This window comes from Leopardus geoffroyi, chromosome A2 (genome assembly GCF_018350155.1).
Source record: "Leopardus geoffroyi isolate Oge1 chromosome A2, O.geoffroyi_Oge1_pat1.0, whole genome shotgun sequence".
Lineage (NCBI taxonomy): Eukaryota > Metazoa > Chordata > Mammalia > Carnivora > Felidae > Leopardus > Leopardus geoffroyi.
The window spans coordinates 46,500,901-47,076,914 of NC_059331.1; the positions used below are offsets into that span (position 1 = coordinate 46,500,901).

The window sequence follows — 576,014 nt, forward strand, 5'->3', positions numbered from 1 at the left end:
GAGTCCTCACTGCCACTTAGGCAGTGAGTGACCCCGTCCAAAAACTCATCTTGTCACCTGAGTTCTTGGACCATTTTTAGTATCAACTGTATTATCGTGGTTTCTCTCAAAAAACAGGTGCCAGGATTCCGTTAGAAGTGCAAGAGAGTTATTTGGTGTTAACACCTGTGAAAACTACAAATGGGAGAGAGAATGAGGAGGGGTTGGCATCAAAAGCCTCCAGGCTCCAATACAGGCACGACACTGATGAAAGGAAGGAACCAGGAGGAAACACTGGGCAGGAAAAGCCTCTGGGTCTGGTGTTTGTGAAGGTTAACTTCATGTGTTAACCTGACTGGCCATGGGGTCAACATTATTTCTGGGTGTGTCTATGAGGGTGTTTCAGAACAGATTAGGATTTGAATCAGTGGATTTATTAAAGCATATGGCCTTCTCCAATGTGGGAGGGCATCGTCCAATCCATTGAGCACCTGGATGGAACAAAAAAAGTGGAGGAAGGTTGAATTAGCTTTTTGACTACTTGAGTGGGAACACCGATCTGCTTTTGGGACTCGATGGTTCTCAAACTTTCAGACCTAGACTCGAACCTGCACCATCAGCTCCCTGATTCTCAGGCTTTGGAATGACATCACCAGCTTTCCTGGGTCTCCAGCTTGCAGGTGGTAGATATAGGACTTTTCAGCCTCCGTAATCACACAGTCCCATTCCTTATAATAAATCTCATTATCTATGTCTGCATCTCTTCTATGTCTATGTTTAGATCTACCTTCTGTTGGTCCTGTTTCTCTGGAGAACCGATACAGTGCTGCACTGAGAAGGTCTAAGCAAGCACAAAGGGAAATTCTGGAGCAAAGATTGCTCATTAGAGGAGTCTTGCATGAAGCCAAAATGGGCAGCTCCTTGTCTTCCCACTGTGTTCAGTCATTGGCTGGAGATGCCCAGGACAAGTGTGTCCTCAGTTTAAATACTGGCTGATCCCACAGGGGCTGCTGCTGGAGACTGTCAGTTGACTGTACTCCTTGTGGCAGGTCCGTTCTTGAAGAGAGTTCAGAACACACACCTCCTGGCTGCCACCATGACTCATAGGACCCTCTTTGATCTGTCTCCCCCTCTCATTTCATCTTCAATCATGTGACCTTTGCTCACCACGTTCTAGCCATGGTATCCTTCTTACTGCTTCTGAAAACCCAGCAAGCACAATCCACCTGCAGGTCTTTGCGTTTGTTGTTCCCTCCACCTGCGATGCCCTACCCTTTTCATGGCTGGCTCTTTCTTGTCATTCAGGTCTCAACACAAGTATTATCTCTTCAGTGAAGCCTTTCCTGATCTCCAAATATAAAGCAGCCCTTCTCTATTACGTCATATCACATCACCTCTTCTATTGTCTCCATGTACTTGTCACTACCTGAAATTATTTTTTGTAACCTGTCTCCCTCTCAGGGCAAGTATAGCGTCTTTAGTGTTCAATGCTATATCCTCCATCACTCTAACAACACATGGTATGTATAAGTGCTAAGTAAATATTTGTCGAATAAATGAATGAATCATTAAAGGAATAAAAACCTTGAGACTCTGAAAGGTTTTTATTGTGGAACATCAAAATTCCTTAAATAACGATGCTTCAAAACATTTGTAAGATGGACCCTAAAGATCAGGTTCTTTGTCTCAGAAGCTTGCTGCCTGACATTGTTATGCTCACATAAACATTCAGGATGTGACTTTCCATACTGACAGCCAGGAGTGTCTGTGAGATGAATGGATAGCACCTCCATCCAGGATTTTGTGATGCCCCATTGTAATTCATTCAGTAAGTATTTATTGCATATTGACTAGCTATCCAGCATGATTCCAGGTTTGAGAACAAAACAGATAAAAACTCTTTCCCTTGTGGAACTGGCATTAAATAATTCAAAATATGTGAGATATTTAGAACATTTCTTGGTTTACAGTAATAGCTAAAAATTTATTAGTTATGATTATTATAATTACTAAACTATCTAGTATCTCAAATGAGCATTCCAAACTTTTTTATTTTTATTTATTGTTTTTTAGATTTATTTATTTTTCAGAGACAGAGAGAAACAGCCTGAGGAGAGGAGGGGCAGAGAGAGAGGGAGATACAGAATCCGAAGCAGGCCCCAATGTGGGGCCTGAACTTACTGACTGTGAGATCATGACCTGAGCTGAAGTCAGACACTTAACCGACTGAGCCACCCAGGTGCCCCAAAGGTTTTCATTTTTTTTTAATGGTTATTTATTTTTGAGAGAGACAGAGACAGAGCGTGAGTGGGGGAGGAGCAGAGAGAGAGGGAGACACAGAATGTGATACAGGCTCCAGGCTCTGAGCTGTCATCACAGAGTCTGATGCGGGGCTTGAACCCACGAACTATGAGACTATGACCTGAGCCGAAGTTGGACACTTAACCGACTGAGCTAGTCAGGCACCCCAGGTTTTCATTTTTAATACGACACTATCCTCTGTATGTTTAGAGAGTAAAAATGAGAAGTGCAAATAATTACAGGCAGGAAAATGTTGCCAGGCAGTTCTTCATTAGGGATTCTTCAGAGCCATTGTGTGGTGAAATCACCTGACTGGAAAGCCTATTAACTTAGGCTTTTTAAATTTGCTAAATTGTGCTGCAGTCAATGAGGAAAACTCACAGACAGAAAATTTTTCATTTTTTGTTTGTTGGTTTTCTTCTTTTCTTATAATAGGTTGGTCTTACTTCTCTCCCTCCTTGAAAGCACACACACACACACACACACACACACACACACACACACACACACACACACAGCTTCCTTAAAGAAAATGCAAAGAAGAGATACATTTTAAGGATTCACAAACAGAACAGGAGCAGCAGAAAAGTTAACTATTCCACTTCAGAAGGGACTGTAACACCGTTGAGAATGGAATCAGAACCTGAAGATTCTGTAGCAGGTGTTCTTGATTTTCACTTGGGTGCTGCCCTGGTTCACTGCCCACTTCCCCAAGAGGTCTGTTATTCCCTGCACATTTATTTCTTCTGCAATTGCCTTACCTTGAGGAGTGTATCTTCTTATCTTTTTTCCCCCACAGCTTCTGTTTAATCACAGTACAGTTCCTATTTCCAGTACCCAGGACCCTTCATGACCTCAACACCACAGCAGAGCCTCACTCAGTATTGCCTGTGCTGCTAACACTCGGGGATCACTGTTTCCCCACTCAGCTGTCAAGAAGGGGAGGACTGGCTTGTCCAGTTCCTCTGTCTCACACCACAGCCTACCACAGGCTACAGGAGCCTATGGCTTAGCTGTACTTGAGTCAGGTAGTCACCCTTGGTCCAATCAGCTACCATTAGAAGTTCAGGCAAAACTATAGTGTGCATCAGAATTACTTAAAATAACAATTGGGTGGCCTATCCCCAGATTCAGTAGGTCTTGGGGTGGGGATGGAGAATTTATATTTCTAATGAGTTCCCAATGCTGCCGATGTTGCTGATCTGGACAGTTTGTAAACTACTATTTTCTTATTTTAATTATTATTAAAAATATTTTTAAGTTTTATTTATTTATTTTGGGGGAAAGAGAGAGAGGGAATCCAAAGCAGGCTTCACACTGTCAATGCAGAGCCCAATGTGGGGCTCGAACCCATGAACCCCAAGATCATGATGTGAGTGGAAACCAGGAGTCAGATGCTTAACCGACTGAGCCACAGCTCTACACGGAACAAGTCTTTCAGTGCCATTTTTCAACAGCATTTGCTCAGTTCATGTCTCCATGTCCACTTTGGTAATTCTCATGATATTTCCATTTTTTTCGTTATTATTGTACTTCTTATGATGATCGGTGGTCACTATCTTTGATGTTGTTTTGGAGTGCCACAAGCCGTGCCCATATGATGGTGAACTTCATCAATAAATATGTATGATTGTTCCACCAGTCCCTCCCCTCTCTCTCCTCTTCATCTCATCTCCCTATTCCCTGGGACACAAAAATATCGAAATTAGGCCAATTAATAACCCTGCAATGGCTTCTAAGTGTTCAAGTAAAAGGATTAATTGTATATATGTCACTTTAAATCAAAGGCTAGAAACGATTCAGTTTAGCGAGGAAGGCCTTTTGAAAGCCAATAGGCCAAACACTAGGTCTCTTGTGCCAACAGTTAGCCAAATTGTGAATGCAAAGGAAAAGTTCTTGAAGGACATTAAAAGTGCTATTCCAGTTTAACACACAAACGATAAGAAAATCTTATTGCTGATATAAACTTTAGTAGTCTGGATAGAAGATCAAACCAACCACAACATCCCCTTAAGTCAGAGCCTAATCCAGAGCAAGGCCCTAACTCTCCAATTCTATGAAGGCTGAGAGAGGTGAGGAAGTTGCAGAAGGAAACTTCGAAGCCAGCAGAGGTTGGTTATGTTATCCATAACATAAAAATGTAAAATGAAGCAGCAAGTGCTGATGTAGAAGCTGCAGCAAGTTATCCAAAAGATCTGGTTCATTAACAAATGATATTTAATGAAGCTGGCTACTCTAAACAGCAGATTTTCAATGCAGGCAAAATAGACTTCTATTGGAAAAAGATGCCATCTAGGACTTTTTCATAGCTGGAGAGAAGTCCATGCCTGGCCTCAAAGTTTCAAAGGACGGGCTGACTCTCTTGTTAGGGGATAATGCTGATGACTTCAAGTTGAAGCCAATGCCATTTGGCATTCCAAATAACCTAAGGCCCTTAAGAATTATGCTAAATCTTCTCTGCCTGTGCTCTATATGTGGAACAACAAAGCCTGGATGACAGTACATCCATTTATAACGTGCTTTACTGAATATTTTAAGCCCACTGTTGAGACCTACTGCTCAGAAAAAAAAATCCTCACAAAATGTTACCATTCATTGGCAATGCGCCTGGTCAACCAAAAGCTCTGATGGAGATATACAATGGGATTAAAGCCGTTTTCATGCCTGCTAACACAACACCCATTCTGCAGCCCAAGAATTAAGGGGTCCTTTTGACTTTCAACACTTCATAAGGCTGTAGCTATCATAGATGGTGATGCCTCTAGTAGATCTAGGTAACATCAGTGAAAACCTGGAAAGGAGTCACCATTCTAGATGCCATTAAGAACATTCATGATTCATGGGAAGAGACCAAATTACTGACACGAATAAGAGTTTGGAAGAAGCTGATCCCAGCCCTCATAGATGACTTTAAGGGAGTTCAAGACTTCAGTGCAGAAAGTAACTGCAGATGTGGTGGAAATAGCAAGAGAGCCAGAATCAGAAGTGCAGCCTGACAATGGGACCGAATTGCTGGAGTCTCATAAAACCTGAACTGATGAGAAATTGCTTCTTACAGATGAGGAAAGAAAGTAGTTTCTTGAGATGGAACCTTCTCCTGGTGAAGATGCTGTGAAGTTTGTTGAAATGAAAACAAAGGATTTCGAATATCACAAAAAACTTATTAATAAAGCAGTGGCAGAATTTGAGAGGATTGAGCTTAATTTTGAAAGAAGTTCTACTGTAGGTAAAATGCTATCAAACACTATCACAAGCTACTGAAAGGAAGAGTCAAACTTCACTGTTGTCTTATTTTAAGAAATTGCCGCAGCCTCCCCAACCTCTGTCCACCACCACCCTGATCAATCAGCGCTGTCAACATTGAGGCAAGACCATCCAGCAGCAAAAATGATTATAATTCACTGAAAGCTCACATAAGGGTTAGCAATTTTTTTTGCAATAAAGTATTTTTAAAGTATGTATGTTTATTTAAAAAATTTTTTATTAAATGTTTATTTTTGAGAGAGACAGAGTGCAAGTAGGGGAGGGACAGAGAGAGAGGGAGACACAGAATCCGAAGCAGGCTCCAGGCTCCAAGCTGTTGGCACAAAGCTGGATGTGGGGCTCAAACCTGTGAACCACGAGATTGTGACTTGAGCTGAAGTTGGACACTTAACCGACTGAGCCACCCAGGTGCCCCTTAAGGTCTGTATTTTTAAAGACAAAATGCTATTGTATACCTAAAGGCTTCAGTATAATATACACATTACTTTTATATGCACTGGGAAACCAAAAAACTTCGTTTGACTTGCTTTATTGTGATATTTGCATTATTTGCGTGTTCTAGACCCAAACCTGCATGGTCTGCCTGTAAACCAATAGTGCTACCCCTTTAGTACCTCTGCTGGGTGGGATGTTTTTCTCTTAGCGACACTGGGGCCACAACAAGCACTGTGACTGACAGCTCCATATGGCCTATAATATTCCTTCTCCAAACTTACCATCCATTTAATCTTCCTGATGTTCCTGAACAGTGGTGGTTGAAGAGAAAGATGGGAAGAGGAAGATAGAATGACGCCAAAACAAGTTTAAAGCATAAAAGAGGTTTTCTGTGCCTTTGGAAAGGAAAAGGAAGGAATAAGAAATCACAGTCATGGTTCTCTTGTAGATCCTATCTTTCTCAATGTTTGAAATCAAATAAAATGAGGGAGAAGAATGATCCCCTCCTTTGTCAAGAATAAGGAGGAAATATATAAATACATATATAATAAATATATACATATTTATTTCAGAAGCTCATCAAATAGCATTTTACTTTTCATGTCCATTTATTTAGAAAATGAAATGCCAAGATGCCACTGTGAAGGCAGGAACATTAGCAAAGGAAACTGCATATTAAATCACACCAGCGTCTGTATATATTTGTAGGGTTTTTTTCTTTTTTTGGCGGGGTGTGTGTGTGTGTGTGTTTTAGCACCTGTGTATATTAGAAAGGTACAAATGTACATTACTCTTTCAAGCTTCAGCTAATGCTTAGCATATGAATGAACTTCCAATCCTTGTAATTACTGTTTCCCCAGGGTCTTTGACCTAAAGCTTGGCTATCATTAAGAAGTAACTTCTTTCCGGGAAAACTTGCCTAACATAATAGAAGCTATGGATATGAGCTATAGACACCTATAATGGGGTTATGCTTCCTTTCACCTCAAAAAAACATTTTTGAAGCAGGGGTATATATCCAGTAAGTGATCTTGGAATCAAGGAAATAGAATTATACATGTTCCTCTAATTGACAAATAATATATTCCTTGGCCACAAGCCAAAGAATGTGGGTTGCCTCTGGAAGATGGAAGAGGCAAGGATATGGATTCTCCCTCTTGATCCCCCCCACCCCCAAAGGGCTTGATAGCACCTTGATTTAGCACAGGGAGACCCATGTTGGACTTCTGACCCACAGAACTATAGGATAATAAATTTTCATTATTTAAGCCATTAAGTTTCTAATCATTCGTTATGGCAGCAATAGGAAACTAGCACGAGTATATATTCAGTTTGAACGTTCTCATGAGGTGCAGGCTGCAACTCACAGGCAGAAGGTCAGCAGATGCACAGGGCATTCTTTGGAGAGTCGGACAACGTGCTGTGGTTGGAACATAGCTAGACCAGAGTGTGTGTGTGTTCCAGAAGGTAAGCTACCCTTCAGCTTCTCCTTCCCACTCCTCTCCCTTGTTGCTAGGAAAGTCTGAGTGATTCTGCATGAGGTAGGGGCATGAAGGTGATGATAACTGAAAACTATTTAGGGTTTAGGTACAGACCATGTGAACTTAGATGCCAGCTGATTGGGGATTCAGAGAAATGCCAGCTGCAACTCCTGGCGATCTTGGGGTCCTCTAGAGCCCTGGGAAGTCTCAGCCTTAACCTCTGAAAGCCAGGAAGTAACATCAGTTCTTGGCCAGGCAGCCCAAAGTTCCTGGAGTCATTTCACAAACAGACCTTCCAGCTCCCTCATTACAGGTGTGATGACCTGATGCCTAGAAAGTATCACATGATGCTGCTCATTCAGCATGCATCAGAATCATCCAGACGGCTTGTTCAAACAAAGATTGATGGCCCTCATTCATTGAATTTCTGATTCAGTAGAACGGGGATGCAGCTCGAGAATTCACATTTCTAACAATCTCCCAGGGAATGCTGGTTTTGCTGGACTGAGGACTACAGTATTAGAACAATAGACACAGTAAATAAGAACTTAGGACTCAGGCAGCACTTGCTGCTTACAAGTTGAACGATCTTGGGCAACTTTAGAATTCTCAACTTTCTTCCATGTATCAAATAGGGCTACTAAAACCCACCTCTTGGGATTAAATAGAATGGTCTATGTAAAGCACTTAGCACGTAGTAAGTACACAATAAATGGTTTCTATTCTAATGCGTTTACCATTAGTATTACGGTTAATGCCAAGTTAATAAGTGTACCAGGCAAGGCACCACAGACAAGTTAATGGCAGATGATAATGGCACCTCACAAACCACCAGGACTTTCTCAAAGCCTCCCAATCACATTGTTTAACTTTGTAACTCAAAAGAACTCCGGAGGAAAGAGACTAAAAATGCTTCACCCACAAAACAGAATGAACAAGAAGCACAAAGTTTTAAAACAATTTGAGAAAAATCTGTCTAACAATAGAAAAAGGAAACTCCTTTGGGTATGATGCAAAGGCTATAGAAATGAATAAAAGTAAACCAGGCCAGGAGCAAATTAATTTGATAATAATTGCAGAAAAGAAAAAGGAACTGTGTCATGCTCTCGCCTCTGGGAAATCTGACAAAAAAAAAAAGGAAGGGTTTTATTTTTTTTCTGCCCTTCCCAGTTCTAGGAAAATTGGTATTACCATTATGTAAAAAAAAAAAAAAAAAAAAAAAAAAAAAAATGTCACCCCTGGAATGACTTCATTGCCCTCCGCTGTGAGAAATTCTTTCTCCAGAACATGCCAACAGAATAACATGTTAGGTCACTGGGAACCCACAACATTCTTCTGATTTCCTCATGGAAAAGTGTTTCTTTCTTGGTGGAACTTGGCTATATAGATGGACAAACCAATAGCTCAGTGGAATAAAATCTAGCTATAATAAAGAGTGGATTGAATTGATCATAATTTATATAATAAAAAATTGACACAGGGCACCTGGGTGGCTCAGTTGGTTGAGCGTCCAACTCAGTTTTCTTACATTTTTTTAAATGTTTGTTTATTTTTTGAGGGAGAGAGAGAGAGACAGAGCGTGAGTGTTGGAAGGGCAGAGAGAGAGGGAGACAGAATCCGAAGAAGGCTCAGGGCTTTGAGCTGTCAGCTCAGAGCCCGACGCAGGGCTCGAACTCATGGACCACAAGATCATGTCCTCAGCTGAAGTTGGACACTTAACTGACTGAGCCACCCAGGCGCCCTGAGTGTCCACTCTTGATTTCAGCTCAGGCCATGATCCCAGGGTAGTGGGAATGAGCCCTGCATTGGGCTCTGCACTGAGCGTGGAGCCTGCTTAAGATTTTCTCTCCCTTGGGTGCCTGGGTGGCTTAGTCAGTTAAGCATCTGACTCTTGACTCATGGCAAGATCTCACGGTTTGTGAAATCCAGCCCTGCATTTGGTTCTGGGCTGACTGCTTGGAGCCTGCTTGGGATTCTATCTTTCCCTTTCCCTCTCTTTCTCCTCCTCCCTTCCTCTCACCCTTTCTCTCTCTCAAATAAAAAAAAAAAAAAGATTCTCTCTCTCTCTCTTTCCCTTTGCCCCTCTGCCCCACCATGCTATCTCTAAAATAAAAAAAAAATTTTTTTAAGAAAAAAACTTGATACAATAAAAAAGTAAGTAGCATTAAGATTTTAATTGTAACTTCTGTTTAAAAATCTAATAATAAATTGCTAGTTAAGAGAATAATGGGAAAGTTTTACTAAGTTAATAGTTTCAATCTCAGTGATCTGAAATTCATTGGACCGAGCTCTAGCCTGAGGTCAGGGGGCAAGTCTTCTCATCCCTACATAACTTCTGTGTGGCTGTGTGAGCTGGATGGACTATTGAATTTTTTTTGAAGTGTTTATTTATTTATTTGGAGATAGAGCATGTGTGTGAGCAGGGGAGGGACAAAGAAAGAGGGAGAGAGAGAATCCTAAGCAGTCAGGACCTGAGCTGAAATCAAGAGTTGGTCACTCAACCAATTGAGCCACCCAGGCATCCCAGGAATACTGAATCTTTAGGTGTCCCTTCCTTCATCAGCCAAACAAAAGATTGAGTAGGTCACTCTTCCTAAAATTTTCACTATCAAGTTGCCTTTTATACAGTTTACATTTCAGCTAAAGGCTTCACATTGTAACTGACTCTATAACCACCTATTTAATTAAATGCCTTTGCTGGTAAGGAGTAAAGTTACATTAATTTAAAAAAAGAGAGACTGTACATTAACTATTAATCTCTCTCATTTATTGAGTATTCACTATGTGCTGAGCATTTAGGTGCATTATCTCATTTCATTCCTTCAACAATGCAGTGAGAGAAGTTCTATCCTGATACCACGTGGACCAATAAGGCAACTGAGCCTCAGAAGGCTTAGGTAAATGTCTTATCTGAAAAGAAGTCAATCCAGTGTCTCGCCCAAAGTCACAGAGCTAGTAAGTGTTAAGCCAGGGTTTGAAAGGGGGTCTTGGATCTCTGCAATGTGATTGCAGCATCCCTGCTATTTAGCCCTTGGTGACGCTGACTCAACAGTGGGGCCAGCATATTGTGTGGTTACAAATGGTTTCAGCTAAGACAGGAAATTATCAGGAATCCAGGCAGTTCTAGGTATTGGCCACCTTCAGCCCCACTCATGGCATCTTGCCTTCTCCTCAGCATGTCTTCTGTGCTACTCTCTGCCCCTGCAACATTATTTTGGTTCCCTCATCAATTTGATTTGCATAGGGCTCACCCAACCCCTGTGACCTTGAAAACTGAAACAGTCATTTATCCAAAACTGTTTCTCCATTTATTTTTTTATTTTTTGTATTAAAAAATTTTTTTAATCTTTATTTTTAGAGAGAGGGAGAGAGAGAGAGTGTGAAGTGGGGGCAGAGAGAGAGGGAGACACAGAATCTGAAGCAGGCTCCAGGCTCTGAGCTGTCAGCACAGCGCCCGACGAGGGGCTTGACCTCACGAACTGCGAGATCATGACCTGAACCGAAGTTGGACGCTTAACCCACTGAGCCACCCAGGCACCCTTCCATTTATTTATTTTTTAAATATTTATTTTTGAGAGAGACAGAGAGAGACAGAGCATAAGCAGGGGAGAAGCAGGAAGAGAGGGAGAATCAACGTAGGCTCCAGGCTCTGAGCTGTCAGCACAGAGCCCAACACGGGGCTCAAACTCACAAACCATGAGGTCATGACCTGAGCCGAAGTCAAACGCTTAATCAACAGAGCCACCCGGGCGCCCCTCTCTGTTTCTCCATTTAAATCTAAACAGCGGTAATTTGACTGGCCATGCTCCCCTTTAACATGAAGCTATGGGGCCTGGAACACACCCTAAGTGGTTTGAAATACAGCAGAAGTTGCTGTGGTTGGACCAATGCACTATAATAATTGAGAATAACTACCACTTACATGCTTGTTCTAGTTGAGGCTTTTCAGCAGGATTATCTTACTTAATCATTATAGCAACAACCCTGACAGGTAAACAGTATATCGGCCCATTTTGAGATAAGTAATCTACCTAAATTAGTGAGCAACAGGTCGTAGGATCCAAACCCACTTTTGCATTTTCTCTTATGACAGCTTTATTGAGAAACAGTTTATATAACATACAATTCATCTATTTAAAGTGTACAATTCTATGTGTTTTTGTTTGTTTTTGCATAACTACAGAGATGTGCAATCATCTTCACAGTTGATTTTGGAACATTTCACCACCTCCACAAGAAATCCCACACCTCTTAGTAGTCACCCCCATTCCCCACCAGCCCTAGACCAACGCTGATTTACTTTCTGTCTCTGTAGCTTTGTCTATTCTGGACATTTCACATGAAGGGAATTACATAATATATGTAGCCTTTTGTGACTTAGCATGATGTTTTCAAGGGTCTTCCATGTTATATCATGTGTCAGTTCATTCATTTTTCTGGCTGAATAATATTCCATTATATAGATATTCTATATTAGATATAGATATATCCACATTAGATATTAATTATTGATATAGATCTTTAGTGTATAGATATATCTACATATAGTTTCTATGGCTGATGGACATTTGGGTTGTTTCCCCTTTTTGCCTATTACCATTAATGTTGCTGTGAACATTTGTGCAGGGTTTTTTAAAAAAAAATTTCAATATTTATTTATTATTGAGAGAGAGATACAGAGTGTGAGCAGGGGAGGGGTAGAGAGAAGAAGAGACACAGAATCTGAAGCAGGCTCCAGGCTCTGAGCTGTCAGCACAGAACCCAATGTGGGACTTGAACTCACAAGCCGTGAGATCATGACCTGAGCTGAAGTCGGTCGCTTAACCAACTGAGCCCCCCAGGCACCCCTTGTACAGGGTTTTTTTATGAATCTATGTTCTCATTTCTGTTGGGTAGGCAGATACCCAGGAATGGGAAAATCCAAGTATTTTCACTTCATTCTACTGGCAGGCATGGTCAGCTTTTGAAGTCTGGCCTGCCTAGAATATAGATCACTTACCAGTTAGTAGTATCTATATCTCAATTCAGTAAAAAATTTTATACTAACATACTTTTCTTAGAATCCATAGATGAATATTAATTAACCAGGCCCATCTAGTTTGTTTATAATACTTTAGGGATCTCCATTATCACTTAAAGTGACACTTGGAGACCAATATCCTATTCATATCTTGGACCTATGCCTAAGGAATATATTGCCTACACATGTTATATAATAAATACCTTTTGAGCCTCCACCATGTGTCAGGCACTGTGGGAGGAATGGGAGAACCCACAAAATCAAAGAACGTAGCTTTGGAAAGCCAGGCATGCATTCTAAATTCTACCCAAATCTGCCAACTCTTTCTGCTATCATGTGCTTTACAGATGCCAAAATTTGCCAAATACGTGTCTCTAATAGGGTGTCCTATAATATGAGCAAACGTTTCCTATACTTCCTGAATAGTTTTATTCTCTATGAGCAATGATATAAATCCATTATTTCTTTTCCCCTAAAATAGAGTTTCAAGGCGAACTCTACTGTTTCCTCATTTCCCCAAGATGTTTCACTTCTACTACATTTCAAATGAGATGGTGACACAAAACAGGATTCATAATTTAATAGCTACAATTAATCAAAATTTAATTACTTGCTGATTAAAAATTATGCCATGAAATGCATGAAAGTGTTTTTCTTCTTCCTTTGCTTTGCATATGGATTGGCATATCATCAAGTGCCACTCTATTGCTTTAAAACATTGTTCCAAAATAGGTTAGCATTATAAAAAGTCTTTTTTCCCCTTTTCTTTTCTATATTGATGTCTCTTCCCTTGTGATAGTGCTTTGAAAGTAAGTTAAGTGTAAGAGACATAAAGGCTAATTTAATCTCAGAACCTAATTTCTAATACTGATTTGGGGTCAGAATGTACATTCTTTTTTTTTTTTTTAAAGCGAGGGCAACAGACATCATACAAAGACTTCTCTAATAGCAGCTTTTCACCCTACTTTCTAAACCAAGTGAACTTTTCTAAAACCAGACAAACTTAAACATTTTGCTTTTTCTGAAGGTCAAATGATCATTCAATAATGCACAAGTTAAAAATACTGAGTACATTCTTACCTGATTGATTTTTTGAAAAAACTGGATCTATTCACTTGTTACTATGTGTAAACATTTTCACTGAGCTTTATTACAATTTTTTTTTTAATTAAGGTTCAAAACAGTATATTCAGAAACTTAGAAATAAAGGCTTTGTTTTTCTTATGAGTGAGATTCTTTCAGAAATAATCTTTCTCTTAAAATTTTTTTAATGTTTATTTTTGAGAGAGAGAGAGAGAGAGAGAGAGAGAGAGAGAGAAGCATGAACGGGGGGAGAGGCAGAGAGAGGGAGACACAGAATCCAAAGCAGGCTCCAGGCTCTGAGCTGTCAGCACACAGCCCGACAAGGGGCTCAAACTCATGAAACACGGAGATCGTGAGCTAAGTCAAAGGCAGACGGTTAATCGACTGAGCGACCCAGGTTCCCCTCTTGCTCTTTTAAATATCCTTACTTATTTCTTTTTTTTTTTAAGTTTGTTTGTTTGTTTATTTACTTTCTTATTGTTGAGAGAGGGAGAGAGTGCATGAGCAGGGGAGGGGCAGAGAGAAGGAGAGAGAGCATCCCAAGCAGGCTTTGCATCGTCAGCACAGAGCCCGATGCAGGACTTGAACTCACGAATGTGACATCATGACCTGAGTGAAAATCAAGAGTCAGACACTTAACTGAGTGAGCCACCCAGGTGCCCCTAAGTATCCTTACTTATTTCTGATGATAAGAATGCTATATGTTTAATTTTCTTCCTCATGAATACTAATCTTTACAAAATGGCTCATTTGCTTCAAGGCTTGCTGATTTCATCTGCTTCTCAAGGTATTTGAGGTGCTGAGTGATGCACTTTGTGCTTCCTCCTCCTTTTCCTTCTAACAAGTAGCAGTTATCAATGTAAATAAAAGGACTTTTTTTGAGAGGGAGCAGAGTAGAAGAACTACTTAGGAGACATTATTTTGTCCTTTACTTGCTGTACTATGTTCATTATAAGTATTTCAGTGACAAAGGATCATCTTTTTTTTTTTTTTTTTTTTTTTTTTAATGTTTATTTCTGAGGGAGAGAGGGGGTGGTGCACGAGCAGGGGAGACAGAGAGAGAGAGGGAGACACAGAATCCCAAGCAGGTCTAGGCTCTGAGCTGTCAGCACAGAGCCCGACGCAGGGCTCAAACCCATGGGCTCATGACCTGAGATCATGACCTGAGCCGAAGTCAGACACCCAACCAACTGAGCTACCCAGGCGCCCTGACAGAAGATCATCTTGATAATGTGTACCTCTAATGGAGAAAATTTCCAATGTAAACAGACAGGTGCCTGGATGGTGGTTAAATAATTAAGGAAGGCCAGAGGCCCTGGACAGCATCTAGGTGATTTCCTAGTCACAGCTGCTAGGTCTGCAAAATATTACTGGAAAGAAGAAACCTTTCAGGAAATAGAATTAATGGCCAGCTGAGGACAAAAACTTATGATTAAAAAGAAGACAGTTTTCCTGTTTGTGACCCACTGAACACCACATTTGAAATTCCTTTCGAAGGAAGGTCATGATTAAGAAAAAGGCAGACAGCAAAAGCACAGTGTACTCTATTCTGTCTTTTCTACCCTCCCCATGCCCAGCACAGCACCCAGTAGACCCCAGAGGTACCCATTAAATACCAGCTTAATACTGACAGCCAGGCACTTAAGCAATCAATAAAATGTTCCTGTGTGGATCCCTCCACTCGACCCCTGACCCATCCAGTCCCACTTCACTGGGATGACCCTGCCTTATCTGTTTCATGAAGAATGAACCTCAATTCACACCATCTGGGTGTGAACTCATGAGACAGGTTAACCATATCCTAAAACTACAATTAAAGGCAAATACTACTTCAAATCTGGGAACAAAACTAAGTGGGAAAAAAGGAAACTGTTAACTTGATTGAGTCTGGATACACCGAGATAGCACAGGAAGTGAAGATAGAACTTTGAGATCCTATTAGTAACTGAATGCAGTGTGCCTGCTTTAGTGAGTAGGTCTACCGATCATCAAATAACTCTCCCAGGAGAAGGCAAAATTGAAGCCTGTAAAAATTCAAGTTTTCCACTTCCCCTTTCTCACACTTAATTCCCTTTGCTTTTCTGGTTGACTTAGATGCTAGGAAGGATATGTTGCAACAAGTGGAATTACTCACAACTTGAGAGACTGTTGACAGAAAACTTGCCTAGCTGTAACTACTAGCTTGTTTTGTAATTTATCTAAAAAATTAAATGTAGATTTTAAAATAATTTATTGCTGTTAACTATAGTCTTTAAAGATAAAATAATTTTCCAGCATAACTGTGAAATGATCATAAACAGTCATAGAAATATCTATAAATGTGTCAAGATTTTAGTTTTTTTGAATAATGTTGACAAGTCTAAATACATAAACATATGATTGTTTTCAGATTCAGAAGATACATGTTTTTTTGAGAGTGGGCTTTAGACACCATGAGATCCCATTTCTAGATACTTTAGGACACAGGGGTGCCTGGGTGGCTGTCTGTTGAGCACCTGACTCTTGATCTCGGCTCAGGTCATGATCTCACGGTTTGTGAGATCCAGCCCTGCATCAGGCTCTGCACTGACAGCACTGAGCCTGCTTGGGATTCTCTCTCTCTCTCTCTCTCTCTCAAAATAAAGAAAGAAACTTTAAGTAAGTAAGTAAATAAATAAATAAATAAATAAATAAATAAATAAATAAATACTTTAGGTTACATCTCCTAAGGACAAAGACATTCTGCTATATAACCACAGTATTATTATCACACCCCTGTAATTAATCATTCCATACTTTCCTTTAATACATAGTCTAGATTCAAATTTTTTAGTTGCTGAGAAATGTCTTCTATAGATTTATTTTTTGTTTCTTTCTATCCAGGAACCAATCATGGGTCATATGTTTCATTTAGCTGGTAATGCTATGTGTTTGTCTTTTAAATCTATTTTTTCTTCTCATGACACTGATTTATTTGAAGAGTTCAGGTCTTCTGGAATGCTCCATATTCTGGGTCTGATTGTATCCTCAGACATCTTTGGCAAAAACATTTCTATGTGGTGTTGTATTTTTGTTATCGAGTCATACCAGGAGGCAAATAGTGTCTGGTTGTGCCAGTATTGTTGACGATAAATTTGATCACTTGTGTGTGGTGGTTGCCATATTTCTTCATTATAAAGTTCCATTTTCCACCTTATAATTAGTGGGTAGTCCATGGGGGTGATTTTTTAGGGCTATATGAATATCTTTGTCTCCATTACCTTTTGCTCAGGAGGTTTGGCATCTACTGATATCTAAGTAAATTATTGCACTGTAAGTTGCAAAATGGTGATTTTCTAATTTTATATTTTTCTTCTACATGTATTGGATGAATTCCCCTGTAGAGAAGAGTTTTTTTTTTTTTTTTCGTTTGATAAACATATTTCCTTTAGTTCAAACACTAGGATAAGATATGAAGGCCTTTACCCAAATTTCTTCCCCAGATCTAACTTGGCTACTAGAGCGATTCAGGATGATAGCCTTGCAGATGGGAAGCAGGAGATGGGGGGAAATGATCTGAGTTGATAATAAACTCCTGGTTCTGCATGTGTCTCAGGAAGATAATGTGGTAGCCAGTAATATTCCTCTTTATTTGCTTACACAGTGGGAGACAATGTTGGCAGCAATTATCAGAGATGCTATAGCTGTCAATTCTAAATGCGATAAAGTGGTAGTGACTCCTCAACTTCAGCATTCTTCTGTAGCCATTATGCTGCCTCCCAGACCTTAAATCATTGACAATTTGCCAATGTTCCCTTCCTTTTGCAAGTTTACGGACTAGCAGTCTCTTCTAAACTCCAGACAGGACAACAAATACAGGACGTCTCCCTGTTCATGCCTTCTTTTAGCCTCACAGGATGCCTGGGCCTGGGAAAAACGTCTCATTTTCCTAGCTCCATGCCAAATTGTTCTCTCTCCTGCTCATGTCCAAACACCAGCTGCACTTTTCTTTTTTTCTTTTTAAATTTTTTTTAATGTTTATTTATTTTGAGAAAGGGGGGTAGGTGCAGAGAGATGGGAACAGAGGATCCAAAGCAGGCTCTGCACTGACAGCAGAGAGCCCCATGTGGGGCTTGAACTCACAAACTCATGAGCCAAAGTCAGATGTTAAATTGACTGAGCCACCCAGGCGCCCCCTACACTTTTCTGTCTCATCTAGGGCTGCTATGTGCCTGTGGGTGATTTCTTCTGGCTACTCTTATGGTTCCAAAAATGGATTAAGCCAGTAAATGCTGTGCACCTATTCTGTATACAGAGCTTAGCTAGATGCTGCAAAGGGTACACAAATATAGGACTTGATCTCTGTCTTCAAAAAGTTTATCTGCTTGGAGAGACAATATCACACAAAGATGGAGCTGAAAGATAGTCTAGTTGCCAGGGGTATCTATGAATGAGTTTGGCGGTGGGGGGTGGCCATTGGTACCAGAAATTCTAAGAACTGGTGCTAAAATTGTGAGAATCTGTGTCATGCTGGAGCAAATGTCCATGACTTTTATAAGATTCTCAAAGAAAGCACCATCCCTTCACCACAAAAGTTAACAATGACCGAGATAGACTAGTTGGAGGACTGACTAGTAGCTTTTTCTCTTCACTGATAATTCTCATGTTTGATTGCACATATAAGTAATACATCGGTGCCAAAAAATAGATTGAATTCTCTGACTTCAGGGTCATTCTGTCTTGCCATTTAATAATGATTTGGAGAAGAGATAATTAAAGTACTTAAGGCTTATTGGGGGCACTTATGGGCAATTAAAATCTTTTGCATGGGAGAAAAGCTGGACTAGCATTGCCCCAATAATCAAAAGTTTGGTGTGGAGTTGAGTATTATATTGTGACACATCAACATTTTCTCCAAGCTTGTTGATAACATCCTCTTACTTTTGTATGGCTTGGGTGAGCTTACAAAGCCTTTTCATGTCTAGTGACACATTTGATACAGTGAAGCTGGCTGGGCAAAGACTACCGGCTTCACTACCAAAAAACGGATTCTCCGCAAGGTTAGGTGACTGGCCACGGTTACATGGATATTAAGGGTGCAGCTGAATGTCAAACCCACTTTTTCTGATCCTTGCTTTCTCCAGTGCATTTTACTGTGTTAATCAGGGTGGCATTTGAAGGTGGGCTTCTAGGAAGATTCACTCAGTTGTGGTTTTTAGCTATACACTGCTGATGAAACCTGTTTCTATTTGTAGGGTTTCCCTGGGGGTAGGCTGGTGTGCTAGTTTTGGATGTTCTTCAGGCTTCTGCTCAGTCTATGATACTATCCTGACTCTGCAAAGCCCTCCTACTTCCCTGCATGGGCATTTCAAGGGCAAAGTCATAAATGGCAATTTCAGGGCTGGTTGTCATCTTGAACTGGGTCTTGACAATTCGATTCTTGGTTTTCTGAACCAGCACTGTCAAATAGTATATAATATTAGCCACACATGAAAATTTTAATATCATAGTAGCACATTAAAGAAGTAAAAAGAAGGCAGAATTAAATTTAATTACCTATTTTATTTAACCCAATCCAACCAAAATGTTAACATTTTGGTATGTGATCAATATAAAAACTATTGAGGTATTTTGTTTTTGTTTTTTTTTTTTTGTACTAAGTGTTTGAAATTTGACCTGTATTTTATATCTACTTCACATCTCTGTTAGAACTAGCCATATCTTAAGTGTCCAAATGGCTAGTGGCTACTGGATTTGGAAGCACAGTTCTGGGAAATTCTTCCAGAAAAAAAAAAAACTGTTAAGACAAAGAAGCCTCCTTCCTTCTATTCATAATAGAGAATGAATTGAGCAGTTGCCCCTTTATTATGACATATTTCATCATCCATCATACAGCATTGTAGAGAACCTATTAGCATCATAGCATATTTATCAAAACTACTTTCTAGTGACCCAGTAGCTTCGAGAACCTGATGACAGTTGCAAACTTTTGAATAGGACCATACACACAGACAGGTGGAAGAAACTGTATGGTAGGAGTGGGTTCCATGGTTTGTGTGCTCAAAAAATATGTTCATCTATTCTACCATATGCCTGACACACATTCTATTACAATCCTTTTGCTTACAAACTTTTTTTTTGTACATATCTACTAAAATGTGCAGAGAACTAGGCCTGCTGGGTAGGGGAGGAGGGAATACAAGTACGAATAAAATAGGATCCCTGTCTTCAGTGAAAGTTGTGGTCTAGGAGGGAAGACTGGATAAAGCAGTTAAGGGTCAAGTGTCCATGTAACTGGCTCTCAAACAAGACCACATTTTCTTTAGAAAACCCACATTAAAATTCCACTGTTTCTGGAGTGACTGAGTGGCTCAGTCAGTTGAGCGTCCAACTCTTGATTTCGGCTCTGGTCATGATCTTGCAGTTTCGGGAGTGCAAGCCCTGTGTCAGGCTCTGCACCGGCAGCGTGAAGCCTGCTTGGGATTCTCTCTCTCTCTCTCTCTCTCTGCTCCTCCCCCATTTGTGCTGTCTCTGTCTCTCTCAAAATAGGTAAATAAGCTTAAAAAAATTCCATTGTTTCTGTTAGAAGCACCTGAAATAATTACCCTTTAGCATTTACCAGTTTTAATACTAATGAGTGATTCATTGAATTTGTTTGAAAAAGTAGAGCCAAAAACCCTTTAGAAACAGAACAAATTGTTTTCATAGGGGAAAAGAAGAAAGGGGACAGATGGGAAAGGTGTGGACCTTTTTGTTGTGACAAGATGCGGGTATTTCTTGATGATGGGGAGTGCTAGCTTCAGGCATTAAACATGACACTCTAGTGCCCAGTAACAAAGGGCTACTGCTGAAAGGGAGGAGAGGCAAGAGTAAATACAATGAACATAAACTTTGTCTGCTCTGAGCATTGCCCATTCCTGGGCTGGTATTAAATGCTTATATGAGCAGATGCCTTGAATGCATATGTTTTCATTGGGGAGGCTGTGGAAGATGGTAGTTAATGTCTAGGGTTCTGAAGTCAGACAGCCCATCACCTATGTGATTTGGAGGACTTTGCTTAAATTCTCTGTGCCTCAGTTTGCCCATAAATAAAAAACAATTGTTAATAGGATTTGATGACAAAATGTACACAAAGAGCTTAGAATAATGCCTGGCACATGCCATGTACTCAATAAATGTCAGTAATTATTATTAGTTTTGGCATTATTTTATGAATAATTGTTAGTTCTGGTGCTCCCCTAATTTGTTCCTCAAGTTTCATAAGACTGTTAATTCTGTCAAAGCAATCCTGATACAAAGTTGGCAAAGTTCTAAAGACTTTCTCCAAGATGGCAAAACTGGGGCAAAGAGAAGAACATAACTTGCCCAAAGGCTCAGAGGCTGCTCCTAAAATGGGGAAGGAGGCCATTTAAGGCAGTGGTGATGGATTTCCCCAAAGACAAGGACTTAGTACAAGAACTAAGGCTGGAATTGGAATCCAGGCTGCACTACTTAACATACGGTGTCATCTTGGGAAATTACCTGATTTCTCTGAGCCTTTAGGCCTCCATCTATCAAATAGAGATAATATGCCCATGGTTGTTAAAACTCAATAGCATGATGCATGAAAAGTGCATGTGGTCTGGGTTCGGTAAAATCTGCCTCTCAAACTATTATTATTACTATTGTTGTTATAGCCACCATGTGGGACGGCAGGCAGTGCTTATCTGGGATGCTGTGGTGTGTTTAGGCTTACCACTATGGCCCAGCGCCTGGCACAGTGCCTGGCACCCAGTAGACATTCAGGAAACGTTTGTGTAAGGAATGCCTATCATCTCAGGAAGGGAGAGCAGCCGACTGACTTTGCCTCTTTGCTTAGCCCTTGCCCTCCTTACAAAAGCCAAACAGCATGCAGCCCAAGAGCCCAGGCACATTTTAGCAGGGAGCAGCAACCCATCTCATCCCAGCCGCCGTTATCGGGGGCTGCCGGAGGGCGCCCCGCCTGAACGCGCAACATCGTGCCAGCAGCTGTCTCCGAAGCCCTAATTTTTCTGGCTTGCGGTTTATTTACTTAAGCATTTACAGCTCCGGGGAGCAGAGGGGCTGCTTGAAGCAAGGGTCAGGACCTAGGTCGCGGTTTGTATTTACTTTCTGCCTCCCAATCTCCGCGCCGGCGAGTCACAACTCGGCTCCTTTATTTTTGTGCACCGGAGAGGCTAGCGTTTCTTCATCTCCTGTGGGGCGAGGAAGAACACACGCGGCTCGGGGTCTCTCGAGCTACTTGCCTCTGTCCCCTCCTGCGTAGATCATCCCTGCCAGAGTTCGTTTTCTATGCAAACCCGAGCAGGATGGAGCAGATTAAATAAAGACAACCTCGCGCCTTTAATCCTTGACCGCAAATACTGGCTTTTTTGTGCCCTGGATTTCTGAAATTCTTGGCTCAGGGACTCAAGGCGCGGGGGGGGGGGGGGGGGGGGAGGGTGCGTAACAGCTTGTAAAAACTTCCCAAATCAGAAATCCGAGCTTCTACCCGCATCCCCCTCACCCAGAGATACCTGGATTCAAAGGAAAGGGGGCAGCCGGAGGAGGAGCGTCCCCAAGGGTTGGGGGCGCCCCCCAGGGGTTGCTTTGGGTCTCGGGCTCCAGACCCGGCCAGCTCTCTGGTAAGAGGAGGATTCGAAGCCCGGACGCCCCTCCCAGTCCCCGCGCGCTTCTATTCAGAGCCCAGCCCGGAGCCCAAGGGATTCTGGGACTCGTAGTCCTTCCCCGCAGCCCCAGGCGCCGCCACGACCTCGGACTCGGACTACATTGCCCAGGGAGCTTCCCGGCCTATATAAGCTGCCAGGAGCCGCTTCGATGTGCAGTAACCATGTGGATGTGCTGCTGAAGCGTTTCCTCAAGCTCGCTGGGGTGGGAGGAGAGGAGGAGGAGGTGGTGGTGGAGGAGGAGGAGGCAGAGGGTGGAGAGAGAGAAAGCGCACGCCGAGAGGAGGTGTGGGTGTTCCGTTTCCATCCTAACGGAACGAACTCCCTGTTCGCGGACATGGGATTACCCAGCGGCTGCTAACCCCTCTCCTCGCCCTGCTCCCCCAGCCCGGCGTGGCTCCCGGGCACCAAGGTAGCGGCTGGGGCCGGGCAGAGGGCGCGGGGAGTTGGTACTGTCCCCCACCCCGGGCGCAGAAGTTTTTGCCCCGCTCTTGCAGTTCTTGGTGGATTTGCATGCACTTGCATACGTTTGGGGGTTCTTTTACTGAGGGCATTTTTGGGGTGTTCATTTTAGGCTGAAAAAAAAATCTCTATTCGAGTGACTGGCCTCGAGGGCTACCCATTCTGGACCGGAATGGCATTCCCCCAAATTGGAAACTGTTGCAGCAGCTGCAGGAAATAGTTTTTTTTTTTGGGGGGGGGGTGGCGGGTGTTGGGGGGGGTGTCATTTGTGAGTCCAATCAAAGAAATAATCTTTTAAAAAATGTAGCCCTCCCTCGACCTGTTTGGTTGGGAGAAAAATGCATGTGGGGGCCTCAGTGGGGAGGGTTTTAAAAAAAACGGAAGAAAACCGGGGAGCGCTGAGGGATGAAATGTGGACGAAGCTCACGCCCAATGAGGATGCGGGCTTCGGATACTTGGCCTAGGCTCTGGGAAACAAGTGCTTTGGGATCTGCCAAACACTTCCTTTAGTTCCAGCTTCCCCAGCACGTTCGAAGTTTTCGCGTGCCTAGTCTCACTTGTCAGTTACATACTGGAAATAAGTAAGCGGAGTTACCTAGAATCTTCGTGTCTTGTTTGGGGAAGAGGTGGGTCTCTCCAGGAAGGAGGCTAAAGAAGATGGAAGCTTGCAATTCGAAGCATTTCTGTTGGGGGCCGGCCTTCGTGGTCTTACACTCAGTTTCTTTCTTGATACTTAGGAGCTGACTACAGAGGAGCAGGATTCGCACAGCTGGCGTGTTTGGGCAACAGAGTGCCTGACCTCGGTCAGGTGAGTGTGAAGCCTGAGTGCTGTAGTCAATAATGAATTTTTGTTTGAAGTGTATTTTCTGTCCTCTTCTAAAGAGCCATGGGAATAGGAGTAGGAAAGAAATGGAAACTCCATGGCTTAGTGTCCAAAATTTGTCACTGCCTTTGGTGACAGCTTTAGAGAGCATTTGAGATACAGGGGGCAGTTCTGCCTAGCACTTTTGGCCAAGGCTCAGACTTAAAGCAGCCTGAAAGTTTATGAGAGGAGGGGGGAAAGCCATTAAATGGAGCAATAAAAGGAATGCCCATTGGTGGCTGAGAATTGAACTTGCCTGGCAGCGTGCTGATGATTTAAATTCTGAAGGAGGCAGTTCATTTCATCTGCCAAGATATGTAAGCAAAAATTAACTGCCTCTGTCTTTCAAAAATAGTCACTTTTTTCTTACTGTAACATGTGTTTAATCAGAGTAGGTTGGATTGCAAGAAATGAAAGTGGTTGCTGGCAGTTTGAAAGAATTAGTACTTTAAAAAGGGAAGTTAGTTCTTGAAGCATGAAAGAGTAGTAACCAGTCCTTGACTTGAAGCCACCTGAATGTCAAGGAATCTGATGAGTCCCTCTTGTTTAGGTGCTTATTGTGGGATATGAGTTGAAGGCAGCATTTTTCTGTGAAGACCAGCAGCTCCTCCCCCCTCCTCCCCATGGTCATACTGCTCTTTAAGAAAGGGAGGTTTTAACAGCTGCATGTACAGCCCATTGCTGCAGATTTGGCCATCACAAGTTTTTTTCTTCCAAAATGGTCAGGAGCAGGGTAAACGGGTGGAGGTCTGGGTCTCAGCAACTTTTCTAACCTTCTAAATATTTAGCTGTTCCCTGGGCTACAATCTTTGGGTTTTTTAAATTAGAAAATAAAAGGCAGACACTTCATTATAGTAGTATAGTGCTTTTGTTTCCTGTTGATAAGATCCTTAGGAGGGCTGGTGGAGTGGGAAACATTGGGATGTGTGGGCTGTAGTTCCTTCTTGGAGTTGTGTAGACCTTCATGGCTACCTGGGCACTCAAAAGGCCAGGGAATGGGTTAAGTTCCTCTCTTTTGAGCAAGCTCTGGACAAGGAGAAACTGATTCACAGACTCTTCTCCAACTTGTTGCTAAAAATAGCACGGACACATTAAGTACTTGTAAGCCAGATCTAGAGCCATATATCACAGAAACTCTAAGTCAGGAACAGGTGAAGAAGTGGAGGTGTAGAGAGTGAAAACACTTGCCCAGTAGCTAGTACACAGTAGAGGCAAGATAGAACTCCAGGTTTTGGGACTGCACTGCGTCCGACAAATGCATTTAAGTTGGGTGGGAGAGGTGAGGGAAAAGCTGGAAAAATGGTACTTATTTCTGTTGATGAAATAACTCTTGTGTCCTAGCAGTGACGAATAAATAGTAATACATTGATTTAAGAAGGAAACGATGTAGCTGTAGATGTAGGGATAAGAGTGTGGCTATTTGAGGAGGTGTTAGATGTTACCCTGACTGTGTTTTAGAGAGCTGTGTGCTGAAAGCTGAATGGGGAGAGTAAAAGAAATCAAACCACGAGGAACACTGTTCAGCATTAGGTTCATCTCATAACTGAAATCCATCTTGATCATCTACATCAAGGCATCTGTGCAGGTTAAAAGAATCAGATTTTCTCAGTCTGAATAATTCAGCAGTTTAAATTGCGGTGAGTCTAAACTGTGAAGTATCGGTATGTTTTCATATACTCTTCAGTTTGGTTTGTGGACAGTTGTGCAGAACACTTTTTCATTTCTTTCTTGTGTGTGCATGAGTGTGTGTGTGTGTGTGTGTGTGTGTGTGTTGAAAGTACAGTCTGTTCTTTAAATAATTCAGAACATAATATACTATCAAGATTTCCTTGTAGCAGGCAGGGAAAGTTCTTCATGCTCTATATGAATTACTCCTGGCCGCCTCTTTAAGTCCATGAAGTTGTTTGGGGTTGACAATATTATCCATTTAACAAAGTTGTGCCTTTTGGAGGGAAATGGCATCCTTTCTTGAGGAATGAGAGATGGGAAGGTTGCTTAGAGGAAAAGAGACAGATGAACCTAACCAGATAAATCTCTTGCCTTTTTCCTCAAAATATTTTCAAGTGAGCAGGACCAGGGTATTAGAGGGAGAGATGAGAAAGGAATGAAACCTCTAATCCAATGGTATACAACTTGCTGACTTCTAGACAAAAAGAGTCGCATGGCTTTTTAGCTCATTTATAATGATCTTGTGGAAATTCTGATTTCTTTACAAGCAGCTCTTAAAAAACAAAAACGAAACAACAAACACCAAATATGAACAACCGGAAAAAAAAAAAGACGACAGAAAAATAAAAGTAGGCTTAAAGTTAGGTTCCTAGGTTAAGCTGTCCTTGGATATATCTAATTAAGGAGTCTATACGAGGCCATTGTCCCATCTTGTTTAGTGTTGGTTTGATCTTTTAAAATAAAACACATTGGGTTTGCAAGCTCTTTATTAACTGTAAGTGCATGCAATTTTTTTGGTTTACTTTTGTGTTTTTAAGCTTTTGCACTGCTCTTGTAATGAAATCAGTTAAGGCTTGAAGTCAGTGACAGCAACATAATTTTTATGATTCCTACCAATTTTCGTAGTGTCTGTGGTTCTGAGGTAATTGCTAATGAGGATGAGCTGAAAACACCACTAAAACTATCACCTGTGGAGGTAATTCTATTGAACTATGGCTAGGGTCTTCCCTCAGCTGGACATAGTTAACGACATTTGGTGTGATAAATCTGTGAATTTCTGGGGCGCCTGGGTGGCGCAGTCGGTTAAGCGTCCGACTTCAGCCAGGTCACGATCTCGCGGTCCTTGAGTTCGAGCCCCGCGTCAGGATCTGGGCTGATGGCTCAGAGCCTGGAGCCTGTTTCCGATTCTGTGTCTCCCTCTCTCTCTGCCCCTCCCCCGTTCATGCTCTGTCTCTCTCTGTCCCAAAAATAAATAAACGTTGAAAAAAAAAAAATCTGTGAATTTCTAATACCTGCTAACAATGATATGATCTAAGTGTTTATTCCTACATTCAACAAATTTCTAGAGCACCTGCTGTGTGCTGAGATCTAGGAGTTCTAGGTGCTGGGGATACAACACTGAAAGTCCTGTGCCCAAGAGGCTTAGATCCTAGTTAGGGGGAAATAGGCATTATAAATAAGCAAACAGGTAGTGAGTGCTATGGAGAAAAAGAAAGCCAACTAAAGGGGAACAGAAAATAACAGATGTTGGTGAGGATCTGGAGCATTTGGAACTTTTGTGCACTGATGGTGGGAATGTAAAATAGTGTAGGCACTGCAGAAGACAGTATGGTGGTTCCTTAAAAAATTAAACAGAATTACCAAATGATCCAACAATTCCACTCCTGGGTACATAACCAAAAGAACTGAAAGCAGAGGCTCAACCGATATGTGTACATTCATATTCATAGAATTATTCATAGTAACCAAAAGGTAGAAACAACCCACATGTCCACTGATAAATGAATGGACAAACCAAAAGTGGCATGTCCATATAATGGAATATTATTCAGCCTTAAAAAGGAATGAAATTGTTATATATGCTACAGGATGGGTGAAGGTTGAAAACATTATGCTAGGTGAAATAAGCCATACACATAGGGACAGGTAGAGTGGTGCTTGCCAGGGGCTGGGGAATGGGGAGTTTGTTCAATGGGTACAGAGTTTCATCTGGGAAGATGAAAAAATTCTGGATGTGGATGGCAGTGTTGGTTGCACAACTGTGTGAATGAACTTAATGCCATTGAATTGCACACTTAGAAATGATTAAAATAGTAAATTTTATGTTGTGTATGTGTATTTTACCACGATAAAAATTGACAACAATAACAACAGTGTAAAGGGGATAAGGAGGTATTAAGTGGGGATTGGGAATCAGGGAAGGGCTCTTTTTTTAAATTTTATTTATTTATTTACTTAAATGTTTATTTTTCAGAGAGAGAGGGAGAAAGAACGTGGTGGTGGGGGGATACAGAGGATCTGAAGTGGGCTTCTCGCTGACAGCAGAGAGCCTGATAGGAAGCCCCAAACTCAAGAACCATGAGATTGTGACCTGAGCCAAAGTCAGGCACTTAACTGACTGAGCCACTCAGGTGCCCATATTTTTAATTTTTTAATGTTTATTTTGAGAGAGAGCATGAGCAGGGGAGGGGAAGAGAGAGGGAGGGAGAGAGAGAATCCTAAGCAGGCCCTGGGCTGTGAGCGCAGAGCCCAATGTGGGGCTCGAACTCATGAACTGAAAGATCATGACCTGAACTGAAATCAAGAGCCACACACTTAACTGACTGAGCCACCCAGGCACCCTGGAAAGTGCTCTTTAATATGGTGCATTTGAGCAGAGATCTGAAGGAAGGGAGGTTAGCCAGTAGGTATCTGAGGGGAAAGGACATTCCAAAGAGCTAGAGCAGAAAGTGCAAAGGCCCTAAGTTGGGAAAAGGTTCGACAGGTTAGGGAAAGGAAGGAGGCTAAGTTGGTTGCAGCTGAGGGAGAGTGCTAGGCCTTCAGATGGGATAGGGATTCCAGGTCAGATCCTGTAGGCACCAAGGTTTTGCAGGTAAGCAATGGCTTATTTCCCTGAGGATTTCTTAACTTTCTCAGAACTCTACATGTGGTTCTCAGCATCCCTGAGCTACCTTGTACTTTCTGAAGAGACTGGTGAGGCTGGCAAGATCACTTACCAGTTTGGAACTTGATTGGGGGTGGGGGGTAAAACCTAGATGTCTTGTTAGTCACATGACTTACTTGGGATTATAATCCCCTGTAGTTGGAAGGGAATCTTCTTGGATAAATAGATGAACCTGCAGTTGGTTTGGATAAGAATTTTAAGAATCTCATGATATTCTGTAGTTTTTTTCAACAGAAACCTTGTGTACTTTGCCACCACCCTCCAGTCTGTCAGGTTTCATTTTAAGGAATTACACAAGGAGAATTTACGTTCTGCTGTCTAGCATCATCCTTGGGGAATATCCAAATAAGTAATTCTCTCTGATAAGTGAAGGGGATCCCTTCATCTGTACAAATTTATAACATACATACCTGGTGATACTTACTGCATAAGATGCACATATTCAATTAACAAAAACAAGCCAGGCATCCCTAATCCCACCATTCAAGATGAGGGTTCCAGACCCCTGCATGTATACATAAATAAAAATTATGTGTATAATATCATTAAAAAGGACTCATGCCGTACCTCAAGTTTTGTTCCTTGCTGGTTTCACTCTATCCTGAACAGCTATTCTTGTTAATCTATAGACACCCGTGTCTTCATTTTTATGAAGGTATCTGTACCTTTGATGTGATTGCATTTGGGTGGTGACAGGTATGGAATCACTAGGGGAAAACATCATTCAGATTTCATCACCATCATAGAATCCAGGTTTTCTCTCTCAGTTTATACTGGTTTTTAAGAAAACTAAATGGAAGGTAAAGCACTATTCCAAAGTTAGCTGGGTCATTACAGGGATAAAGCTTAGTAATGATTTATTTCAATACAGAATCTCTTATTCTTCAGAGTAACCTTCACTATAGATAATTGGAAACACATAGAACAGTGAGATCTTAGTATCATGAACCCCTCTTTACTTATCACCTATCTGCACAGTTACCAATTCATGCCCATTCTGTTTTCACCTGCATTCTGATACACGCGTCTTGGGTGAGTTGGGAACAAATCCCTGATACCAGTTCATCTGTATTTCATTTTATTCATGTTTATTTATTTGAGAGATAGCAAGAGAGCGAGCGTGTGCGTGAGCACAAACAGGGAAGGAGCAGAGAGAGACAGTACCAAACAGGCCCTGTACTGTCAGCGCAGAGCCCAGTGCGGGCTCGATCTCACAAACCATGAGATCATGACCTGAGCCAAAGCCAAGAGTCGGGTGCTTAACTGACTGAATCACCCAGGCTCCATCTGTATTTTAGTATGTAGCTCTAGCATAGGGATTTAAAAACAAAAACAAAAAAACAACAACATAATACTGTGATCCATCACAGGGAGAAAAAGACATATTTTTTAATGGAGTCTGTGTTCTCCTTTTATGTTTATGTACACACATACAACATATATTACACAGGTGCATATATACACACATGCTTACAATATATACACACAATAATAATATATATGTATATTTAACCTTTTTTTTTGAATCAGGATCCAAATAAGGTCAATAGATTACAAATGGTTGATGTGTCTTTTAATCTATGTTTTCTCTACACCTCTTCTTCTCCATGCATTTTATGGTTATTATTGAGGAAATGGGGTGATTTATTTTCCCATAGTTAAGATTTTGCTGACTGTGTCAGAGTGGTATAGTTCCCTGTGTGGTATGTGTTCCCTGTGTATTATCCTATCTGGTGCTTAAATGTAGAGGCTTGATCAGAATCAGGGTTGTTGTTGTTGGCTACTTATATTTTTTTTTTTTTTTTTTTTTCAACGTTTATTTATTTTTGGGACAGAGAGAGACAGAGCATGAACAGGGGAGGGGCAGAGAGAGAGGGAGACACAGAATCGGAAACAGGCTCCAGGCTCTGAGCCATCAGCCCAGAGCCCGACGCGGGGCTCGAACTCACGGACCGCGAGATCGTGACCTGGCTGAAGTCGGACGCTTAACCGACTGCGCCACCCAGGCGCCCCTACTTATATTTTTTTGAACTTCATTCAGGGAAGTATATGATATGTCTGGATATGCCTTATGATATTAGGAACCATTGATGTTCATTGCCTTAATCCATTAGTTCGTTAGGACTTGTCAAACTCCTGTTTTTCATTCTTCATTCATTAGCTGAACTATTTTATAAAAAGAAATTTTTCTCCACTAAGTTTTTTTGTTCTCTGTATTTTACTAGTTTTCAAAAATAACAAGTCGTTTCCTTACCATGATACATGGCAATGGTTCTCAACACGGTGACCCTGGGGACATTTTTGGTGGTCACAGCTAGGAAGAGGGTGCTGCTGGCCTAGAGGCCAGGGTGCTGATAAACAGCCTACAATACATTGCATAGCCATGTGCAGCCCAGAATTCTCCCTTTCGCAGTTAACAGCAGTGCAACTATTGAGAAACCCTTGTACCAAGATGACCAGTGGGTATGTATTTTGGTTACTATCTTTGTGAACTTGTGAATTTAAGCATAATTTATATCTCTTTTTGTGTAGCTATCCTTCTTGATCAGAGTGCTCATTTTTGCTCAGCAAGAGAGAGGCTTTTGAAGTTGGTTCAAAAACACAACTGTAGTAGTCTTTGATAGCTTTCTTGCTTTCAATATGAGAGAATGTTCCAGGCCCATATTCTATATTTCTTGCCCCAGGCCTGGAATCAGTCTTTTCTCCAAGGAGCTATAGTTCTTTTGAGTGGGAAATGGTGTTCAGAGACCTCTGCTCAGGGCCAGATAGGTATTCTTATTTTCCTCATACAGGTCAGAAAAGAAAGCAGAATGAAGAAAACTTAAAACCTGAATATTTTCAATGAAGGTATTTCCAAAGCATAGTTAACACATCTTTGCCTTTTTAAAAAGGATTCTGAAGGTACTCCTAACTTTGCACTTTGGTATCAGTTTTAACCTTAGTGTACTGGTGCTCAGGTAACAATAGTACTCCCCAGATTGGTAGGAATGTTACTCTTGTTCTGTATCCATGTTCTTCATACTGTATGGCAACCCACTATGAGATCCTGAAATCAGTTTAGTGGGCTTCCTTTAGCAGTTTTTTTTTTTTTTTTTAACTTTATTTACTTAGAGAGAAGGAGAGAGAGAACACAAGCGAGGGAAGTGCAGAGAGAGGGAGACAGAGAATCTTAAGCAGGCTCTACGCTGTCAGCACAGAGCGTGACCTGGGGCTTGAACTCAGGATCTATGAGATCATGACCTTAGCCGAAATCAAGAGTCAGATGCTTAACCAACTGAGCCACCCAGGTGCCCCTCCATCAGTGTATGTGTATACATATATACACATACATATGTGTGTGTGTGTGTGTGTATATATATATATATATATATATATATATATTTTTTTTTTTTTTAATGAAGTCGAGTAAATTAGAAAAACATCAAAGTGTATTGTATGGATACTTAGAAGGACATCCCCCCCCCCCCCCATTCTCTCTGTCTCTCATACAGAGTGAACAGTGGGTTGTAACTTTAATGTATTTCTTACTGTGGGTTTCAGTCAAAAATTTGAAAAACATTGCTCTACGTCTTTATTCCTCCATTTGTGGTCACCAGACCAACATCATTGCCTTCAACAGTGAGCTTGTTAGAAGTGTAGACTCTCAGGCCCCACCCCAAACCCAGTGAATCAGAACCTGCATTTTAGCACAATCCCCAGGGGATTCATGCACACTCGAAAGTGTGAGAACCTCTATACTTAACCCCCAGTGTTTTTTCAGTGTTGTCTTATTTTTATGGTTATTTTTTCCTGGCTTGTTCTCACCTGTTGGAACTGACCTTTGTACTTGTCCTTAGTGGCCTTTTCATTCTCAATCAAGTGGAAGGTAGGCTAAGTCACCACTGAAGGTGAGCATGAAGGTCTGGCAGGACTGTCTCTGACAAAACTGGAAGCGTTAGTTTTTACACTTGGGGGACTCTCTTATTGGCAGCAGTTTCAGATAGAAATGATACGTGTGAAACCTACTTAGGGTTGGGAGGTCACAGGTAGGAACAAGGCTGCATTTAACATGCTGTTTTCAGACACTTTGAGCAACTTAGGTTTTATAATGTTGTGTGACCCAGTGAATTAGCAGAACTTCTGGGCTGCTTGTATGGTTGCTTATCAGATATAGATGAACGTAAGAAGAAACATCACTGACCTCCAAGTTCTTTGCTGTTTGTCTGTGTTTCACTAGGAACTTTATTTGGGAAGTGACTTTGTTTTGCAAAAATAGTTTCAAGACTTAACTGTGCACGTATTTCTTTCTTTTCTTTCTTTTTTTTTTTTTTTCTTTAACATTTATTTATTTTGAGAGCATGAGATGTGAATGGGCAGAGAGAGAGAGAGAAAGAGACGGAGAATCCCAAGTGGGCTCCACACTGCCAGCGCAGAGCCTGATACGGGGCTCGAACTCATGAACTGCAAGATCATGACCTGAGCTGAAGAGTCGGGGTGTTTAAACTGGCCACCCAGGTGCCCTCCATGCACATATTTCAGAATAGAAAAAGCTGATACAGTACCTAGACTTAAGGACATTCATTTATTTGCTTTGGTGCATCTGTGCCTGTGACTATGTCCCCATCCCTGCCCTGTCTATATCCACCTTGCCAAATACTACCCAAATGCTTCCTCTTCTGGGAAGCCTTTCCTGATAATTTGAAAATCTTTGTTATTTGAAACTCCATGGCACTTTAAATCTATTTTCCTCACGGGCCTTTTTGATTTTTAACCTACAAATGCACCTGAGAAATAGTGCCCACAAGAGATTTGTTGAAAGAAGTTATGTATCTCCATGTTATATCTCCCTTGGAAGAATGTAGGCTGCTTGTCAGAAGAATCTAATCATTTGTAAGCTTCTCCTGATTAAATATTTCTGAAATTGGTGGTTTGCTTTGAAAAGCCTCTTTTGCTGTGGAGAGCGAAGTGAGGACTGTGCAGAAATGTATTAAGTGGTTCCTTTTGATAGCTTTTGAGATGTTGCTCAGAACAGTTCTTGGGTGGGCATTGGGCTTGGGAAACTGTTGAGTGTTAATAAAAGGGAGTGAAGGTAATAATCAGGGAGGGAAGCACAGTTGTTCTGAGGCTGTAATGGTATCGCCCTGCCGAACCACAGGATGGGGGCTCTGCAGGATTGGGTACTGACTGCCTCTTGAGTAGGGGCTAAACATGTAACATCTGTGCTTCTGTTTCCTCCTCTGTAGAATAGGTATAAAAATACCTGCTTTGGGCCATTGCTGCCAAGTCAAATGTTTGCAAAAAGTCTCAGAGATTAAAAAAAGAAAAAAAACAACAACAAAGCCTGTGTCCCTAGAGGAATGGTTCTCAACCAGCGGGGTGATTTTGCCCTGCGGGGACTTGTGGCAATGTCTGGAGACTTTTTTGTCACAGCTGAGGGAAAGTGGGTGCTCCTGGCATTTAGCAGGTAGAGGTCAGGGATGTCACTAAACATCCTGCAATACACATGATATGTCCTCCACAACAAGGAATTATCTGCACTAAAATGTAGCCCTCAGTAGCCCTGAGGTTGAGAAACTGTCCTAGACTGATTTTTCCCAGACTAATTGAGACACTGCTCTCTCTCTGAGGATGTTCATCAAATCGGATTTGTTGGTTTTTGTTTTTTGTTTATTATTATTATTATTATTATTATTATTATTATTATTTTGGTGGTTCAGGTTGTGAGCAGAGGGGCATCTCTTCAGACTGGGGATGACTTTAACTTTTTAATAAAATAAATACCACCCTTCTCCTGCTTCCCCTAGGTACTGGCTTTGGTTTCTGGAGCCCTGTGATCTATTTGCTTTGTTGTTGTTTTTTAATGTATGTTTAGTTTTGAGAGAGAGAGACAGCGTGCGAGCACGGGACGGGCAGAGATAGAATCTGAAGCAGGCTCTGGGCTCTGAGCTGTCAACACAGAGCCTGATGTGGGGCTCCAACTCACAAACCCTTGAGATGATGACCTGAGCCTAAGTCGGATGCTTAACCAACTGAGGCACCCTGATTCCCCTATGGTCTATTAGCTTTGGCTAGTACACGGCTGTGTGACCTACAAGAAGTCACTCAGGTTTATTGTTGTTTGCTTTTTCCGCCTATAAAATAAGGAATTTCACCTAGATGATCTCTACCCACCAAATAGAAAATTTTCTGACTGCCAACTTTGAGCTTTTGATTGGCTTTTCTTATATTGGCCTGGGAGAATAGGAAACGAGAGCACGTGTCAGAATTGACATCTTTGCTGAAAAATAGCCATGTAGATAATGTACCTTTTTCAAGAATAGGCTGTTTAGTGGGCATGTTTGTGAAAAGGCACATAGGTTTCTCTTCGTGGGCGTGTGTTTATCTCTTGTGTGTCTAATGAGCAACATTTAAATTAGAGAATTGCTCTGAACTGCTGATTTACAACTGCTCTTTCTGAGATTGTCATAGAGGGCCCTGCTTAAAGTTGAAACTTCTGAGTTGGTGACTTCCTTTGGGACTGTCTGAAAACGAAAGCAGAATGCAATTTTCTATCCTCCGAGAGAAGTGCTTTTTGCAATAGAATAAGTGGTCTCCTGAAGGGACACTGCATTTCTGAGGACAATCTGATTAGCCACTAATAGGACCAGAAGGCAAGAAGGGGGCTGCACAAACATGTGTATGGTGGGGTGGGGGGAGCTGCCGGCCGGTGTCCACCTCAGAAATGCCGTGTTTCTGCTCCTCGTTTCACAAGAAAGATGATATCGTCAAGTCTTTGCTCAAAGGAAGTTCCAAAATTAACTGTGAGAGTGCCCAGTTACAGAAGAGATGGTGTAAAAGAGCGCCTCTTTCCTTGTCTTGGAAAAGTCCACTGTGAGTGTGGTAGGTTTTCTCTTCCCTGTATTTACAGCCATATTACCATATATGTACCTGGGTGAGGGCATCTTAAGGAGGCCTGTGCTCCTCTGGAAGGAGTGTCCTTGGCCTCCAGCCACGAGATTGATCAAATGCCGGCAACTCTTCCTTTTTCTGTGCACACTCTTGCTTTCCCTCTGAAAGGCCTTGTGGTTTGCCTGGCTTGGCTCACGGGGGGCTGCTTGACCTGAAAGTGAAGTGCTGCTCTTTTGTGTTGATGGCAGCTGTGGCCCCCAGGTCTTATCTGTGTTCCTGGAGACCAGCTGCCCGAGGCCTGCTGAATCTCCAGGCGCTTTTAAGTCTTTGTGCATGAGCCCTCTCTTTGCTGCCTAGCTTGAAAGGAAGCCTTTTGATTTTATTCATTTTAAGCAATCATTTTTAAAGCAAGCAGCAATAAAACCAGCACTAAGTCTTTGGCAGAGGCCTTCTGTTTTTTAGGAGGTGGAGATGATGTGAATATGCCAAGAAAGAGCAGAGAAGACTGATGGATTTCCATTGGCTACCTTTTTTAGCAGAAGAATGGCTTTTCCGAGTACCCTGTGCTTTGGGGCCAAGTGGCAAAGCTTAGTGACTGAAGGGTAGACCCAGAGGGGGCTATGGAGGTGGGATGCTGTCATTCATTCTTCACCTGGCTGTACTTTGGGGGTTTGAGTTTTACTAGGAAGAGTGGGAAGAACATTCTGCTGGAGTTGGCATTGACAAATTCAGATAAATGCATCACACAGTGTGTCCTTTGTCTATACCACTCATCATGTGGACTTGCTGGTTGATAGGGTTAATCCTCAACAGATTGTAAGCCCTAAAAAGTTTAGTAAGAGTAGTTTATGAGAGTTGAAAATACAGCAAATTGGCAGACAGGAATAATCCCAGTAAACAGGAATGTTTCCCATCTTTTACTTTCTTTGTGCTAAGCAAGCCCATTATTTTCTTTTACACATTTGAACCTCAAAACAGCATTATGAGACAAGCTCTCATGATCCTCATTCTGCAGATGAGGGAACTGAGTTCCAGAAAGAGTAAGTAACTTGGTCAAGATTATAAACGTCCTGTCACACTTAGCAATAAAGGCAGACTTTTTACCCTGGCTTGGGGAATGCCATTGGCCCGGGCTGCTTCTTCTCTGACCTTACCCCGCACTTTCTTTCTTTCCCCGTTAATGGTCCAGACGTTGTGGCTGGCTGTCTTTTTCTTGAACTTGCCAACTTCTTTTCTGCGCACAGTGCCTTTGTACTAGCTATTTGCTCTGCCTAAAATGCTCTTCCACCTGATTTTTTTGCATGATTGCCTCTGTCTTGACTTTCAGGTCTTAGCTTAAATGTCTCAACTTGCTCTCTCTGACCAGCCAAAAGTAAAATGTCACACAGTTTTAATTCTCTGCCTAGTACTTATCACTATCTGATTGGTTGTGCCTGTAAAACTATCATGAGAACCAGGACCTGGACTGTCTTCTTTTTACCTATGTCCCACACACCTGGAGTAGGGATAGTGCATGGTAGGTATTCGATAAATTTGTTGAATAAAAAGGTGGTTTCAAATCAGGGGGTTTTCTCTAAAGTCTTGGATGTTGTATGTTTTGCATTTTAGTCCTGTCCAGTTTTTCATGTTTATGCAGTATGAGTCCTGAGCACATAGGCAGTGTCAAACCAGAACTTAAAATTTATAGTAGTATTTTTCAAAATTTTGGGTCTCAGGAACTCTTGACATGCTTAGAAATTTCTGAGGACCCCAAAGAACTTAGGTTTATGTGAGTTAGAACCATCTGTACTTACCTCATTAGAAATTAACACCAAGACTATTAACACTGAGACAACATGAAAAATAAGCCAATCGTATGTTAACACAGTAACATATTTTTAATGAACAATAGCTATATTTTCCAAAAAAATTTTTGCAAGAGAGTGGCATTGTTTTACTTTTTTGCACATTGATGAATATCTGGCTTAATAGAAGATAGCTGGAGTCCTGTATCTTACATATTTCCACCTCCAGTCTCTTCTGACATCTCATGTCCTGGAGCCTCTGGAAAACTCAACCATGGTGCGAGAGATGGAGTAAAAAGGCAAATAGTGCGTTGGTGTTATTATGAAAATAGGACTTTGAAGAGCCTCTGAAAGGGTCTTGGGTTGAACTCCCAGGGGTCCTTGGGCGTCATGGAGAGCCACTAGCTTATAGAGTAGCCAGGTAATTTGAAAGGTGGGTGGTGCCATGGAACAACTCAGAGACAGAGAACCTGAAGGCTTAGGTAGCAGGATGCAATTGATTGTTCCTAAGTCCGGATATTGAATCAGAGCTTTTTGTTTAGAAATACATGCATGGGGATACATGGAAGCTGTGTCTGCAAAACAAACACAAGAAAACAAAACAAAAAAACCCCTTCCCAGCTAAAGTGCTGAATTGCAAAGTACCCTGAAAACTTGGAAGCTAGTGGTACTTGTTTTAGGTTCATCTTTTTCAGATGAGCAAGATTATAGCAAGCATTCCAGAAGTTCTGCAGTGGGATGGGTCATTAAAAAATAATAAAGCGTGGGTTCTTCTCCATGTCTGAGAATAGTAGCTTCAAATATAACTCCCTTTATAGCTGTTACTCTAAACCCTTACTTGGTTCTCCTTGTAGATTTTGGACTCAGATGAAGTTGTGTCCTATAATAGAAATTAGATTGGCTTAGTGCTTTATTGGTCTCAGATATTGTCACAACTGGTCTTAAAGATACCAAGGTGGAGGCTGTTAAAAATAGATGAGATAATCCCTGCTAGCCAGCCATTTAAGAAAGGCAAATGATTACAGTCCAGGCCTCTGGGGGGTATTTTGAACGTCTCGGGTAATGTATATGAGATTGTGAAAGTTAAGGTAATTGGGTGGTAAAACACACAGGGAACTTAGACCTCAGGAGATGATTGGTGCCCTGGGGGGCTGGTGTGGCAGGGAGGTCCTTAGTTCCTGACACCAGTGCTTGGAAGGACCTAATTTAAGGGCAGACTCTGTGGGGCTTTTCTCCTTCCCGATTACTGTTTAGCCCCAAGGCCCAAGCGGCTTCATCTTACTTAAATAAAGGAGGCTTCTTGCTTCTATGTGTCCATAAAAATCTTCAGGTCAAAATATTTTGGTCCCTGACTTTGGGGTCCATTACCTGGTATAAATAAAGCTTCTGACTTCCTCCTTTGCCTGTCTAGGATTAAGTGATACCTTAGGTAACTTCTTGGTTAATGAAAGTATTCTAATTTAGTCTCATTTCAGGAGTTGCTAACTTCTAAATTCTGAATTGTGTGTAGGCGAAAATTGAGATTTTTTTTTTTTTTTAGAAAAATGGATATAATGCAATTAGTTAAGTGTGTGCAGGAGAAATAGATGGGAAAAATTATAATAAGTGAGTTTTCTGGCATAGTCAAAGGTTTTAGCAAAAAGGAAAAAAAAAGGAAACTCAAAACCTATCTTAATGCTTAAAATGAAACGAATATACTTCTTTTTCAGTGAGGCTATGACTTAGCCTGTCTTCACACCGAAGTGAAAGAGGTTCTAAATATTGAATTATTCCTTTGAAGATGTTTCCACCTCATCTCCTCCTTGCCTCCCACAGGGGCCTGATTTGATGTTAGAAGTGGGAATGGAGTTGAGGTCTGACTGTCTTGGGTATGGTGAGTTTGGGGGCTGAAAAGCAACAGTACCTTGGATGACCTGTGCAAGTACTGCCCACCTCCTAGGCTTACAGAGATTGAAACATTTCTGAGACGTGTTGATTCGGATGTGTTTCCAACAGTGCTGACAAAGTAAGAAGCATATATCAAGTAGAAGAATAAGTTATAGACCAGAAGTGAGTGAAGCCTTTGGAGGAAGAAAAGTGAACTTTTCCATTTCAGTCTCATTCAAAAATACAAAAATGGGTGTTTACTAAAGGCCATATATTGGGCTGAGCACTTTGTGTGGATTATTTGTTTTACCTCTCTTGGTAACCCTGAGATAGGAAGAGTCCCTCCTCCTTTTTTTTTTTTTAAATGTCTGTTTATTTTTGAGAGAGAGTGCACATGCATGCATGGGGGAGGGGCAGAGAGAAGCCGGGAGACAGAATCCCAAGCAGGCTCCACACCGTCAGTGCAGAGTCTGAACTAGAACTCAAACCCATGGAACTGTGAGATCTTGACCTGAGCCGAATTCAAGAGTTGGATGCTGAACTGACTGAGCCACCCAGGCACTGCTCCTCTCTTCTTTTAATTGGTTGAGAGAGCTGAAATTCAGGAAAGTTATGTCAGTTGTCTAAGCACAAGAAGATGGAATTTAGACTCAAGTGTTCTGTTTCTAGACTTTTTGGACACAGAGGGGATGGTCACTGGGGGAGGGGTACTTTCTGCCAGAGACAGAAGTTAAAATTTTTTTTTTCTTCAGAAGTTAAAATTTTGTTTCTGGCTCTCAAATGTCCTGGAAATCTGTTGAAAAGGTCTAACAGACCTCTATTCTCTACCCTTGCTCCAACAGTGTCAACTTGATTTTCTTTAGTTTTAGGAAAACAATCACCTAAAAATAGTTTAAATTCTTTTAGGTAACAGATAAGATGACATGATTACATTGGACCCAGATGTGCTTGTCGTGTCCCAGGCGCTGTACAAGGGAAGGAAGAACTCAGCTCTCCTGTCCTCATGGGCTTGATAGTCTAAACCAGTAAATAAGCAATTTTAGGACAGTGGTAGTGCCCAGATAGGGTAATTAGAGTACCGATTAGAGAAGAATGTCAGGCAGCAATTACAGCGTGTCCAAAGGCACATGGCATGTTGGGGGATCCGGGAGAATGTTCATCATGGCCAGAGGGTAAAAGGTGGGTGGGCAGTACAGCGAGACGAAGAGGCGAAGGTAGGCAAGGACCAGATCACGAGGAGTCCCAAATCTCTTTGGAATGTTTTAAGCACAGGAATGACATGGTCTGATTTATGTTTCTATAAGATCACGCTGGAAAAAAAAAAAAAAAAAAAGATTTTGCTGGCTTATGTGTAGAATAGACTGAGGGGCAAAGAAGGACTCAGAGAGAGTCTTTATGGAGCCCATTTGTCAATGATCCTGGCTGAGGTTTGGGCGGGAGTAAAAGAGTTACAAAGAATTGGAGGATTCAAGAGAGAGACTAAAACTTAAAATCGGTAAGATTAGATGCTCCTACTTCATTACTTGCTAAATATTTACTCAGCACCTACCATGTGCTAGGGATTGGTGAGAGGAATAAAGTAGTATGCAAAACAGATCCCTCAAACCAATGTTGGCTTCAACTAGGACAGGGCGTGGGATAAGGATGAATGTATTCTAGGCCTGAGTGAAGAGCATGGGCAAAGGACTTGTGGCAGGGATGAGGCGAGGGAAGACTGGAGGTGCCACCAGGCGTTGTGGAGGTAGATGAAGTGGGTGGGGAGGAGGAGAAACAGATTGGGGAGATAGTTGAGTTCTTTCTGGTATATTGAGGTGCTGTCAGTATCCAGGAGCTGAATCCCAGTAGTTGTTGGCCTTGAGGTACAGATTGAGGAATCCTAGAAGCCCCTGGAGCCAGTGGGGGTGGGGTGGGATGACCCAGGGCGGGTGTAGAAAAGGCAAAGAACAACAAGATTGTGAGACCACAGATGTGGAGGACTGCGACCTCTGGTTTCTGTTCACCTAGGAGATCTCTGAATTTGTGTGTTTTTATTCCCTCCTTTCTTTTGAGTGGAATCAAATGTACCTTTTCCTTATACATTGCTCAGGTTTCAGTGGACAAAGAACTGAAGCTGAGCCAGTGGGCAGTGTGAGGCTCCTGAGCGTCTCACAGAGGCAGTGAGCCCCCTTTCTGTGCCCTGGTCCAGCCACCCTGGGAGAATCCTATTTTAAGAGGTGCATCAGCCTGTCAGAGCAGTGCTGGGAGGTGGCGGGGTGGGGGGGCGCAGTAGTTGCCTGCATACATTGCACTTATTTCCTGCAGGCGTTTTGCTGACTTGTTGATGCACGTGATCTTACTGAACCTAGTGACAGCCTGTTGAGGGAGCTACTCATATTATCCCCATTTTATGGATGAGGAAAGTGAGGTTTAGGAAGATGAGAGAGCTGGCCTGAAGTCCTAGAATGATGTGGTGGCAGAGCTGGAGGTGCCTGGCAGTCTGACTCTGGAGCTTCAGCTCCTGTCTGCCCTTGGGTGAGGACTGCTCTGGAGACCAGGCCATGTCTGGAATCACCCAGGATGATGATGCTCTGCAAACAGAAGCAAAGTCCTAAGGAGATCAGAGGTTTCTGAGCATCGGGGGATAGACCAGTAGCAGATTTTCTAGGAGATTTTTTTGTGCAGGGGACACAGGAATATTTTCTAACTGGGCTTTTTGAACCTGGAACCATTTCTGGAACCATTTGAAACCTTGCCCAAACCATCTGAACCGTGAAACATTGCCAGGTGTTTAAGCAGAAGCAAGGTCATCCTTAGGAGTCATGGTAGGGGGATTCCATTATTGGGCAAGAGATGGAATTACACACTTTATAGTTTCCCTCCAACCTTTATGCCATGATTCTGTATATTTGGAAAGACCACAATGCTTTGTGATTGGGAACTGAGCATAATTCCATAGAGTTCAGGTTGTTTTTAATAGGTGAATTAGGGAGGATAATTATTTTCCCTAAAGTGAAATATATTGTCACAGATCATCCAGGAGTGCATTTGTTAGGATACCCACCTGATTTTTTATATGGGGATCCTTTGCTTTGCTGAGTTTAAATTTTGAAGTCCTAGAATCTTTCAGTTCGACTTCATCTGACTAAAAAATAATGAATAGCCAGCATTGAGTGAAAGTCTACCAGTCTCTGTATCAGGTACTTTTCAGGCACAGTTTCATCTGTTCCTTACAATAATCCCTTGCAGTTAAGTGTTATCCTCATTTTACTGATGAAACAAAAACAGGTTTAAGTGGGCCGGATGGCAGTGTTGAGCTAATAATAATAATAGCTTGCACCCAGAAAGAAGATTGGAGCTCTGCACCTGACCATCCGAGCCTTTTCGAATATATTGTGGACCGACTCAAAGTTGATTAGCAAAGAGCCCTGGGTGTCGTTAGAGTGTTTGACCTATCAGGGTCTTGCAGATCAAGGTTGGCGCTGGCTGTTTTTGTATTAGGGGGTCCCCGGCTGGGAGCACTGGGTACTGCTGTGAGAAGTTGGCTGGCACAGATGGTCCAGGATCAGATAAAGAGACAGGTTCTCCCACCCTGTTATAAACAACAGGAAGTCTTCCAAAAGATTGCTCCCACACCCACCACTCACTGGCTGATTTTTCCCTCCAGGCTCCAGAGGCCTGTTCTGTTGACTTTCCTGGCCTTTGTTTTTCCTTCTAGGGTAGGGCTGATGATGGCCCCAGGACCTTTCCTCCCTCTCTCCCTTATCCTTCTCTTCTTACACTTAACTAATGATAGATGAGGGGAGCCCTCCAAAGCTTTCCAGCCAGACCAGTCCTTTTTGAGGGGACCTACGTCTTGAGGCCCTTGGGGAAGACTCTGTAGCGCCTTCCACTTCCCGTTTTTGGTTGTTTCTTTAAATTGGGGACCCCTGGCAGATTTCCCAGTTGAGGATCATTAACTATGGTGGACATACTGATCATTGTTTTCTGGGAAAACTGTAAAATATGGCTAAAGTTGACTTAGTTGTCTACTTAACAAACATGGTTGGGAAGAAGGTTAATTTCCTTTTTTCTGACTTACCAAAGTGTTGTGTGGCCATGGTAGAAAAATTAGGGAACACCGAGGTAGAAGAACTAGGAAACAGAATTGTACAGAACACAGAAATTCAGGTCTTCATAATCTTAATAAGGATGGCTGATGTTTTCGTCCATGTTACAGGGGTCATTGTTGATGAGAAGCTCTGCTTAAGACTCTGACGTGACTTAAAACCCTGGCCTGGGGCATCTTCACCTCTCTGGATTTTGGTTTCTCCAACAATAAAATGAGAATAATAGTTGTACCCACTTCATGTGGTGGTCGTGAGGATTCAGTAAGAGAACATGTGTAAAGCCCTTAAGCACCACCGTGAGCCTGATGATGCTTGATAAATGTTAGTCATTATTATTTGCAATGGTAGCACTGCAGAACTGTGCTAGAGAAACACTGTGTTCAGACATCTATTTCAATTATCAACTGCAGGCGATAGTACATCATTCCAGAACACTGAATTATGTCTGCTTCTTTCCATTAGGGACCTGGAATCTTTCAGTAAGGTAACCAGGAGGTGAGGAAAGTTGAGAAAACAGGGGTCACACTGCTATTTACTGGCCTGATCTCCACGGGGGCAATTTGAAGGGCAAGCCCAAAAGGACAGAGTTAGGCCCACTAGACAAGGCCTCCTTGACTGAGCACATCCCTGCTCTCCTGTATCCAGGCTTCCCCTGTGTCCTTCTGGGAGGCCAGAGTGTGAAGACACAAATTTGGTCTGGCTCAAAATTCAAACAGAGCTTGATTTCCAATAATCAGTCCCAGACGTATGTTGACTTGCTGACCCCTTACGATGAGGCTTTTAAATATAAGCACATAAGGGAAATATTAAAGTCTTTAGTGTTTTCCACTTGTGCAGCTTTTTCGGGTGTTGTTTAAAACACTGGTTTGCCTTTTAGGTATAAAATAACCAGTTAGGAAGAAATAACAGACTTGATTCTGGAGAGTGGGTCTTGGCTGGCAAATTGTCCCTCTACACATGATTTGTGTGTCTTTCCACAAGGTTTACAGATGTTGGCTGTTTTTTTGGAGAATGTGTTCTCACTTGCTGTCTTTCTCAATGCATAAATTCATGTTCAGTGAAATGTTCCTTCTCTTGCTGTATCTGGGTTGTTTGGAGGGATTAGTTTTTCCTTGTAGATTCTCAAGCAGTGAACTGAGGTTATTTAACAGTTAATTTTTAGCACCTGGCACTCCTGCTAAGTAGGAGAAATGCTTCCCTAGGTTTCCTGATGATCATTGCTCCATGATTTTAACCAAAAGAAAACTTGGTGCCCAGAGGCAATTCCAGAAGAGAATACTTTTCCACGCCATTACAAGTCTTGTGGCTTTGCAGGTGAATGATTTCTAGCTGGGGAGCTGGAGTAAAGACATTGGAGAAGATGCTTAAGAGGCTCTGGGTTTGGAGGAGAGATTCTGGAAAGACTCGGTTTACTCCATGCATCTACATCAGATGCCTGAGGAAGCCATGGGGTGTTAGCTGGGGTCCACACCAGCGCACTGTTTTCCTACATAACTGAGCTTGTTTTTTAAATGTCAAAATTTTTATAATTGGCTCCCACTCCTCAATATTTATGGCCCTCATGAAAGCTGTGCCTATGAGTCATGTCAATATTTTTGTTGGTGTGTGTGTATGTGGTGTGTGTGTGTGTGTGTGTGTGTGTGTGTGTGTGTGTAAGTAATGATTTCTGGGCTGTGGAGAGATTTCCTGGAACTTAAGAGTCTTTTCTAGGACTGCCCCTAACTAGCCATTATGTATTCCTGACCAGGGTTCTTACCTGACCTGAGCCATCTTGTTCTTACCTGCAGGGTTTGGACCAGGTGCTAAGATCCTTTCTCCCCAAGTGTTTGGGTGAAGGGTAAGAAGGGTAAGAAGGAAAGAAATTGAAATAGCATTTGGATGAAGTGGGTACAGTTGTTGAATTTTTAAAAGGCCACTGGAGGTTTGTGGTATTTGTTACTAGGTTTCCTTTTATTAATTTTGTTGCTTTGGTACCTCAGCACAGGCACAGCCAGACCCAAGTTTTATACCAGGTGTTTCCTTCTGACTTCACATTGCCTGAGGCAGATTGAATATGTTAATGTTTCATAAGTCAGACTTTCCAACTCCTTAATCACTGCAGAGTTGTTGGCTGACTTCCATGCAGTCTTTATATTCACTATTCATTATCGAGGGTCCTCAATTTGTAGAGTTGGATTTGGGTGTGGTTTTGTTAGAAACCAGCGTTATTGTGGTTGGAATATCCTGAAATAAATGATATATGGAAAAAAATGTTGTTGCATATGTCCTTGCTTGGCTCATTTAATTGCCTGCCTGTCACACTCTCGTTTAAATTTGACTTTTAAGTAGGGCGCTTAGGAAAGTTGAGCTAAGCCAACTCTCAGTGACTCTTTTCCCCCCTCTGAGCATTTCTTTCCTTCTAATAACGTTGCATATTTTACTTTGTCTAGGCTTTTCGAGAAAGACATGTCTGACAAGATGTCTAGTTTCCTACATATTGGAGACATTTGTTCTTTGTACGCGGAAGGATCGACAAATGGATTTATTAGCACCTTGGGGTAAGAGTGCCTGATTTCTTGTGTTGCAGGTTTTGTTTAAGACCTCATAATGCCAGCTTAAAAACTGATTTTTCTAAGATAAGAATGTTACTATTTGACTTGGCTTTTCTAGGAGCATTTGGAATCATAATACCAAATCTCAGGTTAGCCAAGTTTACCTCTTACACAAAAGTATTGTTTTCTTGTCAGTTCTGGAAGAGCAAAATCTGATTAATTAGGACTCTTACAATTCAGAATTTACTATAATTTCCTATTCACATACAAGGGGGAATCATAAGGGGAAAAGTATGAAGTGTATGGGATAAAATTTTAATACTATTTTATACAGACCTGAAAGAAATGCTTTTTAGCTTTCATAAAAACTCTTATTTTCTTTGTTTTTTAAAGTTTATTTATTTATTTGTGAGAGAGTGCGCACGTACAAGCAGGGAGGGGCAGAGAGAGAGAGAGAGGGACAGAATCTAAAGCAGACTCCAGACTCGAAGCTGTCAGCATAGAGCCCAAGAGGGGAGCCCAAGAGGGCTCAGACTCATGAACTGTGAGATCATGACCTGAGCCAAAGTCGGATTCTTAACCAAAGCCATCCAGGCACCACACAGTTGTTATTTTCAAATGCTAACTTACTTGTCATTTAAGCGAAGACTAGCACTTCTTGGATGCTTATCTCTTTTCTTTGAAGTAGAACCTTTTCCTAGTTTACTTGTTTATTTATTTATTTTCTTTTTAAATTTTTAAATATTTGTTTGTTTTTGAGAGAGAGAGCATGAATAGGCTAGGGGCAGAGAGAAGGGGAGACACAGGATCTGAAACAGGCTCTGGGCTCTGCCTACAGCACAGGGGCCTGAACTCCCCAATGTGGGGCCTGAACTCCCCAAGTGCAAGATCATGACCTGAGCAAAGTGAGACGCTTAAATGACTGAGCCACCCAGGCACCCCTAACCTTTCCTCTTTTAAATTGATGTACGCATTTGAGGGGCACCTGGGTGGCTCGGTTGGTTAAGCATCTGACTTCAGCTCAGGTCATGATCTCACAGCTTGTGAGTTCAAGCCCTGCATGGGGCTGTGTGTTGACAGCTCAGAGCCTGGAACCTGCTTCAGATTCTGTGTCTCCCTCTCTCTCTGTCCCTCCCCCGCTCACACTCTCGTCTCTCATAGATGAATAAACGCTAAAAAATTAAAAAAAAAAATTGCTGTATGCATTTGAAAATTACATATTGCACAAAGTTCTGTAAATAAGATTTTTGTTCTTTTGTGATTTCTTCAATTTTTACCCAACTTGTAAGAGTGTAACTACATTCCATAATGTCCTTACTGGATGATCTTCTCCCTTTTCCTCCTCCCATTGTCTGCAAGAGGAAATGAGAAGTGAAATAGCCCCAAAGGCAGAGAGAAGCAGAATGGAGAATCAAGATGGTTAACTCCAGAAGACAAAGGAATGGTCTTGATTGTCTTTGTGTAGAAAGTAGTTAGGCCCCAGGGTGGAATTGTTGAATTTGGCAGGAGCTGATCTCAAATGGGGGAAGGAAAGCCAACAGCTTCTCCAAGAACCTTATTCTTATAGCAGCCAGAACCTCTCTTTTAATAACAGCTATTATTGAAAGCATGCTTGTTCTCTGGTATTTGTGCAGAATGGATATTCTCAGGCTGTCATTCAGGTCACTCTAGCCTCAAGGAACAAGTTACTTCAGATGTAGAATCTTAGTTAGCTCAGTTGGACCTTGTTGTAGAAAATGTTTGTTTTCAAAAGTCATCTTGATCACCAAACTCACTAAGTGTCAGTTCTTACTTTTCTTAACCTCTCTACACCAGAGACCCACCCTTCACAACTTCTCTTCCGTGGCTTTTGGCTAAGAGACCTTCCTGTTTGTGCGTCTCCAATTGCCTGTTTTCTCTTCTTGGCTGAGTCCTTCCTTTTTCTGTTCCTCATGTTTGAATCTTGGATCCTCTGCTTATTTCCCAGCGATGGTAATAAATAGGAGTAACCCCTTACAGAGTCCTATGGATGTTTATAGCACTGTGCTCCGTACTGTATATACATCTTGCCTTTAATCCCCAAACACCTCTTTAGAGTGAGCATTATTATTATTCCTCTTTATGGAGGCAAAAACCTCTGAGCTTCTGAGAGGTGAAGTCATCTGCCCAAGGTTTCACAGCTGTGAACAACCTTGACTCCAGGACCAGTGCTCATAGCAGTTGCCTTGAGAGGGGTAGACTTTGCATTCCCTACCTTTCCTGACAATCCGTGTTGTCAGGCAGAATCGGCTCATCACCCTCCTCGCTGTCTGCCCACAGCTCTTACTCCTGTGGATGCCTTATTAAACCCCAACCCCACCTTATGCCTCATCTCCTCTCTATGGCCCTGATTTCTTTTAATGGTGCCATTGCCCTTCCAGTCACCCAGGCTTACTTCCAGTTGATAGCTGAGCCCACTTGTGGCAGCCCCTGAAATCTTAGTGCTGCCTTTCCCTTTGTCCTCTTCTTCGAGAGCGTCCTTTCTTAGAATTTTTATGAGGTACGAATTCTTTGCTTTATAAGAGTTTCCCTCAAGTATTATAAACAAATTAATTATAAGGTTCCTTCTCACTTTTTCTTAAAATTTTTTTTAGTATTCATTTTTGAGACAGAGACAGAGCACAGGTGGGGAAGGGGCAGAGAGAGAGGAAGACACAGAATCTGAAGTAGGCTCTAGGCTCTGAGCTATCATCACAGAGCCCGACGCGGGGCTGGAACCCATGAACTGTGAGATCATGACGTGAGTGGAGGTCAGACACTTAACTGACTGAGCCACCCAGGTGCCCCTCCTTCCTTTTTCTCTAATGTGAAGATGGCCCATTTTGAATTTTGGGCTCTACTACTTACCTCAGATGAGTTTTTCCTTGGTTCAAAATGGACTTGGAAAATAAAGTTTGGCTTTCTTCTTCCTTTTAATATTTGTTAACATTTATGGGGTACTAGTTGTGAATGACAGTGAATGACTACCAGTTCTTGTAGAGGTTGGCATTCTAACTCCCCAGTCACATTCCATTTATACAGATGGCAGTTATCTCCCACCTGCCTGTCTTGACTCACTGAGCTTTAGAACTTGAATCGGACCTTGGAGAGTCGGGGTGTGTGCACATGCTGTGTGGAGGTGTGCTGCAGAATCACCTGAGGAACTTGTTAAAAATAGAAGTTCTTGGGTCCCATCCCGGAACATAGCTTTAGTAGGCCTGGGTATGATAGGGACCTGGTATCAATATATTTTATAAACAAATGGAAAGTCTGATAAACATATCCCTATTTGAGAATCCTTGAGACCAACTCTTTGAGTTTTACAGATAAAGGAACTGAGACCAGGAGGAATCAAGTAATGTAGTCACAGTCAAGCTGCTAGTAGATGGCAAAGTGCCATCTTCAATTCATTTGTCTTCTGGCTTAGCCTGGGGCCCTTTCTCCTACCCCTTGTCCTTGTTTGAGAACTTGATGAGTATTTAATCCAGCTGTACATTAAATTCCAAGGCACTCCCCCAGTTCACACATTATATCAGTTCTGGTGGCATTACTGTATTTACATTCATAGGGGCTCCAGGTGGGAGTTGGAAATGTGCACATTCTGCTCGATTTTTGCATGAAAGCTCAAGCGATTGACCACACTGTTGCTCGTCTTGATGGAGAAAGGTCTTGCGTCTTAGAGCTGAGGCAAGCTGCTGGTGGGCTACTCTAGTCACTTTGATTCACCCACTTTGATGCACCGAGCACCTTGCCTGGGCAGGAAGATGTACTAGGCTTGGGCATTTTTTGGATCGCACACATTTCTCTGCCCCCAGGGAGCTCATAGCCTCCTGCACCATTTGTGCTTCAGTCCAGTGAGGTAGGGAAGACAGGAGGACAGGCGTGGCAGGGAGACCTTCATGGAGAAGATGAGGGCTCTGAGTCAGTCTTGAAAAACGGTCCAGGAGGGGAAGTGGAATTTTGGAGGAAGCAGTGGTAAGAGTAAAGGCTGGCTAATGGTACCTTGCTTTTGGGAAAAAGAGCAGCACAGACAAATGGAAGAAACCCTGGAAATCCATAGTATATTAGCTGGGTGCAAGTTCTGCAGTCACTTGGAAATGACCAATACTAGTGTTAGGAACTTGGATAAGTCATTTAAACTTCTCACTCTCAATTTGCTCCTCTGTTCAAAAAAACACAGTATTTTAAATAGGTTCTTCTAAAAGAATCGTGTAAGTTCGATTGGTCAGTCTGGATTTCTAAATACAGGGTCTGTATATAATTGCGGGCTGGTTATTTATAACTTTTTGTACTGTTCCCCACCTCTATTTCAATTTCCAGTAGTTCCATATGACTGTCTGCTAGCAGCTTCTCAGATGGCCTCAGGCACAGTTAGTTCCTGACTGAATTTTGTTGTCCTTTCTCTTAGAGCGGATTCTCTTCATTAGTTTGCCTTTGTGGCTCCTGTGCTAGCCTTGAGCTCCCTAAGGGCAGGGCCTGGTTCATATTTGTCCTCACACCCCAGAGCCCAGCACTGTGCCTGGCACCAAATGGGCCCCTCATCCACCATGAGTTGAATGCACTCACCCCTTGCTATCCCTCCCGACTTCAGCATTACTGCATGTTGTGCTCAAATCCATCATGGACATGGTTAAGGGAAAAGAGCCATAGAAAATAGGAGGTTCATGTATGCATTGCAGAAGCACAACCTGGGATTGTGGATTAGGTTTAGCTCCCTGCATGGGAAACCTCTCGTGTAAACAGCTCCCTGGCAGGAGAACATGGCCGTATAAGTTTTGCACAGGAGCAGCCCTGGATGTACAATTTTTGCATAGTGCTTAGGTTTTATTTTCTTAGACTTGGCCTCATAGAACGTCTATCTTTGTCTTCACAGCCTGGTTGACGATCGTTGTGTTGTACAGCCAGAAGCTGGGGACCTTAATAATCCACCCAAGAAATTCAGAGGTAAGTTGATGACCTTCCTGGAATGGGTACCCTGCTTTAATTGAAAATTCATCAGGTGTGTTGCTGTGTGTGTGTGTGCGCGTGCGCACGCGTGTACGATTGCTTATGCAGATGTGAGTTTAATAAGCAGTTGTAGGTTAATTTGCTTACATTTTTTTTAAAAGTATGATTTCAAGTCCAAGCTTTGTGACCTTTTGAAAATGCATAAATAAGTTGAACGTCAAGATTGGAATGGCTTTTATTAGAGCCTTCATGTGTATATTGAATACATGTTGGTCAGTGTAAATTTAGCTTAAACGTTTACATTTGTGCAAGTATGTCCCTGAACAGGATTTATCGATCTGGTCACAAGGAACATGTGTCATTGAAGCAGATCTCGCTCTACCTTAGGGGCTCTGGTATTTCTAGATGCTTCAACCTGGAGTGAGGAGTTCTTGATTATTGCATTTATTTTTTGAAGTAAAAGACCTCCACATGACAGCCTTACTACCAGTAGCTCCCCACCACTCCTGGCTTGCTTTTCTTTTCTTTTCTCTTTTCTTTTCTTTTTTTTTTTTTTTTTCTTTTCTTTTCTTTTATTTTCTCTTTCCTTTCCTTTCCTTTTCTTTTCTTTTTCTTTTCTTTCTTTTTGTTTTTGAATGTTTATTTTTGAGAGAGAGAGTGTGAGCAGGGGAAGGGCAGAGAGAGACTGAGACAAAGAATCTGAAGTAGGCTCCAGGCTCTGAGCTGTCAGCATAGAACCCAATGTGGGACTTGAAGTCATAAACCACGAGATCATGACCTGAGCCTAAATTAGACACTTAACTAATTGAGCCACCTAGGTACCCCCTGGCTTTTTAAGCCTCTTACATTTGTTATTTTCCTCCCAAGGTAGTTTACTTTTATTCCAGAAGGTGTTTAAAATATAATTGGTATGTTAAGATGATAAACATTTTGTTTTTCTTTCTTGTTTTTGTGGTTTGTAGTTCTCAACTCTAGCTGCATAGAAATATCTGGGAGAGATATACAATTAAACAGATACTTAGGGCCCTGCTCCAGACCAATCAAATGAATCTTGGAAGGTTGTGGCCTGGGCACGGGCATTTTTTTAAGCTTCCCAAGTGATTTCTTTACATTTATTTTGAGAGAGAGCGCGCGCGTGCACGCATGACAGCGTGTGCATGTGTGTGCGTGTGTGTGTGTGAGTGTGTGTGTGTGTGTGTGTGTGAGAGAGAGAGAGAGAGAGAGTGAGCACGAGGAGGGGAGGGGAAGAGACAGAGACAGAGAGACTGACTACCAAGTAGGCTCCACGCTGTCAGTGCAGAGTCTGATGCAGGGCTCTAACTCATGAACTGTGAGATGATGAGCTGAGATCAAGAGTCAGGTGCTTAACCGAATGAACCACCCAGGTGCCCCCACAAGTGTTTTTTTTTTTTTTTTTTTTTTAATGATGAACTGGGTTTGGGGCTCCTGGATGGGTCAGTCGCTTGAGTGTCTAACTTCAGTACAGGTCATGATCCGAAGGCTTTTGAGTTCTAGCCCCACATCAGACTCTGTGCTGACAGCTCAGCTTGGAGCCTGCTTGGATTCTGTGTGTCCCTCTCTCTCTCTGCTCCTCCCCTGCTTGTGCTCTGTTGGTCTGTCTGTCTGTCTCTCTCAAAAATAAATAAACATTAAAAAAAATACTGACCTCGGGTTGAGAACCCATTGGGTCACTATTTGACTCTTGGCCTTGATCCCAAAGGGCTCAGACCTTGCCATTTTCAGGTCACATCATTTGAGTTATGAGTTCTTATTGTTGGTAGATGTAGAAACTGTAGTGATATACCAACTGTTTGGATAAAAGCTAAAGGACTTAGAATAAAATAGAAGGCAGACGTTCAGATGGAGAGAAGGATTTAGAGATGTTTAGTGTTGAGCTGCCTCCAGTTGGCATGAGACTATCAGGAGAATGTTTTCACCTGGGAGGTTTGGGGGCAGGAGGGAAGACTATTGAAAAAAAATTGTTGGCATATGCCCCTGTGACAGGATCCTGAGGCAGCTCTGGCCTCAGTGGCCTTTTATTTTCAACCCTTCATCCATGACTTTTTCAGAACAGAATCCTGAATGTAGCAGAAATGAAAGATTTGATCTAATAGTCATAAGCCAGTTACTTATAGGAATAATTCTCTACACTGAATAATAAAATATGCCTCAGTTTATCTTTTAACAGGGTCAAGCTCAGTGGACTCAGTGCCAGGTGCTGTGCTAAGGGCTCTGCTAAATTTCTAGCTCCTGGATTGGTCTGTCCGGCCTGTGAGGGGACTGAAGCCCTCTATGGTTGACGTTAAGTATCTTGTCTGGGGTCACATACCTGGGGATGGATGGAATAGGAGCTGTAGTTCTCAACTTTGGCTGCACAGTCAGTTGTGGGACTTTGAAAAGTAATAATGTCTGAGTCCCACACTCAGGGATTCTCATTTAATTTGGCATTATTATTATTTTTATTTTTTTAAAAGCTTCCCGGGTGATTCTCCTGTGTAGCCAAGGTCAAGAACCACTGCTAATGTAGCCTAGGCTATAAACCACTGGCTTTATTACTTAAGGGTGAGCTGGTTGAAGTGTGGCTTTGCAGTTGGAGCCAAGTGCAGGGAGCTCATTGCTAGTGTGAGCTCTATCCCACTCTGCACGCAGGCTGTGATAGCTGGGAAAGGAATGTTAATGCCCTGTACAAATTTAACCAGTGGCTATTTGAATATAGGTTTAGAATGTTAAATAGGACCATACCCACAGGAAGTCAGAAGACATATTTGTTTTCCTGGCACTAGGGTAAAAGTGCTTGTGCTTAGATTTGTATCTGGTGGCCGATTTGAAGGGGCTGTTTGGAGATAAAAATGACAATCTGATAGAGGCCACTTGGAAAGAACCGAACTTTGTTTATGGCCTGGCCTGGTTCTACAGGTAGTCACATGACAGCAACTTGATAAGTTGACTACTTTTCCTCATAAATTAAAAATAAAGGTTTCTAGGTTGTGAGGTGCTTTGCACTTGTGGGAAAATCCGATTCAAAACAAGCTTTGCTGCAGGCTTTTCAAATGTGGGTCAGGACTGCCTGAATTCCTCTTGCTGCACTGAAGGGCCCCTGCACGCAGGTGAGGGGCCCAGGCAGAGTGCCAGGAAGATCTCCTCTGCCTTGGAATCTGGGCGAGGATTTAAACACTTTCCAAAGCAGCCCTTCAATTCTGGTGTAGCATTCTTTGAAAAAAGATTTTTTTTTTCCCCCTAAAATGAAGAAACAGATTTCTCTTTTGGAAGGGATTATTGCCTTTCCAAATACAAGTGCTTTTTGAAGTTGAAGCCATTTTGATGTTTAGAAATTGTGCATAGGGCATTTGGGCAATTTGGAGGCATTTCTAGTCCATTTCCTTGCCGTGCCATTACACCGTGGAGTTTAACAAACACATATGGAAAAGTGAGATGCTGGCAAGCAGCCGGATGGGATGATGGAGTCTTTATCTGAGCAATCAGCAGAGCTACATTTAGTCATTCGGATTTGTTGTTGCTTCCATTGTTTCCTTGCCAAGTTATTTCCTATATTGAGAACCATCATAACCTGTTCTTAAGTAAATGGAAACCAAAGGCCTATTTATGTAATGCTCCCTGTGGCTTCTGACTTGGGGTTTTTAATTTTGTGGGCTCCTCTTAAAGTCTGCTACTCTAGTGATTAATAGCATAGGCCCTAGGATCAGGCTTTCTGGGTTCACATCCACGTTCTAATTCTTGGCTGTGTGACCCTGGACAAAATGTTTAAGCTTGGTTTTCTGTGAAGCTTGGTTTTCTCATCTGTAAAATGGGAGATTATATGAGTCGGTACCTCATACGGCTACCCTGAAGATTAAGTGTGTGTTTCAAATTTAGCAGCGACAGAGACTGCCCTTGAGTTAAGGACAGAGTAAGCTTTATTTACTCCCATCTTTTCATTCCTGGTACTTCTTACAGAGGTTAGTGCTCATAAATGTTGGCAGAAGGGCATCCTATATATGAATCCTTTAACGATATGAAAATAATTATTGTTTGTCTTTTTGTGTTTAAATGCTTTTGTGAGTAGGGATTTGCACAGGGACCCAATGGCTTAGGTTTGAGTCCCAGGGTTCCTGTATGCAAGCTAAGTGACCTTGATAGATTACTTAATTTTTCTAAGCTTGTTTCCTCACCTATAATATGGGGGAAGAGAATTCCTTCCCTTTAAAGGTAATAGGATCGATGATAATAAGGGTAAAGAACCAATCAGAGTACTTGGTTGATACCTAAGACCTGCTCAGTGACTGATAGCTGTTATTTTTCATAGTAGATGGAAAAGAATTAAAATCTTGATATACTTGCTTCTTCCTGATAGGTAAAAGTACATTACCAAGTAAATTGCTTTTGTGGTGATTCCCTTGAATATATCTCCTGCCCGGAACTTCATCAGTAGGAAGAAAGGATTGGGTGCACATCTGTTTCACGAAAATTTCACAAGCTTCTTTGATTATCCAAAAGAATTTTGGACAATATCCCCTGTCCTCTAGGTGATGAGAAGAGCTGAGAAGTAGAATAATTCAGTTACTTTAGCCCTTTAGTTAATATAGTACCATTTTAAAGTGGAAGTGTCCATGGCAAGTAAGACAGGATCTCTTTTCTTGCTGGTTTGTGTTGGTTTTGCCTGTGATCTTGAAAGAAGGAAGACAAACATTAGATTGAAACCGGCAATAGAAACTTTGTGGTTAGAGAATTCCTTTCTTGAGATGATGTTTTCCTCTTCCACCCCCACCCACCCCTTCCCCCTACTAAATATAACAGCATCTTCTCTAAAGAAAAGAAGGAAATTAACTACCATTCTTATTTTGATCCTACAATCTTTGCTGTTTTAAATGTAACCTCCAGGGGTGTTGGAGGAGCAACAAGGTCTGGGGTTTTCCGGAAATAAGATAGGCGTTAGTATTGAACACGCTATTTATTGTGTAATCTGCTTTTTCAGAATGGGGCAGTGGTAAAGTTCTTACCCTCAAAACTTGATCTTCTCCATTCAGTTCAAGAGGCCAATATTTTTTTTTTTTTTTTTAACGTTTATTTATTTTCGAGAGAGAGAGAGAGAGAGAGACAGACAGACAGACAAAGTGCAAGCAGGGGAGGGGCAGAGAGAGAGGGAGACACAGAATCTGAAGCAGGCTCCAGGCTCTGAGCTGTCAACACAGAGCCTGATGAGGGGCTTGAACTGACAAACTGTGAGATCATGACCTGAGCCGAAGTTGGACGTTTAACCAACTGAATCACCCAGGCGCCCCTTGACTTAATGTGTTTTTAACTACATCCAGGACAAGTTATCTTCGGGTATATTGTATATATGCATATGTGGGATATGCAACATGTTACCTACAGCTTGATGTGAGTCCTGTCTGTATTGAGAGCGAAGGTCTGGTCTGAGCGGGTATATATAACCTGATTCCTGGGCATCTCCAAGTTGACTGACAGCTCTAGATTGCTCAGCAAGTGTCCTGCTTAGCAGTGAAAGCCTGGAATCACAGTCTCCGGATCACATTGGGAAGAAGTCTATGTTGCTTGGCTATGACAAGCCAGTCTTGGACCTAAAGCTTGGCCATGAATTTGAAGGTCAGGCTTGTGGCCTTGTCACATTTACTGTTGTTTTCCACAGTCCCAGTGTGCTCGCACTGTGCCAGCCCACCTGTTAGGGGAGTTGTGGACTTAGGATGTCTTGATGGAGAGAAAATGGTTTCATATCACACACCACCCCCCAGTGGTTTTGAAAGGGGCTTCAAATAAGAATGGCATTTTTCATGGTCGGGTGATAAGTATTTAAGTAGCAGTGACCCGCTTACCTGATCATTGTTTGCCTGTGTTTAGGTGGAGGTAGGCAGTGGTTCTTAGCCCTTGTGGGAAAACTAAGACTGAAGTAAAGAGCATCATCTTATCCGAGAGCCAGTTTCCAGACCAGTATCTGCTGCCAACTGCTATGGTAATTTGAGGCAGTCATTCCCTCTCTGCAGGCCTCAGTTTTTCTATCTGTTAAGTGGAATGTAGGCGAAGTGACTTCCAAGATCTCTTTCAGCTCGGAACTTTGTGATTGGTGCCAGAAACAAGCCAGTTAACATTTCACAAGAGAGCATTGATGTTCAGGAGTCTGGTGCTGTCCAGAAGTAGGTTTTTATTTCTTTGGGATTGCAGATATCCTTTGATCAGATACAACAAAAGGATGGAAACAGCCAGGCCTTACTCTGAGGCCAGATGGGGACACAGCCTGGTCTTGGGTCACAAAGGTCTCTGGACTAGGGTGACCATAACAAACTCACTGGCTTAGCTTTCTTTCAAACCACCCTCCTTTGCTGCACGTTGCCTTAATTGTTGCTAGGCAACATTTTTTTTTCTTTTGGCAAAGCATTGAAGGAATGAACCCATATCTTAGTTTTAAATACCCACATGCAAAGGGGAAGGCCTAACTTAAAATTTGTTTGTTCTTTTGATTCTAATCCATGATGGGCCTCTCACAGTGGGGGTAAAGGACTTAGTTTCTGCCTGTCTTGTAAAATAAGGCAGAAAAACCCCTCTACTTGAGGTGCTTGTCAAGTATATATGCTTTGAGGCATATTGAAGGTTTTGGGTGTGCATGCGCCTGCGTGCAGCTGCTTTGTAGGAAAGTCGCTTTTGTGTTCACAAAATCAATTCAAATTTAATAAAAAGATTAGTAGGTTTTTTATAATCTTCATTTCAGATTTACCAGCTTATCTCAATCTTGCACCAACAGACTCCATTCAAAGGGAACAACACTGTAATTTAAATCCATTCCCCAGGCAACATAGAATGCTCACAGTGTGTCACACATTGACTGGGATGATGCCTGCTGCTTGATTATGCTGGAGTCCCACACACTACTGCATGTGTCCCTCACTGGATTTCTGCCTACTTGCTCAAGCTTTGAGCTGCTTGTCTGAAGGCTCTGGGGCATCCTGCACATGGGCACAAGAGAGCTTGTGCTTACTCTGATGCCCTGGATTGCTTCCTTTGTGACTGAGTGACGCATGGAAATTAGACCTCAGACCCCTGTTTTTATATTCGTTTACACGTAATAATTGATTTACTAATGGAGAACAACTTTCAGCTCCAATGCAGAAAACACTTGCATTGCAATGGGAATGTTGACCTTGTCATGTAATTCAATCTCAATATTGCTGTTGTGGCTTCCTCCATTGAGGGCAAAATTGATTGGGACAGCAAGCAAGTGTAATGGGGTCATATTGTCACGCTGTTACATGGTTTTCCTGAAAGTACAACATAGTGGTTGATGAAAGACTTTTTCTTAAGGGAAAGGCTTTTATTATCCTGTCTTCAGAGCATTCATGAAGATATGTGGTGAATCACTTGAGCTTAAGATAACTCATTTTTCTTTCTTTCTTTTTTTTTTTTTTTTGACAGATATGGAAATTAGATTTAGGAAAACTCTTGGGGTCAAAGAAAAATTCTGTATCAAAATTGGTATTGGGACACAGTCTAGGTTTCCACACACACTATCTTTTAGGCTGCTGTGTTTGGGCCATAGATTTAAGAAGCACTTTTTTTCCCCATTACCTTCTATATTTAATGGTATTCTCTTTTTCTGTAAATAAGAGTGAATAGCTTCTGTAGTGCATATGTACATTAATTAGCTCAATCTATTTAATTTGTATACCTACCTTTATATGCATTAATCTGTTTGACCCTCGTAATAACCCCATAAGGCAGCTATAGTTAACCTTCTACAGGTGAGGGAACTGAAGCACAGTGTGTTGAATGTCTGGTCCAGGATTACCTGGTAGAAGTTCGCATACCCAGGCTTTGAACCCAGACAATCTGATATCAGAAACCCCCCCTAATACCTACCGTAAACTGTTTTTAGAAGGGAACCAGTCTTTGGGGCACCTGGGTGGCTCAGTCAGTTAAGTGTCCGACTTTGGCTTAGGTCATGATCTCACAGTTCCTGGGTTCAGGCCCCGCATCGGGCTCTGTGCTGACAGCTCAGAACCTGGAGCCTGCTTCAGATTCTGTGTCTCCCTCTCTCTGCCCCTCCCTCCCCCACGTGTGCGCTCGCTCTCTCTCTCTCTCTCTCTCTCTCTCAAAAATAAATAAAATGTAAGGAAAAAAAAATTTAGAAGGGGACCAGTCTTCAAATATTCCTTCACTAAATTGCTGGTTTCTTGCTCAGGTTCCTCCTCTATTACCCCAAAATAAGTCCTTCTGAGATGAGCTGACAGGAACAAATGTCTACATACTAGAGGTACTAGCTACCTGCCTGCTTAACAACCTGGACTATAATATTTATCACAGCTATTTTCTATTTTTGTCTCCAGAGCTAGATTTTGGAGCACCTGGAGGGACCACATCTTATCCTGCACTTCTGGCCCAGTGCCTGGTGTAATGTCGGTCCTTTTTTCAAAGCTGGTTGGGGAAGAATTCATGTTTTTTCCTGAAAAGGTTTTCACTTTTCCCATTGCTACCAGTGTTTCTGCTAGTGACATTTTAGGTCAACAAGTGATTTTTTTTTTTTTTTTTTTACAGGGGTGCCTTATACTGTTTTATCACCTCTCTCCTACCTGAGTCTGGTCTTCTGAAAATATTTTTTTTTTTATAGTTGACTTGTCTTCTCCTGGAGTAGTGGACTGGCCTTACCTTCTGAGCGTACTTTCTCTTTGACCCCCAGTGTTTGATCTCTTTTCTCTCTCTGATGCCTATGGTTTTGAGATTCCTCGCCTTCACTAAATTCATGATCAAGAAAAAGATGTGGTTAAAGATCTTCCTCTTTTGTGCCTGGCCTCTTGGTAGGCTCATGGCCTACTTTTCTTCTTGACTGTTGAAACACCCCTGTGGTGTGGTAGGTGGTATTTATCCCCATTTTACAGTTGGGCACCCCAAGCCCAGAAAGGACCTGTAATCAAGCTAGACTCAGGATTTGAACCCACATCTGGAGGGCTAGAAAGTCTCCACTGAACCACTGCAGTGAATACATCTGTGCTGCTCAGGAAACTTTTGGGGCCTCTTACCAAGTCCTGGGTTCCACATTTAAGAGGCATATTGCTCAGTGGGAATAAAGCTCAAGGAGGAGTAACTAGGAGGAAGGGTCACAAAATGATTGCATTCATGTTGCCCAATGAGTAATGGAGGAAACTTAAGACATTTTAGACCAGCTTAAGAATTTCTCACCTAAGCTCCTACAATGACCTCCTTGCTTGTTGCTGCATTTCCCTCTTTGCCTGTTTTGAATGTGGGGGCCCCCCCACTCTGATGCAGTGTTGCCTGCAGCCAGAGGAATCTGTGCAAATCTGATGGTGTCATTGACTGGGTGGAGCCCTGGGTTGTTCCCTAGTTGTGCTTAGGATATACGACGTACTTCCAGGGTTCACAGGGCCCTGCGTGAGTCACTCTGCTTACCTCTCAGCCTCATCTGCAGTCCCACGCCACGTCCTGTGCTCCCGCCAAACTGATTTATTTCTTCCTGGCAGTCACTGTGCTTGCTCTACCCTCTGGGCCTTTGCATGCCCTTTTTCTTCTCGCTGAAATGATCTCCCCATCTCTGTCCTTCCTCTTGGGTTCCCCAGTCCCCCTAATGCCCACCCATCCTTCAGACCTCATACATTCCCTCTGAAGTATCTTCACTGGCCTCTTGTGTGCACTTAAGCTGCTCCTCCTTTTCAAAGACTCTGAAGCCAGACTTCTTGGGTTTGACTCTCACCTCTGCATTTTGCTGATCGTGTCCCCTTGGACCCATTACGTACCCTCTCAGTACCTCTGTTTCCTCATCTTGAAAATGGGGCTATGATTCTATGTGTCTCCTAGTGTATTGGGGAGGATCAAAGGAGCCAGTCCATGTTAAGTACTTAAAGGAGCAGCTGGCCTCTATTACATGCTATAAAACTCTTTGCTGTTATTGCTGGTTTATGACTTCACTCCTACCCAGCTCTATCTTAACTGAGGTTAGGAATGAGGCCTGTCTCCCCTAAGGTTTTGCACAGGTCCTGGCCTATAGTAGGCTCTTAGATATTTGTAGAATAAATGAAAAGAGCCCTCTAAGGCATTGCTTCTGAAACTTGAATGTGTATAGAATCCACTAGGGGATCTTGTTAAAAATGCAGATTCTGATTGTGTAGGTCTGGGGTGAGGCCTGAGATTGTACCATTTCTGAGTGGCTGCCATTCTCTTGCAAGGCTCTAAGGACCAGTTGTCAATCTTCCCTTAATTTAGGGCTGTCATATGGAAGACGGATGTCCTGAGCTCAGAACAATAATAGAGAATTAGGGCCAGTAGATAAAAGTGACCAGAGTCAGAGTTTTGGATTTAAGGAACTTGCTTCTGATTATAAGTGCCAAACAATTTCTCAAGGAAGAGGCCTGCTTCAAATGATTGAGTTTCCTCTCATTCAAAGGGACTAACCATTTGTCAGGGATTTTGAAGAGGGAATTTCATTTTGGGGACAGAGGTTAGGTAGATGATCCCATTTGACCATAAGTGTCTGTTTTCCCACCAAAGAACCCAGCTGTTTTTTCTGTTTTGCTTCCTGTGGAAGCCTTGTGGTTGGGGGCGTTGGGTCAGCAAACAGCTGGGGAGAGGACAGATACACTCTCCAAGTGAGGAACTCTCAGGGATCCAATGTGTTCAGTCCAACCAGCAGATAACATTGCAAAGTAGTGGAAAGATGAAATTATTGAATATTGGAAAAGGTGAATGAATACAAAACCAAAAATCTGAGTTTAACTCCTGCAGAATCTGATTTTAATGACTGTGAGGTATGGTGGGGAGGCCATGGAAGGTAGTGGTTAGAAGGGCTGGCTCTGGAGTCAGAGGTGGGGTCAAGTTCCTACTCTACCTCTTAATTAGCTGGGCAATGACTTAATCTCTCTAAACCTTACTTCTCCAGCTGGTTACTATGGTTAATAATAGTATGGAACTGATTGAATTATTTTAGGCTGATGTGTGTGCATATAGCAGAGTTAGCAACATGCTGAGCACAACCTAAGCACTCTGGAAGTGGTAGTCAAGTAGCTGTCATGCCTAAATCTGCAATTACCAGCTCTCAGGACATTTTTTATGAAGATCACACCTAGCCCTTGCCTTGTTTAACCATGATATGTTTGTTTTAAAATTTGAGTATGTGGACTATACAAAGGTATCTACAACCACACTTTGACCTTTCTGAATTTCTTAGATTTTTATTGGCTTTGCCTCATAATCAAGAGGGAGCTCTAGAGCTTGTGACCTTTTGAAGGGAAGCCATGAGGCCTTTTTTTCCTACTTGCACAAGCCTTGACCAGAGCTTCGGTTACTGATGGCGCATTTGCTCCAGATGGTAATCCTGCCTTATGTATAAAATTACAAGGCTAGCTGGGAGAGGAAGTTGTGTTTATCTTAACCCAAGCAGCAGGCATTCCAGCCACTCTTGACAGACAGGAGGAAGATATTGCCAATCTGCTGTTTTCCTGAAAGTCCTCTACCCCCACCCCCATGTGTTGTAAGTTTGGAGGGGTTCTTGCCAGTTAGCCTGCAAAGTGACATTCTCCCTGTCTTTGAGGACAGTTTAATTCTGAGGAGAAGGGATGAACCACTGGCTGCTTCCTTGGTCCTGTCAGCCAAGGCAGAGGAACCTCTAAGGCGAGAGGCCAGCATGACTCCTATAGAAGGCAAAAACTGTGCTTGTGTCCATGGGCACTGGTTTGGGGAAATAAGTAGAAAGTGGCCATAGGTGTGGGGAGAAGAATTTGTCCCTTCAAAGACTCAGTGTTTTTTTCCTTTACAAAGCAATAGCTGGAGATCAGTGCAGGAAAAACTCCAATTTGAGCAGTTGTAATAATTGAGAAAATAAATTGGGCAATTATTCCTCTTTTTTTAAATTTTAAAAGTTCCTTTTTTCATCTGGTATTTTTCCGGGTACATTTGAGTTCCAATTTGGGTGCTTCTGAAATGTCTTGATGTTTTGTGCTGCTAAAATTACATGTGTCTAAAAATGTTATCAGTGATGACACTTCTATATAAGCTCACTTGGACTTATGCTAGCAAATTTCTGTGACTGAGGTCCTCCCCCCTCCCCCCAACCATTCCCAAGAACATAGCATTTCAGGTAGAAGTAAGAAATAGAATAATCCAGCCTAGGTCTAGCCATCTAGTGGAGGCCTATCTCTGGAGAACTTTGCCTCAGTTTTGTCGACAAAGAATACTGGAGTTTTGTTGCCATAGTTTCAGTGAAAAATTTGACCTTAGCTACAATAACATACAGTTAGAAAGAACTAGCTAATCGGTTTTCTAAAATTAGTGTTCTCTAGTACATAAACCAGTAGGAACAGAGTATTTAATTAAATATTATACAAGAATATAAAAACCCGAGGGAATGCAGTCCCTTGATCTGGGCAGGGGGAGGGAGGAAACCCATAATCGTGCTTTACTGCTCTCTTACTAGCTAGAAGAACTTTTTTTTCTTTCTTCTTTTTTTAAAAAAATTTTTTTTTTTTCAACGTTTATTTATTTTTGGGACAGAGAGAGACAGAGCATGAACGGGGGAGGGGCAGAGAGAGAGGGAGACACAGAATCGGAAACAGGCTCCAGGCTCTGAGCCATCAGCCCAGAGCCCGACGCGGGGCTCGAACTCACGGACCGCGAGATCGTGACCTGGCTGAAGTCGGACGCTTAACCGACTGCGCCACCCAGGCGCCCCTCTTCTTTTTTTTTAATGTTAGCTTTGACTTTATTTTCAGATCTCTTGGGGATGAATATATAATGCTTGTTGAGACAGCAAAACAACATTCAACATTATTTCCAGTTGTCCCCTACAGGGTACAGACTAACAAGGCAAGAGGGGAAAGTGATGTTGGCTGGGACCCTAACAAGGATACTTGTGGGTGATCTTGTAGTTTGTGCTTGTTGAGAAGGAGAGGCATTTCGAAAGTTATTTCCTGTCTGAAATCTGGATCTTTTTGAGCATGGAGAGTCTAGATTCTTGTTCCTTTGAACACTTAATGTGTGAATAAGGAAACAGTGCCTCCCTATTGGCCCCTTATCCCGAGTTCTGAGTATAATTGTGTTCTCCTTCCTGCAGCCCTACAGTCCATCAAATTGTTGAGCCCTGACTTAGCCCCAAGCAGTGATCTGCATTTAGATTATGTAAAATTTGACCTCCCTTGTCACCCACCTATTAAGAATCCTGTAATAGCTCATCATTTTGGTGATGGCTGAAAATGTTACCAATATTGTGCTTACTCAGAAAGTTGTGGTACTAGTTATTGAGTGAAGTAGGTTTCAGGTTTTGTGGTTTCAGGACATGTATTCAAGTCTCTAGTTGACCTTCTTGTCTAATTTTTCATCACCTGCTGTGGATGCTGTGAAGGTACAATGGAGTTAATTTGTTTGCCAGGGGTTTTATTGATTGAGAACATTGTTAAGGCTCTTCTGGAACTTTCATCTTTCTCCTTGTCAATTACATCTTGATAAATGTTCTCTCTCAATTTCATTTTTATTTCAGGATTTTTTTTCTTTTACCTTAAACGAATTAATTAGTTAAGAGAATTTGAAGTGTGGGGTATTACTTAAGGGAATACAGAGTTTCTCCACTTGACCTTTTTCACCATTTTGCGTGTTTCTGTACTGGCATCTTAACTATTCCGATGGAAAATATGTCCTTGGCAAGACTCTTAGAAACACAGTCCCAGAGGTCATTGGATTGTGCAAGCTTCTTGACTATTTATAAGGTCATCTACCTGAACAAATACAAATGGTCCCTGCCCTTAAGGAATTAGCAGTCCTATGAGGAGAGATGAGTGAGAACTACTTTGAGGATTATCCTTGGAAAATGTTGAATCCTACACATGTTTTTATTGCCCTGATGTTCATTGTTTTTGTCTATTCCGTCAGTTCACTGTGCCCAAATAATTTGAATTCATCTTAATAATAGCTTAGGGGAAAAAAATGCAGTTAGAGAGCTTGCTGAAAAAGCAACAGCATGCATTTTAAAGTACTTCTGGTTGACCTGGCTTTCACTACCCATTTGTCCTCAGGCCCTTGCATTAGTATGGATAATTGAGTTGATGATACTTAGCAAATATCATTAAAGAGTTTGGATGTGGCAGGCTGGTTGGTGGCAGAGTGAACTAGTCAGGACTGTATTCCAGGTGATAGCCAGCTTGAACTAGCTTTAACAAAAAGGGGACTTTTACTGGCTAAAACAGTCCTGACTGAACAACTGAATTGTATGAAGGGCAGGGATACAGCAAGGACCTAGGATAGACCCATTTTGGTCACTGAGTCCCTTCAGCAGCCTGTGTCTGTCTGTGGTCATTTCCTCTCTGCACATCTTCTAATTTGTTCTTGTCCTGTTCTCATCTAGTTTGGGTGTCAGGGTTATGCTACCCTCTCAAAACTAGTTGTCAAGTGTTTGCTATTTTTCTGTTCTCTGGGAGAGTTTCTGTAGTGTTGGAATTACCTGTTCCTATAGTGCTTCGTAAGTAAAGCAGTCTTGGCCATATGTTTTCTTTTTCTTTTTCTCTTTTTTATTAAAATTTTTTTTAATGTTTATTCTAAAGAGAGAGAGAGCAGGGGAGGGCAGAGAGAGAGGGAGACACAGAATCCCATTTAGGCTCCAAGCTCTGAGCTGTCAGCACAGAGCCCAACATGGGGCTTGAACCCACAAACGGTGAAATCATGGCCTGAGCTGAAGTTAGGAGGCCCAAATGACTCAGCCACCAAGGTACCCGCCGGCCTTATGTTTTCATTATGGCAAGATTAACTACTGATACCGTTTCTTTAAAGGGTTACTTATTCTTGGGTCAGTTTTGTAAGTTGTACGTGTCTAGAAATTTACCCAATGTTATTTAAGTTTTCTAATCTGTAATATCCTCCTATTATGTTGTTAATTCCTTAAGTGTCTGGTTTGGTCCCTGTGGTAGGCTTAAGAATGCCCCCTTTTCACCCCCATGTCCACTTTGTAATCCCTACAACCTGTGTACATTACCTTAATTGGTAAAAGGGGCTTCACAGATGTGATTAAATTAAGGCTCTTGGGAGGATTTTCCTGGATTTCCAGGTGTGGCTGATGTAATCACAAGGGTCCTTAAAGGAGGAAAGCAGGAGGATTAGAGTTAGTAGTGGGACACATGGGGATGGAAGCAGCAGGTTGGAGTGATGTGGCTCTGTGCCGAGCAGTGCAGGAAGTTGGAAAAGGCAAGGAAATGGATTTTCCCTCCGAAGACTCCAGAAAAAATACAGCCCTGGCGACACTTTGATTTTAGATGTCACGACATTAAGAGAAACGATTTGTGTTGCTTTAAGCCACCCAGTTTTTGGTAATGTGTTACAGCATCAATGGCAACATTACTATGATAATATTCCCAATATTGTTCATTTCTGTGTTCTTTTTTTCTGTGTAAGTATTGACACATGTTTTGCTGTCTTACTAGTCTTCAGATAACAAAATTTGGCTGTATTGATTTCATTGTAAGTTGGTTTTGAAGTTCCTTAATTACTGCCCGTTACTATTTTCTTGCTCCTATCTTCTTTGGGTTTATTTTGCTCTTGCTTTACTACTCTCTTAAGCTGGAAAATCAACTTCGAGTCTTGAGCCCTTCTCCAATTGTAATGTAAGCATCTAAAGCTTTAAGTTGCTTTTAAACATGGTTGCGTCCATGTACTTTGGTTGCATCCTACATATATTGATATGTATTTTTTACTCTATTGAGTTCTGAATATTATATTTGCCATCATTTCTTGTATGTATGCGTTATTTACAAGTGTTTTATATTTCCACTTACATGGAGTGTAAGTGTACATTCTAGTTTTTATTTAAAAAAATGTTTTACAAGTTCTATGTTGGTCAGACAATAACTGTATCAGATCAGTTTTTTATGGCTGGAGAGGCTTGCTTTATGGGTTTAGCATGTGACCAATTTTATACATGTTCCACTGTGTTTCAGAGAATATGAATTTTCCATTTCTGGGGTGCAGTAAATCTTCTATATGAATCCATTTGGTTTTTTGTTTGTTTGCTTGATCTATCAATTGTTGAAAGACATTTGTTAAAATTTCCCACTGTTAATTTTTGGGGGTTATGAAACTATTCTACATCCTCATTATGATGGTGGTTATATAGTATATGTATGTGTTAAAACTCATAGAACTGTATACTAAAGAAAAAAGTGAACTTTACTGTATGTAAAAATTTTTAAAACACTTAAAAATTTCCCGCCATGAAAGTGGATTTGCAATCTTGCCTTCTAGTTGGTGAGTTTTTTGTTTGTTTTTTGTTTTTAGCTTACCGAAGTTAGGTCACTAAAAGCTAACTAACACCTGTAAAATTGTTAACTTACTGGTGAACTAAACATTCTGTAATTATGTAGGGAACATTTTTTTTCTGTTTTATGCCTTGGAGTCTCTTCTGTTTACTAGCATATGCATACCTGAATTGGTTTGTTTGTTAGTATTTATTTGGTGTAGTTTTTTCTTTACATTAACTTTTGAATTGTCATTATGTGTTAGAGATCTCTCATAAACACACATAACCAGATTTTTAAAACTATTCTGACCATTTTTGTTAATTAGAATCTCCAGTTCATATACATTTGTTGTAATTACTGATGGTATTGGATTTACAGTCTTAGTTTGTGTTTTTCTTTTTTACCTCAAAATTTTTTTCTATTTTTTCCCTTTTTTGCCTTCCTCATGTTTCATGGAAGCCTTTTGTTGTTCTCCATTCCACTTTTTTCCTTTTCCTAGCTGGAGGGTTATACTTTATATGTTCATTATAGTACTTACTCTGATAGTTTAATGTGTATGTTTAATTAAGCCTAATATTAATAACTATCATTCTTTTTCTGCTACACTGTGAGGACCCTAGAACATTGTAAGGCCTTTTCACTCTCTGTTAGTATATGCTGTTTGTAATGTTAGTATTTTCTTTAAACTTGCATATTAGATATGATTTTGTTTTACATTGTCATTTTTTTGTATAGTTTTTTTAAATTTATGCATTTTGCGAGTGAGTGAGCATGAATGGGCATGGGGCAGAGAAAGAGGGAGAGAGGGAATCCCAAGCAGGCTCTGTGCTGTTAGCTCTGAGCCTGATGTGGGTCTCGATCTCAAAGCAGTGAGATCATGACGAGAGCCAAAATCATGAGTTGGACACTTAACTGACTGAGCCACCCAGTAGCCCCTGCATTGTCATTTCTGAAATTGACTTATATATTAGTTACATTTACCAGACTTTTTATCTGGGATAGTTATCTTTCTGCCTGAAGAACATCTTAGATAACTTAGAATGTCTGTTAGTGGTAAATTCTCTTTATTTGAAAATACTCACTTGTTTGTGTGAAAATATCACTTTTATTCTCAAGTGATAGTTTTGCTTGGTATAGAATTTAGGTGGATAGGTACTTTCTCTCAACATCTTGGTTTTTTGTTTGTTTTTTTTTTTTGTTTTATTTTTTTAAGAGTTTCATTTTTGCTGTTAAAAAAAATTATTGACAGGGGCACCTGGGTGGCTCAGCTGGTTAAGCGGCCAACTCTTGATTTCAGCTCAGGTCATGATCTCATGGTTCATAAGGTCAAGCCCTGCGTCTGGCTCTGAGCTGACAGCATGGAGCCTGCTTGGGATTCTCTCTCTGCCCCTCCCACTTCATGCTCTTTCTCTCTCTCTGTCTCTCAAAAATAAACATTAAAAAAAAATTAGTTGACAGAGACTTGATTCTTGATCTCTGTGGTTGACTTTAGGACCTTCTGTTGGCCTTTGATTTTCTTCAGTTTTAATGGTGGGAGTCCAGGTAGTGATTTGTTGTCATGTATTTTACATATTTGTTAGATTCCTAAACTTGAGGTTGCTTTTTTGGCTAACAGTCATGGAAAATTTTGAGGCTTTATTGGAATACTCCTTTCCCTGGTCGGTTACCTTCTGGAACTGTGGTAGGCTGTGTGTTCCTTAACCTCATTATCTTTTCCATCTTTGCTCTTTATGCTGCACTCTGGGTGATTTCTTCTAATCTATCATTCTTTATTCTGTTTTAGTTTCTTCTTTGAGAGTTTAATTTCAGTTATATTTTTCATTTTTAAAAGTTCTATTTGTGTGTTCTAAAAATGTTTGTTCATTCTCATGCTTCCATATTTTGAAGTCTCTATTTTGTTTCCTGTTACATAAAAACTATAGTTTAAAAATACTCAATCTCTAAAAATGCCAGTAGGTAAAATCTCTGCAGATGTTACTCTATTTTCTATAGTGACTTGTTCTAAAAATGGTGTCTTATTTCCCTGCGTGTTTTGTAATTTTGATTATTAGCTTGTGTTTCTTGGAATGTCATCTGGGAATTCTTTGAGGCCTGTGTTAAAGCTGTATTCCTCCAGTGAAAAGTCATTTCTTATTGTCAATTATCTGAGGTGCTACAACTCAGGAACTTGAAATCAATTTTTCTGCTGGAAGTTTCGTGGAATTTTGTTTTCTGCTTAAAGTTTAAGGATTTCCCACATAGCATTGAATGTGGGTGACAAACCAGTATGGGGGCCCACTTGTGGTTATGAATTATTAGAGTTTTTTTCTTCTGTAGTTAGTGCCAAATTCAAGATAGGTTACCCTACCCTCCCATCTTTCAAGGTTGGTTGGTTTTCATTCACCACTGTGTTGAAGGTATAACTCCTTAGGGATTCAAGCTTTATGCGAGGGTTTCCTAGAAGACCTTGAGTAGGCTCAAAGCTTTATCCAACAAAATCACAGGGTGAATGCTGGCTTTAGTACTGACATAACTACTGGTGGTCTTGTTTTCACTTAATTATCGCCTCTCTGTGTTCCCTACTAGCTAACTACTTCAGTGCATGGTTTACACTTGTGTTTTAATACTTCATCCAGTGTTTTTTGTGTTTTAATTGAGGATCTCATTCAGGATATCTAGTCTGTCATACTGTAAAAAATGGAAATACACACCTGCTACTTTTTGTCTCACTGCAAACTGTCATTTTCTTTTTAATTAAAAACAAATTTTAACGTTTATTTATTTTTGAGAGACAGAGAGACAGAGCATGAGCGGGGGAGGGGCAGAGAGAGAGGGACATAGAGAATCCAAAGGAGGCTGTGGGCTCTGAGCTGTCAGCACAGAGCCTGACACAGGCCTTGAACCTACGAACTGTGAGATAATGACCTGAGCCAAAGTTGGACGCTTAACTGACTGAGCCACCCAGGCACCCCCTGTTTTTTTTTTTTTTTTTTTTTTTTTTAATGTTTATTTATTTTTGAGAGAGAGCGTGAGTGGGCGAGGAGCAGAGAGAAAGACAGACACAGAATCTGAAGCAGGCTCCAGGCTCTGAGCTGTTAGCATAGAGCCCGACCTGGGGCTCGAACACATAAACAGTGAGATCATGACTTGAGCCGAAGTCGGATGCTCAACTTACTGAGCCATCCCGGTGCTCCCAAACTATCATTTTTTGTGTGATGGAAAACATGGCTGCCAGTAACTCCTAAATTTTATAATTTTGTAGCTTTAGTAATTGGAGAGAGACTGATCTCTGTTGTTTTAATACTCACAAGTCTTAAGAAGAGGACTGGTTGAGCTTGGGTCAGATTTCTTCATCTGGATCAAGCCGGGGCAGGGAGTTAGGGTTGTATGTGTTAAGTGGGAAGCCTCTAAGAAAACCATCTGTGCTAGGATTGGTTCTAAAAGAACAGGTATTGGATATACAATCCAGATGTCTCCTGTGGTGATGATCAGGGGGAAAGGAATAACATCTGAGTCTGTTAGGAATGATTTTGACTGACAATAAGGGAAAAAGGCATCTCAACTGGATGAAAGCAACTTATGTGTTCACCAGATGCCGGTGTCCACCATTAATAGTATGACGATTGGTGAAACACATAATTAAATGAGTCATAGCCGCTTGTTTTATGTTATTGGCCTGCATATGAGAAGTATGCCCCAAGCTTTTGGTTTGTAATTCCTTAGTTTGGCTGGAAAAGCAGGGCTAGGTGAAGAGAGGCATTTTACACACGTGACTGGATATCCATTGACCAAGCCTGGGGGCTGTCCGTTCAGTCATTTTGGAAAGACACTGCCAGCTCACACACGGAAGTGGATAGTCTTAGATTTTATCTTTATCTGTCATCTCTTGTATGTGATAGTGATGTCAAAGGGTCATTCTGTGAGCTTGCCCTTAGGTTTGCTTTGATTGGAACCACTTCTTAAGAAACAAAAGCTCACTTGCGGCATCCAAAACAGTTTGGTTAATAACTTATCCTCAAAAAGATTAAGCTTGTGAGAAAAACCAAAAATAAGTTAGATGATCTATTTTAAATTCAGTATTTTTTTCTCTTAAGAAGGAAGTATTTTTCCTAGAAAGTGGCAGGGAAACCTTTCCATTCTTACTTCTAGTGTTTGTGTATGGAGGCTGTACATGTTATAGTGAAGAATTTGGCTCTGGAAGCATTTTTATTGGGTTCAAATCCTGACTGGTGTGTGATCTTGGGCAAAGTATTTAATTTTTTTTCTGTGTTGATTTGCTCATGACTAAAATGGTATCAACAACTTTATTATAGGGTTTAGGAGACTAAAGGATAGAAGAAATTATCTTAGAGCAATGCTAAGTGCATTGTAGGCATGTAGCTAATGCTGAAAGTTATTGTTATGATAATGAGGTAAATTGTTTTGCTTTTTAAAAACTAACTGAATTTCCTTTGAGTTTTGACTGAGTTGGAAGAGAATTATCCTTTTTTCGTTTGTTTTTTGTTTTTGTTTTGGAAGGATAGAGTGAAAGAGCAGAATGTGTATCCTCAAGGCACCATAACAAGACATTAGGATCGCTGGTGCATTAGAGTGTGTATATGCTCAAACCTTTCATTTACCTTTATACCATTTGGTCTTCATCTTAACTTTGTGAAGCTGGTGGGTTATAACCATTTTCTCATTGAGGAAAGATGACCATATAAGTTATGAAACTTGCCCAAACTTGACATTCTAGCAAATGGAAGAGCAAGGCTTGAGGCTAAGAAGAAGTAACCCCTGAACCTTTTCTTCTCTACAGAATTTCTTGCTTTGGAGCTCTTACATTGGCCTAAGCTCGCTCTCATGGTGTTCTGACCACTCAGTAGGAAATGTGTGCTCTGCCTACAGGCCACAGAATCTAAAAGCTGTATTACACTTTTTGTTGTCTCTTCTTAAGCTTCATCTACTTAAAAAGGTTGTGTATCTGTCTGTCATAAGAGTGGGCAAATAATTTAAAGGCAGAAGAGGTGGGGTAATGCTTTAAAAAAATCCCAAACATTATTGAGAGTTGTGGCTTTTTTCCCTTTTGGATTATGGTATACTGTATTCTGTAGTAAATCTTAGAAGACCCTCCCCAGGTGAAGAAGTGTGTACATGGATGGTAGGACAAGGGGACAGAATGACTTAGAGCTTCCAGAAAGCAGTTAAGGTTTAAGAACTGAAGGACCTGAGTCCCAGCCCTTGCTTTGTCCTTGACTAACAATGTGACCTCCAAACGCTCTTCCATATCTGGGTCCTTGCTTCTTCCCCTGTGACAGGAGGATGTTGAATTGGATAATGAAACACAATGAAACTTTTATTGAATATCTGTACCATTCAAGGCCTGAGGTAGGCAGAGTTTATATTACAGTTGTATTTACAATCTCTTCTATCACTCAGACCTCCTCTGTATCTGATTTTTTTGAAGTTTATTTATTTTTGAGACAGAGTGCACACAGGCTGGGGAGAGGCAGAGAGAGGGAGAGAGAGAACCCCAAGCAGGCTTCACACTGTCAGTGCAGAGGCTCATGTTGGGAGTTGAACCCACAAACCATGAGATTATGACCAGAGCTGAAATCAAGAGTCACATGCTCAACTGACTGAATCACCCAGGCGCTCCTGTGTCTGATTAATTTTAATCTCTGTTTTATGAAAGATTAGGTCTAACATTTTGTTCTTCTCATTTATAGGAGACCCATAAAAATCCCTTGAATTTGTCATTCACACTTACATAAATAAACACTACATATGCATTTATTAAAATCTTATGGCTAAGAATTTATAATGGTGTCTGAACTTAGCCATAAGGAAAAGCTTTAAAATAAGCAATGGAAAGACTGATCTTCAGCCACCCCTTGTGACTGCTTCTAGATTCCCTGCCTCCATTTCCCATTAGGTAACATGGATTTGTCTCTTGTAACTGTACTTCTCTTCAGGATGTCTTCAAAGGACTTTGGCATGGTGGCAGTAACAAGGACTTTATAATACTACTTGTGTTGAAATATTAGCTTTGCCATTTACAATGTGCTAATGTCTTTGAAGCTTACTTAAGCTGTAAAATAATAAGTCTATCAAAAAAAGACGGCCTGTTATGCATCTCCTAGGCACATGGTAAGAGTTAATTCCCAATCCTCTTCCTATCCAGTTACCTTTGGGGTAATAAGTCACTTACTCAGATCCAAGGGGTTGAGCCTTAAATGCAGCAGAATCCTCTTCCTCCCTCCTACCCAAAAGGCAGAGTGGTAGTGTTATAGGTGGGGTATGAAACAGGATGCCAGCCCATTTCTTGGCAAGAAGGCCTTACATACCATTTTTAGATCATTTTATTTTACTCTATTAAATTTGCATTTTCTTCTGTACCCACTTAGAAACACAGCTACGAGATTGGCTCAGTCTGGCTACCTGCCTATGACAAAGCCATCCTACCTCCTTACTTCTCATGTGGAGTTAGTAAGAAACTCTCACTTAACTCCGATTGGCCAGGATTATGGAGGGTGATTGGGTAGGGAATGGCAGAGAGGTTACTAGAAACCATCACTTAAAAAAATTCCTGGGCGCACTCCAGGGGATGCCTGGGTGGCTCAGTCTGTTAAGCATCTGACTTTGGCTCAGGTCATGATCTCATGGTTCCTGAGTTCGAGCCCTGCATCAGGCTCTGTGCTTACAGCTCACAGCCTGGAACCTGTTTCAGATTCTGTGTCTTCCTTGTTCTCTGCCCCTCCCCTGCTCATGCTCGCTCTCTCTCTCTCTCTCTCTCTCTCTCTCAAAAATAAATATTTTAAAAAGTTCCTGTAAATACAGTCTGTCCCCAGCTCTCTCAGGTTTGTTTTTAGTACTGAGTAAAGTTAATAAGACCTTAATCTGACTTCAGTGGAAAGACACTGCCAATATTAAATTGCTGTTGAATTAAAATCAATGGTATTGAATTTGGCTAATAAAAATTGAGAATTATGTCTCAGCATTCATCTTCTGTTTTTCGCTTTTGTTTGTGCTGCCCTTGGACACCAAGTTTGAGTTGTTTACACATTTGAATTTCCTTTTCCATGATGTTTTTAGCTACATTACCCAATAACTTGTAAAAAAAAAAAAAAAAGGGGTATGCATGTGTGAGAGAGCAGGTTATTCTTGACTTTACAGCAAATACTCAGTCGTTTATTTCTCATTTTTCGGATGGCACTTAAGTTCAGTTCAGCTCATCAAATTTAGCAGCTGTTCAATTTACCTCATGCAGAAAGTAAATTTCAGCACCTTTCCTGAAGCCCGCATGCCTCCTAACAAAATGTACAGGTAGTGATGAATGAACCCTTTGTCCTGTTGATGAGCGCTGTTTTAGTGACCCTTTCCCCTGGTCACGTCAGTTATTTCAAGGTGGCATGAAGGACATTTTATTGTGTGAAGAAGGAGCAAGGAATGTCTCATTCAAGTCCTGGGTTGTATTTTGAGGCCACATTTTGGGTCTAAGGGCTAAGTGGTCTTCTAATCTAAAATAATGTAGAACCCCACTTTCTCTGTCAGAAAAACAAGTTTCAAGTAAGTGTTTGCATTTTACACTTGGGAGTAAAACTGTTGTAATTCTCACCTAATCTGTAAACCTTGTTAAGAAAATCTCAGTTGTTAACTCTGTCTTCTCAGCAAAAAAATGACTTAATTGAACAGAACGCTGATGGGTGTTATCATGTTACTAAGGAATCACTTCAGGAGAGCACAGCACCTTCCAAATTCTAATTTACTCTATAATAGTTCAAATAGATGTGAGGTTTTGCTTCTTCATAGTTGGCAAATGGACTGACAGAGCTATTTAGTAATCCTCCTTCCCATGTTGTCACAAAAATACTTAAAATGGAAGTCACAGAAACTGAAAGAATCCATAGAGCTATTTAAAGCAGAAGGACTTGAAATTATTTTTTTCATGCAAAAAAAAAATTTAAAAAGGACTTCCAAGCTTCTAAAATCCTGACAACTTTCACCATGAATGAAATATTAAAGTGTTTGTTCATTTCTTATAAATATGTTGAAGTTTGAATTTTTTTTTTTTTTTAACTTGGAACATTTTGGAATCTGTGAACAGGTCGTTTGCCCCCGTGTGTGTTTGATGCCAATTCCATCAGAAAAGTGCAGCTGCTGTACCCCATTGTGGGCAATGGGAACTCTTCAGAGGCTTAAACCAGCAAACGAATTCTCCCATCCCTGATGTTGTGTTTTCATCAGTAGCCTTTGGCTCCCCCCCACCCCCATCATAACTGTAACCTGGATGGCTGAGAAGTAGCAGGGTGTCCGTGGAAACTGTTACTTTTTTCCTTTTGTCCATGTTTGTTTTCTACTGTGGGGTTTATGCTGGTCTAATAAATCCTCTACACCTTGTGAGCCCTTCAAGGTAGGAAAGAGGAATAAATGAGGAACCTGGATATTTCTACTAACTCAAGGGTGGGGTTATTCCCTTACCCCTGAGAAAACAAAACATGGTTATCTTCTTGAGACAACTCTTCATTACCCCTGTTTTCTTTGGAGGGCTTTATTTTTATTTTTATTTTATTTTTTTTTGCTGATGAAATCAGTGTCTGCAGCATTTCCTGTGCTTTCCATCTCTTTCAGAAAGGTGTAACATTCACCTGTCATTGAATCTGCTAACAACTTGGCATGTACTAGAAAGAAAGCCATTCTTGGTGGTGTTGGCTTCTTGCTATTAAAAATTCCCTATAACTCTCTGATCAGGGCCAGATTGGAGATTTTGAGTACATGTGCTGTTTAGATTCTACTCCAAAGGGCCACAGCAAGCCACCTCCATATGGTAGGAATGCTATTGTTGCAGATGCTCCCATCACACAGGACAGCAAAAGGGCAGAGACTTGGCTGCTGTCAGAATGCACAGAACCCATCTCACCCACCTACTGACAAGGTGGCATCTACCTGACAGTGTTGTGATGGTTTTAATTTTTTTTAAGTTTTATTTATTTATTTTCAGTGAGAGAGAGAACATGAGCAGGGGAGCGGCAGAAAGAGGAAGAGAGAGAATCCCAAGCAGGCTTCATACTGTCAGTGCAGAGCCCAATGTGGGGCTTGAACTCATGAACTGTGAGATCATGACCTGAGCCGAAATCAAAAGTCCTGTGCCCAGCCAACTGAGCCACTGAGGTGCCCCTGTGGTGACGATTTTATTGGCTGTTTCATAGAAACCATTTACTGCCTGCTGTGTAATAAATGATTGTAAATTTTGGTTTTCCTTGTGCCTGGCATATTATAAATGCTCCTAAACTGTTAAAAAAAAAATCCCTGAGTGCATAATTAAAGCAATTATCTTTAAGTTAGATTTCATCCATGATACTAGTGACATGCATTCCTGACCATGGCTTGAAGAAATAAATAGGAAACACTGATCTCTTGAAGATGATTCCATGAGGAACCAAAATGGCTGGAGGAAGGGAGGACTAAGGATAGAATAATGTTGTCCGGCTTTGTGTTTATATCTTACGTGGAGCTGTTTTCTCCCCTGCATGGAGCAGACAGCTGAAATGTTCACATTTCTGTATGTAAGAGGGGGGGTGACTGGGAAAAGAGGATGCCAGCTGTGGCTTGTCACAGCGGAGGTTTGGAGGCCAAAGATTGGGATACAGGGAAGTACCTCTTGTACAACATGTGTTTTGTTGGTTTTATTCTAGTCTTAGTGTGCACGTAACAGACTTGGGGGGGGGGGTGGGCGGGAACATGCACGAGAGAGCCCAGCTGGAGTCTAGAAGGAAAATGTAATGAGAATGGGGAGAGTGTGTTAGAATTGCCTTAGCATCATTGGATTTAGGGGATGAACTCTCTTACTTACCTCTTGCTGTTCGTGCTGAGATTCAGAGATAAGAAATCATGGAATGATTCAGAAATGTTTCCATAGAAAAACACTGTCTTCTGATAGCTTTGGCATACAGAGCTTTTATGAGGGTAGATACTTCTAATTTCTCATCATTGCCAAGAAATGCCTATGCTTCTTATCTAGAGAGTTTATTCCATGTCTTAATTATAAAGGGTTGAGCAGATTTTTCAGGGTTGACATTGGTCCTTGATTGTAAAACAAGGTCGTAACAGAGCTAGCCCCTGGCCTTAGTGATTTATTTACCCATTCAGTAAATATTTCCCAAATTTGTGCAATATTGGGGTAGAGACAAAGATTATATTCCATGTGCAGTGCTCTGAACAGTTTCTTAAAGCTTATTCTGTTAAAAACAATGAGGAATTTGAAAATGGGAGAGGACAGTTTAAAGTTATATTGTTGGCAAGTCAAAGAGCTATACTTGCAATTGACCCTATCTTGTTCTTTTTCTCCTGTTCATTTCCTTTACTCTCGAAGACATGGTTTCTCCTCTCAACCAATTCTACTTTTAATGTTTTCTATATAATTTAGTTGACTCCAATGAACATAGTTTCTAAGTACATTCTGGAGGTTTTATGTTGAAACAGACTTTCTAAGTGTCAATATCGCAGAAGTAATCCTATTTGTAGGAATTTGAAACCACTGATTGACTCATAAGATATTGGGGTTTTGTTCATACTGTTAACGTTAAAGAAAGGACATGTATTACTCTGCGGTGCTGAAAAAGTTACATACATGACCTCATTTAGCAGTTGAATCAGTCCATGGGGTGGACTGATGATAATAGTGATCATCAGTGATAGTGATGATACCACATCTTACAGACATGGGAACTGACGCCCACAGAGCATAAGTAACTCGACCGAAATCACAAAGTCATTGTCTTCAGGCTACTGTAATAACAGCACCACAAACTGGGTTACAAAAGAAATTAATTTTTCACAGTTGTGGAGACTAGGAAGTCCATGATCAAGGTGTCAGCAGTCTTGGTACCTGGCAAGAGCTCACTTTCTGGTTTATAAGTGCCTTTTAGCTGTGTCCTCATGTGGTAGAAGGGGCTAGCTCCCTCAAATCTCTTTCATAAGGGCACTAATCCGTTTATGGGGCCTCCACCCTCATAACATAATCACCTTCTAAAAGCCCCACTTTCTAATACTATCACATTAGGGATTAGGTTGAAACATAAAATTTTGGAGGGTGGGGACACAAACATTCAGATCATATCTATCACTGAGTAGAAGAGTTGGTGATAGGTATTATCTGTCACTGAAATCTGTGAGCCTAGCATTTTTTTTTTTTTTTTTTTTTTTTTGCAGGTGGGAGCAATATATCATTCTTTATAACGTCAGAAATGAACACATTATACGCACTTATAGGGTGTGAGAGAATGAATTTTTACCCATTCACAGATAGGATCATTGTTTTCCTTTAGGAAGATTAGTCGTAATAGTTAACTTTCTTGATGGCATGAATATATTGAGTTAATATTTTGAATTTTAAGTTTATTAATCTCTATACCCAACACGGGGCTCACACTCATGACCCCGAGATCAAGAGTCCCTTGCTCTTCTGACTGAGCATTCCTATTGAATTAATAATTTGATGCTTGCTTTGTGCTAGGTGGTGACACAGGGGCTGGGGATGAGTGGTGGTGAGCTCAGTGGTAGGTTGGGCTGGACGCAGGTTGTAGGGGGGCAGGAGGCCAGGCAGGAAGGCATGCGGGTGAAGTGACAGGCCTCAGCAACAACAGGATGAGTGGACCTGGATGAGGATGGACCTCATCCATCCTCAGGATGGGGATGGGCCATCCTCAACAGGGTGGGGATGGACCATCCTCAACAGGATGAGGATGGACCATAAAGGAGATTGAGAACCGAGTTGCTGGTTCACCCACTCGTGACCAAGAGTCATGATGGGTGTTAGTGACAGAAGGTGTGACTCTCAGTGTCCATTGGGAAGATGATGGGGAGATAACCCTGATTTTGAAAGAGCGATTTCTTGTCTTCCTGCTTGTGGGTAGACAAACTGAGTTACATATGTTTGTGATTGATGGTATAAATATATTTCTGATGACAATCCAGAGAAAAAGCAAAAAAAAGGCAATAAAGGAATTGTTGCTCATATATTAATTGATAAAGCAACTCTCTTCTGTAAGAACACATGGCATGAGTGTGGGGGCTGGGAGCAAAGAAAGATTTTGTTACTGAGAGCATGATCTGGGGATGGAACTGTACCCACACGGAATGTTTTCCATCTGGCACCGGCTGTGCTTTTGAAACAATGCACCCTGTTCCATAGCGTTTCTAATAAATACTGAGCAGCATGAAGCTTTGTAGAATGTGGTGTTTTTTATTTATAGAAAGCACCAGAATCCCATAATCTAAGTCAGGGTATTTGGAGGATTGGAATTGACTGGAGGGATTACTGAATGCAGCAGCCATCTCTAACTTCCCCATCTTTTCGGATGAGGAAACTCTCCGTGGGTGTTTCCTAAGTTAGGTGACTTAGCCAGAGTTGTATAGCTGGGTGTTGCAGAGGACCAGAACCTACATCTTCAGCAATAACTGATGTTTTTTAGCACTTGGGTATGTATCTTTTTAGAATGTTTTCCATTTATTTGAAGCCTTATAGGAGAATATGAAAATAATATTTTCTGACTTTTCTTGACCTTGTAATTATTCTTCTACAACTTGCTTTTTGCACAGCATTTCTTTAACGTTTCTCTGAATAAGCATAAGCTGCTGCTTTTCACTGTCGTGAACAATACCACAATTTATCAAGGACTCGTACAGTCACTACTTTGTGCCAGGTGCTGTGCACATAGTATGTAATGTGTTGCTTGTAACTGCCTACTGAGGCTTATCTGCCTTACAAATGAAGAAAGTGAGACAGAAAGGTTAAGTATTTAATGCCACATGGTTTGGAGTCAGGATTTGAACCCTGTGGTCCAGCTTGAGAGCCCGTGTTCTTAACCACTACACTGAGCTGCCTTTCATCAATGAGTATATCTTACATAGCTCTGCATCCACACATGCAAACATTTCTATATGATGGGTAGCATAGAAAGGGAATTCTCAAAGACCCTTTTTTATGGTGTGATGGCCAACCATTTAGACACAAGATGGCTTCTGAGTGTTGATAATGATGTCAGTGACTGGCCTTTATTTCACACGGTGCTAAGTGCTTCATATGCTTTCCCACATTTGGTCCTCACTTGGCCAGATGGAATCTCTTACTTATAAGGAAATTACAGTGTGGGAGGGTTTTTATGACCCCAGATCATTCATTCATTTAGTTTTTTTTATCTTTATTGAGATATAATTGACATGTAACATTGTGTAAGTTTAAGGTGTACCATGTGTTGATTTGATACATTTTTGTATTACAAAATGATTACCACCATAAGTTTTAACAGCTGCACTACATCATGTCACATGGTTACTATATGTGCATGTATGTGGTGAGAACATTTAAGGTTTACTCTCTTAGCAACTTTCCAGTATATAATATTGTTAACTGTAATGACCATGCTGTACATTAGGTCCCCAGAACTCCTTCATCTTATAATTGAAAGTTTGTACTCTCGAACCAACATCTGTCCTTTTCTTCCATCCCCCGTCCCATAATAACCACTATTCTGGTCTGTTTCTAGGAGTTTGGCTTTTTTGGATTCCACATATAAGTGATATCATGCAGTATTTGTCCTTGTCTGACTTACTTCATTTAACACAGTGCCTTCAGGGTCCATCCAGGTTGTTGCAAATGACAGTGTCTTTTTTTCTCAAGAATGAATAATATCCTGTTGTATGTACATGCTGTATCATCTTTATCCATTCATCTCTGATGAACACTTAGGTTGTTTCCATATCTTGGCTATTGTGAATAACGTTGCAATGAACGTGGGAGATATTGTTTAAAGATACTGATTTCGTTTCCTTTGGATACATACCCAGAAGTGGGATTGCTGGGTTAGATGGTAGTTGTATTTTTAATTTTTTTTTTTTCAACGTTTATTTATTTTTGGGACAGAGAGAGACAGAGCATGAACGGGGGAGGGGCAGAGAGAGAGGGAGACACAGAATCGGAAGCAGGCTCCAGGCTCCGAGCCATCAGCCCAGAGCCCGACGCGGGGCTCGAACTCACGGACCGCGAGATCGTGACCTGGCTGAAGTCGGACGCTTAACCGACTGCGCCACCCAGGCGCCCCTGTATTTTTAATTTTTTGAGGAACCTCCATACTGTTTTCCATAGTGGCTGCCAGTTTACATTTCCACCAGTAGAGATTACACATTTAATGAATGACAGGTGGTGACTTGAACCCAGTTTTCTTTAGTTCCAGAGCCTCAACCCTTAATACTGTGTAATTTCCTTTTGACTAGGTTCAGTTGGGTTTCCATTTGATGAAATATTTTGGCTAAGACTTTGGACTTCTAAATAGTTACCTGTGGCTTTCTAACTTAAGAATAGTATCTCTTTAAGAGTATTTGGAAGTCAGCTTACAAAGTAATTTATTTTTGAGATTTTTCTTTCAGATTATTTCTGAAGATTTGGTATTTTCCCCCTTGATCAAAGTTAAAGTGTAGGGATATGACTCTGAAGCCCAGCTAAGAATAGGGGTGTTTGCACTTAGTCTAAATATAAATGTGAATCAGAGGTTTCATGTGGATGCATATCCCCCTTCTATAATTAATTATTTCAGCATTCATTGTAAATTCATTGAAGTTCATAAATTTATGGGCGAATCCCGAGTTAAAACATTTTTTTTTTCACGTTTATATATTATTGAGAGACAGAGAGCGTGATCAGGGGAGGGGCAGAGGGAGAGGGAGACACAGAATCTGAAGCAGGCTCCAGGCTCTGAGCTGTCAGCACAGAGCCCGACGTGGGGCTCAAACTCATGAACCCTGAGATCATGACCTGAGCCGAAGGTGGGTGCTTAACCGACTGAGCCACCCAGGCACCCTTACTGAGTTTTAAAAGTGAGCATTATTACAACCACATAAACTGCTCCATACTGCCTCCCACTGCTTTCCTGTAAGAACATTGCCTGTCCACTCTGAGTAAGTTTATAACAGTGTTTAGACAGTCTCCAAACTAGTCAACTTCACAATTGAGTTTAAAAACTGGGGAAATATGCTTTAGAAGAGATAATCTGGGAATTTCTTCTGTCAGCTGACAGATGGAGGATGAGTAAAACCTAGGAGGAGAAAAATATTTTTTAAGTTCATTTATTTTGAAAGAGAGTGAGAGACAGACAATGTGAGTGGGGGAGGGGCAGGTAGGGAGAGAGAGAATCCCAAGCAGGCTCTGCCCTCTCCTTGCACTCTGAGAGCACAGAGCCTGGTATTGGGCTTGAACTGATGAACCACGTGATCATGACCTGAGCCAAAATTAAGAGTTGGAGGTTTAACTGACTGAGCTACCCAGGTGCCCCCCCAAAAAATCCTAATTGGAAATAAAGTCATCCAGTAGAGTGCCTGATGGGATGAAAAATTTGAAGAAAGTTGAGGATATTCTAAAGGCAAGTAGTGCAAGAAAAAAAAATCATTAGACTGCAGAAAACACTGAAACTGAACTAAAACGGAAATTTATTCATATTATTTCATGTGCTTTGGACAGTAGTTACATGATCATAATAATTTAAACACAGAATCGCAAAATAAAAAGACATCTTAGATAATGACAGTGCCATTATCACACCTCTTGAAACTAACAATTCCTATCATTACCATTTTGATTTTTCTCTGATGATGTGAAAAAATTAATATGTTCAAATGAGGTTCCCAATCATGCCTGTATATGAACATTATGTGTCTTCAGGCTCTTTTAAGTCCCTTTAATCTAGAATAGTTCGTTTTTCCTTTTTACCCTGCCATTGACTTACTGAACAATATTTGATATTAAAAATACGTGCTGGTAGTAATTTGATTAAAACCTTTAAAGGGTTAAAAACAAAAGTGCAGGTAACTTTATTTTTAAAAGTTTTATGTTCTCCTTAAGTATATTGTAATAAAAAAAATTCCTTTTTAATGCCTGAGTTCAAACATCTCCAATGTAGCAGTGTTTATTTATCAACTCTTTGGCCAGGATTCTTAGCATATGAAGGTGAATAAAAATAATTGTTTTCCTCAAGGATTTTTGAACATCCCTGATGAGGCATTTTGCCATATGGAATTGTAATTATTTTTTAAGGTAACAGTTAATGAATTCCTTATTAGGTGCTGGCCACTAAGTGCTTTAAGTATATTATTTAATCTTTACCCTTCCTTATGAGTGAATCCTCAGTGTATAGGACAAGAATCTTGAGACCCAAGATTATGTCACTTGCTGGAAGGTCACCGAGCCAGTAAGGGACTCAGCCTGTATATGAGCAAAGTCTTTTTGATGCTGGACCCTGAGCCCTCATTTCTAAACAACATTGGGCTTTCTAGTTTTTTTTTTTTTTTTTTTTAATTTTTTTTTTCAACGTTTATTTATTTTTGGGACAGAGAGAGAGACAGAGCATTAACGGGGGAGGGGCAGAGAGAGAGGGAGACACAGAATCGGAAACAGGCTCCAGGCTCTGAGCCATCAGCCCAGAGCCCGACGCGGGGCTCGAACTCCCGGACCGCGAGATCGTGACCTGGCTGAAGTCGGACGCTTAACCGACTGCGCCACCCAGGCGCCCCTGGGCTTTCCAGTTTTGACTTGCTAGCTCTCCCTCCTAATAGGCAGCATCATATTCTGGTTCAAAGTATGAACTATGGAGTCAGACTACCTGATTTTAGTCCTGGCTATGACGCTTGATAGCTTTGTGGCCTTGGGTGAATTACTTAATCTCTTTGTGTCTCAGTTTCTCCATCTTTTATATTTTTTAAAAAAGTTTTTTTAACGTTTATTATTGAGAGAGAGAGATCAGCGGAGGGCCAGAGAGAGAAGGAGACACAGAATCTGAAACTGGCTCCAGGCTCTGAGCTGTCAGCACAGAGCCCAACGCAGGGCTTGAACTCTTGAATTGCGAGATCATGACCTGAGCTGAATTCAGATGCTTAACTGACTGAACCACCCAGGCACCCCAGTTTCTCCATCTTTAAAATGAGGATAACAGTGGGGCGCCTGGGTGGCTCAGTCGGTTAAGTGTCCGACTTCGGCTCAGGTCACGATCTCACGGTTCGTGAGTTCGAGCCCCGCCTCGGGCTCTGTGCTGACAGCTCAGAGCCTGGAGCCTGCTTCACATTCTGTGTCTCCCTCTCTGTCTGCCCCTTCCCTGCTCATGCTCTGTCTCTCTCTGTCTCAAAAATAAATAAACATTAAAAAAAAATTAAAAAAAAATGAGGATAACAGTGGGGCGCCTGGGTGGCTCAGTCGGTTAAGAGGCTGACTTCTGCCCAGGTCATGATCTCACAGTTTGTGGGTTTGAGCCTGGAGTCGGGCTCTGTGCTGACAGCTCAGAGCCTGCAACCTGCTTTGGATTCTGTCTCCCTCCCTCTCTCTGTCTCTCCCCAACTTGTGATCTGTGTGTGTGTCTTTCAAATAAATGAATAAATAAATAAACATAAAAAAAATTTTTAAATGAGGATAATAGTCCTGTCTCATAGGTTGTTATGAGTTTTAAATGACTTCGTAATTTTAAGGACTTTGGAAGAGCACGTGGCACATACATAAATAGAAAAATAACTTCCACCCGGAAACCCTGTGATTGGCATATATGTGGACGGATGGATGATGGACAGAAGGACAAATAAAAAGTGGAAGCAAGTTGTAGGTTGTTTTTTCTTCTATTTCATCAGTGAAAGGACTCCTTGATGTAGTAAGATGCTTTGTCCGCGTCATTATATTTTGTTGATGGATTTCTTGGTGTTTAGTGTTCATGTCAAGTTTCTGACTATTTCTTTTCATTTTTTTTTTTCAAATCCTATGAATAATCAGGAAATGTAAGGGTGACTATCATGTTAAGCTTTCTGTGGGAGGAGAGAGAACTGGCTTTGGGTTTTTCTCTCAAGGAGAAAGAAAAAAATGTTAGTCACATTAGAGTATTGAAAAGAATCTCAAAAGGTTCTGGAAGAACAGATTAACTTTAGGTGTGGGTAGTAGATGCAGTAATTGAACCTCTGCTGTAATGTGTCCTCAAGGTCTCAAGGAAGAGCAAGTACAGGTGACAGTAGATGATGATAATGTGACTGAGCAGTTAATGATGACACAGAACTTCTCACTTGGTTTGGCCAACTTTTTTTTTTTTTTTTTAACATTTTCGACTTGCTAACACATAAATGTTTATGATGTAGGAGTCTAGAGCAATCTGGAGACCAGTTCAAGATGGCACTTTGCAGGCTGATCTGACTGTAGATCCTGTATTGAATTTGCTGGAGATAGATGTACAATGAGGTGGAGAATCTTGTAGTTAATTCCTCCTGATGTATTTCCAGCAGCTGACCTTGTTGATTGTAATTTGCTGATTACTCGTGTGTAATAGGTGTTAGTAAGTGTCGGGTAGTTTGGGACATGTGGTCTTAGATGAAAGAAGGTGATCTGGTCTGCCTAGTAAATTGTTCCTGGAGTTGGTAAATAAAGTGAACGAAATTCTGTCTTAACAGATGCAACAACTTCTCTGATTGAGAAGGACAAGGTGGAATTTTCCATTGTGTACCTTTATTCTGTGAATAACATACAGTGAGTTCCAGGGACCATAACAATAATGTGACCGAGTCGTTAATGATGGCTCCAGAAATCTTGTTTAGTTAGTTTGTTTAACCTTTTGAACTTTGTTAATACATAGTTGTTTAGAATTTGTGTATTAACCAAAACTCATTAAAGCACATTTCTAGTTTCAGGCTTACTGATGCATTTTGGTGCATTGTGATAAACTGACAAAAAAAAAAAATAAGAAAGAATGTGTTTTAATTAATTTTATGTCCAATTTTTGAATCTGAAATGGATTGTGGTACAGCATTACATTTTCCTACGTACCTCTCTCCCCCTTCCCCAGTGTTGGCTTGTTGTATTCATGGTTGCCCTACATGACTTAAAGGTGTTTTTTTTTTTGTTGTTGTTTTTTTAATGTGGGACAAAAGAACATGAGTAATAGACCTGCCAATAACTATTTTAAAATATAAACAGATAGCTGTTTGTTTTCCTTTAAAGGTCACATTCAGGATTCAGAGCTCATGACTCTTAGGGTAGCTGTTTTTCTTAGAGGAATTTTTTAGACAAGTTGAATTTAGTGTGTATCTCCTGGGTCATTGACATCTATTCACTTTGATTTTAATGCTTGTTAACTTTCCAAACATGTAAAACATGAGAATTGAGATACTTTTTAACAAAATACCTTGATACTCTAAAAAAATTGTTAATTTCTATCTTTTATAAGAAAAAAATTGTTAGATTGAAACGTTAAGTTGCATGAGTGGGTGAAGCAGACTAATTGTTTAAGCTGATTACTTAGGAAAGGATATCTGACGTGTTTATATTACACTGAGGAAATTGTTTATAGTAGCGATCATTTAAATATGCATTACCAATATCTGAGGTTTGAGATTTGCCAACTCTGTATGTTGAGACTTTCCAGAATCTTACAATTGCACAAACTCATGGTTGTTCTCCCTTCCCTTTGAATAAACTGTAGAACTTTGCAACTAGCTGAACATAGTTCACCTTTGAAGGCAGTATTCATTCATTTATTCATTAAAAAAAAACTTACATGCCTGCAGTGCACTATGCATCATGCTAAGCTTCAAAATCATAGTACTGAATGAGACAAGAGAAGTGTTTACTGTCCTAGAGTTTCCATTCTGATAGGGTAAGACAGACACCAGGCAAGTAAACAGTGATAAATAAGGTGCGTCAGAGTGATGAATGCTGTGAAGAATATAATATCAGATGGTGATATGCAGTGTGATTGGGACAAAATGGTGTGGCCAACACTAAATTTGGTGGAGGGAATCTTGCAGAGAAGGTAACATAGGAGTTGATACTTAAAAGTCTATAAGGAACGAGCCATGTGAGCCTGTGGGGCATGGTGTGGTAGGCCCCTGGAATATCAAGGGTAAATGCTATCATGTGGGTGCATGGAGTGTTGGAGGAATAGGAAGAAAAGAGGGCACCAGGGAGCCCATCGTGTCCTAACTCATCCTCATGATATGGAGTGGTTAAGACCATGTAAGAAGTGATTTGACCTCTTCATATGGATACCGAGAAGTATTATGTAAATCAGGTTTTGATAAGCCATGTAAAGTTGAGGTGACAAAAGTTTGATTTCTTAACTGGTTGTAGGGCCACTTGTCCCCAGTCCTTCAGGTTGTGTAGATTTCCAGTTCCCCCTTTCCTCTTTTGCCTACTCTTTTCTTGGCAAGGGGGTGGGACCGTACTGGATTTGTTCATTCAGGATGCTAGGAGAACTTGTAAATCCACAGACCAGTATACTTGTGCTTGGTATTTGGTAGGTTCTTGGCTGTTGATTAAACAAAATTGACTTTATTTAGAGGTTGTATTAGTTTGCGACGGCTGCTGTAACAAAGCACCACAAGTTCGGTGGCTTAAACAACAGAAATTTATTTTCTCAACTAAATTAAGGTGTTGGCAGCATTCTCACAGTGGCAAACAAGAAATCTATCCGCCGCGTCTCTCTCCTGGCTTTCGGTGGTTTGCTGGCCATCTTTGGCCGCTTTCTACTTCTGCTGCATCACCCTGATCTTTGTCTGTGTCCTCACAGGGCATTCTACAGGTGTGTGTGTCCAGATACCCTTTTTATAAGGCAGCAGCATATTGGATTAGGGCTCACCCTGTTCCATTGTGACTTCATCTTAACTAATTACATGTGCAGTCACCCTCTTTCCAAATAACATCATATTCAGAGCTACAGGGGTTGGGACTTCAGCAGCTGAATTTGGTCAGAACACGTTTCAACTCATTGTATATAATTTGGCTAAATTCATTGTCTCTCACAAATGGAAAAATGGACACTGCCTGAAAATGTGTGAAGCTGTTAACCCATTTTTCAGCTTAGATACATGGAAGCCATGGCCCAGGGTTTATTTAGCTCTTCTTACTAGGCACTCGTTTCTCTGTGCAAAGATCTTGACAGGTGTTACCCTGTTGAATCCTTAGAAGCACCCTTTCAGGATGGTTTTGGAATCAGCCTCCCTTGCAGTTAAGGGCCCTGAGGCTTTCTATTCTATAACAAACCCTTGGCCTTGTCACCTCGTTGGGTCTAGTTTCAATGCTACTCTTCAAATGGATTTTAAACTGCTAGACTTGGTGGGGCACGAGGGGCCTGCCTTTGCCACACTAACAGCACCTCTAGGCAAAAGGAGTTTCTTACCTTCTGAACTGTATATACCCTTGCATTCGGCGCCTCCCTTGGTCTTTATCCTTGTAAGATCTTACGTCTTTGTGCAGCAGTACTGTGAAGATTAATTAGTTAATATTTGTGAAGCACTTTGAACACGAAAAGCTCATGGACACTAAGTAAAATTAAATTTGGTCTCGTGGTGCCAAGAAATAAACAGTTTTTTTCCTTCCTGCTTGGGGTCAAAATCTTCCCCTTAGTCTGCAGGAGAGCACATGTGTCCTGGCGGGGAGCGGGCTGTGTTGATTATCTCCCCGAGGGGACGATCTGAATTGGTGACCAGTTCTCTTTTACCCTAGAATGGATCCTGCAAACTATTGAACAGTTGACTCACTGCTAAATAGAAGTGTGGTTGATACTGAAACATGTTTTAAATCTAACTTCGAGGGAATTAAATTGAGTGCAACCCCATAAATTCGGAGATGAATGTCACTGTAGTTTGGAAAGTGATTCTGATGTTCAGCTGAGTGCATGAATGCCAGAAGGGATATCGAGGTTTCAAAACATTAGGTTGTAGTTGTTTCCTTGTCTTCCACATTTGTTACCATTTTGTCCTGAGACTTGTGCCAGGAAGTTCAGATGTGTCACTCTTAATGAATCTGAGCGGCGTGGTGTTGGCTCAGTCTTGTCCACTGCTCTTCTTGGTAGCCAAATCCCTAAACAGTGTGCTGTGACACATCCTCAAATGAACTTCATAAAAGTGCTTTGGAGATGGGGGAGAAGATAAATTCACAGGACAAATAAATGTAAAAAGTTATGACTTGTAAGAATGCATAAGCCAAATTGGGAGCCAAGTTGGAGATTGAATCTTGGATTTTTAAAAGACTGTATTCTTGCCTTCTCCTCTTGGGTAGATCTTCTATACATTGCCCTCAACTCATGAGTTTAACAGTTCCTTTTTTAGAAGAGCAATATGTATCCGCAGTATTTTATTATGCAGGAATTGTTTTCCAAGCGTACATAGACCTTTACTTCAAGTCTCACCTGTGAGCAAGCTTCTGTTGGACTTAGCTCCTAGAACCTGAGCTGTGAATGAATAGGCAAGGTTAGGTTAGGAGTAGGTGACTAATTTTAGCCAGGAGTGAGGCCAGGTGAGCCAAGTTCAGAGCCAAGTCAGAGTTGGGGTGGAAAGAAGTGGCTAGCAGCGTTTGGCTTTAGAGATAGACACAAACATTCCTACCCTGCAAATGTAGGGTTCCTGAATGCAATACAGATGCCTCCCTGCTTGCCTTCCTTTGTTACGCTACCTGTCTAACCCGTATGGCTCTGGACAATAACCAACCAGTCATGGGTCTTGGCCACTACTAGATAATCTCCTGGCACCAAGGGCAGTCAAGACCAGTTTGCTTTGTCTTCATTTCTCCTCAGGAGAGTTGAATGTTTATGTGGTTCTCTTCCTTGCCTCTGCTTCCTCCATTCCTCATTTAGGCAATCCTTCTTTAGCTCTCTCTCCTGGGTGTGTGTCTTGACTGGTGCTGCTGGGTAGGTTAAGATGGCCTGAGTGTGAATTCTGGTCGTGCCACTTAGAACCTATATGACCTTGGGAAAGTTAGTCTCTCTTTGCCTCAGTTTCTCCATCAGTGAAATGGGTATATTAGTGATACCTATTTGATCACAATGTTTTCAGAATTAAATGTGTTAATGTATGTTAAGCTTTTGGGGTGTAACCTGTAATGTTTCAACTGGTAGTAATGGAAGAGGAAGTGAACTTTCCTCTTTATCCCTTTCAGTTCTTACCTGGGTAACATTGGACAATCACTCTCTCTTTTTCTTTTGTTCTTGCTTTTATTCATTCTTACAGCACTAATAAGAAGAAGAAAAGATCTGATTGCTGTTAGATCAAGTCCTTGTTGAATGCTCCAAGTCAGAGGTGAAACAATAAAGCCCAAGAAGATACATTCCTTTTTTCATAGAACTTAGAGTGTAGTGGGAGAGGGGACATGCCAGGAAGGGATTCCAATATAGTACAGAAGGTGCTAGACCCCAAGAACAAACCAAAATTAGACCTAGGACAAAAGAAAGCAATAGTCAACCGTATAGAATAGGCTTGGGGACAGGGGTTAGTCTTGGAGGGCTTCACAGAGGAGGTAACACTTGAGCTACTTTTTAAAGGATGAGGAGGCATTTTCTAGGCACACATGATAGGAAGAAGAATTCCAGAAAGAGATAACTTAACATGTGAAAGAATGGAGATAGAAACAGTATTGGGAAGACTGTGTAAGAGGTTTACCATGGCCAGAAGGAGCAGGGGGTTGTCATGCTGCAGGGCAGTTGAGGCTGGATGAGCAGGCACCAGGGTCAGGGGGAGTCCTGTGGGCAGTGAGGCAACTGGGATTTGACCTTTAGGCAGGAGTGCCATTGACGGTCTCTAGCAAAGGAGTGAGTCTGGTACCCTTGCATTTTGGGTACAGCTCTGTTAGCACTGTGTGTAAGGTGTGTGGAGAGGGAATTCTTCAGAAAACCAAAGACCAGGTATTCTACAGTATGGGTGAGAGATGGCAAGGAGCCCAGGCTGTGGGGGTGGCCGGAAGAGAAATCCAGGAAGTACAGTGACGGCCCTTGGTATCCGGTGGGATATGAATGCTGATGGAGACGGAGGCTCTGGGAACATTCCCCATGTTTCTGCTGTGGGAGCTTGCTGGCATGGTGGTGCAGCCAACCATGATAGGGGGTGTATGAGGGAAAGGTTGAAATGATGCTGATTGCAGTATAGGGTGTGTTCAGTATTCAATGGGTAGCTGGAAAAAAGGGTCTAGGAGTGAGATGTGGCTGAAGGTAGATTCATGTTTAGAAGTCACTGACAAGTAGATGGCAGGTTAGAAGTGTGGGAATGGAAGAGATGGCATAGAAAAAAAGAAAGGCAAAAGAGTAAAAGCTAGTAATTCAGGGAACACCAGTGTTTGGAGGAGAAGTAAAGGGAAGGGAGAAAATGGGCAAAGACAGTTGGGGGAGAATAGCAGAACATGTGGGAAAGGATACTATTCTGGATGCCAAGTGGGACAAGAGGTTCAGTGATGGGATAGTTAATACCCCCAACACCCCTAATGAAACAGGTTGAGGCAAGAGAGCCATTCATTGGATTTAACAGACTTGGTCACTAGGAGTCTATGCCAAAGTCATAGCAGGAGATGGGGTGGGGGAGCCTGAATGCAGGAACTGAGGAGAGGAGCAGGTTAAAAAAATACTTTTTTATTTATAAATAAATATTTTTTTATAGAGAGCACACATGAGCAGAGGGGAGGGGCAGAGAGAGGGAGAGAGAATCCTAAGTAGGCTTCATGCTCAGTGTGGAGCCGGACATGGGTCTTGATCTCACAACCCTGGCATCATGACATGAGCTGATATCAAGAGTCAGACACTCAACTGACTGAGCCACCCAGGTCCCCTTCCCCCCAAAAGTATTCTCATTACAAAGTTAGGCCATGAAGGTGATGGTTGTTACTGTAGAGTTTTATGATAGAACTTCCTGGTGCTAGTGATGTTTTAGAGAAATACAGAAGACAAAAAATCAGAATGTGAACTGAGACATAGTAAAAATAAGTCATACTCACCTGCTAGGAAACTTACTGTCTGTCCTTCAGGACACTTGTATGCTTACATCTGTTTCTATTTTAATTTCACTTCTCTTTCCTTCCCAATCACTCCCACAGAACTTTGCTAAACACCTATTACCTGCCAGGCAGTAGGGGATAGGAAGCTGGGTGAAGACAGTTTCCCTGCCCTGGAGGTGATTTCACCTATGGGAGGCAGCCTCCAGATAGTGTGAAGAACTAATGATAATGTCAGGTGTGGCTGGTAGGGTATAGAGAATGTATGTGCTCAGGCGGGAGCTTGTCCTTAGCGTGTTGTGGGGATGGCTTCAAGTTGAGGTAGGTCTTGAACCATGGATTGACACTGACCAGGTAGAAAAAGGCATTTAAGCACATGGAACAGAGCCTCCAAAATCAAGGAGATAGGAAAGGCTAGAGCTTGAGTTAAGGATGGGCGGAGTTGTGTAGCTGATGTGGAGAGCAGGAGTGGTTCCGGATGAGGCTAGAAATGCTCATGAGGGCAAGTATATGGGACACATTTTTATGCTCTTTTCAGGGCATGTGCATTTTATCTGGTAGAATCCACAGATTACAAGAAAGTTTTTAAGCCAGAAACTGGCTTAAAAATCATTAAAAATGACTTTTTTTTTTTAAAGTTAATTCTGGTGATAGTGTAGAAGATATGTTTGCTTCCACCCATTTAAATTAAAATTTAATTTTTAAAACATTAATTTCTAGCATTATAACAGTATATATATATTGTATGCATATATATAAACTGTTCTGACAATATAATGTAGCTGTGCTTTTTTTTTTTTTTTTTTAATTTTATTTCCAGTGAGCAAGAGAGAGAGCGCACACAAGCGGGGGAGGGGTAGAGAGATGGGGATAATCTCAAGCAGGCTCTGGGCTGCCACAGAGCTTGACCTGGGCTCAAACACATGCAACTGTGAGATCACGACCTGAGTCGAAATCGAGTCAGATGATCAACCGACTGAGCCACCCAGGTGCCGCATGTATAGCAATACCTTTACAAATTTTAAAGCAAATCATATTTTAGGTTCTTATAAATGAAGTCATTTTTGTGACCATGCTTTTTATGGAAAAATGAATTTAAGTGTCAAAGAACAAAACTTAGTTTGTGGGAACCACGAGATAAAGGAACTTAAGCCACATCTCTGGCACCTTTTTGAAATGCTTTCCTTTCTTTTTGTGTATTATGAGAGATCCCAGAACCCCGATTTGAAAACTAGGAACCAGTGATGCCATGTTTTTGCCAGCATAGGTAACACACCTGTTTTGTAGAGGTCTTGAAAAGGGTGCATGAATATTTTGATATTTAAGGAATAGGTCTTTGAGCTTGTTGTGGGAGTTGCATAGTTTTGGAAACCATTTTCACCTTAAACTTTGTTCACATTGAACTTGAGAATAACTGTGGTTTTTGAAGACCAGCTGTTGAATGCATTCATGCATATTTAATTGTTTTGTTTTTTTTTTTTGAATCACTATTAAGGATCTGAAGACAATTATATTCAGGTTCAAGGAAAGGACTTCCTTTGGGAATTTAATATTTTTAAACTGTTGGCTCACCAAGGACTGGTATTTACTGATATTCTTGACTTCAGGAGTACCAAGTATAACAGTTGAGGATTATATTGCTATTCATTGCCTCTTTCCTCCCAACTCTACAATTGAGCTACCCTTCAATTTGGAGCCTTACATAGTTTCACACTCCAGCTTTGAGGCTCACTGTTTCATTGTACAATACAAGTATAGTTGCTGGGAGAAAATGACCGGATTTCAAGCTTGGTCAGAGGCAAATATGAGGTTGTTGTCTTCTTTCAAAATTCTTAAACCCTTAAGCCTCACGATACTATCAAATTAAAAGTATAGACTATTGACAGAGACAAATACCGTATGTTTTCTTTTATATGTAGAATCTAAAAAACAAAACAAATGAACAAAGAAACCAAAAAGCAGAACAGACACATAAATACAGAGAACAAACTGATGGTTGCTGGAAAGGAGAGGAGGGGGGTGGGCAAAATGGGTGAAGGGGAGTGGAAGATACAGACTTGTAGTTACAGAATAAGTCATGGGGATGAAAGGTACAGAGTAGGGAATACAGTCAATGGTATTGTAATAGGGTTGTATGGGACAGATGGTAGCCACACTTGCGGTGAGCACTGGGTAACGTATAGACTAGTAGAATCACTATGTTGTACACCTGAAACTAATGTGACATTGTGTGCCAACCATACTTTAGTCAAAAAAAAAGAAAAAAAACCAGCTCTAAAAGGATCCTCACAGTGGGCAAATAAAAGACTTAGTAAAAGACTTCAGCTACCTGAGCAGGTGACCTTAACTTAGTTCATCTGCCAAAAATATTATTTGTTTTCAACTATTATTTTGTGTTTTGTCCTTGATTGATGGCATGAATTTTAAAATGAAACTAAGGTTTCTGTTTCTGTTTTTCTGTATGTTATATATGTCTATGTATATGTCACAGATATGTCATATTTTCTACCTTTAGATGGTATTGACAAAGTTAATTTGTAAAACAACTTTATTTAATTTGGCTTAAAGTGAAGCACTTATATGAATTAAGTATTCCAAATATTCTCAGAAATATAATAGGAACTAAAGGTTTCTCGGGTTCACATGATCTCAGATAATCTTTGGTTAATAAACCCTGGTTTTTAGTTTGTTGGTTTAATAAAAACAGGCATGTGTTCAGAGTTATCAGCATTACATATAGTGCAGATCAACACCTTTGTCTACATGTGTTTACTAATCATAAAAGCTCTTGCTATGTATGTATTACAAAATTTGCCAATGAGAGAAATAAGATGAAGGCTGTTTAATTTCTAATCCAAGTATAATTGTTAGAAGCAAGTAATTTAAATGTAAATGGGATCAAAGCTTATGCTGTTACACTAGATATTGGATATTCTTTGAATGCCTAGATTATTTCCAAATAAGATAATACGCTGAGATGTTGATTGCTAAACAAAAACTAGACTGTTGAAATATTTATTTCAGTTCATTGAGAACTTTTGCACTTCTTATAAAATATACAGCTCTATGTTCACAATTTTTTATAATCTATGAATAGCATTTATAAGAGCTATGCTAACTTGAATTCATGTAAAATCATTCTCTAAGTAATGCTTCGGACTGTATAACCACTCGTTGAAGATGAATGAGGTTTTTATGCTGAAAGAATAAAAGACTGGTTCTTAAAAAGAGACTGCTTTTTCAGGTTTTTTGTTTTTTATTTAACCACATGTATAGCAAATTGTGAATAGAAGACTCTGAATGCCTGATAGACAACCAAACAAATAAGACAATATGGAAGACTATTTGCTTATTTATTTAATAATAAGCCTTACAATTGTAGTTACTTCTACAGTAGTTATGGATAACTGTATCATCTAGATATTTTTGAAACTCTCTTTTTTGCTCTATCAATTACTTTTTGTTTATATTGGGCCATTTTTGGGGCCAGGTTTGTCCTCACTTACCAGTGGTGATAACCAAGTGGGAAATAAATTGATGAAATCCACTCCATGTTTTGATATATGATGTATCAGTTAATCTTAGCTACATGGCAATTACAAAACATCGAGGGGCACACAACAATGAGGGTTTATTGCTCGTGTCTGGGATCACTGAAGTTCTGTTGATGGATCATGGGTGAGCATACCCACGTGTCTGGGGATTGGCTAGCTGTCCAATGGGTTGAGGTGACTTGGCTCTGCTCCGTATGTCTCTCATTGTCCTGCATTCACCGCAGTGGCTCCACAGACCAAGCCTCAGAGCACGAGCTGATGATTGCTTGTATCATGTCTGCTGACCAAAGCTTGTCACTCTGGGCTGAGGCCAAAGTCAAGATGCAGAGCAGGCCACCCCACCCAGCGTATATTGGCAGTGCAAATTACATGGCAAAGGACATGGGTATGGGGGGAGCAGAGAACTAGGGCCAAATATTACAACCCACCACGTAGGATTTAGAGGTTTTACCAAGAACACTTTATTGCACTTCGTATCCACTGTGTGTATTTTCTCCTCTCTTTAGGATTTCATTAGTATTATTTAGTGATAAGGAATAGAAACCCATTCAAGTTGGCTTCAGGGTTACTGTAAACACAACAGGCAAGCTCACTCACATGTAAAAGTAGAAAACCAAGAATAGGCAGGTCTCATGGGGACTGCTAGATGTTAGACTTGGAGACCATTCTCTTTTATCTGAAAGAGTCCATGTGGCTTCTCTTGGTGCTTCTCCTATTTCTTTTTTTTTTTTTTTAAAGGTTTGTTTATTTGTGAGAGGGCATGAGAAGGGGGGTCAGAGGATCCAAAGGGGGCTCTGCACTGACAGAGCGCTGGATGTGGGGCTTGAACTCACAAACCGTGAGATTATGACCTGAGCCTAAGTGAGGTGTTCAACCGGCTGAGCCACCCAGGTGCCCCTTTTTCTTCTCCCTTGCCTGTGACCTTGCATGGCCCCCTCATTGCCAACTTTGTGTGGGCTTTGAGCTCAAGCATCCACCATATCTCTCTGTGTGAATTCTGTCAGTCTCAAATTCAGGTACCCAAATCCTAGCTCACGGATGGGTTATTCTCAGGTCTGCTCTTTGAGGCTCCTAGGGCTGAGTTCTCAGACTTCATCTTTCTTTTTACTCTCTTCACTTGGGCCAATGCCATCACTTTAAATTCTGTCATGATGCTAGTGACTCATAAATTTCTGTCTCCAGCTTAGAGTTCTCCCTTGAACTCCAGACTCACATATTCTACATCTTATTCCACATTTCCACTTGGCTGTATCTCTTAGGAATCTCACGCTTATATCCCACACGGACCACTTGATTTCCTCTTTATAATCCTGCACTTCCCAGTCTTTTTTCAGTTATTGGCAGTTCCAATGTCCCATTTGTTTAAGCTTTGGAATCTTTTTAAACATTTGGTTATGTATTTATTTTTACTTATTATTTGTTTTAGATTTATTTTTAAATTACAAGCCTGTTCTACAGCTCTAATATAGTGCACATATTATAAAAGAAAACAAATTTGCAAGCCTAACATGATATAGATGAAATAAAATCATAAAATTCTTGCTAAGTTTCATTTTCCTTTATGAATATCTTAAACACAGTAAATGCTTAAATGTGCCTTAAATGTGAGTTTCAGGGTTCCTGGGTGGCTCAGTCAGTTAAGCGTTTGACTTCAGCTCAGGTCATGATCTCACAGTTTGTGAGTTTGAGCCCTGTGTTGGACTCTGCTGACATCTGAGAGCTTGGAGCCTGCTTTGGATTCTGAGTGTCCCTCTCTCTCTTCCCCTTGCCTGCTCATGCTCTGTCTCTGTCTCTCTCAAAAATAAATAAAAAAATTTTTAAATGTGGGTTTCATTTTTTTATTGTGGTAAAAACACTTAACATTTACCATCTTAACCTTTTTTTTTAAGTGTACAAGTCAGTAATGTTAAGTATATTCACATTGTTATGAAACAGACCTCCCAGAACTTCTTTATTTTGCACGTCTGACTCTCTATACCCATTAAACTACGACTCCTCTTTTCCCCCTCGCCTCAGCCTTTGGTAACCAGCATTCTGCTGTTCCTCTGAATTTTACTGCTTGAGATATTTCATATAAGTGGAGCCATACAGTATTTGTCTTTTTGTGACTGGTTTATTTCACTTAGCATAATACCCTCTAAGTTGATTCCTGTTGTAGCATGTGGCAGGAATTCCTTACTTTTTTAGGGCTAAATAATTGTTTGGATCACATGGTAGTTGTGTTATTAATTTTTTTAAGAACTCCATACTGTTTTCCATAGCTGTTGCACAATTTTACAATCCTATCAACAGTACGCAGGGATTCTAATTTCCTCATATCCAAGATTTAGAGTCTTTGTAACTTTTCTCTCTTAATTTAGATTACGTTGCCCGTGGAATCCATCAGCAAATCCTCTTGGTTTATGTTTAAAACATGTCCCCCATCTGCTTCTCGGCTTGTTCATCACTGTCACCCTTTTCCTAATCAACATTGGCTCTTGTCCTGACCACTGCACTTGCCTCCTTCAGTCTGTTCTCCACAGAGTAACCAGAACTCTAATTTAAAAACATAAGCCAGACCTTATCACTCTGCTCAATTCCTTCTAATGGCTCCCATCACACTGAGGCTAAAAATCCAAAGTCTCTCCCTTGGTTTTAGTGTCTGAAAAATTCTCATCCCTTTACATATCGGCTTCAGACACACTGATGTCCATCTGTGTCTTAAACACACTAAGATCGTTCCTGCCTCAGGGCCTTTGTACTTGATGTACCCTCAATCTGGGCTGCTGTTTTCATAGACACCTTGATTGACTTCTTCCCTTAATTCTGGTGTCTGCTCAATTGTGACCTATTCAGAAAGGCCTTCCCAAATTATTTTATACAAAAGGTAATTCACTGTCGAACTTGTTTGAGCTGTCAAATTTCTTACCGTTCTTTGAGATCATAGCATGTTTGCTTGTGACTTTATTTTTGCCTTTCTTTTCCAAGAGAATGTAAGCCCCATGAATTCTATCTCAGAGTCTGGAAGACCATCCTGAAGCACTTCAGAGATGCTCTACCAATATTTGTTGAATGAACGAATAAAAGAATAATTTGTACTCTTGAATCTAAAACAGCTTTGGCCATGGTGACATAGATACCTTGTGCACACATGGTGTCTTAGGTAGGGTAACTTCCAAGGAAAATGGCCGTGGTGTATCTTCCTGCTCCATCTGGTTTCTCCAGCTCTTACTCACTTGTGGGCTGTTGTTAGGAGATCTCTGGGAAAATAGAGATGCCTCATCCAATCTCGTATTGAAAAAAATAATCCAAAGATTGATGGGAGTTGTTTGCCTCTGTCCTCTTGGCCCTAGATTACCCTTCCTAAATGAGTTTTGGCTGTTCTTTCTACCCGGCAAGCGCATTTCCTTTTGTAATGTGAAGGTGATGCTTCATTGGCACAGTGAATGCTGGAAATGGGTTTTAAAGCAAAAAGCAGAGCCAGAAATTCCTCCTGCAGGGGGGTTGATAGCTTGACAAGTCTGTGAATTAAGTAATGGGATCTTCCCATACCTGTCTTATAAAAGATACCAAAATATCCAAAACAATGGGCTTTTCTTCCCATTTCGTTTGGGACATTCCTGGCACTCTGCTACCTGCTATCTATACTTAAGGGGCTCTGGGAGTCGAATTACGTGTATTAGCTTTGTTTCCCTCCAGCTGGGTTTGTGATGAAGTTATTCTGATGGAAACATTCAGTTAATTCTGAAGGATCTGCGCGCACTTGCTGAGCAGAACGCTGCTACCTTAAATGGTCTTCCATGCTGTGCAAGAGTGAACTTCTGACACGTCAGTCACTGTGATAATGTCATAGGATTGGAACATTGTCTTTGTCTGCTCACGCCTCCTCATGGCCTAGCGAAGGCTTTTTCACTTTTACTAGTCTGTTAGAAATAAGGATCTTTAAAAATGGTCTTGTGGACTCCTTGGGTCTTTGGATATTAATCAAGGTTTATCAATTTCAGGAGATTGAAAGATGATTGCAGCATAGATTTTGGTTGCTCCATTTGGGTGCTGTTGACACCAGGGTGTTCACTTTGTGAAAATTCAGGTTCTCTACTTACGGTTTGGATACTTTTGTGTACGTATGTTACCCTTCAGTAAAAAAGCTCTCCAAAGAAAACAAATCAACCATAATTGCTACCTGCCAAGAAAACCTCCTCCTTGTGGAGATACGTTCAGATAAATTACATACTCAGATTAGTGCTGGGATTAGAGAACGCATATTATAGGAGCACAAATAAAAGGGATTGAGCTCATCTTTTAAGTGGAGGGCGAAGAAACATTGAAGAGACAATTTAAATGGAATTTATCACCTTTTCCTGGTTTCCTCTGTACATGATCAGGATTTATATAGAGGAAACCAGGATAAGTAGGTTAGATTCTAGTTCTGTGATTAGCACGCTTGGAAGATAAAATATCCTTTTTAAAAAAGCAAATTTTCATTAAAAATATCATTGCCCTCAGGGAACTTGTCTCCCCAGACCTACTTCTGTTTTGTCATGGATATCTAGATGGGTGAATGAATAGAATTGAAAACATGACTTGAGGTTGTCCATTGAAGTGTTTTGTTAATGTGAAATATTTGTTATTGATGGCTGGCCTTGACCCTGTTTTGGAGGAGATTGGTATTGGTGTGGTGTGTGTTAGGAGTGCTGGGGTAGTAATTCTTTTAAAACAAAATTGACATCACTGTTTAAAAAAAAATGTTGCTGTGAAAGGTTCAAATGAGACACAAAAGGTTTAGCTTTTTCTTTTTATCATAATGATTGAACAAAATTGTAATAGGCAGTAATTAGCTAAAATCACAAGGTAGTAAAAAGCTATTTTGTCTAAAATAAATGCACTGAGCTCATAGAAGGAACTGATGGGTAAGGAATGGTTGGACATGTAGAGTCATTAAGACCCAAACTGATCTCTGAACAGTGGGTTCCAGACTTGCAGGCACCTAGGAAATACCTCGGTAAAAAGTTGAAAATGTAGATTCCTAGGTCTTGTCCCCAGATTCTGTGGGTCTAGGGGAAGCCTAGCATTATGCAGGTGTGGGTGGTTCACAGACTATGTTGTGAGAGGTGATGGTTGGAAATGATAGGGAGAGAGAGGATTGGTGGAAGGCAAATGCTTGGAAGTAAAAAACGATGACATTCAGTAAGGAGGCAGGCTAGTTCCCAAGATAGAAACAAAAAAAAAAGTCTAGAAGGAGCAAATGAGGCAGCAGTCTCTTGTACTGGAAGGTCTGATGTTGGAACAGATAACAGCAATTAAACCTGTATTCTTCAAATGCTATGGTCTATATTTAATATTTTTATTTGAAGGTGGCTTAAAAATGAGGTTAATATTTAAATGAAAATGTCATTTCAGATGAGTTTGTGTCTTTACATATTAGAGCTGGAACTAGTCTCAGAGAGGAGCTTCTTGATCTAACCTGTCATGTGAGAGAGCAGACTTGGGGTTCCAGAGTCAGGGAAGTAACTCGTGAGTCCTAGCCGAGCTTTGGCTCCAAGTCTGAGCTCTCCAGTAGGTAATCATTTCACTTACTGGTTTGTTCATCACTTACTAAGCCATTATGATGTACTTAGTCCTGGGCTAGGCTCTGAGATTCTATGGGGAAAAAAAAATTGATGGAGTCCTTGTCCTTAAGGAGTTTATAGTCTAATGAACATGTCAGCTGTAGGACAAGTACAGGAAATTCTCCTACTGCTAGTTCTTTTTCCCATGGGTCACTTAAATACAGCAGGGTTGTTTTACTAGGAAACTGTGCATTACCCTGACCCCTAGTGATTGTTTTTTTTCCTTTCTACAAATAATTTATTTAAAATATTAAAAAAAATTTTTTTTTACATTTATTTATTTTTGAGAAACAGAGGGAGACAAAGTGTGAGCGGGGGAGGGGCAGAGAGAGAAGGAGACACAGAACCTGAAGCAGGCTCCAGGCTCTGAGCAAGAGGTCAGCACAGAGCCTGATGAGAGGCTCTAACCCACAAACTGTGAGATCATGACCTGAGCCAAAGTCAGACACTCAACCGACTGAGCCACCCAGGCGCTCCTAAAATATTTATTTTAATTCCCATAGTTAACATACTGTTAAATTAATTTCAGATGTACAGTATAGAAATTCAACATTTCCATACATCACTCTGTGCTTTCGCTGAGAATGCCCTCCTTAATCCCCATCACCTATTTCACCCATTCTCTCACTTCCCTCCCATCTGGTAACCATCAGTTCTCTGTAATTAAGAGTCTGTTGCTTGCTTTGTCTCTCTCTGTCTCCCTTTTTTTCCTCCTTTGCTCATTTGGTTTTTTTATTAAGTTCCACATATGAGTGAAATCATATGGTATTTGTATTTCTCTGGCTGATTTATTTTGCTTAGGATTGTACTCTCTAGCTCCATACACGTCATTGCAAATGTCAAGATTTCATTCTTTTTGATGGCTGAGTAATATTCTCTGTGTGTGTGTGTGTGTGTGTGTGTGTGTGTGTGTGTGTACTGGATTGTCTTTATCCGTTCGTCAGCCACTGCATACTTGGGCTGCTTCCACGTCTTGTCTATTGTAGATAATGCTGCTATAAACATAGGGGTGCCTGTATCCCTTTGAATTCGTGTTCTTGTATTCATTGAGTAAATACCCAGTAGTGCAATTGCTAGTTTTATTTTTCACTTATGAGGAGACTTCATACTATTTTCCACAGTGGCTGCACCAGTTTGCATTCCCACCAACAGTTCACAAGTGTTTATTTTTCTCCACATCCTTGCCAACACCTGTTGTTTCTTGTGTTGTTGATTTTAGCCATTCTGACTAAATGATGTCTCATTGTAGGTGTGAGGTGATAACTCATTGTAGTTTTGATTTGCATTTCCCTGATGAAAGGGATGATGAGTATCTTTTCATGTGTCCATTGGCCATATGTAGGTCTTTGGAGAAATGTCTGTTCATGTCTTCTGTACATTTTTTAATTGACTTGTTTTATGGGTGTTTTGAGTTAAAATTTTGTATATATTTTGGATACTTATCTTTTATCGGACATGTCATTTGGAAATATCTTTTCCCATTCTATAGGTAGTCTTTCAGTTTTGTTGATTGTTTTCTTGACTGTGCAGAAGTTTTTTATTTTGATACAGTTTCAATAGTTTGTTTTTGTTTCCCTTGCCTCAGGAGACATATCTAGAAAAAGTTACTACAGCTGATGTCAGAGAAGTTACTGCCTGTGTTCTTTTCAAGAGTTTTATATTTTCAGGTCTCACATTTAGAATTTGGAATTTATTTTTGTGTATGGTGTAAGAAAGTAGTCCATATTCATTCTTTTGCATGTTGCTGTCCAGTTTTCCCAACACCATTTGTTGAAGAGACTGTCTTTTTCCTGTTGGATACTCTTTCCTCCTTTGTGGAAGATTAATTGACCATGTAATTGTGGGTTTGTGTTGCAGGGAGTATGACCAGAGTCACAAAAGATGAGTCTGCAAAGTGCAGTTAAGTGAAGGTCCTCACACTTGAATTGGAATGAGGCCCCGACTCCAGAATGAAGCTTCTTTTTATTAGGATAATTGCTAAAGACTAAGTGTGTAAAGTCAGCTAAGCAAGTGTGTTAATCAGTTTAATGGTTTAGCTTTTTAAGGTTGAATTTCGAGTTATTTGGTTTCTATAATACTAGGAAGGGTCAAGTGTGAAGGAGGATCTGGCTCTGGACAATGTTAATGGCTCTAGGCGTTCCTTACAAGCCGCAGCCGCATTCAGGTGTGTAAACATGTGCTCAGTCCTTGCACCTTCTCCAGCCTTTCCCTTTTGAAGTCTTTTCCTTTGATGCTTCTCTCCTGCATCTCCCGCAGGTTTGTTTCTGAATTTTCTTTTTTTTTTTTTTTTTTTAAATGCCTGAAGTATTTGCTGTGTAGCCTTTTTTATTTTTTTGTTTAACGTTTATTTATTTTTGAGACAGAGAGAGACAGAGTGTGAACGGGTGAGGGGCAGAGAGAGAGGGAGACACAGAATCAGAAGCAGGTTCCAGGCTCTGAGCCATCAGCCCAGAGCCCGACGCGGGGCTCGAACTCACGGACCGCAAGATCGTGACCTGAGCCGAGGTCGGACACTCAACCGACTGAGCCACCCAGGCGCCCCTTGTTTCTGAATTTTCTATTCTGTTCCACTGATCTGTTTTTGTGCCGGTACTGTACTGTTTTGATTACTACAGCTTTTTTAAAAAAAAATTTTTTTTTTCAACGTTTATTTATTTTGGGGACAGAGAGAGACAGAGCATGAATGGGGGAGGGGCAGAGAGAGAGGGAGACACAGAATCGGAAACAGGCTCCAGGCTCTGAGCCATCAGCCCAGAGCCCGACGCGGGGCTCGAACCCACGGACCGCGAGATCGTGACCTGAGCTGAAGTCGGACGCTTAACTGACTGAGCCACCCAGGCACCCCTGATTACTACAGCTTTTAATATAAGTTGAAGTCCTTAATTGTGATGCTTCCAGCTTTGCTTTTCTTTTTCAAGATTGTTTTGGCTATTCGGGGTCTTTTGTGGTTCCATACAAATTCTAGGATTGTTGGTTCTAGTTCTGTGAAACATGCTGTTGGTATTTTAATAGGGATTGCTTTGAATGTGTAGATTGCTTTGGGTCATGTTTGCAAGTCCTCTCCTCTCTAAGCCCTTTCTACCTCAGAAAAAATTGTGAGTTCATTTTGGATGAAAGATTTCATGAATTCACCAGCTATCACATGAGAGCAGGAAAGGCTGTAATGGCAAATGTGACCAGTGTTACAAAGGAAATGGGAAGGACACTGGGGATGTCCTATCGGGCTGTTCTAACTTCAGAACGCTTGGGTAGAAGCCATATTGGTTTCTTGTCTCCCATGTCCCCATCTTAGTGCATAAGATAGCATATCCTGGCACAGAAAATCTTGGAGGATAATGATACTACCTGAAGCTGATCCAACAACCAATTGTTAGTGAAACTGCATATTCCATTATGTGTCTTGAAATAATAGCTGTTTTACTTCTGGCTCATAGTTTGTTTATAGCAAGCAGAAGTAGAAAAAATATTACTTTCAGATTGCTATAATGCTTAACATTATTGGGCTTTTTAAAGGTCGTAGGTGAATAAATTGAGCTTTTGTGTAAGAATGTTTCTTTTTTTTAAGTTGTTTGATGTGAGGTTAGAAACTTAATTACGTAAGATTCTATAGAAAATAGATTTTTCTCTGCCATTTTTTTTAAAGAGTGATTTTTCCGTTTTTTCAATGATACTATCAGAGACTATAACATATCACAGGAGAGAGAAACTGTTTGGCCTTCTTAGTGAATTTCCTTCTATTGTGTATTAGCACCCATGTTCAAATTAGAAATTTCCATGGCTGACAACAAGGGTGTTCATCGAGTTGCTCCAGGATCCTTTGCCACTTAAAATTGTGGAACTGGCTGTGTTTGTAGGGTGAAAATTGATCTTGGTACTTCTCAGTCCAGTAATCCTGTATTGTATGGTAGAATTTCTCAGTGTGTGTGTTTCTTTTGCTGACGTGCCTGTCCCCTAAGTGCCTCTGTTTATATTGAGTAATTGTTCAGTTGACATTTGTGCAGGAGACTTGACCGTTGAGGGCTCTTCTGATAGCTATAATGAAGTATTTAGTTTCCAAGGAACAACAAAATTATTATAAGTGACCAAATCTCAAAAAAAATTGTTTTAATTGTAGATTTTTTTTAACTCCCTTCACATTTTTGTCTGTGTACACAGACTTTTTATTGCTGGTCTGTGTAGAGATAGAAGTCATAGCAGTGATCTTTGTGGTATCATCAGGAGGGTAGGACTCAAGGGATCAAGGCATCTTTTGTTTTTTATATTGTAATTTTGAGCATTCTCCAATTCTTACTAGAACAAAAATTTGACCTGTGGGATACTTCCAATTTCGACCTACCAAAGTGTTTTATTTGATTCTACCTACCTAGTTGTGTGAGTTAACTACAGCTGTCAAGACATGAACAGTAAGAAACTCCATTTGGGCATTTGACTTCCTGTGGTGGGCTTGGGATCACGTGGCCTGGGTTTGATTTCCATCCTGAAAGCTCATTAGCTGTGGCATGTTGGGAAGAATACTTAACCTCTCCCAACCTTGGTTTCTTGTTCTAAGAGATATGTTGGCTCTGATGAGGAAATGACAGGGTACTGTAAAGTAGTTACATACTACATAGAACATTAGAAGCTTTTTTTTTTCTTTCAGTATATGAAATTTATTGTCAAATTGGTTTCCATACAACACCCAGTGCTCATCCAAAAAGGTGCCCTCCTCAATACCCATCACTCACCCTCCCCTCCCTCCCACCCCCCATCAACCCTCAGTTTGTTCTCAGTTTTTAAGAGTCTCTTATGAGAAGCTTTTAATAATAATACAGTTGAGAATTTGTTGAGCTCTATAATTACTAGTTATATAATAATGATTATGCCTCATTAAGTATACATATTTATATTTTTATTTTAGAGAGAGTGAGCAGGGGAGGGGGTAGAGTGTGAGAGAAAGAATTTTAAGCAGGCTCCACATTCAGCACAGAGCCCAACCTAGAGCTTGATCCCACAACCCTAGGATCCTGTTCTGAGCCAAAATCAAGAGTCACTTAGCCAACTGAGCCGCCCAGGCACCCCAATATATATTTCTAAATACTTGTTTGACATAGTTTTTGTATGTAAATCATATATATAATATAAATATAAATATGTATGGCTTAGAATAATAAATTAGAGGGAGCATCATGTAGATCATGTAACTTGACCAAGTGCTATTTTCATTGAAATTTATTCTTTTCAGGATAAATGGTTGTGAGATGGTTGGTTGCTGGCTTAGATGTGCTTAGAGGAAATGATGGTCACTCATCCACTCAATGCATACATCTTTGGTGGTTTCCCTTGATAGACAAAAAGTCTATCCTGATTTGGTTCCTTTTTATAGGAAAATCTATATTAAACAATGACACTAAACTAGAGTTTTTGTTTTAATGATAGAGAATTGAAAAGTGGCATTCTCAGATGACGTAGTGGATTTTTTTTGGTCCTGTATGAAAAGAAGTTGGACATAGACTTTATGGGTAATTGTTTTCTTTTATTGCTTTTTTTTTTTTTTTCAAAAAGCATATCCTAGTCTCAGATTATAGTTATGTTTCATCTAGATCGGATAGTTAGATATAATTGCATTTTGAATGTTAAAGACTTCTTTGTAAACCATGTGATTTGTTCAAGGGACCCCTTGATGGAGAATCTTAACTCACTAAGCATTCAGGAGACAGAACAAGAGAATCCCACAGATTCTCCTTATTTTGCTTTATAGAAACTACCTTGTCAACTATTCAAATCAGCATAGTTCTTCAATCTCCTTATATCCCTGGCAGGAAGAACAAGTGTTACAGGGAAGTTATAGGTGAGCACAGTGGAGAGCTTTTTGCTCCTGTGTTTTATAGCTCACTGATAAAGCACATGAAGGATGTGGCTTTAGCTCTGCTCTCCCACATGCTTGCTAATACTCCCCTACAAGTGTCCTTATCCCCAACCCCTTGCAGGGAGAGTTTCCATGGCTGAGCTGATCAGAACAAACTCTGTGGGCAAGCCACAGGGGCTGAACTGAGCATGCCTAGCCTTTTCCAAGCCCTCCAATCATGGAATGGTACTTCTTCCCACAGGGAGGAGGGATTGAGGGGGACTGGTGAGAGGCTAGGTATGTCATCCTTGGGTAGATTCCCCTACCAAGGGAAACATCAGGGAAGAGGCATGAAGGTAGGAACCTTGTCCCCACAAATGCTTATTGTTTCTATAAACACCAGTGTGTTAGGTGGCAGAGTAGTTAATTAAACTCTGTACCTCTGGACTTTATGGCCCTTAGGACTTAGCTGTATTGACCCTAGGATATGAACCTGTTTCAAGTGCTGGTAAAATTTCAAAGTAATTCTCCAAAGAAGTGGCCCAGAACTGACCTGATAGCCCAGTCATCTTGGAGAGTGTTTTTGCTGAAGCAGCATTAGGGTAGAGGAAGAATGTCCAATGGTACACTCTTGTGTTACTGGGAGGCCCAAGAGATGCTTGAGCAAGAGAGTTGCTTGTGTGGATGAAACCCATCTACAGTGATGCTATGGGCTCATGTCCCAAGTACATCTCCTTGTTGGAGGGCTCAGAACTCCCAGGAAAGGCTTCTTTGTTGTTCCCAGACCAGTGTTGTGTATGTTGGTTACTTTTACATAACTTTCAGTTGCTTGCCATATTCTATATAAACCTCTTTTAGGAAAATTTAGCCTGGTAGTGGTAGTCTATCTTGGGAACCATCCCTCTTCGGTATTAAATGAGTCTAGGACAACCAGCAACGCCCACTCTATTACAAGTTTCATATGAAGTAAACATCTATTTTTGCTTTGTGCAGATTCCACTGTATAAAGTGCTAAAAATAACCAAAATGCTCAGAAACCATTTGTGATACAGAAAAGGACTGTAGGGGGAACCGTGTTGTTTTCTGCCCTGGTTAATGACTAAATAGTATAGGCCAGAAATTGTGCCCTAGAACTGGTTTTGTTAGGTCATTCCAAGGCTTTTCTGGTGTTGAAGGGCTCTATGGTTTTCCCTGTGGACTTGAAATGTCTTCTTGCCCACTCAAACTGTTAAACTTAAAATAACTTAGACTTTTTTTTTTAATTGCTAAAGGAAATGGCCTATTTGGGTTTTGAAGACTTAGTTGTTTTTATTTTTTTTTAATAGGGCTTAAAAAGAGAGAGAAATGGAAACAAACAGACCACAGGTTAGAGTAACCAAAAGACAGAGTTGTTAGGCCTTTTAAAATCTTAGCCATGTTTCCTAATGTTGACGTTGTTTTATAAGCTACGCTAGCATGACACTTGAATATCCTTGTACTTCTGTACTAGCCTGAGTCCTCCTACCAAATAGTTTATTTGCCATTGTTGTCAACATGACATCAGAAATGCAGCTCTGAGCTTCTAGGTTAGACGCCTCTGATTTTTATCAAGTAGGCAATTTCCCTCTCTCCCTAGCAAATAAACAGGCTTGCGGGTCCAGAAATGTTAAGAGTGTGCCAAAGGAACAGCTGGTTGTTTTAATGCCTAAAGACTGTGTTCCTGCTGCATCTGTAGGAAAATGCTCTTCTCCTAGTCTGAGTATGTCCAAGATGAGCCCCGCTGACCCGCTTCTCAGTGTGCTAGGAAGAATGGGTAGTGACCAGGTCCTTGCCCCAGCAGCCAGCAGATGTTCATTGAGAGATGCATGCAGTCATGTCAACCTCTCGATACAATTTCACTTTCTGTTCTTATGTCCAAACTTCAAAGGAAAAAAAAGATCCAAGGTGTAAGTGATTGGCCATGTTGCATCAAAAGGCAACGGACAGAGAGGACACACATTGGATTTGAAGGGATTAGCATTTGACTGGGCAGTGCATTTTTTCCGAGCCTCTTAACTCTGTGAATGCATCCCATCATGTCTATGAAAATTTCTTACCCTTTGTTTGATTTTTCTGTGAGATGATGAGCTTTCAGGAACCTCAATGTCTCAAGGAAAGTAAAAGCAATACTAGACTTTCTGGAAAAGTTTATGGGATGTGCCCTCTTCTCACAGTGATGTGTGTGCTTAAGTGAAGCTGTCTTCTCTTCTGTAAGATGTCCATACTCTGTGGGCTGGTGACATGTCTGAAAACCTGCCGAAGACAGTGGCAAAGTAAATCCTGCACCTACGGAGAATTTTTTTCTCTCTCTTTCCATTTTTTTTAGCAATCTTTCTTTCCAATATTTATTTAAATTCATCTTCAGCATGTGGCTTTTACATGAGTCTTTTAGGAGAAAAAAGAGGGAAGACTTTTTTTGAGGGTAGAAAGATGTTTTAAATAATTAGGCCATTTTTCCTATGAGAGATTTGCTAAAACAGGAAATTGGATTTGGAGCTGCTTTGGAAGCAAAAAAAAAAAACAAACCCCAAAACCAAAAAGCTCTTACATAGATGTTTAAACACAAGTAGTCTCATAAATAGTTTCATTTTAAAAACTGAAAATTCATTGGGTAAGCTCATCTGTAATAGCGCGTAACTATGTTATATCGCAACCTTATGATATTAAACTACATACATGACATTGAGGGAAAAAAAGGGTTGGAATCATGGTACCGACTTGTTTCAGTTTGAGTTAACGTGTTTCACAAGAGAATGTTCGGCAGCTCAGTGGGTTTGAAACTTCCTGATAGTTTCAGGGGTTGGAAGCAGTACATCGCAGGCCTCTCCTTGGCAAAGTATTCTTTCTTTTGTAGTTCCTTTGCATTTTTCATTCCATTTGCAGTCCTCGCTAGTAGAATCAGGATACTCACATTTCTGTCATCCAGCTGGCTAGTTTTAGGAAAGATAGAGCTGGAGCCTGCTCTTCCTTGGCTTTTCGCTTTCACTTGCCTTATTTGGTAAAGCTGTGGGCTTCGTTGTTCTTGGAAAGGGCTGTTTCAAGGACTATTTCCCACTTTCATCTAGTTCTGAGCTGGAAACCAGAGCTTGCTTGCAGCTCTGTAGCGTCTGTTTTTAACGGGGGCAATTCCAGGGTTGGAATATCCTTAAGAATTCTCAGTGTATACAGGGCTGATGGTGATCTATCCCTCACTAATGAGATGTTTACATAGAATATATATAATGCAGTGTAAGCTTCCCCTTGAAGCTAGGACTCATGAAAGAGGTCAGCTTTTTTTGCTTTGCCTGGAAGGAGCATGTCCTTCTTGCTTTGCCAATATCTTGCTATCTAGATTGCCGTTCCCCAGTTACAACTTCCGGTTTTGATTTCTCTCTGCCTCTTTTGGAGCTTTTTCCTGTCATTTTAGGGAATAGATACTTTTTTTCGCATGAGAGCTCTACATCCCAGGTTTTAGTAGAGATCAGGGTTTATTATTCTCTAAGTACCTCTTTTGATGTTATTTATAGGAAAACTTATTCTTAACATACTACATGATCTAGGAAATCATATTCTTAGAATCCCTTCAGCTCCCCACACCTTCCCTTAACCAAGTGAAATCTAGAATTCTGACAACATACCCTTCCTTTGTGTCTAAGTGGCATTGTTTTTAAAAATAATTGGCATAAGTTTTAGATAGATGAGAAGGTGTGGCTTATTTCTTGGAGCTTAGATTTGTTTTGTGTTTTACCCTAAAAAGGAAGTTTGTAGACCCCTAGTCCTCAGAAAGATAGTTATATTCTTTCTGGTGAAAGAGAAGTATGCAGAAGAGGGGGAGGAGAGGAAGTGAGGTTGATGTAAGCTAATCCTCAACTCATTGCCAAAAGGACAGTCATTTTTTGTTTCTTGGGTTTTTGGTTTTGTTTTTTTTTTTTGTTTGTTTGTTTGTTTAAGTTGAAGGAAGTTGGATTTATTAAGGGTTTGGAAGGAGGGGGCTGAAGGAAATGTTTTCACCTCCCAGAATGCAGAGGCTGCCTGCCACTTGATGGGAGAAGCAGCAAAGCTCCCAAACTCACTCACTTTCATTTTCAAGAACCTGTTGGAGCGTTGTATTTTTTTTTTTTTTTTTTTTTTATCTTTGCTGCACTTCTCTCTTCTAGCTCTGCCTGTCACAGAAAGACTTGCTGTTCTTTTTTCTTCCTTTGTACTTTGTGTTTGGTGTATATGTGGAGTTAGGGGATGCTATCACCATGGGGCATCCCAAAGGCTAAAGAGGCCTATGTGTGACATCTAGAAATTTACTGGAATGGAAGACCAGAGGGAGAATAACAGAAGAGCAGCCTCAGGGTGTTTAATACCAGAATTAAACTCACCTTAACACTGTCAGAATGTATCACCCACCTATCAAAGCCAGTTAGGGGACACCCCTCCCCCCTGGGGTACTAACTCTGTGCCATTCTGTGACCAGGCAGCTGTTTTGACACCCGGCTGCTCAGTTCAGTCCTGTCAGTTTTGGGTATTTCTGTTTTCATCTTTAGGAAATAACAAGCAAGTCTGCAAAGATGCTATGTTATGAATGTTTGCCTAATGCTGGATTAAGTGGATAAATCCAACCAATTATCTGTCTATATATGATAAATAGGAATATTTTGATTTAACTATCTGTGGTCCTTCTGCACTAGAGATTAATGTCTCTTGGCTGGAGTTACTTCCTCAATTCTGTTTATTTCTTGTTATCTGTCCTGAGACACATAATTCTTTGTCACGCTTATAATAATCAAACACTTACAGTGTACCTGGTCTGTACTGAAAGCTTTACCCACAGTTTGCCATTTCTTCTGCACAGCAACACTAGGAAGCTGGTGCTGGTTTTGTCTTTGCCTGATGGTCGAGGAAACCGAGGCTTAGGGAATTAACACGCCCAAAGGAACACAGCTAAAAATGTACTTCTTGCCAACTGCTTTACTCTATTGCCTCCTAACACGGTTTAAGTCACTATCTGGCCACCCAGAGCCTCGAGTGCTTTTTGGTTGAACTAGTATATGGACCCCCGTGGTGCAAGGACTCCAACCTAGATTAAATGCACATAAGTTATTTGTTGTGATTGCTGTTACTTCAGTAAGGTCACCCCTTTGCCCTGCTTTATTGCCATGGTGTCTTTTAAACTTCATGTCCCTTGTTCCCTGATTACGGTTTTTCTCTGTTTCAGATTCATTTACATCCAGGTAGCTCTCAGAACTTTGGGTCCTCCAAAGCATTAGCTTATGAACTTTAACTGTGCCTCAGAATCACCTGAGAGAATAAAGAAGTTAAGATTCCCGGGCTTCATTCCTTCAGTTGAGACAGGGCATGGAAATACTTTTTTTTTTTTTTTTTTCTTTTAAATGTTTCAGTGGAGATTTTCATGACCAACTAGCCAGGCTTTAAGACAGAATTTCTGAAACTTTACTGGTGAAACGACACAGTGATCTTGTTAAAACGGAGATTCTGCATCAGTCTGCTGATTGCTGTCTATGTGGCCAAGATCCTGCATTTCTAATGAGCACTCGGAGATGCTGAAGCTACTGATTCACGGTCTTTGTTTCGAGTAGCTAGCACCTAGACTGTGAATCTTGACTGTACTTTCTTTACTTTCCAAATCACTTTAATGACTAGTATCTCCCAGTGGCTGGATTTTGTGGCTTCCCACAACTTACTGTAAGTACTTGCTTCTGGGCTAAAGTGTGAAAAAGGGGCAGAATGGAAGGTATTGAAAGAGAAACGGTCTTGATTTGGAAAGGACTTGTTAAAAAGGCAGGCTTTCTTAATTACTAGCTTAGTATCTAATCTTTGTCACTGAGAGCTGCAAATCAAGCTGCCTAGAGTCTTCTTGAAGACAGTTTCTAGCTGCAGACGTTTTTTAACACTTCTCATCTGACTCTGCTAAATAGCCTACTGGAATCCGAAATAGAAGCTGTGTAGGGAGATTCTCTCTTAGCACATATTTCAGCTGCCAAGCATGCTCTGTTAAGGTTGTATTGATTTTTTTTTTTCCTGGTATGAAATCAGTCATACAGCATCTCAAAGCCCTCAAAGACATTTCATTCAGTCTGATATTTGATCCTGGACTGTGTCCCCTTGAGCATCCCCATCTAGTGACACTTAGACTTGGGCTGTCTGTCAGAATCATTTATGAGCTTTAAAAAATTTTTTTTCATTATGCAAGAAACGCAGTCTTCTCATAAAACAATGAATTATTGGTGCAAAGGCTTGTCTCCTTTTGTTCCATTCCTAGTTGACCGCTATTATCAGATTGCTCTGTAACTCCAGATGTTGTTTTCTCTGCATTTACTCCTTCTTAATCCTATTATTGAGAGTGTATTTTAGCCTTACTGTGGGTTTAAACCTGTTATTGAAAGCACTGACGACATCCTTTTTTTCACTTGGCTTTGCAGACACTTTACTCTGCTGGTTCTCCAGAACCAGGGTCTCCCTCACTGTCTCTTCCTCTTTATCACTGTAAATCTTGGTCTGGTCCAGGGCTTGGTTCCTGGCTCTCATTTCTTCTCTGTGTTCACTGTCTAGATGCTCTCATCCAGTCCTTCAAGGTGCTAACAAATGTGTTTCTCCAGCCCACATCTGTCTCCCAAGAGCTAACCACTCATACATCCAACTTTCCATTTGAATGGCCCTCTGAGGCATCCTAAACTTTGAATCTGTCTCAAATTGGTAGGTTCCCCTTGCCCCAAACCTCCTCCATCATTGCTTTCCCCTGTCTTGGTGAATGGGCACTCTTGTTGCCCAAGTCAGAACCTTAAGTTTTCTGATAGCTCTCCATCGTTGGCCCACATCTTAGTCAGCTGAGGCCTTCCTCTCCCATCCTTATGCTCCACATCTGCCTACTTCTCACCTCCTAGTCTGTAGCCACCATCCTGTGTTGTCAAGGCCAGTGCTTCTCAGCACTGGACCTCCTTACAAGAAATATATTTCATATTGCAACCCAGCGGGCATACTCATATGTGTATAGGTACATGTGTAGATGTTATATTTATATGATTATGTGACTAAAACAGAAGGTTCACAAAACAGTATTTACCTTTATTGCTTATAGCATACCCTGATATTTCACTTTTTTTTTAAATTTTTTGGGGAAAAAAATATTAGTTGAGACCCACTAAAGTGATTTCTTTGACCCAATTTCAGTCATGAGCTGCAGTTTCAAAAACACTGGTCTGGATCCTTACTATTTAAGCTGACCTGTAGAGCCAAGAGCCTTTCTGTAACTGGGGGCTTTTTAGAAATGGAAATCTCAGCTCTTCTGATGGCCTATTGAATCGAACTCTGCATGGAAGGAGATCTCGGGTGATTTGTCTGCACTTGAACTTGGAGTGGCACTAGTCTGGAATGGTTACTGTGGTTGTCCAGTAGCTCTTTTTTTTCCAGCCATGTCCCCTGCAGTCCTCTGCACTGTGCCCGGAGCTGCTTACAGGGCTTCCCATTTCACTTAGAATAAAATCCTCCAGGGCACTGTATCAAGCCAGGTTCTCAACCTTGGCTGGCTGCACATGAAGAGCACCTGGAGGAACTGAAAAACATACAAAAAAACAGTACCTGGAATGCATCACAGAATTGGATCAGAGTATCTGCGTGTGCAACCAGAATTGAGAGCTACTGATTGATGCGAACTGACCCCTGCTTACTGCTCAGAATTTACCTAGTGTGGCTCTCCTGGCTCACCCAGCTCAAACCACATTGGCTGCTCTAGTGCGACTTGCACATGGGGAGCTAATTTATGCCCCGGAGCCTTTGTGCTGCCTGGAATTCTCTTCTGTATTAGTGCAGAGTTCCCACCCTCACTTCCTGCATGTGCTTGCGTAGATGACCACATCTCTCACAGCTTTATCCGTTTTGTTTGTCTGCCTTGCTTTATTCTTCTCCTTAGCGGTTGTTACTCCCAGTACTATATTTTGCATTGTTGCCTGTTGACTCTTTTATCTCCCCCTCTAAAACTGAAGCTATGTGAGGACAGCTACCATATTTGTCTTGCTCACCGTTGTATGCTTCGTAGCTGGGCTATGATCCTGGCTCTCAGGAGATGCTGAATTAGCATTTATGAATGAATGGGAGTCAGTAGAGTAAGTACATGACTGTGTCATGGTTTTTCTGGACTTTTACCAAGGAGTCTGCCCATGCTGTTTCAAGACCACGAGGCAGGAAGAATTGCTTCATCCCCAGTAAACTGTAACTCTGATCCTGCCTATATGTTTTGATTCTGGACAGTATTCTTTGTCTGAATAGCAAGATAGCCTACCTACTTCAGTTGAGTGTCTTCAGATCACCAGATCTTCACCTCGAGCTGGTTTTGCCGTTTTTTTTTTTTTTTTTTTTTTTTTTGTAGCGTTTGGAAGACTTTTTCATTTAACCTGGGCATTTTCTTTTTCTTTCTCAAGAGAAGCTTAAAACTGAGTAACAGAAACCTATAGCATTTAGGACTGATATTGGAGTGTTAAATGTCAGAGGTTATTTTGGCTTTGATTTGGCGTTGATGTACTTAAATGATAGCTTGCTTTATCTTAGTCAATTTCTTTTTAAGTCCTCATTTGGAACAGTGTCAGTTTAACAGCTCTGACATAACTGCAATTACATAATCAGACTTTTTAAGGATGCAAATTGAAAAGTCATTGCAGTTCGGTTTTAGAACTTCTTTTATTTTATATGCTTTGAGGGTTGATCTTCCTGCTTTTGATCTGATAGCCTTGATCCCTCCTTCAGTAGGTTAATTCAGAACCAAGGTTCTAAGGGATTCTTCAACCAAAAAAAGAACACAGTGAGTGAGGGCAGGGGACAGCATCAGTCTTGTATCACTAGTACCTGCCCGCTCTACCTCAGAATGCCAGGAAGGTGATCGAGCCACCATGGTTACGATGCAGGAGTCAGTCTTTGTACCCAATGTTGGTTGACTGGCCTGTTTTAGGTTATGTGTTTAATCCCTGTTGGTCTCAGGCACCTTATTTTGTAGTTTCAACACTTATGTGATAATCATTGTATGTTAACTGTTGGCATCAAATTTTGCTCATAACTTATAAAGTGTATATATAGTCTTTCATCTACTGTGAGATCCATATCTGGCTGTTTAATCAAAGCAGTTCTTGTTATTTTCATGACCTTTATATTTATCATGATTCTTTAGGGTACAAAATGAAAACCTAGCTGATAGAGGAATTTATTGGCTCATGTAGCTGACTGGCATGTAGAGGCTGAAATGCTCTCATTGTGTCTTCATGGGCTATACTCTGCCATTTTCTCCTTGTTTTCATCTCTGCTTCTTTGTGGCTGGGCCTCCTTCTCAGGCCTCCCCTGGTGGTGTCCAGACTTTGGTGTGCAGGTCTGGATTTGCATGCTCTTGAGCCATGCCAGGAGAGGGGAGATGTCCCCTCCCAGTTTCTCCAGCTGAGTAAATCCCACCGGACTCTTCTTAGTACTGTGGCCAGGGGACATGATCCCTTTTTCGAACAGGGCTCTGTCACAATCCCACCTTTGGAACAGGAGGGTTGAGTGAACTTCAGCCAAATACGGGACTCTGGGAGGAGGCTGGTTCTTTGGGGAAAATCCTGAGTAGTATTGGGAGAGCGGGGGTTGGTCGTAGCTGGACATGCTGGGAACAAGCAATTGGCATCTCTGGTGTAATCGTTGGAAAGTAACCCATGTTCTGATAGTTCAGGACATGCTCTGTGCTAAGATGAAAACTTGCTCAGTCAGGAGACTTGCTCTGTCACTCGGTGCCATGTCTAACAAAGCTCATTGATGCTTTCCTCAGAGCTTCCATGGTTAGTATTTATTTGCATGTTTTCTGAACTTAGACACATCATTCCCCCTCTCCGTGTAACTGTTAAAATTATTTGTAAGTGGGAGGCCTAGGTAAGGGGACTTTTAGCTCTAAAACTTGATGATGTCATTCAGGCCACTCTCCTATTTTCAGAAAAGGAATGTGAGACTATAAGTGACCACTGCCAGTGGCAGAGTCTGGGTTGCATGTTATATTTTATCTAAGGGCTAAGTTTACAAAGAAGTGAAGACAACAGCAAGTGGGCTGGTGATGGATTTTTTCCCCCCTTACAGCCTTGAGGTCAATTCAGCAATAAAAACTGAATAACTGTGTGCAGAGTTCTGATGTTAGTTGCTTTGGGGAATACCAAAGTGAATAAGATGTTTGCCTCCAGTCATGTAGAACACTATAGGAGAAAAAGGCAACTTTATTGTATTACAATTCTATTACAAGATATGAGAAAATAAATACTAAACAGACGCATGTCCTACACCAGGAGAGCCCAGAACAGAAGAAAGTTGAAGACGTGTTGTTAAAGGTGTGCAGGATATGGCGGAAACTGGAAATGTGGAGCGGAGCCCCTTGAACTTGGGTCCTGGTTTGAGGAGGTCAGGCCTTTATTTTGGCAATGAGAGGCTTTAAAGATGTCTGCCTAGGGAAGGATATGGTCAACAAGTGTTTAAGAAAACCACCTCTAGTGGAGAGGTGGAAGATAGGAACCAAAGAGATTTTGGGGAGGGTTCCTATGGGAGACAGTGGGACCAAAAACCAAGGCAGAGGCAGCACGAAAGGTGGAGTTGCCATACTGGAAGGTAGATTCACTAGAGCCTGTATACTGGCTTTGGAAGATGTGTAGGAGAAAGACAAAATGAAATAATTTAAGCATTCTTTCCTGATTTATGAGGAGGTTAGTGATGCCATTAAGCAAGACAGATGTTTGAAGAAAGGAAGGATTTAGGGTGGGGACAGGGACAGAGAATGATTTGACACTGGTTCAGGTCATGTTGCCCTGGCCATGGGACAGGTGTCAGCTGCTCATATCTTTGAAGAAGCCAGTGAGGTATGAACAAATGTGGAAATGTGGAGACACACAACAGACAAATTCTGGTCTGGAGTTCTGGAGAGCCATTGGAGTTAGAGATGCAAGTGTACATGTCTTCAGCCAAGAAGCTGCGTCGCTCAGGATTGGGTCTGGCTGTTGCCAGACAGAAATACAAATCATAGGGACTTAAACCAAACGGACATAGTAGTGGCTGGTGTCCTTGCTCTGCTGATCCCCTAACACTTCCATGTGTTCCTACTGGGTTTTGTGAGCATTTGCATCCTACAGCCTGAGCTCCTGCCTCATCATCAGAAGATTGTCCTTGGGATCTGGAAGATACCTTAAAACATGAAGAGCTAAAAGTGTCATTCTTCACCCTAACCAGGGACTGACTGATATAGAAGAATGGGAACCCAGCCTCAGGTCAGGATAATAAGAGGCATCATTTATGCTTCAGGGTTCTTCATAGGATGGTCTTCTAGAAATCCTTCCATAAAGTCCACCCTGATGGGCTTCTCTTTTCTCTATTCTGCTTTCTTCACCTCCCCATAGGTTTATCCTGGGAGCACTTCCTTAATAAATCATTGGTGCCTGAATTCTTGTCCCCACTTTCCCCTTCTGGGGGACCCAGCCCAAGATAGGTCTTTACCTGAGATAAATGAAGTCCAGATACAGGTGTCCCGGGTCTCGTGTGGCACCTGCATGGTTAATGAGAGCTGGGCCTCTTGTCCCTTCTGCTCTCCTATCCCTAGGGTGTGCCTATCCTTAGGTTGTGTCTTTACCATAAGATGGCTGGTTTTGCTTCAGCCATCATGTTCACATTCCAGGCTGTGGAAATAGGGAGGGGGCACAAGGATGCACCTACCTAGTCATTGAGCCTCCTTTAAAAGCCTTTGGCCAAAAGCCCTTCCCCATGGGTGTCTTACTGGGAGGCTGGGAAGTGTGTGTGTGTGTGTGTGTGTGTGTGTGTGTGTGTGTGTGTGTATGTAAATCTGGGCCCATTGCCACCACCAATGATAAAGTGTTTGGTTAGGATGAAGGGGAATGGGTACTGAGTAAGCCGCAAACAATGTCTGCTTGGGAAGTTAAAATCAAAACTAAGCATTCAGATGGTGTTGCTCATTGAAGCCTGAGTGAGGTGGAGAAAGTCAGGCATGGTGTTAAGGAAATGGTCTCTGGACTTAGACCTGGTTTTAAAACCCCTCCCCTGCTAAGGCTCAGTTTCTGCATCTGAAAAATGAGGATGTTAATGGGACCTAGCTCAAAAAGGAGTAAGGTAGAAGTTGTATATAAAACTTAGTATAATACTGAGTAATAGTATAATGTAATAGATATTATAGTTAGTTTGGGCCATTACAGATGAGGAACAGGGATATTGGCTCAAGGATGTTTTCTTAGGTTAATGTTTATTTGTTTTGTTTTTTTTTTTTTTACTTTTTTTTTTAACGTTTATTTTTGACACAGAGAGAGACAGAGCATGAACGGGGGAGGGTCAGAGAGAGAGGGAGACACAGAATCTGAAACAAGCTCCAGGCTCTGAGCCATCAGCCCAGAGCCCGACGCGGGGCTGGAACTCATGGACTGTGAGATCATGACCTGAGCCGAAGTCGGACGCCTAACCGACTGCGCCACCCAGGTGCCCCAAAGTTTATTTGTTTTTAAGAAAGAAAAAGAATTTGAGCAATATGGGGCTGGGGGTGGGGGTGGGAGGGTGGAGGGACAGAGAGAGAGGGGGACAGAGGATCGGTCGAGTGAGCCACCCAGGCACCCCTCAAGGATGTTTTCAGGAGCCGAGACAGAGGAGGTAATGAGGAGGCCTCAAGAGGGAAGTGAGGCAGAGAGTGGGAGGTTGGAAACTGCCATGAAGGTAACTGCTTCGGTGGAGGGTCATGGTAGAGTGTCATAGAGCGCCAAGATTGGGGAGAATGCCATCTGGAAAGTAAGTTCACTTTTCGACGTTTAGGTCACTGATGACCTTTGAGAGAATTTTGATAGCATGGCTGGGGCAGAATGTTCTTATGAAATCAGAAGGCCAGGTGTGACTGCCATTTCATAGATGGAGAACTATGGCATATGTTTTTCTCTTTGGAGTTTTCCTAAGCACGTCCTGCCCTGCCACCACCACCACCAATTGATTAAGGTGAAACCAGAAATTAAATCCAGATCACCTGCTTATGAAAGCCTTGCTATGGATGCCAGCAGCATTTACAAAATAGTGATAAGCTCCAGTTACAGACAAATCGAGTTGTAAAAGGCCCCCCCTTATTTCAGAAAGCTCACTAAGCTTCATATCAAAAACATATATATATATATTTTTAAAAAAACTCACTAAGCTTAAATTGGTTTGTGTATTTCAGGTAAGCCTCTAACAGTAAAAGTCCCTATGAGCCAAGAATTGAGAAAAAATGCCTTAGGATGTTGTAAGGGGTCTGTCTGCCTTTATGGTTGAAAACTAAGGTCCTAAACATATAACTCTGTGAGTTTTCTTTCCTGCTTGTAAAGTGTTTTTAATAACGTTTATGCCTGCCCTGTATTTTATCATCTTTAGTTCCAAATCTTAGACTTCGTAGCTAAGTGGAAGAAGTCTGTTATGTTGTGTAAAGTGGTGTTGGTGCTCTGCTGCTCCCTTGTTTACAGGAGGCACAGGTGGAACATGGGGGTTATTTATGGTCTGCAGCGTTTAGTAAGTGGTCACAGTCGGGTTTTTAGCTCTCAACAACCAGGTTGTTATTGTGATAAAGGTGTGAAGTGTTACCTTTCCAGTTTGGGGACTACCTTTTTGACTCCATGCTTATTACACAGGAAAAGACAAAAGTCACCCTATGGCGGGATAGGAATATGTTTGTAATTCACATTAAAACAAGTTGACTTTAGGGGCACCTGGGTGGCTTGGTCGGTTAAGCGTCCGACTTCGGCTCAGGTCATGATCTCATGGTTTGTGGGTACGAGCCCCACGTCGGGCTCTGTGCTGACAGCTCAGAGCCTGGAGCCTGCTTCGAATTCTGTGTCTCCCTCTCTCTCTGCCCCTACCCTGCTCATGCTCTGTCTCTCTCTCTCAAAAATAAATAAACATTAAAAAAAAAAAAACTTTATTTTTTTCCCTGGGTCAAAAAAAGGGTGTAATCTCTTAGGGGCTGATATTCCCATTGTATTCATATGTCAGCAGTGGTTAGAGGCTTACTCATACTCAGTAAATATGGGTTAGGACAGTAGAGTAATAAGTAATTTAGCTCAGAGACAACTGGGTAGATGAGGGAATAAGTATCTGTTCTGTCTGAAGGGGTCCTCTTACTCGTCGTCTCCAGGCTCTTTGCTGCCATGCACGAATAAGAGTCAGTATTGCCAATTCTGTTTTTGTTTGTCATTTAATGAAAAACTGGAGAGCTGGATTTTAATGTGAAATTGCCTTTTAAATAGTGGCAATTAGTATCAGTCTGTTCAAAACATTGAGCAGGCCAGATAGAACATTGTCTTTGCGCTGGGTTTGGCCTTAAACCCACCAGCTGGCACCTCTTGGTTGAGGTAACAAGCGTTTTGAGTGAAGCTGCTATTGCTATTCATTCACTGCATGTGTCTGTGTTTACAGAGGAAGGTTTTATGGAGCTGGGGGTCTGCACAGGTGATGATGATGTCCCCTGAGCCCCAGCGGAGCTGCTGTCAATCCAGGGGCATCCCCGAACACTTTTGTAAGAGAGCAAGCGCAGAAGTGATGAGGGATTTCCAGGCTGGAGAGGTGACTTGTGGCTGGTGCATTGAGTTGCCCTGTGAAGGCAGTAGGGCACAAAAGGTCACACGGAGAAGCACAGCGAAGTTGTAGAAGTGAGACAGAGCACATGCGTTCAGATAACGGTCCGTGACTTGGTTTGGTTCAAAGTAAAGTTCCAGTTAACTTTTGCCTGGAGATTCTGATCTGGTGTGTTGTGTGGTCCTGTTTATCTGCTGCTCATCCCACGCCACCCCTCCTAACTTGGCAGGCCATTCCTAGCTGTCCGGTTGGTCTCTAAAGTACAGAGTCATAGTTGTCTCCTCTCCCGTGTTAATCCTGGCACTTGGATTTGCAAACAACTACAGAGACTCTTGCATTGAGAGTCTAATACTCTTAGAAGACTGTCAGAGTCAGAGAGCTGGGTTGATAAACCATCCTGGAGCTCCCCTGCTGTGCGGTTCTCTGAGTTCCCTTGAATCTACCTATTAGGGAGGGGAGTGTGACTGGGCATGGGCCTTGGGCACCTATCCAGGGTCTCCGTGGCCTTGCACAGCTCTGGATAGCGAGTCGTGCTGAGCTTAAGTCCTCCTCCCTATTCTTCTCTTCCCTCCTGGTTGCAAGGAAGCAGGTCTTCCTTTCTGGGACCACTCGTGCTCTTTTTCTGGATGTGTCATGTAGCAGTCAAATCTCTAACTGTGGCATGATTATTGACAGTAGCGAGGAGGTCTTCCCTTTACTCTCCTGGGTGTGTTTCAGGAAACCTTAGTTTGACCAGAGAATTGAAAAATGAAAGCAGAAAACTTTGAGGAAACACAATTAATGCATCTACCATTAAGATGGTCATAAAATGTGGGAGTTACATTAAAGGCTCCGTCAAGTCTTAGGGTAAAGAAACTGTTTTAGCTTTGTCCAAACGAACTTTTCCAGAAGTATACTAACAGTCTGTTGATTGGGAGTAACCCAGTCAAGGTGTGATCTCATGTAACTTACCTAACTTCCCTGAGCCTCCCTTTACTCTGAGAACATTGTGAAGTGTCCTGGTTCCTCTGTCTGGCTGGGATGCAGTTTGCTCATGTCTCCTAGTGTGGCTTTCAAAACTAAAGGGCATGTTCTAGGTGTGGTCTAATCATTGCACTGGATCATTACTAATTTTTTTTTTTTCCTGGCCATCATGTTGTGGTGCCACATAACACTGGCACATTCTACTCCCATCACTCAAACTCCTTCCGAAGACAATTTTCCCTGTGTCTTACTTGCGACATTAGAGTTTGCTCTGCGTTTGAGTGTGACGAGCTTTGTTTTGTCCTCTTCCTCTTGCTTGTTGCAGCCCACTTGCTGCTATCTGGTACTTGTATGAGCACTGGCAGCTACGAGCCATCTGCAGTGTCAACACAAAAGAAAAATGTATATTTGGAGAAACCTATTAAAAGTGAGGCATGCTCTAATTTGGAGAATACTACCGATAATATTTACTGTAGGTTTTCCATGTGTAAAACATCTCATTTTTATCTGCAACCCTCAGATGTGGACCTCTTTTGTTAGCCTATTTGGCTGGTGAGGATATGGCATCTTAGAGAGGCTGAGTCTGTTACCTAACCTCTCAGGGCAAGAAGGGATAAAGTTGGTCCTAGAACCCAGAGCCTGTGTTCATAGCTCTGCCTGTAGTTGCAGATCTGCAACCCATAGGCTGGCTCCTGCTCACACTTGTTTTTTGTTTAACTTACACACTATTTGAAAAATTGAGTTACTGGCTTCACCCTTAAAAATTTCAGATTTTATATGAAAACACAAAATTTTGGCTTTTATGTAAAATTCAGATCTAGCCACATTGGATTAGCATTCCCAGATGGCAGCATTTATTAGAAATTGAGTAGCATCTTTCTCCTTTTCACCAGGGGAAGCACTCAATGGTTTGCTCCTGTTCCTTGATTTCCTATGGCCTCACCTTCTAATTCTTGATTGGCTCCTGCAGGCAGTTGGGTTTGTGATGTTGTGCTAGATTAATGAAAACTGGAGATAAGAGAAGTAGTTAACTCTAAAAGTGAAAATTGTTGAACAAAATTAATTGACTAAAGTCCTCACCCATCTAGACAGTGGTGGCAGGTTTTCAGTTGGATTCCTTAGGGGTCTTGGCTTTACTTTCCTAGCTCTAGCACGAGTCAGATTTACTCTGCATTGAATCAGTCTTGGACTAGAGAGTGTCAGGTTGGCATGTCAGTGCCTAAAGTTGCAAAGTGGTGATGTAATTTTGTGGGGGTTTTAATATCTTTGTTGAGGTGTCATTGACAAACAGTATATTTCATATTTTGAAAATGTACAGTTTGGTAAGTTTTGATACATGTGTATTCTCGTAAAACTATCACCACAGTTATGATAATGAATATAGTTACTACCCCCAAAAGTTTCATCCTACCCCTTGGTAATCCCTATTCCCCCTTCCCTACAATCACTGCCACCTGCCCCCCTCCCTGCCCAAGTAGCCTGATCTGCTTGATGACTAAGGATTAGTTTGCATTTCCTAGAATTTTATGTTTAAATGGAGCCATACAGTATATACTCTCTGTTGTTTGACCTCTTTCATGCAGTATACTTACGTTAAGATTCATTCGTATAGTTGAGTCTGTCAGTAGTCTTTTTTTTTTTTTTTTACTCCTGAGCATGGTCCCTTGCATACCTCAGTATGTTTATCCACTCAAGGCAGATTTTTGGACATTATGGGCCTGGTTTCTGCCCACTCATCATGCTCCCTCAAATTCTTCCCATGGGTTAGAATTATAGTTGAGGATTTCTAAGGTCTTCAATTATTCTTTGATTCTAAGGAGATGCCATCCATGGGTCTTATTGTACATGGCTTTACTGGGGAGTGTGCAGATGGGCTGTTTGAAGGTCCCCAGCTTGGAGCTCAGAAAGAATGCCATCTCTCCATACCTTCCTGTTGTGTGTTTCTTTATTTGTTTTGTGAAGAGTTTAAAAAGCTTTAATTTTTAGCTTCTAAATTGAGAACACTTTCCTGGCATTTGTGAAATACATGTGAATGTTTACGTGTCTTCTATGTAAAAGGATAGTCTGTGGGCTGTTTGGAAATGATAATGTGGAGATTATGGTGTGAAGGGTGGTATTCTGGGAATTTGAAGTTAATGGTGGTAGACACATTCCTTGGAAAAAGGTCAAGATTGTGTCATACAAGCTAATTTCTGTGGCTTTCCCTCTATAGAAGACTGGTTTGCTCCCTAAAAATGGGTTCTACAGAATATTGATAGCCTTCATAATGCAGGAATGGAGAAATAAAAATATGAGCTCCACTTAATTTCTTGGTTGGATGGTACAGTTCATGAAACCACATCATAATTTTGTGGTTTTCAGAGAAATTCAGTGTTATAAGTTGCAGTTATTCCTGGAAGAGAACCTGGTCAAAGCTAACTTGACCAAATATGGTGTCATATGCATAGTTTAAAAAATATTGATAGTAAAGAGAAATGTCCCGGCAAATCGTCTCCTACTTTTATGTCAACAAGACCCATTTTGAAAACTTTCTTTCCTCTTTCTATAATTGAAAAGCTGGGTTTTTATATCCCCCCACATTCTCACATACTAGAGTGTGTTATAAGTGGTGGGTTTTTTTGTTTGTTTCTGAATGCTATGGCTAACTTTTAGAGAAATTATGCTAATTTTACATTTCAAATGTCCTTTTTTGAATAAATAAAGTTCTTTTCTTTCCTTCTGTTGGTAACAACTGAGTGTCGAAAGGTTTAGTGGACATTAATTACCTGTGAAAAGTGAAAGGGAACAAAACCCCTAATTTTTAAATTTTTTTTCGAGTGCCTGAGTGGCTCAGTTGTTTAAGCGTTCGACTTCGTCTCAGGTCATGATCTCACAGTTTGTGAGTTGGAGCACCACGTCGGGCTCTGTGCTGACAGCTCGGAGCCTGGAGCCTGCTTCGGATTCTGTCCCTCCTTTTCTCTCTGCCCCTCCCTCACTTGTGCTCTGTCTCTCTCTATCAAAAATAAATAAATGTAAAAAAATTTTTTTATAATTTTTTTCAATTTATTTTTTATTAATTTTTTAATTTTTAAAATTAATTTTTAATTAATTTTTAAATGTTTATCTTAGAGAGAGAGAAAGAGAAAGAGTGAACGAGCAGGAGTGAAGGAAGGGCAGAGAGAGAAGGAGACACAGAATCTGAAGTAGGCTCCAGGCTCCAAGCTGTCAGCACAGAGCCCGATGTGGGGCTTGAACCCATGAACTGTGAGATCATGACCTGAGCTGAAGTCGATGCTTAACTGACTGAGTCACTCAGGTGCCCCAAGAAACCCATAATTTATACTCAACTGGTTTTCCACATGTATCCAAGACAATAGTAAATTCAACAGGTGGTGCTTGGACAAATAGATTTTCACATGCAAAAGTTGGACCCCTAGGGACCTCACATCATAAACAAAAGTGAATATTTAGATCAAGGATGTAAATGTAAGAGCTGAAACTATACAAATCCTAGAAGAAAACATAGGTATAAATCTTGATGACCTTGGATCAGGCCATAGTTTCCTGATAGGACACAAAAAGCATAGGCAATAAAAGAAAGAAAAATAAATTGGACTTCATGAAGCATAAAACTTTTTCTGCTTCAAAGGATAATATCAAGAAAGTGAAGAGACAGTTCATGGAAAGGGGTAAACATCATTTTTCTAATCATGGGGTAGGATATAGGGTGTATGAAGTAGTCTTACAACTCCACAATTAAAAAAATAATCCAATTAAAAATGGACAAAGGCTCTAAATAGACCTTTTTTCAATGGAAGTATACAGTTGGCCAATAAGCACATGAAAAGATGTTCTGTATCATCCATAATTAGGGAAATACAGAGAGAAACTATTAGGATGACCAGAGTCAAAAGGTGGAGAATAGCATGTGTTGGTGAGGACTGGGGAAATTGGAGCCCTCCTGCTGTTGGGGTCATGAAGTGATGCAACCACTTTGGAAAACAGTTGGGTAGTTCATCAAAAGGTTGAACATAGTTACAATATGACCCAGCAATTTCACTCTTAGTATATCTCCAGGAGAATTGAAAACATGTCTGCACAGAAACTCATACACACATGTTCATAGCAGCATTATTCATAATAGCTAAAAAATGGAAACCACTTAAATGTCCATCAGCTGATGAATGGATAAATGAAATGTCTCTCCACACAATGGGATATTATTCAGTCATAAAAAGGAACATCACAATGAGGATGAACCTTGCAATCACTATGCTAAATGTAAGAAGCCAGTCACAATAGGCCATGTATTCTGTGATTCCATTTATGTGAAATGTCCAGGATCCATCGAGGCAGAAAGTAGAGTTGTAGTTGCTAGGTGCTAAGGGGAGGAGAGATTGGGGAGTGACTGCTAATCAGCCTGGGTGTCTTTTTGGGATGATGCAGGTGTTGTGGGATAAGTGGTGATAGTTACATCAACCCTAAAATTCCAAAAACCCCTACTGAATTGTTTACTTTGAAAGTGTGAATTTTGTTGGGTATGAATGAAATCTCAATTAAAAAAATGGGTACGTATAGAAAAATTTGAAGCTTACTGGAACAAAACCCGAAAATGAAACAGTCCTGTAAAATAAAATGAAATACCAACTTTTGACCAAAAAAAACAGTGAAAAAGAAGTAAAAGGCAAGGAAATAAAGCAAGACCTCTTGTTTAGATGGCCATGTTTGAATGTGTTTGAGGATATATTCCAAGTGGGAGGTACATTATAGTTCACTGAACAAAGGTTATGGAAGGCTTATGTACTGGATAGGCCCTTTGGAACACAGTGATGAATAAGACCCAGGGCCTGCATTTGCAGGCCTTTGCAGAATTCAGGAGGTAGGAGGTAGGAGGAGATCAGGTAGGTAGGGTAGAAGTTAGAAGTCTCTGCTGTGGCACCAAGGCTCAAAGGATAACACATTCATGTGGATAGGTTCCGAGTATTTATAAAGGCATTGAGTTACAACGGGATTATTTAGAAAGCTGAGTATGTGTCCCCTCTGCTTGGGGAGAGTTGAGGGTGTCTGATTCCAACTAGAAAATATCTAGGGGAGGAAAGTGGCTGTCTAGGTGTGTTAATAGCAAAGCAAAAAAGCATTTCTGTTATGTTGGTGTCTTTTTGCCCAAGCAAAGAATTCACAATTTTTCCGTTGGGCATATATGGGCCATGTGTGAGGGAGCTGGTATGGAGGTCGTCTTCGCTAGAAAGGGACTCTGCAGAGGAGAACCTGGGTGCACGATGCTGGTCTTCAGTGACTGAGGAGGGACTGTGACTGTCAGGATAGATAGGTTTCCCCCTGAAGCGGGACTGCAGAGGAGGGACCTCTAGTGGTGGCTAGCTGATCTCCAGGATGCCTGTTAAAGTGCCAGCCAGAGCAGATGGGCACCAGGTACTTCCAGATGCGATGCCCTGAGAAGAGTGTGATAGCCTTTATGCAGTATTTCAGCTGGAATTGAACCATGAGGATACTTCAGACTCCGAATGAGAAGTATTCTGTTTTAAAAAATGGGGGATTGTGTTTTTAAATGTCATGGTTATAAAACATGAAGATTAGCTATAGTAAGATTACAGGTAAATGTAGTCCCTGATCCTAACTGGATCTTGAACCAGAGTGGGGAAAGTGCTAAGAAGGCCATTGTTGGGTCTAATGACAAAGTAGAGATGTGGACTGTAGATTAGATAAAAGCACAAGGTCAATGTTAACTTTACTGAAATTGATAATGTGCTGTTGTTATGTTAGAGGATATCCTTATTCTTAGAAAATGGACACTGAAAGAAGTATAAAGGGCATAATGTAATGCAACTTCTCAAATGGTTCAGGAAATAATTTCCTATATCATTTGTATATATCATACACTTGAAAGGTTATATATTCTCTATGTGTCTAAGACAGAATATGAATGATGAAGCAAATGGGTAGAATGTTAACAAATGGTGACTTTGGGTAAAGAGTAGTTCACGTATTACTATTCTTTCAACTTCTTTGTAAGTTTACAATTATTTACAAACAATCTATGAAAAAGTACCCAGTGAATGAACAAGTCAGCTTTAAGCATCTATCATCTAGGGTTGGTGTATGAAGGCAGCTTGATACCTCCAGCCAAGTCAGAACCCTGCTGCCCTTCTTCCCACATGCCCTGCTTCTACCCAGATGGGATCCGAAGTCAAGTAAGCAAGATAAAAGTATGGCGGGGAGGATGGAAGCCTAAGATGGGAAGTCAGGGGAGTGGAATCTTAGCTTGAAATAATACTGGGAACTTTGATCATTATATGGGTCCGAATAATTTTAATTTCTGAATTGGCAGTATTTGCAACCTAGGATAGTCAGTGTCTTGCTGTTACCAGAGTCTTATCCAAGTTTTTGTATCCAGGGACAGAGAAAAGGACCTTTCCCACCAAATACATTTTATTTTTATTACTCTATGGGAGTTTTTTATTTTTTATTTATTTACTTTTATTTATTATTTTTTTAATGTGAAATTTATTGTCAAATTGGTTTCCATATAACACCCAGTGCTCATCCCAACAGGTGCCCTCTTCAATGCCCATCACCCACCTTCCCCTCCCTCCCACCCCCCATCAACCCTCAGTTTATTCTCAGTTTTTAAGAGTCTCTTATGGTTTGGCTCTCTCCCTAACTTTTTTTTTCTACCCCCCCTTCCCCCCCCCCCCACCCATGGTCTTCTGTTAAGTTTCTCAGGATCCACGTAAGAGTGAAAACACATGGTACATGTCTTTCTCTGTATGACTTACTTCACTTAGCATAACACTCTTCAGTTCCATCCATGTTGCTACAAAAGTCCATATTTCATTCTTTCTCATTGCCACGTAGTATTCCATTGTGTATATAAACCACAATTTCTTTATCCATTCATCAGTGATGGACATTTAGGCTCTTTCCATAATTTGGCTATTGTTGAGAGTGCTGCTATAAACATTGGGGTACAAGTGCCACTATGGGAGTTTTTTAAAAAAGATGTTTATTTTTGAGTGTGTGCACATGCGCCTATGTGCATGTATGAACAGAGGAGGGTCAGAGAGACTTGGGGGACAGAGGATCCGAAGTGGGCTCTGTGCTGTCAAGCTGACAGCAGTAAGCCTGATAAGGGGTTCAAACTCATGATCCGTGAGATCATGACCTGAGCCAAAATTGGAGGCTTAACTAACTGAGCCACCCAGGCGCCCCTCCACCAAATTTTAAAACAGCATTAGATGTTTTCTGGTTAAATCACGAGTCTGCATACCCATTACATCGACAAACCATAAGGCAGTCCTGGAATGAAGATACTGTTTGGGATCCCGTGGTAGGGAGGGGTAGGATGGAGGACGGGGAAGTCTTCCCTGGGGAGCTGAACTTGGAGGTGAACCTGAAGCTTGATAGATAAAGAGTGGGCTGGGCAGAAAATGGTGACGATGCTGGTTGAGATGGTGATATGGGAAGACGGTTTCTGGTAGAGGAAAATACTTGGTACAGATACAGCAGAGTGACAGATGGCACATGTTTGTAAGAATTGTAAGTAGTTTGGAATGGCCGGAGTGGGACGTTGGTGGGGGAGTGCTGTGAAGAAGTGAAGCTGGAGATGGGCCACATGAAGGGCCACACATTCCTGGCCGCCATTCTTTCTACCACGCCTGAGCATGCGAAGCATCTGGACGTTTCCGCTGCTAAGCTCTGTGATCTATGTACTGACAAGGCCTCCAGCAAGCACGTTGCTAGCAGTCGCAACCTTGCTAGGCTACCTAGAACCTTGCTAGGTGGAGTGGTCCCCGGGCCAGCACTTCCCATCACCTGGGAGCTTGTTAGAAATGCAGAATTCCAGATCCCTCCTCAGAGCTGCTGCATTAGTGCCTGCATTTTAACAAGTTCCTTAGATGATTTGTCTGCATATAAAGTGGTTGGGGGCCATTTACATAAGAATCACCTATAGAAGTTGTTAAAAATGAGGATTCCTGGGCCACTATGTTCCACCCAGGCATCTGTATTTTACTAAAACCCCCTGGCGATTTTAATATACCCATGTTAGAGCATACTACTGCGGTGTGAAATCTTAAAGGAGCTCTTCTCAGTGGAAATCACTTGGGGAGTTTTGGTGGGAAACCTTGCTCATGCCCCACCTGCAGACCAATGAATTAGAATCTGTGAGGGAGGGGTCAGAGCACTGTATTTATTTTGAAAGCTCCCCCATGTGATTGTGAGGATTAGCCAGGGCTGAGAATCACAGCCCTCAAGGATTTTAGGCAGGGGAGTCAGTTATAGAAAGAGAATTCTAATCGTCAAGTAGAATTCCAAGTACAGCAAACAAGCTGCTTTTGAGACATAATTCATAAGAGTCTAGAGTGCTTTTTGCCTCTCGCTGTTGTCTTTGTTAGTCCATCTTGTCACTTTTGGTAACTTAAGGGCATTGATTCTCAAGAAGGTTAGGAAGGATGGTTTAATCCTGTGGTTCTTAATGGGGGATAATTTTGCCCCAATCAGAGGACATGTGGCAACATATGGAGACATTTTTTTGGTAAGAAACTTGGGGATGGGGTACTACTGACAGCTGAAGAGCACAGGCTGGGGATGCTGGGATGCTGCTAAGCATCCTGCAGCATACAGGAACCACCCCCCCCCCCCAACCCTGCCACGCCAAACAAAGGATTATAGGTGATACCCTATTAACAAGTAACAGTGTTCAGAAATCCTGGTTTAATCTCCTGGTTTGAGACAAGGTTATCATTTTTGAGGAGGCTTCTTGGAGAACCTCTATTATAACAAACCACTATCTGGGGTGACAGTGTGTATCTTTCAGGTAGGTATTTTGGGGAGAGAAAAAATTCGATAATCATTCTTGGCAAATATTTTGACTTCCAAAGGCTGCTTGATGGTAGACTGTGTGTGTTTGCTAAGATAAAAATAGAGTGCAAGTAAAGGAAACATAGGTCATGAAATTCAGAAAGCAACTTTTCATTTAGGGTAAATATATGACATCTTTGACTCTTGATTTGTTTGGTTAGTTCCTTTTGGCTGGTTTAGAGTCAGTGAAAGGGCCTCTTTGGAAGGAATCTATTCATTGACAGTATGAGTAATATGTAAAAAGTCAAAGCCATGTGGAGGAGAGGCCCTGCTCACAAATGGTAGGGGCTGATTGGGAAATCCCAGCGTGGGGGAGAAGTGCTGGGAGGCTCAGAGTTGTGTTTCTAGGTCCTCAGTGGAGACCAGTGAAGAAAGGACCAGAACAAGACAAACGAGCTAGTGTCTTCTCTTGGTTGTTGGTGTTTACTTGCTGTCTTATCTCTCTGTGGAGAAATGGGTGCAAACCAGCCATGACAGGTTTGTTGATTTAGGTGCCATTGCTTTGAACCCCAAGTGGAGAACAAGGGAAGACAACACACCTTTGAGGTTCCCAGGTAGCGGAGAGTGGACAGCAGGTTGGTGGTATTAGCCTTTCTCATTCTGAACTGTGGGCCATAACAGGAAGTCTGACCCACTTCACAGAGAAGTAAGTTAATTCTGGGGCTAATATGCTGCATATAATGCAACAAATTTTCCATTCTTTTTAAATTGTTTTTTCCCTTTTCCTGCCCTACCCACTGACTTCAGCAATAGATCTGAAAGCTCTGCTGAGGGGCCTTCTCTCACAGACTCTCCCATCTCTCCCCACACTGGGTTAGGTGCCCCTTTGCTCCATACACCCTGGAGTTATCTGTTGGCTCCTCTCCCTTCCTGAGAACATTTAGGACCCGATTGTACTGACTCTTTATCTCTAGTACACAGGCGCTTAAAAAATGTTTGTTGAATGAAGGAGAAATCAAATTACTTCAAGAGAGACTGCCTATGTTTCCTTTGTGTAATGGGAGTTTCTAATGGGAAAAGTATTTTTCCAGGAGGATCCCAGGATGACCAGTCCAATAGCTTATGTAACTCCTTTCAGACTGGATGTTCCAGACTTTTTGAATGCCCTTTTGTAGAAGATAGGACATAGTCTCAGAGGTTCACAAGTGCTGTAGTTTGTTTAAATAGCCAGGGCTATACACAGTGAAGTTTCATTTGCCTTTTAACTCTGAGAGGTGCCCAGGATCTAGAGTTCTATTAGAGCAAGGCTTTGCAAAATCTGTGGTATTACATGCTATTCACAGATCTCATTTAGAGCTGGGCATTCTCTCCATTTTGAGATACATTTCAGTTCACTGTATTTCTTATTTGACAGATCTTTCCATCGATTTCTTCCTTTATAGAATATATTGGTTTTCAGGTGGATTGGGAAATTGGACCAGGTTACATATATAACAGGGTTTACCCTTCCTTCCTTCCTTCCTTCCTACCTTCCTACCTACCTACCTACCTACCTACCTACCTACTTAGAAACAATCTTGTTTTGAACTTGATGAATACTTGTGTGGTTTTTATTAAAAAAAATTCATACTTAAAAAGAAATTTCACAGATGATTTTATTATAGAAAATTTTAAGCCCATATACAATGTGAGAGAATAATAGTATAATGACCATCCATGTTCCCAACACCCACCTTTAATAGTTATGAACTCATGGCCAATCTTGTTGGCCAATCTGTATCCCCCCATTCCCCTCTTCCTGATTATTTTGAAGCAAATAGGTATCCTAGCATTTTGTTACAGATTACATTTTAAAACTGCTGCCTATTAATGGTATTATATTTGGATAATACAGGGAGTCAGCAAAGCAAAGCCTCCCTTGGTCACAGTCCCTCTGGGTATTAGGCTTTGGGCCAGGGAATGCTCACTGCCCAGGGTGTCCTGCGAGTAACGCAAATAACTGAGGCCATTTGGGGAGTCAGTGATGTAATCTCTCTTGTGCCTTTCCTCCTCTCCATTATAAACCAACAAATGCCCAACCCAAACCCTGACAAAACAAAGCATGTTTTCCCAGCAATGGAAATCAGACACTATTGTTAACCTTCCACATAAAGGGAAATTTTGTTTAATCCTCCTTTTGGTAAGAACAGCTACTATTTTATTTTTATTTTTTAATTCAGGTATTACACATACACATACATGTATACACAAGCCTTAAATTCACATCTCAGTGAAGTTTTACAGTCACTCTCTCACATTCACATGACCCCAACCCACATTGAGGTAGAAACCATTTCTAGCATCTCAGAAAGTGCCCCTTACCAGGAATTATCCCTACCCACCCACCACACCCCCCGCCCCCCCAACACACACACAACAAAGGTAACCAGTATTCAGACGCTTCTATCTATAGATTAGTTTTGCCTGGTTTTGAATTCATGTAAATAGATTCATTAAGTATAATTGGATTCTTTTTTTTTTTTTTTTGCTTTGACTTCTTTCACTCAAAAAATTTGTTATATCCAGTGTATTCTTCTAGCTGTGCGATATACAATGGGTATGCAGTCTGTGTATCCATTCTATCATGGTGGCGAGTATTTATTGAGTGTTTACTCTGTGTCAGGATCTGTAGTAAGAGCTTTAAATGAAGTAGTTAATTTAATAATTTAAGTTAGTTTGTAGTTAGTCTTTGTGGTTATTGCCCTTGTATTGGCAAGAGACAAAAACCTATAGAGACTGTGTAATTTTCTCCAGATCATACAGCTCCCATGGTCGAGCTGAGGTTTAAACCCAGTCAGCTAGATTGCAGAGCGGTATCCACTCAGTCCTTCTGTATCTGGGTCTTGTTGAGTTACCTGACTTGGAATGTATGCTTCCACATACTCCATCGGGTCTCAAGGATCTTTGGTCCCTTAAGGGTGACTCATTTGCCAGAGGAAGACATGCAGACACAGAGAACTTCAGTAACCTAGCCAAGACTCCTTAGCTACTGAGTGGCGGAACCAGGACTGATAGCCAGGTTTCCAGATTGATTGTGTCTTACTTTCTGGCATTCTCTTAGGTGATGGTAAAAGCCTTTGTTCATTTCTATTGCCACCAAAGTGAAGTGTTTTTTCACTCTGGAAGTCGGCTAGGACTCTTGGTGGTAAACCATAGAAATGGAGTAAGATAAGGCAAAAAGCAAACTGCTGGAAGAATATCAGCTCAAAATCAGACGCAGCCAGGCTCAGGCACAAAGGAGCTGTAGGAGCACCACCTGGTCCTTGTTGAGGAACCTTTTGTGGGGGGTGTCACCTCTGTCACAGTAACCCGTCACCCCTTGTTCATCCACTATGCATATTGCCCCTGGACATCTGACCTTGCTGTCACAAGTGATCCTTAAGTGGCTTTGGGTCTTTGCATCTGTCTGTCCAGGTACAGAGGGAGGGACATCTGACAGTCCAAAGGCAGGCAGATGCTTGTGTTACGGCTGTAGCTGGAGGGCGCTTGTGTATACTTTTGTCCTGCATAGTGGGAAGAGGCCTTGCCTTTAGAATTATTTTCAAGAATGCTCATGAATTGGTAAATAAAAATTTAATTGGTTGAGCTAAAGTAGATCAAAAAGGAAGTGTGTACCTGCGTTTCCACTTAGTTAATGTGTTTGTGAATGATGGCTCTACAACCAGGAAAGGTGAAAAAGGTAGACGATAACAGCCTTGAGTGTAATTAGCTGGGGTTTTCCTTTTTTTTTTTTTTAACATGTATTTTTAAATTAAAAAAATTCTTTTTTAGTGTTTGTTTAGTTTGAGAGAGAGAGAGCAAGTGAGAGCTCGAGTAGGGGAGGAGCAGATAGAGAGGGCGAAAGAGAATCACAAGCAGGCTCTGCACTGGCAGCACGGAGCCTGACATGTGGCTCGAACTTAAGAACGATGAGATCATGACCTGAGCCAACACCAAGAGTCAGATGCTTAATAAGCCACCCAGGTGTCCCTGACATATACTTGTTAATTGAAATATATTTGATGTATAACACTGTTGTAAATTGAAGGTATACAACTTGATATTTTGATACATTTATATATTGTAATGTGATTGCCATTGTACCCATAATTAGCACCTCCATCTCATTATGTAATTATCCTTTTTCTTTTTTTTTAGTGATTGGAAAAATTAAGTTCTAGTTTCTAAGCAAATTGAATGATTGTAGCACACTACTGTTATCTACAGGATAGTATGTTAGATCTCTAGGGCCTACTTACTACTTGTAAGTTTGTACCCTGAAACAATTACTGTCCTGAGTTTTCTACTCAGAAAAAGCATCTGGTGGCCTAAGTGGGGAAAAAATTAACTCGTTTCCCTTTGTCTCTTAATAACAATGTGTGTATTCTTATGCAGACAGGTATTGGAAGGTTTATTTTGCAGTCCCAGTTGGAAAATGTCACTTAACTTCAAAGGACTCCTGTCATGACTTGGGAAATGTGATTAACAAGCAACAGACACAACAGTGTGTTGTACTGGTTTCCTGTTTTGTGAATTGGAGTTAATTACTTGTTCATTGAAGGCTTTTGTTGGAAATATGAGTAGGTTTTACTTTTGTGAACTGCCATTTTAGACTACTCTTAAACCTCGAGTATCCACTTATTTATTGGCCTAATATTTTATTGAATGCAATAGGGAACAGAATGATGAAGAAGCCATACCCTTGTGAAATACTTAAAATAGGAATTGTTTTGTAGTCCCCTTTGATTACTTCTTTTAAATCTTAACTCCATTATTGGGGAATTAATGCCCCGTCTTCTCTTTGGTAATCATATTGTCTGTTCTTTTGAAATTTTCATTCCTCTGCCTCTTAACCATTTCAAAAGAAGGCAGGATATGAACAACACTTAAATTTTTCATACTTGTAACTTACATAAACTCTCCCCCTTGATTTCTCTCGATATAAAATTGCATGTACATATGGTGGGTGAATGAAGACATTTTTAAAAAATCATAGCTTGTTGATTGTGTTTTTGGTCTTTCAAGTAGGTTGGAAGAGCTCATTCTATGAAAGAAGGAACTGTTTTTGTCTAGTTAACAGCTACAACTCCAGCCGGTGCATGGTAGTAGGAAAGAGCAAAATGGATACTTGGCAAATTCAAGGACAGACAGTAGCAGAGGTTGGTTAGGTATACAGCAAACTCCTTCTTTCTTGGCACTCATCTGAACTGCATTTTTTAGCTCCTTATATCTTGGTGGGGTCATGTGTTTGGTTATCACTGATGACTGGTGATACAGGTTTTGTGTTCCTTCTAGGACAGTACAGCTAAGAGCAGGTGTGCCTTCTCGTGGCTGTCTTTGCTGAGACCTCCTCCTTCAAGTGGGAGACCTGAGGGCCTGTGGGAGATGTCCTTGGAATGTATGCCCAGTAGCAGAATTGCCAGATTATATGTTACAGGTTCTATGTATCTACGTAACTTTACTCATCCCTAGTTTCACTAGTTTGCCTATCTCTCAACAGTGCAGAAAGGTTTCCACATCTCCACTGATCTGTGGCATTATCCAGCTTGTTGCCTTTTGTCATTTGGTTGCAAAGTGATAAGTCAGTAAAAACTGAAATGCCTTTGAGTACAAAAAGGTTGTTTAAAAAAGTTAAATATTTTCAATGGTATGTGCACCTTCTTTAAAAAGTGAAATCCTGGAGGTGGGAATGAACGTCATAGATACAGGGTTTTCTTTTGTGGGTGATGACAGTGTTTTGGACCTAGGCAGTGGTGGTGGTTGCACAACATGATGATGTTCTAAACGCCACTGAATTGTTTACTTTAAAATGGTTAATTTTGGGGCGTCTGGCTGGTTCAGTTGGTAGAGCATGCGACTCTTGTTCTTGGGGTTGTGAATTGAAGCCTCATGTTGGGTATAGCGATTACTTAAAAAATAACATCTTTAAAAAATAAAATGAAGGGGCACCTTAATTGGGTGGCTTAGTTGGTTAAGCAACCAACTTCAGCTCAGGTCATGATCTTGCGGTTCTTGAGTTCAAGCCCTGTGTGGGACTCTGTGCTCTCAGCTCAGAGCCTGGAGCCTGCTTCAGAGTCTGTGTCTCTGTCTCTGTCTGCCCCTCCCCTGCTTGCAGGCTCTCTGTCTCTCCTTCTCTCTCCCTCTCTCCCCCTCTCTCTGTCCCACTCCCTCTCCCTGTCTCCCTCTCCCCCTCTCTCTCTCAAAACTGAATAAAACATTAAAAAATAATAAAAAATTAAAAAGTTAAAAAGTAAAAGTAAAATGGCTAATATTAATGATATGTGAATTTCACCTCAAAAAGTTCAAATACTGATAAAATGCTGAATAAAACTAACAATTCTATGTCTGACACCTCAAGCCTTCCACTTTCCAGAGGCAACAATTTAAAATGTTTTAACATTTTCTACTGACATTTACCCCTGTATTTCTAGATGATATGTATCTCTTTTTAAAAAAATTTTGTTAATGTTTATTTATTCTTGAGAGATTCCCTCTTCTGGAGGGAGGGAAAGCGGGAGGAAGGGTCTTTATTCTGCCCTGTCTAGTTGCAGATGGATAGCCATGTTGTATTTGTAATGCTGACATCCTCAAGTTTTCTCCTCTTCAGTATTACCATCCTTCTTCTGCCCCCCACCGCCCCACCCTCACTCCTTAAATAACTCCTGTATTTCCAACCTGCTAGTTGATGGATGGCTTACTCAACATTTCAGCTTGGATGTTTCATAGGCACTTCAAACTAAGCATAGCTAAAATTACTGATTTCTACCTCTCTCCCCAAAGCCGCTCCTCCCTCGCCTCAACCTTTCTTGGTGGGCACTGACACCACCACCACCACCAAAAAAAACCAACAAAAAAACAAGAAAAAAGCCCCCTTGCCAGGTTCTCTGCTTAAAGTCCTGGGGTAGCTTCTCACTGCTTTTAGAAATAACTATTCCCTGCTTCGCCAGGGTCTACATGACCCTGCATGATGGAACTTCTGCCTGCTTCTCTGGCCACATCTCTTGTAACTCCCTTTTGCCCAGTACCCTTCAGGCTGTTTTTTTTCTATTTTTTACGTAACCATGTCAAAATTTCTTTCAAGGGCCATTGTGCTTGCTAGTCTTTCCCGTTGGAAGGCTATGCCTCCAGATGTTTATCAACGTGGCTCCTTCACACCCTTGAGCTGTCTGTCAGGTGCCCCTCTGCTGGAGTTGCCCAACCCCACGGCCCTGTGTAAAAGGCTGCTGCTGTATACCAGCCACATTGTGTCAGCATATAATTCTTATTAGTACATAAATCCTCTGTTGTACTCTTTGACTTGATGTAGTTCAACTCGTGTCTTTAGTTTTTTTGCTATCATTAGAATTGTACTAAGAAACGTGTGAGTTGGGTTCAGTGTTTTATTTTCAGCACCCGATACCACACCCAACACACAGTAGGCATTTTAATAAATAGTAATTGAATCGGTGAATAGATGCATGGGGACTTAGAGCTGGAGGTATCTTGAGAGGACATACCTGCCCCCACTTGGGGAGCTGTAGAGATTACAGCACAATCCGGTCACTAATTCAGCAACCATCACTGCGCTCCTTCTGTATTCCTAGGCCCTGAATTACAAGTGCTTGGAGAACGGACAAAAATCTCTGCACTCAGGAACCTTTTGTTCTGGAGGGTGGTATGGAGACAGTGGGTTTCGTCTGTTCTTCTGGTAGCCTTTGTTATGTGACTTAGTCTTTAATGTGACTCTATCTGGGTGCGCTTCTTTGCTTTTTCACTCCCCCAGGGACTCTGGGGCACACCTGTGGCTCCTCTTGACTTCCTCTTCTCTTAACTGTACCATAAGTGCTCATTTCATAGTTGATGAATCTTCAGGCTGTTGAATGTTCTCCCTCCCACCAAGTTCTGGGATGCTGTTTAAACCATGGAACATCACCCATGGCCATGGGTTCCAGCCCACTCAGCCCTTTCTCACTTAACCCAGCTCTCTTTTTAGCTAACTTCTGTGCTAGCCCAGCATGGCATCTGCTAAAGCTTAGGAATATTCAGGAGTAATTTTTTGAAAGCTTAATTTAGTTTATTCTTCAAAGGCTTAAAATAACAGTTGTCACATAAGGTATTCTTTGTGGCATTTCCTTGGGGTGAGATCAAACTACTCTGTGTGTACATGCGTGTGTGTATATATATGTGTGTGTGTATATATATATACACACTTCCCTCAAATATGTACTTTATATATATATATATTTTTTTTTTTCTACTGGATTTCCTGCATTTGTGTATTTCTGTACTTAGCCCAGTATTAAGATCCAGTGGAACTTTAATTTTGTCTTGCTGTGCCATCCAAATAGCAAAGGGCAATGTGGAGCCGCTGACTTGCAGAATTTTGGAAGGTTAGTTTAACATCACATTTGAATTGCTTAATTTAATTTTCTCTTTGAATCAGTTGCTAAGCAACTGGCAAGACAGGACAAAATCAGCAAGGCTAATTTGGTTCCGTTACTAGTTTGTTAGCATCTCTTATGTTTACATAGCTGATTGGTTGTAAATAGGCTTAATCCATTGCAATGCATTGTTTTGTCCAAGGAAAATAGTTGGTGTGGAAGTCATGGCAAGGCTTTGGTTGCATTGATAGTGTTTAATTTACACTCTTATCCTAGGTGAATGTAAAGTCATCTGAAGTTTTGAGCCTGTGTTGTGACCCACTTACTTGTCATGTGGGGTGTTTGACTTGGCTGTCCCTTGAACATTGTAGAATAGTTCTTTCCATTGCATGTTAATCCATTGACATTATGGTTCCATTCTGATTGTTCCTAAAATCAACTTAAATTCTTTTGTTTGCAATTCATACCATTTAGTTATTATCAGGTGAAGTTTGTTGGAGGAAAAAGTCCGTTGTACTCTCATTATTGATGAAATTTAAAACTGTTTATTTACTCTGTTTGGTCCATATAGTAAGTCCTGTGTGAAATATTAATACCAACGGCATACATGTTTTGAATGCCTTTTTTAAGTCCTGTGATTATCAAGGAAGTCACCCTTGCTCAGTCCACTCTTTGCCCACTCTCTATTCTGTGCCAAAGAAAGGACCTTAACAGCTAACCAATAGTCTCGTGGTTGTGTGTAATTGTTCATGGGGTAAATAGTGGGTTCACATATGTCAGACTGGTAGGAATACTGTCTCAATGATGTCATTAAGTGGCCATTGATACAGTAACAGTGACCTGTGGCTTTCATAAAAGGTGGGGCCAGTAGCTCTATTTTTAACAAGTTACCTGTGTTGTCTTTTGTTTTCTAAAGATCTAGATGGCATCTTTCATATGCTCTAATGATTACTTTGATTGATGATTACTTTATATTCTTGATGAGTATGTATATACCTTATAACTGCTTATGACTATATAGAAATATTTAGTGATGAAGATTACAGAACAGAAAATACTTTTTATTTCTATGGTTGAATAATGTTTTATTTTTTCCTCCACACTGTATTTGTGCAGTAATTGGTAAAAATTCACTGATCACAACTAAAAGAAATGGTGGTCTGACTTAGAGCAAAGTCCTAGTGTCTGCGTACTTGATAGCAAATGAATTTTTGTTCCTGTGAGAGAGTTAGTTGGGAACTACAAAAACTCGATATTGTTCAAGTTCCTTTAAGAAAATCTGTTTTAGTGAACAGACGAGAGTAAGTGTGTGGTTAGTAGGCTGAATTTCCTTAGAAGCTTGTTCTGAAATACTTCAGGGTATAATTTTTCCAAATCTGGGTTTTCATTCCAAAGTTACTGATTGTACTGTATAAATACTTAACCATTTGAAAACCTAAGTATGTCAGTATGTACATTTCTCAGGGAATAGGTGTCACTATTAGTGTTTTCAAGAGCAATTCTTTCTTTTTTTTTTTTTTCTGATTCTTCTCTCTTCTGCCTATTTTTTTTCAATATATGAAGTTTATTGTCAAATTGGTTTCCATACAGCTCCCAGTGCTCATCCCAAAAGTCTTTCTTTTTTTTTTTTAAGAACAATTATTTCTAAACTTTATTGGTGGCATATCCCTGTCAAAAAATTCAGCAAATACACCCCTAAACTATGTGTATGTATATATGTAAAAGTTTTATGTATGTGTCACTGTACTAATATATTGTATATACTGTAAAAATAAGCAGGAAAATAGACATTGATGAAAAGAGTAAATAATAGTGTAGTATCCTGTCAATCATGATTATCCTGTTATGATTATCATACTGTAAGGCACAGAAGTGCTGTAGGGTAAGGCTAATAATTAGAGACAATACTTTAAATGGTTTTTTATCATTTTTATTATCTAGGTGATGTTAGGTGTTTTTGTTTTTTTAGATCATCATTATTTTCTCTCTGTCGTGGCTCACAAGAGGAACATGAGGATGGTTGATTGTGCCATTTTTTCATTTGTGGGGTTTGCATTCGATGTTTGGATATCTTGGCAGAAATATTTTGAAGCCGCTAGTCTATTTTGTGAGGGTCAGTTGCACCACCTAGGACAATATACAAAGTCGCGTGAGCCCAGGCATACCTAAATGGGAGCACATTGTGATGCGCCGATGCTGAGAGACAAGGGCATGTACTGCCTCAGCACAACCCCCAGATGTTCTGTTCTCCCGAGAATCATCTAGTACGTGGTGTTCAAGAGACCACTGCCCTAGGAAGTCTCTGCAAAAAGACTTCTGTAGTATTTTTTTTAAGTGTGGTTGGATTGAAGAGAGTTGTATTTACAAATGAAAATGCTTGTGTTGTTGCATATAACTAGGATGTCTGTCCTTCTAGCTGTCCATCATGAAGGAAAGGAGATGACTGGGGGGGGGGGCGGGGGTAGCTTTAAGAGCCCTGGACTCTGAGTCCTAGCTCTGCCACTAACTGGCTGGGTGACAATGGCAAATGAATTAACTTAATTTCTAAAAGCCTCAGTTTCCTCATTGGCACCACCATTGTGGTGGTGAGGATTAAAGGTCAAAGGAGAGGTTCCCAAAAGGATCTTGTAACTTGTCATTTATACTTACATATAATCTGTAATGCCTTGTATGAATAAAAGGGCAAAGCTTTTTCATACGTTGAATGCATATACTTCCTCAAAAACATTTTTGTTTGTTTCACTTCTAGATTGCCTCTTTAAGCTATGTCCCATGAATCGCTACTCTGCCCAGAAGCAGTTCTGGAAAGCTGCCAAGCCAGGGGCCAACAGTACAACCGATGCAGTGCTGCTCAACAAACTGCACGTATGTATTGCGAGGGGTCTCTCCATGAGGAGGGTCTTTGGAGTGGCCACTGGGTAGTGTCTGAGCGAAATGGGTTAGCGTTACAACCCCTCAGCTCTAGGTACTGGCTTTCATATGACCTTTGTGAAAGGGATAAAGGGGAGCTTGACCCTAAGGAGAGAAATGTCATAGCCTGAGATATCTTGAGAGTTACTCTCTGCTTAGCCATTCCACTTCTCAGATGACTGGCTACAGTACTGGTTATGAGCATAAGTTCTGGAAGCAAATTCTGGCTGCATCACTCACCAAATGCTGATCTTGGGGACGTTAATTAGCTATTTGGTGCCATTCCCTGCTTATAAAAAGGGAATGGTAATATCCACACCAGGAGACTTTTGTGAAATGAAATCAAACATGAAATGAAACATAAAAGTTACATGAACAGTGCCTGGAATGTAGTAAGTGCTTAATAAATTTTAGCTATTACCATTGTATTGATCCTGACTATTATCTTGGCATATAAGAGAGAAGTGTATTCCACTGTTAATGTGCTGTGTGACCATAAGCAAGTTTTTGAGCCTCTCTGCGCATGTTTATCCATCTGTAAAATGATGACATAGTTTTTTTAGTGTCTAGTATCTAGATGACCTAATTCTTCTGTGAGGCTAATTTGTGTGGAACTACTTGGAGGTGTTTAGAAGAAGGACATGACATATATCCAATGTAGTGGTATTAAAATTGCAACGCATTTTCTATCCCAGGATTTTCCTGCTTTGTTTTTCTCAGTGTTGTTTATCATGATCTTTCTAATTTATCAGCTGGCTACCGCCACTAGTATGTAAACTACCTGAGGACACAGATTTGTATCAGATTTGCTCATTGCTGTATCCTTTGTGCCTACAATATGTAGTTGGCACTCAAATATTTACCAACAGAATGAAAAAAAAGTCTTTATTGCGACTTAGTGATAACAGTTGAAGACATAGAGTATCTATGAGCACCATGGAACTTGCCAGGTCATGTGTCACACTGGGTCTCCTGGACTAACATATGACAGAGTCACCACCAGCTGCATTTGGTAAGGGAAGGGACATGTGGAGGACCGTCTTTATTCAGTGATACCATGTTAGGTGGGTGTTAGGTACTCTAGGTATGCTGGAAAGACCTGGTTCCCAGCCTCGGCGAGCTTGTTGTACCCTGTGAGAGCACGCAGGCAGTCACTCCTGTTGCACTTAAAATGAAATCGAGACTTTGTGCCTGCTGGACCGTGCTTTCTCCTTTGAGGCTTCTGAACTACACTCATTGTGCTCCACTGGCTTTATTTCACTTTATTGTTTTGAGCACCACAGACTCTTACAGATTTTTTTTTTTTAAGTTTATGTATTTATTTTGAGAGAAGAGAGAGGGAGAGAGAGAATCTCAAGCAGGCTCCACACTGTCAGTGCAGAGCATGATGCGGGGCTCAGACAGAAAAACCGTGAGATCATCATCTGAGCCAAAATCACAAGTCAGATGCTCCAACAACTTTGCTACTTTTGTGCTTTCTGTTTATTCTTAGAACATTCTTCCCCTCACTCTTCCTAAGTTAAGACCTTTGTCTCCTTCATATCTCTGTTTTAAGTGTTACCTCAGTGAGGCCTCTCCTCACTTCCTTATCTAAGTGATGCCCTGCTTGCTTTCCTGTCTTCGGATTTTTCTCAGCACTCTTCCCTGTCTCACTCATTATAATGACAGCTCCACAAGATGAGGAACAATGGCTGGCTTGATCACCACTGTATCCCCAGTGCTTAGAATAGTGTCTGGTATGTAGTAGGTGCTCAAGAAATACTTGCTGAATAAATGAGCACTGTGCTAGGTGATGGTAATGAAACTGTGATAGTATTTGAACCCTTTGGGAGCTCAATAGCTAATCAAGAACAAAGAGGTGGTGACAAGGCACCATGGCAAGTACTCTTACAGGGTGAACCTAAAAGCCCCCAGGAGGTTGTGGAAACACTTAGAAGGGGCACCCAAATCCATCTTTGTGAATAAGCAGTAGCGATATGGTAGTCAGGGAGGGCCTCCCAGAGGAGGAAATGATGAGTCTCAATGTGAGGCATCTGTGGGAGTCAGAGAGTAGAAGAAAGAGCACAAAGAGATTGTTGTGAATACTTCAGGAATTGCATCATTATTTTCATGGTTTCAGGGCCGACGTTCTCAACCTCAGCAGACTGATTGCTCCCTCTTAAGAGAAAATATTATGTAATTTTATGAACAGGAAGTAACATTCATAAATAATGCAACCTCTGAAGATACCAGTGTTTTTTTAATGTGTATTTTTGAGGGCGCGTGCACGCGCGCGTGCGGGAGACAGGGGAGGTGGGAGTGGCACGGGAGGGGCAGAGCAAGAGGGAAACAAAGAATCTGAAGCAGTCTCCAGGCTCTGAGCTGTCAGCACAGAGCCTGATGCGGGGCTGGAACCCATGGACCATGAGATCATGACCTGAGCCGAAGTTGGACGCTTAACCAAGCCACCCAGACACCCCTGAAGATACCAGTTTTTTAAAAAAGGAGAAATAACAGGAAAGTAATAAATATTATAATGGTGTGCTCTGGTAAATTAATGCTCAGGCACAATTATTCTAGAGGATTTAAGGAAATAAATGCTCTCACCTATTTGTATAAACTCTATGCATGAGGCAGCCAAAGATGGTGACTCAGGTAGGTGTGTAGTGCTGGCCACCAGAAAGCATGCTTTTCGTAATGTGATTTTCCAAAATGGTCAGCAGCCCTTGGCAGTGTTAGGAAGAGTACAAAGTGTACTCTTCCTGTTATTAAATAGGACTTGCATTTTGCTTAAATGTATTAATGGTAGTAATTAGACCATATAAAACTGTACTTTGTGTTGATCTGTAAAGGGGAGTTAGGGGCTAGACCCAGAAATTGCAGACCACCTTTTAACCCATGGGAATGTCAATCAGACATAACATTGTACGGGATGAATGAGACTTTACCATGCATTTCAGGGCACCCAGCATTCCTAGCTCCTGTCCACTCAACATCAGTAGTGCCCCCCACTGCCCCTCACCACTGTGATGACCCAGGGTCCTCCTAAAGTCTGTATCTGGGACTGAGGAATCCAGTTGAATGGGTTTGTTTAATCTTTCACGTCTCTAATGTGAGCTATTTAGTGCTTATACCTGTGGGGTTATCTTGCAAGAAGTGCATCTTCTGTTGTTCCGCCTTTCTTTTTCTGGAAGGAAAATCATTCTGTTCAATGAGATCTTATTAGGACATCTCAAAACCTTCCTTCTCCTATGCTTTTTACAGCAGGGGTTGTAAATTAAGATTCCTCTTGATCATGCAGGAAACATAATCAACCGGAGTAAAGGGAACTTGGTGGGCCTGGTTGCTAAGTGGAGTGTGCGTGTGTGTGGGTCCACAGGGGGCAGATACACTCCCCTGCTGTTGCTGTGTGGGAAGGTGGGCTCAGAGCTGCTGCCACATCTTCTGCTTTCTCAAGAGAAGCTACAAATTCATGCTTTATGTCTATTATCTCAGTTTTTTAAAAATGTCAGCAACTAATTCAATTATAGTTTAAAGCATGCATTCAGCACAATAATGTCTCAAGCTGAGTGGGGTTCTTTAGTCAGCTGTTTGCAACCTGTGATATGTATTATGTTTCCTTTCAATGGAAATTCCGTGCAATGCTCCTTCCCATGAATGAACTGTGAAAAAAAACTGCACATTACGTTTGAGAAAACGTAATCCTCAAGGTGAGCAAGAACTCTGAACTCCTTATTTGACAAAAAAAAAAACACAATTATTTTTTTCATGCTGTTGATTCTTTATATTTTTTAAAAGGAAACCAATACTTTTTCCTGATTTGGGATTCCTGATGTGGCTTGGGTGTTGACTTTGTGCATTTCCTACTTTTATTGCTTATTTGGACCTCCCCACCCCCACCCCGACCCCCACCCAGTGTCTGAAAGTCATGTACATGTCTTAGTTCAGTCATTAAAAATGTTGTATTTTGGGTAGCCACTTGCCTTTGGGGGTTAATGGCCAGTCTCCATTGAGTTTTCATTTTTATTTTTGTCAACTACTGTGCAGTACCCCAATCAAAGGTCAGATTATTTTAAATTAATGCCATTTAAGGAATTAGTTGTCTAGACCACTTGACTTCCCTTTGACTAGGATGAGCCACATAGAAACAGCATTCTGAAGGAGAATGACATCTAGTGGCTGAATACTGTGTGTTCATTCCCTCTACAGCACTAACTGGATTCTAACTTGTCTGCTCATGATTTCTCAAAAGTCTCTTGGCAAAAGGAGCTTCTCCTACCTGCACATCATATAATGTGCTCTACAGGCTTTGACTACTGTTTGCTGACAGCATTTTGACTGACATTGTTTTGGTTCTGAAAAACAGTCAATTACATTAAGTCATAGTTTGGGCAAGCTAGGAAGAACCCGAAGAGTGACCCATCTCCTGTCTTCAGAAGCCTGAGTCTTGTATTGCTTGTTTTCAGAAGCCTTAATTCCTTATCTTCCTTGTCTTATTACATGGTTCAGGGATTTTTGACCTTAAATAACCTCTCCCCACTGTTCCTGTGACCTTTCTGTAGTAATTGAATAATGGTTTGTCTGTTTGTGAAATAAAGTAACAGGTGGCTATGATGGGGTGACCTTGATGTTGCTTAGGGAGCATGGTAGTATCCATGATGAACCATGGAGATAGAGGCCGTAGCATTAAGTGTGATTTCTTCCTCAGAACAAAACAGTCCTCAACCTAGTGTGTTAGGGAAAAGAGCAACAGGTATTTAAATAGGTTTTAAACATTGAAAAAGAACACATTTAAGATGGCTTTTTAAAAAATCCAGGCTATTTGTCCCAGAGATACAATGAAGAGGTTTTTGAAGAAATAACATACACGAGTGTTAAAGACAAATAATTCCAAAATATACATGAGTAAGAAAAGGGGAAGAAATAATGTAATCCCTAAATCTTAATCCTCAACTATAATGTTGGTTTTTATTTGGTGTGTCCCCCCATCCACCCCCTATTATATTCCTGTATTTCTACATTTGGAACTATCAATGGGAACATACTGTATTCTCCTTCTTTAACTTTGTTTTATTCACTTAATATGTTATGAATGAGTAAGAATCTTTTACCTTCATTGTAATGATTACATGGTTCCTCCATTGTACTCCAGTACTTTAATTCTAGATAGCCAATCCTTGTGCGCTGTGTTGTATTCAGAATTCTGAGTTTTTACAGTGTCAAAACTAGTTGTTATGGACTGATGTCTGTGCAAGGTTATCTTTTAAGGAGAAACTTCTGGAAATGGAATTGGTAAATCAAAGTTGAACCCATTGAAAAACTTTCTGAGCGACATTGCCAGGTTATCCTTTAGATACATTTATCGGTTTACCATCTTACAGTGTGGGCCATTTCTTAGAATTTACATAAAGGATTTAACAGACAAAATTTCACTCTGTGCAAGGGTGAAGCAACCTTAATCAGTGGGCCCAGGTATAGTTAGTACCTTACTATCTTTGTAGCAATCTGTGCCTTACCTGTTGAACCTAAAAATCATGAAGGTTATTTTTGTCTAAAACTCTAATTTGGCTTGTGGAAGCAGTTAGCTAAGGACTGATGGGTGAACTCAAATGAATACATTTGGTATTTTATGTATTTAGCAAAAAGTAATATAAATTGGACACTTTTCTCCTTAAACAAAGAGTGCTTATAGAAAAAGTAAATTTTTTGAATGGTTCATAAGGTTAATGCATTGGTTCATTTAATACTTACCTAGGCTTGGTTATCATTAAATCTTTTAAACAGAATTAGAGATGTGACTTTGGGTATTTTAAGTGAGGTTGTTAGGTATTTATTTTCCAATATAATTTTCTAATTGTACTTTTTATATATTTTTAGACAAATGCCCTTGAATCTGTGAAAGTGGTGGTATTTAATTGATTTTTCATATGGAAAAATGCCTTCTTCATGACTAACTTGATGCTTGTTTTTAGATGTGCCAGCAAACACTGAGTTACCACTTTTGTACTCCATCTAGGCATAGGTAGGAACTTAGTATTTTAGATTGGTGCTACTTAAACTGAGGCCACTGGAAATTAAAAGTAAGAGGAATGCCCATGAGAATTTTCTCTCCTAAACAGTAATCTTTACATCATTTTAAATCCAAGAAACACGGCTTTGTGATTTACTAAAGATGAAAATTTACTGTGGGGTTTTGAGTAGACAAAAACTATGTTGGAAAATGTTAAATTTTATTTTACTGAAGGTATTGATTTTTCCCACTTTGACATTTTTTTCTTGAATTTCTTGTCCATATTAGCTGAGACAACTACTTAGCAGAAAGAACAAATGTCTCTCTAAAAAGTATAAACCTTCCTTCCAAGTGGATTCAGTGCAATATTGTGTTTGGGAAACTACCTACTGAACCTGTGGATACTGTAGAGATCTCTGGAAGGGTGCCGCACAGGCATGAAACTAAGCAGAACAGAAGGTGGGAGGAAATGAAGGGAGGATGTGGATGCAGGGGAAGGGAGAGCTGAGAATAGTGCTGAAGCAGTTTGGATGCCTAGGATTACCATCTCATCCACACGGGTATTATTTCTGGATGTGTCTTGAACCCAGTGGATTTTATCATTGTGTAACTGAGAAGAGCAGGCTGGTAACTAATTCTAGGAGAGAGAGGGAAGGTAGGAAGCCTCTGAATGGACCATTGTTGTACGGGGTTGAGACAGATGTGAGAAACTTAAAGTGATTTACACTGATACAGGCAGATCATTCTCTCCTGCAACACGGGTTTCTTTTTGGTTTACAATTGCTTTCTGCAGCTTATTTTTGTCAAAAGACATACTTTGCTAAAAATACCTACATTCAAGGTAGAGGTGGAGCAGACGCTGAATTTGAAGGAAATGGAGAGATCCTTCACCCAGCCAACTTACTTCACCAGTTGAAATTCTCATTGTTAGAACATTTCTTAACTTTAGAACCTTACGTATAATAATGATGGTTAGAATTTATTGAGTTTATTTTCTCTAATCTTCACATCTGCCCGGAAAGACTTGCTTTTGTCCCCATTTTGTGAATAAGAATATTGAACAAGAAGGCTTGGTGAGATGAAGTAACCTGGCCAACATGATAAAGCTAGTATGTGTGGGACCAAGCCCAAGCCCAGAAGGGTCCTATGAAAATGCAGACTGTTCCTTGGGAAAGAGGCCCTTTAACTCATTGGCATCTGGCCTCAAGGAAGGGGAAACTCCAGGAAGAGAACAATGGAAAGTGTTCTGAAATTTACAACTGGTCACCGGGGTTTTATTACCCATCAGATACTGAATTTGTTCCTTCTTAATGTACTTCTGTTTGACCGAGTCTAGGTTTGGGGGAAAAGGCTGCTATCAACAGTTTCTTTGTTGCCTAGGGCAAAACTAGTTCGCCTTCAACATGGTTATAATAGGATAACAGTGCTTTCTCCGTTGTACAAATAAATGAAGAAAAAAATATTCATGTTGATGGCCCTGGCAGACTATTCAGGAACCCTCTCTTCAGCTTTACCTGGTTCTCTAGTATGCCATATTTGGACTGGTAATGTCTCCCAGTCCCGTTTGTAACTACAGATTTGTAGTTAATCCAAATGTGGGTTTGAGAATTACCTCTGCTACTTAGTAGCTTTGTGATTTTTAAAAATATCCAATATTATTTTATAATTGTTTTAAATTGAAGGGTAATTAGCATGCAATGTTATATTACTTCAGGTGTACAACATCATGATTTGACAAGTCCGTATGTTATGCCCACTGTAAGTGTAGCTACCATCTGTCCCCTTACTATACTATTACAATATCGATGATTATATTCCCTGAGCTGTGCCCTTCATCCCCATGACTTACTCATTCCGTAACTGGAGGCCTCTACTTCCCAGTCCTCTTCGTTCACTTTGTCTACCCCTCACCCTCTCCCTTCTGGCTACTACCACTTTGTTGCCCTTATTGATGGGTCTCTTTGTGCTTTTTTTGTTGAGGTTCACCCTCAACACCCTAGGTTCACCCATGTTGCCACAAATAGCGGGATCTCATTCTTTGTAATGGCTGAGGAACACTCCATTGTGTGTATGTGTGCTTCTGTGTGCACTTACACTGCAATATAGATGTGTGATTTTTATCTTATATTTATTTTTTAAAAATTTTGTTTATTTATTTTGAAAGAGACAGAGACAGCGTGAGTGGAGGAGGGGCAGAGAGAGAGGGAGACAGAAAATCCCAAGCAGGTTCTGCACTGCCAGTACAGAGCCCAACACAGGGCCCCAACTCCGGAAACCATGAAATCATGACCTGAGCTGAAACCAAGTGTTGTAATAAGCTTAACCAACTGAGCCACCCAGGCGTCCCAAATTTCAAGTGTACACAGAAGTAAATAGTATAACAAATCCCTTTTGTACCCATTATCCAGCTGTGTAGTGTTGAATAAACCCTTTAATCTTAGAGCCTGTTTTCTCTTCTTTAAAATGGGGATAATGATGGGGCGCCTGTGTGGCTCAGTCAGTTGAGCGTCTGACTTGGGCTCAGATCATGATCTCGTGTTTGGTGTGTTTAAGCCCCACATCAGGGTTGCTGCTGTCATCCCAGAGCCCACTTCAGATCCTCTGTCCCTCTCTCTCTGCCCCTCCCTGCTTGCGCTCTCTCAAAAATAAATAAAACATTAAAAAAAGTTTTAAAATGGGAATAATCCCTCAGGAAGCTACTATGAAAATTAAATTATAATAATGTCTAACAATAATAACTCCATAAATGCTGCAATGACCAGACGTAATGGTACGTGATTCCTCTGAGGTGTAGGTGCTCTTTTTATCCTCATTTTATGAAAGTAGAAACTGAGGATCATGAATATTAAATAATGCATTCCAGGACACAGATCCAGAAATCACCCAAAACCAGCATTTAAATTTAGTTTTATTTTTCTGCAAAACCTTAAAAGAGGATTTTTACAAATCATAAAAAGGCTATGCAAATTCTCTCCCACCCCTACCCTATTTTTTTCAAAAATATATAAGCTTTTGACGTAGTCTTAACCTAAGCAGATGTCAGTGAATTCCTGAAAGAAAAAAAAAAAAATACATTTTAAAAAAGCAAAAAAGGCCAACAAAACAAGGGCATAGGGGGTTGGCCTCTTGAACCCCTTGGTCATTTTGCATAGCCTCAGGGCATACTTATGTACAGTATTTTGCTTATATTTGTGGTTCTCGTATAAAACCAGCAACATTGGTTTTGCATCAGTGAGGAGAAATATAAGCCATTGTTTCCTGTTTGTGACCAGTCTCCTTTCTCCGTGTGTAGCATGCTGCAGACTTGGAAAAGAAGCAGAATGAGACGGAAAACAGGAAATTGCTTGGGACCGTAATCCAGTATGGCAACGTGATCCAGGTAGGTCATGGCCGCTCTTCTCCTCTGGAGCATTACAGAGAACAAAACTGAAAAAACAAGCACGTGAGATCGGGTTTGGACAAGGTTCCAACTCCATGGAGACAGACTGTTGCAAAAGGTCTAGTGTTTGTTCTTACGTGGATTGGTCTCTTGGGCTTGCTTTTGAGTTGGCCTTCTGTTAGTGCGGGAACCCACTACTCTGCCCCGTAGTTGGTGATTTAAGTTCTATGCAGATATTTTAAGTGGGTATTTCCCCACCTGGAAACCAGCCTGGCCACTGCACTTCTGTTTCACATGCCTTCCTTGAAAGTTCTTCCTATTGGTGAAAATTGGATTCCCTGTAACTTTTATCTGTTGGTTCAAGAGCTGGTCATAGGGGTAATAAGAGCAATTCTGGGCCTTCAGGTAGAATATTTGGTGAATAGGTCTCAAGTCTTGTCTCACAGGTTTGCAAGGTTTACTTGTTTATCCCTTGTGCCTTTAGAGTTGGTGTGGGGATAAAACACAATCTAGGAAAGAGCTACTGAGGGCTTTGCTAAGAAAATCTTTCTGGGTCTGTCCTTGCAGAAAGTAGTGTGTGAAGATATCCAGGGCCAAATGTAGCCTTTTTCTGTTTAATCTAGTTGCCAGCTAGTTTTGACAAAGGGTAATAGTTACTAACTTTTGAGGACCTGACCCATTTGGTTATCTTGCTTCATTATTTCCCTCTCTGAAAGATTTTACTTAACATTTAAACCTTCTGGTTACAAAGGTATTCTTTCCCATTGTTATTTCTATTAGACAGCAGTGATAAACTGGAGCATGGGAAAACTAGAATTGCCACATGGGTAACAGCAAAGTTTTATGTTTAAATGGGTTTTTGTTATTTGGTCTCCTGGAATAGTAAAGTGGCTTTCAAATCCTGCCAGTCCCGCTCTGCCTCCCTTTCAAATTCGATCTGGCTGAGAAAGGACACAGGGGGCCAGGTGGGCCCAGAGTTCAGTATCTGCTTTATTACTGGGCCAGGCCAATGTGTTCACAGTCAGAGCGAAGAATTCCATGATGTGGTAAGATGAGAGAATATGGCTTGAACTAAAGATGACAGATGGGGACAGGAGCTCAGAATGTAAGCCCTTAAGTGCATTCCAATTCAGATTTTGTGAGATTTATAGCAAGAAATGGAATGTCTCAGTTTGCTTACCAGCAAAATGGGAATAATAATGGTATTTGTTTCCAAGAATAACTGAGAGGTACCTGTCACAAAGTAAGCTTTGAATACATTTTAGCTGATGTTATTTATTATGCCTTCTTCAAAGCCTGGATCTTGGGATCCATCTCTAGATAATGTCAGTTTATAAACCAAGTGAGTTCAGCACCTGGACAGGTGTGTGGAGGAGCAGGGGCCACTCACCAGGGTAACAATGAAGATGTCAAGAGGGTATCACCTTCCCCTGTGTATCATGGCCGGGCTCACAAATCAGAACAAGTTACTCCTTCACCCCAACAATGCTGGTAGAAGAATGTAGACTGTCTAGGCGTATTCTAGACACTGTATGTATTGACATAGGAAAAAGAGATATTGGCAGTTGGCAATGAAGTTCCCTGCCAGTCTTAATATTTTTTCAGGATTTGGCAGTCTTTTATTCACCCTTCCTTTTCTCTTACAGCCTGTTAAGTCGGGAAGCATTAATCAACGCTTCTTGTTGTAGACCTACTCTGAGACAAGTTGTTTCCCATTAATTGGGAACCCTTAATTGTAACCCTTAATTCTAAAGAATTAAGTGCTTAGCAATTCAAAGTGGAAATTTATAGCAGCCATGTTCTTCCACATGAAATGACTACCCCTTACAGGGTATTCACTTAAACTATTTCTTGTGCTCAGAGGTGACTTTCCTTAGCTCCATATTAGGGTCAGGGATATTCAGATAGCAGTTCCTCAGCTCCTTTACATGGAATTAGATGTTAACAGATGGCAGAGTGGTTTACCTTGCTGATGGTGCGCTTGACCTGAGCAACATCCATCTTGTCCAGGGCCATGTTGAGGGGAAAAAACAAAATATTTCTTCTTCCCTCAACTTCTTTTGCTCTTTGTTGTTTTCTAATTACTCTCTGCCTCAGGCAGTTTTATGGCTCTGTAACTTCACAGTTAGCTCAGGGGTGGAAGGAATGTTTGATACATATTTATCTGACTGAGAGAGAAATCCTAGAGATTCAGAGATATGCTTGCACTCACCTTATTCTCTCGGTGGGTTTTCAGCTCCTGCATTTGAAAAGTAATAAATACCTAACTGTGAATAAGAGGCTTCCAGCGCTCCTGGAGAAGAATGCCATGAGAGTGACTTTGGACGAAGCTGGAAATGAAGGGTCCTGGTTTTATATTCAGCCATTCTACAAACTGCGATCCATCGGAGACAGTGTAAGTGTGAAGTCCCAGCCTGGGGAGTGCCCGTGCCATGCCTCAAACCGTAATTGTATATAAAAGTCAACTAGGAGAATTTTTACTTGGAACCAGAGACTTGTCCTGTGTGAAGAGAGGGGAATCACTATGGAAACCAGTGTTTGGGAAAACAGGGAAATTTGGAGAGAAGTGTGACCTAAATACAGTAGCTATGTTTTTCCTACGGAGTTTCTGAGAAAAAAAAAAAAAATTGTATGAATAGCCCATTACTTCAGTAACTTCACGAAAACAGCTTTCATATATTAATGTCCTGGGCAGTGTTCCTGTCATTTTAGATCCGTAGTGGAATAGAAATGCCTCTCTATTTTGGAAATAAAGTTAGTAAAGAAGGAGGAAAGAAAATAAGGAGATACAGCAGGGAAAGAGAATGGATTTTAGGATTGTCTTCACTTGTTTCTTTGTCGATAAGCCTGTAGGCTCTCCATCCCATTTCAGTGACTGCACTTGGTCCTGAGCTGGCTCCTCTCCTAACAAATCATTAGGATATAAAGCCACTGAAATACTTCTTCATGTGACTTAGAACAGTTCTGCTATTTGTCAGCTACATTAGCACGTCATTATGTGGGCATAGAGTTGACAATGAGTGTGTTTAAATGCCATCAGGCTGCATTTCTGACCTTGTTAAAGATTCCAAAATAGTAATTTTTTTTTTTTTTTACCAGAATGAAATGTGCCCTTAAACAGCTTGAAATCTCTTCAAAATGCTCATTTAGCCTTAACCTAAAACTGGATTTTGCTATTTTCAGTACTGCCATTTAAGCTTACAAGCTTTGGACAGCATGTGTGTTAGTTTATATATTGGTGGGTGTATTACGTTATATACGTCATACCAGAAGCATACAGAAGCACTCTATTCCTTCCCAGTTATAGTAAATATTGATCCTCAGCTGAGAATAGAAGAACTAATCCAGTAAAGCTTAGTGTTCACCAAAAGTTTTGGCTTTTTTTTTGAGGTACTTATATATAGTTGGAGTTAGGGAAAATTTAATTGTATATACTCCCCAAACGTATCAAACTGATAATAAATGAGTTTTACCTCTTGGAAACCATCGTTTCTGTTCTCCTACCTTCTACCCTCGTAATAAAAGACAAATGTGCTTTGTCCTGAATTTCAGCAAGTCCTTAGCTTTCTTATCCTTCAAACATACCTGTTTAGCTGTGCCTTCGTTGAGAGGATAAGATGAACTTGAGCAGTTGGTTATCCTTTTTAGGACAGTGTTTTACAGACAACAAGTGTTGATCCATTCGTGGGCCACGAGATCAGTTTAGTGGCTTGTGACTCTCATTTTAGTAAGTGGAATAGAATAGATAGTATCAAGCTGTCCTAAACATAATGAGGTAAGTATTGTTTTAGGGAGGGAACTTCTGTTTCAGGTAAATATAAACGTGTATATCTATATATGTACACATACACCCACATATGTGCACATAAATAGGTATGACTGGAATATAATGGAGAAGTATTTCTTAATGTGACTTTGCCCCCAAAAAAGTATGAAAGTCATTGCTTTAGATCTATAAAATTACAGCTTTATTGTTTCAGAGATAGACTTCCTTCAGACAGTATTCTGCTTCTACTCCAAATATTTAGTTAGGACTTATTTATATGTATCTGTTAACATAGGGAAAAGGGGATATTGACAGCCGGAAGTGGCGTCTTATGCTGGTTGTAGCATTTCTCCAGGGATTGGACAGGTGCTATCGGACTTCTGTGCCTGGCCCGCACTACGAAGGCTTCAGCTCTGCTGGCTTAGGATGTGCCACATTTAAGGGGAAGACTAAGAATGCTCACCTGCCCTCCACCACTTCTGACCTGTTTGGTGAAAAGCTCTATTGGTCTCTTCCTTGCCAGGTGGTCATAGGTGACAAGGTTGTACTGAACCCCGTCAATGCTGGCCAGCCCCTACATGCCAGCAGCCATCAGCTGGTGGATAACCCAGGCTGCAATGAGGTAAGGGAAACTCCATTATGGCTTGTGGGTAGGCATATGCTATAAGAGCAGTCCTTCCTGGGGCCAAAACATGTGCGTGCTGAAAGTGACCTCATGACTGACTTGGGGCAGCATACCTCTTCTTCAGGTAAGCAATCAAAGCCCAGAATCAGTGTTGTCACGTGGTGATGTGCAAGCCTAGGCAGTGGGTGGTGGGTGAGGGCTGGTAGCTACCCTGGGGCTCAGTGTACTAAGCCTCATATCACTGGGGGATTGTTGTCTAATTTGTTCAGCCAGAAAAGTGCCCTGGTACAAAATTTTTCTGGCCAGAGGGGCACCTTTTTCCAATTGGTCTCCCTTAAGAGCCTGCCTTTGGCTGACTAAGGTGGGTTTGCTACAGGCCATCAGCAACCTTGCAAGAGTGTTAGGTTGCTTTTGGCAGGACCTCTCGTTGGTCTCAAATTGGTAATTATAAGACAAAAGGACAGTGACTTGATTGTGACAAAAGTACTTGTCTAATGGTTGAAAACATCAGCTCTGGAGTCCAGTAGATGTGGATTGAAATCCCCTATCTGCCATTCCCTAGCTCCATGTCTGTAGGTTAGTTAGTGTGCATCTCCCTTATCTCCCTGTGCGTTAGTTTTCCCATCTCTGAAATGGGCATGATGGTAGCCCCACGCCTGGCACATAATTAGTGTTCCGGCAGTGGCTGCTGCTTTTGGTGATGATCATTCACATTTCAGAATGTATTCCCTGGACGCTTCTTACCTTTATAGCTTTTGTTAGTACTTGTTTTTATTGAGCTTTTACTTTTCGGCTACAGAACAAGAGACTTGGAGAAGAAGGTCAGGGAGCAAGGTTCCTGGAGTCATTTTGGGCATACATGGTGGTTGGCACAAATGCACCATCAATTACCAAACCCATCTGACAGGCCAGTTGAATTTGCAGTTCCTGTGATCTTAATGTTAGGGCTTTTGGGCTGGAAGACACAGTTGTTGTGAGGGACATTAAAAACAAAATAATAACTGTCATCTGTTTTCCAGGTAAATTCTGTCAACTGCAATACTAGCTGGAAAATTGTCCTTTTCATGAAATGGAGCGATAACAAAGACGACATACTGAAGGGGGTGAGTTGGATACTTTCTGGGCTGCCAGCACTCGGCTCTATATGGGGCAGCAGCTAAATTCTCTCTTAGAATTGGTTTCCCTTAATTCCTCCATGCGTTGACTTTCAGGGTGACGTGGTAAGGCTGTTCCATGCGGAGCAGGAGAAGTTCCTCACCTGTGATGAGCACAGGAAGAAGCAGCATGTCTTTTTGAGAACTACCGGCCGGCAGTCAGCTACATCTGCCACGAGTTCAAAGGCCCTGTGGGAGGTGGAGGTAAGAGGTGGGGCCAGAGAGGGAGAGCGAGGACTCGTGGGCCTGTAGGGTACATAAGCCCACCTCTTTCCAAAAATGGGTCAGGATAACAGATAAACAAGTGTTCCATACCATATCTGAAGGAAGCTGGATGTGCTGCTGGAGGAAAATGATGTCTACTTTGGAAGCAAGCTGGCAACTGGAACTGGACCTTTGTTTCTCTTAGGCATCGTATCATCTTTTCCTTCTGTGTCGAATTTCCCTTGCTCATTTGTCTGTCACAACAATATGTTATTGAGTGCCTATTCAGCATGATACAGAGGTGTCTCCTGTCATTGATAGGGTAGAAAGATACCCAGATCACTGGATGGCGAAGTGGGTAGAGGCACGTGTCCCGTGCTCTGGAGATCGAGATGAGGGAGGGAGGAGTTCAGGTTGGGTGAAGAAGGTAACATTTGATCTGGTACTTAGAGAGTGATGTGTATTTCCAAAGGCAGAGATACACAGAGTGAAGGTCACTTCGTATCGGACAGTGGTGCAGAATTGGGAATGTGAGACGGTCTGGAGATCAGGCTTAACATCCCATTTTGGTGGGGTGGAAAGGATAGGCAGGGAAATGAAACAAACTGGTTTTAGAGACCAGAGGTTGCAGGGCTCACACCCAGGCTGTGAGGAGCTGGGATTTAAGTCATAAGCAGGGGAGGAGCTTGGAGAGTAGTTTTGAGAAGGGGAGTAATGTAGTCAGTGTGCCGCTTGAGGAGATAGATGATTCTGTTCACGGCATGTCATTTATTGAGAGGAGGTGGAGAGAGATGAGGTCGAACCCAAGAGTCAGTGGCATGAGTGCTTGGTGACAGAGGTGACTAGGGCCTGATCGGCAGGGACATGGCCCCTCCCCCAAAGTCCTCCTCTCTGCTTAACTGCAGCTGTTGGGGTACATGCTTTTGTCTTGGCTTGCCTCCTCTCTTTTTCCTTCCTTCAACTGTTGTATGTTTTTATTGAGATACAGCAGACATAAAGTGCCCAGGTCAAAAAGACACAACTTGATGAATTTTTACGTACACATACAGTCATGTAACCAACACCCAGGTCAGGAACTAGAAGACTAGTAGCACCTAGAAGTCTCCCTTGAACCTCCTTTTCAGAACTGTCTTGTCTTTTTTCCTAGAAAAGTAACCAGTAATTTGATTTCCATCTCCATGGTTGGGTGTTGTCTGTTCTTGAACTTTGTATAAATGGAGTCAGACAGTATATAACCTTTTTTGGTCTTGTTTTTTGCACTCTGCATAATTATTTTGAGATTCATGTTGTTGCATGTATCAATAGTTCATTCCTTTCTGTTGGTGAGTCGTATTTCACCGTAAGGTATCCCACAATGTATTCATCTGTTCATGAACATTTGAGTTGATCCAACTTTTGGCTTTACAACTAAAGCTTCTGTGGGCGTTTTAAATGTGTACAAGTCTCTTTATGGTCATGAGCTTTCGTTTCTCTTTGCTAAATATTTAGTAAAGGAATAGCTGGATTATATGGTGGATATATGTGTAAAAGAAACTACCAAACTGCTTTCCAGAGTGCTCGTACCGTTTTATATTCCTACCAGCGGAGTATGAAAGTCCCAGTTCTTCCACATCATCACCAACACTTGGCACGTCAGTCTTTTTCATGGTAGCCATTTTAATAGGTGTGTGGTGAAATTTTGTGGTGCTTTCTTTTCACATGTTTATTAGAGAGTTGGGGAGGAGCAGACAGAGGAGAGAGAGAGAATCCCAAGCAGGCTCATGCTCAGTGCGGAACCTGATGTGGTGCTCAGTCTCACAAACAGTGAGATCATGACCTGAGGCAAAATTAAGAGACGCTAAACTAACTGAGCCACCCACGCTGCCATCTTAATGCTTTTAATCTGCATTTCCCTAATGGCAGATGATATTGAGCATTTTTTCATGTGTTTATTTTTCATCAATGCATCTTTTTCACTGAAGTTTTTGTTCTCATATTTTGCCTATTTAAAGAATTGTCTTAACCTCCCCTTTACTGTGGATGTTGTAATACTCAGGTTTATCTTGCCTGTTTTATAGACAAATTTGCGCTATTTTTATTATGAGAGGAATCTATGTGAAGTTTTCATTTCCTTCCTCTTCCATATTTTCTGCTTTGCCTCCTTCTCTTTATACACCTAGCACTTGTTGGTAGTTCTTTAGGGTTAGGGTTTACATAGAGACACTATCAATCTTGCTAGGTTATAAGCTCCTTGTGAGCCAGACCTTGGTCATTGATCATTGATGCCACCATTGTACTCCGCACAGAGTTTTATATACTGAAAAGAGTCTGAATGACTTTTCATGTGTGATTTGGATACTAGTGCCAAAAAAAAAACACTGAGAGGGAGAGAGACAGTGCACTCTATGTGGAGTGTTTGCATTCTGTTGCCTTCTTTTAAGGAGTTTTGGGGCGCCTGAGTGGCTCAGTCAGTTGGACATCTGACTTTGGCTCAGGTCGTGATCTTACGGTCTGTGAGGTTGAGCCCCCCACATCAGGCTCTGTGCTGCTGACAGCTGGGAGCCTGGAGCCTCCCTTCAGATTCTGTGTCTCCCTTTCTCTCTGCGAGAGACTCTGTCTCTCTCTCAAAAATAAACAAACATTAAAAAAAAAAATCTTTCCTTTAAAAAAGAAAAAAGTTTTGAGTTTTGTTTTGTCAGACAGTACAGTTACTTGTGAATGAGTTCAATGCTTCGGAGGCTTATTTTAAAGCTTTGTTTTTTGTTTTTTGTTTTTTAATTTTTTTTTTTTAACGTTTATTTATTTTTGAGACAGAGAGAGATAGAGCATGAACGGGGGAGGGTCAGAGAGAGAGGGAGCCACAGAATCTGAAACAGGCTCCAGGCTCTGAGCTGTCCGCACAGAGCCCGACGCGGGGCTCGAACCCACGAACTGTGAGATTGTGACCTGAGCTGAAGTCGGACGCTGAGCCGACTGAGCCACCCAGGCGCCCCTAAAGCTTTGTTAAGTCAAGTATGTTCCAGTCCTTTTTTAAGGCCTGGATTGGCCCTGATACTAAGGTGTCACCCTTTTGACATTTTTACTGAATGCCCCAGGTGTTCCATGGAGTCTCTCAGAACACATCCCAGCTCTGAGAATGAGCTCTGAGAACGTGGAGCTCACAGCTTCCTTGTTATTTTTTCATTTGGCCTTCTGGTTTCACCTTACACATCCGCAACTTTGTAATCAACCAAAGACTGGTGGGGGCCCCTGCGTAGATGTCTGGAGCTTCTGTGGGAAGCTTTGTGTTCTGCCCCCACACATTCCAGACACTTCAGTCTCCCTAAATTCTGATTTGCCTCCTCGACTCAGACCAGTGTCTTCTGCTTGGATTCGCCCTCTCAGTGGTATCATCCAGAGAGGACCTTAAAGCAGAAAGCTGGACAAATCATGGAGATCACTTTGTTTCCCTTTACTCAGGGATCACAATTATATACTACCTGTTGTCCATCATCTGAACACAGTTGTTTCCTATGTGTTATCCAGTTTTCTAGGTATTCTAGGTGTCTATGGCAAGTTTATATATTTTGTGCAGTGACTAATTGTTCATGACATCAGCTGCCATTGCCAGTTACTCTATCATGACCAGACGGTGAAGTTACATGGATTTTTAGGGTAAATTGACCCCTGGCTCTCTGAGCTTCAAGTTTCAGAGCATAGGTCTATCTATGTATTGCAGCACATGAATACCAGCATAAGCATGCTTTTACAGTTTCTCTGAAATTTCTTTTCATTTGTCATGTCTTTTATGGATGAATTGTAGAATCTTCTACTTCATTATCATTAAACCTAATAACCTGAAAACCCTTCAACTTTAAAAAAAAATTTTTTTTTTAATGTTTATTTTTGAGAGAGACAGAGACAGGATGCGAGTGGGTTAGGGGCAGAGAGAGAAGGAGACACAGAATCCAAAGCAGGCTCCAGGCTCTCAGCTGTCAACACAGGGCCCGATGCGGGGCTCAAACTCACGAGCTATGAGATCATGATCTGAGCCGAAGTCGAACGCTCAACCGACTGAGCCACCCAGGCACCCCTTCCCTTCAACTTTTTTTTTTTTTTTTTTTTTTAAATTTTTTTTTCAACGTTTATTTATTTTGGGGACAGAGAGAGACAGAGCATGAACGGGGGAGGGGCAGAGAGAGAGGGAGACACAGAATCGGAAACAGGCTCCAGGCTCTGAGCCATCAGCCCAGAGCCCGACGCGGGGCTCGAACTCACGGACCGCGAGATCGTGACCTGGCTGAAGTCGGCCGCTTAACCGACTGCGCCACCCAGGCGCCCCTCAACTTTTTACTATAAGCATTTTGTATTAACTTGGAGACTATCTTCTTAGGAGAAGCATGACATTTCCATACGTTTGAGCTCTGACATTACATATGATCACTGCAGTGGCTTTCTTAGAAGATTTTCGGCTAATCAATATGACTCCTGAACTGTGATCTATGTGTGAAGTGTCCGTGTTATCTTAGCATGGGTTGACATTTCTTCTACTCCTGTTCATCATTCCTCCCCTTGCAGGTAGTCCAACATGACCCATGTCGGGGTGGAGCCGGATACTGGAATAGCCTCTTCCGTTTCAAGCATCTTGCTACTGGGCATTACTTAGCAGCAGAGGTAAGTAGCGGCCTCCGTGTCTCTCTCTTTCAAGGCCGATACATTGCTTTTTCTTCATTTACCTGTGGCCATTGGGTAGTTAGACACTTGGGGTAATGCTCAGTCACCTTGTTTTTCCTTCTGCTTTTCTGTTTCCTCCTGCCTCATTTTCCTGCTTGTAGACAAGAAAAGGTAAAGATGATAAACACATTTTAGTAGTTCACAGGGATGTTGATCAAGATGTGGGGGAGAAAGTAAGTTAGAAAATACTGCTGTCGTGAGAATGTAATGTACAGCATGATGATGGTAGTTACTAATACTGTACTTTATATTTGAAAGTTAAGAGAGTAGATTTGTTTTTAAAGAAAAGAATGCTAATCTGGATTTTAGGATTATAGAAATTTTTGCTCTTGCATTCTGCTCTCCCCACATCTTATCTACCAACCCTGCTCCTAACATGAATGTCCAAGACTCAGCTGTAGGGAAACATGCTTTGTAAAGCCGGAAGCATTAAGACACATAAAGAATTAGACAACTTTATAAAGTATTGTGGTTTTCAGGCATTAGTGAAATAGGCAGGGCCTTATCTTTTACTTGCAGGAATGCCAAAAATCAAGGAAATTAACTTTAGCTTAAATGTCTGTAAAAGGCTTTTGGGGAAAGGCAAAACTCAAAGCTGAAGGACAGGAGGAATTTACTTTTTAATTTTTGTGTTAAGTTAAGGAGCCATCATACTGTGACAGATGCTGAGTTTTACTCTGATCTGCTGGAAGATGTACAATACCTACTCATATCAGATTCTAGATGTACATCAAAAGATACCTCCTGTTGTCTGGTTTCACGGTGGGATGGCTCAGAGATTCTCAGTGTGATGCCTGGGTATCAGTATTGCTTCTGCACCTGACCCCGAGGAAGGCTGAATCTAAATGTCCTGAATCCCCTGGGATGCCTGATACTTGAGGAACTGATGATTTTGAAATATTTAAGAACCAAAGATCAACACTAAGTTGAAATTTAAAATGGTGCCATATGGAATTTTGGACCCAGCTAACCAGCTGCGAGGAAATGTTGATTACATGGTTTGCCAAAGCTCCTTGATGGTTGCATTATTTGTTATGTTCTGAAGCGAGTGTAACTCTTGCTGGAGGCCACGAACTAAAACTATTTCTAGTTTTTTTTTTTTTTTATTTCTAACTAAAACGAAGCAGGACTATCAGTGACTGGATACTGATCTTTTATTTACTTCAGGCATTTAACTGTTGCTTTGCTAGTGAATTCATTGTGTTCTTCTGTCGACACTTGAGAGCCGTCTATTGGTAACTGGTAGATCGTTCCATGTGTGTTGTACTTATGTGACGTATGTGGTTGTGGCATGCTGGTTTCATAAACAGAGGGAAGGGACAAGATTTTAGCTGTTCAGAGATGTTCGCGGGCCTTGAAGTCTCCTGCAAGTGGGGCCGAGTCCTGGAGAAATCAATGGATGTTTTAATTTCCTAATGATTCTTTTTCATCAGGTAGACCCTGACTTTGAGGAAGAATGCCTGGAGTTTCAGCCCTCAGTAAGTATGAGCAAGAGCCTTCTTGTCTCCATCTGGTAGGGTGAGGCCAAGTGATCTGGAACCCTGTTTAAGAAACTGCCACTTGTCACTGAGTGCTGGGGAAGGGGAGCCATTAGGAAGCCTTAAAAGAGGGTCTTGTTCTATGCTTCCCTTGAAGGCAGTCATTACTCCTTGTGTTCCATTGGTCCAAGACTTCCAGTGATGATGCTCTTTCTGTGTGCTTAGTCAAGCGATCTCCACCTTTAAGTGGGAGAAGCTGATGGTATCTTTGGGAATGCTCCTAGATTAGAGACAGGGATGGCTCCTTAGAAGTCGGTCTTCTACAAATGAGTGTTCTATTGCTGTTGACCTCAAACTATGACTGTCTCAGATTTTTTCAAGGAATGAGTTTGTGATAGTATCATGTAGGTGATGGAGGGAGGTAACACATGAGGCATGGTGCTCCTGTCATCTGCTTAGATGCTCAGTTGTCTAACCATCTGTCCTTTATGCAAATTCAGAAATAGATTTCATAATGTGGTTTGAAATTTAATTCCAACAGGATCTCTCTTTGGAGGCCATATTGCCAATTCATGCTGACGTGGAGGCCTTTGGGGGTTTAGTTGTCTACAATTACAGGTTAAAGAGGGCAGTGGTTGTGTTACATGAAAATGATGGATATCAATAGAACACTTCTCTTGTGGAGTGCTTCATTCTTGTCTAGGGTGAAAAAAAACAACAACAACAAAGCAAACATTTGCTACTGTGTTTGAGATGGTGTGTTCATGTAGTCATCTCTGGTGGGATATGGTAGCAGGTATTGAGGTTACTTGTTTTTGGGGGGTAAAATTTTGAAAGAATTGAAAGGTTTTCAAGTGGATACGTTAATAAAGGGGTTTGGGGTGGAGATAATACAGGATGCAATTGTCTTTGGAAACTACGAATTCTGTGGGAAGGGTGAACCTTGTAGTTATGTTTGAATACAATGTTAGCTTTGGAAGGAAAGAAGAGGAGTTCTAAGGGCATCACATCATTAATTCCTGTACTTGGTCTTTCCCAGTTCTTGAGGGAGCTCAGGGGCATCCTGCTCCTTTAATCTGTAGAGCTCATTGTAAAAGCTGCCCTTGCAACTAACTGGAAGGTAGACAGCGCTGACCTGGTCCAACTTTCTGCCAATGTGCAGGAAAATCTTTGCCCACCATCTGTGCACGGTGTTCATGTGGCTTGTCTTGGAAGGCTTGGGCTGGAAGCAGTATTATTTTTCATAAGGCAGCTCTCGTCCCTGCACCTTCTTTACTTTGAGAGAAAAAATTGGCTTTGCGTGACTTGAATCTATGGGTATTAGTGCTGCCATCGGAGTTGTCACACAGAGCAAGTCTCCCCTCTGAGATTACTTTGAAGGAGAGCTGTGGCTTCTGTCCCTGAGAGCCGATGTGCAATTGAACCTTGAGCTCTGTGAGTAATGGGGTTGCTCTCCTGGACTGCTGATGTGCGAGGGGAGGTCTGGCATTTGTAGTGCAAGAGGAAGAACATAATGATCAAAAGCAGGGCAGGGAAGAGAGGCAGACCTGGGTTTAAATGGGAGATCCATCATGTATGAGCTGTGTGACTAAACAAGCTCCTTGCTCCTCCTTGGGCCTCCATTCCCTCACCTGTAAGAGTGGTGGATAGATACGCTTGTTGTAAGGACGAAGTAATGTGTGCATAAGACGTGGCCCCTTAGTAAGCTCTCAGTAAGCGGCATTTATGTAAGTTGCATCAGATCAGTAACATTTTTAGTGCCTTTATGTCCACAAGTTCATCTGGGCTGCACAGCAGCTGCGTGAAGGAGTTAGGGGAGATTTTATGATCTTTGTTCGACCAGTAAAGAACCAGAGAGTGCTCCTAACTCATCACCTGGTTCGGGTCTCTGAGAGTTCAGTCATCTCTTTATCTTTCACATGCTTTTACATGCCATGGTGGTGGAATGTGCCAGCAGGCTTGGGTGCAGGTCTGGACTGCATTGTCCTGGCTGCTCTGGAATGGTGCATGGGTGGTTAGTCTTCATGGGGAGGAGGGGTTGGGGGGGCTCATCCTGTACCCCCAAGGCCATCAGCACAGCTCCTGCCCCTGCAAGGAGGCAGGAAGGAGTTTTTTGGCAACCCTCCCCCTCTTGTTGGCTAGGAAACTTGGGCAGAAAAGCTGGAGTTGTAAAAGTTGGGGGGAGGAAACTTGATTCTGTTCTGGGTCACCTACTTCCCTGGGTTTGGCACCCAGTGCTCGTGGGAATCTTCACCTGGAATCCTACTTAGCTTCTTGGGCTTGTCCTTCTCAATTCATCAGCACCAATGAGCCCCACGCACACTAGCTCTTGTCTGACAGCCTTTTGTACATGTGCCTTTCCTCCCACTAGGTGGCAAACGCCGACTGAACACAAAGAACATGAAGATGCTGTTGCTCAGTCACAGGTCCAGATAGAGTGCATTTCATGCAATTTCAATTTTTCTTCAGTCTGCTGGCAGGTCTGAAGCTGAACTGAGCTCAGACGCTGAGCTATTTATCTCAGACCAGAATCGGGTCAGGGTTTATTTTGAAAGTGATGTGGAAGACTTTGCAGGTAAAAGTGGTTAGAAGAGGACAAATTCTATTCAGAGTTCTTTTTTCTTGAACTGAGATGTTTGGTACTCTCTAGTTGGTTCCTACTTGAGTGTAGATAGATCAACAAGTTGTGGGTTTGTTAAGGTAGCGCTATAAGATATTGGAGGAGTGTATAGCAAGGAGGAGACAGAGCCTTTGGGTATTAAAAGAACCATTTGTATTTTCTTTGTTTCTCTATCCCTTCATCCCTCCTCTCTCTTCCTCTCCACCCCCCCACTCCCTTCTTCCTTTACCCATACAAAAGTTGGGGCTGCAGATAAACTCCTAGAGCACACTGTTGCCCTCCATCTTAGATGTTAGTCCCTGGAATTAAATTCTCTCAAGCTCTCTCCTTTGCCTGTTGGATTTAATTTTCTTTTATCCATTTCCCGTTTGGAAAGGAGTCAGTGCCTCAGCTCAAGCAAAGCAAGTTAGTGACAAAGAAAATGTGTTTTTCCTGGTAGTTGCAGGTGGATATTGTTGGATAAGGCTGTTAAAAATTAAAAATAATCCCACATAGAGTCTCAGCTCTGGGAGAGACCTCGCAAAGCATATGAAAAGGCGCGGTAGTCTGAGCTTGGTGCTTAGATCTGCTCAGGCAGACGGGCTCTGGAGCCTAGAATGTGTTCTTAACAGTTTCTCAGGAAAGCTTTCCTCATTGTTCATTAGTCTTGACTGTCAGAGATTTTCTTCAATCTCCGCCAAATCCCTTACATCGCAACAGAGGCCTCTTTTCCCCTGAATTGTCATTGGCAGTACTCCGTGATTAATTTCAAATGTTTTTTTCAGGGCTAGTCTGACTTCTCAGATATTTTTCTTGGCCACACTGGGATCTCTGTTTACGAACACCTGGGTTCAGGCTTACTTGATTTTCCTTTTCCTCCTGGGAAGTAGCTGTATCATATTATTGCTAGACAATTGAACTGTAGATTAACACAGTGTCCCATAACCAAATCCACAGGATGAGTTTTCTCAAAGTGCTTCTTTTCTCTTCCAACTGCTGCAGACGGATGTAGCTATATGGACTTCTTCGTCACCTATAGCACTCTTTCCATGGACATCTGTTATTGTAACCCTGCATTGTTTAAACATTTTTATTGCAACACAAGAAGGTAGAGTGTCAGTATTCTTGGCGTGGGTGGCCGATTATCATCTTTTATGACTGCTCTGAAACTCTCGTTCTTTTCCTGCCAACTGCTGATGTTCACTATTGTTTCTTCCCTGTTCCTGTGGACTGTGCAGTGATTGTAGTGAGTGAAGGGTCTGGTGTACAGAATCCATGACTTGATGACTTTTCCTCCTCAGGTGGATCCTGATCAGGATGCCTCTCGAAGCAGGTTGCGAAATGCCCAAGAAAAGATGGTGTACTCCCTGGTCTCTGTGCCTGAGGGCAATGACATCTCCTCCATTTTTGAGCTGGACCCCACCACTCTCCGTGGAGGTGATAGCCTTGTCCCAAGGTAGGGTTCTAAAATGACTTATCCCAAGTAAGTCAGAGCTGATATCTGTAGCCGGGCTGGGCTTCTTGGGTTCCAAATCACCATTGCCTTTCTCGAAGCTCTTGTAAAAGATTTGTTCTGGTTGCCTATTGGAATGGTGTCTGATTTTTTTTTTTTTTTTTTTATGGCTCATCAATTAGTAAGTTCTCTGTAGTTGGACAAGAAGTGCTTTATTGAGGTAAACAAGTCAAAACCATAAGCTCAAATAGCTTGATATATATATTTTTAATGTTTTACTTAATTTTGAGAAAGAGAGAGAGAGTGTGTGTGTGTGTGAGAGAGAGAGAGAGAGAGCGAGTGAGCAAGCAAGGGAGGGGCAGAGAGTGAGGAAGGCACAGAATCCAAAGCAGCCTCCGGGCTCTGAGCAGCAGGAAGCCCCTGACAACAGGGCTTGAACTAGCAGAATGTGAGATTATGACCTGAGCCAAAGTCATATGCTTAACTGAGCCACCCAGGCTCCCCTCAAGTAGCTCCATAATTCTAGTTTCCTCTACTCTCGTCCACATTCCCACACTTGAGAGATCTCCTAGTTAACTGAAGAAACAATTATAAAGAAATTCTGGAAAAAGGAACATTTGCAGTTCACTGAATATAGTAATATATTGAGATGTCCGACCAGTGTTCTTTGTACTTTTATTAAATTTGACTCTTAGTTTTGTTGCATAACAATGCCTTTTGGTGGAGGGATTAACTGGCTTCTAAATGGGATGAAAGGTCATGCTTAACTCCAAAACCAGCCACAGTATTGTTAGTAATGGCTTACACTTATTGAATGCTGACTGCATGCTATGTTCAATGCAAAATACTTTGTGTTACATCATTTCATCTGCACAAAAGGTTATCTTTCCCTTCCTATAGAAAAAGAAACTGAAGCTCAGAGAGTTCAAGCAACTTCTCACATGTCAGCCAGTTCCTTTGCAGAGTCCGAAATCTTAAATGCTTAAGACAGATAGGGTTGTGTGGGCAGTTCTGACTCTTGAATACAGCAGTGGTTAGTAGCACTCTTGTTGGCATTTGTAGGTTTTACACATTATTTTTGACATACAGACAAGTATTTAATGAATACAAATGTTTTAGAAATAAAAGTTTATAACATTTGTTAGGTTAAAAAATATCGGGTATTTTTTTTTTTTTCATGAGGAGAAAAATGTGAAATAGGGGATTATGGAAAGCAGTTACATTGTTTTATGAGCCATGGTGTCTGATTCATTTCTGTATTTTGGGGGTTTGACACCCTATTAACAAAATTCTGATTCATATACATACCTGGTTACAAATAGTAAGATTTAACAGCTCCCTTGCAATCTCCAGTTACTTTTCAAACAGAGACAGCAGGAGAAGCTTCATTCCACAGTCTGAACCCAGACTCAATAACCTATTAATGCAAATTAACTACTGATCATTTTCCATAAAGGACATTTGACCGTGTATGCACTTTTTAAAATTACGTTTAGATCCAAGTCAAACATTAGAGAGACCCAAAGATCCTGCTCAGAATGTCCCAGAAGTTAGTAGACTCCAGTCCCTGTTTGTAAGCCTGTCTTTAAAAAAAACCTACCAGCATGTGCTGAGTTGGTATCAGCGGCCAAAGCACGAGTCCCCTAGGTGGATGGAGCAGTCGAATGCCTGTTGGCAGCATAAGTATTCGAGCAAGGTGTGACATCTGCAGATCTGCTGACCTTTGGTTTCCTTCATTTCTTCCTCTCCACACCTGCTTTGGCCCAGAGAAATGCACCATGTCAGTGAGACTGGTCTCTGCAGTGCGGGTGCTCTGAGCACTAGATGAGTACCTTCTCTTGTGCCGTCAGAGTGATGAATGGAGGACAGTGTCCACGTGGAAGAGTACTTGACATTGCAAGGAGGCCTTTCCTTGCCACCCAGTAAAATTGTCAATTGGTTCTTCAACTCTGCTGGGTTGTTAATTCCTTGAGAATCTGGGGGAAAGCTACAGATGTTCCTCCAGGAAATCCCAAGTATGTGCACAGCTTTGCATTCTCCAGGTTTGGAAGCCCTGATTGAGCTGATGTACACTGATTTTTTTTTTAAACATACTTTTTTAATGTTTTTTTTTTGAGAGGGAAAGAGCACGTGAGCATACGTGAGTGGGAGAGGAGCTGGATTGGGGGGGTGGGGCTGGTGGGGGGCAGAGGATCTGAAGCAGGCTCGATGTGGCTCTGGAACCCACGAACCACAACATCATGACCTGAGCCAAAGTCAGACGCTGAACTGAATGAGTTGTCCCCAGTTTTTTTGTTTGTTTTGTTTTGTTTTTGTTTTTTTACAGTAACAGACTTGTTGAGATATAATTCATATACCATACAATTCACCTACAGTGCTCAATTCAGTAGTTTTTATGAACAATGCTGGACAACTGTCATCACAGTTTTAGAACATTCTTCCCAAAAAAGAACACCACACCCTTTCTCAGTTACTGTTATTTCCCTGTTCTCCACATCCAGCCTTAGACTTACCTGCTTCATGTCTTTATTGATCTGCCTGATCTGGACATTTCATCTAAATGGAATCATGTATCATGTGCTTTTTTGTGACTGGTGTATTTCACTTAGTATTTTTAAGGTTCATTCATGCTAAAGCATATTTTAGCCCTTCATTTTATTTTATTGCTGAATAATATTTCATTATATGGTTATAACACGTTGTATTTATCCACTTGTTTTTTTTAATTATAAATTTTTTTTTAATGTTTGTGTATTTTTGAGAGAGAGAACATGAACAGTGGGGGGGCATTGCAGAGAGGGAGGAAGACACAGACTATGAAGCAGGCTCCAAGCTGTCAGTAGAGAGTCCGTTGCAGGGCTTAAACCCACAAACCATTGAGATCATGACCTGAGCCGAAGTCAGACACTTAAACTGAATGAGCTACCCAGGTGCCCCATCTACTTATTTTTTTATTTTATTTTATTTTTAAATGTTCATTTATCTATTTTGAGAGAAAGCAGGGAGGGGCAGAGAGAGAGGTAGAACTGTCAGCTCAGAGCCCAATGGGCGGCTCGCACCACGAATCTGGAAATTGTGACCTGAGCTGAAGTCCAGAGTCGGATGCTTAACTGACTGAGCCACCTGGGTGCCCTTATTTTCTTTTTTATTTATTTTTTATTTTATTATTAAAAAAAATTTTTTTTTAATGTTTATTTATTTCTGAGGCAGAGAGAGACAGAGCATGAGTCGGGGAGGGTCAGAGAGAGAGGGAGACACAAAATCTGTAACAGGCCCCAGACTCTGAGCTGGCAGCACAGAGCCCGACACGGGGCCCGAACTCACAAACAGTGAGATCATGACCTGAGCCGAAGTCGGTCGCTTAACCGACTGAGCTAGCCAGGCGCCCCCTTATTTTCTTTTTTAAAAAAAGGGTTGGGAGTGCCTGATTGGCTCAGTTAGTTGGGTGTCTGATTCTTGATCACATCTCAAGTCTTGATCTTACAGTTGTGACTTCAAGCCCCAATTTGGGCTCCATGCTGGGTGTGAAACCTCCTTAAAGAAGAAGAAAAAAGGGCTAATACCTAATCCTTTTTTTTTTTAATATATTTAAAATTTACTCTTTCATTTGTTTATTTATGTTTTAAGTACTCTTTATGCCCAAAGGGGCTCAACCTCACGACCTCAAGATGAAGAGTTGTGTGCTTTTCTGACTGAGCCAGCCAGGTGTCCTGTATTTACTCACTTATTACTTGATGCTCATTTGTGTTGTTGGCCTTTTTGGCTATTATGCCACTTTGAACATTCTTGTACACATTCTGGGGGGACATAAGTTTTCATTCTCTTGGGTACATACTTAGGACTGGAATGCTATGTCATGCAGTAACTCTGTGTAACATTTTGAGGAGCTGCCAGATGGTTTTTCAACATGGATCGAGCATTTTACATTCCTACCACCTGTGTGTGAGGGTTCCACTTTTTGTACATTCTTTCCAATACTTGTTACTCTTTTTGTTTGTTTGTTTGAGCTATCCGGGTAAGCGTGAGGTGGTATCTCGTTGTGTTTCTTTTTTTTTTTTTTTTTTAATTTTTTTAATGTTTAATTTTGAGAGAGAGAGCATGGAACAGGGGAAGGACAGAGAAGAGAGGGAGTCACAGAATCTGAAGCAGGCTCTGGTCCTCTGTGCTGATAGCACAGAGCCTGATGCGGGGCTTGAAGTCACGAACTGCAAGATCATGACCTGAGCCAAAGTTGGATGCCTAACCAACTGAGCCACCAGGCACCCCTCTCATTGTGGTTTTGATTTTTCTGTCTGTGAGGTTCATCATCATTTCATGTGCGTATTGGCTACTTGTGTATCATCTTAGGAGAAGTATCTCTTCACATCCTTTGCCCATTATCTTTTGCCCATTTCAAAAATTGAGTTGTCTTTTTATTATTGAGTTTTAAGTGTTCTTTTTTCTCAAGACAGATCCCTTACCAGGTAAGTGATTTGCCAGAATTTTCGACTATTCTCTAGGTTGTCTTTTCACTTTCTAGATGGTATCTCTTGAAGTACAAAAGTTTTTAATTTTGTCAAAGTCCTTTCTGTTTTTTCTTTGATTGCTTATGCTTTCAGTTTCTTAAACCATTGCACATTCCAAGGTCACAAACATTTATGCTCATGTTTTCTTTTAAGACTTTTATGGTTTTTGGTTTTTACTCTTAGGTCTTTGATCCATTCTGAGATCCTTTTTAAATATGATTTGGGTAGGGTAGATTGCCTTTTAAAAGCTTCCTTTCTCATTGACTTGTTAACTAGATAGGTACAGGTTTGTAAAACCCATTTCCATTTTGGTTTAAGTAAATTTCCATATGTTGTGTCCTCTCTTCAGGAAGTTATCTAATGAATTTGTTCAGGTTCCCAGGAGACAAGGGAATGACGTTTATCTTACATGTTAAATGTTTTAGTTTGCAAGGGATAACAAAAAACAGAATCCTGTGATGTAAAATACCACATTGTTCCATCACAAGGTGTTTCATGCATTTCCTTGGCAAGAGGAGTGAGCAAGTTGGCCATATTCCCCAGTGGGTTGGAAATTTGCGTGATGCTGTAGGAAGGGGAGGTCTAAGCTTTTAGGTAACATAGCCAAATTGGAAAACTGTCTTTGTGGATAGTTGTCCATAGGTAGATGGATTCTAAACTCTTAAACAATGGAAGCCTTGCATTCACCATGGGAGAAGTGTCCGGCATGGTCTACTAGTATTAATTACCAGTTACGATCTTGAGCTTGGTCTTAACTTTAAAAATTTTTATTCATTCTTGCCCCTGACCAACAACGTGAGAGCCAGAATTGAATGGGCTTCCTATTCATTTGTCCTGTGGAGGTATCAAAAAGCTTTAGGAGTAGTACACTCATTTCCCTGCATCTTAAAGTTGTGCTAAATATTGCTTGTTTGAAGATGAGGAAGACTGAAAGTAGATAAATGAATGTCTCTGAAATGTTATCAGCAAAGGAATTTTTGTGATAGTCAATGGTTAGAAGAATGTTTCCAAGCCGAAGTGAAAAGGATAATGGCAAATCCTGGGTATACTGAATAAGATAATAAAATTCCAGTATATGTAAAATAGATTTCTTAGATGAACACTGGGAGAGCACCCAACTTTGTGACTGCTTTTGTAATTGTCCTGATACCATGACTTTTGAGTTAAGGATTGGGAATGAGACTTGGGATGAATTGATAGAACACCCTTTTGTGTCTCAAATATAATTTGACATAGAACTTTACAGAAGGTAATCATCCAATTAAAGCTAAGCTCCAGGCTTTGGTTATATTTTGAAATTCAGAGAATTAGTCCATGTCACTCAGACAAAAAAGAATTGGCACATCTCTGTCAGGTTTCTTCTTCATGTTGTTTGATGTATATTCATTCTAGTTAAATATCACTATGGTTGCCCTTACTTAGAATATTCAGGACAGGTATAATGAACAAAAGCGGAAGGCAGAGAGTGTGTACTAAAGATAGATGTCTGGTTTGATGCCCCTTGCCCCCACCTCTTTTCCATGTCTCTACCGTTGCTCTAAATTCCTCTTAATGCAAATATCTTCTTTGGTCCCTTGTCTGCCCGAGCCCCAACAGTGTTTAAAGTTCCAATTCAAGTTTTCTGTATCAGAAAATGTCCATGACTTTGTGTAGCCTCAATGATGTCCTCCTCTAAAAGTGCTTCAGTGCGTACCTTGACTGTCTCCCAACTTAATGCTTTTTCATTTGCATTTCATGTTACTTACTATTGTTTGGTGTTCATTGGTCTTGTCTCACTGATGGGGTGGATTCCTGATGCAAAAATGATGCCACTATTTCAACTACTTCCTTAAAGCAAAATTGGAAAATATTGTAAAGTTATCCATGTCCATTGTAAAGCCACAAAAATGTGTTAACATCATGGAGAGCAAAGAAGCATTATAAAGATTATGTAAAATTTAACCATTCAGATATAAACACTGTTAACATTAGGGTTTATGTAGTTTTAGACAAGTCTCTGGGCATGCAGAATACCTCTGTATAATTTGTCATTAATAAAAATTATAAGCTATTTTTAACAATTTTTCACTGAATGATATGTTCTGTACATATTTCCACATAAGTATCGATTGTGATCTTTTTTAAATAACTTTTTAGTATTCCACTGCATGCACGATAATTAGCTAGTCTGTTATTGAGACATTGGATTGTTTAGTTTTTTACTACCGTAAATAATGCCTTGTTGAACATACTTACGCCCCAGTTTGTACTTGGGTTGTCATCTCTTAGGTGAACTATCTAAAAATGAGATTGCTAGTTGAAAAGATTTTTATTTGGCGAACATTTTATTTGTTTTACAAAGTGCCAGACTCCCTTCTAGAGTTTAACTTGTTGACACTGTCACCGTGAGTGCGGGGAGAGGTCATTTCCCTAAACTCTTGTAAATACTGGGTTATGTCGGTCTCTTAAGATCTTTGGAAGACATTCAGTAAAAAGATGCGTAGTTTTTATTTGTGTAAATTGTATATTAAGGAAATTAAATGTATACTTGCAAGTTTATTGGCAGTTTATATTGCTTTATTAAATTACTGGCTGATGTCATTGTCTTATTTTCCTTTCCACTTTTCCCATTTTTTCTTACTGATTTAAAGATCTCTTTATATATGCAGATTAATTACTTTTTTATGCTTTGTGTTATTCTTTTATTTTCCCAAGTTGTCCTTTTTCTTTCAACTTTGTTCATGATGGTTTTTTTTTTTTTTTTTTTTTTTGCTTTATGGAAGATGAAAAATGTAAACAATATTATAAGATGTATCCATCTTTTACTTTTAAAATTGATGAATCTTGTATGTTGCTGTGTGCTTCAAAGGCCTTCCTTACCACAAGATTATTAAATATTGGCTCAGATTTTATCCTGGTAATTTTACTTTTTTGCTTCATGGATCCATAGGAAAATTTCATGCATTGCTCTATCATTTCTCATGATATGCATTAATATATAGTCAATAAATAGTTTTTGTTACTCTGTCTCATGCTCCGTTCTGGGATATTCATTCACAGGAGTGATCTTACATTTAGAAATACAGCATATCACAATGTTAGAATCATTATGAATGATTTTTTATTGTAAATACATTAAAACGTATTTTGGTGTGCATTCATTTGTGCCTCGGTTTATATTGTCTAGTGTGTGTAGCAGGAAACCATTTTGGTATCCCGTTTTATTTTGATAGAATATATTCTAGGCCAGTGGCTTTAGAGAACCTAAAAATTCCTGTCACCCAAACCCTTTTATTTTTCCCCCCAGAAACTCCTATGTCCGACTCAGACACCTTTGCACTAATACCTGGGTTCATAGCACAAATATCCCAATCGACAAGGAAGAAGAAAAACCTGTAATGCTGAAAGTAAGTTCTGGAACTTGGCTGCCTCCTTTGGTCTTGTGCTCCCTAATGAAAGGGCTCCTTTGAGGACACATTGGGGAGGAGGGAGCTGCATTTTGTTGCTTTGGCCAGAGGTAGTCATGGACAGACTTGAATGCAGTGAAAGAATTCTCTCCAAGGGACTTGGCTAAAGCAAGCCTAGGCTTTTTTAAATAACCAGAACCTTTTATTCCATGGCTTTTGCCCTAAAGGTTGAGCAATTGTCTGGATTTCATGTCTGTTTGAAGGATGATTTTGGCTGGGGGAGTGTTTGCTTGTGCCTTGAGGCACATCACATACCTAGTTGGTTTTCCCCAATCTTTATTATTTCTTTCTCTCTGTCTTTAAATAGACACTTTTATTTTTTTGGAAGTTCTCTTAGCCCCTTTAATTTCTCTCCCTCAAGCCCACCTCTCCTTCCCTACCTTCTCTAGGGTCATAAAACATAAAAACACAAACAAAGGGATTTTGTTTTGAAAAAGTCAAATGATACTCTTAGTTTGTTTTTTTTTAGTGATGGGGGAGGTTACTGGAATTTTTTTTTCTATTTTTATGAACATTTTCAAGTGTATATAGAAAAGTTAAAAGATTGGTACAGTGTCTGCCCATATGATACTCTGAGTCAATAATTATTTTGCTGATTTGTTTTTTCCCTATGTATTTGCTTACTTATTTTTATTTGTTAAAAAAAATTAGTGTTTGTTTATTTTTGAGAGAGAGCGTAAGCAGAGGAAGGGCAGAGAGAGAGGGAAACACAGAATCCGAAGCAAGCTCCAGGCTCTGAGCTGTCTGCACAGAACCCAACTCGGACTCAAACTCATGAAATGTGAGATCATAACCTGAAGTTGGATGGTTAACCAACTGAGCCACGTAGTCTCCCGCCTATTTATTTATTTTTAAATGTTTTATTTTGAAAGAGAGCACGTGTGTGCATGCACACGCACAAGTCGGGGAGGCTCAGAGAGGCAGGGAGCAGGGAGAGAGAATCCCAAACAGGCCCCGAATGTGAGGCTCATTCTCAGGAACCAAGAGATCTTGATCTGAGCTGAAATCAAGATTCACATGCTTAACCCACTGAGCCACTCAGGCACACCTCCGTATGTGTTTATAAACATGTTTTACAATTGTTAACAGTCTTAACATGCTTCTTTTCACAAATGAAGGTGTAAAATGATATCAGAGCCCCCTTTCTGCCTCCTTCTTTCCCACGGTAACAATCTCTAGAGGTAACAACTGTTAATGATTTGAGGTACTTCCTTTCATATGTTTTTCTGTGTCTAGTTGATTCTTACTGCGAGATAGCTCCAGCTACTTGGATTGCCCAGTGTCACATAAATAGTGTTTTGATTAATGTTTTACTGTCTCAGTCCAAGAGACAATCCCATAAAGACCATTTTGCTTTGCAGATTGGCACCTCCCCTGTGAAGGAGGATAAGGAAGCATTTGCCATAGTTCCGGTTTCTCCTGCTGAGGTTCGGGACCTGGATTTTGCCAATGACGCCAGCAAGGTGCTGGGCTCTATAGCTGGGAAGCTGGAGAAAGGCACCATCACTCAGAATGAAAGAAGGTAAGGGCTTCACGTAAGAACCAGACATACTCAACTTCACCCACTGTGGAGCTCTTAAATCTGTTGTTTGCAGAAAGAGAAAATGCCAACTCTGAACAGCTTTGTGTGAGAGGGTCAGGCCTTAACATTTATATGTGGCTTTAACTTGTGATTTTCAAGAACCACACTCACTTGTTTGAAAGTCTCTAAAAGTGTAAAGACCTTTTTCTCCGTCTCTAGTTTGGCCTCTAGAACTTTCTAATAAATGATAGGGGCCACAGTTACTCTGACGTAAAATTTGAAGGCTCATATTTTGTGAAGGTGTTTATCCTTTTGTGGACAATAATGTGTTGTGTGTATTTTACTCTTTTTGGTCATTGGTCCTCACTTTTGAGGAAATTGGGAAGAAAGGACTTGTTTGCGTTTAAGTGTCTCATTAGGCCTGGGTCTTTCAAGGTAAAGTTTTCAACCTGTTACACGTCGAACATTTACCATCTCTAATAGCTTCTTTGCTCTCAAGGTCTGTAACCAAGCTGCTGGAAGACTTGGTTTACTTTGTCACTGGTGGCACTAACTCTGGTCAAGATGTGCTTGAAGTGGTCTTCTCCAAGCCTAACAGAGAACGGCAGAAGCTGATGAGAGAACAGAATATCCTCAAGCAGGTCTGTGAGATGCAACATATTGGGATCTCTGTAAGAAATCAGTGGGATCACTGCTCTTACAGAGGGACATGACTGGTTCCCACCTGGAAGGCTTGATCAGCTGACTTTTGAAGAAAACAGATTTGATTTTATAGAGCAGTTCTAAGTTCATAACAGTAATGCATGGAAAGCACAGAGTTCACGTATACCTCCTCCTTCTACATATGCATAGCCTCACCTATCATTAATATCCTCCGCTGTAGTGATACATTTGTTACAATTGCTGAACGTACATTGACACATCATAATTTCCCCAAATCTAGAGTTGACATTAGGGTTCACTCTTGGTGGTATGCATTCTCTGGATTTAGGCAAATGTATAATAACATATCCATCATGATAGATTCATACAGAGTATTGTCACTGACCTAAAAACTTTCTGTACACTGCCTGTTCATCCCTCCCTGCCCTCAACCCCTGGCAGCCACCGATCCTTTTATTGCCTCCATCGTTTTGCCTTTTCCAGAATGTCATGTGGTTGAAATCATACAGTATGTAGCCTTTCTCTCACTTAATAATATGCATCTAAGGTTCCTCTGTGTCTTTTCATGGCTTCATAGCTCAGTTAATTTTTTTTTTTAATGTTTATTTGCTTTTGAGAGAGAGAGAGAGAGAGAGAGAGAGAGAGAGAGAGAGAGAGGGAGGGAGACAGACAGAATCTGAAGCAGTCTCCAGGCTCTGAGCTGATGGCACAGAGCCCGATGCAGGGCTCGAAGTCACTAAATGCGAGATCATGACCTAAGCCGAAGCTGGATACTTAACCAACTGAGCCACCCAGGCTTTCATAGCTCAGTTAAATTGACAACACACTTGTTGAATGTCAGCATGTAACAATTCACCTGTTAGGAACTCCAAGAAGAGTTCAGTTGACAACTGTATTTTCATCAAAAATAATAATAAGTGCCATGTGTTCTTAATGTTATTTCATAGGACTGGAAAATTTGGAGGATTTGGTAAACTCAGGCCTGTATAAGCTCTTACAGGGACCTCCATAATCAACACAAGATCTTACCACAAAGAATGAGTAATGGCTTATAGGACATATATAGATGGTATTATCTGGTATAAATTTAAGTAAGCTGGTGTAAAGACAAATTGTAGGGAGGTAAGTGACAAGGGTGGATGAAGTGCACAGAAATGCATACTATATAGTTCTCTAAAGCTGTCAGAGATGGGGGTGTACGCTTGGCATAGAAATTCCTGGCCACTAGAACCCAAAGAAAAATATATTAGTTACAACTCCTACAGTTCTCCATAGGAACTTGGGATTTGAGAACACTTTTTCCTGTTGGTTGATGAAAGACAAAATTTATTAACACTTCATCATGTTTCAGCACGGTTTTCTAGTCCAAGAAGAAATTATGTCCAGCTGTTTCAGGTGATGACCTCCCAGATTAGATTGGCTCAATGCCAATGCTCATTTCTACAATAACAATTCCTTGAGGGGCCAAAATGATCAGATTCCGTGGCAGAAGCCTTTGCTGAGCACTATATTTATGCAACTGACAGTTTTTAATCTTTTATCCTGAGCACTCCCTTGTGAGCTGGGTAGTGTTCTTTCCATTTTACTCCTGAGAAAACCAAAGGTTACCTTGACTGTGTTCTATACCACTAGGGAATAATGCAGGTGAATGATTTCAGCCTAGAATCTGCTGATTGCAGAGTCCGCACTCTTAACCACAGCCCTACACACTGTACTGGGAAGTGTTTGAGGACCAGTTAGGTCCAGGTGGACTGTGGTGAGTGGGTGTACAATTTTCAGGTTACTGACATTGATGTAGAGAGAGTGGCCTGTGTAGTGCTGCCTCCCAGGAGGTTCTATTGGTTTGCGACAGAGGACTAGCCATTAACACACTAAATGGTGACGGTGTTTATTCTTCCTTCTCACAACCAGATCTTCAAATTGTTACAAGCCCCGTTCACAGACTGTGGCGATGGCCCAATGCTGCGGCTCGAGGAGCTTGGGGACCAGCGGCATGCTCCTTTCAGACATATCTGTCGGCTCTGCTACAGGGTCCTGAGACACTCTCAGCAAGACTACAGGAAAAACCAGGTTGGGATTTAGGATTGATGGGAAGTGATGGGCAGTTTTGTCCCTGAAGTTCACTTACTTGCCTCATGAGTTCTAAGTGTTAAATCTGTAATTACTTAATGGCTAGAGAATAGTTCATTAGGTTTGTGTGTAGAAAGGAAATAGATTTTTTGCAAGCCTGAGAAGAAGATACATTCTAGAGTCCTTAAGAAGGGATACCCAAGAAGTCCCCTTCTGCAGCCACCTTTCAGTGAGATTTTTTTTTTAATTTTTTTTTTCCAACGTTTTTATTTATTTTTGGGACAGAGAGAGACAGAGCATGAACGGGGGAGGGGCAGAGAGAGAGAGGGAGACACAGAATCGGAAACAGGCTCCAGGCTCCGAGCCATCAGCCCAGAGCCCGATGCGGGGCTCGAACTCACGGACCGCGAGATCGTGACCTGGCTGAAGTCGGACGCTTAACCGACTGCACCACCCAGGCGCCCCGAGATTTTTTTTTTTGATACTGTTAGTACATTTCTAGTATTTTTTATTATGGCACGTTATCTTAAAAATCAGGGAAATGATTGCATGTGTTTATATTAAAGCAAGAGTGGAATCTTCTTGCTCCCTTCCATATCTTCCATCTGTGCTGGTAACTTTCTCTTTATCTTGGTTGTGGCTCATGTTTTATGGTATTCTAAGTTCTTATCTGTGTCATGACACTGTATATAGTGTCCTCATGAGATAAACTTTCTAACCTCTCTGGGGTCTCCCATCAATTTGCCATTCTAAGGAAACCTGGAAACTGTGTTGCCACACTTAGTAGTTCTCGGCTGGGAGTAATTTTGTCCCCCAGGAAATACTTGGCAATATCTGGAGACCTTTTTGAGTGTCACAACTTGGGCGGGATGGGGCAAGGGGGCATCTGGTGGGTAGAAGCCACGGATGCTATTGAATATCCAGTAATGCACAAGACATCCCCCAACAACGAACAGTTACCCAACCCAGAAAGTCAGTAGTGCTGAGGCTGAGAAGTCTTGTACTGCATTGAATTAGTGTAGGTGCACAGATGATGCTTATCATAACCTTGACTCCTCCTCTCTGCATTGTGTTACAAAAGGCTTTTGTTTGTAAACTTTGGACTGCCACCACATCTGGCCTTTAAATTTAAACTTCTCTCTGTAATGAAAATTGTTCTGTTCTGTCATGAAGAAAGTGTTAAACTTCAGCAGTGCTCTCAAGTATTAGATATAACCTTGTTAGCAAGTATAAGCTTTTGACTTAGCCTTTGCTATTATCTAAATAGAAGGTATCATATACCTATGATGCTTTGTTCATTAGCCTGGACAGGTTGCCTTTGGGTGCTCTGGTTACTTTAATTCTGCCAGTGCATTAAAACCATACTCAAATAGTGCCAAAGAGATTTTTGTTCTGTTCCTCTCTGCCATCTTCCAATGAGGATACATCAGAGCCTCTAGAGTGTACTAGCACATTTCGCTTATACATGAAAAGGCCAAACCAGTCCCACCTGTTGCTGCTACATTGAATGTCTTTGCTTGTTGTTATGGATTGTCTGCCACCCAGCAGCAGTCTGTCCCTGAAGGCTGATTAATTACGAAACATGCATCCTTACTGAGTATGGGCTGAAAAGTGACCAGTGTCCACTGTAAACACCCTGAGTAGTTTTTAGGATTTGGGAATTAATTTTGAAACATTAAACCAAGTTTAAAGTGCTGTTTGAACTTTGAGTCTGTCTTAGGCAGGAAACGTCTCTGAATAGAAACAAATACCGACAAGAGATTTCCCTGACTTCTCATATAATTTTTATGGAATGTCATGCCTGCTCCCCAAAGAGAGAAGCCAGCGATGTTTTTATGCGTTCTGTGAATATGATTGACTGGCTTAGGTATTCCTCACTTGATTCTGCTCCCCATTGACTATGCAAATGTATTTTCACCCCAGATAAAGAAAACAAAATAGGGTGGTACTGTTCTAAACATCTAGGTAGGCTTAAGTATGTTTATTCAGCAGCACAGAGCAATAAGGCACAGTTAAGTCCTCTTGAATTAGCAATAAAATCACAGCTGAAAAACAGCTTTTGACCTTTTAGAAAAATAAGTCACCACATTAATATTTATACTGTGCACTTGATAAAATGCCCATCTGTACATAGAGGGTAATTTGCTTAATTACATTTGTGTGGCGGGTTTAGTAAAACCAAGGGTGTGAGGGAGTTTGCAGCTGTTGACCTAGATGAGAAAGTTGTAGAAAGGTACCTCACTAGGATTTCCCTTATGAACAGTCCTTCTCACTAGGGAAGGTTGCTGCTTTGCTTAGTTTGGGGTTAACCTTAAAATCTTCTGTTCTCCCTGCTTGACCTCCCTTTTCATCCTTAAAAGGAGTACATAGCCAAGCAGTTTGGCTTTATGCAGAAGCAGATTGGCTATGATGTGTTGGCCGAAGACACCATCACCGCCCTGCTTCACAATAACCGAAAACTCCTGGAAAAACACATCACCGCCGCTGAGATCGACACGTTTGTCAGTCTGGTGCGAAAGAACAGGGAGCCCAGGTGAGGTGGAAGTGGGTCTGATCCACCGAAGGTGTCTGTGCCTTGAAGATGCAGGCATTGAGCTAGTCAGGGTGCTTTTGGCGAGGTTTCCTTTGGAGGGCTGCCAGTGACAGATTTCGGTTAGGCTGGTCTGGAGAGGCTCTTGGGTGAGTAGTGGAAAGAACACGGTGGTGGGATAGACCCATAGTGGAATCCTAGTTCTGCACTTGGCCAGCTGGGTGACTTTCTCTTTCCGCTTGAGCTTTAATTTTCTTCTATGCTAAATGGGTGTTTATGAAAATTGAATGAGAATAAATACACGTGAAGTGCCTGGCACTTGGTAGACGCACAGGAAATCACAGTGATGGCCATTTATTCACAGTTTAGCACCCCTAATTATCACTTAGTACACCTCCCCCAAGTGTCATCAGTAAGAGTCTTTTGCAAACTTAGTTGTCACTTGAGTGTTTCTATTTTACATTACAGTTCTGTCATTTCTCATTCACATAGATCTCCCCCCCCCTTCCTCTTTTCTTCTCCTCATTAAGATCTACAGCATTTCAGAAGCAGTGGAAAGTAGTTTATAATATAGGTATGGTGAATGGTCACACTGAGATACAATGAGAGCTGATAGTGTTGTTATAAAGTGACTCCTCCACCCCATAAAGATGAAGAATGTTCCATGGAGCATTCTCATGTTCAGGGAATCAACTAAATAAGCACTTGACATGTATTATTGCATTTAATCCTCAGGACAGTCCTACAAGGTTTTACGTTACCCTCTCCTGAAGATGAGAAAAGCGAGGTTAAGACATATTCCCGTGTAACACTGCATATCAGAATATCACTAATGAGAACAGGGATTCCAACTTGGGCCCTCAGGCCTCAGAGCCTTTCCTCACCTCTCTGGTCCTCCTCCATCTCCACCATTTCTTCCTTATGCAAACGTCTTCCTTGTCTTGTTTGTTTCATTTTAATCTCATCATCTGTTCATCTGCCCTGGCCCTTGCCATCTTTTTTCTTTTTCTCCTTTCTTGATTTCTTCTCTTACCGCAACCGGGTTTCTGCTGGTGCTGTAGACACTGGCACCAAAACCTAAAATGTCTCTAGTTTCTTGTGTCGAAGATATGTTGGGTCTGTCCGCTTGAGGAGGAGTCTGGCTCCGAGAGCCAAACCTCTACGTGGCTGCAGAAAACATTTCGTTTGCTTTCTCTTTCTCCATAGATTCTTAGATTACCTCTCCGACCTCTGTGTTTCCATGAACAAATCGATCCCGGTGACCCAGGAACTGATATGTAAAGCTGTGCTGAATCCAACCAATGCCGACATCCTGATTGAGACCAAGTGAGTGGGGGCTATTGGGGTTGAAGATACAGACGAGGAAGGGATTTAGATGGAGAATGTATGGTCCAGTGGATGTCTGCACTCTAGGATAATAGAACTTAACACTTTGATTTCTTTAGACTTGGTCTGAAGTCAGATGAGCTGGCATGGGATCTTGCTTATGCAAAGGTCTTTGATGGGGGAATTCAGTTTACCTTTAGAGTGGCCTCTGTACATAGGTATCACTTTGCACACTGGTTTATTTATTTATTTTTGAATATATTTATTTTTTTAATACATTTTTTAAAGTTTTATTTTGAGAAAGGCAAGCAGGGGAGGGACAGAGAGAGAGAGGGAGAATCCCAAGAAGGCTCCACACTGTCAGCACAGAGCCTGATGTGGGACTTGAACTCACAAAATTGTGAAATCATGACCCGAGCTGAAATCAGCAGACGCTTAGCCATCTGAGCCACCCATGCGCCCCCTTGCACATTGGCTTAAAAATAATGTGAATTCACCAGAGAGCATTTTGCACATACTTGATTTAATGTTAAGAGTTTAAAGTTCTTTGGGTAGGATCACCAGTTTTAAAAGTTAAAGGAGATAATTCAATGGTGATGTTAGGTCACTGTAGGAAAGAGCTTTTTAATTATCACTGTTGAAAATGTGTTTAGTGGTACATAAAAATTTTGGTAATAATAGTGATTGATTTTTTATCAGGGGAACAGTTTTCCTGATAAGTACAGTACTAGTAATAGGGCCAGTGTTTAGAAAACAAAACAAAACCCAAAACTGAATTATGCCCTGAGCTCTAGTGGGGTTGGTTTGTTTGTTGCTTTTTTTGTTTAGTTGTTTTTTTGGTTTTTTTTTTTTGCTTCTCATAACTTAATTTTGGGTTTGGGCTAATGCAACCTCTCAGCATTTTGGCATTTGGGCCTGAATAACTGTTAATCATGATGGACTATCTGTGTGTTTAGCAGCATCCTTGGCTTCTACCCACTAGATGTTCATTGTACCCCTCCCACTCAGTTGGGACAAACAAAAATGTTAAAACGTTTGCAGACATTGCCCAGTGTCTCCTGGGGAGGGTGCAGGGCAGACAAAATCACCTGCTTGAGCACCACTGGAATAAAGTATATGAAGAAGTTCAAGTTTGGCTCTTTGTGATTTTGCCATTGAGGGGCAAAAAAAAAAAGGTTATCTATGTGTTTTTATGCTAAAAGTTTTTTATGTTTTTTTGTTTTTTTTATTTTTTTTTTTAATTTTGAGAGACAGAACCTGAGTGGAGGAGGGGCAGAAAGAGACAGGGAGACACAGAATCGAAGCAGGCTGCAGGCTCTGAGCTGTCAGCACACAGCCCAGTGCGGAGCTCAAACCCACAAACTGCGAGATCATGACCTGACCCAAAGTCGGCTGCCTCACCAGCTAAGCCACCCAGGCACCCCTATGCTGAAAGTGAAGCTAGATTTCAATATATTGCTAGAGTTGATCTTAGATTAGCAAGTATTGCTAACATAAGGAGTTTTCACTACTCCTCCTCTTATTTTCCAGGCTGGTTCTTTCTCGTTTTGAATTTGAGGGTGTTTCTACTGGAGAGAATGCTCTGGAAGCAGGAGAAGATGAGGAAGAGGTGTGGCTCTTTTGGAGGGACAGCAACAAGGAGATTCGCAGCAAAAGTGTCCGGGAACTGGCCCAAGATGCCAAAGAAGGGCAGAAGGAGGACCGCGATGTTCTCAGCTACTACAGGTGATGGAGAGTCCCGCTGGGCTCAGTTCAGGCTGCCCTGGAGGGAATTGATGAGGAATTTACTGCTTGCTTATTGATTGCTCCACACAATCACATGTTGTCACCTATCTAGCAAAAAGATGTAGATTTTAGGATTTGGGCGTGTAAGGTTTCATTGGTACTTAGGTAGTAAATTGATTCCTGGACGTGGCCAAGTAGGGAAAACAGTGAGTGCTTGCATCGGCCCCTCATTACTATTTGTCCTTAACAGAATAATAGCATACAGGCGCATATCATGTGGTCACATTGCTTGTGTTCAAATCCTGACCTTTCTACTTACTAGGTTTTTTTGCCTTTGGCCAAGTCATATACCTCTTCATGCCCCAGCTCCTTTATCTGCAAAATAGAGACAGTAGTGCCAACCTCATAGAATTTTGCAGACAGAGCTAGAACATGAATACATGTATTCATACATGTGTGTATGTTTATACACACACATAACACATATGTCTTTCTATATCTGTACAAATATTTTTTTTGAGCGTGGGAGCAAGTACAAGTTGGGGAGGGGCAGAGAAAGAGGGAGAGAGAATCCCAAGCAGGCTCTGCACCATCAGCACAGTTTCACGTGGGGTTCGAACTCACAAACCATGAGATCACGACCTGAGCCTAAGTTAAGAGTCGGATGGTTAACCGACTGAGCCACCCAGGTGCCCCTGTACAAATACAGAATAAAACCATGAGTCCCGTCCCCATCTGTACTTCCAGTTCCTTTCTCACACCATAGTGTTGTTATAGCTTTCACCTTTCCGTATTGATAACTTACTCTTGAGAGAAACCTGGCTGGCCTTTTACCTGGTGTGCATCCTTGTTTGCTCACTCTCCACCTCTGCCGGTTACCTCATCTGGCCCTAGGGTCTCCTGGGTCCCAGCTTTAAGATCTGCTGGTCCTGCCACCTCAAGGGAAGGCAGTGGAAAGGAAATGAAGGGGCAAGAGAGCCAAGGAAAACTTTTCAAAGAATAGAGAAGCAAAGATGGAAAAGTGCTTAGGGCATTTTTTAACAAGTAAAACTTTGCAGCTACAGTGCCCTTTGATAGCTCCTGTGTTCTCTTCCCTCCCATTCATGCATGTAGTGTATACCCTCCTACATTCTCTGTGTTTCTGTTTTACTACATTTGTATGTATTCATAAAAAATATATAGCATTGGGGCGCCTGGGTGGCGCAGTCGGTTAAGCGTCCGACTTTAGCCAGGTCACGATCTCGCGGTCCATGAGTTCGAGCCCCGCGTCGGGCTCTGGGCTGATGGCTCAGAGCCTGGAGCCTGTTTCCGATTCTGTTTCTCCTTCTCTCTCTGCCCCTCCCCCGTTCATGCTCTGTCTCTCTCTGTCCCAAAAATAAATAAACGTTGGAAAAAAAAATTAAAAAAAAATATATAGCATTTTGCCAGTTCTTAGGACTATATGTAAATGGTACTGTACTTGTCTCATTTATCCTGTATTGTTTCTGAAATGTGCTCATGTTAATGGTGGTAGATCTGTTTCTCTAATTTCAACTTCTGGATGGCATTCCCTTTTATTATGCCATGTTTTCGTTGCTCTTCCATCATATGCCACAATTTAGTTTTTCATGTCAGGGGACCTCCTTATTCAAAAGGTATGCGTATGAGTGAGAGTTTGTCTTTCCTATTAGGAGTGGAATTGTTGAATTGGCAAGTTTTACTGAGCGATCCTAGATTGGGTATTGTGGTGCACACTCACATCAGTTGTGAGTGAGAACTTTGTTTCTCCTGGTGTTTGCTACCTGTGAATATTGTGATGCTTTTTACTCTTTGGTAATTTTATAAGCATGAAATAGAATCATATTTTAATCTGTATCCACTGAAATCTAGTGAGATTGAGAACATTTTCAACTCATGGTTATCAATAATAAATAGGATTTTGGATTCATAAGTCAGTATTGGCCACATTGGAAGCTTACAGCTTTTTGATTTCACATTACAAGTTGTTTTTTCTTTTAATGTCTGATGTATCTTCTCCTGAGGGTGAATGGGAAAGGGTACTTCTATGGTCCAGTTCAGAAGGTGACAAAGATCACATGTAGTTGGATGAGGAAGAAAACAAAACAGTTTGAGGAGTCCCCTACTTTGCACGACATGTTTTTCACGTAGAAGTCGAAGAGTAGGCTGATATGAGATAAGATCCAAAGAGGATGATAAAATTTCTATGAGATTCAGTATGGGAGATGATGTTTAACATTTTCTACATGGTCTTTAATGTACTGTATAAAAAAACAGCTGAGGAAATAGACAACAATTTTAAATATAACATTTCCCCCCCTTTTTTTTCATAAAACAAACAAGGACAAAATGGAATCAAGTAGTCACATAATTACTCCAACTCAGCAGGGTGGACTTGTATGACTGGTGGTAAAGCCTGAACAGTTTCTTCATTTGCTTGGTACACAGGCAATTTAAGGGTGTCTATGTATAAGATCAGGTGGCCAAATGTCACTCCTGTGAAAGTTGGGGATATTCAAATGGTCTTGCTGTGTGTTGCCATTCATCCTCAATAATTTCTCTTGTTTTAAATGTTTTATTATATATTTTGAGAAAGAGAGACAGAGCGTGAGCAGGGGAGGGGCAGAGAGAGAGGGAGACACAGAATCCGAAGCAGGCTACAGACTCTGAGCTGTCACTACAGAGCCTAACATGGGGCTTGAACTCACGGGCCGTGAGATGATGGACCTGAGCCAAAGTTGGACATTTAACTGACAGTGCCACCAAGGCACCCCTTTGCTCAATGATTTCTGATTTCTTCACATAACTTTTCTTTTTTTCAGGTATCAGTTGAACCTTTTTGCTAGGATGTGTCTAGACCGCCAGTACCTGGCCATCAATGAAATATCAGGCCAGCTGGATGTAGATCTCATTCTCCGCTGCATGTCTGATGAGAACCTGCCCTATGACCTGAGGGCATCCTTCTGCCGCCTCATGCTTCATATGCACGTGGACCGAGATCCCCAGGAACAAGTCACTCCCGTGAAATATGCCCGCCTCTGGTCTGAGATTCCCTCGGAGATCGCCATTGATGAGTGAGCCTGCTGCTTTAAAACTTCATTAATGTTTTGTGTCACTGTAGACCACTTATGGTCAAGTTCAGTCTAGTTAAAGCATAGATGAAAGGTGAAGTGTATTTTTTTTTCAAGAATGCAAAAGATGGCATACTTCTATTTTTTATGTCTTGTCTTTTTTTTTGTAATTCAACAAATACTTGTCTCTGTGTCAGCCTTAACTAATGTATCAGTGAACAAACCAAAACACTATCTGTACACTAGTTGGGGAAAAAAGATATAAACAAGATAAATGATTACATGTCTTAGTGATACTTGCTAAGGAGGAGAAATAAATTAAGGACAGAGGATAGGAGAGGGGATTTTGGAGAGGGGATGTTGGCTTTGTGGCTGAGCAGCTGGGGAAGGCTCAACAGGGAAGATACTGAACTTTTTTTTGTTAAATTTTTTTAAATGTTTATTTTTGGCAGAGTGTGAGCAAGGGAAGGGCAGAGAGAGAGGGAGACACAGAATCTGAAGCAGACTCCAGGCTCTGAGCTGTCAGCACAGAGCCTGATAGAGGGCTCCAACTCACAAACCGCAAGATCATGATCTCAACCGAAGTCAGACGCTCAACCGAGCCACCCAGGGGCCCCAGGATCTTGAACTTTTATTTCATTTTTTTTGTGTTTTTTTCCCAATATTTATTTATTTTGGAGAGTGAGAGAGACAGAGTGCAAACGGGGGAGGGGCAGAGAGAGGGAGGCACAGAATCCAAAGCAGGTTCCATCCAGGCTCTGGAGCTGTCAGCACAGAGCCCAATGCAGGACTTGAACCCATGAACCATGAGATCGTGACCTGAGCTGAAGTCAGGCTCTTAACCGACTGAGCCACCCAGGCGCCCCTGATTTCCTTTTCTTTCTCTTTTCCTTTTAGCTATGATAGTAGCGGAGCTTCCAAAGATGAAATTAAGGAGAGGTTTGCTCAGACCATGGAATTTGTGGAGGAGTATTTAAGAGATGTGGTTTGTCAGAGGTTTCCTTTCTCTGATAAGGAGAAAAATAAGCTTACATTTGAGGTAATTCACGATGAAATAATCTATATGTTTTACCTGCTTTTCATTGGTCATTTTTCTCTGGGATAAATAGAAAATATTTTAGCATGTGGTGATTTCTGTGATGATACTCCGGTTTTGTAATAAAAGGGAATTGAGCTCAATTTTGTTCCACAAGAAAATAGAATGAATACCAGTCGCTTGACTTACTGGTAGTTATACTGGTAGAATAAATATCCAGGGTTAATTGAATCACATAAAATGATAGAACATTATATATACTCTGTACGTGATCTTAAAAACAACAGGAAAGAAACAGACTATGCTAGGGATCCATCATAGATTAATCATTTGAGGGACACAAATCCTTATTACCTTTGACTTAAAATGTTTCTTTTTGAGACCAGTTTTCCTCTTGAGGAGTCTATTTCCAAGGATTGCAATATTGTTTTCTGTGTCCTGTTGGGCTGCAACGTGGCTTGCCCTGCAGTATCTTATTTATTTATTTACTTACTTACTTATTTTTAATTTTTAAATTTTAAAAAAATTTACATCCAAATTAGTTAGCATATAGTGCAACAATGATTTCAGGAGTAGATTCTTTAGTGCCCCTTACCCATTTATCCCATCCTCCCCCTCCCAAAACCCCTCCCGTAACCCTTAGTTTGTTCTCCATATTTATGAGTCTCTTCTGTTTTGTCCCCCTCCCTGTTTTTATATTATTTTTGTTTCCCTTCCCTTATGTTCATCTGTTTTGTCTCTTAAAGTCCTCATATGAGTGAAGTCATGTGATTTTTGTCTTTCTCTGACTGACTAATTTCACTTAGCATAATATCCTCCAGTTCCATCTACACTCCACAGATGATTATGTCCGTTTTTTATCAACTAGTTATTAAAACAGATCAGTAGCTTTGCAGGTTTTTGTTTCTTATTTTTTTCTCCTTAGGAAACAAAGTGGAATTTGATCAGAAATGCAAGCAAAATATATGTCTCCTCTTACCATAAGAAGGGTCAGAATCAGACATTTATAAATTAGCACAAAATGGAACTAAAGGATGCAGTTGACCTAATACCATCTCTCTCTCACTCTCTCTCGTTTTAATATAATAGGTTGTAAATTTAGCTAGGAATCTCATCTACTTTGGTTTCTACAACTTCTCTGACCTTCTACGATTGACCAAAATTCTCCTGGCCATACTGGACTGTGTGCATGTGACGACCATCTTTCCCATTAGTAAGATGGCGAAAGGAGAAGAGAATAAAGGTAAGAATGTCATGGCAAAGTGGAGAAGTGATATTTGCTGGCACCTGCACACCAGGGACATGCCCTCCCAGCCTCTTCTGTTACTACTCTTGTCATGTTTCCCTGTGATGTCCTGTCCTTTTCTTCTTGACTTTTCATTGTGGACGTTTTTGAACAAAAAAGCTGAAAGGATAGCACAGCTGATACCAATACATATGAGTCCTTGATTATTCACATTTTGCTCTGTTTCCTTCATATATAAGTCTATCTGTATTTCTCCTTAGGAAATTTTGCAAAACCATTTGAAAGTTACCTAACAAATTGAATGCTTATCTCTTAAGAACACATGTCCTATCCTTGTCTTCATTGTATCATGAGGCATTCAATGATGATATTAGTATATGATGAAATAAAATCCTGGCTTGTATCTGAGTATTGTATTTCCAGTCTGTGAATAGATAACTCCGCTTTTATATGTTTATTTTTTCTTCTGCTTTAGGTACCTACTATGTACTCACATATGGATAATTGTTGACCTTGTCTCTATAGCTAGAACAGAAAAATACTGTGTTAAATCCTGTGCTCAATCATTTCACATATATTTCACCATTTCATCCTCTGAGCTCCTTTAGTCTCATTTTATAGATGAAGAAACTGAGCCTCAGAGGTAATCCTGCGTACTTGAGATCAGTGTTTGTAGCAGCACTCAATTTGTGCCTCTTTAGCTCCTGTGCCCCTAATTTTGTGGGTAGCAACAAGCATGTGCTAGGTGACCAGTAAAATTTGGCAGGCGAATTAATATACCAAAGTGCTCCTTTATGGATTTCAAAGCCCATCTGTTTTCTGCTACTCTTTTTCCCCCGTATTTTTGATGGGTATTAACCCTTTCCAGTTCCTTGGATCCTGAGAACGTGTTGGGACAGATTTGTTAAATATGTTTAGAGTTGTGCTCCTTGTCAGGTGCCTCAGAGTACTCTCCCGGAGTGTTGTCATGACTGGGGTCTGTCCTGGCCCTTCCTAGGAAGTAATGTAATGCGGTCCATCCATGGGGTTGGAGAGCTGATGACCCAGGTGGTGCTCCGCGGAGGAGGCTTTTTACCCATGACTCCTATGGCTGCTGCCCCTGAAGGCAACGTGAAGCAGACAGAGCCAGAGAAGGAGGATATCATGGTCATGGACACCAAGTTGAAGATCATTGAAATACTCCAGGTAACCGTCTCAGCCAGAGGTGGTGGGGACAGAATGTACTTCATAGGGCTACCATTTTGGATTGTGTCCCTCCTTTTATAAAGCCCTAGACTTTCTGGGAAGAGAGTGGAAGCAAATTCTTAGCTCATTGTTAAGTGCCATTTATGAACCAGCTGTCTTCATCCTTTTGTCATCTCATACCCCTCCCCAGTGTGCCCTTTTCCTGCCAGCCATGACACAACTTTCTCTAGTTACCTTAGCTTTCCATCACCATTGGCCTCTAGGTCTGCCCCCAAGATGCTCCCTTTGCTTAGAACTCACATAGGTATTCTTCTACATAAAGACAGATTTCTTGCTTATTTATTGCTCACAACTCAGCTTAAGGTTCAATTAACTGCCTCCCTCCCTTTTTCATTCATTCATTAATTCTTTCATTCATTCAGTATTTATTGAAATTGATTCTGTGCCAAGTACTTTTAAGCATTTGAGATCCAGGGCTGAACAGCATATATTAATTTCCTGTTTCTAAAGAGCCTACATATTGGTAAGAGTCATAGGCATATTAAACAACAGGTATGCTATGTCAGATAGTGGTAAGTGGTAAGGATGCTAAAATATAAGAGGGTCAGGATGGTTTGGAGGCCACCAGAATGTGGGGCCAGGGATATTTCTTTCGATGGGGTTGTCAGACAGGGCCTCTCTAGTAAGGGAACATGATCAGAGACCTGAATGAAGTGAGGAACCTAATATGTGAGTATCTAGGAAAATTCTCTGAGGCAGAGGGAATAACAGTGAGAAGACCCTGAGGTGGGAGTACACTTGGCAAATTTTGGAATAGGTTGGGTTCAAGAGGGAATGGAAGAAGATGAATCAGGGAGAGTAGGTACAAAACTCTTTGAGGAGATTTGGTATAAAGATGTATAGAAAAGTGGGGAAGTGACTGAAGGGTGATTGTTGGTGACAGGAAGTTTTTGTTGTAATAAGTTTTAAGTTGGGAGATTATAGCAAGTTTGTATCCTGAATGGAATGGTCAGGTAGAGAGGGACAAGTTGTTGACACAGGAGAGAGAGGATAATTGTAGGAGTAAACTCCCTACATGGGCAAAATGAGGTCCGGGAGCCAGTCTCCTGAAGATAGGGTTTGATCTTAGGTATGAAAACCCTCCTGATCTCATGACATTCTGTGTTTTCCTCTTTCTGTTCATACATTGTTTTTATTCATCAACAGAATTATTTGTTCCTTAGTGAATAGAAGACTGTTAGCACTTCTTTTTCCCATGCTGCCTAATCCCAACCCCAGAACATGTAGTAGATGATTATAAATGTTTGTAGACTTAATTTGTCTCTTGAGTCTGAATCACATTTTATCAGTAGTTTGAAAACATCCATTAGAGTCCTCAAATATTTAAGGCTGTAGAGAATGACTTAGGAAGGAACCTCATTGAACTTATGCCTGAACAAAAGTTGTGGAGGACTTCTTAGGCCGTGGATTATGTATCCCTCTACTTTCTGCCCCATCCCTGCTCACACCCTGTCTTTCTCAAAGAAAAAAAAAAAAAAAAAAAAAAGAAGAAGTGATGTGTTGTAAAACTTGATGATACCTTGAGGTCCTCTCACTGTAGCCATCTGAGAACAGACAGCAGTTGGTTGGTGGATTCATTGTTTCATCAAATGCTTACTGACCCTCTCCCATATGCAAGGTGCTTTGCCGGGCACTGGCAGGAATGCACAGATGATTTGGGCAGGGACTGTATCCACCAGGGATTATATAGTCTAAGAGGAAAATAAGATGTGGTGAAGCTGTGTCTTCATGCAAATAAAACTGTGAGGAATGTGTTCTCTTGGGACACAAGGGTGGGTCATGGGATCTCATTTGGTAAGCACCAGAGAAGGTTTTTACAGAAGAGGTAGGATCTTAACTCTGCTTTTAACCCTGAAAAGGATTTGTAGTATAGAAACAAGGGGACCTTCTCAAGTCCCCTTGAACTTGGAGCATGTCAGACCAGAGCATGATATCACATGGACCAGTAACAACTCTCCTTGGGCAAGGACGTAGAGTGTATGGAGCTTGTCAGAAATAAGATTGGAAAGGAGGAGCAGACCAGGTTCTGAGCCCTCTGGGTGCCTAAGCACTCCAGGTGCCTAAAATGCCAGGATTTTATTCTGTGGTGAGCCTTTGAGAGTTTTTATGTAGGGGACTGACCTAAGAATAGGCCCCTTTGGGAGCTGGATCTGCTTTGGCAAGGCAGGAGATCATGAAGATATGAGCAAGGATAAATGATAGGAAAGATCCAGGAGACTTGGTAGAGGTGGAGCCAACAGGACATCGTCACTGATGAGATGTGTGTATCAGAGAGGGAGGGTTAGATTGACTGAGGTTGATTCAGGATGAGAGAACCCAGGCAGGACTGACATTGTTAGTTTTATACAATACTGAGTTGGAGACTCTGGAAAGAAACCAAATGGGGTATCCAGTAGTAAGTAGGAAACCATGACCCAAGACCTTGGAAAGCAAGCCTAGGTAGTATAGTCTGGGAGAAGTGTATGTCCTGGGATTGAGTAAGGTCACCAGGGTCTTGAACTTTGATTTTCTATTCTTTTCTTTTTTTTTTTTTTTCAATATTTATTTATTTTTTGAGAGCGAGAGAGACAGAGTGCAAGCAGGGGAGGGGCAGAGAGAATGAAGAGGGAACCCAAGGGTAGTATATAAATCAAAGGAAACCATCAGAAATGAAAAAGACAAACCAAGCTAATTTCTAGTAGTAAAAACATTTTTCTCTCTTAATTTTTTAAAAGCAAAGTGGCCAACGTCACCGTTCTCATAGACCAGAGTTGGGATTTAATACTTGCAAAAAATAATGTTTTATAGAGGATGGAGTAAGTAGTGATTAATTGTTCTGATTATTAAATTAATTATCGGGATGCTGAAGTTTAGATGCAAAGGTGCTGCAGACAGATTTGATAGACCCCATGGCAGTCTGTTGTTGAAGTAACTGTTGAAGTCTAAGCCAAATATTTGGTTCCCTTAATGCTTAAGGTAATTGATGCAGCAGATACCAGACCCAGCCAGAGTGCGGTGGGTTGGCACAGTGTTACAGGTGGTATGCTAATGTAACCAATCTGTTTCCATTTCCACTTGAACCTTTAGTTTATTTTGAATGTGAGGTTGGATTATAGGATCTCCTGCCTCCTGTGTATATTTAAGCGAGAATTTGATGAAAGCAATTCCCAGACTTCGGAAACATCCTCTGGAGGCAGCAGCCAAGAGGGGCCAAGTAACGTACCAGGTTAGTGATTTCAGAATGGGATTTCAGCCATAGAATGGGATGTGGGACTAATAAAAACTGGGGATTCAAACAGTACACACTACAAAAGGTAAAATGTGAATATTTTGAATATTACTGTAATTTAGAACAAAATCCTAGGAGTTACCCTTTTTGGGCAGAGGAATAATTAAAAGAGTTCAGATCTCTTCTGGGTTAGGTCTTCTTTCCTTCCATCTTGGAGTGTCTTAATCATAGGACCGCTAAGTGGTTGTGTTGTGGTTACAGAAATGCCAAAAAAACAAAACATAACCCTCTAAGAAAATTTATTGTCCACCAGCAGCTTTTACTCATGATGGAAGTTTTCCCCTGCCCAGAAAATAGTGGTGAAGAATAAGGGGTAGTAGACATAATCCCACCTATCAAGGCCTGAGCTTCCTTGGCACAAGGTCATCACTCTGCTCTACTAAGGGGATCATGAGTGGGTAGGAAATTGGCAGAAATGTGGAACATCGCACACCGGAGCCGCTGGACAGTGTGATCTGAGTTGATGTGGCTTCACAGGTTTGCAATATAAGATTCTGGAAGACTTGAGGTTAACCTATGGGCAGGGGCAAGTCTATTTTTGGGAAAGTTCACCAACATCCTGTTTTTCTAGACCTTTCTGCGCCTGAAGCTGTGTTCTCTAAATTTTCAGGTACTCTTGACTTTGAACATATTGAAGAGCAAGCAGAAGGCATCTTTGGAGGAAGGAAAGTATATTTTCAGTGTTCAGTTTTGTGGGTGGTTCTGGTTGGGAAGCTTCTTTCATATAGCTTTGAAAGGCTCTTTCCTTCATTCTTCTAGGAAATGCTTAGTCTTTGGGTTTAGGTTATTTTACGGCTATCTTTGTAACTTTTAGTGCTCAGGTCAGAATGATACTAGGCTCTGGGTGTGTGTGTGTGTGTGTGTGTGTGTGTGTGTGTGTGTGTGTGTGTGTGTGTGTGTTTCCTGCCTAGGATAGAAAGAATGTAAGTAGGTTTCCACAAATACACATATGCTAGGATTTCTTTAATGGTGAAAAACAGGGTTGAAAGAAAAAAGGAGATAGAAAACAGAGTGAGGTTAACAAGATCATGTCCTTCTGCTGTTGATGGACCGACATTTTTATCCGTTGGCTCTTTAGAGCCCATGCAACAACAACAGCAACAAAAATATACCTGTCCCTAACATTAAATTAATGTGTGATTTCCTTTTTTAAAAGAGTGGGTTACTCATTGTTGATTGAGATCTAAATACCTATCAGATTTGAATAGCTGTAAGCTTATATAAATACCTTATGCACCTAGTTCTTTTAACATATACCCTTGATTCAGTTATCTATTGCTGTATAATAAACTACTTCAGAAATTTAATGGATTAAAAAAATAAGCCTTTTATTGCTTCTCACAATTCAATGGCTTGACTGGAGCTAAGCTGGCTATTTCGTCTGCTGGTCACTGTTCAGTGTATTGTAAAACTGTGGTGGTCTGGTGACTGGGGCTAGTACACCCAAGGTGCTTTACTCACATTTCTGGCTCTCTAAGGCTGGGACGTCTCTTTCTCCCTCCCTTCCTCTCTCTCTACGCATGACTGTCTTAGGCTTCTTCACAGCGTGGTGACTGGCTCTAAGAGCAAAGTTCCCAACAGGATAGGCCAACAGTGTACAACACTAATTAAGCCTCTGCTTGTAGCATGTTGCTGATGTCCTATTGGTCAAAGCAAGTCACATGGCTGAGCCCACTGTCAATGTGGGAGGAGCCTACATAAGGGTCTATTTTGTTGGGGGCCACCAATGTTAACGTTCTACCCCAGCGCTTAATGTAAAGCCTTTGAATTTTGAGTTAGTAATATTACTGACTGTGATGAAAGATCTTGTTTTTCGGAAACAGAGTGTGTTGAGTTCAGTATGATGACACTCCTTTGTGCTGTCTTGTATCTCACCTTTCCTGATATTGACAGAGCAGTGACACTGTCTTCACTCCTCTTTTGGAGGATGTAGCACAAATAGAGTATTTTCCTGGGAGATCCTCTCTGCTTTTCCTGCTAGCCTGCACACATGAAGGTTCCTGAGATGGTGAACACAATATAGGCACTGATGTAATAATTGAATGGCAGTGCTCAGTTCTGCAGTAGAATGCCATTTGATCCAGTACATGGTCATTAATTCTTTCTTTACGGAAATAACACACAGTTATCACAGATACTGAGATAACCCCTGACAATTTGCTTTTAATCCGTTTGAAGAACACTCTTCAAAGTGCGGTCTTCAGACTGCTTGCTACCAGTTTGTGACATGGTAAGTCCAGATCATGGGAGTAATCATTTTGGGTACTTTTATGGCAGCTAGACCCTGCCACAGCCTCCAAGTGCCTGATCAGTGGGCCTGGTATAGACTAAGACATCATTTAGCTGTAAAGTTAAAGTAAAAGAAGCTGGTGCTTTACCACAGGTGTTTTGGTAGGTGCTAAGTTACAGCCTCTTAAATAAAAAATAAAACTTCTCATTAGAAGAAACACAACGGTGTGCCATTCTCAAACCATAGATAAGACCCCACAGAAGAACACTCACAGAGTCAGAAATATGGATAAAAAGTCAATTCCTGTCACTGGGGGAAGGTAGGGACTTTGGCTTAGAATTTGACAGTTGTGACCTCCTCATAGTCTGCTCGCAGTCCAGTTGAAGTTAAAACAAGATTGTGTTCTTACAGGAACTTACTAAAACTCAAGTCACCCAGGGTTGACCACGGGGTTAGAACTCTGGTTAACGTGTGTCTGGGTCCAAGTGCGTGAGAGAAGGGTGCTTGTGGCTCATCTGTCCTTTCCCCTTCTGTGCACTCCTGTAGTGAGGAGAACACACCACTGGACTTGGACGACCATGGTGGCAGAACCTTCCTCCGAGTCTTGCTGCATTTGACAATGCACGACTACCCACCCCTGGTGTCAGGGGCCCTGCAGCTCCTCTTTCGGCACTTCAGTCAGAGGCAGGAGGTCCTGCAGGCCTTCAAACAGGTAGTGTGTGTGTGTGTGTGTGGAGCGGGGGGGGGGGGGGGGGGTATCGTCGTCAGCTGCCCAAGAGGCCATGGTGACACGGGCACGTTGCATTTGCTCAGGTTCAGCTGCTTGTTACCAGCCAAGATGTGGACAACTACAAACAGATCAAACAAGACTTGGACCAGCTGAGATCCATCGTGGAAAAGTCGGAGCTTTGGGTGTACAAAGGGCAGGGCCCTGATGAGGCCATGGATGGTGTCTCTGGTGAAATCGAACATAAGAAAACAGAGGTGGGTGAGACCCAGGTCACGCTGCTGGAGGAGGTAGATAGGCTTCTCAAACAAGTGAATAGCCTACTCTGGTTTCACATAAAAGTGTATATTATGGGATGAGCTTTATTCTCAAGAGACCTGCATGTTGAGTAGCCAAAGTAACAGCCATTCTCCCAGGCAATAAGCTGCAGGATGGAAGGGTAGCTACCTCGCCTGTGTCACTTTGGACCACAGGGAAAATACTTGGTTGTTGAGTGGATTAGCCCCATATTTCCCTTCCAGACCCACCCGGGGAAGAACCTGTTGTCAGTAGGCTGGTCCACCATCCTCTCCCACATCAGGGAAATCCTGTCAGTCGCAAGGGGGATGAACACATGACTCAGGCTTAAACCCAGTGTGACTATAGGAAAGCTGCAAAAACTCCCATTGTTTCCTAAACTCCAATGACCGTATAAACACACATACCTTACAGTCCAGGGGCTGGACGAACCATACTTACGTTTGTTTTGGTCCCTAGGAGGGGAATAACAAGTCACAGAAGCATGAGAGCACCAGCAGCTACAATTACAGGGTGGTCAAAGAGGTGAGTGGTCCTACTGCCCTTTTTCCTTGTGTATTAATTCTCTAAGGAGAGATAGTGAGAGTCGACTTAAAGATGCAAACACTTCATCTTTTTTCTTCATGTGAAGTTTAACAGGAAAGAAAAAGCTCTCAGAGGTTAAGTGCATGGATTTTAGGGTCATATCTGGGTTCGAATCATCCTCTGCTGCTTATTATTTGTGTGCCCTCAATTTTCTCACCTTTTAGAGGTGCAGCCAGCACCCGTGATTCTGAAAGTTTATAATTGACCAAAGGACTAATTTTATAGAATTGTCAAGCCTTTATATCAATGACTGACACTTAGTGTCCACCAGTGAGGGCTCTAGTTCTTTAGATATCTTTGCATAGGGTGGTTCACAGTTGGAAGGTTGGGAGCTTTGTATTTTTTTTTTTTTTAACCCCAGAGCAAACTCTTCCCAAGTCCTTGGCAATGATATGAGTCTCACCATTTTAGGAGGTCGATCTTCCTTCCTTCCTTCCTCCCTCTCTCCCTTCATCCCTTTTAAAGTTTCTTTATTTTTAGAGAGAGAAAGTGTGCACACATGCAAGTGGAAGGGGGCAGAGACAGAGGGAGAGAGAGAGAATCACAAGTGGGCTCTGCACGGTCAGTGTGGAGCCTCATGCAGGGTTTGATCTCACAAACTGTAAGATCATGACCTGAGCCAAAGTCAAGAGTTGGACACTTACCCAACTGACCCACCCAGGCACCCCTGGAGATCTTTCTGAAACTATCTCACTTTTGGTTGAAGACATAACCTACTTCATACTCTGGAAGGGCATGTTTTTAACCATGTGTAGATTCGGTTTGATGTGATTAAGGGATACTACATATGGGAGGAATCTCCTGTGTTTAAAAAAAAATTTTTTTTTTTTAACATTTATTCATTTTTGAGACAGAAAGAGACAGAGCATGAACGGGGGAAGGTCAGAGAGAGAGGGAGACACAGAATCCACAACAGGCTCAGGCTCTGAGCTGTCAGCACAGAGCCTGACGCGGGGCTCGAACTCACGGACCGCGAGATCATGACCTGAGCCGAAGTCGGACGTCCAACCGACTGAGCCACCCAGGCACCCCATCCTGTGTTTAATATGTCGTGATCACTTCTGCCTCCCTTCCCATGACCAGAGCCTACAGTTTTTTCTCAGTTATGCTTCCCAGTTGTCTGAAGTTGATTTCTTTCATTTTTTTTTGAAATAATTTTTTCAGGCTTTATGGAGATAAAATTGACAAAAGAAACTGTCATCTTGCTGAAGTGTGACACGCAATAACTTGATAGACACTCTGTGAAGTGATGATCACAATCAGGTTACTTAACACATCTACCACCTCACATGGCAAGCTCTTTGGAGGGTGGGTGAGAACAGTTCAGATTTACTGTCAGCCGATTTTACGCACACGGTGCACCTTCGCTGACTGTTGCCGCTGCGCTGTGCATTGGATCTCAGAACTGGGATGCTGGTCTTGGGTACACACTTGGAGTCTCTCTTTCTGACAGATCCTGATTCGGCTCAGCAAACTCTGCGTGCAGGAGAGCGCCACCGTGAGGAAGAGCAAGAAGCAGCAGCAGCGCCTGCTCCGGAACATGGGCGCGCACGCAGTGGTGCTCGAGCTGCTGCAGATCCCCTACGAGAAGGTGAGTGAGTTCCCCTCCGGTGGCGGCAGCTGTTCCCAGGGCCGCCGGGGCGGGTCCCCCGCGTTTTCCGAAACCCTCCACGTTGGGATAGTGTTGGTGGCCACATGGAGCTGACGTGGCGATGGTGAACATAAGGCACTTGTAGGCAACTTGCGCTAAACAGACAGGGTGTCATGAAATACAGCCACCCGTAACCTGCCTCCAGAATCCATTGCTTCTCCACTTGCTCCCACGCGGCACTAGATGCAAAGGTGGGATGGACGGACCTGTATATGCACATGGGCATGTGCTGTGTCCTGGGTCATCTGCAAATGCCTTTTGGGCAACGTAAGCCCTGCAAGTGACTGGATGCATGTGGGGACATGGGGCCTGCCCACTTTTGAGGTCCTCAGTAGTGTGCTGATTTCTGGTTAAATTATTTGGATCTTTCAGGATACTTGGCTCCAAGTCCTCTTTTCTGTTGTTAGAAGTTACATATTCTGTCCCATTTTTTCATGCCAGCATTTGTCGTTGACCATGATAGGATTTAGGGAAGTAGGGTAACAGTGCTCTGTGCCGTGAAGCCTGACAGGGCACTTTCAAAAGCCTCTGTTCACTTCTAAAATCTAGCACAGTTATCATGTTGTTGCCACTTGACAGATGAGGAGACCGAGGCTTGGGGAACTCGAGAGTCCCAAGGAATGGATTTAGTCTCTTGAGTTCACCGGTGACTTCCAGAGAGACTTGGTGGTGAAGAGTTGGCTAAAGAAGGCTCACTGCTAGTGCTTGGAGGGTGCCAGGCACTGCATTGAGTCATATTCATTCTCCAGTTCATTTCATCCTTAAGATAGCGCTTGAGATTGGTCGTACTATCAGTAGCCCCATTTTATTATTTTATATTATGTTATTTTATGTTATTCCATGTTATTTTATGTTATTTTATGTTATTTAACTATTATTTACTTTTGAGATCGAGTGAGAGAGCACAAGCAAGGGAGAGGCAGAGAGAGAGAGAGGGAGACACAGAATCCAAAGTAGGCTCCAGGCTCTGGGCTTTCAGTACCGAGCCCAACGCGGGGCTCAAACCCACAAACCGTGAGATCATGAGCTGAGCTGAAGTCCTACGTTTAACTGACTGAGTCACCCAGGCGCCCTTACTATTAGTAGCCCCATTTTAGATAAGAAGACTGGCCGGAGGTTCAGTACCTTGCCTGTACGGCCCAGCAACACATGTCAGAGCCAGATCTGCTCACCCGTGAGGCCCAGGCCCTGCTTGCTGTACCTGATCTTCCACGTACCTCACTTGGGCCTGCTGCCCTATGCTCCAGGAATTTCTCTGCAAAGGCCGCTGCCACAATCATCGGGCCCATGTGATTCAGCCTGGTCAAGCCTTTCTGCAGCCACAGATAAAGTGTAAGCTTAATCCCTCTGATAGGTCAGGAACTTAACTGACTTGAACATAACTTCAATCTAAGTGTGCTTGTCATCCAAACTTGGCTGACATGTAACTAGAACCAGCAAGCTGAATAACCTTGCTACGTATACAGAATGTGAGAAGGTAGTTTGCTGGCTGTATCTTTGCCTTACAATTTCACCAGTTTTCTTAAAGAAAGACAGCTCTTCATAGAGTAGTGTGAAAGTAACAGGTAACGCGATTCAGCTGGAATTGGGGTAGACAATTGTGTGTGTGTGTGTGTGTGTGTGAGACTGGTTTGATTTGGGATGGGTACGGATAGCACATTGTGGGAGAACAGTGGAAGAATTCCTACCAGCAGATACTCTCTTGTTAGGTGGTATCTTTACAGTTTACCTGCCTTGTAAAAATTTGTTTCACATGATGAAGCGTTTGGTTTCAATGAGCCCCCGAAGATACTCCTTTGAGCCTAAGAAGTGAAAGAGTGCAGAACTGTTGGAGATTACTGCTGACAACCAGCAGGGTCTCTCTGTCCCAAGGCCACTGATTTCTTAGAGCTGGAGGATTTGCCACTTTCCTTGTTAGTAGGAGACAAATGTAATATCCAGTATGTTGTATGGGATTTGCTATTAATGTCCTTTTAAACTCTTCTGTTTCTGATTGTCAAGGCTGGTAGCTCAGATTCCTTCTGTCCGTTGTTCTGACAGATGCGTCCTTTCTTCCAGGGTTATTGTCTAGACCAGGGTGGGCAACCTGCAGACCTGAACCAAATCCAGTCTGCCATCTGTTGTTATACAGTGTAGTAGTTAAGAACGCATTCTTAAATCTTACATCTTTAGTAGTACCTGCCTAACATCCTTTCCTTTGCTTTTTGATCCACAAAGCCACAAAGTATCTGTCTGACCCTTGGTCTAGACCAGAACCAGTAGCTTACCTTTACTGAGGAATTATTATCTAAGCCCTTGACTTGGATTTTCTCATTTAATCTTCACAGCAACTGTATGAGGTGTGCATTTTTCATATCTCACTTTTATAGATGAGGAGACAGAAGCCCTGAAGGGTTAAGTAACTTGCCCAACGTCACACAGCTAGTGAGTGGTAGATCTGGATAAGAGCTAAGCAGTGTGGTTTCAGGGTCTACGTTGCTAACTGCTATGCTGTCTGGCATTTGAAATGAGGTGGTGTATGTGAGAAGACGTAGGGAGATTGTTGTGGGCTAAGTGAGTAGGAGGGACGATTCCATTTTTGGAATTCTTTCATTTTTACTATATTTAAACTTTTGCTTGTTTAGAATTGGGCAAAATGGTGATAGGTTTTATGCATTTGTCTTATCTTGGGGCATCTAACGCTCTCTAAAAATACTGAGTACAGTATATGCTTTTACTATAGGAAATGAGAATCGCATGATCAGCTGTTGAAATGCCTTGGGGCAGGTATTATCCCCATTTTGCAGATGGGAAAATTAACTCTTAGGTTAGATGCTAAGACAGAGATGACAAGGAAAGGATTGTGGCAGGTATATTTGCCCACATTTACAATCCAAAGAGAGTCCCACTTTGTCACGTGATCCCTGCCAAAAATGAACGCATACATTTGTGAGGTGGATTAAAGAGAGTGAGCCCGAGACCTGGGCGGTGTGACCTCATCGCTAGCGATGCGGTCGGCCACGGCTCCGCTGTCACTCTGTTCTCAGAAGTGGGGCGTTCAGAAGTTTCAGGCATTGCTAGAAATGAAATCCCAGAGGCTTCCTCTCAGCTTCCACTCTGTATTGCATTTTTCCCGAATCAATTCTTTTTATATCTACCCAAGGCTAGTGGAAGAGAATATAGGAGAATTGAATAAGTTACTGGCATCTTTTCACCGTCAGCGATGCGGCACCCCAGTGTCTTTACACAACAGTCCCTCGGCAAGCACCTTGGCTGGAACCCACTTAGCAGGTGGTGAGCGTATCATAGAACGTGATCTCTTGGCCTAGAGATAAGTGCTGTCTCCTGCTGACCTTCTGTTGTCTACTGCATCGCCCGTTTTCAACTGATTTTTCATCTCCCTCCTTCCACACAGGCTGAAGATACCAAGATGCAGGAGATAATGAGGCTGGCTCATGAATTTCTGCAGAATTTCTGTGCTGGCAACCAGCAGAATCAAGCATTGTTACACAAACACATAAACCTGTTTCTCAACCCAGGGGTAAGACTTGAGGCCTATCTGGAAATCTGTGAGGGGAGGAGGGTGCGAAGCACTAAGGAAAAACAGCTGGTTCTTTTGCTGTTGTGACCACGGGGACTTGTTACAAAGCAACATTCATTCCAAGGGGAATGTTGGGACCATCTCTCAGGAGGACATAAATATTCCCCTTATTTTGGGGGGAGAAAGGGAAAAGGAGGAGGAGGTGGTAGGACAAGGTAAGGTATATTTTTATTTTTTCTTAACGTTCTTCATTACATCATATTTTAGCACTAGTGAGTTGCTAATTCTCACTCGCCAGCCACATCCTCCTGAGGTCTTGCATAAAGTTTTCTGTGTATGTAATACAATACATAATAATACGTTAGATATATATAAATACACAATATATTCATATAAAACATAATTGTTATATTTTAGTGTGTCACATATGTTTTTGAAGTACGTGGAGTGCATTTTTCTTAGACATAAATGGTGGCATACTCTACTTGTAGCTTTTTTCTCTTAATACATTGTGGCTATCTTTGCAAGTCAGAGATAAATTTTTCTGATTTTTGATGAGAATTTTTGATGGCCATGTGGCATTCCATAGTATGTCTGTAACTTTTTAAAACCCATTGCCATATTAATGGACATTTAGGCCAGCTCTAATTTTTGGCTTTGTATAATTCTACGAAGGACCTCCTTGTAAATACATGCACACTGACGTATTTGTTAGTACTGCTGGAGCTTTGGAGGACAGGACTACTAGAATTGTGATGTTAGGAAGAGAAAAGACAAAAGATACAAAGCTGAAAGCCCCCTACTTCATACCAAACATAAAACTTATCCCTCAATAACTCGGGGTAAAAACCACAGAAAATAAGCCTTCTAGAAGAGAACATGAAAATATTTTGATGACCTTGTGGAGAGCAAAGTTGTTTTTTTTTTTAATTTAAGTTTTAAGTAATCTCTACACCTTACCTGGGCTCGAACTCACAACCTTGAGATCGGTTCATACACTCCTTGAACTGAGCCAGCCAGATGCGCCCGGAGTTTTCTTACACAGTATAAAAATAGAATTAATTATAAAGGAAAACATAAAATAAAGACTTCTGTTCACCGGGTGAGCTCATTAAGATCATCCAGAGGCAAGCCAGAGAGTGGGGGAAGACGTTTGCTTTGCATATATGTTCAATTAAGAACTCATGTCCAGAATTTATAATAAACTTAAGAAAAGTCAATAAGGAAAAAGGCAATCCATTTTTTAAATGGATAAAAAAAACTTTAAAATGAAATAATCTGTAGTAGAACATACCCAGATGGCCTGTCACTGGGACAAGGTGATCATCCGAGAAGTATAAATTAACTAAGATAGGCAAAACAAAGTATGACTAAATTTAGAGACCAACAACACTGTAAATCAGCAAAGATATGGAAAAGCTGTGGTGTAGAATGGAAATTGTTAATATCTTTTGAAAGCTGTTGAGAAGTACTTTTTAAAAAATTTTTTTTTTACTGTTCATTCACTTTTGAGAGACACCAAAGCAAGTGGGGGAGGGGCAGACAGGGAGACACAGAATCCAAAGCAGGCTCTAGGCTATGAGCTATCTGTCAGCAAAGAACTCGTTGTGGGGCTCAAACTCATTAATGGTGAGATCATGACCTGAGCCAAAGTCCGACACTTAACCAACTGAGCCATCCAGGTGCCCCTGTTGAGAAGTACTTTTAAAGCCAAACATTTATATTCTGTAACCCAGCAATTCCACTCTTGGATATAAAGCCAACAGAAAGGCACACACATTAAAATTTACCAGAAGACATGTTCGAGAATGCCCAGAGCAGCCCTATTGTGCGAAGAGTAGTGCCATTAAAACCTGCCGTTAAACTGGATACACCCCTAATGCCCATCAGCAATAGAAGAGATCAGCACACTGTGGTTTATTCATGTCATGGAATATTCATAGCAGTATATTCTATGTACTGATACATGCAACAACATGTTGACGGCATCACAAATGTACTATTAAACAAAAGAAAGCAGGCGGAAGACAGTACAGGAGGCTCAAAAACAGGCAAAACTAATCTGTGGTTGCAGAAATCAAAATAGGAGTTAAATTGGGTGGTAAGACATTTTGTTTCTTGATCTGGGTGCTGGGGTTCCCACCATAGTTCATTGAGGTGAATACTAGTTGTTTCCCTTTGTATATGTTTATTACACATGATTGAAAAGGTTTATGAAAAAAGGCCGTACAGAAGTGAGAAAGGAGAGCCATCTCTTCACTGGTTTAAAGGCTTCTTTGTGTGTTTTGGTAGACTCTTTGTCACTTTGTTCTCTGATGTCCCTGTGCTCCTGCTCTGACTCTTCTGTCAGATCCTGGAGGCGGTAACCATGCAGCACATCTTCATGAACAACTTCCAGCTCTGCAGTGAGATCAATGAGAGGGTCGTCCAGCACTTTGTTCACTGCATTGAGACTCACGGTCGGAACGTCCAGTACATTAAGTTCTTGCAGACGATTGTCAAGGCGGAAGGGAAATTCATTAAAAAGTGCCAAGACATGGTTATGGCTGAGGTAACAACTGCTTATTTCTATATCCCTACCTTTGGTGTTCCATACAAATTTTTAAATTACTACTCTCTGTATGAACTAGCACCCTCTCCTGGACCCACGTGAAGGGACAAAACATAATTGTGGTTTGTTTGTGTGAGAGAGTGTGTTTGTGAGCATAAATCAGATACATACGTAGGCAAGAGTCTTATCAGGTTTTTCATAGCAGTGAATCTGTTTATTTTGAGGAGTTTGGGATCAGATTTTTTTGAGAGGGGGAAAATAAAACCAGGAGTAACAAACCAAAAATACGATGAATAGAGATTAAATGTGGATAGAAACCAGTGAGCCAGAACAGCCTATGTTCCTGTGAATAAGTTGTCTGTAATTATTCACTTCATTAGCTGGAAAAATTGTTACTTGATGATTCTTGAGAAGAAGCTAGACCGTGGGATTGGGACAAAGTCCTGCTTGGTTCTCTGTGGGAAGTCAATGCCCCATGAATGCTGTCTGACCAAAAAAGCCCTCTGCCACCACTTTCAGATACACTCCATTTCATCTTTTGCCTGTTTAAAAAATGAAAACTTAAGTAAATCCACCTACCATTTGGATTTAAAATGTCATCTAATAAAGAGCATACGCTACCAGTGGAAGGTAGTGTTGCATAATTAAAAGAACTGACTTACCTAGGATATGAATGAAGGCTGTACTACTTTACTGGCTATGTGACGTGTCGACTTCCCCAACCCTCAGTGTGCATTTTTGTGAAAGAAGGTGTAGCCATATTCACCTGAGGAACTGATATGTGCACTCATTGAAATAACGATGACAAAAATAGCTAACATTTCTTGGAAGCCTGCCATACCCTAGTCAGGGCTCTAAGCAATTTACATATAATCATTTATTTAATCTACATGACAGCACCATGAGCTCATTATCTTCATTGTCCTCAGTTTTATGGACAAAACTGAGGCACAATGAAGTTAGGTGATCCATGTGAAGTATTTATCACAATACTTGGCACTAACTTAGAGCCTATGAAGGTTAGATGTTATTGTGTAAATAATATTGACTCTATTTATTTTGGCTTCGGTACCAGCCCTTTTTGGATCTTCTGTATTTCATGCAGTGCTGAAATTGATTTATTCGTAAGTAGATTTATGAGAAGCCACATTCAGTCCTGGGGACAAGTTATAAGTAGGAAAGCCTTGATTTTTTGATGAGTGTTGAAAGTTAGGTGTATCTTTTTTTTTTTTTTTTAATGTTTGTTTATTTTTGAGACAGAGAGAGACAGAGCATGAACGGGGAAGGGGCAGAGAGAGAGGGAGACACAGAATTGGAGGCAGGCTCCAGGCTCTGAGCCATCAGCCCAGAGCTGGACGTGGGGCTCGAACTCACAGACCGTGAGATCGTGACCTGAGCCGAAGTTGGACGCTTAACCGACTGAGCCACCCAGGCGCCCCAAAAGTTGGGTGTATCTTAATGAGAACTGGATAATTTGTGAAGAGCGAAGGCACTGCATGAGAGAGTTGTAAGAGGGATACTGCTTTTCGGGCATAAAAAGATGGAAACATTTTTTGAAATGTTTGTTTATTTGGGGGTGGGTGGCAGAAGGGGAGAGAGAGAATCTGTACCATCAGCACAGAGCCTGACACTGGGATCGATGTCACAAACCAAGAGATCATGTCCTGAGCCAAAACTAAGAGTCAGGTGGACACTCAACCAACCGAGTCACCCAAGCGCCCCTGTAAATATTTTTAAGTAGAAAAATCATAGCCTAATTATTAAGTTTGGAATTAAAAGTGCAAGCTTACAGTCTGCATTTCCACTTGATACATGAATGTTGGTATGCAGACCTTGTCTTCCCCCAATGGCTTTAGGACCACTGTCCTATACCTGTATCTGTCAATCGAAATGCTGCTGCTGAAGATTTTCAGTTGTTCATTAATATAAATGAAGTTTAGACGAGTTTGGTAAAACAGGTGAGACTGGTTTTAGAAAGCAAATGCCGACAGAACATCTCTTTTTCCCTTTTCCCTCATTTTTTAAATGTCCCCACCTCTGCAAGCTCATACTACAAGCAAGCCCCATTCTTTCTGCAGCTGGTTAATTCGGGAGAGGACGTCCTCGTGTTCTACAATGACAGAGCCTCTTTCCAGACCCTAATCCAGATGATGAGGTCAGAGCGGGACCGGATGGACGAGAACAGCCCTCTCATGTACCACATCCACCTGGTTGAGCTCTTGGCCGTATGCACTGAGGGCAAGAACGTCTATACAGAGATAAAGTGCAACTCTCTGCTCCCACTGGATGACATTGTCCGTGTAGTGACCCATGAGGATTGCATCCCCGAGGTGAGCAAGCTCTTCTCACATCTCTGCATGTGGCATGTGGACTTGCAACCAGCTCCGATGCGGCCTCACAGTACGATAAGATCTGCAGCTCATTTTGTAGTGAGGAAACAACATTTTCTCAAATGCCAGTTTAGTGTATGAAGAACATTGGGGGGCTTTTAGTCCTTCTTGATGTCTCCTCGAGAAGAGTGGGAATCTGCTTCTGTGCTTCCGCTCTTGAAAACTAATCATTTAGCCTGTTGAGCGAAGAGTATTTGCTTGGAATGAATGTCTGAAAAATGAGATGGAGTGGTTTGAGATATGGTTCATGTGCACATAAGACCTATTCTGCAAGTAGATTCTTTAATGAAAATGTGTATTGCAAAAATGAATGAATGACAATTATAAAACATTTAGGAACTACAGGTAACCAATAGGAAAATTAAAATAATCTATAATTCTACCACCCATAATAAATACCTGTTAAAAAAAAAAAAAATACATACATACATACCTGTTAGGTTTTGGAAATGATTCCTTTCAAGTTTTCTGTTTCGTTGTTGATAAGTGTTGGCTAGTAACAACAATGACAGCAAAAACAGTGCATCATACAGTTTATATTTTGCCTTTGTATGTGTAAAATACATGCTATTTATATCTTAAACTACACATATATTTATAGCAGATACAGTGTGTATTTTGTCTTTGTTTAAAATATATGCTGGTAACTTAATCTTAAACTGAATATACTTTTATAGTATATGTAGTATATATCAAATAGACGTTTTTAGATGAATTTTTGAAAAGTTAATACATTATGAAAAGTTCAAATAGCAGAGACTATAAAGGAGTAAACTATGACATATCTCCTAATCTGTCCCTTCCCACCCCACAGAAAATTATTATGGTCTTGTACATCCTTCTAGAGTTCTGTATATAAACAAATAAAATAAATATTCTTCATTGCCTCCCCCGTTTTTTTTTTTTTCCTAAACACAAAAGATGACATTCTGTATATACTGTTGTTCTTTTTCATATCTGTCCATAAAGAGATTCCACATTCTTTTTTTTTTTTACAGTTACATAAAAATTTTATCATATGGATGTACTATAATTGCCTTGCATGTCTGTTTAACCAGCTTATGCTAATAAAATGAGATAATTAATAACTGATGACTATAATAAAGGAGAAAAAAACAAGATCACATTTTTCTCACAGCCTTGTCCACACAGCATTTTATCAGACTTTTGGACTCATTTATTTGACAGATGGAAATGGTGTTTTGACATAGTTTTAATTTGCATTTCTCTTTTTCTGTGTATACGAAATTGGTTTTTCAGAAACATCTATTTCTGTCTTCAGGTTAAAATTGCCTACATTAACTTCCTTAATCACTGCTACGTGGATACTGAGGTGGAAATGAAGGAGATTTATACCAGCAATCACATGTGGAAGTTGTTTGAGAATTTCCTTGTAGACATCTGCAGGGTAAGGCTTTCTGGAACTGAGGGGCAGAGCGGAAGTGTTTGTGTATGTGCGTTAGTCTGGACATCCTTATGCAGGCATGAGGAAAATATTCACGTCATTTCAGCTTGCTCATGTGACACGGGGAGGCAGATGTGGCTCTACACTTGCACACGCCTCATTTCTTAATGCCTTTTACCTCTTGCTGAGAACAGATTTTATTCATCACATGTCAGAAAGGTGGGTTATTGCTTTTCATTTCATCCTTTATGGACTGATTTGTGAATAATAATCCGAGACATACTAAAATCACATTTGAAAGTTTTCTTTTCCTTGACGATATCTCTCCTTAAAGGACACCTTCCTGAACTTGAGCATTTATCTCCTTCAGTCTGGTGTCAAGGATTCTGCAAAGCACTTCCCTTTGGATCTGCTTTCCTGACCTAGCAGTTGGATGGGCTTCATATTCTGGATTTGGTTTTGCTCTGAGCTTAATACTGTTTCTAAAGCTGCAAGACCACTACCTAACAAGGCACACCATGGATTCACGATGAGTTTTGTGGTGGTGGGTTTGGGGGATGGGGGATGGTAACCAAGTTCTTGAAAGAATGATTGTAAGATGATTTTCGGAATCTTCATGTTAATAAGAAAGGTGCTTTGGAGAGTCTTACACTGTGATACTCTTTGCTTGATGGTACAAATTACAGTGTAAAACACCCTGCAAGAACTTGTTTTCTTTCTAATCAAGGTCTGTGTTTAATAATACTAACATGTTGGTATCACAGACAAATGTATACATATCTATTTTTTTTAATCTCAATTTCCTCCTAGTCTTTTAATCCCATAAATCTGGTTTTGGAGATTGGAATGGAAGGCCTGCTCTGTTTTTTGTAGGTTTTTTTGTTTGTTTGTTTGTTTTTTAATCAGGGCTGAACAAAGCTTTCTGTAAAGGACCAGATATTAATATGTTCAGGTTTGTGGTTCATCTGGTCTCTGACACAACTACTCAAGTCTGCTCTGGTAGTTTGAAAACAGCCATGACAATAGGTAAATAGGTGGGCATGGCTGTGTTCCAATAAAACTTTATTTATAAAAGCAGCCACCAGCCCGTAACTGTGCTGACCTCTACATTACATTATTCAGAAATGTAAAATCAGTTACTAACTTCATTCTCTGAATGTGTCTAAACTGCTCGGTGTTAAGCTGACAATATGGCAATTAGTTAATAAAACATGATTTTTTTTGCCCTTCATAAATTTTTATTGTAAGCAACATTACATCTCAAATTACAGCACTAATGAATTTGGTAATAAAACTTGATTTTTAAAAGTGTATTTTCTAAATCTTTTCCTCTAAATGCCTAATCTTATTTTAAGTAGCAAAATTAAGTATAATGCCAGTAAAACCTGAAGTCTCTCACCCCAAGACCTATGGAATCAATGATTTTGACTCAAAACTCCACTATTTTCAGCAGTATTGCATATCAGTAACTTTTTTTCTAATTGAAGTACAGTTGACACACAATGTTATATTAGCTTTACTGTACATCGTAACAATTTGACAACTTTATATGTTATGCTACAGTAGCATTTTTATTGAATAGAAGAGTGTTGTAGCGTTGGAGAATATTACACACAGTGGACCTGATATATTTGATTCTCTTGATCATATATGTTAGGAAACATTGCGTAGAACAGATGAATGGCTTAACAAGGAGCGCAGTTCACTTTTAGGGGAAAATACAGACAACTGTAGTTACTATGCCTCTTGTTGCCTTTTAAGGTGTTAGATTTGCCACACATGGCTAGGAATTTGGAAGCAAAAGCCCTGTAGGTCCCATACCGACTTTAAAAAAAATTTTTTAATGTTTATTTTTTTGAGAGAGCGTGAGTGGGGGAGGGCAAGAGAGAGAGGGAGACACAGAATCTGAAGCAGGCTCCAAGCTCTGAGCTTTCAGCACAGAGCTGACAAGGGATTCGAACCCACAAACCATGAGACCATGCATGACCTAAGCTGAAGTCAGTTGCTTAACTGACTGAGCCACTCATGCACCCTGGTCCCTTATCAATTTTGTTTTATGAGTCTATACTGGGATACACAAGTTGATCAGTTTCTCTGGCGCATGATTTATTGTTGTTATTTCAAGCCTTTATTTTCGTTTGTTGGATTAGCAGGAGTGGTTACAGATTTCTTAATTCTACAGCTGATCTACAGGTTTGGTGTGTTGTCTAAAGCATCCACTTGCCTTGCAGGCCTGTAACAACACAAGTGACAGGAAGCATGCAGACTCAATTTTGGAAAAGTACGTTACTGAAATCGTCATGAGTATCGTTACTACCTTCTTCAGTTCTCCCTTCTCAGACCAGAGTACTACCCTGCAGGTAAGAAACACAGGCGGTGCAGGGCCTTCCTGACAGAGCTTCAGCAATTGCTGTTGGTGCTGATATGGCAGTGAGCAGCTGTACACGAGCCTTCATGGATACAAGATCCTTTGCTTTCTCAGGATGCCCTTGGATAAATAAGCACCTGAGGATGTTTTTCTTCACCAGATGGTTCTATTGATTGTTGATCTTTTTTCCTTACAATGCCTGTTCTTCCCCCCTTCAATCTTGTTGATTCCTCCCTTCCAATTTTAGGAGAAGCAGCTTTCAAATAGGTGCTAGCATGTCATTAAGGCTTTTTAAAAACATGTTTGGAAACCTCCATTTTAACTCCTGAAGTGTGTGCCTTAAGCTCATCCCAAGTGCTGCATGGCAAGAGTGAGAAGTCTTTAAGCCATGACAGCAGGGCTGGTGTATTGTACAGCAACATGGGCATGTGAACTCCTTTGTGCACGGTGCTCCTGGGGTGTGCAGTGCAGCAGCCCTGCATGCTGGTTCTCACTGTACAGTTTCAAAGTTTTGAATCCATGGATCTGAAAGAGAATTTCATTCTTCAACTTGGAAAAATCACTCCCCTTTTTATAACTTAGGTCTGGGTCAATTGCTGTGGGAGTCTTACAGCAGGTGCGTTGGTACAGCCTACAAGATGAAAGTTGGCCTTGGTCTCCAGTGATCAGAAGAGAAATAGTAACCATCCTTGTCATAGAAAGAGGTAGAGGCTGTCCTGGGGTTGATGGATGGCCCAGAGTTATTGGATTATAGACAGATAATCCTAATGCAGGTAAATTCTCCAAGCGAAAGGTGATTCATGGTAGTATCATACTCATTAGTATATTTATCACATCCTGCTCTATTTCATTAACATGCAGAAAGTTCATATAAGCTCAGTATAGTCTGTGAGGTAGGTGATATTGCCATCTTTGTAGCTCCATAAACTGAGGCTCAGAAAGTTTAATTACCATGCTGAGTCATGGTCACAGCCATTAGGTGGCATAACCATGATTTCAACCTACTTTTCTCTGATTCTGAAACTTGTGGAGTTTTTAGTGAGTTACATTTGCTGGGAACTATTGGTAACCTTCTGTTTGGTTAGAAATAACTATAAAAGCTAGCAATTAAGCTAAAGTATTGCAAAGTTTGAATGCTATCTTTCAAATGTCTGTATATATTCTTGAGTAATTGGGGAGCAGAAACTGGTTGGATCCCAAGCGCATGAGTTACCAGAGGCCAGAATGTGTTCTTTACCAAGTGCTATTATGCTGAGAGCCAGCCAGGAAAGCTGCCATGGTTGCTAAGATTGGACTTGCTGCTTTTGCAATTTAAAGTGACAATCCTCACAGCAATGCCCATTCTCCTATGGATCGTGAAATAGTATTGCAAAACCAAAATGTCAAAGTAAGTCAATCAAATTAATTGGAAAACTATTAAACAGGAATGTGAGTTTTGGTTTCCCATTTTGGTCACTCCTCTCTCTTCTTATTGCCTTACTCTGAAACCAATTTTTGGACCACCTAATAAGCCAGAATGGTCAGAGACATGAATCTTCAGTATAAATGTTGTAAGTCCCAGCAAGACTCAGTTTGTCCATATATACTTAGAATACAAAATCCAAAGTGGATTTTAGGTTTTTTTTGTTTTTTTTTTTTTTATGGCTTTCTAGAGCATGTATTTTCCAAGGAATACTATTTTTGGAGTTCTCATGGCCTATCTTGTTTTGTTTATATGCTGAACAGTATATGCGTCATTTCCCAGCTAGATTTTTACCTCCTTCCTGGCTGCCTTCCTTGTTTGTTTAGTTTTTTCCTTCTTTTCTTTCAACCCAAGCATATGAGGAAGGAAAATGGTGAGCTGGGGTTTGGCCGTGTCACATTTATTTTATTATTTATTTACTTATTGCCAGTGGAATGTCCAGGAGGCAGCTGGGGCTATGGGATCTAGGGAGGAAGGATAGAATTTTGGAGGCTTCAGAGCAGGATAAAGCTGGTTTCAAATTCGCACTCTTTGCCTTATCAGCTCTGTGAACTTGGCTTGGTCACAGAACCTCTTTTCTTATATTTGAAACAGGGCTGTAATGTCAATCCTGTAGGCTATCGTGAGCAAGAGAGAAAATATTTGCGAAACATCTAGCATAATGCCTGGCACAAAGTAGCTGCTGAGTAAATATGATCCTGTACTTTTTCTGCTACACCATAAGCTACAGTAAGAAGGGCATAGCTATGCCTTATGTGCATAGTTACTTCTGATACTGCTCTGTCCCTTGTAGCTTTTTGTGCTTGGGACCTGGTAGGTGCTGATTCACTGAGTAAGTAAATGAGTCCATGAGACTCAGGAGAGTGGAGTGGTAGAATCCGGATATAAACAGTTGGTAGTTGAAGTCATGGCCAGGAAAATGAAGCATTTTACTAGAACAGACTGGTCAGAGCACGAGTAATTAAAGATAGCATCTAAAAGAGGCCAGAGGAAGGTCTTCATTTGATCACGCAGGAAGTGTGGGATTCAGGAACAAGCAGGGCTTCAGGATAAGAGAAGGGAGGATTTTACGAAGAGGGTGATGGGCAGCCGTGTTCTTTAGTCCGAGAGTTTGAGTGAGTTGATGGCACCAGATTGCCCATTGGAGTGGGTCATTAGAAAGCAGCTACACTGGCTAACGTATTCCTCTTTTGTTTATCCAGAGGTGAGACGGGAACAGAGCAAATGCCCAATAAATACTGATTAAATTGAATTGAGTCAAAGGATACTTCTTTCTTTGAGTTTGGGTGTTGGGTTCCCATCCCAACTCTAACACATATTCCCAGTGGGGTGGGTGATAATACCACTGCTTACTTCCTATGGTCGTGGTAAGGGTTCCATGAGATATGCAGAAAGCAGTCAGCACTTGGCATGTGGGAAGTGTTCTCCATAAATGGCTTCTCTCATTGGGAACGTTGTGCTCAGGAGCTAAATATCAGGGTTTTGCAGCCAATTTCTCAGGCTCTTTATGATCTTGTCCTCTCTTAGTAACGCAGTTTACTGTCCTGGGTAGCTGGGAGGTGTAGAACAGAAAGTACTTCCTGAAGAAAGCAATAAGATTCTGCTTTGCAGGTGAACTTCGTGGAAAGAGCACAAATTGTCAGCATCAGAGAGCCCTGAGGTTGACTGACTGCTCTGGCACCACTTGTTAGTTCTTTTGGATACTTTGTTTTAACTTTTATGGGCCTCCATTTCTTATCTGTGGCATTAAGGCAGTTCATGTGCTATAGGATTGTTAGTTGAGGCCCCCAATGAGCTTTCACCTGATATGTGACACTTAATAAGTATAAGTTATCCAAACATTGTTCGTAGAGGAGGTTCTGAATTCTTATTAACCTGTTGTGTTGTCTTGTAATAGACTTGATTTTCTCCCTAGCACCATGTTTGTTTGTTTTTTTTTTCCTTCCATCTCAGAAACTTCTCTACAGTGTTTCACTACTTTTTTTCTTTGCTATATTAGCTCCTGCTGTTTTTTGGAGGGGCTGTGCAAGTCCTCTTCCTACAAACTAAAGTCCAAAACTACCTGGATCCAGGTAGCTATGGATAGAGACCAAAATTATAACTTTGAAATGCATTCAGAAATCACCATCAAACTGATAAAGTAAATGTTTGAGTTCTTTTATTTTAAAAAGAGCAAAATTTGGGGCACCTGGGTGGCGCAGTCGGTTAAGCATCCGACTTCAGCCAGGTCACGATCTCGCGGTCCGTGAGTTCGAGCCCCGCGTCGGGCTCTGGGCTGATGGCTCAGAGCCTGGAGCCTGTTTCCGATTCTGTGTCTCCCTCTCTCTCTCTGCCCCTCCCCCGTTCATGCTCTGTCTCTCTCTGTCCCAAAAATAAATAAACATTGAAAAAAAAAAATTAAAGAGCAAAATTTATGCTGTCATAGAATAAATCCTATCATGTAGTTAACTTCCCAGGACTCATCTCTAGTAAATGAATATTTATAAAGTATAATATCAGAATTCTACTCTGTTTATATCATGGAAGACAGTGCTAGAAATAAGTATGCATTCTTGGTGAGATTCACTTAATAGTTTGTTTTTGCTGATCAAAAACAGAGGTTCTACATATAGTATACAATGTCTGGAAAGAACTTTGGGTTATTCTGCCTCAATCCACTCATTTTATGTATTGGATGAAGTTATAGCTCAGATGTAAGCTCATTTGCCTCAAGTCAAATAGCCAGTTGGTAACTGGACAGGAATACAAGTTTTCAGACATTGATTCCACTGTTGATCCTTATGGTCAGACTTGAATGGTGTCAAGTTTGTACGTGGCCTTAAAATGCTTCAGATTTTTTTCCTCCTTTGATGAGGCACCTGCTGGAATCCTGCTCATAACTAGTCACCCCTTCCCACTCTTGCAAAGGGTCTGTTACCATTAATTCACAGTTGATTACAATGTCTGTTTCTGATCTCTGTGTCAGTGATCTACAGAAAAGTCATATTGCCTGTCTCTTGGCCTCTCTTCCTTGCAGACTCGCCAGCCTGTCTTTGTGCAACTGCTACAAGGTGTGTTCAGGGTTTACCACTGCAACTGGTTAATGCCGAGCCAAAAAGCCTCTGTGGAGAGCTGTATTCGGGTGCTCTCTGATGTAGGTAAGCTATCAGTGCAGTTGGGAATAACATGATGACAATGAATTACCTCACAGCAGTAAAGGCCACTCAGTTTTATTGAGCACTTGTTATAGCTCTTCTAGAGTTCCACACACAGGAAGTTGGCAGAGGTAGAATAGGAATGGAGGTCTTCTTGATAGCTAACCCTTGCCTTCTTTCATCTACCAAGCTGGCATCTCCCAAAGCGAAGAGCCAGTAAGTCCCAAAGAGAGAGAGGCTTTGAAAAATACAAGTGCATGGTTAAATGTTAGGCATCTCTTGGCAGGTCCCAGTGCACACACACTTACTCAAGGCCCTGGGAAGTCTCTCTCAAGAAACTAATTTGTTTACTCCAGTAAGTGTATTCAACCACATGGGAACTTTTTTTCTTGCTAAGTGCACATCCAATCCCAGGGGGACACCCTTTCTCAGAAAAGGTACACTGCTCCCTATTGCCTATCAATTGTCACCTCTCTGGTAGCTCTGAAAATGACTGCTCCCTTCACCCTGACTTTATCAGACTCTGTTACTCGGCCCTACTCCCCTTCATAAATGGGAAGCAAGGGGCTCTCTTCCTGCATAAATTTAAGAAGAGGTATCTCTTTACATTCCTGCAGACAGGCAGCACAGAGGCAAGTCGGGTTCTTGGATTATCAAGTAGCTGTTCACCAAATACAAATTGTGTTGATTAGGGTTTCTTGCCTGATTTCAGTCATCCCATCCTGATTTCCTTGATTCTCATATGGTAGGTAATGGTGTCTTTTTACTGTTTATGTGGTACTATCTCACAATAAGAGATGAAGCTTTTGAAAGAGTGTACATTATAGGTTCATGATGTGATATCTTAGATCCAGGGCTCTGAGACTGTATCCCCGAAACCCTGTTCTCTACCCACATAGGATTGTGCATCGTGAAGCTCTTTGTTGAGAATTGGGCAGGTTGCTGAGTTGGCTAGCTCAGCACTCATTAGGGAGATGAAATGCTTCAGTAGTCTTGGCAGTGATGCGAAAAGACAAAGGGAGTTGATGTCTGCAAAATGGCAGGGCATGAAAGCAGCACAGCACGCTCAGCCCAGGAACTCAGACTTCTGTCCCTTGTGGAATACCTTCTCCTGACTGAAATCACACCCAAAATTCACTGTTTTCATTGTTCATCTTCTAAAGGGGTGTCTAAGGCACATAGTTTCTAGCTGAGTGTATGCTGTGCATCCTGCTTTTTGATATTAGTCATATTCCCCCCTCCCCCCCATGTCTTACTTGCTGTATTAAACTGTTCGAAATTTGTTGATTGGCCGATGTTTTCTTGCCCCACATTGTGTTTTGTTTTCTTTTGTTTTTACTGGGACTTAAACCTTTGCTTCTCAGATTTCTTCTTCCAGGGTGCTGGAGTTGTTTTTAGAATTAGATATAGGTAATATAACACCTTCTTTGCTTCTGGTCTTATGAAGCATTGAAGACATGAAATAGTTGTCTTGTTTTTTGGAGGTTGTTGGATTTTCCATATTGAAAAAAAGGATTGTTATGTTCCTTTTTAAAAAGTTTAACTAAAGTTTTTATTTTGGAATAATTTTAGATTTATAGGAAGTTGCCAAGATAACACACACAGTTCCCCATGTACCTCTCACCCAGTTTCCCCCACTGTCAACATCTTACATCACCCGGGTATATTTGTCCAAACTATGAAACTGATGTTGGCCCATAGCTATGAACTACACTCCAGATTTGGTACCACTTTTTCCATTAATGTTCTTTATCTGTTCCAGGTTTCAATCTAGGCTACCATGTTGCATTTAGTTGTGATGCCTCCCCAGTCCCTTCTGGTCTGTGACAGTTTCTCAGACTTTCCTTGTTTTTTTTAATGACATTAATAATCTTGAAGAGTGCTGGTCAGGTGTTCTGTAGAGTATCCCCCCTTGTGGACTTGACTGTCATCTGTCTCATGATTAGACTGGAGGTTTTTTTAAGAGGAAAAGAGAACAGCCTAAATAGAAAGGATCACTTATGTTATTATAAATGTTATCTTTTGTTTTATGTTTGGCTTAAATTGGCATTTTGTAGATTGTTGTATAGAACACCACTGAGAGAGAATTTTTGGAAAAATAGTTTCTTGGAAAAAATGAATTCCCTGTTGTGATAATTCTTAAAATATGTGAACAACATGAGAGACCTTAAGATGCCATTCATTGAGGAAACCCATTGAGGTCTAACTTTGACCTGCCTGCCTAAACTTTGACCTAAAACATTTCAACATACTTCAGAGCTACTGCCCCCCCCTCCCCCCCGAATTCATATTGAGAAGCCCTGACCTAACGATGTCAAAGTTCATTTGAGTTCCTCAGTGTTGATACAAGCATGCAAGTGACCTATTACAGGCATGGATGAATCTGCCTAAGGGTTGATGGGGGGAGTTAAGTCTGTCTTTAAGGCATCTCCCATGCAAGTTGGAGGCTCATGAGTCCTGTTTCTTCTGTGTAGCCAAGAGCCGGGCCATCGCTATTCCTGTGGACCTGGACAGCCAAGTCAACAACCTCTTCCTGAAGTCTCACAACATTGTGCAGAAAACTGCCATGAACTGGCGACTGACCGCCCGCAATGCGGCTCGCAGAGACTCTGTTCTGGCGGCTTCCAGAGACTACCGGAATATCATTGAGAGATTGCAGGTAATGTCAGGCCCAGAGAGGAGTGAACCTGAACCTGGCCTGAGGTGGTTCCCACAAAGCAGCGCTTCCATGAGCCAGAGGAAATCCAAGATGGGCCAGAAAGAGATGTCAGCATGTGAACGGCTAGTCAAGCACAGTAATGTGTGTAGGACCAAGAATGCAAAGCTGCTTGGGAAGAGAAAGGCTTCTGGCAAAGTCATGGTCTTTAAAGGTTTTCAACAGATTTCTTTCTTTGCTTTTTTTTTTTTTTTTTTTTTTTTTTAAGTTTATTTGAGAGAACACAAGTGGGATAGGGGCAGAGACAGAGGAGAGAAAGAATCCCAAGCAGGCTCTGCACTGTTAGCGCAGAGCCTGATGTGGGTTTGAACCCACGGAACCAAGAGATCATGACCTGACTGAATCCAAGAGTCAGACGCTTAACCAACTGAGCCACCCAGGTGGCCCTGTGTTGACAGATTTCTTCATGAAGAATGGGGACTGCTCTTTTTAGGAAGGAATAATTAAGTATTACAAAAGGATGCTTAGAATAAGGGCATAAGTGCTCCATTTTTTGTTTTTTTAATCACTCTGGGATATTTAGCCTCTGGAATCAGCAGGTGAAACAAGTATTATAATGTCCAAGAGAAGAGTTTTCTCTCAGAATGAGTCAAAACAAAATAAAACCATTACTAAATTGTATCTGTATTTTACTTTTTTCTTGCACGTATGAAGAGATCTATCCCTTTGTTAAGTGGAGAGTAGTGAATATTAGGTGCATGTGAAACACTTAAACTTCCATCATAACATTAACATCTTTACACAAGCACCTCAAGTGATTCTCTCACAGGTAGTGCATGGGTTATAGTTGGAGAGTCTCAGCCGTTTCAAATGAGCCTGATGGAGTGGTTAAAAGCATGAACTCAGGCCACTGCTTATAAATAGTGTATCTTTGGGAAGGTCACCTCACTTCTCTATGCCTCAGTTTCCTCATTTGTAAAATAGCATAATAATAACACCTACCTCAGGGTTAATGTGAAGATCGCGAGCATTGATTACATGTTCCGGTTATCTGTGCCTGCCTAATGAATAACACCAATTTTTTCATTCTCTTAGTCTGTTTAGAGGTTGACTGGGCTCAATAAGGTGTCTGTTGCTCAGGGTTTTGAATGCAGTAATGGTCAGATGGCAGCTGTGGTTGGACTCATCTTGAACTCTTGCACATGTTTGGCAGTAGATGTTGGGACCCCAGCTGGAGTTGTCAACTGAAATACCCACCTGTAGTCTCCCCATGTGGTCTGACCTTTCTCACAACATGGCGGCTAGATTCCAAGATCAGCATCTCTAGAGAGAGACAAATGAAGGCTGTATTGCCTTTATGACATGGTTTCAGGAATCACATAGCATCACGTCTGTCAATTTCTGTTGGTCAAGGCAGTCACAAGTGCCTATTTGAGGTTCAAGGGAAGGGGATATAGACCAGCATTTGATGGGAAGAATGTCAGTGACACGGTGTAAGAAGAACATGTAAGATAAGATATATTGCAGTGGCCATCTTTGGAAAATTGCGTACACATAAACCACATAGAACAGAGCCTGGCACGTAGTGAACGCTTGATCAATGGCAGTGCTATTATGATTATTACTGTTACTTGTATGATTATTACTGTTACTTGTATGATTATGTACTGTTACTGTCACTTCTGTGATGACTGTAATAATGATGATTAGATAATGTAATAATGACGATTAGATAAAACATGAATCTCTGTGAGGTTTATGTAACCTGCCTAAAGATTCATTCATCAGCCCCACTCATGCTAGGCACTGGGATACAATGGTGAGCAAAACCACAAATGATCTTTGCCTTTATAGGTTCTCAAGTTTTGCAAGGGAGGTACGTGAGTCAGCTAATCATACAGGTGAAAGTAAAATGGCAGGAGAGACCATGTTGCAGAGAAGTGAGTAGTGCTACAGAAGGATGATAAGGAACCTAATCGTGTCCACAGCTGGGATGGTGATCCAGGAAGGCATTGCTGGAGGAGTGACATTTGAACCGAGATCAGAGGAATGTGTGACTTGCTTGAAGAAAGAAATAGAAGGGAGGGAAACAGCATGTGAAAAGAACATTATACGGGACAAAAGTGTGGTGCACTCAGAGACCAAAGGAAGGTTAGTGTGGCTGGAGCCCATGAAGCTGGGGGAAAAGGAAGCATTTCTTAGGTCAAGGAAAGAATTTTAGCCGCACCGTGACAGACCCAGTTCTTAAAGATAATTTGGTTCCAAAAAGAGTGTTTCCTGACTCCACTATGTTTTTAAAGGGGAAGGGTATTATAGATTCAGAATTGTTTGAGTGCATAGTACTTTTTTGTCTGTTCAAACTAAATAAATTATCTACGGCCAAACCAGTTTTTTTGTGCTCTTCTTGAATTTATTATACATATTCTTGAGAAGTAAAATAAAATCTGTATGCCCATGTAATGCTTGGCTAGTGGCTGAAAGGGTCCTCATTATCTAATGATTTATCTAATGAATCCCTGGAAGTTACAAGATTGCCTAGGACAGCCAAAGTTATAATGTAAGAACATTCACCTGTGGACTGCTTATATAATTAATCCCCATTGAGACATCCCCCTCACTTAACACCAGCATCTTTCCCTGCCCATTGCTTTGCCATCCTTGTCTGTTGGTCTCTTCTCGATTGCTCACTGTTAAACATTTGACAATACAATGCAAATCAATTGCAATGTAAAGATCAAACCTTGCAAAAGATGCAGGATTTTATGAATATAATGTTGAGAAGCTACTTGAATCCCCTGAAAATGCTATAGACAAAGATTTGCCAGAGTTAGGACCAGTGACTACTGAAGAAGAGAACTTTGGGAAGCTTTCAAACTGTTGGGGAAGCTAGGAGAGTTTTGCAAAAACGACCCTCTTTTTGTCTATGCTGTGAATGTCCATATGAATTAAGGAGTGTTGCAGTGTACTCTTAATTTTTTCTGGGGAAATTGCCTCCCCCAAGAAGTAATTTGATTCATGCATTCTGTCTGCATCCTAAGTATTATTGATTACAAATTTTGTTAAATATAAAAAAAAATAATATAAACCTGTTTTAGTTTTTGGGTAAAAGATAAATCAATTCTTTATGACCATTGCCTATGAAATTTACATCTCCAGTTGAGTTGAATGCATTTTAAGTGCCCTTTCCCATGCAAATCTCTTCGGTTAACTAGGCCCTCCTAATACTGTCCAACATGATGTGTTAAGCACCTGCCTTAGCCAGCTTCTAGTTAAGTTCTGAGTTACTGAGCCATCCAGATGACTTTAGCATCTTTTGAAGATAATTTCTCATCTGTTTTCTGCCATTTGCCTTTATATGGTGTTTGTTGTGTTGGTTTTGCTGCTCTTTCAACTTCTCTCTGTTTTCCTCTCCTACAGCTATGTGTTTTGCATTTGAAGACCATCATGCTATCAGGGTACATGTATTTAGCATGTTGATACAGCATGTTCATTTGTGTTCTCATTTTTGTATGAGTTCTTATTATATGAATAATTCATGCTCATTGGAAATAATTTGACAATACTTACAAGTACTCATATGTGGGAGAAAATCAGAATCACCTGCAATCTCACCACCCAGAGAAAACTAGGAGTGATGTTTTGATGATATTTGTTTGGTATATATCCTTTGATGTTGATATTTTCTATACAAGATCAGATCATATAGTCCATCCTATTGTTTAACCATTTTTTTACACTCATTGTAGACATTTTTCCATGTGGTTGAATGTACTTTTGTGCATTATATTTTAAAATATGTGGAATGATCCCTTGAGTAGCTTAAAGATCATCTAAAAAGAAGGGCTGGTGGGGCTATTCTTCCCTTGTTTTCTGCATCAGGGGTTAATGCTTTGGATACCTCTGGGGCAGCGTTTAATAATTTGAGATAAATACCAGACGTTACTAAAGGTACTCTAACCTAGCCTGGCTTGTGGTCATTTTTGAGGTCAGATATGAATGTTCTCACTCTCCTGTAGTCAGCCTGGCCTGAGCTGCTCACCAAAGCTGTCCATCTGTTCCAGGACATTGTCTCAGCCCTGGAGGACCGTCTGAGGCCCCTGGTCCAGGCAGAGTTATCTGTGCTCGTGGATGTGCTCCACCGACCTGAGCTACTTTTCCCAGAGAACACAGATGCCAGAAGAAAGTGCGAAAGCGGTGGCTTCATTTGCAAGTAAGCAGCCTCGTGCTCTGGGGTGGTCCGGGGCAGAGCACTGCCGACCAGATGAAGCACTTGCTCGTGAAGAAGCAGACGCTCACCTTTTCACTTTGATGCATATAAGGTCATGTGTTAGAGTCCTGTGCTGACCTTTCCAAAGTAAGTTTGTAGGTTTGGTGGTTCTTCCCGACACTTGTTTTGGTGAGTTTCTCCTTTTCCCTGCATACCCCATCATTTGTCTTCCACTCCACAAGAACTGACAGAGCGCCCACCATGGGCTGCAGTACAGATGCAGAAAAGTCGTGAGTCTGCTGCCCTCAAAAAGCTCAGATCTCCCAGGACCCCACAGTCTTTACCGAACACCTTTGTAGTTGCTTAGGTTTTGCATTGGTGCATTACCTAAACAACAGGTTCCATGACCAAAAATCTTCATCTGATTTTTACCACTAAGTTTAGTTGGTTGTTTGAGAGTCGGCTCTGCCTCTGAGTTTCGTACTTTTCTGGGATGCTCAAGGGACAAGACTGTGGGTAAAGGAATGGTGTTTTTTCGCCTTCACGATCATCCTCATGAGGCTTTTTTATACTTTATATTTTAACAGTGCTATGGGCACTCTTCAGTGGATAAAAAGCTGCACTGTATAAACTAACAAGTTTGAGTGGACTTCTGTCCTGTTTCTTCTCTTCCTATAATCTTTCTATCACGTGTGGTAGACTCCTGCCCTCTGAGCCCTTTTGCGGTTACTGACCAGCAGGTGTCGCCATTGAGACGCTATTGAGACACTAACTGGCTGTTCTCACAACAGTGAATGGCCAAGCATGTTTAACCTGGGAGTCCTTGATAAATATTTATTCATTTACTGCCTAGTTACAATAAGTTTCTTGTGAAGTTTGTTTATTTATTTATTTATTTACTTACTTACTTACTTATTTAAATATGTTTTCAGGGACCTAATGCATGGTTTTCCTCCTACCACATTCAGGTTAATAAAGCATACTAAACAGCTGCTAGAGGAGAATGAAGAGAAACTCTGCATTAAGGTCCTGCAGACTCTCAGAGAAATGATGACCAAAGATAGAGGCTATGGAGAAAAGGTACTGAATGTTATTTTCTTGTTAAAACAGGGTATGTCTATGAAGTTGACGTGGGGTTGTGGGTTAGAAATGCACCGTAGTTCAGGCATATTGACTGAGGGGTTAACTTCTTTCTTTTTTAAAGCTAATTATCTTGTCACGAAGAGTAGCTACATCATATTCCTTCTCTTTTAAAAGGCGCATATACTTAGCTGTTGTATAGACTGCTTGCTACATAATGAATCTAATGTCAGGGAAATAGTAATAAGACTTTTCATCTAAATTCCCAACGGAAATGCAGACACCTCTTGTGTATCCCAGCGTGCATTCCTGAGTTTTGGATTCAGCTAAGCATACCTGTGGGTTTACTTCTTTCTGGGGAGATGTTGCACAATCCCTGCAGTGTACTAAGAAACTCCCTCCAGTTCTAACTGGCATTAAGGCAGGCAAACACACCATTTCTAGCTGAGATTGGGAAATGGGCAGTTCCTGCGACAGGATACTTCTTGGCATCGGCAGTGAGTAAGGATGTTTAGAGACCCTCACAGTTTCAATTTTGGTCCAATACGTGGGGAAAAAACAACAATCTCATTGTCCCCCACCCTTTGCCCCCCCACTAAAAAAAATCTGGGCCTCAGTTTAAAATCTCACCAGTTTTCATTTGAAGGTAATAGGTCACTAATTATCTCCAAGCCACTTAAGCAGCTTTTTCTGAATTGGTAAATCGACTGATGTCATTGATTTGTCAAAAAACCCAGTAACTCATTGATTCATCTCTGTGAAGAAGCCTTCATAATTAAATCACAGCCTTCTTTTTAAAAGTGGATAGTTACAACTGTATTATTCCAAGTATAGAGGCCTGCAGGGATCCTGATTTCTAACCTAAGCAACATCGAACGTAAATATTAGAGCTATTTCACATATGAAAATCTTTGGATAAGAAACATAAAACAGCAAAGTACACAAGCCCTTTAGCAGTGTATATTTCTTCACTGTCCCCAGATTACTTGGCTTTTAAAAATTTGATGGTGGAAACCTGCTAGAAAAGAGTTTATAAATACAAATGACAGACATGAAGAAACATTGTACAGATGAGAAATGATGAGATGTCCCGTTCATACATACACCTGTATGGGCACCTACGTAGGTCTTGCACTAAAAAAAGAAAAAGAAGAATAGGAAGGAACTAACAGCAGAGAATACCAGACAAACAAACGGCATTTTTTTTCACAAGATCTTTATTTTTCTTTGAGTGAGCTTTAAGAAATTTTTAAAAAAATAATTCCAGTTATAGAAATTCACTCTTCATAATAAGATAGAATCCACCAAAAGGGCCATAACCAGTTATGAATATATTTGTAGCTTTGGGGGCATAAAACTTGATTTTCAAAGGTTGAGACCAGTTTTCTCTCCTTTAGAGTATCTGTTCATCTCTGTGACTGAGATTTTTATAGTAAACTTGGTGTCTCTACTCCCACAAATGTTACAAGTTGTGATTATATTTCCGTTTCTCTGAAGTTTTCTTTTTTATACCATAGAAAGTAGAAAATCTAGGAGTCGAATCTGTTGCTTGGCAGCCAAGTACGTCAGGGTCTTTGGGCTGTGTGGAAGGTATGCTTCCCCACTGGCTTTCCCTGCCTGTTGGTGCTAACTGGGAGAACATCATTACAGACCACGGGAGATACTGGATCTGAGATGTTGTAAAATTGTCTGTTATAAAGCTCATGGAAAATGTTAAAGCCTGGGGATTTAAGAGGGCAGTAGGTGGAGGTTGTTAGGAAAAAGTAAATAGTTGAGAAGAGCTTCTTAGACCCTGGCTCACATTCTTTTTTCAGCTGGTGAAGAAATTAGCCACACCCAGGCAGAGAGACTTAAAGGAAAGATGGCATGTCTTTCCAGTCTGGTTGGGGGCTGTCATCCCCCTTTATGAAAGTGAAAATACTGCAGGCAAATGTGGGAAATGCCATGCAACCAAGGAAGACATTCCAGAAACCCATGGTAGTCAACAGTTTCAATGCCTATAGCACATACTTAGAATGCTTCTGGCCCTATGCTTTGTGGGAAAATGCTTCTTAACCCTTCACATTAATGGAACTAAAAAGAGTGGGGGGGGGGGGAGGACGTTAAACTATTTCTGTTTCTTCCGATCCAATAGTGAGTATTAAATTTGTCCTATTTTATTAAGTCTGTTGAAAATTGTTTTGATGTTTTGCTGGCTGTCCCTATTTGAGTAAAGATGCATGATGTAGGGGCAGGCCAGCTCTTTCAAGGGTGGAAGGAACCCAGAGCCAAAGAACTAACCTTTCTCAGGCAAACCAGTTGGCTTTAGTTGATAAAATAAATGAGGTGTTCTTTGGACTGGATGCTCAGGGCACAAGGGCAAGTGTGAAGTCATTTCCGTCTTCCTGGCCCAGTTTTCCTATTAGTTGTCTCTTAAGTGGAATTTGTCCCATGACTACTACCCTTCTGGGATGTGCAGAATTGTTCTGCCTCTCTGCCTTGTCCTGAGTCCTCATGGCCATAGTCTGATCTGGCATTGCTTTGTCCAGCCCTCCGTCCACACACAAGGAGGCCATAGCAGAGAGCTGAAGTGACCTCCCAAGGTCACATGGCTAATGTGTGACAGGATCAAGACTGAAAGCCAGGGTCTTGAATCCCTGTCCTTTCCTCCCACCCCCAACATGGTTTCCACCATGTTTGTGTGCCAAGTTTTCTTGTAAGCCATAATCCTTAAAGATCATGAGAAATAGATGCCTTTATTCATCTCTACATTTTCTTTTTTTTATTTTTCAAAAACATTTTTTAAATTTTTATTGTTGAGACACGATACTCAACGATACTACTGAGCACGAGTAGGGGAGGGGCAGAGAAAGAGGGAGGCAACAGAATCTGAAACAGGCTTCAGGCTCTGAGCCATCAGCACAGAGTACCACGTGGGGCTTGAACCCATGAACCATGAGATCATGACCGGAGCTGAAGTCGGACGCTTAACTGACTAAGCCACCAAGGTGCCCTCATCTCTACATTTTCATTCAACATTTAGGATTATCAAGGTCACAGATAAAAATGAAAGATGAGGTCATGATTATTCTGTTAAAAAACATTGAAACATTGGTGTGCTTATATGGATCTACTTGTCTGAAAAGAAAGCCATTGAGTACTGCCACCCATATATTACTAGATACACTAAAACATAACAGAATCACTGTAACACCAACTTAAATTTTTTTAATGCCATATGTACCCATTAGTGTCCTAAAGTATGTCTTAAATAAAAATAACATTCTTTGACTTCTTATGTGCCAGCCACTATACTAAGCATCTCTTACCATTTGTCAGATCAGCCTCAGGAATATCATAATTGTTATTAACTATTCTTGGGGGAGAAAACTTAGGCTCAGAAAGTTTCAGAAACTTGCCTAGGGTCACACAGCTAATAATGGGGGAACCAGGAATTCAAACTGAGGCAAACACCGTGACTTCAGAGTCCTCGCTCTTCTCCACTGTATCATTTGTGATTGACACCATTTGAAGTTCTCCCACAAGTTTAAGTTTCAATTATGTTACATCATTATGTAAGTGACCTGAGGCAGTGACCCTGACTGTGCTGCACGTAGCAGGACTTAAATATCTAATCTTCAGCTCAGTTCTGACTTCTCACCTGTTGAAAACAGTCTCCACTTGATGCCATCTTGCTTTACAAATTATGATCGTCTCAGAGTCATCCAAAACCTGTGGTTTTGCTTAGGTCCCAAAAGAAAGCATCCAATCGGTGAGTAGTCAGTGGTCAGTCCTCTTGTCTTGGTCAGCTCACTGAGAAGTGCCTGTCCAAGAATTATCACGTATGATGCTAAGCTCAGGACTGCTAGAAGATTGTCAAAAGATTTAATCATGATCATTTAGGAATAAAAAAAAAAATCATCTTTATTATGTCTCTAAAATGCTAAGGACCAGCAATGAGTATTTGTCTCATAGAGTGGTAAACATAAAATACATATGAAAAATGATAACCAAAATAATGTTGGAGTATGTTTTTGTATGGTGCCTACAATGACTTGCTATCCTGTGTATTCAAAATTAATAAACTTTAAAATCATATCAGGACTTTACCACCACTCTTTGTATGCAACGCCTACTGAATTCTGCTTTTAATCCACAAATTAAACAATGTCTTTATTTAAAAAAACAACAAAAAACTTCCTATGGCTAAACATCTCTAAAATTTAATCTGAATCTCTCTTTAACTCAAAGAACATCTAAAAGCCCCCTAGACCCATATGCCCCTAGAACATATGTTGTATGTTACATACTGGCTCCTCTGTAGTCTACTGTAGGTTCAAAGAGCTTGAAAAGAAATTCAGAGGCCAAGAATTAATTTGAAAGGGTATCTCAGAATTTATTTAAAATCTGTTTTCTTGAGGTGCCTGTGTGGCTCAAAGGGTTAAATGTCCGACTCTTGATTTTGGCTCAGGTCATGATCTCAGTTTGTGAGATTGAGCCCCAAGTTGGTCTCTGTGGTGACAACACGGAACCTGCTTGGGATTCTCTCTTCCCTCCCTTCGTCTCTCCCTCTCTCCTCACTGTCCTCACTCTCTCAAAATCAATAAATAAACATTTAAAAAAATTTTTGTCTTCTGATAGTAGTAGCTCTTTTACTACCAGAGAGTTTTTGACCTCAAGTAATGTCAGGGTTTTCATTTCATATTAATTGGCAGAACCTCTTAATTTACTAATGCTTCTTTTGTCTAGGTGAATAAAGTATTTCAGGATTTCTAATAGGAACTTAAATTTGCAAATGTATTATTAGTGAACCATAATATAAATAACTCGAGGGTCATCTCCCCCCTTAAGCACAATTGTGATTAATGCTCTAGTTGTTTTCTTTTTCTTGAACCTGATGCTAATAAGTCACTTATTTATCAACTAATATCACTTGCGTTGGCTCTAATCATCTTTGGGGGAAAACATTTCTTTTTTAATAATCAATAGTAACCAGGATATGGAGCTTCTAGTCTTAGGATATGTCGGCTGGCCTGCCCCTACGTCATTTCATATTTGCTGAAATTGAACCTGGTTCCGATTTAGCCCAAATGCAGTTTAAGCCCCAGATCCCCCCTGAATGGTAAAATGAATGGAAATAATGAATTTTCTCCTTAGCTGAGTTGATCACCTGTAGTCTTTGGCTCTCCTCTTTCCCATCCTCTTCTGAAAGATTGTGGTTCTTGACTGGGCAGTTTGCGCTTGCTCCCAGCTCAGTGCAAGTTTTCACCTGTGCAGGGGAGAGGGAAGGTGCACCTCTGAGCTCTTAGTTGAGTGACCTGCCAGGTTTGCTCCCTGGCATGTGAACACAGTGGGGCAGCATCCTGCCCGTCTGTTCCTGAGCAGTGGGGTTGAGAGCAGATGTCACTGTGAGCTGTGGTAGTTAGTGCCCCCGGTGCCTGCACCCCTTCGGAGGGTCACCATGTAACAGTGCTCCACCGTGGGGGTCTCAGTGCTAAGAACACGCTGACGAAGTTTCTAATGCTTCGCTTGCTCTTGTTTCCTAACGTTTCCTTCTTTTTCTCCCCCTTTTTTTCTTTTCCAGCTAATTTCCATTGATGAATTGGATAATGCTGAGGTCCTAATTTCATTTTTTTTTTTTAAATGTCCCATGGTGATGTTTCCATGACATCCTTCCAGTGAACACTGTGGTCTGTTCCTTAGTCTTTGCAGTGTCTAGTATCTGACTTTTGTGTAGTGTGCCTTCTGGGCGTGAGCTGAGTCCTTTGTGTCTGTGTTAGCATTTCCCATGAGTTTGTTTGCCATTTGTCCTTGGAGATCCCATCTGAGTCTAGATAAAGATTTTCTAAACTGTGATAAGATTTCCGTCATTCACTGTTTAGAATCTCAACCGAATTTGTGGTTGATGCTGGTTATTAACCTATTCCTAAACTCAGTGTTGATATTCATAAAGAGCTTTTCTATCTGCACATAAAGCACCAATACAAAAAGAAATAACTGCATTCATATAGTTTGAAAGTAGTCAAAGGAGAAAAAAAACAACACTATTTTCTTGGTCCCCATGTTGGAAGGTATTGAGTGTGAGGGGGTCCTAAAAATTTCTGCCAGAGTGCATTGTGAATTCCAAAATGCACATTGAGACTTTCCAGCTACAGACTTGAAATGGGATTAGGAATGTATTATTACCATGGCTTTACATCTTGGAAAAATACCTAAAGGTCAAGAAATATAATTGTCATCTGATGGTTTCTATACTTAAGTATCAAATTAGTTTTACTTACCCAGAATTATCCTGGGGACCAATGAGTAGTCATTTTGTTTGGGATTTGGGGATCTCTGAAATATTTTTTGTTTGGTGAATATTTTCAGCATTTCCTGCCGTATATTTAGGTTGCAATAAACATTTGGTAAATGGTACTAGAATGTATTAATTTGGGGAATTAAAGTATATAAATGAAGGAGTTTAATTACTTGGCAAATTGAGCGCCCTGGAAAATAATTTTATTAGACTTTTAAAAATCACTTACCTGGTCTACTTTTTTAGATACCTATTATTTCTTTTGACAGGCTAATTAACTCCCTATTTTTGGGTAGGATAGAGCTACCAGATAGAATATGTTGTCTATTCTAATATCCACTACCATCGTTTCAAAAATATTAAGAGATGTTTCAGATGTATGTAGGGAGAGTTCGAATTACAGACTTAAAGCAAGTGATGATGAATTTCACCGTGTTCCTGCAGGAATGGAGCTCAGAGAGGTTAAGTGACTGGACTTAGCTCGCACAGCCAGATAGGCTAAATGGAGGCTAGCACACTGCCGCCTCAGCCCCTCACCTGGTGTGTTTGCTTCTTTGCCACAGTAAACTCTGTAAACAGAGACTTTTCCTTATATTAATCCCACATGAACCCAGGAGGAGGCCATACCCTCTGGGATGAATAGAAGGGGAGAAAAACAAAAGGCTGTGTGGTGGGTTAATTAATAACTTTACCCATAGATATTTTTGCCATTTCCGTCTGGTTTATTCTCTTCCTGGTGTGCCCCTGAAAAATACCTAATGCCGACTTAGCGTGTCAGCACCTTTTGTTACTCGTCTTTCTACCTGGTATTATAAATGCCTCACTGATTTGAACTCTTACTCTTAAATACTGAAGTTGTATTTCTACTTGCTTAAGTACAAATGAAGTCAGAAAAGAAGATCTTCCTTCATCGGAGTCTGCAATGTTATTAATATACTGTTTTGCACCATAGTAATCATTTGATGTGTTTGCTTGCTCAAGATAGGACTTGGGTATCCTGGCTGGGAGTTTATTGCTTGCTTATGGAAAGATTCCACAGTTGGAGCAGGTGTGTTTATAATTATACTCTAGGAAATAGAATACTGTCTGTTTATAAAAGAAGAATGTTCTGGCAGCCGCTTGGATTCTTTGAAAATTCCCTGAGGAAGCAACTGTGGATCCCCTCTTCGTTGTTACCCCTGGCAACCGTCAGAGCCCTGGGACACCAACACTCTGTCCTCAGTCCCTCAGGCTGTTGGATCTGGTCCTCTAAGCGGAGATGTCTGATTGGCCTTTATCATCAATGGCTGTTCTGGAAACCACCACTGCTCCTGCAGCTTCTACTCTACCCGGCCTTTTGTCATTGTGTGCTGGTGGAAGCCTGCAGCACACAGCTGGAGTTCTGCGGAAGCTTAATGAGAGAGTTCATGCTGGCCCAGGATACAGACAAGGCATCACACCTAACTTGGAAACCACTGTTCCATTCTAAACATGGTTGGGAATCGCCCCGGGAATAGTGTAAGGCATATGTGGTAATCTCATGATACCCTGACTGGGGAAGGGCCACTGCCCTTTGATGATAGAGGCCACTTGGGCATCTCAAGGAAGGAGATGTGCTATGAACAACTCGTAAAAACAAAAAAGAAAAAACAAAAAACAAAACAAAAAAAACCAACACAGCGCCTCTGTGTCTCTGTCAGTGCTCTGAGAAAACAGGGTGAAATGAGGTCAGAGTCATGGAGTCCCTGCAAGGAAAGGGCATGGTATGGGGCCTTCCCAGCTGTCTTGTAGAACAAAATTTCATTTGAAACTAAGAAAAGAGAAGGTTTCTTCCTTCCTTTTCTTTTCTCATTCCTTTTCTTTTCCCTTTTCTTTCTTCTTTCCCTTTTCTTTCTTTCTTTTCTTTCTTTTTTACTTTCTTTCTTTCTTTCTGGCAAATAAACAGGCACAGTCTTCATCCCCCTGATTTTACCTTTTCCTTGGGGTGTTGGTTGAGGGGTATAGATTGGGTGAAGGAGAAAAGGAAACACCATACTTGAGTTCCTTCAGCTCACTGTTAAAGTTTATAGTTTGATGAATTGTTATATATGTATACACACACTTCAAGGTAGTAGAGATTTCCATCACCCTCAGAAAGTTCTCCTGTCTACCCATTCTTGGCTTTCAATGGACACTAATGATGCCAACAACACTGAGTTATATGAGTAACATTTGAGTGCCTGTTACATTCCAGGCACAGTGCAAGGGGATATGAATATGGTGATGCCCTCACATAAGCACAGCGTCTGCCCTTCTGAAGTACACAGTCCTGTGGGGGAGACGGGCAGTGGTTAAAATTAATGTTCAGTGACAACTGTCAACTATGAGAATTGCTAGCATGAAGAAGTACACGGACTCATGAGAACATAGAGTTTGGGAACGTCTACCTGAGCAGGGAGGTCTTGTAAGAGCTTAGGTCAGGTAGCAACAAGTGGGTAGCACCAGCAGGTGATCGTGTAAGTCACCTTTCTAAAGTGTAAAGTGCTGTGCTAACTGACCAGATGATTGCGATCAAATACTCCAACTTGAGGTGGAGGCTGTGGGCAGAACAGTAATCCACCTCATTTTCGCGTATGTGTCTATGAAAGGAAACAGTGTGTTTAGATAAGTATGTGCTATAGCTCAGTGGAACATGCTGCGTTTCTTCGTATTCAAGATGTGATCCCCATGTAATCACTGTCACTTGGACCCATGGAATCTGCAGAGCCACCTGTGCCAGCTTGGGCTTCCTGCATCACAACAGAAGAGCTAGAGTGGCATGCCCACTTGTTCAGGGTGGCTGCAGCCCGCTAACGTCAGCCCTCAGCTTACCCCACTTTGAGCTGCTTCTGCAAGCAAAGGATGCCACCAACGGAGAATTTTGTAAGATTCACTTGGGGTGGGGGTGGGGGAGTGGGGGAGAAGAGAAGAGAAACCGAAGAATTATTAAATTTCACCTTCAGGGGGCGTTCTCATGACGTCCAACCCAGGGTGGAGGTGTCCTACTTTTTTACATTGCTGTGAACTGCTGGGTTGGGCACCTGCCAACATTCAGGCGGCAGTTACATAAGAGCTTCTTTTTTTCCTGGAATTTAGGCTCACTGCTGATGTGTGACCTTCAGCAGCAATTGCCAATAAATGCAGTGGGGCTGTTTACTGTTAGACACTAGCAACCATAGAGCAAGCAAGCTCAATTCAGAGCATACAGAAGCTGTTGCAGAAATCTCTGGATGATTTGAGGTTTTTGGTGGTGTTTTTTTTTTTTTTTTTTTTTTTTGGTAGCTTTTTTTTTTTTTTTTTTAATATCGTGAGATTATTCCACAATGACTGGAATTGTATAATTAAATCAGATGTGTTTTTTAAAAATGAATTTATCTGAGTTCCAATGAACGTGTTCTGTAAAGTAAAGGTGAAACTGTCATTGGGACTAAATGATTTTTACTTCTTTGTTTCTAAAAACAAATACCATTAATAAAGGGTATTGTGTTAGCAAGTGTGATGGTTTTAAATTGTTCTGGTAAAATGCTTAGGTAACCTATGTCAGCTCAATTTTCTTTAAAGCTCTCTGGTCTCTTAAGGTGGGTTTGCATAGGCTCATGAAGGACAGGTTCCTGCAAACATATTTGCAAGCCTGTTCACTGTTGGCTGCTTGGTTGGTTTGCCCCTTTGAGGTTTTGAGTGGGTGAAGAGGAACCAGAGGCTGATTCAGGGGTACTGGAGTTCATACATTCCCTTTGATGTGCTGATAATGAGGATCATAATACGCTTGTATTTCTTAAACTGTATTCAGTTTCTACTAGGGATGGTCCATGGAAAAAGACTTCATCTTTCAAAGGAAAATTCTAGAAACCTATGGTTAATAGGATGATTTATGTTGATGGCAGCGGAAAACAAAAGGTTTTGTTTTGTTTTTTTTTTTTTTTACAAGGCTGTGGTCTCTGCTAGTCTGTTAGAGGCATACATGAAATGTATGTATGTATGTGAACGGATAGTCTTGTACATACACCGGAAATAGGTGTATAGTCTAGGAAGACTAAGAGCTGTTTTTTTTTTTTTTTGTTTTGTTTTGTTTTTTAAGATGAGAAGGTATGATTTCCTTCATTTATAGTAGAACTTCATCCTTTTATAAAGTGCTAGGTACGTCACATATTGAAAGTGAGCATGCCAGTGTCTTAGAAGCACATAGGTAGTTACCACTCAAGGACCATAGTTATGATGCCTTGATTTGTGGCCTCATCCAAGGACACTTGGGATTCAGTGACTTGAGATTGATTTTGAATTTGTCTTTCAAAGCCAATCATTTGAAATCTATTTTAGTTTAAATTAGTTTAAATTTTGCTGACCTTGTCTAAAAGCAATGGGAAGACTTAAGATGAGAGAAATAAGAATAGGCAGTAGGGCGCAGTAGTGGGTTTCCAAGTTCAAAACCACACAGCATCAGACTGTTGTGCATCATCTGCTGGTTCGGGAGGCTTTGCCTTGATTGAAGATGTCAGCACCTAAATATAGTGACTGATCCTAGGAATAGGGTGGGAAAGACCAGACTTGTCCGAATTCAGACATGACCGTTTTCTCTCTCTCAGCATCCTTCCTTAACATTGAGGATGATGCTTCATGTAAAAGAAATTAATTTTATAATGAAAATGTGCTGAGAAAAATAACCTCATGCATTTACTAAACATTATCAATTGCTTTTGGTAATTATGTAGCTGTTACCTTATTTGAACAATGTAGCTTATTAGGAATATGCTTCTATTTTTCAAAATTTCAAGTAATTGCTGTGAAGTAACCTCATCCTCAAGGAAATAGAACTGAAATCCTCATAGGAGGAAGTGCTGGCAAAGGCCATTGGAGTTCTGTTGTTGTTGTTGTTGTTTTTACCAAATTATATGCCATGTATAGTTTGGCCTTTGCCATGCCTGAACTCATTTTATGTCCTAGCAAGTTGTCTTATTTAGGGGACTGGCTCTTAAATATTGTGAAATGAAGTTTACTAAAAATACACCAACGATTGTTTAATGTTTTAACTGGAGGAAACCCTAAAGAATATGTGCTCCAGTCTCGTTGACTGCAGGTCAAGACATGGAGGCTCAGAGAGGTTCAGTGACTGGCTCAGGTTCACATAAAGCCGGTGCCTGGATGAGCTTCTGGACACATGACCCTGTGCAGCACGTTGGGTGTTGCTATTCTGTTTAATGAACGGATAGCGTTAAAAAGGTGTCCTTCTGTTTACATAATGATTCCCAAGGCTGCACAACATCCTTTGTTGTCTCAAAAGGCTTCATGAAATGTTCAAGGAGAAAAGATAATTTGAATGTCATTTTTATCTTGGAAATTAATTGCAAAACAAGCATGACAGTGGTCTAAGGAAGCAGTGGACTGACTGTACAATCATAAAGCCTATCAGAGGCCACTGATGCCTGAGTGATTAAGAAATAGCCATATACTCCCTATGAGCATACTAAACGTACTCACGATGCTTCTTCAGACACAGAGATGTCAGACAGGAAAATTGACGAAACTGAACCAAACCCCACCACTTCCAGGTTCTCATTTCCTTTAACCTCTTCTTCATTTCCTTTAACTTTTGTTTGGATTGGGAAAATGAGCAATACGGTAGCTCTGGGGAGTTCCTCCAGTAAACCCATGCCTAGAATTCTTTTGTTCTAATCATACAGGATCACTATAAAAGGATATGTTAGTGAGAATGTAGCCAGAGATGACATGTTTTTCCATTGATACCTCCAACTGCTCTAAAATGTATGGGCCATTACCTTAATTCTCCTTTTTCTTCTGTGTCCCTTTCGCACCGAGATAGCAAAAATGTTTACACAATTTTAATTCTTTAGCCTAAAGCATACCAAATAAAACAATAAAGTGTTTTCTTGGGTTGTGATATTATTTATGTCTCGAAAAGACCTATAACTGACCTGGCCATACTTCCTTCCGTCTGTCCTGCCACTCTGTGTATCCCCACCCCAGCAGGAAGCTCAGTACTCTGGAGATACATTTTTTCCTTCCCCTGAGGTTAGGGGAGTTGTGCTCATGTCTCAAAATTCTTCTGTCCATTATTGAGTGAGCAGCCCTCTCTATATGTCCGCGCTGTCCCTGGAGAATTGCTTTAATCTCTGTACTTAAAGAGATCTCCTATATTTTTTTTCTTCATTTTACCTGTTGGAAATAGAAAACAAGATACATCATGATGTTGTATAATAACATTCTCACATCAAAAACATCGTTTCCATCTGGGGGATCAAACCAAGGGGGTGGGTAGCATTGAGCTGGATTGAGACACCACCAGACTTCACAGGTATAGTCCTTCTGTGCTTTCAACACATCCCCTGGCTCACCACCAAACAGCCACAACCGAGCCTCAGTACGGGTGTGCTATGTCACTGGAGCATTGCTAAGGCAGGCCAAGGTCACTCCCTTGCAGCAGGAGCGTTGGCCTCATTCCATAGTCCCAAACTGCACCTTGAACCAGCCAGCCGTGCCCTGTGCGTGACTTTGGTCCAGGGAGGTCTGGGTGGGGTCTGGCAGTTACATCTGACATCAGTTCCCTGCTTGGAGCGTGTGCCCTGTGGAGGACAGATTGGTGGTGCTGTCTTTGGCAACCTTTGGACCCCTGGGAAGGAGACTGCCCCCGAGACCTCTGTTGTCATTACCCACCTGTTCCTCCCTCCCTGCACCTTTGCGGATAGCCCTGGAATAGCTTTTCCTCTCTTGATGATCAAAACACAGGTGTGCAGCGGTTCTTTGTTTGGCATCCTTTTTTTTTTTTTTTTTTTTTTTTTTTTTAAATACAGATTTCCTCCTTGGTCATTAGTAGTCTTTCGTTTCTTTGCTCATTTTAAATAAATTTCCCTATCTCGGGCCAATTGTTTTTCCAGCATGACCACATTTAATCCAATTTAAGAGAGAAATGATCTCCCTGCCTTGGTTGCTGAAGATGTGGTATAGCCAGGTCACCTCATCTTTGATCTTGCCTTCTGTGTTTTGTCCTTGAGTGTTGGTCTCTGGACTTCTTTGTACCCCACGAGATTCAAGTGCCATAACTAACATGATTTGTTTTACTCCCAACTAGCTACCACAAGCTCCGGATTCTGAGAACTCCACAGAGGTGTGTGTTGCTTACCTATATTTGCAATGACAGCAAATATGGGTGCTTCTCAGTTGTCCTGGTTGAGTGTCTGAGTTGTTGTGGGGGAATTTCTGTCCTGGTGGTAGATACAGGAGGGAAGTCCTCTAGCTGGGCTGGGAACTAATGGTTTCTGTAACTGAGGTGACTCTCTCTGTAGAAAGAATGTTCTTAGTTGCTGGAGGTAAACCAAAGTGTTCCTCCAGGTGAGGAGATAGGGCTCTGTGAAGGCTTTCACACGAAACTGTCTCCCTCTTGAAATGTTCTTTTGAGAGACTCTGGAATGTCAAGACCTTTCTCTTGTTACACAAAATAAATCCTGGGTCCTGTGCAGAGATGATGCACATTTGAAGTTCTGGATATTAATGTGTAGTTTTGGTGAAAGCTGCTAATATAGTCAGTTTCACATTGCACTCTTTCTCTTCTTCTTGCTAACTAATCTTGTTAAATGAGGAACTAGAATTAATTAAGGCATCTAAAGTCTTAGAGATGCTTTCTGGGGCGGCATATTTCTAACTATGAAAATTTACTTTCAGAAGCTATTCTAAAACCACAGTAGGGTAAAGCATGAATGAAGCGCAATATATTTAAAAAAAAAAAAAGTCTAATGAAAATCTTAAAAATGAAACCGATTACCAGGTAGCTGAGTTGCAATGTGGATGCTCTGTAATGATCAGTCTCTAATACGCTGATCAGAGCACATCACTCTTAGCAGCTTGGATTAGAATGCTGTGTACTGGTGGGTCGGGGAGAGCCAAGGTGCCGTGTATGTGTCTGTTCAGAAGTGTGTGCATTGATGTTCTTATGCATGTGCCACGCAGTTAATGCATGTATGAATTGTGAGGACCTGCCCTGTTATGTAAAAGTACATAATGTAACATATGGCAAAAAAGTCATAAGTCTGCTCACTTTAAACAGTACATCAGGGTTGGGGACAGGACAATTGTTCAGCATTCAAAGTAATCGAGCATTAATATGTGTCTGGGAAAATTTTTTTAAGGGCCTATAATCCTTTTGTGTAACTCTTTGCTCAGTCTGAGCTCTTGGTGTGTTTCATTTGTGACTGATACTGAAGATGGTCATGTCTGCCTAGTGTTGTACTTAAAATGGAATTTCTGCATGCTTAGCAGGAACTTGAACCGAGTCCCCCCCTGAGGCAACTGGAAGACCATAAAAGGGTACGTAGTCTTGGATGTTGGGAGCTAATGACCATAACACCTCCCTCAGCCATACACTATAATTTAAAGACAGCTTTTGTTGGTGTTGATATTCTTAAAGTGCTAACTGGCTCAGGACCAGTCACAGCCATTTGTATCAGTGAGGGTAACTGGAGAGTCTCCCTCTTACCTACCTGTAGGACCAGTCTCAAATAATGACCAGCAAGCTAATAAGCTTTTTGTGACCTCTTTTCTTTTTCTGTAGTGGCTTTCTAGTTAGGTGAAGTCATAAATATTTTTTTGTAAGTCATTGATGATCATTATGGGTAATTTATAATAAAGTATAGTGAAAACTTGATAATTGTACTACTCAGCTATAAAAACAGCTAACGATATATTTATTCTGCCCTTTTTTTACACAGATGTGAATGTGTGCCCTTGAGCATTTTCACTGTCCTTGGGATTAGTCTAAGTGTACAACTTGTGTACCTTTTGTCATTCAATATTATATATGGTCATTTTCTTTGAAAGTCTTTGAACGTTAATAGCTGTCTAAAGTTCCACAAATAAGCAAGTAGTCTGTCATTTTATCCCTTTGATGAAGAAATGAAATGTGTACAACTTTGGATAGATTCCTAGAAGGGGCACTCTTAGGCTAAAGGATAGACACTTTCTTAAGGTGCTGATTATGCATTGCCAAACCATTTTCTACTAGGCCTGTATACATCATTAGCATGCTGACCAATTCATGTTATTCATGTTTGGAAGATAAGCAGATATCCTGGGCTTCTGAGTACTTATCATATACCAGTGACTGTGCTAAGCCTTGTACATACGTTAACTCATCAGTTTCTATTAATGCTGACCGTAACCCAGTGACACGGCCTTCATCCCCATTTCACGCATTAGGAAACTGAGACACAGGCAAGTAAAGTACTTTACTCAAAGTCATGGAGTTAGAACACAAGCAGTTATTGCAAAGATTGCCTTGGAATTGTGGTCATCAGTGTCCGGAGGGCTTAGGCCTGAGATCAGGGGGCAGCCTGGTGCACCTTTGCTCTGCTCACACGATCTAGCCCCTGCCCGGTCCCACTTTGTCCCAAATTCTTTCCACTCTTCTGCGATTATAATTTCTCAGGCTATGACCAAAGAATAGCTCCCAGAGAGTTGGCATTCAACCCTTCCTCTCCAGCATCCTGTATCTCTTGCAGTTCATTGAGCGAGGGCCCCTTGCATTCCTGTGTTTTCTGTCCTTGCCTGTCCTCTAAGAATTACCATGGGCCTTAGAAGTAGCTGGTAAGGCCATACAGGTGTCTCTTACACCCTGGGTTCCCAGGGGGCACACTGTTGAATGCTGCGCAAGCATGTCAGCTTTAGAATTAAAAACAAGTTCAGGTCTCCCTTTGCCAAGTCCTAGCAGTGTGATTTGGGCCTCAGTTTCTTCTGCTGTAAAATGAGGCCATTAATAGGCTCTACTCCCTTAGGACTGTTCTGCTGGGGTGTGCACGTGAAGCACTTAGCACAATGGCTGCACTATGACAAGGGTTGCTAACTGCTGTAGTTACCTTCCAGCTTGAAACACTTCAGTGATTTGGTATACACTAGTAACAAAAGGCAGGTATGTTAAAATCGAGGCACTACCTTAATGCTGACTAAGATGTGAAAGGCCCACCACTCATGTGAGAGGGTGATCTTTCCTGCAGCACATGATTTTTAAGTGCCTGGAACCTGGGAAGCCAAAAAGTTACTTTCTCTCTCCTGTGTAAGTGGCAATGTTAACTCCTTAGTGCCTTGTTCAACACTTGGCTATATTTCCACCTGTCCTTAGCCACTAGTCTGAGAGAAATGAAACTTATGTGAGCAAACTGCAAGGCAGGAGCTTGGTTTCATTACTCTACATCACTGGTCTACCATTTTTATGGTTTTAAAATCACACTTCCTGCAAAAGAAGCTCTTGGCCTTTACCTTTACTCAGTCTTAGGTAATAATGTGTGTGTGGAGTTACTTACCAAGACAAACATCTGATACTTGTTTGTGTACTACAGGTGTGAACTGCTGGGAAAAAAATTACTTATTTTTTATAAAGGGCTGCGTGGCCAAATATTAAAACTGAAGAAGTAAGGTTATTTGGGGAGTTTGGGGGGTTTTGTTGTTGTTGTTGTTGTTGTTTTTCCTTTTCTGCAGTCAGGTTTCTGAGCCTAGTACTCTGAACAGTTTTGTGCTCTTGAGTAATTTATATCACGATGATTAGGAAGGCTTTTTCTCTGCGGATTTTAATTTTTCCTAAATTAAACCACTGGCTCAGAAAACAGAATTTTTCTTCAACCTAAGTTTTTACACTAGGGATTTGCATAACTTTTTATAATGTTGTCCATTTTCTTTTTTCCTTTTTACCTAAAATTATCAATCTTTATTCTTTCAGAAAAAGGAATAAATCTCAACTTGTTAAAAAAGAAAAGAAAAAAGGCAAATCCCACATGCTCTGTGGGGTTTTTTTCCCTTGCAGCTTAAACTTTTGTGTGTGTGTGTGTGTGTGTGTGTGTGTGTGTGTGTGTGTGTGTTTGTGGAGAGAAGGTGAGGTAAATATGTGCCAAAAACCTTATAATTAAAAGGGAAAAAAAATAAAAGTTCGTAGGGTAGAATGTACGTGTGTGTGTTTTTCCATAATTAGCACATTTCATGATATTCTCTTATGGGGGAAAAATGTACCATTTGATGCATCAGTTGCTATGGTAACTGCCAGGGTTTTTCTGTGGAAAGAGAGACAAAATGGTAATGTGAGATCCCTCTGTAACTTCAGTTGGCGTCCAAGCTGCATAAATGTGAAGTTCCTGTTCCTGGAGTCCACGTGTTCCCAGATGGCATGTGCTCCTTTCTTCACCTCCCGCTTGCTTGATTACAAACTGACCATAGTCTTGCTAATTCCCCTCGAACTCAGAAGTGGAAAATCTGAGTCTCTCCTTCCTTAAGTGGGATTATAGTGCAAAGGCTGTGGTTGACAGTTGCTTAAAGATGCGTGTTTGTCAGTTGGTCACAATCGCCCTGCTTGTGACTTGACCATTCCACCCTACAATCCTCCAGATGCTTTTGCCAGGAAGGCTATATTGGCTGTCTTCTGTGATTGCAGCTCTTAGGTCTCAACTCCGTTGTCAACCTCCCAGTCCCTGTGCTGCCCAAAGGGATCCAGTTAGAGACTTGGGGTGGTTTACTGTCAACCACTCCCTATTGTGGAAATTCAGTCTGTATGTTACTGAAAGAAAATCAAATAGATACATCATTATGTTGAAAAAAAAAAGAAATCATGTTCAGTCTCCTGTTACCTCCAATGTGGAGGTAACCTTTTCTTTCTCTTTTTCTTTTTGAGTAGGCTTTTTTGAACTATCCTTTGAAATTTATATTTCTCTTATGAAGTCAGCCTTTCAGTAGTATTGACATTTTAACAATATTTATTCTTCCAGTCCAGGAGCATGGAATGTTTTTCCATTTTTTTGTGTCTTATTCAATTTCCTTCATAAAAAAAAAAAAAAAAATGAAGTCACCCTTTCAAATCACCATGCTCTCAGTGACTGCTTTGGAGAGTATCGATGTGTTTGTACTGGTCCTGGAGACGTAAACACCAGCAGAGCTAAACCTTTATAACAAAAATGTGGTTTTCTAAGCCACTAAAGACTACTGTACCAAATGCAGTCCATTTAAAAAGTACGTGAAAATCTCAGAAATAACTTCCCCATCGGAAGCAACTCTTGGAATTTTGTATTTACAGTTGTTCAAGGTGGGAAACAAGTCTTATGAGTTAATAGAAGCACCATTCTTTGCTGAACTACGATGAGAGACATTTGTGGGTGGAATGGATAGAAGAAAATAGAGATTTTTCCATTTCCTGAGCTTTGAGTTAAGAATCAGTACTGCCCACCCCCTCCTCTCCTGTTTATCCCATCCCAGTTTGTCCCTGGGGTCTTTGACCAACCGCATGAATTGAGAAGAAAAATTTGGCAGTGTAGCCCTAAGACCTTACGTGATTTTGGTGCTGAATTAAGGAGTTTTCTTCCTTTCTCCTTGGTTCCCTGGTCCCATCTCCCTCTGGCCCCCAGCCTCTCTGCTACTCTCAGGGACCTTCCTGGCCTCCTGTCTGCTCCATCCCATCTTATTTTGCAGACACCCTACTTGAAGTCTCCAGACCTATTCTTGGAGCTAATTAACAAATCACTTTAAATTCTACTGGCTCATGTTACCGTTGCAGGTCTCTTCAGAAGAACTCTTGAGCCTCTATTTTAGACACCTGCTATATTTCAGCACGCCTTCTCTCTGCTAGACTTCTCACTTACCCCTCCTGATGATGTGCCAGAGGAACTCCAGGCCTTACTACTTTGTCCCTGGGAAAGAGTGTGGGGGAGAACCATACAGCCTCTGACTTTCAGAAGCTTCCAGACTGGGAGGTGTCCTGGGAGTCACTTAGCATAACTGAAAGTGGAATAGAGCTGAGAATAAAATCCTGCTGCTCTGTGCCGCTTTGCCAATGTCCCCGCAGTGTTAGAGAACAAATCACAGTTTTATTTATTTATTTTTTTGGTTGGAGTTGTGTGAAAGAGATGTTATGTCTTCTGTCCAAGATTCTTTTGATGGTTATATTTTTAAAACATTTTATTGCAGAAATGTTCAAATACATACGAGAAGAATCAGAAAACTTTTAAGAAGCCGCATGCATAACTCGGCTTCAACAACCATCAACTCCTTGCTGCTCTTGTCTCATTTATATCCCTACCTATTCCCTTCCCTTGTTATTTCAAAGCAAATGTCAAATGTCGTTTCATCTATGGTGCTTATTTTTTGAATGACGTATCTGATATCTGCCACTTATTTTCCATAGCATTTTTCTTCACCACTTGACCCATTGACTGTTTCTATTAGAAAGGCTTATGTTCAGCTTATCATATCATTTTGCAGTATTACTTTTATGTCTTAGTATTCTCTTACAATCTTATGAATAACTCTGTGCCTGGAGTAACATTTTTATATTGCTATGTGAAAGGTGACCTGTAAAAGTCTCTTTTTGTCTGAATTTTATTGGCTTACTCCAAGGGATTTTTTGTTTTTGTTATTGTTAGTTACCTTTCAAAATTAATGTTCTGTATTTATCACCGTGGGAGAGAGTACTTGAGATATTTAGTATTCTAGATTGCTTTTTTTTTAATGATGTGGTTTCCTGAGAAAATATTGAAGAAGTTAACTTTACAGTTTCCAAATGCTTTTATTAATAATTTATTTTTTCACTGAGTGAAACTGAGCCAATTATAACTGAGTACCTCTGTGTTTTTTGAATATTAGTAGCTTAGTTATGCATTGAATTCAGAACCTGATTTCATTATCCTGTTTGAATTAAGGGTGAGGCGCTCAGGCAAATTTTGGTCAACCGTTACTATGGAAACATCAGACCTTCAGGAAGAAGAGAAAGCCTCACCAGCTTTGGCAATGGCCCGCTGTCACCAGGAGGACCCAGCAAGCCTGGGGGAGGAGGTAGGCTGTGTTGTGTGCTAATTAGCTGCACGTGTGAATTGAGTGTGCCACGTAAGAGCTACATGTTTCTACTTAACAGGTTGAAACTCTGACAGATGAATTTGGGTTGCCAGTGTGTTTTCTAGCAATTCGTTTTGTTTTTGGTCTACCATCAAAGTGATAGCTAAAAATATTTCCCTGCAATTAGTTATTGGCTAAGACTCTTGCCCCTCTTTCCAGTACAGCAACCCTCTTGGTGATTTTTGAATGACTCAAGGAACTTGATTTCACTGCCTGTTTTCTTGTGGTCATTAGGAATCATTCTTACCATTAAATAACAATGACGTTAGCAGCAAGGATGGCAAAAGCTCACATTTATGTTATAAATGAGTGCCAGGGCTCTCCTAAGTGTTCTACGTTCTTGTTTGCTCCTCCGAGTTCTTCATTCTATGGTGGGTAGTGTTGCTGTCCCTTTTTAACAGAGAAATTGGAAGCTTCTTAGTGACTGGCCTATAATTTGAACCTTGATAGAGCTAATTCTAATGCCTATGCTGTAAGCCTCCCAAACTCTTAAGAGAGTTTTTCTCCCCACTACAAAAAAAAAAAAAAAAAAAGTCCAGAATTGCATAAAAGTAAATCCTTAAAGATGTTACAAAACATGGTAAGCACAATTACAGGTAAAAGTTGCAAGTACATTGAACTCATTGGGGGTGTTGATTTGAGTTTGGGGTGGGAGCTCATTGCTTGAAGCACAAATGTGACTTGTCTGATTCCCTATCTCTAATGAAGACTGTTATGGACTGCAGATTCTCTAAGTAGCACCAAAATATTTGGTGATTAATAAAGTTATCCTAGCAATTTCTGGGAAAGAACCTTGAGTTTCTCTCCAGATAAAAACTTGAAACATATCTGCTTGCTTCATGGGGTTGAGCAGCTTCGGTGACGACACACTTCTCAGACCATTTCAGGAACAGGACCTTCTCATTTCATCTGAAAGTTCCCAGGGATTCTCAAGCAGAAGTTCCTCACATAACATCTCAAAACGATTTCACTTTATTTTCTGTAGTGGGGTCACTCCACAAATATGAGTCCTGGGGAGGCATTATGAGGGTGTTTGGGTGTTTAGAAACTGCTTTAAAAAGCTGTAAAAGAGAAGATCAGCAACCCAATTTGTACTCTGCACTATGGATGTAATGGATCCAGATAGTCAAGACAAGCAGTGTAAAGGAGGTGGCGTTTGAATTGAGGTCTGCAGGGAAGGACTGATGGCTGATTTTCTTTTTTCTGAAATTAATCAGTCCATGTCCCCATGTACATTAATGTTTCAGTTATTGCCAATAATAGTGCCAGTCAAGTTCATAAATAGGCATTTTCTAAGCACAGTTGGAATCCATTCCACTAAATGACATAGGCCATGTATTCTTAAGTATATTCATGTCATCTCAAGCTCAGTATGGATGGGAATTTCATTTGTTTTCTCCACTCTCCTATCCCCAGCTCTTGGCTCCATGCCAAGCATGGAGTAACTATTGAATGAATGAACAGGTAAATTACGGGAAAGAATGAGTCTGGGGTTAGCTAGGGCGGGTTTGTTAGAAACAGGGCTAAAGTGAATGTTACAGTCTTAATTTTCTTAGGAGTGTTCTAAGACATGTATAAGTTTGATTTATCTCTTGAACTCAAACTAGTTCTTGATAATTCTGCACTAAGTCACTGTGTTTTAATGCTAGGGAGAGTCTTGACTGGATGGCTTTGGGTCTCTTGCTGGAAATATATCCTTCTTCATCTTACCTGCCTACGTTCAGTTACCATCTCTGCTACTCACAAGCTGGGTGTCCCCCTTGAAGACAAGTGACTTCACCTCTGTGCTAATAATTAGTACCTTCCTTGTGGGTTTTTTTAAGAAGGTTGAAGGAGATAATACTGTTACAATGTTTGGTGCATTAAGTGTTGGTCCATAGTAGGTATGCAATACACGTTTGCTGCTCTGATTGTGGTTAATAAGAACAATATTCCATCTTCCTAGCGGGAGGCTCTGGGTCCAGCTCCACAAGCAGGGGTGAGATGAGCCTGGCTGAGGTTCAGTGCCACCTCGACAAGGAGGGTGCCTCTAATCTGGTCATTGATCTCATAATGAACGCGTCCAGTGACCGAGTGTTTCATGAAAGCATTCTCCTGGCCATTGCCCTTCTGGAAGGAGGCAACACCACTATACAGGTAAGAAGGCAGCTTGGTTTCTGTGTGGCATCCCCACTGAGCAGGAAGAGAATCTGTTCTGGGAGCCAGGCACCTAGGTGATGCCAAGATCTTCCACAATGGAACCCTCGTTCTTAGAGTACAAAATTCTGTTCTTCTGAAAAACGAATTCTACCAGTATCTTCCTTGGTCATTCAGTCATAGTTTAGACTTGGTTTCAAAACATGAGTCACATTTGAAAATGATAAACTGCTAAGGATGTATGAAGAAAATTGGTCCAAGATCTGAGGCATGGTAGGATGTCCATAAATGTTTGTTCAATGAATGATTGAATGAAGTGTATTTACTTTTTTTTATCCAAGAACATAGAGGATCCCATCAGAGGATGACTAAAAAAGAGTTTAGACTGTGTGTGCTATTTGGATTTAATTTTTGTATCTGTAGATAATGGCTATAAATTTCCCTACCTTTGAAGTGAAAAGCTCAATACAGCCATTTGAACTAATAACACCAATTTGTACTAACTGGGAAAAGTCAGGCGAGGTTAGTCAAAGATGTGTAGATGATTTTTTGTTAGCTGGATATATATTTTAAAACAATAAAAACTTGATAGAATTCTTGACAGAAGTCCTTAATAAGTCAATTTTAATAAATTTAATATATTTATAATTTTCATGTAGAAATGGCAATTAAAATTATTTCTTTAAATATTTTATCCCGTTCATCATGCAGTCTTCCTTCTTTGTTGGCTCTTGAATAAGGGTTTGCTCCCTGTGTGTGTGAATACACATTTTGATTAACAGCTTTATTGAGATATACCAATACACCATAAAATTTACCCTTATGTGTATATTTGACATTAAATTCTTGGGCTTGAACTTAAATTCAGAGTCTTGATCAATGGAGTCTTGGTTCTTTGTGCAAACCAGCCAAGGACATGCCTTGCTGTGGGGAGGTTTGCCTGGGCCAGGTTGAATTTCAGCCCCTGCTCATTCTCCCAGACGCCCTGCTGCTTGAACACGCTGCGCAGCGAACTGTGGTGGTCCTGTCTTCTCGCCCTCCATTCCCTGCTTGCCCCAACACACAATTCTGAAGTTCATTATTAGGCACTTCCCTAACTGGAGATTTGTGACAGGGGCAAAGTCCAGTGCTTGCCTGAGTCATCACTTGCACCGGAGTTGTGACAAGTTGGGATTGCTGATTTTGTCACATGTGAGTCTGACTGTGAGCGTGGATGGATCCTGTGGTCATTCTCCTGAGAATAGGGCCCACTTATTGCCCTGTTGGAATGGAAGCAGTGTCAAACACTCCTTGTTTTTCAACCACCTGATTTGCAGTGACTAGATCAGTTGAACTAAACATGTATCGAGTGCTTTGTGTGTACACATTGCTTTAGTAGGAACTATAAGGCAGTGGTTTTTAGACACTGGAGCCAGTTGGTCTATGAGAAGGTTCTCCAGGCACAGCCAAGTATAAAAAATGGAGAGCTTGGGAGGAGTTTTTCACAAACCAAGTAAATTCAGTTTGAAGGACCATCTTACTATTTTATTTCTGATATTATATCCTCTCCAATTTTTCTTTTAGCTCCAAAGTCTTTGCTTTAATGAAAAGATTTTGATAGTGGGTGACAGGTTTTTTTCCCCCTCTGGCTAAAGAAAAAGGTGGAAACCCTAGGTTATTGCTTCCAGTTTTTTGGAAATTGCAGTTTTCTTTTAAAGCTTTACTAATTAGAGAAATCCTAGAATCCTAGAAGCTTAGTCTTATAGAAATTGAAAAATCTCGCAAGAATACAAGAATGCAAACACATGTATTTTTCTCAAGGATAATGGTAATGCCATCTAAAAGGTAAGAATGATAACACAGACCCTCCAAGGAAGAAGTAATGACATCTGTGTGAGGAGTCAGTGAAAGGTTTTTTTTGATGAGATTGGCTTTGAAGGATGGCTGTGGGTCTGAAGGGTGGAAATGATGTGGAACTGGGTCATGAGCCAGCCCTTTTGTGCTGCTTGGGAGGGAAGAGGAGGCCCAGGGTGCAGGAGCTGGAGGGGTGCTGGAGAACAGGGATTGGGTCCGTCACACTGAGCAGAGCTGGCGTAGGGTGGTGAACGGGGACTGGCGGTGGGTGTGAGAGTTTGTATGCAGTATAGGGCAGCCTGTCAAGGACCTTGGTGCTGCCATTTAGGACTACAGATCTGGCAGTGTTGGACAGGTGACATGAGAACAGGATCCAGAAGGTGGCAGTTCAAATAAGTAAGTTAATTAGCAATAACGTAGGAGAGAGCTAACAAGAACTTAAACTGAAAATAATTCTATGATAAAATTGGTCATAATGTGGGAGAGGATATTTTCTAGGGTAGGCACTTTTTGGAGTGCTAGAGATAATTAACGTCTCCACCTGGGGGGTGAATACACGGGTACATCCTGTTTCAAACTCAGTGACCCATACAGTGAAAATTGGTGTGCTTTATTGTACATAAGTTACACTTCAGTAGAAAAAAAAATGGGGAGAAGAAGAGGTACTGAACCTAGTGGGGCAACAGGCTCAGGGACGGGATATCATGAATGCAGACTCTCCAACACTCCCTGCTTGAGACTGGACCCTAGACCCACTGATAGTTGGTAAATGCTGGCCAAAATGGAACCTAAACAGATGTGGAAGATGAGAAGATCAGAGGTCTCATTTGGCTCTTTGAGGCTCAAAAGCATCTGGGTGAGGAGAAGCATGAAGGCACCGTTAATTAAGGAATAATGAAACTTGGAAAGGGCTCGTGGGGGCTGAGGGCCGCCGGTGCTAAGGCTGGCTGGCGAGATGGAGTCTGCGGTTCTGGCAGGATGCCGTGTTTTTCACAGTGTACCCCTCATGATGATGGCAAGGCACACAGAAGCTGTTTTTCCTTCAAGTTCTTTATCTTGTAAAGTAATTATGAATATTAGTTTCATGTTTTCACACATTTATTACTCATAAGCTCAGGCTCCAGATGAACTGCCACAATAGAGTTCCAATAGTTCAGCCTCGCAGGGAGTGGAGATGTTTTCTCTTAAGGGATCCAGTGTGCTCATGAGGGGGTGAGCCGGGATGGGAGGGCATAGCACCTAGGGCACACATGCTCACGCTTTCTTTCTCCCTCATCCTTCCCATTCTGTGACCTCAGAGGGTGGAGGGGAGAATCTGGCCCATGGCTTTAGTAGAGACCCGTGGTTCCAGGAAAATTGATTCTAGCCTAGAGTTGAGTTGTGAGCTCTCCCTTGGCCCCGAGCTTTCTTTCTCTGGAGAGAATGATGTGGAACTCAGGTTGTGTCTGGAGCTGGTTAAGAACCTTGAAGCCCCAGGGGGAGTGATTGAAAATTTCATCCTGCTTTAGAGAAGCTGGTTGAAGTAGTAAATGAGTAGCTGTGGGAAGTTAGTCTGAGTTGGGTTAACACTGTCGCTGCAACCATTAATGATTGCTGAAATGCTGTAATCCATTGAAGGTGGCCTAAGGTCCCACTGCAACTCCATGCCCGTTACTCCTGTTTGTATTGTCCAGTTGTGGTGTCAGGAAGGGAAATTGGTCTGAGGTCAGGTGGGCTTCCATGCAGTAATGTTTGTCAGTGACTGGTGGTAGAAAGGGCAGTCAAAGGGAAGCATCGAGGGCTATAGGGTTCCGGAACTGGGTGTTACCTATTCAGAAAGAGGGCTGCAGAAGGACCCTTATGCTTATAAGCACCTCTTCCCAGGATTTAGAACATGTTTCACGTGGAGAAGAAGGAGAATAAGTACTACCTTCCAGTCCGGGTCTGTGTGGGATTAAGGAAGTTATTACTGCGTTTCTGTTCCTATGTCTATCAAGTGTGAGGCCTAAGTGCAGGCCCCTGGGTTCCTTGTCGCCTTGAATCAGAACTTGTAAGCAATTATTAAATGTTTTTCCAGGAATTCTTAGAATCTATCAGTGATGTTTGGCCGATTCCATTTCTGAAGTTTTCTTTGGCTTGTGAAAATAATTATGAAAAATATGATTGGACAAACTCCAGGTGATCCATACAATGGAATACTACTCAGCAATAAAAAGGAAAAAACTATTGATCCATGCAATAACTTGGATGCATCTTAAAGGCATTATGCTGAGAGAAAGGAGCCAATCTCAAAAGGAGGCATACTATGTGGTTCTAATTCTATGACATTCTCGAAAGGACAGGACTGTAGTGATGAGGAACAGATCAGTATTTGCCAGGACTAGGGGCGAGGGGAGAATTTGACTCTAAAGAAACAGCACAAGGGTTTTTTTGTGTGATAACACTATTGTGTGTCCTGCTTTTGGTAGTGGCCACATGAATCTATACATGTGTGAAAGTTTGTGGAACTGTATACCAAAGAAGTTAGTTTTACTGTATGATCATTTTAAAAATTAACAAAAGTAAAAGCCATAATGATGATGATAATAGCCAGTTAAGTGCTTACTATGAGCCAGGAACTATGCTTCAGTGTTTTCAGTGTATCCTCTCATCTAATCCTCACTCTCTCTATAGGTGGTAGATGCCATAATTACCCCTTTTAACACATGAGGAAAGTAAAATGAAAAAACGTTAAGGAACTTGCCCCAAATCCTACAATAAGTAAGTAGCAGAGCCAAGATTTAAACCAGGGCAGCTGGGTTCTCTGAACTCCTCATTCCCTATGATGCCTTCATTCTGTAGGATGATGGTAAAGGTCCGAGGAAGAATAGTAGGTGCTTTATAGAGAAAGACGACTTGCTCCTTCTTACCACTTAACTCCTTGTCACCTTCAGGAACAGAGCTGTAGGTGGGCCAGGGGTGGGTTCTTGGCTGCAGAGCTCAGTAGTGAAGACAGTGGAACTGGCATCCATTCTCCCTGGGTTTGGGCACTTACTGTGTATAAAGTCCTTCCACTCAGGCTATCTCTTTGGAGTCTGAGGAGTTCAGTGAGGGTTCTGACTTACTCAGAGCTACAGAACTAGACTAAATGCCATGTGCCTCTTGTCTCCTCCACCCCCCTGTTTTAGTCCTGTCACTTTAGCGGTCCTCTTGAAATTTAGTGCCTTGAAGCAGTGACCGTTCTCACAGCTGTCACACTTCTGTAGGCTTGGGCTCAGCTGAGTGGTTCTTCTATACCATGTGATTTTGGCATGGGCTTGATTGGGTAGTCAGCCACGGTGGCCACTTGGTTCTGGCTCTCATCTGGGAGCTTACTGGGGACTGTCACTCGGATTGCTTTGGTTCTCCTCCCTGTGGCCTTTCCATGTGGTTTGGAGTTCTTAGAGCATCTTGACTGGGGTCTAAGTGGAGTTTCAAGAAGTGGAAAGTGGAAGCTACAAATCCTTTTAAGTCCTGGGCTGAGGGGGATTCCTCGAATGTCACTTCTGCCGCATTCTTTTGGTCAAAACCAGTCATAAGGTTTTGTCATAAGGTCAGCCCAATTTCAGAGGTGGGGGTGAGAAAAGCCCCACCTGTTGTTGAGATGAGGGCATGTGCATATTAGGAGGGAACTGTGTGGAGGTGGGCAACTTTGGAGACTGGCTCCATGACCCGCCCCCCCCCGCATTATAAACGATTGAGCACCTATCATGGGTCAGTCAAACCCCTGAGTTGGGCGCTAAAGTTTCAAAAAAAAAAAAAAAGGCACCATTGTCTGCCACAGAGGAGCTTTGTTCTCCCTGAAAATTCAGTCCTGTCTTTGCAGAAGCGACGACTCATGTCATTGCCTTTCTGGGTGTTCTGTGAATATTCATCCCAATCCTTAGGATGAAGTTGGTGGGGCCCTTAGCTCTCCAAAAGTTGTGAATTTCATTGCCCAGACCTTGGAGGAATCAATTATGGGAATCCAAAAATAAAGACATGTAGTGCTTGCTAGGAACCCTCACAGAGAGAGTTTGCTCCTTTATTCTGAAACCTTGTTATCTGTCACATCATCACCTAAAGCCCTGAAATGACAGGAACCCACATTTAGGATATTTCCCATCCTGGCATAATGGACTCTTAGGGACAGTGTCCTCAAGTCTTCGAGCATCTTCTCTCTGTGCCCTGGCTTATCTGAGGGGTGGATATTAATCTCCAAACTCCTCTGACCTGAGAGCAGCTCAGACTTTATGGTGAACCCTGTGCTTACAGGAACAAGGAGATGCTACCACTGCCCTTCAGCTCCGCAAGGTAGGATGACACATTGTCAAACCATGGAATCGAGCTTCTCTTCGAGCAACCCCTACGTTACCTCCCCACTCCGGCTTCACCCCCTTCCTACCAGCTCTCAAAAGGAGTCTTTCTGCTTGGTGTTTTGTAGCAAGTGGGAAACTATAAAATAAGCATTTGCTTATGAATTAATTTTTGGCACACTCAGGGCTCAGCAAGCCTTACGGCACTTGCATATCCGTCCTTCAAGTCCTTGCCAATTTCTGTGTTCCTTCCTCCTGCGACGTTCCCACCAGCACCCTGGGGGAAGTTCCCTCTGCTTCCTCTTCCCTGCGGGAGGGCAGAAGCTGTCCTCACCTGGAGAAGAGGAGGAGTAAAGTATATCTTTGAACATATCTTGTGTTGTGGGGTTTTAAATTTTTTTAATTTTATTACTTTTTTAATGTTTATTTTTGAGAGGGAGAGAGAGACAGAGTGTGAGCCGGGGAGGGGCAGAGAGACGGAGACACAGAATCCGAAGCAGGCTCCAGGCCCTGAGCTGTCAGCACAGAGCCAGAGCCAGTCACGGGGGTCGAACCCACGAACCGTGAGATCATGACCTGAGCCAAAGTCGAACGCTTAACCACCTGAGCCACCTAGGCACCCCTGTCTTTTTTTTTTTTTTTTAATTTTTTTAAATTTTTACAATTTCTTATTTATTTTAGAGAGAGACAGAGAGCAAGCAAGGGTGGAACAGAGAGAGAGGGAGACACAGAATCTGAAGCAGGCTCCAGGCTCTGAGCGGTCAGCACAGAGCCTGACATGGGGCTCGAACTCACAAGCCATGAGATCACTGTCATGGGGCTCAAACTCACAAGCCATGAGATCATGACCTGAGCTGAAGTCAGACACTTAAGTGACTGAGCCACCCAGGCGCCCCTTTTTGGGGTTTTTTGAAAGCAAATACAGATGTTGGGAGATACATGTGCTGACATGACCATAGAGGACCTCATAGCAAATTAAGGAGACAGACATAACAAAAAAAAATTTTTGGACTAATTGCTTCTGGTTGCAGAAGCACAGTGAATTTTATGTATCAAATGGCTGCCCACAGCTATTCCTATGCCAAGTCTAGCCTACAGACACACCCGAAAAGGGCTTTCTTTTTTGCACGTACGCAGCTGGAGATGGAAAATGTGAGAAGTGCTCCTTCGGGAAACTGGCTTGCAAACTCATCTGAGAGAGATCCCTAGTCCTTGGGGGCCTTTCCTTCACCACACACTTATTTTTTGTGGTTGGCTTAAGAAATCAGCCCAAGAGCCAATATTATATATGAAATCTCCCACCCCTTCCAGAAGGAGTTACCAGAAGGGCACATTGGAGGACCATGTTGATCTGGCTACCTCTGACCCCACTTAGCAGGGAGATGAGGGCAGAAAGGGCAATTTGATTTGCCTTTGCTGGAAATAGAAGGCCAGTTTGTGAGGACAAGCAGCCTTGGTTTGACAGGGCTCTCACCCTTAGAAGGAGGAGGAGATTGGTGTGTGAGCAAGTTACGTAAAAGGGTGTTGTTTTTGGCAGGGAAGTCAGAAATGAGTCACTTCTGAGTGGTGTTTTCTGACCTCAGGTTTTATCCATGTGGGAAATGAGTGTGGCCTGCCACAGTCAGAAGATGGCTCCCCAACCCCCACCCTAGTGTGGCGGAGTTGGGAGCCATTGGACTTGAAATAGGAGGGAGGCAGTTGGCCTGTCCCCCGCAGGCTTCCCTGGACTCTCTGCCTTTCAGCTGAAGCTGTGAAGGGTCTGAACAGCTGCCCCTCCTTTGAGAGCTGGTGGTAATGGGTTGCAGACTCTGGGGACACTGCCTAGAAGGGGAGCCTCTGATGTGGGAAGGAGTTTGACCTCCACAGTGGAAACACCTGTGTTGGAACCCCAGCCCTGCCCTCGGCCAGTGGGGTGACCTTGGACTTTCTCAGGACGCTTTGAAACTCAGCTTTCTCATCTGTAAAGTAAGAGTTAGAAAAACTAAGTCCCTTCCTTATGGAGCTGTTGCGAGGATAAGATGGAGTAGCATTGGGGGTAAAGCGCGTGTCCCTATAGACAGTGCGCACCTGTGAGCTGCTGCCGTGGGGACTGGTTTTGTGGAATGAGGACGGTCCGGGGTTTGAGCCTTGCTTCTGCCACGTCCCTCTTCAGGACATGGGGCAAAGTTTTTGACCTCTGTCAGTGTGGTTGCCAGCTAGAGATCAGGGTGGTGAGAGTGACCACCTCACAGGGCTCCTGCAACAGGGTAGTTCACACCAAGTGCCTCAGACAGTTGTCAGGGTCATAGAAGGATCTCAAAATATGCTGATTTTTTTATTAATAAACATTTATTATTTTAAAAAGTGGAGTTCAGGGGCGCCTGGGTGGCGCAGTCGGTTAAGCGTCCGACTTCAGCCGGGTCACGATCTCGCGGTCCGTGAGTTTGAGCCCCGCGTCAGGCTCTGGGCTGATGGCTCAGAGCCTGGAGCCTGTTTCCGATTCTGTGTCTCCCTCTCTCTCTGCCCCTCCCCCGTTCATGCTCTGTCTCTCTCTGTCCCAAAAATAAATAAACGTTGAAAAAAAAAAAATTAAAAAAAAAAGTGGAGTTCATTTTTTAAAATAGGTTTCTTGTCAAAAAGCTGACTCCTGAGCTTTTGCTTCTGTGTAGCGGTTTATGGTCCATTGGGCCGGGGGTTGGGGGGTGCTGTTTTACCTTGTTTTCATACTCAGTTCACCTAAGTTCCTCCGACTATATATTTGAAATGACGTTAGAGGTCCATAAGGTCAGGACACTTCCATGTCTTGGGTACTGGTTACCTTTCCTGACAGACATTCTGCGTGAAGCGGGAAGTGAAGGGAAGTCCAGTCACTCTGTGGTTTCAAGTGCTCCCTGACCTAGGTGCTTACTTTGCTCCCCCGACCCTTTTTTTTGTGGTGCAGATAACTTCTTTGACATAGGTACCTTACCGTCTTACCCTTTTTCTCCATTCCCATGAAACTGATGTGTCACTGAAAGGTCTTTCAAGATTTTTGGTCTAAATTCAGGTTTTGAGGTAGAAAGTCAACACTTGAAGGTAGTTACCATTCTTGAGAACATAAGACGTGAATGACTCTCCAAAACGGTGACACCCTACGCAGCTGGTCATGGCAGTTCTCCAGACATTAGTGGACACTAGAGAAGGCATGGGCATATTGGCTTGGTTTTGCAGTCCAGGACAAGAAGTGACTGCAGGGATTATCAGCACATCCATATGTCGTTCCTCCTCACTTGGGTATAAAGAAGCACAGTCCGGGGGTGCCTGGGTGGCTTACTGGGTTACGTGTCCGACTTTGGCTCAGGTCATGATCTCACAGTTTGTGAGTCTGAGCCCCATGTTGGGCTCTCTGCTAGCAGCTCAGAGCCTGGAGCCTGCCCCTCCCCTACTTGCACTATGTCTCTGTCAAAAATAAAAAAACCATTTTTTAAAAAAGAATGAAACACATTCCTGTTGAGGTGCTTTGAAGGGAAAGTATGCACCCCGGCTCATGTTTTTAGAGGAAATGTTGACCCAGTATTATTTTTCCTTTTTCCTGAATAGCAAAGCCATCAGTTTAGGCAGAAGTGGACAGGTACATGTATCTGCTCTTCTAGTGTTCCAGTAGAGGATTACATTCATTGCAGATTGGGGGAAGATCTTTGGAAGCAGAATGTTAAGCTCTTTCCTTTGTGCGAAACCTAGAAGCAGGAATTGGTTTCTAAGGAGGGTCTTCAAAGAAACCATTGGGTTTTCCATAGTTTCCAACATTTGACTAAAGAACAGGAAAAAAAAAAAAGAGAGAGAGAAGACTTGAAAGAGGTTGTATGTTGAACCATCATTTCATTTCATCCTTTTAAATCCACAAGTCCAGATTTTCCTCCTTTCTTTCTCTTCCTTCAGGTCTAGCAAAAGGTCTGTGCTCTTGCTAACTTTCCTTAATGACTTCTAAGGAGGGAATGAATGCATCTTATGAACTTTCAAGCTGACCCCAGATTCTCCTCTGTTGGCTTGTGATGTGTTAGTCCGGGGCTTGGCAAACTGGCCAGTAGGTCCAGTTCAGTCTGTCACCTACTTTTGTAAATAAAGTTTTATTGGAACACAGCCATGCTTACTCCTTTAGTGTTATCTCTGGCTGCTTTCATGTTGTGAGGGCAGAGTGGAATAGTTGCAACAGAGTTCATATAAAGCCTAGAATATTTAGCATTTGTCCCTTTACCGAAATTTTGGCCAATCCCTGTGCTTATTGAATCTTGACTGTCTAAATATTAACCTGGCAAAGGGGAAGAACCATGTCTTTCCCTCTTTATTCTATTCATCAGATGACCAATATCCTAAATTCCAAGATACTTTGGCCACTTATTCACTTAATAAGGAATTCAGGGAAAGAGGGGTGTCTGCTTTTCTTCCTTTTTATGTGTGTGTGAGGGGTGTATAGGGACAGTGGGAGTATGTTTTAGAAGACTTTTTTTTTTTTTCCCTAGAGGAGGTCTTCCCTTTCCTTCACCATCTCTGCTCAGATATATTCCATTACCCTAATTTATCACCTTTCAACAGATTTGGAAGGCAGATTAAAGCAGTTTAAGAGTCCATATACCTGGGACTGCAGGATTTTCATCTGTGGGCCCTCTCTGACCAACCTACCTTAGACCACCACACTTTAAGTTAGTCGCTTCCTTAGGGCTCAGTGCTGTGCTATTTCTTTGCCTCCTACAAAGGTTTCCTCCTGGCCTTGGGGCATATACAGTTAATCTTAAAATATCTGAAATGTTGGAGCCTGTTTGTCTTCTTTTTCTCCAAACTCACTGGGTGATCTCATCATCTCCTGTGGCTTCCGGCTACCATTTATGCCAACAGCTCGCAAAGGTGTAGTTCCTGGATCCACCTCTTTGCTGATTTCTACGTTTCTGTTTGAATCCCCGTTGAGCATCTCCACCTGTGTTAACTGTAGGTTAGCGTGACCTCAAGTGCATCTGTCGCCTCCCCTCCTCTGTCCCATTTGCTCTCTTGTATTCCATGCCCTGGTCAAGGGGCTCACCAGCACCCCTCCTGTTGACCAGGGGACATACCTGGATGTCACTGGTCACTGTATGTCACTCCTCTCTTACTTATTCTGTGCCCACTCCACCTCCCAGTAGTTTAGTGGTCAGCGTTCAGTTAGGACTTGTAATGAGCCAGACAGTTGGCACCTTCAGGTTAGATGACATGCCCAAATTGGCTCAGCTGAGGTGGAAGGAGGTGGGGCTTAGAAGTCACTCTGGCTTTAGAATTCCTACTGCTGACCACCATGCAGCTCTCCGAGTTGTGATCCTGATTGTGTCTCCCCTGGATAACTGGGATAGCTTCTTAGAGCCCTCCCTGCCTGTGGGCATTTACCTCTTGCATGCTGCCGTCAATGATGTCCCCCAAACAGAAGCCTGACCACCTCATTTCCTATCTTAACAGCCTTCTGCAGATGATGGAATCCAGTGGTATGCTGCATGATCTGGCCCTGCCTGGGTTTCTGCACCCACTCCCCCACGCTCATTGTCTTGGAGCTACATCTGTTCATTTGCCAGTCCCTTCTGTGTACTCAGATGCCTCTGCTCCATGTAGGATGTGTCCTGTTTCCCTTTGCCTGGAATACTTAGCAAACCCTGTCTGAAATGTCTCCTGCTTTGGAAGCTTTCTCTTGATCCCCTGGAGGCAGAAGTAGTGGTCTCCACCGATAGGCTGTTCATTCATTATAGCGATCACCACACTTGAAGTGAAAGTTCATTGTAAGACCCGAGAGAACAGAAAGCAAGTTTGTGTTGACCCCCAAGTTCCATAGAAAATGACCTGTGTGTGGGGCGCCTGGGTGGCTCAGTCGGCTAAGCATCCGACTTCGGCTCAGGTCATGATCTCACCGTCTGTGAGTTCGAGCCCCGCATCAGGCTCTGTGCTGACAGATCAGAGCCTGGAGCCTGCTTCAGATTCTTTGTCTCCCTCTCTCTCTGCCCCTCCCCCATTCGTGCTCTGTCTTTCTCTGTCTCAAAAATAAACATTAAAAAAATATAAAAAAAAAAAAAAAACCAGAAAACACCTCATATGTGTTAGATGAAGGGAACCTCATTTGTACATAATGTCATTGTAGAGAATCCTACTCTCAAGGCTTCTTCTGAGATTCAAATGAGGTAATATGTGGAAGATGCTCAGCTTACCATGGTGCTTAACACACAGTAATTGCTTATGGTTACTTGTCAGTAGTACGTTTTTCTCTCCACTCACCCACCCAAGAATGTAATTTCTTCCAGGATCAAACCTCTGTCTTACTCCTCAGCACCTGGACCATGGTGGGTGCTCAGTAAATATCCACTGAATGAACAGAAGTTCTGACCCTTATTTGGCCATCATGGTATGTTAGCCTTATTATTGTTTTTTGAATATAAACATAAGGATGTGAAAATTTGTTGTTACTGGTTGTAACAGTTATAAAGGGGCACCATCTAAATTTAGAGGTGAAAGGGAATTAGGTTTATCTGAGTCTAAGGGAAATATATAGTGTCACTTTGGAGAAACATCCTTATGATGCCAGAAACACTAAGGGTCTCTGTTTTCTTGTTCTTAATAACTAGAGATAGTAGTAATGGTAACGAGTACCAGGATATGAGTGTGCATGTTCCAGGAGGTATGCTACATGCCTTCTCCGCTTGATCTCAGTTACTCTCTTTGGTGATCCTGTGTGGGTAGGTACTGCCATGAACCCTTTTTCCAAAGGGGAAATAAAGGATCCAGGAGGTCATGGTAGTTGTTCAGGGCCACTGAGGTAGCTGGTAGTTGTGTCTGGGTTTATTTCTTGCCACAACCTGAGTTGTCTTCTGTGTTGGTGCTTCCATGGTGTATGAGAAGCCTCCATTAATTTCCCTGGCACAGACATGGTCCACATTCCCCTCCCTGGAGACCAAGAAAAGGGGCTCTGGACCCCTTTTGAGGACTTTGCCTCCTATCAGGCAAGTTAGAATTTGTGGCTTCACTCTTGGTTGCTCGTTTGGTAGATGGACTCTGTGGAGGGTGCTGTGAGAAGCACATGAGAAGACAGCTCGTGTGGCTGGTGTCTTTGCTTTGGTTATAATATTGGCTTGTGAATGACAGAGAAGGAAACCGTGAAAGTCTTTCTTTTAGGCTTAGTGTCTTGTTTGCTAAATAAAAACTGTAAGTGTTATACATGCTGCTTCACCTCTATCAAATTCCACGTTCCCAGGTCTATGAAAGTTAATGACAAGGAAACTCTATTGCATAACTTCCTCTCTGTGGAGAGAGTGGCAGCTCATTTAATTAGGGCTTATATGAAAGGTTAGGTTACATTATTAACAAGTTTTGTTTTTTACTTGTATATAAAGAAGCACATGTACTCTGGCATAATGAGAGGCTTGTTAGATCTCACGTTTTACCCATTTTGCACAAAGAGGCTCATTGCACTGGATTCTCCTCATATTTGAGTCGTTGATTGGTTGGACAGTATTCACTTGGGGGCAAAGATAAAGGAAGAGGGCAGGAGCTATACGTGGTACTGTTATGTAGTTCCCCTGGGCTAGGTCTGGTAGCTCTAGTTACATGTGAGGAAAATGAGTCTCAAAAGAGCCAGAGCTCTTATTCAAAGTCACCCTATTAGCACAGCTGAGATTTGAACCCAGGTCTGCCTCTCCAAAATCTCCCAACTCTCTACCATGCTAGAAAGTCTTTGAGATACAGGAGTCCAATGTCAGAGGTTAGCCTGTTTCCACTCATGGGTTACACACAGTAGAGAGCAGTGTCTGTCTTGTTCTCGTTGGGGCTAGGGCCAGGATGTACTGGTTTTTTGATCTAAGAAGCAAGGAATCACTGCTTGGTTAGGCCACGAATTATAAAAGTTGTCTTATAAACCCACACGATGGAAACATGAGGAATTTTATAATAATGTAAGAGCCTTCCTTTAGTTTCCACTGGTGTCTTTATTGAGTATCTTTTTGTGGTCAAAGGTGAACTTCTCCCTGATAAAAGAAGGGCTCTTGCTCAGTTTTGAGTTTTCTGGAATTCATGTTGGCGGGGAGAATGGGGAGTGAAAGACAGGGCACATTGCAGATGGCTGTTGCAAGCCCCTCTACTATTTCCAATTAGTGGATGCATGTGTGAGTTGTATGCCTGTCTTATATTTACAAGAGGAAGTATCCCGTTTAATTTTATTTTCACACCAAAAGCCCAAGTGTTAAGAGAACATGGTGTTTTAACACTCCCTCGGTTATCAGCTGCAGCGCGGAGGTTGTATATTGTCACATACAGTTTTCTGAGTATATTTCTACATTTGTTACCTGGCAACATTGCTGCGTCGGGACATGGAGATGTGTTGGTTCCTACCAGATCTGCACTGTTCATATTGTAGAAGGTAGATTCTGTTTTTCTGGCAGGAATTTATAAGAAGAGAAGGCAGGAGGCTTAAAGCAACTCAGTTGAGAGATGGGCTGAAGCATTTCAAGTGACCGTCCCTGGACTAGAGATCCGACCAGGGATGTAGACTCTTGCCTTACTTGAATTTATGCATTATTGTGTTGTTGCCCACCCACCAGTTCTGATGAGAAAGGAAATCCCATTTCAGGGATGACAGCCACTACATCTCTTGCTGGGGTCACCATCTGAGCTACTTAGAGCCCTACACGATCTTTGTTTAGCTGATATGATGCGTTGAAAACACTGTATATAGAATTTAAATGCTTAGTGGGGCCTATATGTACTCTCAGGCTATCCCAGCACAGACATGCCTCCCTTCCATGCCCTGTGCAGTGAACCCCTGTCCTTTGAAGACATTTGTATTCAAAACCCTCCATCATGGGTTTGAAAGTCCTCTTGGTTGAAGCCACACCTTGCAAGACTCAGACAAAGCTTACTGAGACTAAAGGCATTGAATTCTCTAGCACCTGTAACATTTCTTGACGAATGCCGGAGAGGGACAAGTTCCCATGGCAACAGTTTCTAAGAGTTATGTGGCATCAACAGGTTAGATGAGGTATCAGAGTAACTGAGCTCTGCAGTGCATCCTGTAAGCACACACTCCTATTAAATACCTCTCTGCAAAGGCGCCAAAGCAGGAGTCTGTTCAGAAGTCCCAGCAGACACTGGAGGACTGGCCAGGTTGGGCTGGATTTCAGGGCACATTTGTGTTTCCTTCAGTGCTTACTTTTGAAGGTGTCTCTGAGGACATCCACTGGACCCTTAATGTCTTGCCTTCTAAGAGAGGAAAGGTGTGCTGATTATGCCTGGAGGCATTTAGAAGCCATCAGTTAGCTTTAAACATTTATATATTTGTGTTTTTTAAGTGCTCTGACCTCCTTTGGAAAACCAAAGAAGCCAATTTATTAATGGTTCTTTGCTCTTGGGAATTAATATTACCCCTAGCATCATCAGGAAACGTTCTAAGGAGAAGCACACAATTCTTTAAAAAAGTTTTTTAATAGCTATTGGATATTTTTGTATACCTGAGGAGGACTTGACCCTGAGGGTTCCGAACTCGGCTGATTGTCCTGAGTACCCTTAACTTGGAAATCTATGTCCTGCTATTTAAACTTTAAGATGATCCTAACTTGATTAAAGTCCTCAACCAGTAGGCCGAGGAAAACGCTTCAGAAAAAACAAGGTCATGCTGCATTTTTTTGGTAAGCACAGGAATCAACAAAGAGATGTTATATAACTTCTATTTATATCCTCCTTGCTCACTATCTGCAGGCAGACAAGAGTCGCTGAGAAGGGATTTAATGAGCTCTCTGGGTTTGCTCACCTTCCTGAGCTGGTAGGAACCAGCTTGTTCTCAAGTGCGTCAGCAAAGAATCTGGCTGTGGGTGGGCGGCCAGGGTAGGTGGACGGACTTGTTGCCATGGTGTTCTTTAATTCTCCTGTCTCCCAGAGATCTCACCCCCCTCTTCCCTGACTCCTTCCTTTCCCCCCTTTTCTTTCTTTTTTTTTTTTTTTTCTTCTTTTTTTTTGTAATCTATAAGCTTCCTTGTTTCTCACACCTACTCATGATTCTTGGAGCTGTCTCCGGAAACAGAATATTTTTCCTTCCCCCCCACCTCCACCCCCCACCAAGAGCTCTGCATTGTGTAGCTCCAGGACATCAGAAGAGTTTCCGCTAAGGTATATTGTTTTCACCCTCCCCTATTTTCTCATGGTTTTCTTTTTTTTTTTATTACCCAGCCCCTCCATAATAGGGACCTATCCCAGACATCTTTAATCTCACCCAATAGAAATTTACTCTTACCTGTTGGATTGCCCCCAAACCAGGTGGATTCCATTGTCAGTTGTATGAACAGTTGCTATGCCCCAGAGGAGAAGGGCTGTTTGTTTTTCCCTCCATCCTCCTGTGTGCTCTTGCCCTAGGCGGGTGGATGTCTCCTGTGTCACCTAGCACATTATAAAATAGAACCACATGAAAATAAGAGAACGCGTTTGTCCCACAGTGATAATTCCTAGAGCTTGGGCAACTTCTGTTACCTTGCAGGTTGAAATTATTCAGCCTGCACCCCCCCCCCCAAAAAAAGAGAGAAAGAAAAGAATAGTGGCTCCTCCATCCAGTTCTCAGCAGGGACATGGAACTGTCATTCTCAGAACCCCTATGTGGCAGGCACCAGGAGTGCCCACCACAGAGCCTTCTGAGCTGGCCTCTTGTTACTGGCCACATTCCCGCCAGAAGAGAGGTATTGGAAAGATGTGAGTAGGGAAGTTAGAATGAAATATTCTTAGAAAAGAATAAGTAGTTGCCATGAGGACAGGCTTAAAAAAAAAAAAAAAAGCCAGAACCCACCCCTGCCTTGCCCAAGAGTTGTGCAACTCTTAATAGCAGTAGCCTGTTTGAATAATCAAAGGCAAGCTGACTTCCCTTTATTAACTTCTGTTAGAGACATCTGCATAAAATATCCCCAGATTCCAGACCAAGAAGGTAATTTTTTTTTTTTCCCTTGGAGTAACTGGAGGGACTTTCCCTTTGGAGCTCTTCCAGCAGAGTTAACTTCATGGTTGAAAATATTTTTCTTGTTAGAAACTGCCAACAGTGTGAATCCTGCCCTGGCGAGAGGAAAGGCACCTGGTGCAGAAGTAAGGAACCTAGGCCTCAGAACCTAACAGACCTCCACAGCTGGCTTGGGGACTTCTGTCACGACCCTTCTTTTCACTGATAAATCTCTGCCCACTTATGTTTCCTAAGGGCCCCCCAGGTTCCTTTTTGAAAATGGCAAAGGTTCTCTTGATGTTTCTACCACTTTCTTATGCCTGGGTTTTAAACTTGCTTCCATCAAGATGGCCCAGACACTGAAGGGGTAGTTCTATAAACCATCTAACATCTTCAAGCTGTTTGCTTCCCTCTGCATTCAGGATGTTAAAAAAAAAAAAAAAAAAAAAAAAAATTAGATTGCATTTGAGGAGGATGCATTTCAGTTGCCCTCACCATACGGTGTTTGAGAAATATGTTTTTATTAGCCTCCTTGCAACATAACCCCACAAACTGTTCAGCCCAAGAGCCTGTAGTTATGTCGGGGAGTCGGTGGAAGGCTCACAATTGATTGTCCTTCCCGCTCCATAGTTACTAATGCAGGTGTCAGTGGGGCCAGAGAAGTTAACAGTTAACTAGATGGATTAAGGATCTCAGGTAGCCTGAGCCTATCACAGAGGCATGTGTACAAACCTGATAAGCCTGTGAGAGGCTAGAAGGCCACATCAGCCACCTTCACCTGGTCTTTGGAATGCTTCATTTTCTCCATTTGGCAGGACTTTGGGCTTTCGCAGACAGGGATCTTTGGGTAATTGAGTTAAACTTTAGCTGCTCTCATGCAAAGCTTGATTCACTTTAAGGTTTTTGGAAATAAATTTCCTTCAGAATTGTGCATTCCTCAAGGGAGCAGATACTCACTGAGCACCTAGTGGGTGCCAGGCGTTGTATGACTTGGCCTTGATGTAGTCAGTCCTTGCCCTTTAGGAGCTTACAGTCTAGTGGGAGACATGGCTAGTAAAGCAGCTAAATAATTAACACACTGGGAGAAGCATGAGGAAGGAAGCAACCAGGGTGTAGAATGTCAAGGAGAACCCACTTAGGATGGTCAGGAAAGGCTTCTCCAAGGAGGTGCCCTTTAAGCCCAAACCTAACAGATGAGAACCAGCCATGTAAAGAGCAGAGAGCAAGGGTGTTCAGATAGACAGGTTGGTGTGGGCTTGGTCTATTGCCAGAGCTGAAGGAGGTCAAGGTGGTCGAAGCATAGCATCGGGGAGGGGTGGAGGAAGCAAAGCATCTAATGATGGCTGGACCCCGGTAATATGCCTGTCGTCAGGTGGGAGGCTGGATTAAGTGATCTCTGTGGCCCCTGCCAACCCCTAGTCAGTGCTTCTAAAGGGCACCAAGTTGGCTCTGGCCATCATTTGCTTGGATACACGTTACTGAAGCCAAAGCCATAATATATTACGCAGCACTTACACAGATGAGTGCTGTGTAATTTCATCCCTCCGTCTCCATCCTCTTGGCCATCTGTATATGTTACTGTCAAATCCCAAGTATGTTCTCTGCAGCCACAAGGAAGCTACATGGTGGGTGGTACCTAGTGAAATGGGCCTGTAGGGTTGGGAGATGCAAGTCCTGGAGCTTCTTCTTTGGGGTTCACAGGGGAGCTGTCACCTGAGAGTTGGTTGAGCTGGGCAGAGGACTCAGGGTGACTGGAATCTCCATCAGGAAGGCACTCACTCTGGTTGATGTTTTGCTCTTTGCCAGCCAGTGTCCTTGCCCCTGGCAGGCCGGAGTGGATTTATTTTTCTTTGGATTTTATGGTCGAGTGGATTTGTCATAGATTTTTTGAGAGCAGAGAAGGGAAAGTGGCCAGTATAAAACTCCACCACGTACCAGGCCTCTGCCGGGCTCTCATCCATGGTGCCTCCTTTACTCCATCCGGCAGGCCTCTCAGCAGGGTGGTACTTCTCTTCCTTCCCTCATTACACGTGAGGGAACTGAGGCTGCATGCTAACAAATGACCTGTCCCAACCTACCCATCTCCTCAGCCATCCCTGCCCATCCACTTGGACCTTGCTAAGTGTGAGGGATACAGAGCCCTTCCTTGGAGCCCCTGCCTCTCTCTGTGCAAACACGGGAAATGGGTGTGTGAAGGATACAGAGCTCAAGTTGGATGCCCTGGGGAACTTTGTAGGTTTTAGGGCAGGAAAAGTCGGTTAATGTTGATTAATGGCCCTCAGCACACGGAATGGAAAGAAGAGCAAAAACCAAAGTTCTTACCATCCAATTCGAGTGTTAGTCCTCTTTCTCAGTAGCACAGATGTCACCCTGAGTGAAGTGGGAGGGACACACAGACTCAGCCTTGGCCCCCTGTGCCCTCTAGTGTGGATGCATAGTCGAAATTTGGGGTGTTAAGAGTTTTCCAACACATGTCTTCTCAGGCCTGATGGCGCAGGTTGGAGGCTCGCCGAGAAGGCTCCTGTGCACTCGTGTTACAGATGCCATGGCAAGTCTGTGGGCAGCCAAAATGGGACCTGTGAGCACCCTAACCGCCAGAAGTTACTTTTCATTGAGTCCTAGAACCAGGCATGGAGGGCACTCCTGAAGGCTGATGAGCCCCTCCTGCAGCCCCAGGCATGCACTTGAGATTGTTCTCATCGTCTTCTTTAGTTGAGTAGACGTCCGTGGACAGATTCTCAAACCTCCCTGAGTGCTTTAACAAAAGTCCTTCGTCAAGTCTAATCAAAGTCTTGTTTGCTATACACACCCACCTTTCCTTATTATAAGCCTCATGTTGACGTGAAGAGCAACCATGATGCCTTCTTGCCCTCGAAGAAGATTCCTGAGGAGGTACCTACTACGGTCCCCTGTGACGTCAGGCAAGTTTGGGGGTTGGAACTATTTCACATAACATTGGTCATCTTTTCCTCTGGAGACTTTATGTTTTTCTCTTCCATCTTTGGCTAGAAGAGACAGTGCCATCACACACACACAAAAGATGGTGGGTTTTGAGAATTGAACCCAGAGAAAATGTGGAGTCTCCTTAATGTCTTTTCCCTTGGTCAAAGGTCCAAGGTCCTCTAGAAGGATGCCTGACCTGCCTTTCTGAAAACTGTTTGATATTTCTGTTAAATATTGCTAGAGATGTTTACTTACAGTTTACCTATACACACAGGGACTTTGTAAGAAAGCACCTTTAAATATTGGGGGCGGGAGTACACTTTGTTAGTTGTTTGTTGATGAATATTTGAGAAACTGTTAGTGTTTTGATCCACACTGAGGGGGGACCAGCCTCCTTACCAAACAGGGCAGACTTTCTTCACAGGTGCTGATTCCTGTGGGCACTGGGCGACAAAAAAAAAGGAGAGTTGTTAAGCTTTCCATCCCAGGAGAAAAGTGGTTTTTATAGAGCAGGTTGGACTTCTCTGCTTGCTAAACCCAAAATTAATTCACCTTAAGAAGCATCATGAAGAGCGACTGCTTTGGCCTTGACCTGGAAGTTCAGGCCCTTACTCGGAGCTCAGTGACCAGACTAATTCGAGTGAGGATCTCCTTGTCCCCCACCTCTTCTCTCAGGCATTAGAAATCTGCCTTGTACCAGAAGGTGGCCTCCGTCCAGCCCTAGCTGGCAGAGTAATTGAAATAGGGCATTTGTGTAAGTCCTCAAAAGACAGCTATATGGCTTAGATGAGGGAGAACTTTCTCTCAGAAAAATGAACTTGAAATGTGGATATCTTTCTAACCCAGAGTTGGTTTGCTTCATCACTTCTTTATTTTCTGCCTTGAATGTGTATTATTTCTAAACTCATTAAAGCTGGAGACATCCTCACACAGCTTGGTGAGCTGAAAGTTCCTGATGTTTACCGGTTAAAACCCATCTCAAACCTTGCAAGAAATTTCCTTCTTAGAGTGATCATTTATACCAGGGGAGTATTTGATTCTTGACCACTTTATTAATTATTAGGCCCTTTTCATTCATCAGACTTTCCCCCAAATCAAGAATGGTAAAAAAAAAAAAAAAAAAAAAAAAAAAAAAAAAATTAAATAAAATAAGTAAATAAGTAAGTAAATAAAGGAAAAATAGTTTGTGTTGAAAGATTAGGGACTATCTAAGAGGAACATTTGACACCAAGCTTGTATTGTGCCTTGGGTTACATTAAACTTTGAGAAATGGAAGGAAAATTGTTTATTTTTATGTACAAAGGAATCTGAATGGTTTCTGTAACTAATAAAATACCAGCTGGAATTTTTTTTTTAACTTCCTTTATTGTGACAGTTACTGAGAATTGTTATTTACTGTATTTTTGCTGTCCATTTAGAGGCCATCTTGACCGGCCAGTATCAGCTAGAATTGTTTATCCTTGGATGGTTTTTGCACACTAGACTTTGCTCATCATGTACCACCCAGCGCATAGGTTGATCCACCTGTCTTATGTTCTAATACCCTTCCTTTGAAAGGGGAATTGAAAAGATAACAGCAGCACCTTGGGTTTGAATAGGATCCCATGGTAATCAAAGTGTTCTTCACACATAATGTGTCCTAGCTGCAACCTTGATGGGCCCCTAGCTTCCACGTGATGCAGACAAGGCAGGTGGTAAGAGTCTCCTTGTTCAGATAAGGAACTGAGGGCATAAATGCAGTTAAGTAAATTGCCCAGGTCAGGCAGCTGGTTAGTGGGGAGAGAAGGCTAAAATTTAAGTTTCCAGACCTGCAGTTCTCCAAGCAGCTATGCCTAGTCACGTGTGCTTTATCACCTAGTTCAGGGTTCATGGTCTTGGGTTTTGATTGTTGTCCTTGGTTTCTAAGAAAAAGACTCAAGACCTATAGCTGTCATTGTGTGACCATGGTTTTGTTCACATATAACCCACAGCCCTGGCAAATCTTCAACTAGCAGAGGGACCTTATTTGGGAGCCCATCTTAACAAGTGCATCAAGCCTCAGAGGAAAGTTGGGACATTCACATGTGTATCTACCATAGCTATTCTTTACTGTGAGAATAGTCTGTGTTTGTGCAGCTGGGAGACTGGGGGTGGGTGGGGTGGGGGCTGGATTATAAAAAGTTAGAAAGTGTTTAGAGGTTGATAGACTTTCTCAGGTGAGAGGTATTTAACAAAGTGGAGTGGTCTAGAGCATGGGCTGACGCAACAGACAAATGGGGACTAAGTCCTGGGGCACCACTACCATTTCCTAGCTGTGTGACTTGGCAAGTTATTTAACCTCTTTGAGCCTCAGATTCCTGATCTGTAAAGTGGGATTAATAACAATACATATACGTACTTCATGGGATAGTTGTAAGGATTAAATGAGATAATATGTATAAAATACCTAGTGCTTAAAAAATAGGAACTGTTCAATTACCATTCACTATAGCATAGTTTATAGAAAGGAGGTCCCCAGGAAGTGGTAAACTTTCAGTTAACCGCAGGTACAGGAAGAGAACTCCACAGGTAGCCATTGCTGTTACTGTGACACCCGGAGAGGATCTGTTCAAACTGGGAAGGTCTGGTTGGAGATGTCTCCTCAAGTCCCCAAGACTCCCAAGGCCAAGTCTGAGATCCTTTTGTTTCAGAGGTAGAGTGAGAAGAGAGAAATCTGATTACGTGGAGGAATCTGTTCAGCAGTCACATTCTTCAAATTGTGGGATCAGAGAGTTTAATTCATTTTACAGCAGATAAGTGACCATCCAGAGGGAACCTCATGGGCTTTGGTGGTCAAGTCATGTAGTACTAGACAGTGAAATGGAAAAGCTCATCCTCTGGATTCCCTCCAGGCCTAGTACAAGGGCTTCTAGAAGGTGGGCCAACCTCAACATGGAAATGCTTTCCTTTGGGGCAGGATCAAAGTTTTGAAGCTGTCCCATTGGTGCTGTTTACCGCTGCCCCCGGATTCTCCCTGCTCCTGACAGGCTCCATCTGGGATGATGTCTACCTCTGCTTCCTGACATTCCCCATTCTTTGAGTTAAGTCACCTATAAAGGGCTGCTTCCTTCTCAAAGGCCTTGTGTTCCTATAGGTGCAGGCTGGCTGGCTGGCTCTGTGTTCTGGGGTACAAAGTCTGTCTTTGCCCCTCAAGTCTCTGAACTCCGGGGAAGATGGCTTTTCAATAAGGTGCTCATTCTCGTACCTTTCCTGGTGTGTGTCCAGAGCATAGGGAAGGCCTCTGTCTCCCATTCTGCTCTGGGACCCCCTGCCTGCAGTGTCATTGAGACTGTGACCTCTTGCACCTGAAGAAAAGTGTCCGCCCACCCCCTCCTGCACACTGCCTGCCTGTTCCTAGAATAGCTGCCACTGTCTGTAAGTCTCTGACTTCAGGTGCCTCTTATTTCAATAGCTGGGTGGGCTTGTCATAAACCATGTTCCATTTCTTTGCAAGGATTTAAGTGGCCATAGTGGGTGGCTGCCAAGGCAATATCTTACTATTTTCGAGCAACCTGAAACGATGTTTTCATTATTATTTAAAACTAAGACCTCAGTTCCTTAGAACCTCTACAGCTTAAGTAGCCCAATGAGGGCCACCTGTGGCCACCTGACAGTTATCTGAGGGCAGGAGTGTGCACTCAGGCCATCGTGTCACCCAGCCACAGCCTAGCGTGGTCATAAAGTGACTGGCATGGATGGTCAGGAGCCAAGGATTCTGTGTCCTTGGTCTGTCCCTTTGCCCCTCTAGACCTCAGTCTCCTCCTCTGTAAAATGTGGAGGGCCAGACTGAAGTGGTGGTTTCTAAAGAGACTTCCTGGGCCTGCCGTTTTAAGGAGGAGTTCCAGTGGCAGAGAGACGGTTCTTCCCACCCTGCTTCAAGCTGAACAGTTCTGCGTGTATCTCCCTTCAACATGGCATCTTTCCCTAAGATGGTGTTTGCGGAGGGAGGGGGGGAATGGGATTTCTCTGCTGGGAACAGCTTTGGAAATGGAAACTGCCGGAATAGAGTGCTTCCTGCTTTAACATTTTGTGATAAGTATTTTTCTGTGGTTCTTGTCTTTCAGCTTGGCTTACAATAGCCACGCCTAGCGCCCCCCCCCCCCCCCGTGGCCACCACTGCCCTCCAGAGCTGCCATGGAGGTGGCCACTGCCTCTGGTCACTTGCTCATCTGCTCCAACCCCCGACTTCCTTAAAGCTACTCCAAGCAGACCCTTTGTCTATGAGGTTGGAGTTGGTTCTATGGGTCTGCCCTCCAAAGCAGCCTTCATTTCCTCTGAGTTCCCTGTCCAACCACTGGGGCCGGGCTTCCATGTGTTCCTTAAAAAGGAAGGATGGTAGAAAGAGCCCAGGACGGGGAAGCAGGAAGACCCTGACCTCTCCTAACCCAACTCTTTGATATACAATGTGACGGATTTATGAATGATGATATCTGTCTTGGCAGTCTCCTAACATGCTGACAAGACAGCTTGCATGGAAGGGGCTTTGAGGTCCCGTGTGTTGTGGAGACACATGGAGGGTAATGAAAGGGCAGCGGTCAGGGCAGCATCACAGATTCGTCTGCGGTGGGGATGGCCTCGGAGGGTAGCCCCTTCTCTGGACAACTTTACCGAGTACTCGAGCTTTCTGGGAACAAAGCCCATCTTTTTACCATCTCTCCCTTTTCGTTGTGACATAATTTATAGACTCTAATGTGCATAGATGGTAAGTGTATGGTTTGATCAGATTTGACAAACGTTTATAGCTCTACTCGTTTTCTACGGCTGCTGTAACAAATTACTACAAACTTAGTGATTTAAAACAACCAGATTTTTTATCTGGAGTTTGACATGAGTCTTAAGTGGGCTGAAATCCACGTGTTGGCAAGGCTGCGTTTTTTTCTGAATTCTCCCCTGGAGACTCTGTTTCCTTTCCTTTTCCAGTAGAGGCCACCTGGATTCCTTGGGTCATGGCCCCGTCCTCCATCCTTGCAGCCAGCAGTGCTGAATGGAGTCCTTCTCTTATGGCATCTGACTTCCTCTTCCTCTTCTAAGGACCTTTATGATTAGATTGCCTCCCTGAACAATCTAGGATAATATCCCTATTTTAAGGTCAGCTGATGGGCAACCTCCATCCCGTCTGCAACTTTGTTTCCCTTTGCCCTGTAAGGTGACATGTTCACAGGTCCCAGGTATAGTCTTGTCGTTGCTGTTATTCCTACCACACCTTTCTGTCTACCGCCAGCCTAATTAGGATATTTCTTGTCCAGAAAGTTTTCTTGTTTCCCTTTAGTCTCCCCACTCACACTCTCCAGGGGCATCCACCAAATGGTTACCTCAAATCTGCCAGGTGGGGTGCAGCAAAACCTTTGCAAAAGCAAAACAGTCTCTACCTCCCTGCTGGTTCTTAGATGGAGAAAGGGGTGATTCGTAGGTTCACGGAGGAGTGGATACGTGGCGTGTGGAAGGGCCCTGTTTTGAGAGCCTGAGGTCTGGGAGGACGAGCTCCCCGCTGCCTCCGTTCTGAGGTCCAACCTGCATCTGGGGAAACAGTCCTGAGAGGGGGGTGTCCCCTTTTCCTCCCAAGCCCTCCAAACAGAGCATCACAGTAAAAGGTTGAACAAACAGGCCTTTGAACTGTGTGCAGGGCTCTGGGCTCGCCAAGTCCAGCAGGGAGGGGCAGTGACTGTCTCCACGAGCCTCTGGCTGAGGGCCCCTGTTCCTCAGCCCCCCGTTTCTCCCGTGGCACATCCTGCCTCTGTGGGGGAGGTATCTTAGTTCTTCTGCACTGCTGTCACTTTTCACTTCTCCTCTTACACAAGATAGTACTGCTTCCCTTTTGGAGACCAAGCTTCTTCCTTCCAGAGTATCTTTATTTAGATTCTCAGGCAGGAGACCTGAAGCGACAGCTCTTGGGTCTCACCAGCGTCTTGGCAAGGTTACATTTGTCACGGTGTGGGCATCTTGGGGGTGTGCTAAATACTTGATGCCCATTATCTTTTAGGGTCCCCTGATCTCCAAGGAGAAATAACTGCCTCTGTAGGATTTTTGGTGAGACACCACACGCAAGTTTTACTCTGAGTTCCTGGCACCTCATAAGCAGTCAGGAAATACTGGCCCTTGTGCGTTTTACTGTGATTATCTCATTAGAGCTTCATAACCACTGTGAGGTACTGTTACCATGCCCATTTTTCAGATGAGAAAATTTAGGTTTCAGAGATGTTGTCACTTTCTAAGGTGACACAAGCTCATGAGTGGTAGTGCTGAAACCCAAGTGTCTCTGACTCCGGAGACAGAATGCTCACGCTTTGCTATCCTGCCCTGGCCACTGAGGGGGATGCCTTCACCGTGGGGCTTCCACGTCCTACTGATGTGATGGCGGTACAAAAAAACTGATACCCATTGGGCCCTGTGCTGAGCACTTGGTGTACATGGGAGCAGCCCTTCCATGTGGGTCCAGAGAGGTGAGTAACTTGCACAGAGCTAGTGAGTGAGGGACCCAGCACTTGAACCCAGGCGGTCTGACTGGAAAGCCTGCCCTCTAACCCTGTCATTAAAGAATGCTTTCCTTCCTTTGAGGCAGTGGCAGCATCTTTCTTTTTGGTACTTAATGATAACCCTGGTGGAGTATGCCTCCCATTTTAGCTTGATAGGCGGGTACCTCAGAGACTTAGGACTGCCCTGAATCATTTCTTCCATCTTCCAGGCACCACCCTTGTTTCATTCCAGTTCTCTGTGCTTCTTGATGCCTCTGTACCCTCGTGTCTACTTTATTATTTTGTTGACCACATTCTGTTTATAAAGCTGCTTCAGATCCTTGAGAGACTAAGGACTGATATAAATAATGTAAAATAAATATACTGGCCATTGCAAAACATATATAGAAGTGTGTAATCCTCAGTCACTTGCCCTTCTCCCATTTCATAAGAGGCTTTCTTACCCTGACGCTATCAGTTGACATCTGTTGGGTTAACCAGCTAGACGTTAAGCAGTGCGGTTTGTAGCTGGCCGTCAGTCTGTGTGCTGTGTTGCCCTGTTAAATATGACAGATGGAAGGCTTTAGTTATTTATCTTTTTGCTCACCTACTTAAAGTGCATTTGTTTTTTCTGAGTGACCAGATTGTCCAAAGGATGCTTTGTTCAGTTGCCTCCATACAGCGAGAAGATTAATGGGTTAGCAACTCAAGTTAATTGCCCTGAGCAGCCACCTTCTGGTGCTGTCACCCCATGACCCCATGTGGGCAAGACACTGTATTGGTTCATTTTGGTGGAAACTGTAGTCAACCCAGTTAGGTAGGTGGCTGTAGGTTGTGTGCTTCATCCCCACACTTCTTTTGTTGGTGGATGTTTCAGCTCTCAAAGGAGTGAATGATTAGAACTTGATTTTTCATATCTTGATTAATTAAGTTTTCTAGAATTAGTCTCTGTTGAGGATTCACATCTGGCACAGCCACTGAATATAAGCAGGATCTGATTGGGAGGCTATAGTTAAAAGGAGCCATGGGTTTCAGCCATGGGTTGTATTTATTCTTCTGTCAGATAATTAGGAAGCTCCTTCTATGTGCTGGGCCTCCTCTGGGTGCTCTGGAGACAGCTATGAACCATAGAGGTGAGGCACCTACCCTCTTGGAACTTACATTCTGCTTAACACATGCAGTAAGTAGGTAAAGCACAAATACAACAGATACCAGTTGCTAAGTAGAAAATAAAACAAAGCATGGGAGAATAAGCAGTTGCCTGGGTTGCTGCTTCAGGGAGGATTATCAGAGATGGCTTCACTGAGGAGGTGATGTTACTGGGGATACAAACAATGAGGGGACCCAGCCACGGGAAGAGCCATGCAAAGCAAGGAAGAGCAAGGCGGTGGCACTGAGCATCTGCCACAGTATTAGCCCATTAACCCATTCTCTTGGGTCAGGGTCATAAGGATAAATGGCTACTTTAGTAAAACATCATTAGGGCGATTATTGAATTACTCTGTCTGTCCTTACCAGGCTGCCAATTTCATGGGAAGGCAGCAGGGTCCAGGCCCCTTTTTGTTCACTGTTGTTATCTTCTGCAATGGGCGTGCGTAGTGTCCAACTCATGACAGGTGCACAGTAAGTACTGGATGGATGAACAGATAGATGGATGCGTAGGTGCATGGATGAAGGGGTAAATGAATGGAATGATGGATGAAGTAGTAAGAAACCTGTAAGAAAATACAAGGTGGTAAAGGGCAATTGAGGACACTAAAGATTTGAGCTTGGTTCAGAGAGTGTGGGAGTCTTAGTGGACTCAGTGACACACAGTACAACCAAGCAGTAAGCAGGCAGTGACTTGTACCGGCATTGAGAGTAGTTGGAGGGGAAAAGATAGAACCAGGAAGCACAAGAGGGAAGGATGGATCTTGTGCTGTATGTTGGAAACAACCAGAAGTAAAGAAGAACAGTGGAGGGAGAGGAAAAAGCACAATCAGGAAGTGCTTTGTAGGCAAAGGAGACTGACATTTGTCAATACAGCATATGGGCTAGTGGCTAGAAGAAGGGTCATGGTGACTGCAGTTGCCTTCTGGCAGATGGAAACGTGGTGGCTTTCCCGGGGCCTGCTGAATCTGGCAGCAGGTGTGTGTTGGGAGGGAGTGAGAGATTGAGGAGTTAAGGGGTTGCAAAGGCTGGTAAGATTTTACTTTTTTCTAGGATTGCAAGCCTAGGTCTACCTTCTGTAGGGAAATGCCATCTTTCCAAATGGGGGAGGATATGAAATTGGCAGAAAGATCCAACTGAGAGAAGCAAATATATTGTTTGGAGCTTTGTTTTATTCCTCTGGAAATGACCGTATTGTATTTTTATGTAAATAATTCACAACAGCGTGGTGTTTGCAAAGGGGTGAAAAACGAACACTCATAAATGAAGTTGAGACACCATATTGTGTTTTTATATCAACAGTGTATATGATTGCTTGCAGTGGGTCCAAAAACAAATGTGCATCCAAGAGGCAAGCTACCTGTTAACTTTGAGCTTCTTCATCTAACCACTCTTTACCTGTCCTTCTAGACAAGATTTGAAAATCACCTTTTCTACAAAGATTTTGAGATCGCTCTGGCCCACTGTCCTCCTTGCCAGCTCTGAGCTTCTGTGATGTAACTGTCTGTGTAGCTCCTAGAACCCTTCTTATGTGCACATTTTTGTCTTACTTAGGGACTTGTTAACCTGGTATGGAGCCCTATAGGGGAAGGTAGCACATCTTACTCATCTGTGTATATTCACAAGGCTGTGCAGAGTGGAGGGACTCTTGGAAGTCCTTAAACACATGACTGGACCTACAGTAATTACCAAAAAAATACATTGTTTCCTTTGTTAATGGCGTTGTTTTGCAGGGGCTTGTTCTTAGTAGGCTGGAATCTCCCCAACACCCCTTAGCATGCTTCCCAAGCCTATATGACTGCTCCATCAAAGACATCCATGGCAGGTTGCTTTAAGGTCCCTGTTTAGAAAACCTCAGGCCATACAATCCAGAGAATGATAGTGCATAGAACCATGTTTAACTTTGGTCTGAACTATAAACTGTTTGTGAGGTTTTGTTGGCTGGCTCTGGTCTCCATGAGGTTTTGGTGTCCTGAGTGGGATTCAATCACTGATCTGTCACAGTGTTGAAAATCCGTGGGTTTTCTTTGGCAGCACTCCTTTTTCTGCCGGTTAACAGAAGATAAGAAGTCGGAAAAATTCTTCAAGGTCTTCTATGACCGAATGAAGGTGGCCCAGCAGGAAATCAAGGCAACAGTGACTGTGAACACCAGTGACTTGGGGAATAAAAAGAAAGATGATGAGATAGACAGGGATGCCCCATCACGGAAAAAAGGTAAGCGCTCTCCTGCGCATGGCCCTCTCACCAGCTGGACTTCTAGACTCCAAACTCTATTCTGTCTCAGGCTTTCAGAAAGAAGCACACCATTCTGGTTATGATCTAATTCTTCCTGAGTAACCTGAGCTGAATTGCTGTGCCTTGGTGTTTCTTCTTGTATAAAAAGAAAAAAAAAAAAAAAAATTAACATACCTTCTTCTTGGGGACAGGGTTTTATTGGCAGGAAATCCATTTGTAATTTTCTCTGTAATTTTTAATTTAATGTTACAAAACGTTAATGAAGATATACACTTTATTTTTTTTTTTAAATATTTATTTTTGAGACAGAGAGAGACAGAGCATGAACGGGGGAGGAGCAGAGAGAGAGAGGGAGACACAAAATCCAAAGCAGGCTCCAGACTCCGAGCTGTCAGCACAGAGCCCAACACGGGGCTCGAACCCACGGACCATGAGATCGTGACCTGAGCCGAAGTCGGACGCTTAACCGACTGGGCCACCCAGGGGCCCTGAAGACATACACTTTAAAACTGGGTGTCTATCCTTTGTCAGCTAATTCTCCCTTATGTTAAAAAATATTTGAAAGTTTCTAAAGTTGTATGCATGATGTCACTTAAAGAGAAATAATACTTAATTAGATGCACCAGGGTTGGAGTAAAATGGCAGTGAGCAGGTGACTTAGCTACTCTGAGTCTCTTTTTTTTGTGTGTGTGTTTAGAACTGGGTTTCAGAGCCACAGTGCATTTGGCATTTGGAGAATTCGTTGCTGGAGGGGGCTGTCCTGTGCACTGTAGGATGTTCAACAGCATATGTTAAACAGCATACTCTACCCAGTAGATGCCATTAGCCTGCTCCCACTGCCAACTGAAAGTGTCTCCAGATTTTGCTAATTGTCCCCTGGGTGGGGATAGGGGAAAATCAGCCTCAGTTTATAACCACTGGTCTAGAATCGGAATTAAGAGAAGAAGAAAGGCTAATATTTGCTAAGTGCTTCCTATGAACCAGGTACTGTTCAAAGTCCTTTATTACATCCTTTAGTTCACTTATAACTGAAGTTAACCCTGTAAAATAGATAGGATTGTTATCCCCATTTTACTGATGAGGAAACTGAGGCACAGAGATTAACTTGTTCTTGTTAAGGCTATGTAGCAAGTAGGCAGCAGAGCCAGCGTTCAAACCCAGGCAGTCTGGGTGCAGAGTGTCACCTTCTTAAAGCTAATGCCTATTTACCTCACAGGGTTACTCTGAGGATTAGATGAGATAATATACATCAGGTGCTTAACCACAGTGTCTCCGCACTTAATAAAGGGCTCAGTCACTTGTCATTACAATAGCAATAATTACAGTTGGAATCATTGATATGTTGACTCTCTCAGAAGCTTCTCCAGGTAGAATTTACTGATGTTCTCCCTGTTTTACAGATGAGGACACTGAGGCCCAGAGCCATATAGGTTTGTGAGGTTGACAAAGCTGATGCTAAGGCTTTTCCTCTAAAACACAGAGCAAGCATAGATGAAATGTCAGAGCCGTGAACAAGTTGGCATGGCTTGACTCAGTTTTAATCCTAAGGACTAAGAGAAGTGACTTCATGGAGTATTTTGCCAGCCTTGAAGATTTATATGAATACCAGAACTTAGATATTTGAACCTCTTCTTTCATGCAGTGAATAGTACTCCTGAGGTGTGAGCAGCATTGATCATCTCACGTTTGCATTCCAGCCAAAGAGCCCTCGACACAAATAACAGAAGAGGTCCGAGATCAGCTCCTGGAGGCCTCTGCTGCCACGAGGAAAGCCTTCACCACCTTCAGGAGGGAGGCTGACCCCGACGATCACTACCCGTCTGGGGAAGGTGCCCAGGCTACGGCGGACAAGACCAAGGATGACCTGGAGATGAGTGCAGTCATCACCATCATGCAGCCCATTCTCCGGTTCCTGCAGCTCCTGTGTGAAAACCACAACCGAGACCTGCAGGTGAGGCTGGGCCCTGGGAGTTGCAGCTCCTCAGAGCTGTCGGCAGCCTCAGACGTCTCAGCTCCTTTCCCTGCCACCAGCATCCTTGAGTTGAGAACCCAGAATGGTTCTAACATATGGGCAGCTGAGGTGTTTGTCTCTCTGTCTTCCACACCACCTCCTCAGGGACAGGAACCAAATCTCTTGTTCACCAGTACAGGTGCCTACTTCGTACATATTTAAATGTGGGTATGTACCTCTGTGTGCGTGCATGTGGTAGCATGCCCCTGTTTGGCACAGGTAAAACTTGGATGGATGGATGGATGGATGGATGGATGGATGGATGGATGGATGATTAAATATACGAGACTTAGAAAATCTGACACATAGAAAGTTTCAATTCATTTAAACAATGGTTGGTTGAATGAAGTGGCCTACCAGGGTTTACACAAATCGGTGCTCAAATATATGTGTTGAACTGATTATTCCAGAAATCTTCTGTTCACTTTTTTATTATTGTTGGAAAGAAAACAATGGCCAATGTTTATCAGGCACTTAGGGTGTGTTGGATACTAAGTGTTGCTGATCCCCTTGTACTTGTTTTACAGATGAGGGAACTGAGGTTCAGGGGACATAGTTAGGGAGTGCAGAGCTGGGACTTGAACCCAGACCATCTGGGAGATGGTAATGCTCATGTGTTCAAGAACTACGTTAAGATACCATATTTTCTCCTTTGCAAAGTTTGCCCACCAGCGAAGCCTATATGGAACGGCTAAGGGTGGATTCCAGAGATAAGTTTCTTTTTACTGAATGGGAATAGATCTGTGGAGCCCCTCACTGCTTAGGAGAAGCATGCTAGAGTACCAGGTCCTTGGCCATTGCCTGATTTTGCTGTTGGCTTTTGGGAAAAACACCCTTCTGTGCCTAAAAGGGATTGAGGACTAACAAGAAAAGTGTGTCTGAACAACTCTGCTAAGATAGAATATTTTCTCCTAAAATAAACAAGTTGGCAGTGATACTTTAGTTCTTTGAATAATGATGGTATGAAAAGAAAATTCTAGTCCACACGTGGCAAGTTAAAGGTGCTGTCTTAAAATATTTGTATTGCTGACTTTATCAGATGATTTGATGGCCTTTCATATGTCACCTGTAGCCAGACCATTCAGGGTCAGGGCCATAAATCCCTCATACTTAAAACTTGCCACAGAGTCTCTGCCTGGAGAAGTTGAGTAAGAAATTACATTGTTACATGGTAAGACAGAATAATGAAATGTAACTGGGTGAAGTCTGCAGTATTAATTACTTCTACACTGGTTTTTATTTTTAATCACATTGGTCTGAAGAGCCTGAGCTTTGAAAAGGGAGGTGTATCCAAAGTCATCATCAGTTGGCCAGATTTGGCCCATATTTAAAACTGAAAGAGTTTTCCCTAACCCCCATTGTCTTCCATTTTGCTGTTCATTCACTTCCTCCATTGACCTTCCCCGCTTGATCCCTCTCTGCGTCTGAGTGTGGGATCCTGGCTTTTTTTTTTTTTTTTTCCTTGCCTGTTGCTCAAATATTCCTACTTTGGACTTCGACCGTGTTGGCCCTAGATCCACTGGCCTGGGAACTGTGTAGCTCAGTCGGGTTGAACAAAGTACTCATGGCTCAAAGATGCAGGGATTGGTTATTGTCTCATTGGCTGGTGTTCTTGTGTCTGCAGGCCAGCTCTGTCCTTTCCACCTTCCATACGTACACCATTAGTCACAAGGGAGACTGGCCATGGGAGTGTGAATGACACCAGGGAAAGCCAGGCTGTCCTACCAGCAGGAAAGCAAAGTCATTTGTGGCATCTTTGTGGATGGGGGGACCTCCCTGCTGCTGGGGCTATTTCTAGGCTGAGCTGAGTGGTCAGAGCCCTGTACTGTTCCCCTGTACTGCTGTCACTGGTCTCCACCAACCTCGGGCTCCGGAGGGAAGTGGGTTGAGACTGTGCCTGTGCATGTATGTTTATTTCATCATCTCGGTGAATACCTGCTCTGTGCCTGGCATTGGTGGCAATAGAGACCTCACCCTTTCCCTCACAGACCTGAGAGTCTAGGGCAGGAGCCACCCGGGGAAACCCAAGATTGCTGTGCAGCATGCTGAGTGCTGTCGTGGTGTCATCTTAGGGGTTTTGTGGGTTCAGAGCAGGCAAACCAGCCCCCTTTGCTGGGTCTAGGAAGGCTTCTCAGAGGAGCTCATATCTGCTGAGTCCTGAACTAACACAAGACTACCTTGAGTAAAATCCCTCCACAGATGTTGGAGAGGCCGTCCTGATGGTTCTGGTTTCGCACACCTGTTCTCACGGCCCCCTGCCCACCTCTTGATTTCACATCTTCACCAGCACATGCACATCCCGCTGTGAAAGCAGAGTAAGGCTTTCATTGCTGGAGTTCACCTTTTCTCATCTGGAAGTCATCACAGTTTCTATTTTTCACCTTAGCTCGTCACGAAACTCTGCTTTGACCTAAGGTCCTAAGAACCCCATGGGCAGAAGGACCTGTTGATGAGTCCGTTCATACACTTGATTCTCCAACACATAGCTCTATGGAAAACAGTAGCATTGAGTGAAAGGGGAGTATATAGTATATTTTAGTGTGTGTGTGTGTGTGTGTATTTTTTTTCTTTTTTTTAGTCTTAGCAACTTAAAAAAAAAGTCTTAGCAGCTTAATCTCTGAAAGTATCATAAAGATTATCCAAGTCAGTGGTGTTACACTTTTTGGTTTTGGCCACAGAATCCTCTGTTTAAGATCTTATGCAGAAATGTAGTAAGTAAAACAGATGAAAGCCAAACTTCTGTGTTCAGAGTAGAAACTACAGATGATAAGAACTTTCCTTTTCTCCCTTACCTACCAGAGCCCTGAGAGGCAGGGCATTCTGGGTTTCCCCCAGAGTCCTATAGGGCCCAGTTGGAAAACCAATGATCTTAAACCAGTGGTTCACAAGGATGAAGGTTAGAATCATCTAGAGATATTGATAAAATTACATTTGTAGAAATCTTGTTCTCAAAATTACGGTTTTGAGCGGGATTCAGCTACTCTGAACACCACCCTGTTGGCTGTGTTCCAGACCAGATGGTGGATCTCTGGGTCACGGTTTTCTTGTGTGCCAAAGGGAGGAGAAGACATTCTCATGAGGACAGAATGATTGCCTTTGTGGTATAAACAAGTGGAGATAAACCCTGAGGAGAAGGAATCCAGCCTTTTGAATTTGCCCAGCATTGCTTGTCATATTTGTAACCTTAACTTTCCTGTTGGTAAATGCTCAGTAGAGATAAGGCCACTGCGTTTGGCTTTGCCAAACAGGCAGTGGCTGCCTTAAGCAAGCTTCATTCACATTAGTAAGAAACTTGGTGGGAAGGACTATTCTTGAGCCATTTTGCCTGTGCTTTTGAACCTTCCCCTGAAAGGTTGGCTTTGCTTTTCACCTGGGTTACGGAATGCAGGTCTCTGGCCACTGACAGCTGTGTGAGAACAGACTTGAAGTCTTTCATTTCTTTTTTTTTTTTTTAATTTTTTTTTCAACGTTTATTTATTTTTGGGACAGAGAGAGACAGAGCATAAACAGGGGAGGGGCAGAGAGAGAGGGAGACACAGAATCGGAAACAGGCTCCAGGCTCTGAGCCATCAGCCCAGAGCCTGACGCGGGGCTCGAACTCACGGACCGCGAGATCGTGACCTGGCTGAAGTCGGACGCTTAACCAACTGCGCCACCCAGGCGCCCCGAAGTCTTTCATTTCTTAATTCACACATATCAACTTGGCCCCTTGCCCTCCAAGGAAGACCACAGAAAGAACAGGTCTTCTCCAGCCTAAACAAGGCAGGGTACTGTGCACTAAGGGTGAGATCTATTCCCTGAACATGGAAACAGTCCCTGTGAGCCTCCTAGTGAGTGACACCCATCTATTTTTGTAGAGGACAAAAGGAAATGGATCTGAGCTAGGGAAGGAGAGATTGTGGCTCAACACCCTGCAAAAACTATGAGCTATGGGAGAGGCTTTCAAGAAAGGGCAGCCAGCTGTCTTCATGGGGAGTTGAAACATAACAGCCTTGAAGACTTCCTAGGTCTCCTTTCCTCCATCCCTTCAATTTAATTCAGATTATTTTAGCCAGTGTTGATGAAGTACCTGGCATGTTCTGGTCCCTGTGCCTGCTGCCAGGCACCCCGTGCCGTCAGCATGGTCCTGGGCATAGCTGACAGACATCTCTATAAGCATATCACAAAGTGTAAGGAGGGCCGAGAGAGGTGTGTGCCATTTCTGATCTTGTTGGAGTCAGGATGGAGACTCAGACGGGCTGCCTGAAACAAGTGACTTGAGACCCCATCCTGAAGGAAGAGGAGTCAGTCATCAGGGTGGCAGGCAGAGAGAATAGCGTGGCTAAAGCCCCAGAGGAAAGAGAATGAGGAATACTCTTAAACACGAGTTTAAGAGGCAGATGGCCTGGAGAGCCATACTATGAATTTCAGCCTTGGACAGCCAGGCTGTTTCCTGTTCTCTTCCTGAATACATCTCTATTCCTCTCTGCATGATAAGGGGCTCAGCTAGGCCCTCCAGCAAGTAGCACCTTCCCTGGGCAGCTGGATCGAGGAATGGCTGTGGGACCCTACTGTGGCTTTCCATGGCCCTTAGAAAAACAATCCCCTTATGAAAGCCCACATGGTTCCAAATCATCTGTCCTTTGCTCCACCGCCCTTCCAGACCTGGAAGATTGTTCAATTTTTAGACTAATTAGACAGATGAGCATAAAGGACTAAAGTTATGCAGGGGCTAGGGGGAAATGGTTAGTTTGATGGGTCAGGCATTAAACCTTGTTACCAGCTTTTAATCTGTATATTTATATTTTAATTTTACAAAGAATACTTGAATAGGGTCTTTCTATAAAAGTTTAGATATAAGTATTTAGTTAAAAAGAATTGTCCCTCTCCCCATCCCTACGTCTCTACTCAGAACTATTGTTGGTTTGGACAACAAACCAACTGGTTGGTTGTATCTTTCCAGTCATTCTTCTATATTTTTGGATGGGAGCAGTGTATACATATTAATTTGCTATTTACCTTCTAGTTTTTTTTTTAACTTTTAACAGTATGTCCTAGAGATCTTTCCATTTTGGCAGATATTGACCTCGCTTGGTGTTTCTAAATTGTAATAGTAAATGATGTTGATATGCTATAATTTATTTAACTACTCCCCATTTGATGGGCGTTTAGGTTGTTTCCAGTTCTTGACTATTATAAACAGTGCTATAGTGAACTTCCAATACATACTTTGTGAATAGAAGTCATTATTTTATAGAAGTGGAATTACCACATCAAAGGTATCTTTGACATTTATTTTATCTTTTGTTTGTATCTTTTTATATAGTACCGGTCATCTATGGTAAACGTAACTTTTATAATTTTGCTTAAAAGAATATTTACAGTTAATTTTTGCTTCTTTTTAAGAAGAGTCACTGACAAAAATCTCCTCTTCATCAAAATAGACTCTGCTTTGTGAGGTGGTTGAATGTGGTTTACTTGATTTTATGGAGGAAGTACCTGCTCTTACATCTCTTGTTAACATGATCTTTTTAGCTGGAGAACATATATTTGGGCACAAGCGCACAAACATTTACTCATTCCTGCCCCTTCCTTTAAGAATTAATGGAAATAGCCAAAAAAAGACAACCTAGGTTCCTGCCATGGCAGTGGGCTCAGGTCAGCTTATGACACCTTATTTTGTGATGAGCCATCCCCAGTACTAGGCTGTAGGCATTCAGTATCCAGACTACACCATCATCTTTTAAACATAACCATTGCCTCTTGAAATGTCAAATGCCTCTGAACCTAATACTTGCTGGGAGGAGCATGGGCTGGAGTGGGAAAGAGAGAAAGGAGAACTCTGAAAGGCTTTAGGCATCTGAAGTGGGCTGTCGAAGAGGACCCTTCCTCCCCCAGCATCACATAGAAAAGCACCTTGGAGAACAAGCTCCTGTGTTTGGTGGCCATTGCCATAGATCAAGTCCACAGCTGACCATCTTGGGGGCTCTTTTCTCTGGTGCTGCATCTCTCTTCATAACTGCTGATCAATTCTGGACATCAACCAATTAGATACTAGCAAAATGTCACTATGTATGACCTTTTCCCTCTTCTCTCCTATTTTGCTGCCCCGATGCTGGGGACTGCCCAATTGTAGAACTTCCTTCGTTGTCAAAATAACAAGACCAACTACAATTTGGTGTGTGAGACACTACAGTTCCTGGACTGTATTTGCGGAAGCACTACTGGAGGTCTTGGTCTTCTCGGGCTCTATATAAACGAAAAGAACGTAGCCCTTATCAACCAAACCCTGGAAAGTCTGACTGAATACTGTCAAGGACCGTGCCATGAGAACCAGGTACCTCCATTTTTATTTGGGAGTGGGGAAAAAACAAAGTTCATCATTTTGGAAATGTTATTGACAGGAACTAGTTCAGAAGTCACACAGCATTTGCCTATTGGACTAGGAGGTCGCAACAACTAGAGATCTTTTTTCCCCGCAGTCAAGAAGGAGCTTTGGTGCTTTATTATGCTTCAAGATTTGACCTAACCACAGGCCTAATTGGAGGACTTATCCTTGGTCTCCATGCTTGGCTTGGCTTGGCTTGAATGTCCAAACTTAACTAACTTGACTAGAGATAAATAATAAAGTTGGTGTTAAATTAAGACACACAAGAACTGGGCTCTATTTTGAACACTAGGAAAGCTACTTAATGGAAAAAGATTGAAACCTACCTAGAGAGAGAAACCTTGCCACACACAAGACAGCTTGAAAACAGTATGAGAAAATGTTTGGTTGAAATTTAAACACCACATTCAGAGAAAAGAATGAATGACCCATTAGTCTTGATTTTGGCCTCTCAAGAAGTAGATTTTTGGAGGGGAACCCAATGGTTCCTAGAGTAACACTGTTGCTTTTATCCATGACATATTGCAAACTTTGTGAGTTTTTGCATTGATACTAGGATGATTATGATTTTTAACTCAACCGAAAATTGGACCCGGAAATTGCCAGTCCTAAATCCAGTAGACAGGGAAGGTGTGATACGCTATGTTACATGGGGAACAAGGCCAGGACCTTCACTCAGGGGAGAAAAATGCTTTACAAAAGGGACAACCTTTTGTTTTTCAAACACACCTGGTCATAGTTGGCTATAAGTACCAGGCTCGCTTGTTGTTGGATCCACTTTCCTCGCCTGGTTCACTGGTGAGACAGATGGTATAGTCAAAGTTAAAATGAAAAGGAACAAAAAAAAATTACAGCAGGCTTGGAGGAAAAGGCTTTATCTAACATCTAAGTGAATTTCCTTATAACCTCAAGTTTGCTTTTCTGCCAAACATGGGTCTGTCAAAAGGAACATACTAGAGTGGATTCTGTTGCAAATGGGGACCTTACCTGGAGGAAGATGATTAATCTTGGTATTGTGTGAATTAAACAGGAAACTTGCTTTCCAGGCTTAAGTCTTAAGCAAAAGTATGCAGTACGAAAGCCGAGTGATGTAGAGAGAATGGAACACACCTTTAAAGGGGAAAACAGGGCTCAGAACTCAGAATCAGTCACACACTGTATTTTCCCTTAAGAACAAAAGCCAACTGTATTGCACTATTTGGATTAGACACGACTAATTTATCAGTTACAGTGCATGGGGACTTTCCTGCTGTTTACTGTTAATTCTGAAACTAGTGATTTTCATCTGTCTTTTATTTTTACCACTTTCTCACGGAAAATTTGCAGCTCTCCCCTAGAGACATTACTAGGAGTGGCACGCATTGTGTTGAAATAGCAGTTGAGCCTGTTGGCTTTTGACATCTGATTTATGACCAGCATTTGTGTAAAGATCTGTGTATGTGTGTGTTTGTGTGTGTGCGTGTTTTCTCAGAACTGCATAGCCACCCATGAATCCAATGGCATTGACATCATCACAGCCCTGATCCTTAATGACATCAATCCTTTGGGAAAGAAGAGGATGGACCTTGTATTGGAACTGAAGGCAAGTAGGAATTGAAAGCAAAAGACAGGAGCATGTGAAAATAGTTACTTTGTGTTTTGCCTCAGCACGTGATATGGTCAGCGTTATGAAACTAAATACAGTTCTCTTAGATAAGTGAATGGTCCATGTTGTAAGTTCTGACTGAAATGCAGAACTCCAGTCTGGCCCTCCAAATAAGAGTCTTAAGACAGGATACTCCTGGGGCGCCTGCATGGCTTAGTTGGTTAAGTGTCTGACTTTGGCTCAGGCCATGATCTCACGGCTCGTGGATTCGAGCCCTGTGTCAGGCTCTGTGCTAACAGCTCAGAGCCTGGAGCCTACTTCAGATTTTGTGTCTCCCTCTCTCTCTCATTTTCCTTTCCCCACTCATGCTCTGTCTCTCTCTGTCTCTCAAAAATAAAACATTAAAGGTTTTTTAATTAAAAAAATAAAGACAGGATACTACTTCTGATGTTGCTTTCTTAAGCATACTCCTCAAAAAACAAAATAAAACCCTCATTTGTACCCAGAGCTTCCAAAGATTCTTTAAGAGTCCAAAGATTAAACTTGCAACCTGTCTTGGTGTCTAAAGTGTATTTCAAAATGTGTTGGCCTCACTGAGCACGTTTCCTTTTTAACTGTTCCCATGTTGGGTCATGTTGAGATCCGTCCTCTATCTTACGCCCATATGCAACAGGGAACTTTTTGTCATCACCACAGAAGAGCCTAGAACTGCAAGGTTTAGCTCTAAAGCTGATCTGTATTGATTGCATAAACAGTGTCATAGGAAAGAGAGGTCATTAGGGAAGATGTTAACACAGAAGTCCACAGGAATTGCACAGTTATTTTTATTTTTCCTTCATTGTTTAGAGCTGAGAGTCCAAACGGATCATTGATTTGGGTGTATGATTTAAATGGATTTTTTGTATGTGAGCTGTTTTTACTTCCTTTGACAAATTGTGTTGTAGAATTGACTTGAACATTATTCAAGCTCATGTGCCGGGCTCCCATTTATCAGAATGTATATAATGAGAGCCTGAAATGACAGAATTTCATATGCTACTGATCAGCGTTTCAGTGACTTTTCCAACTAATCTCGTAATTTGTGGATTATGATAGAAATGTGTGTGCTCTGAAAAGCCATCAGTTGGTAGCACAGCATCCTGATTGAATTGCTGTGACCTGTACTTGGGGAGGAAAAAAATACTGCCCTCTCTTAATACAACATACCAAGAACTTTACAGTCCTGTACACAAAGAACCATACAGGTTATCCTAGGCTCAGTCCCTAAAATGAGGTCAAGCCAAGAAGTGCAGGATGTGGGCACATGAAAACTCTGATCTAATGGGAAATTAGGATTTGGCATATATACGGTTCCTTTGGGTCACTTTTGTTAATTGCTGTCGGCTGTGCTCCAGTTATAATATTGGGGGTTATGAGAGCTGATAGCATTATTTTTAAAAAGGGAGGAATTACCTTAATTGCCTGCCTCCTCTGCCCTGCAAGGCTGAATAACAAGGTTTATAACCACACCTGCCCTGAAGGCATTGTGGGTCTATATAGCAGATTCTTTCCAACCACAATCACCATGAGAGTGCCAACACACACCCACAAGACCCTTAAATTTCCAATTTTGGGGCACCCGGGTGGCTCAGTCAGTTGAGCATCTGACTTCGGCTTGAGTCATGAGTTTGAGCCCCACATCAGACTTACTGCTGTCAGCATAGAGCCCCCTTCTATTCCTCTTTCCCCTCCCCTCTCTCTGCCCCTCCCCCCATTTGCACACACTCTCTCTCTTTCTCTCTCTCTCTCTTTCTCTCACCCCCCCCCCGTCAAAAATAAATGAACATTTAAAACAATTTCCAATTTCCAACAAGACTTATATAAGGTAGCATTAGGGAGAAAGTATGCCCAAACAACTATGTTCCTCTTTGACCCAAATCAGAGTCCACGGACATGGTTTTGGGGTCTGTAGTAGCACGTTCTCTGTTGCATACAGGTGGTTTTTGCTGTCCTAGACCCACAGGTCTTCCATGGGATAAAACGTCCATTTAGCCAGGATGCAGGGCTTGCACTGATGGGGCAGACACATTCAGGCCAGTACCCCCATGCTGCTCCTCTCCATTTCCTCCTCCCTTTCTTTGTCCAATTAGAACAATGCTTCCAAGTTGCTGCTGGCCATCATGGAGAGCAGGCACGACAGCGAGAATGCAGAGCGGATACTTTACAACATGAGGCCAAAAGAACTGGTGAGTTGGATGGCTGGTCTCCCAGCCATGACTCCATGCAGAGAGTCAGAACAGCATCTGTGGCAGAAAAGGAACCTGCTTCCTTGAGCTTTCTTAAAGATGCCACAGATCACAAGTATAAAGACAACATTGGATTCAGGTCTACGACTCGGCTGGAAAAGTGAAGTACTACTTTGAATAAGTGGCATCTGCCCTCTCCCTGCTGCATAGCTGCCAGCGGCAGCCACCCTTGCCTGTTGTCCCTCTTGCAAGAAGGTGCAGCGAGCAATCTGGGGGCCTGGCTCTCCCTTTCTGGTGGCTCACCTTGGGCAGGCTCCTGACCGCTCTGCACCACAGTTTCCTCATCCCTTAAAGGAAGATGATGATGTCATGCAGGCCTGAGGGCTGTCAAAGATGAGACAGTTCGCATCAGGCCCTTAGCCCAGTGCCCAGTGCCCTCCGTGACTTGTAGCTCCTTCCCCGTCCTTTGTTCTTCACTGCTGCTCTCTGTACCTTGTCTGTGTCCAGAGCTAGAGAATCCCCATCTCTTCTGGCTGCCAGTAGTTTGGGCAACAGAAGAATGTTTGTTGGGAGCTGATGTTCTGAGGGCTTTTTTTTTTTTTTTTTTTTTTTTTTTTTTAATATATATAGGAAAAACCAATCTTGCTTATTTTTGCAGGGTGATATTCACGATGGGCTGTGACTTCCAGGGCAGGGGTTAGCGCTACAACCTGTGAGACAGGCAGCTCTCAGAGACCATGAGACGGGCTGAGGAGAGAACTCTATTTGGACTTCTTCCCACACAAATAAACTGTAACCGACAGAACTAAATGAGGGCACTAAAACTTTTCTCTCGCCTGGTGACCTGTGTGCGCTGGGGGCCAGGCTAAAGTCCCTTCATGTATTCCTTGAAATAAAGTTAACAGTGAGCCCAGCTCTTTGATCTCTGAGGTCAGGAGTGAGTTCTCAGCCTGAGATGGATGTCCTCCCCGAGTTTACATAACAACTTATGTAACAGGCTTGGGGGGAGCTCCAGGTGTCCCTCGTGAGTAGGACAGAATAACTTTGCAGAGACCCCATTCCAACTCTCATAGACCAACAACACCCCCCTGTCTTGATGGGATTAATGTCAGCCCCCAGGGTCACGCATGCCACAGACTCCTGGGATGCCCCCTTGTGGTTGGGGAACATCATTCACAGCTTACAGGAAGTCAAGGGCTTGCTGGAACAACTGGGTTCTAAGAATTCACATAGAAGAGAAACTAATGTCCAGGACACTTCTGCACATATGTGCATGCATCCGTGTGAATTCTGGCACTCGTTCCATGCAACATGTTGTCTATTCAATTTGGTATTAGAACTAACAGGAAATCGAGCTCAGAGAGCGGGAATCTCAAGGATCTTTTCTCCAAATTTATTTTTCAGGGCCTGACCCGGTGTCAGTACAGAAATATATGGCCCTCTGCATGCTTGGTCTTGGATAATGAGAAATAATTCGGGGTAATAGCGTTGTGGCAATGCAGGAAGCTGAAATGCCTTCTGAATCATTAAAGAAAATGATTAATTTTCAGTTCAACTTAGGGGTTGAAGGCATTTTGTTCTTATTTGATTAAATCTTGAATGATTTGTTCATTTGATAAACATTGGCCAGGCCCTACTTTGTCCATGGCGTTTTTCTGGGCACCAGGGAGGGATTGAGAAACGAGGAGACCCAGCCCCTGGGCACTGGGTAGGGCACTGAGGTAGGTGGGAGCAGTAGACAAGTACAAAAATGTACTAGGGAATGTGCTCTGAGCGTGAAACCAGTGACATGCATGGGTCCTCTGGTAGCACATTTGAGATCAAGTCTCAGCTCATTAGCCATATGATTTCAGGAGTGCCTCTTTACTGCCCTGAGTCTGTTTCCTCATCCATAATAACTGGGAATTGTTGATATTTCATAAAATGAGGATGAGTATTAAATTCCCCAAAAGAATGTTGAAATACTAAACACAGTGTGCTTGGCACGGAGAAAGGCCTGAGTAGATGTTATTTGTTGATGGTGTTATTTTTACATGGAATAGGGACAGAGAAACGTAGATGGGAAAATGTGGAATTGGAGATAACAGTTTGGCTAGCTCTTGCTAAAGGTTAGTGGATTTCCTACTAGTTGTCCCTTGAAATGGCAAAGGTCGGAGGTTGGAGAAAGATGGTAGGAGGGAATGTGGAGATAGGAAAAGTCTGGCTTCTTGTCTACATTTGTGTCATATTTTATTGTTTCAGGGAACTTCTATAACCATTGTCCCCTTCTAAGGAGACATAATACCTCTTGGTCTAGTTATAGCACCTGGGTTTAATTTCTTATGTCCGCGGAAGTTGATTGGTAGAGACTGCCTGTGACCGTGTTGAGAAGGATTCTGAGGCTGTGTCCAAACCTGATAGGAAGCAAATGCTGAGCCTGATGAGCACTGTCTGCCCCAAGAGGGCAGACTCTAAGATGGCAGTCCTGTGTGGGTCTTCCTTGAAACAGGAGCTTCCTTTGTTTGACCACTCTTGCAGGTGGAAGTGATCAAGAAAGCCTACATGCAAGGCGAAGTGGAATTTGAGGATGGAGAAAATGGTGAGGACGGAGCTGCCTCCCCCAGGAACGTGGGGCACAACATCTACATATTAGCTCATCAGGTATGACCTGTCCCTGGGTCCCCGTGTCAGGCACGGTTTGCCTTCACTGCCAGAATTCCCAGCAGAATGTGCGCTTAAACTTGGTTCTCCCCTAAGGGTTTAACCTGGGGCTGTTTGTATTCATGGTGATGTGGTTCACAGGTACTCGTGGCAGCCTGACCCAATGTCCCGTGTTCCAGGGCTCTTCCATTTTCCCATGGGAGGGTCGTGTCCTTGGAAATCCCCACGTTTCTTAAAAGCCTTCGCACTGAGCCTTGACACTTACATAGTTTATGACTGTGTTTGGAGACAGTTGAAAGGAGTCTTAGGCTTTTCATAAATATTGATGAGTCTATCTTAATCTAAGAAATAAACCTCAGCTGCCTTGCCTCCTATCACGTTTAAAAATCTTTGGGAACTAACCTGTCATTATGAGTTCTTTGTGTTTGCTTTTGGGGGGTGGGGGTTGGGGAGTAGTAATTCTTCCTACCCTGGCACCAGAATGCCCTGTTTCATAACTCTCTTCCCAAGTGTCTGGGCTTTTGAAGATACTTTCTTTTTCTGGAGGCTGATATGCCTTGAGCTCGCTGATGTGTGTGGGCAGCTTGTAACTCTGCTGCAGGCTTGTGCTTCCTGTCCCTTTCACCTCGCTGGGCTAGAGGACTTAGGAATAAAGCAGTAACAGTATTGGGTGGGATGGTATGCCCTGCTACGGCTTGCTGGCAGAAGAAGAGAAAACCATCTCCTGTCCCACGTCTCTTCCACTACCCATGTTTTGCCACTCAGTGGGTTTCAGAACTTTCTGAGTGGAGACCTGTGTGGCTGTACAGAAAACCCCATCTCTCTCCCACGTGGCTGAAGAAATTGGGGGAAAGTGGGACCTCATGTGGGCATGAGCTTTCTCCATGCTGTTGTCCCACGCTCCCAAAATAGCTGCTGTGCAGAACATACCTTGACAGGATGTAGCAAGCCTCCCGCCATCTTTGCCCTTCAGCTTACCACTGTGTATGATGCATTCTTTATGCCCCACAATGGAAAGGGGCGCACGTGTGCCCGTCGCAAAGTGACAGTGACTCCCCCCGTTTTCTGAACTTGTGTTCTAGTTGGCTCGGCATAACAAAGAACTCCAGACCATGCTGAAACCTGGTGGCCAAGTGGATGGGGATGAAGCTCTGGAGTTTTATGCCAAGCACACAGCCCAGATAGAGGTAAAAACAGAGGGAACTCAGGGCTCGGGCCTGTGTTGAGGGCCTGCAGTGGGCTCTGCCCTGTGCTGGGGCTGGCACACAGTCATTCGTCTGAACAGCAACGTGTTGGTTATGCATTCTGACAAGGCTGTGAGGACAAGTAGAAAGTATTCTAAGAAAGTCCAGCAGAGGGACCTGCTATGGATCGTGCTGGTCACAGAGGCCTTTTCTGAAGAAAGGCATTTAAGCACAGACCTTAGGAAAAATTGGATTGAAGCAGGCAGAGCTTGGAGGGAAGAGCTTCTCACACCTGGGGAATAACGACAAGTGGAGGCCCTGAGGAGGGAGACGCTAGGGGAAGACGGGGAGCTGGAAACCGGTGACCAACACAAGGTCCGAAAGGAAAGACCGGTGGCTCTGGGCCCGCAGAATCCTGTCCACCATCCTTTTGAGGAGTCTGGATTTACTGGCAGAGCCATGCAGAACTGAGGGAGAGTTTTACAAAGAGGAATGGTACAGTCAGATCTGCATTACACATGCGCGCACACACACACACACACACACACACACACACACACACCCCATACCTTACTGATCCTCTGTGAACTCAATGGGGCCATCTTGCATTTTGCAGAGAGGGAAACTCTGAAATAAGACTCAGAGAGGTCGTGTCATTTGCCCAGCTAGCAGTGGCAGAACTGCGGTTGTAATCCAGGTCTGGCTGACCCCAGAGCCTGTGGGTGCATATTGTTACCTGCGTTGAACCCAGACTTGTGTCTCCAGGCACTAGGCAGTGAGGCATGGTGTGCCTTGTTTGGCTAACAAGTGCACAGATTGAGGATCATTGCTGGAACAGTGATTTTGAAGGGCTAACAGACTCCTTTGGGCCATATGAAATGTTCAGGATGGAGACTTTTTAAGAATATATTCTTACCAAATGTATCAGGTGTCTGGGCTGTTCTAATAAAATGTGTCATTTTACTGATGAGTTGACCATGGCAGCGCATGTGGGCAAATACTCTTAATTTATTGTTAACAGTGAGAAGCTTGATGGCAGCCCTGCTCTGTCCTCTGGAGCCCTTAAAAGACAGGCTTCAGGTGTTTGCAGTGTAGGATGTCAGAGCTCCTTGGTTCACTGGAGAGAAGACTGAAGCTTGATGAGGTTCCGAGGCATGAACAAGGTCACCCAGGCCTGTTAGAGCTGGGGAGGGATTGAAGTGTGTTCTCCTGACTCCCGGTTGTAAGTCTCCTGAAAGGAGGTGTGGACAGATATGAAATGATGAGGAGAAATGGTCATGCGTGGTGTCCCTCGCTCTCAAATCCTACCCTTGGCTAGCCACCCATTTCTTCCAGTTTCCTGAAGAAGTTACCTGTGAAAAGCTGGAAAATACCCCATTACTCCCTGGGGCTTCCTCATAGAGTGCTTTGATCATGGGAGTTAGCCTGGGTGTGTCTGGAGTCTGGGACTTAGTTCTTGTCAGGAGGCCTCCAGTGTCATCGTCCTTTCCCTCTTGACAACAAAAGCACTTCTCACATCATAGTCGTTCAGCTTAGGAAGATCCAGAGGCCACTTGACTGCACAACAGGCAGACTCCAGTACAGACTCAGTCCCTGAGCCTATCCAAATAGGAGCATCACCTGTGGGCAGGTTCCAGTCACCAATCCTCAAACCACAATTCCATTTAAATGAGGTTGACTGAAGAACCAGAATCATTATGACAGTGAAGTTTCCTGTAACCTGATCTGCAGCTAGATTGGGGAACCACTGGTCTAAAGATCGTGCCTCCCAGAATTTATAGAGGTAGGGCTGTGGGAACCTGTCTCATGTCTGAGAGAGTTTTCTACTACAACTGGACCTGAGTCACTTCCCTTGCTGTGTCAGGGAGCAAAAGTGTTGGAAAAGTGAGAACCAGATCTTCTTGTAGAGGGCATTGGCCCTCACCTGACTTCTCCAGCCTCTGGGGTGAAAGAATAAAGAGAGGTCATGCTCCTATTGTACCACTTTTGAAATGCTAACTCCCCAGGATGGTGACTAAATACAGTGTCTTAGAATCTGCACAATCCTGACCAGACTACCTCCTGTCTGGAGATTGAGCCAGTCTAGGAAGGGCACAGAGAAAACCTGTAAGGTGTCTACTCCAGGGCTCGACATAGCTGGTTCAAAGTACAGTGAACGCTGTGCCAGTGTTAAATGGCCGTACTAGTTCATGCCCTGTACATCTTAGATGCTGTGACATCATAGGAGGCCAATGCAACTGGATAAACCAAAATTCTCTTTTTTAAAGTTCCTATTTAGGAGAAAAAAGAAAACACCTAATTTTGCCATCAGAGAAGTTTAGGAGAGGTTTGCACCACAGTCTGGTGCTGTACTGTCCAATATAGTAATCATTAGTCATGTGTGGCTGTTTAATTAAAATTAAATACTCAGTTTGTCAGTTGCACTAGCCACATGTGCCAGTGCTCAATGGCCACGTGTGACTAGTGGCCACCTTTTGCACGGGGCAGATGCTTAGATATAGAACCATTCCATCATTACAGAAAGTTCTATTGGACAGCCCTAGTCTAGAGCCTCATTTGGTTTTATGCACAAAACACAGTTTAAATTGAGACAAAAGTTAATCACAGTAAAAGCAATGGGTCTCAGCTTAAAAAACAAAACAAAACAAACAAAAACTCTTCTTGGAGACTTGCCCAAACTGTTTTTTATATAAATCTGAGAGACACAGCCCAGTCTGAGAAGGCTCCAGAACAGGTTCGTATTATATTCAGTCTTGAATGCTGAGCCCATGACCGATTGCAGAGATCCTCAGTGAAAGGTTTTTGAAAATGACCATTAAAGCTCCTCTATTTTTCCACCCTAGATTGTCAGATTAGACCGAACCATGGAACAGATTGTGTTCCCTGTGCCCAGCATATGTGAATTCCTAACCAAGGAGTCAAAACTACGAATATACTATACTACAGAGAGGGATGAACAAGGCAGCAAGATCAATGACTTCTTCCTGCGGTCTGAGGACCTCTTCAATGAAATGAACTGGCAAAAGAAACTGAGAGGTGGGTCAGCACTGCATCCACAACACGTCAGAGCGATGTCCTCCTGGGGTTTCAGAGACCTCAGCTTGATGGTGGTGGGTGTGCCTCCAGTTGGACCAGAGCTAGAATAATTTACAGTACTTCTACCTCTGAGCACCGGGCAGACCTAGATACCTTTGTAGATGATCAACGGGCTCTGGCCTTGGGGAGGCACCTCCCCAGAAAAGTCTTCCTTCATGCACCATTTGATTTTATTTGATTGGAGAGCTCTGTGGAAGACTTTCAGAATGTCGTTTTTTGGTATCTTGATGTAGAAAATAAAAGGAAGGGAGAAAAAGCAAGGCTTTGAGCTCTCAGGATGGTGCACTTGAGCAGGAAATTCAGCCAGCTTGACTGCTCATTTACTAGCTCACCTGCTCTGAAGACACTGGTCTCTCCCTTTTACAGGTGTAGCTCAGGTTTTAGACTCTACTGTAATCATTTTATAGGCAGTGGAATCATTTGCCACATAAGACGCATCGTTGCTCACCACCTAGTCCCACTGCGATGCCTGGCCAGTCGGGCTGAAATAACTCATCTAAAACACTTTTATAGGGCTGTCCCAGAGGGCTTCTCAGCTCCTGGTTTTCATTAGGATTTTAATGGGATCCTTCAGTACTGACAGTACACTCCGCACCAACTGTTGTGACCAACTTAGAAAGGACTGTGCTTTATTTCTGTCTGTTAGTCAGGAGCCAGGTTTTTTTATTTGAAACCCTGGATTCCAGCTACAGTTGTGATCTTTTGGGCTCTTTGTGCGGGGCGGGGCTGCGGGAGTGGAAGCAGAATTGGAGGTCAGTTTCTGGGAGCTTCTGTCCTCTTCCTGCCTCCCACCAGCTTGAGCCAGAACAGACCAGCCTTCACTGCATGCTTCTTTCACTTCACCAGTCTTCTCCCTACCTCCCTGCACCCCTAGGTTTGGCCAGTGGCAAAGAGGGTTGTGCACACACGTCAGCCAGAAGACCTGTTCTCATCACACCCCCACCCCACAACATTCTCACTCATCTCTAAGGCTACCTCATCATCCAGCACTTTCGAACTTAGAAAATGTTTTCTGGGGTGCGTCTGGCTGGCTCGGTCAGTAGAGCATATGATTCTTTATTTTAGGGTCATGAGTTCAAACCCCACATTGAATGTAGAGATACTCAAAATCTTTAAAAAAGGAAGGAAGGAAGGAAAGAAAAAGTAAAGAAAATGTTTCCTGGCCACACCCATTCCTTACCCAGTCCCATGCTTGGTGTCTGACGAAGAGGCCAGGAGGCCTTTAGAAGACCAGCTTGCATGTTCTCCTTGGTAGGGACTTCAGAAGATTTAGGGTGCACTTCTAACCAATATCAGTGTGTCTTTCATCCAGGCTCGTCCAGCTCAAGCGCCATGAGTAGCCTTGAACACCCACACAACACAACGCTTAGGTGAACACAGAAAAAAAATAGCAAAGTAAGGTAGGCATAGACCCTATCCACTTTGCACTCTTGTGTTTTCAGCTCTTAGCCTCACTGGGATGGTCTGCGATTCCTGCATCAAGGGATAATCCTGAATCCCCGTATCCAGACCTCCACCGTAGTTACTAGCACTGTGACTTTGCTCTGATCAGTGTATGGGTCTACTAAGACTGGTCAGGTATATTCATTCCCACAATTCTGGGAGCCTATGAAAACATAGAAATACATGCTAGGCTCTCCAGGAGGCTTGGGAACCGACAGAAGGGTTTTCACCTTTTCTTGTGAGGATAGATACCTTGTGATCGCTCTTTATGAGACGGTTGTCTTCACGCAGGCACAGGAGGAAGACCTCAGCCCCAAGAGGTGGGGGAATCTCATTTCCATTCCCCTTCTGCTCCCCACTGGCTGTGTGGCCCTGAGCAGATGGCTTCACTGCTCCCAGACCCCCACCTACAAAGTGGGGAATGAAGATTGACTCATTGATTGTGGAGTGCTCACGTCATCATCCTTCGATTGTGTGTTGCATTGTAGCTAATGCCTCCTCTTGCTTAGTCTGCCTTTGTTTCAGTATAGCTTAAACACAGCTATAGTTGTCAACTGAAAGATTTTAATTGGCTTCAAAGCTATCTGCTGGTAAGAGAGAAATTGAAAACAGTAACTGGATGAAACATGATATGCGTATTTAGGGAGGGGAGAAATGCCCTCGTTAGAAGTGCAATTAAAATGAAAAACACTCTTCTCTCTTAGTAGCCTGTTTCTCTTCTAATAAATCTGTAGGAAGAAAATTTCTGCTTTATTCATGAAGCTGCTTTCCTCTTTCCTGAAAGTGTCACAGAACCACCTGTGCTTTGGTACATCTGGAGCTAGGGCTCAGATGTAAAGTCAAGTCTGTCCCAGGCTGCTGTTGCTTAGTAATTTCTTCTGCAAATCTTATGATACTCAATTCCTATGGTCTCCTGAAGCCCTCTTTGCTGCTCTTCTCACAGAACATGCACATGTGCACGCACACACACACACACGCACAGCCCGTTCAATGTGTTCACATCCTTTCTCACCCGTGCCTCTCTGACACCTTCTCCTGAAGTTCCCAGCCCCAGTGAAGTAAAACTCTGGGCTCAGAGAATGAGAAGATCATGAAAGGGGAAACAGAGGCCCGGTTACATATGCTGACGTATTCCTGCGTGGGGTTTTCCCTCATGGTTATCACACCCATCCAAATAGAGCTGGGGAATTCTGGAGTCCCCGTCCCCGAGCACAGCCCAGACACAAAGGCTGGGGAAGAGGGTTACCACGTGATGCCCTGGGGTTCAGTAATTTAGACTGACCTTCCTAAATGGGATCGTGGCATTCTGTGTTTTTACTGTGAGGTAGTAGGTATATCCACTCAGCCAACTTTTACCCATCCTAAGTAGAAAACATACTACGGAGTACAGCAGGGGGTGTTCATCGGTGTTTAAGCTGTGATTCCTTCCTGTGTGAACATACCATGTGATGGGCGCAGGCAACGCAGGCATATTTTTAAGTGGCTATAATTGAGCCGCCTGATGATGAGCAGGACTGTAATTAAGCAGTGACACGCCATGGAAGTATGGGAAAGGCAGCCTTCTGAGAAAAGGCAGGATCTGAACAGCATCTGGGAGGATAGATAGCACTTGGATAAACACAAGCCTGAGAGTTTGGGGAGAGGGAAGGTGTATTCATTTCCAATTGCTACTGTAACAAATTACCACAAACCTGGAGGCTTACCATAACATACGTTTACTATCTTACATTTCCGGAGGCCAGAACCCTACAAAGGTTCTCCTCAGGCTAAAATTCAAGTGTTGTCAGGACTATCTGCCTTCTAGAGGCTCTAGCTTTTTCCAGCTTCTAGGGGCTGCTTTCGCATTGTTTGGCTCTTGGCCTCTTCCTCCATCTGCAAAGCCAGCTGTGGCCAGGAGAGCCCTGCTCACACTGCAGGACCCTGTCTCTGACACTCCCACACCCTTCCTTTGCTTGTAAGCATGTTTGTGATTATGTTGGGCCCACTGGATAATTCAGGATAATTTCCCCATCTCCAGATCCTTAACTGTATTACATCTGTGAAGTCCATTTTCCCATGAAAGATAACATATTTATTGATTCTGAAAATGAGGATGTGGACATCCTTGGGGGGGGGGAAGGCTGCTATTTTCCCATCACACAATGTACATTAGTTGCATTATATTGCTGTATGACAACTTACCTCAAAACTTAGTGGCTTAGGGGTGCCTGGGTGGCACAGTCAGGGAATCATCCAACCTCGGCTCAGGTCACAATCTCCTGGTTTGTGTTTAAGCCCCACATCGGGCTCTGTGCCGACAGCTCAGAGCCTGGAGCCTGCTTCAGATTCTGAGTCTCCGTCACTCTGCCCCTCCCCCTGCTTGCACTCTGTCTCTCTCTTAAAACTAAATAAACATTAAAAAATGAAAAAAACAAAAACACTTAGTGGCTTAAAACAATAAATATCTATTTCCTCACAGTTTCTCAGTGTCCAGAGTTTGGGAGTGGCTCAGCTGGGTTGTTCTGACTTAGGGTTTTTCATGAGGTTGCGGTCAAGATGGCAGCCAGGTCCTCCTCATCTGAAGGTTTGATGGACCTGGAGGACCCACTTCTCTGCTCACTCACGTGGCCATTGGTAGGAGGCCTCATTTCTTGTACACCTGGTCCCCTCTGTAGGGCTGCTTGAGTGCCACACAAAATGGTGGTTGGTTTCCTCAGAGCACATGACTGAGGAGAGGTAAAGGAGGAAGCTGCAGTGCCTTTTATGACCTAGTCTCAGGAAACACTCCCATCACTTCTGTACTGTCTTAGAAGTGGTGACTAAGTCCAGCCCACACTCAAGGGAAAGGGGATAAGCTGCACCCCTTGAAAAGGAGAGGATCAAAGACTTTGGGGACATATTTTTGAAATAGCACGAGGACAGTGCACAGAGGCTCAAGGTACCACATGCATTCAGGGAGCATCACTAGACTGGGATGTAAAGGTGGCCTATCTGGGGAAGAGAAGCAGGAGAAAAAAGAGTCTGGAAAGTTAAATGGGATCACAGTTTCATGTGTAAATAGAAGACAGTGCATGTCAAGGTTGGTCTCTAAGTATCTTTTTGCACCTGGATAGATACTCAGTTGATTTGAAGGACTGAATATTCATCATATTCAGAATGATACTACAGTTCAAGTGTGTTAGCTTTATAAATACATGATTTATTTGTGAGCTGCATGCCATAGTTGAGGGTCATTTATTACAATTAAAGCATCCTACAGTGGCTGTTCTTATATTTGATATTGAGAGCCCCTCTGAAGAGAATTTTGGCTTACATAGACCATTACTGAGCTTTGCCATTTCCTATTTTTCTTTTACTCCATACGAGCTTTTTACAAAGATGCAAACGTGGAGAGGACATTATAAATTCCCATGTATCCACCGCTCAGTTTCAACCATTACCAACCCTTTGCCATTCTTGCCACCCAGCTCTTCTGGAGTCTACATATCCAGATCAGAAATGGGCTTCATTCCCAGAAGAAACACTAGTATCTATTGTTTCCAGGGCAGATGATTTGTCATCTTAAATTTGTTTCACCACTTTGCTTTTAAAAAAAAAAAGTTAATTGTTACTGGAGGTTGACTGAATTCTGGTCAGCTCCTCTTCTGAATGTTGACATGAGCCACTTACCTTTGTCCTTGTCACTAGCCCCAAAGGATCACTGACCTGGGTGATGATATCTCCTCCATAACTTCCACCCCCTGCTGGGCCTCAGTTTCCCTCATTTGTAAAAGGAGAGATTTTTAAAGTAGATGGTGCTTGTAACCCTAAAACTCTAGACTTTGGAAATATTTCCTGTTTCCCAAGTACAAACATGAATTGAGCAATTATTAAATTACCCAGGGCTCTGTTTAATTGTGGCATAACTTTATTTTGGAGAGAAGCTTTCAAAGACTTGGCTGCTGCTCTAGGCATCATTATAGGGCCATTGAATATGTCATTGGCTGCTGTCCTAAAGTTAAGTGATGACTTCATTGGGAAAGAGAAACACACCATAGAGACCCATTCTCCCATACTCCATACTTGTTTGGAGGGAGATAATGTTGAATGAGTCTACCTATTAGAAACTCTGCTTCTGGCATGGAGACTGAAATTATTCCTACCATATCTATATTTGAGCATCATCCGAAGTATAAGGCACCACTGGAAAAGAATTCAGTGGAAAAGGAAGCACCACCACACACAATGTGGCCAGAGGCCTGTTGTTCTAACGCTGAGCGTGCCCAGCCAGTGTGGTATTGCCTGTATAAGATGGCAGCAGTATGGAAAGTGTCTCTCGCCTATTATTGATGGCTTTGGTACCACATCCTCTCTCCATGGTAGCCTTTGAGAATGGGAGCTCTGCTGCTCACTTCCCCAGTCAGCAGCTCCCTGCCCCTGGCGTGATCATCAGACTTGAGGAAAAGGGCAGATGGCTCAATGTCAGGCAAAGGATCTGTAAGTTAGTGGAGGATTTTGAGCAAGACAGGAGTATGGAAATGGTAGCCACCCTAGTCTGGAGCCCAGCTCGGCCAATTCTGGATGCTCTGTGTCCCTCCAACTGGAGCCCCACACTTCTAAAAGGCTGATTAAGTTCTTGGGTCTGTCTGAGCATCTCCTCTGGTCCCAGATTCAGTGGTTGATTGAGGATTCAGTGCATGAACTCTGGACAACCCCCAGATTCCATAACTGGTGGTATTGACTGGGGCATGCAGGGTTTTTAGATGTTCCAACTTTTCTCCTTTTCTTTGCTTCCTTGACCCCAAATACATCTTCTGTTCCAGTAAGTACTCCAAACAGAAATAAACCAATCTGATGTCGTCGTGAGCCTGTGAGTCAACCTCAAAACAAATGATCATTTTTCTTACTGTTGTGGTAAAAACTAGGAACAAAAGTGGGCTTGTGGGGCAGAGCGGGAGGAAGGGCCAAGTGGGATTCCCAGCGTTCTGAATCGAACCTTACATGGTCTGGTCTTTGTTTTCACAGCCCAGCCCGTTCTGTATTGGTGTGCCCGCAACATGTCTTTCTGGAGCAGCATTTCATTTAACCTAGCTGTCCTGATGAACCTGCTTGTGGCGTTTTTCTACCCATTTAAAGGAGTTCGAGGAGGTACCCATATTTTCTATTTCAAAGAAACTACTAGAAGTAGCAGGAAGGTTATGACTTGCATCTTAAATATGATCCCTGGAAGTATTGGTGCAATATTACGGGATCTCAGTTACCCATTTTCAGACAAGATGGGATTGCAGCTTTTACCACAGATTTAGTTTTAAATCTCACTTAAAACAATATAAATTTTGTGTCCACATTTATCTAGCAGGCAAGACAGAGAAGAAGTTGTATACTCTGAAACCTGTAAGAAATAGTCTCAGTCAGCCTCCTTGTTTTAGATATTGGGAAACTCTCGTCTCAGAGAAGTTGAGAGATTTAGCCAAAGCTGCACAGCTAGCTAGTGGCAAGGCTAACCCTAGAACATAGACATTTTGATGTTCAGTCCTGTAGATGATTATCCCCATCCCATATTTAGAGAATTAATTTCAAACTAAAGAATTTGTAAGGCATGTCTGGAATTTTTTTTCCTTTTTCTTTTTCTTTTCTTTTTTTTTTTTTTTTTTTTTTTTTTTTTGGCAGGGGGCTTGATGAGACGGGACTTGAATGACTAAAGACTGCACCTCCTTGGATGGTTAGGCTATTAAGAGCTCTATGCTATCATTCTCGCAGTAGAACATGTCCATGATCTTTATGGATATCATCCCCAGCCCCTCTCTCTTTCCAGTCCCCTGCCATGTGCATTCTACATATTTCTCTGAGAACAGGCAAACAAGTCAGGAGGGCCATTTATTTTTCTCTTTTGGCTCCTCCATTTGCTTGACAGTGTTCTAGAGTTATTTACATTTGCGGGGTTCTGGGGCCCAGCAGAAGCCCCTCTCCTGTTATACATCCATGGCCCCTTTTCTGACATGTTGTACCGCCTCTTGAGAGATCTCTTTCTCAGCTACATTTTTCATCAGACCTACCTGGCAGATTGTCTCATGTACATATGTAACAACTGACCAGTAGCCACCTTTTGTGAAATACAGGGAATGGAGCCCAAAAGTAAGACACCAAAACAGTAGAGCAGTTCCAGGCTTAGCTCTTGAGCCTAATAATGCAGATGGGTATACATGATGAGACAGCATGTCTATACTTACAGTCTATTTAAGGTCCATTTTGAAAGTGGTAACTTGTTCTGTGATGCTTAGGTATCCAACATACCCACTTGAGGAGTTAGCTTTTCTGCTTGGCCTTCAGTTACCTTGAAATCCTTGTTTGAGTGATTCCCACCCCCCCCCCCCCAAAAGCACTACCTAAACACAAGTCTGGGGGTATTTTCCTTTTAAGTGCCGTGTCAGGGATCATAAACACCCCTGTGTGAAAAGATGCTGCAGATCCACAGGGCTGCGAGGTTTGCTCAGAGAGGACATGTGCTCAGCCAGGCTGCCGGTCAACAGAGATAAGAGAGTGAAATAGAGTGACAGAAGAGCCTTGCCCTCTTTCCATTTCAGGAAAGTTGTCATGCTTATCATCACTGATTCTTCAACCATTACCTTGGATGTGTTTTCCTTTATTCCCCATTTCTTTCACAACACTTAAAATTAGCTTTTATTATACACCTTGACAGTTTTCTTCATTGGTCGTTTGTGGAAACATTGAGGACCTTGTCTGAAGGGAGGCAGTTGACAGCTCCCCTCCCCTTCCGTGGTAAGCCTCATCCAGCGGAATACTTGATCTACAAAGTCCAGAGTCACCATCCAGGCCTGACTCTGCCACTCATTCACCACGTGACTCTGGGCAGACAGCTTCCGTTAGTCTTCCTTATCCTCTCTATTAAAAGATACTTAAAATGACCCAGTAGTTGGGAAACCTTGGTGTGAATTGGGGAATTGCCGTGTGGTTCAGGGAAAAATAGTGGTTGACCCAGTCACAATCTCGGGGGCATCCTGTTTCTCGCCCATACAAGTTCAAGACCCAGTGAGGAGATGATTGTTAAAAGTCCCTCCAGTTCTACAGTGGTGATCTGGTTGATCCGTAGTAGTTGAGACTTTCTGTTTTGGCAGTGCGGGCTTTAGAAACTTCATGTGGATGGATTAAATGGAAAGCATAATTAGGTCTCCCAGGAAAGAAGGAGATTGATCCGACCTCAGGAAGCCTTTTGCATTACAGTGACTGAGCTGTATTACACATTGCATTGCACATTGCATACAGTGACTGAGCTCACTTCCAACACATCAATTCACTCTCAGATTTATTTTTCCCTTTTGTAAGACAGGTTGGGGGCATCTTCTATGTTCACTATTAACCATCTTCAAGAGAAGGGGTGTGTTAGGCCTGCCTTGAAATAAGATCTGGTTGGTTACCTGAAAGTATTTCTTTGAGATGAGTATTTGTTCATGTTGAACCCTAAAACCAGGATTTCCAAAATGTCCCAGTTGAATGTCCCCCCACCCCCCCTTTTTTTTTATGAGTGCTGATATGGCTCTGTGGCTTATTAGGCCTCTGGCTGCCAAGAATACTGGTGGCCTTAAAAGCTCCTTTTCAAAAGTATCCTTTTCCCCCTTTATTTTAGAACTGATGAGTCACACAGCCTTTGGAAAGCATGAAACCTGGGCAGATTCACATTGTTTACTGAACTTGTGAGCATGCTACTATGATCAAAGCAAATGTATTACTGCCTTTTAAACTTTTTCATTTTTGAAAGTTTCAAATATACACACAAATAATAACAGTTAATTCACTGCCATGTATCTGTTAACCCAGCTTTAACAACTACCAACATTTTGTCAATCTTATTTCATCTATTCTCCAACTGTATTTTGAAAGATTTTAAAGAAGTCTAGACATCTTGTTGTTTTGCCCATAAATATTTCAGTGTGCATCTCTAACTTCTAAGAATATTTCAAAATATGTATAATTACCATAACATTATCATATCTAACAGAACTAACAGTAAATCATGTAATAGCCTGTCCATATTCATGTTTCTCCAATTGTCTTAAAGATGTCTTTCTATAATTGGTTTTTTAAAATCTAGCATTTTTTAACACTGCTTTTATAGTCGGGAGACAACAGGTTTTTATTTTGGCCCCTTCAGGATTTAGGTACATCCACTGTACTGGTCCCATTTATTATGCTGAGATCTTTAGGCAGTTTAAGATGGTGATTTTTTTTAATTACAAAAAATCTTTTTAATGTTTATTTCTGAGAGAGAGAAAGAGTGCAAACAGGAGAGGGGCAGAGAGAGGGGGAGATGCAGAATCCTAAGCAGGCTCCATGCTCTGAGTTGTCTTCACAGAGCCTGACATGGGGCTCAGAACTCACCACAAGATCATGACCTGAGTCAAGGTCATACACTTAACCAACTGAGCCACCCAGGTCCCCAGATGGTGATTAGACACTTAGAGAAAATGACTGAGACACTTAGAGTACACGGACTGGGAGAAAATATGTACAAAATATATATCTGACCAAAGGCTAATATCCAGAATAAAGAACTCTTACAATTCAGTAATAAAAAGACTACGCAGTTACAACAGTGGGCAGAAGATTTGATCAGATATTTCACAGAAGAATGGGCAATAGCAGATAAAAAGATATTCAACATCACATGTTTAAAAAACTTTTTTAAAAGAGTGGGGAGCATGCCTGGGTGGCTTAATCGGTTGAGCATACGACTTCATCTTAGGTCACGATTTCACCGTTCATGGGTTCAGGCCCCACGTCGGGCTCTGTGCTGACAACTCAGAGCCTGGAGCCTGCTTCAGATTCTATGTCTCCCTCTCTCTCTGCCCCTCCCCTGCTCATGCTGTGTCTTTCAAAAATAAATAAATGCTAAAAAAAATTTTTTTAAAAAGATGTTCATTATCAGTAGTTATCAGAGACATGTGAATGAAAACTACAATGACATACCACTAGAAACCTACTAGAATGGCTACAATTGAAAATACTGAAAAAACAGATACGTATTTATATATATACATACATAGAAACACTGATTCCACCAAGTATTGGTGCCGACTTAGAGCAAGTGGAACCCCATGTACTACGCAATAGTGCATTCACTCTGGAAAACAGTATCGTTGTGTCTTAGAAAGTTAAACATATTCTTATGATCCACATATCTATTTCCATGCATTTGCCCAAGGGAAACAAAAACTTACGCCAGTTTCAAGATGTGTACTTGAATGTTCCCAGTAACGTTATTTATAAGAACACAAACTGGAGACAACAAATACCCATTAATTGTTGAGTGGGTAAGTAAATTGTGGTATATCCATATTATGGAATATTACGCCGACAGAAAGAACAAAATACTTACATACAAAATAACCTGACTGAATCTCAGAAATTTGTTAAGTGAAAGAATTAAAAGCCTACCTACTAATATGATTATGTTTCCATTTTTATGAAATTGTGGAGAATGCAAGGCCCTAGTGATGGAAGGGAGGTCAGTGGTTGTGTCAGGGTGGAGATGGGGCAACTGCAAAGAACACAAGGAAAGCCTGTAGGGTCGGAAAAATGCTTACATCTTGATTGTGTTGGCAGTTACCTGTGGTCTATGACTATATAAACTGCCAGAACTCATCACGTTATGAGCTTAAAATCGGTGGGTTTTATGCGTTGTTATTGTTTTTTTAATTGGCCATTAAGGACCATCAACTTCAGAGGCTTACACACTCCAGCCATGTGCTCTGTCACCTTGGGCAAGACATGTAACCAAGACTCTGTTTCCTCCAGCTTCCTGTGATACCTAACCATTGTTAAATGCACAGGAAGTGACATATGCCTCAATATCCATGTCTTCCTGAATTTCCCAGAAGCTTCTGCCTCTCTGTGCCCATTTCTAATCAGGTTTTCCTTTTGAAGGATATCAAAAGGGAAGAGGGAAGTGGTTGGGAGTGGGGGGAACAGTTTCTAGAGAAAAAGTGTCTCGGAGGACATGGACAGAGTGAACTAGGGCAGCCAGCAGGCTCGTGGAAGAGCTGTAACTCGCAAGCGAGTCTCTTTCCTGGGTGGGGCTTCAATCCCAGCAGTTCTGGAGAAGCGAAACTCCTTTATATAAGTGGCCTTGATCATGTAGTGCTGCTTGTTTACATCTGAAGGAGATTCAAAATGTGACAGCATTTGAAATAGGGTTTTATTTTTTTTAATGAGTGTTTTACAGAACTATATTTTTAGCCGTGTTGGCTCATGTTATATAACTAAGCCGTCTCGTGGGACACTCTAAATAGAACTTGAAATAGCAAGAGATGACAAAAACTGGTATAAGCTCTTTGACTACAAGGATAATCTAATTGTAGGATGATGTTAATGATACGGAAGTTGCCTTCCTCCTTCCCTTGAAGAAATCTGATTCAGGCAGGAGACCTGCAATTTTCCTTTGTATACTTTTAATAGAAATTAGAAGTTTAGGCTTCCAGTTCGTCTTCCTGAAGAGTGAAATGTGATACATGTATGGATTTTATTGATGGAACAAATTCATCTGATTAGTTCCTACTGGGTGCCCAGTGCTTCCCTCAGGGAATTTGGAACCTGGCTGGGGGGGCATTTAGGGTAGGGGTGGAGGGTAGAGAAAGACAGGTAAACTGACACCCAGAAAAATAGTGTTGTATACGGATGACCAGGGTGGGGAATGAGAACACAGAGAGGGAGGGGCACCTGGCATAGTTTTCTGAAGAGGAAGGAGGTGGGGATGAGTTGATGGTGAAGACCTAAGATGAATAGGAAGGGGAGAAGAATTCCCCAGGTAGAACGAACATTGGTCAAGGCTTGCCAGTGAGAAGACATGGGTCTGATGGGTTATGTCGAGGGGCACAGAATTGGAGGTAAGAATTTGGACAATGAGGCCCATTTGTTAATTGAAGAAAGTGTCATTATACCCATTTTGGTCTGTCGCCGCTTACTCGGTGAAATGCTGATCTCTGAGAGCCCCACCTTGTCTTTCCAGGAACACTGGAGCCACACTGGTCAGGACTGCTTTGGACAGCCATGCTCATCTCTCTGGCCATTGTCATTGCCCTCCCCAAGCCCCATGGCATCCGGGCCTTAATTGCCTCCACAATTCTCCGGTTGATATTTTCGGTTGGGTTACAACCCACGTTGTTTCTTCTGGGAGCTTTCAACGTAAGTAGGAATACCTTCATGGCCACGTGCTTGTTGACATGCAAACAGGAACGCCTTCCGTTCTGGTTCCCGGAATCTTGCCCTGTGTTTTCAGGGCAGAAAAAGACTGTTGGGGTCAACTGTTAAAATAGCAGAAGCAAGAGCAGTGTGGGTGGACATCTCCCTCTTAACCTTCTCACGGTCCAGTGAACCTCTTAATCTGTTATCTGGGCATTGATAGTCTCCTTTTTAGGGAAAATCCCTCTCAGAAGTAAGGGAGGAAGAGGGAGAGCAGTTGAGATGTAAATTAGTTCTCCCAGTCAGGTCAAAGCTTTGCTGGGACAGGAGATTTTAGCCAGTGTAATACGTCAAATGATCGGATATTAATACAGCACGCCCACTTCTGTGAGGGCCACACAGAACCAAGAGGAGAGGCAGGAGGAATCGCTGAAACAGAAATGGAGCACATATATACAGGTGAGGAGCAGATCTGTTATTTCGAAGTCAGTGGTGAAGTTTGAAAGTGCTCCTTCACTGTAGTCGAAGGATAAGTGCCAACTGACCCTGCAGGGGGACTTCTTAGCAAGTGGAGACAGCTGACACAGGACCATAAATCGGAGGGGTTTCCTGGTGAACAGAAGTAGAAAGTTTGGATATGTGAGGCAGTGTGGGGATTGAAACTGCTTTCCAGAGGTTTCTGCCCTGGTCATATAAGGAAGCTAAGGTCACTGTACAAAAATGGAAGTGATGTAACAAAATAAGACTAATGTAGTAATTCGTTGCATCAGTAAGTGTCCCCAAATGGGTGTGTTCATATGGCAGAGGCAGCAAGGACATTAGGGGAGCAGGGACCACTTCAAGCCAGTGAGCCCCAGGGGATGAGGCAGGATTGCAGCTCTGTTGTAGAATGGAAAGGATGGGCCCCAAAGCAGGGATAGAGAAGAGCATTTTCCGAGACGCCCCACAGGCCGAAGCAGTAGGGAAGGCCCAGGACACTCTGAAGAGGTGGCCAGCAGTAGAGCTCCCCTCCGTGTGGTTCAGGGAGGGCTGTGTGGGACCTGATCCCAGTACAGGTCACCAGGGCACTGCATTTGAGGAGAATGCCCTTGGGCCTCATTCTCCAGGTCAGCGCTTCCAGAGCATGTTTCAAGTTGATAAATCTTAGGTGAGAAGGGGTTCCGTGATCCAGTCAGTGAGGGAGAGGCTGCATTAAACAAAATAAAAGGGTTTTTACTGTAGGATTTCTGAGACACTTTAACATGCACGATAAGGGTTATGAATCTCTAAGAAAGGGAAACAGTGTATCTGTGTTTCCTAAACTTACTGGCCCACATTTTAAGTATCACGTGGAATTAGTGTGGTAGAATATAGGTTGGGAAACTCTATTCCCAGTAGTGGGAAATGACTCAAGTTTTTCTGAGCAAAGACATGGTATATACAAAGAAGTATTCTTGGCAAAATGCCCTCAAGTAGTGGCATGTGATGTGGATTCAAGTGGGAGGGACTGGAAGTAGGTGGACCACTTAGGACCCCCAGCAGAGATTGTGAGTAGGTGTGACAAGCCCGGGTCTTGGTCATAGTGTAGAAGCAGGAAGGAAGGGACTGATGCCACAGCTGTAAAGGAAACAGTAATGTGCGGTGGGTGTAGAGGCCAAGCCTTACACCAGAGAGCCATGGGGGCACCTTGCGCTGGGGCCTCTTCTCCAGGCCGAGAAGGCGTGACCGTCTTGACGGGGAGACGAGGGAGGCGATTCCAGCTCCACGTCTTCAATCCCACATGACTGGAAAAAGAACGAGGCAACGGACAGAAAGGAAGTCATGCGGAGACCTAGTTTTCAGGGTGAAAACGCACTTAAACTGTCGACTTACTAGGCTTGAGGTGACAAAGCAAGTCATTGATGTTAGCTGTGGCATTTGTAAATGTATGAGCAGAGTGACAAAGACTCATCAGTGCTGCAGAAGGGAAGAGGAAGCCACTTAAGAAGGAAATACAGAATAAACAAGTAAAGAAAAAGGGGAAAACTCAGCAGTTCAGAGGTGGTTGTCCTGTGTCGGCCGTCTGGTTGTTTTGTGTTTCTGGCTTTAATCATTGCATGGTTCTCTCTTCTGTTACATACATCAGTTGGGGGAAAGACTTAAATTAGACAATTAATTGCCATTTCTAGTCACATTAGCTGAGTGGGGAGAGCTGAAATAACTAGCATAAGTAACTGTTGTAGAGTGAACCAAAAAAGGGAAGTGATCACGTGGAGTATGCAGGAGACCAAAGGGTGGCTTTGGGCAGAGAAGGTATGCTGGCCTGCAGGGGCTGGCAAAGTAGGACGAGGTGGTGTCCTGACAGCCAGGCACAGGGGTGGGAAGGGGGACACGGGGGGGCACTGGGAAAGGGGGGCTGCTGAGCCCTGTCATGTTGCAGGCGCTGGGATTAGGTGCTAAGGGCAGACAGACTGCTGCATGTGCCCTGGCAGAGTCCTGGAGACTGGGGCGGAGCTGCTATGGTGGGGAGGTGGGGCTGGAAGCCAGATGTCAGACACCTTAAGCAGGGTCCGTCGGAGGTGGGGACACTGGTCTTGGACCAAGACTGAGAACCCTTATTTGCTGCTGAAGCAATAGAGGCAGCAGGGCAGAAGTTGTTAAGGGGCTTGAGTGGATTCAAGTGAAGTGAATTGCTCTGCTGAGCTGTTCAGAGCCCTGGCAGCTTTGAGGTCCTGGAATGTAAACCAGAGCATGGCCGTCCCCCACCCCCCACCCCGCCCTCCCCAAACCTCATCAACACAGATCATCCAGAGCCAGTGATACTCCCTCACCCTATGAAAGATCCTGTACTACCGACAGCTAGAATACTAGAAAAAAACAAAACTGGTAGACTGAATCTTTATCCTGTCTGAGAAAGCCTGACTTTCTCTTTGGGTGTGGGCTTTCGCTCTTATCTGATTGCTGAGAAGCTCACTTACACTGACCCACCAGATTAACTGGCAGAATTTCCCTAGTACCTACAGCCAAGGTAGCTAGGGCAGCAGAAGATGGTTTTACCGCATACATCTGAAAAGCTTTCTCTTCAGCCAGCCTTCTCTTGGTTCGAGTTTTTCTGTCCACATGTTGCTAGAGACAGCGTTCTAGGCTTGGGGTTTCTGTTCAAGGTGGGACTATAACAGAATAGATCGACCTCCAGTTACAAATGTCGGGAAACCTAATCCATGCCAGTCTAAGCAAAGGAGAAAATGCATAGTTTCATGTGACTCAGAAAGGAAGATCCTAGCTTTAGGTGCAGCTGAATACCGTTGCCCAGGCAGTAGCCTCAGCATCCAGTTGCATCTTTTGGGTCTGCATTGATTGTACCCCGAGGCTCAGTGGTATGGCAAGATGGATGCCAGCAGCTTCAAAGCTTACTTTCTGTCAGGTTCAAGGTTGGAAGGAAAGAACAAAGTTGTCTTCTGCTGCAAAAGGTTTCATTGGGTATCATTGGTTCCATTTGGTCATGTGACTGTCCTTGAACCAATCCACATTGCCCGGGAAGTAGTATATTCCAATCAACTGGGATGGAGCCCTGCCCAGATTTCAAGGACTGATAGATGGAAAGGGACAGATCCCCAAAGGAAAATTATAAGTTATTCCCAGAAGAGGGGGCAGAGGTATATAATTCATCCTGAAGTCTCCCTTACTGTTTTTTTCCTCCAGAAAATTCTTATTTCCCCTATGAATTAGGAGTAATAAAAGACAAAAACCAACTGCTTCTCATTACACTGCAACCCTTATAATGCCTAGAATGTAACAGAAATTCAGAAAATGCTAATATTTATGCTGATCACAGGGTTCATAGATTGAGGTCACTTCTGTGTTTGACTAAGTCATATAAGAATGTTAGAAATGATTCATATCTCATTTCGAAAATCATAATTTCAGTATGTGTTAATTTTGTTTTTGTCATATACAAATGCCACTTGATTACTGTTGCTCCTGAAGTTATTTGACTACCACATAATTTGAAATATGCCTGAAAAGCAAAGTAATGATATGACTTAGATCTGCAAAATGGTTCTTGGCGTGTTTGGTGGGCACTTGGGTGCAAAAGGAAGCTTTGCTCGGGTATAGTTGCTAAAATACCTTGAGTGAAAATGGCCCTCAGCTGTCACAAAGTCTGAAGTTCGGCATGATCCATTCTTATGTGGCTGTTCCTGTCATTATTCTCAGGTCTGCAATAAAATCATCTTTCTGATGAGCTTTGTGGGCAACTGTGGAACGTTCACCAGAGGCTACCGAGCCATGGTTCTGGATGTTGAGTTCCTTTACCATTTGTTATATCTGCTGATCTGCGCCATGGGGCTCTTCGTCCACGAGTTCTTCTACAGTTTGCTGGTGAGTTCCTGGTGTGGAAGGATCTTACATGTTGAACACCAGGAGTGCCCTGTGACCTGTGTCTCATCACAGACCCCTCCTTTTAGTGGTGATTGGTATGTCTGGTCTCACAGGAGGTCACATGCCTCATTTTGGGGATCTGGAGAGGCAAGCTCCTCAGGGAGCAGGGCAGCTAGCAGGAGAGAGGGAGGTGTGGGATCATGGTGCACGTTGGACCTTTTACTTGTCAGTGGTAGACAGTGCCTACAGTCTGGATCAGGGGATGTTCCCTCCATTGTGTCTTTGTCTTTCTTTCTTGGACTCAGCCAGCACTTACCGAGGAGAATGTTGTTGAAACCGTCATTTTCTGATAATTCTCGTGGGGTCCACTTCCCAGGGAGGACGTGTAGTGACAGAAAAAGAGTAGGAGCTATTTTCTAAGTCCCTAGATTCAAGACATTGAGCTCAGTAGATTTATTGGTCCAGGAGACCTTTTCATTGGAAGTGATTTTGTTCCAATCTGAGCCAAGGGAATAATGTCTTGATAGTCCATAAAATGAGTTGGTTCGATCACCTTCCTTCCTCCTGACTAGGTTTTTAAATTATAGACCAAATATCTACTCAATCTCCTGTCATTAGACGGACTCTATACCTGTAGAGTTATAGATAAGAAACCTTTGCCTATACCTACATCAAGTGACAGGAAGCATAAAATTGACCTATTTGCCAGCAAATCCATCCATAAAGCGACTGGAAGTATTAAAATGTGAGTGCGGTTAAAAAATGATCAAAGCTTAAGTGTTGACTCAAAGTGAGGGACTTAATTTGCAAACAGCAGAACAAGGAAAAATCTGGGAGGTGTCCTCCGTGTGGTCTCTGGACTGGCTATTTAATTGCTCTGTGCCTCAGTTTCCCCATCCACAAAATGAAAACAAGCCGTCCCCCTCACAGGGCCGTCACAGGGATTATGTGCAACTGTGCACGTCAGGGCCTTAGAATAGCACTACCACACGAGAAATGCTTAGCAATTCTAGCTATTATTACTGTCTTTGTCATCGCTTACTTCCTCTGCCATCCAAAACACCATAAAGAATTCACCATTCAGGTCATCAGGATTAGCTCATTCCATTAGTGGTATATGTTGGCAGGCTGAGGGAAATGGATTCTTTTACCTCATTTTAAAATAGGTCTGGCTAGACTTTGAGGTTTTAGGCAAAGAGGTCTCTGGGTGTACTTGTGATGGCCATTATGGGGCCTATTTTGGTCACTGTGTATCAGAAATCTTGAGAGCCCTGTGTATAGTTCTGAGCCTGTTGGTCTCCTGCAGCGATGTCCCTGGATGAACATCTGGTATTTGAGTCGGGAAGACCCAAGTCCTCCTGGGCAGGGAGGCCGAGTTCACGTACAGGTCTCTCTCGTCCCAACTGAGGGATCTCTCCCAAGAGACAGGCGATTCTACACTTTATGTCTCATTGGCTTCATTTCCTTCTCCATACATTCAAGTCCTCTCCTTTTGGTCATTTGCAGTGCCAGCCAGTGCTACGTGTGGGGATGTCGTGGTAAGCCAAACCGATATCCTATCTTCCCTCACAGGCCTTACAGTCCAGAAAGTCATCGTTATAGCCATTTACTGAACATGTGCTGTGTGCTATTTTCATACAGTCTCTCACAGCGACTGCGGAGGTAGATGGTATCTCCAAATTATAGATGGTGAAACCGAGGGTTGGCAAGGTTAAGTGACTTACCAAAGTCACCCAGGAAGTGCCACAGACCAGATAGCAACTTAGCTCTGTTGATTGCCCAGTCACTTCTGAAGCACAGCCCTGAACTGCCTTTCACTGGAGCTCGTGAAGAAGTCCCTGCTGCATGCATCTGTTATCTCCCAGTGCAGTCTGCATTCGTGCTGTCACATCTCTGATCTGTCACAGAGTAACCCCGGGCCTCAGGACACCTGAGCTCAGTTCCCTTGTAGAAAACGTACTAGCATCAAACTCGATTGTGGCTAGATGCCTCTCATATGTGCTTCTGGGCCTTGACTTGTCTGTGACCTCAGGTGACTTGTTACTTTTGGTGTCAAAAGTGGTATTTAACATGTTTATTGAGAATCACAGACAGAATACTGAAACCATTCAAGTTATTCCATAAGTTAGGCAAGTCGATGACAGAGAGGAACTGGAAAGAGACCTTCAGCAGGGAAAACCCATATGTCCCAGGGCTGTGAAAGCACCACACCAGCAGGCCAGAAAGGCACAGTGGGAGGGTGGGACCCCCAGACTGGCTGAACCTTGTCTCGAGCCTGCATCCAGGCAAATCCGTAGAAAATATTAACACCCTGAGATGAAACTGTGTGAAGTTTGTAGATGGACAGGTAACAGAAGAAGAAATCCATATGGTCAGTAAACCTAGAAGATTGTTCATCCTCAACGCTAAACAAATACCTGCTAGTTAAAACAGCAATGAGATCCTGAGCTATGCCTGTGATGTATGGAAAGGTTCAGAGGCATGAGCATGCTCGGGTCTCATGTGGGTGTGCAACAGCAGGCACCGGCCTCTGACAGCATGGACTATGCAGTACAGCCTTTTGGGAACGCAATGGGGCGACATAGTCTGTTACAACATTAGGCCCAACAATTTCCTTTCTGGAAGTTCTCCAAAAAGAAATAACTGGACAAGTATGTATAGAGGCAAGTACAGAATGTGCATCACAGCATTATTTTTAATGACATGCAATTTAAAACATCTTGACTTTTTTAAAAAAAAAAGGTAAATACTTCGGTTAAGTAAACTGTGCTTTTTCCATATACTGACATTCTAGGTGATTATTTTTGACGTGAAAATGTTTGTGATTGCTTGGTGAAAGAGCCTGACTGTATGCCACTATTACGGTATATTACATATATTACATTTTTTCTAATAAAGGCAGAAGGAGAGAACTTGAGTCGATGTCTATAGATGGTGGAGTTATTGGTGATTTTTGGTTTTCCGTGTGCTTTTCTCTGTTTTCAAAGTTTTCTTCATTAAACGGGTAATTCACTAATTAGAAGACAGTTTTTCCTGTATAAAGTAACGCATATCCATTGTTTCAAAGCCAGAAGTTATAGGTGAGTGAGAAAAAAAAAAAAAATCACTTGTTGTTTCAAGAACTTGGTGGCTATACAATCTTAGAGTTCTTACCGCCCCCCCAAAACAAGTGTCATTTGTTGATTGTCTGAAATTGCTCTGACTTGCTGCTTCATAGCGGCTTGTTGGAAAATATTTAACCAACGTTAATAGCAACATTAGCCTTTTGTACTCTTCAATTGATGAAACACCTCTTCCTTGCTTCCTTCCTTTTGACTATGCTCCTTTACCCAGTGTCCTTCATGCAGGTCTCAGGACACAGATTGGCGTTATGGAGGCAGAAGGGCTAATTGACCAGAAAATGAACTCAGATGTAAAGCTATAAATTGGAAGGGACTCAGAGATCAGCTATTTCATTCCGCTGATTTTACAGATGAGGAAACTGAGGTCCAGAGAGGTTACAGAGCTCCGCCAACATCTTGCTGCAAATTAAAAGCAGAGTGAGGATTGAAACCCTTGTCCCCTGACTCACTTGGCTGTGCAGTCATTCCCAAAAGCCAAGTGGAGGCAAAACCTTCAGAAAATGCAGTCGATGTCAGCACAGAGGCCAGATTAAAACTAGCCCCCAGGTCCAAGAATTAGCCCACAGAGTTCTCCTCCATGTCTCTTTATTCTTTCTCCAGCCAAATATCTGAAAAAACAACCCATCAGTCCCCCCATACCTAGAAGTACTACAGGCCAACTTCTTGCACAGAGCAAGTCTCTTAGCAGAGGGCAAGCCTAGACTGTGAACCCACACTGCACTTCAGGGGATCTCTGCCTCCCCCTGCCACTAGAGAAATGGGAAAGGTTTAGACTTCCTCTTGTATTACCACCACCAGTGATCCTGCCATAAGCTTTGGGACCTTGGCCTAGTCCCTTCATCAGGAAATTATAATTACCATTTACCGTGAGGCACTCAGCACGTAAGGCTGGCCATGCGGGATGTACCATACACAGTATATACATCACGTAGCTCTTGTTCACTACAACTCTCTGTCCTCCCGTCTGCACATGAGGAAACAGAGGCTCAGAGGGAAGGAGAAAGAACCTAGCCTGATGTTGTGATGTCCTGTGGTTGAACTAAGATTTGCACCTCTTAACTCTACAGTGCCCACTGCCTGCACTGCCCGGTTGGGTGTGGCCTTCCCCTTGAGGCTCCGAGCTCTGGGAGGACAAGGACCAGGGCTTGCCCACTCCCGCTTCCAGAGTGGCTGGCCCTTAGCAGAAGCTCAGTAACTACTCCATGAATGCACACTCATCACTTTTCTCCCCCTTGCTTGCTGAAACTCACTGGTACCACCCTGTATTTGTTCCCTCTACAAGCACCTCTAAACTGTCTGAGTAACTCTTGAAACTCCAACTGATTCCCTCCTTCCTTTCCTATGCTTATTTCCCTTATCTCAGTTTTCATTAAGACAGGCAAGTATGAAGTGTTAAGAAAACAGTAGAATGCTTCTGACTTGTTAAAAGGGTAAATTCTCTATAAATCAAGTTGTCATTATGAGATATGTAATCTACATACATACATCTAATATAGAGGTTTCTTAAAACCATTGCATTGTCTTCTTTGTTTTTAAAGCTTTTTGATTTGGTATACAGAGAAGAGACTCTGCTTAATGTCATTAAAAGTGTCACTCGCAATGGCCGGTCCATCATCTTGACAGCAGTTCTGGCTTTGATCCTGGTTTACCTGTTCTCAATAGTGGGCTATCTTTTCTTCAAAGATGATTTTATCTTGGAAGTAGACAGGTTGCCCAATGAAACAGCTCTTCCAGGTGAGTTTGAGTCTTCTCATCTTTTTTTTAATGTTAAAAAAATATTTCTTAATTGTAAGTGAACTAAAAGAGAATGATGACTTTAGCAGTGTAGGTATCTCCCCAGCACTGAGAGCATGAATTCTGAATAGAGGGCTTAGTCGTCACTTTATTCAAAGGGTGGTAGGATATATCGAATGCTGAGTGGGAGTGTCCAGAGCCTACACTTACTTTATTGCCTAAAGTCATATTTTAAACTAATAGGACTTATTCAAAAACAGTTTGACCATATATGTTGAAAGATAGGAGGGTGTATCCCTCTGGCTTGGTAAATCTACTTCTAGGAATTGATCCTTAAAGGAAAAGCCTTCTGCCTGTGCATGCAGAAATGATGTGTATGAAGGATGCTGACTCCATTGGGAAACTGGAAGCAGTCTAAACATCAAGTGTTTTATTAGACTGCAGTCCCCTGGGGTGGCTTGCCCTGCAGTTAGGACACATCTTTATAATCCTTCAATGAAAAGCACCCACAAATATATGGGAAACTGCAGAATAATAACTATAATAGGATCCACATATATATTTTTAAAAATTGAAAGCTCACATATGTCCTTTAAAATATGGAAGAATATACACCCCCCCCTCTCCCCCAGCAGTGGCTGTCTCTGGGGCTTGTTTACTATATACAAGTTTGACAATGTGTATTATTTTTATATAGAGCAAGAACAGTTTTGAGAATGAAATAAAATGATTATATACTTGAGTGAGTGATACCCAAGTCTTCCTTTGTGTCAATCACAATATTTTAACACCGTTAAGTGAAATGTTACTGGTTTTTTATCAGGTAACCAGAGGCCCTGAGTCCAAGGAACAAAGTAGAATTATTATCACTGGCTGCGCCAGGCAGCCTTTTTCTAAATGCTGCATTCTTGGCGTGTAATTCCAGCTTCCAAGTTGACACTGACTGAAATTTCCTGCCAACCATCTTAGGGTTCTGAACTAAACTGGTCTGGACCTTGGATTTCCGCTCATGCCTGCTGATGCTTTCCGTGCAGACTTGGTGTAAATCTTGCTGGAGTCTGTACGCTCAGTAGTATTTGTCGAAGAGTTTCAGCTGTGTGTCTTTAAAGTTGGAGAGGTGCTATTTAAGTGCGATATTTCTAGTAAGCCTACAGGAATTGACATTTCTGGCTTCTTTCCCATCCAGATCACCAAATGAAAGTGTAAATTGCATCTCTGCCTTGAATTTATATGCAGGAATGTAGGGTGTTATTTATGTAAAGAATTGTTTAATCAGCCGTGAATTGGGGACTTCAAACATTTTAACCATATGCTGCCAGATTGTTCATCATAAAATTTCCTCTCTCTCCCAGAAGCCGGAGAGAGTTTGGCAAGCGAGTTCCTGTATTCTGACGTGTGTAGGGTGGAGACTGGGGAGAACTGTTCCTCTCCTGCACCCAAAGAAGGTAGGAACGTGTAGCCTTAAGCCCCGTGTTAGTGACAGGCCCCTCTTGAAGCTTAGATGGCGCACATGACATTGGAAGCAGATGGAAGCAGATTTACTCTTGAGAAGTAAGGCCAATAGCAAAGAGTAAAGACTGGGAGAGAGGAGGGAGATGAAAGGGAAGAAGGTCTAATACCTGCTTGATTGATTCAGCCACTATTTCCTGGGTGCCCTCTAGTTGCCAGGGACTGTGCTATACTCTAAGATACGCCAGTGTAGTGGGGTAGGCAGCCAGGCAGGCACCTTGCTGATGACTGGAGAGTATGCTAATGCTAGGAACAAGGACAGAATACAGAAGAGAGGCACCCAGCCTAATACTGGAGTAAGAGAATCCCCAAGGAGGTGATAGCTAAACTAAAATGGTAAAATCTTGGACAGAGGAGGAGGAGTGAGTGTTCCAGTTAAAGGGAATAAGGTGTCCAAAGACTTTGAGGTAGAATATACCATGTTGAGGGATACAATGATCATGAGGAAGAGTAGTAGTAAGAAATGAAGCCAGATGGGTCATCAGTAGGCCAGATCATGAAGGATCTTACATGTTAGGCTAAGAAGGTTAAACTACATCCAAAGGATGAATGGAAGTTGTTGAAAGCCAGGAGTGATCTGTGTTTTTAGCAAGACCATTATCACTGCAACTGGAGAAAAGAACAAGATAGGCAGCAAGACATGGTTCTTTTTCCAAAAATGATGAAGAATGAATGGACAGCGTCCAATGTAAAGTGATTTATCTAGAGGACCTGCTGTAAAATGTTGCTGAGTTTAGCCAGTGGGGAGCTTGGGTCCTATGGGATTACCCTCAGCTGAGAGACAAGATGCTCCTGACTCAGAGTATTAAGCAACTTATCTAAGGTCAAACACCTGTTCTGAGCTGGGACTGGAGTTTAAAATCTGAGAAGGATAGGGAATATTATAGATTTAATATAGGGAAGGGCACTTGTGACTTGGCTTGAGAAACTAGCAGGGGTTGGTGATGAAAACAGAATTGCCCCCAGGTAACCTCAGATATTTGAAAGAAAGTATTTGATACCTGATTCCTTAGTTTTACTCTTTCTTGTTCCCATGTGTCTGTCAGCTGGCAAGATGGCATTCAGGAAAGACAGTGTCAAAATCATGGTACGTCTTTTCCCACATGCTGTAAATCTGTTGTTTCTTACCACATTCATAGAGCTGGTCCTCACAGAAGAGACGGAGCAAGACAAGGAGCACACGTGTGAGACACTTCTGATGTGCATTGTCACGGTGCTGAGTCACGGGCTGAGGAGCGGGGGCGGAGTAGGAGACGTGCTCAGGAAACCATCCAAAGAGGTAGCTGGATCCTGACGGGAAGGCAGAGGTGGGGGGAGGTGGCTGGATCCCGAAGGGAAGGCAGAGCTGGGTGGGGGTGGGGAGCAGCACGCAGAGAAATTGCATGGAAACCAGAGACAGAGGCAGAGCTGGAGTAGTGATGAGGAGACGTGCAGGACTGGCCAGTTGAGGCTTCTCTCCCCTCCATCCATGGCCATAGTATCAGGGTGCAGGGAAACCCTCTTTGTGGAAAGCCCCGCCCACTCCACGTACTGAAATGCTCCTGCAGGGCTGGGTCTGGCCTGCCTGAGCACATCTCCCAGACACCTTAGATCCCAGGAAGCTGTTCTTGTGCACATGCCACACAACACTTGCAGAACCGACAGTCTGGACAAAGGGCTTGAAAAGGGGCACAGTTGTGACTTTTCAAGTTTGAGGCCCAATTTAACTTGTGACAGAGCAGACCACTAGGGTGAGGGTGAGCCCTGAATGTCGGGCACGTCGAGTCCTCCTCCTTCTGCCCTGAGCTCTGTGGGCCAGAGGATGGTGGGTCACGTTGCTGATGGCGACGCCTCTTTTCCAGGAGCCCCTCTTTGCTGCCAGAGTAATCTATGACCTCTTGTTCTTCTTCATGGTCATCATCATCGTCCTTAATCTGATTTTCGGGGTCATTATTGACACCTTTGCTGACCTGAGGAGTGAAAAGCAGAAGAAAGAGGAGATCTTAAAGACCACGTGCTTTATCTGTGGTGAGTGTGGCAGCCAGCCTCAGCAGGGAAGCACGGGCTTTCTGTGGGAGAGGCGCTGCCCTCCTGCTCTAGCATCTCTGGCCTTGGCGTCGGGTGGACTTCGGTTCTGCCTCCGCCGGCCAGTGTTTGGAGTGCCCATCAATTCCCTGTAGGGGTTGCCTGTGCCAGTTTGTTTTAAGGAACGAAGTGTGGGGTGGCGGGGATGTGATCGCACAGGATCGGAAATGAACATGGCTTATGGTCTTGTGTTTGTTGGGCTGCCGAGCATCTCCTGGTCCCGTCCTAAGTAACCAGAATGGAGATCTTCGTCCGGTTCCAGCCTGTGGATGTCTTCACTGCAGATGGTATCAGGCGTTAAGTGAAAGAATATTCCTCTTAGAGTGTATGGTGAAGGTGTCAGGAGTCAGACCTGGGTTCTGATTAAGTTACTGCAACTTAGTAGTCGTGTAATCATGGTATAGTCCCTTCAGTTCTCTGAACTTGAACTGCTCATCTGTGAAATGGATGCAATAATATGTACTTCTTTGCATTATTGTGGGGCTACGAGAGTCAGTTTATGTAACACAGCTAGCACAGAACCTGCACATTGTAGGTGCTCGATGATGAGCAGTAAACTGCAACAGAAGAGAGGTACAGGGGATACCCAAGAAACCATTGTCACTATAACTGCAGAAAAGTATATGTAAATGTAAACTAATCATGTAGGGATCTGGGAGCTGAGTAGTCATTTCAGGATTATTCATAATATAGTTACTGAATGTATAAATTTCCTATTGGTACAGATGCTCACAAAATGAGCATTTTCCATTTCAAAACTTAAATCTTTGCTTTTTGCCCCCTGAAAACCACTTAAAGCCTTTTGTTTTGAAATAATTCCAGAGTTAAAGACAAGTGATTAGAGTAGTACAAAGAATTTCTATACACTCGTTAACCAGACTCCCCAAATAGTAATAATTTACCTAATCTGCTTTACTCATAGTTTTTCCGAAAAGTCAGAGATTGGCTGGCATGATGTATCTTTATCCCTAAATATGTCAATATATACTTCCTAAATAGTAAGCTGTATATATACACACAGACACACGCACACACACACACTCAGCATAGTTATCAAAATTAGGAAATTAACAAAGATACCATGTTATCACTCAATCTCCAGACCCTATTCAGATTTCACCCTTTATCCCAGAAATGTCCTGTACAGCAAATGAAAGCCCAGGTCACATCATTGCATTCACTTGTCACGGCTCATTAGCCTCCATTGACATTTTTTAAGAGTTTGGTCATTTATTGTGTAGAATGTCCCTTGGTTTTGGTTTCTCTGATGTTTCCTCACAATAGAAGTGGGGTATGCATTTTTTTATAGGAACATCAAAGAAATCTGTTTTTTTTCTCCTCAGTGCATCATTTCAGGAGCCATGAGATGCCCACTCATAACCAGTGACATGAACTCTGATCACTAGGTTAAGGTGATAATTGCCAGGTTTTTCCACTAAGTTAGGTTTTTATCTCTTTGTAATTAAGAAACATTTCATGGGGAGATACTTTGAGATCATGTAAATACCCCACTATCCCTCAAATTAAACATTAATCCAGTAGCTTTAATGTCCACTAATGATTTCTGCCCGAGTCTTTTATTAGGATGGCTCTCCAATGATGATTTTCTCATTTTACTATTTTTGCCTTTGTTAACTGGCTTGTTCTTTTAAATAAAAACTCTCTCTTCTCATTATGTATGTATACTATATATGTGTAAGTACTTTTGGATTTGTAACAACATGGATTCCGATATTTTTATTTATTCCAATGGATTATAATCCTTCAATATCATTATTTGCTTTAATAATCAGATTTCCCCAGATTTGTCCAGCGAGAGGCCCTTCAGTGTGGTTTCTGTTTTACCATGGCACCATAATTTTTTATGTACTTTCCTTACATTTTTAGTTCCATGAGCTGTTCATTTCAAGCTTAACTTGTACTTCCCTGACCCAGCCCTGGTATCACCCATTTCTCCAAAAAGTCCTGGTTCTTTTTAGCAGAGAATGGTATTTGGAAGCTAAAATCTAGAAGATCTGGGATCTAGGTGTGCTCATTCCTGCTGGAGTGCCACTGCCAGACCCCAGAAGGGTTATTAGGGTGCAGATGAGGAGTACACATGTATATGCATACACCTGGGTGTTTGTATACACATACATATGTATCGACACACTTCTGTATCTATTTTATATACATATGAAAAAGGATGAGTTCATACCCATAGCTCTAATTCCAATTCAACGTTACGGTGTTTATCTTTCTCCCTTTCCATATTTGTGCTCTCTTCTTTGACAGTGACAAATCTGGCTCCCATGATATACCACATAGTTCTTTGATCGATCCAAGAATATACAGAAACTAGTCTCAACAATTGCTCACCCAGACCTCTGCAAAACAAACTTACCAGCTAGAGTTCAAAATGTGCTTAAAGTTCTTTTTGTCCTCATTCTGTCTCTTCAAAAACCTTTTAACATGTGTACATTTTGGCATCTCCCTGGGAGAAGGGACCTCACATTCACCAGTTGCCTGCTATGCATGAGCAGGTCACACCTGTGCTCATTTAAGCCTGAGCACTCCTAGAACGCAGACGGCAGTCCCCTGTTCCCTGATGGAGCAACTGAGGCACGTGGAGACTAAACAGTGACCGCTAAGGGGCAGAGGTGGGACTCAGACCGAAGTCCATCTCTCTCACATCCTGTGTCTTTCCTGCTGTGATGTAAAAGGGAATGCATGTAGAAGGCCAACAGAATCCAACTCTTCACCAGGATGGGAGCTGGAACCACAGCCTCCTCTCTGGACAGTTCTCTCACAGATTTTTCTAGACCATGGCTGCTCACTTGGGGCCGGGGGCTTTCTGTCTCTCCTTAGGCTTGGAAAGAGACAAGTTTGACAACAAGACTGTCACCTTTGAAGAGCACATCAAGGAAGAACACAACATGTGGCACTATCTGTGCTTCATCGTGCTGGTGAAAGTGAAGGACTCCACAGAGTACACCGGGCCCGAGAGTTATGTGGCAGAAATGATCAAGGTGAGCAGGAAGCTCCTGGAGGCAGTTCGCGCTGGGGCCAGACAGCAGGTCTGTCCTCGCGGCTCACGGCCTGGTGCTGGGAGCCAGCGGGCAGGTCACATGGCAGGAAAATAACATCTCACGCTTAATGGGCTCTTATCATAGTTCAGGTATTAAACTCTAGAACTTTGTGCGTCCTCTCAAGTGAACTTCAGAAGCACCGGGCAGGTGGTATCATCTACACTTTAAAGGAGGAAACGGTGAGGCTCTAAGAGGTTCATGCACAGCCACCTAACTGGGACTGGAGTTTTCACCTAGATCTAACTCTGTAGCCTGATTTCCCATCTCTGTGTACTCAGCCTCTTCTCTTCATTATGGCTGCTTTTCTGTTCTCTCCTTAAATAAGATCTGTCCCTAAGAGATAGCTTTTAAAAATGATCAGTCATTGTAATTCAGCTTGGTTTGTTTGGCCTCGGCCTACCCTTTCTGGGAGATGCTTCGCTAATCATCATAAAGGGATCATATGACAGAGGAACTGGAATCCCAAATTAATCTTGTTGCTGTTGGGGTGCGTGACCGCCATGTCCTGGGAGGAGGGGAAGCTGCTGCAGTTTCCAGAGCACTCTTCTCAGGCAGGGCTTTGTGGAGGCACGAAAACGTGTGCCATAAGAGTCCCAGGCCAGCTGTCCTTTCATACGTGTGGTTTCTGAACTTCGTTAAAACGTTCAGGGGCCTCGGTAAAGTGAGGAGGCATGATCTGTGAAGTCTGGGGAGCCTTTGTGATTTGCACTAGCTCACTTGGGGGAGAGGGAGCCGTTAGCTCGTAAGAAAGACTACACAGTTCGTTGACTCTCCTTCCAGTTGCCAAGGACTTAAGCACTCAGCCCGATAATGAGCTATCCTAAATGAACCCTTCTGTGTTTTTATGCAGATGTGATTTTAAAGCTTTTTATCTAAAGAAATCTCAGGTGATGTGTGTTCGTATAAATATCATTGTATGCAGCAGATGCAGCCAGGTTCGTTCTTTTCTTGCTGGCAGGTCAGCAGTCACATGGTAATAGTCTTGAAAACCCCCATTTGACACCAGCTCAAAGGACTCTGGGTTCTGGAAGGCTTTCTGGGGATACTGTGCCGTCTGTACCTTTGAGGTCCTTAAAGTCTAATGCCATGCTTCTGAAACTCAGTGTACATACAGATCATCTGAGACAGGTTTAGAGTTTTGATTGTGATTCAGCAGGCACTGTCAGGACTTGAGGTGGGGCAGCTCCAGCAAGCTACCAGGGGGTGCCCACGCTGCTGGTTGGCGGGTCATGCTTGGAGTAGTGAGAACCTAACTGAAGAGACAAAACAGATGCTGATTTGAGAAATGATCCTCTAAACTGGTGATGTGGGTGCTAAGGACAGGTATTCCTAATACTCTTCAAGCATTTAGCATTTTCTGGCTTGTAAAGCTCTTTGACATATTTTACTGTGTTTGTAATTAAAATTACCTTAAGTGGGGAACCAATCCGAGAGAACTTGGAGGTTCTCTCCAAGAGAAATCGATGAGGCTTGACAGAGGAGATGACTTTTAAGGGGTTTTGAAAGAGAGAGAGTCACCAATTAGCAGAGGTGGGGGAGGGGGAAAAAAAAAAAACATAGAGAATGAGAAAAAGATGCGAGTTCCAGAATGCAGTCAATAGATGTTCTCTCTTACAGATGAAAGCCACGCTCAGGGTTAGGTAGCTTGCCCAGAAGGAGGGAACCAGGGATCGGGGACGGGACCACAGCCACGCTAGACAGTAGATGAGGAGGGAGCCGGCAGCACTGGGCTGGCCTGGGACGGGACTGGTTTTTAAGGTTAGGAATTCTGATGGTCGCCAGTGCAGATTTCCCGTTAGGTCTCCAGGGTCAGGACACATCAACTGAAAAAGTTCTCAGCGCCTTTCTTTTCCTGCAGTTGTTGATGTTGCCAAACGAAGACATTCTGTCAGCATGATGCTGACAGAGACTGGTCTGCACACACACACATAAGTCGCTTCATTTGCATTAAGTCCTGTAACGCAGAGAGGAGAGTACCTCTAGTTTTTACCCTTTTCCGCATTCTTTTTCTCCCTCACTTTGTGTGCTTCTCTCAGAAGTGTTTGTGTCCTATCTTTAAATCTTTAGGGGCCAGTTTTAAAGTTTTCTGTTAATCCCCTTACTTTACAGTCAGAGAAGATTCTGGTGTGCTTTTAGGTTTCTGTCTCAATCACGTAAAGGGGCCTTGTGAGCCGTCACCTGGTGAGAATTAAGTGCCGGAAGTCACCACCCAGCCTGCTCAGCCAAGCCCACTGCTTGGCCGTGCTTTGAAAAAATCCAGCATTCAGTGTGCTTTCCTCATCCACATCATTCTTAAATTGTACAAGAACTTCTTGTCAAAAGACCTAAAAATATGTAGCATCAAAAGATTGTTAACTCTGAAATGTCAGAGTTGCTGAGGAACCAGACATTTCGTGCCCTTAGCGAGGGCTCAGGAAAGCGTTAGATCCACTGGCTGAAAGGCAGTGCCTTTTGCCGACACCATTTTCAGTGGTGCCTAGTGTTAAGGTTGCACGCATCCCTGCTAGGGACTCCCCGGAGAACACTGGCCACGGGAGGTTGGGTCCTGGGGGTGTTCGGCTGGAAGTCCGTGGGAACTCAGAGCTGCGAGGGGCATGCCCACGTGGTGGACCCATTCAGTCATACACTGTGGGGCAGCCACAGCCAGGAGAGGAGGTCCTCTGAACATTCCCCCTGAGGAGGCAGGCATCCTACCCTCCACCCAGGGAGGAAAAGCCAGGTGATCTCTCTGAGAAGCCAACTCTATTACTCCGGGATCAAGGAGAGAGAAGGGCAGCTAACCATGTCAGAGACGGAAGAAAGAGTCAGCTGGCCGCTCACCTACTCTTTCACTTACCTCATGTCCCAAAAGATCTCAGTGAGACAGGCTCTTCTGGGACTTGGGTTTCTCAGGAAAACCACCTCTTGCCCACTGGCTGGAGGCCAGGGGTCTTTAGCTCTCCCTCAGCTCATGAATTAAGATCCCAGAGACTCATTAAGAACTGTGAAGTACCAGCTGCTTATAGACAACCCAAAAGCCTGGAGCAGAAGAGGCCCCAGGTGGTCAGTGCGGAGGGGGAGGAGCTTCACAGCTGCCCTGAAAACAGCTCCCTGCCGACAGGGGTGTCAGGGAGGGCGAATAGGTTTTCATCTCAAAAAACAAGGAAACACTGTGTTTCTTGCCGTCTCGGGAGGGAAAGAAGGAGCGTGTGAAGATCACGGTAGAGGACTCAGCACCCACATGTTCACCCACAAATTAACTCTCGTCTAAACAGAAGAGAAGATTGTATATTCTCTTCTCTCTCCTTGCCCTCTCTCCTTTCAGTAGAGATGAGGCTATCCCTGGCAGAGCCAAGGCCAGGCTGATGCCTCCCATGAAGTCCCTCCTCCCTAAGCATTGGATTTGGAGGCAGAGAATCCAAGATGTGAATTTTGACTCTGCTCCTTCCTAGCCATGTCGCTCCAGGAAGTCAGGGGACTTCCCTGACCTGAGTTACTGTCTGTAAGTGGGGTTAACACCACCTCACAGGTCCACTGGGTGGTGGGAATGAGATGAATGTGGGGAACCCGGGGGTGGATGACAGAAGGGCCAGATGGACGGACAGAGCAGTCAGCAGGGAAACAGAGTGCAGTGCTGACAGAGAGCTGACGCAAGCATCGCGTCCTACACTTCCACAACTGTGTAAGATGTCTTGGCTGTTGGCACACTGTTGCTTAGAAAAGTCAGAATGGGCATCCTGACTCCAAGAAGTTCCTCCCATGGAAAATTCCGGCTTCTTCATGGCTCTTAAATTTAACATCTTAAGTGCTGTTAAATGTTGAGATAGGACAAAGTCGACAGTAGCATTCATTCTCCAGCGAACTGGCCTCCATACTTGTGACTAAACACACAATCTGTGTGTCTAGAGGTGTCCTCCACTCATATTCACAGCCCAGGACCAGGGGTTCAGGTAACTTGGGGAGTGGCCCCTGAGTTCTGTATGTTGGGTTCTGTCACGACTGGACTTGGCTCCCTGGTGGATTCGTCCCTCGACTCCACACACGTGATGGGAGGTGGGCTGTAACCAGCGCCTCAGAGGGGAAGCGAGGCCTCCCCTGTGACTCTGTACGGATCGCCCAGTATCGCTCCTTCTGGAGATGCAGTCTCAGATTCGTTGACTCAGGCCCCAGACAGAGCTGTACTTTCAGAGAAATGTGACTACGGAATGACCTCACTCAGCCCTGGCAGTTCAAAGCAAGAGAAAAAACCCTGAGTTTCCTTCCTCTCCCCATAGGAACTTGATTTTTGTGCTACCATGTGGAGTTTTAGTGATAGCCTTTTATGATAAGCAGTTTTATTAGCCCTGAACTGCATTTAAATTTTCACAGTAATTTATGTCGCACACTTTTTAAATTTTTTTTTTTAAGGTTTAGTTATTTTTGAGAGAGAGAGAGCACTAGCCAGGGAAGGGCAGAGAAAGAAGGAGACACAGTCTCCAAAGCAGGCTCCAGGCTCTGAGCTGTCAGCACAGAGTCCGACGTAGGGCTCGAGCTCATGAACCTGTGGGATCATGACCTCAGCCAAAGTCAGTCGCTTAACCCACCGAGCCACTCAGGCGCTCCTGTAGCACACGCTCTTTTTCAGTAATTCAACATTCTTTGATTTGTATCCACTGCTGACTGAAACGAGAATTTGTTAGTCCATAGATAATGACACAATCAGATATATTTAACCTGGATAAGTGGTAAATTAGTTGTATCTTTGCCTGAAGGAATTTAAATACTGCACATTGGGCATGTCGTACATAAAAGATCACATATATGATTCCCAGCAAAGATTCAGCAGCCCAATTTTCTGTGACAGTCAACCTCAGGAGAAAAGCCAGTGCTTACTTTGTTAAGCAGAATAAGTTATTCCTGAAAGTTAGAAACTCCAGGAATATTAAGAAGGAAGATTGGTAAAGACCAAACTGTAACTTAAACTATACAAGTACAGATTTTATTAATGAAATCTAGATTTCCCCTCTGTACTTGGAATTCTACCTTCAAAAATAAGTTCTACTTTCAGAGTTGTATTTTTGAGTGAATTGCAGGGTGATAAGAGAGAATGCTGTGGGTCTGATTTCAACATCCCCTGCTACCTGGAGCTGCTCCTGACCCTTCTCTTCTCCCATATGGCATGTTAACTGACCACCGGGCCAGCTGGGGAGAACCTTCTCCTACCACAGCCTGAGTGTCCTGAGAAAGGCTGCTTCCAGAGGAGTGGACTCTGCTGTGCTCTGCCGTAACAAGGCAGACTGGATAATAACTCTGATAACAGGCCATGTTTAATCATTATGTACTGAAATAAATGCTTTGCACACATGATCCCAATTACTCCCCATAACAGCATTGTAGATAGCACCATTACCATTTTACAGATGGGAAACTGGGGCCCAGAAAGGTTGAGCAGCTTCTGCAGGGTCACCCTGCTAGGAAGGGCTGGTGCTGACAGAACCCACCCTGGGGCTGTCCTGACCTGTGCATATACAGTGTGGTTTCCCTCTGCGTTGACACGCAGCCCTCAGTGTCAAGAACCTGCAGCTGTTGGTCAGGCTGAATCTGGTTTTCCTGCCTTGGACTGGCTCATCCCCCAAGGGCCTCCTTCCATCCGGGTGGTGCTGAATTAGCCACCTTCAAAAGAGGCAAGGCCCAGCAAAGGCCCCACTGGGGGTAGGGAGAAGGGTGAGGAAGACTGACCCCCTGGGTGATGCTGAGTGGCTAACGCATAGATCAATGAGATAGAAGCTCTGTGCAGTAGATGAGTGTTAATTCCCTGAGCTGCCGCCAGCACGGCTAGTTGGGGAACCCCCTTGAGTCGAATACTACAGGGGGTTATAGGAATGACGGGAGTTCAGGAAAGGCAGAGCCAACTCTTGCGAAGGGTGTATCTGAAATTACAGTGTTAATTCTAACTCGGTAAAATCTGATGAACCTCCTTACCCTCACCTGAGCCTGGAACAGGGAATGCTCATTCCTTTCATGGCCATTATTTGAGGGGGGAGAGGTGTCTAAGGTAAAGGGGAGGGAAAATTCACCAGAACCATAGACAGACGGGCTTCCACACCCGAGTGACTCATCTGAATGGTTAGAACTCCCTGATAATTAGAGTGTCTGATCCATCATCCTTTAAGCCTGGTGCTGACTTTTTCTCATAGTGAGAACAGACCACGCTCTCCCTCCCTCCCTCTTCCTCTCTCTCTGTCTTCCTCCCTCCCTCCCTCCCTTCCCCACACATGCTCTCACACACTATTCCACTAGAGATTTCTCAATTTGTTCCAGCTTGTATTAATTCACTTGACCTCTTCAGAAACTAGTTGTATGGGGATATAAAAGCAAAGAAACAATCTTCTAAATCAAAAGTAGTGTAATGGCAGCTGGTGAAATGCTGTTAGAAAATAGTGCCTTCTTTCACATAGGAGGAGAGAGTCCAGGAGCCTCCATTCCTGGAAAATGCTTTGCTGAAAGCCCTTTTCAATTTGCATCAAAAAACTATGTAAGAAGTGGCTCAGTCAGTTAAGCATCCGACCCTTGATTTAGTCTCAGGTCATATGTCATGATTCATGAGATCAAGATCCGTGTGGAACAACACACTGACCGCACAGAGCCTGCTTGGGATTCTTTCTCTCCCTCTGCCCCTTCCCCACTCATTCCCACGATCACATGCTCTGTCCTTCTCTCTCAAAATAAAGAAATAAACTCTTAAAAAAACATGTAAGAGGGAGATGTTTTTGCTAGAAAATACCTCCAGTTAAATTTTCCAAGCAAAGAAATTCTCTTAGCAAATAAAGCACTACTAAACATCGATGAGGAAATACTGTAAGAAGATTCAAAGCCATAGGGCATCTGGCCTTAGCAGATCATGTTGATCTGTATTAGCTAAGAAGACACAGGAAGCAAGCACGTCAGAAAGCAGTGTGTTAACAAGGGCAAAAGATCAGAATAGGAACTGAATTACCTACATGTCACCGACTTCTTTTAAGAGGGGAAATGACCCAAGTCTTGCACCTTTCTTGACCCAAGAGAGAGCCTTGGTGCTAGAAAATCTGCAGGCAGGCACTTGGCGAAGTGAGGGCAGCAGCTTTCTGCCCGAGGAGCTCCGTGAAGGGACGAAAGGAAATAACTCGGGACAGAAATGGAAACCAGGAATTACTTGTGTTTCATAATCAGATAAGAGCGAGTCCGTCTGCAGGGAGGGAATGCTGGTAGTGGTCTTGTGAGCAGAAAAGTGAACGTAAACGTCAACCTGAAGGGTCTCAGCTCAAGGCAATGAGAAATGGGGAGTCCCTAGTAGCCAGGACTGAGAGTACAGTGTCAGAAGAGGTCAGCAGGCTGTGCACCCACCTCCCCACAACCACCTGCCTCATCGCGTGCCAGGCGGGCATGTCCTGGCTGGTGATTGAGTAACATGGAAACCCTGTGCTTTCGTGCAGATGTGCAGTAGTGGATTCCGACTTTTTTTTTTTAATTTTTTTTTTTAATGTTTATTTATTTTTGAGACAGAGACAGAGCATGAACGGGGGAGGGTCAGAGAGAGAGGGAGACACAGAATCGGAAACAGGCTCCAGGCTCTGAGTGGTTAGCACAGAGCCCGACGCGGGGCTCGAACTCATGGACCGCGAGATCATGACCTGAGCTGAAGTTGGACGCTTAACCAACTGAGCCACCCAGGCGCCCCGGATTCTGACTTTTATTCTGGGATTCCGGTGAGGTTGCTGAGAGGAAGAGAGTGCCTTCATCAGTTCCAGGGACAGATATTTCAGCACTGGTAGTGCTGCATCGTCAGCTTCCCTGTCTAACCTGGGGGGCCACAAGCCTTGATTAAATGCCCCTCAGGCTCCGAAAGCCCTTCGCCGTGGGTGTGGATACAGCCCATGCTGTGCTCCAGTACAATTCCCAGAATGCTTTCTGAAGTTAGCTGACACCATGGCAGAGCGCGAGAATATTAGAGCAAGGGAGAAGTGGAGAGGGATTTGGCACTTGCCGTTCGGTGGCTGGAAACAGCGTGTCAGCAGCACCGGACTCGCCTCCCAACCAGCCAGACATGCTTGCGCCCCACCCTCTGCACTTGAGCTTGGGTTTCTGTCCGTGGCGGCTGCACAGAGCAGTTGCTGAGCTATGATTCCCCGCCCAGGCTTATCACACGCTCTGCCCTCTAGTCTAGAGGCTAACAAGTCACCCCTTGCCCTGCTGTGCACTTCACAGGTGCGTGCTTCTTCTTACGAAGCACTTGGCATTGGGACCCTTGGTCTGCACTGACCTCCCAGCTCTCTCTGAATTTTCCACACTCTGACCTTCATAGAGGGTGTGCAAGGCACCATTGGTAAGAATGAGTGGAACAGAGCCATAATCGGAAAGGATTATCTATGCTCACTTAGAGCCTGTGCAGAATCTGAGAGAGGTACATAGCAACTGTTGGATCACTCAGCTGAGGACTGCCTCCACCACTGGTGACAGTCTCCCCATTGTGAGCTAGTCCAGGGATGTATATAGGAATTGATGTGTCTGTACACACTTGTATTTGTATATACATATTTACTCACATATTTCCCCCAACTCAGCAGACATGGGAAGTGCAAAAACGTATTTTCCTCCCCTCCACATACTGGAGCTGCCTCCTGCTCTTTCCCCCAGTACAGCACCCACCGAGCTGCCTTCCTTGCCCCCTGCAGTCTCAGACACCCTCACTGCACTTAGAGTGCCATTTTCCCCTGAATCTAAAGACTGACTGTACCTGATACAGCTTACCTGACCGTGAAATTACAGTATGCAATGCATATAACATAGAAAATAATATAGACTGTTTATTGGTAAGGCTTCTGGGCAACAGTAGGCTAATTGTTAAGTTTTGGGTGAGTCAGAAATCATATGCAGATTCTCACCTGTGGGAGTCAGCACCCTTAAATCCCTGGGATGTTCAAGCGTCAACTGTACATACGTTTAGGATTCTTTAAGATATCCCTTTATAATGAAGCCGGCTAACAAGTCACTAAGGAATGTGAGAATGAAGAGTTATTAGTATTTAGGTACAATCCTATGTATGTGCACATTACACAAGTGGACAAGGCTCTCAGTTTCTCCTTTCACACACCCGCTTCTTCTCAGGGCCTTGGTGTAACCCCCATATAAAGTGAGAAAGTTGAATCAGGGTCTCATAGGCCGTCTTTAGCATTGTAATTCAGCGAAGCAACTTGCAAAGCAGTGGTAGGAGTCTGTGAACTACTAAAGAGGGTCTCTGTCTAGAGCAGGGATGAGGGTGTCAGGAGGGAGAGAGGACGCCTGTGTGAACAAGCCGGTAAATCTTTGGGGTCAGGGTGCCCGGGTCAGTAAAATGAGGGATTTGGAAAGGACTGAGGAATTTAGAGAGCCTGCACACAGCTGGTGATCTCTTTCACTCTTAAGAGCTGGAGCTCTGTGGCACATTTCCTCCAAGCCACTCCCACGTCAGTAACAGTGCCAGTGACTTGCCCCTCAGCTCTCACTGGAGTCGTATCAATGGTGAGAGAGATGACATTTTTCTCTTTTCTGGGAGTCTATCTAGGCAGGGCTGACCTTAAGGAAAACCATTTCAGGCAAGAGTTTGACAACATGTAGACCTATAGGATGACTAACACTGTTCGAAGGAACATTGTTGTATATGAAGCAGCTTACATACAACAACCTTACAATAGTGAGGTTTATGAGTGTATACGTATGTGTATGTATATTCAAAAATCCCAAGTATTTTTTCCTGAAACAACAGCAAAGAAATTTGGAAAGCTGTTTAAGTAGACTTCTGGAAAAAGTCATGGAATCCAGAAAAGAATACAGGAAAAAAACAATAAAAATTGCTAAAATCCCATACATAACCTCTGGGAATGTTCTGCTAGATTTCATAGCTAACTGAATATGCTGGGGAAGCTGCCGGGGCAAAGGGTCATGAACCAGCTTGACCGGGGGCAGGTTACCCTAAGTGTTCTCTATTAGGAACCTCCAGTGGGTCAGCCATGCCTTGTCTGACACCGTCTGCCAGCCCCACCTTTTCTCTTCTGTGTGGCCCCTGGCTTCCTCACTTGGAGTGGCAAGCACTGCTTTCTCAGAGTCTCAGTGGGGGCCCAGAAATCGCTTCACCTGAGGGCCTACAATGACTTAAACCAGTGATTCTGCAGCTGGCTTTTCTTAGGGATTTCATCAGAAATGGGTGCGGTTCTCTATGCTGGCGAGGGCCTGTCTTTGTTACACTGTATCATCCAAGAACAACTATTAACGGAGTCTGGGAAGGGTAAGTGGTCACTCCAGCCCAGCTGAAGATTATATAATGTGGCCTGCTTTGGTAATGTCATTCAGAGCTCAAGAACAGAACCACTCTGACACCTAAAGTTGGGAGTCGTGTGGGTAACCTTCATATGGCTGCATTGCCAAAAGAGAAATTCTGTATCTCTAAAATGGAATGCCGTAGAAAGGAAGGAACCTGACACGGAGTCACTACACCTGGAGTCAAAATGTGGATTGCAGGGTTGACTCCACACTAGCTTTGAGACCTTAGGCTGATGACACCGATTTAGAATACTTTTGCATATGCTTTCCAGCTTATGGGACACTTTGTCACATCCATTTGATCCTTACACGGTAACTCTGTGGGGGTAGCCCATGATCTCTTTCTCAAAACACAGAAATGGAGACCCAGGTTGGTTAACCAACCCATTCACTGGTGCACTGTCTATAACACACTGCGGCACTGTGACTTCAAGTCCTGAGCTTTTGATTCAGGCTATGACTCTTCCTGATGACAAACTCATGTCACAGGCTGTTGTAGAAACACACCTGTGAAATGCAGGGATACCGTAAGTGGTTTGAGTTCACTGTACTTTGGGAACAGAGGGAAGTGTGGATCCTTGAATTAGGGACTGGCCAACAAATTCCAGGTGTGGGATCTATTGTTTTTAATAGACTTTATTTTTTACAGCACTTTTAGGTTTACATAAAAACAGAGCAGAAAGCACAGAGTTCCTGTACACTCGCCCCTCCCTGCCTCACTCCCACCCAGTTTCTCCTGTTATTAACATGTTGCATTACTGTGGTATGTTTGTTTCCACTGATGAACCAAGATGACACATTATTATTAGCTACAGACCAGAATTTACATTAGGATTCACTCTTGGTGTTATACCTTCTATAGGTTTTGACACATGTATAATGCCATGTATCCACCATTACAGCAGCAAACAGAATAGCTTCACTGCTCTAAAAAGCCTCTGTGCTCCCCCTATGTATTCATCCCTCCCTCTCCCCAACCCCATGATTTTTTTACCATGTCCATACCTGGGATCCATTTTTTAGTTTAGTTTTTTCTGAATGTATAATAATTGCTATAAATAGCTTTTAGAGTCACTGAGCATAGAGATCATTATCACCGTTGTTCACCGAAAGCAACAGATTTGGGGTTCTATTTTTTGCTGTGATCTTAAAAAAGTGAGCTCTACGGATTATTTTAGTCCCGTTCAGTAAAAAATAATCACCCCTCCCTACAAAAGGGGCAAGTGATTTAAGGTTTATTAAGTGTCCTATATTCCTGCTTTGGGAAAGTTAAAGGATGATCTTCAGTCCTCCCCTGCCTCCTCTGCGCTCTCATCCCGGGTGTCCCTAGGCATTCTGGGAAACCCTGGTGTGTCAGAAACACACTTGCCGTCTGATCGAAAGGACAGTGTTTACCTTCTTTGATCTCCTCAGAGGGGACTATGAAGGAAAGAGAAGTCCCAGGTCTCTTTGTCCGTCATGCCCCCACCAAAAAATGTCAAGTCTCCCATCAGGCTATAAAAGAATAAAGGATTCAACAGTAAATGTTCCATTGTTTACGTGGTAAACTAAACAAGACTACCTGAGCAGACTTTCTCTGAGGAAGGTGACTGATTACCTCAGTAGTCTTTCTTAGAACAGCCTCTTCAGTTGAACCTGGGAAGAAGGAAAAAAAAAAAAAAAACTCTTCTCAGAATGATTAGCATTTGCATCATACAATCCAACTTCCTCTCCTCCTCCTCTCTGTCTCTGTGTCTCTCACTCACACACACCCTCCCTCTTTCCAGTCAAGGACATTTCAAGAGGTCAGTACCGCCCCCGTGTCTAAAACTTCAATGTTTGCCTTTGCAGGGACTTTTCCAACTTTACCTAGAAAAGAACTAACCAGAACTTTAGCACTTGTGGTCAGCGTGCTTCCGGCTGTGGCTTCAGTCAGTTTGTCTGCTCTGACAGAGGAAGCACTTGCTGTGACGGGAACTGCACGGGCTGGATTGTAGAAGGACCGGGGCAGACAGTGCCTAATGACATTGGTATGTGAGATGCCAGCAGCAAGGAAAGCGAGGGAAGCACGGAGGGATGTCTCAGACCCAGAGTGACAGAGGCTGCTGACAGACGCTCAGTGAACCAACAGCCTCCCCCAGCCCCACCTTCCTGCGTGTGCATGTGCGCGCGCACGTGCACACACACACACACACACACACACACACACACACACACTGAATTCATGTATAAACAAAATGCTGCAGTTGAAGATGATTTTCTTTAAAAATGCAGAAGCCAGGACACTGAGACATATTTCTGATCTTCACTACAGATAAAGGTAGCATTCTGCAAACACTTTGAGACCTTCAGACTCTGACTAGCTGGAGAGCCCTGCGTGACAGGCTTCACTGAAGTCCTGTAGCACGCAAGCAAGCGTGGCATTTTGTATGAAGGTGTGAGCTCAATACAAAGTAACTGGATTCAGGTGTGCTCTTGGCCCCTCCACTAGTTATTGGGGTAGCCTCAACATTTTCCCTCAGAGATTCAGATCGTCTACAGAGGGGGAGCGTGTCCGAGAGCAACCTCACCCTGCATCCCAGCATATCCTCCTGTGCAGGGCACCCAAGCAAATGAAAGTTGAGAGAATAGTTTGGCTAGAATTGCTAATTAATTTTAGCCACTAGGTACTCCTTGGTAATTTGAGATTTGACTTAACAGCTCAGGGTAATGTTTTAATTAAATTCCTGGCAATACCTAGAACCTCAGAATTGGGGATTTACGTACATCAGTGCAGAAAAGCTAATAATACATGCCATCCGGAGTACCTGAATTCCTGCAGTTGACCTTGTTTCCTCTGGTTTAGGATTTTAGTGGGATTCCCCCACGTTAGACTTCATTGTTAGATAGTAGAGTTGGAGGAAGGCATCGAGGGAGAGCCTGTAAGGTGGTAGGTAACCAGTCACTATCTAGACCAGGAAATCCTTGTCCTAGCTCTACAATGAAGGATTCTCCTGAGATGCAGAATGAAGGTTTATCCCTGGGATCAGGGCACATGGCCCAAAGTGGCCTTAGGCGGCAAATATGACACTTCTTTAAAATCTTAGATTTTATTTTGAAATTTTGATTTAATTTCATGTTATGTCGCAGGGCATATTTGGAGTTCAATATAAAAGTCTTTTCCATAATTCATCATTGAATGATATGGACATTCTAAGAAAGATGCATTCTTTTCTGTCTGTGGCTTTATGTACTCCTTGGGAAAGGCCTTCATGCTCCAGAGTTACCGGTATCTCATGTACAGAAGCACAAATAGAGCAAAAACAAAGAGGATCTGAGTCCATCATCTTCTTCACCGTGGAGACGAGTTGCACAGATGCCAGTAGCAGCCATCCTGATACTGGTCAGCCCCGTTCACTTGATCAGCAGGTTCTCATTAGGCACTCACAGCTCTGGAGTCCCTCACAAGTGAAGAACCATGCCCTAAGACCTGCCCCGTGACTGCAGGCTGTGCACTACAGCACCTTGGGGGCAGGGACCTGTCTTGCTTCAGACCCTCAGCACTCAGCCCTATGCCAGGCACAGAAGTTACACATGTTCAGTAAACAGTTGTTAGGTGAAGTTTGTGCCTCTTGCATTTGTTCAAAGACTTCTCTGAAATCCTTCTGTGGGAGTCCAGGAATCAAATCTGCCAAAGACGGTGGGAACCTACAATGGAGAATTTCTTTTAATCTGTAGTCATTTGGTCACTTGCTGTTGGAATACAGCACAGAAACTGTTGCTTAAACTTTAATCTGTGTGCAGACTCTTGCATCGATTTTCTGTATTCTTTGGAAGACTTCATTAATGTGTGTTGGAAATGTGTGTTGTCTATTCTGTGGGGGGCTTGCTAAGCAAATGAACATAGGAAAGATTTGCAAGTCAGACTTGTGATGCACACTCTAACCAGTTTACACAGTTGAACATTAATTTGCAGGTCAGTAGTGAAGTAGCTGTAGGTGAGTTCTGCCACCTGCTAAAGTAGTGTGTGCATGTCCCTCTCCCCGCATCTGGGCAGGCGGGCTCACAGGGGCTCCAGGTCACCTCTTTGCTTCTCCTTCCCTTGGCCGCCCCCTGACCCAGGCCCTCTTTTTCCGTGCCCCGAGTTACTCCTGTTACGTGCATTGGTCTGTCCTACACCTCAATCACGTATTCTGCAGTCTGAGCTGCCCCCACTTCCATCCAAACTGGTTTCCTCCCTGGGCCAGCTCCACTTTGTTGAGAATGCCCTCATGTTTGCGTTTAGTTCGGCCAAGCACTGACCCTTCAAGTCCCTGCCTTCGCCCAAGAGAATTCCAACCAGTCATCATCACTGCTGGTCAGTTCTGACTTTGGCCCTACTCTCTGCCACTCATTCGACAGAGCATAGCCTGCTTTATCCCATTCTTCTTTTGTAATGTGTATGTCCACGCTCATTAAATAGCAAGTGCTGTGATGGCAGAAAGCCTATCTCATACTCAGGTATGAAAGCCATTTCCACTTTAACGAGGTCCAGGAGGCGGTGACCATGTATATGTGGTCACTGCTCTACCCTCAGCACCATGCACATAAGTGACCACTCAATATAGGTTGAGTATGTTGTTTTTAAAATATGTCCTTCCAGGGAACTAAAATAATGCTTTAACTTTTTATTTTAATCCAAAGAACTAGCAAATACTTCACCTCAAAATACACTAAATATTAGCAGTATACAGTTCATCAACACCAGATAATTTTCAGGGTCCCCTTTGAAATACAGGGAATTTGTTAGGTCCCTTGCTCCCAAGGACAAGTTACTTTCTCTTTCAGGGCTCAGCTTGCTGCATTATAGACACAGCAATGGCATTAGTGATCTCTGAACTCCTTGGCATGACATTCTGTCATGTCCCAATGGACGGTGTGTCCAATATGCACCTCTGAGTCTGACAGTGTAAGCAGAACATTGGATCTTTCCTCTTCAGCTTGTTCTCCTGGGAGGAGATCAGTGTGTGAAAATTTACAGCAGTCACTGTGGGTCTGTGGGGCGTCTCATAGCTGGGCCAGCCTTGTGCATGTGTGATCTTACTGCGTTAGTGATTTGGGCTCATAGTTTCATCAACCCAGCCCACACCTTCTCCTCCCTCCACAGGCTCGTTCACCCTAGTGGCAGTAAGTAAGCATCAGCCACTGCGCCCTATGTGTGCCCTTTTCTGAACACTTAGGTTCATTCCTCATGTAGAGTTGGACACTGAACATGGGATGTTTCTTCAGTAGGAAGGTGTGCCGTGTCTGAAAGACACAAGAGCAGTGAATATAATCAGTGACAGGTTACCTTAGCTGCCTTTCAGTGGCAATGCCAAGCTTAAATGTTTTCACATATCTGTTCTCCTCATCTTTGCTCTAGACACACACAGAAAACTGATTATAGACATAGAAACAGCTCAGATTTTTAGGCTGGTCATCTTTGGAATATTTTATGGAATGGTCTTTTTGCCCATAACACTGTGGGGGGAGACTGATGAAGATGAACACAGGTTGATGTTGTTGCATGTGAGTGACGTGCTGATCACAGGGTGTTTGGTACAGTAAGGTAGAGATCATTTTCTCCTCAGCAATCTTTCTCAGCCACTGAGGCTCACCACTAAAGCATTTGCTATGAGGGCCCATGCAGGCAACAGAGAGGGTCTATCGTTCCTCCCTTCCACAAGTATTAAGTGTCTACGATGTTTTGGTCACTATACTAAGGTAGTTCCTGCACTCATGATGCTGAAGGGCTAGTGAGTTCCTCCCCAGATGTTTAAGCAAACATTTTCAAAGACATGTGATGCCATGTTACCAGTGTGGTATGCCTTCTTTGTAATATTTTTCAACTCGTTCTTACTTGACTTCAATATTGCTAGGTTGTCTTGGTTGCTGTTTGATACTTAGACATGTGTCATGGAATTTTGTCTAAGTACACTGATGCCTTCTGTATATGCCAGAGGTTGGCAAACTCCAGCCTATGGGCCAAACCCAGTCTGCTGCCACCAACACTCACAAATAAAGTTTTATTGGAATACAGCTATACTCATTCATTTATGTATTGCCTGTGGCTGTTTTCGGGCTACAACAGCAGAGTAACTGTGACAGAGACCATATGGTCCACAGAGCCAAAGATATTTACTATCAGAAAATACTATACAGAAAAATTCTGCTGACCTCTGGTGTATACAAAGCAGCAATAACAAATTGTGTGTGTGTGTGTGTGTTGGTAGGGGGTGAGGGGATGGCAAGGTTTGTGTTAGAATGTCAAGTACAATTTATCTTGATAAGTACAAAATGGTCCCAGTTAGAAATGACACCAGATAGTTATGGAACTGAGTCAATTTTCTCACCCCTTATCTTGTGCTGATTAAGCTTTTACTATTCATTCCTGCCTCTCTGTACAGAACTTATCTATGATGCATACTTTTTAGGAGAAAGGCCTATGTGGGCAGAAGGAAGAGAGGTGGGAGGAGGAGTCTTGGCCCGTTTGTTAACCAGCAGTGAGAAAAACTGTTTTCAGGTGTAAGCTGTAGGTGTCAAAAGAAAGGATGGAGATGGACGGGAGAGGAGACTGAATGGGCCTTTCTTATACCAACTAATGGCACCTGTCAATGACGTCAAGCTGGGAGGAAAAGGAAACAAGAATAGAAGAGTAATTTCCGTAAGCTCACAGGGGAACTGAACAAGAAGCCCCTTCCCCATTTTCGGCCTCCTGACAATTCCCTACCAAGCAAATGTGCTCATACGCATATCCGGTAAATGCCAGAACACTTGGGATCTCAAAATTCATTCCACTTTCAGAGTGTTTGCAAATCATTTTCCAAGTATAATGCTTTTAAAAATACACGGCACAGTGTGAGGTATCTAGAGCAGTCACATTCATAGAGACGGCAAACAGAATGGTGGTTGGCAGGGGTGAGAGAGTTAGTGTTTAATGGGGCTGGAGATTCACATGGGGAAGATGAAATTCCCGAAGTGTAGAGGGTGACGACGGTTACACAACACTGTGAATGCACTTAATGCCATTGAACTGTACAGATAGAAGTGACTTAAATGGAAATTTTTATGTTCTATATATTTTACCACAGTTTTAAAACCCACCACTCGTTAGCCAGGTCACGCAGTGGCTACACTCCTATTTACAGATTAGGGAAGCTGTTCGGAAACCTACCTTCTCCCCTGCATTTAGTTCTAAAGGGACTGCTAAGAACTGAGGATTCAATGATAATCAATTAAAAAGGTATTAACTGAATGGTGTTGTAACATGCACAGCACATTAGTCCTGGAACAGAGAGCCTAATGAAAGACAGCCCAGAGACAAGACGGCGTGGTAGCATCGCCTTTCTCGTCTGTACTCTTGGAAATGACTTTTTTTTTTTAATGTGGATTCTAGGAAAGAAACCTTGACTGGTTCCCCAGGATGAGAGCCATGTCCCTGGTCAGCAGTGACTCTGAAGGGGAGCAGAATGAGCTGAGGAACCTGCAGGAGAAGCTGGAGTCCACCATGAAGCTTGTCACTAACCTTTCCGGCCAGCTGTCAGAATTAAAGGATCAGGTAAAGAAAAGAAACCCCATCTGCCCGCAAACACACATGCGTGTGCGTGCACACACACACACCCCACTCACTACCAGACACACCAGATTTGACGAGGCAAAGTCAGTAGTGCTCAGGTTAAAGTGCTGACGTTTCCACCATCTGGATGTAGAAGAGGGATCCGGGCCACGGAGAAGAAACTCACCTGGTCTCCCCATTTCCTTTCCACACCCCTTCACTGCCCTTTCTCAGGATGAGCCCCTGACACTATCTTCAGTGCTGCTAGTGCAAGGTTTTAACGTGAAAAACAAAACCAGAAAATGGGAAAATGCAAACGACTTCAGGGAAGTGCTGTACAGAAAACATAACCTGCAAAGCCATACTCTTTTTACTTCACTTACTGACAGACTAAAAGCTGTTTCTAGTTTTGCTTTCTAGTCTTCAAATCTATCAACTCTTCACCCAAGATATTTAGATTCAGCATGCTGGGATAAACCATAGTCGTGGTAGAGCTCCTTCTGGTTCCTTTTTTGGCCAAGTCCTTATTGAGTGACTACCACAGTGCAGGCATTATGCCAGGTGCTAAGGATAAAACCACAGACAATACGGACCCATCCCTGCTCCCTACAGAGCTTAATAGTCTATACAGAAGCACTACTCCATCCTGCTCCCCATCCATCCATAAGGTAAACACTGGTCCCTTTAAGGAAGTGGGAGGAGGGGGAGATTTGTTGAAAGCCTGTGTGCTTTGTTCCTCCCTCTGACCCCCTTAAAATGAACACTCACACTGTTATCCAGTGGTTATCCACTGATGGGCTGCAGCTGTGGGTCAGCGACTTGCACCTGGGTGGTGAGCAGGTGCTGTGCTGAAGCTGACTGGGATAATCCAGTACAGACTTGGGAACAGGTCAGCATCCTGTAAGGGTTTTTTAAAGCTTTTTAATCAACTCCACGGACAAGATGATAAATTTTGCACAGCAGTAGTGATCAGGCAAGGCTGCCCTGGAGCCAAGTTGCAAGATCTACCCACAGGTGATTTCCAACCCTTAGGCACACAACCAGTGAACAGCCCGTCTGAAATAAACTCTTCTTGGACTTGGTTTGCAGAGAACTTTTAACAATTCTACTTGGAAATGTATTTCTTTTCCAACTAAATTATTCCGAACTATGCCCCCAGACACCATTTGTCCTCAAAGTTCTTTTCTTTGGCCTGTATTAAGATGTGAATAAAAAAGACAAATGGCCACAGAAAGGCTTGGTTGTGAAGGCTGTCTCTAGCGCTGAGCGTGGTAGCCACCTAAAATGAATAACCTAGAGGAGTAAAACTATGAAGATCTAACTCGATTCCCTTGCTTCCTATGTCACAAGCTTTCTCCCCATCCTGGGACACACTTGACAAATACTGCAGAGAACCACACTGGCTGTGACAAACGTGCTCCCCTGCTCCTGTTTGCTCCCCTCAAGAGTGAGGCGAACTTGTTAACACATCCAGCAGTGCTTGCTTTAGTTCCTGTCCCCCTTTTGCGAGACCTGTGGCTGTGAGAACCTTAGTTAAATCAACTGTTGTAAATAAAAACCTTAGATAAATCGATCTAATACAGACTTAAATAAAGGAACTGTCGAGCTCCTGTCACAGGTGTGGGGTGGGCCGAGGAATTAGCAGGAGGTGTCAGAGGTGAAGGAGGGCACCCAGGATCATGGCTGTCCTGTCACCTCTCCCCTCCTTGTACGCAGGAGGGTACTGAGACACACAGGAGGCTCGTAGGAGGCCTCTCTGGCTCTCTAGGACAGTGCCAAGGCTGGAACTCCTGATCCTCCCGTCTGGGTTTAATTTTTGTATGTCACATATATTTTTGCTTTCATTTGTTATGTCACTGTACCCTGTCTGCCTTTCAGGTTGTTTAGATTCTTACTCTTTAAAAAAAAAAAAAAAAAAAAGCCTTTAAAGTTTCAGAAACTGCATCACACACTTAAACTTCTTGGCGTTGCCATTTCACACAGCTGTGCATAGCAGAAACTTGGCATGTTTAAAAGCCGAGGTAGAATTGTTTCTATTAAACCTACATTTTAGCTTAAACAAGATATGTGAAACTTGATTGCATATGGACTCGGGTTCATTAAGCAACATTAAAGCCAGTATGGTTTAAACTGCTTGGTTTTGGCCCTTTTTATATTTTCTGTTTTAAAGTTGGCAGTTGGACCCACCCCTCGGAGAGCCCTTCCCCTGTGAATGAATATAAACTGTTTTTTCTTGGAAAACATTATAACCTAAAAAGAGGTATGAGGAAACCAGTAATGTATTCTCCAGTTCCTTTACGAGCATTGATCTGCTTAGGTTTTAAAAAGGTGCCCAGGAAAAATTCAGCACAGCTACTTTTATTGGGGAAATGTGTTTCTTTCAAAAGGAGTTAGTCAGCATTTTCTTTTGATTATGTAACTTCTAACAAACCTTTAAGCCATTTAAGAATCAACTTAGAAATTTTGAATTTTATTAAATTTGGTGAAATAGCAATCAAAGATTTCTTAAATTGTTCTGCATAAAAAATCATGCAGAGATGTTAGAGTGGTTGGTTCTTAAATGGCAATTGTAAGAATTCCTGCCCTCTGAGGGAAGCAATTTTTTTGAATTAAAAAATAAAAGCCAACGAATGATTAATGAGCAAGAAACTCTGTGATAGATAACTTTTCAAAATGGCTATGAAAGAATACCATTCACTGGTAAAAGTGCTGGAAAACACAAAAATTGCTTCATCACTGAGATATTTTTTTCGATCTTCTGGTCCAAAAAGCGGCATAATGGAGCAATGATAATTTAAATGTGAATGTCTTTGGTTTTAATCTATACTGCTGTTGACCTCTTTGGTGATTTTTTTTTTCTTAAAATACCAATTTGAGGAGAACAAGTTCTTGTGAAGGATAGAAGTGAAAACCTGGTTGGCCGTGTCACTTATCCTACTCTTGCCAAGAGCGGTTGATTAGAATTGCTATTCTAAGTATTACTTTAATGATGCGTCTCATTTTGAAGCTTCCCTCCCAAGAGGTTCTGAATACTAAATGTGATTCTCTTACATTCTTATTCCAAGGAGGAGAACTGATGTAAGAAGCTACTTTTTTTTTTTTTTTTGGCATGTTTTCTTCATAATGCAAAAGAGCAAGTATCGAGAGAAGGCTTCACTTTGTTGAAAATGTGACTGGCTTCCTATGGGACAATGACCCTTATTTGTTGTTATTAGGAATACAAAAAGTGCTTGAAAACTCAGATCACATTAGCATGTTACCGTGTTTGGCACTTTTCATGCCAGAGGGTTATCTGGTGAATATTAATTGCTTAAGGAAGGGAAAATAACAAAAGATGAGTATAACTGCCTACAGTTAGAAAATGGAATATTAAAGTTTACTGAGTGCCTCTGTTCCTTACACTGTTCTGGAACCACGAAAGCAACTGCCCTCTAGGGGGTCCTATAATCTAGCAAGACAAAGAAATAGACTGGACAGTATGATACCGCGTAAAAAGTGGAATGACCCACCCAAGACATGAATACAGCTTGAGGGAGCACAGAGAAGTGCCATTGAGTCCTGTCTGAGGCTCAGAGTAAGGAAGGACTTGAGCCTCCAGATTCTCCTGTCTTACCAGTAGGTGACTTTTGTGCTAACAGAGGAACGTAGTCTGGGTCCTCCTGGGAAAGGAAGCAGCACCAGCAAAGGCATGAAGGCGCATGTCATGCTCCAGGAATGGCACTGTGTTCTGATTAATTCAGTTCATTCTTTGAAACACCATTTAGGAAATAGAATTGCAAGGTGGTGCCCTAGGTTCTGGGGTTACAAAGATGCATAGAACCTGTTCTCTTACTACACCTAACAGTGTAGAGTGGGAAACAAGATGCATCTGAGACTTGCGTTGCGTTTTTTTTGTTTTTTACTTGGTGTTTTAGGCTCATTGTTAGAAGCATGGCTGATTTTAGAGTTTCCTGGCTATTTAGACTCTGAGTATCCGAGACCTTGACAGGTCCAAGACAGGAAGGCAGTTTTTCGGACTCAGGAGATATGTTAGAAACCAGATCGTGGCATCCACGTGCTGTTGGTGAGCAGTCAGTCCCTTGCCAGCCTTCTGTTGTTGAGGCCAGTTAGTGTTTTCAGGAAAGATCTTTCCGATGTTTGGCTGCATCTGATTTGTAAAACTGCAATATTCTTTGCCTCTTGTTTAGACTGAGTCAAAAGAAGGAATGCTAAAATTCAAGCTAGTTTTTATATTCATATAGATATGAAGAAGGCGGCTCTTTCAAATGTTTATCCTCCGCTAAATGGGAATCTTCAGAATTTTAAACATATCTATCACAATGAGATCTTTCACGCTATCCCAAATAGATTTTTCAGTATTCACATTGTGTATATGGTTACCTTAGGTCAGAATCTGATGGATATTTTTATTGAGTCAGTTTTGCTTCAAATATACAGAGAGGATACTCCAAGAATATGAATGTTTCACTTTGGTCATTACTTCCATTTGCTTTGATAAAGGTAACAACAACAGATAATATGCTTTAAAGATTATACACACACACACACACACACACGAACAGTTTATGTGTGAATTATGTAGATAGGTAGGTAGGTAGAACTGAACTCATAAAGCCAAAAGTTATGTGAGAATATGCCCTAATGGGCCAGGGAAACTTAACTGGCTAGCAGTGTTGAGCTTGGTTTTTTACAGGCCAGATTGATACCTTTGTTTGTTTCTTTATCGTCATCATTGGATTATGCCCACTGTCACAGGGCTAAATCCTTTAGCAGTTGCCGTCTTCTCATTTATTAGTCACTTAAAGGATATTCTGTCTAAAAGGCCATGGTTGATCAAAACAGAATTCAGATAAATTTGTGTGCCTACTGTGTACTCAACTGTAGAGAATCTTATCCAGGATCTTAACCTCCTTTGAGAAAAATGATGATATATGGACCCAAAATAATTTTTTGGGATGTTCAAGAATATGAAAATACACCTAAAGTGATCTTTGGCCACTTTCCGAGATAACCAGTGGAAAGTTCTTCTGAAGCATCAGTGTGGTCCCAGACCAGCAACATAACCGTCACTTGTTACTTGTCAGAAGTGCAGATTCATGGGTCCTACCCTAGGCCTACTGAATCAGAAACTCTGTTTGTGGGCCCTTTGATCTGTGTCTTAACCTTCTGTGTGATTCTAGCTCCTGCCAAAGTTAAAGAACCAGTATTCTACGGAAACAGAAAACAAAATTAGATAGGTATATACTGGGTACTTGAAATTACCAGGAATAGGACTGCCTGAGTAAATAATTTGGCCACTAACCTACAACCAGTAGGGAGTTTTAAGGTTTAAGAGGGAGGGTGGGCCATGTGATCATTATCTTAGGAAGGCAAACCTAGAAAGTTAGAATAGGACCAGCAATGAGGTGTCAAGTGATAGTTGTAGACAGAAATGGGAAGGGTGGTGTGCCCATCAGCTGAAGACTCATCTGTTACAGGAAATACAGTTGTAGAGGCTTTTATATTTAAGAGCATGACTGAATAACCAACAGATTGAAAAGTTAAAAGCTGATTTAACCCACAGGTATGAACACATATGCAAACAGCTCAAATGCAAGTAATTTATAGAAAAATTACAGAAAAAGTTGTAATAGCCAACTTTCACGGTTGAAAGGCCTCAGTAACTTTAAGCAAATATTTAAATAAAGTAGCCATCAATAGGGCTTGCGGCCACCAAGATTCCTAAATCCATTAGAATGCTTGAGATTGTTAACATTGGATTCCCTCTCTGGGTTAACTGCCAAGGGGAAGGAGTGGGAGAGTCAAGTGTGTGTGTGTGTGTGTGTCCCCTTCCCTTGGGGGAGAGGGGGAGGATCTAAGGGATCATACTGTGAAGTATCAGTAAGATTAATGCATTACTGATTATATTGTAATCTAATTGTGAATTTATCCCGTGTGTCAAAATCAGGTTCTCTTTCCTCAGCTGAATCTGTGTAGTGGAATATATAACACTTAAAAGATTTGTCATTCATCTAGAGAAACTTTAGAGGCTAGCTGGAATATCCTAGTTCAATTCTTTATAAAAAGCTACTTTTTGCAAATACTCCTTGTAAATGCCCAGTATCAAATCCAGAGCCAGGATGCGCCGGGTTAAGAAAAATGTTAATGCAGAGAACTAAATGTGCCCTAAAATACCTGGAACAGAGCTAGCTGCCCATCAATATGAGACGTGATTTAGTTCAGCAGCCAAATGAATAGTAACAACCTCTTGTTTGGCGTTTTGAAAGCACTTTTTCATTTGACCCGTGTGAGGAAAGGTCGTTCCTGACCTTAAGCAGTCCTGGGTCTGTGGGTGGCAAAGAGTAGACCCCAATGAGTGCCAGAGCACTGTTTATGGCATTTAGTCACTCTGAATCTCAGTGAGATGTGAGGACATTCTTTATCTTCAAAGTGAACTATATAATTTTTTTTTCTCAAACCAGGTTTACTCTGGCATCATTGAGTAATGGAACCAGGAACCCCTGAAACTCATGGATCTAATCCTGCCAAACCTAGAATTCTCAACACACTGCTTCTCTTGATAGTTTGGTGTGCTGACACCACCATACAAAGCCACCAGTTTCCAATGAACCTTTCAATCATTTGGAAATGGATTTGATAAACAATCAAGAATCCTGTGCTTTTACCGTTTTTTGTTTCCTTATGAACAAATAGCAATAGTTCTGAATGCCACATTGCATGACTAGGTCACAGAATTCCCCATTCTGCCTAGGAAGATGTCCCTTTTGAAGTTCTGTGTGTTTGATTTAGTGACGGTACACTATTTGTAGAAAGTGGGTTTCAGTATAAACCATAACCACAGAGGTAAATCTATGGTTCAGTATATGATCTGACGTACAGGAAGTGTCTGGGTCTAATGATGAAACTTTTTAACTTTCCAGATGACAGAACAAAGGAAGCAGAAACAAAGAATTGGTCTTCTAGGACATCCTCCTCATATGAATGTCAACCCACAGCAACCAGCATAAGCAAATGAAATTAAGGAATCTTATTTACCTTTTTTAATGATCATTAGTGTGGGTATGGCTAATTAGTTCTGATTCACCCACAAAGATTACAGTAATGCTTAGTACATTTGTAAATAATCAGTTTTATACTGTATGTATATGATTGCTACTCTAAAGGTTTGGATATATGTATTGTAATTAGAATTGTTGGCATGATGAAATTTCATTTGTGCCAAAAATATTAAAAATGCCTTTTTTGGAAGGACTAAAGAAAGCACCTGATTTGCACTTGAACCAGATTATAGATTTAAACTATATGACATGTATTTTGTATTTAAAACTAGAATAGCCAGTATTTATGTTTTTTATAAAACTGTGCAATACGAATTATGCAATCACAATAAATTTGTAACTCCTGAGTGTCCTAAAGGGAGTGCACATCTTTGAAGCTGGTGTGTTAATACTATGTAATAAATGGTTAAATATCAAATGATGCTGCTGCCAAAATCATATTAATAGTGAGTTTCAGGCCCCTGGGCATTTTGTACCATGTAATTATCCTGTGGTGATACTGTTTCTCGTTGCTCGTGGCATTAGTGCCTCTGTCTCATAGTGACAGTGCTCCAAGTCAGCATTCATTTTGAGAAAAGCAACTTTAGTTTCAAAGATAATTTTAAGCTTCTGAACTGATCATTTAAACTATTTCTTTAAATAAGAGAGCTAAATTAGAAGCTCAGACTTTAGCTTGTGAAGTTAATGAGTTTTTTAAAAGGAACTTTTGATGCAACGTTTGGAAAAAATGCACACTGCTGGCCAATCAATGTCATCTCCTAGGTGAATTTTGGTGTCACATTATAAAGAAATGAATAATTGATGGTGTCTAGATTATCTAGTCCAAACAGTAGATTTTCTTCTTCATCTGAACCAACATGCTATAGTAGCTAAGAAGTATTAAAGTATATACATCCATATAAAGAGGAAATATCATCTATCCCATTAGAACTCCTAGTTGAACACTGACATGTTATTCTTGTGAAAGAGCCACGTTTTGGTTTTATTTCCTTGTCACATGATTTCTTTCCTTGATGGATGAAAAGTATGAAAGGAAACTTTTATATCTGTCGCCTAGTTTTGTACATGGATCTCATTTTACAAGAGAATCTCTCTGCAAAAAGTTTAAAAATGTACTGAAAGCAGAGTTCTGAAATGAGTCAAGTTTGTAAATGCATATATAAAAATAAATATTTAATGATGCAGAATACAGTGGCAGACTGGTGGCTTTCATTTTGGCATTTCTTTGTGTCTTAACAGCTATTCCAATTACATATTTTCTTTGGGACCAATTTAAAGTACAACTGGTTTGGTCACCAGATTAATTCAGAAGATGCTTACCTGATTAGTGAGAACTCTGAGGAGATCTACTTGAACCAACAGCAAGGAGCGCTTAATACGAGGTTCATTCATTCTTCTAGATGAGTGACGGCCAACCAGGCTGTCAGGAGCACCATGGCACACAGTGGTAAAGTCAGGAGTGTGCTCCGCTGAGGCCCCTGACTCCTGAGCTTTCCTGGGCGTGGGGGGGCGGAGGGCTTTAACTTGCTGTCTGCAGTACAAAGTTGCCTCACGCTTCCATTCATATCCAGTGGTTGGAGTCCTTCAGCAAGACAGAGATGTTTCACAAAACTAATTCATCTCTCCTAAGGTGGTAAAACTTGTTCCCTCCTCAAAGCAGTGCCTGCCTAGGTTGCTCTTTTAACACAGATTCTCTCTATGCTTTGGTAAATAAGAATAATTACCACCCCATGTTGGCAACTAGGTCAGGATTAAAGTCCAGTGAAATGACTAGTTTCATAACCAATGCTTCCACTCGATAAATTTGATTAAAAAACAAGTGAATAATTTTCCAGTCAGTGCAGTGTATCTCCACAAAATTTTTCCATAAAAAGGCAGGCCCAAGATAGACACACACCTGAATCCGTAAACCAAACAGCAGTCTGTGCTGAACCCCCCACCACGTGCACTGCAGCCAGCAAGGACTTGCTCTTCCTTGGGATTCTCTTTGATCTGTCATGCTGCCCAGCACAACGTGACAGTGTGTGTGGTTTGTCTTCCTGGTCCCATCCAGTTCATCGGAAAGTTCTGCATTGACACGTCCACGTTGCAGATTTTACAGGTTTGTCGTGTTTCGTCTGAATCCTGTCACTTAAGATATAAATCTTCATTCAACGTGCCAGCTTCAGCAGAAAATAAATGGAATTGGAATGCCACTCCACCCTCTATGTGGTAGATCCTACCCTTGGAGTTTGGGCGTGAACACAAAGCTAGTATAATTGAAACATAAAGTCTGAAGTTAAAACTTATATGGCCTTTGATGTGTAATTGTGATTTCACCTTTCTCCAGATGTTGCTTTTTCAACACTTCTATTTCAATGATGGAGGTCCAAGTCACCTTCAAAGTTGTCTGGTGTTATCAGGCTGAGTAACACATGTGGTAATACAGTGCTAATACACAAGAAAGTCTTTTTGGCCTTCAATGTAAAAGTCTGCTATAGCCCCAATCCAAATTTCAAGATTTTGCCAATTTTCTTAACTAAACCATTTGTTAAGTCAAAGGGTCTGAGAAATTCCATTACACTTTTCTAACATTTACAGTATCTTGACCTTTGCTGCTTCTGTATATAAAACCGTGGTGATAAACCTTCTTTCCCCCCACCCCCTACAAATGAAGATTCTACTCTTTGCTGGGTCCTAAAGCTTTAAATGATATCCCATCCCATAAAATTTTTCTTAGAACTCTGTTCTAGTCACCCCCACACATACAAAATGCAACTTCTTTTATTTCATTCTTTACAAATTTCATTCAACTTAATTGGTTTGTTTCCAAGTTCATGATCCTTATTCATTGTTCTTCACTCAGCCAGTTTTTTTATTTGGTTGTACTTTCTGAAAATGGATTCCTTGAGTTGGGTCTTATAAAAACTGTTCTTTCATCCTGTTTAAATATTTCCTAACATAAATTATAAAACAAGCATGCTTTATTTCTGGAAGCTAACCAGCAACACAGTCTATGCAGTGAGGCAAACTAAACAAAGCTTTACTTATGTGCTGGTGGGAAATCATCAAGATCTTCACAGTAAACTAAGGAATTAACCTGTTAAAAACTCAATTTTAGATTTCTCTGTCCTCCTGAGCATGACAATGTATTAATGAGAAATAGCCTGAAAGTTTCTGACAGTTATTTTAAGGCTGACTTCTGGGCTGCACTGATGGAAATTTACTCCTTCAAAACTACTACATACAAAAGGGGCAGAACTACGTGCTTCTAAAAGTAGAGTTGGGTTTTGCTAAAATAATGTTTTTACAGATTCTAAAAAATATGTGCTTGATAGAAGATGTAAATTTTATGGCAATAAAAGTCATCTTTACATAACACAGGATGTAACAAAGGACTCCTGAGACAATATGTTGTATCCACCAAAGCACACAGCAAGAGTGATACTTTAATTATAAAGACAGGAAACTGAAACTTAGAGGGGTGCCTGGCTGGCTCAAGCAGTAGAGCATGCGACTCAATCTCAGGGTCATGAGTTCAAGCCCCATGTTGGGTACAGAGATTATTTTCAAAAAAAAGAAAAAGAAAAAGAAATGGAGACTTAGGTAAAGTAATTGGCCTAAGGACTCAGCTCCCGAATAAACAAAGATCTCCTGACTTAGGCAAACACACAAAGTGCTCTTCCCACTTGCTACCTGTCTTCCAGAATGGGGCTGCAGTATCTCATCAGAGATCAGTTCCCCTAATAGTTCTCCCTCCACAGAGAGTTCTTAGGGAGAATTGCATTTTGTCCTACAATGCAAATTGATTTGCTTTTCTTTTCAAATCTTTTTTACAAGGGGATCTACAAGTTAGAAAGTATTGAATATGAATACTGTGTCAACACTGTAAACTGTGGCAAAGACAAGAAGCTCCTAAAATCTCTCTTTTACAACTATAGGTCTCATGTAAATACCTCTTACTCAACTGCATTTTTCAAAAGGAGAATCTGTTCTCTCAATGAAGGTAGCTTCCTCCAAGTGAAAATACTCAGATATAGACTGGCATCCTATCTTACCACAGAAGCAGGTGTTTATTAGCAAACCCTTCTTTGCTCTTGTTCAGTATACTGATAATTTGCTAACAATCAACTAGAATGTTGGAAAACCCCCATCAAGATTTCAATTTTACAGAAAGTACCCAAAATTCCACCAGTTTTGCATCACAAAGTAGTGGTTAAAGTAGAGTTTTGAGTAAAATGCCATGTGTGTGGTTTTTGTGGGTGGTTGCAGCTCAAAACGACTATTAGGCCTCATCAGTTACCTACTGGGGAGAGCTATGATGGCAACTATAAATCAAGACCATTATGATCATAACATTCTTCCTTCTTTGGTATTATGTATTACATTAGCAATTCCTGCAACCTAAAGGCAATTCAGAACCCTAACTAGCCTTCTAGTCTGGACCCCAAAACCTGCCAAAATAAAATACAAAGGCAAATTCCTGGTGAGTTTTGACATTTGTCAACTCCAACAATGCTTATGGAATATAAATTCTCCAGGCGCTGGTATTTTAAACCCATTTCGTAAAACAAATCTCTAGCTTACTGGGGCACTACATAAAAAAAAAAAAAAAAAGACAAGGAAGAAAAACTTACCAAAGGAGAAACTTAAAATACTTTAAGGTCATGACAAACCAGTGTGAAAGAGAATCCTAACACCTAGAAGTGAAACTGCATCATCCACCCAGCCTGGAAAGAAAAAAGAAAGCTAAAAACCACTACAGAATAAGAATGCAGAGTTTGAGAAAACCCCTAAGGTGAATTCTGAACAACAACAACAACAAAAAAAAAGAGCCCCAACATAAGAAGTGCATACTGTATGCAAGAACCACTAATGGAAAGAGTTTGCCAGCACTTACGTCATTACCTCACCAAAGATGGTTGATCCCATGTAAAGAATGGGCCTTTCAACAATCCAGGAATGTAACTGTTCACTCCAGACCTCAAGTTATTTCATCCTTTTTCACATGCTTGTCAGCTGTAGCATCTCATCAAGTCTTGTCAGAAGCCTTCTTTAAAAATTCTCATGAAGAAAAATAATGGAGATGTGGTGTGAAACGGGGACAAGGAGTCTGGAAGCACACAAGGCTTGGAGGCTAAGAACTGATGTATTCAGAGCCCACATGGCAGCATGGTGAGATGAACATAACAAGGACCTTGACCTTGGTGACAGTCTGCAGGAGTTCTGCCACTTCAGCGCTATAACTTGGAGCAAATCCTTCCATCAGTGTAAATGTCACCTTTCCCCCACCCCCATCTAAAGAATGGACGTATCACCACTTCTTTGGACAAGAATGAGCAGTAAAGACAATATATGTTGAGTGTCTAGTATATATATCCTATACATGCTCTTTCCCGTTGCTTTGCAACATCATCACTTCCTTTTTCTCATACCTATCCATAGTCTCAGCTAAATATTAAATGACCAAAGCTGCTTTCTGTTCCCACTAAATGGGCCTGATATACCATGGGATCCTAAATCTCACATCTTAACATGAAACACTGGGTCACATGGAGCCATTTTTTCAAATTGTATCTCTAACATCCAAATTGTGTTTTAACTATCAGTCTGAACTGACTTCACACAGAAAGAAAACTATCATAGCTCATGACTTCCAGATAATTATTCTTATATTCATGATCAGTGTTGAATTCAAATATGACTTCAAAATATTCTTCATGGAAAGACGTTTTATCTTGTGTAAGATCATGTGTTTCCCTAGTTTATGAAGTGCCTTCACCTACATCCACATTTACACCTTCCAACCCTGGTCAGTAGATTATTCTCCCTGACATCTGCATGCTCCCAAAGTATACTATCTTTCATTTAACATTCAAATGCCTATTTTAGACCAGATCTCACATAACTGTTGGGACCCAGCCCTCTCCTTAATGATTTCAAGGATCCTAGGGAGGGTGCTAAAAAGTGCCCAATGATTCCTTGTTACTTTTGATCCTAAACCCCAACTGCAACCCAATTCTCATCATCTCCCTTCTATTTCACTTCACCCCTACTGCTGATGCAGCCCTCTCTATTCAGTCTCCAAAACACATGAACATCTGGGTGTCATGCGAGCACATCTTTACCAGAGAAAGATTCTAATGGCGAATAGGAAACTACTTAAAATAGACAATCAGACATCAAAGCTCACGCCCCCTTCCTTCTCGCCACTGGAGGAGCAACTTCTCATGTCTACCCTACTGCTAGGGCCCACTCTCTCACCACTCCTGCCCAAACAAAAGCAAAATAAAAAAATTTCCCTCCAGCCTCAATTAAAAACAAAAAGTTCTTATTTCTTTATGCAGAGCAATTTTAGTCCCCAGGTCCTAACCACTCGTATCTCAATTAGCCCTTTACCTTGACCAAACCGAAAAAGAAAAAAAAAAAAAACAAAATACCCCAAGAAAGAAAAAGACTCTAATTTTATTGTCCTTAGATTCCAACTCAAAAAGCAACCAGCTTTTTAAAATAGCATTTTTTTGTTGGGATGAGCACTAGGTATTGTATGTAAGTGATGAACCACAGGAATCTACCCCCAAAACTAAGAGCACACTTTACACACTGTATGTTAGCCAATGTGACAATAAGTTGTATTTTTTAAAAAATTAAAATTAAAAAATAGCGTTTTTGTCTTTCGTGTACACCCCTATCTTATAGAAGAAAAAAACCAATTCAGAAAGGTAAACCAGAACATCAGACCTGGGAATCCATGGCAGATCACAGACACACTCTTCTCTATGCCCCTGCTTCACTGCACCAGGTGCAGGCCTGCGGAGAAGATGCTGGGGCCTCCACTTCTTCCTTGCCCACCTGTTTGGGGGAAGAGCTCCACATACCAGATAAAAATCCTAAGAGACACAAAGGAAAGTAAAAGTTCTTAAGGGTCAGGGCTGCACTAGTTCATTTCTGAATCACAGGCACCTAACACAGGGGCTCAATACATTGATGGGGGGGGGGGGGGGGGGGGGGGGGAAATACTCTTTGCAAATCTTCACTTAATCTGCTTGAGGGTTTTGGAGCCTAGGAGTCTTTCCAAAAAGAAGGAATATCTAGCAGTGGCCCAAAGGGTGTTCTATTTAGAACAATCAGGCACTACTCCTTCTCCTGCTAATTGACCATTTAATCCTACAACCATTTATTTTAACTCTTTGGCTCCAACAGTCCTGCTCCACACCTCTAAACCATCTTCTACGGCTCTCTCTAATCAAGTAACCCCATCTTTCCCTTCTTTCAATTTTTGTAACAGGTTAATGTGATTGTGTTCTTTCCATGAAGGTGTAAATTCAGACTCACGTGTGCTCCCACACTCCTCTCTCCACCATACCCCCTCCTCTAACAACCCTAAAAGACACCCTCCCTCCACAATCCGTGGAGGACTGTAGCAGTTCTCAGATTATCCCAGAAGAGACAGAACACAATTTAGGTAACAGAAGGAAGTTATGGCCATTTTAGGTAACAAAGAATTATGGTTCATTTACATATGAACATATATACAACATGGATGAATCTCAAAAGCATTACGTTAAATAAATGAAGTCAGATTCAAAAGGCTACATTCATGTGTCATTCCAGGTATAGGACATTCTGGAAATGGTAAAATGACAGGGGCAGAAATCAGGATCAGCGGTTGCCAAAGACAGGAGGTATGACAAGAAGATTTATTACAAAGGGACACTAGGGAAATATATTGGGTGACAGATCTTCGATGTGTTAGTAGTTACATGACTACATAAGCTTTTCAAAATTATAGAACTATTAAAAGGGGTAAGTTTTACTATATGTAAATTATACCTCAGTAAACTTGACCAAAAATTTTCTACAAACTATTGGGGGGTGGGGTTGAGGGGTAAAAGGGCCAGGTCCAAGAATTTGCATTTTTTTAAATGTTTATTTTTGAGAGAGACAGAGCGTGAGTGGGGGAGGGGCAGAAAGAGGGGGAGACACAGAATCTGAAGCAGGTTCTGAGCTGTCAGCACTGAGACTAATGCTGGACTCAAACCCACAAACCGTCAGATCATGACCCGAGCTGAAGTCAGACACTCAACTGACTGAGCCACCCAGGTGCCCCAACAATTTGCATTTTTCATTTGCTCCCCAGGTAATTCTGATGCAGGCTGTCCACAGTCCGTAGTCTGAGAAGCACTGCTCATGCGTGGGCTGCATCACAAGACCTTTATCCTTTTTGGCACACGCAATGTGCACACTTTGGGAACTGAGTACCATTTGACAGAGTTGAGTAGGAGCGTAAGAGCAAAAAAAAAAAATATGCTCACTGGAGAGCCCTGTAGGGCTGGCTACAAGACTTAAAAGAAAAAAAAAAGGTGTGCTCCTGCTTACAAAAAATTGTGTTCTAGAACTTGCAAATGGACAGTCCTATAGTTATACCACATTTGTTTTCTATTGCTGCCATAACAAATTACCAAAAGTTTAATGACTTAAACAACAAAATTATACTTCTGGCTGGCTAAGTCTAAAATGGCTCAGCAGATTGCTTCCAGAGGCCTTAGGGGAGAATCTACTTGTTTGCCTTTGTCGCTTCCAGAGGCAGCCCCAGTTTCACTGTGGCCGGCTCCCGTCTCCAAACCTGAAACGGCCAGTTGTGTTTTCCCATGTCAAATCCCTCAACATAATCACATCTGCAAAAACCCTTTGCCACGGAACATAACATATTCATAGGGCTCGGGCATTAGGTTGTGGACGTCTTTAAGGCGGCCATTATTCTGCCTACCATATATGCCTCAGCAGAATCTAGGCAAGCACTTAGGTTTAAGAGTAGAACAGCAAATCACCCATCTGTTTTCAAGCTTAACTGATTTGAATACAATTAGGAAGAACACATTTTCTTATGGTCCAAATAGGCTAAAAGGTCAGCTCATTAACCCGATCATAAAAGCTGATAAAGCTATGTATGATCGCCTAAGATGGTTATGTTGCTTGCTTTTAACTTCACTATTGATACTCTTGGACAACCAAAAGCAACTATAAAACAGATGTGTTTGCTTTTTCAGACACACACACACACACACACACACACACACACACACACACACACACAATCTTATTTTCCTCAGTTTAACTGTGAGGATTAACTAACCCTTTAAAAGTAAGAAAGACCCATTTAAATTTAAAGAAAACAAAACTGGACCATAAACTTCCCAGCCAATACCCTTGTTGATGGGGAGGGAAACAAGCTAATACATACCTGGATAAGATTTTTAAAATTTTTAAAATATGCCATCCTCATCTCTTCTTTGGTGTCTGTACAAATTTTTTGCTTACCTTTTTATTTCTTTTACTATTACTGAATTTTTAAAGTTTCATTTTTTATATTCTGGTTGCCAATTCTTTGTCAAATATATGTTTGGCAGATACTTTTTTTCCTGGTCTATGGCTTATCTTTTTATTTTCTTAGCACAGCTTTTCAATGATCCAAAGTTTTTTAATTTTGATAGAACTTATCATTTTTTTCTTTTGTGGATCATGTTTTTTGTGTCCTAAGAAGTCTTTGTCTAACTAAGATCCCAAAGATTTTTCTCCTTTGTTTTCTTCCAGAACAGCAGTAGACAATAAAGCTTTCTGTGATGATGAAAATGTGCTATACTCCAAGCTAACCAATACACTAGCTATAGCTAACCACACATAGCTACTGAGGACTTGACATGTGGCTAGAACTAAGAGCTGAATTTTAAAATTGTATTTAGTTTTAATTATTTAAATTTAAATAGCCACATGTAGCTACCATATGGACAGGAAGTTCTAGAAGTGTTACAGTTTTGATTTTACATTTTGGTCTATGATACATTTTGAGTTAATTTTTGTCTGTGTTTAAAGTATAGATCAAGGTTCATTTTTTTAAAATATGGACATCCAATTCTTCTAGTACCATTTTGTGAAAAGACCATCTTTTACTCCAATGAGTTACCTTAGCACCTTTGGCCACGTTTCTTTTTCTGGACTCTGTTCCATTGACCTGTGTGTCTATCCTTTCACCAATATCACCTTGTCTTCATATATGGCCAACGGATCTTCAACAAGGGCACCAAGAATACACAATGGTGAAAGGACAGTCTCTTCATCAAATGGTGCTGGGAAAACTGGACATCCACATGCAAGGGAATGAAACTGAACCCTTATCTTACACCAGATATTAAATATAAACTCAAATGGATTAAAAACTTAAATCTAAGACCTGAAACTGAAAAACTGTAGGAAAAAAACCCCGGGAAAAGCTTCATGACATTGGTCTTATCAATGATTTTTTGAATGTGACACCAAAAGTATAAGCAATAGATGCAAAAACAGACAAACTGAGGCTGTATCAAACTAAAAAGCTCCTGTACAAAAAAAAAAAAAAATCAATACAGTGAAAAAGCAATCTATCCAAAGGGAAAAAACCTTTTGCAAATTTATAAGGGATTAATATCCAAAATATGTAAGGCACTCCTAGAACTCAAAAGCACAAAAACACAAATAATTTGATTAAAAATGGGCAAGAGATTTGAATAGAGACTTTTCCAAATAAGATATACAAATGGCCAGTAAATATATGAAAAGATGCTCAACATCATTAAACATCAGGGAGATGCAAATCAAAACCACAATGAGATAACACCTCACACCTGTTAGGATAGGCACTATCAAGAAAACTAACACGTGTAGGCAAACTGGAACCACTGTGTACTGCTGGTGGAAATTTAGAACGGTGCAGCCACTATGAAGAACACTATGAATGCTACTCAAAATAATTTTAAATAAAACTACCTTTTGATCCACCAACCCCACTTCTGGGTATTAATCCAAAAAAATTTGAAACATGTTCTCAAAAAGATATCTGCACTCCCAGGTTTACTACACCATTGTTGACAATAGCCAAGGGAGGGAAACAACCTAAATGTTCAAAGATGAATGGATAAAGAAAACAGAGTATAAAGAAAATGTAGTATATACAAACAGTGAAATATTATTCAGCCATAAAAGGAAGGAAATCCTGTCATATGCCAGAAAACGGATGGAACTTGAAGACATTAAGCTAAGTGAAATAAGCTAGTCATAGACAAACATTGCAAGATTCCACTTATATGAGGTATCTAAACTGGTTGAAGTCATCAAAGCACAAAATACAACAGTGGTTGCCAAGGTCTGAGGAGAGGTGGAAATAAGGAGTTGCTATTCAATGAGTATAATTAATCCTCCAGTCATGGAAGATTGAAAAGTTCTAGAGATCTGCTATATAACACTGTGCCTACAGTTAACAATACTGTGTTGTACAGTTAAACATTTATTGAGAGTAGGGGCACCTGGATGGCTCAGTTGGTTAAGCATCCGACTCTTGATTTCAGCTCAGGTCATGATCTCACAGTTTGTGAGTTCAAACCCCGCACCATCAGTGTGGAGTCCACATGGGATTCTCTCTCCCTCTCTGCCCCTCTTCCCCTCAAAATAAATAAATAGACCTTAAAAAGAAACAAAACAAAATTATAGAAGGTACATCTCATATAACATGTATTTTTTAGCATAGGTTTAAAAAAAATCACACGGTCTTAATTACTGTAACTCTATAGTGAGTCTTGAAATCAGGTAGCATGAGTCTTCCAATTTTGCTTTTTCTTTTTCAAAATTATTTTGGTTGTAGTAAGTTCTTTATCTCTCTATATAAATATTGCAAGTAGTCTGTTGGACCACAGAAATATAAAGGATTTTAAAAGGCTACTACAAAAAATTATATGCCAACAAACTGGACAACCTAGAAAAACAAAATGGATAAATCCATATAAACATACAGACTAAATCAGCAAGCAATAGAAAATCTGAAAAAAAAAATTAGTAAAAAGTCATTAAATTAAATAAATAATCAAAAAATTCAAGTCTAGGAACAGATGGTTTCACAGGTAAATTCTACAATTTAAAAAAAAGTTAATACCTATCCTTCTCAAACTATTCCAAATAATTAAAAAGAATACTTCTAAATTCATTCTACAAGGCTAGCATTACTCTGTTACCAAAACCAAAGACACTACCAAAAAGAAATATCCCTGATGAACCATAGATGAAAAACTCAACAAAATATTAGCAAATGAGTTAAACATTAAAAGGATCATTAATCACCAAATCAAGTAAGATTTATGCCAGGAATGCAAGGATGGTTCAAGATCTGCAAATTAATTAATGTGATATAAGAGATTAATAAGGATTAAAAAACCTATGATCACCTCAATAGATGCAGAAAAAGTATCTGACAAAATTTTAAGTTTCATGATAAAAACTCTCAACCAAGTGGGTGTAGAGGGAACATACCTTAACATAATAAACAGCATATACGATAAAGCCAAGCTAACATCATACTCAATGCTGAAAAGCTGAAAGCTTTCTTCTAAGAACAGGAACAAAACAAGGATGTTCACTTTCACTACTTTTATTCAACACTGTACTAGAAGTTGTAGCCACAGCATCAGACAATTAAATGAATAAAAGATATCCAAATTGGTAATAAAAAATGAAAATTATCACTATTTGCAGATGATATAATACTACATACAGAAAACCCTAAAGACTCCACCAAAAACTTTTAGAATAAATGAAGTTAGGAAAGTTGGAGGATACAAATTAATGCACAGAAATCTGTTGTGTTTCTATATACTAATACCAAACTAGCAAAAGAGAACAATTCCATTTATATCAAAGAGAAATGAAATACTAGGAATAAATTTAACCAAGGAGGTGAAAGATCGGTACTCTGAAAAGTCTAAGATACTGAGAAAAGAAATTGAGTAAGACACAAATGAAAGGAAAGGTATACCATGCTCATGGTTGGAAGAATATTTTTTAAATGTCAATACTACCCAAAGCAATCTACAGATTCAACACAATCCCCACCAAAATACCAATAGATTTTTCACAAAACTAGAACAAATAATCCTAAAATCTGCATGGAACTACAGAAGACTCCAAAGAGCCAAAATAATTGTGAGAAAGAAGGAGAAAGATGGAGGTACCACACAGCCAGATTTCAAACTATACTACAAAGCCACAGCAGTCAAAACAGTATGGTATTGGCATAAAAACAGACCCAATAGATCAATGGAACAGAATACAGAGTCCAGAAATAAACCCATGCTTATGTGGTCAATTAATCTATGACAAAGGAGGCAAGAATATACAATGGGGAAAAGAATATACAACACTTCAATGAATAGTGTTGAGAAAACTGTACCACTACACAGAAAAGAATGCAACTGGACCATTTTCTTACGCTAAATACAAAAATAAACTGAAAATGGATTAAAGACCTAAATATAAGACTTTAAACCATAAAACTTCTAAGAAAACACATAGGCGGTACACTCCTGGACACTCCTCTTACCAATGTTTTTGGATCTGTCTGAGGCAAGGAAACAAAAGTAAAAATGAACTATTGGGACTACATCAAACTAAAACTTTTGTGTACAGTGAAGGAAACCATCAACAAAATGAAAAGGCAACTTAGTGAATGGGAGAAAATATTTGAAAATGACAAATCTGGAAGAGGCTAATATCCAAAATATATAAAGAACTTATACAACTCAATGCAAAACAAACAAAAAAACCCAAGCTAATTTAAAAAATGTGCAGAAGATCTGAATAGACATTTTTGCAAAGAAGACATACAGAGGGCCAAGAGACACATGGAAAGATGCTCAACATCAGTAATCATCAGGGAAATGCAAACCAAAATCAGAATGAGGTGTTACCTCAAACCTGTCAGAATGGTTAGTATCAAAAAGAAATAACAAGTGTTGGTGAGGATGTGGAGAAAAGGGAACCCTCATATACTATTCATGGGAATATAAACTGGTGCAGCTACCATGAAAAACAGTATGAAGTTTCCTCAAAAAATTAAAAATACAAATACCATATGATCCAATAATTCCACTTCTGGTTTACCAGAAAAAAATGAAAACACTAATTTGAAAATATATATACACTCCTACATTTCCTGAAGCAGTATTTACAATAGCCAAGATATGGAAGCAACCCAAAGGTCCACCCACAGATGAACGGATAAAGAAAATGTTGTATGTATGTATGTATGTGGAACATTACTCAGCCATAAAAAGAAATGAAATCTTGCCATTTGCAGAAACATGGATGGACCCAGAGGGTATTATGCTAAATGAAATAAATTAGACAGAGAAAGACAAATAGCATATGTTTTCACTTGTATGTGAAATCTAAAAAACAAATGAACAAACAAAACAGAAACAGAGTCACATATACAGAGAACCAACTGGTGGTTGCCAAAGTGGAGAGGGGGAGCAGAGGGATGAGTGAAATAGGTGAGGGCAATTAAGATGTACAAAGTGACAGTTATAAAATAAGTAACAGAGATCTGAAGTATGGCATAGGGAATATAGTCAATATTGTAATAACTTTGTATAATGACAGATATAACTATACTTAAGCATTTCTTAATGTATATAAATGTTGAATCATGTTGTACACCTGAAACTAATATAATATTCTATGTCAGCTACATTTCATTTGAAAATAAATAAATTTTTAGAAGAGCCCAATTTCCACAAAAAAGAATACTAAGATTGTGATTAGAATTTCAAAGAACCTATTCAGTCTTAACAATTTGGTAAGAAATGATATTTTGACAATATTCAGTCTTCCAATCCATGAACACAGTCCAATGCTCCACTAATTTAGGTCTCCTTTGATTTGTCATCAGTTTTATAGTTTTCAGCATACAAATCTTGCAGATATTTTGTTACATTTATCACGATTTTAACTGTTTAGATGTTATTATAAAAAGCACTTAAAAGTTTTAAAGTTCAAAATATTCTGTCAGAAAAGTAGCATTAATTTTCATATATTGACCTTGTATCTTGTAACCTGGCTAAACTTCCTACTAGATACAGTACCTTTTTTGTAAATTCTTTGGAATTTTCTACATAGACAACCATGCTATCTACCAATAAAGGCATTTTATTTCTCCCTTTCCAATCCGTATACCTATTTCCTACAGGAGTGGTGAGAGCCAACATCCTTACTACAGATGTTTCATACATGCCCTTTATCAAGTAGAGGAAGTTTACTTTTATTTCTACTTTTCTGAGAGTTTTGTGATGAATGAATGATAGATGTTAGTAAAATGCTATTTCTGCATCTACTGAGATGATCATCATATGGTTTTTCTTATTTAGTCTGTTGATAAGGTAAATTGCATTGACTGATTTACAAATAGTCAACCAACTTTGCATCTTGTGATAAACCCCACTTGGTCATAATGTATTTATTATTCTTTTTATACAGTGGATCTTTCAATCATTTTTGTGATAGAATATATTTAACATGAAATTTACCATAGTGACCATTTAAAAAAAATTTTGAGAGAGAGTGAGCAGGGGAGGGACAGAGAGAGACTTTTTTTTTTTTTAAACGTTTACTTATTCTTGAGAGAGAAAAAGAGATGAAGCACAAGTGGGGGACAGGCAGAGAGAGAGGGAGACACAGAATCCAAAGCAGGCTCCAGGCTCCGAACTGTCAGCAGAGAGCTCGATGTGGGGCTCAAACTCACAAACCATGAGATCATGACCTGAGCCAAAGTCAGATGCTTAACTGAGTCACCCAGACGCCTCAGGAGAGAGAGACTCTTAAGCAGACTCCATACCCAGCACAGAGCCTGACACCAGGCTCTATCTCACGACCATGATATCATGACCTAAGTTGAAATCCAGAGCCAGATATTTAACCCACTGAGCCAATCAGGCACCCCCATCATGACTATTTTTAAGATAGTTCAGTAGTATTACAGAAATTCCTAATGTGTGCAATCATCACCACCATCTATCTCCACACCTCTTTTCATCTTGCAAAACCAAACTTTGTACCCATAAACAATAAATCCCCATTCTGCCTTCCCCAGACCCCTGCAAACCACCATTCTGCTTTGTGTCTATGATTTTGACTCCTCTATCTCATGTAAATTAGACTCATATAGTATTTGTCATTTTGTGACTAGCTTACCTCATTTAGCATAATGTCTAAAGGTTTATCCACGTTGTAGCATACATGAGAATTTCCTGCCTTCTTAAGGCTAAATAATATTCCACTGTATGGGGGTGCCTGGGTGGCTCAGTTGGCTAAGCATCCGACTTCAGCTCAGGTCATGATCTCACGGTTTGTGGGTTTGAGCCCCACATCGGGCTCTGCGTTGACAGCTCAGAGCCTGGAGCCTGCTTCAGATTCTGGGTCTCCTTCTCTCTCTGCCCCTCCCCTGCTCACACTCTGTCTCTCTCTCAAAAATAAACATTTAAAAAAGATTTTTTAAAAATTCCACTTTCGTATGTACCACGGTTCGCCTATGCATTTATTCATTGATGGACACTGGAGTGTTTCCACATTTTAGCTACTGCGAATAATGCTATGAATGTAGGTGTACAAATATTTAAGATCCTAGTTTCAATTATTTTGGGTATAAGCCCAGAACTGAAACTGCTGGGTCATATGGTAATTCCATTTTTAATTTTTTGAGTAACCACCATACCATTTTCCATAGCAGCTATCATTTTATATTCCCATCAACTGGGCACAAGGGTTTCTAGTTCTCCACATCCTCATCAACACTTGTTTTTATTGATTTGCTCATTTTTGATAGTAGCTATCCTAATGGGCCTGAGTTGTTAATCCTGGCCTCATAAAATTAAGTGGGAAGTGTTCTCTCCTTTACTATTTCTAGAAGAGTTTATACAGAATTGGTATTATTTCTTCCTTAAACACTTGTAAAACTGCCCAAGTGAAGCTTATCTTGCAGGAAAGGTTTTCAGATTCTTTATTAGTTCTTAAGTAAGCTTCAGCAGTCTTTCAAGGAATTTGTCCATTTCACCTAAGTTATCAAGTTTACTGACAGAAATTGTTCATAATATTCCCTATTAGCATTTTAATAGGGAATATTAAATTTCTGTAGAACATATAGTAATATTCTTTTTCATTTGTAATATTAACATTTGTATCTTCTGTTTTCTCCTGACAAGTCTAGCTACAGGTTTGTCAATTTTATCTTTCAAATACCAGCTTTTGGTTTTAGTGACTTTATTTTTGTTTCAAATTTTCTCTATTTTTATTTCAAACTTTATGCTCTTATTTTCATTATTTCCTAGTTTCTTCTTCTTTGGGGCTTAATTTGCTCTTCTGTTTTTTAGTTTCTTAAGGTACAGGCTGAGAGCATCGATTTGAAGTATTTTTTGTTTTCTAATGTATTTTAATGCCATGCATTTCCCTCTAAGCACTGCTTTAGCTTAGTCCTATACATTTTGACATGTTACATTTTCATTACCATTCAAAATAATTTTTAATTTCCATTATGCCTTTGTCTTTGACTCACGGGTTACTTAGAAGTGTGTTTAATCTCCAAATATTTGGAGATTATTGGGATATTGTTATTGATTTCTCATTTAATTCATGTATGACCAGAGAAATCATATTTCTTTAAATTTTTTGAGGTTCATTTTATGGCCCAGAATATCTAACATTGTGAATTTTCCATATGCACTTGAAAAGAATGTGTATTCTGTTGTTGGATGTAGCATCCTTTCAAAGTCAATTCAACCAAGTTGGTTGGTAGGGCTGCTTAGGTTTTTTTTTTTTTTTTTTTTCCAACGTTTTTTTATTTTATTTTTGGGACAGAGAGAGACAGAGCATGAACGGGGGAGGGGCAGGGAGAGAGGGAGACACAGAATCGGAAACAGGCTCCAGGCTCCGAGCCATCAGCCCAGAGCCCGATGCGGGGCTCGAACTCACGGACTGCGAGATCGTGACCTGGCTGAAGTCGGGCGCTTAACCGACTGCGCCACCCAGGCGCCCCTGCTTAGGTTTTCTACATCCCTATTCATCTTTTACGTACTAGTTCTATGGATTACTGAAGTAGAACTGTTGACATCTCCAACTGAAACTGTGTATTTGCCTATTTCACCTTTAGGTTCTTTCACTTGTGTTAAGTGTATTCACATTTATTTTTATTTTTTTTTTAATTTTTTCTTTAATTTTATGTATTTTTGAGAGAGAGACACAGTGTGAGCAGGGGAGGTGCAGAGAGAGGAGACATAGAATCCAAAGCAGGCTCCAGGCTCTGAGCTGTCAGCACAGAGCCCAACACGCAGCTCGAACTCATGGACTGTGATCTGAGCTGAAGTCAGACGCTCAACCGACTGAGCCACCCAGGAGCCCCAGGGTATTCACATTTTGATTGTTATATATTCTTGAGGAATTGACCCTTTACTCATTATGCAATGCTCTTTATCCTTCCCGATAGTATTTCTTGATCTGATGTCTACTTTGGTACTAATACAGCCACTTCATCTTTCTTTTCATTAGAGTTTTGAGTAGTATATGTTTTCTCTTTTACTTTTAACCTATCCATGTCTTTATATTTAACTTGGATTCAAAAAACATTGGGCAATTCCCTTCATCTTCTCTGAAATTTTTTTTTTTTAATGTTTATTTTTGAAGGAGAGAGAGACAGAGCATGAGGGGGGAGGGGCAGAGAGAGAGGGAGACACAGAATCCCAAGTAGGCTCCAGGCTCCAAGCTGTCAGCACAGAGCCCAACGTGGGGCTCAAACCCGTAAACCATGAGATCATGACCTGAGCTGAAGTCGGAGGCTCAACCGACTGAGCCACCCAGGAACCCCTGAAATTTTTTAATTTCTTACATAAGTTAAGCAATTATCTTTATCAAAGTGATATAGGAGAATTAGATGAAAGGAGACAGAGTAAAAGCATTTTGTAAATCCAACAAAGCTATATATACAAACACGTCTATCATTATGTACAAATATACATGTAGGTATCATAAACCAACCCATGGTGCCCAAAGTCTAATGGCTTATTTTCATCTATCAGTGCTCTCTATAACTAATTTCCTGCATTTTCAAATTTATTGTTTTTATTTTAATGAAACAGAGGATAAACAAATTTACCTTTCCTTTTCTGAAGTAAAAACTCTTGTCTGAAAACTTTTATAAGCCAATATCAACCTTATTAGTAAATTCTTAAGGACCTGCTATGCGTTAAATTAAATTCTTGATCACTTTATTAAAGTAAAAAAATAATCAGTTTTGGCTAAGACCCACACTAACATTGCAAGATTTAGTTATTTCATTTGAGACAAAGAAAAAAATAAAATGTTAAAGACAAGTATTTCTCAAAGAAACAATATAAACATCCAGGATTTCTATCACAATTGAAAAGCCTAACTTTTCAGGAAGATTCTTTTTTCTTTAAAAAAACAACCAAACATGGGGCGCCTGGGTGGCTCAGTCGGTTAAGTGTCCGACTTCGGCTCAGGTCATGATCTCACAGTTCGTGGGTTCATGTCTTGCATCAGGCTCTGTGCTGACAGCTCAGGGCTTGGAGCTTGCTTTGGATTCTGTCTCCCTCTCGCTCTGTTGCTCCCCTGCTCTCACTCTGTCTCTCTCTCACTCTCTCAAAAATAAAGATTAAAAAAAAAGTGAAAACAAACAAAAACAGAGAAAACAGGTGATACAATTTCTGAGGTGGAGGAACATATAATAAACACTGTTTGATTCCCCAGTGTCCAATATGGTGAGGTAATGGATATAAATTATATATATAGGGGCACCTGGTTGGTTCAGTCAGTTAAGCTTCCCATTCTTGGTCTCAGCTTAAGTCTTGATCTCAGGGTCGTGAGTTCAAGCCCCACTCTGGGCCTAGAGGGTACTTAATAAGTAAATAAATAAATAAAGCATATAAACTGTCAATATAAATACTACATGCTCAACAAATGTTTATTACGATTGTTGCAGTTATTCAGCATACTATACTGTATGCTGAACTGAAATAGTGAGCGAGACCAAGGACAACTAATTCTTTAAAGCCAATTTCAGGAAACTGGAACATAAACAGGCCCACTCTACAACTGTTTACAATATTAAAATGAATAATTGCAAATAACGGAAAAAGTCAATCCTGGAATCTCTCATATGCTTTCAATTAGATATCATCAATCAATGGCTACTTTTTTCAGCAAAGACCTATGTGGAGACAAGCTACTGCTTTACGCAAACACCTCCCATTCACTCAACAGGTCAAGATCAATCAGCTATTTATACATACTTCAGACACAAGGCATCACATACTATGTGTAGTCATGGTAGGCTTACAAAAAACTGGCCATATTCTGGCAAAGCATGTTGTATGATAAACAGATCATAAACAGAAACTATCACTGGCACTCAAGAGGCAAAATCCAGCTGCGTTTCTTTATCCCTAATCCCAGTTTCAGCTGCAGGTTTTTTCCAGAAAGAACAGTAGCTTGATTTACTCAACACTCTGCTGAAGTCAGGGTGTGGTCACCCTTCTCCAAATAATATTACAAATGGATTTTCCCTGAACTCTTGTAGCAACAGGATCTTAAAGTAGTTACTGGTAAGAAAAGGTGAGATTAAGGTCAAAATGCATGCCTACAAAAAAGTAATAAATAACAGCTTTTAAGGACCACCTAGAGATATGGGAGCCAGGGTATTATTGAGACCAAAGGAAAGAGGTAAACACAGTACAGAACACGAATATCTTTTAAGCTTTCAACATTGAGCCACCATAACAGTTGAAGACTCTGTTTTTGCCAGCTTTCCTGTTAAGTACTGACAGTTTCATCCCAAATTGTTACAATACACTATTAACTGCCCGAAATGCAAATGAATCATTTTCCTTCTTGATCATCAGAACTGGTCTAAATGTAAGAGTGAATTCAGAAAAGTCAGTTAAATGTCTTCTTTATTAGTTCTAAACCACCACCAACTAGAGATTCGGAAAGGCTCAGAAGCCTTTTTCTAAGGCAGGGAGAGATAGGAATGTGCTTAATAAATTAATAACTGCATTCCTTCACTCTGGCTAGCCTAGAGAACAAAAATCAACCTCTGTTCTGCGGGCGTGCACCCCCATCTCCCACACTGTGCTTGTATTCCCAGACATTCCAACGGCTTTGAAATGAGCAACTGCACTTACAAGCCGTTTGCGCTGCCTCAGCCTCTAACTAGTGTTAGGAGACGACTATGTGCCCAGGACAACGTAACCGCCCCACATTATCTTTTCATGGTCTTTGAAGCACGTTTTGTGCCCTGATAAGGAAACTGAGGCCCAAGCTCACACAGGCAGTGCTGAAGACCCACCAGGGGGCCCACTCCAAAGCCCTGGCACTAAACCACCATGAAACGTTGGTCTTCAGTGCCTTAACTAGGCACCTGTTTCCCTGAGGGCAAGGGCATGACTTAGGTGCTCTAAATACTCACTAGGCAAGGAGTGATTGTGAAGTGAACTTTCTGTTCTTCATGGCCACTGTCAGGTCGCAAGCCCCCTGGAAAAGTGGGGAAACTGAGGCCCGGGCTAACTGACTTGCCAGAGATCACAGAGTCCGTAATGGGCAGAGAGAAGCCTAGAGGGTTGATCTTTGCGATTCTCAACGTCCGTGTGTAACACGGTCCCGAGCTTCTACCTGGCTTACCCGGCCCCTGGATCCCGCAGACTTTCAGAGGAAGAGGTCTGGGCAGGGATGCTCCCCACCCGGATCGTTTCCCGTCCGCAGCCTCCGCGGACAGGGGAAAGCAGCGGCCCGCCCGGCGGCCCCACCCGCCGCCAGCTGCAAGGCACCACGCCAGGCATGTGTTGCCTGTTCGCAGACACTCCCTCCTCCGCCTTTACCCCTTTACCACCTCCGCCCACGTCCCAGCCCAGCTGAGCACGTCTGCGCTCCCGGGCCCATAGCCCGTAGGCCCGTGGGCCCTCGAGCCCACTGGTCACGTGGGGCTTCACGCGGCCCTGCCGCCACCAATTGCAAAACGGGCCTCGCGTTCGCCACGCCCCCTTGCTGCCGCACCCCCTCGAGGGAGAGATGGACCCCCAGCTGTGCGCGCGCGCGGCTGGTAGAGGTGGGGGAGGCGGGGTTTGAAACTTGGTTGAGGTAACTGAGGCCACAAGCTCCAGTGGAAAGCGGGGGAAGACGCGATGTGGGGGTAGTGCTTTGTGGGGAAAGGGCCAGTTCCCTGGAAAAGGAAGGAAGTAGGTGTCGTGGGCTGCACACACCGCCCTTTTGGGGGAAGTCAGAAAGAACTTTAGGCTTTCCTATTTTATGGCTAAATTACTTGAACCCTCACTAACTCTGTCTAGAGTAGCTACACGTGGACCAGTAATGATCATCTATTGAGCACCGCCGTGGGCCAGGTCTCTGATCTTCCAGTAGGAATAGCAGGCTCATAAAGATCATCTCATTCGAAGGCACCCACCTGGCCAGTGGCGTTCTCTGTAGGCTAGTTCAGGGCCCCCTGAGAACTTCAGTGACACTTAGACTTCTATCATTAACTTAACTCAATTCCAGGTATTCTCGTGCAGCTTTCTCATGCATGGTTTTATGAAGAAAAGATAAGACTGTATCTAGACCATGTTGCTGTGTTCAAAACCCAACATACGTACCTATGTCAGTTGTGTATATTCTTATGCCACGGGTCCCTCAACCAAGCCACCTACCCCTTAGGAACACGAAGTATTTTTGCTGGTTTTAACACTGCTTCGAAGCTGTCATGATGGCCTCTGGCAAAATGGGACACTGCTGACATAGGACTTAGCCGAACATATGTCCCCCATTTGTCACATCTAGCAGCATATAGTTGTGCTTGATTATGAGTTCCCGTGGACAGTTTTTTTAGGTTGTTACCTGGGTGCAAAGACCCCAGATCTGCTCCTCTACCTCCAAATGTCATTTTCTTGTTAATACAGAAGGGCTCCTCCTCCTGCTTTTCTTTCTATCTTCTCTTAGGGTGGGTAGTTTTACTGAAGATTTTTTCAGACAGTTGTAAGAATGGGAGAAGGATTAAGGAACAATGAGATTTGAACAAATAAAAAAAAAACCTTCACAGATTTGAGATCTTAATGTTCTGGTTCCTCTTTGCCACCCTCTCCTCCTGAGATTTTAGAACTCATTGTTTACCGAATGCCTTTTTTTTTTTTTTAAGTTCATTTATTTATTTTGAGAAACAGTGTGTGTGTGATCCAGGCAGTTGGTGGGGAGAGGAGAGAGAGAGAATCCCAAGCAGGGTCCAACTGTCAGCATAGAGCCCATTGCAGGGCTCAATTCCACGACCATGAGATCAAGACCTGAGCTGAAATCAAGAGTCAGACACTTAACCAAGTGAGCCATCCAGGCACCCCTTTAGTGAATGCTGTTAATCACATCTTTCTTCATAATGTTTGAAAGAATATCTTTACTGCATTTGGATTTGTATAGCCTGAGTTGAAATTTTGGCAGAATGGAATCCCTGGAAATAGGGTGTGTGAGAGATGGAGATGTGTGTCAAGGAAAGGAAGATAAGGAGATGCTGGTGAGGGGAGATAACTAGAGCTTAGAGAAAGAATGAAGACAAAAAAATAGAGTGGCAGATCTAGCAGATTATTCTATGTTCTTATAGTAATGAGAAGCCATATTCTTGGGCATGAAGATGCATACATTGTGATCAAAAAACATTACCATCTCCTCATTTGAGGAGTCCTGACCATTCTGGAAATAAAGTTGGAAGGACACAAGGAGGGTTTGATAGTTTAGTACTGGAAAGATAATCTGGGATCCAGTAGACCTCAGTACACATTGTTTTAATGTGTCCACCCTACCCCCAAATTGAAAGTCAATGGCTATAGTGAAGGAGTAACTGGGTAAGGTACACAGGTCTCTGCCTAAATCTGGATGCTGTTGCTGAAATTCCTGGAGCGATACAGCCTGTAAGGGCTCCAATGCCACGTCAAACTTAGGTCCACAACTTAGGTTGGAAGGTACTAGATAACTTACTGAATGATGAGCTCCTTAAGGAGCTCCTTGTACACCTACCATAGATCCTATACGTACCACATCTCACCAAATAATGACCCCAGATCTAGTTCAGGAGTGTCCCTGTGGCAACCTATAATCCTCCTAAAATGAAGGTTTTTCTAGAATACTTGCTGAAGAAGCTGTATATTTCAAAATTATAAAGCTCCTGGTTGAAGACTTTTAGGAACACAAAAATCTTTCAGTTTGCTTCAGGGTTCATACTGGTCAACACAGTGTTTATAAAGTTGGCTAAATTATTTTGTCAAATCTTTGTTCCAGCATCCCTACCCCAACTCCCTTTGAAGCCCTAGTGCCTCCTGCTCCCTGTAAAAGATAATAACAGCTGTGAAAAAGAACAGCATTTTGATTTCCCATCCCATGAGGCTGACGAGGAGAAGGCAGAGAAAGGGGAGGGTAGATTGTAACAGGAACATTTGATCCCTCAAGAGCGGAGATCATATGATGATTGATTAGGGAGATGTCACTAGTTAGCCAGACCACAGCTAAAGGTTAAACACAGGTTAACAATAGCCCAGGAGAGAACAATTGAAGAATTCATTAATCGTGTTTCTGTTTACATCCCCTTCCACCCCCACCTTCCAGGCTTAATGTAGCCTCTGCCCTGATGAGAAGGACTTTTGGAGTTCATGGCTCATTCCTCTCACCTGGCATGTGTGCAAACTGGTTAAGCATATTAATAGGTGACTTGGCCAACACCACGTAGCTAGTTAGAATAGCAGAACTAGGATGAGAACCACTATCTCTCTTTAGAGACAATTACTCTTCCCATTTATCCCCCAAATAACCATCAGTTTCCTCCCACTTCACCCATGGATGTGCAAGACACAGCATCCATCAACAAGAGGCCTCTTCCCACCCCTTGACTTGGTTTGTGACTTCATTTAACCAATAGGATGCAGTGCAAGTAACATTCTGGGTCTTCCCAGTTCAGGCCCTAAATGGTCTGGCAGCTCCTGCCTCCTGCTCTAGGAAGCCAGCCTCCATGCTTTAACGAAGCTGGGCTTGACTGCTGAGTGATGAGCCTCAGCACATGGATGGAGAGGACATGTGGAAGAGCAGCAGACATGAGGGAAGCCTCCTTAGACCTTCCAGCCCAGCCCAGCCACAGGCTGAACATAGCTGAATGAGTTACCCCCACAAAATCACATGGAGCAGAAGACCTACCCAACTGAACTCTACCCCAATTCCTGACCCAGAGAATCATGAGAAATACACAACTGAAAGACTGCTACATCTTCTGCCTTATTCTGTTCACTTGATTATCATAATTAAGAAATCAGAACATTAGACCACGGTTAGGTCTCAGAAGTCTTATGAAGGAACGTGGTCAACCAACACTTCTGTGTATCTTATCAAGACAAGATGGTTTTCTGCTTTAAATTAACTCAGACACTGAGAGTGTAAATTAGTATATTAATTTGCTGATCAACCAACCTTACTATGGTTATGTTAACGTATACTTACCATTTAACTATCACAAAATTTTGTCCAGGTCTTAATGTTCTGGCTATCTCATGATGCATCACAGACCACCAGAAAATTTAGTGGCTTAAGATAACCTTTCTCCTCTTGCTCACTACTTTGCAATTTGGGCACACCTCCATGAGGACAGTCATGCTGCATACTCAGCATCAGGTAGGGCTGACTAGAAGGCTAGCTCTCTCCCATGTGGAGATTGGTGGTGAGAAGGAAACTTGAGCAGCTGGAGGCTACAACAGCTGGGCTTCTCTGAGATTACTGTCTCCATGGAGCTTCCCATGTGGCCTCCCCAGCTCAATTGCTTCAGGCTGGCTGGTGTTCTTACATCTGTTCAGTGATCCTAAGACACAGTCCTAAGGAAAGAATCCCAGCAGAAGCTGTATCACTTTGCATGACTTAGATTTGGAAGTCAGATAATGTCCTTTCTGCCCTGTCACTGGCCTACCCATATTCAAGGAAATAGGAGCCCCCCACCCTTGATGGAGGAGTGCCAACATCATACTGTTAGAAGAGCATGTGGGAAAGGTTAGGTTAGGGCTGCCATATTTGGAAAACACAATCTTGCCTGACCCAGCTTCCAAACTCCACATCTGAACTTCATGCTAGGAATAAAATCTTGATAGAAAGACGAATTCTAGGAGCTCTGATGTTTTAAAAGAATGTTATTGCTGATTGCAATATTTGTGAGAGTTAATTCATTTTCCTTATAGAGGACATGTTTGGGGGTCATAGTATATCTCCTTTTTGCCCAGAGATTTGGAGGACAACTGGGGAAAGGGGATGTGAATAATCTGTTACTGCTGTTTTGTAAACCTGCCCCTTCTTTTAAAAAATAGATTCACTGCTTACAGTTGAAACAAGTAGGGTATTCATAGCAAGGTTGAGACATTGTGAATTTAATCTGGCTCTGGCAACCACATATTTTAAAGAAAATTCGTTTTGTAGGCTCTATAACCAGTTTTGGACGAATGCGAATAACTTACATTTCTACACGCACATCCAATGCAGACGCACACAGCACATTCATTCGATATCTTTTATTCCTGAGGGATTTCCAGTTTCTCAACCCAGTTCACCAGGTATTTTGTTTGTAATCTGGCAACGCCACACCAAAAGCACGCAGCGCCTTTTTAACTGTTGCCTAGCAACACTCAAATGCTCAGGACAGAAAGTAAAGTGTGCAGTATCCCACTGTAATTTTGGTATACATATGGTGCCTAGCACTTAGCCAAAGTGAAGTTTATGTGTGAGCAGAAAACTAACTTTTCTGTTACTGCAAAAACATGCCCCAGGACATGTACCAATCAGAGAAGAGCTGTTATACTTCTATGGCATTTTGTAATTGTTTTGAAACTGTTATGAGTAAAAATAAATATCCAGTAAGAATATCCGTATACTCTGCAGATTATTGTACCGATGTTAAATACCTGTCTGTCTGAGGTCTGATCTCTTAACCTAGTTTTTTCAGGTTATTTTCCTAAACTATGTTTTCATCATAACCTGAAGATAGGATTTTATGAACATTTTATAATTCTTTTTTTTATAAATGTTTATTTATTTTTAAGAGGGGGGGAGTCAGAGAGAGAGGGTGACAGAAGATCTGAAGCAGGCTCTGTGCTGAGAGCAGGTGCGGGGCTCGAACTCACAAATGAGATCACAACCTGAGCTGAAGTCAGACGCTTAACCAACGAGCCACCCAGGCACCCGTTATGAATTTTTTAACATCGGCTTTGCAGACTATCTTTGGAGATGCCATTTTCAAGTTTACCAAATAGCTACATTGCCAAAAACTTTGGTATATATCAAATGTTTGCATTTTAAATGGTCTCCTCAACAATGTGATTTCAAAGATTTTGCTGGTCCGCTGACTTCTAACATTTCATGCCTATAAATTCAGTGTATAACTCACAGAATCCGTCACTGAACAACAACAACAACAAAATCTTTAATAATGCGATTGTCACCCTTTAACTATTTATTGGGAATTTTTCACTTACATAGTTTATCTCCCTTAAAGCTGAGCAGTCCAAGACTATTTTTGCAAGCAGCACAACAACTGAGTGAGGGGGGAGTTTGTTCCTAGCTAAAATGTTTTAATATTTGAGGTCATTTTCAAAGGAATGAATTTGTGTCAGAAAGTATTTGTTAGAAAAAAATAAAATTGGGTTACAGGCCAAAGAATGGCAAAAGTATGCTGTGAGGAGGTAACTTTAATCTAGTGAAACAAATAAAATTGCTGCAAAGAAACCACAGAGGGCATCTTTGCCACAAGTTGATGAGAATTACTTTTCAAGTAGCTTAAAAAGAGGAGCCCTGTCTCATATAAAGCTGCTGGATCAACACATGTGGCCAAGTAAGGCAAGGGCCAGCCAGCACCCTGAGGTTCCAAGCCTCTGTGTGTGTCCCTTTTGCAAAGCCACGTTAACCAATGAAGCTGAGTTTTTAAAGTAACTATGCACTCGCAGAAATCCTAAGACAAGTAATTTTCACATAAAAGTGAGGAAGTTACAAATTAATATCCTTTCTTTGCATAACCCCCCCCCCCCAAAAAAAAAGTGAAGAATGATTTGAACCTGCCTTGTTAAAATGTTCAGCTCAAATTGAACTTTAGGCCATTGGCTCTGTGACTATGTAGAATGTCTGATGGTATCAGATCTTTAGGGGTTCTCTGAAACCCACAAGAGTAGTTCAACAGGAGTTTCAGGTTTCCTGTCTGTTTACTCCACCCTAGAGAAAGGTCCCAGTAAACTCACTTGATGGCCCTTTCCAGTCCTGGCATTGATAGTGCAATTGAAACTGTTTAAAAACTGAAGAATTGCTTGTCATTTCACCTAATGTCTCTGAGCACACTTTTTCTTCTTGGTAAAATGAAGGTCATCCCACCGGGCCTACTTGTCCACAAGAGTGTTGTGGGGGGAACAGAAAGGTCAGGCAATAAGTAACATGAAGTGAACATTTCCTATGATCTCTACCCTCTTGGCACATTATATGCTTTGCTCCACCAAATCCTCACAATAACTTTACGAGACAGGTACAGGGGTCAAACTGAGGCTTAGAAAAATTCAGTGCCTTGCCCAGGTCATACCTGGTATGTGGCAAAGGCAAGATGTGAACTGACCTCTAACTACTAAGCTATTCCACCTCCAATATAAGGAAATGAAAAAAACTATTGAATGGTAAAATGATAGGTCAACATTAAATATCACTATTATTAAAACTCATTCGCTGTGAACCTTTATTTAAAAGTTACAGTTTGTGTGTGTGTGTGTGTGTGTGTGTGTGTGTGTGTGTACATACGTATGTGTGTGCCACTTTTGTTGGTCTGGGGGGCATGACCTTTCTATTTAGGTTTCAGATGATTTTTTAATTTTATATTTAATTTTAAATATATATACACAATCAGTATAGAAACTCCCCCAAATACAGAAAACTCTAAACGAAAAGAAGAAAAATTATGATGGTAAGTCAAACACAGAAACGTGTTGGATAAGCAGCACCCCCGTTTCCCAAAAAACAAGGAGGGTCATTATAGTGCTTTACTCAGAGCAAGAACAAAGCATTTTAGTGCCACACACATAGTTAGAACACTCGTATTTGTTAAATGAGGGTCAGGGTGACATACGGACCATAGCAAATTATCATAGCTTTCGGCTGTAAATAGATTAAAAGAATCAAAAGAATAGTTCACTAAGCAACAAAATGCTTAACAGAGGTAAGATTTGGCAGACACCTTGAGACTGTAGATTTGCTAACATTGCTGAAGAAACATTCATTTCTAGAAGATTCAGACCTGTAAGAAAAAGTCCAGTAGTATTATAGTAGTTTGCATAGGCTGGTTTAGAATGTACTTATTTGTAAAGAATGACCTGAGTATTGAATCAGGCAAATGTTCATTCTGGAACCAGAGCAAAGGTCAGAGAATTCCTAGAATTCAGAGTTGTACCTTGGACTTCAGAAGGACATTCTGGGATAGAAGCTGAGCAGAAAGCAGAGACAGGACTCTGAATGTGAGGGGTTCTCTTTCAAAGGAAGAGGTTATTGCTAGAGATGAACAGATCAGGAATTGTGCTCCTGTGTTTTAATTAATTGCTGGAAGGAAGATGTCTAAGACAGAAAACCAGAAGATCCCAGTCGGCTGGAAAGCCTTCCAGGGAGCCTGCTGAGAATGTAAGCAGAGACAAAAGCAGCCCCATAATGATGTCAAATTATCTGCTTCTATCTCCAATTCCTATCAAAAACAAAGGTGCTTTTTGTCTTTCCCTGAGTTCTACTGAAATTCCTTCCAATGCCAGCTTCCTGAGAGACAGCATTTTCATACTTCCCTGGACAGGTTATCTTTTCCCAGATTCGGAAGCTGAAGTGAACCTCCTGAAACCACCACTTTCTTCTTCAAATCTAATTCTATCCATTCTCTGGTATCACCTCTACTCCCTCTAAGGCATCTTCAGCTACAAACTCGGGAAAAAATTCTACGAAAAGAAATGATTCAGGGGGAGTATTGTTCCCATACCCTATACCCTCAAAGTGCCCTCAGTGACAACGCCCCATGTAAGCAATTTTTTCAAGTTTATGTACAAAAGTTCTCGAATCCCTTAAGTCCTACCCTTCATTCTTTCCTAAACACAATCCAATTCTTGGATTCCTAAGGAATCCTTCAGGAAACAGGGACACTTTCCTGAAATGATCATTCATGTAGCCTTCCTATTTCTGAAATTCTGTGACTGGAATCATCTTAAACCCTTAATATAGACTTAACTATTACATGGAAGAAAGCATCAACTATGTCCCTCAGACAAAATCATTTGCTTCCAGAATAGGGACCGAATCTTACCCCCTTAGGCATAGAACGTGCTTAATAAATCACATTAATTAAAAAACCACAAGCCTTAGGATGTCTAAAATATCAGGAGAGGGAGTTTTAAATTTTAAATGTAATTGTTTTCTATTATACACACTAATCAGAAAGGAATTTGAAGTTTAATGTTTATTGATTTTTGAGAGAGAGAAAGACAGAGCACAATTGGGGGAGGGGCAGAGAGAGAGGGAGACACAGAATCTGAGGCCGGCTCCAGGCACCGAGCTGTTAGCACAGAGCTGGACACGGGGCTGGAACTTACATACCACAAGATGCTGGCCTGAGCCAAAGTTAGACGCTTAACTGACTGAGCCACCCAGGCACGCCAGAAATTTGAAGTTTAAATGAAGAACCACTAAAAAGAAATCAAACAGGGAGATTCAAGCTGCTCAGGCAACAAAATCAGCAAACAGTGAAAGCCATACAAGGCACTGAAGGTTATAAAAATAAATATAACCTGTAATCCTGGCCTTCATTGCTTTACCACAAAATAATCACCATAAGCTACTGTTTCATCCATTCTTTGCCTCTTACTAGCAATTTGACAGCTCCTCTCTTCTTCCCTCTTATTCCAGAATTTTCTTTACTCATCAATAGGAACTATCAATTCACTTCTTATCAACTGTATAGTTACTGTATACTTACTTATTACAGGTTAACACCTGTAGGTGGTTTCACTATTGTGCAGGCAGGCCCAACAAAGCACTATTTTTAGAGCATGAAGAACATTTAATTAAACATAGCATTTAAATCATCCAGTCTCTTAATCCTAATTTTGATTTGCCTACTTCCTTATCTTTGGGGGGAAAAAATCACACATTGGTCAATCATTTCATACAAGAAAATAGTTCGGTGCTCATATTTAATAAAATGTCTTTAAAAAGAGATTTCGGACATTTTCTCAGTAATGCTCACTTTTTCTCCCTTTTGATCATGGAAAATATAGAGCTGAGAAACTTTAAAATTAATTTTGACTTTATGTATTTATGTTATATGTGTTGTTATTTACAGACAGAACTATTCATTTTATGGGCACCTGGGTGGCTCAGTCTTAAACATCTGACTCTTGATTTCGGTTCAGGTCATGATCTCATGGTTGGTGAGATAGAGCCCTGCGTTGGGCTCTGGGCTGACAGTGTGGAGCCTGCTTGGGATTTTCTCTTTCTCCCTCTCTCTGCCCCTCCCCTGCTCATGTATGCGAACTCCCTCTCTCTCAAAATAAATAAATAAACATTAAGAGAAACCTATTCAGTGTATAGTTAATGATTCTCAAGTAATTGTATTATGTTTCTGATGAGGAGATTAGACCTGCACTTTTGATGTGTTCATTTTAATTTCAGGATCAATAATCAGAAGAAGAAAGATATTCTGATACACACTTAAAAAGTACCTTTGATTTTTTTAATTGCCATTTTGTATGTAGGATCCAGCTAAAACTAAGTTCCACTCCATGTCTGATAGTAATGGAACTGCCTTCTCTTTTTTCTAGCATACTACAGAATCCTTCCCAAATTGTCAAGTAGTCATTGTATTCTTATAAATAGCCAAGTCTATATTAAATTCACCGTATGCTCTGAAAATTATTCAATAAACACCGTAAAAGGCTAGTGTTGACGTCTCCCCCCCCCCCGCCCCAGGAGGAGTCACAGAGCTGACTTAGGTTTGGGCCATTCATGGTGACAACCTAGCAAAATAACCAAGAAAAAAAAAAGTATTCCAAGTCACCATTCTATTGATTTCATTTACAGAAAGTCAGCTGGTTTCAGCACTTCCCTGTCTATCTGAATGCTAACTTCAGGCTTTTCAAGCAGACCTTATTTGATGAAGGAAAGTCAGGAATAGAACTTGAGTGAGTTGTCCAGTGTCAGACGCAGCCTGTGTGCCTCGTGTTTACAACTGACTCATGAGATTCTGATGTCTGGAGGATATCTATTTGATCTCTTATTCTCAGCTATATAATCTTCCAGATTAAATTACACCAGAAATAATCTGTGTACACCCCACAGAGAATAAATAATCAGACAGACATATCTCTGCTTCTCTTCCTTTTCCATGAAGGAAGCAACATGACTTTGCTTGTGATTATCTAAAACCTGCAGGCCTGATATTGTCACTAAAATCCTGCAATTTCACGTATTATGTAACCAGCCCGCTGTGGTTTCCAAATTAAAAATATATTTTAAAAGTGACAAAACCAGCCTGCAATAAATGTGATTTAGGGTTAAATCTTTAAGTAACCTCACCAAGGGATTCTGAGGTCGATGTAATGCCCAACTGATCCATCTTTCTCTTTAAAAGGTATTATGTATAACCAAAAAACACTTCTGGTCTGAGTATATGGAGGTTCCCTGGGATTGAGGGGATTTCCCTTGAAATAGGTTTTTCTTTTTCACAAGATTTCAGGCTTTGTAGAATTTGCTCTGCTGTGAATAATATTTTCACATAATCGTGCATACATTTTTTTTTCACTTTGTGTAACTTTCTAAAGATGTTGCTCAAGGGAAGCAACAAATGCAAAGTTTATTAATAGGAAAAACCATATTTAAAATAACAAATTAAAGGGCGTATGGGTGGCTCGGTCGGTTAAGCATCCAACTTCAACTCAGGTTGTGATCTCACGGTCCGTAGGTTCAAGCCCCGCATCGGGCTCTATTCTGACAGCTCAGAGCCTGGACCCTGCTTCGGATTCTGTGTCCCCCTCTCTCTCTGACCCTCCCCTGCTCACACTCTGTCTCTCTCTCTCTCTCAAAAAGAAATAAACATTAAAATTTTTTTTTCTTCAAATAACGAATTAAATACTCCAGTTACCTAAAAGGAGCCTAAACACAGAAACAGCATGGGAATATTTTTGAGTTGAAATGTGTAAAAATATATATGTTAAAAAATAAAAGTGTAGAAATTGATCCAAATACGTATGGGATACAAATGACATCACAAGGGAGTATGGAACTATGAGCAATTCAGTACTGGATATTGAGATAACTGGGTACCATTTTAGGAGGAAAACTCATATCTTACACCAGGACAAATTTGAAATGGATAAAAGATTTGAAGACAAACAATGACAAAGTACTCAAGCCCTGGCAGAAAAGTAAGTTATTCTCTTAGTAATCCTGAAGATAGTTGTCCTTCCTAGCTATAAGCCAAACCCAAAAGCCATAAAAGAAAATATTGATGAATTCAACTACAAAACAAACAAACAAACAAACAAACAAACAAACAAACAAAAAACTGCTGCCGCAAAAGCCACCACAGGGAAATCAAAATACAAATGATAAGGTGAGATGAAAATACTTATAGCTCATATTACTAAAGAGCTTACCTTCCTAATATAAAAGAGCTTCTTCAAAATGAGGGAGGAAAAAAAAAAAAAACAACAGCCCAACTGAAAACCTGAAAAAGAGATAAACAATGAGAAAATGAGATGCCATTTTCTCCAATCATTCACAAAAAAATCTAAAAGATGGATAACACCAAGTAGAAAATATACATTCTTGTATATTGCTGCTGAAGTGAAAACTGGTACAAGCCCTAGGCCATTCTGGCAGTAACTACTGAAATTATTAATGATTATATTCCTTGACTAGCAATTCTCCCTCCGTGAAGATACTTGTGAAATGACCACACACAAAGTTGTTCAGTATAGAGCTGCTTATTGGAAACAACCCGAAATGCTTATCCATAGTGGATGGGTTAAAAGAGATTAAATTTGAGATTTGCTAGTATGTACTAAGTAACCTGTATTTATGCATAAGTAATAATAATTTCAAGTGTTTGGTTGTTTCTATATGTGGTCTAGAGTGGTTGGGAACAGGGTAGGTAGGAAACAGGAAGGAGAGAAAGGGACTTTAATTTCTGGATTTCTGGCATTTTAAAAATAATGTATATATTACCTATTCAAAAATTAAAGGTAAATTAATATTTTTACCTAATCGCAAAAATTAATCTCATCCCTGACTTTTCTTAGTCAGTTTAGGCTCTCATTGTACAACTCTGTTCTTATGTCTCAGCTTCAGATAAAAATCATTCCATTTTGCTTCGAAATATGTAAGAACATTCACTAATCAAGGAGACTAACCTTGTTACTGAAGGATTTTAATCAATTGGAAGCATTTATAAACATATAAACATGTTAAAGTTTTTTATGTTAAGTTTTACATATTTTACCACGTGCATAAGCAATAAAGTTTGACTCAGAAGTTAATTGGCCATCTGCATTTCTTACCCATTTTTCCTCCTTCTAAAGTAGAATATAATATCTTACTCTTATCGTAAGGTTAAAAATCATTCCTTCAAGTGTTAAGATGCTGTCTTTAGCACACACAAGAATATTTTCCTGTCTGTATTAAGATTCTTATCAAACCACACCATATTTCTCTTAGAGATGGTTCGGTTTTTTACCTTTAAATATTAGAACTCTTCTTCTTTTTTTAATTGACATGATGAAGATTTTATTCCAATTCATTCCAAATGCAACTTCAACTTTAAAAACTCCTTTAAAACAAGCTTGCTCCTCCTCCCCACTCTAGTTATCTGCCCTCAACCCACCCTATAGGTATCTTCTAAAATACTTCCCATAATTGCTAAAGAATTAATTGTATAATTGGTCATTTCATGATTGTCTCCCTGATAGAATGCAAAGATATGAACCAAATCTGTCCTATTCATCAAGGTATATTCCTCAGGCCCTAAGAAAGTGTAACAGAATGCCTTTTACATAACAGCTTCTCAATATATATATATATATATATATATATATATATATATATGAACAAATGAATTGCCTTTGTTTTTTTCCCCCCAACACCTTTTCATCTGTTAGAAATGCAAGGTGCTAAAGGTTAGAGACTCTTTCAAAGAAGCTGGTTACATGAAGCTAATACATAATCGAACCAAATTACATACTTTTTTTGTTTATTATTAATGAAACAACACGTATCAGTGGCAAATCTAATATTGACAGGCCTGGTAATTCAATGTCTTTGAAGTAATAGGACTTGGTTGGCCTCATTAAGAGTAATGATAAGATTTCAAAATATATTTTACACCAATAATCCTAACAACTAGTATTTCTTACACTTTACTAAGAATATCAACTAAAGCAATGATGTGCTCCCCATTTGTAAGGTGGGTTCTAGATGGAATACACTTTACCTCCAGCAGGCAGTATATTCAGAAAGACCAGCAAAATTGAACCAGCATTGGATATTAAAAATATTTACAGACATTACAAATGGAAAGTATATCTTCTACTCAAAACAGTTTAATTTTCTTTGGGTTGTTATAATGACAATTTCCTTAACCTGATGAGATAACAGATTTTTAAAGATGTAATCATGTATTTATCTTATGGTTTGCACAAGATGTACCTTTAGTACATCCAGATTTTCATAATCCGTCAAACAGTTTTTCAGTATGTGTTATGGCAGGATATTCTAGAACTGCCAAGAAAAGTAAATTCACAGAGCTGCCTGCAACTCACTAACTATAACAAATTAGCATAAGCAGCCCCATTTTAGAAGGAATGGCTTTTACAAGTTACACAGAAAAATAATGTGATTTTGCATTTATATCATTAAAAACTGTCCCTGTAGTACATGGTTTCATCATAAATATTAAACACAGCCCAAAGAATTTAACATAGGGAGTTGGTCGGTTTGAGGTGGAATTTTTTAGTGAAACAGAATGGGTTATGACCTTAAGACTAACTAGGAAAACTAGCTTAAAAGTACCTATTTTTATGGATTTTTTTCTACTTAAAAAAAATGCATATCAAATAAAACCTCTCAACACTTGTCAGCTCTCCTGTGAACATACCATATAAATGGACTGGCACCGACTGCCAGGAAAAAGGAAAGGCCAAATTACGCTCTTCCACCCATGCTGTGAAGTTCAGAGAGAAATCTGTCCTAGACCCATACCATACAGATAGCATACAATGAGCCATTTAGCAAGAACTGAAGAATGGATAAAATTCTTCAGATTTCTCTGTACAATAGCAAAGATCTTATTTTCTTAGTCACCCTCTCAACTTAAAATGCATCTGGCTGGTTGTTCACAGCACAAAACAAAGGTGAGCATTTTCAACCCTAATTAGTAAGCTCTACTAATTCTGGCAACGAGAATTAATAACTCCAAAAGGCAAAGAAAGCTATGGCTGCAGGCTTACCTTGTTTCAGAAAAATCCACAGTGCAATCGGTGGCCAGTGCAATGCTGAAGAGGTAGCATCAGTACCCACAGTAATCTAAAAACTAAAAAAGATGTAGAGTCCGCTTTGTACACCATTCTGGTAAACATGGAGCCATCAGGTAAACATTTATAATCGACTGAACGAATACACTGTTGGCCGGCCACTGAATTTTGTGAAGGCAGTAGCTTATGACGCAGGACCATCCGTCTACCATCCGTACTACCAGCCTGCTTTAGAAGGGATGGGAGAGGGTGGGAGGCAGGACAAAAGCAGGAGTAGAGGTGAAGTGCAAGGCTTAAAGACAAAGTAGGAGATGCTTGTCCTGCCACTGACCACCACCGACCAATGCTTATTTCTCAGTCGGACACTATATTTTCATTTAGTTGTTTGCTCTCTCTTCCTCAAACTCAAAATGGCAAACTCATCCTTCATTCTCCCAAATGTCTTCTCCCAAAGGGCTTTCCCACCTGTGTTCCCCTCAGAAGAGGGCAAAACACCTAACTGCACATGCTAGAAATTTGGGAGTGACCCAGTTCCATCCCCTATCAATCACCAAGTCCCGCTAAATCTACCTTTCAAATAACTTCAAAATGTTTCTCATTTTTTCCATCCCTACAACAGCCATCTAAATCAGGCCATACCTATCTTCTCTGACAACAACCTCCTAAATCATCTCCCTACCTCCCACTCTTACCCTTTCCAATACATTTTTTTTTTGCATTCAAATCAATTTTTTTAATATATTTTTTTTAAAGTAAGCTCTATGTCCAGTGTGGGGCTTGAACTCCCAACCCTGTGATCAAGACTCACATGGTCTAGTGACTGAGCCAGCCAGTCACCCCCAAAATCCATTTTTTGCACTGATTATATCATACCCAAATTTAACACCTGACTTTCAGAGCCATCATATGTCCTGCCCTCTTATTTTGACCTCAGTTCACCTCCCTTGTGTCACCTTGAGCCTCTCCTGCACATAAACACCAAAACACTTTAAGGTTGCCTGAGAACAGTGTGCTAGATCAAAACTTGGTACCCCTTGCATTTTTCCTTTCTCTTTACCAGGAAGGATTGCTTCCTCATTTGCCCAATTAGCACCACCTTATCATCCTTCTTGCCCCACTAGGCAAACCCCTTTCTTCCAGAGCTTTCACTCACCTCCAGTGCCAGTGAACTGCTGTGGCACCCTGTGCACAACTTTCTGACAGCACTTGGGCTGAAAGCCGCTGTTTCTTCTATTAGACCGTGAGCTTCTGTGAGCTGGGTTCATTGTTCACCACTGACTGGGCCGCGCACATCGTAGGCCTTTGTAAATGATGGTTAAATGAATGAATCTAAGTATAATATCCACGATAGAATCCAACTAAATGCATTTTATACAACTCATGAATAGCCAAATGAAGTTTTCTAGCTACTTCAACTTATTACAATGGACTTAGGGTGTCCCAAACACACCAGATTAGAAGTCACTTATTAAAATGACAGAGACCTGGCTCTGAAAAAGAAAGAAACATACAAGAAACTGGTAAAAGTGTTTGAATTTGAAGGGGAGAGCTGGTGATTAGGACCAGGAATGGACTTGCTTTTCACCATATATGCTTTCGATTTTGGATTTGACTTTAAAAAAATTAAAAATATACACATTTAGGGGCGCCTGGGTGGGACTCAGTTAGTTAAGCTTCCAACTTCAGCTCAGGTCATGATCTCGTGGCTCACGAGTTCAAGCCCCATGTTGGGCTCTGTGTTGACAGCTCAGAGCCTGGAGCCTGCAGCCTGCTTCGGATTCTGTGTCTCCCTCTCCCTCTGCCCCTCCCCTGCTAGTACTCTGTCTCTCTCTCTCAAAAATAAATAAAATATAAAAAAATTTTAAATACAGATTTATATATGTATATATATACACACACATACATACACATATATATGTTATATATGTTTTGTATATTCATTTACTGAGAGAATACACACACACACACAGCAATACTGATCACTTTCTCTAGAAAGGTGAATTGGGATTTGGGGAGAACAAAGCTGGGAAAAACACTTTTTAATGACATTCTTTTATGCTCTTTAGAATTTCGATGGGTGCCTGGGTGGCTCAGTCAGTTAAGATAGGACTTCAGCACTGCTCATGATCTCACAACCCATGGGTTTGAGCCCTGCATCAGGTTCTGTGCTGACAGCTCAGAGCCGGGAGCCTGCTTCGGATTCCGTGTCTCCCTCTCTCTCTGCCCCTTCCCGGTTTGCACCCTGTCTCCCTCTCAAAAATAAATAAACCTCGGGGCACCTGGGTGGCTTGGTCGGTTCAGCATCCGACTTCAGCTCAGGTCATGATCTCACAGTCTGTGAGTTCGAGCCCCGCGTCGGGCTCTGTGCTGACCGCTCAGAGCCTGGAGCCTGTTTCGGATTCTGTGTCTCCCTCTCTCTCTCTGCCCCTCCCCTGTTCATTCTCTGTCTCTCTCTGTCTCAAAAATAAATAAACGTTAAAAAAAATTTAAAAAAAATAAATAAACCTTTAAAAAAATAGAATTTCCAATCATGTTGAATGACTTGGTCAAAATTTTTAAAATTTAAGCATAAATACAGATTTTTAGGGACCTCCTTAGAGGTTCTGATTCAGGAAACTGGAGGTAGGACCTGGAAATCTGCATTTTAAACGAACTCCCTAAGTAACACCTATGATCTAGAGACTTTAGGGAACAGGGTTAAGGTTGGACTTGACCTTGGAGACCACATAATCCAGTAATTGTCAAGTCTGGGCAGCATCCCTGATTGAATCAGGCTATTTGGGGAAGAGGCCAGGGAGACCAATATTTAAAGTGCCTCAGGTGATTCTGATACAGGCACTGCTTGTAGCTTGTATTGAGACTATTGATCCAGTGCAATCAAACACTCAACAAATCCATGAATCTCCTCTCAGAAACAACTCTATCATTATGGTGGCCAGCCTCCAGGATAGCCCCCAATGATCCTCACTTCCTATCATTTACACCCTTACGTGGTCCACTGCTGCAATGAACAGCGATGACCTAAATAACCAATAGGATATTGTGGAGCTGATGACTTCCAACGCTACTTTATAGAAGCACTGTGGCTTCTGTGTGGTTCTCTCTTGGATTTTCCACTCTGGAGAAGCTAGATACTATGTTTTGAGGACACATAAGAAGCCAAATGGTGAGCAAGTGAATCCTCTTGCCAACAGCCAGCACTGACTTACCAATTATACGAATAAACCATCTTGAAAGTGGATTTTCCAGCCCCAGTCAAACCTTCAAATGACTGCAGCATTGGCTGTCCTCTTAACTGTGAACTCGTAAGAGATCATGAGACGAAATCAACAGGCTAAGGCACTCTTCAGCTCTAAACCCACTGAAACTGTGTGAACTAATAAACGTTTCTTATTGTTTTAAGCTTTGGGGGAAATTGTTACACAGCTTTAGGTAACTAATACAATCATACTTTCCCATATGTGTTGTTCTTCCCAGTGGCCTCATTTCCATGTAATTGTCATCTCTCAACTGGCAAAAATTTTGTTGTCCTTTTTTCTAAGTCTGCAACTTAGGTGTTATAATATGATGTTTGCTTTTACAGATAAAGTGTCAGTTTCAGAGTGCCAACATAGGACTTTCTGACTTGTGCAGTGCTACCTCTTAAGTACTGCTAATCAGCAGCATGAAGACTTGAAAGTTCTTCCTGTGGTTCTCTGAGGTTTGGCTTGAAGGGATGGGGGAACAAACATCAAGGGACCTTTTTTGTAGTGATGAAGATCCATGTTTGTCCATGGTGGGCCCAGTTCCAGTATTCGTCATGCCTACTGAAGCCTCCCTCTGGCCTTTCCCTAGGAACAGAGGGCAGGAGGACTGTAAGGGACTTTAGCTTGTGATAAGGAATTATAATGACGAGTACATTCACTGTATTCTGCTAAGCTGGAAGCTGACCTGAAAATATTGGTCTCTCTGTTGACAAAGGAGATGGGCACCTCATTTTCATCTAGCAAATTATATATGTGCAACATCACCAATATCAGAAAGAGTATTCCATGTTCAATCCCCCTGCAAGTCCTAGGTACACTTTGGAAGGAAGCCGGCATTCTCTCTCTCTCCTTGATACAACCTGCAAGAATCACATTCAATTTTACTAATGAATTATCACCGAACTCTTAAAACAAATATGTGTATTTGCCTTATGCCAGCTCTTCCTTTTTTCTGCCAGTTTCTGATAGTTATGGTCATTTGGTTTGATCAGAGTGAACACCTGAGTATTTAAAAATCCAAACCCTAAACACACTGGTGTGATTCTGGTTGCATATAAAAGCAAAGGTCCATTGGTGAAACATTAAACGGAATTAGGAGAATGTGGGATGTGTGTTGCTTTGTGTTGCCTAGCAATATGGTTAGGGCACAGGAATCACAGAGAGGATGAAATTCACACCCACAAGGAAATCACATTATTCATAAACACACACACACACACACACACACACACACACAGGCATACACACACATCTGACATCTCTGGAAGAATGTTACAAACCATGAGTACAGAATTATAGTCACAAGTAGAATAGTCTTTGGAACGTTGTAGAATAAACATGCTGGCTGATCTGTTACTTATACTTCAATGTCTATCTGAGTATATCTATCATTAAAAGCAAAAAATATTGTATGCTTGTGAATGGACTTTACAACATCCCTCACAGACATGAGCTCTGTCAGTATTAAGTAAAACCTACATTTTTAGAATGGATATATTAATGTGTAAAATTATAGGAAGAAATACTTAATATATAGAAAAATGTTAACCTCTTCGTTCATCCTTATTTCAAAAATTGAGATTTGCCATTCATTTTCAGAAGACTGAAGTGTGATAGTAAAAAGCATGATCATTAAAACCAGATACTTGATTTCAAATTCCAACTCTGTCTTCTGCAATGTTATGTAACGTCCCTCAACCTAACTTTCCTCATCTGTGAATCAGAAATATAGTAATACTTGACTTGTAGGGCCATTGTGAGGATTAAAATAAGGGAATCCACGTTAGGGACAGAGACAGAGCATGGCACTCCAAATACGGTAGCTTTTCTTCTTCTTATTACTATTATTATGCAAAAGACCTCTTGATTGCCTTCTAAGAAATACAGAGACTACCATTTAAGCCAAGCAATGGGGTCCGTAGAGTTTTGCCTGTAAAAAGGCTATTTGGTTGCCAGGAAGAGAAGGTTATGGCTTCCAGTCTTTTCCCTGCTTGAAAGGAGAGGTGAGAAGGCACCCTACTCTCTCCTTTCCTAGCCCAATCAGTGGTTCTTCCAAAGTCAGAGAGCCTACTAACTCAGTTCTAAGGCTGAGAAGCAAGATAAAAAAGATGAGAACCTTTAGTGGCCACTCACTAAAGGAAAAACTACCCTACGGCTACACAGCCCAGTGTCTTCCCAGCTCCAGGCTGCCCTCCCAGAACAACTTAGTCGTCCATCCTGTATCCTCCCAGGTTACAAATCTGGAAATCCTCTGAGAACTTCCTTCTTCTTTCCAGCTGACCTTGGAAATGTTCTCAGTTCTCGGTAGAGCTGGGATTTCCTGGAGACAGACTGCTTTCCCAGGCTATTGTTGAGGGGAGCTGGCAGGTGACAGCAGGGGGAGGCATCAGCCAGCTCCTTTGCATGAGCTGTAAACTCCAGTCCCCAGCAGCATTTGTCCCTTAAGATCTAGTTGAGAAAGAAGAGAATAGCTGAGCTGCCAGCCTTCCCCTGGGGAGAGGTAGGCAATTAGCACAGCACCTTGAGAAGCACTGAGTAAAAACATGTGTACCCTACCAGGCAGAAGATGAACAGTGAGTGATGTGTGAGAATGAGAAAATTATATGGATTCTATTTTAAGATTAAAATGTGAATCAAGAAACAACTTTAAAAAGATTTCAATTTATTCTTAATATCTTTCTACTTGTATGAATTTGGGAATGGGTTTTTTTTCCCCCTTTCCACTATTTTGAACAGAATTAAATTACAAGGGCTATGATTACTTATAATGGTTTAGAATATTCCATGTATTTAGCTAAATATACATTTTTTCTTTGGTTTTTAAAAGTCCTTGAAACAACAATCAGAAAATAAAAGTGAAGAAAGGACTCCATTTGCATTAGCAACAAAAAGATTAAATTCCCAGGAAAAGACCTGAGAAGTGAAGAGCTGTACGAAGAAGACTTTTCAAGTTACCGAGGGTCAAAAAGAACACTTGAACAAATCAGAGAATATTTATCTTTTTATATAAAAAAGACTTTATAGGGGTGCCTGGGTGGCTCAGTAGGTTGAGCGTCCGACTTCGGCTCAGGTCATGATCTCACGGTCCGTGAGTTCGAGCCCCGCGTCTGGCTCCGTGCTGACAGCTCAGAGCCTGGAGCCTGTTTCAGATTCTGTGTCTCCCTCGCTCTGCCCCTTTCCCGCTCATGCTCTGTCTCTCTCTTCTCAAAAATAAATAAACGTTAAAAAAATATATAAAATAAAAAATAAATAAAAAAGACTTTATAGGAGCGTCTGGGTGGCTCAGTTAGTTAAACATCTGACTTTGGCTCAGGTCATGATCTTACGGTTCATGAGTTCGATCCCTGCATCAGGCTCTGTGCTGACAGCTCAGAGCCTGGAACCTGCTTCGTGGATTCTGTGTCTCCCTCTCTCTCTGCTCCTCCCCTGCTCACATTCTGTCTCTCTCTCTCTCCCACCCTCTCTCTCCCAAAAATAAACATTAAAAAAATTTTTTAAAAGACTTTATAAAGATGTCAATTCTCCCTAAATTATCTCTAAATGTAAACATATATATCGATGTTAAAAAGTTTTTAGGAAATGATATACACTTACTATAACATTAATATGAAGAAATAAACATGCCAAAGTATGCAGGAAAATCCACCCCCCCCCAAAAAAAAACAAGGGTTAACCTAGCTGCATTAAGTACTAAAATGTAAAGCTGTAATAATTGAAAAGGCATGCTACATGCATAGACAGTAGCTCGATGGAACAGAAATGCACTCAAATACAAAAGAAATTTAGTATATAATAAAATGATATCATTCAATACACGGTGTTCAAGCAATTGAATAGCTCTCTGGGGGGAAAATATTAAAGTTGAATTCAGACCTTGCATCTTTCACCATGATAAATTCCAAATGGATTAACATTTTTAGAAACAAAGAAGGGAAGGGGCGCCTGGGTGGCGAAGTCGGTTAAGCATCTGACTTCAGCCAGGTCACGATCTCGCGGTCCGTGAGTTCGAGCCCCTCGTCGGGCTCTGGGCTGATGGCTCAGAGCCTGGAGCCTGTTTCCGATTCTGTGTCTCCCTCTCTCTGCCCCTCCCCCGTTCATGCTCTGTCTCTCTCTGTCCCAAAAATAAATAAACGTTGAAAAAAAAAAAAAGAAATAAAGAAGGGGAAATAAAATTCTGAGTATGGCAGAATAAATTGTTAGGTAACTTTTTATGTACTCTTGGAATAGGGTAAGCCCTTTGAAGTATAGAATAAAAGCCAGAATCCATTAAAAAAATTGAAATATACACGAAACCTAACACTTCTATATGGCAAAACAACAACAACAAAACATTGGCAAAATTGAAAGACAAAAAAATAAACAAAAAAATTGCAATTCATATAACAGATAAAGGATTCCTACAAACTAATAAGAAAAAAGATCAACATTTCAATAAAAAAAGACAGTCTGCAGAAAAAGAAATAAATATAAGGAAGTTCCAGGTCACTCGTAACAAGATATCATTTTCACATGTCAGATTGGGTAAACTCAAGTAAAATTCACTGTTGAAACAAGCATGGTAAACAAGCACTCCAATTTTACTGCTGAAAGTTTAAATTGGCACAATACTATCATGGCAATTTGGCACTAGATATCACAATCATAAGCTTACCTATATTTTAATGCAGCGATCTCACTTCAGTGATTTATCCTATATGTGTGCTCAAACATGTGTTAAATAATGTGGGTACTAAATTATTTAATACACAGTTTTCTGTAGTAGCAAAAGATTCGGAACTTTCTAAAAGAAAGATTAGGAACAATCTAATCTAAAAGATTAGCAACAATTTAAATGTTTACCAACAGGAAATTTGTTAAACTGGGTTACATCTCTACAATGGAACATTATGCAGCTGTTAAAAAGGATGAGAAAGCTCTTCATGAACTGATGTGAAACGATTTCCATGGCCTATTGCAAAGTAAAAAGTAAACCAGAAACTGCAGTCATCAGTTATCTCCAGAAAAGAAACAACTAGGAAAGAGATTTTTCTCTGCACATCCCTTTATCTTTGGAAATGTGAACGCTGCGAGGGCATTACTGAGTCTAGAAATAGATAAATAACAATTAAAGTTTTTAAAAAGCCCTTGTCACTTTGATTGTTTTTAATGTAAACAGTTCAGTATTTTCTTTGGTATTTAATTTGGTATTTTGACAGTCTTGCTACAGTGGATAGCTAAAGATCTTATGGGACTTTCATGTTACCTTTGTTTTTGTGGAATTGGATTTTAAATATAAATCTTCCAAGCAAGGAGAATGCCAAATAAATGCCTATTTCTTCCAAATGTGCAATTTTCTACTGTGCTATCCCCTGATTTAATGTTTCAGATTAGAGTCGTTTCGTAGAAGGCAGAATTCTAAGATGGTTCCCACATTCACTTGAGTTTTGTTAGAACACAGCTGTTCACCTTTACCTATTGTCTATAGCTGCTTTCCTGCTACAACACAGAGCTGAGTACTCACAAGAAGCCACATGGCCCCCAAAACCTACAGTCTTTACTATTTTTTCCTTTACAGGAAATGTTTGCCAACCCTTGGTTTAAACCATTTTAAGTTGGGTCTCCTATTTTTTTCAGCTTAAGAACATTTGCACAACATTCTGATGAATGTGAATTTCATTCTGATGAAAAGTGAAATAACATGAAACCAAAACTGATAATAATGACTCTGCATATTTCTAATTAAATCATTATTATAGTATACCATAGATACATAAAAGTTTACAAATCACTATTGTACTGCTCAGTGCTGTGTAACCATCGCCAGACTACAGGACTTCCCTTAAGGAACTATATCCCCTACCCCAAAGAACCCCACCATTCAGATTTCCATCAGAATACAAAATGTAGGCTAATTTTAACTGTTTATGGACTTCATGTAAACAGATTCATTAGTATGTGTTCTTTTGTGTCTGACTTCTTTTGCTCAGCATTTTCTTTGAAATTCTTCTATGTTGTGTATATCAGGAGCTCATTCTTTCTCCCTGCTATGTAACATTCCCCTTTATAAGGATGCCACAGTTTATTTATCCACTCTACAGTTGATAGACATTTGGGTCATCTCTAATTTTTGACTAGTAAGACCAGTGCTGCTGTGAATAATGTAATTCTTTGGTGCACATATACACACTTATATATCACTCAGAGGTTATATACATATAAGTGTATATAACTTACACATTGTTGAGTAGAATGGTGGGTCATCCATATGTAATTTCTACTATGGATGTGCAAGTTATTCAGTGTCAGAAAATGCATAGTTCCACTGAACAGAAATTTGGTCTTCTTCCCGTTTTACTTTAACATAGAGAGTAATTCAGCAGAGTATCAGGCTTGAAAGACCACATGCAACCAGACGAATAAATATGAGCTGAAAAATTAAAACAATTACCAACAAGCTTACTTCCCCTCCAAACCCACACCATTACTTTAAGGAAGTTGCAAGCTGCCATCTTAGAGACTAATTGTTTAAGCAGGTGAATTCAAATCAATGTTCCTTTGGAACGTTTGGAAGGCTCAAATGGCCTTGGCATGCTGCTGAGTCAGAGAGGTACGTTTTCTTTCCCTTGAGGAAAAAGTGATGAAAGTTATAAGTGGCAGGGAGCATCAGTGGATGAGAGCTCCAAAAAATAAGAAAGGTAGAATCATGGCAGTCACATTCCAGCTAAATTTCTTATTTAGCCGTCCTATTATAAAGAAAAGCCACATAAAATCAAGATTTCATCAGAGGGCACGTTCTCCTATTCCAGCCACCTCCAACTGGTACTTCTGTCTTTTTTGCTCCCTTCTTTGTTCAGGCAGCATTATCCAAGGGCCCGAAAACAGTGGACCTAAGATTTTCACCTAGCAGCACCCAAGGATTGCATCAATAGCAATCAAGATTCTTATACATACCAGAAAAATTAAGAGAACCAAGAGTCTACACAGGCAATCAGGAGACCGATTATTAGGCATGAACATTTGATTGAAGTTCTTTTTCCACTCGCTGTTATTATCAAACCAGTAGAGAAGATTCAATCTGATAATTATCAGGATGAGTCAACAGTAGCCACAGAGTGCTAGGGTCAAACTCAGGGCTTCGTGGTTTTGAGCTATTGTCCTCCCAACAAGACAGCAAATTGCAAATTGAACTATTTTGGCTTGTCTCTCCAGTTTAGCCAACTATAAAGTAAAAGATTCCCTTAAGAAAGGAAGAGAGAGAGAGAGAGCAAGCAAGAGGAAGGGAGGGAGAGGGAAGAAGGGGTGGGGATAGGGGAAGGCAAGAATACTAAGAAATATCTCACCACCCAAAATTTCCAGAGCAGTGCAGAGCATGTCTGGTATCCCCAGTGGTCTGCTCCAGAAGCTGCATATCTCAGGGCTGCTTCTTCAGCTTTTTAGGAAATTTAGCATCTCCCTTGGCCTCTAAGGGCCAATGACAGACCGTTAGCTATGAGGCAGCCTTTCCAGCAGGGTAGATGCTACTGCCACTGTCCCTCTCTAGGACGGATTGTGAAAGTCTGAAGAGACGGGTGCCTAGGTGGCTCAGTCGCTTAAGCGTCCGACTTCAGCTCAGGTCACGATCTCATGGTCCGTGAGTTCGAGCCCCTTTCAAGCCCTGTGTTGGGCTCAGGGCTGACAGCTCAGAGCCTGCAGTCTGCTTTGGATTCTGAGTCACCCCCTCTCTCTGCCCCTGCCCAGCTTGTGCTCTCTCTCTTAATAATAAATAAATAAACTTAAAAAAAAAAAAGTCTGAAGAGAAAAAGAAGTGGAGAAAGGGATGTTTTTCCCTCTGCAACTTTGTAACGGAATAATACGCAGGAGAACTGACTGGAACATTCTAAGCTTTGGAGTACAGATATAGCAGCCATATGTAGCCACCCTGTCTAGGGCGGTATTGTCTGATTTTCAATATTCTCTCCCACCAAAATAATTTGTCTCCTGATTTTAATTTAGAAAATACAGTCACAGAATTCTACTGGTAGTTTACATGTACCTTCAGCAGTCTGTGGGTTCTGTACACTTCATAGGTAATCCCTTCTATTTTGCAAAGCTCTTGGCTCAGAAGCTGCAAACTGTGTCCTCTTTTAATTTTGAAGAATCTCATTTTTTCACCTAAACTCTTGAAAGAGAACTTCTCCCCAACTCCCTCCCCCAGTTTTCAGGAGCACTTATCTTGAAAGCTTTTTGCAGACATTTATTACTCTTTGTCACACTCCTATGAGGTGGCTAAGATCTGTTATCCCCATTTTATTGCCAAGGAAGCTGAGATAGTGAGAGGTTGAGTGGTTTGCCGAAGGTCACGCACTGAGTCAAGGGCAAACTCAGAACTCCATGTTCCGTGTTCCTGGTGGCCTCACCAGCCTGGGCTGCCTCGCCTCTATTTGAACTGCCTTGAAAACAGGCTTTCAAGAATTCTGATGAGTAGACTGAAACTCTGCTTGCTTTGTTAATGGCGACTTGGTAACTGCATATACTAATGTTATTATTCATGGCCTACAGATAAAAGCCATTCATTTACTAGATGCTCCAGGCCTAAGAGGGACTATCTCCTTCCTTTTCACTGATTATCAAAAAACAGTTCCCTGTGACCCTAACAGAGTACAGTAATAGCAGAAACCAAAGTAAAAATATGAATTGTCCTTTGGGTCTCTAAGAGAATGAATTTCTCCATTCCACACAAACTCCTTATCACAGCCTCTGTCACACAACACTTACCTTCACTTTCCATTCTGGTAGGCCACCTTCAGCCACCTAAGTGCTTCTGAGAGTGGATCACCCACTGGTTACAGAAACACCCCTGCATTCTGGTCTCTCTGATCCCCTCTTCATCCCCCCACTGGTATCCTTCAAAATCTTCTATTGTCTTCAAGGTTCATTTTAAGAATCACCCTCCTAAGAGGCCACTCCCTATTTTCCCACCAACCCTGGGGCCTGTTCCTTTGAAGCCCTTATCTGACATCATCTTCTTTCAAGGTCTAGCTTACTTACTAGCCTTATGCCCTGGACGTGCAGATTATAAACTACTTACAGGCACAGAAGGTTTTATTCATCTTTACACATGATCTGAGATGGAAAGCGCAGTTCACCTCATAGAGTTTGGAACTGCTTATTACTACAGGTAAAAATCTGTAAAAGACAGATTAGGAAACATTTTCGACTCTGCCGACTATGAATAGTCACTGTTGATTCTTCTTTGCTTTGTTACACCCTTTAAAAACATAAAAACAGGGGCACTTGGGTGGCTCAGTCGGTTAAGCGTCCGACTTAGGCTCAGGTCATGATCTCGCGGTTCGTGAGTTCAAGCCCCGCATGGGGCTCTGTGCTGACAGCTCAGAGCCTGGAGCCTATTTCAGACTCTGTGTCTCCCTTTCTCTCTGCCCCTACCCTGCTCGCTCTGTCTGTCTCTGTCTCAAAAAATAACTAAACATTAGAAAAACTTTTTTGAAATAAATAAAATAAAAACATAAAAACAAACATCCTTAGCTCCCAGGTGAGTTGGCAGACCATAATTTGCCTGACCCTGGCTTAGTAATTATTTCTTGCATTATCATCAATGGTCTTAATCATGTTGGAAATTGCTTATTTTGCATTTATAAACATTTTTGCATAATTGATCATTTTTCTACTGGTGAGAAAATGACAGTAATTGTAAGGGAAAACCCTTTCTTCCAGTTTTCTAATATTGTGAAAGATCAATGGTGCACAGAGCCCCAGTACATTTCTATATGCTGAACTCTTTGTACTTTTAAGTGAAATTCCATACTACGGTATCTATATTTATGTTATTTTAAAAGTCCAAACAGTTGAAACCTGGATTAAATCCATCATTTATGTATGTGGAAGCGTGAACTTGCAAAATCCATGCGTACATCTTTTTGCGTCATTAAAGGGCCAAATTCCATCACCTTTACAGAAATTCTGCCAGAGCTATTGAGGCCTCCTGACTTTCTTAGGAAGCAGGATAATAAAACGAGCTCTGTAACACTGATAGGATTGTTTTTTTTAAGGTGTTGCAAAATGTTTCATTTGTCCTGTCAATGATTGCTCTGAAGTAGGATCTTGGACAAGTTAATATTTATAATGCCTGAAACTCTAGAAAGAACAAAGAAATGGTCCCTTTCAAGTCTCACTGACCTGGGTTACAGTTTAGTGCCCACACGATACCACCCTCACCACCTCCCCGGCCCCAGGAAAACTGCAAAGTAATAAGCATTAATTGTTTAGTCATTTCCTGCGTCACGTTCGTCAGACATCATAGTCTTCCTCTATTAACATATCTAACCAAGTTACAGTTCAAACAGCTGGTTTCCATATCAGCAGCTGTTTGGTTTAATATCTTTTCAGCAAAGGTGCCATAAGGAGCCTTTCAAAAACCCTCATGTTAATACTTCAGCCTGTTCTCCTGAGGAGATCCAACTGAGAATAGTGTCCTGGTAATTTGCCAGAGTGTGTGAGTCGTGAAACTTTGACATAGGAAATTCTCGTAAAGATGTCACATCTGAAAACCCTTGAACTTCAGCGAAATGTAACTGTGTGTTGGAGGGCATGTCATGATTTTATTGGTGTGCTGGAGTTAGTCCGTCCTGGGAGAGGGCATACACACTATAATGGATGGTTGCTCAGCCTGTATGAAAGAAGGGTCTGCTGAAGTGTGATAGTCCCAGCTTCGAAGACACGCTTAAGAAGCCGGTTGACTTCTCCCTTTTGACAGCGAAGCCATAATATTTCAAATAGCTAGGTGTTTCTAGCTAATGTTTCTGTTAGCTAGGCAACCAATTAAGGAAGCTGAAAACAGCAAGAAGAAAGGTCCAAAATTATCTTATAATAATACTCTTCAAAATTAGAGCTATTTAACACATAATAAAAATACATGGGCTAAAACAATAGAGAATTTTATTAAAAATAGGCTTGTCCTCTAAAAGTGAAGCTGATCTATGGTAAATTTTTAAAATATCTTTGTCTCATTAAAAGATAGTGGGTTTTCATGGTAGAAATAGCCATAATTAAAAAATATATATCATTTGATATTTGCTTATATTTTACATTTAGAAAATAACATTTGCTATATTTAAAATGGCTTTTGAAGATGGAAAATACAATAAGCAGACATTGGGTATCCTCTACAGTTTGTACTATGCTGGTGAATTACTATTTCCTATTCAATTGTTGGTTTTCTGCTATGTTTGTTCCATATCCTTTGGAAGTAGGTGAGAAGAAACAGTAGAAAATAGTCTCTTTGGTTTTTAACTCTTAGCCTGGATGTGACTGTATTCAGAGTCTATTAGGTTGAGTCTTAGGAAATTGCCACTTATTTCAGTCAAAAATTATCAAATATTGGCAATTTCATAAGTGGCTGCTGGCTACCTCCTCTGTATTTCTCCTTTGTTATCCCAACGATACTGTTTTTGGCTCGTCAGTCAGTCGTGGGTAAATGAAGAGTTACAGGATAAAAATTTATTCTTACAAAATAGACAGGATCATAGGTAATGATAGATAATAGATAAAAGATGAAAACAGAAAATTATAGATAATAATACATAGATGCTAGATAGATAATAACACATGACAGGATACAGAAGCATATTTTATCTCTGCCAATCTTTTGGAAGAAACAATAGAAAACTTTCTCTTTTGTAAACTAAGCAAGCATTCTTTTAACGTTCCCCCGTCAGGAGTTTTGAAGTCCTCCATTTATTTTCTTTATGATCTGATCACAATGATAATAGCAGTTAACGTTCGTTGGTACCTACTAAGTGCTAGTGTCTGTAATAAGATATTTCCATTTTCTCATTTCTTCCTGAAAACAACTCTAGGAGGTAAGTATTAGTATTACAATTCCTGTTTTACAGATAAAACTTTGGAGAGAGCAAGAGGAGCTTATGTTTTATTTGATTAAGTGGAGGGAAGACTGGAGAGATGGAGAAAAATTTCAGCCAGTCGACCTGCCTATCTTTATGTCAAATAAACATAGCCTTGGTGTCAAAAATCTGGGAATCTCTGTTGATGTGGTTTCATAGCCAATCCTACTTCTGCTCCTCAAATTTGAACTATAAATCTTATTTTGTGTTATGGCGATATGACCTCAGGACTTAATTAACCTCTCAGTCTATCATTATCCTTCTCTAGAAAATAACACAAAAGTATCTGCCCCATAGAGGCATTGAGGTTTCCACTGATATTTGACATCTTCAGATAAAGATGAATACAAAGCAGTATAACCTATTCCAAAACTGGAGAGAACCACTCTTTGGTTTTTCTGCTTTCATAATAATTGCTATTTCTCATTTGTTAGTTTGTAGCAACAGATGGCCAAGGGGGGGAAAAAAAAAAAAAAACCACTAGAATCCATAGAAAACATTCCAATAGATACGTTTTATAGATTTATGGTTTCTTTTCCTAAACTGTACTGTTCAACACAAATAACAAAAATCTTTTCAATCTAAAATGCATTTTTAAGGTATGGAGAGTTTGAGTAATTTCCATCCCCTGTACATCCTCCACCTTGTATATTACAAAGAACAGGAAAGAAAAACAGACGGAATTATTGCTACTCTCCAAAGAGCATATGTTTATGAGAACCTTGCTACAAAACCTAATCAGCCACACAAAAATGATGTATTTTTTTGAAGATTGCACATGAGTCAACAACACAACTAGACAATGTTGTTTGAATTCTCCAGGTTGCAAAATTATCCAAAGAAAAGAGAGCTGATTTTTTAAATGATAGCTAAAGACATCTTTGAAGACAGTTGAATCTGGGTTGGCAAGGCAAAAAGTCAAACGGCAGATCAAAACAAGAGAAGAAAACTGACTAAAATAAAAGTGATGATATGTTCATGTAATTTAAACATTCAAGTCTGTGTAAATGAATTAAAAATTTTCTCTGAAAGGTTCTGGTAATTTCTCATCAGTGGTTAAATAGACCAAATACTTTAAAACAATCCGTAGAGGTTGAATTAAGGTCCTAGTTCTTAAAACGCGATTAGCAAGGCAGATGGTGATAAAAAAAATTGTCACTAAATAATGATTATAGACACAGCTAAATCAAGCTGCCCAGTTCGTATTGCCCATCCTTTGCCTACTTCAAATGTCTCAATCTTACCTCCCATACACACCCATTGTCCTATCATTTCACACTTCTATTTTTTCAACAAGGAATAAAGTTATTTATATACAGTATGGTTGTTAAAAAGGAACATCAGAGGAGAGAAACTCTAGGGAGATGGGACCCAGGAATAAAGACCTGTTCCTAAAATTCCACATCCACTTGCATTATTCACATATGCACCCTGACTCTAATTTAGAGAAGCACTTTTCATGAAAACATTATAATACTAAGATTTAAACACTTGTTTGTTTGTTTGTTTTTCCAAATTACCTAACTCACTTTCCTTTGGATTAGTGAGTTTACAAAAGAATATAATTGATGAGTGAAAAAACAGATTTGACTAATGAGTGAGCTCTGGAATAGGCCTCTGGATATCAAGAAGCATTAACTCATACAAATAAGTTGGAACAAAGACTCCGGCTGGGAAAAGAACAGAGATGAAACAAGCAGTTGCCTAGGGCAGTGAATTAGCAGACTCTCCAAGCGGCTTCCCTGGGAGCAAATACAGCCTTTGAATTTGGATAGTGCCCACTTTGCTGGAGGTAGGAGAATCTGTAAATAGGGTACTCACTGGAGAAGTGAAGCAGCCACTCCACTGGGTTCAGTGGGTGGATGGCAGATGGATGTTTTAAAAGTGAATATTCAGAGTTCAGGGTGAACTTTAATGCTTTCACTAGTATGATGCCACGGGAGTGCACTGCGTCGGCTATAAGCCAAGCTTGCCTTCGGCCCCTGCCTGCCATCCCCACACAGGCCGCTGAGTGTGAGCCACATGGCAATCACCAGGTAGCAAAGATTGTCTTTGCTCTTGGCTTCTAGAAAGCCTAGAATTTGCTTTTTTTGTTTTGTTTTGTTTTGTTTTGTTTTGTTTTTTGTTTGTTGGTTGGTTGGTTGGTTGGTTTCATTCCTTTTCTTTTTTTCCCCCACTTCCGGCAACTGAGGTGGGCTATTGGGTATGTCTTGGCAGTTCATCACATTTCCTTACCCACATTTTTTTTTCTTTCTCCATACTCGCTCCACTTATCTTATTCTTGGACAGAGGAGATATTTGTATAAACTGCTTCAGATCCGGCTGTGGAAGGCAGCAAACAGACAAATACATAAGACAGAGTATAGAAAGAATGTTAATATGATAGACCCTAAGATCTTAGAGTCCTTTTGGCTAAGCCAAGACGTCACTTGTTTAAATTGTTAACTCTGGAGACTCTAGCTAAGTTATGGGTAAATGCCTCAAGTGTGAGGGCTCACCAACTCGGGTGGAAGGAGAATTTAGGAAATTCTTCCCTGAAGAAGAAATTCTTCTTCCTTGAAGAAGAGAATGATTTGTTGGATGACTGCAATATTAATGCAAGTCCACAAGAAATCATTTTCATTTCCTTCATCAGACTTCCTACTCATTCTTTGAGCATTTTTCCTTTCTTTAGCTAAAAAGCAAAATAGTGCTGGAAACTGTTTTTAAAACGGGCTTCTTTTGGCTAGACTGTTCTTACCAATCTCTCTTGACATTGTATATAATGTTTAATTATACTTGGGGCATCATTCTAAGAGAGAGGGTATAATCCAGTGCTCAGATGTAGCTTCGTTAGGTAGTTGCTGAGTAAATCTAGCAAATCTTGTGGCTGTTTTGTAGGTAATTATGAATCTCTGTGCTGGAGGCCGGCTCTCACTGTTCTCAGGAAGGGGTACCTCTACCTGTCACTAACAGTCCTCAGGAAATCAATCAGCTGCTCTTGGCCCCCTGATCTTTAAACCTAGGGGGTATGAAGCAGATCATGATAACAGGGTTGTAGAATTCACCCTCTGCTTTCACAATCATTAGCTCTTTTGATCTTCATAGCAACCCCGAAAGGTGGGCAGGACAGTTGTTATTTAACAGATGAGGAAATGGAGGCCCAGAGATTAAACATGTCTAAGATCTTAGAGCAATTAAAATAGAACACCTGAGACCAGAACACAGTTCTAAATAAAGATCTGCTTTGTTGCAGTTTTAGCATAATACAGTTCTATTGGAATCTCCTACCTTGCTCAATATGTGGAGGAAGAGAGAGAAACATCCCTTACTACTTATATTGGGGCAGCACCAGGCTGAACACACTATTGCTCGTGACCCCTGATAGACTGACTTTCGATCTTGTAAAATAATGTATAGTCTAACTCTGGTGAGAGCCAGCTGACTGACAGCTCTAGGCGGGGAAGGGGAGTCAGGGTTTGGGTCGAGAATGAGTTGAACCAGCACTGCCTTACTTTAGGTGGGACGCTTAGCAACAGTGCCACCCCAGGTGGTTCCACATGGTAGCATATGCTCAACCTTTTACTAAAGGCCACGGTCTGATTTAAAAACAAAATATCCAAAATTTCTATTATAAGCTGCCTAAATTCCCGTTAAATAAAAATGTAGAATTTTCCTCTCTCCTCTTCCAATGCTGACATTTTAAAATACCATTTTCCTATTTCATTTCCTATCTTTAGAGAGGAAACTGTGGCAGAAAGAACCCCATTTGGAATTCAAGAAAACTAAGTCCTCAATCTTGCTCAATTCAGTTCTGTGACTTTGGGCAAGTTACTTAACCTCTAGGGGCCTATTTCTGTACAGGAAACCTAGGGGCTTTCCTATCTAAGCTTTAAGATCTCTTCCAACTCTCAAATTCTATGATTCATTTCTAACTCAGGTTTCTCTTATTTAATGTTTGCTATTTGTTCTGTAGGCTGGTAATTCATCATCATAAGCCTAGTTTAATTTCTAGTTGATAATATATTTCTTATTGAACTCTATAATTACTAGCATCAAGATCCCATCTCTGATGGAATCTGCTTTGTTCTTTTCGTATAACCTGAACATTATTTATCATATATTTTGACCAGTGTTACAAATATCAGTGTGCTTATCACTTGTATCAGTTAGTATGAAAAAAAAAAAAGACAACTCCAACTGTCTTAAACATTAAAAAAGATCTGTTGACTCATAACTAAAATAAGTAGGTAGTACAGCTTCAGGCAAGGCTTGATCAAAGTTCTCCATCCATTTCTCTGTGATTTTCTTGATGCTACCTATCTTTGCTCACAACTTCTATCCTCAGACAAATGGCCAGAGGCTGCGATGATTCTGGGCCATTTATTCATATACAACAGGGGCTCTTGGAAGACTACTATCTATTCTCTGTTGTAGGAGAGGAAACATTCCCTGAAACCCTGAGGAAAAAAACTCTCTTTGGTGTTTCATTGGCTTTAACTGGGTCACACAGTCATTCCTAAACCAACCACTGTGGCCTGCTGAGTGCCTGAACAAATCATTGATTAGGGGGTGAGGCTACCATAATAGGCTTAAACCAATCAGAGGCCACCTCTGGAACTGAAGTCCAAATGCTGAATTACACCTGCTCTTCATAATGGTGCAGGAGAGGATGAATCAGTCTCATTGTTCCATTATATCCTGCCTACTCAACTCGAAGAACATGGGAGTCAAGACTGCATTTTCCCACCCTCTGCATGCTAAGCACCCAGTTAATATTTGTTAAATTTAATTGAATTTCAGGTAGTGGTAAAGACAAGTCAAACAACACGCAGTTCTCCTTACCTCTTTCTCTCTGTTTTATTCTTGTGATGGCATGCTCCCTAACTTTCCCCACTATTTATATGTTACCCCTTTTATTTTTAGCCAAAAGTTTTACTTAGTCTGAAGATAACCAAATATTTCCTGAATAATAAGTCTCTGAATATGCATATTCTCTAAATTTGAATATAAGCCTATTTGCAAATCTAGCACTTACATTTAGAGTGTTGTTGGCAGGACTCTGAAAATCAGTTTTTCTTTTTTTCTTTTTTAATGGAAAAATGTACTACAGCAGAAGGATTTGTTTTCCACAAAGCTGAACCAACTTTTTTGATGTCAATGATTTTGATACTTCCATCTATACTTATATACTCATAAAATATTAAATAAATAAAAAAAAACAGTCTTCACTGGTTATATAATCCTCTGCCATTAAAAAAACAGAATTTAGGATTGACAGGTCCACCTTAGAAAAGAGAAGGGGTTGTAGGAGGGGGTGGAAGTGCTTCTGTTTAAAACCCTGTTGCCAATCAAGCGGGGAGCACCTGGGTTTCTTTAACTCCTGTCTCCCATTCCAGCCCCTCAGGCAGCCCCATTCTCTCAGAAGGTCCACAGGGCACTGGGCCTGGCAGGAGGTAATGCTCATAACTGACAGGGAACAGGAAGCTGCCATATGGATTGAGTAGCACCTTTTTCTAAAACAAGACCACAGGGGCACTTGGGTGGCTCAGTTGGTTGGGTGTCCAACTTCAACTCAGGTTAGGATCTCACAGTCTTTGAGTTCAAGCCCCGCATCAGGTTCTGTGCTGACAGCTTGGAGCTGGAGCCTGCTTTGGATTCTGTGTCTCCCTTTCTCTCTGCTCCTCCCCTGCTCACACTCTGTCCGACTGTCTCTCTCTCAAAAATAAATAAACATGAAAAAAATTTTTTTAATATATAAAAATTAAAAGAATAAAACAAGACCACTCCTACTGGCTGATCAGGGCTGGATGTCGGGGAGTGCAGGATCCAGAGTCTCCCAATTCAACAACTCATGTTAGTCTTTTATAAACCTGTACTAAGTGCATACTCTGTCAAGTTCAGCCCTATAAAAGGAAGACAGTCCCTGCTCTTAAGGAGGGGAGATGGACAAGGAAACAGGCAGTTGCAATCCAGCTGGGTAAAGTCAGAGGAAGAGGTAAGCCCAGGGTGCTCTGATAGCACGCAAGAGGGACATGTGGGGAGGTCTGCCTCATTGCATTAACTCCAGGGGCACCATCCACTGAAAACACAATGTGAATGGTACCCTTCTAGTTGGGACATGGTAGCCCTGACCCATGCCCTGTATTAGGCTGGTGGAGAAAGCCTTCCCAGCAGAATTTCTAAACTGAGGTTTAGAAGGAAGAAAGGGGGAAATCATTTGGATAATTCACACCAGGTTCAGAATGGTGCATGCATTTATACACTGTAAGCATCACCTGACCCTTAAAGACCAGTGTGGATAGCACATCCTTGGTTGAGTAGATGAAACATTCCCATCTCTGCCCTCTCTTATTATGAGCTGCTTAAATGTATATGAGCCTTAGTTAGGTCTTGTAAGTACTAGTTAGTACTTTATCCATAATTGTCTTGTTGAGTCCTTAAATATCTGCTAACACTGATGAGTTTGGGGGAGAAAGAGTCCAAATACAGGGCATGTCCTGGGGTGTCTGAAGACAGATTGTTACTGTGAACAAAACAGGAATAGTTCACCATATTAAATAATTAATCCTCCCACATTTCTTAAAGTCTCACCAAATTTGTGCTTGGTAGCCCACACTGCCTAGAAAACAACAAAAGAAGTGAATTCGTAAATAGAAAAATAATCTGTTTGCCAGATATGTGAACTTTCAGAAATGCACTAGCATAATTCAGGAACCCAACTCAGTACAGGTTTGAAAACAAGCATTTGGATCCTGGAAAAGTCAAACCAGTGGCACAATGTTCCATATACACTGATGGATATCCTGAAAACCTGAACTGACAGATATGAAATGAGATCATAAAAACATCGGTATTTAAAAATGTGTTATCTACAACCTTGTTGAAGCCCCGAGATTGTAACCCTGTATCATCATTAGAAAATCTTGGGTCAGATTACATTTGATCACCAGTTATTATCACGTTTGTGTTACAAGTCACAGTCCTGCTTGTACCTCTTTGGGTTTTGAACCCCACACTGCTGGAGCCAGACTCTTAGGATACACGCTTGTAAAGATAAATTATGGACTATGGAGTCATTTTTGGAGCCATTCGTGAGATAAGTGTTGATATTTCCAGAAGCATCCCTAAAGAAAAGACAATTTTTATGGAATAAATTTTTACCCTGGATGAATGCCTCCTCCAGAGTTTATTAGAACTTCCACGAGACCAGGGAGTATTTTGGGCTGATGGTGTCAAAGTTATGTCAAAGTCCTTTGGGCTTGTAGGAGTTCATTTTGGTTTTCATTTGTCTTTGTAACACCATGAATCTTAAGAGGAAAATCTGAAGTCTCCGTTCTTTTTATACCACCGGAGAAGTTGAGTGTTGTGTATAACGTCTGGTTAATGACGTTCTACTGTGTGCCTGAGAAAACCATTCTTTTTTTTTTTTTTTTTGAAGATTTAAAAAAAATTTTTTTTAATGTTTTATTTATTTTTGAGTGTGAGAGTGTGAGCGGGGGAGAGACAGAGAGAGAGGGGAACAAAAGATCTGAAGTGGGCTCTGTGCTGACAGCAGCGAGCCCAATGCCGGGCTCAAACTCACAAACTGTGACATCGGGACCCAAGCCGATGTCGGAAGCTCAACCAACTGAGCCACCCAGGTAACCCTGAAGATTTTTTTTTTAAGTTTATTTCTTTATTTTTGAGAATGATCAGGGGAGGGGCAGAGAGAGAGGGAGAAAGAAAATTTGTAGCAGGCTCCTCACTGTCACCACAGAGCCCTACGTGGGGCTTGAACTCACGAACCTGCGAGATCATGACCTGAGCCGAAACCAAGAGTCCAATGCTTAACCAACCGAGCCATCCAGATGCCCCTGAGAAAACCATTCTAACCTCAATCACAGATGTTACAGTTTTGTTGTGGCCCTGTGGCATCTAGACAGGTTCACATGTGTACATGTACATGGGCACAGAACCTATTGGAGACACAACAGCAGCAAAGTACCCCATGAACAGCTCAGAAAAATGTGTTTAGTCTGAGATAAAATTTGCAAAGAAAAGGAAAAACAGACTTTTTCAACCTGATCAGGGTTCTGACAACTATGCAAGAGAAAGGCTGTTTTGTTTTGTTTTGTTTCTACCTTCCCTAAGGGCTATTATGTTTCCTCAAGGAATTAATGACCAGATCAGGGATTCCACACAAACTCTCCATTCATCACAAGTCACTTTACCTTCTATAAAACAGAATTCCTTTAAAACCTTAAGTTTTTCGAGTTCTTCTTTTCAGGCAGACAAGTACATTTCGCTTACATTGACACAGGGCATTAATTGCAGATAATGCAGATCTTTGTGACCTTCTCCTTATGAATAAGTATAAAAATCCTATTATTGTCCCTTTTTTATTCATATCCATCAACTCCCTGGTTAAGTTCTCTCTTATTTCCACAGCACATAATCAAAGACACAGACAGTTAAAATTTTGATAACAAAACCTAGACTTGTTTGTTAAATTTGCAAGATGATTTTGTTGTTACACATCACCAATGAGGGCTTATGTGAGAATGTCAACCTTGAAAAGTCATATTTGAAAAATCCATGTTAACACCAACTACTTATGCCATTATTTATGTTAGACTGGTAGCATTTTGTAAATGAAAGGGACCATAGTGATCATCAGGGCACAGGGGAGGAAATTCTTTCAGAGCATACTGAATTATACTGTTAGAATAGATGAAGCAAGAAACGCTCAAAAAAACCCAAAAAAACAAAAAACAAAAAAACACTAGATCCATATAGTTTGCTGAAGCCACTCATCTGAACCAAAGTATTTTTGCGTCTGTGTGCTTTTCAAACTACTGACTGAAATGTAACATGTATTGAGAGCTCTACATTCTAAGATTATGGCAAAGCTTAGAAATGAATGAAAATGTCTAGATCATCTGTATTCTTCAGAGGTCTTTTTTACTTAGCCGGGCCCCTCTGTGCCTCTCTATGGCTGAAATCTTTCTATATATCCATGCAGGAAGTGTAAGCGATTATTGAAATTTTCAGTCAAAAGTCTGGTTATAATTTTTTTGTATTGTAGATGTGACCATATGTGTGGTAACACAACTAAGATATTTAAATTCTGTTCTAGTCTCTCTTTGTGTCCTTGGTATCAAAAGTCAAAATCTGTTGAAAGGACAAGGTTAACGTTCACATATATATGTGCCTGCAAGCACATACACACTCCTGTGTACATATGCACAAAACATAGCAGAGACACAATAACAGTAAAGTCACCACGAACAGTTCAGAAGACATGTCTGGCCTGAGATAGAATTTGAAGAAGAAAAAAAAGAGACATTTTCAACCTGGGGTCAGGCTTCTGACATCTACATAAGAGAAAGCCTGTGAATTCCTTACTTTCCACATAGGCTAGTATTACATTTCCTCAAGGGATTCCTTACCAGATCAGAGATAGCAAGTGTATTAGTTTGCTAGGGCTTCCATAGGCAGTACCAAAAACTGAGTGGTTTAGACAACAGAAATGTATTGTCTCACAGTTCTGGAGGCTAGAAACCCAAGGTCTAGGGGGTAGTAGAGATGGTTCTTTCTGAAAGCTATCAGGAAGAATTTGTTCCAGGCCTCTCTATTCACTTTGGAGGTTTGCAAGCAATCTGGCACTCCTTGGCTTATGTATCTATCACCTCAGTCTATGCCTTCACCTTCAAGTGGCATTCTCCGTGTGTGTGTGTGTGTGTGTGTGTGTCCAACTTTCCCTCTTTTAATGAGGATACCAGTCATATGATTAAAGCCCACCCTAAGAACTTTATTGTAACTTAATTAATTACATCTGTAATGACCTTATTTCCAGACAACTCACATTCTGAGGTCCTGGGGGTTAGGACATGGACACAATTCAAGTTGCAGGACTGAGAAAAAGTAACCCAGCTGCCCAACAATTTTCTTAGGTCATGGAGAATAAAGGGAAACATTAAAATTAAAATAAAACATAATGATGAAAGCAAAATAGATTCCTCATCAAAACTAGTACCTGGCTCACAAGAATACTTACTGAGCATCCAAATGGAGTAGGCAGTTCCTAATCATGAGATTAATTGAAATTCCCAAGTGTTTTAATTTTGGAGAGAAATGAAAGCTCCCACATTGTGTGGCTAATAAATGTGATCTAATATTTTTCACTAATTGAAATGGAGTGAAACCACAGAATCATAACTCATGATTCTGAAGACTCTAAGGTAGGGGATTCTAAAGACCACCTTGAGTCATGGATGAAGAAACTGGAACCCAGAGACATTAAATGAGTTCAGGTAACATGGCTAGTTAGTGGGAGATCAGAAACTGGAATTTTGATCCCTGATTTTTATTTCTAACACAATGACCTTTCCACTGATCCCAGAGTAAGAAGCTGACTGACCATGACCTACTACTCCAAATTACAGAATGTCACACGATCTATTGCATGCTTGCTTCTAAATTTCTATTTGTGGGGGTGCCTGGTCAGTTGAGCGTCAGACTCTTAATTTTGGCTCAGGTCATGATTCTGGGGTTGTGGGATTGAGCCCACTTCAGGCTCCGTGCTGAGCATGGCTCCTGCTTGGGACTCTTTCTCTCCCTCTGCACTCATGTGCTCTTTCTCACTAAAAATTAAAAAAAAAAAGTTTTAATGTTTTTGATTTATATTTGTACCTAAAAGTTGTCTGAACACTAGTTGGAATTAGGATATATGAGGAAGAAAAAAAAGCAAATGGTTTCCTACCCCCGCACCCCCAAATCCAAGTCTTCAATATTCTCTCATGGTTAAAGGAGTGGTTATTTCAGAGCCTGAAAGGGGAAAATGTACTTTTCCAAAGGACAGTTCCAATGGACACCACTTAAGTGATCAAACTTAATCTCACGGCTAGAGTTAGAACTTGACATCACATGCCTCCTGATAGGATGCAATAAGTATATAGAATCACCTACTAAATGTTCTTCCAAAAATATTTAACCTGGATCTAATCAAACCTTTAGGATTAACCTTCACACTTACAGAAAATACCGGGAATAAAAGCACACAGTAAACAATACCATGAGGAAACAATCAGACAAATCTAGAGTCTGGGACACTCCAAAAGTCAAGTAGCTTAGCCTCTTTAAAAAGTCAATATTATGAAATATATATATTATATATTTTATTATTTATTTTATATTTTTATTATGTATATATAATTTATATATTATAACTGCAACCAGTCAAGGTCTACACATTGCATCTAACGGTTATGTTAATACCTATTATCTTATGTATGACTAAATCATCCCTGGAAGAACACATAAAAACCCTTGTGCTGTATCTATGGAACATCAAAAGCTAACCCTATACTTAATGGTGAAAGAAAGTTTTCCTCCTAAGATTAGGAGAAAGATAAGGATATCTGAATTTACCACTTCTATTCAACATAGTACTGGAAGTTCTAGTACAATTAGGCAAGAAAAAGAAATGAAAATCAGACTGGAAAGGAAGAAGTAAAACTGTCTCTATTCACAGGTAACATGACTTATACATTGAAAACCCGTAAAAATCCAACAAAAAGCCCATTAGAGCTAATAAACCAGTTCAGCAAAGTTGCATAACACCAAATCAATATACAAAATGCAGTTGTATTTCCATACACTAGCAATAAACACTCACTAGGAAGACTATAAAAACAAATACAAATAAAAACAGAAAATAACACATTTTGATGAGGATGCAGAGAAATTAGAACCTTCATACATTGCTGGTGGGAACGTGACACGGTGCAGCCACTGTGGAAAACATCTTAATTTCTCAGTGGGGTGCCTGGGTGGCTCAGTTGGTTAGGCATGCAACTCTTGATTTTGGGTCATGTCACAATCTCATGGTTTGTGAGATTGAGCCCTGCATTGGGCTCTGCACTGACAATGCAGAGCCTGCTTGGGATTCTCTCTCTGCCCCTCCCCCATTCATGGTCTCTCTCTCTCTCTCTCTCTCAAAACAAAAACAACAAAACAAAAACACAATTTCTCAAATAGTCAAACACAGAGCTATCACACAACCCAGCAATTATACTCCTAGGAATATACTCAGGACAATCAATGGTCTATGGTTTACTATTTTAACAATTCTTTGGGTCACATCTGTCTCATCTGTGCTCACTCATGTGGCCACAGGAAGCAGGTGAATCAGAAGAGGCTGGACTCCAAAGGACTCAGCTGGAAAAGCTGGAATGTATAGGCCTCTCTCTTCTCATGGTCTTTCATGCTAGGATTCTTCATGGTGTGGTGGTCACACGGAAGTGTTCAAAGAGGCAAAGGCAGAGGCTGAAAGGCCTGTTGCAACTCCTGGATTTGCATGCTATCACTTTGGGCACTTCTGTTGGTCAGTGAAAGTTACTAGAACAGCCCAGACCCCAAGTATGGACATATAGACTCTACCTTTTGATGGAAGTACCTGTAAAATATTTTTGTCATGTTTTCCAGTCATCCACAGGAGGCAACAAGAAGACCCTAATCATCCAGAGAAAAGTCTGGAAGGGGAAGAGAGAGAAGACTCCTAAAAGGAGGTTCCATGACATGAAGATAAGCAATGCCTAATTCAAGTCTTCCTTGGACCTGCCAACTACACATACCTCCTCAAACCTAAAGGAGAGAAGAGTCAGACAATACATTTCTCTGCCTTTCATTAAAACTACAATAGTGGTTTCCATTTATGAGCAAGGAAACCCGAAGTTTATCAGTTCAAAACTCACTAAAGTCACATAAAATTTAGAATTAAAGTACAGAGACTGCTAGCTACTGAAGGGGAGGGTCTCATACAGAGTCTAAAGATCGGTACCTCCTCATCGTCATCATTTTGGTTCCATTTTTACACCACGTTGTGCTTTTTACACATTGTATCTTCGAATATTTGTCCTATGACAAAAGTACCTTAATGAGTCCAAATTTATTAACGGAAGGCAGGCAAAGGGAAGCTAAGTGAGTTGTTCAAGGTTACTTGAGTTAGCAATGGAAGAGTGGGAATTCAAACCCAGGTAGGCTGACCCAGCTCCCACTCATAACCACAACCCCATCCTGCATTTATAAATAAATGTCTATTGTTGATGGTGATGATGATGCAGATGATGATTATCACTTTGTTCTTTCAAAAGCCATGGTATAGAAGGGTTTTCATTCTGTTTCTCTTTTTTTAAAGGTTTATGTATTTTTGAGAGAGAGAGAGAGATCAAGCAGGGAAGGGGGAGAGAGAGAGACAGAGACAAAGAATCCTAAGCAGGCCCCAAGCAGTCAGCACAGAACCCACTGCTGGGCTCAAACTCACAAACCGTGAGATCATAACTTGAGACAAAATCAAGAGCCAGACGCTTAAGTGATTGAGTCACCCAGGTGCCCCATCATTCTGGGGTTTTTTGTTTGTTTGTTTGTTTGTTTTTTGAGAAGAAATGACTGTGTAAATAGAACAACAACAACAAAAAAAAGCCAAATAAATCAATACCGCACAAACTACCGCCAATAGTATTTTCCAAGAGAATAAAAACAAAACAAAAGAAAACACTATAGAGTTGTATTTGCAACAACTGTTGGCAATCTCTGTTCTGGGTGCTTCTGTATGTTGCCTTATTTCAGGTAGATTCTGTCCCCATGGTATAGATGGAAAAGAGGGAAAATGGAAATAATTAGACTTACCCAAGCTCACCCCATAGGCCTTTGTTCTTGAATTCTCTCTAAAATGATACTTTACAAAAAGATTTTAGTAAAATAACCCTTCTTTTCCTACCATACCCTATAAAACTAAAATTAATTCAAAGATAGTTTTCAATAACAGCCAAGCACAGGATTTTAGCAAACATCGGTCAAGTTCTCTTATGAAGGGTTCCCCTACCCACCTCATCGTATTTGTCAGAACCTTCTAGACTTTTGAGGAACAAATGCCTCTCTGAAAGTTTGAAAAACAAATTCCTCAAACCCATTACATCACCAACAGTGAAATCTTCATCAGTAATCTTTGGGATAACCAATTTTCATGGCGGCAAACATAAATAGTTCAGGGAACAGAAATTATTTCAGATCCTGAATCTTGGTCAGGAAAAACTGACAGAAATAAGAATTGCAGTTATTGGGTAAAACTGAAATAATTCACATTAAAAAAAAAATGGCCTGAGAGGGGTGGATGGGTGGCTCAGTCAGTTAGGCGGCTGACTCTTGATTTCAGCTCAGGTCATGATCTCATAACGAATGGAACCCACGTGGAGCTCTGTGCTGACTGTGCGGAGCCTGCCTAGGACTCTCTCTCTCTCTCTCTCCCTCTCTCTGCCCCTACCCCATTCATGCGCTTGCTCTCATGCACCCTCTCTAAATAGATAAATAAATAAATAAATAAATAAATAAATAAATAAACATTTTAAAAAATGGCCTTAGAGGCTTTAATTCTTTTTTAAAATAGAGAGATTGAGGGGCGCCTGGGTGGCGCAGTCGGTTAAGCGTCCGACTTCAGCCAGGTCACGATCTCACGGTCCGTGAGTTCGAGCCCCGCGTCAGGCTCTGGGCTGATGGCTCATGATGGCTCAGAGCCTGGAGCCTGTTTCCGATTCTGTGTCTCCCTCTCTCTCTCTCTGACCCTCCCCCGTTCATGCTCTGTCTCTCTCTGTCCCAAAAATAAATAAACGTTGAAAAAAAAAATAAAAAATAAAAAAAATAAAATAAAATAGAGAGATTGAGAACCTTTCAAAATAAGATCTTCGCAGATTAAGCAAGATGTCAGCAATGTTAGGACAGGTTTTCCCTCCCACTCTGCTCAATAAAAAAGTTTCAACATTGGTGCCTGGGTGGCTCAGTCGGTTGAGCATCCAGCTTCAGCTCAGGTCATGATCTCCCATTCCTGGGTTTGAGCCCTGCATCTGGCTCTGTGCTGACAGCTCAGAGCCTGGAGCCTGCTTTGGATTCTGTATGTCCCTCTCTGTCTCTTAAAAAATAAAATAAAACATTTAAAAAATTAAAAAAAAAAGGTCTCAACATTGGTCCAGCAGAGCATCTTTTATCTTCCAAAGAGCATTAAGTATCAGACTATATACATAAAATTCACCCATATCAAGTGTATCAATGATATTTAGTAACTTTACCAAGTGATACAACTATAATCATAAATCCGTGTTAAGTATAGTTTCATCTTACTGACCCAAGACAGATCCATCTCTCATGCCCATTTACTATTGATTTCCCTTCCCTGTTCTAACCACACGTTCTCATTTAGCGCCTGTCTTTATAAATTTGCCTTTTCTGTATATTTCATCCAAATACAACACGTGCTTTCTTGTGTATGGCTTCTTTCACTCATCATGTCTCTGAGCTTCCATGATGGAACACATGTTAGAGGCTTGTTCCTTTTGGATGCTATAAAGTAGTCCATTGCATGGATATGCCACATTGTGTCCCCCCCTTTCAATGGTTGATGGACACTTAGGTTGTTTCCATTTGGGACTATTATGAATAAAGTTTCTATGAACATCCATGTGCAAGTCTTTGTGGGAACACAGGTTCTCATTTCTCTTGGGTAGGTACCTAGGAGTGGAATTGCTGGTCATATGATCGTTTTATGTTTTAATGTTTTGAAAAACTGCCAAACTATTTTCCACAGTGGTGTGGCTGATTTTTGACACGAGGAAGATTATTCGCTTGGAACTGGTCTAAAATCCAGCTGCTACTTCCCACGCACCCCCAACCAGAAGCATCAGCTTGCACTCCCCTGGGCTCCAGTCTGGACTACAGGTCTGAGGACAAGATTTAGCGACAGAATTTGTTGAGTCGCCATCACAGTCTCTACCTAGGGAGAGCCTAAAAAAAATCATAATGGGTATAGAAAAGTTAAAAGAACAAAAAATGATTCTCAACTGAGGTAGCCCACAGTAACTTTTAATGGGTACAGAAATTTCCATTTGGGATAATGAAAAAGTTCTGGAAATGAGTAGTGGTGATGGTTGTACAACATTATGAATACATTAATGCCACTGCATTGTCCACTTAAAATGGTTAAAATAGTACAATTTATGTTATGTATGTTTTGCCACAATTTTTTTTTTTTTTTTAGAAAGAGAAAAACAGCATCTAGTCACCACATTCCTTTGCAGAAGCTCTTCATGGTCTGGCCATCACACTCAGAATAAAACCCAAATTCCTTACCAAGGCATACATATCGTGCACAATCTGGCTCCCACCCCTCTTTGCTGCCTGTCCTGTGCCTCTGTCATTCTTGGTCACTTCACTGTGGCCATGGTGGCCTCCTTTCTGTTTCTTGAACACGAAGACTTTCTGGCCTCTAGGCCTTTGTTCCTGTTGGGCCCTCTGTCAGGGAAGCTTTCCTAGCTCTCTTGGCAGCCTCAATTTCACCCTTCAGTACTGGACTCAAATTCATCTATCTCAGAGAGGCCCTTCTTCAAGCAGCCTCCCCATGTCTGTCTGGGGGTCTACCTCTCTCTCTCACCTCTCTCTCTCTTTCCTCCAACACCACTCTGTTTATTTCCTTCCTAGCACTTATTACAAGTAGTAATTATTTTTACTGTTTTATTATCTGCCTTCCCCACTAGAATTAAGCTCCATGGTAGCAAGCTCCTTCTCTGTTTTGTTTATACTCTATCCCTAGCAAAAGCATGCTGCCTGGGACAGAGCAAGCCTTTGATAAATATTGTTGAATATGATGAATAAATAAGACAGAGCTTTCAAGTGTCAAGGAATGAGACTTAATTACATTTTTAACTATGCTAAGCTTGCCTTTAAACATTCATTTTGCAGCTGATTTTCTAATAAAAAATAATAGCTCTCATTGGCCTAGTTAGTTTCACATTAATGATTTTTACAAGACTCTTTCCCACACATAAGTATAATATGGGGAAAATATAACCTAGGAAGACTTACTTCCCTTGTATCAGTTATTTAAAAAAAATTTATAAGAGAAAAGATTAAGATATTTCTTAAGCTCCTCTACAAATTAAAAAAACAAACAAACAAACAAGATCATGGAAAAAGGCATCACACACCCTCTGACAAAATATTTTCCAGAACAAAACTGGTTTCTTTGCTAAAAGTCAAAAGAATGAATGCTAAATTCTAAAATTATAATGGGGAGTGGACAAAAAAAATTCCTGCGAGAGATGGTAGAAAATTGAATTCACAAATTCAAAGTCTGTGATATATACAGAGCCCAACTCTTGCTATGTGATAAATGTACTATTTGTAACAAAAGTGACAATTTCAGAATTATGTGTCTTCATAATACACAATGACAGTGCCTCTGTTGGGCAAAATTGTAAAATGTAGAGAATTCCCTTTGCAGTTCCATCCTCTGTCTTCAGGGCATTTAGTACCCTCTCCCAATATGGCGCCTTGCCCTGAACTGTCTCCTAAGAGAGCATTCCATCATCTTGTCCCAATTAAAACCTATCTATCCTATGTCTTATCCTTCACGCCACCATTATAGGCAGAAAAATCTGATAAACTAAACCATAATGACGTGTTAATGGAACCCAAAGCATTTATAGGCCAGCAAAGATTGTTCACTAACTTATGTGTTAGCAGTGGCCTCTTAAAAAGAATGCCTTTAACAAGAAGGTGTGGCTGCATGGCTTTAGTGGTGATGCAGAGGAAACAAGATGGGGACAAAGGCTTTAGAGGAAACAATAGAGTCTGAGGTGCCTACAGAATACAGGGAGAGGAGATGGCCAGCAGGTCTTTGCATATGTGAGTCTGAAACTCAGGAGAGAGATTTGGGCTGGAAAAATAGACCTGGGAGTAGCAGCACATGAATGATAATTAGAAATATGGCAGCACCAGTACCTTGGATGGTCCAGGAAAAGCGTGTTGAGTGAGAAGACACTAGCAATCCTCTTGGTTTCTGCTTGCACCCTGTTGGTCTGCCCTCTCGGAGGCTCTGCTGCCATTACTGCCAGTCCCATTCCCCTCTCAAGTGAGCAGCTAGAGTGGTCTCCTTGATAATTTGATTCATCTCCTCAAAACGCCCCAGTGACATCCCATCTCACTGAGAAGAGACAAGGTCTTGACAGTGGCTTACAAGGCCCTACAGGATCTGGAGACAATTCTCTCTCAGACTTCATCTCCTACTATTTGCTCATTGCCACCACAGGGGCATCTGACCTGTTCTCATACACTGCAGGCACGTTCCTTGCCTGACTGTCTTTGCACTGTTGCTCCCTCTGCCTGGAATGTTCTTTCTCTATATATCCACATGCCTGCTTCTTTACCACTTTTTTTCAAAGGCTTTGTTCAAATGTCATCATCTCAAAGAGATGCTTTCTGAGTTATATGATTCAGATCTCTATTCTGACCACCTTTCTTTAAATCCTCCCCCCCCCACCCCATACTCTCTAATCCCATTTTCTTTTCTTTTCTAAAACATACATTAAATTCAAGCTTTTGTAATAATGTATTTTATTATGTATACATTTAAAATTTTCTCCCAGGGCAGGGAGTTTTTGTTTATTTTGTTCACTGACAGATCCCACGAACTTAGAACAGTGCCTAGTGTTTAGGAGGCTCAGTATCTATTAGTTAAATGCTGAATGAAGTCTAAGAAGGGAAGGAATCCTGAGGAACTATAACATTAAGTGGTAGATAGAGGATCAGCTCCCCTAAAAAGAAATTGATAAAGAACTTCATAGAAGACAAAAGAAAGGTAGGAGGTTATGAGTTAAACAAATAAAAGGGGAAGTGTTTCAAGATGAAAGAAATAGCCAACAGTGTCAAATGCTGACCAAGAGTCAAACAACATGACGACTGAAGAACATCCAATGGATTTAGTAACAAGGAGTGTGTTGACCTTTGTGAGCGAGGTTTCAGTGACACGTGACTGAGACAAATTAGAAAAATTTCAATAGAACATACTAAAAGTTAAGCAAAAAGGAAAGAAAGTAAAAAGCTAAGCCATGAAATCATCAAGCTTATAAAATATAGATATCAGATTTTATCATTTGTTTCAGTTGTTGCTGTATAACAAACCATCCCAAAACTTAATGATTTCAGACAGCAAACCATTTGGCTAGCACTCAGCATTCTGCGGGTTGATTTGGGTCAGGTGGGCATTCTGCTTCACATGATGTCAGCTGGGGCTGCAACCATCTGGGATAGGGGTCAGCAAACTTCCCTCCCAAGGGTCAAACAGAAAATATTTCAGGCTTTGCAGGTTGTAAGGGCTCTATCGTGACTCTTGAGTGCTGCCACTGTAGGGAGAAAGCAGCCACAGATGATATATAAATGAATGGGCATGGCTATGTTCCAATAAAACTTTATTCACAAAATCAGGTGGTAGGCCACATTTGACTGAAAGCCATAATTTGCCCACTCAGGATTTTGAGGCTCAACTATGGTGGTATATCCAAGATGGCTCGCTCCTGGAGTCCCTTGGTACTCCTCTATGTTTCTTCTTCATGTGGCTTGGGCTGTTGACAACACAGTGTCTGGTTCCAAAAGTGAAGTGGAAGTTGTCAGGCCTTCTAAAGTTTAGGCCTGGAGCTTCCATAGCATCACTTCCACCATATTCTGTCAGCTAAAGTGAGTCCCAGGGCCTGCTCAGATTCAAGGAAGGGAGCTATTCAAGGGTATAAATACCAGAAGGCATGGTTAACTGGAGGCTATCAAATGCAGCACAGTGCCACATAATTCTGAGGTTTTTGCTTATTAAAACTATATTCCAGGGGTGCCTGGCTCAGTCAGTAGAACATGACTCTTAATCTCAGGGTCATGAGTTCAAGCCTCATGTTGGTCATGGAGCCTACTTAAAAAAAGAAAAAAGAAAAAGAAATGAAATAAATAAAATACTTCCAAAATAAAATAAAGTAAAATAAGATAAAGTGAAATGAAATAAAATAAAACAAAATAAAACAAAATAAAATAAAATAAAACTATGTTTCCTTCCATATTCTGTCTACAGACACTTGCCTGGGGAAAAGATTCAGTGACTTATGAAGCCATCTTTTCTCTCCAACACTGATCCTTTCAAGAGTTGTTTTTTTGTATCATCAATTGAAAGAGTGTATGAGTTGTTATTTTAAGACAGGCTGAGAAATTACTTCCTTCTCATTAGCCTGAGAAAACTCTAGTCTTCTTGTACTCACCCTTGAAAATGCTCTTTTCAACACACTGTACTTAAGTTATAAGGCACCCCAACCCATTAAACCTAGATTATAAGCGTGATAGGAAAGGGGTTATTAGCAGTAAGATCAAAGCATTCATACTTAACTACTTGATGATCTATCAGAGTGATATTATTTTGCGAAAGTAAGTAAATTATAACCTATATGTAGTATATTCATTAATTTGTTCATCGATTTTTAAAATTTTTATTGAACACACTAATGGTTGGGCGTTGTGCTAGGTTGTGGTATATACAACCATCACTTTGTCCTTAATGTAGAACTGTAGCCCCTTACATGACCTTGACCCTACAGAAAACAAAGACTGCAGAGAGCAAATATTTTCAGTGGACTGAAAAAAACGGTAGGAATTTAGTTCTCATAAAAATATTGAGCCATAAGAAAAAATACATATAATATATATAATATATTATATCACATACCATATATATATGTATGTATATATATATATGTATATATATATATATATATATATATATACACACATACATATTTTAGGTTGACAATATGGCTTGATTTATCCAGACGATTTTAATTTTTTTTAATTTGTTTTTAAGAGAGAGAGAGCAGGAGCAGGAGACACAGAATCCGAAGCAGCCTCTAGGCTTTGAGCTGTCAGCACAGAGCCTGATGTGGGGCTCGAACCCACAAACCGTGGGATCATGACCTGAGCCGAAGTGAGTTGCTTAACCGACTGAGCCACCCAGGTGCCCTATCCAGACTATTTTAATCAAATAGTTTTATTGATAAGAAAGTAATATTAGAACATTATGAGAAGGTTCTATCCGTTAAAAAGTATGACCAGAAAATACTAAATATGTGCTCATATGCCAGGGGCTACAAGATGTCACCAGATGAATTAGCACATCTTCTTCATATTAATTTTAATTTAATATTTCCAGAGAAAAATGTTTTAACTAGTAAGTAATTTAAAACATTATTGTGACCTCAATACAATAAAACTACAAAATATTTTAAAGACCTTTAGAGGTGAAAATTAAAACACTCAATTAAACAACACTTACGTGAAAGTGGAAGTAAAAACCACAAAAGCAGGATTTCTAAAAAATGACAATAATGAAAGTATTACATATGAGAAACTAGAGGATACATTAGAGCAGTGATCAGAGGAAAATTCATAGCCTTAAATACTTATGTAAATAATAATAAAAGACAGAAAACAAGCGAATGAAATGCCAACTGATAACAGCTAGAAAACCAACAACTAAGTCAACCAAAAGAAAGCGCAAGGAAAGAAGTAATACATATTAATTAACAGGGTAAAAACCCCAGAAAAATAGTATAACTAATTAATAAATAAAAAAAATAGTTCCTTGGAAGTGGAGGAAAACACTAGCTAACCTAATCAAGAAGACAAAAAGGCATAAATAAATAAAAAAGAAAAGTGAAAAGTTTTAAAAGGGAGGAAATTTTTTAAATCATGAGACCATACTCACAATCCTTCACAAATAAAATTGAAAACTTAGATGAAATGGATAACTTCCTAGAAATACAGTTTTACAAAACTGACCTTAGTAGAGAGAAAATGTTTAAGCAGACAAATTTTCATAGGAGTATTAAGGACTATTTCAAAGAACTACCCCATAAAAAATCACCACACTCAGATGATTTCACAGGGGATTTCTATCAAACTTTCAAATTTGAATAATCCCAATGCTATATGAATTATTCCAGAGCATAGAAAATAGAAACTTCTAAATTTTTTATAAAGATTAACATTTATACTTAAACCTAATAAATATAGCGCACACCAAAAACCTAAAGATCAGACTCACTTATGAATATTGATGCATAAAAAACCCACAAAACACCTCATTTAAAAATATATCATGATCAAGCGGAATTTATTTTAGGAATGCAAAAATGGTTTGGTGTTAGGAAATCCTTTAACATAATTCACCATATTAGTATAAGAAGAAAAGTTAGGGGTGTCTGGGTGGCTCAGTCCGTTAAGCGTTTGACTTCGGCTCAGGTCATGATCTCGCAGTTTGTGAGTTTGAGCCCTGCGTCGGGCTCTGTGCTGACAGCTTGGAACCTGGAGCCTTCTTCGAATTCTGTGTCTCCCTCTTCTCTCTGCCCCTCCCCTGCTCATGCTGTCTCTCTCTCTCTCTTTCAAAAATAAATAAACATTAAAAATTTTTTTAAAGAAGAAAAGTTATATGATTGTTTCCCTAAATGCCACAAAGGCTTTTGATAAAATTCAATATTCATTCCAATACTCAATAAGATAAGAAGATAGATATTTCCTTAATATAATAAAGCATACCTAAGTCCAAAAGCCAGCTTTTTATTTAATTGGAAAACATTAGAGATGTTACCACTAAAGTATGGTAAGGATGCCAACTATCTCTACTACTATTTAACACAATATTGGAAGTATCAGCCAATGAAATTAGACAGGTGGAAGCAATTTGACGCATAAGAATTAGAAAAGCGGAAGTAAAATGATCTATGTAGATGATATGATAGTAGATATGCAAAACTCCAGAGATTCAATGATAAAACTTAAATAATAAAATAATTCGATAATATATCAGGATATAAAACTAACCCACAGAATTCAATAGCTTCATATTGACAAAGAATAACCAATTAGAAGAGATTTTGAAAACAAAAGCCTCAATGACAACAGCAACAACAACAAAGCTAAAATGCTTGGGTATTAACAAGAAATGTGTATCAGTTCTATGAGGAAATCTTTAAAACACTCCTGAAAGATGTAAAAGTAAACTTTATGGAAAGACATCCCTTGTTTTTGGAAAGTATGCCCCATCATAAAGATGTCACTTATCCCTAAATTATAAATGTAATGCAATCCAATAGAAATGCCATTAAGCCCCGAATAGCCAAAGTAATGTTGAAAAAGAAAACCAAAGTGGAAGTATAACAATTCTGGACTTCAAGTTGTATTACAAAGCTGTAATCATCAAGACAGTATGGTACTGGCGCAAAAAAAAAGACACATAGACCAATGGAACAGAATAGAGAACCCAGACGTGGACCCACAAATGTATGGCCAACTACTATTCAACAAAGCAGGATAGAATATCTAATGGAGAAAAGACAGTCTCTTCAGCAAATGGTGTTGGGAAAACTAGACAGCAACATGCAGAAGAATGAACCTGGACCACTGTCTTACACCATACACAAAAATAAACTCACAATGGATGAAAGAACTGAATGTAAGACAGGAAACCATTGAAATCCTAGAGGAGAAAACAGGCAACAACCTCTGTGACCTTGGCCACAGCAACTTCTTACTAGACATGTGTCCAGAAGCAAGTGAAACAAAACCAAAAATGAACTATTGGGACTTCATCTAGATAAAAAGTTTCTGCACAGAGAAGGAAACAATCAAAACTAAATGGCAACCCCTGGAATGGAAGAAGATATTTGCAAATGCATATCAAATGAAGGGTTAGTATCCAAAATCTATTTAAAAAAAAAACTTATCAAACTCACTCAAAAAACAAATAATCCAGTGATGAAATGGGCAAAAGACATGAACAGACACTTTTCCAAAGAAGACATCCAGATGGCTAATGACACATGAAAAAATGCTCAACATAGCTCATCATCAGGGAAATACAAATCAAAATCACAATAAGATACCACTTTGTGCCTGTCAGAATGGTTAAAACTAACCACCCAGGAAACAACAGATGTAAATGAGGATGCATAGAAAGGGGAACACTTTTGCACTGCTGGTGGGAATGAAAACTGGTGCAGCCACTCTGGACAACCATATGGAGATTCTTCAAAAAATTAAAAATAGAGATACCCTATGACCAGCAATTGCACTACTAAGTATTTATCCAAAGGATACAAAAATGCTGATTCGAAGGGGCACGTGCACCTCAATGTTTATAGTAGCATTATCAACAAGGGCCAAAGTATAGAAAGAGCCCAAAAGTCCATCCACTGAGGAATGGATAAAAGAGATGTGGTATGTATATACAATGGAATATTACTCAGTGATCAAAAAGAATGAAATCTTGCCATTTGCAACAATGTGGTTGGGACCACAATGTATTATGTTAAGTGAAATTCAGTCAAAGAAAGGCAAATATCACATGATTTCATTCATATGTGGAAATTAAGAAACAAAACAGATGAACATAAGGGAAGGGAAGGAAAAATAAGATAAAAACAGAGAGGGAGGCAAACCATAAGAGACTCTTAAATACAGAGAACAAACTGAGGGTTGCTGGAGGGGTGTTGGGTGGGGGGATGGGCTAAATGGGTGATGGGCATTACAGAAGGCCCTTGTTGGAATGAACACTGGGTGTTATATGTAAGTGATGAATCACTAAATTCTATTCCTGAAACCATTATTAAACTGTATGTTAACTAACTTGGATTTAAAGAAAATGAAAAATAAAAATAAATACCATTAAACTTTTGCTTCTAGAGCTAGACAAGTTGCTTTTAAATTTCACCCATATTTTAAATATAAAGCACACAAGAATAGCTAGAAAAACTGAAAAAGAAAGGCAAGGAGGGAGGACTAGCCCTGGTGGACATTAAAACTTACTATGAACCTCTATAATTAAAACTGTATAATATTATAACATAAATAGACAGACCAGTACAAAAGAATAGGAAATCCAGAAACAGACTCAAGTCTATATGGAAACTTAGCAGCAGACTATATAGTCAGGATAAATTCCCAGAAGTGAGATGGAGCAAAGGGCAAATACAGCTATTTAAAAATATTTTCAGATACTTTTAGGAATTAGGAATTTTTAGATATTAAAATTTTTTTTAATATTTACTTATTTTTGAGAAAGAGAGAGAGAGCATGAACCAGGGAGGAGAAGAGGGAGAGGGAGACACAGAATCTGAAGCAGGCTCCAGGCTCCGAATTGCCCGCACAGAGCCCGATGTGGGGCTCGAACCCATGAACTATGAGATCATGCCCTGAGCCAAAGTCAGTAGCTCAAACGACTGAGCCACCCAGGTGCCCCAGAAATTTTTAGATATTATTGCCTATTTTACCCATGGTCTCACCAACAGCGTGTATTGTCAAGTTTCTATTTTTGCCATTTGAATAAGTGAACGTGGTATTTCAGTGCTGTTTTAATTTGCATTTTCTTATTAAGAGTGACATTTCATTTAAGAGCTATTTTTCATATTTTTATACTTGTCTTTTTATCAAGATAATTTAGATACATTAAATTGTACACATCTTAAGTGTTCAGTTCAATGAATTTTGACAATTGAATACACCTATGCAACCACCACTCAGAACAAGATCTAGAGCATTTCCATCACCCTTGAAAGTTCCCCTGTGTTTCTTTCAAGTCAATTCTCCCACTATCTCCAGACACAACCACTTTTTCTGATTTCTATCACCATAGATGAGCTTTGCTTAGTCTTGGACTTTGTATAAGTGGAATATACAATGTATCCAATATACATGTCTGATTTTTGTGTGTCTGATTCTTTTGGTCAACATAATTTTTTAGATTCATCCATTAATCCACATTGAGCATTAGCGCATTCCTCTATTTTACCAAGTAGAATTCCATTCTATGGATATAGCACAGTGTTTGCAAGATTAAATGTTATCTTCTATATAAATATCTATATATCTATTTCACTGTTCAAGAACAGAGTTGTAAAACATGGAAAGGGAGAAGAATAGAATGAATCCTGTAGTGTTTGCTTGGAACTGAGGCTAACAGTATGATCTCACAGTTTTTAATATGTGTGGACAGACATAGAAATAGCTATAGATATGTGGGGGTATATGTGTGTATGTGCATGTATATACATACATGTATTCCCAGGTTCTATTCTACTGAATGTGGAAGCAGTGTCATTCCAATAGTAATGGGTACACCCACCACCTATACCTTGATTTCTAAACACCAAAAAAAGAATCAGGGCTCCTTGGAGAAATGGCCGATTCCAGGATAAGCAGAGAAAATACAATGCCATTCTGGAACATCTTCTGCCAGACACTAAAGACACTTTCAAAAGCTGATATGGTATCTCCAAAGGACAGAGGAGCCACCATGAAGGTACTTTCGCTGGCCAAATTTCAGACACTATGAGCAGCAGAATGAATAAAAATAGAAATGGATTGTAACACATTAAATTTTAAAAATCCACTAGTCCATCTTGCTAATAAAAATAAAAATTAATATTGAGTAGAGAGAAAGCTTCTTTTTAACAGAATAATACCAACTAATAAATGTGGGAGAAATAGCAGAAATAGAAAAATAACCATTTTACAATCACCATAGTAATAATGGACTCAGACAAAAAATCACCATAAGGTGGAAGGTTGTTGGAAAACAAGGTATTCACATGATCATATGTGAATTACTTATTAATTATACAAGGAAACTGTATTGTTATAATGATAGACTTAGCAGGTACTAGATTAATCAAGTGATCAAAGTGAACATGGCCAATAATTGCACACACTGATATCATGTGCCCCTGAGGGAATACACTGAGAAGTACATAGTATTCCATCCAAAAATGTTGAATCTCATCATAAGGAAAGACTCAGAGTTCCAAATTAAGGAACATTTGCCACTGGAGCTTGGGATCCAAAAATATCAATGACATGAAAGACAAAAAAGGAGACTAAAAAAATAAGACAACAAAATGCAATGTGTCATGCTTGATTGGATCCCAGAGCTGGGGGAAATTACTTTATAGGACATTACTGAGACACTTGGGGGGAATTTGAATATAGACTATATGTTAGGTAATAATAGTACAACCATGTTCAATTTCTTGAACATATCAATTAGCTAGAGATTATGTGGGAGAATGTCTTCTTTGTAGATAGAAGTGTTCAGGGGTAAAGTGTCATCATACCTGCAACCATCTCTTAACTGGTTAAGAAAAAAGAAAGGAAATATTTTTATTTTTGTGTAGGTCTCTATCTTTCTACATACACATGAGAAGAGAGAGAAATCAAATGGGTGTGACAAAATGTTAACAATTGTTAAATCTGTTAAATCGGATGTTGATTATACTGTTTTTTCAAGTATTCTGTAGGTTCAAGATTTTTCAAAATAAAAATTTGAGGGGGAAACCATAATTTTTGGCATCAAATGGGGATAATACAGTTCAAGATATTTTCTTTGGAACAGTAGACTTCCAAAAGATGTTTAGACTGACCATGCCTGCTTTGAGCTCTGACTCTAGATGCAAGGAAATAAAAACACACAATCTTCAAGGTTACTTGAAGGTGAAAGTCTCTTCAACAGAGAGGGTTAAGAAGCTTTACCTGGGGGATGGACTGCATCCTTTTGGAGCTAGCTGACCGCCTGAGGTTAGAGCAGATCAGAGTCATGGCTGGGAGCAGACATGTATTTCATCCCCACAGCCATCCCTTTGAGACCTTCTGGGAGTGGCCACCATTCCTTCAAGGAACTGCTGCCTCCCCTCCAGGTGCTTCCGTCAGGGTTGCTGATCGCAGGACCCTGTCCCCTGGCCAAAGTTGGATTGGCCAGCAATACACTCCAGCCTTGAGGCCACAGTGATTAGGCCAGGGAAAGGTAAGTGACCTTAGCTGGACCAATCAGGCTCCTTTCCTAATATTTGACTTGTGGATTCTTGGAGAGAAAATCTCTTACTCTCCTCTAGGATCCTTTGGACAGGATGATATAAACCTGGGGCTGCCTGTAACCAGCAACCAAAAGAATGAAGCCTATTGCAGTTGGTAGCTGTGCTGTTTTACGGGGTGAGCCTCAGGCAAAATGGGAGGGATCCACTTTGCTTCAGGCTTCTTCAAGTTACTGCCACCCTGTGGTACCAGTTTCCTCCTGGTGATCTTCTGGCTTCTGGGTCACCTGGTCCTGGACACAGGCAACATCTTGTACTACAGACCAATCTCTATTTTGTAAATCATGTGGCACATATGCACACACACGCACACACACACACACACACACCTCTGCAAAATGCCTTCTTTTTTTTTTTAATGTTTATTTATTTTGAGAGAGAGAGAGAGCAAAGAGGAGGGACAGAGAGAGAAGGAGAGAGAGAATCCCAAGCAGGCTCTGCACCATCAGCACAGAGCCCAACATGGGGCTCTATCTCACAAACTGTGAGATCATGACCTGAGTCAAAATAACGGATCAGATGCTTAACAGACTGAGCCATCTAGGCACCCGGCAAAACACCTTCTTATTTGTCAAGTCCTTGCATTCTCATACATTATTCTTTTTTTTTTTTTTTTTTTTTGCATGAAAGCTAACCATGAGTAAGACCTGGAGCACAGCACTCTGGGGCCATGCATCCCAAACACCACTCTGGCTGCCTAAAATCTCCCAAAAAGGCTTGTAAACAGAGCTCACTGTGTCCCTTTCCTTGAGATTTGGGAGAAAATCGGTACTTTTTTTTCAATTCACTCGTGCAATTGGAATGCCTGTTCCAATTTAGAAAACACTACAAGGGTAAGTAGCCAGCGATATCATGGTGAATGTGGCTCAAAGCTGTTTCTCAGGGAGCATGTAGGCTAGTGGGGATGATAGTCAATTCAGCTAATTATATGATCCAGCAGAAATCAGCGACGTGTCCAAAGAGAACACTACAGAGAGCCGGCCGAGGAATTTAAAGCTAACCGGAAGTAATCTGTCCTTGGTCTTGCTGATGGGTGCTCACGGCTTTCCTCTTCTAGTTACCCTGCCTGCTTTGTGTCTCAAAACAGCCTTCAGAGGAACGACCAACCTGACTCTTTCACAGCAAGTTTACATTGAAGATTGGGGAAATCAGATTATTTAGGGAGCTACTGTTAGTGCCTTTGGGGGGAGGGACAGTGCATATATGCACGCAGGTGTGCGTGTGCAGTGTGTGCTTCTGGTGTGTATTTAGGGGTAGGGTTGTGCGTGTTTTGCATATATTGTGGAAGCAGTGTGTTGTATATGTATTGTATATTGTGTCGTGTAAGTGTGTGTGTGGTCTGTTTTGGGGGGTTGAGCCCTGTATGTGGTTTGGTGTATGTATTGTGGAGTGTGGAGGGAGGGTGTGTGTGTATTATGTATCGTGTTGTATGATTGGATGTGTGGTATGTGTGTGTTAGGTGAGTTGTAGTGTGTGTGTTGTCTGTGTGGTGTGGTGTGTGTGTGGTATGCATTTGGGGGCAGCGCTGTATGTGTGGTGTGGTGTGTGTACTGGGGTGTGGGGTATGTATGTGTTATGTATTCGGTTGTGCAAGTGTGTGTGTGGTGTATTGTATGTGTGTGGTGTTGGTAGTGGGTGTGGTATGGTGTCTGTGTGTGTGTGTGTGTCTGCGTGTGTGCAGTCTTACCCAGGGATACATGTGTTCACCCCAGCCTTTCAAAACGGTGTTCTCAACAAGGAGAGACCATGGATGAAACTATAAAGCTCTAGGTGACCTCTGTCAAATCAGAGTGGGCCATTTTTAGCAACTTTGTGGATAAAAAGCACACTGTATTGTAGTCATAATATAACTGTAGCTTATTGACATGCCAGGGAATACAGCTGCTTTTTGTACCTTCTCATTTTGTCCTCTCAAGAACCCCATGAAATTAGTGCCTTTATCCTTATTTTATGGAGAGGGAAACAGAAACTTAGAGGGGTCAGTACACACTTTTCGTTTTTTTCTTTTCAATGTGATCCCTCTTGCAAGGGATCCTCTTCCAAGGATCCCTAATAGATACTACAACCAAGTATACATCAATTAAATTGTAAGATTTTTTTTCTCAGCTGTCACTTGACAAATATTTATTATCTCTTATGTGCATAGCCCCTGCTGGGTGTTATAAGATCGAAAAATATCGTAAATAGCTCTTCTCTAGGAAGCAGCCAATTTAGTCTGGTGGCGTAATCATAAAAGGATATTTTCGTGAGCCACTTTTCTTATTTGTCTTTTGCTCTTTTATAGTGATTATCAAACTGTATTTGGACTTATTCCACTCCTCCTTAGTCCCTCAGGGATAAAGAACTCTATTTCACTCACCTTTGGATTCCTAGATGATAGTAGGTGCCTAATTGATGTTAGTTGAATAAATGAATTGATAATCTGGGAACTGGGAGGGATGAGTAAACATTCTAACCCTTCCCTTATTCGGATGCTGGAGGAATTAGTGCAACCTGCAAATGAACCCAAAACCAGAATAGAAAATAGCTATTACTCAACAAAGAAAAGTTTTCAAAATAGAGTATGTTCCATATGCAACCATTCTGAGGTAGCTCTTAACCAACTTCCAAAAGGTCCCATGAGATGTTAATAAGTATTCCTTTTAAAAAGCAAAAATAATTCCACAAATACATTGGGGAAATGCAGGGTTAACTAGGCTTATAGGATTTCTTTACTGCAGGAGTTCTCAGGGCCCATAAGAGACAGCTGTGCACTGAGTATAAACCAGAAAATGCAGATGGAGAATTGAAGAACAAACTGTATATGGCGAGCCATATTTTCTAAATTTATTTGCCAGTGGATTCTTTGGGGAAGAAATGGGGGAATAAAAAAAAAAGAATTACTTGCAAGGCCGGAAATAGGGTTAGGCAAGGGAGGCATGTAGGACACAGCATTTAAGAAAGCGCCCACTTGCACAAAAGCACTTGAGCAAGAGTGAGTGTCCCCTTCGGTTTTCTGTCCTAGGTACCTCCCTTGCTACACCCCAGCCCCAGACCAGAAGAAACACCTGCCACCACCACTGAAACAAATCTCCCATGAACACAGTTTGGGAAACTTTCTGTGGCCGTTCCTCAATGGCAACATTTAGTCAGGGGTCATCATTTTGAAGGAGGCAACAAACATTTCCGGATCTTCTTTGACACATTTTGTAGAGAATCTGGCTCAGCGTTAGAGTCCTTGTCTTTTCTTGGCCCTGTCCCAGAGCCAGAGCCTTCTGTGGATATCTGGCCAAGGGCATTGGAGACGGATTGGTGTTCTGAAAGAGCCAGGCTGCCCCTTTGAGCTAATTCAGGGAAAGGAAGTTTAAATGGGACTCATCTGTTCCACATACCAGAAGTCACTGGTTGCTGTTTCTTTCATTCTTGAAAACAACACAGACTAAGAGGAAGTCAATAAAAGATTCCTTAATGACAATTCCCAAAGGACAATGTCTGGCACTCAATAAATTGAATGAATGAGTGAGTGAATGTACGAATGGAAGAGAAGCCAGGGAAAGAATTACAGGATTAACAGGTGAGAATCAGAGAGAGGCCCCCCACTTCTTTTCAGAGTTTCTCTTCTGAGCCAGATTTTCTGCTGAAATCTTTCCTATTTTCCATTTGTACGGTTTCCTCATTGATATCCCTCCCAATGTAAAGTCCTGTTTGATCTTAAAGCTAATGACTAAGGCTGGGTGGGGCAAAAGCCTAAGCACAAATCATTTGTTCAAGAAAGTGTGTACAGGGGCACTAGGGTGGCTCAATCCATTAAGCGTCTGACTTTGGCTCAGGTTATGATCTCACGGTTCATGAGTTCCAGCCTGGAGCTGGGCTCTGTGTTGACACCATGGAGCCTGCTTGGGATTCTCTCTCTCTCTGTCCCTCCCCTGCTCGTGCTTTCTCTCTCACAAAATAAATAAATAAAGTTAAAAAAAATAAGAAATATATACTCCTGAGTTCAGTGTCATCTTAAATCCTGGGCTGTTTTTTTTTTTTTTTTTAAGTAAAAACACTTTGTGGTAAACTCAATCCAAATAAATGTAGCAAAGTACATGGCTTTTAAATACCACATCGTAAGGTAACCATACCCATTCAGATGGCACACTGAAATATAAGGTAATAAACAAAACTTCATTTGGTTGTTTATTAATCTAATTAGACTCTAATACAAGCAAATGGTATTTAATAGTTCTACATTATAGTCCAGTTCATGAAAGAATTAAAAAGCACAAAGGGCATATTTGCAGAATTAAAATGGTTACTGTTGGGGCGCCTGGGTGGCTCAGTCAGTTAAATATCTGACTTCGGCTCAGGTCATGATCTCATGAGTTCAAGCCCTGCATCGAGGTCTGTGCTGACAACTCAGAGCCTGGAGCCTGCTCTGGATTCTGCGTCTCCCTCTTTCTCTGCCCCCACCCCCCACTTGCATTCTGTATCTCTCTGTCTCTCAAAAAAATAAACATTAAAAAAATTTTTTTAAATAAAAAGGTTACTGCATTCACTAAATGTCTCTACACTCCTGGGGCAATAACTGGTTCCTGAGAGTTGGCATCAGAAGTTCCACACTCCAGGTCTATAAAGCTGAAAGAATTGTTGTGTTTCTCTGGATTTCATGTGACTCATTGGTGTAAATGGGGACTACACCTGCATTGTTACATGACATGATCCATTTGTCCTGCCCCTCATGAATTTTCAAATATTCCTTCTCTTTTCAGTATTTGCATTATTAGATCAGACCCTTAAGTAACAATACACACTTTCCCTCAATGACTAAACATTTCAGTTAGTACTTAGATGTTAGTAAATACATTCAGTACTTTCTATAATCAAGCAGTTGAATTGATGAGGATCCATGCAATGTACCCAGCCCAGAAAAGTCACTAAACCTTACCCTCCAGACGGCAGACACTGGAGGTCAAAAGCAGCTAATTTTATACGCTGCTTTTGCATTTTATCATCGCATACTTTTCACGAACCCTTTCACCACACCACATGAAAGCAGACAGAAACTACCTTTTGGGGCATCTCAGTGGCTCAGTCGATTAAGAGTCCGACTCTTGATTTCTGCTTAGGTCATGACCTCATGGTTCCATGAGCTCAAGCCCTGAGTTGGGCTCTGCGATGACAGGGTGGAACCTGTCTGGGATTCTCTCTCTCCCTCTCTCTCTCTGCCCCTCCCCTGCTTGTGTGCTCACTTACACTCTCTCTCTATCAAAATAAATAAATAGACAGTAAAAAAAGAAGAAAGTACCTTTCTGGATGAGAAGGAACTTGAATTCTACTCCTGAACACTTGGTGATGGTCAGTTAGGGAAAATTATTGAACTTCTCAAAAGCCCAAGGAAGCAAATAGTTTCTACCTCTCAAGAATGTCATTGGCATAACATCAGGGCTGTAAACAAAGATCCTTGGGCTCTTGTGCCAAGATAAAAGATGTCTTGTACCAAATGAGGAGGGAAATACACCTGTTGAGTTAGGGTTAGGGTGAGCTTGATTACAGAGGCAGGCAACCCATGTGGGCGTTAATTCTATATGGGCTACTTTGCTGCCTCAGTTCTAGCGAGTCACACTGCACCTAAGCTCAGGACAGTCTCCAGTCCAACAAAGTCAGTGTTTAATTGGTCACACCACTGTGCATGGCTGCTTATCCCCAGCTGGTCTCAGTGTGGTGACTGACAACCTGCCTCAGGTAACTGACTGGGCTTGACTTGTCTCATGCTGGTGATGACACTATACATCTTGAGTCTTTCTTTTTAAATACCCTTTTTAAAAAAGTTTATTCATTTTGAGAGAAAGAGGGGCAGAATGAGAGAAAGAGTCCCAGGCAAGCTTCGAGCTGTCAGCGCAGAGCCCAATGACATGGGGCTCCAACCCATGAACCGTGATATCATGGCCTGAGCTGAGGTCAAGAGTTGGCCAACTGAGCCACCCACGCACCCCTTGAGTCTTTCTAAATAGGTGGTTAAGCATCTTAGGGTCAAAAGTTATCAGTGTAGGCAAAGTGAATTGAGGAAGCTGAATTATTAACAGACATTCTACAGTATTGTAGGTGATTGAGTTTAGCTCATAACAAAATGCCTCGGTATTATTATTAGCAAAACTGGAGAAAAAATGAACTATTGGGACCTCATCAAGATAAAAAAGCTTCTGCATGGTGAAGGAAACAATCAGCAAAACTAAAAGGCAACCAACGGAATGGGAGAAAATATTTGCAAATGACATATTAGATAAAGGGTTAGTATCCAAAATCTATTGAGAATTTATCAAACCCAACACCCAGAAAACAAATCATCCAATGAAGAAACAGGCAAAAGACATGAATAGACATTTTTCCAAAGAAGACATCCAGATGGCCAACAAGCACATGAAAAGATGCTCAACATCACTCATCATCAGGGAAACACAAGTCAAAACCACAATGGGATACCACCTCACACCTGTCAGAATGGCTAAAATTAACAATTCAGGCAACAACAGATGTTGGCGAGGATACAGAGAAACAGGAACCCTTTTGCACTGCTGGTGGGAATACAATCTGGGGCAGCCACTCTGGACAACAGTATGGAGGTTCTTCAAAAAATTAAAAATAAAACTACCCTATGACCCAGCAGCAATTGTACTACTACATCTTTATCCAAAGGACACAGCTGTGCTGTTTCAAAGGGGTACATGCATCCCCATGTTTATAGCAGCACTATCCACAATGGCCAAAGTACGGAAAGAGCCCAAATGTCCATCAATGGATGAATGGATAAAGAAGATGTGGTATATATATACAATGGAGTATTACTCAGCAATCAAAAAGAATGAAATCTTGCCATTTGCAACTATGTGAATGGAACTAGAGTGTATTATGCTAAGAGAAATTAGTCAGTCGGAGAAAGACAAATATCCTATGATTTCATTCATATGTGGAATTTAAGAAACAAAACAGATGAACATAAGGGAAAGGAGGGAAAAACAAGATAAAAACAGAGAGGAAGGCAAACCATAAGAGACTCCTAAATACACAGAACAAACTGAGGGTTGCTGGAGGGGTATTGGGTGGGGGGATGGACTAAATGGGTGATGGGCATTAAGGAGGACACTTGTTGGGATGAGCACTGGGTGTTATACATAGGGGATGAATTACTGGATTCTACTCCTGAAATCATTATTGTAAATTTAAAGATTAATTAATTAGTTAATTAATTAAAAGAAAAAAATGGAGATAATCAGATAATCCAGCCCTTCACTACCACTACAATCTCCTCTTGTGTCACTCATGACCCTTAAATCACAAAAGCCTTGTGTCTACTCCTAGAGCGTGGCAAGGCCCTGCCACCTCAGGGCTTTGGCCCTTGTGGTCCCTTCTATGGAATACCCTTCTCCTGGCTGGTCTCTGGTGTTTGGCTCCCTCTTATTGCTTTGTCTCAGCTTAAATGTTTCATCATCAGAAGTGCCAGTGGCCTCCTCATCTCTTGCTCCATTATCTTCCCTCTGGAGACCCCCTTCATTTCCTTCATGGCAGTCATCATGTTCAGAAATCAATTGACTGTACTTGTTTATTCACTTATTGTCTATTTCCCCTCCTCCAGGAGGACAGAGATAATATTTGTATTTCCAGTACCAACCACAGGAAGGCACTTGCTAGGGACTAAACTGTGTTCCCCCCAAAATTTGTATGTTGAAGCCCTAAGCCCCAGTGTAATAATATCTGGAGTTGGGGCCTTTGGAAGGTAAGTAATATTAAGTAAGGTCATAAGGGTGGGGCCCTTGTGATGGGACTAGTGCCCTTATAAGAGGAGACACCAGAGAGCTTGCTCTCTCCCTCTCTCTCTGCCACGCACAGACACGGTGAGAAGGCAGCTGTCTGCAAGCCAGGAAGGGTGTCTTCACAAGAATCCGACCATGCTGGCACCTTGATCTCACACTTCCAGCCTCCAGAACAATGAGACAATAAATTTCTGTTGTTGGAGCTACCCAGTCTATAGTATTTTATTATGTCAGCCCAAGCAGATGAATTCAGCATTCAATAAATCTGTGTTGAATGAACCGGTATATAATCTCTTATACATAATCAAGAGTTAACCACATTTTGTAATATGAATAGTCCTGGACGATTTTTTTTAAATAAAGTGTGGGTTGGCAGAGTTTCATACTGTATTTATTAGGAGCTTTATTAAATACAACTTGTCTATTTTTCTTTGCTACTCTTATCACAAATCCCTATTATTGCTAAACTATTTAAAAAGATACATCCAGGCAAAGTCCACCCAGGCACAGCTGGCCATTGGATCAGATATCTTAACTTACTGGGCCCATCTGTAAAACAGCTTTTATTTTATTTTATTTTTAAAAAATACTGGCCAATTGTTTGAATTGTTCAAAAGTTTCAGCACCCTGTAGACAAAACCACAGAGCTCTGAACACTTCCATGGAACTGCCTCTTTGTGGAATGAATTTATATAGGTTAATTCTAAAAATTTCCATGACTTTGCTTAGATTCTAAGAGAAGGTACTTTCACATAGGTCTAATCACTTTGTTTTCAGTTCAGTCACAATTCTTATAAACATAAATTTATATTCTTCAGAATCATCTATTTATTTTTTATTTCTGTTTTTAAGAGAGAGAGAAAGAGAAAATGCACAGGGGAGGGGCAAAGCAAGAGAGAGAGAGAGAGAGAGAGAGAGAGAGAGAGAGAGAATCTTAAGCAGACTCCATGCTAATCCAGGAACTCAACTCACGGTTGTGGGATCGTGACCTGAGCCCAAATCAAGAGTCAACCAACCGAACGACGCAGGCACCCGTATTGATTTTTTTATATACTTAAAAGCTAAAATTTAAGGTTTGCTTTGTTTATTAACAACAACAACTAAAACTTATTAGGTTACTCTGGAAACTTCACCATGCTGGGGAAGGGCAACACAACAAGGTCTATGTTTTATTGGGCAAAAAGCTTAGGATTCCCAAATTGTTACCTTGCTGCTGGTTCCAAAAGCAATGGACAATTTGCATACGAAACCCTTCCAGTCTTAGAATCTGAGGTCAATGTCAATACCTTTCCCAGAGAAAATTCTGCTCAGATATGCTAAGCAATTCTTGGCATTCTACTAATAAAAATAAATAGTATTGACAAACATTGAGTCATTAGTATGTGCCAAGCACCGTGAGAGTCTTTTAAACATATTTAATTTGATCCTCACAAGGACCCCATGAGATAGCTACCATTGTTACCTCATCTTACAGAAGAGTAAATTGAGGTTTTAAGTAACTCCCACAAGGCTCTCATCCTCATTGGTCTTCTTGCACCAAAGCACTCGTTCTAACTACTAAAAATATAATTCTGCTTTCTTGGACCTCTTTTTTAAAACAATTTTTTAATGTTTATTTATTTTTGAGACAGAGTGTGAGTGGGGGAGGGGCAGAGAGAGAGGGAAACACAGAAGCCGAAGCAGGCTCCAGGCTCCGAGCTGTCAGCACAGAGCCCAACTCGGGGCTCAAACTCATGAACCGAAAGATCATGACCTGAGCCGAAGTCGGCAGCTTAACCGACTGAACCACCCAGGTGCCCCTTGGACCTCTTAATCTTTTTTATCATTCACCATTTATAAGTCCTTACTCTTTGAAAACACTGTGCTAACTGGCTAGAGGTCAGCTTCAACTTTATCTTTGCCATTGAAGAGGGTAAGGGCACTGCTCAAGAAAAGGAATCGGGTGGATAATATCTGAAGAAATATGATTTAAGCACTTAAGAGAACAAATTAATTTCCAGTTAAAATGCCCTTGTTTGTATGCAAAAATCATGGTAATTTTTCAATAGTTCTTATCTACTCATTAAACAGTTGCCCCAGGGGACTAGCATGCAATAATTAGTTAGCCTAGTTCAAGTTACTTACGTGCTTTAAAGTAATAAAATTGCCATCCACAAGCACCATGAGAGTAAAGTCATAAAAATTTTATTCACATAGTGTCTGGTACATAGAAAACTCTCAGTAAATGTTTTTGATTAAATAAATACTGCAATCCCTTAAATTCTCTTTAACTAGATGTCACCAAAACTTTAGATTATTTCCCTCTACATCTTTTTGAGTGGTAAAGTTTTATTAAATTGAATCTGCACCTTCAGCTGGTTTATCATTATTTTCCAGATTTCTCCATGCTTTCTTCCTAACAAGGCAATCTGGACTGTAATCATCTTTGTTTGAGATTAGTACTGCATTACTAAGTTCAGAAACCGAAGGAAATTTTATTTTCTCTTCTATTGAGGTATTAATTAGTTCTGTAAAAAACAGAGGACCAATAGCTAATATCGTAACTACAAAATTCCAGTTGGTAAGTCTCTTTTGGTGAAAACAAATCTACCTGGCTATTGGAAGGAAAAGCGGGGCAGGGGAATTCAGGTGCTCATTTGTAACCCCTTGAATATTCTCTGCAGTTGCCACCACTCCATGTACAAAGCCCAACTCTTGGCTGAGCTCCTAGGGAGCTGCCCAAACCCTCTCCACAGGTCCTTTTTCCATCCTTCCCTCCTTGCAGCGGTGTTCCCAGGCCTCAGGCAGACACCAGAGCCATAAAAGGCCTGGTTCACTCCTTGAGGAATTTTTGGCTTTCACAAAGTCCAGGGATCTGCAAACAACTGAGAGGCACAAAAGGGCTGGAGGAGATCTCCACAGGGGCAGAAACAAGGGGGCAAAAGGCAAAGAGAAATCAGAAAGTTATCATCCAGGTAGTAGAGCAGGGAGAGATTTCCCTCAGTTCTCATACCTGTTAGCTTGGTTTTGAAGTACAGGTAAGATCTCAAAATTCTCACCAGAGCTCAGATCTCAGACTTCGCGGAAGGGGAAGTCCTAATCTCACTCTGAAAACATTTGAAAGCAGCAGGGAAATGAATCTAACTAAAGCTATGACAGAGCCCTGGCCCAGCTCAATTACAGATCAGACTGACTCAGCCTTTCACAGAAGGGGCTTGCTCTTTCTGGAGGTAAATACTTACTTTCTGTTCTACTTTGCTTTCCTACAAAATACGAAGCACACAATAAAAATCTAAGACCTATAGGGGTGTCTGGGTGGCTCAGTCAGCTAAGCGTCCGACTTCAGCTCAGGTCATGATCTGGCGGTCCATGAGTTCAAGCCCCACATCGGGCTCTGTGCTGACAACTCAAAGCCTGGAGCCTGCTTCAGATTCTGTGTTTCCCACTCTCTCTGCCTCTCCCCTGCTCATGCTCTCTCACTCTCAAAAATGAATGAATGAATGTTAAAAAAAAAAATTAAAAAAGAAAAAAAAATCTAAGACCTACAGAAAACCAACAAAATTTGTCTTGTGGTTAACATATAAAAGAAGCAATAGAAGCAGATCCAGAAATAGCTTAGAAGTTGCGCTTAGTAGCAGACTCAATAGCAGAGGAACCTGAGCATTGGACAATAAGCTCAATAAATTCAAAAGGAGGTAGAAAAGTAGAAACAGAAACAAAGAATATATAGGATACGTAGAAAAAATACCAAGATGGAAGATTTAAACTCAACTGTATTAATGATTACCTCATATATAAATATATTAAACACTGCAATAAAAAGGCAAAGATTGTCAGACTGATATAAAAGGGGTTGTTGTTTCAAACAACCCAATGTGTAAATGGTGTCCCAGAAATAAGAGAGACAACATAACAGAAGAAACCATTGAGGTTTTGTTAGCTAAGACTTATCAAACCTGATGAAAAATACCAACTTACAGAACCAGGAAACAGCACACCCCAAACAGAATAAATACAGGGAAAACCACACCTAAACAAATCATAGCAAAAATGGTGAAAAGCAATGGTAAGCAGTAAATCTAAAAGGGGATAAAAGGTATAAACATAAAGGATTGATGGTATGAATAACAGGTGACTTTTCACTGGAATTAGTGGAGGCCAGAAGACAATAGAATATCCTTAAAGTGCTAAGAAATTCACTTTAACAAATGTTAAAGACCTTTAAAAAAAAAAGTTTTTCTTGAGAGAGAGAGAGACAGAGTGAGAGCGGGGGAGGGACAGAGAGAGAGGGAGACACAGAATCTGAAGGAGGCTCCAGGCTCTGAGCTGTCAGTACAGAGCCCGCCATGGGGCTCGAACCCACAAACCACGAGATCATAACCTGAGCCAAAGTCAGACACTTAACTGACTGAGGTACCCAGGTGTCCCGAGACCTTTTTTTAAAGTAATATATGTGCATCTATATCTATTTATCTGCATGCATGATATTTTGAAATACTATTGAGTGTTTCAAGAAAAAAACCCCAATATATTATGAGGTTTATAATTTATGCAGAAGTAAAATGTAAATAACAGGAGCACGAAGGTTAAGAGGAGGAATAAATAGAATTATATGGTAAGATTCTTATACATCTATAAAGTTGTATAATAGTATTTGTCAGCATGTTATTTGAACATAGATTGTGATAACTTAAAGATAGAGTATAATCACTACAACAGAAATTACCAAAGTATTGTCCCCAGATACACATCGTCATTGGCATCTGAGAACTTAGCAGACATGCAAATTTTTTTTTTTAATTCACATCCAAGTTAGTTAGCATATGGTGCAACAATGATTTCAGAAGTAGATTCCTTAATGCCCTTTACCCGTTTAGCCCATCCTCCCTCCCACAACCCCTCCAGCAACCCTCTGTTAGTTCACTATATTTAAGAGTCTCTTATGTTTTCAGACATGCAAATTTTTGAGCTCTATCACAGACCCACTGAGTAAGAAACTCTGGGGGTATAGCCCAGAAATCTATATTTTAATAAGACCTCCAGCTGTTTTCTAAAGTATGTACAGTTTAAGAACCACTGCTCAGGAACAGCCACTAGAATATACCACAAAGAAGTATACTTAAAACAGGAGATAAAATGGAATGTTTCAAAAATGCAATAAACCCAAAGGAGGTAGAAAAGTAGAAACAGAAAAAAAGAATAAATAGGGCACATAGAAAATAAACATCAAGATGGGAGATTTAAACCCAACTGTATTAATGATTACCTTTAATATGAATATATTAAATACTGCAATAAAAAGGCAAAGATTGTCAGACTGATATAAAAGCAACATGTGGCTTAATAATATATAATTCAATTATAAAGACACAGATTGCAAGCATAAGGGTAGAGAAACATATATCATTCAATCACTAAGTATAAAAAAGCCAGTGTGGGGGCACCTGTCTGGCTTAGTCTGTATAGCACGCCACTTATGATCATGGGTCATGAATTCAAGCCCCATGTTGGGTGTGGATCCTACTTAAAAAAAAAACAACAAAAAAAAAGCTTATGTAATTATATTAATATCAGACACGGATAAAAGAATAATACTGGACTTCAGAATAAGAATAATACTGGAAGAAAAGAGGAAAAAATTTTAATGATGAGAATAAAATCATTGAGAAGACATATCAATCCTAAACATATTTGCAACTAATAACAGAGTTCCAAAACATATAAAGAAAAAAAAGACAGAAATGGACAAATCTTCACTCATAGTTGAAGAGATTTTAATACTCTTGTCTCAGTAATTTTAGGACACACAGAGGAAAAAAAAATCAGTAGAGAGGTATAGTTGAATAGCACTGTCAACCAACTCAATAAAATACCGACTTGACAAAATATTGTACCCAATTATAGAATACACATTCTTTCAAACCCACAGGGAACATTCATCAAGATAGATTATATGCTGGGTAATGAAAGATATCTTCATAAATGTCAAAGAATTAAAATCTAATAGAGTATGTTTTCTGACCCAATAGTAATAAAGTAGAAACCAACATAAAAAAGATATCTGGCATTACACACCTATTTGGACAAGCTAAAATTAAAACTAGTGACAACAGCAAATGTTGGTAGGGATAAAGAAAAACTAGATCTTTCATTCCTTGCAATTGTGAAGATAAAATGGTATAGCCTCTCCAGTAAATAGTTGGTCAGTTTCTTTACAAACTAAACATAAATTACTATATGACCCAGGAATTATACTCCTGGGCATTTATCTCAGAGAAGAAAACTTATGTCCACATAAACATGTGTAGAAAATTATTCACAGTAGATGGACTTCAAATTGTATTACAAAGCTGTAATCATCAAGCCAGTATGGTACTGGCACTAAAACAGACACTCAGATCAGTTGAACAGACTAGAGAACCCAGAAATGGAGCACAAACGTATGGCCAACTAATCTTTGACAAAGCAGGAAAGAATATTCAATGGAATAAAGACAGTCTCTTCAGCAAGTGGTGCTGGGAAAACTGGACAGCGACATGCAGAAAAATGAACCTGGACCACTTTCTTACACCATACACAAAAATAAACTCAAAATGGATGAAAGACCTAAATGTAAGACAGGAAGCCATCAAAATCCTTGACGAGAAAGCAGGCAAAACCTCTTTGAGCTCAGCCGCAGCAACTTCTTCCTCAACACGTCTCCAGAGGCAAGGGAAACAAAAGCAAAAATGAACTATGGGGACCTCATCAAAATAAAAAGCTTCTGCACAGCGAAGGAAATAATCAGCAAAACTAAAAGGGAACCAAAGGAATGGGAGAAGATATTTGCAAATGACATATCAGATAAAGGGTTAGTATCCAAAATCTATAAAGAACTTATCAAACTCAACACCCAAAATACAAACAATTCAGTGAAGAAATGGGCAAAAGACATGAATAGACACTTCTCCAAAGAAGACATCCAGATGGCCAACAGACACATGAAAAAATGCTCAACATCACTTATCATCAGGGAAATACAAAGCAAAACCACAATGAGATACCACCTCACACCTGTCAGAATGGCTAACATTAACAACTCAGGCAACAACAGATGTTGGCGAGGATGCAGAGAAAGAGGATCTCTTTTGCATTGTTGGTGGGAATGCAAGCTGGTGCAGCCACTCTGGAAAACGGTTTGGAGGTTCCTTAAAAAATGAAAAATAGAACTACCCAATGACCCAGCAATTGCACTACTACATGTTTATCTAAAGGATACAGGTGTGCTGTTTTGAAGGGGCACATGCACCCCAATGTTTATAGCAGTGCTATCGACAATAGCCAAAGTATGGAAGGAGCCCAAATGTCCATCGATGGCTGAATGGATAAAGAAGATATGGTATATATATACAATGGAGTATTACTTGGCAATAAAAAAGAATGAAATCTTGCCATGTGCAATTACATAGATGGAACTAGAGGGTATTACACTAAGCTAAATTAGTCAGTCAGAGAGAGACAAATATCATGTGACTTAACTCATATGAGGACTTTAAGATACAAAACAGATGAACATAAGGGAAGGGAAGCAAAAATAATATAAAAACAGGGAAGGGGACAAAACATAAGAGACTCAAATATGGAGAACAAACAGAGGGTTACTGGAGGGGCTGTATGGGCTAAATGGGTAAGGGGCATTAAGGAATCCACTCCTGAAATCATTGTTGCACAATATGCTAACTAACTTGGATGTAAATTTTAAAAATACATTAAATAAAATAAAAAAGAAAATATTCACAGTTTTATAATAACAAAAAATGGGAACAAGTCAACTGTCCTTCCGTGGGTGAATGGGTAAACAATCCATGCCATATCATGAAATACCACTCATCAAAACCTATTACTGATACACATAACCACTTGGATGGATCTCAAGAGATTATGCTGAGCGGAAAAAAAATTTTACCCCAGAGGTTAAATACTATATGATTCCATTTATGTATCATTCTTAGAATGAGAATATTATAGAGATGGAGAACAGATTAATGGTTGTCAAACATTAGAGATATGGGAGGAGAAAGGAATGAGTATGACTACAAAGGGATAGCATGAGGGGACTTTGTAGTAATAGGATAGTTTTGCATCTTGATGGTGGCAGTAGTTACATTAATCTATGCATGTGATAAAAATTTCATAGAACTAGAAACACGCACACACACACACACACATACACACGTGAGTGCATGTAAAATGGGTGAAATCTGAAAACTGTCGGTAGATTGTGCCCATGCTAATTTCCTTGTTTTAACATTGTATTATAGACAGTAAAATGGTGCCAAGCAGGATGAGTGCAGGATGCATACAACTTCTCTGTATTATTATTTTTTTTTTAATTTTTTTTTAACGTTTTTATTTATTTTTGAGACAGAGAGAGACAGAGCATGAACGGGGGAGGGGCAGAGAGAGAGGGAGACACAGAATCGGAAACAGGCTCCAGGCTCTGAGCCATCAGCCCAGAGCCCGACGCGGGGCTCGAACTCACGGACCGCGAGATCGTGACCTGGCTGAAGTCGGACGCTTAACCGACTGCGCCACCCAGGCGCCCCCTCTGTATTATTATTGTAACTTCCTATGATTCTATAATTACTTCAAAAGAGAAAGAAAAAAGTTATCTGAAAAATTCACAAAGATTTGGGAATTAAACATACCCTTCTAAATAACCTATGAGTCAAAGAAGACTGATAATAACTATTAGAACATATTTTCACCTGAATGATAAGTAAAACACAAATCCCACTATTGTGGGGTTCTGTGAAAGCAGTGCTTAGAGGAAAAATTTTAGCTTTAAATACTTATTAAGAAGAAAGGTTTAAAATCAGTGATATTACCTTACATCACAAGAAACTAGAAAAATTGGAGGAAATGAAATCCAAAATAGCTAGAAGAAAGAGAATAAGAAAAATAAGAAAGAAAATTAATCAAATATAAAATGAACAAACAATAGAGAAAATCAACAAAATCAAAATTTGGATGTTTGTAAAGATTCATACAACTGATATAACTCTTAGCAAGATGATCAAGGAAAAAAAAGGAAACACAAATTAACAAAAAAAAATTTTAAGAGTAAAAAGTGTTTATCACTATAGATCATATAGACATTAAAAGGATAAAACTTTATACCAACATATTGACAAATTCCAGTGAAATAGACAAATTCCTTAAAAAACAAAAATTACCAACTGAGAAAAAACAAAAAGTATATAACTGACACGTATTATAGAAAATGTATACATAGTAAAAACCTTCCCCCAAAGAAAATTCCAGGCCCAGGAAGCTTCTCCTGGTATGTAAGAAAGAAGTAGTACCAATCCTACATCAGGTCTTACAAAAAAGAGAAGGAATATTTCCCAACTTATTTTATGAGGGTAGCATTACTCTGATACTAAAACCTGACAAAGATTATGAGAAAAGAAAAACTACGGATGTATATCCTTCACAATCATAGACACAAAAATCCCCAGCAAATATTAGCAAAGCAAAGCAAATCTGGAAATAAAAATAAGGATAATATACTGATCAAGATAGACTTCTTCAGGAATTCAAGGTTGGCTTAACATTCAAAAGTATCATAATTCATGATATTAACAAAATGAAAGAGAAAAACCATACGAATTTCTCATTGGATGCAGAAAAAGCATTTGACAAATTCAACATCCTTTCATGATAAACTCTCACAGAGCTCTAGCAATAGAAGAAAACTTCCTTCACTGAACGAAGGAACTACATTTCATCAACATATAACATTATATGCATTGATGAAACTCTGAATATTTTTACTCCTACATTTGAGCATAAGGCAAGATATCCTGAATGGAGACATTTATAACATTGAATTCAACCAGGGCCAGCAGCCTTATGTAACATTTTTACAAGTGATTTGAAAGATCTTCAGATATACAAATGCTATTGACTTCTTTCTGATGGGAACCAGCTAAAATTACAATACATCACTAGTGGAAAGAGCATGTTTTCAAACTGTAGGTTCAAACTGTAGGTTAGGATTTGCTGGTGAGTTGTAAAATCAATTTGTTAAGTAAAGACCAGAATACTTTTTAAATAAAATTGAGTAGACTAGCAAATACCAGAATTCATATATCACGGGAATTTTGTTTTGTAAAATTTATGTCTGAAGTACACTGAGCTGGCTTCTTCTTAAATGGTTTAAGTTTTTCTTTAAGTTAGCAATAGTTACTCAGGAGTAAGAAAGAGAGGGTAGTGGTGACTTATTGCTATAGCCCCGCCCTGGACTTGGCTGCCTTATGCTTAAATGTACTTAAAGTGTGTGTGTTTTTGTGTGTTTACTGGATCATGATGTATAAAAATGTGATATGTGAAATGTGATTTTAAAAATTTGAGGATTCATAAATAGGCAAAAAGTGATCATATCTGAGCAAAAAAGGTGTGGGTAAATGCAGGAGGCTATGAGCTCTAACTTCTTACACAGGAAGGAACCCGGTAACAGTACAGACTCTTCCCAACACACAGCATCAGACCTTCAAAATGCTGAGTCTCAGTAGGAAAATAAAAGGAGACTCTTGTCCTTCTCTGTACAAAATTATGTTTTCTCTACATGTAAAAGAGACAAAACAGAGGAGAGAGCTACAAAATGTCACCATTACCCAGTGCAGCTGCTCAATGTTATAATGCACAACTCTAGAGGGTGCTCTCACACAGACTGTGATGTGAATGGCTCCCCCTAGAGTTGAACAGTACACAACACATACAACCCTACCAAGCAGCCAAGAATGTAGTGATTAAGAGTACAGGCTTTGAAGCCAAACAAACCTAGGGTCTAATTCCAGATCTAACCCTCTGGGGCAGGTTATTTAACCTCCCTGAGCCTCAATTTCCTTAAGAGGACACACGTATTCCTAGGACATAATTCAATGCCTGGCATATAGTGGTTCTCAATAAAGCTGTGTTAAATCAATGTAAGAATGAGCTAATAGCTGCCTTATAAGGTGGTGGTGAGTAAATGAATTAACACAGACAAAAGTTTTTACAGACAGTCTAAAAACTAAAACAGCATTAAACAAGTATCTACAAAAGCTGACAGAATGAAAGTTTAAGATTTTCCAAGGTGTAAAGACACAGGCTGGGAAGGAATTATTTTGTTTATTAATGAAAAAATAATCACAAGCTATTGACAGAAGAAAAACTTTGGTAGGGTGGAGATCCTTTGCTTGCTTGCTTGCTTCCTTCCTTCCTTCCTTCCTTCCTTCCCTCCCTCCCCCCCACCTTTCTGCCTCCCCACTTCTCCTCCTCCCCACTTCTCTTCCTCCCCATCTCTCCTCCTCCCCTCCTCCCCCCACCTCTCTCTCTCCCTTTCTTTCTTTTTTCCTTGAGATATTTCTTGAAGCTTGAGAATACATTTGGTACAAAAAGTAGGAAATGCATACATTTTGTTATTTCCAACTGTAGAACGGGTAAGGACAAAAAGTATTGATAACATCAAAGCATCTAAGAATGACATTGAGGCTTGGAAGCTCAAATGTTTGAGTTCACGACTGGCACGGGGTGCTCCGCGTATATGACAGCTCAGGGACAAGTGTTCCTTCCTCCCCTAGTGCTTCTTTCCTGATGGAACTGTGGTTTTGATGCAGTCATGACAATTCTTCACCCGTATTAAAGTCACAATGAAGCAGGTCGCCCTAGAATGAAAGCACAAACCCAGGGCAGGCCAGTCCCCTCCTTCTCCTTCTCTGCTGCCCACCTCCTGGCAGGAAGTTGAGTGCCGTCATTCCCTCCCTAAAGATGGCCGATAACAGAAAGCAGCAAAAGTACATTCTGCGAAGGAAGGATCCCTGAACCCCCAAAAGAGGTCACAAGCCAGTTAGCAGCTAGAAAAGGAGGCATTTCTCACACTTGCTAATGAGTTCGACGCTTGTGAAACATAAACAGGAAGTGGGAGCTCTCCAGAGCGACCTGGAGGAAATCCACTCCCAGTTTGGTCAAAGTGTGAATCCCAGTTCTCTAGGTTGTCAAGGACACTGCCAATTAAGACTGACACCCCCAAACTGCGCCCCAGGCTAAACTTCACCCAGTCCCAGCGGCGACCCCGTTTTTTTTCAATCCTTCCCACAGCCAGGCCACTCAGCAGCGGGGTGACTGACCCGAGGCGCGGTGGGAACGGCTTACAGTCATCTCTCAACTCCCCGAACTTGCAGGGCAGGGCAGCACAGAGGTCAGTGAAATCCCCAGCCAGGCCTTATTTTAGTCATGAATTTCCACTGGCTCCCTCCTCTGACTGCATCAGCGCGGCTCACACCGCGGGCTTGGAGTTTCAGCTGTTTTCCCTGCTCCAGGCTGAGTTAGAAGGTCACAGAGACCGGACTTTGCCGGCGGAGGTAGGTGGGGGCCTCCGCCCGCGCACATTGCAGAGGTCTGGGGCCCCTTGCGGGAGGCCTTTCTGCGCCAAGCTGAGGGCAATGGGTTAGCTTCTTCCCCCTCCTCCTCTTCCAAGGCATCTTGGTCCGTATTAAATAAAATTTGAGAACAAAACAAACTTCTCTTTTTTTCTCTGCCACTGGCACCTCTATAATTTTCCCAGGGCTGCCTTCCCCTCATTGCCCAATTTATCCTCTTTCCAGAGGCTCCTGTAAATTCAAGGGTGGACTCTATTGGACTCCCAACAGGATCTCTAGCAACGGGCACAACGCCTGGCACAGAGTAGGGGGCTCAGCAAATGTGTATCCACTGAATGAATGCTAGGATTTCAATGTGATGGACAGATAGTTTGTCCTAGTCTCTCTCTTCCCTCCCGCTCTGGGTGCAGACCGCCAACAGCGCCGCCTAAGCTCCTGGCAGGCGGAGGGATGGCCCACCCTGGCGGGCACACAGCGTCCCGGTCCCCGGGGTCTCCGGCCCATGGCCGGCGCAGAGGGGCTCGCAGTCGACTGCCCTGAGGCCGAGCCCCGGCCACGTGAAGCGTCACGCCCCGTGCTGCTGCGGGGCAGGCGTCGCCGCCGCAGTTGTGTAACGTTGCAGCCGGAGGGGAGGCGACCCGGGAGCCTCTGCTCTGGGGAGGGCAGGGGAGGGAGGGAACGCAGGGCACGGCGCCCGGTATCTTTCAGTGTTGGACTTGTCGAAGTCGGGTGGAGATGGGCACTGGGACACCCAGGGGGTACGCGCAAGAGGGTGCCCGCCGGCTGCACCCAGGAGCGAAGCTCCGGGGGAGCGAGGGGCCCGTGGCGCACACGCTCGGCGGTCAGGTGCGCGCAGCGTGCTCGGCGGCGGCCTCGGCTGCCCCTGCGTTTGGCTGGCGGCCCGCTTCCCATGGGGTGACATCCGCCCCGCCCCTAGGCCCCTCCCCACGGCGGGCAATTCCTGGACGCCCGGCTGAGGGGTGGGGGCGGGGAAGCCGGGACGGAAAGAAACACCAGCCTCTGGGGAAGGCAGGGGGGCCGGGCGCCTCCCTCCGCTGCGCGCCGGTTCCTCGGAGCCGGCCGGGCGGGGGAGGAGGAAGAGGGTTGGGCTGGAGCGAGCGAGGGGATATTCCTCTCCCGGCTTGAGTCAGACGCGGGCGGATCCGTCCTCCCCCGTTCCCTCCCAGGAGACGGGAACTTACTTCATTTCCCTGGGGCAGGTTCGCCCACGTTACTAACCTCCCCCCCCCCCCGGCCCCAGCGGCTCCCCGGCCCCTTCCAGCTTCCGCGCCCCCCACCCGGCTGGGCAGGACCCGGGCCGCGCTGCCACCCCCTCTTCGGGGAAAGGCAGCCGCAGCCGCAGACACCTGGGGGCCGGGGCTGGGGGTGGGGGCTCCCTCGCAGCCGCGGGAGCGTTGTCCAACACGTGAGACTCATGTGATGAAGCCGGGGGAGGGCGGGCAGGTCGCTCCTTCCCTCCCTGGCAGCGGCCAGACGTGCCTGGAGTCACAGGGTAGAACACGTAGCTCCAACCCACCCACTCGCTCCCATTTAACCCAGCCCGCAGCCTCTCCATTACTCCTCAGCTCGCCCCCCCACCCCCCTCCGCCCTAACCGCCCCCCCCCCGCGCTCCCTCCCGCCTCCCCGCCCGCCCCACTTCTCATTCACTTGGCTCGCACCGCGCAGACGGCGCAGGGAGCACACACCGCCAGTCTGTGCGCAGAGCCGGAGCCAGAGGCCGCGGGGACACCATGCACGCCCCCAACTGAAGCAGCACCTCAAAGCCGCAGCGCCCCGCAGCCCAGCGGATTTCAGAGCTCAGACTCAGAGGAACCCTTGCGGAGAGACCTCCCGGAAGCCCCTTGCAGGACAGTCCTCACCCCGACGTTCCGCTACTGCAGACAGGAGTGCACAGTGGCCCCGGCTCGCCGCGCCATGGAGCGGATCCCCAGCGCGCAACCGCCCCCTGCCTGCCTGCCCAAAGCTCCAGGACTGGAGCCCGGAGACCTACCTGGGTAAGTTGGCACTCCCTGGCGCCTTCAAGCCTCGGCTCCAGCCCTACGTTCTGCGCCGCTCTCAACTCGGAGCAGCTTCGGGCGCATCCGGGGGCTCTTACCCGCCAGGGCTCCTGCAGCCTGTGCGCACGCAAAGTCACGACCCTACCTGGCCCCTCTCCCTGCAGGATGGATTTTGCCCACATGTACCAAGTGTTCAAGTCGAAGAGGGGAATAAAGCGGAGCGAGGACAGCAAGGTAAGAACACCGCACCTCTCGGGACCCCAGCCCCTGGCGCGCGCAGTTTCCAAGAAAAGTTTTCTCACTTTGAGCTTGGCGGGGGTATGCACGGTGTGGGATCGGTGGTTCTATTAAATGCTTGGAGAAGAAGGGACAGAAAGTGGTTCTGGGTGTGACTTCGCTGCCCCAACTCTTATCCCGCTGCCGGGTGAGGGAGGAGAGGGGCTTCACTACCCGCTTGGTCTGGCGCCCACCGCCTCCCCGTGCGCCTCGCAGGAGACCTACAAACTGCCGCACCGGCTCATCGAGAAAAAGAGACGTGACCGGATTAACGAGTGCATCGCCCAGCTGAAGGATCTCCTACCCGAACATCTCAAACTTACAGTAAGTGAGAAGCTGGCCCCTCTCCAAGGCAGCTCTTCTGCCCAGAGGGCGGGCGGGGGTCACTCGCCGCCTGCAGGCCCCTCAGGGAACTGCAGAGCAGATGGCCGGCTCGGAGCTGGCGGGTGGCTCTGTTTGGGGGTACCCTTCCCCAGCCCTGGAATTTTCTGGCGTCCTCAGCAAATGAAGTGAGAACCACTTGGGCTTCTCCAAGTTGGCTCCAATACCAACTAGCCTTCGTTTTCAAGAGTCTAAGCCTTTCCTTTCTGGTGATTTTCAGGGTTTTTTAGTTTTGCTGACTTGGGTAAAACCAAGCAACACACAGATTTTATTTACCCCCTTCTCGCCACCTTTTCCTTTTTAAAAATAAAGAGGACTTGTTTTTGGTGCGTGATTTCTATGTCCTGTCCTTTCTTGTCAGTAGCCAACGGCTTGGCAGCCTTTGGTTGGGGAAAGGGGAAAAAAATGTATTTAAGGAGGAAGTAAAAGGCTGGATGAGCTGCAAGTTATGAAAGGGTGTCAGGAAAGAAGCTAGGGGAAGCCTCTTGGCTGCCAGACACGGTAGAAGTCCCTCCTCAGGTTGACACCACGGCAGAGAAATGTTATCTCCGGATTCCCCTGAGTTAAGGTCAGCAGTGGCTGCTGGAGAAATTTATCTGTCAGAGCTGATGTAGCTGCCTCTTCCAAAATGCCTCCAAAGATAAATGACACTTCTTTTTTATTCTTTAATCAGAAGTGTGTGCATATGTATTGACGTATACACACACACTTTTTAAAAACATCATCTCCAAACTTAAAACTAAATGTAGTCAACCAGGAAAGGCTGTTTCTTTCTTTCTTCCTTCCTTTCTTCCTTTCTTTCCTCCTTCCTTCCTTCCTTCCTTCCTTTCTTCCTTCCTTCCTTCCTTTCCTTCTTTCTTTCTTTCTTTCTCTTTCTTTTTTTTTTTTTTTCTTTTTCCCTTTAGAGATGTTTCCCATTGCTAATAAGTGTCCCAGAGGTGGGACTTCTCAAAGCTCACTGCTGACTAAGGCTCTTTTTATTCCAGACTTTGGGTCACTTGGAAAAAGCAGTGGTTCTTGAACTTACGTTGAAGCATGTGAAAGCACTAACAAACCTAATTGATCAGCAGCAGCAGAAAATCATTGCCCTGCAGAGCGGTTTACAAGCTGGTGAGTGCCCGAGTCTGGTTACCATCACCTAAGAGTTGTAGCGCAAATAGTCTGTGGGCTCAACATCTGGTATAAGAAACATTCCTACAACAAATTGCTTATGCACATTCGTCGGGGGAGATGTCATTTTATCTCTCCTAAAAGGTCAGACTTTTCATTTGGAATGTTGCTGTGTGCCACCTGGCATGAATAGGCATTAGTCAAATGATAAAATATTTCTGTGGCATTTTGGTTTAAGGGTTTCTGGGTTCTGGGACATTTTCCCCCTCCTGTTTAAAATGCCAGGGCACCTCTAATTTATATCGTGGGTGTTTTACAGTCGGTCTTCTTCGTCCTCTTTCACTGGAGAATAAATCATGGGTATGCCCCAGTGTTTTCCTGTTTCTGTACTTCCTTATCACTCCGTGTGTGGTATGATCCTGGCAGGATGACAGCAGGAGTTTTTCCTGCATTTCATGTGGTTCCCTGAATAGCCACTAGGTATCTCAGTGCATTGCACAATCTAATGAAACCACTGAAGTTTCATCATTAGTTTCTACTGACTTCCAGAGAATCACAGTCACCTTGTAACCTTCTAGTTTCACCCGTTCCAAATAATACTGAGCAGACTGGGGAGAAGTTCTTCTACCCACTGCCTCGTTCCATTCTTCTCCCCCATCTTTCCAAGACTAGTATGATGAGAATCCTCAAAACCTAGCAAGTGCTTTTTTTCTGCCAGTTCCCTCATGGAAAATAGGAAGATGAACATACCTAATTTCTTGAGGGTTGGGGATAGAATACATGGAAAAGGCTTTGAAATAGCTTTGAAATGTAAAGATCCCAGCATGGCTGTAACTTTTATAATTGAAAATAAGCTTACTTAGGGGACATTGTTCCTTTATTCTTCATCTCATTTTTTGACTGGTCTCTGTGCAATATGGTAGGGTTGATGTTCTGTAAAATGACTCTTGTTATAAACATAGGAGGATGCGGGAACAAGCTCTAAATTGAAAAAGAGGGAAAATAGTCCATCTCTATAAATTATGTTCTGTTTCTATGATGGGATATTATGTAGCCATCACAACTCATAGTTTACCTCTGGGTGGCAGGATAATGGGTTATTTTTGTTGTATTTATACTTCTCGGTGTAATCCACATTTTTTCTGAGATTACTTTTGGAGTTAGGGACACACATCAGCAGGTGCTGTTAAAAAAAAGGAAAGCTCTCAGTCTTTGAGGTATGGGATGCGGCTGAACCACAGGGCCTTCTGAAATGTCTTCCTTTGGATCTGTGTTGATCCAGGTGAGCTGTCGGGGAGAAATGTGGAAGCAGGTCAAGAGATGTTCTGCTCAGGTTTCCAGACGTGTGCCCGGGAGGTGCTTCAGTACCTGGCCAAGCATGAGAACACTCGGGACCTGAAGTCTTCACAGCTTGTCACCCACCTTCACCGTGTGGTCTCAGAGCTGCTACAGGGTGGTACCTCCAGGAAGCCGTCGGACCCAGCTCCCAAAGCCATGGACTTCAAGGAGAAACCCAGCTCCCTAGCCAAAGGCTCCGAAGGCCCTGGGAAAAACTGTGTGCCGGTCATCCAGCGGACTTTTGCTCACTCGAGTGGGGAGCAGAGTGGCAGTGACACGGACACAGACAGTGGCTACGGAGGAGAGTCCGAGAAGAGTGACTTACGCGGTGAGCAGCCGTACTTCAAAAGTGATCACGGACGTAGGTTCACCATGGGAGAAAGGATCGGTGTTATTAAGCAAGAATCTGAAGAACCACCAACGAAAAAGAGCAGAATGCAGCTGTCAGATGATGAAGGCCATTTCACTGGCAGTGACCTGATCAGCTCCCCGTTCCTGGGCCCGCACCCACACCAACCTCCCTTCTGTCTGCCCTTCTATCTGATCCCGCCGTCCGCAACCGCCTACTTACCCATGCTGGAGAAGTGCTGGTATCCCACCTCCGTCCCAGTGTTGTACCCAGGCCTCAACGCCTCTGCTGCAGCCCTCACCAGCTTCATGAACCCAGACAAGATCTCAGCCCCCTTGCTCATGCCCCAGAGACTCCCTTCTCCCTTGCCAGCCCATCCAGCCATCGACTCTTCTGCCCTGCTCCAGGCTTTGAAGCAGATCCCCCCTTTAAACTTAGAAACCAAAGACTAAGGGACCCTGCCACTCTGCTCTCTTTCCTCCCTATTTCACCCCCCCCAAAGTGTGACTGCAGCAAGATTGTTCTAGTGTGTATGCTGAGATAATCTGAGGCATGGAGAGAAAATTTGGGGTGCATGTGTGTGCACATGCACGCATGTGCATTGGTGGGTTGGTATAGAACATTAAAGCTCCTTTTGGCATAGGGAAGATATGAAGGATTGCCTGACATCAGGAGATATAGGGGGGGTTGTAGCAGACCTCTGGACTTTCCCCCACCCAGAAAATAGCCCCCTCCGATAACATACAAATCAGCTGGATATTCAAAAGCTTCAGACTCTTGGTCTGTGAGTCAGTCTTCATTTTGGGAGCCGGGTCTGTGGCTTTGAGAAAAAGGTACTTTCAAAAGAGGGCTTTCCAGAGCGCAGTTCCCAGCCAGCTCTTATGACCCCACCCTTCTCCCTTTTATTGTTGCCGTGACTCACCAAATGAGGAGAGGGCAGCCACACTGAGCTTTCTGCTAAGCGGTGAGGTAGCAGACACTGGCATAGCACGGTAGTGGTTTGGGGAGATTTCTACAGGTCTGCCCCCCACCCCTGCCTCTGATGAATAAAGAGAATGTAGTTCCCTACTCAGGCTTTCGCAGTGATTAGCTTAATAAGGAACTGAAAAGGGCCCCCTGATAAAGCTGAGCTGCCAGGGAATGAGGGAGGAGTCCCTGGGGCCTCTGGCACCTGTTTCTAGGTCTCACCTAGAAAACAATCTCGCTGTCTGGAGAACCAAAGCAGGGTCTGAGAGACGCAGGTGCCTAAGTTCCAGTACCCCCAAAATGCATAAAGCCAAGTAACAAACTGCTACCTTCAACAAGCAGAGCTAGATTCGGGTTTCAGTTCTATCCTTAAAACTGCTTTTCACCAAGCTTAGCTTAAAGGCCTAACCAGCTCTCGGCACAGCAAGATCCTTTCTGCAGGCTAATTCCCCTCACTGACGGCATAGGGAGCGTCCTTATTGCTAAAAAGGATTCTGTCTCCTTCAAAGAAGTTTTATTTTTGGTCCAGAGTACTTGTTTTCTGACTTGTCCAGCTAGCCCTGCACCAGCTTTTCAAAATGCACTATGCTTGATCGCCGATCGTGTTTTAACTTTTTCTTTTCCTGTTTTTATTTTGGTATAAAGTCATTGCCTTTATTTGTAAAACTGTTATAAATATATATTATATAAATATATTGAAAGGAAAATGTTTCAGATGTTTATTTGTATAATTACTTGATCTACAAAGTGAGAAAAATGAATGTATCCCTGTTTTTGAAGAGAAGAATAATTTTTTTCTCTAGGGAGAGGTACAGTGTTTATATTTTGGAACCTTCCTGAAGGTGTGAAATTGTAAATATTTTTATCTATGAGTCAATGTTAAGTAGTTGTTTTAAAATACTTAATAAAATAATCCTTTTCCTGTGGAAGAGAAAGATGGTCTTTTGCATCTTTAAAAATAGCTCAGTCGTGTGATATGGCTGTCTCCTGCCCTCCCCTTTTGGCTGTAGGCAACAACTACTTAATCTTGGCATCATTTCATTCAGCTTTTAATATGCCTCGTATTCAATCAGACAGAATAAACTTGGTCAATTTCGTAGGTAAATATTTAATTTGTTTTTTTTAACTAACCCTTGTTAGAGGTTCATAGTCACCCTGTGCCTCCTTTCAGAGTTAAGCAAAAAAAAAAGTACATTGTCCCCCACCCCAGCCTGTTTTTGACACGGTCCTTAAGAACTTGACAGAAAATCAAAATGTGGGATGGTTGGGCCTTAGGGTCTGGAGAGCTTGCTGGAGGGGGAGGCACAGGGAGAAAAGATTTAATGGATTATTATGCAATAATAATTGGTGCTGGGGATAGTACCTCTGCCAAGCCAGTCTAACTTTTTTGAGTCTAGCAATGTCTAATGGATTTGCCATATCCTGCCTTATTGCTGCTGAAGGCAACATTCCATAATTATGTTCTACATCCTTCCTGGACTTCCTCTCATTGGGTGTGTTTGTGCGTGAATGAATATCGGTGTTCCTTAGTCAAGCGCTCTTATGAGAAAAAAAAAAAAAAATTCCACGGGAAAAGAAGTGGGAAATGACCCGGTCGAGTATTTTTGCTTCTCCCCTTCTCCCTCTAAGGGATGTCCTGACGGCCAGTGCCTGGTTTGCCATGCTTCAGATCCCCAAGCACAGGAGTCTTCTAGAACCCTCTGGGTGTCTGGAGCCTAAGTGGGGAACGTGCCCCCAGGGAGTTCTCAGCCAGGTCAAGGCACCATCTGCCCGGCAGGACTTTGCTTCCCTGCCATCTGATGAGCCAGCAGGCAAGAGTGAGAGTTGTCTGGCTGTGTGAGATGCAGAATGCAGGCTGTAAAAAACACAGTCCTCCCCAGGCAGCATGGTGTCACGGAAGGAGCCCTGCACAAGGCATCCAGAGATGAGCTGGTGGCCCATCATCTCCCTTCCATGCCTATTCTTGATTAGGTAAAATAAGGACCCTGAGCCCTTCTCACATGTTCTACAGCAAGACGGATGGCAAATTCTGGAAATCCCGCTTTCTCCTAACTCTTTAGGGCCTGGGCCTCCAGCTCTCCTACCTGCTAAACCCCTGAAATGCCTCCATGAATTGCTAGGCTTTTCTGGCTAGACTTCTTTGGTAAAAACCCAAACAAGTCAAGTTTATTCTGGAGATGGAACATGGGGTTGACACCAGGGCCAAGCTCGTTTTGCATGCCTCTCTCTCTTTCCGGGGCCATAACTCAAGGAGTAGCTGTGGGGACTGAAGGAAGTGGTTGGAGCAACCTCAACTAAGAAAGGGTTTGAGGCTTCAGACACATCCTCAGCCCAGAATCCCCACCCCCCACGAGCCTGCCCTGTCGCACACCCCTAAAAGTAGCAGCTGTCCCTCTGCCCCCTTTGCCCTTGCCTTGCCTTCTAGCCCAGTTGCAACAGGTTCCAAGTAGCTCAGAGGGAGATGCGAGGAGAGGCTTCCACCCCAGTCCTTTGCCCATTGGGTACAAAGAGGGCCTCTGTTTAAAAGGGGTGTGAGTGTGAGCGGGTGAAGTGCTGGGCTCCGAGGCGGCCGGAGAGAGGTGGCGAGAGGCAGGGGAGCCCAGGCCTGGGATCTGGCCGCCTTCAGACAGGGCGTGACCCTCCGGGCCTGCCGGGATGGTCTCACCCAGCGCTGACCTGCCTCGCCTGTTGACACAACGTCACGTTTCCGACTGCAGCCCTTTCATGTGCGGCCCGCGGCTAAATGCGGCTGCCGGTTCCTGGAAGCAGACGTGCCTGGCACCGCGTCAGCAGAAACCTGATCCCCGGGGAAGCTTGGCACGGCCACGGGATCGCTCGGCCCCCAGAATAGGGCCTGGCAGCGGGTGCCGGGCAGCCCCTCCTCCCCCCTTCGCACCCAGAAGGAAGGAATCCAAGCGCTTTCCCTCAGGGGTGGGGTGGGGAGCTGGATTTAGTCAGGGCATTGGGACAAGGGCCTAATTAACTACAAGCTAGGAGCTTCCCACGGGTCATCGCTCGTTAATGAAGCCTAACAACCTAGAAGAACCATTATAGGTGGTATTACAACTCGCATTTTGGAGACAAATAAAGGCAGGCTCAGAGAGGGGAGGTAATTTGCCTGAAGTTACACAGCTTCTGAGTTGCCAAACCATTAATGTTGCATTGTGGCTGTCAATCGGATCCAAGGTGAAGACTTTCAGAGTTTGGTTGTTGATAATAATAATAATAATAACAGAACTGTTAACAGCAAACACATTTGTAGAATTTATAATTTGCCAGGCACTCTTCAAAGCGCTCCACATACAATCACTGAATTCTTGCAGCAACTCCATGAGATAGGTACAAGTATTATTCCCCTTATGTGGTTTTTAAAAATATAGGCACAGAGAGGTTAAGTAACTTGCATAAGGTAGCACAGCTCCAGAGGTGAAGTGGAATTTAAACCCAGGCAGTTTGACTCCCGTGTCTATGTGCTTAACCCACATTGCCCTTCTAGTGAAATGATAGTAATAATAATAAAAGTAAAAGTAGTGATAATTACAATTGTTCTTACCATATTTTGAGTACTTTCCCTGTGCCAAGCACGATATTAAGCACTTTGTGTGAATTATCTCTATTTCCTCTGGTAACTATGAAGGGTAGATATTAATATGCCCATTTTACAGATGAGAAAACTGAAGCTCAGAGAGAGGAAATGCCTTATCTGAGGTGACACTTCATGGAAGAGACAGCAAGTACCATGCCCTTTCTCTGGTATGGAACTGCTTCTAAACTGAGCTACTGCTGGGCTTGGATATGCATGAACTCATGTAACCCTCAGAACAGCCCTGTGGAGTAGGTACGCTGATCCCCCATGGGCAGAAGACATAACAAACGCAGAGAGTAAAGTTACTTGCCCAACTCTTTGTTTCCTTACAAATGCCCCCACATACCATCCTGCAGTACGAAAATAAAATGGGCCCATTCTCTAAAGAATGAAACCCACAGGAATTGGGGGACATTTAGGGGCATCCTACAGATTGATTGTGCTGAGAATCAGGATCTGGGTTTGAGGAAATTCTATGTCCTATTTTCTGCAGTGGGAATAGGGGTGTGCTCACATCTCTCTTAAGGTTAGGAGAGGTAGGGTAGAGATGCCTGGGGCCCAAGGCAGCTCTGCCAGAGGGAAGGAGGGAGAGAGGGAGGCAGAGACTGAGTTCCACCCTCTCTCCCTAGAAGGGGACCTGAGCAGGCTTGGAGACCAGGCCACTGCACCCACTGTCCCTCTCAGCTTCCTTCAGCCCACCCAAACCCTGGCGCGTCTTTCCAGCCCTTGACCACTTCCCCAGTGCTCGGCTGGTGAGGGGTAAGCAAGAGGCCACTGCACTTTGGGGAATAGAGCCAGTATCTCTGGTTGGAGTTTGCCTTGCTATTAGTTTCTCCTCAGGGCTCTGGAACCCACTGCAAGGTTCAAAGAGACAGAATGTGTCGAGTTCCCAAGTGCTTTCATATAAAGACTATGTGTTAACGGGATCGGAGTGTTCTCCTGAGACCCAGAATTCCCAGAGGTGCCACGTGGCATGGAGGGAGAGAAGGCTCTGGGCTCCTCACTGCCTCTTCAGCTGGAGCTGCTCCCTCTTTCCTTCTTCTCTGACTTATATATTTTAATGATTGGTCCGAACAAGAGTTCCACTGCTAAAAACATCACACGCATGTTTGGAAGGCACCAAACGATAGCCCATTCCTCAGGCATGACCTTCATGTCCCCTGCCTCTTTCTCTAGGATCCAGAGGGAGGCTAAGGCCACTCAAAGCCACCTCCACCCCATCCCCCCAACCCAGCACCACCCCCCTGTTTATCCCAAGCCATCTGTTTGGCCCGACTACCACAGGGGAACATGAGCTGGGCGAAACCTCTTCCATTGGCTATGGAAGCCACTGACATGCTTGTCTCGCGGCTGGGCCTTCCAGTCTTGTGATGTGGCTGGATTTGGGCCCAGAAGGCTTCTCCTGCTATAGATGGGACCCTCCCTTCCCGGAGGAATCTTAGCAAAGACATTGAGATGGGACATCAGGGAATGAATTACCAGGATTCTAGGTAGGGGGGGGGTCAGCCCCAGGCTGAGGCCAAAGTGACAGGGACAGCCAGCCTCTGTTACTCCTAAGCCCCAGCCCTGCTCTCCCATCCCCCATTCATCCTTGAAAAGGCAAAAGGGAAGAAACTTATGCTTATTTATTTGTTTGTTTGAAGAACAAATAGTTTTTTGAAATCACATTACGAATGGCATATGGAGATAGGGATTATGCAAGGGTCTCTGGGAAATTCACATGTGGGGGCGAGAAAGAGGAAAAAGTACTCTCTTTCCAGAAAAAAAAAAAAAACATTTTTTAAAGTTTTAAATAAAATATCTAATATTTTTACATCTTTTTTTTTTTTTTTTTTTTACTATGGAGCATTTAAAACATATATAAAAGTAGACAGCAACAACAAAAAGGAAAATGACCCAATTTAAAAATAGGCAGAGGACTTGAATAGACATTTCTCTAAAGAAGATATACAAATGGCCAAGAAGCACATGAAAAGATGCTCAACATCATTAGTCATCAGGGAAATGCAAATCAAAACCACAGTGAGATATCACTTCACACCCACTAGGATGGTTGTAATGAAGAAAAAACAAAACGGAAAATAACAAGTGTTGTCGAGGATGTGGAGAAATTGGAACGTTCATACGCTGCTATCAGGAATGTAGAATGTTTCGGCTGCTTTGGGAAACACATTAGTGCTTCCTCAAAAAGTTAAATATAGAATTACCATATAACCCTGCAAGTCCACACCTAGGTAGGTCCCCAAAAGAATTGAAAACAGGTACATGCACACACATAACAGCACTACTCACAATAGCCAAAAGGTGGAAACAGCCCAAATGTTCACCAGTGGACGAATGGATAAATAAAATGTGGTCTCTATGTATTATTAGACTAAAAAGGAACGAAGTACTGATATATCTTAAAATGTGGATGAGCCTCAAAAACATTACACTCAGTAAAAGAAGCCAAAGAGTCATACCTTGTGTGATTCCATTTACATAAAATATTGAGACTAGATAAATCCACAGTGACAGAACAAAGAGTGGTGGCTTCCAGGGGCTTGAGGGAGGAAGAAATGGGGAAAAAATACTTAATGGGTACAGTGGTTTTAGTTGGAAGTGATGGAGATATTTTGGAACTAGATAGATGGGGTAGTTGCACAAGTTTATGAACATGCTAAGTGCCACCGAATTGTCCACTTTAAAATGGTTAATTTTATGTGAATCTCACCTTGATAAATTATTTTTCAATGTTTATTTGTTTATTTTTGATAGAGAGACAGAGAGAGAGAGAGAAAGAAGGAGGGGCAGAGACAGAGGGAGACAGAAAATCCCAAGCAGGCTCCGCACTGTCAACGCAGAGCTAAATGTAGGGCTCGAACCCACGAGTTGTGAGATCATGACCTGAGCCGAAACCAAAAGTTGGTCGCTAAACCGACTGAGCCACCCAGGAGCCTTCGATAAATCATTTTTTAAAAAAATACACAGAAGTGGGGCGCCTGGATGGCTTTGTCGGTTAAGCGTCCGACTTCGGCTCAGGTCATGATCTTACAGTCCATGAGTTCAAGCCCCATGTCGGGCTCTGTGCTGACAGCTCAGAGCCTGGAGTCTGCTTGGGATTCTGTGTCTCCTTCTCTCTCTGACCCTCCCCCATTCATGCTCTCTGTCTCTCTCTGTCTCAAAAATAAATAAATAAACATTAAATTTTTTTTAAATACATAGAAATTTATGTACAATACAATTCATGCCCCATCAATTTCATCTGTAATATATGTACTGATCTGCTTCCCCTGCTTATATATTATTTAGAAGCAAATCTGGACATTAAATAACTTCATTTATAAATATTTTAATATATATTTCTAAAAGGTAAGCATTCTTTAAAAAATTACTACAATAGCATTATCATACCTAAAATAATTTAAGGATACTGGAAGACAATTTCCATTTATTTTACTTTTTTTATAAAACTTGATTTAAAAAAAGCAGTATTTCAAACTGCACAGTCACAGAAACACACAGTTATCAAAAATGCACACACTTCACTTGACATCTCCTAGAAGGCAATTTTTAAAGACTAATTGTCTGAGTATAAGCACAGAATGGTTTCAAAATCTAAAAACATAAAAAGTGATCAGTGAAAAAAATTTCTCTCCTGTCCCAATTCATCTTCTTTTATCCAGTCCCCCTGGCCTCACCAAAGCCACTTACAAGTAAGCAGCTAGACACTATTTTAACTTATCTTAGTGCTTATTTATGTTTATAGGTGCAAATATGAATGCAGGCTATCATTTCTTCATACAAAAATAACATGCTGGCGAGCCTAAGTAGCTCAGTTGGTTAAGCGTCTGACTCTTGATCAGGTCATGATCTCATGGTTTGTGAGTTCAAGCCCTGCATCAGGCTCCGTGCCTGCTTGGGATGCTCTCTCCTCCCCTCTCTCTTTGCTCCTCCCCCCACTCATGCCTGTGTTCTCCCTGTCTCAAACATAAATAAATAAACTTAAAAAATAACATGCTATCGACACCATTTTGCACTTACTTTTAATTTACTATGTCTTGACAGCTATCCCCATGAATACATAGAAAGGCTTTTAATTCTTTTTCACAACTTCACAGGATATCATTGTATAGCTATACTATTATTTATTGACCAGTTCCTTATTATGGACATTTGGGTTATTTCTGATCTTTTACTATTACCAACAGGGCTGCAAGGAGTAATTTTATACACGTATCATTTTGAATGTGTACAACAATACTTATGGGGTAAACTCCCAGAAGTGGGATTGCTGGATTGGTAGCATGAGCGGCTGTCATTATGATGGGTATTAGCAAAGCTGTCTTCCATGAGTGGTGATAGTTAATATTCCTTTAGCAACTCAGGAGAGTTGCCTGTCTGGGAGGTAGTTCGCAAAAGATGTCAGAAGCCTTGGAACATGTACATCTTCAGCCCAAGTGATTCTACCTCTAGGAGTTATTCTAAGGAAGTTATTAATTAGGTGTTCATATATTTAGCTGCAAGGATGGACATTTCTGTGTCATAGTAAAAAAAAAAAAAATCAGAAAAAATGACCTAGAGAAGACTGGTTGAGTAACTGAGTAATTTATGGTTTGTGTAAATGCTGAAATACTAAATAGCCATGAAAAAGTATGTTGGGAAAATATGTTTATTGTGAAGGGAAAAAGTAGGTCACAAAACTGTCTTCAGAATGATCCTATTTTTAAAATAAAGAATAACATCCATACTTTTAAATTTTCTCTTTCTCTGCCTCAATTTCTGTACCCATAAAAATGAAGGCAGCAATAATCTGCTGAGTTGCTGTAAGGATTAAATTAGCCAAAATGTCTAAGATGCTTAGAACTGTCTCTGGCACAAAGGAAGTTCTGCTCAGGGTTAGTGAAAATTAGTGTTATCATCATCATTATTATCATTATTAATTGTGTTATAATTGCATAAGAGGAAGGTCTGGCAGACAATATAGCAAAATTTTAACCATCTTAGCAGCACTTAGAGTTATTGTTACTTTGAGAATTTTTGCTTTTCTGTATTTTTTTTTTAATAACGAACATGTATTGTGTCTGTGATATGTATCATGAAGTGCAAAAAAAGGACAAGAATGGAATTCTTCCTAGGTAGTCTTGGAAATCTATACTCAGCAGAGCCCCAGAAAGATATGGAAAGAAAAGTCAGCAGGCTCTTTTGGTTTGTCAGCTCAGCCTTGGGCAGGGCCAGTCCTGCACACCAGGAAGAAGGCAACTCCATCCAACAGTCAATTGGTCAGAAGGGTCAGAAGGAAGGCTCTCCCTTCCCACATACACAAGCTTTTAAAAGGATTTGAACAATGAGAGCGATGACAAAAGGTAAGTTACACAGAGTAGCCCACGAGAGTCTTCAGATAGGGGTCCAACTCATTCACTGCTGTGTCCCTCAGTACCGATCCTGAAAGAAATTTCAGTCATTGTTTCCTGAATGAACAAGTGAACTTAGACTCTGCTGTGTGACTTTGGGAACATTCTCTCACCTTCCCGAATCTCAGTTTCCTCCACTACCAAATGGGCATATTGGTGATCTTACAGAAACAGTTGTGTACACAGAGTAGTAGCACCCAGCTCAAATCAGGTGCAAGGAAGGTGCACAAGCATTTGTTGGGTAAGTGAATGAAAACAACGAATAACACTTATAGGAGCTTATTTGTACTAAAGTGCAAATGACTGATGACGTTCTTGCTGGAAAGAAGCGTTGTAGGGGATAAAGGGAGAAGCTGGAAGAGATCTAGTATATATACCAGACGCTGTGCTAAGTACTATACTCGGCACGATGTGTGCATTACCTTGTGTAATTTCCATTTTTACATGTACAGAAATTGCGACGCAGTGAGATCAAGTGACTTACCCAAGGTCACATGGCAAACAGATGGCACAGCCAGGATTTAAGCCAACACATGACTCAAAAGTCCTTGCCAAAGAGCCCTGGATGACAACATGGACGGTGTCCTGAAGAGAGAAGAGGGTCTGGGGCATCCATCAGAGACAGGCCGCACTCTGGGCATGGTGCTGAGTTAACCCCTACACAGGTGCACTGAAGGGCCCCGAGGAAGCAGCCCCAGCTCTCTCCCACTGCCCCCAGTACTGAAAAATAATGTTTTTGATATTTCAGAGGAAACTACTGAGACAATCTCATGAAAAAAATCAAGACCTTGTCAAGTTTTTCTACATTTATTTTGTTTAGTGTTGTTTTCTGTTTGAATTTCCTGTGGGGAGAGAGCACCATGACATTTATGCCTCAGGACATTAGGGCTTAACTCGCCCTGGGGTCTTAGAGCCTCTCCGAACCTTATCCAGCATGTGTTATGCCAGCCCCTGAGAGTTTGTGGGTGTGAGGAGGTGTCCCCCCAACCACTGCTTCCCTGGGGGCTCCTGAGGCCTCATTTGGGTGTTTCCCAGGGCAGTGGCCTGGGCTCCCCCGACCCGTGGCTTCTCATGGACCAGCCTCTCAGACAAGGCGCTCACTGTCCAGGCATGTTCCAAGCCACCGGCTCGAGTCAGAGCCAGCCCAGGCCTGTTGCAATGAGTCAGCCTTTCACTGGGGTAAAACGTGGTGACTGGCTGGGAAGTCACTTTTTCCAGCTTGGCCCTGGTCCTGGGCTGGGTTTTGGGAGGGCTTCGTTTTTTCCCTTTGGGATCCTATTGCCTATGGCATGCTCCCAGGGGGGTCCTGGGAAGCCTGAGGGCTGGAATTCTCCTGCTGGGGATAGGTTGAGTTGCTTCCACTGATGACACTGTCCCTCACTTACACAAGAGAAAGTGGAGGCCACAAAGGTTATAGCTGCATCTCCAACACAGGTAACCCTGTGGAAGGCTCACTGGGGAAGGGGTGTACCCTGCGGAGTCCATCCTGCCCCCTTTCGCAGGCCATGGTGGCACAGCGAGCCCAGGTACCTGGAGCTTGAGGCTCACTTGGCCCCTTGCCAGCTAGAATGCTTTCCTGAACAATGCTGCTGCCTAGGGCCCCTTGGATCTTAAAGCAAATACTGTTACCTTCCATGAACCTGCCTCCCTCCCAGCTCCAGGCCAGGGGTTAGGTTTCAGAGCTGTTCACTTTACAGTCCCTTCTGACTCACCTCCAGCTTCCCTGAGGTTCACGAAGCCTTCCCTGCACAGCTATGCAGTGTACCTGTTGGGAGAGGAGAGGCGATGACTGCTCCTCAAAGGTGGGAAGGGTGTGTGTGGGCAGGGTTTTGGCCCTTGGTGGCTCATGGAATAAATTCTTTCTCTCTGGAGGCAACACTAGCCTCTCCGCGTCTGAGGCTCTGGCTTCCACCTCCTTTTCATTTTTGTGACTAGCAAAGACTCCCCTCTCTCAATCTATCATTCATTCAGGCCAGAGATATTTACTGATACCCTTTATTGGAAGCCCAAGTTCTGGGCTTTGGGGCTGTAGCAGGGCACACAACAGTCACGCTCCTATATCTGGGAAGTGGAGAGTCTGAGGGGGGACACGGGTGCTTGCCAGATAATTACATTAGCAGATACCAACAATCCATGACAAATATGAAGGAAGAGTATGCAAGAGAAGGTGGCAGGGCCTGGTGTCAGAGAAGGCTTGCCTGGGATGGAATAGATAAGGAGGAGCTGTCTGGTTGGAGTGGGGAAGATTGTAAGCAGCGTGCTTGTTTTGGATTGAATTGTGTCCCCACACCGATACCTCAGAATGTGACCTTCTTTGGAAATGGGGTGATTACAGAGGTAAGCAAGTTAATCTGAGGTTGTTAGGGTGGGCCTTCCTCCAATACGACTGGTGTCCTAGTAAAAAGAGGCAGTTTGGACACAGAGACAGACATGATACAGGGAGAAGGCCATGTGAGGATGAAGGCACTCTGACCGAGTGATGCATCTATCAGCCAAGGAATGCCAAAGATGGCCAGAAATTCACCAGAGGCTGGGGTAGAGACCTGGAACAGGATCTCCCTCGAAGCCTTCAGGAGGAATCCACCCTGCCAAGACCTTAATTCTGGATTTCTAGCCTCCGCAACTTGAGCACGTAGATTTCTGCTGTTTAAGTCACCCGATCTGTGGTCCTGTGTTGCAGCAGCCCCAGCAAACCAATATAGTGTTCCATGCAGAGGAAGCTGCAAGTGCAAAAGCCCTGAAGGTGAGGGGAGTGAGGCAAATTTCAGAAAGAAAGCCACTCTGGCTGGAATGCAGAGGTGCAAATCCCTTTATCTCTAATGAGAGGAAAGTGGATCAGTATGGGCGCCTCGGGCAACTATAAAAATAATACAAATAATGACCACCTTGGGGATGTACAGAATGTATGAGATAAGCCTGGGGAGACAGGAAGTGCCTGGGCTAGGTGGAAGTTTCCTTGTGAGGATGAGGACTGCAGCCTTAACCTTAGAAGAGAGGGAAAGCTATCAGAAATCACAGGGCAAGTGACCTGGAGTCTAGTTTGAGCTGTGTGACATTGGGCAAATTGCTGTCTCTGTGCCTTAGTTCTTCAACCTCTTTCCTTATCTGGGACATTCCATGACCATGTGACTAGCAGTGTGCTTCACGTTGCCATCCTGTGTGTGACAGGCAGGGTGAGAGGGAAGACAGAAGGAATGAAAATAGTGTCCAACATCATTTTTCTTCTTATGGGACTTCTAGTTTACTCGGGGAAATGGCATTCATTCCGTCCAGTACACAATAAAAGTGCTAGGAGTGGTTAGAAGACAGTATCAGATATTCTCAAGGGCTCAAGTGGGGGCTTCCCTCACAGGGGGTTCCTGATACCTGGGTAAAGGCCCCCTGGTGGCTGTGCCCGTGCTGTGCAACTCCATCTCCCTCCCTCCCCGCAAAGCTGAGTATTGGAGGGGGGTGGGGGGAATAAACACATGACCCAAACTGGGCCAATCAGAATATTTCCCTGGGAATTTATTTATTTATTTATTTATTTTTTGGCCGGGCATGGGGCGGGGTATTATTGAATCTAGGGTAGAAAATTTAGTCTCTAAGGAAATAGGATGCTTTGGAGGCCATGTTTCCTGCCATATAGAGGGGGCTGCTGTGACCAAATGAAGCTGACAGGCAGAGACAAGATGCGAGAGACAGAAAGAGACAGAACGGGAAAACCCTTCAGCTGTCCCAAGGTCTGGCTACACTTCTGCTTTTCCTGTGCTTACATGACTTACCCCCAGGTTCATCACCCCTCATTTCTCCTTTTTGCCTTGGCTGTTAGAGATTAAGAACAGTATGTATACTGAGTGCTTACTCTATGCCGGGCCCTATTCTAATGCTTTGTGGGTAATTATTTAGCTGACTATCAACCAACCTTATGAAGTTGGTACTCTTATGCCCATTCTGAAGGTGAGAGAGGGCTGAGGCAGAGAGAGTAAGTGGGTAGGTCACCCATTACCTGTAAGCGGGTAGGCTAGCAAGTGACCTCTAGCCCCCTGGCTCCCAGGTGTGCTCCTAACCATTAGACCATACTGCATATTTTTGAATGAATGAATGAAAGCACACCAGCAAGCTGCAGACGCACACATACACATGTGTTTAAGGGAGCTTGCAGTGGTGAGGAGCAGATGGGGAGTAAAGTCACAGAGAAGTAGTGAAGCCTGAGACTAAGCACCAGAAGGATCTCCAAAGAAGTGAGGTATGAATGAGCCTCAAACCTGGGTCATCTTTTGAATGTCAAAAGGAAATATGGACACTTAGGTCTGGAATCTCCTTCTTAAATCAACATAATAATTGCTTTCATGAGTCGAGAGCTTTCTCTGTGACCAGCACCCTTCCTACCTTATCTTCTGAGTCCTCACCCTCTGGTGTCAGAGGCTTGTCTAATCACCTTTGGGAGTCCTCCCCTGCCTTGCAGTCTACAGCAAGGTCAGCCTCCTTGGCTTCTTTTCAAAGCCATGCAATCTTCCTTGATAATGACCAAAGTTTCAAAGGCAAAAATTGACAAATATTCATGATGCCCATGGGCTCAAGAGGCTGAGTCCAGGAAGTCCAAAACTCTGGCCTATGAATTAGACTAGATCCATTGATGAGCATGGACGTGCCCCAGAGGGAACGGTAGAGCCTGCAGCGGTCACTTTATCTGCTGGCTGCCTTTGCTGGGGGACTAGATTTCACTCACTATCTCCACTGGTGATCTCTCGAGCACCCACTTCACCCTGGTGCAGGAACAGGCTGCTTGTTAGCTTTGAGGCCAGGCCAACAAGACAAGAGAAGGCACATCCCAGTTTCAAAAGGCTGTTGAAGACCAGAGCACTGAGCAGAGGCTGGCGCCCCCACAGTGAATCCAGCTGCACCAGGAGCGAGCTGGTGCAAGGCATGACGGGGTGCTGCCTCGTAGGCTCAAGGCGTTCCTAAGTTGCCAACAGGAGATTTGACAGACATTAATTTTCCATGCAGCCTCATGTCTCAGGAGAACAACCTCTGGGGTCTTTGGGGGGTAGTCTGGGGGATAAGAGTCCTTTTGGAGAAAAATGGCCCTTAAAAAAATGCACCCTCACTCTTAAGACATATGAAAACTTTAATAATTTAGGAACTTTTTTTTTTTGTATTTCTGGTACTAAGCTAAGCACTTTATACATAGAACCTCACTTAAGCCTCAGGACACCTTATGCAGACAAGATGACTCTCCTCACTATATATCCTCAGGAAACTGAGGTTCAGAGATCTTTTTTTGAGGTTATATAGCTAATAAGTGGTAGAGCCAGGAGTCAAACTCAGGTCTGACCTCAAATTCCCTGCTCTTAAGCGTAGTGCTATGCTGGATCCTGTTTAGGCACATTCACTGAAACCTAGATGTTTCACTCTTGTCCATTCACCCAACACGTATTTCTTAAGGACCTACTATGTGACAGGTACTGTGTAAGATACTGGGGATATACCAGTAGTTAAATAAAACAGAAAAAAAAAAAAAAAACCCTGCCCTCATGGAGCATAAAGCATATCAACAAAATGTAAAAATAGCATTAAAAGGCAAGGAATCTCTGTTTCCATTTTACAGATGAAGTCACTGAGGCAGGTGTTTATTACTGTCTATTTAACTCCCAAATCCATTCCTTTGTGTCTTGTTGTTCAACGAATATTCCTTAAAAACCTACTAGGGGTCAGGCTGTGTTCTAGGTACTGCTCCCCACCCCCACCGTCTCCCCTGCCATTGTCCCTGCCCTCAAGGAATCAACATTCTTCCTAACCCTGTGGCTGCTGCTCAGGGGACCTGAGCTGTACTGGCTTCTGCCCCAAGGCTGTTTTCTCAGAAAAACCTGAAGTAGAAGGAGCAAAGCCAGCGGTGTGTGAAATAACCAAGTCAGCACAAGTGCTGGGGATCATCGATGCCCTTTGTTCTCCCTCACTGGACCGTGACCCCTGACCCAAGGTTTGTTGGAAGGAACTCTAGGGGAGACATGAGTAGCCCTGAGTCTTAACTAGCCAGTCATCTGAGCTCTCCAACCAAGCCTCACCTCCCTCATCTATAAAATGGAAATAGAAGCTCTTGACTTGTTGGCCGATTTGCAAGATTGTGATGAGTTCAAATGAAATAATGGCTACAAGAGCAATTTTGGATTTTTCTTCTGAGTCCTAGCTTCTACTCTAGTGTCTACGAGGGCTTCCCATCCTGTTACCACAACGCCTCAGAAAGGATCTTATAAATTTGTTCACATGAATAACTAATAACAAATAATAACTAATAGGAGTCTTCCTCCTCCTAGGCCTATAGCCTTTCTCCCCAGATCTACTCTCCCACCTGAAACAATTAAAAAAAAAAAAAGCCTCATCTATGTCCTAGACAAAACTCAATTATATTTATGAGTGAAAAAATATCCAGCAACCAACAAGGTAAATTTCCCAATGTCTGCCATCCATTCAAAAGAATTTCCAGTGGAAATATCTTTGACAAGAATATAAGCTCCCTGAGGGCAAGGGTTTTGTTGTTTTGTTTTGTTTTGTTTTTTTTGTCCGTTTTATTTCCCAGTTTCTAGAAAAGTGTTTGACACATAGTAGGCATGCAATAACTACTTGCTGAATAATGAATGAATGACAGGGGATGTCTGGCATCAGTGAGCATGATGTGAAGTCTGGGCAGTAGTCTCTTCCAGAGCTCTAGAAACCACCCAGTGCTTACAGCCTGTCTGCCTGATACAGTCCTCCACTCAGCCCAAGCGTGGGAGATGAGACCCTCTGAGCAGTGACAGCCTCTAGGGGAGGGAACCTCTGCTACAGGAGCCCCATCATCACGTCATCCCATAGGGAGGAAAAGGAAGGCTTTTACTCAGTGATAAACATCGCTGTGAACTCCTCCCCACAGCACCCCCTCCCTTCAAGCCCTGGCCTGTTTACTGGAAGGCACGACCCTGTTTTCTACATCCTGAGCACTGAGAGAGTTCATCACTGGCTCAAGGCAAGACAGAAAGGCTGGGAGTGAAGGACCAATGGTTGGGGTGCTGTGGCAGGGTGCCACACATGTTGAATGAATCTGCTCATTCATGTGTTAACCTTTCATTCTGCACAAAGTGATTTGGGTCATGAGTGCACGGGGCCCCAGAGACAAAAATGAAAATGGTGGTGATAAAATAATTATAAAACGCATCATTTTCTGAATGATTACTTCAAAAGACAATATGCTGGAGAGGCTAGGAGCATGGCTCTAGGCCAGTCTACTTGGGTTCCTAATCTCAGCCCTGTGTTTTACCAGCGACTCTGGGCAAATTATTTAAATTCTTCTAAGACTCCATTTCCTTGTCTGTAAACTGGGGTTGTAACTAAATGCGTTAATACATTTAAAGCTCTTAGAACAACAGTATTCCCTATTTCTTTACCGGGCACCCTGTTAAACACTTTCCAGCCTTATGCTGGGGCAGGCCGGGTAGGGGTGGGGATGGACGCTATTGTGGTTTATGCTCTGACTTGGAACCTGGGCACCCCCTTGCTCCCTGTGTGACCTTAAGCAGGTACTAACCTTCTCTGAACATGGGTTCTCTCTGGCAAATGACACAAAGTAAGCTCCGTGAGGGTGAGAAATTCTGTTTGTTGACTCCTGTCTCCTCAGGGCCTTAAACCATGCCTGGCTTAATAAATAGCTCTTGAATTTATGCATGAATATAAAATAATCAGGGCCAGCTGCACAACTTGTAGGTTTCAGAGTAAAAATGACAATGTGGGACCCCTTGTTGAAAAATTAAGAATTTCATGGCATGGCATGGCAACATGAAACCAAATGTGGGGCCCTTTGACGTGCAGGGTGGCCCTGCGTGACTGCACGGGCCACATGCCCACGAAGCTGGATCTGCTAACAATACCGATCCCACGTTGTTGATACAAGGATAAAGTGAGTTAATGCCCGTAAAGCAACGAGCACATGCTTGACCCAGAGCAGGCTCTCCATGTTTTCTGACCCTACTCCTATCCTGTTGTCTGTTCACCCACATCCCTGTGAGAGCAGACAGGTATTAGCCCACTTCACAGGTGAGGGAAGGGGGGCTCAGAGAGGCAATTAAACCACTTGTCCGCTGTCCCACTGGTAATGAGGGTAGGATCTGAACCCAGGTCAGGCCAATCTTGATACCACTGTGACAGATTGGTAAGTGGAGGCAGAGAGGAGACCCAGAAGTCTGCAGGGAGAGTCTTGGGTTGGAACAACTTCCTTAGGTCTGATTGTCTGATAATTCGAGTTTGTTCCTGTTGTTCAGTGGGGAACCAGCAGGCCTGAGAGGCTCCTGCGCTGGACAATGGGCATGTCTATGTCCACCCTATGACCCTCTGCGAGTGGAGGTGACCTAGGGGAATGAGGACCGAGGCCTGGGCCAAAGGGGCAGAGCCTGTGCTGGCCATGGAGGCCTAAAATTATGGATTAAAATCCAGCCTCTGCTACTGACAGTCCCTGACAAACCGATCCCTTTCCCGTGGTCTACAAGATGTTGTGACCCAGGCCCTGCTGCCCCACCCCCCACTCCATGCTTCTCCCGTCACACCTCAGTCCCTCCTTGGACATCCTGGAAACCCACTGGATTCTTTCCCACCCCAGGACCTTTGCTCTCACAGTTAGTCCTGCTGAGAACAACCTTTCCCAGGGTCCTCACCCACCCAACCATAGTTCGTACGGCACCTCTGAAAAAAAGCCTTCCCTTAACCTTTTTTCTAAAACACCATCACATTCATACTCTCTATTTCCTCACCTAGCTTGCCTCCTATCCCAATCTGCAATTACTTTCCTTGTTGACTTGCTTATTTATTCACCCTTCTCTAGAACATACACGAATAAACTTGGTGACAGGAAGTGCTCTCAGGGCTCTATTCCTCTCATCTAGGACTGTAGCCACTGCATGGGTGGGATCAGTAAGTATGGCTGATTGCATGGACAAATGAATAGCTGTGTGACATTTGGGAAATGGGAAATTTATGCACTTTGAGCCTCAGCTATGCCATCTGAAAAATGGGATTGATACCTACTTCTTAGGTAGATATGTGAATTAAAACAAGGCTGCATTTATTGAGGGCTACCTGTGTGTCAGGCACTGTACTGGCATCTAGAAAGTATGTGATTAATGACAACTGGTACTTGCATTCCTACCACTGCTACTACTCCCCAGCCCCATAGATCGGGCTCCCTGAATTGAGAAGTTGGACCCTAGATCCCGAGATGTCCCCCAAGAGGTGCCGCTGTGGAGTCCCAAGGTAGGGAGACAGTCCTGGGAGCCAGAAGCAAAGGGGATGCTCTGGGAAGGAAAACTAGCCTGAAATTCTCTGGGGTTCCTTCTTTTTGGATTTCTCTGCTCTCTCCTGACTATCCCATCCCACTCCACCCCAGCTCAGCCCCGCCCTTTCCAACCACACACCAAGAATAAACCTCACACCCTGCGTGCCTCCGTGTCACAGCTTCCTGCCTTTATGGTCACGGGCTGCTCGGGCTCTGAGGGATTTTCCAGCTCAGGGCAATGCTGGTGGGACCCGAGGCAATGTGACATAAGAGGAGCTGTGATGCAGACTCAGAACCAGGAAAACCCCTGAGCCGGCACCAACAGAGAACCGGGGTGCGGGCCCCCACCGAGAGCGCCTGCGGCGAGAGGCCCTGGGTACAGGGAACCGGGCCTCCTCTCTGCCTTCCCCCTCTGCCCGAAGAGCAGGCAGTCAGTGGCTCGCTGTCGGTGAAGACTGTGCAGGCTGGTGGTCAAGGGTCTCTAGGTTGACCAGGACCAAAACAAGAAATTGCACTTTGTGTCTGGAAACTTCACGGCCGGGCTGGATCCAGATGGATTCCAGTTTAGAGACCCACCCGTTCCTTCAGGAAGTCCTGTTTTCTCTACCTTCTCTTCCCCTTTAGATAGTCTCCAAGGACTCTCCGGTGTCCTGCCCTAACCCTGGCAGCCTGATAACTATCCTAGCCAGATACCATCTGGAGAGAGCTGTTTCCCCCATTGGTCTGTCTCTTCTAATCTCCACTCCTGATATCTATCTACTTCATCCAAACCTGTCAAGAGACCTGGTTTTGAGTCCTGCTCTGGCTCTGACTTAGTGACTCGGAGCAATTTCCAGCCTTTCTCTGGGCCTCAGTGACCCATCTGTAAAATGAAGTCCCAAATGGTCCATTTCAGCTCTGACGTTCCAGAGTTCAAAGTTTAGAGACTCAACCACAAGAATCTTTACCAGGAGGTATGCTGTCCCCCACCCCCTCTCCATGCCCTGAGGACTTGAAAGATTCACACACAGTATGACCTGCTCCCTGCCCACCTAAGAAGTGGGTCACCAAGAAGTGACCATGGCCCTAGTCACTATCAAATGGACAGTGGATAAGATATTTGGAAGACTAAAAAGGCAAAGTGTCTAACACAGTGCTTCCTAACACCTAGCAGGTGTGCATTAAAAAGAAGGTATTATGAATTAAGTAGAAAAGAACAAGAGAACAGAAAGTCTAAAGGAAAAAAAAGGTGACCAAAGAAGGATCCATTCAGCAAACATTTGGAGCATGTCCTATGTACACTGGGGTTACAAAGATGAACATGGAGCTCAAGAACTCAGAAGCCAAGGTACTGAAAGTGGAGGAAGCAGATGTGACAACAAATGTTCTACAGCATTCTGATTTCTCTACTTCCCAGAATCCATGTCTATTGTGTACAGTTGTATGGGTTGTTCACTGCACAAGGGTATAGGCTCAGAGTTAAAAGATGCTGAAATTCAGGCTAGGCTCCATTTCCCAAGCATGAGTCTAGAGGGCTGCGTCTTCCTTGAATGGTGCTTTCTCCTAACTCTCACAAATGTGCCACATGAGCTAGCCCAGGCACTGCAGCATCCACATTTGCCCTGCTCTGAGCCATTCAGCCCCCTTCAACCACAGTAATCACTTCAGGTTTAAAAGAACAATGTTTGCATACACACACAACCTCATGAGAACCTCATCATCCTTAACTTGACTTTCAAGCTCTTTTGCTCTCTGCCACCAGCTCCTTCTCAAGCATCTTCTCCTCCCTTGTACTCCTTAAGACAGGGGCGCCTCGGTGGCTCAGCCGGTTAAGCTTCTGTCTCTTCATCTCAGCTCAGGTCACAGGATCTCATGGTTAGTGAGTATGAGCCCCGAGTCAAGTGAGCTGGGCAGTGGCAGCCCCTGGAGCCTGCTTGGGAGTCTGTCTCTGCCCCTCCCCCATTAGCGTGAGCGCACATGTCCTCTCTCTCTCTTTCTCTATCTCAAAATAAATAAATAAACTTAAAAAAAAAAATAAAAGGACTCCATAGTCCATACTGTGTTCCTTTACTTCCTTCAACAAACCATGCTTCTGGCCTTTGCACATGCTGTTTTCTCCGTCAGGAATAACCCCTTTTCCCTGTTGGGCCAGCGAATGCCTCAGATCTCCAGTTTAGACGCTATTCTCTCCAAGAAGCCTTCTTTGAATCCTCTGCACGCCCCCACCCCATTAGATATTATTCTTCCTTATGATGCCCCACAGCCCCTGCACTTCTCTAAAGCACTTGTCAGAATTCTAATCCAATGATTAATCGTATTAATAGTTGATTATTGCCTTTCTCTCCTAGAAAATCAGAAGCTCTTGGAGATAGGTACCTATGTTATCTATGCCATCTATCATCTACCTACCTACCTGCTTGCTATGTGCTATAACCCCAGTGCATATAGTTGGTGTTCAGTAAAGAATTATTGAATAAATACCTTAACATAATGAAGGCCAACAGAGAAGTGAATTCCACTTGTGTGAGGAGGGAGCAGTTGCAGACAAGGACGGTTGTAAACAGGAGGTATCCTTGTTTCTGGGGAGTCCGGACGGACAAGCCCCGAGAGCACACCGAGTGAAGGTTGCAGAATGCACTAGACCTTTGGGGCCTGTGGAGAGGGGCCACTCCCAGACACTTGGCCATCATTTGGAAGTCGGTGATCTTGTCTTGCCCAAGTTCCAGACTGTCCCAGGACGTGCACAGCCTGTGTACCTTTGCTGGCACATTTACAAGAGACTCCCCAAATCTCCTGCCTGAGTGAACATGAGCCACATATGGTTCCAAACTCCCTCACAAGACCGCAGTGCGGCTTCAGGAACCCTAACATGCATCTGCACTTGGCTGGCAGTTTGGGGAAGATTGTTCTCTTGGATGCAGAGAGGGCCCTTGTGGTCCGGGCAGAGCAGAACCAGGAGGCCATAATGAATACCTTCTCGAGGCACCCTTAAAGTGCTTTCAGCTGTGGGGCGGGGCCATGCCCTACCCCCACCCCTAGGGGACAGGGCCTTTCCAGGGCCAGTTCCTTTATCCTGAATTAATTACTTTCTACATGTTAAGTGTAAATTACGTTTTTAAATGATCAGGGACATCCTCAAACATGTTCACAACGGGAGAGAACGGTATAAACAAACTCACACCCAATACCCAGCTTCAAGAAATATCAATGCCTGCACAATGTTGCTTTATTTCTATTTCCCCCCAAACTGGATTCGTGTAGATCAAATTGCAGACAATATATCATGTTATGCTTTGATTAGTTGCTCCCTTTAAAAAAATCTTTTTTAACGTTTATTTATTTTTGAGACAGAGGGAGACAGAGCATGAGTAGGGGAGGGGTAAAGAGGAAGAGGGACACACAGAATGCAAAGCGGCTCCGAGCTGTCAGCACAGAGCCTGACGCGGGGCTCAAACTCAGGAGCAGTGAGATCATGACCTGAGCTGAAGTTGGCCACTTAACCGACTGAGCCACCCAGGTGCCCCTGGTTGCTCCCTTTTAAAATGCAAGTAATCCGTCTTCATTATATGAGGGAAATGCTTTATATTTAAAAAAAAAAAAAAGAAAGAAAGAAAATTACACATCTTCTACTAATCACCTGGTGTTGATTTCAACGGACTGGCTCCGTCAGAAAGAATCAGTCAGGTTGGGTTTCGTCTCTGCTTTGTCACCTGTGTATGACCCCGGGCAAGGTGCCTCTGTGGGCCTCAGCTTCCATGGATACCAAATGTGCATAGTAAGCATGTGTGTCTCGCCTAGGGTTGTTGCGAGGAGGAAAGACACGGTGACTCTCGCCTCTCACTCAGTGGGCGCTCCGTATAGATGGAGCATCCTCCCTGGTGTGAAGACCTACAGCGCGCTTGGCGTCTGTCGGAACTCTGCAGAAAGCACAGCTGCTTTTACCCACAGAATCGGGGCAGAATTGCTCAGGCAGGGAGGTGGCCCAGTGTGGGAGGGAACACTTCTGCTTGCCTGTGGGGTTTGGAATCTCAGATCCCCGGGGCCATCTTCAATTGCTTCCAGAGGCTGACCTCAGTGCTGTGTTATTGAGTAATCCATACCATTTGATCAGGGTGACTTTTGCCTTCAAATTCCGTATCCTTTGCTCTGGAGAGAGAGGAAGAGGAAGGGCTGAAAGGAAAATGTAGCCTACACACCTCCACTTTGCAGATGGGGAAACTGAGGCCCGGCAGGTGAAGCCACTAAAGTCTTCTCTGGTCACGAGGGCCAGAGAGGCCAGGTTCCAGCCTCAGTTTTCACCTGTAAAATAGACAGGCTGAAAGCCTCAGAAATGTCAACTCTCATCAGAGGCCGAAGATACAGCAGGCAGAAGGCCCATTCCTCGGAGCTGGTCAAAAAGCCACTGCGAGTGAGGGTGAGGGCAGCTTCTAAGAATCCGGGCCGTGTGTTTTCTCCCAAGAGACTTGAAAACAAAGTTGCAGGGACCCTTTTCTTAGAGACAGGAGGTCAGAGCCGAGGTATCTGGCCAGATGCAAACAACTTCCCTCTCTGTTCTTGTTAATGCTGATAAAAGGGCTTCCTTCCGCATTCTCAGGATCAGCTTTGCACCCCTTGCCCCTGGCCGACTCAGCCACCAGACCTCTTCTTGTCACACTATCCTCCCACTGCCTCCACCCTCTCGCCGCCCCGGACTTGACCTTGTCCTGGACTGTCCTTTTGACAGGATTTGGGGGCCGCTCTACTCTCTTCACCTCAGTTGGTTCCTTCTCTTCTTTCTGACACTGGCGGGTTTGTGTTTCACTTCTCCACCGGGGCGAGGGGTGGAGGCAGGCACTGTGATACGCCACCTTATTTCTGGCAGCTGTGGTGGGCCTTGGGGGCAGGAGACGTCTAGTTCTGGTTTGGCCGGCAGGCACGCCTCTCCACCTGGCCAGCTAGGGTTTCCTCTTTTGCACCCTGGGGACGATCTGGTCGTCCACCTCACAGGTTTTGGTAGTGGAAACCAGTGATAATGACTAACACAAATTGAGCACCTACTACATGCCAGGGACCGCATGGGATTTATCTCATTTAGGACGCACGGCAACTCTATTGTACATACACGCTTGCCCAGCATCACACAGGGAGTGAGCGGTGCAGACAGGACTTGAACCCAAGTCATGGGCCTCCAGAGCATGAGCTCTTAACCACATCGCCACACCGTCTGCCTGAAAAGTAACATCTGTACGACATACCTGGAACTACCAGCAACAGAAGCTGCAGATTTTCCACACTGTAAAGTATCTCCTCTGTTTGCATGCCTGCCATATAGGAGCCACAGTGATAGATGGCGTGCCCCCCCCTCCCCCTCCACTGCCTGACTTCACTAAGTTGAGGAGGGGCAGTGAGACATCTAGTCTACACTTTGACCAGTCCTATCCCATTGTACTGGCGAGGGAAGTGGCAGCTGGGGAGGTTAAGGGACTGAGCAGAGTCACCCACAACCAGTAGGAAGGGGAGCAGAGGGAGATTTGAACGCATCCTGATTCATGCATTCAGTTTTGAGCTCCTACTGTATACCAGCCGGCATGTCAAGTGCCCTTTTGAAGTGGGGTCCACAACAGTGTTCCTGCCCTCTCGGGGCTTACCGTTGAAGAGGTGGGTGAGTAATAAACTGTTGGGCGACAGATCTTTGCAGCTAGGCTGATGCCACTCCGCAAGGCTGTTTGCCTCTCACTGTTCACATTGAAATCACAAAGGCTCAGCAGCCAGCTCACCATTACTTGCCAGAATGGATGGAGCCACCCACACGACAGAGCTCTGGAGCTAGACCCTGTGGCCACAGATCATTGGGAGTGAACTCGAATGGCCTGCCATGCCCCTGCTGCCTGGCTCTGTCCTGATAACATCCAGCAGCTGCCAACCTGCAGGCGAGAGGCCCCCTGGGGCCGGCAGCGGGCTGGGTGGGGCCTTGACTCACCGCCACCAACCGAGCTCTGTCTGAACACTTCCCCTCCAGCACGCCAGAACACCCATTTGGAAACCAAGGTGAAAAGAGGGCGGAGCCCAGTCTGGGATTCCAGCCTGGGCATCTACATCTGTGTGGTCTTTCTCTGGCGTCTCCTCCTCCTTCCTTCCGCAGCAAATGCGTGTTCATTAGAGCAGAGCCAACCAGGCGGCTGCCTCAGCCTGACGCTGCTGAAGGGTCACCTTGAATTTTTAAAAATCTGTCACCCCTGCCCCTTCCTTCCCCCTCTCTCAACCTCTCCTCCTCTGACTGCCGCCCACTGACTCCTGTTTAATTTCCCTTCCCCTCTTTCCCCTCTGCAGTGCCTTCCCCTTCATTCTTCTTGCTGGCTGCTGGCGAGGAGAACCACTTTCTCCCACCCCATACCTTTTCTCCTTGCTTGTTTGTAAAAAAAAGAAAAGAAAAGGAAAGAAAAGTTGCCTTTTTTTCTTGCCTTCAAGATAATTTTCCAAGACTGTCTTCTCCCTTCAAAAGACATTTGTTTCATGTGCGTTGATCACATTCATTGGAGGGATTGTTTTTGTGGCAAAGGTACTCTGGTTGTCTTGCTCTCACCAAACAGAAAGACACGCCATTAATCCTACCTACCTGTCAGTCCGTCGGAAAGGAAGACCTGAGCCCAGAACAGCTTCCCTTTCTGCAGACTGTCTGCTGAAAGGCGTGAAGATCTCAGCCACTATTCCTAAGGGGACAGAGGCACAGGCTGGAAGTGATGGGGGCGGCGGGGGGCGGTGGGGGGGTGGGTAGTGACTGGCATGTCCCCTGAAGTCTGGGTCTCCCAGCTGCAGGCTCCTGTAGCTCTGTCCACAGTTCTCCACAAAGCGTGGAGAAGGCACAGAGCCTGGCTTGTCGGATTCCTGCAAAAGCCAAGACCAACGGGGAGTTACTGAAAACATATTCCACTACCACAAAAGTGTTTGTTTAGTCATGGTTGGTAAGAATGCATGAGAGCAAGAGGGAGAGGAAGAGGAGGAGGAGAAGAGAAAAAAGGAGAGCAGGGACATGGTAAGAGAGACGGCAAGAGAGTCCAAAGAGAGAAGGAGCGTGAGAAACACAGACAGAAACTGTGCTCAGGAGCAAACACAGGAGACATGGTGACGGAGGCCAAACAAGACTGAGAAAAGACACAGAGGGAGAAACTGCGAGAGCCAAGGGAATATACAAGTCAGGGAAAGGACAGGAGAAAAGGAGAGAGAGCCTTGGGAGGGGGTGGGAAGAGGAGAGAAAATAACAGGAAAAAAAAAAAAAACAAACCCAAAAAACCAACAACCAGAAAGAACCACAGATTTTTATAGCTGAGAGGAACCTTGAGAGTCGTTTCTTGATTTGGCCAACATATAGTATGCTTCTAGACCCCAGACTGCCTTGGTTCCCCACTTCCTAGTTGTGCAGTTGAGAGAGATGACTAATTTATCATGCCTCAGTTTCCTCAACTGCAAAATGCAGACAATAGTTCCTACCTCACAAGGTGCTGGGGAGAACCGCATGCGTTAACACATGTAACAAATGGTCAGGAACACCAGTGGTTGTTATTACCATTTACTGAGCATTTATGTGGCAGGAAGTATGTGGTGTGGGACCCAAAGACGCCCCAGGCCCCTGCCCTGTAGTTGGGGGTGGTGGTAGTATGTGGTCCAGTTTTTCCTGAACTGTCCCGTTGATTTGTGGTTATGAATAAAATCCCCCTTTTACTCTCAGAAATGCCCAGATTAAGAGGACAGGCTTATCTTACTGGATTTCTGGGGCAGAGGGTGTGAGCTAATTGGGCTGGGTTGGGCCTGCAGCAAACAACAGTGCAAGCCCGCTGAAGGTGACATTCCTGCAGGTGCAGGTGACGATGGTGGCTTGGGTTAGCGCAGTTTCTAATTTTCCAAGCAAAGCCGGAAATCTGGGTTTTTATGTAAAATCATCCTGGGTTTTTTTTGTAGCAGACCTTATTTTTTTTTTTAATTTTTAATTTTTATTTATTTAGTTTAATGTTTGTTTATTTTTGAGAGACAGAGCATGAGCAGGGGAGGGACAGAGAGAGAGTCACAGAATCGGAAGCAGGCTCCAGGCTTCGAGCTGTCAGCACAGAGCCTGACACGGGGCTGGACCTCATGGAGAGCAAGATCATGACCCGGGCTGAAGTCGGACGCTCGACCGACTGAGCCACCCAGGTGCCCAGCAGATTTTTAAAATAGATCTTATTTTTAAAAGAATCACCCAGGGGCGCCTGGGTGGCGCAGTCGGTTAAGCGTCCGACTTCAGCCAGGTCACAATCTCGCGGTCCGTGAGTTCGAGCCCCGCGTCGGGCTCTGAGCTGATGGCTCGGAGCCTGGAGCCTGTTTCCGATTCTGTGTCTCCCTCTCTCTCTGCCCCTCCCCCGTTCATGCTGTGTCTCTCTCTGTCCCAAAAATAAATAAACATTGAAAAAAAAAATTAAAAAATAAATAAATAAATAAAAGAATCATCGAATTTTCAAAGTTCAGCATTCCATTAAAATGTTTCCAGAGACCCCCGGGTGGCTCAGTGGGTTAAGCGTCTGACATCGCCTCAGGTTATGATCTAGGGGTTCATGAGTTCGAGCCCTGAGTCAGGCTCTGCACTGACGGCTCAGAGCCTGGAGCCTCCCTAGGAATCTGTATCTCCCCATCTCTCTCTCTATCTCTCTCTCTCTGCCCCTCCCTGACTTGTGGTCTTTCTCTCTCTCTCAAAAATAAATAAATAAAAATGTTTCCAAATTCCCATGTAGTCTGGTTAAAGCACACCTGTGGTTTCGGCTGGCAGGTAGTCCATTTCCAACCTCTACTAAAGGAAGTGACAGTCCATTGAGGGGAGCAAGACGAGTAAACAGGCAGTTAGCACACAGGCGATAAGGGTGGTGACTGAGGTGAGTCTGGGGTGAGTCAGAACCCAGAGCAGGGGCAGCTCCCTCAGCTGGCAGGTAGGAATCAGGGAACGCTTCCTCCAAGAGGTGACTACTGAGCTGATTCCTGAGACATGAGTGGGAACAGTTTCCAGAAATGATAGTAACGATGACTGGAGCTTTTTCCCCCTGTTGCTTTCGAGGTGTTTGGCACTGTTTCTAACAACTCCAGAAGAGTCGCCTCACTTAACCAGCGCAACAACCCTATAAATCAGGTACCTTATTCTCCTTTCCCAGAAGAGACCGAGGCACAGAGAAAGGAACTCGCTGAAGGGCACACAGTCAACGCATGCTGTGTGACCCACAGCACATCCTTTCAAGCCCTACTCGAGAAGACTCTGCAGAAGAGCAAGCCGAATAACAGGTGCAAAGCCTGGAAGGCAAGAGGGAGCAAGACACGCTAATGAAACTGAAGGTGCACCATTGCAGCTGGAGCCGGGGACGCATCTATAACATGAGGCAAGACGTGGATGCAGGCTGGGACACAGGAGGCTGACAGGAGTAAAACTTGGTTCTGCTAAGGAGCCCGGACTCCTCCTTGAGGACTAAAGCAAAATGCTAGAAGATTTGTTTTATTTTTTGTATCTTATTTATATTTTTTTACTGTTTATTTATTTTTGAGAGAGAGAGAGAGAGAGAGAGACTGTGAGTGGGGGAGGAGCAGAGAGAGGGAGACACAGAATCCAAAGCAGGCTCCAGGCTCTGAGCGGTCGGTACAGAGCTGGATGCAGGGCTCGAACCCACGAACTGTGAGATTGTGACCTGAGCCGAAGTCAGACGCTTAACCGACTGAGCCACCCAGGCTCCTCTGTTTTATTTTTTTTTTATTTTAAATGTTTATTTATTTTTAAGAGAGAGACAGAGAGAGAGAATGGGGGAGGGGCAGAGAGAGGGGGACAAGTATCCCCAGCAGACTGTGTTGACAGCAGCAAGGCCTATGTGGGGCTCGAACCCATGAACGGTAAGATCATGACCTGAGCCGAAGTCAGACACTCAACCGACTGAGCCACCCAGGTGCCCCAAAATGCTAGAAAATGTAAAGATCAGCACAACTCATGCCCCCACTCCCCTCCTTCCATCTTACAGAAGAGAACTCTGAGACCTCGAGCATTTTCCTCACTTACCAAGGTCATACAGGCCACCTCTGGGGCCAGACCTGGGCTCTGGACTCCCACCAGGACAGGGCCCCACCTTGGGGAGTGATGAGTAGGAAAGGAGAAGGCCAAGAACCCTGGCTTTCAATACTTTACACCAAAGATTAAAGAGTTATCTGAACAAGAGAAATTAATCTGCCCTGGTTCTGTTCCCTTGCACGCCCTGGGTGGACCCAAGTTGTTCTTCTGGCCTCACCCTCCCCACCCACCGGCCTCTTGTGAAGGGAGAGTCTGAGAGATGACTCTTCCTTAGAAATCCTGGGTCTGGGCTTCCTCAGGGCGCAGCGGCTAAGGAAAGGCGGTAGATCAGATGGGCTGGAGCCAGCCCTTTGAAACCCAAAGTCCCTGGAAACCGATGCAGTCTGATCTGTGAAAGGCCTGCCAGGGTGTGGCTGGGCAGGCAGGCAAAGACCGACAGCCTTTCAGAGACAATTCCTATCTCTGCTCCCTGGGTTAATGCCTGCTGCTGATAGATTGATTAATATGCAGTTGGGAGGGCAATCCAGCCAAGACGTTCAGAGTCTGTCTTGTCTTAGCTTGATTTCAGGGTGGAGCCATCTCACTGTACTCCGAGGATGCCCGATGCCCGTGGCTGCTGAGCCCTGCTAATTTGCATGGATGAATTGAAACCACCTGGTTGGCTCAGGTGGTTGAGTCTCCGTGTATATTACAGAATGTGTGTGCCTCACAGCAGGCACTGTTCTAGGATCCATGGGCAGGCGACGTCCCTGATCTCATGGGACTCATGCTAGCAGAGGTGACAAAAGCCATGAATGGACAAGTAATAAAATAAATAATTTCAGAGACAGTACAGATGATTCTAGACCAGAATTTTGCAACATTGGCAGGATTGACATTTTAGGCTGGAGAATTCTTGGTTGTGAAGGCCTGTCCTATGCATCATAGGATGCTTTGCATCTGTGGCCCCTGCCCATTAGATGCCAGCAATAACACCCTTATTTATGACAACTGAAAATGTCCCAGACATCACCAAATATTCCCTGGGGGGCGCAAAATCGCTCCTGCCTGGTTGAGAACCACTGCGTTAGACCAGAGTTATTCAGTGAAAATATGATGCAAGCCATGTGCACAATTTAAAATTTTCTAGTACCCACGTTAAAAAAGAAAAAAAGATACAGGTGGAATAAGTTTTAGAATATATTCTATTTACCCAGTATATCTAAAATACTATCATTGTAACATGTAATAACACAAAAAGTTTTTTAAGTTTATATATATATATATATATATATATTTTTTTTTTTTTTTTGAGAGAGAGCATAAGCAGGGGAGGAACGGGGAGAGAGGGAGAGAGAGAGAATCTCAAGCAGGTCCTGCACTCTCAGCGCAGAGCCCAATGTGGGGCTGGAACTTGTGAACCGGAGATCATGACCTGAGCCAAAATCAAGAGTCAGACACTTAACCGACTGAGCCACTCAGGCGCCCCAATACAAAAAATTTTTGAAGAGACATTTTACATCACTTTATCCTCACTAAATCTTCAAAATCTGGTGTATATTTTATACTCACCGCACATCTCAATTCATATAGCACAGCACTAGCCCTCCCATCGCTGGCTGCTGCTTGAGTGCCGAGCTTAAATGTACTCCACTCCAGGCTCATGACAAAGGCAGCTGAAAACAGAGGCTTGCTACTCAGAGTGTGGTCCCAGAGCAGCAGTGGTGTCCCCTGTCCGGTCAGAAATGCAGGATCTCAGGCCCCTCCCCGACCTGCTGAATCAGAATCTGCATTTTAACGAGCTCCCCAGGTAATGTATGTGCACACTAAAGCGTGAGAAGTGCTAGTGAGGAAATCACGGTGCCAGGTGCCCGGCATCTTGAGGGTGATGGAAATCTATGAATTAAAAGAAATCAGCTAGCAGACACTGTGTGTTCCTATTAGCTAACCCCTGGGTCTCAGTTTCCTCATCTACAGAAATGGGGATTACAAGTGCTCTGTGTCAGGGTTGAGCTGTCCTAAGTGTGAGCTGCCCAGGACCCCCTTTCCTCAACCCTCACTCCACTTCACAAGAGCCTTTCCCCCTAGGCTGGAGAGGGGTGAGTAGGAGGCAATTTCTGCTGCTAGTGTGGCACCCCAAGAGGGGAGACGGTGAACCCAAGGGCAGGGCGCACCCAAGTGGGGAACCCGAATGACCCGAGAGTCTTGGGCGTGGGCTTGTGGGCATGTGCAGAATGGCTCGCACACTCACACACATTCCATGAGCTGTCACTGGGGAGTCTGGGAGTGATGGAGTTTTGGGGGATGTTGTGGGGAGACAAAGCCCTTACCTCTGCCCCACCTCTGTGGACTTCCTGTCCCCAAGGCCTGAACTCTATAAAATGGTTATTAAGGAGCTAGAGGGTTATTGTTTTCCAAGTCCTCTCCCCTCCCCTACCACCTGGCCTTCCTCAGAAAGGCCTCATCCTAGGTGTCACCCCTGCCTCTGCCTGGGAGACCCAGCCCCCACCCCCAGCAGCCCAGCATCCGGGTACAGTCCAGCTCTCTCTGCTGAATGTCAACTCTTCTTGATTTCTAGTTACAACACGTCCAAATGAAAGGTGCTTATCTCAAAGCCCCAAGGCGGTCTTCACTTGGCCCTCACTTCCTTTCCCTTTCACGGGGCCTCCAGGCGGGCTCAAGAGGTCAGGCAAGGGCTGAAGCCAAAACCAGTGAGAGAGGGTGTTCCTGCCAGTGCCTGACCTCAGCCAGAGTAGTTCAAATTAAACAAATTAGCAGAGGTTTCAAGCAAAGATCCGCCAGTATGGAGGCATGAGGTGGGCTTTGACGGAATGCCATTCGCCTTGGTTCTAGTTCCCAGAACTAGAACTCGATCTTGTGCAAACCAGAGTGCTGCACTGCGGTTCATGGCTGGGTTCCCCTAGAGGTGCCATATTTGTGAGGATGTGTGCAGTAATGAATAAAGCCCCAGTATTTGTCCTGCCTCCATTGTGATTCATAAATAGCACCCTAAACCAGGCTAGGACTCTGAAAAGAGGTTAGAAAAAGGAAAAAAAGAAGTGGGGGGAGGCGGGGGGAGAAGGAAGGAAAGGGGGAAGGATGGGAGGGAAGGAGGGAGGAAGGAAGGAGAAGTCAGGGCAGTATGAAAGAAAGAAAGAAAAGAAAGAAAGAGAAAGAAAGAAAGAAAGAAAGAAAGAAAGAAAGAAAGAAAGAAAGAAAGAAAAAGAAAAAAACAGACAGGAAGCAAGGGAAGAAGAGAGTGGAAGAAACAGATGAAGAGAACTAGATTTATTGCATACTTAATTTCTTATGGGCATTTTACTGTTATTCCTCCTTTTCTTCTTCATCTTTCTCTACCTCCTTCTTCTCCTCCGTCTCATACCCATTTTGCAGGCAAGGAAAGTGAGACCCAGAGAACGTACTTTGAGTCAGAGTGACTTGAGCTGGAACGACCCCTACTAGCTTTGTGACCTTGGGTGGGTCACTGAATCCCTCTGGACCTCAGCTTCCTCATCTATAAAATGCAACAATAATAATACTTTGCAGAACTGTCAAGTAAATGAGATAATGCACCTAATGCTTAGCAACTATCTCATGTTCAAAACACGGTAGTTATTAGCTACGATCTCTTTTAAGTGAATTGCTGGAGGCCACAGAGCTAGTGGAAAGCCAGAGTTTTGACCTGGGGCTGCTGAGTCCAGGGCACAAACCTTTCACCGCCCCCCCGCCCCCCAGATTGACTCACCGACAAACTAGGAAAGTGACACCTAAACGATAAACCCTCTCTCCCACACATGTACATTTATGCCCAGGGAGTAGACACCTATTATTTTTGCCTGCCCAGCAACCACTACCTTTTATTATGGAAACAGCATCTACCTCTTTCTCAGTGTGTGAGGTTCTTAGTCTGTGAGATAATTTTGTTGGGAAGGAAGATTTCTTTTTAATGAGGCTTCTTAGGCCTGCAGAATGTAAGCCCAGAGCTACTGGGAAGATTTTTGGCCATCATGTTTGCTTATGAAGGCAGAGTTGAGAGACGTAGAACAACAGATCCTTAACGCTATCATTTGGGCACCTAGATATAGCTATGCCTGAAGCCATCATTTGGTTCCCCCCCCCCCCCAGCTAATTTGAATCCATTCTATGCCCCTTGCTACCTAGAGTCCCTGCCTAATACAAAGCTTGCCTTACACTAAGGCTCGTGTACCTTAAACCATACCAGATTGACTCAACATTTTAGAGACCAAAGAGGAAAAAGACAAAACAAATAAATCAAAAACTTTCTCTTTCTCACTCTCTTTCATCTTACATGCACGGTATCTTTGCTAATGGTTGCTAGATGAGTGTACAAACATGTCCAAGAAAGTCCCCTCACATTACCACTTATTTATAACCTAGTCACCTACATAATAAACATCATGGTTCTTTGTATTGGTACCATCGGTGCCCACATGAAACCTGTGTCAATTCCACAAAAACATATCAAGCTCTAATTCTGGTGCCTCTTTGAGAAAACAAGAGTTGATAAAAACCTAAAACTATATATGTTTTACTAGTACTTTAGAATTGTTCTAGTGGTTGAACTCCTCCAAAGTAAAAATCATTTACTGTCCCCTTCCGTGTGCCACTCTCTTAAGTTGTCTTAATCGGGATAATCAAGATAAGTAGAACAGTTCCATCATTTCTTAGATATTTAGCATTCCAACAAGCAAGCTCTCTCCTCTCCCTTCCCAAGGATGTATGTCTCCCCTCTTCTGCATATAGACCATGACTTGGCAGTCCAGAGTCTCGACCTCGGAGTTGGCTTTGGTTACCAGAGCCTTCGTGAACCCATCTGTTGGGGTGTTGAGTCACGGAGTCATAAGGAGGAATGCTTCCCACTGAACTTCACACCAGAGCAGCCAGACTCCCAGCTAAGCTGGCTGTTGACTTAGCCACCCCTGAGGGGGGAAGATGGGAGGTGTGGGAGGTGGGGAGCCTGCTGCATGCAGACCGTCACCCCATGATGACCTCACCTGCCAAACCAGTGACTCACCCCAATCCTCCCCCTGCCCTGCCAGATCTTGCTCATTTGGAATACCTGAGGGGAATACCAGTCTCCTGTATTTAGTGAAAACACACGATTGTGAGCTATTTTTAAAGGTGTGACGTTTTCTTACTTTCAAGCGGAGGCACAACCCTGCAAAGTCAAGAAGTGGGTCTTAGGTTAGAGCTGCTCCTGCTTGAATAAACACATGAGAATCCCCTTTTAAAAGACAAAGTGGAATAAGAATGGAGAGCACTGACGTGCTTGGTTTTCTTTTTTTTTTTTTTTCACTGTGGCAAAATATACATAACAAAATTTATCATTTTGACCATCTTTAAGTAGACGATTGTGTGGCATCTAGTACATTTACAATGTTGTGCAACTATCACCACCATCAATTTCTATACTTTTTCGCTCTCCCAAACGGAAACTGTATGGCCATTAAACAACAATTCCCATCCCTCCCCCGCTCCAGCCCCTGATAACCTCTATTTTCCTTTCTGTCTCTCTAAAACTGTCTATTCTAGGTACCTCATAAAAGTGAAATCCTACAAAATTTTCCCTTTTGTGACTGGTTTATTTCACCGACCATAATGTCTTCAAGGTTCTTCCATGTTGTAACATGTGTCAGAATAGTTATTTACTTTTAAGGCTGAATAATATTCCGTTAGATGTAGATACCATATTTTATTTATTCATTCATCAGTTGATGGACATTTGGGTTGTTTCCACTTTTTGGCTATTATGTGTGGCCTAGGCTTGTGTCCCTGAAGACCACTTTTATATTTAGTGGTTAAAAGGTTTTCTGTGAAAAGCAAAAATTCCCTGTAAATGGGGCTCAGATGACCAGTTCTTACTACTCCTCAGGAGTGTTGTGAAGATGAAGTTAAATCTTTGGTAGCAAAGGGTTTTCTAAACTCCAGAGTGTCCTATGAAAATATCCTCACTTGGTTTATAATACTTGCTTAGCGACTTTTTTTCCCATGGAGAAAATAGGAACCCTCCCCTAGCCTGCTTTCAAATTGTAAGAAATCTTAGATGGAAACAGTACGAATGAATGAGGTTTTCTTGGGATGTTTGTGTTCACTACCCTCCTTCCAATCTTTCCAAAGCAGAGTGCAATTGTGTTGAATGCCTACTACAGATCAGGATATGATTCTATTAATTACTAAATATTAAAATACTAGCCGTAAGACATGGACAAGTTACTTTACCTTGTTGTGCCTCAGTTCCTTTTTCTGCAAAGTGTGGATCAAAACAATAAAACCCACCTCAGAGAGTTGTGAATACCAAATGTGGTAATGACTGTACAGGGTTTAGCACAGTGCCTGACCTATAGTGGGCATTCAATGTTAGCTGCATTTAAATTATTATTATTAAAATTTTTTTTCATGTGTGTTTATTTTTGAGATAGACTGTGAGAGGGGAAGGGGCAGAAAGAGAGAGGGAGATACAGAATCTGAAGCAGGATCCAGGCTCTGAGCTGTCAGCACAGAGCCCGAGATCATGACCTGAGCCCAAGTCAGATGCTTAACAGACTGAGCCACCCAGGCGCCCCAACTGCATTTAAATAATTATCATCTATTTCTTATTCCTTCTTTAGGATTATTTTTGTTCTGATCTTCTCAATCGTTTTTAACACATAATTGAAGACTAAATGCATAGTCTCAGGGCAGTAAAATGCATCAATTCTGGAGACCAAGGGTCATATCCACCATTTTAGTTGATGTTTTGAGAGAATCGTAAGAAACTGCTTCATAGAAATAAAGATAAAACACACACACACACACACACACACACACACACACAAGAATTGAGAGGATTGAAAAGTCTGTTTTGCCAGGCACATCCTGTGTTAGGGCTCTTCTGCTCTTCTTTGGGCTTCGATTTTCTGGGGGTGGGGGTTGTTTCTAAGAGTGCTTCGAGTCTGGATAATGCTGTATAATAAGGAAGGAGGTCCAGCAGGGCGTCCCCAGGGAAGAACCAGGACCGGCAGGACCATCTCATTGGGTCAGGACCCGTAGAACTGGTGGTTTCCTGAGTAGGTCCGGCTCACAGGCAGGATGGCCTCACCAAGGCTGTCGGGATGCCGTCGTCTCCATGACAACAGTGGAGACGCAGCTAGCAAGTGGTGTCATCCTCCGAAACCAAAAGCCCCCGCCCCCACACCGCCCGGGCCTCTGGCCGCAGGCAGTGGAATTCTTCTGGGAAGGCGGCTGACGTCGCTGGCGGCCACTGCCCCAGCCCTGGCAGTGCTGATGCAAGCACAGCCCCGCGCCTGCAGGCACGCAGCCCCCTGGGAGAGCTGGCACAGCGCTCCGTCTTGTTCCCTTCCGGCCACCGCGCCCGGTTTTCCCAGTGAGGAGTCAACAGCTCCTGGGTGGTTCCTCACCGAAAGGCCCAGAAGGGGAAAAAAAAAAATGTGTCTGCCTCCACCACTTCTTCCCTTCGGCTCTTCCCAGACCTCCTGGGGGAATCAGAGCATCCTAACCTGACCACGTGTGGGTCAATGTGAAGGGCTCTCAGGCTCCCAGCCGCTACCCGGAGATGGCCCAGGTTGTCTGAGATAGCCGGTGCCAACTGGTGCCAAGGAAACCGCCCTGATCACGAGGCGATCTTATGTCTGGGTGGGGAGGCGGCGAAGGGCCGGTGGAGTGTAAGGTGTCCAGCCAGGGCTGGTCTCCATCGCCCTCTGCTGGGCAAACGACGCAGTTACTCCACAGTTCCCGCTGGGACCTCCCACACACTTGGGGTGAGGGTGGGAGGCTGCGACGGGGCTGGAATTTTAGAGATCGCGCTCCTGGTAAAACAGACCGGGAAACTGAGGCTCAGAGAGGGCAAGGGAACTATCCATCGTCCTGCAGCCACTCCAGGACCAAGGTGGGACCCGCAGTCACATTGATACCCTTGCTGCACAGCCTCTATGTTGTTTAAAATGAAAAGTCTTCCCACAAAGGACCCATCACTGAGAACTTGCTTTATATGCCGCTGAGCTGTGAGGCCTTTCTCCATCACCGCCTCACGTCACCGATTCCAGTGGTCTGGTCACCGATTCCAGGGACTTCTACCCTTTCAGGGTTATGCAAAGCCAAAACTGTTTTCATAACAATATTCGGGCAATATTTGCCATTTTCACTGTTTCTCTCCCAAGGGTGCAGTAGAGTGTTTCAAAGACCACACGACACGTGATGCTGCAAGAGAGCAGATAGGAGGACCCAGCTGTCTTCTATTAAGGGAGACATCCAAAGAGATTTGCAAAGACGTAAAAACACTGCCCCTCTTCTCATTAATTCTATTGGTTTTAGAAGATAGAGCTACTTTCATAAAATATATGTTAATATGTAATGCTTACTATTTTTCAACGCATCAACAATACTTTTAAAAAGTATTTGTTTTAATTTCTAGAATGGCAAGTACCCACAGATATATAGCTTACGTTTAAAAAGCTCATCAGGGTGGGGGCGCCTGGGTGGCTCAGTCGATTAAAGCAGCTGACTCTTGATTTCAGCTCGGGTGGTGATCTTCCGGTTTGTGAATTCAAGGCTCTACACTTTGATGGTGTGGAACCTGCTTGGGATTCTCTCTCCCCCTCTCTCTCTCCCTCTCGCTCTCCCTGTGCCTCCCACGGCGTGCACTCTCTCTCTCAAAATAAATAAACTTAAAAAAAAGAAAAAGTTCATTAGGGTCCTCAACAATCTTTAAGAGTATAAATGGCTCCTGAGACCAAAAAAGTTTGAGAACAGCTGCTGTATGTAAAGCGGCCTCTCCCTAGCCGCTGTGGTATCACCCTCTCTTTTATTTACTTCACTGTCCTCTTCACTAAAGAAATTTATTTATTTAAGAATCAACTGGGGATTTTGTTAAAATTCAGATCTGGATTCAGTAGTTCTGGGGTGGAGCCGAGAGTCTGAGTTTCCAGCAAGTTCCCAAGTGCTGCCCATGCGGCTGGCCCAGGGATCTGCACTTGGAGAACTGCTGCTTTAGGGTTTGTTCTGCCCTTTCAGAGCGTGTTTGTGGGGCACTCCTCAGGTGAAAACAAATCAGATGGATAGTCGATGTCAGCAGTGAGAGAGTTTGCACAGGACCAACTTATCTCTGCTGCAGGCTAAGGCCGGTTGGAAGAAATTGAGGGTCAGCTAACTTGTAAATTGGGAGAGGTAGCAAAATCAGAGTCAGGCCTAAGAGGGATGGGAGCTGCCTTGGAAAACATGCATTGAGCTTTGAACAGTGAAGAACAATTCAGTTAATGTGCATTGAATCAAACATGCTAGGGGCTGCACTGTTGCAGGCTACCGACAAGATAGAAATGATGCTTCTTTCAGTTACAATTCTGGAATCAGCTAGAATCATCCCCAAATCTGAAAGCACATGGTAGACAGTTGAATAATGGGAATTTTAGTTGTCATGAAAAAAAACCTTTACTGTGAGAGGGGGAAAGATTCTAAATATGCTGTATAACATTTTTGCATTGGGGTGGAAAATATATTTAAAACCAAACTGCATGTAACTGTTTCTGCTATCTAATTTGGGGTGGTAGTATAATTTACATCAGTGGAAAAATGAATATCTCTATACTGGGTCTTTCCACTTACAGAAGGGAAGGAAGAAGACTGACGTAAAACCTCTGCCAGTTGGGTTATATCACCAGAGAAGGGATTACAACTCAAACGCTTCCAGAGGCCAGACTTTTGATTCACACAAACCCAGGAGCCAGGTGGATTCTGGTGAAGTGTGGAGGTCTTTCCTGGCCAGGGGGGCAGCCATCACTCCACTTCAGCTTATTGCTGCCATGTTGGAGTGGGGCCCCCCGTGTTGTTGTAGCTTCCCATTTAAAAAAAAAAAAAAAGCCTGAAACCAGGGTTTTATGTGAAATGTATCCATTTTTTTAATAACAGAAAAAAAATTAAGTTGGATACACCACTGAACAGGCTTTTGTGTTCAGCCAAACAAGGCAAATCTTCCAAACTCTGAGATAAATGAGGTGGGAGCCAGCTTAGGTGGGCCTTTTTTTTTTTTTTTTTTTTTTTTTTTTGGCTGAGCCCTGAGCTTCAAGGTAGATGATATCTGAGGAGGGTGTGTGTGTGTGTGTGTGTGAACGTGAAGTGTCTTGCCTAATCAAATGGGGATATTTCGGTATTTTTGTGGGAAAGGAACAGCCCAGAGGGAGGGCAGTCGTGGGGAACGGAGAAGCCGCAAGTGTGAGGGAGCAAGGGGAGAAATGGTGTACAGGCCGGGGGGTAGGGATGTTAGGTGAGGAGTTTGGGAAGAGTTTAGCGTAAGGACTGAGGAAGGGAGGCGATGTTCCACCTGCCGTTGGAGCTGAGCAGATAGAAGTTATCAGCTGCCTGAGGTGAGATGCAACTGAAATAAAATGGTAGGAACAGGATTCAGCCTGGTGGCTGAGAGAACACAGAGTCCCAGGAACTTCCAGACAAACTTGAGCTTGCCTCAGGAGGGAGGTAGATAGGGGCCTTCAGTCACTTTTATGTCCAAGGAGCAGACAAGACCCCAGCAGCTAGCCTCTGTAGGATGCTAAACTGTTACAGGATTGGCCCTTGGTGCCTCTGTTTGCCTTATCTGTAATTTTGGTAAAGCTATTTAGCGATTCTGGGCCTCAGCTTCCCATTATTTTGCTTTTAATTTTTTTTTTTTTTTTGAGAGAGAGAAAGAGAGCATGAGAAGGGGAGAGGGGAAGGGGAGAGAGAGAGAGAGACAGAGAGAGAGAGAGAGAATCTCCAGCCCGACACAGGGCACAGTCCCAAGACCCTGGGATCATGACCTGAGCCTAAAGAGTTGGATGCTCAAGTGACTGAGCCACACAGGCATCCCTTAGCTTCCCTTTCAAATGGATTGGAAATGGGGTGCCTGGATGGTTCAGTCAGTTAAGCGTCTGACTTCGGCTCAGGTCATGATCTCCCGGTCTGTGAGTTCGAGCCCCGTGTCGGGCTCTGTGCTGACAGCTCGGAGCCTGAAGCCTGCCTTGGATTCTGTGTCTCTCTCTCTCTCTGCTCCACCCCTGCTCGCACTCTCTGTCTCTCAAAAGTGAATAAACATTTTTAAAAAATAGTAAAATGGGTAATAACAACTGTGTCACCTCGCTGCAAGGTTCCCGTAGGGGCAGCTGAGGTAGCATACAAGAAATGCTCCGTAAAAGAAGAGAGTCAGAATGAGTGTGAGGCATTTGTTGACAGATGGTATTCAGCTGATCTGAGCAGCAATGCTGGTGCAATAGTAACTGAGCACCGACTGTGTGCAGGTTTCACTAAGCGGTTCCCATGCATTATCTGCTTGAAACTTCATAACAATGGCAGAATATCTCTATCCCTGTTATGTGTGGAAATAAACAGAGGTTCAGAGAGATAAACTAACTTGCCCAAGGTTACTTAGCTGGCAACTGGTAGAACTAGGCCTGAATGACTCTTAATGTTATATTCTTAACTGCTCTGTGAGCATGTTATTTTGATAATCACTGCTAACATTATGCTGGCCTGCGGATTGGAGAATATCAATCACATGTGCTTTGACAAACTGTTAGGTTAGTATATAGAAATGGTTCTTATTCACTAGGATTTTAAAGTACCGTTTTGGTCATTCATTCGAGCACATATCTGGCGAATACCTACTGTGTGCCAGGCTTGGTGCTACTTATTAAGAATACCTCCACAAACCAAAGACAGTCTCTTGCCTTCACAGAACTTGCAAGGTTACTTCAGAGAAAAGGCTTAAACCATTATAACACCAGGTGCAAAAAGGAAGTGATTTGGTCTGAGGGAGGTGAGGACATCTTAGCTGAGGCCTAAAAAGTCAAGAGGAGTTAACCAAGGAAAGACAAGGAGTTGAGACAGTGTCCCAGGCAGAGGGCATAAAAACAAGTGAGAAAGCCAGGAGGTGAGAGAATGCTTGGGAGATGGAGGGCAGGAAGGTGGGTGGTGAGAAATGATGCTGGGGAGAGGGTCAGGGACCAGATGACACAGGGCCCTGTGAGTCATGTGAAGTCATATATTAACATATCTATATACATATGCATTGTATATGTTTTCATTTTCCCCTTAAAAATCAAACCAGAATCTGGGGCGCCTGGGTGGTTCAGTCGGGTGTGCGTCTGACTTCGGCTCAGGTCATGATCTCACAATTTGTGAGTTCAAGCCCCACATCGGGCCCTGTGCTGACAGCTCAGAGCCTGGAGCCTGCTTTGGATTCTGTGCCTCCCTCTGCCCCTTCTCCACTCATGCTTTCTCTCTCTGTCTCCCAAAAATGAATAAATGTTAAAAAAATTTTTAAAAAGTCAAACCAGTATCATGCCTAATTGAGTTTTTAAAGCGTTATCACTATATAATTGCCATACAATAAACTACATGCATTTAAACTGTACACGTTGATGGATTTGACATTTCTTTCTGTTTTTTTAAGCTTTTATTTTAAAATTATCTCTACATCCAATGTGGAACTCGAGCTCCCTACCTGATATCAAGAGTCGTGTGCTCCACCAACTGAGCCAGCCAGGCACCCCATAGTTTTGACATTTCTATATAGCTGGAAAACCATCACCACAATCCAGAGAGTCAAGAGAATGGATCCCATCACTCTCCAAGGTTACTTATGTCTTGACAATGTCTCCCTCCTGTCCCTTCCAGCCACTGGCGACTGCTGATTTGCTTTCTGTTACTCTCTATCAGTCTGCGTTTTCTAGAATTCTATCAATTGAATGTATCAAGTCAATTTAATCATAAAGTGTGTACATTTTCATCTAGCTTCCTTTACCCAGCATAATTATCGTGACATTCATCCCTGCTGTGGCATGTAAAATGCTTTGTTCCTTTCATTGCTGAATAAAGTTCTATACTGTTTTGAAACCTTTTCTTCCCCACGTACTATAGAGAGATAGCTGTCTTTAGATCAAAATCAGAATTCGAATATCAGCCATGCCATTAACAAATGGACAACCTGGGGCAAGAAACCTCAGTGTATTACCTACCCTTCCCCAGACCTCAATGTCCATGTCTGTCAAAAGGGGATCATAGCAGTATCTGCTTGGTAAGCACGTTGTGAGTGTTCAAGGAGAGGATGTGTGTGCCTATGCCCAGCAATTGCTCAAGAAAAGTCATTAAGAGTAGTATTGCTACGATTACTCTTAGGGTTCACACCTGGCACTTCAATTTTTTTTAATTTTGGGGGGTTTTTTGGTTTTTAAATTTTTGAGTTTCAATTTTTTTAAGCTTCCTTAAGTAATCTCTACACCCAGTGTGGGGCTTGAATTCATGACCCCAAGATCAAGAGTCATGTGCTCTACCAACTGAGCCAGTCAGGTGCCCCAAGATGTGTTTTATTTATTTATTTATTATTTAAAAAAAATTTTTAACGTTTATTTATTTTTGAGACAGAGAGAAACAGAGCATGAACAGGGGAGGGGCAGAGAGAGAGGGAGACACAGAATCTGAAACAGGCTCCAGGCTCTGAGCTGTCAGCACAGAGCCCGATGCGGGGCTCGAACTCACGGACTGTGAGATCATGACCTGAGCTGAAGTCGGATGCTTAACCGACCGAGCCACCCAGGCGCTCCCCAAGATGTGTTTTAAAAGAGCACCAGACACAACCAGGGAAGGCTGATGCAACCCTGAAGCCAGGAAGCAGGAAGCAGAGACCGAGTTCCTTACTGGTGAAACCAGGGGCTCCAAGGTGGAGAAAGCCAGTTCTCTGCTCCCCAGATTCTCTTCCTTGAGCATGGTGGTACTAAAGTGGGGTTCGTGGCAGGAAAGACCTTAAAGATTCTCTATGGGCAAGAATAAAGGGAAGCTGGGTTAACTGGGATCAGTTTGGTCATGTAGACAGTCACACCTTGTCATTCCAACCCCAAAACCCCACACCTTCTTTGATGACTTGCTCAAATAACAGATTAAATCATCTCTAACATGCAATGACTATCTTATGTTTAAATACAAGTGTCTCCACAAGACAAGTACTATATGATTTCATTCATGTGTGGAATCTAAACGACAAAATGAATGCCCAAACAAAACAGAAACAGACTCATAGATACAGAAAACAAACTGTTGGTTACCAGAGAAGGGGTTTGGGAGAGTGTTAAAATAGGTGAAGGGGATTAGGAGATACAAACTTCTAGTTATAAAAATAAATAAGTCACGGATGTAACGTGCAGCATGGGGTATATAGTCAATAATTTAGAAATAACTTTGTATGGTGATAGGTGGTAACTAGACTTACCATGGGGATCATTTCATTATGAATAAAAATATCAAATCATTATGATGCACACCCAAAACTAATAGGCTATTGTATGTCAGTTACACTTCAGTTAAAAACATAATTTAGGTGCACCTGGTTGGCTCAGTCGTTTAAGTGTCCGACTTCGGTTCACGTCATGATCTCATGATTCGTGGGTTCGAGGCCCGCATCAGGCTCTGTGCTGACAGCTCAGAGCCTGGAGCCTCCTTCAGATTCTGTCTCCCTCTCTCTGTGCCCTTCCTCTGCTGGTACTCTGTCTCTCTCTCTCTCAAAAATACACATTAAAAAAAAACCCATAAATTAAAAAAGAGAATTTTCTCCAAGGTTTACCTGCAAAGGAGGAGTCTGCCTTGTGTCCCAACCACAGTGATATAAAGCCCGCAAAATTTGTCTGCACTATGCTATCTTTTCAGTGCTCCATTTTATCATCTTCCAGGACTGGATGGTCAATAGCATAGAGAGCCATGTTTTCTAATAGAAATACTCCTGGGGCGCCTGGGTGGCTAAGTCGGTTAAGCATCTGACTTCAGCCCAGGTCATGATCTTGCAGTTTGTGAGTTCGAGCCCCGCGTCAGGCTCTGTGCTGACAGCTTGGAGCTTGGAGCCTACTTCGGATTCTGTGTCTCCCTCTCTCTCTGCATCTCCCCAGCTCATGCTCGCACTCTGTCTCTGTCAAAAATTAATCAACTTAAAAAAAAATAAAAAAAAAAAAAGAAAAATACTCCTAAAACCCCCAGTTTTGGAGTCAGGTGAGACCTGAATTCAAATCCCAGTCCTACCAAATATTAGCTCTTGAACTTGAGCCAGGTACTTTAATTCCTCTAGGCCTTGTCTTTTATTTAACATTAAAATAATCCCTAAATTCATGGATGTGTTGTGAGGGTTGAAGGAGAAAGAGGAGGTGTGCACAGCCCTGTGCACAGTGCCCAACACAGGGAGAATGCCACACAGGAGAAATAATGGGGGTGCCATAAACTTGTGTGTGTGTGTGTGTGTGTGTGTGTGTCTTTCAATAAACACTTTCTCTAAACCTTCTGTCTCTCTGTCCCTCCTTAAATCACACCTTGTACAGCAGTCTGCCTATTTTAGGCATCTCACCAGCTGGACATGAGGTCCCATGAGGAATAGTCAGAAGGAACCAAGGATGCATAAGCCAGGAACTAAGTGGGACATAAAAATTGTCTTCAGGAAGAACTGCCATAGGATAGGTGTGTTTAATTAGCCCTGTTTCACCCCAGAGGACTCAGGGCCATGGGTGAGTATCACCAGGAGGCAGATGAGGAACCATGTTGCTATCAGAGAAGTCTGCAAAAGGAAATGGATTGCCTTGAGGCTTCCTCAGCTGCCTGCTGTGGACGTGTTCAGTTGAGGCTTGAGTACCAGGTGTCAAAGATTCGGTCAAGGTGATCCCTGATGTCGCAAGTTGGGCCAGCTGATTAGCTTTCAGATGGATACAGGCGAGGTGGACAGAATCAGGAGAAGATAGACAGGGCTAAGGGTACCCTGCACCCTCTCGCAGCTACAAATCACTTCCTCTTTTATTTGTGTTATATTTTTGGGTTCCTAAAGATTGACAAGAAGATTTTGCTGCTGAAAACCAGAGTTGTGTGTTGTTGTTGTTGTTGTTTGTTTGTTTGTTTGTTTTTTTGAAGCCTCTGTCCTGGATGACCTTTTGAGGTCTCTTTGAACATTGGGGCTTTAAGTCGATGATTCAGAATTGCCTGTGACCCTGACTGATAGACAGTTTGTCAGAACTCTTTTGGTTGAAAGTGTCAAAACTCCTCTCAATTTGGTTTAAAGCAAGATGGGGATTCGGTGACTTGAGAAACTTGCAGGGTGGTTGAGGTAGTTCACAGAACTGATAAAAAAAAAAAAAAAAAAAAAAAAACCATGCACACACACAGCTGTGACAACCATGACCTCAGGGGCTAGACCCAGCAACTCAGTGCTGCCCAAACTCCCTCTCTGTTCATCTGACTCTCGGATCCGCTTTTCTAATTTCTCTATGTGTGTTGGCCTCTGGTTAACATGGTTGCCAGAAGCCTCAACTGTGAGAAAGACAGAACTTTGTGCTCACGGCATCTGTATATGGACCCTGGCCAGGCCATGATTATCACTGATCCTCTTTGAATCAATAACCCAGTCCATAATGGGGATGAAGCACTATGATTGGCCAGGCCTGGATTACTCCCTGCAACCAGAGCAGGAATGAGCCTTAAGGGACGAAAGAAGGCTCGCTGGGAAAACAAAACGCAGTGGTTACTTTCATCTTGGAAGACCTTAAGAAAACATGTGTAGAAAACTTCAGGAAAAATTGTTGGCTCCCTTCAGAGAAGGGAGCTCCAGTTTTTTAAAATTAGTTTGTTTATTTATTTTGAGAGGGAGGGAAAGAGAGACAGAGAGAGAGAGAGAAAGTGCGTGTGCAAGTGGGGGAGGAGCAGAGACAGAGGAGAGAGAGAATCCCAGCAGGATCCATACTGTTAGTGCAAAGCCCAATGTGGGGGGCTCAAACTCACAAACTGTGAGATCATGACCTGATCTGAAATCAAGAGTCAGATGCTTAACCAACTGAACCACTCAGGAGCCCAGGAGTTCCAATTAGAAGAGTTCCTATTTACTGAGTATGGATTTTAGGTCAAACACATTATATGCATTACCATTTTCAATTTACATAACAGTGATTTGAACTGGATTTTTATTTTCATTTTCCAGATGAGAAACTGAGGCCCAAAGTGTTCATTAACTTGCTCAAGACCACACAGCTCGAAGTAAGAGAGCCGGGGTGTAGCTCAGGCCATCTGTGTGGGCCTGCATTTTGAGCTCTCCTTTGCTCTGACGATGCAGAAGATGCAGACGTTCGTAACGTGTTTGGACATAAATGGAACAAGGTTCCTCGAACACAAATCCATCTGGGCTGGTGAGAAAGAATACCACACAGGGAGAGGAGAGACTTGAATTCAGGGCCCAGCTCTGCCTCCGCTGCTGATTAGCTGTAGGTCAAAAGGAAGTCTTTTAAAAATGCAGCTCTCCCCGTGTCATTCCGCTGTTTGGAATGCTGCTGTACCCTCGGGACAACGGCCACATGTTTCACTAAGCCAGCGAGTCCCAGCACGTCTGCCTTCCTCCGCAGCGGCTCTGTGCCCCCGTCCCCTCATGACTCGGACAGTCTGTTACAGGTTTTGGGCCTTCTTGCAAACACAGACCCTTGCATTCGGAATATCTTTTCCCTTCCCCCATTCCGAGCCAGCGCCTACTTTTTTTCCTTCTGGTTGCAGCAGCTTTTATGCATTACCTTTTAGATGAAGGCTCCTCCTGATCACCAATAGATCGCCCTGCTCTGGCCAACACCCTCAGGTCATACTCATGTCTTCAGAGCACCTCTCTCAACGAAAGTGAATGATGCTATTTTGGTGGCCACTGGCCTGCAAACTCCAGGAGGGGCAGAGGGGGTTGCCGCCTCCCTCATCTGTACCCGCAAACCTAGCACGGTGCTCGGTGCACAGTGAGAGCCCCGGAAGCAGTTATCGAAGGGCTCCCTGAAAGTCTGAGCACCCACCTGGGCCTCCTCTACCCCATCGTGAATGTCAGCTTGTGTACGTGTCGAATTTTCTGACTTTAAGAGCACCTGGGTAAAGAGGGTGCTAGCGTCAGTGGGTGGAATTCGGTTAAATCTCAGAGGGTGTTGCGTTTTATTTGAAGCCTGTAAAAGAAAAGGCTAGCGGGGGCCATCTGGTCTGGTAACAGGTGGACTCGAAAATGAAGAGGAGAAGTTCACTGAAAAAGCAGCCCTGCCTGTAAAAAACTCACACTCCTTCCCAGAAGAAGGCTGTCACTTGGTTCCTCTCTCTGGCTCTGACATATGTTTCAATCCCTCGCTCCTAAATATGGTTGATACCCGGGGTTTGCTGCCATGTGAGGAGAGCCTCTGGGAGGACTGAAAACAGCTTCTCCAGGAGCAATTATCAGAAGGAAGAACGCAGTGCTGCCTTTTGGGCCCCGGAGCCTTTGCACCGTGTGTCCTCGGCTTCAATCTGGACACTGGAGGCTCAGAGCAAGATGGTGGCTCCAGGTATGCTGCAGAGGGACAGGGTCTTCTGAGGCTTTGGCTGTAACAAAGAGCCTAGGTCTGCTGTGTGTGAGCACTTGGCTTGGCTTGCTTGCTGGTCAGATTCTGGAGCCAGGCCGTATTCAATCCTGGCTTTGCCCCTCCGTAGCTATGTGATCTTGTGCTAGTTGCTGAACCTCTTTGGGCCTCAGTCACTGTATCTATAAAATGGGGATGGTAACAGTATCTCCTTAGCATCGTAGTGAGGATTGGATGAGCTAATTTGTGTAGAGTTCTTATGGTTCCTGGCCCATACGAAACATCATACAAAGGCTTCTAGCATTACATTTTCAAAAATCTTCTCAATGCCTACTCTGGCATCAGGCAAGTGGAGTAGTATTTCTCAAAGAGTGGTCTGTGGGCCACCTGCAACAGAATCACTTGGGCCAGAGGTGATATTCAAACCATGTAACAGCAGAAAAGGCAAGGACCTCCACTAATCAGAACTGACAGCCTTTACGATCAGAGGGACCCATACTATGCCAGGCTTTAACCCTGTAGTCTCTCAGCCATGGCAGATCTGGGAAAAATCAGGGTTAACTAGAGTGGCAGGAGACACTCAGATGTGATAAACAAGCATCCTGTTTTCCCCAGGGTGTTCATTGCTGAAACTGGAACATTCCCAGGCAAACCTAGGACAGTTGGTCACCTACACTCAGGAGCCATGTATGTTTAGCAACTGGTTTGGAAATAATGTCAATATTTTAACAACCAGTGGGGCCTTGCCAGTCTACTGGCTGAATGTCAGCTCTGCCTGGGACCTAATGTAAATATAGATTCCTGAGCTCTTTCCCAGATAGCTTGAATCAGAATCTCCAAAGCTAGGCAATCTGCACTTTCAATGTGCACTCCAGGTGATTCTGATGCTTACTCAAATTTCATTTGATTCATTAGATCATCAGTTTCTGGAAGGCAGGGACTGTGTGTATCTTGCTCTACGTCCAGGGCCAGCATATAGCAGGTGCTCAGTAAATATTTGTTTGAAGAATGGATGGATATAAGTCATAGTGATGCAGGAGGCTTCGCGTATGATAATTAAGGGTATGGGCTTTGTGCTTGGACCGTACTCAAATCCTAGTTCTTTTATTTATAGTAATCTTGATGAGTTAATTGCCTTCTGAGAGATTCAGTTTCCTTATCCAGAAAAGGAGACTATAAGAATACTACTTTAGATAGGCGTGTGTTAACTAAAACAGCACACATGAGGCAACTAGCCACCGTGCCTAGAACAGAGTAAAACCCCAATAGAAAGCAGCTATCACCACTGCTGCGGTTGCTATTATTAATAATTCAGTTATAATAATTGTTGACCTAAGTGCCAAGCACACTGGTAGGCCTTGGGGTTTCCAAGATGAACAAGAAATGCCTTGCACTTTAGAAACACATCTGAGAATAATGGTAGTATACTGTGCTAGACACAGTAGCAGTGTGGTCCTTGTCTATTTATAATGTTGGTGTCCCAAGTGGCTGGCCCAGGTGATAAAGCACCAGGCCAGGGATCAGGAAATGGGATGGATGACATTTAAGGATTGGGAATCGCTGGCAGAAGAAGAACAGAAGCACTTTGGTTAAAGATGCAGCCATGTGAAAGGTCACGCCTTATCAGGAGAAGGCCAGCAGTTCAGGGTGGTTAGAAGATAGATCTCACAGTGTAGGGAGAGGTGAGTGGCAGATTACGAAGTCCTGTGTGTTTCTGGTCGGCAAATGAGGCTCATGGAAATCACCAGGCCTCTCCTGGACTGTGAGCACCACAGTTGTGGGAAAGTTAGAATGAGCCTGCAGTCCACATTAGCATTTGGTTGAGTGATTTGAAGTTCAGTGTTTCAAAATGCAGTGGTAGATTTATTGCGTGGAAACATCTTTAAGATATGCTTTTGAGCAAAGAAAGCAAGATATGAAAAAGTATGATGGTATTTTCTTTGTATTAAAATAGTAAGACTATTTCATTCAACTCCACACTACTGTTTACTAGCCGTGTGATCCTGCACAAGTGCCTTAACTTTGCGGTGTCTCGGTTTACCAAACTACAAAGTCGGGATAATGAAAGTCACTGCTCCATTGAATTATTGTGGGAATCAAGGAAATAGTGATCCACATAAGGCATTGAGCCTAATGCTTAGCATGGATGAGGCACTCGATAAATAATAGTTATTATTACCTGTGTGGAGAAAAAAGTCTGGGTCAGTATACATCAAAATAGTAGTAATAACTTCTGGATGATTGAATTTTACGTAATTTTAGTTTACTTTCTTCGTGCCTGTATTTTCCAAATTGCCACTATAAACATAAATTACTTATGTAAAAAGAAGGAAAATGAACCTTGATTGTTTTCCTGCTCTCAGTGGTACCTGGCATATAGTAAGCACACAGTAAGTATTTTTAGAATAACTGAATGTACACTCATATTCCTAGCTTATACAATTTAGGAGACTTTAGTCACATCAAAATTCCTTTCTTTCTTTCTTTCTTTCTTTCTTTCTCTCTTTCTGTCTTTCCTTTTTGTGCCTTGTAACTGTTATTTATTTTTTTTCCACTTTAAAAAATCTAAAACCAAGTTAATTAACATATTTCTTTCTTTGTTTTAATGTTTATTTATTTTTGAGAGAGCATGAGTGGGGGAGGGGCAGAGAGAGAAGGGGACAGAGGATCCCAAGAGGGCTCCACACTGTCAGCAGCGAGCCCTATGCGGGGCTCGAACTCGTGAACCATAAGATCAAGACTTGAGCTGAAATCAGATGCTCACCCAGCTGAACTATCCAGATGCCCCAAAATAGATTTCTTTAATTTTCCAGGGATCACCACACTTAAAGTTTTAAAAATGAATGGTTCTCTAAATCCTTTTGGTATTGTTTCATAAGTCACTTACTAAGAACTGAAACTTTCCAATTTATAAGTCATTTTCCATTAGAGATTAAATTAAAAAAAAAGGCTTTACATTTATAACAGTTGTGTTAGTGAGGGGGGGTATAGGCAAAATAGGGTAACGAGATTAAGAAATACAAACTTCTAGTTATAAGATAAATAAGTCACAGGTATGAAAAGTACAGCATAGGGAATATAATCAATAACACTGTAGTAATTTGTATGATGACAGATGATAAATACACTTCTTGTGGTAAGCATTTTGTAGTCTATGCAATTGTCAAATCACTAAGTTGTACACCTGAAACTAATATAACATTATATGTCAACTATACTTCAATTAAAAATGTAAAAAATGAGGACTCTTTCAAACACAAGTTGCAGATATTCAGGTGAAACTGGTTTAAGCAAAAAAATAAAAAGGTTTATTTTTATGAACCTTATGAATACGCGTCTTTGGGTGTTTGGCTTTCAGACAATTTCATTATGCTTCTTTCTTTATGTAATAAATGAGATGGCTGCTGGTGGCCCCAAGGTGGCGCTCCGAAAGACAGAGATCTCCAATGGCTCTTGTAAAAATCCCAGGGAGGCCTCTGCCTCGCCAAGCCTGGGTCATGTGGCCACCCAGAAGAGGAGGTTGGAGACAATGGACTGAGTGGTTTATCATGGAATGAGTTGGAGAGTAGAACCCAAAGGAAATACCACTGATCAGGGCAAAAAAATAAGGTCACTATCCATGATTAACCAGGCCTCTTATTTCTAGAGGAAGTGCTATGGTATAAGGTTTTTTTTAACTTCACTAGGAGAATAATGCTATTTAAATGCAAGAAATTATGATTTTGCTGACAGATCTGGACCACTATCCAGGTTATAGTGTTCCTGGATTAGGAAGAGGAATGGTAGTAAAAATAACTGTTAAAATATTGCCTCCTGTGGTGTCTGGTTAAGTGTCCGACTCTTGGTTTCAGTTCAGGTCATGATCTCATGGTTCATGAGTTCAAGACCCGCATTGGGCTCTGTGCTGACAGTGTGGAGCCTGCTTGGGATTTTCTCTCACCCTCTCTCTTCCTCTCCCCTGCTCCTTCTCTCTCTCTCTCAAATAAAATAAACTTAAATTAAAAAAAAAATATAGCCTCCAGGGGCGCCTGGGTGGCGCAGTCAGTTAAGTGTCCGACTTCAGCCAGGTCACGATCTCGCGGTCCGTGAGTTCGAGCCCCGCGTCGGGCTCTGGGCTGATGGCTCAGAGCCTGGAGCCTGCTTCTGATTCTGTGTCTCCCTCTCTCTCTGCCCCTCCCCTGTTCATGCTCTGTCTCTCTCTGTCCCCCAAAAAATAAATAAACGTTGAAAAAAAAAATTAAAAAAAAAATATATAGCCTCCTGATTACACATTAAACTATTGTGTCATACCAAAAATTTAGCTTTTAGTCTTTATTCTGCCACTTATAGGCACCTTCAGGCCTCAGTGGGCTCTTTAGTAAAATTAGAAGGTTGATTCTGATGATTTATTGTATCTTTTTTTTTTTTTTTTGCTTGAAGATGCTATGATCCTGGACATAACTACACCAAAACAAATTCTGCCTGAATTTTAAAGTAACTCATTTGCACCAGTCCATATTTTCCCAAATTATATTGACCTTCAATGAATAATTGCATGGAATGAATTTTTTTTTTTTTGCATGGAATGAAATCTTAAGAAGCAAAGACCATTGTTTATTGATTATTCATTGTGCCAAACACAGTCCTAAACACTTTGCATATATGATTTCATTTGGCCTTCACAATTCTGAGAGGTAATACAGTAGGCAAAACAAAGAGCCCCAGCCATATCCACATCCCCTCCTTAGAACCTGGAACATGTTAAGTTACATGGCAAAGAGGTTTTAAGGTTGCAGATGGAATTAAGGTTGCTAGTCAGTTGACACTGACATGGGAGTTTACTCTGGGTTATCTCACTGTAGTTGCGAGGGTCCTTATATGTGAAAGACAGACACAGGGGAGACAGGGTCAGAGAAAGAGATGTCATGACAGAGGTATAGGTCGGGGAAATGCATTTGCTTGATGGCAAGGTGGGATGCCTGTGTGGCTCAGCCAAATGAGCATCTGATTATTGATTTCAGCTCAGGTCATGATCCCAGGATCGTGGGATGAAGCTATGTGTCAGGCTCTGTGCTGAGAGTGGAGCCTGCTTAAGATTCTCTCTCTCTCTCTCTCTCTCTCTCTCTCTCTCTCTGCCCCTGCCCCACTCATGTGCACATGCTGTCTCTCTAAATAAATAAATAAATAAATAAATAAATAAATAAATAAGGAAAGGTGTAATGAACCAAGGAATGTGGATGGCCTCTGTAAGCAAGAATACAGATTCTCCCTTAGAGCCACCAGAAGGCACACAGCCCTGCACATTCCTTGATTTTATCCCCATGAGAGTAGTTTTGGACTTCTGACCTCCATGACTGTAAGGTAATAAATCTGTTGGTTAAGCCACTAACCTTGTAGTAATTTGTTGCCGCAGCTTTAGGAAACTAATGCAGATAGGCGATATGAAAATAATATACTGAGGAGGACACAGTCAGAGGCAATTTTAGTGACTTGCCTAAAGTTACACAGCCACAAAAGGACTAAGTCAGAATTTGAGCTTGAGTGTATTTGGCTTTAAAGCCCATGCTCTTAACCACTGCAGTATATGTTTTGAGTGTATGATAGATTATTAGCTGCATAGACCACAAAGAAGCACAGGAGCACAGTGCCTGAATTCAGGGACTTTATGAACCTGTAGAGAGTCAAACAACCCAACAGTATTAATAATTACCTTTCACTGGAATGACTGAGTGCCAGGCACCTTATGTATATGATCTTTGCTCTATTACTCTTATTGTGAAAAGGAAAGATGTTATCATCTCTTATGCACTGAATTGTGTCCCTCCTCCCAGCCTTGGATTCATATGGTGAAGTCCAATCCCTAGTAACTCAGGACGTGACTGTGTTTGGAGATAGAACCATTCAAGAACTGATTAAGATAAAATGAGGTCATATGAGTGGGCTGTAATCCAAAATGACTGATGTCCTTATAAGAAGAGGAGACTGGACACAGGTAAACACAGAGGGGAGACCATGTCACCCACAGAGAGAAGGTGGCCGACTACAAGCCAAGAAGAGAGGCCTCAGAAGAAACCACTCTTGCTGGCACATTGATCTTGGACGTCTCGCCTTCATTGATCTTGAACTTCTTCTAGGACTCTGAGAAAATAAAAATTGTGTTATTTAAGCTGCTCAGTCTGTAACATTTTGTTATAGCAGCCCTAGCAAACTAATACATCATTTATTAGTGATCGACTTACTCTCAGCCAAACTTCATACATTGTAACTAGAAGAGTTTGCTTTGGGTTTGAGTGGCTAATTCTAAGCGAGGACAGAGGAATTTAGGGGTAATTTCTCTCCTCTAGTCAATCCATGTCCAACCACTTGAGTAAACCTTGGGTCTCAACACTCTAGGAGCCCAATAGGACCTCCCCAAACCTTTCCTCTTCTTATCTCCATTACCCAAGCTCCCTGTGTCATTCAGTGTCATGGTCCCATGCTTCCACCCAGGGTCTAGTCTTTTCTTTCATTTACTCCCTAGTGTGGCTTCTCTGTCTAGTATTCCTGAGGGATGGAGCCCGATTCTTAAAGGCCGCATGGCCAGGGGATAAGAATTTTGTACAATAGTCTGGTCTTAGAATGAATTATCTAGAAACGAATCAGATTTTTCAAAGCACAAAGATTAACCTTCTGTTGGTGGATCTCTTTACCTCCTATCACCTTCCCTGCCAGAGTCTCTATTCTTTTATTTGAATGTATCAGTTTGTAGCAATCAGGAAAGTCTAGACTGTGTTTCAGCAACAAGCACCCTCCAAACCTCATTGGCTTAACACAATCAAGTCTCTTTCTTGCTCATGCTACATGTGTAATGTTGGCTGCAGGAATCTTTGCTTATCAGTCACTGGGGAACTCGGATTGGTAGAGGCTTCGTGTATATTTCGTTGATGGCCCAAGCATGTCAAGAGAGTGTGGAAAATCATACTGGCACATACTAGCCTTCAACTAGAAGTGACACACAGCACTTCCACTCATGTTTCATTGACCAAAGCAAGCCAAATATTTATACCTTATGTCAAAGGTATCATGTGCCTAGAGACAGAGAATGCAAATAATTGCAAACAGTCCTGATAACCACCATGGAGGACACCTTTGACCATTAGTAACGGTTCACAAATGGCTAAAACAATGAAGATATTTATTGTCTTATATAGCAAGGAGCCCAAATATCAGGGAGTTGCTGGCTTAATTCATTCACTGATCAAAAAAAGTAAATGAATTTTGTTTTCTGCCCTGCCATTCTCAGTTTTTTGCCTGAACCTTGTAGGATGGCTCTCCTCGTGGTCTGAAGATGGCTGCCTTCATTCAGACAGATGACAACACTCAGAGATAGAAAGGGAAACATACCTGTCTCGTATCCCTCTTTTATTTTTTTATTAAAAAAATTTTTTTTTAACATTTACTTATTTTTGAGACAGAGAGAGAACATGAACAGGGGAGGGTCAGAGAAAGAGGGAGACACAGAGTTTGAAACAGGCTCCAGGCTCTGAGCTGTCAGCACAGAGCCCGACGCAGGGCTCGAACCCACGGACCGCAAGATCATGACCTGAGCCGAAGTCGGACGCTCAACCGACTGAGCCACCCAGGCACCCTTGTATCCCTCTTTTAAAACAACAAAAACCTTCCCGGAGGCTCCTGGGCAGACTTTCCCGTTTCATTGGCCGAACTGTATCCTGCACTCTTTTCTAAACTACCTGCTGGACAGGAGATCAAGATTGCCAGGACTGGCTTAAACGAAGGAAGATTCATTCCCTAGGACTGCCGAAGGGACCAGTTCTTCCTGTCCCCCCAAATAAATAACATGGCCACTTAAAGGAGAGTGAACCAAATTGGGATCTTGTTACTGAGATAGGAGTATGGAATCACAGCTGAGTAGAAAACTAACAGTGCTTGGTGGCCCAGGCTCCAGGAAGGGAGAGGTCAGTGGGAGGAGGTGAAAGGGATAACTGTTCTGAATCTTCACATTAAACTTATGAGGTAGGTTTTCCTGTCTTGTTTCACAGATAAGAAATGTGACATTAGATATACATCAGACTCCCAAGTATTACTTTACTACACTGCCTGTTTATCCATCAAGTACAGTTACAGAGTGGAATGTGAGAATTATTTTTTTTTAAAGTCCTTTGGGAAGGCAAAAGAAGAAGAGGTTCAACATCAATCAGCCCTGGTACAAATAGGATTTCCATGATCCAATTGGCTAATTGCTGAATCCCTTTCTGACGTCAACCGAAGATCCCTTTGTGAAAACTAGGAAGAGTGCCCACTTTGTGACAAGGGAAAAAGAGCAGGTGTACTAATCTGCAACTATATCCAGGGCTAAATTTACCTAGACAAGGAATGACGCCAAATTGTCTTTGAAGCAACTCTCCATTATTCTAGGGTCAAAGCAAAATGTCTTAGGACTCTCAGGCCACCAAATTTTTTAACCTCATCTCCATAAGGAATATTGGCATCAATTTAGAATTCAGCCCTTCCCTCAGCCTTTGCTGATAGACACACTGATAAATATCCTAAGCGCCCAAACATGAGAATCCAATTTGTGGGGTGGAGAAATGGAGAAGCAGGTCTTAGGAGGGTTGCAGGGTAGAGCAGACAAATGCCCACCAACATGCTATTCCTTCTTCCATGTTGGACCTCGCAGCCTGCCCTCTTCCATGTTGGATCTCGAAGCCTGCCCTCAACTGCAGCCCAATCCTGCCTGGGCAGTTCACTTCAAACCTCTGGCCAGATCATAAACAAGCCCAGGGTCTGGACCTGCCCATGCCTAATAGGTGGCCCTACCTTTTTTGGAGACCCTCCTAAAGTACCAGCACTGAGTTAAGCACTACATCACACATAATTCTCACTCCAACTCTTGGAGGGAGGTGGCTTTCTCATGGATGAAGCTCAAGGAAGCTAAGCCTGAGCCACCCATCCAAAGTCACAGTGAGGTGGTTGAACTTGGATTTTATCTCAGGTCTGGTTGCAGACTTAAGGGCCTTCACTGCTAAATCATACTTCCTCTGTTCACTTGAAGGACTGGATTTTTTTTTTAAATCTCCCATGAGAAGTCTACCAGGTAGATATGGATATGACTATCCTATTTAGTTTAGAGAAATTACAAAAAAACTTGCCTCAAGTTTTAGAGCTAGTTATTATTAATAACTACTTATTAAGTAGTGGAGCCAAGATTTGAAGCCAGGTCTGAATGGTCCCACACCAAGAGCTCCCTGCATTCATGAATTGCCTCCCCTGTGCGTGAGTCGCTGATCCTAGCATTCCCATTCCTGACTGAGCTTCTGCCTAGATAGCCATCTTCTTTACAATAGAGAATTGCCATATTTTAAAAATCATGAAAGAAAGGATTATGTTTGCCATTATACACTGGTTTTGAGATATGTATGTATATAAATTATTTCTCTTTGAAATCACTCCAGGTTTTCTAAAAGAGTCTTCTGCTATGAAAAATGCCCCATCCATTTTCCCAAGGTCTCTTCAGGTCAGCATATTTAAAAAAAGAAAGACTTGAACTTGTCATTCAGCTCTCACTGCATATGAATCATAACAGGACGCTACGTGGGGAAACAGCCTAGTTCTAGGAACTGGTAATAGAAGCTGGGGTTTGTCACCTTCATGGGTGCATCTCAAATCCCACTTGGGTGTTTCTGGGGCCCATGTGATGGTGCCCCCTTGACCCAGGGGAACTGAACAATTGGGTCACGGCCACCTCAACAGTCAGATGGCTCAGTCACACACACACACACACACACACACACACACACACACACACACACCTGCCTCTGTGACCAGACCCCAGGCAGAGGCCAAAGAGTAGAGAAGTGTCTTCAGAGGGATGGCCTCTCCCTCCCTTTAAGATGATATTTTAAAATCAGGGATCATAACATAACAACAATAACAATAGCAGGTAACAATCATTGAACACTTAGCTATGATTATTCTCATTGGTATTGTTGCTACTGCTATTCCATTAATTAACCAATTTGACCATCAAAGTACTCTATAAGTAGCAATTATTCTTGCCACTTAAGAGACCAGGCCGCAGAGCCAGAGACCTGGGTTTGACAGGTACTGTCACCTCTGGCTGGTCATGTGGGTCTAGGAAGTTACCTCAACTTGCCTCAGTTTTTGTCATCTGTAAAATGGATACAGTAATAGTACCTGTTCCACAGAGCTGTTGGGAGGATTAAACAGGAGAGTTCAGTGATTGGAGACGATAATTAGATATCAGAAGCCAAATGCTGGGAAATTGCCATTTCTGTGCCTTTAACAAGAGCTGGACTTTTAGGGCCAACTGTTCTCTGCCTGCACCCTGTAAGCACCTAGAAGGACCTGAACTTCCCAAAGTGATGATGCAGGAGGAAAAAAAAAAAAAAGCAATGAAGAAATCTCTAGAAATAAACTGTGATTTCTTGCCCATGAGCCAGAAAATGGTGCCCAGGTGTCTCACTTGGCAGATTTTAAAATGCTTGGCGGGGGTTTGTTTGTGTGGTGGTGGGATAGTGGAGGATGCACCTAGCTAGAGAGGAATCTGTTTTTCAGCCTTCGTTTCTGCCTGGGACTTTGTAGCGAATGCATTTTCTCACCAGCAAGATCAAAGAGATGGGACACCTGACATTGCTCATGGCATCTTGCTGGACAGCAGGGAGGAGAGGGAAATAAATCAAAGTATTTGCTCCCACAGCCATTTGCGTCTGAGAGGAGAGGATGACATAAATCTTCACTGGGAGCTAGGTCTTGAAATAGGGTGAGAAATTGCTGCAAAATGAATATTCAATCAGGAATGTCGGTGGCCTGGTTTTCTTAAGAGTTGAGTTAGTCTCTGATCTGATTATCTTTTAGGACAAACCCAGTAACCCCACTCTGAGTTTTGCAGTTCGTTCCCCCTTCCCATCCAATTTCTTCTCCAACTGACATCTACGAAGGCTAACCCTGTACCAGGCACTGGGCTACATATCAAAGGACATGGTTTAACAGACTCGATGTCATGTCTGCCCTCAGGAGTGTCCACCCTAGTGGGAGAGATGAACACAGAGCAGATTCCTATACCAACAATAATTGCAATTGCATGAGATGTGAAGACACAAAAGGCTAGAAACTGATAAGGATGAGACTAGGTGGGAGGGCCCCACACCTATTCTGGGGATTCAGGGACAGCCTGTCTGAGGAAGTGATGTTTGAACTGAGACCTGAACGGTGAGCAGAAATCAGCCAGGCAAAGAGTGGGCGGTGGGGATGTGGGTGGGGAAGCTTAGCATTTTCGAGAAACAAGGAAATGGCCAGTGCGGCTGGAGCTCAGAACACAAAGGGAAGAGTGACGTGATATGGAGCCGGTAAGGGGGAAGGAGCCAGGGCTGGCCTACTTTCCTCTTGCTGTGCATGACTCCCGGTGAGTTTTGCTATGTCCAGTTCCTAGAGGGGAGAAGACAGGTCCGCCCTTCCTGTTATGGGGCCACAGGTCTGCGGGCCAGCAGAGTGCTCCCCTGGGTCTGGTGGAGGCCTCCTCCCTGTGCACCGTGGTGCCCAGCGGCTATTCAGCGCCCCCATGGTGGGCCTGCATGGCTTTTTCGGAGGATCTCAACAGCCCCCAGGCACTGAGACCAGTAGTTTCAGGAGCCTTGGTTCAGTTACAAGGGTGATTTCCTCTTCTTGTGACGGATACTGCCTGCGATCTTGCGTCCCAGTACAAACCAAGTACCCGCTTCCTACCCGGGCTCCAGTATCTGGTTCCTTTTCTTTATATCATTCTTGATAGTGAGAATGGTACCTTTTACAGGGATTTCCCGGTCAGTTCATGCAAATAGGGTTGATCTGTGCCTGCTAAGCACCAAGTACTCCCAGGGAAAAAAGGGAACAGAACTAGATAATCTCGCTCTTGAGCAGCTCACAGGCTCCCCAGGCAGCATGCTAAGCACCTTACCTATGATCTCCTCTCACCCCCAAACAACCCCATGCGATAGGGCTATCATTAGCGCCCATTTCATAGATGAGGAAACTGAATCAAAGGGAGATCATATAACCGCCCCAAGATCACACTTATCAGTGGAGGGGCTGGCATCTGAGTGTGCCTAATCTTAAGACACACATTTTTTTTTTTTTCTGAGAGACAGAAAGCACACCTGTGCTAGTGGGAGAGGGGCAGAGAAAGAGGGAAAAAGAGAATCCCAAGCAGGCTCCATGTCGCCAGTGCAGAGCCCAACGCAGGGCTCGAACCCACAAACCATGAGATCAGGACCTGAGCCAGAATCAAGAATCAGACGCTTAAGTGGCTGAGCCACCCAGGTGTCCCCTAAAGCTCACATTCTTAGCAAATACCCTCTATTCTTACCACTCTGTCTCTGAATTTCTAGAGAACTCCTTACACAATGTGATTCTTCAACAACGGGGGCCTTGTCCTGTGGGTGGAATCCTGCTCTACAGCCCCAAGTTTCTCTGTGGCTACAGCGAGCTCACTTTCCTGTTCTTACATGCCCTATCATGTCTTGCAGAGCCTGTCCCTGTCATCTGTTGGCCTAGTTTCTTCCTGTCACGATGTGTTTCCCCAGTATTGTGTGCTCTTTGGAGCTGGAGTTTCACCAACTGCCTGAGGTTTAGACCATCACTCAAAAGGGCAGGTTTTTTCTTTCCTGGAGCTAACATCATTTCTTCTGCTGCTACCTCTTGGATTCCCAGCTGGGTGATAGCATCCTGCATTGCAGTAAAACCCCCAAAATGTCTGAAAGACCAGAGGTTCTCCTAAGAGCTGTGACTTCAAGGAAGTCCTTCTCAAAGGGGTGGCACCATCCTCAGGGGATGTTTCCTTGTGAAGGTGCTTTTGGTTTACATAAGGGTTGTAGGGGTGTGGGGGTGAGGATGGAGGGGTCCCATGTCCCACTGGCTTTGGGAGCCAGTGCGAGACAGGCCTGTGGCACAAAGAGTGGGAAGTGTGTCCCTTTTTGAAACGTTCCGCTGGACATATACACAGGTGAGAACTTATTTTTCATTATGTTAACATAGATCCTCCCTATTTTTTCCATATAAACACAAATACCAGTATTTTTAAAATTTGCTTTATTTTTTAAAGTTTCTAAAACGTTTATTTATTTTTGAGAGATAGAGACAGACAGAGTATAAGTGGGGAAGGCCAGAGAGAGAGAGGGAGACACAGAATCCAAAGTAAGCTTCGGGGCGCTTGGGTGGCTCAGTCGGTTGAGCCTCTGGCTTCGGCTCAGGTCATGACGTCGCAGACTGTGAGTTCGAGCCCCGCATAGGGCCCTGTGCTGACAGCTGGGAGCCTGGAGCCTGTTTCAGATTCTGTCTCCCTCTCTCTCTGCCCCTCCCCCACTCATGCTCTGTCTCTCTCTCTCTCTCTGCCAAAAATAAATAAACATTAAAAATTTTAAAAACAAACAAACGAACAAAGTAAGCTCCAGGCTCTGAGCTCTCAGCACAGAGCCAAACGTAGGACTCAAACTCACAAACCCTGAGATCATGACCTGGCCAAAGTTGGATGCTCAACCGGATAAGCCACCCAGGTGGCCCCAGTATGGTTTTAATAGTCACCAAGCATTCTGAGGAATGCTACTACTGTATACATGAAAGCAACCTTCTATCACTTTACTAAGAGTTGTCCGCCATTTTGGAGAATGACGTCATTAACGACAGTACCACACTCAGGACCTGAATCACTACAGCCACACAACTGCATCAGTCCTTACTAATAGCTGTCTCATTTGTGGAAATTTTATGTATGTCTATTCAGCCCTTATTTGGAAATAGCACATACAAAGCAAAATGGCCAACTCTCTGTTGAGTATTGTCTCACTCTTCTGAAATGCACACGTATTCATTAAAAGTAGGTGCAAACATTTGACTTGTCACTGTCTTCTTGAATCATCTGAGCACTCTCATATTGAAATGCACATTGTACTTTAAATCATATCTTTTATTTCTTCCTTAAATGACATTTAGAGCAATATACTGATTTTTAGAAATGTTTTGTGGGTAGAATTTCAGTTCAGGATAGCAAAGGCAGTGTTACAGAAATATTTTTTTAAATTTTTTATTTGAAAGAGAGAGAGAGAGTTCTAGTGGGGGGAAAGGGCACAGGGACAGAGAAAGAATCTTAAGCCCCAATTTGGGACTTGATCTCACTACCTGAGCTGAAAGCAGAAGCCAGACGTTTAATCAACTGAGCCATCCAGGCATCCCCCAGAAACATTTGTTTTAATAAAAAGGAGTTGTGATAGAACTAAAAACTCCAGTTTTCAGGAAATGGAATGAGGGTTTTTTGTTTGGCTGAGTTGTGTGTGTGTGTGTGTGTGTGTGTGTGTGTGTATGCATGTTTTTGGTGCCAGAATTTATACACCAGATAAATGATAGTCCTGTTCAAGCCTTTTTGGGAACCAAGGACTTATTTTATTGGCTACATTTTCTCCAAAGACTTTGGGTATTCTTCTCTTGGAATTATTTTCAGAGGCAAGACAGGATTTTCTTTTTCCTCCCCTCCTTGAGAATTTTCTAGGGTTTTGCTTGTTGAAAAAGGTTTTGTTTTTTGAAAAGAGCCAACAGGTTGTCAGACTAAATTTTTGAGGTCAAGGTCAGTGATCAAGCTGGGTGATGATATTTTCGGTCACGGACTGTGAGGCTTGGGGCAGAGATTGTGTTTTATCCATCTTTGCCTCTCCACAGCACTTAGTACATGGCTCCCATTAGATGCTCAGTATTGGGCTGAGCTGAATTTTGTCAAGTACGTGATGTGAGCTTGAGGTAAGAGGATTGAATCAATGCATGTTCATAGTACTGAATTTAAATTATATACAAGTGTGTTGTACAACAAAGCAAAACCTCCTCTGGATATCAGTGAAAACATTTAAAAGATGGCATGTATCCTTTGGATAAATTAGCTATTGCTAGTCATAGGGTAGTTCTATTTTTAATTTTTTGAGGAACCTCCACATTGTTTTCCAGAGTGGCTGCACCAGTTTGCATTCCCACCAACAGTGCAAGAAGGTTTCCCTTTCCCCGAAGCCAAGAGCACACTGTGTGCACTGTATGTTAGCTAACTTGCCAATAAATTATATTTAAAAAAAAAGAAAAGATGGTTGGCACGAGCACAGTCCAATAAAAGTGAAGGCTGACTGTGACCAGTGCCCACACTGGTACGTTCCAGTTGAAAATTAGTCTTGCTCCTCCCTCTCACTCGGTTTGGGAATCTCTCTTCCCTGAGGCAACTGTTAGAGGAGTAATAGTGGGTTTTGAAAGTTCCCCTCTCCTTATAGCGAACACTGTTAACAATTTAGTGATTCTCCTTCCAGACTTAAAATACATCCATGGAAGGTGTATGCATGTGTGAAGTGGGTATGTACATGGAGAGTCAGAAATATTTTTATGAATGCCTTCAATTCAGAGGAAAGAGATTAAGGGCGTCTGGGTGGCTCCGTAGGTTAAGGATCTGACTCTTGATTTCAGCTCAGGTTGTGATCTCATGGTTCTTGAGTGCGAGCCCTATGTCTGTGCTGATTGCAAGGAGCCTACTTGGGATTATCTCTCCCTCTCTCTTTGCCCCTCTCCCACTAGTTCGTGTGCTCTCTCTTTCTCTCTCAAAATAAATAAACTTTAAAATTTTTTAATAAACAAAGGGATTAAATTGACACTGTTCTAAAATGTGTTCTTTTCCGCTTCTTGTATCACAGCCCATTTACAAAAATTTTAAGTTTATTTATTTTGAGAGAGAGACACAGAGCAAACAGGGAGGGGCAGAGAGAGAGGCAGAGAGAGAGAATCCCAAGCAGGCTGCCAGGGTGGAGCCCTATGTGGGGCTCAAACCCACAAACTGTATCACAGCCCATTTAGAACCATGTTGTGATCAAGTGTTTGAGTAGCTTGGCTCTGAAAAAAAAATCCAGAGCAAGAGTGCCAAAGGGGTTTTGAAGATAGGAAGACATGAGGGCAATTTTAAAGGAAAATAATATGCTTTCATATAGATGAGTTCTTATGGATGCATTTTTCCTTCTCTTTTGAAATGTACTGGAACTTTGGAGTTGGTTTGATTTGAGTTCAAATTCCAGTGGGGAAGAATCGCTTAGAGTCTAGTGTGGGACACCAACACCAAGCCAAGGAACAAGTAAGGAAACAGCATCTATATCATTTAAAATTGGGGTGCATGTTCTTCTTATTCTTCTTCTTCTTCTTCTTCTTCTTCTTCTTCTTCTTCTTCTTCTTCTTCTCTTAAGTAAGCTTCACATCCACTGCAGGGCTTGAAATCACAACCCTGATATCAAGACCCGAGCCAAGATCAAGAGTTGGACACCCAACTGACTGAGCCACCCAGGCACCCCTGGGGTGCATGTTCTGGAGGATAGAAATAGTGTGATGGTTTGAAGACTGGAACAAGAAGGCCACTTTAGATAGAGTCATCAGGGAAGGTCTCTCTGTGGTGAGGACCCCTGAATCAAGACCAGAGATCATGCAAAGGTCCTGAGGTAGGAATGGGCTTAGGGTACTTGAGGAGCCACATGAGGAACAACAGATTAGTGACCAACCAGGAGAGTCCTAGGAGGCGAGATCGTACAAGCAAGCAGGGGCCAGACCTTGTAGGGTCTTGTAGGCCTACAAGAACTGTAGGGGTCGGTTTTATTCTAAACAGAGTGACTTGTTCTGATCTGGTTTTAGAGAAGGACAAAGGTCAAAGCACAGAGACCACTTAAAAGCCATTGCAGCTACCCAGGCCAAAGAAGATGACAGCTTAGATGAGGGAGGTGCTGTGGAAATGGGGAGAAGTAAGTAGGTTTGAGATTCCTTTCTGAAGTAGAACCACTAGGCTTTGCAGATGGAGTGATGTGATGTGCATGTGCTCATGCACGTGTGTGTGTGTGTGTGTGTGTGTGTGTGTGTGTGTGTGTGAAAGAGAGAGAGAGAGAGAGAGAGAGAGAGAGAGAGAGAGAGAGAAAGGGATCACTAAAGGACCAATGCCTAGGGTTTGGGCCTCAATAACTATGTGAATGATGGTGTTATTTATAGAAATAGGGAAGACGGGCAAAGAACATGTTTGGGAGGCAGAGGGGTCAGGGAAGTGAGAATCCTGTTTTGGTCACATTCATTTTGAAATGCCTCTTTGGTGTTCAAGTGTGATATCAAGCAGACAGATAGATAAATACAGTTTCAGGGATGGGTCTGTCCACAAACGGATATATTTAAAGCCAAGGGAACTGACATTGGAAGGTGGCTGGCTGTATTTTCCAGTTTGTAAACATCTTTACTGCAGTTTCTGAGTGATAAGAAGAACATAAAGAGAGCAGGGAGGGGAGAGAAAGATAAAGAGTGCACAATGCCAATGGTATCTCTTGGCTATGTTTTGCAACAAAACAAGTGTTTGGTCACACACACACACACACACACACGTACACACACACAAACACACACACACACACACACACACACAAACACACACACACACCCCACAGCCACAAACTACAAGCTGCATACACAAGTCACATGGAAGATATACTCACGCTCAGTCCCAACCCCAGACCCTGCCTCCTCCTCAGCTGCTGCTGAGTCCTAGACCCGTTACTTGTACCGAACTTCTGTAACCTGCCAGTGCCTGAAAGGAGAAGGCATGGGGGCCCCTTCTGCCAAAGGCAGAAGGCAGTTCTGGATCCAACCCCAGACTTCTGACCTCCTGGCTAGTCAGGGAGCAGGGCTGGGATCAGCATCTGGAGAAAGCCTGTATGCTGCAACAAAAGAGGGTTCAAGAGTCTCCACTGCTTCAGGCAGCCAAGGAAAATCACCTGTGTTTCCTGAAGAAACTTTCACTGGAATGAACCTGTGACTTTGGATGAAGAGGAGGCCTGGGGGAGATGGTGCTGCCTATAGCAGCCCTCTGCGGCAATGCCATGGTGCTGGCAGAGACTGCCCGGAGACGGTCACAGAGCTCCCCATGTGTGAGCCATCTGTAGGTTGGACTGCTCTGCACATAACCATCGTGAACCAGAACATGAACTTGGTGTGAGCCTTGCCTGCCCATGGGACTGGCATCTCTGTAAGAGCTACAGGCACAGCTTTCCACCAGGGCCCCTGCAAACCTCATCTACTTTGGGGAACATCCTCAGTCTTTTGTGAGGTTGCTCATCGAGCCCGGAGCCAGCATCCAGGCCCAGGACTCCCTGGGAAACATCATCTTGCACATTCTCATCCTCCAGCCCAACAAAATCTTTGCCTGCCAGATAAAACCGACTCCTGTCCTATGATGAGAGCTGGGACCTCCTGTAGTCCTTGGACCTCATGCCCACTCACAGGGGTCTCACCCCCTTCAGGCCAGCAAGAGTGGAGGGCCACATTGTGATGTTCTAGCACCTGATGTAGAAGTAGAAGCGTATCCAGTGGACATATGAGCCGCTGACCTCCACTCTTTACGATCTCACAGAGACCAACTCCTGGGGAGAGGACACATCCTTTCTAGAGCTCATGGTCTCCCCCAAGAAGCAGGTGACTCACCAGATCCTAGAACGGACCCCAGTGAAGCAACTAGAGAGCTTCAAGTGGAAGAAATATGGTCAGTGGTTGTTTTATGTTCTGGGTGCCTTGTACCTGCTCTATATGATCTGCTATGTCTACTGCCCCCTCAAGTTCTGAATTGCCAACTGCGCAGATTCCTGAGGTAACACCATTTTCCAACAGAGACCACTCCAGGAGGCCTATGTGACTCACCAGGACAAAATCTGGCTCATGGGGGAGTTGGTGACCAATACCAAGGTTGTCATCAACCTGCTCCCAGAGACCCTGAGTGTCTTCAGGGTTGATGCCTATTGCTATTTTAGACAGACTGTCCTCTGGGGGCCATTCCATGTCCTTATCATCACTGATGCCTACATAGTACCAGTGAACATGGGGATGCAGCTGTCCCACATGGATGGGGAGGTGGTGGCACCCATGTCCGTCACCCTGATTCTGGGCTTGTGTGGTGTTACGTACTTCACTTGAGCATTCCATCTGGAATCCTCTGTGCTTTCAATATCATGATCCAGAAGATGATTTTTGTTTTTGTTTTTATTTTTTTTAATGTTTGTTTATTTTTGACAGAGAGAGAGAGAGAGAGCATGAGTGGGGTAGGTGCAGAGAAAGAAGGGGACAGAGGATCCGAAGCAGGCTCCATGCTGACAGCAGAAAGCCTGAAACAGGGCTCGAACTCATGAACTGTGAGACCATGATCGGAGCCAAAGTTGGATGCTTAACTGACTGAGCCACCCAGGCACTCATTTTATTTATTTATTTATTTATTTATTTATTTATTTATTTATTTATTTAGTTAGTTATATTATTTATTTAATTAAAAACAACGGAAGTGACTCAAACCTTCTTCTCAAGCATATCATTTTTCTTTTTTTAAATGTTCATTTACTTATTTCTAGAGAGAAAGAGAGAGAGTGCACAGGGGAGGGGTAGAGAGAGACAGAAAGAGAATCCCAAGCAGGCTCTGCGCTTTTAGTGCAGAGCCCAACAGGGGGCTCAAATCCCACCAACTGTGAGATCATGACCTGAGTCGAAATCAAGAGTTGGATACCCAACCGACTGAGCCACTCAGGCACCCCTTTATTTTTTTTTAAGTAATCTCTAACTCAGTGTGGGGGTCAAACTCATAACCTGGAGATCAAGAGTCACATGCTTTACAGACTGAGCCAGCCAGGTACCCCTGGCTGATGATTTTTGAAGACCTAATGCGTTTCTGTCAGCTGATGGCTTAGTTTTTTCCGGGATTTGCCTCCGCATTCTATGTCATTTTCCAGACAGAGGACCTAACAAGTCTGGGGGCAATTCCACGACTATCCCATGGCACTCTTCAGCACTTTTCAACTTTTCCTCACCATCATTGATGGGCTTTCCAACTATGAAGTGAGCTTGCCCTTTGTGTTTGGCATGGACTACTTTGCCTTTGCCATCATCGCCACACTGCTTATGCTCCACCTGTTCATCACCATGAAGGATGACACACACTGACAGGTGGCCCATGAGTGGGACAAGCTTTGGAGAGCTCAGGTCTGGCCACCATGGTGATTCTGGAAAGTAAGCTCCCCCACTTCCTGTGGCCTCGCTCTGGGATCTGTGGAGACAGATATGGGCTGGGGAACCACTGGTTCCTACAAGTCTAGAACCACCGTGATCAAAATCCTTTGCAGGTGCTTTGCTATGTGGAAACTTTCAAGAACTCAGACAAGGAGGATGGACAAGAGCAACTTTCTGAGAGACAGCCCTCTGTTTTTTGTGATAGAAAGTGGGACCCTAGGTGGAACCTCTCTGGCCACCCATTCCCTCCGTGTCCTACACTACACCTCACAGGAGCTGCATCACCAGCTTTGTGGCAACACCCCGGAACACATGAATTTTGGACTGGATCTTGGCAAAGGGAATGGAGAGGAAAATATCACAAAGAGGTAGGCCTGAGTGGGGAGCAGTTAACTCTCATGCCTATTAATCATGGGAGGGGGTAGACAGAATAATTCTTAAAGGCCATGTCTCACTTCACAGCAGCATTTCTGGAGATGGGCAATGGACATCTGTTGTCCCACATATTTTCTGAGCTCCTGGAAGGCCCACATCTTGGGAAAAGAAGGTATCTTTGCAAGTGAAGTTGCACTTGGCCATCAAAGACATGATGTAAGGATGCTAGACTAATGTCTGGATCATCTTTCTTTGTGCGTAACGTGGGAAGAGCCAGGCATGGCACTGAGGTTGTGGCCCTTCCCTTTTTTTCTGTACCGTGTAGGATTCTCCCTACCTAGCAACCAAACCCCAACTAGAAAGCTGCAAAAAGAAAGATTTTTATCCTATTTACTATTTATTTATCCTATTTATTATTTATTTTATTATCTTTTTAAGTTTATTTACCTATTTTGAGAGAGTGGGGAGGGGCAGAGAGAGAATACCAAGCAGGCTCCCCACTGAGAGGATGGAGACCATGTCTCAGGAACCCGTGAGATCATGACCTGAGCTGAAACCAAGAGTCAGACACTTAACCAACTGAGCGACACAGGTGCCCTATCCTTGTTTTATTTTTTATAATTATTTTTTAAATGTTTATTTTCCAGAGATGGACAGAGAGCGTGAGAGGGGGAGGGTCAGAGAGAGAAGGAGACACAGAATCCACAGCAGGCTCCAGGCTCTCAGCTGTCAGCACCGAGCCCGACGTGGGGCTCGAAACCACGAACTGTGAGACCATAACTGAGCTGAAGTCGGCCACTTATCTGACAGCCACCCAGGCACCCCCAACTTGTTGTAATTTTTACAAAATTGTATTGTGGAAGATACACATAACATAAAATTTACTATTTTAACCATTTCTAGGTATACAACTCAGTGGCATTAAGTCCATTCGCACGGTTGCATAACCAACACTACTATTCGTCTACAAGACTTTTTCATCTTCCCAAATTGAAACTGTTGTACCCATTAAACATTAACTCTTCTCTATGCTTTCCCTATAGTACCTGATAACTGACATTCTGTTTTCTGTCTATGAATTTGACTGCTCTGGGTGCCTCCTGTAAGTCCAGTCATGTGATATTAATCCTTTTTTTCCGGGTTTATTTCACTTAGCATGTTTTCAAGATTTATCCACATATAGCATGCATCAGGCTTCGATCCCTTTTAAAGGCCAAAAAATATTTCACTGTATGGATGTATCACATTTTGTTTATCTGTTCATCCATCGATTGACATTTGGGTTGTTTCCACCTTTTGGCTATTGTGAGTAATATGGCTATGGACATTGGTGTGCAGTTAGCTCTCCAACTCCCTGCTTTCAATTCCTTTGGGTACATCCCTACACCTGGGATTGCTGTATCTTATGGCAATTCCTGTTTAATTTCTTGAGGAACTGCCACACTGTTTTCCACAGCGGCTGTGTTATTTTACATTTCCTTGAACAATGTGCAAGGATTCCAATTTCTTCACTTCCTCACCAACACTTGTTACTTTCTGCTAACAAGCAGAAGTATTTCCTTCCCTTCCTTCCTCTTTTTCTTTTTTTCCTTCCTCCTTTCCTTTCCTTTCCTCTCCTCCCCCCTTCCCTCCCCTCCCTTCCCCTCCCCTCTCCTCCTCTCCTCTCCTCTCCTCTTCTCTCCTCTCCTCTCCACTCTCCTCTCCTCCCTTCCATCTTCCTTTTTTCTATAGCCATTCTAATGACTATGAAGTGGTATCTCATTGTGGTTTTGATTTGCATTTCCCCAAAGATTAATGACATTGAATATTTTTTCATAAGCTTATTGGCAATTTATATATCTGTCTTTGGTGAAATATCTATTCAAGTCCTTTATCCAAACAAACAAGTTTTTGGCTTTTGCAAACACCTTTTTTAGCAGGGCCTTGAGATGGTGCACGTTATGAGACATGGGACACACACACCACCTGCTGGCCATTTCTTAGCATTTCCTAACACACCCTTTAGGGCAGAAAAAAGTTTTTAGTTCATGGGATTACCAAAGAAATCGGGATCAGTGTTGCTGCCCCTGGGTCGCTGATCGTTCCCCTACTGCGAAGGAAGATCATAGATGGCATGGGTGTGTTGCAATAGTGGGAAGAACCTGGACTTGGAGCAGAGAGGACTAGATTGGAATCTTGTCTTTGCTTAAGCAAATATCAAGTCTCTTTGCCTGTAGATCCTAGAGGAGTGTGTCCAGTAAAACTTTCTGTGATGATGAAAATGTTCTATATCTGTGCCATGCCATGTGGTAGCCACTAGCCACATATGGCTGTTGAGCACTTAAAATGTGGCTGTTGTAAATAAAGAACTGACTTTTAAAAACTTCAATAGCCATCCGTGGCTAGTGACTACCATATTGGACAATGCAGTTCTTTTTTTTTTTTTTAATATTTATTTATTTTTGAGAGAGAGAGAGAGAGAGACAGAGCACAAGCAGGGGAAGGGCAGAGAGAGAGACACACACACACAGAACCCAAAGCCGGATCCAGGCTCTGAGCTATCAGCACTGAACCGGACGGGGAGCTCAAACCTGTGAACTGCGAGATCATGACCTGAGCTGAATTTGGACGCTTAACCTACTGAGCCACCGAGGCACACCTGGACAATGCAGTTCTAAAGACTCAGTTTCCTCATCTATACAATGAGGATGACAACAGCTACCTGTGAGGTTTTATGCAAAAGCAAAAGGAGATCATTTGGGACAATAACCAGCACAGTGCGTGGCTTATGACATGCAGTTATAATGTTTGTTTGGATATACACCCAATGGAATCAGTAGAACATTCTACCAGCACCCCTCCACCCATTACTAAAATTTTCATTTATCTCCTGCTGTGAATTCAAAGGAAAAACAGGGAATATTCATTAGTACCACAGGTCTGTCTCTCTTAAAAAACATTCTGTTTGAAATGAATCAGCCAGTGTGGTGTTATGTATTTCCCCCCCTTTTTCTGAGATGGGAGACTGTATCAGCTTATGGTAAGAAAGCCATCCCAGTCAATGAATAATCAAAGGCAAAGCCAAGCAGATGATAAATCTTGGCCTCCATGCTGTGAAGCCACCCACTAAGCAACGTTGAATAAATCTGTTCAGCTTAGCATATTTTTCAGGGTAATTGGTTGCAGTTTTCTCAGACTCTTTGATTTTTAACCTTATCTTGGGCCTATTCCAAGCTAATGAAACAGAGAATGAAGTAAGTTCTGATTTTGGTTTAAGTTTCAGGGAGAGAACCAAAGCATTAGCCTTGACAATGCTGGGAGCAAAGAAGATGTTTGTTGATGCTCCTCCACCCTGACTGTGGGCAACATTTGGGCTTCTGTTTTTTTTCCCCGGACGATTCCCTTCTCCTTGGAGAGGGCTACAGGTGACTTAGAGAGAACATCACAAAATACCATGTAATTAAGCTGATTATAGCTCTGTTGATGCAGGATGTTAGCAATTTAAATCTTGCGGTTAGGAGGCTGTGAGGATAAACAGCAGGTATTCTCTAGAAATGGTAAATTGTGTAGGCTTAGGGTCAGGAGATCTACATTCAAGTTTCAGCTTCTCCCCTGGCCCACTCTGTGACCTTGAGCAAGTACTTAAGATATCTGAGCCCCTGTCTTCTTGTCAGTAAACTGGATGTAATACTACCCACTTCAACAGGTGTTTGTGAGGGGAAATAAGAGAATGCCTGTAAAGTACCTGTACAGTACCTGGTATGTTGTAAGGACTCAAAAAATGCTGGCTAGTGTTTTGTCACCTCTTGTTTGGAATATAGCTATGGTTCTAAGAGAGAAAATCCATAACATAGCCTTTTTGTGTCCCCCACTGTTATGGACTGCACTGTGACATACTCCCCTCCTCCCAAATTTGTATATTGAAATCCTAATCCCCCAGCACCTCAGCATGTGACTGTGTTTGGAAATGGGGTCTTTAAGGAGGTAATTAAGGTAAAATGAGATCAATTGAGTGGACCCTTATCTAGCATAACTGGTGTCCTTCTAAGATGAGGAAATTTGGACACGCATCTGTACAGAGAACCATGTGAAGGCAGAGGAAGAAGACAGCCATTTGCAAACCAAGGAAACAGTCCTCAGAAGAAACTCACCCTCCTGACACTGGTTTCAGACTTCCAGCCTGCAGAACTGTGAGAGGATACAAATCTGTTGTTGAAGCCACTGCTCTGTGATACTTGGTTATGGCAACTCTAGCAGCCCAATACGCCCACTTTGCTTTGTGCCCCTTGTTGGTCTTCTCAGCAAATACTTTGATGCCTACTGTCTTCCAGGCTCTGAGGTCACAAAGAACAACGTCCCTACACTCCTGGGGCATGTATTCTAGTGTAATGTGCAAATAAGATAATTCCTATCAACAGTGCAAAAGCCCCAAAGTAGCCCTGAGCTTGGAGCATTGAGAGACTAGAATGAAGGCCTGTATGGATGGAGCGGGTTGGTGAGAGAGAAAAGACGTGAGATAAAGTGGGGATACAAAACAGAGTGGATCCAGTCCATCAGCTACAAGTTTTTATGTGAGATTGATTTATGGAAAGCCAGCCCTAGAACTCAGTCCCTCTGACCTCTTGGCTACCGCTGTCCTTATAAACACCATCATGATTCTTGTTGAGTGGATTCATGATTGTGGCAGGCTCTGATGCACTGATCTTCCTTCAGGGAAGAAGGATTACTCCCTCAGGAGCTGGCAATGATGCTCAAAGACAGCCTTCTGTCGTCAGCCCACACTGGGGATCGCATTAACTAAGGAAAACAGCCTTGCCTTGTCATGCTTACTTCCTAGGTCATGCCTCCCTCGGGAGTTGCTGTAACTCGAGACAATTCAGAAGGACTTCAGAGCCCATGAGATTGGCTGAGACCTTTGTTGAGTCTGCCTTGCCTGTCAGTTCTCCCTCTGTCCATTCCTACTTCTGTGGTTTCCTTTCCAAGAGCACTACCTGATTAACATCTTGCTGCTAATCTCTATCTCAGAATCTGCCCCATTGACAGCCCCATCTATGATAGTGTCCCTACTGAACATCAAACATGGATGAACCAGCAAATATAGAAGATCTTCAAGGTTTCCAAATTGGAGGAAGGGTGTGCATCAGGCAACCATGAAGCAATGAGACATGGAATCCGTTTTTGGAGGAGACCGTGACCCCACTTGGACAGTCCCCTTTGAGTGGTCCCTTAGGCATGGGCTACCACCCTGCATCTGTAGTTCCTGGTGACTGGACCAGTGACAAGCGCCTGACTGAAAGGCAGTCCTTTATAGGTCGGCCAGTGGCCCGAGAAGATGGTGTTTTGCAAGTGCTCTCACAGATGGCGTCTGTCTACCTCTCCAGACTCTTCTCGCAATGTGCTCTTCTCCACCTTCCCTTTCCAGTCATGCTGGCTTCCTGAAGCTTCTCCCTCCCTAAGACACTTCACATACTATTTCTTCTCTGAAGCAAGCCACATTCCTACACCATCACCCCCAACCCCTGTCACTTGCTGAGTGACTACATGTCCTTTTCTCTCCTGAAAGTCACTTCACTAAGGAACCAATCCCTTGCAACTCTCTGACTTGATGCTCTTTGTAGCTTCCTTCATGACACTGATGCCAGTATTGTCACCTAGCAATATGGTTACGTTGTGGTAACCAACTTTACAATATGGTTATAGTAAACCTCTATTGTTTGATTAATGTCTGCGTGCCACACCAGGCTGTCAGCAACATGCGAGTAGGCTCCTGTTCTGTTTTGCTCACCTCTGTATTCTCAGTTCTTAGCATGATACTTGGAGCACAGGGAGTACCCAGTAGTATTTGTTGAGTAACTACCAGGGATCTTACTGAATGGTGGCTGAATGAGCCAAATCAGTCCTGTTTCTTTAGAAGTTTATGTTAGAAAAATGCATACAGAGTCAGAGTTGGTAAGGATTAGGCTGGAGCAGCAGTTCTCAAAGTATGGTCCAGGGACCCCTGGAGGTCCCTGAAACTCCTTCAGAAGGGCCACAAAATCAAAACTATTTTCCTCTTATTCTAAGATATTATTTTTCCTTCTGTCACTCCCATTCTCTCATGAGTGTACAGAATATGAGAAGTCCAGGCCACTTGGGTGGCTCAGTTGGTTAAGTGTCAGAACCTTGATCTCAGCTCAGGTCTTGATCTCAGGGTTGTGAGCTCAAGCCCCACGTTGGGTTCCATGCTGGACATAGAACCTACTTAAAAAAAAATAAGAAAAGTTCATTTTGTAGTTTCAGATTCCACATTGTTAACTAATCTTTAAGAAATTACCCCTTGTCAAGTTTTGGAGTGATATCAAAAAAGAGTATTCACAACTCCCTGAAAAGTTTATTAAAATATCCCTCTCTTTTCCAATGATACATATCTCTGTGAGCTGGGTCTTCTTTAAGCAATTTAACCAAAACAACATATGGCAATACATTAATGTAGAAGCATGTATGAGAATTCAGGTATATCCTAATAAGCCAGACATGGTAAGGGAATCGAAAAAATGTAAAATGGAGCCATACTCCTCACTAAAGATATTGTTTCGAAAAACATAGTTATTTTTCATAAAGCATTATTTCTATTAACATGTCATGGGTTTGTTATTAGTTTTATGAAGTAGCAATTTTTAAAATTTTCCAATTTTCATTCCCAGGCTGATAAATATCAATACAAACAATTCACATAAGTATAAGCTCTTTGGGGTCATTAATAAATTTCAGAAGTGCAAAAGGGTCTTGAGACCCAAAAATTTGAGACTTGCAGGGGTCAAGTATTCCTCAGAATTCTTTTGGATTCCAGAGAGATATGCAACTCAAGCAGCCACAAGCCAATACCTGTGTTTCTTCATTTCTTGTTCCTTCTCCCCTCAGTGTTTTCTTCATGCTCAGCTTTCCCCAGAATGACCACCAGCTGCTCCAGGTTTATGTTCAATTAACTTAGCAAATTCAGCACGTTTTTGCTACTAGTTCCAGGAAAAGCCCCAGTGCACACTCTCCTTGGGCTGACTCCCACCATGTTTCCACCCCGAAGCCAATCACCATGACTCTGGTTGGTCAGGTCATCGTCTTCAGTTCACCCCTGGGATGGTAAGTTGTGTGTGGTCAGTCTTCAAAGAACCATGTGGACTGAGAAGGGTGGCCCATCAGAGGAAACTCAGAAAGCTTTTACCCTGAGAAAGGAAAGGATGGGCGGTGACAAATCAGTAAACAATATTTGTCATTTGGGGAAGATATGAGTAAAACAATGAGGAAATCAGAGAATAAGTTCTACTAAGGAGGATTAACAATGAGTAGACTTTAAGGCATTTAGGTCCTGAATAAATAAATATCCTCTCTTTTGTCTCAAATCTCTTATCTCCCTTAGCATCTGCAGCAGTTTTTGGAAGGCGCATTCTAGAAAAGAAGACAGTAGACAGAGGTGAGTGGGACAGGGAAAGCTGGGCTGAGAAATAAATGTCAGAACATGATGAGTAGTAGGAGGTGTTCCTGGCTTCCTGTTCCTGTCCTAGCTGAGTGCCCTCATGATGACGGAGCAGCTGTGCTTTGTGTTGATTGGATACAAGCATCTCTGGTATTTGGGGGGCTCTCTAGCTGCATTCCGACACAAACTGAGTCACCTCTCATGCCTTCACCTCCAAACCTAACTATCTTGAGTCCAGTTCCCTCTAGCTTATGATCCACATAAGGGGACACTGAGGAAGAATAAGGTAATGATAAAAGAGGCCAATACTGGAGTTTGGAAGGAAGACTTGGGGTTGAGAGTCCTTTAGTATTTCTCAAATAAAGACGTGGATAAAGTTGCCTGTTACTGCTCCAAAGGAGACAACTGTCCCTGGAGAACTAACCCTCCACAGAGGCCACTCTTTCCCTCTATCATTGCATGGACAGGCCTTCACTCTGGACTTTCACATGTGAAGGCAAGTTTAGACTTGTTCTGTGTGGATCCAAGACAGGGGAGAAGACCAGGGGTGGAAAATACCAGCACATAGATTTTGTCTCAGTGTAAAGGAAAATTTTTAATAGAATGGTCCAGAGCTGGAATGGGCTGCCTCAGGTGTGTGTTTTGGTGGGGAAGGGTCACTTACCTGCTAATTTCATAGCTTCATTTTCTTCAAGGTTATCAGTCTTGCAGGTGCGGAAAACCAGAATGCAAGGTAAGCACAAGATAAATTACTATTTACTCTGAAGAGCTCCTTCTCTTTTCCTTCCTTCCTTCCTTCCTTCCTGCCTGCCTTCTTTTGAGGGTCAATTCTTCATTTTGTTACAAAGACAGGAATCTGGAAAATACATTTTTTTGAAATTTTTTTGGTTGTCCCTCACATTCAGGAGACCCTTCCCCCACTGTCTCCCAGCCCCACCAGGGTTAATCTGTTAAAATTCAAATACGAACTTGTAAATTACAACAGCTCTACAAAAACAGGAGAAAAAGAAAGCCAGATAGAGAAGTTAGCCTGGGCCAGCAGTGTCACTTGCCTAAGGTGCTGAACAGGAGCTTATGTTTCTCTTTTTTTCTTTTCTTCCCTCCTTTGTTTTCAGGAAGTGGGTCTGAAGCAGTGGGTGGTTCCAGGTTCATGAAGGCCAGCTTGGCTCAAGGGATCTTGGAATCAGACAGAGACAGGATCTGAATTATCACTCTTCCCATTATCACTCACAGGGGAGACAGGAACCAGGCTGTTCTCATCTTTGTAGCAGTTTTGGGTCAAACATCTGCTTTTGCTCTTCCAACCCTGGCATCTAGGCAAAGCAAGGGAAGGGAAGTTTTCCTTCAGACTCTTGATGCCAAATGAGGAGTGCCCTGAGGCCATGGGTGACAGGGGGGTCAGCAGAGAGTCTGTGCTCTAGACTTGTGCTAAAAGGACAAAGAGAGAGGGCCCCAGGGATCAAAGCAGAGCTGAAGGAGCAGATAAAGGAACTGAAGGCAGGAAACTATTGATTGTTTCAGGGAATGTGGACTTCTGACTAGTAGCCCTGTCCTTTGCTGCTTTCCTCACAAGTTTCTCCCAGTATTGGTGCTTCCTCTTTTCAGTGTCACCGAGAACATCTCTGGGGTTTCCTGAGAGGCCTTAGTAGAGGATCCCATTTCCTGAGGCCCAGCCAGAGAACAGCCCTGTGCTGAGAGCCCCTCAACGCATGGCCTCACACCCCAGACAACCTCATCTGTACATCTTGGAAACAGCGGCTCCCATCTCCTCTGCACTAAAGGACCATGGGCATTGTTAAGAAATTTGATGTTTATTCTCTGGGTTCCTGGTGCCTGAATCTGCTAGGACCTTATGTTCCAATTCTACTACCCCAACCAGTTTTCTAAGGTTCTGGTATCTAGTTAGGGAAGCCACTTGTGTCCCTAAGCTCCTCTGGCCCTCTAGAAAGTGACTGATTACAACAAAAACTTGCAAATTGATCTCTTTAAAATTACCACCATCGTAAGTAGGATGATCACTCACAGGATGATGCCAATAAGAGCAAAAGCCTTCATTTTTTGAATGCTTAGTGTCTTACAAGAATGAACAACTTTAGGGGCGCCTGGGTGGCGCAGTCGGTTAAGCGTCCGACTTCAGCCAGGTCACGATCTCGCGGTCCGGGAGTTCGAGCCCCGCGTCAGGCTCTGGGCTGATGGCTCAGAGCCTGGAGCCTGTTTCCGATTCTGTGTCTCCCTCTCTCTCTGCCCCTCCCCCGTTCATGCTCTGTCTCTCTCTGTCCCAAAAATAAATAAACGTTGAAAAAAAAAATTAAAAAAAAAAAAAGAATGAACAATTTTATTTCTTTCAGCAACATTATGACATAAGTACTATTACTATGCCTATTTTACAGATTAGGAAACCAAGGCCCTGAAAAGTTCATTGAGCTTTCCAAGAGCACATAGTTTAGCCTTAAAAATGGAATTCAGGACCTAGTCTACCTGATACCAATGTCCATCATCTTGACGTTATACACGCTCCTTCTGGGTATTCCCACTCATCTTCCTATGAGTTATAAAGAGAATTAAACACAGAGATGGAAGTTGGCCTCTGTGTTAGGTTAGCTACTAGAATGACCAAATCCGCCCCCCCCCCCCAATTTCAGTGGTTTAATACAGTAAAAATGTCTTCGTTGCTCATATAGCAATCTGATAAAAAGTGTTCCTGGTGGCTTCCCTCCATGAGGTGATTCAGGGACCCAGGCTTATCTCATCTCATGGCTCTGTCACTTCTTAGAGACATGGGGGCCTCTGCCTCCAGAAGGGAGGGGAAAGAGAAGAAATGGCATACCTTCTTCTTACCTGCCTTGCCCAGAAGTGACACACATCACTTTTTGCTCACATTCTATTGGCCAATACTAGGCACATGGCCTTTCACAAATGAAAGGGTGTGGGAAATGCATTGCCTCCCTGGGATGCTAAGCCATTTCTTAGCATCAATTCTGCCCCATGGAAGAGGGAGCATAAAATGTTTGGTAAAAAGTTAGTTACCTTCTGTCCCAGCCTCAATGACTATAAGCTCCTTCTATCCCATAGATTCTATGGATTTATAATTTAATGTGTCTGTAATACCTGAAAATGTGATGAAGACTTGAAGATCTTGTTAATATGACAGTATTCATGTGAGAAATGATCAAGACAGAAAATCTTTGTGGTAAATATATTCCATGGCCTGATGTTTTCAGCATCTGCAGCAAGCATCTGGACCTTTCCCCCCTGTTCCAGTCAGTGTGGTCCATTACAGCATTTCAACAGGAGGGCAACATGGACTCCGGAAGCAGCAGCCTTGCTTGGGCTCTGTGACTCACTGGAGAGAGGTACTCAAAGACATGGTTTTTACATAATGTTTAGAAATAAGCATCTGAGAAGTGTGGAAACATGCCGTCCTGATTTACTCAGTTCTGTCGTTAAGTGCTGGCATTATCACCATCTGCCAAATGTAGAAGTTGTTTAAAAATGAGTCACCTGGCACTGAAAACCATTTCTGCATAGAACGTCCCCCCACCACAACCCATCTCTTGGTATCAACGAAAAGTCTCTTCTGCTTGTAAGTTCTAAGAAGGCTGAGAGCACGAGTTCCCCCAAGTGACATTTCATTATTTATTCTCCAATGCAAAGACACCAATTTCCTTGAACCTTGTTGTACACTTGGTTTTCAAAGGATGCAGAATTATGTCACGTGGACAAAGACAGTATTATTTTTTTTTAATTAATTCATTTATTTTGAGAGAGCGAGAAGGGGCATACGTTCCTGTGAGCGAGCTGGGGAGGGGCAGAGAGAGAGGGAGTGAGAGAAATCCAAGGAGACTGCGCTGTCAGCACAGAGCCTGGTGTGGAGCTGAATCTAATGAACCTTGAGATCATGACCTGAGACAAAATCAAGATGCTCTGGCCACCCAGGCACCCCAAGGCAATATTCTTTTTTTTTTTTTTTTGGAAATATTATTTCTAAGTTATATGAGTACTAGCTGAATTAGACTCTGAATTTTGTTCCCATTTCACATTCAGTACTTCTTTGATAGCTGAAAACCTAACCAATGGGAAATGCTGTGGTTGGAAACAGTACAATTTGTCTCTCTTACCCAAAAACATGCCAAGTGTCTGCCCAGTAGCTTAAATACTGAAAATAAGGTTTACGACTATTAATACATCTTATGTTAGATGATAGAGCAATGGAAGAAGGGAAAGTTGGTTGGTATATTAACAACTATATTCATGTCGAAATAAGGTAGAAGGCTCATAACTATCACACTCCTGGTTTTTGCAACTGATCACATGGTCATAGGTGATATTTATAACTGCTTTCTTCTACCCATTCCATATTTCCTTTGCCTTTAGCAAGCATGTTGGTTGTGGCCTATTGCCAGGCTCCAAACCCTTATACCTAACCCACTCACTGCTGTGTAACCCCAAAATCTGTCAGTCTTATGCAGGGCCTAGAACATAAGAAGACCATATAACATGATGAGACAGCTGATGGGATGGTGCTTGAAATGTCTACTGCAGAGAGATATTTGGAACTGTTCACAGGCCCCCATAGGTGATTCACAGCAGAGAATCTTAGGATCCAGACAATAAGCTGTATCATCCTCTGACGATAACTATTCTCCTTATAAAAGGCTGTGTTTGCTACTGGCTCTCACTGGAGACTGAATGCTTCACCCCAATCCACAAAGTTGCCTTGTGACCTGAACTGACTGAAAACTCAGCCAGTTTTATCACAAGGATTTCTGTAAAAGTTATCAGGAGGCCTGACTTAGGATCCTAACAGGGGCTGCCAGCCAGCTGGGCAATTTAAGTAGCCACCATCCTCGTCTGTAAAGTAAGGGCGCTACACTCACTGAGAAGGACCAAGCAAACCTGGTATCGGGCAGGATTCAATTGACTAGGTCTGTACAGAGAAAGATGTGTTCAACAGGGGTGTCTCCAAAAGAGTTGCTAAGCCCAGTTAGGCCCGTTACTCTCTTGCATGATTTCTTATTATCTTTAATATTCTACCGAGACTGTGGTAGGCAGGTGAGTAGAACATCTGTGAGGAGAGCATATGAATTGTTTCCCAAACTTGATAGATAGATAGAGAATTTTTTTACAAGTAATATAAATATAAATATAAAAGCTTTAAAAAATCCCCTTTTATTGCTGGCACCTATTAATATCACCTGAAACAGGCTTCTCTGGAATATGGAGTAGAAAATTCTGTTATTGAGCACCCTATAAAAACGATAAGTGGCTATTAAAATTAGTAACTCCGATGTCTGGCTTTATGGTTTTTCCATAGAAAATGGAGGCTTCTTTTTAATTATAGGAACGTCATCATACATTTGTCCAAACCCATAGAATGTACAATACTAAGAGTAGGCCCTGCTGTGAACTATGGACTTTGGGTGATAATGGTGTGTCAATGCATGTTCATCAATTGTAACTAAGGCACCACTCTGGTGTTAGGATAATGATAATGGGAGAGGCTGTGGGTCTGTGAGGGCAGGGGATATAAGGGAACTCCCTCTACTTTCCACTCCATTTTTCTGTGAGCCTAAAACTGCTTCAAAAAGTAAAATCTATTAATTAAAAAAAAATTCCAGTTGAGCGTGCTCTTTCCGTGACTGCTGTATACCTGTTGGGTTTACAGTGAGTATCATGAGAACATCATGATAATGGCATCATGAGAACAACAGAGATAAAGAAGGACACAGGCCTAGGTAGTAAAAACAAGACAGCTAATGACTGTCTCAGTATTAGGTTTGGATATGAGATACCCAAAAGAATGGAGGCTTAACCAGGAGCAGTGCATTTCTTTCTCATGTAAAATCTTCTCTGCTCTCATCTTTAAAGTGGAGATGATTATAGTACTTACTCATTTGGTATTAGGAAGATTCAATGAGCTAATTAACATATGAGAACTTCCTGAGCAAGGGGGAAATCCTGCTTTGGACTGAATAGCACCACGGCTGATTGTGCTAGGAGAACTAGAACTAGAATATTTTCTCCTGTAATCTGCTATGATTTCCCATTAAAGGAAAAAAATATAGAAATTATATGAGGCAATACCAAAAGTAAAAAAAAAAATCCCATTTTTTTAAAAAAAAGAAAGTTCTTAGCACAGTAGCTAGCATATAACAAATACATCTTTTATCACTATTATCATCATCATCCTCTCTCCTTACCTCCCCATGTCTGCCTTGCCCGCTCATTCTTTTGATTCTGTTTATATGAAAAATGAAGTACTTTAGTGATGTGCTAATCCAGTTTGTGATTTTTTTCCCCTAGATTTGTAAGTCTCTTGATAGCTGGTTTTGGAGGATGGAAACACTGGGTAACTAGAGAGAGATTAGTGGCAAAAAAAAAAAAAAAGTCGTAGAACAGCAATTTAGAAGTGTCCCATGGTGGTGAGAGTTTGGTTAGCTTTGTGGGACCTAGCATTTTCCATTATTAAAAATGTCTATTGCTTATTTTATTTTTCAATTGAAATAGAGTTACATATAATATTGTGTTAGTTTCAGGGGTACAACATAATGGTGCAATAATTATATGCATTACAATATGTTCACCACATCTATTGTCTGCATTAAGTGATGAGAGCATTTAGCTCCTGCCAAGCTAAACCGTGGCCACATCTTCCACTGTGGTGATAACGCATCCAGTAGAAGTCTAAGGGCTGGAGGGTCAGGGACAGTGTGGAGGGGTGCCATTGCCAGGCCCTTGAGGACAGGATTCTGATGGAATAAGTGAGATCACATTGGATGTCAGCATGGACCAGCCATGTCCCTGGTGCAGTGACACACTCTAAAGCCCCTCCCCATCTGGGAAATAGAAAAGATGAAGTGACTAGGCTTATAGCCGAAATCACTGAGAAAACCTAGAACCGAGATTTGGGGGTTTTGGCCAGGCAGCAGAACAAAGGCTGGGTGGAGGCTAAGTGGAAGTGTGGACAAATAAAGAAAGGTTCACATGTGGCTTGTGGGCTAATGTGGCTATGAGAATTTATACTCAGCATATTGTGATAATTTTTACGAATGATTACAATGTGAGCTGAAACTTGCTGGACTTTCTGTGTACCAGGCCCTGTGCTAAGTGCTTTGTGTAAGGGATCTTGTCACAACCTCACTGTGAACCTGGCAGGCAGGTACCATGACTCACACTTCATAGAGAAGGAAACTCTAATGAGTTCACACAAATGAACTCACAGAAATGAAGTGACAGACCCAAGCTCACAAAATTGGCAAATGAGGAGCTAGTTTCAAATCCAAGACCTGCTGATGTGGAGTCCTACACCCCTAACTCTCAGCCATAATGTTCCCTAGATCCACCACTTTTAAGATATCTTGCCTTCTATTGTGATTCGTTTTCGCATGCCTTACTTTTCCAGTTAGAGTATAATATTCTTGAGGGCAGGAGCATATCTAATTTATCTTGTAAAACTTTTCATTGAGGTATAACCTTGCTACCACAAATAGGAAGTATGTATAATAACTCAAATCAAGATATTTAGAACATTCTAGCACCAAAGATTTCTTCCTGTTCTTTCTTTCTGGGTGAATTCCTTTGTTTCCTCATTTTGAAGGAAGAAAAGGAATTGATGAGGTAAAAAGAAATTAAATTAAAAAAATTAAAATTAAAAAATTAAAAACAACACACACACACACAAATCATATAAATGATGCTAGATCCTAGGTGTGTTTTGGTCTGGGGGTTGAAAGGGACTTAATAGATTAGAGAACAAAGGGGAAAAGAAAGGGAAAAAAAGGAAAACGTTTGAAAATTTGAAAAAATGAATATAATGAAATAGAATAAAATGAAATGATGAAAGTAAAATAGAATTTGAAAAATTTATAAAAAAGTAAAAAATATAGTAGAAAAAAATTAAAAATATTTTTAGTAAAAATTGAAAATAAAAATTATTTTTTTCTCTTTCTGTGTTCAAGAAAAATAAATGAAAAAGAAAAAAAAAAAGAAAATTGAATAGATGGACCAGAGAACAGACTGAAATATGATTGAAATTACATTGTTTTCCCCTGGAAGTCAACCTGTGAAGCACTTTATAGTCCGTAAACTAAGCAGGCAGAGAGACTTGTGATCCTGAAGAGCGAGGTCGGCCCAGTTGGGCAGGGCTTAGTGTAACAGTTCCATTCTCCACTAGATGGCACTGCTTAGCTTACTGGGGTGGATTGTTGTGGCGCTTGTAGGAGTGTATGGGCATGCGTGGGAGCTGTGAAAATAACTTCACCCAGCTACCCATTCTCTAGTATCCTAAGTCTGTTTTCCCTGATCAGCAGTTGTGCACCCGTCCTTTGTCTTCAGCTTCTGTCCACTTCCCACTTTTACACTGTCCATGACCAAGCCGTCAGATTGCTAGGCAGCACCTCCCTCCTGAGTTTTATCTCAGATGCGGCTGTGTTTCCCAACCCCTTATTTCTGAGGGACCTCGGCTTTGACCTGTTCTGCCTCTCTGGGGGAGGGTCTCACCAAGCAATGGCCAGCTGCCGGCCGCACCCAGGAACATTTGTGGGACCGTGCTGCTGCCATTGCCCAGAGACTATGGCTCGGTGCCAGCTGCCCCAGAAAATTCCTAAGATAGTGTAGCAACAGCTTTTCAGGGACTATGTCAAATCACAACACACATCTGGCACCAGGCTTCACCCTTAACAACCTTGTTCCAGCACCAGCAAATGTGGTTGTTCTTCAGGGTCTGCTGCCACCTTTGCCTGTGGGGGAGTCCCCCCAGCAGGGGAACCTCCTCTCCCTGTGTGGCCCGAAGAGTCCCCCAGACTTCAGTCTGCTCCTGGAGATTCACCCTTCCCACCAGAGCACCACCAGGTATCAAGCTGCAGAGTTTCAGACTCTGTGCTCCCCCTGTTTACAGTCTTCATGGAATTTAAACCCTCTCCTTTCTACTTTCTCCCTTTTTAGCTCAGTCCCTGTGGCTGTTTCCACTTTTCCGTTTTCTCTCCAGCTGCTTTTGGGGGGGTGCTTTCCTTATACTCTCCCCCCCATCTCCGTCCTCTCTCCGCAAGAAAAAACAGCTCCCTGCCCTCTGCAGCTTCTCCCCCAGTTCACCTCTCTGCCACATGCCTGCTGAGTTCTGTGGTTCAGGTTGTGCAGATTGTTGTGTTAATCCTCAAATTAGTTTTCTAGGTGTGCAGGATGGTTTAGTGTTGATCTGGCTGTATTTCATGGACTCAAGTCGCAAAAAAACTTCCATGCTGTTCCCTGGAGTTTTAAAATAATGAAACAAAGATAAGCATATTTCAAATTATTTATTTTTATTCATTATTAAGGCTAAAATTGATTTTTTCTCTTCTGGGTCTGATGGGGAATTCATACAGTAAGGAGGACTCAGCTTTGCTATTTTCTTGTTGTCTTGTGTTTGCATTCTTGGTTTGTCTTCAGTCAGTACCTTTGCCACAGGAATATTTTAAAGGTATTTATTCATTATGTGGAAGATTGAAGGACAAAATCTATAAATCCATATAAATGAGAACACAGTAAAATACTCTAGAAGCAGATGTCTTGCTGGTTACCCCCAGATGGAGAGCCTGGTACAAAGTCTTGCTTCAGCTAGTGCATTTGGGAATATGGTCCCAGGGAACAGTGAGGCAATATTGGGAAGTGAAAAGGAGGGAAAACCAGTACAAGAATCTCTTACCAAGTTGCCCCTCCCACTGTGCTGGTTAAGGGAAGTGGGTACTTCATCTCACCTCGACCTTGTGGGAAGCCTTATGGAGTTCATTTCAGAGCTGTGTGCCTGTGGGACAAAAAAGACTCACTTAGCCATTGGCTCTTGTCCTGCCCTGGTCAAAAGTGGCTTTGTGGCCCAAAACACCCACACTTTTCTGGACTGTGGAGAGGAGGTTCCTAAAGAACAAGAAGAAAGAGATTCACAGGGCAAGCCATGATATTAATTCCACAGAGCGATGCAACTCACCCCTTACATCTTGGGGGGGGGGGGCAGGGGATTTTGAAGTGGCACATAGGAGGTGTACAATAGAGCAGATGAATCCCAAAGAGTGCCTCTCATATTCCAGAAAGTCATTTGAATATTGTGTGAGGTTAAGCTTGATTGATTGATCCTTTCTCCCTCCCTATCTTCTTTCCCTCCCTCCTTCCCTTTTCTCCTTCTTTCCTTTCTTTTTTTCCCTACATATAAATAGGAAGTTACAATGGTTTGTCATCTCACCTCAGTGAACATTCTTCCATACCAAACGTTGTGTGATGAATTTATACTTTGAAGATCAGAGAGTATAGACAACCAAGAAAAAGATAACAGAGGGAGTACATTGTTAGTGTTGGAAAAAAAAAAATCCAAGCAGTGTAATCCTAAGCAAAAAACATTTAGGTTTTCAAGTGCTTTTTAATAAAAAACAAAGTCCAAGATTTGGAATGATTTATGTCCTTGCAAGGATGATGGTGTATTGGTAGTATAGAATTTGAACTTTTATCACATACAGGAGATAATAGCTGCTATTCAAAAATATTTATAAATGATGAAACAGTCTATCTCTTGTAAATTTGGGCATCAAGCCAGACCATCAGAGAGCAGTTTTCTTGAGTTGTCTTCGTCCCTGAAAGAGCCCATTTATTAAATTACGGTTTGGCATAATGTTCATGCCTTGCATTGAAGGAAACCATAAGAAAAGCTGAAAGCAATTTACGGTTATATTTTCTTCAGAGATCTTGTTGGAGATATCTCCATTACATCAGCCGGTACCCCTTTTATGAAGACTTCTGAAGAAAGTTCTTGCAGTCAGTGCCAGTAATTCTGACTCTTTTCTGAAAGTTACTATGTGTGTGTGTGTGTGTGTGTGTGTGTGTATGTACATAGTGTGTGTGTCAGCTAAAATAAATTTAATATTATATTCACTGGGCAAAATCAGCCTTGAAAATAATTGTATACCATGCACATGGGTGGCTCAGTCGGTTGAGTGTCCGACTCTTGCTTTTGGTTCAGGTCATGATCTCACAGTTCGTGAGTTTGAGCCCTGCATCTGGCTCTGCACTGACAGTGTGGAGCATGCTGGGATTCTCTCTCTTCCTCTCTCTCTGCCCTTCCCTAATTCCCTGTCTCTGTCTCTCTCAAAAATAAATAAATAAACTTAAAAAACTAAAAAAAAAAAAAAAAGAAAAGAGTCATACACTCCTTTTTGTTCTGGCTACCTGAAAGTTTAGTGCTTTATTTCCTGCCTACCTTGAATAATCACACAACACTGGAGAGCATGTGCTTCATAGCTTCAGCTTGTTATTGGACTCTGATTTTTCCCATATTCTTATATTTTTATTTATTTATTTTTAATTAGTTTATTTTTTAATTTACATCCAAGTTAGTCAGCATATAGTGCAACAATGATTTCAGGAGTAGATTCCTTAATGCCCATTCTTATATTTTTAAACATGAAATCGGGGCGCCTGGGTGGCTCAGGTGGTTGAGCAGCCGACTTCGGCTCAGGTCATGATCTCACAGTTCATGGGTTCGAGCCCTGCATCGGGCTCTGTGCTGACAGCTCGGAGCCTGGTGCCTGCTTCCGATTCTGGGTCTCCCTGTCTCTCTGCCCCTCTCCCGCTCATGCTCACTCGCTCACTCTCTCTCTCTCTCTCTCTCAAAAATAAAGAAACATTAAAAAAATAAAAAACAAAAAAACAAAAAAAACAAAAAAATAAAAAATAAAAAAATAAACATGAAATCAAATCTTATGCAATTGTGTGTATTTTTTTTAACAAGCAGCCTCAAGTCTGTTTTAGAGTTAGGCTGGGTGTAATTTTAAAAATAAAAATACTATTTCAGCATCCTGACATCCACCTGAGTAGCAGAAATCATGCCAAGTGATAGACATTTCTAAATTCAAAATAACTGAAGAATCCAAAGAATATTGACATTTACATCCCTCCGTATTTTCTCGTAGTCTCTCAAGCTTTTGTTTTTTAATGTTGAAGCCAATAAATAGCATTTCTTGATTCCCTTCCCAGTTCAAAACTATTAGGAAATAAGACACAAGAGATGGATAAATGGAGATTTAAAAAGTCAATTTTATTACTGATAAAGGTAACTGAAGACCATGACTTCAGAACCGCGTTCTGAAGGGCTTGCTAACATTCTGCTGGAATTAGCAGCTTTTCCCACCCAGACAGTGATATGAACGGATTCCAGAGCTTCTCACTCCGCCAGAGCCTCCTGGGCAGACTACTACCCAGTGAGAAGCAGGCCCCAATTCAGCCCCTCTTCAGGCTGGCAGATCCCTAGGAGACTAGATCCCATCAGACCTGAGCGACCCTGCTCTGTCCTCCTCCCAAAGCCATCAGTTAAAGAAGTCACTCCTTCCCTGAGACTGGGAAGGAGAGGGACAGAGGCAGGGGTGTCACCCTAGTGAGGTGTTTCTTAATGGTTGCCACTGATATGTTGGGCAGGTCAGTTCTTGGTTGGACTGTCCTATAAATTGTAAGAGCTTTAATATCCTTGAATTGTAGGTTATTTAATAACCAACATTATGCCCATGTATGTCCAAGTGCACCTCTTTACCCCTCAGGGTTGAGAACCTTGCTTGAGAGGAAGCTCCTTTATGGAAGGAGGAAGGCTCTGTGTGTTTGGGGAGGGGAGAGGGAGCAAATGGGAGAGGGAAGATGTGGAAGTTCCTTGCTAACATGAATGCCTTTGTTACTAGTAACTTTCTCTTAGCTGTAAATTTTTTAAAAATCTTTTTTAATGTTTACTTATTTTTGAGAGACAGAGTGTGAGCAGGAGGGGGCAGAGAGAGAGGGAGACTCAGAATCCGAAGCAGGCTCTAGGCTCTGAGCTGTCCACACAGAGCCTAACTTGGGGCTTCAACTCATAAACCTTGAGATCATGACCTGAGCCGAAGTTGGACGCTTAACGGACTGAACCACCCAGGTGCCCCACCTTAGCTGTAAATTTTTAAAATAACTTTTTCTCTCTCTTTTTAAAAATGTTTATTTATTTTGGGGGCACACAGGTGGTGCAGTCCGTTAAGTGTCCAACTTCAGTTCAGGTCATGATGTCACGGTTTGCAGGTCTGAGCCCCACATCAGGTTCTCTGCTGTTAGTACGAAGCCTGCCTGGGATCCTCTATCTCCCTCCCTTTCTGCCCTTCCCCCACTCTCTCTCTCAAAAATACATAAACATTAACAAAAGTGAAAATAAAAACATTTATTTATTTTTGAGAGAAAGAGCAGTGAGGGAGGGGTGGGCAGAGAGAGAAGGAGATAGAGGATCCCAAGCCGGCTCAGCGCCATCAGTGCTGAGCCGGACACAGGGCTCAAACTCAAGAACTGTGAGATCGTGACCAGAGTGGAAACCAAGAGTCGGACGTTCAACCGACTGAGTCACCCAGGAGCCCCTTAAGTAAATTTTTACAATGATAGTGATGTAAGCTGGCCTCCTTCTACTCCCTAACCGGCATCTCTGACAAGAAATGTCAGGAGTATTAATGTAGGCCGTCAACCAGCATTCAGATTTGACTGTAACCCCTTTTAAGCCCTCCAAGTGGTAGTTCTCATATGCGATCTCAGGACAGTCACATGAGAAACTTGGTGCTTTGAATCCTGACAAGGCTCATGAAAGCTAAAGCAAAGGGAGAGGGCAGGCATGGAAGACACCCAGGGGAAGCCTGGGGGGTCAGGTGCAGGAAGGCTTTGCCTTTCCCATCAGCCACTCTAAACAAACAAAAAATAAAGGTAAATGTCTGCCCCACGATGTTCCTGATTTTAGCCGCTGAGAAGGGACTAAAAAGTTAACATTTCCAACTGACGTTCCCGTCCTGAATCCATCACTCACTCCTAAAGACGACCTTTTTTTTTTTTTTTTTAATTTTTTTTTTTTTCAACGTTTATTTACTTTTGGGACAGAGAGAGACAGAGCATGAACGGGGGAGGGGCAGAGAGAGAGGGAGACACAGAATCGGAAACAGGCTCCAGGCTCTGAGCCATCAGCCCAGAGCCCGACGCGGGGCTCGAACTCACGGACCGCGAGATCGTGACCTGGCTGAAGTCGGACGCTTAACTGACTGCGCCACCCAGGCGCCCCAAGACGACCATTTTTAACCACTTGTAAGTAGTTAATATTTCTTTCAAATAGTATATTTGTATCCTGTTTCATCAACTGTCGTTGGAATCTGTTGCCTTCACACTGTGAGTTACAAAGAACTCAGTGGGGCTTCTCTATCACCTGTGTATCTAACACTCTTCCTTCCCCCTTAAGTATTATTCTTAATTCTTACAGTGGTGATATTTATGACCTAAAATAATGTAATCCTATCTTGATTTATTTTTGGAATTTAGACAGTTTTCTCTCGATGCTCCCCAGGGAAAGAAGTGGAAATTAGCACATTAGCATTTTCGCCCGGTTCTTACCTCCACTGTTTTTTCCAATTTTCATTATTTTTATTTTTTTACTGGCAGGATTATAATTCTTTTATTATTTACCTAAAATTAAAAATATTTTTATGTTTATTTATTTTTGATAAAGTGAGTGCGTGAGCAGGGGAGGGTCAGACAGAGAGGGAAACACAATCCAAAGCAGGTTCCAGGCTCTGAGCTGTCAGCACAGAGCCCCATGCGGGCTTGAACCCACAAACTGCGAGATCATGACCTGAACCGAAGTTGGACACTTAATTGACCGGGCCACCCAAGGGCCCCTAGTACTCACCTAAAATTGTAAACTGAAGAAAACTATTATAGTATTACCATAAGTAATCACTATTTACCACAGAACTAATTAGCCTGATTGGATCCATAGAGAAGAAAATGTAATACTGTGCCCTTAACCTTCAGCCACTTGGCAGGAGATGTTTTGAGCCTCAGTGCTCAGGGCTATCTCCCTTCAGTACTTTTTAGATTCCTCTTCTTCTGAGACATACTTAACTACCACTGCTTCTTTTCATCTTACCCTAGCTGCTTCCTGAATTTCTTTCTTATTTTGTTTGAATGTCTTATTGTCACTTAATTTGTTGTTCTGTATTTTGGTTTATTTTATTGCATAGTAACCATAAAGGTGTCCTGTAAGCACGTGAATACTTTAATCTCCTTGACAGGTCATTCTGGCATAGATAAACTATAGGTGATTCACATTCCTATTTTGCTGTCTGAACTTCACCCCTTGATTCCCCATCAGAGATTATACATTGGAATGTAAGTGTTTAAAATGCCCTCACGGTAGGGGCACCTGGGTGGCTCAGTCAGTTAAGTGTCCGATTTCAGTTCAGGTCATGATCTCATGGTTTGTGGGTTCAAGCCCTGCCCTGGGCTCTGTGCTGACAGCTCAGAGCCTGGAGCCTGCTTCGGATTCTGGGTCTCCTACTCTCTCTATCCCTCCCCTGTTCATACTCTGTCTATCTCTCCAAAAATAAATGCACATTAAAAAAATTTTTTTAATGCCCCCATGGTAGAAAAGTCATAATTACTGGCTTAAAGATATTAAAACATGCCATTTACAACTTTGGTAGATATTGGTGGTAAGGCATTACTTGCAACAGAGCCTACCCTGCCATCCTGTGTTACTGACAGAGAACCCCAGCTCTCAGAGCCTTGCTCCTGGTCCTTTATTCTCCATCACAGCTGACAGCACCAAGCATTCCTGAGAATCACCTTCAAGTGTCAAACTTGGCTCTCCCTTCAATCCAATTATTTTTTTTAGAATTTTTAATGCTTTATTTATTTTGAGAGAAAGAGACAGAGTGCGAGCAGGAGAGGGGCAGACACAGAATCTGAAGCGGGTTCCAGGCTCTGAGCTGTCAGCACAGAGCCTGAACCCACGAACCATGAGATCGTGACCTGAGCCGAAGTCGGATGTTTAACCAACTGAGCCACCTAGGCTCCTAGGTCCATGTCAGGCTCTGTACTGGCAGCTTGGATCCTGCTTCAAATTCTGTTTCTCCCTCTCTCTCTGCCCCTCCCCACTCACACTCTGTCTCTCTATCTCAAAAATAAATAAACATTGAAAGAAAAACTAATGAATTTTATCTCCTGATTTTTTTTTCTTTTAACAGTACTTCATGGAGGTTTAGTTTACATATAGGAAAATGTAAAAATCTTAAGTGTACCGCTAATTAGCCTTTTTAAATATGTATACACCATCAAGATCAAGATATACAATGTTCTTATAGCTCTAGAAAGCTCCTTTTTGCTCCTTTCTAGTCAAATATGCCCCCTCCCCCTCCTAGTACCACTGGTCTGACTTTGTTCACCACTGTTTATTTTTGCCTGTTCTAGAACTCCTTTTATTTATTTTTTAAATATTTTTTAAATGTTTATTCTTGAGAGAGACAGAGACAGAATGCCAGTGGTTTGGGGCAGAGAGAGAAAGGCACGGAATCCGAAGCAGCTCCAGGCTCCAAGCTGTCAGCACAGAGCCCAACGCGGAGCTCGAACCCACGAGCTGTGAGATCATGACCTGAGCCGAAGTCAGACACTCAACAAACTGAGCCACCCAGGCGCCCTTCTAGAACTCCTTTTAAATGGAGCCAGACCTGTTTACTGTCCGGCTTCTTTTCCTCAACATAATGTATTAAAGATTTATCCATATTGTTGTGAGGATTGGTACTTTATGTTTTTCTACAAGTGAGTTTCGTGTTTTTCCATTCTTCTGTTTTTATTTTTTTTTTAATTTTTTCCTAGATTTTGACTCTTATGGATAAAGCTACTATAAACCTTTGTGTACAAATCTTTCTGTGCACATATGCTTTTGTTTCTCTTGTGTATGTGCCTAGGAGTGCTATTTGCTGGGTTATAGAGTAAGTACATGTTGGACTTTAGAAAAAGATGCCACACAGTTTTTCTGTTGTGGCTGTATCATTTTGCACTGTCATCAGCAATGTATGAGAGTTCCAGCTGATCCACATCTTCACCAACACTTGAGAGTTTTAGTCTTTTTCGTGTTGGCCATTCTGGCGTGTGTATAACAGTATCTTCTTTTCTTTTTTTTTAATTTTTTTTTCAACGTTTTTATTCATTTTTGGGACAGAGAGAGACAGAGCATGAACGGGGGAGGGGCAGAGAGAGAGGGAGACACAGAATCGGAAACAGGCTCCAGGCTCTGAGCCATCAGCCCAGAGCCTGACGCGGGGCTCGAACTCAAGGACCGCGAGATCGTGACCTGGCTGAAGTCGGACGCTTAACCGACTGCGCCACCCAGGCGCCCCTAACAGTATCTTCTTGTAGTTGAATATTTCTTTTAGAATTTTACGTTTATTTATTTATTTAAGACAGATTGTTTTTAAAGTTTATTTGTGTCGAAGAGAGAGAGCACAAGCGGGGGAGAGGCAGAGAGAGAGGGGGAGAGAGAGAGAATCCCGAGCAGGCTCTGCACTGTGCTCTGCACTGTCAGTGCAAGCCCCACATGGGGCTCGAACTCAGGAACTGCTAGATCATGACCTGAGCTGAAATCAAGAGTCGGAGGCTTAACTGACTGAGCCACCCAGGCCCCCCTTGAATCTTACTTTTGAAACTGGGAGTACATGCACCTTAGTGTATATGAATGTATCTTCCTGTTGTTCGATTTATGTTGGCTGTCTGGGGTCAAAAACTAGGGTCAAAAACTTTTTCATTCATAATTAGAAAACATTACTTCACTGACTTCTGGAATCCATGTTTGCTGAATAGAAGTTTAGCGCCAGTGTGGTTCTTTGTTTTGTAGGTAACCTATTTAGCCTTTGTGATACAAAGAGTATAGATGTTTCTTGAGTAACTTTTTATTTTATCCTTAGAATTCTGAAAATTCAGTGGATCTTTCTATTCATGAACCTGTTTTAATTCTTCCAATTTAGTACTCAGAGATCTTTTGGACTCCCAAAGGGCCACACCTTTCTTCATCTTGAGGATGAAGGATATTTCTTCTATTTGGGGAAATTAAGTCCTCCTCTCTGTTGTCTCTGTTATCTGTTTCTGATAGTCCTGCTACACAGAAGTTGGGACCCAGTGGACTTTTCTTGTATGTTACATTTTCCCCCCTCTTTTTGCACAGCATCCCACATCATCAACATCACTCACCAGAATGTGACTGCTTTTTCTTTTTTTTTTAACCAAGGATGAACCTACATTGACATACCATAATGACTGACAGTCTACCTTAGGGTTCATTCCTTGTGTTGTACATTCTATGGGTCTGGACAAACATACAAGAGCATGTATCTACCATTATAATATCATGCAGACTATTTTCATTACCCTAAAAATCCCCTGTGCTCTGCCTATTTATCCCTCCTCCTACCCCCGAACCCATTGCAACCACTGGTCTTTTTATTGTCTCTGTAGTTTTGCCTTTTCCACAATGTCATAGTATTGGAATCATACAATGAGTAGCCTTTTCAGATTGGATTTTTTCACTTAGTAATATGCATTCAAGTTTCCTCCATATCTTCTAATGGCTTGATAGCTCATTTGTTTTGAGTGCTGAAAAATATTCCATTGTTGGATGTACCACAGTTTACTTACCCATTTACCTACTGAAGGACACTTTGGTTGCTTAAAAATTTGGGCAATCATAAAGAAAACTTCTGTAAACATCTATATGCAAGTTTTTGTGTGGATATAAGTTTTTAATTCTTTTGGGTAAATACCAGCTTTAACTTTAAAAAGGTATTTTTCACCTCTTTGTTTTTGCTTTACATCATAGGGGATTTATTCAAAGCCTATCTTTTTTTTTTTTTTTTTTTGAAGTTTTAGAATACTCTTGTTTTCGGGGCGCCTGGGTGGCGCAGTCGGTTAAGCGTCCGACTTCAGCCAGGTCACGATCTCGCAGTCTGTGAGTTCGAGCCCCGCGTCGGGCTCTGGGCTGATGGCTCAGAGCCTGGAGCCTGTTTCCGATTCTGTGTCTCCCTCTCTCTCTGCCCCTCCCCCGTTCATGCTCTGTCTCTCTCTGTCCCCAGAATAAATAAACGTTGGAAAAAAAAAAAAAAAAGAATACTCTTGTTTTCTTTTTTAATTACATCCAAATTAGTTAGCATAGAGTGCAATGATGATTTCAGGAGTAGATTCCAGTGTTTCGGTAGATGTGTCTTTCTCTGACTGACTTATTTCTGTCGATGGACATTTGGGGTCTTTCTATACTTTGGTTATTGTCGAGAGCGCTGCTATCAACATTGGGGTGCATGTGTTCCTTCCAAACAGCAAACCTGTATCCCCTGGATATATGGCTAGTAGTGCAATGGCTGGGTTGTAGGGTAGTTCTATTTTTAACCATTTGAGGAACCTCCACACTGTTTTCCAGAGTGGCTGCACCACTTTGCATTTCCACCAGCAGTGCAAAAGAGTTCCTCTTTCAATGCATCCTTGCCAACATCTATTGTTGACTGAGTTGTTAATGTAAGCCATTCTGACAGGTGTGAGGTGGTATCTCATTGTGGTTTTGCTTTGTATTTCCCTGATGATGAGTGATGTTGAGCATTTTTCATGTGTCTGTTAGCCATCTGGATGTCTTCTTTGGAAAAGTGTCTATTCATGTCTTTTGCCCATTTCTTCACTGGATTGTTTGTTGAGTTTGATAAGTTCTTTATAGATTTTGGATACTAACCCTTTATCTGATACGGCACTTACAAATATCTCCTCCCATTCCTGTGGGTGCCTTTTAGTTTTGCTGACTGTTTCCTTTGCTGTGCAAAAGCTTTTTATTCTGATGAGATCCCGATAGTTCATTTTTGCTTTTGTTTCCCTTGCCTCTGGAGACGTGTTGAATAAGAAGTTGCTGAGGCCAAGGTCAAAGAGGTTTTTGCCTGCTTTCTCCTCTAGGATTTTGATGGCTTCCTGTCTTACCTTTAGGTCTTACGTCCATTTTGAGTTTATTTTTGTGTATGGTGTAAGAAAGCATTCGAGGTTCATTTTTCTTCATGTTGTCAAAGCTTATCTTTTGGTTAATGTCTCACTCCTCACCTCATCTGTTCTAGTATTCAGTCAGTCCATTCAATATTTAATTTTGGCTATTTTGATCAGATTCTTTTATTCTGATGATTTCTTTTTCATATGAACCTAAATTATTTTATAGGTATAAAATATTCGCAAATAATTTTGATGACACCAGTTAGTTCTTATTAAAAAATTGATTCTGTGTTCCCTAGATATTTTTTTCTTTTTTCTCAGGTCAGTTTTTTATTCATCTTGATCCTTCTCTTCATTGTTTTTGGTGTTCCTTAATTACCTGGTCCAGTTAGTCTAAAGACTCTTTGTGGCAGGTTGGATATTTCAAAGATGGCTAATTGAGATTTTTCAAAGATGGAAGTTTGGATATTTCAAAAATACTCTTCTTATAACATGATGTTGACATGGTTTCATCAAGAGGTGGGATCTATGTTACCTCTCCTTGAGTTGGGGAAGGTCTGTCTACAGTAGAAGTGAATTCACAAAGGTAAGTCATAAGAGCAATGCAGTTTCTGCCTGGCTGTCTCTCAGAACATGCCCCTTTGGAGCCCTCAGCTGCCATGTAATAAGCCTAGCTGTCCTGAAGCTACCACACTGGAGGGACCATCTAGAGAAACCACATGGAGATAGAGATGCCCAGGGAGACCTTGGGGATGGAGCCCCCGCCATTGAATTACTCCTTTGCTGGGGCGCCTGGGTGGCTCAGACGGTTGAAAAGCCAACTTTGGCTCAGGTCATGACCTCACAGTTCATGAATTCTAGCCCTGCTTCAGGCTCTGTGCTGACAGCTCAGAGCCTGGAGCCTGCTTCAGATTCTCTCTCTTTCTCTCTGCCGCTCCCCAACTCGTGCTCTCTCTTGCTCTCTCTCTCTCTCTCTCTCAAAATAAATAAACATTTAAAAAAAAATTGAATTACTCTAGGGCTGAGAGGAGCAGACGTAAGCTGTCCCTGCTGAATGCTGCCTAAACTGCTGATTTGCAAGCCAAATAAATAGTCATTGTTTTAAGTTTTCGATAGTTTGTAACAACCAATAGATAACCAGAACACGGCTTTTGATTGTAGCCATGGCATCCAAACTGCCCTCTCCTAAAGACGTCCACTCTCAAGCTTCTTTCTCCTTGGGAAGGATTGTTCTTTATTCAAATACTTTCCCTCCACTCTTTTCTCCATCCACCAACTTCTACCTTTTAGAATTTCCCCAAATTTTAGCTCTGCTCCTGGCTCCCTTATTTTGTTTTCCTTCATAGTTTTATTTTCAGTGGTATTAAAAAAAAAAAAAAAACCAACCCACGTTTTTTGTCTTTTTTGTCATTTCAATAGGTGTTGGAAGACCAAATCCTGTGCTCATTTGACCAGATGACTTAAAAAAGTAACACACACACACACACACACACGTTTTCAAAATTGAAGAAAAAATCTGAATGGAAGAAGGGGAATGAAATAATTTAATGAAGAGACTTTTTTCGTAAATCACAAGTAATGAATTTTGAAGTTCCTGGAGGAGAAGTGAGAGAAGTAAACAATCAACGTGATGAAAAGCAAGGTTTAGGTGTGAAAAATCTCCTTTCCTCTTAGCAAATTTTAAGTCAACTGGTGTCTTGTTGACACCAGTACAATGTTGTGTGATAGATCTCTAGAGTTTATGCATCTTACTTAACTGAAACTTAATGACTATTGATAAATAAGTCCCCATTTCCCCATCCCCCATCCCCTGGTAACCACTATTCCAATGTCTGATTTTCTGATTTTGACTTGTTTTAGATACCTCATGTAAGTGGAATCATGTAGTGCTTGTCCATCTGTGACTGGTTATTTCACTTAGTATCATGTCCTCCAGCTTCATCCATGTTGTCACATATGGGTAGGGTTCCCTTCTCTTTAAGGGTTGAATAGGGGGCACCTGGAAGAGCATGCAACTCAATCTCAGAGTCACGAGTTAGAGACCCATGTTGGGTATAGACATTACTTAGATAAATACATGAATTAAAAAAAAATAAAATAAAAGCTGAATAGCATTCCGTTGTATGTATATACCACATGCCCCCAGTCAATGGAAGAACACTTGGAGAAGTCAGGAGGTCTTCATGAATCTTCAAAAGACTGCCTGTTTCTTAGCTCTTTCTGAGGAGAATATCCCCATGAGAGGCCTTCTTCCAAAAGCTGTCGCATAACTTGGAAAATTAACTCACATCTCAAGCCATGTCTCATCAGATCAGAGGTGGTGCCCAAATCATCTGAACATAAGCACCTCGACCCTCTGAGGCTGTGTGGGGCATGAAACTGTTCAGAAGAGGCATTCCACTTTGTGTGGTAGGGAGCTGACCAATTATAACCTCTTTTGTAGGAAATATATGTCCTAAATGCATAAACATAAGGATGGGTACTTGAATCAGGCTATCTCCTGTGCCTCAAGTCTCTCCATGACTATCGATCAAAGGAGCATGAGGTAGAGAGATTACACGGCTGGGGAAATGTACCATGCTACTTCTAGTTCCACTGTATCCTGGCAGTAACTTCCAATCTCATAATAAATCTCTGGGCATGTTTGCCACAGAAGACTTAAAGGAAAAAGACTAATAGAATGAGACCTAACCCAAGTCAGAGTTTATAATTTACTTCTCTGTTCAGTATTAGGGCTATGGAAAGGGCAACACATCTGTCATTGCTTTGCAAAACACAAAGTGATTTATGAATGGAGCTAAAGTGCTTGCTAGTGACCAACTGGTGTTTGTTTCTGTCTTATCATCTGCATCAACATCTACCTATTGAGAGGACATTTTGTTTAAAATAAAAAACTCTGGGGCCCCTGGGTGGCTCAGTCGGTTGGGCAACCGACTTTGGTTCGGGTCATGATCTCATGGTTTGTGAGTTCGAGCCCTGCATCGGCTCAGAGCCTGGAGCCTGCTTTGGATTCTGTGTCTCATTCTCTCTCTGCCCCTCCCCCACTTGTGCTCTGTCTCTCCATCTCTCAAAAATAAATAAATGTTAAAAAAAATTAAAAGAAAAATAAAATACAAAAATCTGTCCCACTCAATGCCTAATTAATTAGAAACTCTAGGGGTGTAGACAGGAAATCCCTTGATATCTGCATTTGAAGTTTCCTCAGCTGCTCCTTATGTGCACTGAAGTTTGAGAACACTTGTAATACATGTAGCCTATGTGTGTGTGTGTGTGTGTGTGTGTGTGTGCATGTGTGTAGGGCACATGCACAGTCTATGTGTCAAGGGTTTTTTGTGGTGGGGCCAATGATATTGCCTAGAAAGGAGAGTGAAATCAGCAAATTCCTGCTAAGCCTACATAGGGGCAGCCCTTTTGAGGAGGGATTACCTCATGGGAGGATGTTTGTAAGAACTGGGTTCAAATATTGTAGTGTAGTAAAGGGCTCCTTAGGCCAAGGTTGGCATCAAAGGAAAAGAACAGTCATGATCCACCTTTCTTCAAAGGACCCATTGTAGGGCATGAAATTGGCAGGTAAGAATCCACTCCCATAGTAAGCAGACCCACTTGACAGACAAGCAAGCCATTTAACTATATGTACAGGTATGGCTATATGAGGAGTCAACACAATGAAATGCTTTTGTAATGGTTGTTCAGTAGCTGTTGCCTTAATCCCCCTTCCCCTCAAGTGTTCCCTTTACCTGACCTTCTCACCAGGTTCCCTCCCCCTGGTGTCCATGATCTGGTAATCAAAGGCGAATGCTAGGCATGGTGAAGGTTCTAGCACCCTGCATGGGCACTATAGCTGGCCTCTCTTTTGAATGGTTGGTGCCCATGTTACACAGATGGTTTAATATTTTAGGTCACATCTGTGGCAGGTGACTTGTTTCTGATAATAATATCAAATGGTAATTTGGAACATTAGCAGCCCGGGTAAGCTCTGAACTGAGAATTCAGGATGCTTCCCATTGGAATTATAGCAGACCTCCTTCTTCAACTCTGAGGTCCCTTATGGAATCCTGACATGCCATGGTAGAGACAACACCACAAGAGACAGATACCAGACTCCCTTTTTAATTTATTTTTAGAAAGAGAGAAAGCTCAAGCGAGCAGGGGAGGGAGGCAGAGGGAGTGAAAGAATCTTAAGCAGGCTCCACGCCCAAAGACTCTAGGATCATGACCTAAGTCGAAATCAAAAGTGGGACACTCAACCACTGAGCCACCCAGGAACCCCCAGACTTCCTTTTAATCTTGACATGTAAGGCTGTGAGCTGGTCCCAATTCAAAGGCATAAAATCACTACTAACCTGGAGATCATGAGGCAATTTGTATTGGTTAAATAAGCATAAAGAATTAAATTACTATGTATGCCATAGATGGGTTGTTGTGTTACTGAAAACAGATCAGGAACTGTGGTTTTCTTGGCCTGTTGGAGATTCAGACCACTAGAATGGACACTCCAGGAGGGTTTTCTTTTTTTCTGTTTTGTTCCCTGATATCTCATCGCCTGTAATAATGCCTGGAACATAGCAGGTGCTCTATACATGTTTGTTGAGTGAAACTACAATTTCAGAGGATTTTTAATTTGTTGTTTTGTTTCAGCAGAAGCAAGAAGAAATTAGCAGGAGATATCAAATCTATTTTCTACCTGGAAGCAGCAGCATCCAGAATCCCTCCCTACCCCTTATGGCAATGGTAACCTCCTTTGGAACTTAAAAATCAGTGGTTTTAATTTGCAACCCCTGCTTGAGGCCAACTGTAATTTACTATTTCATGAAAGAATAGCACACTAAAAATAGGACAAAAAGAGAGTGTGTCCACATTATTCTCGGTTGGTAACTGAGCTCTGTGAGAGAGGCTTCCATTAAAGGCTCACCTGGCAATAGGTCCTAAGCAGACCTCACCCAGACCCAGGAGCTGATCTCAAGTAGCCAGAGGGATTTGGGTGAGGGGAGAGCCTCCAGGCTTGATCTCCCGATGTCGGAGTTTTTTTTTCCTGAGATTTTGCTTGTTTTGCATTTTTTGTTTGCTTCTCTGAGCCTCATTAAACAGTCCCTTAAACATTCATTCCCAACTGTTTATTTTTTTTCCGTTTTCTTTCTGAACCCTCCATGCAACCAAACCCTCCAGGCAAAACACCCAGAAACAACCGGCAGGTCATTTAAATTCGGTAGATTTTAGTTGCATTAGGATGATCATATTAAATTAAAACAAACAAAAAAACACCTCCTTTAATGGTGGTCCACTTGAACATTAACTAGTAACATTAATCATTATATTAATAGTTGTAATTTCTTGAGGACCTATTATGTGCCAGCCAACTATTTCACATACATGGGTTAACTTTTGTGCTGATAATAACAGGGAAATTGAGGTTTAGGGAGATTGTCTTGCTCAGTGGAAGGAGGCAGAGTCATAAATCCTGATATAAAAGTGCATAATAGGTTCAGTGCAAAAAAGGCAAGTTCCATAAAAGAATGTTATATAACAGAAAGCATACATTAGCCCATACACATGTACTCGCATAATAGATGTTTGTAAACACATGTGGAAAATATGCAGAAAGCTGAGCAATCTCAGTTACCTCCCTTCTCTTTAAGCCTTGGTTTTTACATCTATAAGCAGGAGTACTAAAAGTATTCATGACATGGAAAGGATATGACGATTCAGTCTAGGTGAAGCATCTAGCACAGTGCCTGGCGCAGAAATGAGTCCTTGGTCCATTTTTGCTATTATGATTATTATCATTGATACTACTATCACTAAAGAAAACTAACCCAACTGTCAGGAGCAATTATCTCTAGGAAGCGAAGCTGAGGGGTGATGAGGGAAGGGATGGTGATTGTATTTCCTACTCACATACATCTGAGTTGTTGGAAGTATTTTATACCAATCAGACGTTACTTCTGATATGTATTATGTAAATTATTTTATAAAAAATACCTCTCGTAACAAAAATTTTTTCCCACTGCCTTTATCTCCCCCTACAAGCAACTAGTAAAATAATAATGGACTTTTAAAATAAATCTTAAATGTCTATTTAAGTGCTTCTGTTCCATAGCATATTTTCGGCCCCAGAGCAGTGTGCAGAACCCGATGTTATTAACAAAGTTTTCTTTGGATGCCCTGATTCAGTCCTCCCCCGGAACATCGGCAGAGCAGACCACCTGCCTAGGCCTGGTCAACGCCTGGGGTATTTTGGACCGACGTGTCTATCCTGAAAGCTTGCAGGCCGCCTTTGAACTTGGCTTGGCAGCGGATGAAAACCTTTCCCAGCCTCCCAGACGATCCCGCTGCGCGTCAGAACATTGCTTCTGCTTCTTGCTGCCAGGAGGAGCCCCTGCAGTGCGCCCTGCAGCCGCCAGCTGGAGCTAAAAGTCTGTGGCGCCGGCGCGGGACCGTGGGAAGCCTCGCAGCGGGGGGCGCATCCCTTCCGTCCAGCTCAAGGCCTGCGCAAGCCAACCTGCGGAAATGAGAGGCGTCCTTTCCGAAGCCAGGCAGAAGTTCACGTATATCTCGCTTTTCTACCCCTGTCTCTTTATTTCATTATCAAAGGTTGATTTAGGGGTTTAATAAAACCAACTGAAATACTGTTAACGGAGGGAGATCACAATGTTAAGATGAATGTAATCTGGCGGTTACTTCATTCATTGGGAAACACTTACAGACCTCCCCACCAGATGTCAGTCAGACCTGGAGGTAGACGCTGGGGATGCCAGGTTGAGTAAGACAATCCCTGCGCCAAGTCACGGGTAAAAGATGGTTATGATGAAACCATTTTGTTCTGCCTTTGGCTGAAGTGCCAAAATTTAAATTTTTTTTTTAACATTTATTTTGATTTTTGAGAGGTGGGGGAGGGGTGGAGAGAGAGAGGGAGACACAGAAGCTGAAGCGGGCTCAAGCTCTGAGCTGTCAGTATAGAGCCGGACATGGGGCTGGAACACACTAACTGGGAGATCATGACCTGAGTGGAAGTGAGACCCTTAACTGACTGGGCCACCCAAGTGCCCCTGAAGTGCCAAAATTTTAAATGTCACATGTCAACGTGATGGGTAAGATCGCCTTGGAGGACTTGTAAAAGGGATGGCTTTGAGATGCTGAGCCTTTCACCCCAAAGAGGGTAGTAAAGGGACCTGGGGGGGGGGGGGCGGGGGCGGGTTAAAGGAAAAGAGTGTTTGGAGAAAGCTGATGTGAGGATAGCCCTTCCTTCACCCTCACCCCCAGTGAAGGAGTTTGTGGGGGTACTACTCCTCACCTTAAAGCTAGGGAAAGGGGCTTTAAATGAACCCCTTGGAGAAGCTGGGCAATAAAGTGGACTCCTGCTTCTGTAATCTAAGACATGTGGCACAGGAGTTGGCTAGGTGTTCTGACTGAGGACACTAGGGGCAGTTTTGTGCCCATGGTTTGTGAGGCCAAGTATGGTGAGTGTTTCCAGGGGACCAGATGTGGATTATCTATGGAGATAACTGGAGTGGGGCTAAGGTTTCATCCGTGGATGCTTCCTCATGGTATGAGGAGACCTCGGCAGAAAATAGACTCCTGGCTACTCCGATCCCAAAGGAAGGAATCCTCAAGCCACCTGCTGGAATAGAGATGGGTTGGCCCCAATCCAGCGAATTGGTGAGATATTGCCAGTGCTCCATGAGAGTAAGAGTCAGAGTGAAACATCTGCCAGAGCCAGAAAGTGCCAGCATCTATCATGGCAATGATGGTCGAGTCAGAACTTTCTGGCTCACATACCCCACTCTCCACCTCCACTAGGTCTGATACTTCATGGGTTGAGAGACAATGTAGCATAGTTTGACCAGGACAGTTCTGATTTACATCTGAACTCCTGGTATAATTATCAACAGCACACTTTCACTTTCAAAAGGGTCTCGTTTTGGATGATAAATTACATGTTCATCATACTGATGGAAGAATAGGGGTAGCCACTTAAGCAGGTGTTACAGATTGAATTGTGTCTTCCTGGCAAAGTGATATGTTAACGCTTTAATCTCCAATGCCTCAGAATGTAACCATACTCAAAAATAAGAAATTTATAGAAGTAATCAAGTGAAAATGCAGTCATTAGGGTGGGGTCCTTATAAAAAGGAAGAATTTGGACACAGAGATAGACACATACACAAGGAAAATGAAGGCATGTGAAGATGAAGACAGGGATGGGGTGATGCCTCTACAAGCCACACAACACCAAAGACGGCTAGCAAATCCCCGGAAGCTAGGGGAGAGGCCTGGAACAGAGTCTCTGTCACAGTCCACGGAAGGAACCAGCCTGCCGACACCTAGGTCTCAGACTTCTAGCCTCGAGGCTGTGAAATTATACGTTTCTGCGGTTTAAGCCACTCAGTCTGTGGTCCTTCATTTATGGCAGCTCTAGGAAGCAAATACACCAGGAAAGAGAAGTAGCCAATCTTGCCCTGTGCCCCTTTCCAGAGGTCTAGTGTGCACTGGCTCAGACTGAAATAAATTGTTTTTCGGGTTCTTAAGACTTGGCATATTGGAGTATGTGCAGTGATTTAAGGGGACAGCAGGATGTTTTTGTTACATAAGAGTGACAGGGGCAGGGGAAGAATGGCATACCAAGGGGACACTGGTTAAAGGGGTACATTGTGTGTAGAGAAGGTAAACACAATAATAAACCAATAACAGTTTATCTGCTTTTTATTACCCCTGTGCTGGCAATCTCGAACAAAGTCAGTGATAAAACTCTCCTTCTGCACGGGAGGTCGGGGACCACTCCCACCTTGGTATATGCTATTGCCCTAGAGTGGGTTTAAAGGACAAGACAGTGAGAAATAGCAAAACAAAACAAAACTATTGTTGAGTCCAGTGGTTTTCAACTGGAGGCAATTTTTGCCACCCAGAGATATCTGGCAATGTCTGGAGACCCTTTTGGTTGTCGTAACTGGGGGCCAGGGTGTCCTACTGACACCTAGTGGATGGAGGCCAGGGATGGTGCGAAAGATTCTACACTGCACAGGATGGCTGTCCATAACACAGAATTATCCGGTCCCAAATGCCAGTAGTGCTGAGGTTCAGAAACCCTGGCCTTCACACTGCAACCACCCGAAGTATACTAAGTGCTCCTGAAGTGATTGTGAGAACATTCCAGCAAGGATTCCCAGGACGTGCTGTTATAGAATGCGAGCTCTTAGCAAGAGGGGACTATGTCAGTCATTTTCTGGGTAGCATGCCTGTCACAGCAACACCCAGAAGGGAATGTCCACATTAGGCATTGGAATCTTGGATGTGAGAAGTAAAAATATTGGCATTTAATGAGCACTTTCTATCAGCGGAGTACTGTGCTAAGAGATTTTAGCATATCAGTGCATTTGACTCTCATGACAACCCTGAGGGGTAGATATTATAGTTGCCATTTTAGGCTCAGGGAGGTGAAGTAATTTGCCAAAAGTCAGAAGTGAGAGAAATAGGATGCAAACGCATACCTGTTTGATTCCAACATGCATACTTTTACCTAAGAAATCATAATACCAGCTAGTAATCAAAACCGCCAAAAAAGCAATTATGACCTGGATAGCAAATTAACTTACTCTCCCTGTAGCCACAATGCATCATCATATTTCATATCTTTTCTTACCCCAAAATACATTCTACCTTCCTTGCATACAGAGTTGTTTCCTTTTTTTTTTTTTTTTTTTTTTTTTTTTTGAGAGAGAGAGGAAAAAATGAGAGTGGGGAGGGGCAGAGAGAGAGACGGGGTAGGGGGGAGAGAGGGAGAACTCCAAGGAGGCTCCATGCTGTCAGCACGGAGACCAACATGGAGATCAGACTCACAAACCATGAGATCATGACCCCAGTAAAACCAAGAGTCAGACCTTTAATTGACTGAGTCACCCAGGTACCTTTCTTCCTTTATTATTTCTGATAGCTTTAATTATGTGCCTTAATTAGAACTCTTAACCCTTAGAAACCTTACTTTCTTGTGAAAACTAAGAAGCAACCTATTGTGAACTGTTACACCAATATTCTTTAGATTGGCAAATTAGGGGATACATTTTATAATTTCTCAAAGCATATGCTTCTTTGTCATAGAATCTTTTCACATGGCACAAAACATGTTTCCTAACAGAGTCAAATTTATCTTTAGTTTCTCTGTAACAAGACAAAAGTAGGCAAATCTATGCTTAGTAATTCATGTTCTATTTGGAAATGAATTAGTCAATGAATTGACATCATTCAACTTAGCAAAACTCAAAGGTTTCAAGTTACCAAGATCTAAAGGCCACTTTTATTTATTTATTTTTTTTAACATCCATTCATGATTTTATTTTATTTTTTAAATATGAAATTTATTGTAAAATTGGTTTCCATACAACACCCAGTGCTCATTCCAACAGGTGCTCTCCTCAATACCCATTGCCCAGCCTCCCTTCCCTCCCACTCCCCGTCAACCCTCAGTTTGTTCTCAGTTTTTAAGAGTCTCTTATCGTTTACCTCCTTCCCACTCTGTAACTTTTTTTCCCCTTCACCTCCCTCATGGTCTTCTGTTAAGTTTCTCAGGATCCACATAAGAGTGAAAACATATGGTATCTGTCTTTCTCTCTATAACTTATTTCACTTAGCATAACACTCTCCAGTTCCATCCACGTTGCTACAAAAGGCCATATTTCATTCTTTCTCATTGCCACGTAGTACTCCATTGTGTATATAAACCACAATTTCTTTATCCATTCATCAGTGGATGGACATTTAGGCTCTTTCCATAATTTGGCTATTGTTGAAAGTGCTGCTATAAACATTGGGGTACAAGTGCCCCTATGCATCAGCACTCCTGTATCCCTTGGGTCAATTCCTAGCAGTGCTATTGCTGGGTCATAGGGTAGATCTATTTTTAATTTTTTGAGGAACCTCCACACTGTTTTCCAGAGCAGCTGCACCAGTTTGCATTCCCACCAACGGTGCAAGAGGGTTCCCGTTTCTCCACATCCTCTCCAGCATCTATAGTCTCCCGATTTGTTCATTTTAGCCACTCTGACTGGCGTGAGGTGGTATCTGAGTGTGGTTTTGGTTTGTATTTCCCTGATGAGCAGTGACATTGAGCATCTTTTCATGTGCCTGTTGGCCATCTGGTTGTCTTCTTTAGAGAAGTGTCTATTCATGTTTTCTGCCCATTTCTTCACTGGGTTATTTGTTTTTCGGGTGTGGAGCTTGGTGAGCTCTTTATAAATTTTGGATACTAGCCCTTTGTCCAATATGTCATTTGCAAATATCTTTTCCCATTTCGTTGGTTGTAAAGGCCACTTTTAGGCAATAGGCTTTAGCAGTGCATACCAGAGTAAGCCCACAGTGACCACCCAGCTGGATACCAACAGGCTCATTAAGAGACCCACCTCGAAAGAGCCACAGGCTCTAACTGACCAATTACAGCAAGGCACAGTTCCTAAGATTACCAAAAAAGGGAAAATCCCATATGTTCCCATACTTCCTCACTCCACCCTATAACTGTGGCCTCTAACCACCACCTTGTGGCAGACAGTCTCTCCTTTGCTGTCCTGTCCATGGTTCCCTCGCGGTGTATTCTATAAACTTCTCCTTTTTTCTGCCTTGAGTGAATTCTTTAACTGCCCCCACCACTGGCTCCCAAACAGTTGGGATGCCTCACATTTGCTAGGCTTCCATCCGATTGGGACATCCTACACAAAAAGATTTTTGGAAGCTATTTTTAAAGACATATACCATAAACTTAATTATCGCACCTAGAAACTCTTATCCCACTTACATCTATCTAAATCATTCCCTTCCAATAATTGTTTAGACTACTCACAAAAACTTCATGAGTTATTAGACAAAGTCAGCCATCATCTCAAGCTAATTTTCTTGCTGACAGATTTTGCAACAGAGATACTATGAACTTATTTGACCTGTGAAAATTGGTAATGGGAAGTCATTAAAGGGGCACCTGTGTGGTTCAGTTGGTCAAGTGTCCAACTTCGGCTCAGGTCCTGATCTTGAGGTTCGTTAGTTTGGGCCCCATATTGGGCTCCCTGCTGTCAGCGCAGAGCCTGCTTTGGATCCTCTGTCCCCTTCAAACTCCCCCCCCCCCAACCTTTACATTCTCTCAAAAATAAACCCTGAAAAAAAGAAAATGAAAGCCATTCACATGAAGTCCTGAGATTTGGGCAGGGGGAGCTCTCATACACTACCACTCATAGTCAATTGCAGACCCAACAGGGAGAGATGGGCTTGACATTACATGGACTTGACCTTACATGGACTTGACCTTACACATGGAGGCTACTCTACTATTCCAGCCAGAGCATGAGAAACTTTCCTCATCTCCCTGGGCAACATTTCTGCCAGTGTGAAGCTACCATACTGTGAACTCCCAGTTTATACCAATGGGCTTTTAGTTCATAACAGCCTTCCCAATTTACCCCTTTTCTCCCCAAAAAGCATGCCTCTTCTTCTTTCCCTGGACTTGCCTATGGTTTTCCTGCAGTTTGCTTGCCCCATACTGCAGTTCTTTTTTTTTTTTTTTCCAAAATAAATCCATCTTTTGCTGTTAATATAACTGGCAGTGTCTATTTTTAAGGTTAACAGACTTTTAGTAAGCCTATGTAGAATAAAGTACTCTAACACCAACTGTAAAGACACACCTATTTTTTTAATGTTTTATTATTATTTATTTTTGAAAGAGAGAGACAGTGTGAGCAGGGGAGGGACAGAGAGAGAGGGAGACACAGAATCCAAAGCAGGACCATGAGATCATGACCTGAGCCGAAGTCAGACTCTTAACCAACTGAGCCACCCAGATGCCCCAAAGACACAACTGTTTTAATTAAACCAACAAAATAGAACTAGCTTTAATATTGAATATTTTGCCAGATCATGTGAATCTGAAAACCATCAGGGTTAGTTCTACCATATATTTTTTTATGTTTATTTATTTATTCTTGAGAGAGAAAGAAAGACTGAGTAGGGAAGGGGCAAAGAGAGAGAGAGAGGGAGAAAGAGAGGGAAGCCCAAGCAGACTCTGCACTGTCAGTGCAGAGCCTGACATGGGGCTCGAACTCACGAACCATGAGATGGTAACCTGAGCCGAAATCAAGAGTTGGAGGCTTAACCGACTGAACCACCCAGGTGCCCCTCATATTTTTGAGAATTCAATTTATATAAGCACTTAATTTTCTTTAAGCCAACTAAATAGAGCTCTTTTACAGATTAATTTTGGCAATACCATCTGGAGGTAGAAAATACCACATATTGGGGTGCCTGGGTACACTAATACAAAACTTACCAGTTATAAAAGAATTGGATCTAAATTGTTTTCCTGGCAGATAGAATAGATTAAGGTTACCTGCTCAGATGATTACAGCTTTTTGTATTTTTTTTCCACGTTACAAGTATTTAACAGTTTAATCAGGCATGTAGTTTTCACCAATACACAAAAGGGGTCTTAACCTGTCATGGCAATCGTTTTGGTCTCCCATCCAAGTACTAAGCAGGCCCGACCCTTCTTAGCTATGGCAATCGTTTTGGGAGTGATTACTGTATCAGGAAAAACATACGTCACCAAAAACAGAACAACATCAACATTCCAATGTTCTTTTCAAAGAGTTCCTGATTTTCAACTTAAGAGAATGAATAGCATTTAATTACTGCATCCCTTGCATATGGGATGTACGACAGGCTATATACCAAGTCATCCAGGAGAACTGCAATGTGCAGTATAATAAGGCCAGTCCTGTCTCGTGCCACACGAGGTAACTATGAAGCACAAAAGCATAACAACTATTGCAAGTAATCTTGTTGTTTCAAACGTTTTCTTCAGTTGCTTCATGGGTTCCATTAAAAAGCATGTACTAGCTTAAAAAAAAAAAAAAAAAGCATGTGCTGGCTAATACAGCAATATTTCCAAGGGTATAAAACACTGCAAAAAGATTTGTCACCAGGAAGCCACAGTAATCCAGTTTCAAGGATAGAGAAGAAAATGTCGTGCAGGAAGCATATGACAAACCACTTCAAACTGGTGTGGAAACTAAGGGACCAGGCATCCAGGACCTGGGACATCACCGCTGTGCTGGCCCTGGTGGCCCCTGTTTGATGTCTGCCCCGCCTCCCACCACCGAGCCTTCTAGCTTTTTGTGTTAAAATTGGTGGAGTAGACACTGAAGGTTTGTATTTGTCCTTGCCAAGTCAAGTTCCAAATGACCTTTCCCCCTTTTGTTTTTTTTCTTTTGATAGGAATTACCTCCCTGAAGTTTGGGTATCAAAGAGATGATCCCGATTAGAGTTCTGGATAAGATCCCAGTAGAACATTACATCACAACGGCACAGAAAAAAAAAAAAAAAAGTTCCTACACATCTTTTGAGATAAATAGGGGAGGAAGTTTAGGGGTTGGTAAAAAGGATAGATGGACTTTGAATTGTTTCTAGAACTGCACCTGTGGTCCTGTAAAGACTAGATTTGTAAAGAAAAAGAAAAAAGGACAGCTTTCTTGAATTCCTCAAAGAATTGTGTTGCCATCTAATGATATCAAGGACTAACATACTCACCTAAGTTAGAATGTTTTCCTTTTCCGCTGGCTACATTTAGCTTAGGGGAGAAAGCCTTTAAAAAATTCCTATCAGGTTCTGTATATTAGCTTCCAATTTGGCCAAATTTCTGATCATAGAGTTGTTAAATCCTTCTAAATATCTTGTCAGGTTTCAGCAGGCACAAACTGTAAATATTTCTGGCAATGCTGCATAGACATTAATTTTCATTTCAGTTTCCCCTTGGCTGTTTAAGGAAATAATGCATCAGCTTATCAGAAGAATCACTCAGAGTCCCATCAACTTTGGGAAGAGCCCTCCTTCCAGTATAGATAAGGAGGATTAAATTGGATGTTAAAGAATTTAACCTCAAACTCAAAGGTAGAACCTTTGAGGACAACCTTTTTTCCAGTGTCACAGTTGATTACAGCTGAGATATTGATCCTTGGACCCGCATTTGGTGATGTACTCCTAGGAGGGTGCGATGCAGGAGGCCAAGGTGTTATGCTAAGTGCCTGGCTTTGGAGTGTTCTGGTGATGCGAGAAGGAAGATGACTCATTTTCAGAAGAATGAAATAAAAGCTGTACTGTCTAGTTAACAATACGTTTACAACCTTTTGGAAATATGTACGAACTCCTCTCCCCCACAATGAGTCCCAAACCTTAGACACTTCACTTCCTGGTTCTTCATCCCTTCTCCATTTCATGGGGTTAATTTTCGCAGGCTTTGCAATGAACAATGCCAAAGAACCGAAGTCTCTGCGTCACCTCAAGGAATGTGCATTTGCTCCAATCAAACTACTTTTTGCCTTACATGGGCATAGGCGACTTTTGAGTAAGGCTGTACCCTCTCTTGTACTCAGTCAATGAGGAATCAGGAGAGGGACTTGCACACTAGGAAATAAACTGACTGCTGTAACCATCCCAAGGGCCTATCCATCGGACACCTGCCCTTTCAAGAACATTGACTGAAGCCTTGCTTCACTGTGCTCGTTGTCTCTGTGTCCCTCCTTTTGATGAGGGAGCATGAGGCAGGCTGAGGACAAAAAAGTTAGCAGCACCATCTCCCTCCCAGGTGGGACGTGTATGATATTCCTTGGACACTCCAACGACAAAAAACAAAAGGTTAAACTGATAAGAATCTCTACCAGTTTACCAGAAAAAGGCAATCCTATCAACAGCCTGAAGTCCAGAAACTCCCTCCAGTTTCAACGTTACTTCCTTGCTAGAGGGAAAAACAACCTTAGATTGACAATAGCTAGGCCACCAGTAAGTCTTTAGCATGTCAAAGTCTCTTCGGAAACTCCCTCTTGACTTTATCTCCCCCGACTCCATAAAATGGTCACCCCCACACTTACAGTGCAGCTCTTCCTGCCCACGGGCCCTGTCCCCATGCTTTAATAAAATCTTTACCTTTTTGCACCAAAGAATTCCTTCTTGGCCATCAGCTCTGGACCACCCCACCATCACCTCAAACCTTCATCACTTTGATTGGGTCAGTGGGTTTATTTCTCACATTAGTAAAGCAAATCGCTGGCTGACCTTTGTTTACAATCTTGTTCCAAAGTTCTTTTTTAGTTAACCTTTTAATAACACATGTACATTCAGTTTTTTTCACCCGGAACTTGAACAGATTTTAAATGTTCGACTTCTGACCAGGGCGCCTGGGTGGCTCAGTTGGTTAAGCACCCGACTTCAGCTCACGTGATTCTCGAAGTTCATTGAGATCTCATGGTTCATGAGTTTGAGCCTTATGTCGGGCTCTATGCTGACAGCTTGGCACCTGGAGCCTGCTTTGGATTCTGTCTCTCTCTCTCTCTCTCTCTCTCTCTCTCTTTGTGCCCCTCTCCTGCTCATGCTCTGTCTCTCCTTCAAAATAAATACTGAAAAAAAATTTTTTTTAAATGGTTGATTCATGATCACCAATTTTGTGGCTTTTTTGGCTTCTGAGATTCTCATTAGCAATAGCCTTTTCTCACTGGACCCAGCATAAGTCAGACTCAGTCTAATCCCAGTCTAGTTCTGGTACCCATGTTGGACCTAGCCTTTCAGCTGGTAACCACCGTGTTCTCTATGTGGAATCTGGGGACTAGGGAAAGAACTGAACCAGCAGACTTCAAAGAATAAATAAATGCTTACTTATTTTTAGAGAGAGATAGAGAGAGAAAGCATAAGTGGGGGAGGGACAGAGAGAGAGTGAGGAGAATCCCAAGCAGGCTCTTCATTATCAGTGCTGAGCCCAATGCCAGGCTTGATCTCACAAACTGAAATCAGGACCTGAGCTGAAATCAAGAGTCAGATGTGTAACTGACTGAGGCACCCAGGCACCCCCCCAAAGTCCCTTCAAACTACTCAGCTGTGGCCCTAACTTGGGTCAGACTGGTGGCTTCCCATATTTTCTGCCCTTTTACCAATCCACTAATCTCAGGAAATAATCCATTTACAAATAAGGCAGTTGGAGCAGGCTGGGTGACCTTCTTTATTGTATGGACCCCAGGATGCCCTAGGAAGAGAGCTTCCAAACAGGTCTTAATGTTTCCCACAGATTTATCTCTTTTGTTTGCATGTTTGGATATTAGACTACCCAGGGCAGGCAGGATGATTCTCTGAATGGCTTGTAAAAGATCAATTACTATTTTGCCAGCTTTTGCTGGCCCATAAAGGAAACACATTGAAGATCAAGGATCTCGAAACTCATCCTTGGGGTTTAGCCATTTTTGCCTCCTGCACCCATTTTTGGGCTTTACTAGGTCCTACCAACATGTGCATGAGCTGGTAAAGATCTGGCAGACTGGGTGCTTAAGTCCGGATATTAATTCGAAATTCTTAAAAAAAAAAAAAAAACTTCTGGGGATCCTCCCTAGATTTAGAAATTTTTTTTTACGTACAGCCCTAAGTTTTGCCTTTGACTAAGGAGTGAAAGATGCCTTAGGAGGACTTCCTGAAGCTCCGGTAGCTGTATTTTAAAAGGTAGCTAAGAGTCTCTTCAGGGTGGAAAGGCAATTCAGAGAGAGGATTAGGAGACTGTGAGCACTCAAGTAAAGGACAGAGGGAGTAGAAGGAGGAGTCACATTTGTCTCACAGTCTTTTGTTTCAGATATCTCTTGTGTCTTTAATTTTTCATTAGCCTTTTGTCATGACTCTTTCAGTGAAGCTATTTTGAAATTTTGAAGCCCCATTGGAAGCTTCTACATAACAATTAAACTAGGTACCCCACTCTGTTTAATTTAGGAACTCTTCCTTTCCTTTTTTCTTTAATGTTTATTTATTTATTTTTGAGAGACAGAGAGAGAGAGAGACAGAGAGAGAGAGAAAGAGAGAAAGAGAGAGAGAGAGAGAGAGAGAGAGAGAGAGAGAGAATTCCAGACAGGCTCTGCGCTTACAACTTGATTAAACCCATCAACTGTGAGATCATGACCTGAGCCGAAATCCAGAGTTGGAAATTTAATCAATTGCACCAGCCAGGTGTCCCCTGGGACTATCATTTTTAGACATAAAATAAGCAAGTATGCTGGAAGTGGTGTACCTTACTCTGTAGATTTAAAAAATCTACTTTTTTCTAATTTCTAAGCTAATTTATTTTAGCTAAGAATTTTTGTGTCTCATGAAGCCAGGTTAATACTTGAAACGGATGCATCTCTGGGTTGGGTGCACCTTTCAGTGTACCTCATTGCATGGAAATTTTCTTGAGGTTGGCAGGTGACCTGGTAGCAATCTAACCCATTCTGTGACCAACTTATTATAACACAGAATTCCTTGGGTTAGGTGGCCAGCACTCTTCACAGCTTTTAAATGTTCAATTCACCACCTGGGGTGCCTGAGTGGCCCAGTTAGTTAAGCCCCCGACTTCAGCTCAGGTCATGATCTCAGGGTTCATGAGCTCAAGCCCTATGTCGGGCTCTCTGCTGACATCTTGGCACCTGGAGCCTGCTTCGGATTCTGTGTGTCTCTCTCTCTGCCCCTTCCCAGCTCACACTCTGTCTCTCTCTCCTTCAAACATAAGCATTAAAAAAAAAAAAAAAAAAAAATAGAACAAAAATGGTTGACTCATGGCCACCAATTTTTTGGCTTTTTTGGCTTCTGAGATTCTCATCAGCAATAGCCTTTACCCACTGGACCCAGCTTAAGTCAGACTCAATCCAATCCCAGTCTAGTTCTGGTACCCATGTTGGACCCAGCCTACCTTCAGCTGGTAACCACCGTGCTCTTTGTGTGGAATCTGGGGACTGAACTAACAAACTTCAAAGACTGAGGACTGCAGACTGATTATTGAAAAAAAGAAAAAAGGTGGGGTACTACAGCTGTTACCAACAGTTCCCAACGTAGAACCTGGGAATATGGGGACAAAACCAAGGCTGGGGCTTCCAACCAATTAAGAAATAGTGGAAAGCAAATTAGGGAACTCAACCCGCAAAGAGCAGAACTGAGAACTGAGAGAACTTACCCTGAGCAACAGTGAGCAAGACAGAGAATTCCCAGCATTCACTGGTACCAATCCTGTGTTGCTCACAGTTTCCAAACGCCATCAGAAGTTCGCTTGGGATCTGACTGCTGCCACCACATTTGTTCAAACCCAAACTCAGCTGCATAAATTTGAAGATCTAATTGGCTTTATTCAGCAGTTCTCGAACCTGGAAGTATCTTATCTAGCGAGCAGAAGGGAGCTTTGAGCAGCTGTGCAAAATGGAAGACTTTTATAGGCAGAAACAGGAGCAGGACAAGGAACTTATTAGTAAAAGCAAAGAAAGGATTGTTGCAGGTAAGGTCACCTTCCTTTGGGGCCAGGACAGTGGTCTATCTTGCAGATGACCTCACTAGTGCTGGTCAGGAAATTCCAGATTGACTGGGTGAAGGTCACATTCCTGCTGTTAAGTCTTGGTTTGCTACAATGGAAATGTGGTTTCTTTCTTTTCTTTTTTCTTTTTGCTTTAAACAATCTCAATTACCTTATGGACTTTAGCTAATAAGGTAGCAAAATGGGTTCGTTAATTGTAAAAAATTAAAGAAATGTAATTAGGGAAGGTGTGAAGGGGGAAGAGGGTTATGGGAACTCTTTGCACTTTTTGCCCGATTTTCTGTAAGCCTAAAACACCCCTAAAAAAAAAAAAAGGCTGTTAAAAAAAAAAGAATTATTTCATTTTCCATGTAGGAATCCCTTCTTGAACATTTCAATTAGGCTGCTATGAAATTATAAAGTTTTTGAGATAAGAGGTTCTTAAATGTTATCTTATCCGAGCGCTTCACACGTAAGGAAGCCGAAGCCCAGAAAGGAGAGGTGACTTACCCGAGATCACAGTTATTTAGTCTTAAAGCCAAAATAAGAACTTTTTACTCAACGTAAGCCTTTACCTTCCGATCAGAGTGCTCTTTGCACCATACCACACTGCATTAGGTATCTGTGTTCTACCTTTGGGATTCTCATATCATTGGCTTTTCTTAAAATGGGATTGGCTAGTCAATTTTAGAATGATGAGGAGTGTTCCTTCTGTAGGGATGAGGGCACACTGCTCCGACCGAGATGGACAATTTTGGCATGAAGATCATTCTGAGCTGAAGGCAATTGAGATCCTGTGGGCTCAAGAGAAACTTTTGTCCCTCCTTTACTTACCTAGAAGAATCTAAATTGGTTGGAGGTCTTTCCCAGAATAAGGATTATTAGCAGAGATACATTTTATCTAAGTCACCCATCTGTATCACAGGGCTAACATCTGATTCCCAAACAACTGCTTTTCTTCTTTAAAACAAATTTGTTTTTCTAATTTCTGTTTTATTTTTTTAAGTGTTTTTATTTATTTTTGAAGGAGAGAGAGAGAGAGCATGAGCGGGGGAGGAGCAGAGAGGGAAGGAGACACAGGATTCGAAGCAGGCTCCAGGCTCTAAGCTGTCAGCACAGAGTCCAATGCGGGGCTCGAACCCACAAACTGTGAGATCATGACCTGAGCCGAAGCTGGACACTCAGCCGACTGAGCCACCCAGGCGCCCCTCTAATTTCTTTTTTATTAAGTAATCTCTATGCCCAACACGGGGTTCAAACTCACAACCCTGAGATTAAGAGTCACGTGCTCTACCAACTAAGCCAGCCAGGCGCTCACATTTGCTTTCCTTATTACTCTGTGAAGTGCATCCCTTTCCCCTGAAGTCGCAGACCCCTACCTCCTTCTCCTTAGTTCAGGATGACATATACTCCTCACTTTGCCTGACTGTCTTTGGAATTTGTCTGTGTGGACTCCAAGTACGTACACTATTAAATTTTATTTTCTCTTGTAATCTGTCTCATGTCAATTTAATTCTGAGTCCAGCTAGGACTTTTGAAAGGACAGGATTTCTTCTTCTCTGACACTTCTAAAGAGAACTTCTTGTTTCTTGCTTCCCTTTTCCAGAGGCCGACAGTCTCCTTTTAAAAGACAGAACTGACATTCTGCCCTTGCAGATTTGGGGGGCTACCTATCTATGTGACCTGGAGTGACATCCATGGGTAATGAAAAATACTGACTCCTTGAGTGACTTGGGCCAAAATGCAGAAATGTCCTGTGGATGAGGCCCAGCTGCTGTTATTTTAAGATGCTATGAGGCTGATAATCAGGCCAGGGGGAACATATGGAATGTGTCACACCCATTTTATTCGTTGGCCCAAACTATTACCCTGTTAGACAAATGTGAAGCTAACAAAACAGATGCCTAAGAGACTAGATTTCTGAATCTCCATACTGACTCCCTCATTTGCTCAAAATGACTTTATTGATTTAAGTAGAAATGGTCCCTGTCCTTAAGGAAATTACAATTTAACATCATGTCCCAATGACAGTTCCACATCTGTGCCTCATTTTTCTGAGAGCTAAAACTAGAATGATCTTCAAGGATGTGTCCAGTTATAATACCATAGAATTTTGTTTCTTTAAATTTTTTTTTAATGTTTGTTTATTTTGGAGAGAGAGAGAGAGAGAGAGAGTCAGAGTGTGAGGCAGAGAGAGAGAGAGACAGACACAGAATCCAAAGCAGTCTCCAGGCTCCGAGCTATCAACACAGAGCTGATGCGGGGCTCAAACCCATGAACCACAAGATCATGACCTGAGCCGAAGTCAGAGGCTTAACCGACTGAGCCACCCAGGCACCCCTCTTTTAAAAAATTTTTTAAAATATTTATTTATTTTTGAGAGAGACAGAGCGCCAGAGGGGGAGAGACAGAGAAAGAAGGAGACACAGAATCTGAAGCAGGTTACAGGCTCTGAGTTGTCAGCACAGAGCCCAATGTGGGCCTCGAACCCACAAGTGTGAGATCCTGACCTGAGCCGATGTTGGACACTTAACCGACCGAGCCACCCAGGTACCTATAGAATTTTGTTTTTTATCAAAACAGCCGTATATCAAACATATGGCTCCATCTTTTCTCTTGCTTGTACTCACCGTCCACACTCACAAGACACTGGGATTCCTGACCTTTACACAGGACTTGTGAATGTGCCTGAGCACATGATCCTGCATTCCCATTCTTTTAACTTAATTCTAGATAAAGTTCAAAGGCAAGAGTGCACCCATAGGATTTAGTACACTACCAGACTGAGTTCAGCAGAAAATGCCTCTTTAATGAAAACATCAAATAAGGGTGGTATCCTTATCCCTACTTTACAGAGGAGACACCAAGCCCCTGAATTGTTAACAAAACTTCCCGAGTCACTATGTCCTAGAAATAATAACTAGTATTTAGTGAATTTAATTAAAAAGAGTTACAGAGAGGTTAAGCAACTTTGTTCACACAGCTGATAGGTAGAGAAGCTGGTATCAGTCAGCCATTCTAACTATGTAGAGTATATGCTATAAGAATATCATCCTGCCTTTTGCTACATTACTTAGTCTAACTTAATTTTATTTTAATCCTCATTCTAATGCTATGAATTAGGTATTAACTGTGGTATTCTGGTAAATAACTAACAGCTGGTCTCTAAAGAAGTGTTTGCACTAGAGCCAATTTCAAGCTTCCACTATGCCGTCAATGAACTCAGAAATGGGAAGATATGTTCAGTAACTCTCCACTATATGCTATTTTCATTGTACAGGTATAATACATGTAAATATCGTCAAGAAATTAATACTAGTAAAGTGTAGTAAAATATTAGGAAAGATACATTTTGAGTATTTATGGCCTTTATTTATTTTTTTTTTTCAACGTTTATTTATTTTTGGGACAGAGAGAGACAGAGCACGAACGGGGGAGGGGCAGCGAGAGAGGGAGACACAGAATCGGAAACAGGCTCCAGGCTCTGAGCCATCAGCCCAGAGCCCGACGTGGGGCTCGAACTCACGGACCGCGAGATCGTGACCTGGCTGAAGTCGGACGCTCAACCGACTGCGCCACCCAGGCGCCCCTATGGCCTTTATTTAAAAAACATTTTGTTTTGAGAGGTCAGGGGCCCAAGTGAGTGGCAGACAGAGAGAGAGAGAGAATTCCAGGAGGGGCAGAGAGATAGAGAGAGTGAAGCAGAGCTCACTGTTTTTACCCAACTACCTGAATTAGGGCTCGTGTTTTTACCCAAAGTGGGGCTCATGCTCACCAGATGTGGGACTTGAACTCACCAATTATGAGATCATTACCTGAGCTTCCGGAGATCATGTCAAATGCTTAGTGACTGAGCCACTCAGGTGCCCTGTGGCCTTTATTTTTAATAAAGTGTACTTTAACTATAAGTGAACAAAGAGTTATGTCTACAACATGTTTCCATTATTGTATATAAGAGAAGACTCTCCATCACATATATGTGTATATGATTAAAAAAGAAAGAGTAAATGTTAAAATGGGTTACTTCAGAGGTGAGGGGATCAAGGATGCCAAGAGATAGATTACCTTTTTCTTGTCGCATCTCTGTATTATTTGATATTTTACAACCATAATATTGTGCTTTTATGATAAAAAGTAATTTAGAGATTTTTTTAATGGGAAACTAGAATTGGAAGGTAAGAATGACTTTTCCATTAAAAGACTTTAGAGATGAAGGGAATTACAATAATTGTAAAGGTTGAGGAATGTTCATTTTCTCATTTCAAAATTAGCGTGTTTATTTGTTCATTGTTTTCCCCACTAGAATGAAAGCTCCATGATGGCCTTCACAGAGTCATGGTTCCAGCTTCCATTATCATCATTCCTTTAAACTAGTACAACGATGTCTTAACCATCTCACTGTTTCTGTTCTTTCCCTCTGCATTAGTTTGCTAGGGCTGCCATGAGAAAGGACCATAAACTGGGTGACGAAAAGCCATAGTTTTTCTCACAGTTCTGAAGCCTAGAAGTCCAAGATCAAGGTGTTGGCCGGGTTGATTCCTTCGGAAGCTGTAAGAGATATTCTGTTCTATGCTTCTTCCCTGGCTCCTGATAGTTTGCTGGCCATTCCTTGGTGTCCCCTGGCTGCAACACTTCAGTGTCTGCTTCTGTCATCACCTGGTCTTCTCCTCTCCTGTGTCTGTATCTTCTTCTCTTCTTATAATGACTCCAGTTATTTTGAATGTTTCCTTATTTATTTTTGAGAGAAAGAAAGGGAGAGAGGAGAGAATCCCAAGCAGGCTTTGCACTATGAGCACAGACTCGGGGCTCATACTCACAAACCATGAGATCGTGACCTGAGCCAAAATCAAGAGTCAGACACTTAAAACCATAAAATACCTTAGAATAAATCTAACCAAAGAGATGAAAAATCTATACACTAAAACTATAGAAAGCTTATGAAAGAAATTGAAGAAGACACAAAAAAATGGAAAAATATTCCATGCTTCTGGATAGGAAGAACAAATATTGTTAAAATGTCAATACTACCCAAAGCAATGTACATATTCAATGCAATCCCTATCAAAATAACATCAGCATTCTTCACAGAGCTAGAGCAAATAATCCTAAAATTTGTATGGAGCCAGAAAAGACCCCGAATAGCCAAAGCAACCTTGAATAAGAAAACCAAAGCTGGAGGCATCACAATCCCGGACTTCAAGATATATTACAAAGCTTCAATCATCAAGACAGTATGGTACTGGCACAAAAACAGACACTCAGACCAATAGAACAGAATAGAGAACCCAGAAATGCACCCACAAACATATTTCCAACTAATCTTTGACAAAACAGGAAAGAATACCCAATGGAACAAAAATAGTCTCTTCAGAAAATGGTGCTGGGAAAACTGGACAGCAACTTGCAAAAAAAAAAAAAAGAAAAAAAAAGAAAAAAGAAAAAAGGACTTGGACCACTTTCTTACACTATACACAAAAATAAATTCAAAATGGATGAAAGACCTAAACATAAGACTGGAAGTCATCAAAATGCTACAGGAGAAAGCAGGCAAAAACCTCTTCGAGCTTGGCCACAGGAACTTCTTACTCGACATGTCTCTGGAGGAAAGGGAAATGAAAGCAGAAATGAACTATTTGGACCTCATCAGGATAAAAACTTCTGCACAGCGAAGGAAACAACCAGCAAAACTAAAAGGCAACTGATGGAATGGGAAAAGATATTTGCAAATGACATATCAAATAAAGAGTTAGTATCCAAAATCTGTAGGGAACATATCAAATTCAACACCCAAAAAAACAAATAATCCAGTGAAGAAATGGGCAAAGATATGAAGAAACACTTCTCCAAAGACATCCAGATGGCCAACCGACCCATGAAAAAATGCTCAACATCACTCATCATCAGGGAAATACAAATCAAAACCACAACGAGATCCCACCTCACTCCAGTCAGAATGACTAACATTAACAAGTCAGGCAACAACAGATGTTGGTGTGGATGCAGAGAAAGAGGATCTCTTTTGCACTGCTGGTGGGAATGCAAACTAGTGCAGCCACTCTGGAAAACAGTATGGAGGTTCCTCAAGAAATCAAAAATAGAACTAGCCTATGACCCAGCAATTGCACTACTAGGTATTTATCCAAGAGATACAGGTGTGCTGTTTCGAAGGGGCACATGCACCCCAATGTTGATAGCAGTGCTCTCGACGATAACCAAAGTATGGAAAGAGTCCAAATGTCCATTGATGGATGAATGGATTAAGAAGATGTGGTATATATATATATATATATATATATATATATATACACATATATACAACACATACACATACACACAATGGAGTATTACTAAGCAATCAAAAAGAATGAAATTTTGCCTTTTGCAACTATGTGAATGGAACTAGAGGGTATTATGCTAAGTGAAATTAGTCAGAGAATGACAAATATCCTATGATTTCACTCATATGAGGAATTTAAGATACAAAACAGAGGAACGTAAGGGAAGGGAAGCAAAAATAATATAAAAACAGGGAGGGGGACAACATATAAGAGACTCTTAAATATGGAGAACAGAGGGTTGCTGAAGGAGTTGTGGGAGGGGGGATGGGCTAAACGGGTAAGGGGCAGTAAGGAATCTACTCCTGAAATCATTGTTGCACTATATACTAACTTGGACATAAATAAAAAAAAAATTAATTAGGGGCACCTGGGTGGCGCAGTCGGTTAGGCGTCCGACTTCAGCCAGGTCACGATCTCGCGGTCCGGGAGTTCGAGCCCCGCATCAGGCTCTGGGCTGATGGCTCAGAGCCTGGAGCCTGTTTCCGATTCTGTGTCTCCCTCTTTCTCTGCCCCTCCCCCGTTCATGCTCTGTCTCTCTCTGTCCCAAAAATAAATAAACGTTGAAAAAAAAATTAAAAAAAAAATTAATTAATTAATTAAAAAAAAGAGTCAGACACTTAACCACCTGGGCCACCCAGGCTCCCCAGGACACCAC

The 576,014-nt window shown here is 42.2% G+C and overlaps 3 protein-coding genes, 2 long non-coding RNA genes and 1 pseudogene across 19 annotated transcripts; 3 read left to right on the forward strand and 3 right to left on the reverse strand.

Annotated features, from left to right (window-relative positions):
* The first annotated feature begins 22,363 nt into the window (after positions 1–22,363).
* On the forward strand, positions 22,364–350,763 carry ITPR1 (inositol 1,4,5-trisphosphate receptor type 1). Of its 6 annotated transcripts, none has more exons than XM_045493609.1 (62): positions 22,364–22,617; positions 23,405–23,475; positions 45,173–45,280; positions 50,145–50,215; positions 141,610–141,725; positions 151,052–151,138; positions 153,375–153,533; positions 155,428–155,526; positions 156,549–156,632; positions 156,741–156,887; positions 161,424–161,519; positions 163,013–163,057; positions 166,958–167,112; positions 174,901–175,000; positions 176,422–176,582; positions 177,082–177,223; positions 179,157–179,315; positions 181,676–181,848; positions 183,052–183,171; positions 184,702–184,896; positions 187,716–187,967; positions 188,862–189,003; positions 190,090–190,243; positions 191,244–191,431; positions 194,558–194,696; positions 195,370–195,424; positions 197,536–197,701; positions 197,803–197,973; positions 198,473–198,538; positions 200,052–200,189; positions 203,644–203,769; positions 206,120–206,320; positions 208,399–208,650; positions 209,993–210,118; positions 212,347–212,475; positions 216,962–217,082; positions 219,554–219,738; positions 223,797–223,945; positions 224,911–225,022; positions 230,586–230,618; positions 238,381–238,416; positions 239,562–239,612; positions 244,973–245,105; positions 247,111–247,301; positions 276,953–277,133; positions 278,852–279,105; positions 285,281–285,481; positions 287,004–287,114; positions 289,247–289,342; positions 291,860–291,982; positions 293,065–293,169; positions 296,010–296,202; positions 302,689–302,811; positions 308,687–308,862; positions 313,033–313,197; positions 317,858–318,053; positions 319,406–319,498; positions 320,702–320,841; positions 321,404–321,569; positions 324,474–324,634; positions 342,360–342,521; positions 349,439–350,763. In XM_045493609.1, the coding sequence occupies exons 3-62, from the start codon at positions 45,189–45,191 to the stop codon at positions 349,523–349,525; spliced, it is 8,250 nt and encodes a 2,749-aa protein (XP_045349565.1). In that variant the 5' UTR covers positions 22,364–22,617; positions 23,405–23,475; positions 45,173–45,188; the 3' UTR covers positions 349,526–350,763. The 6 variants fall into 6 exon arrangements, with proteins under 6 accessions (XP_045349565.1, XP_045349566.1, XP_045349567.1 ...); XM_045493610.1 differs by having other exon boundaries at positions 239,565–239,612; XM_045493611.1 differs by lacking the exon at positions 163,013–163,057.
* Positions 184,831–197,229, reverse strand: LOC123605917. The gene is made up of 3 exons (XR_006716002.1): positions 196,635–197,229; positions 185,216–185,271; positions 184,831–184,933 (listed from the first exon to the last, which is right to left on the reverse strand). It is a non-coding gene; the product is annotated as an uncharacterized LOC123605917 (long non-coding RNA).
* LOC123605916 lies at positions 321,563–356,151 on the reverse strand. Of its 10 annotated transcripts, XR_006715998.1 has the most exons (9): positions 354,464–356,151; positions 354,193–354,285; positions 350,897–351,825; positions 337,774–338,653; positions 336,852–336,984; positions 336,585–336,622; positions 336,383–336,481; positions 333,574–333,680; positions 321,563–322,183 (listed from the first exon to the last, which is right to left on the reverse strand). It is a non-coding gene; the product is annotated as an uncharacterized LOC123605916 (long non-coding RNA). The 10 variants fall into 10 exon arrangements; XR_006715999.1 differs by lacking the exon at positions 336,383–336,481 and having other exon boundaries at positions 336,549–336,622; XR_006715996.1 differs by having other exon boundaries at positions 336,383–336,622.
* Positions 356,152–356,188: 37 nt separating this feature from the next.
* On the reverse strand, positions 356,189–371,790 carry LOC123607217. Its single transcript, XM_045496373.1, has 3 exons — positions 371,736–371,790; positions 371,099–371,636; positions 356,189–356,445 (listed from the first exon to the last, which is right to left on the reverse strand). Exons 1-3 carry the CDS (start codon positions 371,788–371,790, stop codon positions 356,346–356,348), a joined length of 693 nt encoding a protein of 230 aa, XP_045352329.1. The 3' UTR covers positions 356,189–356,345.
* Positions 371,791–450,185: 78,395 nt separating this feature from the next.
* Positions 450,186–456,552, forward strand: BHLHE40 (basic helix-loop-helix family member e40). The gene is made up of 5 exons (XM_045493615.1): positions 450,186–451,024; positions 451,192–451,261; positions 451,520–451,627; positions 452,671–452,794; positions 454,077–456,552. The coding sequence occupies exons 1-5, from the start codon at positions 450,945–450,947 to the stop codon at positions 454,931–454,933; spliced, it is 1,239 nt and encodes a 412-aa protein (XP_045349571.1). The 5' UTR covers positions 450,186–450,944; the 3' UTR covers positions 454,934–456,552.
* Positions 456,553–519,676: 63,124 nt separating this feature from the next.
* LOC123607218 lies at positions 519,677–522,492 on the forward strand (annotated as a pseudogene).
* The last annotated feature ends 53,522 nt before the right edge of the window (positions 522,493–576,014 follow it).

Excerpts from the sequence above, each read along its gene's own strand:
- BHLHE40 (XM_045493615.1), top strand. The coding sequence starts at position 450,945 with ATGGAGCGGATCCCCAGCGCGCAACCGCCCCCTGCCTGCCTGCCCAAA. Across the intron at positions 451,025-451,191 it reads GAGCCCGGAGACCTACCTGG|GATGGATTTTGCCCACATGT; the intron begins GTAAGTTGGCAC and ends CTCTCCCTGCAG. Across the intron at positions 451,262-451,519 it reads AGCGGAGCGAGGACAGCAAG|GAGACCTACAAACTGCCGCA; the intron begins GTAAGAACACCG and ends TGCGCCTCGCAG.
- ITPR1 (XM_045493609.1), top strand. The coding sequence starts at position 45,189 with ATGTCTGACAAGATGTCTAGTTTCCTACATATTGGAGACATTTGTTCT. Across the intron at positions 203,770-206,119 it reads ACCTGTTTCTCAACCCAGGG|ATCCTGGAGGCGGTAACCAT; the intron begins GTAAGACTTGAG and ends CTCTTCTGTCAG. Across the intron at positions 296,203-302,688 it reads CTGGCAAAAGAAACTGAGAG|CCCAGCCCGTTCTGTATTGG; the intron begins GTGGGTCAGCAC and ends TTGTTTTCACAG.
- LOC123607217 (XM_045496373.1), bottom strand. The coding sequence starts at position 371,790 with ATGATCATTACTGGTCCACGTGTAGCTACTCTAGACAGAGTTAGTGAG. Across the intron at positions 371,637-371,735 it reads CAGAGTTAGTGAGGGTTCAA|GGAACTGGCCCTTTCCCCAC; the intron begins GTAATTTAGCCA and ends TTCCTTTTCCAG. Across the intron at positions 356,446-371,098 it reads CTGCGGGATCCAGGGGCCGG|GATTTTTATCTGGTATGTGG; the intron begins GTAAGCCAGGTA and ends TGTGTCTCTTAG.